At 33.9% G+C, this 576,716-nt stretch overlaps 2 protein-coding genes, 1 long non-coding RNA gene and 1 other non-coding gene across 16 annotated transcripts; 2 read left to right on the forward strand and 2 right to left on the reverse strand.

Moving 5' to 3' along the window:
- Positions 1 to 6,846: 6,846 nt before the first annotated feature.
- GPR143 (G protein-coupled receptor 143) lies at positions 6,847 to 65,671 on the forward strand. Its single transcript, XM_051991131.1, has 9 exons — positions 6,847 to 7,087; positions 9,640 to 9,749; positions 11,243 to 11,337; positions 27,269 to 27,361; positions 29,335 to 29,444; positions 31,085 to 31,193; positions 33,473 to 33,590; positions 41,237 to 41,480; positions 65,080 to 65,671. The coding sequence occupies exons 1-9, from the start codon at positions 6,847 to 6,849 to the stop codon at positions 65,172 to 65,174; spliced, it is 1,215 nt and encodes a 404-aa protein (XP_051847091.1). The 3' UTR covers positions 65,175 to 65,671.
- LOC127558418 (U6 spliceosomal RNA) lies at positions 37,683 to 37,785 on the reverse strand. Its single transcript, XR_007952814.1, has one exon. It is a non-coding gene; the product is annotated as a U6 spliceosomal RNA (small nuclear RNA).
- A 23,070-nt stretch (positions 65,672 to 88,741) lies between the features above and the next one.
- On the reverse strand, positions 88,742 to 448,452 carry TBL1X (transducin beta like 1 X-linked). Of its 12 annotated transcripts, XM_051984548.1 has the most exons (21): positions 448,245 to 448,452; positions 359,480 to 359,611; positions 351,223 to 351,343; positions 350,731 to 350,789; positions 335,772 to 335,845; positions 221,761 to 221,853; positions 214,420 to 214,513; positions 187,079 to 187,186; positions 145,776 to 145,921; positions 138,108 to 138,372; positions 122,000 to 122,132; positions 120,918 to 121,059; positions 120,053 to 120,116; positions 119,840 to 119,937; positions 117,084 to 117,144; positions 108,936 to 109,057; positions 106,258 to 106,332; positions 105,180 to 105,307; positions 96,682 to 96,847; positions 94,652 to 94,753; positions 88,742 to 92,598 (listed from the first exon to the last, which is right to left on the reverse strand). In XM_051984548.1, the coding sequence occupies exons 8-21, from the start codon at positions 187,134 to 187,136 to the stop codon at positions 92,572 to 92,574; spliced, it is 1,587 nt and encodes a 528-aa protein (XP_051840508.1). In that variant the 5' UTR covers positions 187,137 to 187,186; positions 214,420 to 214,513; positions 221,761 to 221,853; positions 335,772 to 335,845; positions 350,731 to 350,789; positions 351,223 to 351,343; positions 359,480 to 359,611; positions 448,245 to 448,452; the 3' UTR covers positions 88,742 to 92,571. The 12 variants fall into 12 exon arrangements, with proteins under 12 accessions (XP_051840508.1, XP_051840509.1, XP_051840514.1 ...); XM_051984549.1 differs by lacking the exons at positions 350,731 to 350,789; positions 351,223 to 351,343; positions 359,480 to 359,611 and adding exons at positions 219,732 to 219,943; positions 220,220 to 220,285; XM_051984554.1 differs by lacking the exon at positions 359,480 to 359,611.
- On the forward strand, positions 142,221 to 151,663 carry LOC127553655 (uncharacterized). 2 transcript variants are annotated; one of them, XR_007951793.1, is made up of 2 exons: positions 142,221 to 145,366; positions 146,287 to 151,663. It is a non-coding gene; the product is annotated as an uncharacterized LOC127553655 (long non-coding RNA). The 2 variants fall into 2 exon arrangements; XR_007951792.1 differs by lacking the exon at positions 142,221 to 145,366 and adding an exon at positions 145,375 to 145,585.
- Positions 448,453 to 576,716: the final 128,264 nt, after the last annotated feature.

Genomic DNA, 576,716 nt, shown 5'->3' on the forward strand with positions numbered 1-576,716 from the left:
TTTTTTTTTTCTTTAACTCATCTTTGTCAGTCTGGTATAAGATAAGGTAGAAGCTTAGAGTTGTCTTAATTTGCTTTCCTCTGATTATTAAAGATTTGTAACAATTTTTCATTTAACTGTTAGTAGTTTGCGTTTTGTTTTCTTTTGAGAACTGCTTATTTTCTATCTGTTGACCATTTCTCTCTTAGGGATTGACTTTTATTTGTATCACCTGACTATATTGTATATTTTTATATATTTGTATCACCTGACTATATATCCTAACTATCAGATATTCATTAGAATAAATTTGCTGTAACGATTTTCCCTCAGTCAATTTTTTTCCCTTCTAATTCTAAATGGGTTGATTTTTGTTTCAGTGGAACTGAATATTATCAAAATCATTCATTTCATCTTATGTGTTCTTCTCAATTTCTTGTTGATTCCAGAACTTTTCTACTACTCAAAGTCATGAAAGTTATCACCTTCCTTTCTCCTTTATTTATGATATAACCTTTTATATCTTGATCAAATATCTTATTGAAGCTTATTGTGGAATATACTGTGAGATGTTACCTTAAACATAATTTCTCCCAAATTGTATTCCCCCAAACTATAATTTTTAAAGTAATTTTAATAGTGGGATCTTGTCTAAGTGTTGATGCCTTTGGGTTTATTGTCACTATGCTACTACATTTGATTATTTTGGGTATTATGGACCTAATCTATATACATCTGATCACTTTTTTTTCTTTTTAAACTAGTACCAAATGTTTTGAAATATATTTTGAGATTTACTATGCTAGGTTACTCTTCTTTCTTATTTTTTTTCCCATTAGTTCCCATGAGATTCTTGACCATTTCTTCCTTCAGATGAATTCTGTCATTTTTTTTCTAGTTCTATAAAAACATTTTTCGGTAGTTTATTATGACAGCAAATTTATGAATAAATCTAGGTAATACTATCATTTTTTTATCATATTAACGTAGCTTAACTATGAGCAATGAATGAACAAATAAATGTAAATATTTATAATGTACCAAGCATTGTGATACCAAGCTTGGGGATACAAATACAAATTCAGTGACACTGACCTTCACAAACAAGATTCTATCTCTCAGTTCTAGACATTTTCTCTGACTATACCCCTTGGCTGGAACATTGATGATGGTTTGGCTCCCCACGATTCCCAGAGGGGCAAAAATGAAGAAGTTTGGCAGGGAAGCAACCCCTTCTGGTTGGCGCAGGTCCTTTGTAAATGAATTTATGAATCTGAAAAGTTAAACTGACAAAAATAACTTTATCATTAGAACTGAGAAGTCAGCTTTTGCAGGCTGACTTTTTTAGTGACAGGGTTCCAGCAGATAAATAAAGATCTAACAGAGAAATCCTCTGGCAGAGAAAGTTTCTAGCAGAGAAATCCTGACAGAGAGGTGAATAAGGTCCTATTTGGGAAATAGGTGAGAGAGATAAAGAGGGAGTAATGCTGAAAGAGAATGTCTTTTCAGCAGGCAGAGGGTCACAGCTATACCAAGGGGAGAGAGAGTTCCATGGCATGATTAGGTCCTCTGCAAGGAATGAACCCCAAATTGTTGCATTTTATAATTGAAACTTTGGCTGGAGGCTGAGGGACAGTTTGAGTTGGAATTAGACAAAGATTTCTGGAATTGAATAGAAATTTTCCATGAGTATCCATGGACTAATCTCCAACTCAATAGAGTTGGATAAAAATCTTGATCTCCAGCTCAGGCTAAGTAGGAGTGGTCCTGGACTCACCCAGATAACAGAATGAAACCACTTTATCTTGATTTCCTGGGTCGGGTCTTAGAGGAGAGATTCTCTGAGGAAGTTTCCCAAGCTTTCCCCCCAAGGTCAGAGAGAGAGAGAGAGAGAGAGAGAGAGAGAGAGAGAGAGAGAGAGAGAGAGATTTAGAGAGAGAGAGAAAGAGAAAGAGAAAGAGAGAGAGAGAGAGAGAGAGAGAAAGAGAGAGAGAGTGTATGTGTGTGTTTCAGGGCTCCCCTCATCACTCAGACTACTGACCTCCCTAGTTTCCTTTATATCCCAACTAAAATTTTATTATATCTAACTTTTGTAAAGTTTTATTCAGGTCCTTAACTTCTTTTTTTTTTTTTTTTAACCCTTTTTAAACAAAAAAGTCTCTAAGACTGAAAAGGGAACATTGAGATCTCGAACTATTATGATTTTGCTATTTATTTTCTTCTGTAATTTGAGTCACTTTTCCTTTAAGTTTGTTGTTGAGTTATTTTTCAGTCATGTCATACTCTCCAAGACCTATTTTGGGGTTTCTTTGGCAAAGACATGGGAGTAGTTTGCCATTTCCTTAAGGCAAACAGATTTAAGTGACTTGTTCAGAGTTTCTGAGGCCAGATTTAAACTTATGAAGATGAGTTTCACTGATTCTAAGCTTAGTGCTCTATCCACTATGCTACCTTCACTGTGACACTCATACACACACACACACACACACACACACACACACACACACACACACACACACAAAGAGAGAGACACAGAGAGGAGGGGAAAAAAGAGGATGGAAGAGAAGAAGAGAGAAACTAGTTTTGTTAATGATTTCTTGAAATTTCACAGAATCCAATTATTCCTAAATTCTCTTTCTTCAAACTATTTTCCAGATAATTTTTTATAGTAAAATTCTTTCACATTCTCCTAATCTTTCAGTCTTTTAACTTTGTTTAAATATTTTTTATTGTCCCCTAGAATCATTGAAATCTATTTTGCTAAATAATAAATATTTTTCAGGAAGTCTACTATTTAGATAAGATTTTTTACCTTCTGTTCTTAGCTCTCCTTCCTTTTTTTTCTAGTAGTCTTCATTTTATTTCCACTTTTAAAAAATTCTTCATTTCTTCCAGCTGCTCTCCAGATTTATGATATTCTATTTGTACTTGCTTTGAGATTTTCCCTTCTCTTGGGTTAACCTTTTAGGCATTTCTTCATTGTATTTTAATTAATGAGGATATCATAAAGTATCTTTCTTCATCCCAACTCTCACTCTCCTAGACAGTCCAGTTCCCTTAATTAAATACATCTGTTCTGCATTAGGGGTACCTCTGAGGGTTCAGGAGTTGTTTCTCTAATATCAATAGCTTGAACCCCCATTGGTGTGCTTCCCCCAATATTCTAAATTGAGAATAAATTGTATTACTATTTATTAAGGTGGTACTGTAAGAAGTTAGTATAAAACATCCTTCCCCCCTCCAATAGTTAGTTGATACACTTTACATTTAGAACCAAAGAGAAAGCTTAGAAAGCACATATGTCAAAGAGGTAATTGACAGTGCATGGCTGCTGGAAGTTTTAAAAATCTCATTTGTGGAACATTTAGGAAGCTCCCCTTAGGTGTTACAATGTTGTTTCTGGATGCTTTGTTATAGATACAGATACTTTGTTATTGTTGCTTAATTGTTTCAGTCTTTTCAGGATCTTTGTGATAACATTTGGGGTTTTCTTGGTAAAGATAATGCTTTGCTATTTCCTTCTCCAGTTTATTTTACAGATGAGGAACAGAGGCAAACAGGTTAAGTGGCTTGCCCAGAGTTATACAACTAGTAAGTATCTGAGGCTGGATTTGAACACAGACTTCCTGATTCCAGGCTACGAACAATTATCTAGAATGCCACCCAGAGAAGCCCCACACACCAATTTCTGATTTATTCTATTTAGGATACTGATGGGAAGATGGGAAGTTTAAAAAAAAGAAATTTATATGATAACTGTTGTATATTTAGAAGGAATAAGAAGTTGTAATAGGTGGATTTGCAGTTTTATATGCAATAATTTTTTTAATGTACTATGTTTTGGAAATGTTTGTTTTTCACAAATTAAAAATTAAAAGAAAAAAATAAGGTGGTTAGTCTGAGGGGGAGGGGGAAGAAAGAATCCTTGAACCAGGTTATGCTGCTTCTCAGAATACTAATAACCATAGGATACGTGATACATATCAATTTAAAAACACAGTCTTTTATATTGTAGTCATCATTCTACATGTTCCCAAATTCAAATTGTTTAACTGTTGTTATTTTGATGAATGATCTTAAGATTTGAATATGGAAACCAGAGACTGAGGAAAGGTGGGATAAAGTCATGACCTGCAACTGACCCTTACACCAATTGGGGACTGAAGATCCAGGATCAGAGAAAATAATAAGAAAGTGAGTGTCAAAGGACAATGATTCAGTTTGCTTCTGTATCAAGGCTTCATAAGAAGCATCTGAAATTCTCCATGGATGGATGACCCAATCTAACCTGCAGATTTAAACAAAACTTAGCACCCTAGCCTTTGAAGAAGTCAAAGGGAAAATTAGTTCAATAAACGAAGAAAGAAAAAAAATACTGACAGGGAATGTCGAGAGCAATAAAGTTGGATGTTATGCTTCCAGAAGAGAATGAGCAAATCAGATTTTAACAAACAGTTTCATTTGGTCTTGGTAATTATGTTCATGATTTTTATGTGTGTAATTGCAACCTAGTTTTTGACATTTGGGGATTTGGTTTCTAAGAACAGCTGCAACCTGAATAGAGTGAGTTTACAAATGTGTGCCAGGCCCTAATTCTTTTGAAGTTGTGACAGGGTTTGCTTTCCATTGTCTCATTAAAGCATCCTACTTCCCCTCTGGAAATGAAGTCTCTTTTTGTCCTTCAGTGATTAAACTAACAGGAAACCCCCTTCACTGTATTGGTGAAAGGAGAGAAACACAAACTATGACCAGCTGGCCCTCAATTAAAATTGCATAACAGGTGAAATTGCTTAGGTGGAGATTAAAAAAAGTGAGCATGAAGTAGATTGAATTAAATTAAATTATTATTTGCTGTTCTACAAATAATTTCTCTGGCCTTAAAATTGGTTAGAAGTAGTATCTTGGTAAACCTTCAAAAAATTTCTTTAATTTTTAGAGTGGGGATTTGGGAAGAAAGATAACATTTTTATTATGTTTCTATAGATTGATATGTTGGGGAAGAAAAGTCCCAGTATTTAAAGTATCAACTTATACTACATAATGGAATTGACTCTGGGCAAATCACTTAACAATGTTTGTCCTAGTTTCTACATCTATAAAATGAGTTGGAAAAGGAAATAGTAAACTACTTCAGTATCTTTATCAAGAAAACCTGAATAGGGTCACAAAGAGTCAGACATGACTGAAAGGACAACTACAATAAAAAGCAAAGATGTATTGAACAGGATGGGGCTTTAGAGAGTTTTATCTAAATACTTATTTTATAATTGGGAAAGTGAGGCTCACAGAGAGTAGCTTAACTAAGATTATATAGCGCCAGAAGGTTTATTAGTGCAAATAAATATAATTCTAACTACTTCTTGAAGATTCTCTAGTTTCTTTCTTTAGATATATTTAAAACCATTTTTATTGATAACTTTTGTTTTTTTACATCATATCACTTTTCAGTTCTACTACTTCTCTACTCTATGGAGTAAAGTGTTTAAAATAAAGAGAAAAAAGAGGGAAGGAAAGCAGTTCAACAAAAAAACAACCAATATACCAAACTAGTCTGATAGTATATGCAATATTCTATACCCATAGGCCCCCACCTCTACAAAAAAGGAAAAAGGTGAATTTTATTACCTCTTTCCTAGAGTCAGTTTTCACCATCATACTTACATAACATTCAGGTTTGTTTCAGAGCAATGAATTTTACCCACTGAACTCAAGTAGATCTGTGATCTTATTGAGTCAGGAATTCCCTCTAAAGATGCAAATCTCAATCCATCTATGTTTGTCCTTTTTTGCCACTCATCTATGTCATCCCAAGAGTTCAGCCATAGGGGAAAAATCCATTGCAATCAAATTTGAAATTTTATTTGAAAAGCCATTAAAATCTCTTGTTCATAAGCATCTGATGCTGAAATATTGTAGAATTGTTCAGAAAAATATAGACACTCATTTTTAAATTTTGGATGTATCTGGTGCCCAATTTGGACAGTCTTTCTTAAAAATCACTTTGGAGTTTGGCTTTGTATAGAGGTCTTAACTGAAGATTGTGAAGGTTAAAATCCCTCTCCTGACAGGAAATTGATTTCTTAGTTGGAGGTTAAAAAATGCATCCATTTTTTACTTGATAGTCAATCATAACAGAATGACTTAGCTAAACCCAAAGCAAGGAATTGATATATATCATTCATCTTTACCAGAACTTTATTTTTGTTCAGATCTGTGATTTCATCATTCTAGGGACTTCCCAGTAAGGAAACTCCCTCAACCAACACAAATCGACAACTATTCTATGACTTTTGTACTTAAAGGGGCACTGAGAGGTTAATGCCTTGCCCTTGATCGCAATATGTAACAAAGGTAGGACTGGAAACACTCTTGATCATTTCTTACTCCACCACACCAAATTGCTTCTCTTGCTAGATCCTATAGAGATAAAAAAGGAGGGCTAAAGGCTGTATTTTTTTAAAACTAAGTTTTATAAAGGACCTTGGTGAATGAGTTCAACATTTGGCTTGCCTTAAGGTTACTGAAAAGTCCTATCTACCCATTTACTATGGCTTTTAGGATGACTTTCTATCAGAAATTTTGCAGGGATGCTCTTAATAGCATCTTTTCAAAAATGTTCAGAGAAAAGAAATTTCATGTGACTAGAGTCCATCTTCTTTAAAGCAAGTTTCTGAGAGAGAAGAAAGTCAGCTCCCGGGGGGCTTTAGTCTGAACTGCAGCCACCCACATGATCTCTTCTTGCCCAGCCACAGCACATGATCTAATCCCAGAGGCCAGGGATCTGCAGGGGATAAGGAGACCTCCTTAGTTCTGGATTAAACAGGCTCTGCTGCAGATCTCTGTTTATAACACAAGCTAGACTTTTCCATGGCATCTCCCAGATTGGAGACCTTCTGTTGCCCAAACCGGGATGCAGCTACACAGCTGGTACTGGCTTTCCAGCCCCAGGTATTTAATGGGGTGTGCCTTGGGAGTGCCTCCTTCAATTTACTGCTCAGCATCTTACAGCTCCTTCCCAAGAAGAGCCAGGGACCCAAGAAGCTCCCTCACACTTCCTCTGCCACCATCCTGCTCTTCATCTCTGCTTGTGATCTCCTGGGCTGCCTAGGTAAAGAGGGGGTTTGGGGGGTTCACCACTTTAATCCTAAGAATTTGAGGGAATTTACTCTTGGGGTAATCTCACAGCACAATCTGAAGGATGCTTTTTAGTCAGTCGGGATGAAATGGAGAAATGTAAAAGTTCTTCCCCATCTAACTCTGGGCCAGAAAGAGGAGAGTAATTCTTTTTTTTTTTTTTTTTTTTAATTTCTTTGGCCTGGACAATCAATACAGGAATGCAAGATCAGCATGGTTTGAATTTATTTTCAAGTTATTGTTCTTATAGAGGAAATGTGATTTATAGTATGATTTATAAATTTCTAGCCCTTAGTACACCCTTAATGACTGCTTGCTGAATTGAATTGACATAATTGCTGAATTATGACATAAATGCTGAATTATGAAGCATGCCTAAAATCAGAGGTTGTAAGCAAATGCTTTCTGTTGAAAGGAGAAGGTATCAGAATGTTTGGTTTGCCTTCTGCTCCATTGAAGAGGCACTTGCCAACCTCTGAGAAGTTAAGTGGAGCAGTAGCTGTGCCCTATAGTTCTCTCCCCATTGATTCTGTTATTTTAGGCTTCAGAAATGTCATTTTAAAATTCAAGTGGCTTGATTAGGATAAAAAAACCTGAGGTCCAACAAGGAGAGAGAGTAATCACACATATTTGGGATGAAATGTTTGATTTTTTTCAGTTTAATGGACAGAATTCATTAAACTTGATTTGTTTTCATTGTGATTTTTCTTTATAATTTTAGAAGAGTCACTTAGTTTCATGTGAGTTTTTATATTTTTAATTCCAAAATCAAAAAAAATTTCTGATCGTGGAAATGGATCAATTGTGGGAGATGACAAGGTTAAGAGTCAGACCATAACATCAGTGTACAAATCAAATCAGTGCCATTTTCACAGCTACCACAGCATCTCTTACATCTGATCCCTTTTCACTGCTCACAGAGCCATGTGACATATAAAAAATTCACAAGACAGTTTTGGGTTATTAATCATTTTATTAATTATGCTAACAAATAATTAATAAAAGGTGGGCCATTTGGCATTCTCTTATGAGCCAAAAGATCCTGGGTCTCCCAAATAATTTATTATTTAATAAATATTTCTCTCATTTATCATCTTAGTTCAGGGTTTTATCACCTCTGGCCTAAAATACTACAATATCTTCTTAATTTATCTTCCCATCTCTAAGTTCTCTCCAATTAAGTTTCCACCCAGCTCCCAAAGTTATCTTGGTAAAGCACAGGCTTAGCTGTATCACTCCCTTGCTCATTAAACTCCAATAGCATCCTATTTTACCTTTAGGATCAAATACACAATCCTTTATATTATTTAAAGTTCTTTACAACCTGGCTCGAACCTACCTTTCTATTTTATTATAAATTACTCTCCTCCATATGCCTTATCAATGTAATATTTTTGTAGTTCTTCATATGGTCCTTTTCCCTTTTTGGTACTTTTACAGTAGCTATACCCCATAATAGAAATGTATTTCCTTTAACCGTTATCTTTAGGAATCCCTGGTTTTCTTAAAAACTCGGTTCAGGCACCACCTCTTACATGAAATATTTTCTGATCTCCCAGCTGCTGGTGCCTTCCATTCCCATCTTACTGTGCTTACCATGATCTGATACTGATTTTATGTACACATACATATACATGTGCATATATTTGTATGTATGTGTATTTAGATAGGTACATTAAAATGCTTGCTTAAAAATGATTCTTTAATGGAAAGTTGCTTGAGGCACTGAGATTTCAAGAGACTTGCCTAAGGTCAATTAAACCAGGTGATACCAATGGGAATTGAAATTCCAGCTTCCTGATCCCAAAGGTTACTTTTCATTTGCCATGCCAGAATATGATATTCTAATAAAAAATCAAACTTTTATTATTTTTTGAAATTATTAGATAATAATAAGAGGGTATCCAAGTATCACCTTTTCAAAAAAAAAAAGCAATAACTGGTTATTTTGTGACTCATCTTTTATTTGTATAACCTATTTAAGTGTAACATGATAATACATTTGTTAATAAGTCTTGTAGTATCTTAGAAGTAGGTCAGTATGCTCAGTTTGTGGAAGTATTTGAGGACAGTAATGAAATCAAAATTTTAGAAAAAATAAAAAAGGAACACTTAAAAAGGCAACATTGTCATTATCATTTTATATAGAAACATAGGTAATCAATTTAGATTATATTTAAAAGATGAAGCAATAGTTTTTATTATTTAAGATATATTTTTTCTATATGAAAATATTTCTATACAATAGAAACATTTCTATTATGCAAAATGCTTAATAAAGGATTCAAAATGCATCAATTTTTAGTAGCAAATCAACTCAATAATGAGAGAAGTATTTTAAAATAGTTTAAAATAGTTTAAGATCCTTTATAGCTAAGCATTGAGGTTCTTCTCTCAGATTAAGAAATATTTATTATTTGTGTGTGAGTATGTATATATTTGTCCTTGTTTTCTCTCTAGCTACAGTAAGCATGCAAATTTAATTGGAATTACAGACTTAGAAGATCAGTTAATTTTTCCTTTTAGGTATCATATTCAGGTCTACAGTATGGTTAGGATTTCCAGATTTCATTGGAAATATCTCAGTGGTGAATGGAACAGATGTGTGGCCTGCTGTTTTCTGTGTAGGAAGTGCGGTAAGTATCATCTTCATATTTCTCTCATTGCTTCCAATTCCCTCTTCCCACCTTTTATTTTATTTTCTAACTGCCTGCCACCACACATCACATCATATATGCATATATGCATCATATGCACCCATGTGCATATACACACAAGTTTATACAGTATGGAATGTGACAGAAAATACAAGATCAGGAGAGGAATATATTCCTGAGATGATATTTTCACTCCAAATGCATTTCGTTCATTATTATCAAAATATATTTTGACCTAAGATTTCAATATGTCAATGGTTCTGTGATCCATGTAGGCATTTCTTCCAGTATTGTTGTATGTATGTCCAGCGAGTTGATGTATGTCCTTTTCCCCCCTAATGTAGGTATGGATTCAGCTGTTAAATAATATATAACATTCCATGCTTTCATTTCTTTTAAATTTCTTTTTTTTTTTTTTTTTATTATTATAGCTTTTATTTACAAGATATATCCATGGGTAATTTTTTAGCATTGACAATTGCAAAACTTTTTGTTCCAATTTTTCCCCTCCTTCCCCCTACCCCCTCCCCCAGATCATGCCTTCATTTCTTATCTATGTCCTTCCATCAATTCTTTTATGGGTGGAGAAAGCCAGCTCCTGATATACGAGGAGCCTTTATCCAGAGTTATTTAAATTGACAACTCTTGTGCTAAATAAAACAGTGAGCCTCAAAGCTTTTGTGCTGTCAATTAATGAATTGTATTCTGAGAAGAGGGAGCACGGTTTAATGGATACCTTGAAGGCAGGAAAATTAAGTGATGTCTCTGAAGGTCGTGGTTGTGTGACCATGAGTAATTTATCTAACCTTCTATGTTCCAGCCAACTGACTAAGACCATAAAAGTTACAGAGGACTTGCTGATATGCATCAGTGAGGGGAACTTCTTTACTGGGAGTTTTTTGAACCAATGACATGTCCAGACACCTCCCTCAAAAGATTAACAGAGAAAGGGAAATTACTTTTCATCCAACAAAAGATTATCTTGCCTTCTCTTTCATTGTCTGCCCCCAAAACTCTTTTCAGCTATAACTGAATGAATATTTTATTTCACATTAGGGAAATATTACTGTAGGTGTTTTTTTCAAACAGTTCCTTTCCATCATAGTTGAGGTACATTTCTGAAGCATTTCTCCATTGATCAGATGGAAGAAAACAAAGTCCAATTTGTAAACTCCTATGAGATTCTACTCTAATTTAAACAGCATATTTCACCATGTATTTTATTCACTCTGTGGAAAAGTGTTAAAGGAAACAAAGCTATTTAAACACATCTAGTTGAGTAGAGGGAACAAGATGATTATTCTTCTTTCATTGCAAAAAACTACAGCCACATGTCCAACTGAATGCATTCATGTGTTGAATTAATAACGTCAAAGGAAGTGGATTTCTAAAGTTTCATTTCATGGATGGTCTGGAAATCCGGTGAATGTTTTCAGGGGAGTTAATGTATGTCCTTTTTGCCCCTAATGTAGGTGTGGATCCAGCTGTTATATAGTGCTTGTTTCTGGTGGCTATTTTGCTATGCTGTAGATGCTTATTTGGTGATAAGAAGATCTACAGGATTAAGGTACTAATAGAGAAAATAAATGACAAACTGAATTTTCTCACAAGAATTCATTTAACTGTTGTGGTTGGAGAAATATTTTGAAAAAGATGAACTTATTTTGGGATGTCTTTATTACAAGGAACAGTTACAAATAAGAGGAAAGTGAATTTAGAATTGGGGATTTTCATTCAAATATTGACTCTTTCACTTATTAGTTGTGTGATCTTGAGGAAGTCACTTAATTTTTATGATCCTCTGTAACTTTGTGTATTAAAAGAGGAAGTTTGACCTTTAAGATCTCTTTCAGCTCTTGATCTTACAACAAGCCTACCAGAATCTGAGACCTCAAATGATTTCTAAGGGTGGTCAATAAATACCTGTTGACTGATCAGTATCAAAAAATAAGCTTAGTTACATTTTATACATTATAGTCGAGAAGAAGATGAAGACAAAGAAGGTGAAGTTTATGTTAATAGCAACCAGATGAAAGGACCTAATATATATTTGATATATAACATATAACATAAAAATTGTCTTTAAAATGAATAAAATACAGATCAAAACAATTACTTCTAAATATTGGAAATAAATGATTAACAACTTAATATTACAAAACCATTGAATTGAAAAAACTGGTACCATAGTTAAGTTGAAAAAAAAAAGATTCTCTCAGTATGTATTGACTTTTCTGAGACAAGTCTTATTTTCAAATTTTTATTAATAGTTATTTTTTGCCCTTGCTTAATTATATTATTTTTGAGATTGTTCATTCTATACTTGTCTCCTTTCTAGAACATGTGGCCTGTAACTCAGAGAGGGATACTTTTGAAAATAAAAACAATATTATCTCTCTTTTTATGGAATTGGCAGTGGAAAGAACATTAAATTTTGACTATTACTTAGTAATTATGTGAGCATGAGCAAGTTATTTACTTCTTGAAGGTCCCTCCTTTTATAAAAAATGGAGATCATACCCAAAGCAGTGATTCCTCATTGTCTATTGAATAAAGTAGAAACTTCTGAACCTAGTATTCCAAACTTTCCACAGTCTGAATCAGTATGATACAGTGAGAAAAGCACTAACTCTAGAGTCAAAAGATATGGATTCAAATTTTGATTCACATCATCTGTATGAATTTGGGCAAATTATTTAACCTTTATGGACTTCAGTTTCTTATCTCTAAAATGAGAGGATAGAACTAGATCCAAAATCCTTGTTTGCTCCAGAGTGATGAGATCACTATCCTCTCTAAGCATCCTACTCAGCTGCTTCCCTAGAATATACTATCTGTAGACCAGTCTTGCTACAGCTAAAGATTTTTCACTTGGTCGATTCTTGTCCTTCTTGAAGGACATCACTATCTTGAATTGAATTACAATATATCTGATTATGGCTGATCAGACCAATAGGAACTCAGAATACTCTGCTACAGAGTAGTCCACGTGAACATTTGGGGTAGTTTCTAAAATTTTATGCATTTTGCACTTCCTTTGAGTTAATTCAATTTTGCTTTGCTTATAGAGCACAGCATCTCTCTGATAAGGGCAGTCCTGTGCCAATGTCACCTTCATATAATCGATTCTAAAGAAATACCTTGAGAGTGTCCTTGTATCACTTTTTCTAACTAACTTGTGAGCATTTGCCCTGTGTGAGTTCTCCATAAAATATTTTTTTTAGCAAACATAAATTTGACATTTGAATAATGTGGCCAACTCAACAGATTTGTGCTCTCTGCATCAGAGTTGGAATGCTTGGCAGTATACCAGTCTCACTATACTTCTCACTATAGAATATTGATCATAAGGTTAGACAGTTTTTTGACCATAGTAACCCATGAATGGGGCAATAAGTGATGAAGTATATCAAGTACTTGGCTGGGAATTGGGAAGATTCATCTTCCTGAATTCAAATCTGTCAGCATTAACTATCTGTGTGACCCTGGGCAAGTCACTTAACTCTATTTGCCTCGATTTCTAAAATGAGCTAAAGAAGGAAGTGGCAAATTGCTCCAATATCTTTGCCAAGAAAATCCTAAATGGAACCACAAAGAATCAGACATGACTAAAAAGACTGAAGAAGAACCCATGAATACAAAAAGTCCCTCTGTATATATGGTTCTTTCTTATGTCCTATGGCAATGGAAGAGTAGTAGAGATTGACCCATCCCAAAGCATGGGGAAAAATCAGGAACAGCAAATAGTTTTTCCTGCAAAGGCAATAAACAATTATTATTTTTTACATATATGCCTACTTATATATCTCTGTAACATCTTTATTTAAAATGATTTACATACATATTTAATTCCATTCAAAAAAAAATCACTTGAAAACACTATATTAAGCCAACTGAGAGCAAATATAAAAACTTAACATCCTTTGGCCCAAAAGAGATTAGGTTCTACTGGATGGATACAATCAATACATATAGAAGTAAATTCAGAATTAAAAAAAATCTTAGGAGTGAGAGAGCATTAACAACAGAGAACAGGAAATACTTAAAGTAGGAGGTGGCACTTAACTGTGTTTTGATGGAAACCAGAGATTCCATGAAGTGGAGCTGAGGGAATATATATCAGATATGAGGGAATCACTTGTGGGAAGGTACAGAAATAAATATTTCATGTTTAGGGAAGAGCTAGCCAGGCAGTTTGACTGAAATAGACAGTGCATGGGGAGTTAATATACAATAAGATTAAAATGATAGAGGTGAGGCTGATTATGGAGTATCTTTATTTTTTTAATTAATTAAAGCTTTTTATTTTTCAAAACATATGTGGACAATTCTTCAACAACAGCCCTTACAAAACCTTGTTTTCCAATTCCCCCCATCCCCCACTCCCTCCCCTAGATGGCAAGTAGTACAATATATGTTAAACATGATAGAAATATATGGGTTTTTTTTGAAATTTAATTATATTTATTTTTTTTGTACAGGATCAGAGAAAAAAAAAACCAGTACCAAATTCTGGGTACAACAGTTTGATCTAACATAGCCATCTAAATTAAAAATAAACACTCACACATATGTCATATAACAAAAATGTAGAAGTAAATTAAAAAATTAAGGCACTAGAACATAAATGGATGTAGTGTATTAGGAAGCAATCTTTTTTCAATCATTCATTTTTCCCATTTAAAATTAATGTACGATGTCTTACAAACAGCATTGTGTCACTGAGTCGTGCTTCTTCTGAGAACTACATTCTAAGAGTGTTGCCAGAATAAAAGCTACAATAGACAACTTTCCTAGTGTTCCATGTCACTAACACTGATGTAGAACTGTCCTATCTGGCAAAGGCCAACTGTGTGCCCAGGCACCTTGGCATAGTCACTCTGTATACTTCCTGTACACCATGAAAATTGGTTTAAAAAAAAGCAAGAAATATATGTTAAATCCAATATTTGCATACAAAATTATTCAATTATCATGCTGCACAAGAAAAATCAAGTCAAACCAGTAAGAAAAAAAAGCAAAATAAAATGCAAGCATACAACAACAAAAAGAGTGAAAATGCTGTTGTGAACCACACTCAGTACCTATAGAACTCTCTCTGAGTATAGATGGCTCTCTTCATCACTGAACAATTGCAAGTGGTTTGAATCATCTCATTGTTGAAGAGAGCCATGTCCATCAGAAATAATCATGTATAATCTTGTTGTTGTTGTGTACAATGATCTGATTCTGCTCATTTTACTCAGCATCAATTCTTGCCCAGGCCTCTCTGAAATCATCCTGCTGGTCAATTCTCATAGAACAATAATGTTCCATAACATTCATATACCATAATTTATTCAGCCATTCTCCAATTGATGGGCATCCATTTAGTTTCCAGTTTCTTGCCACTATAAAAAGGGCTGCCACAAACATTTTTGTACATGTAGGTCCCTTTCCCTTATAGAGTATCTTTAATGCCAAGTTGAAGAAAATGATGAACTAGGAGAAGAACAGGAATTTTCTGGATAATTTTCTGGAGCAGACTATATCTTTTACAATCATACAATTAATGTTTGTTAATTTCCAAACAGCAGATTGCCAACAAATGAAATTCAATCTTTATCTCGGTATAAGCAGAGTGCCTCGCATGGATTTAAATCAAAAAGAATTGGATAGATTTGATAGAAATAATTTTGTGATCAATTGAGTATTAGCATCAATGATGCTTTTAAAATGAAGATAGTACAATAGTCTGGGTCTGATTCATGACAGTCTAGTGCTTTAGGTTCAGAACTGGATTAAAATAAGATACCTCTAGATCATCAGTTAACAAAAAGTTTATTTACTGATGGGATAAAGAAAATGCTCAATAAGAACATGACTTACTACTAGGTTTGTATCCCAAAGAGATCATAAAAGATTATTTAAGATGTTCAAAATGATAGTATATACATAAGGCCTATATCAGATTGCTTGCTGACTTGGGGGAGGAAGGGAGGAAAAGGGGGAAGGAGAAAAAAAATTGGAACTCAAAATTTTACCCCAAAAAAATGAATGTTGAAGAATGTGGCACTAAACTCAGATCAAGGCCCCACCGTCCTATCCACATAAAAATATGTCTGGTCAGCAGAGTAAAGTATGATTTGCCCAGTCTGAAGAGCTTTGACTCCCTGTGGGCAGGCAACTTTTATGCTCTTGGGTAACCAAGAATTGTGGCAGTAGTCAAAGTTTTCATTCCCTAAACTAATTAAGTCTTAAGGACTGTTTTAGTAGATTTTAGGGGGAGGTGGGAAATATCTTGTCTAGTGGCAAAAGATTGCTGGTAAATATTTCTTCTACCATAGAAACATATCTGCCTGAAATTTTCACTAATATGCAAAATGTAGAGAGTAGCATACAAACAAAAGGAGTTTTTCTTACATGGATGAAATTCTCCAAATGTCTCTATTGGCAAGTTATATTAATTTTGGTGTTACATTCACCAACCTACCTTTTCAATAAAATCTGGGGTTATTCATACCAATAATTCTAGTCATCTACACTAGATTTAAAAAAAAATGCATATTGCCCAGAATATGGTGTGCAACTGGATAAATAATTCATAAGTTTTTTTATCTTAATAGTATTTTATTTTTCCAAATACATATAAAGATACACCTTTGCAAAACTTTGCATTCCAGTTTTTATCCCTCCTTCCCAAGACAGCAAGCAACCTGATAGATTAAACATATGAAATTCTAAACATATTTCCATATTCATCATGCTGCACAAGAAAAATCTGATCAAAAGGGGGAAAAAAACATGAGAAAGACGGAGAAAAAACACCAAGCAAACAACCAACAACAACAACAAAAAGGTGAAAATAGTATGCTTTGATCCATATTTATAGTTCTCTATCTGAATGTGAATGATGTTTTCCATCATACATCTATCAGAATTATCTTGCATCACCTCATTATTGAAAAGAGCCAAGCCCATCACAGTTAATCATCATATAATATTGTTACTATGTACAATGTTCTCTTGGTTCTGCTTACTTCACTTCGAATCAGTTTGGTTCATATCTTTCCAGGATTTTCTTAAATCAACCTGGTCATCGTTTCTTATAGAACAATAATATTCCATTGCATTCGTATACCATAACTTATTCAGCCATTCCCAATTGAGGGGCATCCACTCAATTTCCAATTCCTTGCTGCTACAATCATAAAGGTCTTAAAAATAGATTTTTACTGATTTTTTTTTGTTCGTTTCACATCATTTATATTTCTTCTAGTATTCTTTCTCTTTCCAGAGAGCCATCTCTTAGGACAGAGATGGGGAGACTATGGCCTATTGGCCTGCAGAATTATTTGCATAATCAACTGCAGGTGATGATGAAAGCCAGGTACCACAACCTCTTGAGCTTTTTAAGTTGATACATTTTTTTTTATGGTCTTTGAATGATGTTATAAATATCCAAATGGCCCTTAGCAGAAAAAAAAGTTCTCCATTTCTGTCTTAGGCCAAGGAATTTAAAAAAAGGAATTAAAAAAAAAAAAAGGAATTAATAGATTTTAAAAATTCTGACAACATATGCAATGATCCCTATGAGAATAACCTGGGGGGAAAAGTTATAGGTAGTCTTAAATATCCCTTAATCTCTCTGAGGCTTGGTTTTCTCATTTGCAAAATGAGAATTTGGGTTAGATGGCCTCTGAGCATTTTCCCATTCTGTGTTTATGGACCTTAGAACAGATAGCATCTTTAAAACTTTTTGTTGTTGCAGTTGAGAGAGGGTATAAGCAATATGCAAAAGGTTTTTACATGTAAATTCTAAAATAGTACTTTAAGTCATTAAAGTTTAAAAATTAAAATTCCAGTTAAGGAGCTTAAAATATTGACAGTGTTTCAACTGATCCACATAGATATTTATCAATACATTGTGATAGATGATTATGTTGCTTGTTTCATAATCCCTCTATGGACACAGGTTGTAACCTCCTCTAAAAGAATTGTGATCGCCAAAAATTTAGTGGTAGGTACATTGCCTTTTTGCCAGTAATCTGGTGATAAGACCAAGTACTTAGTCTGATCTTTGGATGACTGAAATTCAATGTGTCATTGAGCTCACATGAAAAGCTTTTAAAATTAAAATTATGAATGATGTACTTATCAATTAATACTCCAGAGTGCTGATGATTCATATTTTCTACATTTAGAAAGATTGCTGTTGGACTAAAGATACAGAACATGTCATTTTCAGACATGGTCAACATGTAGATTTTTTTTTTCCTGACACTTTTTATTTATTGCAAGAGAGATCTTTTATTTGGAATGGGGGGAGAAGATTTATTCAGAGGATTTAGTGAGTAATAAAGAAAATTTTAAAAAGGAAGAAAAGAAACAAAAGATCATCAATGAAACAAATACACAAAAGAGAATAGGAGATGGTTCAGTAGAAGATACAAATAGAGTTTTGTTGGAAATGGAGAATTATGATATCGATCCTCTTTTGTTCTTTGCATATGGAAATGTTCATATTATTAATTTTGTAACAAAAAGAAAATAAGAGATATTTTATTTAAAGAAGATACCCTATGTCAGAACAATAGTAACCAAAAAGATAAATGTCATTAGACTATCCTATAAAATCAAAATACTCAGAAATTCCTTGTGTAGTAGTTATTTTTACACAATCCAATTTTAGCTAAGATTAAGGCCTAAATTTCAACAGCAGAACTGAACCCTTTGGTGAATATTGTTGGAGCTAAGAATAAAATCCATTTGTTCCATAATTTTGTAATTTGAATGTTCCAGTTTTGTCACAAATAGCTCTTTAGATCATGTAATTTGTAGATCTCATATAGCCTCAGTTTTTCTTTTTATTTTCCTTTTTTAGGTCATTTTGAAGCTTTAATTCTATAATTGGAGAAGTGTTTCTAGGGACCAAATGTCCTTTTGTTACTTTTGATATGTCTTCACTAAAATCTCATTCTGATATTTCCTTGGCAAATATTAAGTTGCATCCAAATTACTATTTGCTATCTTCACAGATCTGAGGGCATGAATTAGAACCTTAGAATTGTTTTAAAATTTGTAATTCTTTTATTTAAAAATTTTTAAAATAATTTTTATTTTTTCCAGTTATATGTAAAGATAATTTTTAGCATTCATTTTTTTAACTGCTCAATTTTTACTTTGTTTCTCTTCCAAAGAGAATTTGCAAAGGAAATGATATAACAAAAATAGCTTAAAAATTGGTAAGATGATCATAAGAAAATATCTATCCTTCATGAATTCAAATCACCTGTCCAAGATGAATAACATTGTAAGATATCGTCATTGGTATCTGTGATTACCAAGTCAACGTCAGTGATATTTGAAAATTAGCATTCATTTAAACAAAATTTTGATTTCCAACTTTTTCTTCCTCTTTCTTTCTCCTCTCTTCTCTTCCTAAGCAATTTGATATAGTTTTATATGTACAATCATATAAAACTTATTTCCATATTAGTCATTGTTGTGAAAGAAATCAACTAAAAGGAAAAATCATGAAAAAAAAAAGTGAAAAAAGTATACTTCAATCTACATTCAGAGTCCATTAGTTCTTTATCTAAATGTCGATAATATTGTCCATCATGAATCCTTTGTAATTGTCTTAAATCATTAAATTACTAAAAAGTGTTGAGTTATTGACAGTCAATTCTCACACTATGTTCTGTTACTATGTATGATCTTTTTTGGTTCTGTTGATTTTACTTTGCATCAATTCATACAAGTCTTTCCACGTTTTTCTGAAATCTGCTCATCATTTTTTTTCCTTTCTTTCTTTTTTCTTTTTTTTGCTGAGGCAATTGGGATTGAATGACTTGCCCAGGGTCTCATAGCTAGGAGGTGTTAAATGTCTGAGGCCAGATTGAGCTCAAGTCCTCCTGACTTCAGGGCTGGTGCTCTAACTACTACACCACCTAGCTGTCCCATGCTCATCATTTCTTACTACACAATAAGAGTATTCTATTGCATTCATGTACTACAACTTGTCTAGACATTCCTCAGTTGATAGATAACCCCCCAATTTCCAATATTTTGCCACCACAAAAAGAATTATCAATCTTTTATTATTAGTGATTTGAAGCATATTTCATGAATGTTGATAGTTTTTTTTTCTTTTGAGAACTTCCTGTTGACAGTCACTAACAGTATTTTTCAACTGATAAATGGCTCTTGTTATATGTTTGCATTTGTTTCCTAAATATGCTATTCAATGATTTTAGTCATGTCCAGTTCTTCATAGCAAAGATGTGGATGAAACTGAGACAAACAGGATTGAGTGACTTGCCCAGGATCACACAGCTAATAAGTTTCTGAGAGCACATTTGAATTCATGAAGATGAAACTTCCTGATTCCAAGTCCAGTAGTTTATAACCTGTGCCACCTAGCTGCCCCTAAATTGATTTGCTTTTTACATATTTCTAAAATTTCTAAATATCAGAGAAATTTACTGCAAAGATTTTTTTCCCTGAAGGTCATTGTTTCCTTTCTAATCTTATTGCATTGATTTTGTTTCTGAAAAATCTCTTTACTCTTATGTTTTTAAGAAGTATCTATCTTAACTTGTGTAAATCCATTTTATTTCTTGTTTGGATCAAGAACTCTTCCCTTTGTTTCTAATTGAGATAGGTGTTCCTTTCTCTGATTTTCTGATTTATAATTTGAGCTTTTATGTCTAAATCCTTTGTTCATTTGGAATTTATTGTGGAATATAGTATGAGATGTATTCTAAACCTAATTTCTATCGAATTGTATTTCTGTTCTCCTTGCATTTTTGGTTAACGAGTAAGTTGTGACTGACATTTGGAGTCTTTGGAGTTATTAAAAATTATGTTAGTATATTCATTTGTTACTGTTTCTTATGTAATTAATCTGTTGAATGATGAGATCATTTTAGTAATTACTGTTTTCTTATGAGAAAAAAAATTTAAGATCTAGAACTTTAGGCTTTTCCCCATTCTACTTCTTTCTATTCTTGACCTTGAGAATTTCTGAACTTTTGTTCCTCTAGATGGATTGTATTAATTTTTCCTAATTCTTTGAAATAATTATTTGATAATTTGTTTGGTACTGGATCTATAAAATATAGCAAGATTCAAATATTTGAATCCAAATAATATGAAATCCATTTTTAGTGTGAATTGCATAATGGCACTTGTTTGAATTTAATAAGACAAAATTAACATGATCAGTTTGCATTGTACTTGCTTAGCAGCATATAGACATTTGATATATTTCTAAATACCATGTTAACAACAATGGTATTAGGTTTTTTAAAAAGTCCTTCACTAAATGAACACAAGCAAGAATATTTTAGATGGAAACACTATCTGCACACCCACAAAAAAGACAAGAAATTGGATCTTCAATATTGAACAAAAATTTAATGTAAATGAATAACATAGATGTAGTCATAGTAACTCTAAAGTAGGATGAGATGTTAGAATATTTGAATCTACAGTAGAGAATATTATGGGAAAAAATGTTCTACTGGGTTTTGGTAAATCAAGTTTGCACCTATTCTCATCTTGGTGGGTGATTGGGGAGTCGGGAAGAAGTCTGGCAAGAGTCTGGGAAGTCTCCTAAGGAAAGGAGGATAACATTGGCATAAGTTTCCTAGTCAACTCCTCATCAATCTGGTCCTCTGGATGGTGGATATAGCAAAGAACAACAGATATCTTTTCCATCCTATAGAAGTTTCTAGCTTCTGAACCAGAGAACCAAAATGAAAAGATCACCAAAAGCTAATTTAGCTCACTCAGGAGAAACACTTTTTATTTCCTTCTCCACCCTCCAACAAAACCATCAACTCTGAAGCATAAAGAAGCTGAACTAAAATATTCACTAATTTTCAATTTAAAAGAGAATTGAGGGAATGACTTTTCCAGAAAAATATCTTGAAATGATTCCTTGTTGCCTTCTCCTAAATTGATTACAAAATTGCCAATCATAAGAAAACTTAAATTCTCTTAAGTCTATTTCTGCTATTTATAATAAAGTATCAGAAGCAACCAGAGAGCTCTACAGAAGCTACAGCATAGACCCAGAAGCAGAGTACCACCTGGAAAAAAGCTTCCAAGAGAAAATTTGGCAGATAAATCTGATAGAATTCTATAAAGCTTCAAGAAACAAACATGAATGCTAAAAAGAAATATGTGAAATAAATGAAGGGGAAAAACTATGGCTTGTATCCACGGATTATGAAGATACAAAACATATTTATGCATTCCATCACTAAGAGAAGACAAGTTGCAATAATATTAGAATGTTTAATCTCCATTAGGGTGTGGTTTTTCCCCCCTTGTTTTTGTTTTTGTTTTTTCCCCTTTCATTTAAATGCTATGCTATCCTTTCAATTTGAAAACTTTGATTTTTCTGTTAATACACACTGTTTAAGTTTTAGTTGGAGCTCATAAGAATTTTAAAGCGGTGGTTAGGTGGAGTATCTAATACTTTCCAGAAGAATCTTTGCTGGAATCTAGACCCCCTGCCAGGAGATTGATTGAAGCCTAGACAGAAGTTCTATGTTTTAATATGGGGAAAAGAAACAATAACCTCAAAAAAACTTACAGTTCTGAGTATGCTTGAATCTTCAGCATTCATTTATGAACACAGAAGTTACATTGAGCTATATGTTCACTTAACTTTGAAAAAGTAGGATGGGAAATGGAATTGTTGGACAGCAAATAACTTAAAACTATTAATAATTTCTAAGTAGTAACTAGTAACTAATCAATTAATAACCATTTATTAAATCCCCAATGTGCCTATCATTTTGCTAAAATCCCAAAGATACAAAGATAAGAATAGGATATTGAGTAACAAAAGAGGAGAAAACTAGCTCCTGATTAGTCCTAAACATTGAGAAATCTTATTATTACCTGTACAAATATTGTGCCCCAAGTGGGTTAATTGCCATACTGTCAGTCAAATCTTGATCATCCACTTTATTCCTCAGGTTTTAGAGTTTTTAGAGGTACAGAATGGCTTCTTAAGGAAGAGCATCAAGGGCTCATATAGAGAATAAACTAGGCTAAATCAGGTTTTTTAAAATAATTGTTTTCTAATATCACTAGTAAGAGGTAATATAGCACAACAAATAGTGTGCTAGACTGATGATCAGGAATTCAAGTGAACTTAAAACAAATTTATTAAGTATCTACTATTTGCAAGGCACTGTTCTTGGTATTGAGCATACAGTGACAAAAAAATAATCTCTTCCCTCTAGAAATTTACATTCTGGTAAGGGTAGGAGAAAGTATAAACCAGGTTTACAACTAAGTATATACAAAGGACATGCAAAGTTATACTAATTAATTTCAAGAGTAATTTCAAAATAAAATGGGAGGTAGAGTTTGCTTTGAAATAAGGAATTCTACAAAATAGAGATAAAAAGGATTACATTCTAGCTATTCAAAGGCAAGGTTAGGAGGGAGCTATAATGTTGAGTTTGACAAGAATTGGAAGATTTGCCTGATTAGAAGAATATGTGAAAAGTAGTAAAATGAGATGAGAATGTCAAGGTGCATAGATTGTGAAAGGCTTTAAATATCAGATTGTGGAGTTTGTGTTTTAAGAGGTTGACAGAGTCAGATCTGAACTTTAGTATTATCAATTCTTATGATTCCATGAAACTGCACTTGCAGTGGGATCTATGAATTCATTTGAGAGGCAAGAATTTTACTAATGGAAGCTATGAGTTTCAGAAAACTTGTAAGCTGAATCATTTGGAAAGAAAGTAGGAATCAGAGGGAAATGATGACACTACTGTTTTATCAATTACTATGGATTAAATTGGACAAGAGAAGATTGGTGCTAGGAAGACAAATTAGGAGGTTATTGCAATAATCTAAGGAAGATAGGGCAAGTAGGTGAGCAGTTGTGTGAAGATGAGATAATTATCAAAGATTTTTGGAGATAGAATTGACAAAAAGCTAAAAGACGAAGGCATAGAAGAAAACCTAAAAAAACCAGTCATCCTTAGCTGGTAGACAGGGAGAAAAAAAGGAGCCAGGATTGAGGAAAGGGGACTGAGAAGGTGGATGTATAATCAAGAAGGAACAAGAATCTTGGAAGCCTAGGGAGGAAAGAGTAGTTAGGAGCAAGTGGTGGTTGATAGTCAGTGCAATCTGACAGGGCAAAAATGTGTCCTGAGGTTTTAGTAATTGGGTTTAGCAATTGAAAGAATAAAGGTGCAGTTTATAGATTAGGGGAAAGATAGTAGAGTGAAACCAAGAAATACCTGAAGAAAATTAGAACTAGCTTAAGTCAGCAGCCTTTTCTAGGAGTTTGGCATTAAGACTCCACCTCTGAAGCTCTGGCTTTAGTTTCCTCCCTTTCTAATCTTGACCCATAATCAACCTTACATTGTCCTACACTCTTTTATCCTATATCCCCTAGTCAAACCTCAACTGGACATTCATTACAGTAAGGCAATCCCTTTTTTCCTCCTCAATTGATTGTTCCACTCCCAGCAGTGGTAGATCTAAGTTTTCTGTTTTCCCTAGTCTACTTATACTGCCTGCCCCCAATCTCTCAACAAAAGATCTCCCCTCATTAAGTTATTGAGAAAATTAAGACCAATTCACCTTGAGCTCTCTCTGTATCTCTTCTCCATATCTCAAATCCCCTTTATATATTCTTCCCCTTTCTTTTTCCCCTTCTCCTCACCAATTTGCCTAAAAGATTATTTTAAGGAGAACTGGCACAAAGTGAGTGCTCATATAGTGGTCAGATGAAGAGAAACAAGGATACTCTCAGGTCTCTCTGACCTTTGGAACTGATTGCATAACATGGGAGACTCTAGCAAAGGATTGTCCAGCTTTGCCTGAATCAAAGGAGGCACTGTACTCTATGAACAAAATAGAATTGAAGTAGCTCCAAAGAAAGGAGAGATGCTCAAATTTAGAGACATCTCTACCCCAAATGTTCACATGATCTATTTGTGCACAACCTGTGGTAGAGCATTCTAAGCTTATAGTGATCTGATAAGCCACAGATGGACACACCATAACTGGATTCAAACATAGTTTGATCACTTTGGAGAATGAAGGACAACAACTCCAGTTTCTGATGAAGAGGTAGTGATTCTTCTCTATCAAGCCAACTTTTTACTTGTATCCTTGCTCACTTCCCTTATTTCCACTATGAGATTGACCCCTTAATTGTTTCCTCTTTAAACTTAAATCTTTTCCTTATTTAAAACTTTTCATTGACCTTATCATTCCCTCAAGCTATAGTTCTATACCTCTTGCCTTCATTTCTCTCACCATTTTTTGTTTGTTGTGAAGTCTCTGGTAAGGAAGTAATGCTGCTCAGAACATAATATTTTCATCTTTTTTGATGGTGATTGTTGTTTGCTTGCTTGTTTTTTCTTTCTCACTTTTTCCCTTTTGATCTGATTTTTCTTGTGTAGAATGATAAATGTGGAAATATGAAAGAAAAAAGAAAAAAAATGTTGCTAATAAAACTAAAAATAGTGACCTCATCTAAAAGTAGAATTCCATACCTATAGCAGCCCTGTCATCTTTTTTTTTTTTTTTTTTAAGTAACAGAAATTATTACTTCTCTCTTCTATTCTCTACCCCATTGGAAAAGGAAAAAAATTCTATGTAATAAATATGGATAACCAGTCAATAAATATTAAGCATATATTGGGTAGTAGACATTATGCTAAGTTTGGAGATTAAAAAAACAAAGAAGCAAAAGACAGTCCCTGCCCTCAAAATACTTACAATTTAATGGAGGGATTGTGTGTGTGTGTGTGTGTGTGTGTGTGTGTGTGTGTGTGTGTGTGTATGTGTGTATGTTGAGGGGTGGGAAGGAAGGATAAGGAGATGAATGAAACTAACTCCTTAATAGGAACTCTGCAGACTTGCTGATGAAGCCCAGAAAAGAATTTTATTCATGATCTTGCAAGAACAGGTATCTAGAAATAGGCACATTCTGAAAGGGTGTCCTATGTTCCCTGTCCTGGAAGGAAAATCCCTTTTCTGATTCCCCACTGATTGGGTATTATGGAGGTTACAACCTATCCAGAGTACCTAATTCTTCCACATGAGACGCCCTCCCTAATTACATCTCCCATCTGCATGCACTTCCCCTTTCCTTATGCCTTATTTGGTCATATTTCCCAGTAACTGTAGGTATAAGTAAACATATTGGCAAAAAAAAGTTACGTGTTCTTTATCACGTACTTATTTACAGGTGTGTTATAATACAGGTATTTACAAGTGTCTTGTCACATTGATATCCCCACATCTCTACCACAGGCAACATCTCTAATCACATTTTCTACATGGGACAAATTGCAATCAAATATATGGAAAACAAATTATAAACAGCTTAAATAGGAAATAATTAAACAAAAGAAGACAGTGGAATGAAGAGAGGAAGACTTCCTATAGGACAAAGCTTTTTAAACTGTAGGTTGTTACTCCATATGGAGTCGTGTAACTGAAGGTGGGAGTTGCACAAAATTTGGCAACAGTAAAAGGTTTCTGAATGCTCTATGCCCTGAAGTATCAAATATTCTGCCAAGATTTAATTCTTTGGGTAAAAATAAACAACTAAATATCCATCTCATTAGTATGTAAATTTGTTTTCATTTTAATAAATTGTAAAATTATACATATACCAAAGATTTATTTTAAAATAAATTTCTTTATGACTTTTTATCAATTAATGTTTGGTTTGTGTACCTATTTATAGATCTATGTATCTAGGGTTGAGTAAAAATTTCTCGAACAAAAAAGAGGTTATGAGTGAAAAAAGTTCAAGAAGCCTTGCTATAGAAGATGAGATTATAGTTGGGAATTAAAAGAAGCCAAAAAGAAAAAAAAAAAAAAGACTTTATAGACTTTAGGAGGAGTCTTAAAACCTTTGTGTGACTCTATGCAGTTTTGACCAGATTTAGCTATTAATGGCTCTCCTTTAAGTAGTAGAGCACTGCAACATGAGGGACTTAAAGGAGGTCAGTAGTTGGAGCAGAGGATGTAATCAAGTCTGAAAGCAAAAATTAAAATTTTTTTATAATATTGGTATTGTAGTATAAGTAGTTCTTCTGGCTTAACATTTATAATGTTTTATAGAAACATTGTGTTTTGAGGGAAGTAGAGCTATGTTGTTGTTGTTGTTGTTTTTTATTGCAATTAAAATCTTTCACTGAGAACATTTCCTCTACCATGATTATAGCAACTCCTCTGCAATTTATATTCAGAGAGAGTTGTCTAAGACATTAAGAAGTTAAAAGATTTATCCAGGGTCAAACAGTTTGTATGTGTCAGAAATGAGACTTGAACTCTGATTTTCAGTCAGCTTTTTTTCTTCAATATCATACTGCTTCACAGGGCTAGGTCAAAGTTTGTTTTAAATTAATTCTTTTCCTCATAAATATCTGTAGATGGTCCTTTTGATTTCTTTCAAAGTGTCATAACATCATTTCCATGTATATCTAAGTTTCTTTTTCTCACTTTCCTCATAGTACTATTCTGCTCTACCACATAATGGCATGGGGCCTGGCAATCCTTCTTTGCATAGAGGGTATTACTATGCTTTACTACCCTTCTGTCTTCAGGTAAGAAATTAATTTATTGCAACTCAATAGGGGTAAGGATTTATTTATTCAGGAAATGAATGAGTAAAAATAGAAATGTTAAATCAGGAAGATCTGAAGCAGCAGAAGAAAACTAGAGGAAAAAATTAGGAAATCAACTTAAGCCCTATTTTTACCCAAAGATATGGGATCATTCAAGGACCTATCATTAGCAAATTGATCCCTACTTGGAAGAAATATAGCTGCTACAGTTGGGAATCCCTCTATAATACAGCTGGTTGTACTTATGATGTATTCATGCTGTCAGGGACCCCCAATTGGTCAGTCAAAAAGTATTTTATTATGTGCCAGGCACTGTGCTAATCTCTGATGAGACAAGGAATGGCAAAAATAGTCTCTGTCCTCAAGGAACCCATATACTAATGGGACTTATACTAATGGGGGAGACATGTAAATAAGTAGTCACAGATAAAAAATATACATAACATGTGGAAGTTACTCTGAAAAGTGAAAGCATTAATGGTTTTAAGAAAGTGGCCTTTTAGCTGAGTCTTGAAGAAAGTAAGGGAAATAAAGAGATAAAGAGGTAAGTGGTAAGGAAGAGAACCTTCTTGGCATTAAGAATGGAAACAGAATGTGGAGTGTCATGTTTGAGGAACTGCAAGCTGGATCATAGAGTTCATGGAAGTTTAAGAAGACATGAAAGGTAGGAAATCCAGATAATGAAGAGATTTAAATCCCCCCCCCCCAAAAAAAAAAGACTTTAGAGACTTTAGGAGGAGTCTTAAAATCTCTATGTGACACTATGCAGTTTTGACCAGATTTAGATATTAATGGCTCCCCTTTAAGTAGTAGAGCACTGCAACATGGGGCTCATTAATCAAAATCCCCCAAATCTCCTCAAGATGGGCTTATATAACATAAAGATATATTTTATTTATTTATTTTTTTGCCCCCGGGATAGGTGTATGTATTCCTTGTATGCTTCATTTTACTGAGCCTACCTGGCATTTCTTTTGACCCATATAGTAGAATTCTATCCTCTTTTTGGTATGGGAGAAATGGATAGTTATATCTTATCATTGGTCACATATCCACAAACAAAATACAGTCCATTGTGTATCTCTCTTTGGCTTGATTTTGTAGCTATGAATTCTTGGATATGAATTCTATGGATTCTCCATAGTTTTTGAGTTTTTTCATAGTTTTCATGGAGGAAATAAGGAACAATCTCCTTAGTGACATGATGGCTAAGTCTGGAAAATTATGGATAGATAATCTGGGACCTGACTCCCAAATGGAAGTGGTTCCAGAAAGAACTTACCATTGAGAGAAGGGACTAGTAGGAGGGCAGTCACAAAGCTGCTGAGACATGATAACTAAGTCAATAATAGGCCTTTCCCTCCTTTCCTCATTTCTTCTCTTTGTTTTATATAGTCTCTTTATCTTTTACCTTATTGGGCTATCTTGTTGACAGATATTCCTGTGGCAGTAATCATCAAGTCCTATGTCTTTTATTTTCATGACATGTTTCTTTGGGAATAACTTACTTCTTAGTCATAATGGTCAGAATGGTTTTCTTTTGGAATATAAAAAACTTACTTTGTGAACTAAGTCTTTTGTTAATTCTTGTGTTTTCTCTCCTTTCCTTGAAGGGCTCAGTGGAAAGTCCATCATGCTCCAGTCTGTCCCTTCCTTCCTTATTATTACCCTACCAGGAGGATTCTTTTACTCCTTTCCAGGTTATAATACGTGGGATCACTTGTTTAAATGACAAGTGGAAACATAATGCTCTTCTTCCTGATTTACTTAGTATTTGTAGCCAAAATAAATGAGCCATATTTCTTTTGAAGTGAGTCAGAAGTAAATTTGTTATTTTTCCTCCTTACTTTCATTAGCTCTTCTCAGCAGTAAGCTGAGTAGTCTAATATAAGCTAACAAAATCAGAGCTTCAGATATCAAAAAACAAATAACTTTTACTTTTCCCCCCTCAGTTGTGAAAGTGGCCTGGAGCATGCAGTCCCCCATTATGTGACTACGTATGTGCCACTCCTGCTAGTTTTGTTGACCAATCCCATCCTGTTCCAAAAGACAGTTGTGGCAGGTAAAGGTGATAATGCTTTACTAGTTGGTGGGTAACAGACATTTTATGCCTCTAATGCAGACAATGGAGTAGATGCAAATTTTAATCAAGCATTTTGTAAATGACTTCAGACTTGTGGTTATTTCCCTTTGTCACTCTAACTTGTAAGAATACGAAATAGAAAGTTTATCTATAAAAAGAAAATGTGGGCTAGCAAATTAATATGAACTATAAAATCTTCAGTCACAAAGCAAGGTAGCATGTGGGACACTCAGAGAAGCTGCCCTAAGTCCAAGATGTTCTAATGATTAATATCCACTCAAGACCATAGTTCACAAACCCCCACCAATGTATTTACATTTACTAGTCATTCAGAGGACATAATCAAAGTAAAAACATTTATTTAAGAACTAGTATAGTAAGAAAAGTAGCAATAGATTATTTCTTTCTTCCCCCTCCTTCCTCTGCCTAGAACTGCTTAGAAGAAATAGGGCATATTATGGCAGAGATACAAATCAGTGGAAAAAATAGAAATTCATAGGGGTTATCTGTGGTTCAGACACCTAGGGATACATGTGGCCAGGGTACATGAATGTTTGACTCCAAAGCTTCAAGATTGCTGATATCATTTGGTATCATTAGCTTGCTTCCCAGTGCTTCATTCTGCTAGTTTCTATTAGGCAATACTCCAAATTTATGATTTCTTCAGTGGCCCTTGTCACTTAGTTCCAGTCAACAAGAGTACAGTGATTAGAAAACATATACCTGATAAGACCATTCATTCTGTAATCATAACCAGACTACGTTCAGCTAACAAAAATAATTCAGAGTGAGTCCAGACTAAGGATGTCTTTTCATCTCAATCCTATGCCTCTGATCAGGCCAGATAGTCCTTAGTCCCAGAATGAGTTGAGGTTTAAAATTCCCAAATTTTTTTCTGGTTTGATATGCAGATTAATTTGAATCAGAACAAAAAGATGAGTGAATTAGATAAGATCACTGATCTTTATTCTATATCCCTGCCTTTATTATGTGTATCTATCAGAAGTAAAACCTGTCTAGATTTGGTACTACATTTTGATCTCAAAAAACCTGTTCACTATATTTTGATCTCAAAAAACTGTTCAAATTAGACTCATATACTAGGATGAAGCTAGAGAATTTTTATATAGGGCTTTTGTGATATTTATTGAGAGGGAATTGAATTTTTCAGGAATCAATTACAAGGCTTTAATTTGATGTATTCTGAATCTTCAATAGAAGCACTCAATCCTCAGACAATCCTAAAACAGTTTCTTACATCCTAGAAAATGAAGTATATTAAAGAAACAAGTATTTCTAATTGTAAGAAGTTCATATTACATCGAGATACTGCCATGTGTGAATTTAATTGTGATTCATTCAGGATTTCCCTGTACAATGTTACATCATAGTATGGTAAATATAATTCAGTTATCATTTTCCATATATCCTATAGGGAAGGTAGCTTTAATGTCCTGGTGGAGTTTCTCAGTCTTCTGCACTGCCCCCAAGTTACTCTGCATTTGAATAATTTAGAAGCTCTTTGGGTTACATCTAGCTTTGTCTTTTTCATTATCATTGTATCATCTCTGTTAATAATGAACAAGATCATTTAAGTAGTTCTCTTCTATTCTTTTCAGTGGCATCTTTACTCAAAGGAAGACAAGGCATTTATACAGAGAATGAAAGGCGGTTGGGAGCAGTGATTCAAATTCGTTTTTTCAAAATTATGCTAGTGTTCATTATTTGGTAATGTCTATTTTACACATTCTCATTATTGCAATGGGGAGGGAAGATTTGAAAGCAGCTTGCCATTTTTCTTGATCCAGCTGTGACCTGGATGTTTCAAAGAGACGTCTTTGGAAAGGAAATCTTTGAAACTTGTGTGAGATACCCTTTGAGGAAATGGAGTGAGAACAGGAAAGCAAGTTCACAATACACAAACTTTTGGAAAACTATTCAGTTTTATTCAAGCATATGCAAAGTTCATGAAACAAGGAGTCCCAAGTTTAGTTTCCAAACTTCCCAACCATCTGCATCCGGTATTTCACCCGTTGGCTGGAGTTAGCCTTAGGTTATAGCACTTTTAAAAGGCTTGAAAGAATCACCAAATGATATTCTTCTCTCAGCTAGAATTTCTGTATCTGAGAACAGAGACAAGTTATCACTAGTAACTTGCTATGGTGGGATGACTCACAGTTTAGCTAAGAGCAGAAGGTAACAGGGTCTTAAGTAGGTGCCCTTTAAAATAGAATTGAAATCAATAGGGAGAGAGATTAATTTCAGAAAGCTCTTTACTATGGTTAAATGATACTTCCAGATACAGTATAGGCATCTGTAGTATTAATAATTTACCTGACATAATGAGTGTCTAGATAAACACTACCAGAAGCATACATTTTCTTACTGTTATGAAAATTGGCTCACTCTTCCAAAGTCCACTAAAACTCTTTGCCAGTTACATTTCTAATATCAGATTAATAGACATTATTTAGGTCTTGATTATATAGCCTAAGGAGAAAATAGAAAAGATTTGGAAAATATTCCACAATAATCCTGTGAAATAAGGTTGTCATTAATTATCCCCATTTTGTGGATGAGGAAACAGAGACTATGGGAAGTTAAAGTGACTTGCCTAGCTCATTGAGCCTAAGTTGCTGAAGGCCAGATCCAAGCCCAGCCCTCAATCTTCCCTATCCTCTAGAAAAAGCTCCTCCCACCTAAAGTCCAACTCTAATATCTCCTGGTAGAATGGAGGTAACTCTGGTTTCTTTGTGTCAAAAAAACTCAAATTCTAGCAGGAACTACCAAGATAGAAAAAATCCCAGTACTGGAATGCTAATAGTTTGGGAGACAGAATGACAGAATGAGTTTAGGGTCAGAATTCCTGGGCTGGAAGGCCCTTTTAGGGCTCTTTGTGAGGTTTCTAGCTCTAGATTGTTGTGTATCTATTTTTTGAGGATCAACCTAACTAAATTCAGAGAGATTTCTTATTCAAGGCTCATTAAATTAGCTCATTTTTTTTAACCACAAAAACTCAATGAAGATTATTTGCTAGGATATAAAAGGATTGCTTCAAAAGAACATTGACTTTGGATTTAGCAAAGGTCTGGGATCAAATTCTGCCTCTGACACATAGTGGACATTTAATAAATACTTATTCCTTTCCCTATTCCCCTGTGTGATGATGATCAAGTCATTTAACCTTTCTGAGTCAATTTCTCCATCTATAAAATGGATAAAATAATAACTATAATAAGCCTGCCTCCTCAGGTCATTATGAGAACTAAGTAACACAATATTTTATTTTTAATAATAGCCTTTTCTTTCTTTATTTTTCAATAATAGTTCTTAATTTTCAAAATACATTCACCCTTGCAAAACTTTGTGTTCCAAATTTTTCTCCCTCCTTTTGCCCCAACACCCTCCCCTAGCCAGCAAATAATCCAATATAAGTAAAACACGGTAAAACGATAGTTAAAAAAAAAAAAAAACAGACCTTAAAATGCTCTATAGTATCAACTGTATCTTTTTTCTCCCTTCTTTCACCTTTTCCTTCCCATTCTTTCCTCTCTCTATCCCTTTTTCTTCCTTTCTCCTTTCTCTCTTCACAAATGAAATCATAGATCTTTGAAAGAAAAAAAAAAATCTTCCAGACAAATTCTAATTAATCTTATATATAGCATAGTAATTTTACCCTGTGAGAAAGCATAGAATACAAGCATGTTGGGAGGGGGAAGATCATTAGATTTTGTTTTCTTTGTTTTAGACTGAGTCAAAGAACTTAACATTTCTTTTTTATTATTATTATGGCTTTTTATTTACAAAATATATGCATGGGTAATTTTCCAGCATTGACCCTTGCAAAACCTTCTAGAACTTAACATTTTTTGATCTAATACCACTACAGTTATTTTTGCTGCTGACTATGTCAGCAGAGTAAACAGACTTATAGTTTCTTGATTGTAGTCACCACAATCATCTTTAAAAACTAATTTTTTTTTTATTATGTACTTTTGTCCTACCAGTTGGTTGCCGAATATCATCAATGAAAGTCTTTTGTTCTACCTTGAAACACAGCCAGATATCAATGGAAGCTCTTTGAAAAATATTAGAAATGCAACCCTGATCACATGGTTTACTATGGTAGGTCAACCAGATTTTCATCTTTCTTATACTTTTAAAGGACAGGGAGACCACAGATTGTAGAATTTAAAGCTTGAAAGACTCCTAGAAATCATCTTCTTTAATTCTCTCATTTTATAGATGTGGAAACTGATACCCCAAAATGATTTGTATATTTATAAATTTGTATCTGGGTTTGGTATTATGCCCTATTTGAATGTGCGAGACACATTTTTTAAAACAGTTCTAAAACAATCCCAGTTGATAACAGGGAGTTAGAACTCAACTTGTCCTATTCCTCTGCTGTGTTCTACTGACTCTGTGTGTAGAACCCTGGCACACAAAATCTGAAAGAGGCCATTAAAGAGTAAGGACATAAATTTCTAGTTTCTTTATCAAAATTCATTAGATATTTACAATAGCAAATTATCTATTAGAATTTTTTTTGCATTCAAATTAGGGTCACTTTCTAGCTGCAATTTAAAGATGTCACTGAGCTGAAGGAATTTAAAAATGAAGAGGGAGAGACTTGATTAGTTTCTTCTACCAATTTCCATCCTTCATTTGATGGCAAATAGTTTTCTAAATGAATGATTATTCTACAATAATCCTTATCTCTTATCCCTTATAGAGAGGAAAAAAGTAAGCCCATAAATAAGATTTAAAAGAGATTTAGTAAAAGCTATTCTGTACAACTCCAGGAAAAGTGTGGGATGTTACAGGCCCCCCAAACCTGCCAAATTGCTTCTAGATTTGGAGAAGGGAATAAGAATTTAGCTAACATTTATTATGTACTAGGCGCTGTGCTAAATGCCTTACAAATATCTCATTTGATCAGGGTAATAATGTTCCATTTTCATAAATTGGGGTAGGGTTTGATAATTCCAAAGTTGACTTTCTAGTATGCCTTTTTCATGTAGACAGTACTTTCTCTGAGGTAGTTCACTTTATTTGCTCTCACACTCTTAGGTTGGGTCCTCCAAAAGGTGGCTGCTAGTCAAAGGCTCAAGTAGGATACCCTCCCTTTAGGTACTTATTTTTAAAAGTCTTGAGACCTCATTGGGAGATTTTCCATTATCAATCAGTCAGTAGGTACAATAAGCTCTCAGCAATGGCCAAGAGTACATAGTAAATGCAATAGCTATTAAACATTCCCAACATAAATCTTGGCTGCACTCTTCCACAAATACAGAAACAGTGTAGTAGAGTGATGTTGGGAGGCAGACAGGAATACATGTGGTCAAGGAAAATCTCAAGGCCCTGAAGCTCAACTCTCTATTGCCATGGATAGTTTTCTCTGGAATCCATAGTCAAGTCTGCACACTTCAGAGTTACTCTTGGCATTGAAAGACTGATTGGCACTCATTATCTGTCTGAACTGTCTTAGCTGTGCTTTAGACTATCTTGAACCCTTCAATCACTGGATGGGGTGTCTCCCTCTGGGCAAATAATTCCACTCCTAGACACTGAAGTTAATAGGGGAAGGAGAGAAAATTCTCTTCTCTACCCTTTCTCCCAAATAAGTGAAAATCTGGCTTCTTTCCCAACTACTTGTTCCTGTATTTACTGACTCAAAGTATAAACCTCCAACTTGTTCCTAGGGCTTAGCTGTTTAAAGTTCTCAGAGACGTAATCAATGTTTTTGTTCAGTCTTATGATGAGACACCTTCATTAAAGTTCTCCAAGCTGGGTGATTACTCAGGGATATCTTAAGTAGGATTTACATTCAGTAAGCTGTTGACCAAATAACCTTTACTGTCAATTCCAACTCTGATATACTGCAAATCTACTTTCTCCTGTTGCTTTTCTTACTTTTCTTAGCACTCCATAACCTTTAAGGTTTATTTTCTTCCTACCACAAAAATAGATTGCTCAGGTTTTGTCCTGGCCCACTTTCTTTAGTCTAATATATTCTCTATCTTGTTGTGCTCACCTATTCCATGGTTTCAGTGATCATCTTCATGAACATATATGTCCTAATTATGTATATATCTAGCTCTACTTAACTCATGCAAACTTTAATTTCACCTTTCCAACTCCAGACTGGACTTGTGTCTTGTATTTTCTCCTATCTGTTAAATAAATTGTGTCTCATCTCTTAGATGGTACAAGAGAACCATATGGCCAGGAAAATATAGGCAGATACCTGGAGATCAAAGGGAAGGAGTAATAAGGTAGAGAGACATAATTAGATCCAATAATTATATTTCTCCTTGTGAATCTGTTTCTGTTTGCTTTGTTCTGCTTTGGGATATGACAGGAATGTGTCGATTAAAGCAGATTACACAATCTTATTGTCAGAAAGGCAGGAAGCCTGGCCTAAATAAATTAAACTTTTCTCAGAAGCTCTAGAATCTGAGTTGTCTATGTAATGAAAGTTATGGAAAACAGTTTGATAAAGTACTTAGCCCCAAAAGTTGAACACGAGTGCTTCTGAAAAGACAAATTACTGAGGATCTTTCTTTACGCAAAGTTTTCAAATGACCTATAGAGTGTGTTCTATATTTGTGCTTGTGTAGGTAATCAAGTCATGCTTCTCTGTATTCAAAATTATTGCTGAAGAAGGTGAAAAAGTTGAAAGAACACATGTTAAACTCTCTAGTTAGTGGAAGAATGAAATGTTGGTTGAAAAAAGAGAAGAACTGCTGTGAAGAAACAAAACAAGAAAATGAATGTTAAAGGGCCAAAAAGGAGTTTTAAACTGCTTATTGACATAATGACTTAAATAGGGATTTATAGAGAATGAAACAGAAGCTATATTGTTATAGAAGTATGAAAGACTACTTGGACAAGAACAAGAATAACATAAGGAGTTTGGAAAATAGAACTGGTTTAATATAGTCAAAGGGAGGTACCTCACTTATCTAGATGTGTTCATGTACTATCTGCCAAAAAACAGAGCAGCTGAGAATTTGTGACTTATGCTGATGGTAGTTTCATCCTTCAAAAATTGAAAGAAACAACAAAGAAATTGCTGTTCTGAATCTAATTCTGACCAACATGGAAGAACTGTTGCTGATATAGAAATAATGGAAACTTTAGAAGCAAATCAGCACTCCACTGGACTAGTCAGCTTGATGGTAAGGTTAGATTTTAAGAATAAAATTCTGAAGCTACAAGGAAAAATAGTTCTGATAAGGAAGAAAAAGAATTGCATAGAGACTGATTAGGCAGTACAGCAAGTTTATTGACTGACATTGATATGCACACACATGCACATACACATACATACATCATATACACACACAGTTTAATAAGGATGAATCTTTTTAAAAATCTGCAAGTGTAATGCCGGAGAAACTGAGGCAAGATAGAGATTAGAGAGTTTTTAATACTTTGGATTTCTGAAAGGAAGAGATTGTGCTGGGGGCATGTTGTCCCCAGGGCTGATATCCAAAGCATCCAGTAGCAAATCTCAATCACACACACACACACACACACACACACACACACACACACACACCTAGATTCAAGCTCAGATAGCTAAACAAAGGCGGGGTGGGGGTGGAGTCCAAACTCTAGGGAGGGGGAAATCTCCAGGCAGGGGCCATCAATCTGATTCTGACAGGTTCGGGGGTAGGATCATAAATTCTTGAAGACTTAGAAGGAGTTAGGAGCCAGGAAGTCTGAACTTCCCCTTATCTTGAGTTTACACATTTTCAATTTATAACTTTAGAATAACTAGTCCTAAGTTATATCAGTCCTAATGATCAGGAAGGGAGTTGTAAACTAGGGGGATTAAGGCAGAACAGTTCAGGGAAACTGAGGCAGAACAATTGGGGAAACTGAGTCACGACAATAAATGGGAACTGTGGCACAACAAAAGCTCCTGTGATTGTATCAGGAGCATTAAATTTTAGAATGAGCTGGGGATGATAAGGAATACTGAGAACAACAACAAAAGATGTCTTGGGACTTTTAAAAAGATTTATCAGGAACTGCTTGGGCAAGTCATTTATTGGTGTTTTAGGCAATTCTCTAAGACTAAATTATAGAGAAGGTGCTGAAATGAGTTGCACATTCCTCTGTCAGCAACCTAGTCCTTGTATCCCAATCTTTCTTTCTTTTCTTTCTTATTTTTTCTTTTTCTTTTTCTTTCTTTCTTTCTTTTTTTTTAATATGGACCGCTTCATGAATTTGTGTGTCATCCTTGAGCAGGGGCCATGCTAATCTTCTCTGTATCATCCCAATTTTACTATGTACTGCTGAAATGAGCATGCTGTATCCCAATCTTCATTCCTATCTCTAAATCAAGAAGAATGGATGGCTACGGCCACTAGTTGGGGGATGGGATAACAAAAGATGGTGAGAAAGCTGAACTTTTCAACTTACTTTCTTTTGTTTTCCAACGAGAAATGATTATTAGTTTGGGAAAGACAGGACAAAAATAATTAACTAGGAATAGATAATCCTAAATAAGTGATATGATATGACAGCATCTTGAGGTCCTTACTGTGTTCTAGTGACTGGAACCAGATGAATTATATACCAATACATTGAACTAAAACTGGCAGATAGATTGAGCAGTAGAATGAATGCTATATTTGTGGTCAAAGAAATTGGTTCTAGTTTGATATTCCCCATCTCTATGACCATAAGGTCAATCCCTATATTTCTCTGGATCTCATTTTTATCATCTGTAAAATGAATTTATGAGCAGGTGACCTCTAAGATCCCTTAAAATTCTAAATCTAATTCCAAATCACATAGTTATCCATGAGATCTTAAGCAAGTCATTTAAATTTTTGTGCCTCAGTTTCCTTATGTGTAAAACAAGGACATTAGATTTGATTATCTCTGAAATGATGTTGATAAATGTTGAAAATGTATGCTTCTTTGCCATCTATATCTCACTCCATTTCCTCTGATAAAAGGGAAGCATTCTTCATTATTAATCTTCTGAAGGCATTATCAGTCTTGCATTGATCAGTTCTGAAGTCTTTCTATATATATATATATATATATATATAAACAATAACGCATTCTCTTCCTGCCTTCATCTCTTAAAATCCTGTGTCATCAGCTCAAGCATCACTTTCTAAATAAAGCCTTCTTTCTCCTTCCAGCTGCTAGTACCTACACTTCTCAACTCAAATTACCTCATATTTATTCTGTACAGATGTACCTAGTAGTTATTGCAGATTCAGTTACAGTCCACCTCAATAAAGCCGAGTCCCAATTTTTTTTGTTTTTGAATACATATGTGTGTGTGTATATATATATATAATATAGTAAATGATAATATAAACATTTATTTATATAAATATATCATGGTTATGGTTTTTATATAATATATATATAAAGGTTATATTTATATTATACTTTAATTTATTAAATGTGCAATTATATATAAAAATCATATATTATTTAATTTAAAATACTTTATTGCTAAAAAAAAATTCTAACCATCACCTAAGCCTTCCACGAAAGGCTTCATAACCTTTATGCTGGTGGAGGATCTTGCCTTAATATTGATGGTTGCTGATGGCTGGTGGTTGCTTAAAGTTGCAATGGTTGTAGCAGTTTCTCAAAACAAGAAAACAATGAAATTTATCACATCAGTTCATTCTTTCTTTCACTTGAACACTTAGAGGCCAGTGCGGGGTTATTAATTGGCTTAATTTCAAAATTATTGTGTCCTAGGGAATAAAGAGGCTCTAGAAGAAGAGATGAAAAGGTTCATTGGTGGAACATTCATAACACATACAACATTTATTGAATAAGTTTTTCATCTTATACAGTTTTGTGACACCTCTAAACAATTACAAAAGTAATTGTGAATTACAATAATAATTATAAAAAAGCTTCAAGTAATATGATAAATAACAAAATATGACAGAGACATGATGTGAGCATATGCTGTTGGAAAAATGGCAGGAATAGACTTGTTTCATGTAGGATTGCCACAAACTTTCAATTTGTTTAAAAAAAATGCAATATCTGCAAAGCACAATAAAATAAGATATACCTATATATATGTATGTAGATAGCACTATAAATCATAGGAATCTTTCTGATTCTGCTTACTAATTCTTCATCAGTACACAAACAAATTTCCCATATTTCATGATTTCCTATAGTACAGTAATATTCCATCACATTTCCAGACCACAAAATTGTCCATCCTTTCCCTACTCAGTGAAAACCTGGTCCCCACCTCCATCCCAATTCATTGTTAGTATAAAAAGAGTTGTTTACAAATATCTTTTGTATATATGGAAAGTTTCCCTATGTCTTTTTAAAATAATTCCTTGGGAATTATATGCATAGCAGTGGTATCACAGGATCATAGGGTATGTGTAAATTAATGACTTTGGGGATATAATTTCAAATTGTTTTTTTAAATAGTACCATTGATAGTATACTTGGGAACTTCTCTACTTAAAAATGACTTTGTTGTTAATTTGATTCATTGTCATTTTTATGGTGTAGGGACCTGAATGTTAACTGGTAATAACTTTATGAGAAGACTGGGTTGACTCTCCAAGCCAACCAGCAGAAAATCAGTCAAGTGCTCATTAGCTCTTAGGACATTCTGAGAGAATAGCAGTGACAGCCACCCTCTACCCTGTCTTTAAACTCTTGTTTCCTTCAAAGTGCCTCCTTAATAGGTCTTTCCATTGTTCTGGAAGCACAGGCATATTGAATAGAATTTGGGTTCATTCACTGCTCCTCATGGGATAATACACTTTCTATACTTATTCTTTTATACTAACTGTACCCCATTTATGAAGTGTACTCCTTCTTCATCTTCACCTCTTAAAATCCCTTGCTTTCTTCATAACCCAGCTCAATCACAATTTTATAAATAATACCTTCCTTCTTCCAGTTACTAGCACCCACCACTGTTTCCAAAATTACCTTGAAATATATATATATATATATGTATGTATGTATGTATGTGTACACACACACACACACACACACATGCACATATGTGTCTGTGTATCTGTGTGTGTCTGTGTATTTTGTCCCTATGCACTGAGAAGTAGAATGGTATCATGGGGATCTGGTCTGGGCTCAAATCTTATCTTTCATACATACTGATCAAGTGATACCAGGCTAGTCTTTTTACTTCTTAATCAGAGCTGTGCTGGAACCAGCTTGAACAAGTATATTGTGAGAACTCATCTGAAAATTTTCTATGTGAACATTTACATCTCAGAAATCTACAAATTACATTTAGACTTAAGAAAATGATGGAGAAAACATGAATGATGCAGATTAAACTTCAAGGTGTGTTCTGGGTATATTTTCCTCCTAGAGAATTGGTTAGCAAACATTTACTAATATATTTCTACTTTTTGTTCTAGGAAATTTTTTGAAATGGTCAGTTGCAGAGAGTGTACGGACCTGTATTATAGCAGTTTGCTGATCTGGGAGACTCTTGAAACCAATGAAATTACAAATCCATTCCCTATCACCCATATTCTGTATTTTCCTATTAATGCAATATCCCCCCCTCCCCACATTGTAAACTTTTTGACTGTGGGGTTCATTTAATTTGTTGTTCTTTGTAGTCTAAGAGTTTAGCACAGTATCTGGCACATAGTAAGCACTTGATAAATGTTTGTTGATTGCTTGATTTGGATAAACTATTTATCTTCTCAAGGCTTGCATGGGGTGTTACACTGACTGTCTTCTATTCCTCCCTCTGCATCTCATAGGGAATACTGAACCCACTGCAAGGCTTTCTCTTTACCTTGGCTTTCTATGGCTGGACAGGATGCGAATTGGATTTTAAATGTCAAAAGAAAGAGATACAATGGGAATCTTTGTCGACTTCAGTTGTTGAACATGCTTACATCTCACAAGTTGGGTCCTCCCTCAACTATGAAAATTATTCTCCCAAGAAGACAGTGGTGCTGAATGGACATAATTCTGATGAAGCACTAGGCATGCTGTCAGAAGGTAATATAACTAATAACAGTGACAGATTTCTCTCAAACTCTCCTATTTATCAGGGTTGGTAATCTCCACGGAACACACAGCGCCTACTTATTGCTGTGAACCTAGAAGGGTTTTGTATTGTGATAACAGAACTCCAAAGCATAACAATACTCATTTTCTGATTCTTCTGTATGGGAGATGTGGTGTTAATATCTATAATCAATTTCCTTATTAGAATCAAAAGAAATGAATTTTATGGGATTTAAAAAAAGAATAACTATGTGTGTATATGTAGATATATACACACATACTTTTTGTGTATTATGTGTATACATATGCATATACATATCACATACATGTATATATATTCATATAGGTTCAATGTAGGTAATATAACTTTTTATAATGCAGTTTTGCTTATTTATTAAACAGAATAGAATTGTTAGGTTTTTTCCTTATTCTTCTGATTAGCTCTTGTGTTGCCTGATACTGAAAGTGTAAGATAAATGGTGACTCCAGACCCTTTACTAATAAAATGGGTAGTCAGGAATTAGCACAATTGAGACCTTTACATTTTAGTTTGTCTTCATAACTGAACTTTGGATGTTTCAAACTAATTACTCTTAAAAGACTTAGAATTGTTCTGTGAGGTTTTAAATGTGTTCTTCTCATTTAAATATCAGAGAAGTTTCCTCAGTATGTGTAGACTGGGGAGACAGGAAGGGGGAAAAGTGGGTCCAAGAGAAATATAATATTTGACCAATTTAAAACTCATGAATCATTTAACATTGTCTCAAGCAGACTCCTCTCCTTGACAATTTTAACTGTAGTAAATTCCTTTGGGAAAATTAGGAAAATCAAAATGATATCCAAGTGCGCTGATATTCTGTTTCTTTATTGCAAGACATTTTTCCTGTGGGGTTAACTGATGTCTGAGTGCTTTACTAGGACACCTTGTCTCACTCTGCATCTTTCCCATTCAGTCTGTTCAAGCTTGTCAGAAGCTTGAGTACAAAAAAAAGTGTGTATGCTTTGTATTAGCATGTTATTTGAAGGGGAAAACAGAGACAAAATACCATTCTTAGTGCTATGAAAGGCCTTGTGAAAATTATAGGTTGTTTTCAGATATATCTCTGGAAGTTCCATCAGAACTTAGCTGATTTCTCAAGACCCATTTGGAACTTTTTTCCCCTTGCTAGTCACATATAAGAGGGTATTGGGTTATTTTTTTTTTTTTTTAAAGAATGCTTCACTTTATGGGTAAAAGAAAATGATGAAGCCCCATGGTGAAAGCCTTAAAGAGTTATTGTTTTGTCCTGACTGTGAGACTTGAAGAGAGTCACGGAAATAGTTTTGGCTAAAATAAAACAAAGTTCTGTTTGTTTCTGAAATCTAGGATCTAGTACAAATATTTCACCAAGAGTGAAGGAAATACTAAGAAGACAGAATTATTGTTTACAAAAGTTGCTGACCCTTCCAGGAAGGGACAAAATAATTAGAGTTTGGAACAGTTTAGAATTGGTCCTTTCCTCCTTCTTTTGCAAATAGGGGCAGTTCAGTCCTACAAAAATGTCAGATTCTCACACATAGATTCTAGAATAATTTTCTGCATCCTTTTCTCTGTAGAAAAAATTGGAAAAGTTTTTTTAAAAATTGTGCTACTCAATCAGAGCAGCTATGGTTTAATCTCTGGTTTAGTTAGTACTTCTCACTAAGTCTTCAAATTTGAATGAATGTATGTTCTTTTCTCAAGATGCCACAAACACTACATTTTGTTTTCTAAGTCTCAGCAAAATCTGTGCTATTGCTTGGATTAGGGGAAGCAGGAGAGGAAATTCCTTAAGATGTTTTTGAGTTCATATAACTTAAAAAAAAAAAGAAAGAAAGAAACTGCTGAACCTTGACGTTTCATTAGCTTTCCATGAGAAATGGAAAACTACAGAGTTTGAAATAATCTCGGCTGTATGGAAAGGGTGACTGACCAACTCATTAGTCCCAGATACCTCTACTTCTCTTCACTAGGGCAGGGGGTTGAATCTGGTGCTTACAAGTAGCACATTAAGGGCTATGGGCTTAATATTGAAAAGTAGAGCAAACAGTAAATCAAAGAAAGCCCAAACCTCCCTCAAGATCACATTAGTAAAATGTTGGGTCAAGTTAATAGAAATATAATTGCTATTGACTGAATCCTTGAACTTGTCACATTCAGAGAGAGATCAAACAGGTGCTGGAAATAATTGCTGCCAAATATAGTGGTTATAGAGTTAGCTTCAGAGTTAGAAAGACTTGAATTCAAATCCTCCCTACTAAACATACTAACTATTTAACCCAAGACAGGTCACAACAACTTTTTAAGATTGAAGAGCAAGTGAGGGAATTTCTTCTTTGAAAGTTTCCTATGCCAGTGGAATCACCAGACTTGTTCAAAACTAAAAGCAAAACCCCTTTTGCCAAGTTGGAAGAGATATCTAGTTTTTACTGACTTATAATCTTTTTAAGACTTGTTTTCTCATCTGATAGTGGACCTTCAAATATCTGCCTGAAATCTCACACTTAATTTTTCAAAGACATAATTCAAGTTCTCTTTCCTAAATATTATACCTAAAGTAATTGTAATCACTGTTTACAGAACTTTTAAAAAGTATAAATTTGCATCAAGTTTAATTTTTTTAAGGGCCCCTTCACTTGAATAATGAAGTAAATTGGACATTTTCTTCTACAATAAACTAAATATAATTAAAATATGGGAAAATATTATGTTTAAAGAGTAAAATTAAATATATTCACAATGCTTTTCTTGCCATTTCAAAATAATAGTTCTACTTAAAATGCACCATATTGTTATTAAAAATAAAATTTTTTTTAAAAAATTGCTTCATAAGTTGGCCTTTTTAGGATTTTAATTTTAATTTTTTTGTTATTTAACATCAACAAACATGGGCATTTCCATGTATAAAGAAAAACATAAAATGGATAGTATATAAAACTGCAAATTTCTATTGGACTAGCTAATCCTATTTAAAGTGTTTCATTGATATTCCATTATTCTTTCTCCCCCCCTCCCATTTGCAATCAGTCTTCAATCATCAATAAATTCACTTCCTCCTAAATCAAAAGTCCTCCTTTATAATAAAAAAAAATCAAGTAAAACAACCTATACATTGGCCATTTATAAAAATGTATATTTTTCCCAGTGTCCCACAGCATTTACTTATTTATTTGCTCATTTATTTACTTATTATAGCTTTTTATTTATAAGATATATACATGGGTAATTTTTCAGCATTGACAATTGCAAAACCTTTTGTTCCAATTTTTCCCCTCCTTCCCCCTCCTCCCCAAATGGCAGACCAATACATGTTAAATATGTTAAAGTACATGTTAAACACAATATATGTAGATATATCCATACAGTTAAAAATGTATATTTCATTATATACTTCTATTCCATTATTTCTCTTTCAAGATATAAAAAGCATTCTTTGTCATTAATCTTCTAGCTGGTCATTGCATTGATTGGAGTTCTTAAATAATTTGAAGTTGTTTTTATTTACAGCATTCTAGTCATATAAATTACTTTTCTGGTTCTGTTCATCACACTTAGCACTACTTCATGTATGTTTTCCTGGATTTCTCTGACTCTTTCATAATTTCTAATGATTCAATAAGATTCCATTATATATATTCTTATACCAAAATTTATTCAGTCATTTCTCAATTGATAACCATTTTTCTTAGTTTCTTGTTTTTTACTACAATGAGAAGTGCTAATATAAATACTTTTGTTCACAAGTGTCCTTTTCCTCTTTTTCTGATGCTTTTGGAATATAAGTCTGGTAGTGGTAAAGTTGAACCATTATTCCAAATTGCTTTCCAGAATGACTGAACCAATTCATAGATCTACCAAAAGTGCACGTCAGTGTTCTCTTCCCAGAGTCTCTCTAACATTTATCTTTCTGCTTTTTGGTCATCATTGGAAATCTGATAAGTATGAGATAAAACCTGTTTTAACTTGACTCTTATGAATGATCTGGATCATTTATTTTTCTATGCATGCTGGTAATAAATTTTTTTCTTTTGAGAACTTCTATTCCTTCACTTTGGCCACTTATTTATTGGGGAATAACTCTTTTTATACAGTGAAATCATCTCCCTATACATCTTGGATATTACATCTCAGGGAAATTTGTGGCAAAGATTTTTTCCCCATTAATGATTTATTTTCTAATTTTAACTGCCTTGATTCTAGTCAAGGAAAATTGTTCAGTTTCATATAATCAAAATTGCCCATTTTATCTTTTGTGATATTCCCTATAATTATTTAGGAAGACTTCCCTCTTTCAATGTCCAGCCAGCAGTCAAGTTTTACTGACTGACTCTATCCATAATTGATGTTATCTTCTTGCTTATTCTTCTAATTTTTTTATTTATTATATGACCTTATATCTAAGTCAGGTATATATTTATATGTTTTAGTGGTATGTGGTATGATATTTCTACCAACTTATTTCATCAGCTAGGTGGCACAGTGGATAGGGTACTGCAATACCCTATCCTAAATATAAGATATATTTAGAGGTCAAGAAAACCTGAATTCAAATCCAGCTTCAGATACTTACTAGCTATATGACCCTGGGCAAGTTACTTAATCTTGTTTATTTTAATTTCTTTATCTACAAAATAAGTTAGGAAAAGAAATAGCCAAGAAACTAAAATGGGTCACTAAGAGTTGGACATGACTGAAAAATGACTGAACAACTTTGATTTCCCTCAACCAGTTTTTTTTTTTTTTAATCTTTAATCTGTTAGTTATTTCTTGCATTTCTTGAGCTCTTTGCTATTATGTTCATTTGCTTCTGGACTGAGTGTCCATATTTGGCTTTATTTTTCTATTTCTTAATTAGTACTATATATTTTTGGTGATTACTTTTTGTCATATACTTTGAGATCTAGTACTACTGGATCCCCTTTTAATTTTTTTCTAATTATTTCCTTTGAGGTGCTTAACATTATGTTTTTCCAAATTAATCTTTTTTTTTTCTTTTTTCTTTTTCTATTTCTATTATTTTTTCATCAATTTGATTGGCATGGCAGTGAATAAGTAAATCAATTCAAAGACTGCTGTCATTTTAATTACATAAATACATTCCAACTATGAACAATTATTATATTTTTAATATTTGTCTTTTTCTGTGTTTTTTAGATGTGTTTGTATAATTCCTATGTGTATCTTGACAGATGAGCTCTCAAAAACTTTATCCACTTTGTAGTTTTCTTGAATGGAATTTCTATCTCTTCCTGATGAGTTTTGCTGGTAATATAATGAAAGGCTGATGATTAGTGAAGGTTTATTTTAGACCTACTTTTCTTGTGTTATTGTTCCAATTAATTATTTTGTGGATTCAATCTTTACAGATATACTTATAGACAATTATGTCAGTTACAAAGAGATAAATTTGTCTTGATTTTTTAATGCTTATTCTCTCAATTTCTTTCTTGTCTAATTGATATAACTCTCTAGAATATTATTAAAAAATAGCGTGATAATGGATATCATTTGTTTTATCCTTAATCTTATTGGAAAAGCCTTTATCATTTCTTCATTACATAGAGGAAGCTGATTTTTTGTTTTAGATAGAAATAATTTGCTACATTCAGGAAAGGTCCAGTTATTTCTGTGTTTTTACATTTTTAAAAATATTAGTTTGTTTTCTGAGATTGAATAATTTAGATTCTTCCTTTCTTGTTCTTTGGTGCTCTATCCATTGCTCCATCTACCTGTCCCTTCTTTCTTCTTCACCTCCCTTTATTTTAACGAACAATTCAATGCAGATTGTTTGTTATAGAGACACATTTCCCCCTAAAGACTGTTCTGACTGCATCCCAAACATTTTTTCCTGCTTTGAAATTTATTTCTTCTTTGATTTTCAAAATTTCTAATTTTCCACTTAGTAGGAATGTTTTGATTTGATTGCTTTTCTAGCTTTTTAAATTGTTTGCCCAATTCATTAATCTTTTATTAATGAAAATGTTTATAGACACAAATTTTCTCCTAAAGACTATTTTGACTGCATCCCAAACATTTGTTACAACTCACTGTTTTCATTTTCTTTGATCAAGTTATCATTGGTTTCTATAATTTCCTCTTTGACTAATCCATTTCTTAGGATAAAATTATTTAATATTTATTTAAGTTTTAAGTTTTAATTTAAAATTAAAAAATTTTTTTTTAAATATTTAATTTTTATTTGTTTATTTATTTATTTTTGCTGAGCTGATTGGGATTAAGTGACTTGCAGGATCACACAGCTAGGAAATGTTAAATGTCTGAGGTTGGATTTGAATGCAGAGCTTCTTGATTTCAGGACTGGTGCTCTATCCATTGCGCCACCTAGCTGCCCCTAATGTGTTATTTTTAATGCTTAATATTGATTATAATTTTTTTAGTTGTGGTCAGCAAAGGATAAATTCAGCATTTCTGCTTTTTTGAATTTGTCTCAAAAATTTTAGGCCTTAACACATGGCAGATTTTTATACAGACACTATGTATATTCTTTTTTCATTTCTATCCAGCAATAGATTTAGAGATCTAACTGGAGATCTAAAATATCTAACTTTTCTAAAATTTTATTCAGGTCCTCAATTTCTTTAACAAATTAACAGATTAACAAATCTGAGGGAACACTTTGAAGTTCTCAGATGTTATATTTTTGCTGTCTATTTCTCATTATAATTTAATTTTTTTCTCCTTTAAGTACTTAGAAGCTATGTCATTTGATATATACATAGTAAGTATTGATATTAGATAACTTATCTAGTGTGTCTTTAAGCATAATGTAATTTTTCTGATTACCTTTTTTAAACCATGAAATTTTTCTATTGCTTTGTCTGAAATGATATGCCATTCTTTTCTAGTTTACCAAAAACATAATCAATTTTGCTTCAGTGCTTAATGTCAATCTTTTGTATTTCAACTGTGTTTCTTCTAAGCAATATGTTGTTGGATTCTGCATCATCTGCTCTCTTCCACTTTTATGAGGGAGTTTATCTTTTTATGCTCATAGTTATGAGCATAAATATTCCTTACACATATTCCTCTTTTTGTTCCTTGTCATTTTCTTTATAAAAGAGAATATTGTCAATAAGGAAAATTGTGATCAGTTTTAGTAATCTATAATTAAAGTGGTCTGCAGCTTTCCTCTTCTTTTCTGACCTAGACCTAGACTATTCTTACACTTTCCTTCTTTTTAATACCTCCTTATATCCACACCTTATAAAGTTTGCTTTACTCTTGACTATTACTTCACTCTGAAACCTTTCTTCCATCTTTCCCCACCTGTTTTCCTGTTGAATTTATTGTATTTCTACACCAAATTTATGTTATATGTGTGTATGTATGTATATAAAACACTTTTGTCTAGTTCAAATAAGAATTGGGTTTATATACTTATATTATAAATATATATACTGTCCTTCTTTATATATTTTCCTTTATTACCTCAATTAAGAGAACTAGCAAAAATATTACCATATAATACAAAATAACATAGAACATTATTTAGGTAGTACTATGCAATAATAACATAAGAAAGAAATCTTTTTTGGATTTAGGAATATATATTTCCGGGACTTGAAGTGAGGAAGTCTTGAATACAAATGTGACCTCAGACATATACTAGTAGTGTTACCATGGGCAATTCATTTAGCCTCTGTCTACTTCAGGTTCCTCAACTGTAAAATGAAATAATAATAGTACTTATTTCTCATGGTTATTATAAGAATCAAATGGGACAATATATGTAAAGTGAATAATACACTGCCTGGTATATAGTTTAGGCATTTAATAAAAGCTTGTTTCTTTCTTTTTTTTTTTCCCTCCTTTCTACCTTATTTCTTCCACAGTATATTCCTTTTTTGCTCTTACCTCTTCACTATCCTAAGACCATCAGAATAGAACAAAACCATTGACAAATTCTGTTTGTAATATTGAACTTCTTTATGTGAATCTTTACCTCCCTGTTTGACATTTTAAAATACTTAGGGATCTTTTTTTTCTCCCTTTGTTAAAATATCATTCAGTCAGCCAAGATTTATTAAGTATTATTATGTCAAACCCTGTGTTAAGTGCTTAGGATACAAAAGCAAAAACAGCCTCTGCTTTCGAGGACCTTACATTCTAATGGAGAAAATATAAAAATATTATATAGGCATATATATACATTAGGTGGAAGATAATTTCAGAAGGAAACTATCTAACAGCTGTAGGAGGGAAAAAAGGGGAGAGACCAGGAAAGACTTTCTGTAATTTCAGCTGAATCCTAAAAGGTGGACAGGAAACAAAAAAATGGATGTGAGGAAGAAGAGCATTTTAGACATGGGAGATAACTAATGCAAAAGCATGGGGATAGGAGATAAAGTTTCCTATAATTCATGTAGCTAAATTGTAGAATGAGTAGAAGGAGGAAAGTTATAATGGAGACTGTATTTAATCTTAGATTAGATTCATAACCAACACTTTAGAAAAAAATGCTTTTGCAGTTAACTGGAGAATGGAATGGATTTGGAAGAAATATAATACAAGGATAACAATTAAAGAACTATTGGAATAGTCCAGCCAAGGGGTAATGAGGGCCTCAATAAAGAGACTAAGACACATGCAGGAGATATCATGAAGATAAAAACATCAAGATTGGTCATCTGATTAGATATGTGACATGACTGAGAGTGAGGACTTAGGTCCATCAATATGGAGAACTTGGCTGATTTGAGAAAATGGAAAGAAATAGGGAAGTTGGGAAGAGGGGAGATTTTAGGGAGAAAGTTAATGAATTTGTTTTGGACATTTTGAGCTTGGGATGCCTTTGGAACACCCATTTGAAGATGTCCAAAAAAGCAGTTGGTAATGTGAGACTAGAGTTAGAAATATTGATCTGTAACTATCTGCAGATAGATGATTATTGAACCTATTCATGTTAATGATATCACTAAGTGAGACAGAATAAAGGGAAAAGAGAAGAGGAAAATGGACAGAAACTAGTTGTGTTGGGAGGAGCACAGTTATGATCATGATACTAAATGATGATCCAGCAAAAGAGACTGAAAAGGAGCAGTGAAATTGATAGGTAAGCAGAATCATAAAAAAACAGAGAACAAAGAAAATCCGGGAAAAGAAGGTAATCAACTGTGTCAATAAGAAGGTGATCAATAGTGTTGAATAATGCAAAGAGGTCAGAAACTCAACTATTTTATCATAGTTAGCCTCTTCCAATTATTCAAAATGCATTTACTCTTTTAGGTTTATCTTAATACCTGTATTTGCATTGCTAAGTTTCTATAATACTATATCTCTTCAGGTCTTTTCATCATAAATGTTTAAAAGTCCTCTATTCTATTAAATATCTATTTCCCCTCCACCCCCTCAATCTTGTGAGGTAAGTCATTCTTGGTTGCAAGTTTTTATCTTTTGCCTTTTGGAATATCACATTCCATGTTTTTATCTTTTGTAATAGTTGCTGCCAAATCTTTTTTTAAATAGTAGCTTTTTATTTTTCAAAATACATGCAAAGATAGTTTTCAACATTCACCCTTGCAAAATCTTGAATTCCAAATTTTCTCCCTCCCTTCCTATTTCCCCCTCCCCTACACAGTAAGTAATCCAAAATAGGTTAAACATGTATAATTCTTCTAAACATATTTCCACATTTAACCTACTGCACAAGAAAACTCAGACCAAAAAAGAGGAAAAAATAAGAAAGAAAAAACAAGCAAACAAACAAACATCAGCAAAGTTGATAATATTATGTTGTGATCCACATTCAGTTCCCATAATCCTTTCTTTGGATGCAGATGGCATTTTTCATCCCAAGGTTTTTGGAATTACCTTGAATCACCTCATCATTAAAAAAGAGGCAAATACATCATAGTTCATCATATAATCTTGCTGTTACCATGTACAATGTTCCCTTGGTTCTATTCATTTCACTTAGCATCAATTCATGTAAGTCTCTCCAGGTCTTTCTGAAATCATCCTGCTCATTGTTTCTTAGAAAGTAATAATATTTCATAGCATTCATATACTATAATTTATTCAGCCATTCCTCAACTGATGGGCATCCACTCAGTTTCCCGTTCCTTGCTGCTACAAAAGGAGTTGTTACAAACATTTTTGCACATGTGGGTTTTTTTCCCTTTTTTATGATCTCTTTGGGATATAGACCCAATAATGAGATTGCTGGATCGATTATGCACAGTTTGATACTTCTTTGGGCATTTTTTCCCCTAGAATTTGCTTTCCAGAATGGTTGGATCAGTTCACAACTCCACCAGCAATGTATTAGTGTCCCAGTTTTCCCACATCTCCTTCAATATTTATCATTATCTTTTCCTGTCATCTTAGCCAATCTGAGAAATATAAAGTGGTATCTCAGGGTTGTTTTAACTTGCATTTCTCTAATCAATAGTGATTTAGAGCATTTTTATATGACTAGAAAAGGCTTTAATTTCTTCATCTGAAAATGGTCTATTCATATCCTTTGATCATTTATCAACTGGAGAATAGTTTCTGTAATGATCGTGTATTTTAAATCAGCCGGAGTTAGGAACTCAGGTTAAGGGAAAAAATCTTCAGTCTTTATTCAAGTGAAGAGGTGAATAAAGATTGCGATAGCAAATAAAGGCAAGAAAGATTGCGATAGCAATATGGGCAGCTGCGACAGGAAGCCAGCTAGCAGAGTGAGAGATGTCTGAGCGCTCCTCCCCTTCCTTTTTCACTCCCCTGCCTCCACCCACCAGAATCGTCATTTCCTATACAACACATCAGGACTTGCACAAAGAGTAGGTGGGGGCCATTCTTTCTCCAAGCTTATATATTAATAGAGTATGGTCCAATTACTATTTAGCCTCATGTGCTTGGGACCTCAGTGCATCAACTCAAGCCTCAGCCCATTACATTACATCTCCCGCTTTCTTTTGTTTTTGAACACAGGTGATCATGCCATCCCTGACTCCTCAAGGAGGTCAGAGCCCCCAAGGGGAGGTGATCATATCCTCCCTGACTTCTCAGGAAAGGAGGTGAAAGCACCGAAAAGGAGGTGATCATGACCCCCCTGACATCTCAGGAAGGGAGATGAAAAGCACCAAAGGGAAGTGGGGGTTGCTAGCAGGTTTCTGGGCTCAAGGGACTTATTATATACAAACCCATCAGCATGGGAGTATTACACAAGCACATAGCAACAACACAGAGGCTATTAGTGATGACTCTCCCCACAGTCAGTACAGGCTTGATGTGGTGTAACAAACATGAATTATTCACCCAATTAACGGTATAACAAACAATATGAATCAATATTGTGTTGTAAAAGATTGCCAGAAGTCCTAGAAGGAGAGTATGTAAACAGCAGTCACACATACATCTTCTTCAGCAGCCAAGAGATAGTCTAAAACCAATCTATTGTCCATTGCTTCACATATCAGGGAATCCAATGATCCCCCCAAGTTTTTGAAGTCCAGCAAAAGTCTTTTTATGTCTTAGGGAATCCAATGATTCCAGCAGATTTTGAAGTCCTGTAACAGTCATATCATTTCTCAGAGAATCCAATGATTCCTGAGCGCTTTCAAGTCTTATGTCTCAAAGAAACCAATGATTCCTGAGGGATTTAAAGTCCTACAACAATCTAATGTCTCAGAGAATCCAATGATTTCTGAGGGTTTTGAAGTCCAATGATTTTCTATGTCCATGAGTCAAACGCCATAACTGCCACACTCTTTCAATGGTGAGCTCAATCAGCAACAGAACCACCTGATGTTTCTTGGGTCTTCTCCTTCGTTTGAAGAGTCTGCTCCGTCTCTCTGCGATGGACAAGGCGAATACGGCTCGTTGGCACCCATCTGATTCCTTCTCTACCTGTAGAGAGACAAGCAAACCCTCTCCCCCAAGCAGTTAGCCTATCTGGTCCCTTCCATTCACCACTTTCTGAGTCTCTCCACATCACCTGGCGATTATCTAAAGATAGTGGAGCTGCTCGCACTGGACACTGCCCTTCCGGTGGGTTATAAAACCTGTCTGCCGGAGCCAGTGCATCTTTGTCAAAAATCAAGAAGTTAATAGTATAAAGAGCTAGATTTAGAAGCTCTCTAGGGTTACCTGTGGCTCCCCCTTTCTTTTGTTTTTGGAGCAGCGTCTTAATGTCTCTGTTTCTCCTCTCTACTATTGCCTGTCCTTGAGGATTAAAGGGTATGCCAGTGGTGTGTAAAATCTTATACTGTGCACAAAAGTGTGCAAAATGTTTGGAGGTGTATCGGGTGCCAATTGTAATGATCGCGTATTTTAAATCATCCGGAGTCAGGAACTCAGGTTAAGGGAAAAAATCTTCAGTCTTTATTCAAGTGAAGAGGTGAATAAAGATTGCGATAGCAAATATAGGCAAGAAAGATTGCGATAGCAATATGAGCAGCTGCGACAGGAAATCAGCTAACAGAGCAAGTGAGGGCTGAGCTCTCCTCCCCTTTCTTTTTCACTTCCCTGCCTCCACCCACCAGAATCATCATTTCCTATACAACACATCAGGACTTGCACAAAGAGTGGGCGGGGGCCATTCTTTCTCCAAGCTTATATATTAATAGAGTATGGTCCAATTACTATTTAGCCTCATGTGCTTGGGATCTCAGTGCATCAACTCAAGCCTCAGCCCATTACAAGTTTTACTTATTTTTTTTTCCCTACTGGTCTGTGTTTTTGTTTATTTTATGAGACAATTGAGATTAAGTGATTTGCCCAGGGTTACACAGCTAGTAAGTGTTAAATGTCTGAGGTTGCATTTGAACTCAGATCCTTTTGACTCTAGGGCTGGTGTTCTATCCACTGCATCATCTAGCTATCTCTTTTCTCTAGGTTTTTTTGTCTCTAGGTTTTTTGATCACCCTATTTTTCACTGAATCTCTATATCATGTCCTCCTTTATGTTGTAGTTTGGTCCTGAATTTGGTTTCTTGAGCTGCTAACATTTGTTTGCCTCCCTTACTGTGCCTGGTTTCAGAGCCTGGTTAGAGTTTATATCTAGCCCCTTATGGAAAGCCATCGTTACTGTACATTACAAATACTGATACCTAGCAATGCCTTTAATACATTTTGGTCAGAGTACTGCCAAGTACAGGGTCACGTCAATCCTATCACTGGTATGTTTCAGGCCTATTTATCTGGAGTTTATGCTGATATCCCTGGAAGGATTTCTCTCCCAATATCCATATGCTGATTCTCTTTTTGTATAGTCCCAACCTGCCTAAAGATGCTTATTATTGTTTCTTTTTGGATTTCTTGATCACTTTTTAAACTGATGCCCTTTTTAAAATCTTTGCTCAAAATATTGGAGAACTGAATTTCTGCTAAGCCTTCCATGGTACCATTTTAATTAGAAGTCTCAATTGTTTATATTAATACAATTTTATAGGTTGCCATGGTAAGAGATTTCAGCACCAAGTGATCTAATGCTGGAGATGTACTTCACTTAGGCTAGTTGTCAGACAGCAAACATAACTTCATGCTGAGACAGTCAGTAAGTCAGTCAGTCAGTAAGCATTTATTAAGCACCCACTATATGTCAGGCACTGTGTTAAATGCTAGGGATATAAAAATAAGCAAGAGATAATCCCTACCTTTAAGGAACTCATAATCCAATCAAGGAGAAAGCAAACAAATTATATACTAACAAGTTTTATATACAGAATAAATAGGAAATGAGATTAACAGAGGAAGGTGATTGAAGTAAAAGGAGTTGGGAAAAGATTTCTGTAGAAAATGGGATTTTAGCTGGGATTTAGAGGAAGCCAGGAAAAGCCAGGAGATAGAGATAAGGAGGCAGAGCCTTCTAGACATGGGATACAGACAGGGACAAAACCCCAAGTCAGAAGATCTTGTTCAAGGAACAGCATTTAGGCCACTGGAACTGAGTTGAGGAGTAAAGTAAGGTTTAAGAAGACTGGAAAAGTAGAAGAGACTAAGTTATGAAGGATTTTGAAGGCTGAGCAGAGGATTTTGTGTTTGATTCTGAAGCTAATGAGGAGCCAATGAAATATGTTGGGTTGGGGATGACATGGTCAGAGTTGTGTTAGTGACTGAATGGAAGATGAATTGGAAAGGGGAGGGACTATTGCATGTAGACTATTGTAATAGTAAAAGAATGATGATTTGTGGGCCTATACCAAGCTGGTGGAAATGTCAGGAGAGATGGGGTGTTTATTAAAGAGATTGTTCAGAAGTGAAATCAACAGGTCTTGACAAATAATTGGATATTAGAGGTAAGAGATGGTGAGCAATCAAGGATGACATTTATATTGTGAGCCTGGGGGAAATGGGAGAACAGTATTGCTTTCCACAGTAATAGGGAAGTTAGGAGGGGGGGGGAGGCTTAAGGGAAAATATAATGAATTTAGTTTTGGATATGTTGAAGTTAAGACATCTAGTGGACATCCAGTTCTGGATGGCAGATGGAGATGTGAGATTGGAGGTCAGCAGAAAGGTTAGGTGGATTGGGCACTCATCAGCCCATGATTGTAATTAAATTCATGGGAGTTGATGAGAAAACCAAGTGAATTAGTATAGAGAATTAAAAAGAATAGAATCCAGGATTGAACTCAGTAATCTACCTTAAGGGGGTCTGCTCTGGATGAATATCCAGCAAAGGAGACTGAGACGCAGGGGTCAGATAAGAGGAGAGAATGATGTTACAAAAATCTAGAGAGAAAATAGTATCAAAGAGAAGGGGGTAATCAACAGTATCAGAGGCTGCAGAGAGATCAAGAAGAATGAGAAGTAAGAAAAGGTCCATTGTATTTGGAAATTAGATCACTGTTTACTTTGGAGTGAGCAGTTTTGATGGAATGATGAGTTTGAAATATAGATTATAAAGAAGGGAAAAGAAAGTGGAAAACAAGGTTAGTCATAAAAGGCAGAAGAGACATAAAGCAACAGTTAGGTAGAAAGATAAAATTAGGATTTTTTGAGGATGGAGGAGATATGGGCATATTTGTAGGAAATGGGAAAATAGCCAGTGAACTCTACATATTGACTTGGTTAAAACTGCCAGGATTTGTTCTCTGCTGGTATAAGCTTTAAATACCTAAGGATACTTCTATACCATGATAGGACATAAGAATCAAACTTTCTGTTGATATTGATGCAGTGTCAGGAGGACTAGAAGAATCTTCATATGTTGGGTGCATCCTTTCTAGAAGATTTACAGGAGATATGATTAAGAGTGGTAGGTACCAAAAAATTGAAATCTGCATGATTGGAGTGAATATTCATATTGATGGCATCACAGATCAATTGAAGCAAAAAACTTCTGATAAAATTGTAATTCATTAATTACCTTAGAGAGCCAGTATGATGGAGTAGATAGATAACATATAGAGTTCTATATCTCTTATAGACTTCTAGTCAGAAATATCCTATTCATACATACACATATACACACATACACACACACACACACACACACACACACACACACACACACACCTTAAACAGGCTATTAAATTTTAAAACTATTTTGTGCATTTTTATTTCTTTAATTTACTTCTCATTTTCTCAATGCTAACTAGCTGACTTTGTGACCTTTGGGCAAAAGACTAGATATCTCAGTGCTGCAGGCTATGTTTTTTAACCTATGAATTGTAGAATGATTATGGATTCATACTAATATTGGGAATTTCCTCACTGGGAATTCCCTTTAGCAAGGAAATCAAAGATCTGAGCCAAAAAAAATCCCATAATCACTTTGGATAAAATAATAAAAAACAATTTTAGGAAAAACCATAGCAAGTCATCACTTTCAGCACTGCCAACCTTGAATTTACAGTGTACCCTTGTATTACTGCTTGAAAATTGTTTACCTTGAAGTATATAAAAGTATTATCAAAGAAATTTTCTCACAAGAACTACATAAAATATATAAAGATTATTATCTCTATTTTTTTTCTCATACATTTCCTTCATGATATCTTTTTCTCCCTTCTTCAAAATTTCTTCTTGGTTATATGTTGCAGCATATTCTTATTTACTAAGCATCTTTCCCTTACCTTTGTGTGATATACATTTTTAATTGAAGAATGTTGAGTTCTGGTCTTGCTGCCATATAACAACACAAATGGACATTGGAATGATACCTAGAAAATGTATAATAGAGAGATTAGGCTGCTCATGGTATCGGGTTAAGAAAAGACAGTGTATTCCACTATCATCCTCATGATGTTACAAGAAATCAAGGAAGGTTTCTGACAAGTTGGGTGATCCCCATGTGACAAACATATGACAAAAGTCATATGGAATGGGTTGCAAATTATATCACTGAAAAGAACAGTCAAATCAATGAAACTACAAATTGTTTTAAGTATATCCATCCCCCCTTTATAAGTGAGCAAACTGAGGTACAACTGAATAAGCAGTTGAATGATTTAAGTCTTTCAGATTAGACAACTGACACAGCAAGAATTTTCCACTGATTCAAGATCCTTTGCTAGAGAGGAAAGGAGAGCAATAGAAATAGAGGTTCAATCCCTCAGGAAGATAGCACAGGCAAAATGAAACAAGAAAACTCCAGAGTACAACTAGAGTTCTATATTTCATCAATCTAGTTATGGTTGGGGTGTGTGTGTGTGTGTGTGTACACAAATGGAGGTCTGGAAGGATGCTTTTGGGAGGGGACATGCAGATCATGTTGTTCTTCCCCTCTCCTCCCCCCCATATAGTTGTGTCATTCTCATGGAATTGCTTCTTCTGGACATAGTTGGTATTAACATTCTTCCTTCTCTTCCTTCCACAAGATCTGTTTGTTTGTACAGATCACATACATCTTTATCTGTACAGAGCTATTTTCAGGAGAGGGTCTGTGGGTCATTATTTTTAAAAAGACTTGTCTAGACATAGATGAAGAATAGCCCTAGCCAGCATGAGGCATTCCATTGATAGTGCCTACATTACTGTGTCTTGATAACTGACATTTCCAACAAATTTAGTAGCTCCTAACACCCACAGGTCTCTCCCTTACTTTTTTCTCCCTAAATGGATACTATTAAATTCTCTCATTAAGGACTGACAGGGTTTTGCCAAACTAATTTATGAGCTAGAAGGAATTTATTAAAAGAGTTTGTTAATGTTCCAGGGTCTCTTATAATGACTGCTCTAAGTATTGGCATTCTGCTGATAAGTACATGTTAAGAAATTAACAGGGGGATAGGGTGAACATGGCATGAATTTTGTGTCTGTGCCAATGGAAGCCATTGAAGACAAAGTATCTTTAATCAGGAGACTAAGGCAATTTCAAGAATGTATAGATCTGGAACTCTATAAGGCCAAGAGACCTGCTGTGATTCAGGAGTATATGAGGAAGGATTATTGTGGGACTAAGCCAATTTCTTCCTTTTTTGAGGATAATTATTGTTAGCATTCCAATTTAACTTGAATTCCTCAAGAGTTTTGCATAGGACTCTAGGAAAATAAAAATCTCTTGTTGCTTGAACATGGCTCACAATGCCTCACTAATTACAAATGTCACCACTTTGGATACATCTTTCAGATGACATACATCTTTCAAATGACAAATTTTTAAGTTAAATTTAATTTTTTCCAGTTAGCAAATCTTTACTTTCTCCCATCTTAAAAAAAGAAAAACAAAATGGTTGTAATAAATTCATATAGTTAAGCAAATCAAATTCCATATTTACTATGCCCAAATATGTGTCATTCTGCATGTTTGGTCCATCATTTCTCTGTCAGGAGGTGGGCAATATTCTTCATTTTTATTAAAGCAACTAGATGATGCAGTGGGTAAGAGTGCTGAATTTGGAGTCAGGAAGGCCTGAGTTTGAATCCCATTTCAGATACTTACTAGCTTTGTGATCTCTAACCTTTCTCAGACTTTATTTCCCTATCTGTAAAATGGGGATAATAATAGTATCTCCACTGGTTGTAAGGTAACATGTAAAGTATATTGAAAACTTCAAAGCATTACATAATTAGTAGGTATTTTTTTTATCATTATCAGTTCTCTGGAATAATAATTGATTATTCATCCCCCCTTTATAGGGGATTCTTCAGAGTTCTTAATTTTTTCAAAAATTTATAGGGGCATTCTTCAGAGTTCTTAATTTTTTCAAAGTCATTTGTTTTTATAATATGATTATTGGATACATTGTTCTTAGGGTCAAATGATGTTTCTTAGTCCAACTTTCAATTGACTTCAAAAAACATTTATTAAGTATCTAATATGTGTCACTTTAGTGCATAATGATAAAAAATGAAATATTTCTTCTTTTCAGTTGAGGAGAAACAACATTACACAAACAAATCGGTACAGAACACAGAATTAGTAATAGAAGTTATAGGAGTAATAGGAGTTTTGAATAAGAATAGTGTTTTGAAAGACTTTCAGGACTGAATATTGTAGACTTTTTACGATACAGTAGATCCTTGAGATGAATTTCTTTGTTCTGTCATCTTCTGGAAGCTAATGAGGTATAGAGAGAATTCCCCAGAAGCATTTCCAGTCCAGAGTGAGTGTAAGGGAGCATCCCTTGAAGCTAGATCATTCAAGGAAAAACTCTCAGGCCATATTGGGAGTGTGGTTGGTAAACTTCTTTCCCCAGTCTGGTGGAGCTTATCCAGTGAATTGATTTAGTAACACCCCACTCCCCAAGCCTTTGGCAATTAATAATAAGAAACTATCCTGTTCTGAAAGTCTTCATTACTTCAGATTTGGAAATGATACTAAACTCTGGGCCACCAGGCAGAGTTTTGTTGAGTATTTATTTGCCACCTTGCTGCTTCACCAAAAAACCTTGCTCATATTCCTGGAGATAACTCTGCTCTTTGAGACAGCTAAATGCATAGGCAATAAGCTTATGCTTAAAAATTAAAACCAGCTAGCTTTACCCTGTTAGATATTACACAAGCATGGTTAAGAATTTATGGATAGAGCTACTTTTGAACTTTGGTTTGTGTTTAAAAAAAAAAAGCAAACAAGACACGATTTTTCATGTAACTTTGTGTTGCACAAAGTTTGTAGAAAGCACAAAACTGATTCTGGGATTGTGCCTTTGAGTGTTTTAAAAACAGCATTGTTTTAAGAGCGGAGCTCTAGCAGCAAAAATGGTGATGGGAGGGCAGTGGAGTTTCACCCTTGTTTCTGATGTTTTAGTGGCAGAGTTCCCAAATGAGGAGGTAGAAAAGGCAAGTGAAGCCACATGTGGGAAACTTGGAGAAATAGCAGCTTCTTGACTGCCCATTTCTTTGATCCCAGAAGAAACTATAACTAGTGAGAAAGCTGAATGTTATTATGTGGGAACTTGGGAAATCCAAAGCCAACTTTACTGGAGAATTTCTCTTTATTGTGGAAAGACAATTTGTTGTCTGAAAGTCTTACAAGAAGGAGAAATTCTTTCTTTATGGGGCCATTTGCAAAGTTCTGCTCTTAATGCTCATTTAGGCTAAATATATGGACCTTTTCCCATACCTACTTGTCCTGATGCAGGAATAGATTTTTTTTCTTTTTAGCAACTCATCGTCACAGTACTTTCATCTAGGAAATGTCCTCAGGAAACAGACCTTATTCTGAGGCCCAGAAATAACCAATCCAGACAAGGTGGATTCTCAGGGGAATTGGGCTCCAGAGATATAGGCTTTCTTGTCACAGTATCCTGCTGTCACCCCTTGAAATTAAAGCCTGCACCCAGCCAGTGCAGGTGGCCTGATGGATTGGGGCTCTTATAGGGACACAAAGGAAGACATACAACAAGGCCATTGACTCTACAGGATGGTTGGATCAAATTCAATGCCTTGATTTGAGTCCAAGAGCAGAAGAAGAGCCAAATGCAGCTATCATATGTTCAGTGGGTCTGACATCCTTCGAGGATTGGATGCTGAGTCAACTGTGATCAGAAGTCTTTTCAAGGGGGCACAGCCAGTCTAGCTTCCATCAGAAATTTGACAGGATAAAAATTTACTAGTTCCCAAGTCTTAATGAAATAGTATGTCCATATTTGACTACCACATCCAGTAGGAGAGTTGGAAGAACTTACTTATTAATCAAGTAGCTTGCTCTTCAAAGGGTGTTTATGACAACTGGCACTAGGAGGCGATAATGATCTACTTCAATTTATCACCCAAAACTTTTCCCAGGAAAAACAGCCGCAGGGTTTTCTGATAATGACACTAGGATTTAAGAGATAGGATGAGTTTTGAAGAAAGTTATGGGTCCCTCTCCCTTTAAGTGTTTTTTCAACCTTGCAATAGATTAATTGCAATCCTCCCTGCCTTGTTTAACTGCCTCTTACAGCCTAGTCCCTTGTAGCTAATCATTGGTGTACCAAATAGCCATCTAAGGAGATATTTAGGATTAGAATAAAAACATCAGGGAAACCCACTCAAGTAGCAAATCATTACCAAACTAAGCATCAAGGAGGATTTCATTTAAGCAAACTCAAGGCTTACAGTTTATTTCTCTGGCCAGCCCCTTCTCTCTGCACCCCCTCCCCCCATCCGTACCCCAACTCCCAGCTATCATTATCCCAAAATGAAACAGAACAAAAAATAAACAAAAAACTCTCCATGTTCATTAAAGGAGAGTTGACAAAAGGCAGAGGAAGTAATGGGAGTTTAGAAAACGCCTTCAAAACTCTATGTAGTGATTTCCATGAGATCATGAATGGGAATATCCTGGAGTCAGACTTACATCATTTGACACCATGTGATATGACAATCCAGTCTTAAACACACACATATACACACACCCCAAACCCCACAAACTCATAGTAATTCCCATGAGCACAGGACTTCAAAAAAACATAAGTTCAGTCAAGGTCATAAATAGCTTATATTGTGCCACAGCCCCTTCCTTCTTCAGGAATGCAATTGCAGAGCCCTGAGGGCTGTCCAAAGGTCATCCAATCCATTCCTTGTCTTCAAAAAAAGCAAACTTCACTTTTCTGGATACATGGACATTTCTTCTGTCCTTCCTTTTCTTTAACTGTCAAATCCCTGGATCTGTCTTTAGCTGTGATAGGAAACAACTGGTTCTTACACTTCCTAGAATAGTCCTTCCTCCACCTAGAAGCTGTCTTGTCTCCTTCAAGTTGAGTAACCTGAGTTCCTTTAATCTTTCATCATAGATTCCCTTCTTAATCTCATACTGTGCCCTTTTATGAACTCTGGGTAAATTCTCCACATCTTTCTTAAAATATGAAGTGTGACACTGAACAGGATACTGTGGGAAAGGCTTAACTGGTGCCAGTTCATCCCACAGAAATTGCCTTTTTTATATTCCTCCATTAGATATTTGTCTCTATAGCAACAACACTAAAATTTGTTGTCCCATCATATTTCATTGTGGAGTTCACTGTACCATAAAATCATTCTTGTCAGTATGTCTTTTCTCACAGTATCATAGAATTTGAAAGCTATAAGGAATATCAGTGCTGTCAAATCCACATGAAATTAAAAGAATGCCCATGATTGCATCCTTTAATTGAAGATCTTCAAGGAGGGCAAACCCTCCACCTTAGAGAATCCAATACAATTTTAGATAGGTCTCATTTTGTTTCCACAAGAAACTATATGTTTTCATCCAATGAACTTTTGTTATGGGCCAGAACTTGAAACAAGGTACTAAATCAGTGGAATTGATAGAGACAATAGTTATCCTACAAGATGTTATGGGCCAGAACTTGAAACAAGGTATTAAGTGAAATTGAGGAGACTGATTAAATCTCGTTTAGCATTGATTTAATCCTACAAGAAATAATGTTTTCCTAGTGATATAATGATTGGTTTGTACTCAGTGTGAGGCATATAAAGAAAAGCTCTTAGGGCCAAAAGGACAAGCACACTAGAAGCTCCAGGAGCCCCAGCCAAAGTCAGAACTAGGGAAGACCAGAGAAGTGGTGGCAGGCTCTCCTCCTTCACTTCTCCAGTGAAACCAAGATCGGGAAGGCCTCCAGGAAAACTAGCTGAGCCCCAGGAAAGGAGACAAGACTAGGAAAGAGACAATAAAGGATTTGGACTTTAACACCTGGCTGCATTTGGGATGATTACTGAACTAAAAGGAAGGCTGCCTCCAGAGACCCCAAGAAAAACCCCAACAACAGAATATTACAATTTAGAGAAGAATATTATAGTACTTGCCTTCTTACTTTTATAATATTTGTTTTTTTCCTTAGGACAGTTGTCTCTAGTCCAAAGTGAGGATTGTGGCACCCCAGTGGGGTATAATGGTTTGATTCCAAGGGGTGCATAATTAACCAATTGCAGCGTCATACATCCTTGAGGTATTCATGTATTCCTCAAATTGATGTCATTGACAAATACAGTCAGCAAAGTCTATGTTGGGAGAATTATTTAATAGTTTCAGATTTAGGACATATTCTTTCAATAGATTATATCTCCTTTGGTTGACTTTATATTTTTGACAATCATTCTGAGTATAAGATTTGGATAAAGTTTGTACCTGTTCACTAATAACATTATATATGAGGTATAATTATGAAATAATTCAGTTCAACAAGGATCTCCTAACTGTGTAGTATAAGCAGAGAATTCTGCTAGTAAGAGACATAAAGTTCAGATAAGATCTGATTCCTGTAATGAAAGTAACTTACAGTCTAATAGCTGCTGAGCTTATTTAAGACAAACAAAATACCTCCAAATAACTGAGTTCTTCAAAATAGTCAATTTGGAAAGGAATATGCTTGTTCTAATAATAACATTCCTGGAATGCCTCATCTGGGTCTATCTCTAGAACAATTTATGAGTCAAACATGAAAATTAAGTTTTAATATCTTTGTCAGGAAAAAGACAAAAAACCCTAATGTTCATCTTAATTATCCCCGTTATTCACCAGACTTGAAGCCAGGAGACTTTTGGCTGGTTCCAAAAATTGAACCTACCCTCAAAAAAAACAGCTGGTAAAATATCAGAGCTGAACTCAAATTCAGGTCTTCTGACTGAGAGTTGTTTTGCCATTATACCAAACTTTCTCTTTCTGTAGAAAGGAAGGTGGATTACTGAAGTTAGTAGTGTTAACTTCCCCAGTACCTAGAGTACTAAGCTACAGGTAGTAGGCCCAAATCTTCCTTGAATGAATAAATCTCAGCCTGGATATTTAATGTTTTTCAGGGTGAGTTTCATCTTTGGAAACAGTCAAAAGTCATCTAGCTTCAAGTCGGGTGAATAACGTGGATAATTAAAGTGAACAACAGAGTTTTTGGTTTTTTTCTAGACAAAAAAATTAAGTTGGAGGCATAAGTCCCCAGGCCCAACACTCTAAATTGTATATAGTAGGCACTTAAGTGTTCTTTCAATAATGTTGTTGAATGTTTCCTGGATCAGTCTATTAAGTCATTGTAGATTATTCTGCTGGGATTTATCCTTTCTCTCAGGTTAAAAAAAAGTACATGAAGAGAAAATGCAACATGTTTTCATTGGTTAAAACAATCTTTGGGATTTTGACTGACATTGGCAAACTAAAAACATTTGAGTTTGAGCATAATGGACATTTGAAGAGATTGGCTGCCAAAGTATCAAAAGAACACAGAAAGGACTACCAATAACAGAGTCCTTTCTCCTTTTCTCCCAGGTTCTGATGCCAGCACAATTGAAATCCACATGCCAAGTGGATCCCAAAACTTAAGTGATGCTGTTGTTCCAGAAGGGATCAGGGGAAAGTCTTGAAGGGCAACCACGAAGGGCTGAGAGGCTCCCATTTGGAATTCATAAGGCCATTGCCAAGGTTTCCTGCTTTTTGGAGCAATGTCTCTGATGAGGCTTTGCTGCTTCTCTGTAACTATTACCTTTCTCCCTTCCCTCCCTGTTTTCCTGCTTGCAAAGTTTCTATCTTTCCCCTCATAAAAAAACAAAACAAAACACTTTTAGGGTAGATGAATGATTTGTGCCTGGAAATAGAAGAGTGAACTTGAGCATTCCTGTGTAAATGAGCTGTGCAACAGCTTATCTCAGCAGTGTCCCTCCCAGGCAGTTTTCTCAAGCTGGATGGAAGCCAAAGGCTTGCTCCAAATCTTTTCCTGGAAAAATAAAGTGGTTTTAACTCATTCTGCAAGATTTCCAGTTTCTTCAAGGACAACCTTATAAGCATGCTTGTCTTCAGATTGACCCTGGTCATGAATGAGATTACAGTGGTGACAAATAGCAGCATTGGTGGTAGCAACACATTTTTTCAGCCAAATAAATAGATTGTAATGGAATTATAGATCATTCTCTGTCTCATATTTGGTGGGTGAGAAGATGACCTGTTTGACTGTCAAAGTTTGTTTTTGTTTCTGACACTATGTTGAACAAAAATATTTTCAGGAGAACACTTGGAACTTCTCTATAACTATGATGCATGTAATGTTACTAATTAGTGAAACCAGGAAAAGGGAAGATTCCATTTTAGTAAGCTACAAAGACCAAAAAAAAAAAAAAAATCTTTGCAGAAATGCTACAACATGCATTGATATGTTGCAAAAAAAAATTCCAAAAATAAAAATAAGTCTTATAGTCTCAAAACATCAAACATTACTTAGTGATTTTTAATACCTTCTTTGTCTATCCCCTTCCATCTCCCAAAAGTCATTGCTTATATAATTAAAAAAAAAAAAGATTTTCAGCAAAAGTAACCACCATATATATTGAATTAAATTGATTAAATTTGACTGTTTATGAAATATTCCCCCACCTCTGCAAAGAATTAATAGGATCTTAAAGCTGGAAAGGACTAGTCTTTCCAGGAAAGTGAATGGGAGGAAGTTTTCCCTAAGGGCCACAGTGGAATATTATGATTGCATACTGTTCAATTTGGGGTTTTATGATTTTTTTCTATTACATTTTGAAGTCATTGTATGTTTTTCCTGGATCTGCTTGCTTAATTTTTCATCAGTTCATGTAAGTCTTCATCTAAGTACTTCTCTATATTCTTCATAATCATTAGTTCTTATGGCACAGTCATATTTCATTACACTAATGTATCAATTGATGTTTATCTATTTTGTTTCCAGTACCTTGCTACTTGATATCCCTTTTTAGATGAATAGTTTTCCTTCCCTGGAAATGAGGACATTTAACCCATGTTTTCTACAGACTTGTGGTTGACATGTGGTATATTTTGATTGGTTGGATAAAGGCTACCATATATAAAGCTATATTAATAATAATAGCTCACATTTATATGATATTTTAAAGTTTGCAAAATGTTTTACATTTAAACTTTACAGTAATCTCATAAGTACGATCATATCATCACCCTCATTTTACATGTGAGAAAAATGAAGTTCTAGAAAGTCAATGCTCATGCATGCAAATTATGTTAGAGGAATTTGAATCTAGGTCTTTCTCGATTCCAAAAACATTCTTACTTCTACTATACTTATACAGCTTTTCATTACCTCAGTACGTGAGTTCTTTTTGACAAGAAAAACTCAGGGGTCTTCTTTTAGCTACCTTGAGTGTGATTTCCATACATTTTGGCCCATTTCTTTAGGTAGATGTTCTTAACCATAGGACTCCCCTGCCAGAGATACATTCATGCGAACATCTGACTTTCTCTCCAGCCTCCCAAAAATATACACTACACATTTTAAAAGTTAATCCACATTGTAACATTTTCTCTATTAAATTTTAGAAATTGACAAAACAATAAATCAAATCAAGATGGCAGCATTTGTCCATTTTTGAGATGTAAATGGTCACAATGGAAGTGTAATAATTGACTCTAGAGCTATTTGAACTGATTCCAGCATACCACTGCATAGACCTTTTTGACAGAATGATGAAGCCTTTGAACCCATTATAATAATAAGGTTGGTTTGTCTAAGGACAAACTGTTTTGTCTCCAGTCAGAATCTTCCAATTATGTGAACTCACATACCTTATAACTTTGAAGTATTTAGGAATATTAAGATTGTTGCTTATATTCATATTTGAAGGAAATGCTAAATTTCAATTAGAAGTTAGTGAAAATAGAGGCGTACATTTTTTTTCCTTTCCAAGGTCATGGAGTACTATGTGTAAAAAATTAATGACCCCTATTTTTAAGCATTTTGCAAATAAGCAAGTACCAACATGAAACCTTTCTGAGTCCAGGATAGAACACTATACTGCAAATTCTTTTTCATTCTGGTAAAATTGTTCTATAAAGCTTCATATTCTGGAATTCAAGATTTATAGTTTTAGAAACCCTTTTCCCGCTGTCCCTCATTAAAAGAGAGAAGCAAGTTTCAAACTGTTAGAACCTAATTGAGGTTTTCCTCTTCAGATAAATAGAACTGAAGGAGTACTTAAAGGGGAGAAGAGAGCTTTATTTAAAAAAAAAAAAAAAAAACAACCAGAGAATCTGAGGCAAATGCCCATTAGTTTGTTAACAGAGAACCTATCTGGTCAAAAATGAAAATATCCTTCTCTTCTTTTAATCACTAAGTATTTATTAAGTGCCTATTATGTAGCAATCATTGTATTATATGTTGTGAATTAAAAGACAAAAGCAAAAGTTCCTACTTTCAGAGACTTGTCCTTTCTTTTGGGGCAAGGGAAAGAAACAAGCACTGACATATTTTTAAAATATGTGCAATTCTTTTAAATATATTTCTATATTTGTTATGCTATGCAAGAAAAATCAGACCAAAAAAAAAAAAAAGGCCATTAGAAACACAAGAAAGAATAAAACAAACAAAAAAAAGATGAAAATACTATGTTTTCATCCATATTCAGTCTCCATAGTTCTCTCTCTGAATGCTGATGGCATTTTCCATCCCAAGTCTATATTGTAATTGCTTTGAATGACCACATTGTTGAGAAAAGACAAGTCCATCATAGTTGATCATCCCATAATCTTGGAACAAACATTAAGAGTCTACTATCGTCGAGGGACTTGTGCTAAGTACTTTACAAATATTTTCTCATTTGAGACAAATATATACACATATAGACATAGAAAATATAGATAGATAATTTGTGTGAGGAGTATCTAGACATAAATCCAGAATTATATTTATATACACAATTAGTTCATGTTATTCAATTTCAATTGAACCTTTAGTGTGCAAAATAATCCTTTTATTTTTCCCTGTTTCCTTTGGGGCAGCTGAATGGCTCAGTGGATAGAATATTGGGTCTGATGTCAGGAAGATCTGAGTTCAAAGGTAGCCTCAGACTAATTGTGTGACCTTAAGCAAGTCATTTCACAGTGTTTGTCTGTAAAATGAGCTGGAGAAGGAAATGGCAAGCCACTTCAATATCTTTTTCAAGAAAACCTCAAATGGGATCACCAAGAGTAAGACAATAGAAAAAACAATTTATTTCCTATCTCACTCGCCACAAAAATTTATATAAACTTTTCCTTTTCTCCCTCCAATTTCCCATATTATTCCTCCCTGCTCTCTCTACTTCTTTCTGCTTAGAAAATGACCTTCCTCTTCTCCCCTTATTTTTACCTCAAAATATCTCATCATCATTCTCTTCTCTTCTCCCCTAGTTTTTGACATTGAAGTAGCCCATCTCTTTGGCAAGAACAGTATCTTGATCCATCCCCTCCAGTTTCATTCAACAGAATATGACTTCAGTTATCTCCTTTCTTTCTCTCTCCATCTTTCTGTCTCTGTTTCTCTCATTTTCTCTTCCTCTTTCTCCTCTTTTTCTCCTCCTCTTCCTCCTTCTTTCTTTTTTTTCTTCTTCTTCTTTATCAAATCTTTATTAGGTAATGGGCCAGGTAGGCAAAGTCTAATTTAGTCCTTCTTAGCAGCAGCCTTTCTCATGGTTGCTGGGGCATTGCTGAGCTCCTCTCTTTTTCTCTTGGCCTGGATCTGAGTTCCCATCCTTTTACTTTTGATGATCTTAGGGGCTCGCTCATCCTTGGAGACCTTTAGCAATTCTATGGCCTGCCTCTTATAAGGAGCAAAGCTACATACCTCCCTGATCATATCTCTCACAAACTTAAAATGTTTGGTCAGTCTGTGGTGCTACTGTAGCCCCAGTAGCAGCCACAGCAGAAGATATCCCTTTCATTTTCAATTTCTCTCTGTCAACTGATTTCTTATTGCCTTATTAAATGCTTACCATATGTCAGATATTATTACAAATGTAAGCAAGATAGCCTCTGCCTTCAAGGAGTTTATAATCTAATGGGAAACAACAATACATAAAGGTGAGTTGGTCTCTCTTGGCCTCCCAGGAAGTCAAGAGAAAGCCCCACAAAGTTCTCACATGGTTAGTAGATAGAAAGAGAAAAGAGTGGAAGGGGTGTAAGTTATGATTACCCTTATATACATCCCAGCTAGAAATAGTGACATAGAAGGCAATTCAGTGAGAACTTCAAATCTGCTTCTGTCAGGTACTGTGTGACTTTGACCAGTTCATTTCTCTTTTGTGAACCTCAGTTTCCTCATTTGTAAAAATTCAGATGACTGGACAAAATTACCACTGAGATCTATTCTGGTTTTTCATCTATGATTTATGATTAGGTGCTTAAATGAGTAATAAAGACATAACCTTTCTGTTAGAGGCACTAAGATGACATAAATAAAGGTCTCAGGTTTACTGAGGTGAATTTCCCACACTTCAGGCTTCTAGCTACTCTCCAGAAATTTTAATCCCTTCATAGTGTTACAATTCACAAACTTAAAGAACATTTGTCTTGACAAGTAAAAGAAGCCCCGTTCCATCATTGCACTACCCTGCCTTAGCAGGAGACACAGTTTTCCTGGAGGCACCATTTTAATTGTTACAGATTCATTCTTCACTCAGATCAATCTCAAAGTTATTGCTCTATTTCTGATTCTTTGACAACTCTCTGTTCTGAATAGAAACACCAAGGCGTTTTAGGTATGAAATTTAGGGTTCTTTCAGCAATGTTTCCCAAATACTGATGGTGCATGGGAGGGCACTAGAGTATAGAACACCCCAGATGTATCATGCTGTTCCCTTATTTATTCTCTTTACACTCCTACAATTCTCTTAATTGGTACTTAGCCTTAATCACTGATTGGGTATGGCCTCAGTCCAACATAAAAAGGCCAAGGTCTCCCATTTCATTCAGAGCCATCTCTAGTCATCCTGATCTATATCTGACCACTGGATCTGGATGACTCTAAAAGGCAAAATGAGGCAGGTGACCTTGTACAGGTTTCACTCACTTAAATCCAATTCGTAGCATCATCTCCCTGATGTCATGGTCCTCTTCAAGAACAAAAGACAAACATAACAATTTTGCCTCCCTCTGATTCATACCATTAATCAATCAATCCAACCACATTGCTAACTTCTGAATGTGTTTCTCCCACACTGTTTTCCCCTTTAGGGGCTGGTCTTCCTTCTTGTTGCAGTTTTTCAGTTGGTGTTTGATTCTTTGTGACCCCATTTGGAGTTTTATTGGCAAATATGCTGGAGTGGTTTGCCATTTCTTTCTCCAGTTCATTTGACAGATGAGGAAACTGAGACAAACAGGGTTACATGAATTGCCCAGAGTCATGCAGCTAGAAAGGGTCTGAAATCAGATTTGACATCTTCGTGAAGATGTCTTCCTGGCTCCTGGATCACCATTCATTGGTCTTGCTGTCAGCAGCCAAACCACAGTCATCAGCATAAAAAGAATACTCTGGTGTTCTTTTATGAGCTAGTTAATGAGTAACTGAGAAACCTTGTCTCCTCCTTAGAAAAATGTGTGCCTTTTAACTTGGGCATTTCCAGAGATTAACCCTAATATAGTGCCAGGCCATTGTATTAGGGTTTTTTGCAGATTTTTTTGGTCTCCTAGAAGTTAGCCCAGGTATCAGGAACACACAGCTCACTAATCTCCAAGGGCATGATAGTGACTCAGAACAGATTCAGATAAGGTGACTACAAAGCTTGAGTCCATTTTCCATCCACAGATGATATATCCTTAAAAAAGAACTACCCCAGAGTTGTCTAGGAGCCTGGCTGGGGGGGAGGGGGAGAAATCCCATTTGTCTTCCAAGAATGACAAAATATTTCTGAATCAACTGGTGAAAAATTTCAAATTATATTAGTTTGTTACCTTGCATTAAAAAAGTAATATATCATTGGATCATAGATTTAGAGTTAAAAAGGGCTTTCAAAATCATTCTAATTCAGTGGTTCCCAAAGTATTTTTGTTCGGAGAACCTCTTTCAACAATAACAAAAATTTAAATCCCCACAGTAATTTAATATATTACTCATAATAATCTTTTAGAGTTATTCATTAAGAGTTTACAATAACTATAATGACTTTCCCTCCAAAAGCTCCTAATTAAAATGAAAATTAAACAATTATAATATAAAATATAAAATTATATTCTATTTATAGTTATGAAAACTCTAATTTCAAAACTCTAAATAAATTAATTATTGTACATATTATTGTGATTTCAAATCATTGTGAAAATAATACTCTCATATTCACAAGTTTTCATAAAGAATATATGTATATAGATACAGATTGATAGACTATATATTCTGTAGAATGTAAATATCTGTATCCTTTCTACTTATAGATAGAATATAGATATGTTAGGATATAAATAAATATTTATATTCTACTTATAGATAGAATATAGGTATATTGGTGTATAGATAAATATATTCTATCTATCTAGCAATCTAGCAATATACTTAGCAGAATTGGGCAATTAATTTGCTGATAAAGGAGGCTTAAAGAATTTCTGGCACAAAGCCCTTGTGTTATCTTTTGCAAACCACTAAATGGGTACAATTGATTCTCTCATATTATAGATGAGGAGACTATGAAGCCCTTAGAAGTGAAGGGGCAACAAGATGGCACAGTTGATAGAATGCTGAGTCTAGACTCAGAAAAACTCATCTTTCTGACTTCAAATCCGGCTTCAGACATGTACTACCTGTGTGATCCTAAGCAAGTCACTTAATTCTGTTTACCTCAGTTTCCTCATCTGTAAAATTAACTGGAGAAGGAAATGGCAAATCACTTCAGTATCTTTTGCAAAGACAACCTCAAGTAGACTCATGAAGAATCAGACATGACTAAAATGAGTGAACAACCACCACTACTGTCACAGATCCAAATCTTCTGACTCCAAGGAGAATGTTCTTAACATTATACCATATCGGAGGGGATGAAGGAGAATGGGAAAAATAGTTCTTAGCTCAGGCAATAAATCCAATAGGAATCTGAAGAAACAAGAAAATTGGGTGTACCAAGTCATTTAAAGCTTATAAAACTAGAAGATGACACAAAGTTTTATTATTAGGTTATACAATTTATGTTTATACATTTGATTTGATTTATACAATTGATGAAGAAAATAATAACAGCTCTAGCTTTTATGTACAGTCAATATGCTAAGCTCGTTACAATTATTATCTTATTTGTTCCTCACAACAACCTTAAGGAAATTGAGGTTAAGTGGCTTGTCCAGGATCACACAGCTAGTGAGTGTCTAAGATTAAATTTGAACTTAGGTTTTCCTGACTCTAGGCTAAGAGCTTTAACTACTCCTTTACTTACTTGCCCCAAGATCCAAGAACATCCTGATGTGCTCAAGAGCATTGGGATGAATCTAATACAATTAAGTTAGAAGTAGAATGCAAGATCTTATACTTGGGTTCCAAAAAGTCAACTCCAGATTGAGGAGGCTTCTCGAAAGAGCAAGATGGATATAGATTTTTAGAGAATTGAAATGTCAATGGGTGGGGGACAATTAGAGGGCACAGTGACTGGCTCTGGAATCAGGAGGACCTGAATTCAAATTTGACTTCAGACACTTAGATGCTGTATGATCATGGGCAAGTAACTTAACCCTGTTTGCCAGTATATTTGCCAAGAAAGCTCCAATTGGGGCGACAAAGAGTCAAACATGACTGAAAGGACTGAAAAACAACAACAAAAGCACTTTAATATATGTCAACAGCCTAAAATCATAATAGCTAAAGAAACAAATGTGATCCAACACTTCATTAAGAGAAGATTAGTATTCAAGAAGCTAATAGTCCTGCTGAACTGCCTTGCTCAGAGCATATATGGAATATGTTGTTGATTTCTGCCACCACTTTTCAGGAAGACAGATAAATTAAGTAAATAAAAATTAATAAATAGACAAAATAAATAAATAAAATGAAGATTATCAGGATAGTATAGAGCATTGAAATAATGTTGAATGAGACTGATTAAATGAAGCTTTCTCAGTATTGAGACTAAGTCACATGATACCTATTTCCAGTCTTGAATCCTGGGTTGCAGGGAATCATGTGGCAGAAAGCAGACAACATTGGTCAGGATGGTTATGTCCTTTTAGTCTTTCCAATGAAAAGGCTTGTGTCTTTTGCTTTTTAAGTCTTTGACAAATCGGAAGTTGGCCAGGTTCATGAGCACATGATGGGATCTGGGATGGCTCCCAGGTATGTCTGGGCCTCTGCCTGCAGAAATTAAATAAATGCTTTCTCTTTGTACCGAAGATGTCTCTGATTATAATATGAATATAGATTGAAGGTACTTCATCCTTCACTTAGCCACTTTAGCCACAACTGTCTTCAGGAAAACTATCCCTAAAGATTTGAAACTACACCATGTTGCTGTAGTTCAGTCATTTTTCAGTCTTTGTGACCCCATTTGGGGTTTTCTTGGCAGAGAAACTGGAGTGGTTTACCATTTTCCTTCTCCAGCTCGTTTTGTAGGTGAGGAAACTAAAGTAAACAAAGTTATATGATTTGGCAGATCACAGAGCTAGCATGTGTCTGAGACTGCATTTGAATTCACTGTACTAACTAGCTGTCCTGAGCCACCCAGTTGCTCCAAAGTTTATCATATGGAAGAGGAAATAGATGTTTAATTATTCTGTATTATTCTGTACCTATTTTCAATCCCTACCTCACCCCCAGTATTTGGGAAATGCCTTCCCATGACCCAATTCCTATCATTTACTGCTTCCCTGTTACTCCCAGCTTGTAGTTATCCTCATCCCAATAGAAACTCTTTTTTTAGATCCAGCCATTAAAATTACTTAGATCTCACATTTAAAAGCTTACTTTTGTCATTTTAGGAAAAACTTGCTAAGATTGGTAGAGACTAATTCTAGTGTATTTCTATATTCTTAAGAAGCTCTTGGGGATAATAGAGAAATCAAATTCAATTTTGTTGCCTTGGAACTTCTCTGGAGTATTTAGAAGCCATAAGTGGAAAGAGGATAGTTGTATGACACCCTTATCATCAGAGACAGTCAAATTCTCCTAAACATTGGGAAAATCACTCCCTCCAGGCTTCTATTTCCTCATTTTTTTTAAACAGTGGGGAGGAGAGGAAGGGAAGCTTGGACTAGATAGCTGGCAAGATACCCATTAGATCTAATATTCATGACTCGCATTTTTGTTTGTTTTTAGTTTTTGGTGGGGAGAAAGATGAGAAAATCTTTCTTTCAAAGTGTAACAGCCACTTACTGGCCTTAATCAAATGTTGATCAGTGTGGAAACTTTAACTGGTACAGTGTCCTTCTGATTTGGGTTAATTTATCCCTCCATAGAATCCTGGTAGTTCCCTGCTCCTTGGGGCTACCATGGGAGCTACCTAGTTTCCTGGCAGTTTAGCCTGACTACAACTCAGCCTCCTGAACTCAAGGACTCCATCGACCTGAAATACCCTCAGTAGCAAGGACTATAAGTGTTTGCTACCATACCCAATCTGATCCAAGTCTAAATCAGCCTTGATGAAGTGTATACTACTAGCTCATGTCCATCCAGAGTATGATAAGGCCTACTTATATAGTTGTATAGTTTTGGTTTTGTTATTTATCCTTTATCATCATGATTAGTTCATTTTCTCTGTTTCTACTTGTACTTTTGAGCTCCTCGGAGTTTATTTTAGCTGATAAACATAGATATTCTGCTACCATTCCCAGTCCCAAACTACATTGAAACCACAAACACCTTTTCTCATTTGCTAGTAGATATCATAATATATGTTACTCTTTAATTTTGTCTCTAGATATTTTTGTATTTGAAATAATCTCTAAATTAATGCTGCCTTAGTTTTTAAATTGCTATTTTTCTCTGCTGGAACATTATTTTTTCTTTTCTTTGTCTTTATTTGTAAATCATAGTTTTAAAATGATCATTTCCAAGATAATCCTGTTACCTTATCTAAAAACTACCCTACTCACTTTTGTTGATTTTTCTGCAGTATATATCCAGGTTTATTTAAATTTTCAAGAATTATTTTAAGGAACTACATAAATCTGCAGTGAACTCCTTTCTTTCTTTGGAGTGTTAGCTGTTCCTGGTAAATATATATACTGATATGTTTTATTTTGCACCAATATTTCCTCTACAGATGTTTCAGCAACTAGTACATCTTAATTCTTAACATTAAAGATAAATTTTTAGGAAGGCATTACTTCTTTGCTCACTTATTAGTGATACTTATTAGTTTATTTTCCCTTATACTAAGAACCTTTCATATTCTATCCACTTCCCTTCTCTGGGAGCCAAGATTTATTTCTTTGTAATATTACCATTTCCATATAATTGTTATTAGATAAATTACACTTCAGCTTAGTTCTTTTCCATTCTTTCCCTTTCCTGGATAGTTTCCTTAAACATATTGTTTTCGACATAATATTTCTTGCTCCAATTCCATTACCATTTTCCAGTATAAATAAAAGAAGCTTGAAAATTTAGCATGAGAAAAAAAAAGTTTCAATTCATTCAATATCCACTTACTTTCATATCTCTGGTTTATTATATAGAGTTCAGTTTACATAGACTGAAGTCTTTCTTTTTTTCTTTACTCATGTTTTTGTAGGCAGATTAAAATGAATAGAAAAGAAATGGCAATGGTGGTGGTGATGAGGAGGAGGATTGGGATGATAGTAGTGTGTAAGAGTCTGAAGAGGAATAGTGCAACAAGAAGTAAAAAGGCTTTGATGCCTGAGGCACTCGGATTCTCTGCAGCTATCAGAGATGGCCTTGTGAGCAGGAACTCTAATAGCATTGAGAACATATCATCAATGCAGGAGATGTCTCCTTCTCTTATTGGCTGTGCATGTTACCTCACAGACGCAATATAAGTAGTGGGAACCAGGAAGTAGAGTAGTGCAGATGGGATCGCATACAATAAAGACTTGTGCTCACAAGCTCCTGTGTCTGGGTGATCTGTTGAACAATGAACTACTGCTCCATGAGGCAGTGGCTAGGGATGTCGGAAGACCTGGGATTAGGTAAGACTGGTGAACAGTAACCTGGGTGGGAGGTTACAAGTGCCACCCAACGTGGGGACAGAGCTTTCAGGATCACCAGATTTTGCAAAGGAAGGTTCAACAGCCTTGTTGAGAGATGGGAAGGCAGGAAAGAATAATGGGTCAGGGTCTAAGCTTACCAGTGATCAAGCTGGATGACACAGCCATGCATACAGCTCAAGTATATGTTAGAAAGTCAGATGGGTGATTCTTTAGCAGAAAACAAGGGGCTTGCTCCTGGGCTCCAAGGCATCTTCTCCCACGTCCATTGAGTACAGTTCAGCAAGGAAAAAATCAGGAGGATATGAGAGAGTTGCTTAAGCAGATAGAACAAAAAGTGCAAGAGTTCTGCCTACAGGTTGAATCAGAGAAGAAACAAAGTTACTTTACAACAGTTAGAACAAAAGGAAACGAGATTAGAGCCAGAGAAGTGGAAGTTAAAGGGATGACTAAATATAATGGGTTAAAACTGGTTTTAAGGAATCCCACAACTTTTAAAATGAAGAAAGATTTTAACTTGGGCAGCCAGACAAGGAAGTATGAGGAGAAAAGCAAGCAGAGAGTTAGTGTCCAAAGCCCCGGAGAGTATAGCACCTGGGGAAGAGCTTTTTACTGATTTATATAGTTTGCTGCTGCTCTAGGAGATCTGTAGGACTTAGCCAACTGGGTAGGAAAAGGATTAAGTATTTTAAGTACCATGGTGAATTGGGCAGGAAAGGAATTAAGTGCATTAAGTACTTTGCTGAAGAGAAGGGGTGTGGTGCTTTTCACATTCAAAGCTCAATTTTGGATTCAAAGCTTGATTTTTCAATTCTGTCTACTGCTGAGCATACAGCCTTAGAGTATTCCCCATTTCCTGATCCTCCTCCCTTAATTCTGCCTTTATGGGTGGGAAAAGGAGGAGTGAGAGGGACAATGACACTATCAGCACTGCCCATTAAGCAGTTTTGCCCACCCCCTATGTCCTCATTATAAGAGGTGGGGCCTGGTTGCAGAGCCCCAGGCAAAAAACACTTGGGGCTTGATGGCAACCCACAGAGTCTTTAAACAAGCTGATGGGGGAAGGGGATTGCAATTAGAGAGTAGAGCTGTATGTCACTGGGACTACTGAGATATCCCCTGGAGAGTTGACATCTGACCCTATCTGGCCCATAGATCTCTTGCTTCCACACACAGTTTGACCATTTTACTTCCTGAGAGTGCTTAAAAAACAGTGTCCATTCATACACTGATGTGGAAAACTGGGGAATGTATAGCTAATATCCCAGTCACTAATACAGGTAGGCAATGTGTGATTTATCACCCAGGAGAAGTAGTAGCATCAGGCCTCCTGATATACACTCCTGATAGGTAATTTGGTGATATATATCCAGATTTTGACTCCCAGCAACAGAATCCAGGAATATTCTGGACTGCAGCTGCTATATATTTCTTGCGCCAATTCCATTACCATTTTTCATTGAAAAGGTTGGTAGACATGGGTGCAGATCATACAGTCATTAGAGGTGCCAGTTGGCCCAGTCATTGGCCAAAGATTATAGCAAACATAAGAGGATAAGCAACATACGAGGATCAATAGTAGCTGAAAATAGTGTTATCCCTTTGAAATGGAAATTTGAAGATAAGACAAGAGTTTTTACTCCTTTTGTAGTTAAAAAAATCCCCATCAATCTGTGAGGAAGAGACATCTAAACTAGTGGAAAAATTCAGGCATTGTTAGATATAGTACAGGAGCAACTTGACCAAGGACATTTATACGCTTCTCTAAGTCCTTGGAATTCTCCTGTATTTATTATAAAAAAAGAAATCTGGAAAATGGAGGATGTTGACTGATTTGAGAAAAGTGAATGACATATGGAAACTATGGGAACTCTTCAGCCTGGACTTCCATCTCCTACTCAATTGTCTAGGGAATGGCCTCTTTGGGTTATAGACATTAAGGATTGTTTCTATTCTATCATTCTGGATAAGGAGGATATGTAAAGATTTGCCTTTTCAGTACCCAGGGTTAATTTAGCTGAGCCTTATAAAAGATTTGAATGGGCAGTTTTGCCACAGGGAATGAAAAATAGCCCTACTGTGTGTCAAATGTATGTGGCTGCTACTCTTACTCCAGTAAGGAAAGCATTTACAGAAATTATGTTATTACATTACATGGATGATATCTTGGGATGTGCACCTGAGGAACAAATGTTAGAAACATGTCTACAAAAGACCATAGAAACACTAAGGAACTACCAATTGTATATAGCCCCAGAAAAAATTCAAAGGCAAGCACCTTTTTAATATTTAGCATATGAAGTATATCCTAAGGTGCTTACAGTACAAAAACTTTCCTTAAGAACAGAGAAGCTATACACCTTAAATGACTTTCAGAAATTGATAGGAGATATCCAATGGATGTGTCCAGTATTAGGATTACAACAGTGGCTGGGAAAATTGGAAATTAGTAAGACAGAAACTAGGCATTGACCCACACTTAACATCATACACCAAGATAAGGTCAAAATGGGTTCATGACCTATAAAGAATGAGATTATAAATAAATTGGAAGAGCATAGGATAGTTTACCTCTCAGACCTGTGGAAGAGGAAGGAATTTATAACCAAAGAAGAACTAGAGATCACTATTGACCACAAAATAGAAAATTTTGATTATATCAAATTGAAAAGTTTTTATACAAACAAAACTAATGCAGACAAGATTAGAAGGGAAACAATAAACTGGGAAAACATTTTTACAGTCAAAGGTTCTGATAAAGGCCTCATTTCCAAAATATATAGAGAATTGACTCTAATTTATAAGAAATCAAACCATTCTCCAATTGATAAATGGTCAAAGGATATGAACAGACAATTCTCAGACGAAGAAATTAAAGCTATTTATAGCCATATGAAAATATGCTCCAAATCATTATTAATCAAAGAAATGCAAATTAAGACAACTCTTGAGATCCCACTACATACCTGTCAGATTGGCTAGAATGACAGGGAAAGATAATGCGGAATGTTGGAGGGGATGTGGGAAAACAGGGACACTGATACATTGTTGGTGGAATTGTGAACACATCCAGCCATTCTGGAGAGCAATTTGGAACTATGCTCAAAAAGTTATCAAACTGTGCACACCCTTTGATGCAGCAGTGTTTCTACTGGGCTTATACACCAAAGAGATACTAAAGAAGGGAAAGGGACCTGTATGTGCCAAAATGTTTGTGGCAGCCCTGTTTGTAGTGGCTAGAAGATGGAAAATGAATGGATGCCCATCAATTGGAGAATGGCTCGGTAAATTGTGGTATATGAATGTTATGTAAGAAATGACCAGCAGGATGAATACAGAGAAGACTGGCAAGACTTACATGAACTGATGCTAAGTGAAATGAGTAGAACCAGGAGATCATTATATACCTCAACAACAATATTCTGATGGAAGTGGATCTCTTCGATAAAGAGAACTAATTCAGTTTCAATTGATCAAGGATGGACAGAAGCAGCTACACCCAAAGAAAGAACACTGGGAAATGAATATAAACTGCTTGCATTTTTGTTTTTCTTCCCAGGTTATTTCTACCTTCTGAATCCAATTCTCCCTGTGCAACAAGAAAACTGTTTGGTTCTGCACACATATATTGTATCTAGGATATACTATAACCTATTTAACATGTAAAGGACTGCTTGCCATCTGGGGAAGGGGGGAGGGGAAAAATCGGAACAGAAGTGAGTGCAAGGGATAATGTTGTAAAAAATTACCCTGGCATGGGTTCTGTCAATAAAAAGTTATTAAAAAATAAAGAAAAAAAGGGGAAAAAAAGGATTACAACAGGTATTATCAATTACAACAAATATATGATATTTTAAGGGAAGACATTGCTTTAAACTCACCATGCCAGCTTGCAAAAGAAACTCAAGAGGCTTTGAGAGAATTTGAATTGGCTTTATCCAATGTGGTTGAAAGAGTCACTCAAAAAGCTTTGGAAATATCAGTTTTTGCTATAAAAGAGGCACCCACAGCAGTTTTTCATTAAGGAGACTGTGTGATAAAGGGGGGGTGAACCTTCAAGCACAGCCAGACCAAATCCTTACTCCTTACCTAGTGTTTGTGGCTAGAATCTTATTAAAGTCCATTGAGTAGTGCAGTTATCTGGGATAAGACCTGACAAGATATACAACTTTTATATCAATGCACAAATTAATGTATGCTGTGAAACCATTCCAAATTTTATTGGCCACAGCTCCAAATTTTACACATGGGTCTCCATTAAAGATAACCCAGCTATTATATAATTGGCAATGAATTTTTGAAGAAAAGATTTCTAAGCTTCCTCTTAAAGGACCAATTAGATTTACAGATGCATCCAAACATAATATTTGAGCTGTACACTCTCGTGACTTAACTATAAAGAGAGTAGTCAGAACTCCTTTTCAGTCCACTCAGCAGAATGAATTGTATCCAATCATTCTAGCTCTTACTTATTATCCAGGAGATGTAAATATAATATCTGATTCAGCCTATTCAGTAGGTGTGGTACAAAGAATTGCCACAGCCCAAATAAAATTTGTAGCGTCCAATATATATCAGCTCTTTAAGGAACTTCAAGAGAAAGTGAGAAAACGTCCAGGTAAGTATTATATCTTGCATGTCCATGGAAATTCAAAGGCAGATAGATTTCTAACCATGTTGGCCAATACTCCTTTATTTCAGGAAGCCCAAGAATCTCTTTCTAAATATCATCAGGCTGCTTGAGCTTTACATTTGCAATTTAGGATAACAAAAGAAGAAGCTAGAAGTACAGTAAAAGCCTGTACAGCTTGCCTTCCTTTCCAAGCTCCTACACTCCCCTCCAGGGAAAACCCTCGTGGTTTGAGACCCGATGCAATTTGGCAAATGGACGTCACTAATGTTAAGAGGTAGAGCATCCACGTAACCATGGATATACATTCTCAATTCCTCATGGCTTCACTCCAATCTGGGGAAGTGGTTAGGCATGTGATCAGCCATTTTTATCATTGTTTTTCTATTGCAGGAGTCCCATGTGCATTTAAGACAGATAATGGACCAGCTTGTACATCTTTTACCTTTTGGTCCTTCTGCATTGAATTTGGCCATTGCCCATTCCACTCATATCCCATATAACCCTACTGACCAAGCCATTATTGGACAGCTAATCATACCCTCAAGGTGCTCCTGTCTAAACAAGAAAAGGGAGTATTGGGGTTTAAATGACCCTCTACCTGACTCATGCAAGTTCGTTTAGATGCAGTAATATATACATACAATTACCTGCAATTTCATAATCTGTGAATTTTACCCCAGCAAGGCGTTTTTGGTACATGCAAAAGGCACAGTTGAATAATAAACTGGCCAATAAGGACAAGAGCCATCTTTTCCACGGTGATATAGAAGAGCTTAGATGGCATCTGGAAGGGCCCAGGTTGGGTTAAGGTTTGAGCTCTTGTCATTCCAGATACAGACTCAATAGCAGAGGAGTGGATCCCAATCAGGAACATCTGTCACCTTGGGGAACCAAGAAGAGAAGGACCATGACACCAAAAAATGGCGAACACAGCACCAGTGGAATTGGACTGCTCTGGTTGATGCGTAATGCTTAGAGACTGACAAGACTGGACAATGGACTTGGGTGCTTCTCCCACAGCCTCCTACTATTCATATGGTAGGCTTGGGGGGAAGCTTTGCCCCATTTTCCTCTTGTAGACAATGTCTTTAAATTAGTGGGTGAAAAACCAGCATGCCCACCTGCCAAGGTTAGTGAGACAGTGCTACAGGACATGACTTTTTTTGTATAAACCCTCCCTTGTGCCTTACTTTGCTGGATACCAATGGGTGTATACAATTGTAACCACTGAACTTTACCTCAGGTATTTATTTAGTACATGACTTATAACATTCTACTTCCCTGATCATGGCTTTCTTGAGTGGGTTGAACACCATGTTACCTTTTCTTGGTTCTGGGCTTTGCTAGGATCTCTCTTGCCATTTTATTTTTTGTTTGCCTTTATCCTATTTTTATATGCTTTGTAATCTCACTGATTAAATGAGTTGTTGATGTCAAAGCTAGTTTGATGTTAGGAGCCCTCTGGCTAAACAGGAAAAGGGAGTTGTAAGGGTCTGAAGAGGAACCTCACACAGTGTACTTCAATGAAGAAGTACAAAGGTTTGATGCCTGAGGCACCGGATGTGATCTCTGTAGCTAGTAGAGACCGCCTCATGAGTGGGAGCTCTAGCCTCATGGATAATACATCATCAATGGGAGACATCTCCTCTTATTGGCTGTGCGTGTGACCTCAAATAGGACTTCAGGACCTACGGGGACCAGGAAGCAGAGTGGTGCAGGATGTGATCACACACAATAAAGACTTGAGCTTACAAGCTCCTGTGAACTCTATTGAACAATGAACTGCTGCTCTATGAGGCAGTGGCCAGAGACATCTGAAGACCTGGAATTAGCTAAGACTGGAGATCTGTAACCTGGGTGGGAGGTTACAGTAGTGGTGACGATGATATGCATCATAGAATAATGGATAGAGAGAACTAACTTTGGCTGAAAGAGCTAAAATCAGATCCTATCTTTTCCATGCTGAGGAACCATGGGTAAGTAAGTTACTCAAACTTTCAGTGTCCCAGACAAGACTAAATGTAACATGCACAGAAGACCCGAGTTCAAATTCCTTCTCAGACACTAGGTACCCCACTTAGACCACTTAACCTTTATGAACCTGTTTCCTCATTTGTAAAATAAATATACCAGAGGGAACTAACTCAGGATTGTAGCCAGGATCAGATGAGATAATGCAAGTGAAGTATTTTGTAAACTTTAAGGTGCTATACAAATGACATTCTTTCTTTCTTTTTTTTTTTTTTTTTTTTCATTTTTTTCAATGGAGCTCATGTAGAAATAGTCTGGAGTCCTGTCTTAACCTTTTTTATTTAATGTTCTATAAACTGTTGCAAGGTGAATAAAGTAACAGATTTTTAAAACTTAAATACAAAGTTTTAGGATGCAAGATTATCTTCTGTAGGTTCACTGAAAGTATTTTCAATTAAAATTTAGTAGCAGAGTTGGGTACAAGAAGACAGAAGTACATGTCTAAAGTCATGAAGACCTGAGTTCAAATTCTGCCTTAAACTTTCCAGCTGTCTGGGCAAGTTACTTAATTCTGTTTGCCTCAGTTTCCTCATTTATAAAATGAGCTGGAGAAGGAAATAGCAAACCACTGCAGCCTCTTGGCCAAGAAAACCCATATGAGATCAGGAAGAATTGGATATGACTGGAAAAAAAAACAAACTGAATAACTGGACAACAATTTGGTTTGTGATAATGATGTGGTTCCAAGAGAGCTGATCGTTTGAGTTCTCCATATACTTTTGAGGGCTGTATTTTTATGTAGTATGTAAATCTGCCCTTCATCAGGCTATGAAAGATCAAAGAGCATCTGATGTATAATGAAAGCCAACAGAGCATGTCTTGCTAGGCATTTGGTACCTGATAAATTTTTATAGCCTGTGGTATGGTATGGCACCATGTTCATTGTTTCCTTGGCATGATATACACTGATTACTAAGACTGACAGTCCTTAAGGATAACCACAATGTCTGATTCTAGATTGCTATTGTAAAACGACATCTTCATTTTTTACAAACAAACCTGCATAATTCCACCATTTTTTGATGGCTCTCTGTTGACATGTTGTTGGCTGATTCATGCTAGTATTGTCATCCAGGGAAGATCTTTTATTTCTATCCTATTTCATATAAAGAGTACATAAGTAAACTTTAATCTTTTGATTACATTTGACAAGACCAATGACATATTCTTGTTACCAGCCTTTACTAGTTTAGTGAAGTGATGCCAGATTATATCAAAAGTAGAGGGTATCCCAAAATTCTTCAAGCAAGTTTTAAACTTAACCGTTCTATACATTTTACTAATAAAATTACAGTAAATAATAAAACATCATTAAATTTATTAATTAAAATTTAGGAATTATATATTGATAACATTTATAATAATTCCAAGATTTATTAATTAGGTGGTGAGAATTTTAACTGGCTGGGTCTATGATTTTATTAATGTACTAAATGCTTAGTAAGGGACTCCCTTTGCTGATACAAATTAATTGCAGTTTATAGTATGGAAAAGTTGCCAGGGTGCTTTGAAAATAAATAACTTGTCCAGGGGTCACATGGTTGGTATGCATCAGACTTCCACTCAGTTCTTTCTGATTTCAAGGTGAACCCTCTGCTCTTGCATGTTTCCTCTCATTATATATGTGTAGAACATCAACAAAAAAAATGACTGATAATATCAGCTAATATTAAGAGCAGTAACAATAATATTGCTATTTGTTGTTGGTTGTTTTATCTGTGTTTGTTGGTGATCCTATTTGAGATTTTCTTGGCAAACATCCTGCCATTTCCTTCTCCAATTCATTTTGCAGATGAGAAAACTGAGGCAAACAGAGTTAAGTGATTTGCCTGGGGTCACACAGCTTATGCATGTCTGAGGTAAAATTTGAACTTGGGTTCACCACATAGCTGCCATGTATTATTATTAGCTGACATTATATAAACAATTAAGTATCCAAATGGTTTTCCATCTAGCTGAACAGGCTCATTAGTTAAAAGGAAATGCTGGTGTTCATTTTTGTAGGATGCCGTGACTCATGTTCATCTTTCTACCAATTTTTCTATCTGGGCCGGTAGGCTCCCACTGTCTCTCTGGAAGTAAGAACTCTTCTCTTCCCCAGAAAAGTAGAAAGTTATTTTCCCCCTCTCACCTTCAAGAGACCTTGAAGAGAGGTCTCTTCAAATAACTAGATTATTTTACATAATCCTTCAGAGATTCAACTGCTACTATAACCCATAGAATATACATTACTAGGCATTGTTTCATTTTTGTTTTGGCATCTCTAGTACCTAGAATAGTGTATGGCATATAATTGGTGTTTAATCCATGCTTTTTAAATGAATGAACAGTTATGAGAATCAGGTGACTTGATGCCTACTTATAAGCAAGTAACAATGCAACAAATATTTTAAGGCAAGATTACCCTGGTAGGAGTTTTTTCTTCTAAGTAGGGAGTCCCAAATGACAGTAGAAAAGCCTTTTGAGAATCATAGACTAAGAGGTTTTAACTTGAAAGTTTACAATAGTTCAGTCATTTAAACTTTGTAAAAGCATTTGGCCCTAATGAACAGTTCCATGTATTTAAAAACAAACAAATAAAAAACTAAAAAAACTCTTGAGTCTTCCTAATAAGAGGAATGACCAGCATTGCTAGAAGTTGTCAATATCCTCTCTGATAATTAATGTCCTCTCCAGAAATTGGCAGTGATTACTTTGTGATGCATCTATTTGTAGCTTTTAGCCACTTCTCAGAGATTTACTGTGCATTGTGAAGCATTATTTATGATCTTTTAGAATTTTCCTTTAAAACTATAGCAGAGGAGCAGCTAAATGGCAAGTGGGTACAGTATTGACCCTGGAGTCTGGAGGACTTGAGTTCAAATGTGACTTTAGGCATATAACACTTACTAGCTAACTGATCTTGGGCAAGTCACTTAACTCTAATTGCCTGGCAAAAAGAAAATTAAAAAAAAAAACAATAGAAATATGTCAAATTGGTCTTTGTTCAAACCATTTGACTTTGATCTTGCTATCTGACTACATGAAGTGAAAAATTGGTTTTCCAGGGTGGTCATTATTTCTTCGTTGTTAAAGCATTTAATTGGGAATCAGTTCTAACATATGAGTTGCATGACCTGGGTGTCTGGCGAAATCTGGGTTTTTTTGCCCCCATATGGTACACAATAGGGCCACCATCATTCATTTGCAGGCTTAATCTTAGCCTTCAACCCGAGATCAGCCTAGTTCCTAGAATCTGGTGACTCAACATTTTTACTTTTTCAAATGATCATGCTTATTTAAACTATATCCTGCTTACAGAATGTATGGGATGTACATAAGTATGTGTGTTGTGTGTGTGTGTGTATTGTGGGGGAGCTTTGCCTTATTCCTTATTGCCCACAATACCTGCTGATTGTTTTTCTGCTCAGCCCCCTATCTAACAGGCTGTTTATACTGATGAGGGGGTCTTATTTATTTGCTGGGATACTCCACCTAGGGCCATGATTGGTTCTAAACCGTTTGCCTGCCTTACTGGGCTATTCACCATTCCTGTGATTTTCCAAGTCAAAATATTTTTCTTTAGTTACTCATTTCCTTACATATGATGTCTCTTCTCATGGGAATATAAGCTACTATAGGGCAAGGAGTATTATTTGTGTGTGTGTGTGTGGTACATGAATTAAATAAATTCTATCTTCACTCATTCAGCTTTTTCTTCCATTTATTGCCTAAAGTTGCATGGCAATAACATTGCATATGGGGTTGGAAGATAAATTCAAATCCTGGCCCTATCTTTTATTAGCTGTAAAGTAGGTTGCTTTACTTCTCTATGTCCACTTCCTCATTGATAACATAGTTTCCTGACACAACTACTTGCCCAGAATACCTCCAAGCATCCATTTCTGGGGGATGATTTCCTCTGTCTATATGGGATTTTCCTCTTTTGGTCCCCAGTTGTACCTTTTTTGGTTCTAATGCCTTATTCCTGAAAAAATAAATAAATAAGACATAGGAAGAAAATAAGCAATTATTAAGCACCTATTATATGTCAGGCACTGTGGTATTATCCTCCTCACTTTATGGATGATGATACTAAGGCTAAAGTGGAATGATTTGTCAGTCATTTAGCTAATGTCAGGTACTATATCTGAACTCAAATCTTCTTGACTTTAGGCCTACAGCTCTATTCACCAGTAAAGTATGTAGGAAAATGGGGTTTCTATTCTATGGCAATCAAAGAAATATTTAAATCACCTAATAAACAGTGTCTTTTCTACATGTAGTTTAGAAACATAGTGGGGTTAGAGAAATATGAAAATATAATTTTTTTTCTGTGAAAAATAAATGATTAAATCAGGTTTAGAGTTATATCAGTAATATTGGATACTTTTTTTACTCCTAAAGTAATGTCCTTTTACTATTTTGACAAATGAAAGCATATTCAAGGAATTGTCTGAAACTAAAACTAGGTTTTTCTTGTCTGAATGGTTAAGTTATAATTCTTTTGGGGCAGCTAGGTATGATAGTGGATAAAGTGCTAGGACTTGGGAGTCAAGATATGAATGCAAATCTTTCCTCGAATACTCATCAATGGATGGGTGATCCTGGGCTAATCACTTAACCTCCCATCCTCAGTTTCCCCATTTGTAAATAAATAAAAATAAAGTTAATAGATTCTATCTCCCAGGGCTGTTATAAGGATCAAATGCAATTATATATGGAAAGCACTTTGTCAACTTTAAAATTCCATATATAAATGTTAGCTATTACTATTATTTTTATCATGTGAAGTTATATCCTTATACTCTCTCACACTCTTCCCATTCTGTCACTTCATTTACAATGAATCTTATAGTATGACAGTCTTTATTACACATATAGTGAATCTAAAAAAAAGAGATAATTATAATATTTTGGAAGACTTACAGATTAAAAAAAAAACTGAAATAATTTTCTTATTTGTCTTAACTCTTTTGATCTTCGACTTTAATATTAATTTTTTAAGAGCTCAAACTCCCAAAGGTTTGGGTGTCTGACTGGTAAGAATATACCTGTTGAGATAAAACAACCATCTTGAAACAAACAATGAAAAAAAACCTCCTTCTAAGGAAAAAAAAAAAGCTATACTTGCCATAAATAGTGGTTGATGCTATTTCCAGCTAAGGATACATAGCTGTAGTTGTTTTAAAGTATGCAGTTGTGATGATACATAAATAAGTCTTACTCAAGCAAGACTTTAGAAGGCAATCTGTAATTTTTTTTGGTGATAATCATTTCAAAACAAGGTCTGATTTAACTTCAATGGCTCAGCAGTTTTGAAAAGAAATCTAAGTTATTAATTCCCTACCAAGAATGTGTACATATATGTGAATGATCCAGGAAGAATAAGAAACAACACCCACAAAGTTTTCTAATATCAAAATATAGCAATTTATTCAAGACACTGAATATGATCTGTTGATTCTCTCCTTGAAACAAATGAGTTACGACACACAAGGTGATTTTTAAGTGTGTGGTGAGTAGGGAGTGGCAGGGGAACAAAATGGGTCAATGTTGACTTAACTGAACTTGGGAAATGCTGACGGAGAACCAAGTCTGGCTGCAAGTCTGACACAGACAATAAAAACTGCACAAGCCAGAATTCAAAAACTTCAGTGAGTGGATGAAAACATTTCTGCATTTGACAAGAAACACAATTTTTAAAAAAGGCAAAACAAAGATTTTTTTTTTTTTTAAGGAAAAAAATAACAACAAAAAGCAGACCCTTACGTTGGACAAAGTGCACATCACTTGGCTCTGAAATGATCTATTTTTTCTTTAAAAAAAGACAAATCAAAAGTAAAGTCCTACAATGTAGCATGGGGTTAGTGCGTGTTCAACCCTGTCCGATTAGGCCCTTTTTGTCCCCCCATGGAACCAACTCAATGCTTCCTAGGTGAAAGATGCAGTACTCTTTCTCACACTGAGCTCAGGCACAGGCCCTCCAACATAGCTGTTCATCTTTTCAAACTCAGTTGAAGACAGTCAGTGAAGGAGATTTATTTACTCTGCTCATAGAATCAGGGCATTTGGTCACTAAGTCATTAAGTACTTCTGTTTCTCACAATTTTTAAGAATTGTAAACAAAGTTAATTGATAAAAATAAAACAAACTGTCCTTTGAAAAATATAAAGATGAATCCACCATCTCATTGGTAGTAGGGCAGACATCTTGAATAAGTAGTTACTCATGGATGAACAAAATGATTTTTTTTTTTCTGCTGGGGTTGATGGATTTGTGTGGGATCATCCATGCTCTGTTAGCTGGTTCTTTGTGAACCAGTGACATGCTTTGGAAAGACAGATGCCTAGGTCAAAGGGTTTCATCTGTGGCCTGAAGAAATTTTTTCCTGCTGGGAAACTAACATAGCTTCCTGAGCACAGTGCTCTAATTCAATCTGATCATGCAGACGGGGTTCAAATTTACCAAGAGGTAAAATGAAAATACTTCAGTAAGACCCTGGCTGCTCACATTAATATTTAGATTGTCTAACAGGTTCTTCAGATTCCTTGCCTCCATTTTTTCTTTTTTTTTTTGATGGTGGCGGTTGGTAGGGGTGGTCACTGGTGGTAAGCATTAAAAATGGGGCCACTACCTTCTGACAACATTCACTTGGATATTTAGAGATGGTTAAATTTGTACAGTGATTTATTTTGGGGGAAGGGTGAGTGTGGTTCTTGTAGAAGAAGACTAAAGATGGCACTAACCACACTGTTCCACAAATCTACCTAGACAGCAAGGCAGTCGTCATGTTATTTTAAAATCAATTAATTGGGCCCACTGTCTTCCAAAAAGGGAATGGTGAAACCTTTAGCTTGGCTTTGTTTTAAGTGCCTGGGGAACAAATAGATGAAAAAAAATACTCTGATCATAAGCAGAGCACTTCATTGGTCCTCTAGAGGACAGATCTTGGATAATTCAAATACCCAAGTGGTATCTTGTTAATCATCCTGGAACAATTAATAAAAACAAAACAAAGCAAAACAAAACAAAAAAACCATGCAACAGTTTTGGTAACTGCTTCAATTCTATTCCAAAATACTATTGGAAGCTCTTCTCATTTCATGGAGACAGGCTTCCCTCTCCACAGAGAATAATTCATTTTTTTCAAGAATACCCCTGATCATCCCTGGAACATGCACCCAGCTGGAATCTATCTGTTATCAGCAGCCCACAGGGGCCCCAATTACCAGACCAACCCATTGATCCCATCCTAGGCTTGCAATAAAATACATGATTTTTTGTAAAAAAAGAGCCTCCCTCCTCTCCTCTCCTAAGTATTTTCCCCTATTGCTAATCTTAAAAATAAGCCAGTGTAGGATTTTGAAAAAATAGTGCAAAAGATCACCTGATCACGATAATATGGAGCTCCGCTAGGAACACAAAGAAATTACTATCTTAAAAACAATCGTAAAAAGATTTATTATTCAAACAAACATTCTCCCCATTTTCTCATCAGGGAAAGTAATTATAAAGAGCGGCAGAAATTATTAATAATATCCTACCTACATATTTCATCCTCAGGAAGGAAAAATCTTCCTCACATTTATTTTGGTTATTCTCTAAAGTCTGATCTTGGAGCCTTTTAAAGTCTACTCTGTGATGACTAGCCAATGGTAATCTCTAGAATGGTGATGATACCAAAGAGCTGTGTCTGTTACTGCAAAAAAAAAGGGAAAAAAAAGAAAAAAAAATGAAAAAAAAAGGAATGAATAATAGTTGAAATCATGCCTTGGGGGTAGGTTTTAATGGCACCTTCGGCACCTTCCACACCTTATGAGTTTGGAAATTTCTGTTGAGTCCTAGTGCCTATAGTTTGTCACTGTTAGCTACTAAAGTGAATCTAAAGCTTGAAAAATGAAATACTGTACTTAGAACCAAGAGTTTGAATTTTTTTTTTACACACGCAACAAGCTGATGTGTTAATAAAATAACTCACACAGTAAGTGGGGTAGAGAAGGTTGATATCTGTTCAACCAAATTTTTCCTATAGCATTTCATGAGGCAAAGAGGAAAAGGGATACTGCATCTTTAAGTACTTCAAAATCGGTGTCTTTTACATGAATCACACAAATCTGCCTATTTCTGGTGGCAACTTTAGGTTTTTAAAATCGTTTAACATAAAAAATATTTTTTCCAAAAATACTCCAGGTTCTTTCTCTAATAAGTCATCTTTTCCTGTAAAAAGCTCCCCTCGCCTTCTACTCTCACATAAAGCACTTAATACACAATTTATTGAAAAGTGCCCCTTATGCTAAGGTCTAAAGCATGGAGGACTAAAAGAAAGAGAGAAGGAGTTAATGAAAAGATGAAGGTGGGCATGATAAAAGAGGAGGAAAAGGAAGAGGAAGAGGAAAGCTGTCTTTCAAAAATTTTGTTATGTCCATTAGGCTGTATCTATTGTGGGCTTACTGAACAAATAAAAAGAAAATTAAAAAAAGGGGAGGGGGAAGGAAAAAATAAAAGAGGAAGAACAAAACTGAAGAGGGGAGGAGGGGAAATCCCAGTTCCAATCTAAGCCTGTAAGTGTCCAGGCTACAATATTCCAGCGGATAGAAAAACCATTGAACAAAAAGAATTCTAGAAAATAGAAAGTGTTGAGATTACAAAGTCGCGCATTTCATCAGTACAAACTGGTCTCTGAACGTCCTTTGGGAAAGCAACTGTAGTGTCCAAATTGGAAGGAAAAAAAAACACCACAAGGAGGAGGAATTTTTTTCCCTTTTGGTTTATCACAGCATTTTGCTTTTTTTGTTTTTGTTGGTTTTTTTTTTTTTTTTTTTTTTTTTTTGGCACAGCTTTCATGGTTTTGTTTTGTTTTTTTTCCCAGTCATCAGAATGAGTTCTCAGGTGCAAACCCAACAGTTGCAATGTCTAGCTGGTGGCTTCATGCTTCCAAGGCTGAATGTTCCAGGTGGAAACCATCCTTTCCCCTGTGATATGACTGTGTTTGTGTGTGTGTGTGTGTGTATGTGTGTGTGTGTGTGTGTGTGTGTGTGTGTTTATTTTTTACTCCTTGATGAAGATTACAGAAAAATACTAGACTCCTTGTGGCCAGGGAGAATTGTTGTCATTGTACACTCTAACTTAAGTCAAGTTTGTACAGTTTTGAGCTGTTAGAATTGTTTTTGAAGAGTGCTGCTACCCCACACATTCACTGCTGGTCCATTTAAAAATTTTTCTATAGGCTTTTGCCTTTATTTCCGCAGATCTAGAACACAAACCTGGAAGGAAAGAGAAAGATATCATTATTATGAGAGGCTTTGAGTACATTCATTCTAATTCTACAAATTCAGTCTAATATCTCACAAATGACTCTTGTTTGATACACTAAGAACCACTCAAAATATAGGCTAAACACTTCAAAAAGCATTTCTTAAGTACCTAGCATATACCTGGTCCTGGGAATACAAAGGAAAAAAAAAAAAGAGATGAAACTATTCCTGTTCTCGAGAAGCTCATATTCTACTAAAGAGCAGGGAAAAGAGTGAATAATATATACAAGTATATCAATAATGCAAGGTAATTTGAAAGAAGGGCAGAATACTGACAAGTAGAGGATCACAGGAGGCTTAACACAAGGGTGACAGCTGAACTGAACCCAAAATGAGAATAATGGCAAAGCCAGATTGTAGAAGGCTTAAATTAAATGCCAGGCTCTGAATTTTCTATTTTCTGAAAATAATGGGGAACTTCTAAAATTTTGTGAATAGAGGAGTGGCAAAGTTAGCATAGAGTGGATATGATCTTCTCAAAGAAAGTATGGACATTGGTGGACTTTAAGTCTAGTGATAGGATATATTTCTAGAAAGCATGCCCCCAAGGTTTCATTTTTGGCTTTGTAGTACCAAACACATAGCAGGTATTTAGTAAATGTTTGTTGAATGCCTAGTCCACAATAAGTGCTTAACAAATAATTTGTTGCATGGTACCTAGTTATATAATAAGTGTTTAATAATTGTTGAATGGTGCCTAGTGCACAGTAGGTGCTTAATAAAGTCTGCTGAATGGTATCTAGTTACAGTTAGTGTTGAATGGCATCTGGTACACAGCAGGTGCTTAATAAGTGTTTGTTGAATGGTACCTAGTTACATAGTAGGTGTTTAATAACTTTGTTGAATGGTGCCTAGTATATAGTAGGTGCTTAATAAATGTTTGACAAATGACTTGACTTCTAGGTATGACACTCATGAGCAGTGTGGAACTGAGAAAACCACATAACTGGGGCTCAGTTTTCTTATCCAAAAAGATGAGTGATTTGGACTAGATTATTGTCTTCTGAGAGGAAGAGGAGAAAAAAGAGAGAGCTCTGGTAGGCTGGGGAAAGATTTGTATTGCAGGGTCTTCCTTTGATTCTCAGCTCTCTAATTTACTATTTGTGTGGCTCTAGGCAAGTTCCAGACCCTAGTCTCTTTTACTGTTTGGATACTCTCATCAGCTTGCATGTGTTTACTCTCTCTGCAAATGACTCCCAGATCACAGTGTCTAACACAGTAGTTCAGAACATCACTTAGCCATATGATATTGGACAAAACATTGAATCTCCATTTCCTCATTGTAAAATGGAAAAAATAAACTACTATTAGGACTGCCGTGAGGACCCAATGAGAGCATTTGTAAAGCAGTCTGAAAAACCTTAAAGTGCTAAATAGATACAAAGTATTATTGTTACACTCTGCATACAACTCCTCTCTCTGGTTGAAATGTAAGTCTCTTAAGACTAGAGAAATAGAGACTATTTCATCTTTGTCTTTGACAAGCACATACATCACTGGCAGATTGTAAATGTTTCTTCTCAGTTGTGATCATCACCAGGTAACCATCATGCCATCTCATGCCATTACTATGGCAGAGTGATACTTGGGATCTAATCCTAGCTCTGTGATTATTTTACCACTTGTGTAATTCTAAGTTGTTTTAACTTTTCTGAGTCTCAATTTCCTAATTTATAAAAATGAGGAAATTAGATTTGATGATCTCTTAAGGTCCTGCTTGGCTGGTTTGAGATTCTTCTAAGTGATGAAAATCTGAAATCTGTTTAAGGAAAGATATATAATCCATCCCCAGAAACAGACGCATAAGAGTCTGGAAAATTTTACTTTCCTCCAGTATAAAGACTGAGAACTTAAGGTTTCCTCTGTATGCCTTGATGAGACATTAGAAGAAAACATTGTTGGAAGATCTTTCTTCTTCTTATTATTATTATTCTCAAATCTCTGTGATTCTTTTACCAAGTTCTGCTCATAAGAAAATCCACAAAATAAAGAAGATGCTTACAGAGCCATCAGATGCACTTGCTCCTACTTTATCTCCCCTAGCGTTCCAGCATACCTCGAAGATTCCTCCAGTGCCTCTGTAGCTATGTACTAGAGTTCCACTCTGTAAAAGGAAATCAGTTTCCACTTAAAAAAGCAATTTAACACTTAAAAATGTCATTTTGATGTATACTATCAAATAATTGTGATGGAAGTTTAAAGCCAAAACCTGAATCTTCTCCAGGGGTCCTCAAACTAAGGCCTGCAGGCCAAATGGTCAGCTGAGGACTTTTATCCCCCTCACCCAGGGCTATGAAGTTTCTTTATTTAAAAGCCCACAAAACAAAGTTTTTGTTTTTACTGTAGTCTGGCCCTCCAACAGTCTGAGGGACAGTGAACTGGTCCCCTATTTAAAAAGGTTGAGGACCCCTGTTTGGACAAACCTATATCTGTTAACCAAAACCATACCCACAATGAAATCATGTTTATGACACTATTAAATTAAAAATATAAACCTGGAAAACAAAGGAAATACTCTTTGTCTGAGCTAAGGAAATTCTCATTGGATAAATATTGGTGTTTAATTAATAAGCAGCAGAAAAATGAAATTCTAACATAGAAAAAATGTCAGAAAAACCTTGGCTTTTCTGCTATATAGATAATAAATTCCTGTTAACTTTCAAGAAAGATAAATACATGCCTGTTTTACTTAACTGGAGTAAGATTTTATTTCCCATTCTCATTATGATGAAGTATTAACTACTTTTCCCCTTTATACCTGAAATAAATGCATTTATTTTAGGAGGAGATCCAATATAGATTAAAATAATTTTAATATTTTTTTCTTTTCTGTTATTGTACAAATTATTTCTTTCAGAAAGAGGATTTAGAATTTTTTTTGTTATTAAAAAATGGAACCTTAACACAAACTCAAGATGATAATTTATAAATGGAAAGGTCCATTTTTCACTGAGTGTTTCAAAAACAAAGTGTTTCAACTTTTTTTGTACAATATATTTTGAGACATACTCTCTATTCTGTACCTTTTTTGCTTCATAGAAAGATAAACACTTATCTTTCACATACATAAAAGAGAGTGATTCACAATTGAATTTCTTAATGGCAAATTTTTAACACCAGGTTATGATTTCTCTGCCTCTTAGCATGCTTCTAAATTTCTTATTGATTAGTGTTCTTCCATAGCTCATGGATAGACCCTTCAAGGATTTACAGTTTAATGGAGAGATATGGCAAGCACAGGAATAAACAGAATATAGCACAATACATGATATCTAAATGAATAAAGTATGTGCAAACATCACAAAAAGAGGGATATAAGAGTTCACTAGGAGAGTGTACTCATTTTCATGGGAAAAGGCTTCCTAAAAGAGATGGCATTTGGACTGGGTTTAGAGGAATGATGTGCTTTTCCCACAATGTCTATTTGTTTTTAATCACAGATGAAGCCAAACAGAATTAAGAAGTATTCCAGAACAGAAAACTTAGATTTAGGATTATCTTCTATTTAGAATTATTCATGACCCTAGGTAGAATCATGAGTTACTGCAAGACAAAATCTTGCACTAATTCTTTTGTATATTTGTTTTCCTTCACAGAATTTTAAAGTCCGTAAATCTTACTAGAGAATTGTGGCACATCTTTGGGAGGATAACCTAACAGTAAAATATTTACCATCCTTCATTAGGTAACATTTTCATTCAGGAAATATAGTTTGCATAAAATAATTGGATAAAGTTTGTTTTACCCTTCTTTTGGTCATTTCACATTTTAAATTATTTGTTTTGCATAAAATAATTGGATAAAGTTTGTTTTACCCTTCTTTTGGTCATTTCACATTTTAAATTATTTGTTTAGGTTAAAACAGCTCCAAGAATACTCAGCTGTTCAACCATATACCATCTGTCATCTTGAACATATGAATTGATAATTATTTCCATCCAAAAAAAGCTGTTTGTATGTTTTGTGGGTCTAACAATTAAGATTTAAATTTTATTTTTGGATAGAGTTCTATAATAAAAGTCATACAATTACCTGAGTATTCCAGATGTGGACACATTTGTCAAAAGAACCACTAGCCAAGTACTTTCCATCGGGGCTGAATGCTACACTGTAGACAGGTTCTTGATGCTTGGTCAGTGTATGGATGCAAACTCCCCGTTCAACATCCCACAGTCTGACAGTAGAATCAAATGATGCACTGGGGAAATATTAAAGAAAAAAATAATTTAATGCTTTCCTTCCTATCTTTAGTTTATTAAACCAGGTAACAAATTTTATTTGGGATTTATCTTATTTTTCTATGCTTTCAAGTTGAAATCCTAAAAAATTAGAGAATTTTTTCCTCAATTCCCTATTTCAAAACTGAGTTACTTTGATTTATTTAAAAAAATTAATATATCATATTATTATAATTATAATTATATATAATTATAATAATAGTAAAAATAATATAATATATAAAAATAATTTTAAAAAAATAAAAAATGGGGGCAGCTAGTTGGTGCAGTGGATAGAGCACCAGCCTTGAAGTCAGGAGAACCTGAGTTCAAATCTGGCCTCAGACACTTAACACTTTTTAGCTCTGTAACCCTGGACATGTCACAACTCCAATTGACTCAGAAAAAAAAAAGATGAAACTTGGAGATTTTTTGCAAGTTATCTAAAAATGTTCAATATTCATAATCACTTGTCTATTTCAATAGGTGGCATAAGAAATATTTCTAAAGTAAGTCCGATTTTTAAATACTCTTACACTATTTAAAATGTAAAACAATATTATTCTAATCAGATCATATTTGAGAAAATGGCTAGCTGAGTTGACAAAATTTTTAAAAAGATTTGGAAAGGATTCTACAATTCTATTTTGAAAGCTTAGAAATCAAAGTTACCACCAACATCAAAAGAATAACAATTTTTAAAAAAATAAGGTTTTATTGATAGCTTCAGTTTTTCACATTATCATAATTATCCCCCCTATTCCACCTCCCAGAGAGCCATCCCACATAATAAATAGCATTTTTTAAAGAAAAGGAAAAAGAGGGAAAAATGTCCAGCAAACTAATCAATATATTGAAGAGGTTCAAAAATATGTACATTGTATTAACATCTCTCACCTCCAAGAAGGTGTGGGTTTGGGATATATTCTCCTTTCTCATCAAAGAATACCATTTTATATGAAACAAACTGCAACCTAGAATTCAGTTCACCTGGGCACTATTAAATGAGATTTCCACAGATTGTCTGACTTGAGAAGCAGCATGATATAAAGTGAATAATAATGCCATGTTTGGCATTGAGGAGAGCCCACCACCTACTAGCTACATGATGATGGGCAATTCACTTACATTTTCAGAATCCTAGTATCCACTTCTACAAAATGTGGATAAATAAATCCTTAGTCTCAGAGTTGGAAGTAGGAAATTTGGACAATGAGGTACAATTTAATCAAAACCCTCTTTTGGAGGTATGACAATTCTGAGAGTAGTTCACACACAGGAGTGAAGGAGGCTGAAGAAATAGAATTTAGGGAACTAAGAAGGGGCAGATCAGAGGATGGAGTGAACTTTGAAAGGATCTGAGGGGACAGTAAAAGGGAGAGTGCAAAAGTGGTAATGGGGAACAAGGAGTACCCCAATTTCTCCATTTTGGCCCTGAGTACCAGGAGTTAAGTAGAGCAGTTGGCTTTGCAAAGAGTGCCAAGATGTGATGTCTTTAGGGGGAAGTTAGGTTTAATGAAAACAACAAGATAGAAAGAATATGAGAAAAAATTATCTAAGAAGATGAGTTTTGGGAACAGCAGAATTTGGGCTAAGCTGGAGGAAAATAATAATAATAATAATAACAATGAAAATGATAAGTAACATTTATATTACTTAATGATGCTTTATGCACTGAGCCAACCATTTAATAATGATTAACTCATTTGATTCTCACAACAATCCTGGGAGGTAAATGCTATTATTTTCTCCATTTTATAGATGAAGAAACTGAGGAAAAATAGGTTAAGTGACTTGCCTCGGACACATAGCTTATAAGTGTGATGGTAGGTTGAAACTCAGATCTTCCTAATTTTAGACCCAAGGCTCTAACTATTGCACCAACTGGCTGCCAAGGTAGGGGAAAAATAAAAACCCCGGGAGAGCTTCTCCTATCAGGGTGTGTGATCATGGGAGTAGTATATTTGGTAGCTTCCTTGACTTCGCCTGGTTACTCCCATCCTTTGCAGAGAAATGGACTAGTGAAGGTCCACAAAGTAAGGGAACTGAACAGTAGAAAAGGAGCAGTGTCTGGACAGGTAAAGATTGCACTTTAAGGTTACAAGTAGCCCCAAACTTATTATGCTTTTGGCTGTAATTTCTACTTCAAAGAGTTGTTGTGAGAATGAAAGGATATGGCAAGGGACTTTAAAAACTTTCAATCTATAATTAGTATTTATAATTAATTCATAAGCACTAGGCACAAGATACAGTTCTAGAACTCAAAATTCTTATGGCCTGGCTCATATGAGCATACAAACACCTACAGGATAATACAGAAGACGGTAAATGCTTTAAGAGACACAAAATATTAAAAACAATTAGGGAGGAAGAGAGATCTATTTTGAAAGATATGATAGCAAAGGTTTCCTGATGGAAATTATTTGAGTTGGGCTTTGAAAGAGAAACAGAATCTTGATACACTGTATCCTAGAAAGAAGGTATAATATGAGAAAAGGAAAGGAGGTAGAAAAGTAGGGAATTATTCAGGGAACAGCAAACAATTAAGTTGGCTACGGTGCAGGACTGTGTACAAGAAAATAAAGTAAAACGAAACATTATATTAGAGTCATTTTATATAGGGCTTGCAGGGGTAGGGGCATGAAGTATGGTTTTAATTTGGGAGACAATAATCAATGAAAGTTTTGAACAGGAGAAAGATAGGATCTGGAATGTACTTGAGGAAGGGTAGAGAAATTTAAGATATGGGCACCAGGCACAGGGCTACTAGAAAACTTCTGGAAAAAAAGAAAAGTGGGGTAGGTGGAGTTTTGACAAGGGGGGTACCCATGGGCAAGCAAAGGAGGGACAAATGAGTGACTCATGCAGCAGGCAAACTAGGCTTATGGGGGTTGAGAAAGAAGAATGCATTGGAGATGTTATGAGGTCTCAAGTCACAGGGAAAATGATGGAGTCTTCAATAAAAATAGGGAAATCAGGGGTAAAAAATCTCTTTTAGATATGTTGATTTTGAATAAGGTGAAAATTCTTTTTTAGATATCAATGGGACAGTCAGATGGAGCTGTTCAGTAGAATACTGAAAATGTAGGTTGGCATTGATTAGAAAAATGATTAAACTGTGATGTATGGACAGAAAGGAATATTACTTCAGGAAATAATAAAAATAGAGAAACATGAAAAGATAGGAAATTACTGATGCAAAATGAAGTAGAATAAGGAAAACAACACACACACATACACCTATACACACACTAATGAGTACAATGTAAAAGGAAAGAACCACCAAAAAAAGTCAAAACTTAATATTGTAAAATTATAATGATCAATTTTGACTGCAAAGAAGAATTATGATAAAGTACCTCTTGTAGATTTTGTGTAGATAGGCATAAATATATGATCATTTTTAATATTTTGGTTCAATCTGATAAAGTTATTATTTTTGATAAACTTATTATTCCCTCCTTTCTTTTTCTCATATGATACCTTCTTTCTAAAATATAATACATTAAGATCCTATTCCTTTTTTAAAGCCCAGTTCAAATACAACTTTCACCATGAAATCTTTCTTATCACAACCTTTCAAAAGAGCTCTATATCCCCAACTGTTTTTTAGTATTGTGTTTCTCTTAAAGCATTTATCATCTTCTTTTAAAGTCCTTTTTAAAATTTTAAAATAAAATCACTCTTGATAACTCCCTGGGAGGCAGAAGAGAGAGGATTCCTTTGGAAAATATAGATGTTGTAAAAACAAAATATATAATAAAATTTATTTTTAAAACTAAAAAAAAAGTGGGTTTGGATCTCAGAAGAGAGGCTAGGGCTGGAATCAGAGATATGGGAATCATCTACACCAACATGATACTGGTAGTCATTGGGATTAAAGACATCACCAAGGGGGCAAAATGAACATGGATAATAGATGAGGACCAAGGACAGAAATTTTAGGTAAAGCTTACCTTCTAGCAGTGAGAAAAGAATCACTGATATTTTTCCTTGTCTCTCCTTCCCACAACCCCCTACCTCTGCTAGCACCATAACAGTTTAAAAAGCTGTTAAAGCTAGTTAACACTGTTTTGTTTGTCTATTTTTGTCTCCAGCACAGCTCAAACATGGTATACTGCACATAGTTAATGACTGATGCATAAATGGATCAGAACAGCAAAAAGTCAGAGAGATACGTGAAAAACCAAGATACTATAAAGTCACAGAAGACTAGAGAAGAGACATTAATTTCAAAATTAGTAAGTAGTCAAACGTCTTGACTTAACAAGTCAAAGACCTTAGTTCATGTCCCATGAATCAAAAAAAAAAAAAAATCACTAAATTAACTGGAATATAGTCTAGCATTGAGTTTATTTTATTATTTTCTGATTTCCTGAAAATCACAGAGAGATAGCAAGACATTTGGACAGAAAGATGGCTTTGAGACTAAGAAAGGATGAGTTCAAGTTTCTGACACTTCCTAGGCTGTGTGACCCCCAAGAAATTTACTCAGTGTTTTGAAGCAATTTAAGACTATAATTTAAGACAGATGATCTGTACTGGTAGAGGGAATTAATTTCCTCACCCAAGAACTCCTTATGTTAATGTTAAAACACATAGTTTTAGTGCCTACCCTTCATCCTATCCTTGAGATAGAATGGTTCTTTGAAACATACACTCTGATTTCCCAAATAAGGCATCTAGTCTATGCCTCAAATAATTTAGTGACAGGTAACTCACTAATTCAATAGGCAGGCTACTCTAACTTTGGACAACTTCAATTGTTCTTTATATTGACCCCAAACTTATCCCCATTAACTTTCCATTTTTCGTAGATTTATCACCTGTAGCAATTTAAAAAAAGAAAAAAGGAATAGTTCCTTCTCTACAAGTATTTGAAAATAGCCATCACATCCCTTGTGAAGTCTTCCGTTCTCCAACTTAAATATTCTCAGTTCATTTGATCCCTTATCCTATAATGTTTTCCAGACCATTATTAGCTCACTTCTTAATTTTTTTGTGTGTGGGGGGAGGAGTGTGGTTTTTTTGTTGTTGTTGTTGTTCTGGTCCCATGAAATTTAATTTTTTTAAAGTATTTTTTTCAACTTTTTTTTTAACATTCATTAAAAAATTTTTTTGAGTTCCAAAATTTAAAAGTAGGTTATATATTCATACTCATGTAAAACAAGCTAATTTTTTTTAGTTTCTTCTGCAAACTTTCTAGGTTTTCTTTCTTTTTTTCCCCTTTCAGGAATAGATCTGTGATTTTACCAGTGTAGGAAACTGTCACTATAAACTCCTTCCACACTACTAGACTTTAATTTATATTTTCAGAACACTGCCAAGGGCAATGAGATGATATGTAACTAGCTCATGACTACACAATTGGTTATGTGTCATAGGCAACACTTGAACCTCATGTCTTTTTGATGTTAAGGTTGGCCCTCTATCACCAAATTTTCTCTCTCAGTTTTTCAAATATCTCTTTTGAAATGTAAGAAGTGACACAATCTGGTCACCAAAGGGATTACTTATTCTTTCATTAGTCAGTCAGTCGATAAATATTTATTAAGTACTATGCTAAGTGCTGAGGATACAAAAAGAGGCACAAGACAGCACTTGCCTCAAGGAATTCATAGTCCAATAGAAACTATATTTCCATCAATAAAGTTTTAAGACTGTATCTGCCTATTTGGAACTATGCTCAAAAAGTTATCAAACTGTTCATACTCTTTGATCCAGCAGTGTTACCACTGGAATTATATCCCAAAGAGATTTTAAAGAAGGGAAAAAGACCTGTATGTGCAAGAATGTTTGTGGCAGCCCTGTTTGTAGTGGCCAGAAATTGGAAACTGAGTAGATGCCCTTCAATTGGAGAATGGCTGAATAAATTGTGGTATATGAATATTATGGAATATTATTGTTCAGTAAGAAATGACCAACAGGATGATTTCAGAAAGGTCTGGAGAGACTTACATGAACTGACGCTGAGTGAAATGAGCAGTACCAGGAGATCATTATATACTTCAACAACAATACTATAGGATCATCAATTCTGATAGACATGGCTATCTTCAGCAATGAGATGAACCAAATCAGTTCCAATGGAGCAGTAATGAATTGAATCAGATACAACTAGCGAAAGAATTCTGGGAGATGACTAAGAACCATTACACAGAATTCCCAATCCCTATATTTTTGTCCGCCTGCATTTTTTATTTCCTTCACAGGCTAATTGTACACTATTTCAGAGTCTGATTCTTCTTGTACAGTAAAATAACTGTTTGGACAGGTATATTTATTTTGTATTTAATTTATACTTTAACATATTTAACATGTATTGGTCAACCTGCCATCTGGGGGAGGGGGTGGGGAAGAGGGGAAAAATTGGAGCAAAAGGCTTGGCAATTGTTAATGCTGTAAAATTACCCATGCATATAACTTATAAAGAAAAAGCTATAATAATAAAAAAAAAATTTATAAGGTTAAAAAAAAAGACTGTACCTGCGCCTTTTGGTATTCTGTATAATGATCACAATAAATAATACTAACAGTTAGCATTTATATAGCATCTCCAATGTACCAAGCACCATACTAAGTTCTTTACAAACATTATCTTATTATCTTACAACAGCCTTGTGGAATATTATTATCCCTATTTTACAGGTGAGGAAATAGAGCAAAATGGCAAAGTGATTTCTTTGAGATTACAGTTAATAAGTGTCTGAAGTTGCATTTGATTTCAACTCTTCTTTACTCATGGTCTGGTACTGTTGCATCATCTAGCTGACCAACAATGTTATAGATGGCAACTCTCAAAAGAAGGATATTTGATTAACCAGAATAGTTCATTCCTTGACCACACTGGAGGGTAGAACTTTTTTTTTTTTTTTTTTTTTTTGTTCTGTTGTGCCTGATTCTTTGTGACCCATTTGGGCTTTTCTTGAGAAAGATACAGCAATGGTTTGTCATTGCCTTCTCCAGATCCTTTCTTCCTTTATACATACATACATACATACATACATACATACATACATATATATATATATATATATATATAGAGAGAGAGAGAGAGAGAGAGAGAGAGAGAGAGAGAGAGAGAGAGAGAGAGAGAGAAACTGAAGCAAATGGGGTTAAATGACTCACTCAAGGTCACAGAGCTAGTAAATATATGAGACCAGATTTGAACACAGGGAAATGAGTTGTCCTGACTCTAGGCTCGGTTCTCTCTCTCTCTCTCAGACCATCTAGATAGTACACTAACTCTTAATACAAATACATAGATGAAAATTTGCAGGACAAACCTTGCTCACATTTGGGAAGCTATTTAAAACATTCAAATCTACTATGATGTTTAATTTTGGTTTTGAGATGACTCCCAACCAAGCAGAACTAGCTCTATTGCCACTGTATTTCAAAATCATCATTAAAGCCATGATTTGTTACATTTTCTTTTTTAATAGTATTTTATTTTTCCAAATACATGTAAAGATAATTGTCAATATTCATCTTTGCAAAACCTTGTGTTCCAAATTTTTTTTTTCTCTCTCTCTCCTCCTCCATCCTTCCCAAGAAAGAAAGTAATCCAATATAGATTAAACATTCATTTGTTATATTTTCTAGTGATTTAATAGTTTTTTCTTCCTATAGCAGCTTCTCTTAGTGATTTTGTAAGACGTCTCAGAGAAGAATCCTATGAGATGAAGGATTTCAAACTTTGAGGAAAATTCCCACACTGATCAAATCAGGTATTCATTAAATTTGAAATTTCTAAATTCTAAAAACTACTATACATAGTTCTAGAAGTTAATCCTTCAAAGTGTTTCCATACTTAACTGTTTTTGGAATAGTTTTTAAAAGGATTGACTTGTCCAGATAGGGTTAAAATTAGACAGTTCCTTGAAAGAAAAGATTATCTTTCTTTTTTGAATTTGTATCCCCAGACCTTAATAAAGGATCTGGCACCTAATAAATGCTTGTTGGCAAATGGACAGATTTCAGAACAACCTAGAACAAAAGGCACCAACCCACAATATTAAATTCACACAATATATAACACATAACATTTCAGAATGTGAATCAATTTGTCTATTCAGTGGAAATTTAGTTCATTCCCCCTTTGACCTCCAATAAATAGAGATTCATAAAAAAGTTAGCCACTTCCCCATTTCTGCCACTTGGGATATTGAAGAGTTTTAATAATCTCTCTAACAGACAATCAGTTACATTCCTGGCTGTCATTTACTTGGCAATGAAAAATGCTATCTGGAGCAATTATTATTCTGTTGACAAACAGCAATAAATGGAATTCAGAGTTTATTTTAGTTTTACCTTGCTAACATGATGTTGGAGGTTGGATTGCTGGTACCTGGTCCTGTTGGACTCCATTTGATGGTATAGATCTCTTTGCTGTGAGCCTGAAGATCATGGACACATGTATCTTGTTTCATACTCCAAATCTGTATAATGCAAATAAAAAATAAATAAAATTAAATTTCTAGAACCTCTTTTCCTCCTCCCCACTTTCTTTCTTTCTTTCTTTTTTTTCCCTTCTGTCAGTGGGGCAGATCCTGAGGAAGCATGCTGTGGACTGCTAATCTCTTTAACTGGCAATTACATAATTAGATTCTAATTCCATTCTATACCCTGCAAAGTTTATCTATCTGTGAAGCAATCTAGGGTTTTAAGCTAGAGCAAATTATAAAGATAACACAATTTAACTCTTTAATTTTACAGATAAGGTTTACAATGAAGTTGTTTTCTAATAGGCATTCTGCTACCACATCAGACACATCTGGGCTTACTGCTATACAGAATGTAAATATGATGTGGCTCTATATTTCTAGCCCTTGGATATCTGAATAATGATGAAAAACCAGATAGTCATCAAAAGCAACAAAAGGTATTTGTGGTGCTAAGCTCTAAAAAGTAAGCATGTCTTTAATAATGAGGTCCATTATGAAGAGATTAGCAATCATATTATTCAGAAACAAGATGAATATAATCCAATATTTGAGAAGATAGTGACTATAAGTCCAGAAAAAAGTTCCCCTGTGTTAAATGAAAATTGGGATCCACTGGATGAATAGTTAGTCAAATTATATATTGAATGGGAAATCCCTTTTTAGATGAAAACAACATACAGAGGCCCAGAACTTTTTTGCTACACTTGGATTTTTTTCCTCAAAGTGATTGCTGTATGTCAATTTACTTCCCTACCCCCCCCCCCAAAAAAAAAGGTAATAAATTATAAAAACCCGAACCAATAATTAGTAAGGTATATAAATAAAGGTGAAAAAAGTATGAACAAATATACCTTTTAAATGAAATAAAAGAACTTATTTCACATTGGTATGCATGCGTATATTTTTTGAAGATACAGTTCTTTTTCTGCATTAATCTCTTTTACCTTTAACGTCATGTCATCAGAGCAGGATGCTAACAGCATTCCAGAAGGATCCCATTTGATTGCATTGACTTCATTCTGAAATATAGAAAGGCTTTTAAAATTTTTTTTTTCTTTTTAAAAGATAAGTAAAATCAAAGTATCTGTTATCCAGCAGAGGGCAACAGTGTTTTGCTTTTATCATTTAAAAATAAGATCTTTAGTTTAAAATAAATTATGCCTTAGATTTCCAAAGAAGAAAACCAAAGTATATACTCTACTCCCAATCTGTTTTTTTTCCTCTTGAGCCATCCCTCTTTTCTTTCTCTTTTTCTTCCTCTCTTTCTTTCTCCTTCCTTCCCTGTTCTTTCCCTCCCCCCCCCACCCTCGCCCTTTCTCTCTCATATGTATTATCTATTCATAGACTAGCACATTCGCTCATATTTCCTCTTAAAATATCTAAAATCATAACTGGGAAGGACTGGGCTAGAGAAGGTGGACTAATAAAGTGAAATGAATAAAATTAGTTATGAGAAAGTTCAATTAAAAAACAATCATACTGCTTTGAGGAAGAGATGGACAAAAGTTTGGGAAAATAGGATTTTATGGCCTCAAAACTAGTGTCACTTATATCGGAGACTGTGCATGGTCTCATAAAAGACACTATTTTTCAAGGGAACAGTAGTGAAAGGGGAATGAGTAGATGGAGAGCACCAGAGAGCCAGAAGATTTAATCCCTGGTCTGCAGGAGTTAAAATTTGTTACAGGACCAGCACAAATCTTAACCACAAGGCAATGGAACACCAACATAAACAAACATACAGAGATTTATACATATGTGCTAAGTACTCAGCAGACAGAAAAAGTAGATTTCTGTAGTGACGACCATTATGGGGAAAAAAAAAAACCCTTTAAGAAAAATTAATTTAAAATTTGTTTCAATTAACAAAAATCTATTTTCTCTTCCTCCCATATTTTCTTCTGCTCCTCCCATCAGGGGGGAAAAAACACAAAACCCTTATAGCAAATATGCATAGTTTAGCAAAACAAATTCCTGAATTAGTCAGAACAAGAGCCCTTTTGATGGTTCTTATTGCAAATGTTCCAGATGGAAGCTGAAGCAGGTCTTTGCAGTGTGTTACCATTTATTCGTCTATACCCAACCCCCACCCTTCAATATCTCATCTGGGAGCACTGCTGAGACAGAGCAGAGGAACAATAGAAGATGTATTTTCCTAGGCCTTTTCTCTTGGAATCACTCAGAGGAAGTTGGAGAAATATGCTGAACTTTGTTTAACACATACTTTCTTTGGTTTGATAGTCTCAAAATGTTCAGAAGGAATAAGAGTTAAGCCCCATTGAGAATAAAAGAGAAAAGAAGTGATCTGGGTGAGAGGGGTCAATAAATAAGTGATAATTATATATATATATGTAAGTGAGATAATTCAAAGTGATATGGCAAAGAGACTGGCTCACGAGGTTAACTGACCATAATATGCAATACTATGCTGAGTGTAAGTCAGAAACCTGGTAAAGAACCTAGTGCAGCTTGGAGCTGATACTTCAAGAAATGCACCCATAATACTTAAATTGATAGCCAAATTATTATTTGTATTTTGTCATCTGCTATAGGAAATTTTGAGCTTTGTAAGTAAAAAGCAGAAATAACTTAATAAAAAACTTTTAAAATCAGTGAGTCACTATATGGAGTTGTGCTTTGCTTTCCAATTTCTGAATTGTACCACCTTTCCAGGTAGATTGAGATGAATGGAGAGATCAACAGTGAACATTAAATACTTACTTATGCATTAGGCACTGTACTAATAAATTGATTCATAATGGCCCCCTTTGGGGTTTTCTTTTTTAAGATACTGAAGTGATTTGCTATTTTCTTTTCCAGCTTATTTTTACAGATAAGAAATTGAGACAAATAGGATTAAGGGACTTGTTCAAGATCACACAGGTAGACCAGTGTGAGACTCCTAAAGGTGAATTTTATTGATTCCAAGCAGTGTTCTCTACTCATTGCACTACCTAGCTGCCCAGGTAACAAAGCTACAATCTCTGGCCTCAAGGATTTTAAATTTTAAAATGGGGAAGACTGCAAAAGTTTTTTATAAAGGGGTTTACCCATGGGGAATTATAATTTAGAAATGGTGATGAGGAATTCTAGGCAAGGGAAGGTGGAAGCTCACCCATTGCAGCCCAGGATAAGTTCCAGAGGCAGAGTCCAAGGTTCTTGGGCAGGAGAGGGAGAGAAAGGCTAGGGTTGAGGATGATGATCAGAGAACATAGGGAACATGGTATGCAGTGACACAGTGGTTCTTGCCAAAATAAGGCAAGATCTCAGTGCCAAAAGCCTAAGTCATTCTAAGTTTCCAGTTTGGGGGGAGATGTGTTTGAGGAGGAAGAGGAGGATAATAATGGTCAGAGTACAAGCTAGTTTACTGTGTGGTCTCCTGCTTCTCTCTGATACCTGATGTCTGGACTCAATCTAACTACTATACAGTGCTCATCAGGCATAAATGGCTTCAGGCATGGGCTGGCTCTTTTTAAAAAGACTTGAAAAGCTTCTAGGAGGCTTGCCCTGTACCCTTAACCTCCTCTTTTAAGTGATAGAAACATCACTGGTTTAAAATAAAAGCTCTTAAATCCCCGACATTCCCACCAAATATGAAGCTCACTTCAGGAGGTTCACTTACTGTGTGTCCTTGGAAGGTTTTAACTGGGCGATCACAGCCAAGTCGGCATACATGGATACACATGTCCGTGCTGCAGGATGCAAAAGTAGTGTTGTTTTGCCAATCTACGTCCAGAGCAGGGGCTGCCAAGCATGAACAACAGGGAAGAGTGGAGAGAAGTCCCATTAGTCATTGTGGATGGGCACTGTCCCCACCAGCCTTCCTGTATGAAGTGCAGTGTCTGTTCCAATATATTAAATTTGAAGCTATTTATAACATAGAAAAATTTAAAAGGAAGAAGTGAGAAGCAGAGTCACTCGACAAACGGGAGATTACAGAAATAAGTGGACTTTGCAGAGTAGCTCTTTTACAAAGAATTACAGTCTAGGCAACTGAGTCCATATCAAGTTTCAAAACTTCCCTACCCTAGTGAGTTCATTTTCTTTTATCTGACCCATGATTTTCCAACATGAAGAAAGATATCTAATTTTTAAGTGGGTGCACACTCCTAATCACTACCAATTAGAAATATTTTATTCCTGATGCATGGTAAACTATAGTTTTCTCTTTTGCTTCTTTCAGAAGTAGGGGGAAAGACTGGCAAAATAGGTGACAATCTCCTCATATGGGAAAGGGAAAGATAATTCAGAGATGAAAGGGGAGGAGATTCATAACTATATGTGTCAAACTCCTATTCAAATGTGGATCTCTTTCTCTTAAATTTTTTGTTGTTGTTATTTAATTATTGTTTAGTCATGTCTAACTCTTCATGACCCCATCGGGCGTTTTCTTTGTAAAGATACTGGAGTGTTTTGCCATTTCCTTCTCCAGCTCATTTTACAGATGGGAAACTGAGGCAAATGGGGTTAAAATGACTTGCCTAGCTACGAAGTGTCCGAGGTCAGATTTAACTCAGGAAGATGAGACTTCCTGACTCCAGGTTTGGCACTCTATGCATTATTACATCTTGCTGCCCTTTAATTTTTACTTCCCTTCCATTCTGATCTATATAATGGGTATTATGTATATTATGGGTAATACCCATAAATGGGTATTATACTTTAAGGTTCTACATTACGCACATTGAGGGCTGGGGATCTTCTCTATTCACCTGATAGTCTTAATCTTTGTAACTTTAATAAGACTACTACCAAACTTAACTACGTGATTTAGAGGATCTAAAAGATACAATACTGTAGCTTGGCCGTCATTGTTAACTAAACAAAATAATAGGTACAGGAAGGACTTATTTTTATTGGACCTCATTGTTACCTAATTATCAAAAGTCCTTCAATATGAGGAAAAGTCTCAATATATCATGTACTCTGGTTCATCATCAGAGTATTCCTTCAAGGTGAAGGCGTAAATGGGAGGGACACTGATTTAAAAGACATTTTATTTACACATCCACATCCACACCCACACCCACGCCCACACCCACACATACCCACACCCACACATTTGTATAAAGGACAGTGGCTAGAGCACTGGCTTGAAGTCAGAAGGACCTGACCTCACGTACATATTAGCTGTGTGAATCCTGAACAGGTCATTTAATCCTCATTGCTCCCACTTCCCCCCAATTAAAAAAAAATTGTATACATGGAGAAAAGGGGAGGAATCTGGAGGATTTCCATTTCTATTCTCCATTTTCTAGAACATGGAATAATTTATCAGTTTAATTGACTATTACTTTGGAAGCAACAAAAATTTGGCCTTTACAATGACACATTTAAAGTCAGAGAAATTATAACTGAGAAAAGAGGTAGGATGGCATGTCCCCAGTAGTTGGCTGGTTGTTTAAGAAGTCCTGGATCTGGATAACAGTGTACTCTGAATGAATATCTGAGAAAGGATACATAAGAGATTCCCCCCCCAAAAGTGGGCTGAGAGGATAAACAATTTCAAATTCTGTTGAAGGCAGGTTCTAATTATTTTGGTTTTCTTTTTTTTTTTTTAATTGTCTTTTAAATGCCATAAAGAATAGGTTATTTGCAGGGTTTTTCTCTGCTATTCACATTATATGACCTAGAAGGGACTAGAAATTAGTTAAAAGTCATCCAATCCAAACCCTTTAGTTTACAGATGAGGAAATAGAGGTGCTGCAAAGGTAAGATTTCCTCAAAGTCATGTGGCAAAGGCAGAGTATGACCCCAGGACCTCTGACTTAGGAAAGGATACTTTTCCCACTGATCCTCTTAGAACATGAGTTAACCTTCACAGTCTGATGAGACATCCAGAATAGGAATAATTTTTAAAATTAAAAAAAATTATTTATTTTAATACATATTAAATAATATAAATTAAATAATATGTAATAATATTAATTAATATCATGTTGGGAGAGACCAGAATGGGAATTTAGTGGAAGACAATATAATTTGGGAGTTAAGAAAAAACTGGCTTTCTCACCTAGTATCATAAAGCACAGCTTCTTAATTGCCAGGGACCAATGACAGAGAAGGCTTTGGAGTTGGAAAGAGTTAATGCAGTTTTCATATCTTGAATTATAAAGCTTTAGTAAAAACCAGTTATTTCTAGTCACAGGTATAATTCCTATTAGGGTAGGCTAGGATTTCTAACAGGTGGGATCAGATATAGTAGAAAGAGCATTTTTGAAAAGGAGCAAGTAAGTGAGTTTGGATGGATCATGGAGTGTGCAGGAGCGTGATATTGTAAAACAAAACTCTGGAAAGAAAGCTAAGTTGGAGTCAGGGTGTGGGGAATAATTTTGCTTTTGTATACCCTGTGTCCAGTACGGCATCTGGCACAGAGCTAACACTTAATAAATGCCTATTGAATTAAATTATTCCATCTTTAGAGCTCTGTCTTCTTCAGTAAGATTTTGGATTGTGATGCCCATCGTGGGCATTTTTTTTTGGATCAGGTCTTAACTCATAAGTTAAGAAATTTGAAACATAATGAGGCCATTATACCACTCTGTCCATGGGATGTATAGTACTATATGAAGCCCAAAGCCCAAAGGAAGTCACTTGGGTCTAGTATCCATGACCTTATTATCTGTCTAGTGCTTTGGTTAATGACTGTTAAGCATCCGGAAATCAGACAGTGATATATAGCTATGCTAAGAAATAATGAAGTGCTTTGCTTGTGGGGGAAGGGAGGAAAGAAACATCACAAGGTTGCTAAGAAACATATACAACCAGAGGCTAACTAATTTACTCAAGGTTAAACAGTGAGTCAGCATCAGAGACAGAAAGATAATTCAGGTTTTCCTGTGTTCTCACAAGAAGATTTCTCTTCCTCATTTCCCCTGCTATTCTTTAAATAATGGGCTGAACCCTTCTCCTATCTATCTCCCATACAATGGCGGGGATGCTATTAACTTCAATGTACGACGTCTTGCCCAAGGGAAAGATACTGTGTGGGCAGAGCTGGCTGAATGTCAGGAAAGGCTTTTAAAAAAATGATATAAATCACAAGAGCAAAAGTTCTTTCTTTCTTTTTTTTTTTTTTTAAATACTCCCAGCAGTGTGTTTAACCATGGCACAACTATTCTTGGAGTATTTCCCACATGTATCCAGTAGAATGAAAGAAATAATCAGTTCTGTCAGAATGCTGATCAGTTAGCCATAGGACAATGCTTACAGATGATTCTCATTTATAACCCCCCAAAATTAATTAAATAATGAATTCCAGGGGGCAAGTTCTGTATTTGGGTCTCTTATTAATACAATGGAAAATTGTATTGAAACCTTCCTGACAGGAAAGTTTAGGGGATGATTATCAGGAATTGAGCACCAAAATCAGTGTTGTTCCCCAGAATTCCAGGACTAAAAATTAGGAATTGCTTCTTTTTATTTTTCTGTCCTGGCTTTCTGCTAGGGGTGGGACTTCATCCCACCTGCCTTTGATGACATCAAAGCTATCAACTATGAATCCTGTAGGCTCTCAGCCCAGTTACCCAAGGAGCCATTTGTTCCTGAAGATGTGCAGCAGTTTTAGGAAGGGGAAATGAGGAAAGATCGAGGTTTGATGTAGAAATTTGTGCTTATGCCAGTAGGGACTCCTTGGACCAGAAAATTTCGTTATTCTGCAGGGAGCTGCTTTGATGTAATTTTTAGGGTATAGTTTTTAACACAACCTTACTAATAATGACAAGGCATTTAATAAATACTGTCACAGTTGCTAATAACGATGGAGGCAGTCCCATGATTCCTCATACCATCTGGGTAACTGCTTGATAAATGGAAATACAATTTCTTACTCTATCCAATTAAGTGACTAACCCCCAAAAGGAATTTTTGTTCTTATATTTTCAGAGCTTTCTAGACCACTGAATAAAACAAATAAACCATCCATTAGGATCTGAGGCAATTTCTGATCAATTGCAGGGTTGTGGGGCACAGGGAATAAACTGCCAAATTTAGGGTCCTTCACAGGCTGCTCTATCAAGCATCCATCAATCAACCAAGAAGCATTTCTTCAGTACCCACTATCTGGCAGACACTGTGTTAGATACCAGATTATAGCCTACAGAAGAGCTCAAGACCATAGACATAGTGAACATGAGTGGTAAAATTTTAATTTAAATCCTCTACTTCCAGAATCAATGCTATTTTCCTTGTAATAGGTTGAATCAGGAAATCTTGGGTTCAAAATGCACCTCTCAATGCGATGTATGAAGATGTCCAAGTCACTTAATCATTTTGTCTCGTTTCCCCATCTTTAATTTGGGAATAATAATAACACCAATAATAGTTATCTCATATAGTTACTGTGAGAAGCAAGTAACACAATACCCACAAAGTCTTTGTAAACTTGAAAGAGCTATGCAAATACACATCTACTTGCAATCATCATTATAAATATCTCCCACTGGCAAAATAATTCTAAGCCAAAAGCTCCAACAGAGAAAAACTAGAGGATTATTAATCTTGTACACAAGTTGGATGACATTCTCCTCCCTGAAGGCCAGTGAATACATTTGGGGATCACTACATTTTGCTGAAAGACTGCAAACAAATTATTAATGAGCATGCTAAAGGGAACACAATGGTCCAGAATTTGACTGCAATAGAATCTAGAAAATAGCAAGAGTAATGTTTGCAAGGTTTCAAAGGGATTTCTAACCAGACACAGAACTTCCAGCATTCTGGGATTGCAAATCTGTCATCAGGCCTATCACTATAACAGAGAATGTGATTGTTTTTAGAATTATGCCAAACAAACAAACAAAAAAAAATGAAATCCAGGAGGAATAATAGGAATGGTGTCTTGACTTCATCTTTATTTTGGTTTTGTCAATCAATAGGACAGATCAGAAATGCCTAGAATGCAAGAATTCTAATGCATATGTAATATGTAAAATGCATATGAAAATATGTAATTAGAATATAGTATTTCTGGGGGGAGTCCTGTTATATTTATCATATGGTCCTTCATGACCTACTTTTTCTCTATTCTCCTATGTCTGATTGTTCTTTCTAGGTTTCTTTTGCTAGATGTCACCTATGTCACACCTCCTAACTATAGATATCTCTTCAAGGCTCTACTCTTTTTTCTCACTATCTTAGTAATCCCATCAGCTCCAACAGGTTTAATTATCATTTTTATATATAATTATAACTAGAAGATTGCTTCACCTATAGATTGAACACAGATATAGTCTCATCTCCACACATTTATTTTGAATATCCTCCATATTTAGAAAGTTCGTCTCTCCCTCTTAGATCTTCCTTTAAGATTCAACTCAAATGTTGTCTTCTGCAGGAATCATTCCTACAATTCCCCCACCTCCACCTCATTTAGAGTACTCTCTTCTAAATTTACTTTCTATTTACTCTGGATGAAACTTCCATACATCTATTTTACTACATGCTGTTCTTTCCTTATTATAATATAAATCCTTGGAGAGAATTTTTCTTTAAATCTCTGACCCTTAGCAAAACGCTAGACTATAGTGAACACTTAATAAATGCTTTCTCACTAGTGACTGACTGATTACAGACCCTCTAAAATAATAGGCCTGATTGGGTAAAAGCAGTACTAATAAATGGGGCCTCCAATGCATTTGAAGCATTGCAAGAAGTCTCTCACAAACTCTTCAGAACAACAATGCATTTTCTAGCTTTTCCCTGAGGCAAATACCCTGTTGCCTTTGAAGTGATTTGTATTAGGTATCAAGGGTATTTCTTAGAAGTTGGTGTGAAATCATACACCCCAATTAGAATTCATTCAGCTCTCTCTGATAAGAGGCCAGAGCAAAACCTTCACAGTCAGGGCAAAAACCACTGGGAATGAATCAACTAAGACCTAAGGGCCTTGGAGAGACTTGGCAAGCCCCTTTTAATTCAGCTGTTTTTGAATTTATATTCTCTGCCCTACTGGGTCCAACTATGATTTAAGAGATCAAATGGGGAACTGTTTCATTGCTTCTTGGCTATAGTTCTTTATAAACTAGCTGATGGCACAGTGGATGGAGTGATGGCTTTGGGTATTTACCAATTCCAATTGCCTCAGTTCCTTCAATGATGTGAGGTATAATAATGGGACATCCCTTGCAGGGTTGTTGTGAGAATCAACTGAGATATTTGTTAAAAAGTGCCTGGTACATAGTAGATTTATACATAGTATAAACACCTATTCCATTCTTATCTCTGTCCTGATCCAGTCTATCTATTTAAAAAACAAAGTTCTGCCTATTTCTAAACTTGCCCATCACAGCAGTATAGATATATGAGAGATAATTTTCTCCAATCCCCTCCTTTTTACTAATGAGGAAACTCATTCTCTGATCAATTTCTTGTCCTTCACTCCTGAAAGCCCTAAGTGAGGGCCTTTGTTCTGAATTTGTTTTTATTCAGTCATTTAATCACATCTGACTCTTCATAACCCTTTTCAGGATTTTCTTGGCAAAGACATAACAATGGTTTACCATTTCTTTTTCCAGCTCATTTTTACAGATGAACAAATGGAGGCAAGTGAGATTAAATGATTTGCTGTATTTAAACTCAGATCTTTCTGAGTGGATCCAGGTTCGGTGCTCTAACTTAGCATGCCATTTAACTGCTCTCCATTATGAATAAGCAGGTTCAATAATTGTTTAACCCATTTCTTAATAATCAATTCCAACTCTTGCCTGACGAAAACAGATGGCATGGCAAGTAAGCTTCTGAAATTTGCTCATGGACTAACTCTTATTACATCATGGTCTACCAAACTCTCAAGTTTCTCTTTCTTCATCAAACAACTTCACAAAAATTCATCACCCAAAGACTGAAGCTTCTTTAATATCCCCACCCCATCCAAAAGAATTTGGTTTCTGGGCAGAAACCTAGTATGGATGTAAGTAAGCCCCACATGTGAATAATAATTTATTCTGTGGGATAAGTAAGAGACTGGAAATGTATTGTTCTGGGGATTCAATTATAGCATCCAAAGTAAGACTCCAATTAGAAGGACCTCCAAATGCATTTGGAGTGTGTGGTCTCGTTCTTAGGAATTATTTTGCATCCTGGACTGATTCTCTCAAACATCAAATTATCAAGGTTAGTCTCTAACATGTGTTTAACCTAATAAAATTATACTACAGTGATATTTGAAAATGCTCTTATTTGGGTATTTTATCATTTTAATTTATTAAGGACAGCAGCAAGTCCTTTGGGAAGAAAACCAAATTTTTTTAAGAATGCTATTTCCCTGAGGGAGAGCAAAGTGTACTGTCTTCTGTCATCTTTAAGACATTTTGTCCTAAGACAATTCTAAGGGAAGCTCTATCAACTCACTTCTTAGCTTATGGGTCACCCAACGAAACATGATAGCTTTAAAAAAAGGCTGAGGATGGGAACAAAATAAAAGTTAGGAATCTGGATAACTTAAATCCTTAAGACACCTGGATGACCCTATGTTGTTTCATGAAACTCAAAGATGATAATGAATGTGGTTCAGTGCAGATCAATGATAAATAATCCCTTTTTAGAACAACAGGGAGAATATCATATGCTTTTTATGTGGATGGCTGCTCCTTTGTCCACCTCAAGCAGGTGATGAACTGAGGGCATGCATGCTGCTCAGACAACCTTTAGAGCAAAATTTATTGATAAGACACAAATTTCAGTTCTTACTCCCCTTTTTACCTTGATGTTGACCTCTACTCTAAAGGTCATTTCTTAAAATTACTTTTGGGTACCAGAAAATGATAATTACCTGAGTGAAAAGGAAACTGTTGTTTTGCTTCTCCTGTATGGGCATCCCAAATTATTGTTGTCTGTGCTCCGGAAACAAAAGAAGAAGTTAATTATTTTGCTCCTTTCAAAGTTCCTTCTAGGAAAAAAAGAATGTCTGCTAAAAGCAAACAGTACATTTTGAATCATCTTCTTAGGTGAAAACTACAAATTTATATCTTGTTGCTTGGGAATAGAGGAGAAAAAAGCTAACGCCAAAATCCAACAATTTTTACTTGTCCTTCTGACCAGGTCAAAACAAAATGAAATGAAAAAAATTTTATTAGGTCACTCTTGAAGTGGACAATTCTGACATTCCCTATGACTGCAAATTTTTACTGCACACAGCAGCTGCATTATGCTATGGCTAATGAAAAGTGTCTGCGGAAAATTCTGCCAAAAAAACCAAACCAAAACAGTCAGAATTCTTGCTTTAAGGTATGGAAAACAGTATCAACTGCAGTCTATTCTTTCACTTAACAGGAGAAGCTAGGAAAGACTAATTGGAATTCTCTCTCGATTAACTGGAATTTTGATTTCTTAACATTTCCTCCTCAATCTCCCCATCACGTAACAAAACTGTTATTTAGCAAGAGTGTAGAAAAATTTCTGCTGATTGGTGACTGGAGAAAACATTCAGATAATTGTTTCAACTACAGTTTATAAATGTGGGGTCAGAATTGGACCAATTAACAAAGTTGTTTTTTTTTTTTCCACTGAAATAATATTCTTACATCTGGATATTCAGTTAGATAAATGTAAGTTAGGGCATATGGGAAAATTATTTAATCTCTTAGATCTTGACTTTTAATAAATTGAAATTTGCTAGTCAATGAATGCTTAAAGTTGAAAATAGATAAAAAAAACTTATTTTTGATTTAAATTTTCAAATTTCCTGAAAAGTACTGTTAGGATTTTGAGTCCTGGCTTAGTTGCCAAACTTTATAAAACAAAATTCACTAGGAAGGTCAACAGACTAGCTCCTGCAAACTGCATTTCTCCCCAGATAGATTTCTTTTCTGAATTATTACTACACCATTTATTAAATTACTGCTACTTTCCAATAAATTGTAACATTGTAATAAGTCTGCCAAAGTACATATTTATTTCCCCACAGTAACATACAGCAGAGATTTTATCTAATTATAATTTTACTAATGGGTCAATAATTTAATCAACAAGTAGAAAAACTTAGCTATTTTCATTTATTTCTCTGTAAGAAGGAGATGAATACAAAGCACAAAATATATTATTTTTGTTATACAATTCAGGAAAAATTTTGGTAAAATATTTGTGGTTTTAAAAAAGGTAAATTCTAATTTGGATATTTAAATTCATAAAGTCAAATTTAGAGGTATGTATTTGTATTAAGAATTAAGGAGAAAATGTTATTCAAACACTTAGGCTATAGAATAAGCATGTTACACTCACATAAAATTATTTTCTTTTTTTTGTGTTTTCATCTGTTTTAGTGTCCAGTTTCCTCCAAGGTAAGATGTGTCTATTTAAATATGCATTCTATATAACATTTACCAGTAGGGTAATTCATATATGGAAGAAAACTTAGTAAATATTGTTTGATGATAATAATAGCATTTCTAAAGGAGTCAATTTTGTTATGTATTTTTAAGTTTAAAAATGAAAAAGAAAATAGTAACTCAAGATGCTTTCCCAAAGGTTTAGAAATTATAATAATTAATCATACTTAGTAATTATCACAAATAATACATTGACAATAAATAATATTACATGCAATATGATTATAATATAATAAAATACATGGTGCATTATAATTATAATAATTATAATTAACAATTATCATAAATTTCTGGGTATACAAGTAAACAAAAGCATTACATATTTCTGATTATAGGTACAAGTATAGGTACAAAAATATGTTCAAACTCACTTGGTTTGCTTTTGGTACTTCTTTTCAAGAAGAGTCATGACTTGAGAGCAAATATGCCAAAAATGCATTGAAAAAGTACCTTTTCTATGAAACATATCTACTACTGACCTAATGGTACTGTACAAATATAGCAATTATATTTAGTGTCCACAACAACTCAATCTCAAATCTGACAAGTGGACCAAGGAGCCAGCATTTCTAAAAGTGTACGAATATCATGACACTGAGGCCGTTGCCATAAATCCTTCAATCCTGAAAATTGCCTTATAGCCACTGCAAGCCCTAGCTTTGGACTCATTATCTTTTTAATGAACAAATATGTAATTAACAAATCTTTCTAAGGGAAACAAAAGTTTAGGGAATAATAGCACAAATGTATGAGTGATTCTAATAAAATTTAAAATGACTATAACAGAGTTTGAGATCATGGATATAAAAGGAAACATAATTTTATTAAACTGGGGGGAGGAGAGGAGAAGATTAGATGTTGGTGGAAAAGCATTTTCTATTGTTAAAACAATCTACTGAGTAAAAGTTATGAGAGGTCCAATTCAGTTATTTTCACTCTCCTTTCAGGCGCTGTATACCTCAAGCTGGGAAGCTGTTCAAAATTCATCATATGGAATGCATTTATTCAAACTCTTAGGAGTAATCTAATCTCTTCTACTTGAAGAGATCAAGACCCATAAGAATAAATGTACCCCAACTCTTTTGATGTATTAGGGCAGGTAAAATGGGAAATTTTAGAATTCAAAGAAATCATTATATTGCCAAGAGTTCACAAATCAGGACACTCACTGATCAAAGGGTTACATTTTTCTAATACTCACTTTATCAACACCAGCACTCAAAATGTAATTCCCCTTTTTGTTCCATTTTAAAGCAAAGATGGGACCTTTATGTTGACCTAAGGTGCTTGCCAGGTTACCTGTTATATAAAAACAAAAAAATGCTGACTATTCAACATTGGTATGATCACCCAATCAAAATAAAGGATGTCCCACTATCTTTTACCTTAACAACATGACTATTATCCAACTTACCATCTTCTGTCCATATTCTTGCAAAACCATCATATGAACCTGTAGCCAACAGTGTTCCATCACTCTGGAGTGAAAAAAGAAAAGCAAAAATGATTTTAGGAAGGAAAAGGTAATGAGAATATGTCATATCAATCCTAATCCACATTTTAAAGTAAGAATTAAAATTAAGTGTTAAATCATCAAATCTGATTATTTTAGATGCTTTATGAAAATATAAGTCATACAGAAACATTGCTGAGCAATAAAAACGCATTAGTAGCATTCTAAATTTTATGCTACCTAAGATATGTATACTGTGTTTCTAATTAATGACTTCATTTAAAATAGGCAGTATAGTATGTTATAAAAACAACTCTTGACAACTTAAACAGATGTGATTATTCTTAGTCTCCAAGTAAAAACAATAATGTTACTATCGGATATAATTCATAGATTTGATGAATATGGAATTTATCATGAAATGGTGGAATTTGTGGGAAATAAACTTAAAAGCACCTGAGAGGGAAGGGCAATGAAAGAATATCAATACTCAAACAAGGAGAAAATCATAGAAAAACAGCATATGCCACCATACATAAGTCATAAACAAATATAGAATAAATCTGCTGCTAATGAAACATTATGTTTCCTCATTTAAATATAAAAATTTGATATCAATTTCAAAACCATTTGTTGTGGTTTGACCTGGGCCAAGCTGTCCCACAGGGAGCCTTACTTTCAGAACCATTAGATCAATTTTTAAAGTATAGAATCATATTGGAATCATATTGGGAAAGATGTGGATAATAAATTTTCGCCAATAATTGTTCAACTCTCTATAAAGACTGCTCTTTCAAGAGAGTTAAATGATCTTTATGGTACTTACATTCCAGTCCAATGAAGTTACATCTTTATTACTAGGGACATCATGTCCTCCTTCGCGTATACAATGCCTCAAAACTAGCTGGGTAGAACCACCATTACTGTTTTCATTAAGATTCCATATCCTTGCAGTTGAGTCTCCAGACCTAAAAAATGAAAATCCATTCATAATTATCTTCTGGCTTTGGTGAAAGGAATATTAGTGGATAGCATTCAACAATCCAATATATTTATAGTTGGTACTTTTTGAATTCTCACTATGCTAACCCTTACTCCTTTGATTCCTTTCCTTACATATACAAACCTAATTTTTATATACTAATTTTAAATGTTAGTCCTATACTTTTTTTTGAAGAAAATCTTGCCTCAAGTCAACTGCTGTGAGTCCATTCTGAGACTAAAGTATTCTGATTTTGGTCGATGATTCCCTTTTTTAGTGGGGAGCAGAAGTGAAAAGAACATGGAAGTATCACTGACAAAAGGGCTAGCTGAACTTTATGAAGTCTGATTATAACTCGCAGTAAATATGGTGATCTAGAGTCAGTCTCCCTGAACTTCAGCTTAACAGGTTCATATTGGTAGGAGTATTAATAAGTACATTACTGTCATATTGAGATACTTATTTGCCTACCTAAAGGCAGTTGTATAATAGAGATGTTAATGTTTAGAGTGTAGAAATCTTTGAAGAAAGCATAAAAAAAGTGAGGGTTCTAGAGGTGAATAATGATTTTCTATTCCTTCCTGGATAACAAGGTCTATTTTTTCTTTGTTTTGTAATTTTTTTCTCTTATAAAGAAGAAAAGAACTTTCCATTCTACACAGCACAGAGAACTTTCTGCTCTCCATCATATTGCCAGACATTTAAAAGACATCTGGAACTAGACAGAAGAGATTATGCTCCAGAAGTAAACACTTCCTAAAAGGAAATAGTTTGGATTTTAGTTTGTAAACCAAATGGCTTTGTAATAAGAGAACTATAGAGGCCTCTGAAATCAAAATACAGTTATCATACAATCTGGGCATCCCTTAAGTCTGCAGGGGATGCTGAAGTATGAGAGATATATATGGCTTTAGCTATGATCTTACCCAGATGCTAGGAGATCACTGACAGGATTCCAGGCACAAATGAACACTTCAGATTCATGGCCCCTAAGGACTGTTGCTTTGTTAGGTGGAATTTCCACATCACCATCAATTTCCATTGGTTTTGAATGATTATCTGTAGTAAAAGATGTAAAAAATACATGATTTAAAATAGTAACTTTGAAAATATAACCAAACTATTATGTTGTGGTTAGGGGTGCACCTAACATCAATACCCTGTTAGTTGAGGTTCAACATTGGGATGAACAGTTGACAAAAAATTGTCCTAACACAGCAATGATATTCAACAAAGATACAATGGCACTTCCTGTCAGTCCCCCTCTTTTATATCCATATGGAAATGCATTTGGTCATCAGGGCAGGTTATCATGTATAAGTGTTTAATCTTCAGACATCTACCATGTTGGAGGATTTTGACATCCCATGGACAGACTCTTTTATAATCTCAGGAGAACAGAAAAATGGCATTAAGTGAAGCTGGGGTGAATCAAATCCCTTCTTCTTTTCTTTTTCTTCTTTTTTCTTTTTTGCCTTCTAGATTAAATCAGTCTCTATTGTGGGGAAGTGGGGGAACCCTGGTTCTGTCATGTAAAATACTCCCACCAAGGCTCTACTAGAGCCCAGCTTGTTAAACTGAAGCCTGCAACCCCATATGAAATCTCATAATTGAATGTGGGGGTTGCAAAATTATGATTTATTATCATAATGTAAATATCTGATTTTTATATACCTATATATCCGGGGTCATGTAAAAATTTCTGGGGGAAAAAGATTTGAAATGCAGTGAAAAGAGGTTAAAATGTCCTGTTCTAGAGAACCTTTAATGATTTAAATGCTTTTCAGAGGCTTTATTGGATAATCCTCCTAGTACAGGCATTATTAAGGGGAAAAGAAAAAGGGAGGGAAATAGCTTCTCCTATTTCTCACAAAAAATGATTATAAAGAAAAAGAAAAAAATGTGTAGGAAGACAAAACCCAGAAATCTTAGCTCTTTTCACCCCCTTTCAGAAATACCAAGTCTTAGATCTCAACAATCTGGTCCACAGAGTAGGTATTGCCATATTTAATGGGCAGTTCACAATGCAAAATGTAGAGGCTGAACTAGTTAATGAGCTGGAGCAACATTAGAAATATCAGAGATATTTCTGATAATGAAGGCATGTGGTGATTATAATGTCAGACTTTTCTCCTATATTGCCTAGTTTTACTGAATTATTTCTTTTATAATAATAGCTTTTTATTTTTCAAAATACATGTAAAGATAGTTTTCAACATTCACCTTTGCAAAACCTTATCTTCCAAATTTTTCTCCCTCTCTTTCTCCCCTCTCCTAAACAGCAAGTAACCTGATATAGATTAAACATATATAATTCTTCTAAACATATTTCCACATTTATCATGCTGCGCAAGAAAAATCGGATCAAGGAAAAAAAACCAAGCAAACCAACAACAACAACAAGGTGGAAATACTATGCTATGATCCACACTGAATTTTTTAAATTTCTTTTTTTAAAGTAAGAAATGGATCCCTATAAATGCAGATATCAGTGTATAGATGATATAAAAACAGAAGATATATAAATTTTATTTTGTAAAGAAATAAATCTTTTTTCCTTTTCTTGGAGAAGTGGGGATCCAGAAGTGTGCAATATTACATATACACTTTCAGATTTGGTCACTGTATCGGTTGGTTTGGTTACCTTGTTATTTTTGTTATGATGATGAAAGGCTGGTTCACTGAGTGGGGGGAGAGACATAGGAAGGGAGGCACATATCCAAAAATTACTATGAGTTAACAAACAAAAGGCATCAACAAATCTCAACAGGAAAATCGATATGACAAAGTTTACCCAATTCTTGCTCTGACTTGAACTTCTTAAATTTATTTGGATTATATGGACTGTTGACAGAATGTTTCATTTAATTTGGTACAAAGCATCTATTCTGCCTGGTGGAAGGTTTTAAAAAGATTAATGAAAGGTTGTTTCGAGCTCTAATGGATTTTGTTGCTGGCTGTGATGAGGATATAGTTAACTTTGATTCTAGCAGAGTTAGAACACAGAATAACACCTTGATAAAGATTCAAGATCTGTCTTAAAGTCCCCAAAATTATATGTCTCTGCATCTCTTAACTGCTACACCTATCCACTATTTCTTAATGTGCACATTAAGATATCTGTATCTATAAGCATCCCTTGTGTCATCAGGAGATGAAAAGGTATTGATAATTTATGCCTTACAATGAACACTGAATTTTGGACAGCAGAAATATGAGTTGGAATCCTACTTCCAACACATATTTAACCTCTTTGAGTATGAATTTTCTCATCTAAAAATTGGGAATATCTGGAACATTTATGTGACAGTTTTATTCACTCATTTTAGACATGTTCCACTCTTCATGAGCCTATTTGGAGTGTTCTTGGCAGAAAATGTAGTGCTTTGACATTTCCTTCTCCAGCTCATTTTCCAGATGAGAAAACTAAAACAAACAATGTCAAGTGACTTGGTGCAGGTCACACATCTATAATAAGTGTCGTGAACCTGGATTTGAACTCTGGAAGATTAGTCTTCCTGCCTCCAGATCATGTAACTCTATTCACTGTGCTACCTGGCTGCCCTCAGGCTAATATACTATAGTAAAGCAAATCTAAACATAGTGTTAATTTAGCTAATCAGTTCTCTATAATTAACTAGTAGGATTATAAACCACTTTTAATAAAATAAATCCTAATCATATCCCATCTGAGTAAAATGAGACTGAACATGTTCACAATAGTACTTGAAGATGATGGATCTTGCTTCAATTGAGTTGATGTGATGATTCATATTCATTCTTCATTTATAGAAGCTTAAGGTGAAATGTCTAAATAAGGAGTTCTTTTGTCATGCTCTCTTTTGAATAGTCTTGTGAAATTTGTAGACACTTTCTTTGCAAAATGTTTTTGAAGTATATAAAACAACAGCAACAAAACCCAGCTAAGTTGAAATTCAGTTAGCAAAATATTTTTTAAAAGTTCATGAAACCTAGACTATGAATCCTCAGTGGTATTAAACTCAATAAGAAATGGGGGTCACTAAACCATAGATCATATAATGACTTAGAAAAACATACATATATATTTAAAAATTATTTTATTAAATATTTCCCAATTACATTTTAGTCTGGTTCAGAACACATTTGGGAGAATTAGGGCTCCATCAGTGGCCTGTAGATCATGTGTTTACATCCCTGGTCCAAATGACCTGCATATTTTAATAATCAATTAGTCAGTCAATCAATGACCCTATTACTTCCTGGGCACTATATTAGATGCCAGTGATACAAAACAAAAAATGAAAAAGTTACTGTCCTCAGGGAGGGCCAACATGTATACATATTGTATACTAAATTGTATATTAAAAATACAAGCTAATTTTTTAAGGAAGATATTTGCATCTATGGGAGGGCAGGAAAATCATAAGAGAAAATACTTCATCTTCAAAGAAGCCTAGAGATTCTAGAGGGAGAGGAAAGAAAGATTTTAGGAATGGGGCACAGAAAAAAAGAGATGTAAGTTTATCATGTGAGGAAAAGCAAGGAATAGCCATTGGTGTTTACTGGGCAAGGGAAGACCATGGTTGGAGCTTTAGAAATAGCAATTTGGCAGCTATGAAGCAGTGAAACCAATTAGAATGCGATTATAATAGTTAGATATGATATAAAAATGAGATGTGATAATCTAGGGAAATGGCTTTGCAAACAGAGAGATGGGATCAGATGCAAGAGATCTGTGGTTATGAGTATACATGGAATGACAGGAAAATATAGAACTGGAAGCCAAGTGAGGGTACAATTATGAGTCCCAATGCTAGGGCCAAATTAAAATCTAGGGTGTCAGGGCAAACTGGAAGGCATGGACACATTTCCAGTTCTAAGCAGATAGCTAAAGATTGGAATTCAACAGTCAAAATCAAGGGAAAATGTGGTTAAACTCTATCTATAAGCCCAAGATTGGTATCTAGAGCATCAATTTAGACATGGGCACACAGAAAAAATACAGTATTTGGGCAGGAAATAGAATGTATTGATAGCTAGAGGTCCACGCTATATAAGAGAAGAATTCAAACGGATGAGTACTGATCAGGAGTTGAGGTTCAGGCTAGGAATGAGGAAACAGAAAATTGAATTTACACTAGGAATCTCACTAGGTTTCAGCAAGAAATCTCAGGGATTTCATTGTTGATTTCAGAACATGAGCACTTATCCTTCAGATATAATTTTAAGTAGCTTCTGCTGAGCAAGTCGGGCTTTGCAGATATTGGCTACCTCAGCAGAAGGCTAGGGTTCCTTGACAACCTGCAGAGTTTTATTTGCATTCTACTTTTATCATTTATTGTTTGCATCATGACTGACAAGAATATTGTGATAATAACAATGAAGTCTAGTCCAGTGATTCTCAAAGTGTGATCCAGGGACCACTAAGGGTTTCTGTTAAGGGGATCGTTGAGATGAAATTTATTTTTGTAATAATGCTAAAGCAGCTAGGTGGCACAGTGTATGGAAGACTGGGTTTAGAATCACAAAGACTCATTTTCCCAAGTTCAAATCTGGCCTCAGACACTAGCTGTGTCTAGAGATTTATCCCTGTTTTCCTCAGTTCCTCAGCTGTAAAATGGGCTGAAGAAGGAAATGGCAAACCATTCCAGTAACTGCAAGAAAACCTCAAAAGGGGTCAAACATGACCAATACTTTAACAACAATACTAAGATGTTTTAATTTCTGACACTGAAGTAATGACAGATATGTAACTTATATAAACAAAAATTCTGTAGGGAATCTTCGATTTTTAGGAGTACAAAAATTTCCTGAGACCAAAAAGTTTGAGAAATGCTGATACAGCAGTTCCCCTAGAAGACCACAATCTTATTTTTATAGATAGTTCTATGGTTAGATTGAGATTAAATAAGTTGCCTAAAGTTTCACAGGTATTAATTTGCAGACCTGGAATTATTCAAACTAAGGGTCACTGATTTCTAATCTCCATTGTTCTTAACATATTGATCTAATACATACTGTTGTATTTAGAATATACTGCTAGTACATACTGATATATAATTACATATATCTCCTGAATCCTGGTATGACACCATCAGTATGTCAGTTTAGATTTGAACAGCAGCCATGATATATTTCTGTTATTTGATAAGAAAGATGTCACAAGAAAGCAAAATTGATATCTCACATATTAAATGAGCATTCTTATATCATTTGAGGATTGATGATTTTTTCCTTTAACTTTTTTGCAATGATAAACTTAACTATTAAGAAAAAGAAGAAACCAAATGTTCATGAAGAACTAGGGTGTAAAAACTTTATCCCAATTTTATCCCCAAATAAGGCAGAACAAACCAACAATCTAACAGTCATCTAAGAATTCAAAGAAAATGCTTTTGTTCTGGGTCCACACAGGCCAGACTAAAATCAGCCATTTTTGGCCTAGTTTTCCTTACTTCCTTCTTGATTTCTGTTTATAGAGTTGCAGTTAGTGTGCATGTAATTCTGTTTCTGCTGACTTCATTCTGTTTGATGACTTTTCTGTGTTTTGTTATCCTTACAACACACTCTGAATCTTCCTCTAGGAGCCAGCTGAATCAGTTATTTATGTTATCCAAATTCTTGTGAATTTTCCTTTTTTTCCCCCTCCATTAGTCTTTACATTCTTTACAAAATATATTTTATTTTAAATTTATGGGGTCAAATAAGCATTTTAATAATAGTTATGAAAATAGTGTATATTTTTTAAAAGACCACATGAAACTGCAAATCTATTATGTACAACTTACTATTCCATTTAAATATATAAAAAAGTTATCATCCAAGAGATCTATTCATCCCCAGAGAGAAGAGGACTGTGGGAACTGAATGAGGATTACAACATCACATTCTCACTCTATTTGATGTTCACTTGCATTTTGTTTTCTTACTCATTTTCTTTCCTTTTTGATCTGATTTTTCTTGTGCAGCAAGAGAATGGTATAAATAGGTTTACACATACTGGATTCAACATGTATAACATATATTGGATTACTTGCTATGTAGGGGCGGGGTTGGGGGGAAGAAGGGGAAAATCTAAAACACAAGGCTATGCAAAGATCAATGTTGAAAAATTATCTGTGCAAAAAATAGTTATCACCCCATCAGTCTTAGAATGATAGGATTTCCTTGTTTGAAGAGAATTTAGCCATGATATAGAACAAACTATTTTTTTTAAGGTAAACAACGTGATATAGAATAATAAAGTATCTTGCTGATTATCAATCACATGCTTGATGGGAGGCAGAATCTATATTTAAAACTGACTTCTAATCTTCCTTAGAGTGGACACCAACATGTTGCCATTGGTGACACAATACCACCACCATCAGTTAGGGAGATCAGACTAATGTCTTGTCCAATCAGCCTAATTCAAAGAAGTCCATTGGGAAGCTGTAAGGCAAGTGACTGCTTGAATTTCATTTCTCTGCAAAGATAAGATCCTTTTAGGAAGGCTCTTCTCTGGGAGCTGTCCATCAGGAATCACAATGTTTCTAATGTCAACACTCTCTATTTGGAAAGCTTCAGTTCAAACAATCCTGTTCTTTCTGAATAGCTGCTGTCCCCATTGTTTTGTGATGTCTTGATGGATGTTCTAGGACACAACAATTATTATCTGTTTTGGGAACTTCTACATCATTTTCTCAACAAAAGAAGAACCTAGTAGGCATTTTTTGGGAGGCAATATTTAGGGCACTTAAAAAAACAAAACAAACAACAAAAGACCAAAAAACTCTACATAATTTGCCAGGGACTAAGACTGTATTTCTTGGGAAGACTAGATTTAAGAAAGAAAGGCCTACAAATAATTCTAGCCTCTGCAAAAGGATCCAGAAAATTAAACCAAAGGATAATTTGTGAAACAAACTTCTAGGTGCTTTCAGGAGCACCTTAATTTAAAGCCTTTGAAAATCAGTGATAATGTTTAACATATATTGGATTACTTGCCATCTAGGAGAGGAAGTGGAAGGGGAGAAAAATTTGAAACACAAGGTTTTGCAAGGGTGAAGGCTGAAAAATTATCGATGCATGTATTTTGAAAATAAAAAGCTTTAATTTTTTAAAAAAGAAAATCAGTGATATATTTTAATGTTAAGGACCTAAACTTTCTTTGATGTGAAACTTCTCTGCCATCTCTTAGACACAAATCGCACTCTATCTATCACTAGCAGCAGGGAGTAGATCCATGGATAGAGTATGGGATTTAAGAGTTAAGAAAATCCAAGTTTAAATTGTGCCTCAAATACTCATATATATGACTCTGGACAAGTAAATCTCTTAGTATTTCCTCTTCTGTTTAATGGGGAAAATAACACCACCTACTTTGGAGTATTGTTGTAACATATATAAAGTGTTTTACAAACCTTAAATTACTATATAAATGCTCTTTATATAATTTACAGTCTTAAAAGAGTTGTCTGAGATTTATAGAGATTAAGTGGTTTACCCAGCACCATACACTTAATAAAAGTCAAGAGCAGGAGGTCAACCTGGCTTCAAGTCAGAAACTTTATCCACCATGACATCCTGCCTCCTTGACATAAAAAGGGAATCAGAAATCTAATAATAGTTTCCAGTTAACGAATAATTTTAAATCAGTTTCCATATCACCTGTAATTAATAACACCACTGTTATCAAAGGAGATTTTCTCAAAGGCTTTTTTTTTGGGAGGGGTAGGGGTGTCTGTGAAGTGGATTGGTTAAGTGACTTGCCTAGATTCACCAACTAGTATCAAATATCTGAGGCTGGATTTCTATCCACTTTGCCACCTTGCTATCCTCTCTAAGGTTTTCAAAACAATGTTTTGCCCTTTTCCTCGGTGTAATTTAATATTTTGCAGACTTTAATTAGATTAAATATCACTCATTTGTATTTAGACATAAAAATCTTCAATGTACACCGATAGGAATTGCTTTTTCCTGAAGATGAAGAGAACAATCGAGATGTCTCTCTTGTGGTGACATGGAATACCTTGGAGGAAGGAATTCATGTTATCCTATCTCATCTGTGCTCTGATTGCTACATAGAAGTCTTTTCATTACTCTTCATGCATTCCTTCCCAGCAGCTGTTCTAAACCATCTCCTCTCTTCTTAAACCCTCAGAACACCCTGCCTACTTCCTTTTCTCAGCAGAGGCCCCTAATTCTTTGCTGAGAAATCTGGAGCCATATCCCATGAAACCCCCTTTTCTCTGCTTCACATCTTCCCACCTCATTCAGTCCACCCCTTTGTCTCTGAGGAGAGAGTGACTCTTTTTCTTTTCCAGATCACTGGCTCTCCTAGCTTTCTGGTCCTCTTCAAAATGATCACTACTCATGACATCTTTGATCTTTCACTATTTTTCACCTCCTTCTACCCTTTTACATACTCATATCTAGCCCATTATAATAAAAAATCCCTTCATTTGATTTATCTTCTTTCCCCCAGATTTCCCCCCGCACTTTTTTATAGCATTTTATTTTTCCAAATATTTCCCCAAATTTCCAAATATCCAGTAATAGTTTTCAAGATTATTTTGCCAAGCCTTGTCTTTCAAATTTTTTTTCCTTCTCTTTCTCCCTCTCCCCTCCCTAAGACAACAAGCATAAGCATATATATATATATTATATATAGCAACAAGCAATCTGATATAGGTTAAACATGTGACACTCTTCTAAACATATTTCCATATCTGTCATATGTTGTGCAAGAAAAACCAAATTACAAGGGAAAGAACCACATAGTTCCCAGCTTTCTTAAACAATGGACTGTGACTCTATATGGAGTCTCATAACTGAATATGAGGGAGGTCATGAAATTATGATTTATGATCAGCAAATGTTTGATTTGTGTTCCTACTTTATATACCTATATCTTGGGCAAAAAGGGGTTGCTAGTAGAAAAAGTTTAAAAGAGGGGGTCATAAAATTATGAGATTTATGATTTATATATCTATTTTATCTTGGGCAAAAAAGGATTGCAATTAGAAAAAGTTAAAAAAGTTCTGGCACAACTGAATGTCTAGGAAAAACGTCTATATTTTTCACTTTCATTTCCTTACTATTCTCAACTCTTTGTCCCCAGTCACTTCTTAATCCCTCATAAACTGGCTCCTAACTCCAACACTTGACTAAAATTGCTCTTTCCATGGGTAGTTATCAGTCATATCTTAACCGTTAAATATGATGATGGTCTTTTTTTAAACTGTTATTTATCTCTCCACTATTTTTTATATTGTTGACTGCCATCAGTTTCCTCATCTATTGGATCAGATAATGTCTGAGATCTTTTCTGGCTCCCAAATCTATGGCCCTACAATGACTGGCATTCCATAAAATCAGCATATTATCTCCATGCCTTTTCATGGGTCACTCTTAAGTCTGAAATGAAATCTTTTTTTATCTTTGCCACTCAGAGCTCCAATAATTCAAGGTTCCATTCAAGTGCTTCCTATGTAAAACCTTCTTTCAGAACCTTGCAGGGTAACTTTTAAAATTATATTGGATTTAATTATGTTTGTATGAGCAGGATCCTTCTAAAAGACCTTAAGAGTCCTTAAGATCTGGAGTTGGCTCCAAACACATTGCCTTACTTTAGAGTAGGCACTTAAAAAAGCTTTTCTTTTAACACATACACACACACACACACACACACACACACACACAGCCACTTAGGAAGAAAAAATTCATTTTATAAAGGTTGGTAACTAAAAGAATATACTATCATACAGATTCAGACACACTTTCCTCTTTTATTTTTACCTCTTTCTAAACATCAATTAAATTATATCTATATATATATCTAAATATATCAAATTATATATATATATATATATGTATGTCACTATTTCTCTGTGTGGTGTCTGTAGAAATGACTATTATTAAGTTTCCTTAATTTTACCCTAAACACAGACTCTTCCAAACCAGGCTATAATGAGCTATGTTTACTATTTGCAATAAATTCCCGATTTGATCTGTGAGTCAAAAAAATGTTTTCTCTGAATTTATATACATGTACTTGCTGCATTTTGGTCAAGCTGTTACAGGGTGGGGCTGCAGGCAGCATCCTAATCCCAGACAGCTGTCAAGTATTACATACCATGGGGCCATAGGGATAAGGGCTATGGTGTCTGAATGGACCAGGGGTCCTCAAACTACGGCCCATGGGCCAGATGTGGCAGCTGAGGACATTTATTCCCCTCACCCAGGGCTATGAAATTTCTTTATTTAAAGGCCCACAAAACAAAGTTTTTGTTTTTACTATAGTCTGGCGCTCCAACAGTCTGAGGGACAGTGAACTGGCCCCCTATTTAAAAAGTTTGAGGACCCTGTGAGCCACCAATGCAGTAATCAATTCAATTATACAGTTCTGTTGACAGCTGTACAGCTGGACTGAGGAACACAATCTTCAAACAAGCCACACAGTTGTCATATAAGTAGGATAAGCAGACATGTAGACACATTCAAACAAACCCATCCACACCCTCTGAACCAGATCTAGAAAGAGGAAATCCACTGAAATGATAGGTTTCACTAAGCTGTTGACTGAGACCATCCAAGATAAAGAATTGAGATGGGATTTGTGGTTATCACAAATGAAATTTTTGGATTTAGGGCAAAAATTATTGATTTCATTAATCAGTTAAATGAAATTCTTAGGTTGATTAACTTTTTTTTTTTAAACTGTGAGATATGAGGAAAGGTAGATTTAAATTTCAGAGACCACATTAAACTAGAAGCTATGAAGTTCTGAAATAAGAATTAAGAAAAATAAGATATATTCACAGGCTCTGATAACTACAATGAATCTTGTTACTAGAAGGAAACAATGGTATTGGGAACTAGTGAATCTTTATTGAGGGGGAAACTACAGGATGTAGACCTAACAAAGAATAATAAATTTAGAGCTTAAAAGACATTAAATCCAAATCCCTTATTTTATAGATGAGAAAGTTCTAAGTGACTTGCCCATAATTAAATATGCCTTTCTGAAGGGAGGGTCAGAGATGACTACCTTAGTCCCATCTTTTAAAAAAAAATTAGGTTAAACCTTTTTTAATTAATAAAAATCTTTTCTCTCTTATCTCATCCCATCATTGGGGAAAAAAGAAAGAAAAATAAAACCCTTATAACATTTATGCATAACTTGAGAGAAAAATATTTCTCATGCGTCAAGTTAAAAAAAATATATGTCTTATTTTGAATTATGAGTCTATCACTTATCTATCAAGAGATGGGCTGATACAAAAAACCATTGGTCTTTTGAATTATTGTTGATTGTTATTTTGATCAAAGTTATCAAGTCTTTCAAAATTGTCTTTATATTGTCATTATATGTAAATTGTTCTCCTGGTTCTGCTCAATTCACTTTGAATCAGTTTACACATTTTTTCTGAAACCATCCCTTTCATCATTTCTTACATTTATATACCTTAATCTTTCTAATCATTCCTCACAGTTGATGAGCAACCCCTAGGCTTCTAGTTCTTTGCCACTACAAAAAGATATTGCAAAATATTCTCTTTACATATCAGTCCTTTTCCTACTCCTTTTATCTGTCCTCCACATAGTTGCCAGAATGATATTCTTAGTCAGGTTTGACAAGGTTCAGTCCCTTACTTAACAGGGATTGAATAGTATCTCTAGGATCAAATAGAAACTTTTCTGTGTTCAAAAGCTCTTCATAACCTGGTCCTAAATTATCTTTCTAGCTTGATTATATTGTATTCCCCTTCATGTATGCTATGGTTCAGTCAAACAGGACTTCTCATGACTTCTGATACATAATTCTCCAACTTAAATCTCTAACTAATTTTGGAAATGGACTGCCTCTCAGAACTCCTAATATCCTTCAAGGAACAATTCAATGAGAGGCCTCCACCCTTTTACTACTTTGGTACTACATAGTTACAGAGGATTCCAACAGTCAATGTCTTATTAGCTTAAAACTACACTGAGCCTTTTGGTAAATCCTATACAATTATTCCTTCCACCTTATGATTTTCCCATCACAGATGCAATAGTCCATGATTCAGCACAAAAAATTGAATGGGAATTTTGGGGTTTTGTGGAAGCCACAGATGATGCCTCAAGGCTAGTAGACATCATAGAGAAAGTTTAGAAATTCATAAATTCATAAAAACTATATATAGTATTGTATAATATCAACACATTTTATCTTTTAATACCATAATAATTCAGACTGCTTATCTGGTACAAAGGGAGGGCCAAACAATTTTATGAGATTTTCCAGATTCTAGGGGCGCTGTGCTATATAGAAAAGATAAATGTGTTTTATATGTTTGACTTTCCCAGCAGAATGCAAACTCCTGCTGTCATGGAATGCTTTGTTTTTGTTGGGCAGCTAGGGAATACAGTGCTAGATCTGGAATCAGGAACACCTGTGTTTAAATCTAGCCTTAGCCACTTACTAGCTAATAGTAGGCAAGTCCTTTTATTTCTGTCTGCCTCATTTTTTTCCTTTGTAGAATGGAGATCATAATAGCATCTCTCTCTCTCTCTCTCTTTTTTTTTTTTTCAAATTCAATTCAACTCATTTATTTAAAAGCCTATTGTGTACAAGATATCATATGAGACATCAGGGATACAAAGCAAAAATAAGTCTAGTTGTCAGACCGGCAAGTCCTGCTACCTGTCTTCTTATTTTTTTTTTTAATTAACACTTTTTATTTTCAAAACATATAATAGCATCTATCTCAAAAAATTATTGTGAGGAGAAAATAACTGTAAAATGCTTTATATAATACCTGGCACATAGTAAGTGCTATATAAATGTCAACTATTAATTGTATTAGCATCATCACCTCACAGGAATAAATAAGAAAATGATTACAAAGTCCTTAGCACAGTTCCTGGCACATTTACTGTTATTATTACCTAGCATAGTACCTAACCCATAACTGGTACTTAAATGCTCACTGAGTGATTAATTGTGTATCAAGATAATAAACCTGTAAGGAAATTCACAAATCTTAGAATTAAAGAAAAATTGAGAAACTTTTTGGATGAGGAAAAAAAGGACAGATATGAATGTGTTAAAATACTGCTGTTAGGTAGAGGTGATGAAAATTGAGAATGCTTTTCTAATACAGATAAAAAAGTTTGCAATCAAGAAAGACAGAATGATGATAAGGACTTGAAACCTCTGTGTGTATTGATATATATGTATTTATTTGCACATATATATTAACAAACATACATATATACAAACATATCTGTTGCTAAGTCAATTTTTGCTAAGATCATCTGATTAATGATGAACCTGTTTGGCTGGTAATCTTATTGGTATATTAAGCTTAAAGGAAACTGAAAGGAACTCAAGAAAATCAGTCCAAATCTGGCCACAGACATTAGTAGCTGGGTGACCCTGGGCAAATAAAAGACCCTGCTTCCCTTAGTTTCCTCTTCAATAAAAGGAGCTAGAGAAGGATATCACAAATTACTCCAGCATCTTTGCCAAGAAGATCCCAAATGGGATCATGAAGAATCGACACGAATGAAAAATAATTCTGTAACAACAGATTTGTCAATAAAGTGTCAGAAAGACTTACAAATAAGCTGAGGTTTACCAAAAATGCTAAGCATGTCACAAACGGATTTTAAAAATTCTATTTAATATTTTTCTAGAAAAAGAATATTAAAGTGTTAGTCCTACACTACAGACCAGATGGGAGAATATTAGCAGGTGACAGAGAAGAAGTTGAATCACCAAACTCTAATTTTGTTTCTTTCTCTATCAACAAGAATGGTCTTCAGATGACATAGGGCATAACAAACTTAGTTAAGGAGGAATTGAAGCATCCAGACAGATGGTAAGAGAACATTTTGAGGCTTTTACGCAGCAGATTCAAGTCTCTGGATCCAGATGAATCAACTATTAAAACAGCTTGCTGTTTTTGTTGTTTTTGTTTTTTCATTTAGTTGGTTTTTTGAAATATACAAAAGATAGAGAAAGTGACAACAGGGGAAAAGATGGATTTTGGAAAAATTTTAATTATTAAGCAAATAAATGAAACAATGATCACATGTCATAGTGATAGTACTTTATGCCTACCTAACAAGGTGTTTCCTTCACAATAAACTTTTGAGATAGGTTGTTTCTTTATTATTGCCATCTTAGATGACAAACTTGAGAGAGTTCAGAGAGACTGACTTGCGCTATCATATAACATATATGGGTTGTGTGCTTTTTTTTAGGCAATTGGGTTTAAGTGACTTGATAGTCAGTGTTCTCAAGGAATTCACAACCTAATAAAAGAGACACTATATACAAACAAAATACATTTTGAATAGAGTGGAGATAATCTCAGCAGGAAGGCACTAATATAATTACTCGGACAAAGATACAGAAGTTACCCTTTCCAAATGTGGAGGTGTCACCAAGGTGATGGATAGCAAACATGGATGAAAGATTCAAAAAGATATGATAGGAACAAACTCAGAGAATTAAGTATAATATCTATAACATAAATCCTTGTACTTAGGATAATAACATCAGTTATAAGTATAATATGGAGAAAAGCGTTTATAAGAATAGTTCTTCTGGAAAAGACCAAGGGGTTTTAGTTGCCTACAATGTGAATCAACAGTGCAATACCACTGTCAAAATTAGAAAGAAAATAATTCTGCCATATTCTGCACTAGTCAGAATACATCATGAGCAATGTTTTAGTTCTGGGTACCACATTAAGAGGGACAGTGAAAATGTTGATAAGGTTGATCAAGACCTGGAGTACTGAACCCAGAAAAAAGAAGATTTAGATCCTTTAAACACCCAAAAAGTTAATTATTGGGAAAAGCAAATAAACTTTTTTTGTGTTGTTTCAGCAGACCAAAATGGGTGGAAGTTATAGGGAAGTAGATTTGGGCTGAATAAAGGAATGATTTTTTTTGGGGGGGTATAAAATTGGAATTCTTAGATACTCAACTCCCCCTTCACTAATTATGTCTGAACAGAAGCGGGATATCATAAAAGATATTAAAAGACTAGCTGTGAATTTAGACCAAATGACCTAATCTCTGTTAATTGTTTCCTAAAATCCTGCTAAAATGCTTCATTGTGATGGTGAAATGACTCTGGGTTTTGAAGGCTAAGCTATCAAAGTACAATTTCTGACTCTTATTCTAAGACTACAAATGCTTTGGATATAGTTCTAATATCTATTGTCAGAGTACCAGGCTGGTCAAATCTGGAGAGATGAATAATAGTGATAATAATAATGATTGTAAAGTAATTTACATATCTGATCCCCAGATAACCCTTAGGAATAGGTGCTCTTATTGATGGAAAAACAGAGGCCCAGTGACAAGTGACTTGCTCAGGATGACACAGCTCATATGTGCCTCAACTCAAAGTTCACCATTTTATCAGCTGATGCAAAGTGTGTGGACTCTGGAATTAGAGAAACCAAATCCAGATTTAGATTCAGCCAGTTAACTAGCCAGGCAAGTTATTGTTCAGTTTCTTTCTGTAAAATGAGGGGACTTGAACTAGTAGGTAGCAATGAAGATTTCTTCCAGATATAGGATGTAAGATCCTATGATTTTGTGAAGACCGAATGAAGTAATATTTTTTAAAAGCTTAGTATATTGGGTTGGCACATGTGGAGTCCTTAATAAGTATCTCACTTAATAAATATTTATTAAGTCTCTTTTTTCTCCTGTTCCCTTTCCCTCCTTCTCCGTCTTTATTTCTCTCTTCTCCCCCCATTTCCTTTCTCCTTTTCTTCCTCCCTTCCCCTCTTTCTTCTTTCACTTCTTTTTTCCTCCTTCCTTTTTCCCCCCTTTTGTTCTTCTTTTTCTTCTTTTCGTCCTTCTATCTATCTACTAAAATCTAAACTGGTAAAGAAAATATTCCTACTAAAGGACATCTCAGAACTTTTGAGTAGGCGCTACAACAGAGTGGAGCTCGAAGGTGTAGAGCTTTTAAAAAAACAGGTGAATTCTAAGAACGAACTTTTTCAACTTTGGCACTTTCCTTCCCATTGGAGAGAGAAAACGCAGGTCGCCACTTACTTATTGCATGTGCCCCGTTCTCTTCCCCATTCACAGTGGCTTCTCCATTCTTTGGTGGGTTCTGCTGGGAGACGGCTGCTGGGGTGGCGGCGGCCGCGGCGGCGGTGGCGGCGGCAGCTGCTGCGGCGGCGGCTGCTGCTGCATTGGCTTGCTGCTGAGCTAGTTTTTCTCGGAATGCCTGCTGTCGGGTCTGTACAACATCAGGCATCACGGCATCTATTAGCGATAGGGACTCTATGGGGCGACCATCAAAGACTGTACCATCCTGGAAGAGAAAGCCACGCTGGCGGTTAGCAGGCTCTTTCCTAGAGAGAGGGGCGATTCTTTCGGAAAGGTCAGTCCAGGGCAATCTCCAGTGGACATGATGCGGCAATCCCAGGGCCGTAGGATCACGGGCTTTGAGAAGAAAGGACTGCAACGGCCAGTTCGTCTCACCCCTTCACTTTATAGGCAAGGATACTGGCCACTAGTCATACAGAAGGTACGCGTCTAAGAGAGGGGTTAAGTCAGGTCCTTTAATTCCAAAGTTAGGACTTTATCTTCAGTCAATAAGCATTTGTTAGGAATATTCTCTGCGTCAGGCACTGGACAAATGCTTACAAAAATGAAATTGCTCCTTTCCTCAGTAACTGACGGCACATATAAATAAGCAAAACTGCTATTTACACACTACATGCATTATCCTAATAATTAGTGCATTCTACTACACACACGCTATTTACATTATGAAGGTATTATGAGGCATATCGTATGTAGAGGTATTCTTTAGATGCATGTCATACTATATATACACCCTATGCATCATTATGTAATTAGCAGCATTGTTTACATATGCAAATAATACATGTGCAAATACTACACATGCATATTAATGCATGTAGTAGAAATGCAATGGTACTACTTGTGTAAAGGCACATAATATATATATTATAATCATGTATATAATGTATGTAGTAAATCAGTAGTGTTATTGCTTATAATATGTGCGATATTATGTACCAAATGATTTACTATTCTATATGTAATATCATTGTGTCTATATATAAGAATATATTATATGTATATAATAATGCATGTAGTAAATTATATAGAAGTATTGCTTATATATGCATGTTATAATTATTACATTATAATTATTGCTTATGTGTGCTATATTACATACCACATGAATTATTATTCTGTAGGTAGTATATTGTGTCTGTATATAATAAATATATATTATATGTATATAAGGATGCATGTAGTAAATTACGTACAAGTATTGCTTATATATGCATGTTATAATTATTACATGATAATTATTGCTTATAATGTGTGCTGTATTACCACATGAATTATTCTGTAGGTTGTATTGCGTCTGTATGTAATAAATATATATTATATGTATATAAGGATGCATGTAGTAAATTATGTAGAGCATTGCTTATATATGCATGTTATAATTATTGAATCATAATTATTGCTTATAATATCTGCTGTATTACATACCACGAGTGTTATTATTCTATATTTGGTAGTACTGTGTGTGACTGTATTGTGTGTCTGTATATAACAAATATATATTATATGTATATAAGGATGCATGTAGTAAATTATGTAGAAGTATTGCTTATATATGCATGTTATAATGATTAAATCATAATTATTGCTTATAATGTCTGCTGTATTATATACCACAAGTGTTATTATTCTATATATAGTAGAATTGTGTGTGACAGTATTGTGTCTTTACATAACAAGTATATATTATATGTATTTTATATAATAATATATATAGTGTGCATATAACAAATATATATTATATGATTATAATAATGCACACAGTAAATTATATAGAAGTATTGCTTATATATGCATGTTATAATTATTAAATCATGACTATTGCTTATAATGTGTGCTATGTTACATATCACATGAATTATTACTCTGTATATAGAATACACTGTGTGTCTGTAACAAGTACATGTTATATGTATATAATAATGAATGTAGTGTGTTTATATATAATAAGTCTGTATTATATGTATATAATGATACATGTAAATTATAGAAGTATTGCTTATATATGCATGGGCTATAATTATTAAATCATACTTATTGCTTAAAATGTCTGCTGTATTACATACCCCAAATATTATTATTCTGTATATAGTAGCATTGTGTATATCTATATTGTGTATGTCTGTTCATAACAAATATATTATATATATTATATATATATAATGCTTATAGTATGTGTATATAACAAGTATATTTGATATGTATATAATAATGCATGTAATTATGTAGAAATACTGTTTATATATGCCCATGTTATATTCATGATTTAATAATTTAATTTTATTATGCTACATAATATAATACACATTATATAATATGCTTATTATATATAAAATATATAATATAATTAATAATTATATAATAATGTATGTAGTGAATATGTAGTAGTATTACTTATATGTGTATGTTGTTCAGCATAATGCATGCCTGTGTATATATCATATGTAACAGGTATAGAGGAGTACTGCTTAATATGTACATATCTGTATAGATAATAATACAAGTGGTATGCATGTAAATGCATGCAAATGATTATACATGTATATTGTACTATACACAACATATACTGCATTTTGTATAATATGTAACATATATTGTACACTGTACTTTATAAAATTATAATACTACATATATAAGCAATACAATATACAATTATAAATATATATATGCTGTATATGCATATTAAAAAACATGTTTATAAGGTAATCTTTTCAGGAGAGAAGACACTGGCACGTCAAGGCATCAGGAAAGACATGACAAAAATTTACAATGATATATAAAATTATATATACACTGTCACACATACATACACATAAAATATACAAATTATATACAAAAATATAATATTTGATCATTAATTTTGGGAGGTATGAAAATAATATCCAGATGTAGTTAAGGGAAAAAATTAATAAGGGGGAACAAGACAAATGAAACCTTTGAGGCACAGTAGCAAAAAGTAAGGACAAAGTTAATTTTTAAAAAGAAAAAAAGTTTTTTAATTGAAATTTTAATTTCAATTTTCAAAAAGTAAAAACTAGGGCTATCTAAGCCTATGTTATGGAGATCTGAGTGTGGTGAGATGCCAGGGATTGATATCATGTTCTAGGCCCTTTACAATTTGATTCCAATCTACCTTTTTAGTTTTGTCTTAGTAATCTTTTAAATATTTACATTTCAGCCCAAATGGTCTTCTTCTTCTGCCTTTGCTATTCTGTTTTTTCATGTCTGGTGAGCATCAAGGTCACATGGTAGACTAGGCCTAGAATCAGGAGGACCTGAGTTCAAATCTGTCCTCAGATACTTCCTTAGTTGTGTGACCCTGGTCAAGTCATTTAATTAATCTTTGTTTGCTTCAGTTTCTTTATCTATATAATGGAGATGATAATAACTCTTACCTTCCAGGGCTGTTGTGAGGATATCACTAATTAGTCTTTATTTGCCTCAGTTTCCTTATCTGTATAATGGGGATGATAACTCTTACCTTCCAGAGCTATTGTGAGGACCAAATGAAATAGTAATTGTAAAGTACTAAGTAGAGTGCTTGGCATGTAATAAGTACTATATAAATGTTAACTATTGTTATTTATTATCATTTCTTTCCATCCCCCCCCCCCCCCCCAATTTAGGTTTCAACTCCTCCTCTACAAAACCTTCTTATTGGAAGTGATGAAATGAAAGAGTAATTGCAATCCTGGAACATAATGTCTGACTTGAAGACTTGCCCTCTATATCCTATGCCATTTTATTTCTCATACAATAGACAGTATTTAACACATGTCTGATAAATCAACTCACAAGTACTCTTATAGACTAAGGAAAATTTAGAAACTAGTACACATTTTTGTACTAAAGCTGATATAATTTTTGGAGCTTACATTATGGCAAGCCTGGGGGGGGAAAAATCTATGAATACTAGCCTTTAGATATAGTAAAATTAGCTCTTTCAAGATTTCAAATCCAAATCAGGAATGTCTTCAAGAACTAATTCACCATACATAAATCCAGACCCGACTCCTAAGGAATCTTATTTCATAGATTGAAATAAGTTATTTACCAACCTTGGATTAAGATTGTATTTAAGGTGAATGTGAAACCCATTCATGGGTTTAGATCTTGATCTAATGCTGATTCTGTTAATTGAACAATTACAGAAATATTTAAATTTCATATCTGGATGAGCTCTTCCTCTCTGCTAGACTCCTAGCTTGCCTCTACATCAATTTAAATTTCTTACTCTGTACAGTTCTCCACATACAGCATAAAATTCCTTTTAGTCTAAGCACATTCACACACTGTAACCATATGAAATCTGAACCTGCAGAGCTGGCCCTGACTTGATGTATAAATGCATTAGAAAGTACTTTTTTGCACATGTTTTTACTGTGACATTTTCAGCAATGAACTGACTAGATTCATTCTGCAGTATCAGAAAAACATGTTTCTTTTGAATACAAGCAGGACCCAAAGAAAGAAAAAAAAGGATATGTGCTTATGTGACGCTGGCAATACTTATATTAAAAGCAGTAACCATATAAATTAATTATTAAAAACTCTCTCAAACATTTAAAAAACTCCGACTCCTTTTTTCTTTAACTTCTACAGACATCAGTGATACATGAGGAGTTATTTCATTTTGTTTCTCATATTGGATGAGTTTAATCTCGTTAGGCTATAGCCGTCCTCACTCACAGAATGAGGGGGTTCCAAGAAGAGCTGGCAAGATAGTCATTTCCACCTTTAATGATCTTTAATGGTCACCTGTGTGAACACACATGGCACAACTTTGTGAAGTTTTAATTTCCATGTTTATACAAGGAGGCAAGAAGGAGGGAATTGGACTAAATATCCTCTGAGAACTCTTGTTTTATTTATTTATTTTTAAACTGATGCTCTAATCCCATGAATGGATGATCTCTTGAGTTCCAGTATTTTAGAAGAATTAGAAAAGGTAGGAAGGGTTTCCTGAGAATGGGATAGAACAGAAATCCCATATTGATCAAGCACTTAAAGGAACAATAAGAAGAGAGGAAAATAAAGGCAGTTAGGAGATCATACAGAAGACCTAACAAGTACTTGCGGATAAAGAAAGATAAAAGAAGGAGAAGGTCATTGGAGAGAACAGACACCCCAATTTAGAAGAAAAGGTATGGGAAAAGGAGAGAAATAGGCAGGAGATCTTCCATAATTTAAAAAATAGGGGATTTGGGGGGAGATTAAGGATCTGAGAAAAAGAAATAGAAATAGAAAAGACAAGTGGTTGAAATATGGGGTTGAACATAAGAATAGAAAAACATGGATAGTGAAGAAGGCTTGAAAGATGTTAGGATGTTTAACCTATATCTGATTGCTTGCTATTTTTAGATGGAAGGGAGAGGAAGGAGGAGAGAGGGAGAAAAATTTGGAACACAAGATTTTGCAAAGGTGAATATTGAAAAGTGTCTTTATAGTATTTGGAAAAATAAAATATCAAAAAAAAGTTGTTAGGATCAGAATGCCAAGAATGGTTGGTCTGTCAATGCATCTAAAAGCAACATTCCTGAAACAAACAACAACAAAAGCTGCTCTAATTGATCTTGTATTAACAGCAAAGATGAAAGTGATTATTTTTAGGCAAACTATTCTGCTCTTGAGTCTGGAGGGAAATGATTAAGGAGATTTTTAACAATATTGACTACTTAGCAGGCTTGGGAGGGAGGTTTGTTACAATATTTTGGAATCCATGATGATCCTTGTGAACATCATCATACTTCAGAGTTTCAGAAAGAGGGGATAAGTGATTGTTCTATCAGTTGTGCAAACTGGATTAAGATAAAGATGATGATGTTTTTAAGTGTTCAAGGCAGTGATTCTGTCTCTGTGGGATGAGTATCCTTGTGGAGGTTGGGGGTGGTGGTGGAGAAAAGATACAGAATTACTCTAAGAGTTCCTCTAATCTATATACCTACTAAGGATGGTCATTTCATTCTTTACTTGCTTCTAACAGTCTATACATTAAAACGAGGAAACATATCCTTGCTATACCGAATGAATATCTGATACTGATATTTTTATCTTGGAATTAAATGCTGTTGTGATTAATAAAATACAATTATATCTAAAAATATTACTGAATGCATGGTAGATGTTTTTAAATATGCTTTCTGTTTTGCAGAGTAGGGTGCTGGGCTTGGAGTCAATAAGAGCTAGATTCTAATTTTGCCTCTGATACTATTTGAATTAAGGTAAGTCACTTAACTTCTCTTTAATTGACTCAGATAATTCTCTAGAACATAGGGTAAGTCACAAATTCCTTGTCACTTGAAATACTCTCTAGGACTTACTTATTAAGTAAAAGACTTAATACAGAGTGGAGTAGGAAGTTCTCCTTGCTGAAATTATAGAACCTGTGTGCTACCATCATTTTTTTCTCCTGTAATTTTCCTTTTAAAAATTCTGAATTTCAAAATTTCTCCAATCCTTCCCTTCCCCTTTGGGAAGCAAGCAAAGATCTAAATTATTTTCTTAACCAAATGGATAACAACGATTCCACAATTACCATTGGTAGTATCAGATTAGTGTCTATGAAGTTATTTAATATAAAAAAAGATTCTTACACTCAAAAAGTTTGGGAACCACTAGTATATGAAAATAATATCTGAAGGGAAGGCAGGGATGCTGTTAAGGCTAATGGTGAGTGTAACAGGTGAAGGTATTCAAGGATATAGCTGAGAACTAGAGTTCTGTTGAAACTCTAGAAGGCCATGAAAAATTTGTTCAGATGAAAACCATATCTCTGAAACCTAAAATGAAGGCAGAATAAAAAAAAATGGGGAAAAAATGAATAAAAGTGAACCAACTGTCCCAAAGGAAATGATGTCAGAAGTCTGTAGAAGCCAAAGAAGCTTATGGGAGAACTGTTCTTTCATTTAATATTTTTAAATCATAAAGGAAAGAGGTGGGGGAGGGGTTTGAGTGGGAAGAAACAATTACATTATTTCAGGTTTTTATTTAAAACCATGCTTTAGTTTTCTGCTACTAATTCCACCCTTTTAAGGAAAAAAAAATAAAATTATGCTGGAAAATTGTTCACCCCGAAATCATAACCTCTTCTTTATTCTGCTTAATTCAGGTAAAACAATGCCATCTGTTTTTCCTGTGTGGTCACTTTTTTATCCACCTGCTTGCAGAGTCAAATGAGAAAAGACAAGACACCCTATGAAGTGAGCTTACCAAATGAGCATAACATCAAAATATTAAGTCGATGAAAAGCTGCTGTGTACTTTTTAATGATCTGAAAATGTGTTGTTTACATACTAAACATGATCGTTGTTCTATATATACAAAAAACACAGATGTATAAAGAGCACAGAAATCATACTTCTATTTTTATTTCTAGGTAACTAGCAGTCCCCAATTTATGAAGGAAATGAAAAGCAAAGGTGAAACACTTAAAATTTCTGTCCAGTACCTATCTGAAAAAAGTATTTAATTAATACTTGTTTTCCAAGACAGGAAGAGTTTTCAAACATTTCTCCCCAAAAGTGTGATTGCTCTGGCTGGCTTTTCTAACGAAAGCACATCAATAATTGCCCAAGTGTATGTTCTGCTTGTGGCAATAAAGAGACTTACTTCATTGATGCTTATCTCAGCTTCCACATACTGCAGGCCTTTCTGAAGAATGGAGATCAGGGCAGCAGGTGGCACTAGTGTTCCATTGATATTGGATTGACTGATGTGACTTTCAATACCAAATGTGAAGGCCGAATGGGAAAAACCTAAAAGCAGGAAAACAAGTCAAGATATAAAACCCAAGTTTATTGACAGTTGCATATCCGTTTATTTCTAAAAGTGATTATTGTTTAAAACTTCAACGTGCAGAAGTTAGTTCAGAATCCAACATTGGCTTTAGGTCTTGTAGGTGAAGAAACAGCTGGTGGGGAAGGGGAAATAGGAGAATGGGGAAGATGAGAGTTTTTGATACATGAAAAATTGGACTGCAAGAGGAAAACACATTTAGGAATTATACTATCAATTTCAATTTTAAAAACTCCAGTAATTAAAAAACCAAAAAGAATAGGGAATATGTTCTGGCTGAATCGTATTCTGATAAACATTTCACTCAAATCTCTTTTCCCCTTAGGTTAGTATCAATCTTTCCAGAAGCTCAACAGTAGGATCTCTTTCTTTGCACACGCTGTATATGGCCCCAGCATTGCTGTAGCTCACACAAGGGAGTCATTCTTTAAAAGAAGATAAGGAAAGAAAAAGCTTCTGCTCAGAGCTACAACTGGACACACAGAACAAATTAATTTTATGATGAAGCAAAAGGAAAAAAATAATACTCTCAGTCTGGAACTCTTTTCTGGAGTTTAGACAGTTTTGTCAATAGAAATAAATAAGAAATTCTCCCTACTGTTAATGTTAGTAGCCTGTTAATGGTGAGCTTTTCTCCATTACCCTTTCTTTATTTCTTGTATTGTCACCTTTTTAGCATGCTGAGAGTGATAAAACTCTTGGAACTTAAAAAGTATATTCTAGAATTAAGCTTTCTTTGAAAGAGCTTGGATTTAAACATCAGGGGAAACAAGGTAGAGCTGTGATGATATTTAAAAAAAAAAAGAGGCTTGGGTTGAGTAGTTAAGCTAGAGTCTTTCTCCATGTGTATGTAAGTATTTAAGTGGATGGGAAAAATCAATATAATTAATAAAAAATAATAGTTATCATTTACATAGTGTTTACTATATGCCAGACACTATGCTAAGTGTTTTATAATTATTATCTCATTTGAGCCTCACAAAAATCCTAGGAAGTTAGTTCTATTATTACTCCCATTTTACAGATGAGGAACCTGAGCATCACACACCTAATAAATGTTTGTATTTAGATTTGAATTCTGAGCTTCTTAATTCCAGATCTGGCACTTTTACTGGTCTGCCACCCAGCTACATAAATGGTCAGGGTTGGACTTGCTAGCTAGCTGGTACACGAGATAGTGGCTATTATGGTTTCTAGATACAGCCTCCGCCCTTCCTCCTTTTTGTCTTTAAATTTTCCCCACTTAAGTGTCACAGTTTCCTAAATTTCACTAGTAGAGAGATTTTTTGGCTTCATGAAAGATTCTCTTTTTAAAACATTAATAGGCCTTCAAAGGATAACAAATTGTTTTTGGTTTGAGGTAAACTAGTTTATTAGGTCATTTCTCTATGTGATAAGAGGAACAGCATAAAAAGTCTTAGATGCATATAGGAAGAAAGAACCTGAAGACTAGAAGGCAGTTTCTACAAGTTGGTTGAAGTGGAGATTGGTTTTGATGAGCAATTATTTTTCCATTGAGTTAATGTTGAACACCAATGGCAATCCATTTCATCTATGGTGAGTGACAAAGAAGTCAGTGCTTTAAAATATATTCTAATTAGATTTATCATCTTTATAAAGCCAGTTTAAAATCTATTAATTATGTTAGGGCAAATTTGTAAAATTCTCTATAGATTGAAATTCAGGTTTAAAAATCTCTTTTTTTCCCCTATCTTTCCAACAGCTCCACCTCTCAATCAGACATCAAATCTGGTGAAGAGATTTTTTTTGTGAGTGTGTACCCTTCTCCCACCCTATCGATTTCCAAGCGTTCTCTAAGATCACTTATTTACTATCCTAGTTCAGGGACCTTATCACTTAATGACTGAATTTCTGAAATTCTGAAATAGAATTTTCCACTCTCCTTTTAAAAAAAGGTTTTTATTTTTCAAATACATGCAAATATATTTTTCAACATTCACTACCGCAAAACCTTGTATTCCAAATTTTTTTCTTCTTCTCTCCCACCCCAGACAGCAAATAATCCAATATAGTTAAATATGTACAATTATTCTAGACATATTTGAAATAGGCTACCTAAGGCTACCATGAATCCTGAGTCACCCATCCCCAGTTCAAACTATATGCTGCCATGAGGTTAAGTCTTTAAAACAAGAGCTGTTCTCTCCTCCCAAACTCTGATATTTTGTTGTCCGTTTTTTAATTAATTCAATGATATCTAATGCTTGATAATCCCATTTGGGGTTTTGTTAGTAAAAATACTAGAATAGTTTGTCACTTTCTTCTACAGCTCATTTTCCAGATGAGAAAACTGAGGCAAAAATGGTTGAGTGATTTAACCAGCTATTAAATGCCCAAGGTTGTATTTGAACTCGGGGAAAAAAGTCTTGACTCCAGGCCTAATATTGTATCCATTGTGCCACTAGTCTTTTTGTTACCCCTATCACTTAGCATTGTGCCTGGTATAAACGTTGGTTGACTGACTTGTGGCATGAATAAAATTTGGAAAATTAGATTTTGAATTTCAGAACCCCAGTTTCTTCATATGTAAAATTCTTAGTCACAATAAACTAAAAGATTATAAGACAAATATTACTACATGAAAAATCATCTTTCGTTGCTCTGTTTTTTGCTGAGCCTTTCTAATGCCTTTTTTTTCTTTTAGAGCCATTTTAATTATTTTTACTATCTCTCTTCTCCTTTTTCATCATAATATAGAATCAAAATTTTTTCAATATTTGTTGCTATATTTAAATGTTTCCTGTTTTTAATTTGAAAAATATATGACTTGAAAATATGATTTCTTAAAAAAACCTTCAAAAATTATTATTTAAAAAATAAAGTGCTAAGACTCTCAAAAATTGATTTCCTTTTCCAATAGATAGGTGGCTCATAGTTAAAAAAAATAAGGAGGAGACATACATGATGAATTCAAAGTCTTTCAGCCCTTAAAATTTCTCAGTTCCATCACTAAACACTCTCCCTCCCTCCCTTTTCCCCTTCTCCCCTCTTCCTTCTTTTTCTCTTTCTTTCTTTCTTTTTCTCTTTTCTTCCTTTCTTCCTTCCACCTCAGAGTAAAATAGTATACTCATTCCTGGCCTCTTTTGATCACACCTCTTTTGCTTTGATATTATTTCATCTTTTTTTTTTCTTGACTCTCCAATATTATCATCATATAATCTTCTTTTCTTCCTACCTTATGTCTTCACATACTCCTAAATTTCTGGTAGTATGGTTTCCATTACTACTATTCTCCTTAAAACACTCTCTTAGTGATCATCCAATGGCCTGCTAATTGCCAAATACAATTGCTCTTTTAAATTCCCATTTATCCTCTCTGTAACATCTGATGGTGGTGATGTCCTTCCTTCTAAATGTCCTCTGTTCTTAGTCTTTCCCTTAACTCAGGGTAAGTATTATCCAAGTTTTAAAATTTGGCCTTTTGCTTATTCTCTTTCTAAAATTTTTCCCTTGAGTCATTTCATTTGTTCCTATGCCTTCACCTATCTGTGATGTGAAGATTCCCCCCTCTTTTAAATCTGTGGAATAAAAAAAGCACTTCTATAACATAGAATAATAAAATGCCTTCACTACATCTGTCTCCATCTTTGACCTTTTGATTTGAATAAGCTCCTTAACCAGCTTATAGTCTCATCTCACCTAAATGTCCTCAACAAATCTTAAACCTAACATGTCTAAAATTAAGTTTATTTTCTTCTTCCAAGCCCATTTCTTCTTTACCATTTCTATTGGTTGTATTACACCATTCACATGGCCTACTGTATCTGAAATCATGGTGTTGGTTTTAGTGTTTTCCTATCTCTTATATCTCATTTCTAATCAATTACTAAGTCGTGTCGACCATAATCTGATACCTCTCACTTATGTGATGTAGTCTCAGTTTATTATCTACAAGGATTATTACATTAGCTCTTGTAATACCTCTTTCCTTTACTCTTTCCTCCTCAACTAATGGATCTCAGATACTGAGTACTTCAGAAGCAATCTAGTCCAATATGAATAAAAGCCCTCTTTATGGTAAAAGGTATGCTGTTCAATTTCAGCTAGACATATTTCCTTATCTTCATTTTGTGATTAGTTTAATCTTAATGCTTAAAACTGACCATACTGGGCCTTTAATTTAAAAACCAAAACCAAAACAAATTTCAATAGATCTTAATGGCCTGCCAAATAAAATCAAACCAAAAACCATTTTCTTTCTCTAACACTCACCTCTCTAGTAGTCCTCAAATTTTCTCATTAGTAAAAGGATAGCCTTAGACATTATGACTGGTAAGGTCTCTTTTAACTCTAAATCTGATTAAGTGGCAGTTAGGATTTGAATTCATGTCTTATTACTTCATATCTAAAGCCTTCTGGACTGCCTTGTATATGTGAACAGGGTTAGGGCCAGAACTAAAATCCACATTTCCACTTCCTTTCCAACAATACTTTCATTACATGTAATGCCTGCTGCTTATCTGAACCTGATTTGCTAGTCTTTTAATTATAATATAATAAATTATAATAATTATTAAGAAAGTCTTTTAAAAATCTAAATATTAATCTGACCAAAAAAATGACCACATATAGTCATACCCAAAGAAATAAAACCAGTTTGATTTTAGGTAGGTAAAAGGTGTTTGCATATGTCTTGTGACTTCATATTTAATGCCTTATGGGCTGCTTCCTATATGTGAATAGTGTCAGGACCAGAACTAAAATCCACATTTTCACTTCCTTTCCAATAATACTTTCAATTACATGTATTGCCTGCTGTTTATCTGAACCTGATTTGCTAGCCTTTTAATTATATATGTAAAACATATAAATTATAATTAATTGCAATTATAATATGATATATTATAATAATTATTAAGAAAGCCTTAAAAAATCTAAATACTAATCTGACTAAAAAAAGAATAACTACATATAGTCATAATCAAAAGAAATAAAACCAGTTTGATTTTAGATAGGTAAAAGGAGTTCACATCATGTAACAACATTTTAAAAATATGTTTATGATGATATTATCTAATTTCTAATCACAATATATCATTTCAAATGTAATGTTAAAACTTCCATTCTTCAATCCTTGAATTCAATAATTACCCTCAAATAACCTTTCCTTACATTGAGTAATTTTAAAACTTTGCTTTCTGTGGAAAAATGGATTTCAATAGACAACTTTTTAACATTACCTTCATTAAGCTGTGCCCATATTATGCTATTAGTCTGCTTCTCCTCTCATTTTAACAAGATCTAATTGAGTACCAAGCGATATGACATTTTTCTAAAAAATGCTCCTGTGCTGAAGGAGCTTATCACTTAGGAAAGATGTGATAGATTCATGATACAATTCACAGACTCAGCATTACTTTGGGTAGATAGATGCCATGATTAAGAACATGTTACAAGAATGTAACAGATTAGAGATCAGTTTCCACTAATTACATGACCTGCATCAGTAACAACTGTTAAATGAAGTTTGTGTTTCTGAGCCAACCATTCAAATAGATTGGAATGAGATTAAAATTCATATTAAGCATTTGATGAGGGGGCAACTAGATGGCACAGTGGATAGAACACCAGCTCCAGGAGTTAGGAGGATCTGAATTCAAACTTAGTTCCAAACACTTTACCAACTGTGACCCTAGGCAAGTCACTTAATCCTAATTGCCTTGTGCACTCCCCCTCCCTCCCCCCCGCCAAAAAAAAAGCAATTGATGACTTAAATATTTCTACGTGTTTAACTTTTTTTTTTTTTTTTTAAATTAGAAACAACTACATGGTTCAATGGATAACATTCTAGACTTGGAATCAGAAAGTCCTATTCTAATCCTTTTTCAGATATTTATTCTCTATGTAAGTGATTTAACTTCTAGAGTTTCATAACAATAATTATGTTGAATTATTGTTGAATAATTGAATTGTTGAATAAGTTGAATAATATCTACTGATGTAAAAATCAATGGAATCATCAACATAAAGTCCTTTGCAAACCTTAAAGTGTCATGTAAATGTTTATTATTATTATTAATTTTTCTTACTTCCATGTCCTTATCTTAAGATAAGGATAAATTATATCATAAACCAGGATAAATTAAACCATTCTTACAAGAATTTTGGTATAAAGAGGCAGTAAAGTTTACCTTGAATAGCAAAACCCATGACCAAAATCAATGGGAATTATAAAAAGTATCTCTCATATCATTCCCTTTGGGAATGGGGAAAAAAACTCGACTGGCAGCTTTTCCAAACTGTCCTATATCTGAATCACTGAGCAAGGTTTTTTTTTTTTTTTTTTTTTTTTTTTTTTTTTTTTTTTTGGGGGGGGGTCACGAAATCTAAAGAGCCCATTTCTGATACACTTATTCATAAACATTAACTGAGCTACTACTATGTTCAGAAAACTATTTAGGAAGCTACAGGATGCATAAAGAAAGTGTACCATATAATAAATCTAGCCCCTGAAGAACTTAAAATCTCAAAGCAGGATTTGCACATGTAAAAGGTAAGAAATATTTAGAGATTGTATTATATGTAGAGATTGTATTAAGCACAACTGAGTGCTACACACCATGATAATGATATTATCTTTATAGATCACTAGTCTGAGAGGTCAGAAAAATACTTCATGGATCTGACCCTTGGAACCACTGACAATATTTGAATATTCAGAAGTAGAAAGATACTTCTAATAGAAGACAAACATTAGTGTGATCTGCTTTAGGAGAAAATAAATAGACCAGTTTGGCTGAAATAGAGGATTTGCTTTGGAGAATGGAAGGAAATAGATTGGAAAGGTAGGTCATGGCCAAATTGTGGAGTCCTTTAATGCAAGCTCTAAGTCAGTTTAATTCATTAGCACATCCTATATGCAAAGTACTGCTCCAGACTTTAGCGGGAGATACCAAATTTAGAAAAGACAAGCATCCTTGCTCTTTTGAAGCTTAAGATCTGACTATATTCAAAGTGCTACACAGGATAAGGGGGAAGGAAATAGCCTATATATTAGTGAAGGTGACCAGAGAAGACTGAATGGAGATGGGTGCATTTGAGTTGTTTTCAAAGATGAGTAGGAATTTCAGTAAGAAAAGGGAGAGAAAATGATATTGAAGGAATAGAAAACAGCATTAAAAAAAAAATAATGAGGTTAAAAAAATGAGGGGATAAATGCATAGAAAGACCATTAGAAGTAAAGAGACAAGCAGAACATCTCTGAAAGTTAAAAGTTGAATTTAATATATAGTTAAAAAGAAAGCTAGCTGTAAATAATAATCACAATTTCATGTATACCTTTTTCTATTCTACTTTATATATGTATATAAAGTTTTACTTTATATATATGTAAATATAAATATATACATCTCAAGTTTGCACATTTTAGTTTAGAATAATTAAAAAAACACATTTTGTAATTTTCTACATTAAAAAAAAATTCCATAGGATTTAAGAATTGGAAGAAACCTTAGCTAACTTAGGTTTTGTATTCTTTCTTTCTTCCATTGTAGTATAATTGTTTCTTAATTTTTATCAATCAACAAATATTTATTAATATTTATAGTACTTATAATACAGATATTTATAATTATAACAATATAAATATCTATAAATATAGATATTTATAGTAAAAGTACTATGATAGCACTGAATGAATGGAGGCGAATCCAAAAAAGGCATAAACATACAACCCTACAAATGAGATATGGGCCATATAGCTACTAGTTTGGTGTTAGGAGACGCTGAATATTGTTGCTGAACAGCAATTATCTTTTTTGCATTTGACCTTGAGAATTCAAAGCCAATGATCATATTAATCATCTCATGCAAGGGCACTACTACTCACACTGAGTGACCACACTTTTCCTGAATGCTTATCAAAGTTGGCAACATTAGGCTTTTCCACCCAAGAAATCCCTGGGAGTGAAGAGCTAGATGTCACTAAAAGAGATGGAAATACTTAGATCTGTTACAGAGAACAGGCAAGAAAGTTTTTAAAGGGAGAGAAGTAAAAGAGCTTCCAGAAGCTTTGATGAAACATGTGTGAGTACAATTGGCCAGAATGTCCCAGGTGTGTTTTTTTCTGTAAGCCTGAAGCATTTGCTGAAGTCAGTGGGATTTTTGTGAACTTAGGAAGCCATATGATGAAGAACATTGTTTTAGCTATAGAAAACTGACCTTAAAGCAGACTGATCAATAGCTCTAATCGATTAACATTTTTAAAATAAAAAAATCTGAGATCTATATCTAACATAGGTTCATTCAGCACTGGAAAAACAAGCCATTCATACATCCCAAAATTTAGATGCTAACAAGTAGCTACTATCCTAGATCTAATCTTACAAATTGTGTTGAAGAACAAGCAAATGAGATCAAAACAAGTGGGAGGGGAGTGTACCAAGAGCAGGGGAAAGGAGCCTGTAGAGAATGGTTCTGATTATAAAATGGGTAACATAAGGATTTGGTTTTTAAAAGAATCTTAAGAAAGAATCTTCAGCAGAAAAGGCTTTGGTTTCTACAAGTTAAAATATTTGCTCTGCAAGGGAAATGTCTTATGAATTAAATGTATTAGCAGTTCTAAATTCTAAAAACCTAGGTAATGCGCATGTATCAAAAATGGACCATATACCTGCTTTGCATTTTCTTACAATTCTAAAACCGTTTAATAGTTTTTGTTCACTGCATAGATACTCTCTCTCCTCCCCTCTGACTATTGAATTCTTTAAGTCTCAACTAAAATCCCATTTTTAAAAAAAATATCATCTTCTAAAAGAAGCGTTTCCTAACCCCTCTTAATTCCAATGCATTCCTTCTTTTAATTATTTCCTACTTATCCTGTATAGACCTTGATTGGTACATAGTTGTGTGCATGTTGTCTTCCCCATTAAATTGTAATCTTCTTGAGGGAAGGGACTGCCTTTTATCCCTTTTCTTATCCCCAGTGCTTAGCATACTGTCTGGTACATAGTAGGTGCCAATGGTATTAAACATTAATAAATGTTTGTTAATCGATTTATCATTTATTTTGGGCAATATTTCTATCATACAGCTCTCTAGTTTTGACTAGTTCATTTTGTCTTTTTTTCTTATTAGGACATTTTTTTTCTTGTTTCTCTACAAAAATATCATTTATTCTACACAGGAAAGCAAACACATTGTATTTCACAACACAAACTAACACCGAGGAGAGACATCTGAAGCTGTAAGAGCAATGTTTGTTCTGAATAAGTCATTTTACTTCAATGGCTTCAGTTTTCTTAAAGAGGATCTTTAATATCTCTGACCTCTAAATACAGGACTCTATAAAGTTATTACATTTTTAAAATGCAAAGAATACAAAAAAAGGAAAGACTATATTACATAATAACTACCTTACATTTAAATATGACTTTAAGGGATGAATTAGAGAGCATAGTTTTTTGGTGAAAATATTTAATATAGATTTGTATTGATAAATTAAGTGCCATGTAGTAATATTTACTGCATAAATTCACATAAGAATACTACAAATCAAGGCCAAATTACCAAAGAGAAAAAGGGGAACTATATCTAAGACAAAATTAATCTTGATCCTTTTAAAATGGCTTGCAAAGTCATTCTTTTATTTCTAGTGAGTCTGAATATAACTAATTCGGCGGTTCATCTGAGAACATTATAATGAAATAGTTCCTTTCTATAAACTAACAAAAACTGTCAAAGGAACAGATTATGAGTCAAAAAACAATCAAAAGGTAATAAGAAGTCGAATATTTTCAAAAGATTCTTCTAACACCATTCATAAGTTTAAAATACTAAAATAAACATGTATTGCAAAATTTGAGGATATTTCTGAAATGAAAAGAATTTAAAATTTTGTATTTCCCTCCGTTATGACAAATTGTCCTTGAATGGCATGAGCTCCAATTGTCACCAGGGAGGTTAGATGACATGACTTCTCAGTTTTCTTTTAGTTTTTTCAGCCTTGAAAAATGTTTTTCTTTGCCAATAAAATGACATGCACGTACAGGTACCTATATGTATATATTTTCATGTTCATTGAAGAAGAGAAAAAGAAGATTGTATGTGAAATTGTAGATCTGTTATGTACAACTTACTTTTCTTTATAATGCATAATTTCAACTTGTAGTTTTTCAAAGCTGTTCTGCTTGTCTTTTTTCTGGCTTTTCTTTTTTGTGTTCCTTGCATTTTTAAAAACACCACTTTATATGACAGATGGCAAATTAATAGAATGTTATTATAATAGCTAGTATTTAGTCTATAGACTTAAAATATAAATAACTTAAAGAATAATTTTTAAAAATAATCTTCCCTATTAGAGAAAGGTAGGGCTCCTGAGAGAATATCTTTAACATTAGGAAGCTAATATCATAAAAAATGGCCACATTCTCTTGAAAATGGTTATCGTCAGATGGAATGATATGGAGGTTTCTGACTCAGTATATTTTTTATATTTACTCAGAAAATATAAATGAGAAGTTAGGATGTTAGTTTTAGGCTAGAAGTGAATTTAAAGATGTCATCTTAAAGAGGTTCAATTCCTTCATTTTAGAGATGAAGAAGCTGAATGAAGCAAGCTTGGAATGATTAATTGGCTTGTATAGGGTTATGGAGATAAGTATTCTGAGGTGAAATTCAAATTTATGGCATCCTAACTCCAAGTCAAGAAATCTATCCACCACTATGCCAGCTCCCTCTCCTACTATACCTGGATGTCTCTCTTATTTATTCTAGCTCTATTGATCAAAGGGAAGGTTTGACAGCAATATGAAAGGTCAGTGAGAAATCCTGTGCACAAACTACTTGAGTTGTGGGAAATGGGATAGAGTACTTTAAGAAAGCAAATTAAAATTACTAGGTATTAAGTATTGAGCTTCTTTTCAACAATGCAGTGATTCAAGGCAATTCCAATAGAAATCCATCTAGGGCATAGTCCCCCTTTAAGGTATTGTTTGTTTTTTCATTCTCATGTCCCATTTGATTTGATTTTTCTTGCCTAACAAGGCAAATATGGAACCATTTAAAAGAATTGCATGTCTAACCTATATCAGATTGCTTGTTGTCTTGGGGGAGGAAGAGAGAAAAATTTGGAACACAAAGTTTGCAAAAATAAATATTGAAAATTGTCTTTACATGTATTTGGAAAAATAAAATACTATTGGAAAAATAATAATAAAAATAATTCAGCTAGTCTTGCATAGTGCTGATTAAGGACCATCTTTGGTGTTTGGAAGACCTGGGTTTAAGTACTATTTTTGGAATTTATTAGATTTGAGTAAATCATTTACTCTCTTAAAAGCCACAGAAAACTAAGATTATAAATTAAGGATGAGTTACTAATTGATTGAAAGTTTCACTTGTCTTCCCTACTTAAGTCTGAATGTTCCCAGTTAAAATAAAAGACCAAAACAATCACCCAACAAACGCCCCAAATATCTCCCCCTCAACTCTCAAATTAACAGAAAACCTAGGCAAAATAGAGGGCATGTGATGAGAGAGAAAGGAATAAATGTGACAGATGTGAAGGTGAAATTGACAGTAGCTGGCAACTAACTGGTACAGGGGAAGGAAATGAAGTTAAGGATCAAGAGGTTAGTTAAGAGGAGGAGTGGATTTAGAAGAAAAGATATCAAGTTCTGTTTGGAGTATGTTGAATTTGAAATGCCTAAGGGACACTCAGGTGAAGATGCCAAAAGGCAGCTGTAGATCTCCCAGGACCGGAGCAAGTGATAAATGAAGACAACCATGTGTCTCTATTGTTTCCTTTTGAAATTATAAAGAACAAGGAGAGTTCAGGCTAGATTTAAAAGAAAGAAGGAAAAAAATAGGAAAGGAAGAATGGAAAAAAAACAAGACAAAATGATGAATCAATATTCATTCCCTGTGGATACTCATAAGAGAAATGAATTTCTTATGCAGGTAAAGTGACAAAAGAAGAAAAAAATGAAAAGCAGAATTACTTCATACATGGAATAATTATGAAATAAGGCAGACAGAGAAATCTAATTTATATGCTTCTATCATTTTCTTCTTCCTTTCTTCTACAAGTACCGATAATTCTTATAACATCCTTGTTTACAGTAGAATTAGTACAGCTTTTCTCCTATCATTATTTCCTGGATCATAAAGGTGTATGATCCTATAGAACTCAGGCACTCATTGGAAGATTTCCTAAATTCCACTCAGCACAGTTACTGGTAAAGGACATGGTGAAATTAGAGAGAATAAGCTTTCTAATGGGCTATGGGTAGGGAAGCAGAGAAAGTAAAGGCAAAAATGATAACGTACAGGCTAAAAAAACCAATGACACTGGTTAAGGAAACACAGCAAGATAAAAACACAAGAAAAGAGAAGAAAACTAAGAAATTTGTCATGAATATTTGTAATTGAGAAAAGAAGGTAAATAAAAAATTTATCATAATACTTGTGTGGTGTTTTTCTTCTTTAAAATATAAGATGATTCTCTCTGGGAGCAAGTTTCTTGTGGAGGTTTTCTGGAGGCAGCCTTCGTTTCAGTTACAAGTTATAATTACTCCAAATGAAGCCAGGTGCTAAAAGTTCAAATCTTTTATTGCTTCCTCCAAAACAGCCTGGTTAGTTTTTCTTAGAGGCCTATCTTTCTGTTTGGTTCCAAGAGTTCTTGCAGTTGTCCTTTGCCTCTGCTTTTTTCAGCCTCCAGCCAGCACAAAGGTGGAAGATGGAATGAATCTCTCTTGCCTCTGAGAGAGGGCTTCTGGCTCTCAACTGACTTGACGCTCCCCTCTCAATCTTTTCAGCTGAACTAACTAACTGAGCCTCTGTCTGCTTCTTATATATGATCTCCTCTGAGAGAGTGGGATTATGGGATCTGAGAGTGGGATCTCAGCCAAATTACATGAAGAGGGGTTTCCTCCCAGAGTGCCCTAAGAGCTTCTTGCTTATATGAGCTCTCTAAAGGTGTGAACACAAGCATTGTTTTTATCAGTAGCTTGTTTCTTCTGGCCCATAACATCTCCTTGTAAGACCAGATCAGTCATACTGAACCATGCTAAATTAGATAATTATTGTCTCTATCAACTTTAATGACTTTACACTTTGTAAGGATTCCAACATACTTGGGAGTTTACTTTTCACTTGGATAATTTGATTTATTTTGTCTCATTAGAAGATTACAATTCAGTATAGTCGCTACAAAATTTAAGTTTGAAGTTAGACTAACATTAAATATAAAAAGATATGTTACAATTCAGTCATGAATGGAAGTTCAACCTATCTGATCTCCATCTTGGTTCTAAATAACACATATAGACCTAGAAATCAAACTTAAGATTTGAAGAAACTTAAGGTAAGAAATCAAACTTAAGCTCCTGATTCTTGCCTCATTTCTCTTATAGAATTTTGCCAGGGAAAATTATGTGAAGAGAGAAATCATTTATATATTGGAGCTGTACTATTTCATGACTTGCTATAACATGAAATTCAGTATAAAATATGATTATCTTGGACCCGATCCAAGGGAAATACCAGAAAAGCCTTGTTAAAACATGGTTTCACTCATAACACCTGGCCTAAATCCCAAGAGCAGTATAACAGAGATGCTTGACTATATGACTATTACTGTACCATAGCTTGCCTTGCCAAGATGAATGATGAGCTAGCTAGGACCAAAGCATAGAGAGCTAGAGTGGCAGATTATATAAGAAAAAGAAGCAATATATTTCCAAAATAAGGGGGGAGGATTTTCTAGAGCTAGACAAAAATAGAAAAGTAAATAATAGGACATAAAAGATACTCATTGACCTGAATTGTACAGGTGGGTTAATAGGTTCCTCATGAATGGAGGTCTTTGAGGTAGATAGGATAGCTAGGTTCTCTACAGAACTTTTTGATTCTGTAGTATTTCCTAAGTATACATGACACCCCAAAAAGAAACCTGAACATAATATGCTATGCAACTTCCTTCTTGTATATCTAGGTATTTTTGATGATCTATGAATGAGAAGAGGGGCACATAAAAAAATGATTTACTGCACTGCTATTTCCCCTTTGTTACTCTAGCATGTCAAAAGGGAAAGGAAGGTAGCAAAAAAGCACATGAGCAGAACTGGAAGTGAGAGGGAGAATGGAGTGGGAGAGCAAGCAGCCGCAAAGCCCCTCACAGCATTATATAATTTGTATAGAATTACATATATAGAAATTATTATATAATTTGTTTAGAAATTATGGACAACCACACATTTAAAGAAGAGTATTAAAAGGTAGGAATGTCCTGATATTGGGTCTATGGTGGGACTTTTCTGGATCAGTAAGACCTTCACCACCATTACCATCAAAAAGGCAATGGGTGTTGAGAATCACACCCAAAGAATTTCTAAATGGGAAAAGACTTCAGCTTACTCTGTAACTTGAAAAAAAAGAAATTTACAAGCACACCTTGCTCATCTAGTCTTTGCTTGACAATTTTTGAGGGTGAACCCACTTCCTCTTGATGCTTAACCGTTAGCAATTTTTCTTTATTCTGACTCTCTGCAACTTCCATCATGAGTCTTATTTCTGTTTTCTGGGGCCAAGCAGAAAAGGCCTGATTTCTCTAACACATTATAGCCTTTGAAATTATTAAAGATGGTTCTCATACACCATCCCCCTTTTTTATCTCCAGGATCTTTTCTGGGTATTCCTTAAATCAATCTTCCGATGGGAAGAATATTGTTCTTAAAATATGTTGCTCAGAAGTGAACCAATACTCCGGATGTGGTCTGACCAAGGCAGGGTACAGAGCATATTCTCAATTATTTGATGTCTTCAGATTAAACTATATTTTTATATATGCCATCTGAGCTCAGTTTCTGATTCAGATTCAACAAACATTTATTGCCAAATGTGTATAAGACAATTAGGCAATGAAGATATAAAGATGGGCAAGAAGTAATTCTTGTGTTCAAGAAGCTTAGATTCTACTGAGAGGATATGCCATGTGCACAAAGAAAAAGTAAACACAGAGTAATAAGAAGGCAATTTCAAGAGTGAAATATAAGTAACTGAGGCATTATGGGGCCTGAAAAATACTGGGCTATGAGCATCAACAGGGCATTGAGAGGCAGAATCTGGAGAATGGTACTAGATTGCCAGCCTAAGCCAATGACATTGTATATTGTCTTCCTCTTTATGTTAGCTCCTTGAGAGAGTCACGTGAAATGTCTTTATTTTTATATACCCAGTACTCAGCATGGTGTTTGGCACATATTCAATGCTAGCTTAAAGCTTTTCCATTCATGAAGTTGGCAAATCACTTTTTTCTCAAAGAAACCTATTAGGCAGATAAACAAATATTATTAAATCCACTTTTACATACAAGGAACAGAGAGACTTGACCTTAATCTATAACTATTAGATATCAAAGCCAGAATTAGAGGTTGTCAGATTTCAATTCCAGTGCTCTTTCCACTGGACCACAATGCCTCAAATTTTTTGCAAATCAAAACATGAAGCTAGAAAGTAAGGTTGAAGTTCAAGGTTGAGAATGGAGCTGGTGGTGATGGAGCCAAAATGAGACTAGGTAGAAGGCATAAGAACAGAAGTAATATACAATTTCATCTCCTATTAAGTCTGATGTCCAGTAGGGGAGTTGAACATATGATATACTCAATTGGTTGTGGAATAACAGAGCCTAATACAAAGATCATGTAGCGTGATTAAAGGAGGGAAAATTAGGATAATAGAATGGTCTGGGAGATTTAGACCAAGTGGACTCTGGACTCTGAAAAAGACAAGATAAACCAGAGATCTGAATGTGCAGTGGCAAGATTTTATTGTTTTTCAGTCATTCAATTGTGTCCAATTCTTTGTGCACTCATGGACCATGGCACATCTGGCTATTCTATCCTCTACAATTTCCTGAAGTCTATCTAAGCTTTTGTTCATTGTTTCCATGACACTAGCTCTCCATCTCATTCTCTGACATCTCCTTTTCCTTTTGCCTTCAATCTTTCCCCAAATCAGGGTTTTTTTTCCCCAATAAGAGTGACTATATTAGGATTGTACATTGAAGTGGTCTGCTCTGAAGGTCAAAATAAAGTTTTTTTTAAAAAATAATCTTTTTATATCTTCATTTGGTAGTTGTATATATAAATGGAAATTAGGAAAATATTATATAAATACAACTCATCAGAGTTCCATCTCTAATCCTGTCAATTTTGGAGTTACTTAAATTTAAATTCACTATTAATATTTTATTTGATTTAGAGAATAAAAGAAAAATAACAGCTTTAAGTGAAAAATCCTGTGATAGAACTTAAAGTTTCCGCCTTGTATGACCTCACTTGAAATAGAAAACATTAGGTTGAATATTATCAGCCTTAAACCATTCTAACTTTACTAATGAATTTTTTTTATCCAATTTGCTTTCATTTCACTAACAAACTGAAGGCCACAAGAAGGGCACATTTAAGTTTATAGTTTTATCTAGTTTTTATGTTATAACCACAAAAAAGTCAGTCTTAAACGAGCATGGAATGGAAAATTGATTTTTTTGCTATTCTGACATAACTTGAAAAGAATTGAGAGGAATTTTGCTTAGCCTTTCAACACACATACACAGACACACACACACACACACACACACACACCAGTAGAATAGCAGTTTTAGAAAAAAAATTAGCACATCTAAAATTGGACTGAGGATGGGGAAAGGTCAAGTCAGTTATGAACATCTGGAAAGGATTTTGCTACTGTAAATGGTTATAATTAAAATACTTTTTTTGAGTAGACAACAGGCAGTTTGTTAACAAAGCAATCTCCATAGGAGTTCCTTTAAAAAAAAGCTTTACAAGGTCTTGCTCTTTAAATTATGACAACTATATAACTCAATTCTTTTTGAATCCTTCATAAACTGCATAAATTCATGCATGGTCATTATATAAAAAAAGAAGTTTGCAATGCTACTTGCTCAATGCTTCAAGAAAAAAAAAGGGAAAGATTGTAGTTGATGGGAAAAGTATGAGTTAGTAATGCTATTAAGTTAACACTAATGTAATCTTTTTGTTCTAACTGGAAGATAGATACTGCATCCCTGAACCAGTACATCTAGTATTCATGGCTGTCTTTTCATGGGAGAACTGAATCCATATTTTGTAGGGAACACAGAGTACATGCACAAAGTAGATAGTAAATGCACTTTGAATATAGTAGATGCACATTGATTGCTCTTGGTCAGTATGATGGATGGAGGAAAGAATAAATACAAACAAGAAAAAGATTTTTTAAAAAACCTTTTTCATTCTTCTTTACATCAGTCTAATTATAAAATGTCACCAAAATTAGAGTTGATAATCAAAAGATGTAGCTCATTCAAATAAGGTAGGTAGCATAGTAGATAAAACACAAGGTTCTAAAGTCCTAAACATGTGAGTTCAAAGCTGGCCTCATAAACTCACTTTAATTGCCTCAGTTTCCTTAACTGTAAAATGGAATAAAAGGATCCAAAAAGAGGATCACTTAGTGCCTGGCACATAGCAGGCACTTTTTCAATAAAAGAAACTTTTATTGAAAATTGAGATTTTGAGTATCTTTCCCTGGAACTGCTGAAACAGCAATTCATCATGTCACATAAATAATGTAAGTGACCATTTCTGTTAATTTCCTGATAAAATACTAATAGTGAATATACTTTGATTAACTGAATGAATACTATGAACACAAGAATATGATCCTCCTTTCTCCATACAGAAAGACCTGCTGGGTTATTATTCAGATTCAGGAAGTATGAATCAAATGTCATTATATACAGTAAAAGTCCATCTATGACATTTATTCCATAATCTATCCAAGTGAATGGAGTTATGAAGTGATTCTACAAAACAACAAGGTTAGTAAATTTACTTGCTCCCTTTTATAATTGTTAAATAATAACAGGCTTAACTGAATTTCCTTGGGTCCCATCTGAATTTACTGCCTCAGGTACTCTCACTCTTGTAATAATTAGGCCTACAAAATGACTTTAAGGCAAACAGTCAACAGCATACCAATGAATGATTGCTTTTAAAAATGACATTGAACACTGAAGGTATCTGTCTGGGCACAGAATCAACACCATTCTGTTCTTTCAGGGATTTCTCAGTGCCCATTAAATAAATAAGATCATAGATTTAGAGACATGAAGGACCTTATATAATCCATATCATATCCAAGATCATATAATCCAAAATGAGGAAACCGAAACTCAGACAATATGAATGCCTTGGCCAATGTCACCCAGGCAGTCCCAGAGTCAGAATTTGAATCCAAATCCTTTGACTATACATTTATCACTTTCCACCACACCATGCTACTTTATTTTAATTTAAATATTACATTATCATATCATTTCATTTCCTTATTTGAAATGAAGGGCATTTCATTGGAGGGCATGGAATAGTAATGTAAGGGGTAATTCACTGGCTTTACCATGCTGCTAAAGGCATCTATGATGCAATGTTCAGGTGATAATTTGTGGGAGTGGGCTTCATCTATTGGATAAAGACTTGAAAAAGATCCTTTTTTCCTATATGTTCAATAATTCTATTAATGTTTCTGTTATACTTGGACTTATAAACAAAATTTTAAAATATTTATTTTTAGAATGAGCATTTTTTTAAAATACGTCTGATCAAAATTTTGTTCTATCAAGTGTTGCAAAAAAAGTTTAAACTGCTCTATCTTTTATTCTCTATATTATGATTTTAATGGAATCACTTTCAGTCCCCATTCTTCTCTATTTATAGTATCATACATTTTACTTACATTTAGATCATGTCTTAAATCTGGAAGGAGATCTTTGACGTCATCATGTCTGAAGTTCTTATTTTACAGGTGAGGACATTAAGATCCTGAGAGGTTAAGTAATTTGCCCAAAGTCACACAGATAGTAAATGATAGAACTGGCACTTGAACTTGGCTTTCTTCAGTTTCCCTCACCTTACCTAAAAATATACATGTGCCTCTAAGAATAAGTGCTATCAAAAAATCATACAAAGTGAAATCATTAATGTTCAAGACTCCTTCACCTTAAATAAAACAAAAACAACCTTCACTAAATCTTGCCATCACCGCAAGCTATCAACCCTATATTTTTTCTTTTCTCAGTTGGCTTCTGACTTTTATCACTCAAGTGAAATTGATCACTTCAAAGTTATGATCCTTTAACTGATCTTTTAATTGCTAAATGATGATGGTCTTTTCTCTGTTCTTCTCCTTTATCTCCACGATCTGCTATTTCTGACACCTGTTCCAGCTGTACAAAGCACATTTTTATGATACTCCTATCTGATTACTTCTCAGTCTCCTTTACTAAGTCAATATCACCCGCATGGTCACTTGCCTTTTAACTAAATAAAAGACTTTTACAAAATATATTATCTTGCTAAATTTCTAACTTTCTTTTAGATCTGTATATAAATGCAGCTTTGGAACAGTCTCTGTCCTAAGCCCTCCTTTGTTCTCTCTTGGCGACCTCATCAACACTCAGGAGTTCAATTATCATCTCTATATGGATGACTCTAGCTCCAGTCTCTTTCTTAAATTTCAGGTTTCAGTTTCACATTATCAAATGATTATTTTCAAACAGGCTGACTCATATATCTCAAATTTGGTGTATCCAAAATAGAACATTATCTTTTCCCTCCAATACCCCCCCTTCAAATTTCTGTTTCTGTCAAGAATTCAACCATTCTTTCAATCTTCTAGATTTATAGCCTCCATGTTATTTATCTTCATTTCTCTCTCTCCCTCATCCTCACATTTACTACTAAATCTTGCCATTTCTATCTCCTCTAATCAGAAGGAATCAGACAATACAAATGACTTCGCCAGTGTCACTCACTGAATTTAAATCCAAAACCTTTGACTATAAATTTATCACTCTTTCCAACACACCAAGCTGCTTTATTTTAATTTAAATATCATGTAATGATATTTATATAATTATTTCTTCTAACTACTCATATATTCATCACCTTTGTCAAAGTCCTCAGTATCTCTCATCTAGATTCTTCTGTTTCCTAGTTTTTCTGACTCAATTCCCTACCCATTGCAATTTCTCTTTCAGTCAGCTGCTATGATTTTTTAAAAAGAGCATGTCACTCCTCTATTCAGTAAACTTTGGTAGCTCCCTTTAGCATTTAAAACTTTTTACAAGCTCCAAACCATCTTTCCATCATTACCCTACTCCCATCCCTATATTGTAGGTGCTTGTGTAATAACATTATGTATATTCTTCCATATGTATTTGTGATGTCCTCCATTATAATGTGAGATCCTTTAATTCAGGGCCAGTTTTTACTGCTCTCTTTTTATCACCACTACATATTAGAATATCTGGAACAAAATAAGTATTTAACAAATAATGGCTGACTAATATAATGTAACTTCTGGCTCCATTAGTGACCTGTTAGATGAACAAGGCTTGAGATAAACTCCATGCTTTCTACAGAAATTAGCATATGCCTAGTGTTCAATAACTATTAAATGGTAACAAATAACAACTGGCTAGTATAAGCATATATTCTCAATCTCCCTCTTCTTTCTTTAAAACAGTACATTTGCTGGCAAGGAAACTATAGGCTATACTCTTATAAAATTGGAGTGGAAGGTGTACTAAGAAGTTGTTTATTCTTACACTCTGTGGAACTATTTGTGGGCATGGAAAAAGGCAAAAAAGCATCTCTATTTCCAAAACTGCACTTATATACGGATCTAAAAGAAAGTTAGAAATTTAGCAAGATAATATATTTTGTAAAAGTCTTTAATTTAGTTAAAAGGAAGTGGCATTCATAAAGGCAAGAGAGCTCACACAGACACTTCTGTAATTAAAACATGTTACTATTTCTAAGTAACAGCAAAGCTGACAAGAGAAAAGCTCAAAACTTCTCCCCCCCACCCCCAAAAAAGTTGCACAGCTATTACTAGGAAAATACATCAACAATCTGATTTTTGAACTTTGAAGATATTATCTTTGAAAAAAAGAAAGCTGTTATGAGAGATAGCTCGTAAAAAAATAAAACAGAGTGAGTCCTTTCTACCATCTTCTAGAGAATCACAACTTAAAACACATTTTAGCAAAGGAGCTTTTTTTTTTTTTAAAATAACTGAAAGATTGTATGCACATAAAATATTTAATAAAAGTACTATAAAGGTAAGTGAAAAATACTTGGTATATAAGTAATTTCCTGGTATAAGTATACTTTTTGGGAACTTTGTGATTCCTTCCAATTTTAATTTTATATTTTCCCAAGAATTATTATGTTCTATTTTAAAGTATTTTCATCATTTTTGTTAAAGTTACATCATCAAATTCCCTCCCTCATTCTGTCTCTCATTCTTATTTATAGTTATTATGTTAGAGATAAATAAATTTTCTTATTTTCCTCAGTGCTTAGAAAAGCACTCCACACATAGAAAGTATTTGTGTAGAAATTAATTATCAAGCATGTATTAAAGACCTACTATGTGCCAATTCCTGTGCTAAAACGAGTGGAAACAGACAAAAATCAAAGAGTTCTTGCTTCCGAGGAGTTAATTTTCTAAGAAGGCAGACAACAAACAAATATGTGGGTATATACCATCTCATATGGAGGAGAGGGGAGGAAGAATTAGCCATTGGAGGGACCAAAAAAGGCTTCATGCAGAAGGTGTCAATCAAGTTGGGTATTGAAAAAAACCAGAGATTTGAAAAGATAGATGTCAACTGAAAGGACATTTCAGGTTTAGAAGAAAGGCAATGCAAAGGAATGAAGATCATAGATTGAAATGTGTTGAGAAATAGTAAGTATAGTTGCTGTTAAAAGATTAAAAAAATATGAAGGGGCTAGATTATGTATATTTTCAATTTACACATGACTATATATGTCACTCAATAAAATATAAGCAATGCCAGATTAAGGACTGAACTTACTTTGCTTTTGTTATCTTTGCAGAGCCTAGCACAATGCCAATCACCTAGTAGGTATTTAATAAATGCTTGCTGACTTAGGAGTTGATCTCATTTTCTTTTCTGATATAAATTTACAGATTAGAAGAATGCTTTTGATATTTGATTTCAATAAAGCAATGAAGAAATTTCACAATATTCTGGTAGATAAAATAGAGAGAAATTATAGAGAATAGTTCAGTTGAGTAGGCTTGAGGAAGTAACAAACCAAACCCAAGAATTCTGATTAATAGATTGATGCCAAAGTAGACTCCTCTACTTTAGAAAGCTGCAGGGCACTGTCCTAGTCTCTATTCTGTTAAACTTCTTTTAAATCAATGATCTGAATCAATAATTCTAAAATTTGCAGATATCAAATAGTTGGGAGGTAAAGCTAGATGAAAGAAAAAGGATCCAAAAATGAATGAATTTATAATTATAGGTTAATATTAATAGGTTAAAATTTAAAATCCTGAATGTAAGTTTAAAAAAAAAACACATAAATTCCAAATGGAATATGTTGGATATATACTGCAAAGTCATTACTATGTTGGGGAGGAAAATGACTTTAGGATTCTAGGAGACTGCAAATTTCAATATAAGTCGAGCATGTAGCCTAAATTGGTAGTATGAAGTTAGGCTGCAATAACTGGAAATAAAGGTCCTACAAAGCATATAGTTATCACTGGTCTATCACATATAAATATTGGGATATATGTTTCAAAGTTATTCATATATTGGGAAAAGACCTTAGGATTCTAGTGGACAGCAAATTTCAGTGTAAGTGAAGCATGTGTTATGGTAGCCTAAAAAGCTAACATGAAGGTAGGCTACATTAAATGGAAATATAGGTCCTATAGTGAGAGAGCATATAGTTATCACTAATCTGTCACATATGAAAACATTACCCTCACTTCAGGATGCCACATGCTAGAAAGGTTTTTGATACCAACAAGCTATTGACTAAAAAGGTAAGGGGGCTTTAATTTCCATCATAAAACATATGGAGGTAGATGCATCAATAAGTAATATGTGTAAATAGGATTGCAGGAACTGAAGAAATTTAGCCTGGAAAAGAGAAAACTTAGAGAGAATATGATAACAAGCTTCAAAAATATGTGAAGAGTTGTGTGGAAAAGGGATTTTTAGATTTGTTCTTCTTGTCTCCAGAGAAAAGAACAATGAATGATGGGTGGAAACTGCAGACTGGAAGGTTTTTAGTTCAATATAAGGAAAAACTTTCTAACAAGTAGAGCTATCCAAAAATGGAATGATTATCTTGGGGAATCATGACATATCTATCATTGGAAACCTTCAAACAGATGTTGTTTGACTATTTGCTTGAGATATTGGAGACTACATTCATGAACAGGCTATGGATCATATCAGAAGACCTGAGGTCTCTTCCAACGCTAAAATTCTATTGACTATAATTTAAGGAACTTGTCCTTGCAGGACAAGACAGGCAGGTATTTGCCATTTTTCAAAGGTTACAAAAAGGTTGCATGACTTTTCCCAAGACTACTCACAATTTATGTGACAAAACTGTCACTGTGAAGTCAGGCTGCCTCATAATCTCATGCTATATCTGCCATGATCACAGACCTGCCTAGTATTTTTCAAATAAGAGAACCTGTCATATTGCTAGAAACTGTAAATGTTTACTTCGAGCCACTGTTCAAATGTGGGTGACATACAAGATGAATTCTGGGAGCTTCAGTTGTCCCACTTAACTAGCAAAGATATGAGCTAAGTGATGTTAGAAAGAGGAGAGATGGTGTCTAGATTTTGTAATTCTTAGAATACTGGACTTCTGACCTTGGCAATGGCAATCTCTCATGTTAGAAAGTGGGACTAAGGAAGTAGGAAAAATAGCAAGTTCCTTGTACTTGATGATAGGAGGTCTTTCTGAAATTTAAAATTCATGATACTATGAAGAAAAGCAAATGGTACTGTCAGTATATCAATAAGTGTCAATAATGTCTCAGTAGGGAACCTGGGGGAAAATATTGACCCTTGATCAATATTATGTGATCATTTTTTCATATGATTATTTTAAAATTTTTATTATATTTATTGATTTTTAAATTTAACTTTTATTATTTTTATTATCTGATTATTTTTTAAAAATAAATTTAAACAAACAATGTTCACTTAGTAGTTTCTATTCTGCAAATGTTTTAAAAAATAATTATTGCACATTAGTTAACATCTTAAAAATTAGTCAAAACTATGGTTTCCAATACTTTTTAGGAGGGGGGGGGGTTCATTGCTTCCTGAATAGGAATTCCAGAAAAATATTCAGAGAGAAGGTAATGCAGAGAGAGTGAGTGGAAAGGTAGCAGCCGTCATCCTAAATATCTGTTAAGTAGACTTTGATATCTATCTGGAGATTCCCATTCATACTGGTAGTCACAATCCATTTGAACTAGCAATCAAATATCTAGCTAAAGTGTTAATTCAAATAATTTCTCAGAACAAGGCTGGTTCAAGAGGCAATTTATGTTTTTTACCAGGATGATGTTACAGCTTTAAAATGGGACCTCCATGTTGGTAGGAGTACTTTACTGCATGACCTCCACATGCTGAATAGGCTACATTTCCCCCCTCAGAGGACCTGAATTTAGAGTAAACAACCTATTTTACTAGCTGCAAATTGCCTTGTTTACATGACTCTTCCAAGTCTCTGTCATGCAGTTTTCCCCCTACTTTCATTTGATATAATTATTGATGCCAGCTGAATTTAAGGCCTACTATTTATTTATTCTTGCAATTCTGTGGGAATTTTTTTTTTCAAAGAGCCCTCTAATCTGGAGCAACTCTGGAAACACAAATAGCAGAAAGCTGTTTAAAATTGAGAAAGAACTGACTGCTACAATCACAAATGAAGTTCTGAAACCCTTAAGTGTACAGGAAAGTATTGAGGTCATTATTATGCTTGCCATGTATTTTAAAAGGCCTCTCAATATAGAGCATGATGCACCAACTGCTCCTGTTTTCTTATTTTATTACTGGAAGAGAGAATTTATATTTTCCTTTAAGAGAAACTTTATCACTTCTACAGGCAATCCTACAACAATCTAAAAGAAATGCTTTACCTTAACTGTTACATAAAGGCTTTTAATGGGGACACACATTAGCAATGTAAAATACACACTGCAGTCAAAATATATTTTTAGAGAATCAGCTGAACAATAAGCCCTGTACTTTTGTTTAAATTAAGATAGCTGAACCATTAAAATGATTTCCAGAATCCTTGGAAACGTGTCTTGCATAAAAAGGCATTCCACAGTCCCTAGGAAACACAAAGCACTCGACACTGTAATTTGTCAGCTGCCAGAATTAGAGAGTGCATCATTGCCTAATACGTTTTCTAGAAGCAATTATTCACAAATATTAAAAGCCACACCCCTTTTCTGGGATGTCTAATCCTCTCACCAGGAGCCAAAAATCTAGATTGAATGTCTGCTACCCAAAATTGTTTTTTTTTTTTTTAATGTGCCAAGGAATGCTTTATTTTTTTTGGGGGGGGGAGGGGAAGGAGAGCAGACTTTCCTTTTATACAAGTGGGAAAATACACTGGAAAAGATTAATAAAACTTGGAAAAGATCCTTTGGTAGGCTGCATTTCACTCACTGTCTATTTGAGCACCATAGCCAGGGGAATAAAATATAACATAAGAGAGAGGCAAGACAAAAACGTTTTTTAAAAAAAGATCTGCAGCTAAATAAATAAGGTTCAGAAATACCAATTTCTCTAACACTTTATTTTTTCATATCAGCAAACCTGAAGAGGGAATAGCTATTGAACAACTACTTCAGATGCTTTGGAACATAGGCATTATTCAGAATCTTTAATGTAATCAATACTCTCCAAAAATGGACACTTTACTTGGTCAAATTAATTGTAGATATCTATAAGAATCCCCTGAAATCTAGATAAATGGAAGAGTAAAACAAAGATAACATTTTAAGACTCACAGACAGGTTGGGCGAAAAGGAAAAGCTATCTAACTTCATCATTTTTTCCTCATGAATTTGGTTCTTTTTAAAAAGTTTGTATTGATAATTTTCTTATATCATCATAGTTATTCAATGTATTTTTCTCTCTTCTTTCAGAGCGGGAATTCATATGACAAAAAAAACAGGTCAGAACAATTGATTTATACATGTAAAATGTATAATACATGTAAATCTTACAACTTACAAAGGAAGGTGTTCTCTCGTTTTACTTCAAATCCTATTTGATCATTATAATTTTGTTATATTTACCTTTGATTTTTTTTCCTGGTGTGCTTTCTTTTCATTTTCATTGCTGCAGATGCTATGTACATTGTTTTCTTGGTTCTGCTTACTTTCTACTGCATCAGTTCATATATATTTTTTTACATGTTTCTCTGTATTCATCACACACATCATTTCTTACAGCACAGTACATTTATGTGCCACAAATTTCTTTAGTAATTCTCCAATTTATGGGAATATATTTTGTTTCCAATTTTTAACCATCACAAAAAAGGTGCTACTATATGTACATTAGAGTACATGGAGGACTTTCTTCTTATTGGTAGCTTCTTTGGGGTATAAGTCCAGTAATGATGCCTAAACTTCAAAGAATATGAACATCCTAGTCACTTTATTTGCAAAATCCCAAATTACTTTCCAAAGTGGTGATACCCACATATATATCTCCAACATATTTGTCATTCCACAGCCCTTCCAACATTGATTGCCACTATTTTTGTCAATTTGCAGAATGTAAAGTGAAATATTAAGTTAACTTTGATTTTCTTATTATTAGTAATTTGGACCTTTCTTTCATGACTGTGAATACTCTGCAATTCTTTTGTGAACAAATTATTCATATTCTTTGACCACATTTTGTTCTCTTCTTCCAGATTGTCCTTCATTTCTGTGTATTTGCATTCATAATATATTTCTCCTCTCTTTTGTTTCTTTAGTGAGATTTGCCATTATAGATTTGAGTTTTTCTATTTTGCTCATTATTTTCACTGTGCGAACCATAAATTCTGCTCTTAAAACTCTTACTTCTCTTTTGAGCCACTCAGAAACAATGTGTAGTTCCACTTTTTTCTCATTCCCTTGGGTCCTCTGTCTCATAAAGTTTTGGATCATTTTCTTTTGTTTTGTAGTATTTATTCATAGATGCCCGAATCCACTCACTAGACCTGGAGGTCATATTTCCTTCTGTTGTTAATATTTTCCCTGTTGATTTATCTGTTTATGTTCAGTCTTTGAGTTTTCTTCTTCCTGATATCTTGGGTAATTTTAGTTTTTTTTTTCTTTCAAGTTTCTACTATTTATTTTTTGATTCTATCCCCCCTCTGATAGAGTTCTCCTTGGAGGAGACAGGTCTCAAAATACCCCAGTTTTCTCCAATGCTAAGCAAATCACTATTCACAAACCCCAAATGACTTCTGTGGCAGCAAGTACACTGATGGGCTGTAACCATGCTGACTGTTCTGTCACAGTTTGGTGCAGCCTAGGTAGAGCCAGGGGGCTACATAATACTAGAAGACAAAGGAGCAATATGGAATTGGTTTTAGTTGTAAGCTTGTGCCAAGTACCTGGGTTTGCTAGTGCAGTCTTATGGGATCATTCAAAGGTTTTTTCTTGTTTGCTTGTTGATTTGAATCTTTTTTGTTTCCATATGTCATAGATCAAGGAGACAAGTAAAACTTTTATCTTTGGTGCATTATTTCTATATTAGTATGTTACTTCTGTATTATAAAGGTTTGGGGTTAAAAGAAAATCTCCTAGTCCACTTTGTTGTTTACATCTCAAATGTGTTCTGTCAATCACTGATCATCTTTCATCACATGGCAATGATAATTCTTAATGATGGGCAAGCCATGTGCTCAATACATGACCCCATCACTCCCATGGTTATTCCACAAATCTATGTTATAATTTTTTTCACCTACTTTTTAAATAAGATTCTACATGCAAAATCCTAAAATATATGTTCACTAACCTACCTCTCATTTAAATAGTTGATATTTGACTCTGTTAAAAAAATAACAAAACTCAAGGCCAATGTGTCTAATGACCTGAAAAATATAATTAAAATGTCTATTTTGCTTTTGTGTAATCACACATTTTGTGTGATGACACATTTCTACTTTACACCCATACAAACCATACACCATACAATGTCAGTGTATCTAGACACAATAGCTATTACGGAAATATTTTGCATGATTTCATATATATAACTGATGTCACATGGCTTGCCTTCTCAATGGGTGAAGAAGGGGTAAAAGAAAATTTGGAATTGTTAAAGATAAATACATAAAATTTAAAAGAAAATGAATTAAAAGAAAATAAATGTTAATGATCTAAAATTATGGTTTCTACCTAACTCTTAAAAAAGATCAAATGCATCATTTCACACCAAAGATTCAACAATCTTCAACATCTTTATCAAAAGCCCTTAAATATTATGAAGTATTAATAAAAGATGATTTTTCCTTTTCTTTCTTCAACAAGCCTACTTTTCATAACCCTAAAATAAAAATCTTCAAACTGTAAAGGAAAATACATATAATTGTCTCCCCATGACATTGTCATAAAAAAAAAAAACAAAACTTTTTTTCACTTCATTACTGGCAAAACTGATTATGCAACCATTTAAAAGGAAAGATTGTTTCTTTATCCATGTAGTTTGAATTGATACAACACTTTCTTTATAAAACCAATAACAATAACTATGAATGGAAAAGTATCTCCAACAATATCGTTCTCATTTTACAGATGAGGAAAGATTCAGAGATTAAGGTCACAGGGTAAACATCCAAGCTAAGAGTTAAATAAAACTCAGTCTAACTAACAATCACATAAAACTTAGCTAGAACTAGAAAGAAACTAGGACCAACATAGATAATTTGAGCTATTGGCAAGCAGGATTTTTTTTTTAGCTTAAACATGCAATTCTTCTAAATTTATTTTCATATTCATCATGCTGAGCAAGAAAAATCAGATCAAAAGGCGAAAAAAGAGGAAAAAACAAGTAGACAACAATAACAAAAAGATGAAAATATTTTTGATCTATAATCAGGAATAATATTCCTTTACATTCATATACCATAACTTATTCAGCCATTTCTCAACTGATGGACATCCATTCAATTTCCAATTTGCAAGCAGAAATTTTTACCAAAATAAAAAGATGTCAATCTTCACAGTTCACTAAAACAATTTAAACCAGCAGTTGGCATCTGATTCAGCACTACTAAAAAACTAGCTGGTTTGGCAAACATGAGAAATCTGGGGAAGATGAAAGGTGCTTTTAGAATTTTTTTTAGGTGCAATGATAGATTTAAACTTTACAACAATTTGTTTTTATAAATGTTTTACATGACATATTCCTTAGTATAGAATTTCATATTGGAAAAATAGAATCTCTACAAATAAAGACAATTATACTACTGGGTTAATACCTTGATTTCTCTTACTGGGATGATGGTTGTTAAAAAAAGGCTAACAGCTTTGCTCCAATCCATTCTCCATTCAACAACCAATTTTCCTCAAATGTAGGTCCAGTCACTTCTTGCCCCTACTCGATTTACTTAAGTAGTTCCCTACTGACTCCAGGATCAAATTCAAACTGCTTTGATCAGCATTCAAAATCCTTCATGACCTAGCTCCCTCTTCCCTTTCCAGACTTTTTATACTTATACTCCCCAACATATAGCCTTAAATCCTATGACATGGACCTCCTGGTTGTTCTATGAACAAGAAATGCCATATCTTGATTCTGGGCATTTTCTCTGGCTGTCCCCTATATTTAGAATTTTCTCCACGCACAGTGCCTGGCACATAATAGTCTCTTAATAAATGATTGATTGCTACAAAAAAAAGTTGTTCAAATTTTCAAGATATTTTTCAAACAAAACAAAACAAAACAGAAAATAAAAACAATGTAGAACTGATCTTACCAGAACTCTTTCCTATATTTGTATTCAAACTGCTACATGTCTATACTAACTGGTTAGAAATTTACCTACTCAGAAAAAAAAAGCCTTCTTTTACCATAATGATAGGAATAATAGAGTAAAAGTGGCTACTGCATTGGAAAGCTTCTCTCTCTCTTTTCATATTAAAAAAGCCCTAACTGTTTAAGGTTCCGCTTGAGATAGAACCTTAAAGAAATTCATAAGAAAAAACTTCTACACGTCACATACAATTTTCAAAGTATGGGATCTGATACTGTTGTATCCTCATTAACTATTTTGATAAACAACATATCATGACATTCTGAATGATATACAGAAATAAACTTTTTTTTTGAGAGGGGACAGATTTGTGAATTTCATCAGTGAAGGAAGGACAATGGCAAGGATGGAAAATTATCCATGATGAAATTCAGAAACTTATAAAACTTAGTCAATTTAGAGCTTTAGAATCTTGTCTCAGACATAGGCAGATTAAAGTGATTTGTCCAATTAGCTGGCTATTTAGCTAGTTTGTGTCAAGGGCAGGATTGGAACCTAGGTTTTCTTGATTACAAGGTCAACCTTCTCTCTAGTAAGTCAAAATGACTCTACTATAAACTGTATTTAGCATTTACATACATGTTGTAATTATACCTGAGTAGACAGTTATTAAGTACACATATAAGATCATATGCTAATAATAACTGTCAACAAGATAGAATCATTCCAGCATGAAAATGCTCACATCTAAAAATCACTGTTGCTATTGGTTCTAAATGACCCAAGTATAATAATGTTAATGGTGGACTCACTGACAGGATAAATCACTCTGTAACCTAAAGAAGATGGCAAACCATCTAGATTCTGAGATCTAATATTTCATGAACTGTTATCAATATCTTCAAGTCATATTGATCTTTAAATCTATACAGTTGAGTTTGAGATTACTCTCAGGTAAATTATAATTACTATTGAGGTAATAACTTCTTAAAGATGTTGCTTTTATAATTTAAAAACAACAATCTAGAAACAGAACAATATTCCTGAAAAATGGAATACAATCACTGTTGTCTAAGTGGAAAAATACTGGCAAAATTTATGGTAATAATATGTGACCTAAAATGTATCAATTTTTCATTTGGCTTATTGTCTATGATCATAAAATGATATTTATAAAATACCTGCTTATTATGCTTGGAAAACAAGAAATAATTCATTATACTTTCAGATTTTTATTTAATACTCTGAAAGCAAGGCTCTAGTCTATTCAAGTTGCACTAGCTACTAAGCTAAGTACCAAAAAGTTAGGACTCTCTTTATCTGAAGCAATGCATGGAAAGTCATACATCTTGGCTTAATATCCTGCTGACTTACTCAGTGAACATTTGGCAGGGCTATAGCAGCTTTCTATTTTTCTTTTTTTTATCTGTGAAGGTTGAACCCAAAGTGGTGCTCGAGGCAGGGAATTTATATAAAATGGGTATGATCTCTTGCTAAGTATAGCTCTGATTCATCTTAGTTACAGCACATTATCCTAGACTACAAACCTCTTGAAGGCTTATTTTAAGCTATAAGAGGATGCCTTAAAAGCAATCAACATCTAGCAAATAAAAACTGGAATTCATTTCTCCTCTGCCAACTTTTTTAAATGCCTTCAGTCAGAAGAAAAAACAACTCTGTAGCCCTAGACAAATGTATGATGCCATATTTAGTTTCTTAAGTGCTTGGGTCTATTGGCAATTGTGCTGGATAAAGAATGATGTGACATGGTCAAGCTATACAAATCTACAGTAGGTTGTTCATTCCCATGTTTATACAGTCTAAGGAAATTGAATCATGTTATAATCAGCACTACCATCTTGTGTATACAAGAATCAGCATAGTGTTGGACAATGATCTTTATGTACAAAAAATATTCATAGCAGTTCTCTTCTCAGGGCAAAAAAAATGGAAATTAAAGGGATGTTCATCAATTGAGGAATAGCTCAATAAACTGTGGTGTATATTTGGGATGAAATATTATTGTTTTATTGGAAATGATGAGCAGGATGCTTTCAGAAAAAAACACTACCGTTACAACTTGGAAAGTCCTCTATGAACTCAAGCAAAGTGAAATGTACTGTATACAAAGTAATAGCAATGTTCTGGAATGACCAGAGGTAAATAACTTTGCTATTCTCAGTGCAATTATCTACAACTACTCGAGGGACTTAGGATGACAAATCCTTTCCATATCCAGAGAAGGAACTGATTGTGTATGAATACAGACTGAAACATTCTCTCTCTCTCTCTCTCTCTCTCTCTCTAATCAATCTCTCTCTCTCTCTCTCTCTCTCTCTCTCTTTAACTTATTTTTTTCTTGAGGGTTTTTATTTTCATTACAGTGTGAAATCCATGCTTTCTTTCACAATTTGACTTTTATAGAAATATTTTGCATAACTTCACATGTAATTTCTTAATTGTAGGGGGAAATAAAGAAGAGAAACTAGAACTCCCAAATCTTAAAAATAAATGTAAAAAAAATATTATTTGTGTCACATTAAGTTAGTGGCTTATTTTTCTCCCCACAAATGAAGAGCAGTTTAATAGAACAAAGAATAATTTACCTCATGAAAGCAATTATTTTATTTAGCAGGATATTTGCATTTGATTCATAGTTTGCTATGGTCAAAAAAGCCATTGCCAGATGGTGATCCTGTTGGCAACAGGCTCAGTCTGAAATCCAGACCATACTGGAAGCATTTTCAACATGGTAACATCTACCAAAGCTTATTCTCTGCCGCCATAATCTCTGAGAACCTATGTTTAGACCATCATGAAATATCATATTAACATTTTGTGGAGGCCTTTTTTTTGGTCATGGCAACTTATGAAATAAAAACTTTAAAATGACCCTGATTCATATGTCTTTTTATCCTATTCCCCAAGTTATGTGATTATTTATTTATCTATTTTTTTTTTACTTAGTAGTTTATTTTCCAATTGTTTGGGCAAGGAGCTACTTTGGCAAATCACTTAATCCTATTTGCTTCAGTTTTCTCATCAGTAAAACGAGCTAGAGAAGGAAAATGGCAAACTACTTCAGTATCTTTGCCAAGAAAATGCCAAATGGGGTCACAAAGAGTTAGACACAACTGAAAACCATTAAACAAATAAATTGTAGGACACCTTCCAATCTGCATTGGTAGTAAGAGCTTCTTCACTGTAAGATTCCTACAAGAGATCTGGTCTTAACATAAACCTGTATGAAACACATTCAGGGCTCTTGGGAATGCAAAACTTTTCCTCAAGGACTTTCTATTCTATCATCAATGTCAATATCTGCAGGTAGAAAATTGGCCAAATGATTTCTCTTCTAGTACATTTAGGGATTCTTTTAAGAATGAACCACGATCCAGGTAGAAGAATGATTTCCCCTCCAACTCCCTTTTATTAGAAAGCTGCCATCAAGTTTGCAACTTACACATCTTGACTGGTTAGTGTGAAAAAAACCCCCAGAACCATTCAGCTGACTCACCAGTGCCCTGGAGATTATTCACTGTAATTGCTAGGGGAGTGGGAGGGTGTTTCCCTACTGTTTCAAAATCCTTGTCTTTCATTTTTACTTCCTATGCCTCTGGTTCATATTCCCTTTTTTCTTTTCCTTGCTTCTTAAATTCTGCACAAACCTTTTTCTGTTGAAGCATCTGTTCCCATTTCTTCTGACTTCCCTTACAGGCACAGGGAAAAAAACAGCACAGCTCCAGCCTGGTGCCAATCTTCTGTTTTAAAATTCATTTGATGAGTGTCTTTAGTTACTGGGAGCACCCTCTCTTTTCCTTTCTGCATCTGATTGACCCTTTCAAGCTTCTCTTAAGCTATATTTAATTACAATTTGTAATTTGTGATGACACTAGATTACCCATGCAACTTTTCTAGTCTGTGTGAAATTATCACTTGATTTGTGCTTTTTTAAAAAAGGGAAGCAATTTCTCTATAATGTGGATTCTGGAGGAGGTGTGGAATTATAGCTGTAAAGGAAACATAGTCACTATCTTACAGTTAATTACTTGATAAATCACACCAAGACTTGTTGAATTTTTCTTCTTTCTACAAAAAGCAAGACAGAGAATGAGAGCAAAAACAGAGACTGAGACAGAGAAAGAGAAAGCAGAGACAGAAAAGGACAGACTTCATTGACACTTCATTGGCTACAATTAGGAATGAGGAAATAGACCACAAAAAAAAATCCATTATACTTTTGGAGGAGCTCTCTCATCATAACAGCCTGTGTGTAAGATGGGTACTATGACCCTCTTGTGAAAAGGAGAAACACATAGCATTAGATATTTATAAAGGGCTCCTGTCTGTCTCTTCCTGGTATTGTGAAATGATCTTGGGAGGAGTGTGGGAAATGCAAAATTACTATGAACCAAGCTTCCTAGGAATCACAAAAGCGACAGCAAAAGAGCATTCTATTAACCTCAAAAAGACAAGAGTCAGCAGAGCTTTATATATTAAAACCAGATTGCCATAACTAATTAAAAAATAAATTCAAATTCTGTTGGTGCTACACCTGGTAATTATGTTAACTAGGTTTTACAGCTCCCTCTCTCCCAGTAAGACATGGTTTCCAAACTATTTTTATTCTTTACACAGACATAAAGGGATGTAAAAATATGCAATCAAATCAATATTTATGCACTGAATAGGGAACCTGTGGAAGACACAGTAATGAATAACCATCACTAACAACCAACAATAACAAAAACTGCCCTCCTCCTCCAGAAGATGAAAGATATGATTTTTTTAAATCATGGAAAACCATCAAGGATCATTTGAGTTATCTTGCTTTCCTTGGAGGCATAGCAATGGGATAAATAACTTCTGTAGATCTTTTCCAGTCCTCTGGAAAAAAAACAAACTAATCTAACACCAATAGCAACAACAACAACAAAAAAAACAAACTAAACTAACAACAACAACAAAACACCACCAAAACCTAAAACTAAAGAGTAATCATGATTTTTTTTGGTTGTTGTTCTTCCTGAACTATCTCTGGGGAAGACAGTACCCAGAAGACACCTTTTTTGATTTTTCTTTTGCTTCTTTTTTTCTATATGCAATACTCATTTAAATGCAAGTAAAGTGGGAGAGGAAGAACTAAAATTTTAGAATGATGAAGTCATCAAGAGAGCAGATCTAATATTTATCTAGAGCTTTAAGGTTTGCAAACTGTTGTACAAATATTGATCCTCGCAACAACCCTGAAAGCGTTATTATTATCCCCATTCTACAAGTAAGGAATAGAAGGGAAGTGACTTCATCAGGGTCACACAGCTAGCGAAGTATCTGAAGCCACATTTGAATTCAGGTCTTCTGGACATTAGGTCCAGCACTCAATCTATTATCCCACTTTAACTACCTTTTAAGACAATGAGCATCAGAGAATCACACACCTACAAAGTTAGAAGGGGATGAGGAGTTCTTGTTTCTTAATTTAGTATTGTTTTGGATATATAACCACATTTTTATTCTTAGTTTTAAAAACTAATGAAAATGAACTTTTTTCCTGTCTTCACCAAATAAGATTATGTATTTTAATTATTTTGGTACAGATACTCAATTTTATTGGTTACTCATTTCCTCCAATAAACAAAATGAAGTTGTTAATCTTGTCTGTTGGATTTTTATGCAAAATGACAGATTGTGAAAGGATGAATGAAAAAAGCATTTATAGAGAGTTTACTAAGTGCCACCTTATAGTATTTGAGCCCTGATAATACAAAAATGAAATGAGCCCTTTCCCTCAAGGAGCTTAACTAAGGAGAATGAAGTATTTGGAGTCAGAGGCTATCTCTCCTATTTATTACTTCTATGTGAACTTGGAAAGGTCAACATCTCTCTTCAGTTTTTTCATCAAAATGAAGTTAAATCACCTTTAAGATTCCATTGAGCTCTAAACCTATAATCCTATGACATAATCTGTGTTGTGTAAATTTACTTCCATTCTTTCATAAATACCCTTTCAAAGAATGAATCCATGATCTCATCAAAGTGACTAAAAATCTGAAAAACTGATTATAGTTGCTTTGTTTCTTATATACCATAAGAATATATTTGGATTTTCTTTTCCCATAAATTAAAATAATGTCCTTAGGTTTTTTTCCTAGCTTTATGAATTTTTTTACAATGAGATACTTAAAATGAAAATAGTCCATTAGAAATTATTTTATTACTTAAAAAAAAGACAAATGTTTAAAAAAGGATTTTAACATTTAACTGGGGAAAAATAAAATACTATTAATTTTAAAAATCTATTAAAATCACCTGATAAAAATAACATCATATTAATATAGTGAAATGTAAGAGACAGTGTGGCATAATAGATAGAAATCTGGCCTTAGAATCAGGAAACTTCATTTTCAAATTCCACCTTATTGGGGTGACCCAGGGTAAGTAGAGCCACAGGAAATTCTCTGCAGAGACATCTGAATTTCCTCATTGTTAGCTCTTTATATAAAGATAATCATAGATTTAGTAAAAGAAAAAAAAAACTAGTACTATATAAAACTTAAAAGGGGAAATATGATAAAAATGGAGAGAAATGAACATTAACATCATTTTACTTTTAAAAATTAGTTTGGCAAATTATCAATTGGGTCAAATACTGGCCAAGTTTAGATTTTTTCTTTCAGGATAATCTAAAGGACAGCTAAATATATACATATATATGCAAACACATATGTATGTATATATATGTCACACAACAAATAATGTATACATATGTGCATGTGTCTATATATGATATACACATGCATTTCATTGCAAACCTTATTATTGCTTTTGCCAAGAATAACTCATACAAAGATTTATAATGTACTTTCTTCAATTAATCAGATATTTATTAAGTAGCTATTGTTAATACAAGATATTGCTCTAGTTGCTATTTACAAAGACAAAACATGGAATAGTTCCTTAAAAAGCTTATATTCTAGTGCGGAAACATGTATGTACAAAGTACAAAAATATGAAATATATACAAGTTGTTCAATAATTTTTCAATTGTGTCTGACTCTTCATGATACATACCAGTTGAGGCTTTCTTGGCAAAGATACTGCAGTGGTTTGCCATTTCCTTCTCCAGCTCCTTTTATAGATAAGCAAACTGAGGCAAACAGAGTTGAGTAACATGTCCAGGGTCACACAGCTAGTAAGTATATGAGGACAGATTTGAACTCAGGACTTCCTGACTCCTTGCCTGGCATCCACTGTACCATCTAGTTGCCCTTCATACTTTATTAAGAGTTTTCCTCAGACTTTAATGTTATATGCTAGGCTAAATGTCAAAAACAGAGTAAACCAGACTATATACAAACGCTTTCTTTAAGGTAGAGAAAAAAGAACTGGAAAAACAAAATTATTAATTAACCAAAATTCAATTCAATCAATTAACATATAGTTATAAGTTGCCTATTAATATGCCAAACATTAGCCCCTATCTTCAAGGTATTTATATTCAATCAAGACAGATAACATACAAATATATAAGTGCATACACACATAAGCACACAAATACACAACCATTTAAAAAAATCAAGAAGTATGAGCAAGAAACTTTTCTTGGCTTTCTTTTCTTGCTAGTTTTACATATCTATAAGTACATGTTTCAAAGATGACATTTTTGTATATGACTGGTTAAGAACTGGTAAATAAAAAAGTAAAAGTACATCATTGTATGTATCCTAATAGAATGGCTACAAAACAAAACCCTAGGTTTTATTACATTAAAAAATCATAAATTCATAACTTACAATAGCTCAATTTAAAGATCTTTAGTTAAAAAGAAAGATATATTCAATTTACATAAGCTCAGTTTTTAGTAACTTTAAAAAAAAATCAATGCAAATGTGAAATTGGCTTTTTTTTTTTTTTTTTTTTTTTTGGCGTGGCTTTATTTTTTCCAAGTTCTAAAAGAAGGACAGTTCTCAACACTTTCATGTGCATTAGTAACTACGTTGGCAATTTATGCAGTGAGGCAGGCAGTACAACTGGGGTGGAGAAGTTTTCTTTATGATGGAGTTGAAAGTAACCAAAGCAGAGGAATTTAAATGAATTTCTCCAAGTTACACATGACTTAAGTTGTAATTGAAACCTATATTTCTTGAACTCAAGTCCAATATGATTAACAATCTGGAAAAATTGGCCAAATGATTTGGTAGGAAAAATGATTAACTTGAACTTCTTTGTCAGAAGGCCTCAGTTTCCTCAGGTGTAAAAGAAAGAAACTGTATTGGAAAATATTCCAGGTTTTCCCCAAGTTTACAAATTCTAAAACTCACCTCTTAACAAATTTTAATACACTGAAAACAGATGCTAAATATTATCTTTTAAAATTTGCTAATAAACTAAAACATTGTAATGGTCTCTTAAAAATTACCTTGAAAACTTATTTACTTTCCTTAGTTTTTTGAGATTAACATTAGAATGTACTAATTGCAGGAATTCTCACTAAATGTATAAAGATAAAGTCAAGCATGAATGGACCAAAGCCCTCTAATTTGGAAATTAAAGCACCAATTTAAAAACATTCAAGTTTTCTTGTTCTAAATAGGCTCATTTTTATGGAGCTTCAGAAGCAGGGCAGTTCCTTGGTAAAAATACAAATTTTAAAAAGAAAAACAGCTGACAACACTCTTAGGGCTGCTCAGAAAGCAAAGGCTTCCTTAAAACAGATGTGCTGGCACCATACTACCTGTCACACCCAATTACTGCATAAATTTCTGAAACTTGATTGCAAGCAAATTTGTCTAATATTTACCCAGGGTTTTCCAGCAAATTTTAATTAAAATATTAATTCAAAATTCCTTCAAATATGTTTTGAAAAGTACAGCATGAGAACAAAAGTTTCTCAAAGGAAAAGGCAATAGTGGTTTAAATCAATTTGAAAATCTATTGCTAAAATTACAATAGTAATAAAAAATTTTTTAAGACAATTTCCTAGTGAAAATAAGAACTTTAATTGAAAGGAGAAAAATGATGTGCCTGTTACTTCATTTATTTTATTTTATTTTAAATTTATGGAATAAAACAAGAATTACCATAACATAACAAAAAAAGATGATTAAACATGAAACTGCAAGTCTACTGTGCACAACTTATTATTCCTTTCAAACATACAATAAAATTATCATGTAAATTTCTTTTTCTTCCCTCCTCCTACCTCTCCCCAACCAAGAGATACTTGCTACTTTAAATAAATGCTTGTTGAAAGAGCTGAATATTATGTCTCGATTTAAGACCAACATACCAGCCCACATATACAAGTACCTAAATAAGAAAAAGTCCCTCTTTTTTTTTTTTTTTTTTTTTTAAAGTAAGAAGCAGCCCAAAAATTCTGTGTGGCCTTCAATTTTGGTATTAAAGTGCACATAGTGTTTAGATTAGAAGGCTTGAGGCTCTCTTGATAAATATGAATTCAATACACAGCTTCTTTTTAAAATTATTTATAAATCAGAAAAAAAATCAATATGTTATTTCTAAACACTAAACCCACATTTATGACCTATATTCAACAACTATCTTTAAAATCATTGTAAAAAGATGATAAATGTAAACAAATGAATAAAGAAAAAAAGAGGGAGTCAATTGTTTTCAAAACAGGAAGAAAAAAGAATTTTTTGTTTACCCACAAAAGTATGTTACATTACAGCACCTTATTCCTGAAGTACAATGTGTACAATCAAGTTCTCTCTTCATTCTCTAGATGCAGAGAATTTCCTATTTGTCTAATCAAAATGAAAACTAAACTTCTTTGACTCTCTATCCCTCAGATGTACCACAAAAGCCAAGGGCAAGAGCAGTTCCAGTCTTTCACCTATAACATTTTGTATTAAGTGTGATTTTTATATCTATGGGATGAATACTTTCAAGAAGGAAATATATCTCTAATTACTAGAAAATAAGGAAAGTTCAAAAGTAAGTAATATTTTATCTACACAGATTTCTTTCTGTAGTTTTCTTTATTTCTGGTTTTGTCTCTGTCTCTCAAAGTGTGTATATAAATATACATATACAAACCTCTAGCAAATGTTTCTTTTAATCTCAAAAATTTCATCATAAGATAATATATTATTTCTCTATAAAATTTTTTCTTAGAACAGGGTCCGCATAAAGTGATGTTTGTTGAATCTTTGAAAAAAAACTATACTGAATTCTAATCTGATAATACACATATTAGTGGAGAAAATACTATGACATGATATAAAAATATTGGAGCTTGGAATTCAGAATCTTCCAGTCCAATCTTTTAACTTTATTGATGAAGGCCACACCCATCCAAGAACCATATAGCTAATGTCATGGCCAGAATTAAAATCTAAGAGTTTGAACTTTGTAGTCCAATAATTTTTCTACCATACAGTACCAAATTGCTCAGCAATTGGTGGCAAAAAGAGGTTTGTCTCTGCCTAAGCATTTTATTGAATGACTCCACTTACTTTCCATATATAAAATCTTGTTGAGGAAAATCAAAAGTATAGTCAAAAAAAAAAAAAAAAATCAGATCACATTGGTAAAAGGCATGACTCCTGGGTGAAGTAAAGGAAGGATCACTAACTAGGTGATAAGAATAACTTACATTTACATAATATTTTAGACATTGCAAAGTGTTTATAGACTGACCCTCATTGGCTCTTCAGAAAAACACCATGAGGTAGTTAGTCCAACAAAGTTATTATTAACCCTGTTTTACAAATGAAAAAACTGAGCTTCAGAGAAATGAAATGATTTGCCCAGAGTCACATGACTAGTAAGTGTTAGAAATAGGATTCAAATCTAAATACTCCTGATTCCAATTCCACTATTTGCTATGGTATAAAAGTCTCCCTGCTAGGGCAGTGAGGAAATCAATGGAACATGAATTTATATCCTTTTCTTCTCTTCCCAAACTGGTGCTAAAAATTATTTTAAGAGATCAGTAAATAAAGAATTAATTTATAAATTTCTTCACCATCATCTCATTAAAAAAAACAAACAAACCAATGCACATCCTTTATTCAGGATGCTTTCTATTTGTGCTTTTTATTCTAATCAAAGACACGTTGTTGGAATGGGGGATGCATACCTTTTGTCATGGTCTGGATCCTATACCCACAGACAGTCATGGAAAAGGGATATCTTTTATTTTATCCTTTGGTTTAACAGAACACTGTACACAGTTGATTCAAGAAATGCTGCTTACTGACTGAAAGATGAATAATTTACCTGACTCCTGGAGATAACGATATACCAAAAAATTCACTTCGTCGCTGGTTATGCTCATCTTAGCCCCACCTCAAAATGATGAGGTTTATAAGAAGTATGATCCACCCTCTGTTAAAAAAAAAAAAAGGAGAAAAAAAGAACAGCAATTGGTATACTACCTCCTCTGATTGTTTTTACTTAAGGAATTATGGAGAAAGATGAGAGACATGAGTATGTACACACATTAAAATTATTAACATCTGACATGAAATTGTCTATCCACTTAGTTCATAATAACTATTCTAGGATGTTACTTGTATATGCCCAGATATATTCTACATTGAGAGTATGTATCACTAATAAAAAAATATGCATTTCATAAGCGTAGAACTCAGTAAGAAACAGACCCCACACATACACATACACATACACAAAAGAAATTTGTAAGCAATAATGATTGAAAACAAACTTAAAAAAATTACATTTCACTGGGCTTTGTAGATTACTATGCTCCAAAATGACCATTAAAATAATATCTTCAAATGTCTGCATGCAGATGGTGTTATGTTAGGCATGAAATAGTTTTCTGGCTAGTATTTTTATTGTATAAATAGATGATAACAGATATAATACTGTATCTTTTCTCCCCTTCTAGAACATGTTAAAATGGAGATAACATTTTCCTGAGGGCATGCACAATGACAACATCTCAATGATAAAATGACACCAAAGGCCATCTAGTTCAATTTGTTCACATGGAAAAATGAATCCCTTCTAAGTGTAACAAGCAAATGGTACTCCAGTCCCTGAAGTTCTCCAGTGAAAGGAAACCTCAAGCAGTTTATTCCACTTTAAGACAGCTCCAATTATGAGAAAAATTTTTCCTCACAATGAATCTGAGTCAATTTCTCAGCAACTTTCACCCATTAATCCTAGGTATGCTTCCCTGGGACTCAGAGGAGCAAGTGTAATCTTTTCTCATGATAGAGCTTCAAATGCTTAAAGAAACCTCTTCTAATTCCCCTAAACCTTCTCTTCTTTAGGATATTCTCAAGTCCTTTAACATGAGCCTCATGTGGCAAGAATATGAAACCCTTTAGCATTCTGTTTACCTTCCTCTCAACACATTACAGTTTATTGATTTCCTTCTTAAACTGGAGAGCTCCAAACTGAACACAACACTCTTAATTGTGTATAGCCTGGGCAAAATAGACCAGGAATCTGACTTTCTTAGTCTTGGATGATGCTTCTCTTGTTACACTTGAAGTTTACAGTAACTTCTTAGGCTGATACATCATGGTGCTGAATCCTACTGAGCTTATTACAGCATGCTGAAACTTAAGTCTTTTTCAGACAGATGCTTGCCTAGATATACTTGTATTTATGATGTAGCTATTTTTGAGCTCAAGTGCAAAACTCAATATTTATTTTTATATAATTTTATCTGATGAAATTCGGTCCAGTATTCTAATCTATCCAGATCTTTGGACATCCTGACCCTGTCATACAGTGTCAGCTATCCCTCCTATTTTTGGAATATTTGATAAAACTGTTATGTTTATCTTTATCCAAATCACTTATCAAAGAATCAGATAGCATGGGAACAAACACAGATTTCTCTCTAAATAATATTCTGTAGTGATTTTTTCAAGGAAACATCAAACTCTTATGGTTTCATTCTCCAACTAGCTTTGAAGCCACCTAACTTTACCATATTATTTGGTTCTATCCAAAGGAATAAGACAAGGAGGTCAAATGCTTTACTAAAATCTAGGTGAGCTAAAAGTATGACATTACCTTATGTCAGTCTAGTAACTAGTTAAGGAAGGGAAATGAAATTAGTCTACTAATTCTTATTATTCTAGTAATCAATCTAGGAGAGAAAATATTTTTAGTCTTTTATGACCTACTCTTGGAGATATGCTGACTCTGTGATCACCTCTGTCTTTTCTAAATGTTCATTAGCCATGCCTTTAATAATACATTGGTAGAATATTATCAGGAATAAAATTCATACTCTATGGCCTATAGTTTGTATACTCTATTCACTTCTTCTTATTATATATGTCAATTCTTTATTATTCACATTAAGGAAATGTGTCAGGAAAGTAGGAATTGGTTATAGGTCAAAGACAAGGATAATCTAAAATATGACAATATTTAGTAATGTTTAAATTTCACTTGATATTGCATACTTTACAATTACATTTGTAAACAGACTAAGCCCTCTTTGTTTCTGATAAATAGAAAAATGATAGATGACACAAAGGATTAAGTATAACATTGTGTTAATAAAGCTAAAATAGGCCTAAATACAAAGGGGTCCTCCTTATTTGAATAATCATTTTTCAAGTCTCTACAGAGATGTCTTCTGTTGTAGTACTAATCTGTAATTTCTTTTATGTATGGGATTGTTGGTTAAGGAAATCACTAAAGAGTTATATTTCTTATGTAACTTATAGTACTGAAAAAATGTTTAGGGAAACTTAGGGATTTAAGAAATTTGTCCAGGTGTAGTAGCCATTAAGAGTGGGAAGAAAGTCTTGACCTTGTTTTGCTCTTTATGAACTGATGCAATAATATTATAATATCAGTTGCTAAGAGAAGCAAAGGCCATCAAAACTTGAAACTTGAAATGAATTGACCACTTATAAGATTCCTGTTGAGACATTCTTTTTGATTTAGTACAAGAACATAATCCCTTATATCTTTTCTTTATCTCTGTTAGTCAATCTCTGATTGTCCAAGTGGCAAATGAGAATGATTTGATTTTCAAAGGATTCAAAAAAGGGATTTGGGCCAAGATAGCCAAGAAGCAGGAAAAAAAAAATACAACCAACATCCTTCAAAACAACTCCACAGATCAAGAACTGATCAGGAAATCTAAGAAAAATATCACCATGAGTCATGTTTCAGTGCAAGTTGACATAGGGAGACCTCTCTTCATCTGCAGACATTGAAGACTGAGTCTGATCAGAAGGACAAAGCACCTCACACAGAAGTGAAAGATGACTAAAGTTGTACATAAGGTCAAGAAAAGGTCCTAGACTGGTAGCTGTAGCTTATTTGAGTTTCCTGTTATAGAACCAAATTTATGTTATTTCTATTATATAAAACAAATATAAATGAGGACCTTTCCCTTCAACAAACTAACTGTAGAGGCTAAACATCTATTCCAATGATGTTTCTTAAGTCTACATTTTTTCCTGGAACTTATCATTTGCATTTTCTTCAGAATCCATATTTCATTTTTTGGTTAAAAAAAATCAAACAGTTAAAATTAATGAAAGCATACAATTAATATAAAACAAGAAGTTGGATCTTCCAGAAACCTTTTATTCTTTAACACAGACTAATTGAACAAATGGATTAAGGAGAAAGCTTCTGTTTTCCTTGCCAGACAGCTCTAAGTTCCCTTATCTTTAGCCCTGTTTTCATTTTTCTGAGTCAATCAACAAACATTTAATATACACAGTTCCTGCCTTTCAAGGAATTCATATTCTAATAGGAGAAACAAAATGCACACAATTGTGTATATACAAGATTTATATATCTCAGAGAAAGGCAATGGAGTTGGGAGTATTAGGAAAGGTCTTTTCCAGGTGTTATATAAATGGAGACTTGAAGGAACTAAGGAATTAGAGATGAGGAAGGAAGACACAATAGCCAAGTAAGACAGCAAGTGAAAAGACATCCAAAAAAGGGGAAAGCACCTATTTGTACAAAAACATTTACAGTAGCTCTTTTTGTGGTAACTAAGAATTAAAATTTGAGAGAAATGTACCTATCAACTAGAGAATGGCCAAACAAGCTGTGATACATGATTGTGATGGAATATTACTGTGCTGTAAGAAATGAGAAGAATGATTTCAGAAAACCTGAAAATATTTACATGAACTGATACAGTGAAGTGAGCAGAATTAGGAGAACATTGCACATAGCAACAGCAATATACTTTGATGAATAACTGAACAGCAATTCACAGCAATGCAATGATCCAAAACAATTCCAAAGGTCTTATGATGAAGCATGTTATCTGCCTCCAGAGAAAGAACTGATACAGTCCGAATACAGAATGAAACACACTATTTTTTTTCTTTCCTTCCTTCCTTTCTTCTTTCCTTCCTTCCTTCCTTCTTTTCTGTAGAAAATGATTAATATGGAAGTGTTTTACATGACTGCACATGTATAAACTATATTGGACTACCATGTCAGGGAGGAGGAAGGGGTGAAGAGGAGGCAAGAATAGAATTTGGAACTCAAAACTTTAAAAAGTTTTAAAAATTATTTTAACATGTAAGTGGCGAAAAACAAAATATATTTTAAAAGGGAAAACTAGGGAGTTAGGAGATAAAAGGTCAGCAAGATGGTTGGTGATATTAGATCATGGTGTATGCAGATGGAGTAAAGACTGTCATGGTAAGAAGGAGTCAGCTCATGAAGGGCTTTAAAGATCACAAAGGGAATTTTATACCTGATGTGGAAGGAAATAGAGTGCCACTGAAATTTACTGAGAAGGGGAAAGAAGAATTCCTTTCTTTTTAATATCCCCAATAATAATGGCTGAAATTTATATAATGCTTCAAGCTTTGCAAAGCTCTTCACATAACTTATCTCATTTGATTCTTGAATATGATCTCTATTTTACAGAGGAAGCTAAATCTAAAGTTAAATGATTTGTGTAAGGTCATACACCCAGTAAGTGACTTAGCCAGGATTTGATCTCAGGTGTTTTTGATTGTCAAGTCTAGTAAATCTATCTACTGAATCACCTTGGCAGAGTTATGATTATACGATTTAAAACTGGAAGGGATTTTGGAAATCTTTGAGGGGAGGGAGAAAGAAAGAAAGAAAGAAGGAAGGGAGGAAGGGAGAGAGAAAAGAAGGAAGGAAGGAAAGAAAGAAGGAAGGAAGGAAGGAAAGTAGGATAGAAGGAAAGAAGGAAGGAAGGAAGGAAGGAAGAGAGAGAGGGAGGAAGGAAAGATTGCTATGACAAAAGTACTTTGTAAACTAAACCTTTTCAAAATACTATATACATCTGTGTTATTATAATTATAACCTAGCAGGGAAGATTAAAGAGGCGGGCAAATAAATTACATTAAGTGCGCCTTCATTTTCCATAACTAGAGTAATCTCCTGGATTTGCAAAAACATTGTTCTTTGTTCTTGTAATAAGTATGTAACAAGAATTGAGTGCATAAACAAAATATCAACAAGTCCACTATACCACTTTTCTTTCTCCCCTTCCCCCTTACTTCTTTATGTCTTAATCTCTGAATATCAGCAAAAATCATCATTGAAGAAAAAGATAAATTTTAAAACTTTGGATTTACTCATATGTAATATAGTCCCAAGACTTTTTAGTATGTCTTAATTCACATGACAACTATATTCTTGAAAAGTCTTTTATAAAAGAAATTTTAATGTACCAAGAATGCTTAATTATCTTTATTAATTGTTAATGGCTTTACATAATTTCTTCTTTTAAAAAACTATGTCTAATTCTATCATAAAGAAAGCATTATACCATCATTTGAGTATTAAGCTACCTCTATATATTAAGTTCCTATGTGTCAATGACTTTCTACTATTATATGATACCTACCATTTTCTCAGTGTAATAAATATCTGTTGAATGAATGAACAAATGCAGAACTAAAGATGTCTGTAATTTGTGTTTGTCTTTGAGAGACAGACAGAGACAGAAAGAGAGAGAGAGAGAGACAGACAGACAGATAGAAATAGAGAGGGACAGACAGAGACAGAGTGAGAGAGAGAATAATAAAAGTACATGCATGTCTGTTCCTCTTGGAAAAAAGCTCTTTAACATAAGCCAATACTCAGACATCATTAGTATATTTTCCTTAGGCATCTTAAAAAAAAAAAAAATCAAAGTGCTCTGATCCACAGCAGATTACTCTTGCTTTCATTAGTTTTCTTTTTATATTTAAGTAAGGATCCCAGGGCTAAGTTGTTTGTTCAGATGTGGTATTAACTCTATAATGCTTTCAATTTACCAATAATTTAGGCTCTTGCTACATGAGGTTCTTAAAAGCCACTGTAAGAAATAAAACTGGAGTGAAACCAAGCAAATATTAATCTTTTTGGTGACTAGAACCAAAGGTTTAGCATAAAATATACCAGGGACTTCAAAACCCTTGGACTAGAATGTCAAAACAATATCACAATCAACTATGAACATAAAACAATATTTAACCCAGATCAAGTCACAGAACTACATACAATATCCACATACCCTTAAATATTCAGTAAATTATCTAAGGGTTTTGTATTCCTAACTCCAAATCACTATTTGCTGTTTTTTTTTGGATTTTTTAAAAAATGAATTCTTGATGAAATTTGGTGGTGAGTAGTTACTGCTTCAGAATTAATTCATATATATATTTTAAAATTTTTATCTCACCATCATCAACTCTAAGGTTGGAAAAACAAAGTTTCTCATTCTTTCAAAAATTTCATCTGACAAAATTATATTCCATAGACAGTGCCATAGTAAAATTATATTTAACCATCTATTACAAAGAAGACAATTCCAGGATTCTGCTGTTGCTTTAATTCCATTTGAATGTGTTTTTGGCTGGCAACATGGTCTCTCATTCACTGAAACCTCCTTTGGTAATTAGTAACTCCTGTTGCCTAGAGTAACACCTGCTCCTGCAGGCAAAGCTCATCAGCTAGAGTTCTTCCCACTTATCACATCACTCAGCAGGTCCTTCATAGCTCTAACAGATGTCCCTGGTGATCTATATATGGATGAGGTATTTTTTACAAAGGGCATATTACATCTTTTATCATTTCTGCCACTGTTCTTTAGACATCATAGTTTGGTAACACTTTTGAGGCAAATAAATAATTTGACTGTCCTGATTATTTAACATCCCTCCTCCTCACTACCCCCCTTCCCCATCCAGTTAAGTATCCTACCCAAAAATTCAATTCTTTAGAACAAGGGAAGGGAAAAAAAGATTGTCTTGAGGGGATTCAGCCAATGTCTGACTCTCTGTGACCCCATTTGGAGTTTTCTTGGCAGATACTGCAATAGTTTGCCATTTCTTTTTCTAGCCAATTTTAGAGATGAACAATGTGAGTCAAACAGTATTAAGTGACTTGGCTAGGGTCACACAACTAATACATATCTGAGGCTGGATTTGGATTCATGAAATTGAACACTTTCCAAATTAGTACTCTATGCACTATGCCATCTAGTTACATATATTCTGTTAAAGGGAGATAATGTGCTGAGAGAATAAATACAATAGCCTGTAGTACCTGATAAGCTCATTAATGCAATTTTGTCTGTTTTTGGACTGGACTTTTGATTTCATTGGCATAAAATATTATATTCTCAGAGAGGAAATTCCCTCTGCCAAAGCAGATCATATCTGCTCTGCAACTCAGTCTGAAAGAGTTGAGAAGGACATTAACAGCTTAAGAGACATATCAGGGCCACACAGATATTATGTGTCAAGAGGCAATAGTTGATTGCAGTTAACTCATTATGTGCTCCTAAATAAAGTTATCAAGCCCTGGATAGATGTGTCAGTATATAGAGTACTAGACCTGGAGTAAGGAAAACCTCAGATACTAAGTAGGTGTATGATCCTGGGCAATGATTTAATTTCTGTCTACCTCACTTTCCCCATATGTAAAGTGGGAGATAATAATAACAACTTGCCAGGGTTGTTGTAAGGATCAAATGAAATGATAATTGTAAAACACTTAGCCCAATATCTATAACATAGTAAACATTACATAAATGTTAGCTGTAATAGAAAAATTACTATTATTCTAAATTATCTTTAAATTATTTATATAATATTATAAAACCATTAATTTGAACTCTGCTAATTAATAATAATAATCATTATTATTATGGGGATGGACACAAAGACAAATATGACAACGTTATAGCCCTTGGAGAGATAATAGTCTTATTCATTTTATTGAGTTATTTTTTACAATATTTTAATTATAAAACTCCTTTAAAAAGAAAAAACTGGATAAAATTGACCATAAATTATGCTATAATCCTATACAATAAAGCTCCAGCAATCTTAATCTCAATTTTTACCCATTATTTGCATCTTCTAAACACTAGAATCCAAATGTATATAATTATTAGGAATTATTTTGACATGTGACAGAGAGATCTTTATACATGTTCTTAACCAAGAAAGATAAAACAAATTCAAGTATTAAAGTATTTGCCCCAATTTTCTCTTTTTTTTTAGGGTACTGGGGGATCTAAAGAGGAGAAAAAGTTATGGGAATAAAGTTGGAAGTAATCATCAAAGAATTCCTAAAGGAGCTGAGTTTATAACCAGGACTTGAATGAAAAGATATGGTCAGACTAAACATCTGGTGTCAAGACTTTTGGAGAGAGACATTCTGGAGAAGTAATGAAATGGAAAAAAAAGAATTATATAGTAAATTCTTTTCTTTAGTGTTTAAAAATATTTTGGATAGAGCATTGGAACTGGAATGAGGAAGACAGGAGTTAAAATCTGTCTCGAATACCAATTAGCAGCACGACTCTGGAAAGTCATTTAACCTGCTTACCTCAGTTTCCTCATCTGTAAAATGGGAATAATAATAGGACTTATCTCTTAAAGATGTAAGGATTGAATGAGATCCTATTTATAAAGTGCTCTGCAAAGCAAAAAGTGCTATATAAATGCTAGCCATCATTATTAGTAACACTACTCACACTGAAATAATTCTACTACTTCCTAATAAGGTAGTTGTAGCTTATCATGAATAACTTGGAATCTATCATTCAATTTATGGAATATAATGGAACCATTAATTTGAACTTCATTAATCTACAATCCTTGATAATGTTGCCTAGACAGAAAAAAGTTACCTTACTTTCACCTATGAAAAAAAGCTACTACCAGGTTTCTCAAAAAAAAAAAAAAGTCTAAGAAAGGGTGTGAATGAATCAGTACAATTCAATACTGTTTACTTCTTATTATTCCTCCTTCTTCCTTCTTCTTCTCCTTCCAATTGGGGTTAAATAACTTGCCCAGAGTCACACATTTAGGAAATGTTAAGTGCCCATGGGTGAATTTAGACTCAGAACCTCCTGGCTCTAGTTCAAGTGCTCTATTCACTGTGCCATCTATCTGTCCCATATGGCATATTTATTGCCTTTTATGGTTGTATACAGGCTTCTACAGTTTAAAATTTGGTAGTAAAGTTCAACAGTATTAACTTAAAAAAATAAATTTCCCATAAAGATTCATGGATTATCTCTCAAAAAAATTTTACTTTAGTTAGATATAGTTTTTGAAGCACTACTGAGTTTCTATAATAAGGAAAGAAAGTTTCCTCAATTTGAAAATTTTAGGAATCTTCATTTTAAAAAATAAAATTTATTAACCAATTTATCTCATTTTTTGAAACAAAGTGTTATGTAAAAATATAAATTCCTGTGCCTAGTAATCAAAGAAAAAATATTCCTTATGATTTTTGCTTTAACTGGAGACTTAACATATAATTAAGACAAATGATATTCATTAAAAATTACATATTTTTAGGAAAAATTATTTTCCAAAAGTAAACAGCAGTAGAAACTGTTGCTTTAAATGAGAATAATAAATAACATTAATGATGAAACTTTAGCATCAGTAGTAAGATCTGTACTTCTTGACAAATGCCACACATGCATCTTGAAAATGGTGCTTACCAGATTTCTTAATTTCTTTGTTTTATATGGCACAAGAAAGTTTGCAAAACATTTTACAGATGTTGCATCAGAATCTCACAGCTATCTAGCTATATAGGTATTTATTATCTCTATTTTGTTTTTGTTTAGTTATTCAGTTGTGTCCAATTCTTTGTGACTTTATGGACTACAGCACACTATATCCTTCAATTTTCCACTATTTTTCAAAATCTGCCCAATTTCATATTTGTTGTTTACATGATAGTATCTATCTTGTCCTCTGCCATCCCTCCTTTTCCTTTTGCCTTCTGAATACCAAAGTCTTTTCCAATGAGTCCCATTTTCTCATCATATGGCCAAAGCATTTAGGCTTCAGTTTCAGTATTTGACCTTCCAGTGAATAGTCTGAAATAATTTCTTTAAATATTCACTGATTTGATCTTCTTGCTGTTCAGGGGACCCTGAAAAGTCTTCTCTAGCACTACAATTTTCAAACATCGATCTTTTTTCCTTAGTTGAACAATTTAATTGAACAATTCTACAAATGTTCAGATCCTGACCCAATCAATACTGAGTTTCTGTTTCACCTTGAGCAAATCATTTAATGTCCTTAAGCCTTCATTTTCTTAATGAGGGAGTTGAACCAGATGGCCTCTGAGGCTTCTTGCAGCTCTAGGCTTATGATCCCAAATAGTGGCATTTGAACTCAGTTCATACTTGACTCCAAATCCAATACTCTTTCCATTACTCTGTTCTCCTGTTTGCTGACTGCTGGAATCCTTACAAAGTGTTAAGTCATTAGAATTGATAGAGACAATAATTATCTAATTTAGCATGGTTCAGTATGATTGATCTGATCCTACAAGGAGATATTATGGGCCAGAACTTGAAACAAGGTACTAAGCTGTGTCCACTAAGTGGAATTAAGGAGACAATGTTTAAATCTAGTTTAGCATTGATTTAATCTTACAACAAATAATGGTTTCCCAATGATATAATGATTGATGTGTATTCAGTGTATAGCATATAAGCAAGAAGCTCTCAGGGCCAAGGAGCACTCTGGGAGATACAGAAACCCACTCTCAGAGGTGGAGACAGATTCATTCCATATTCCACCTTTGTGCTGGCTGGAGACATTCAGAGGGAGCTAAGGGCTGAAGCTCAAGACTTTGAAGGACACAATAAAAGATTGGAATTTAACTCCTGGCTGCGTTTGAAGTGATTGTTACTTTGAACTGAAACTAAGGCTGCCTCCAGAAAACCTCCCCAAGAAACCATCTCCCAGAGAACCATCATATATTATATATAAAGGAGAGAACACCACAGCTGACTACCTTTTCAAAAGAGGTGCTTCTTCCCTTGACTCTGAACTCTCTTGCCTTTCCTTTTTCCTAATTCCTTCTCTTCCCTTCCAATTTTGGAAACAATAAGGAATGTGACTGAATCAACTCTTCCACCATCAATAAATGGGGTATTTTGATCAATTCTCCCAAGGTTCCCAATTCACCATTCTTGACACTTTTAGTGCTTTACTACTTTTATCACTTAACACGATCTTGGTGCGTAGTAAGAACTTAACAGACACATTTTTAAAACTCATTTATTCACCATGATAATTCTCACCTCATTACTCTTCTATAAACTTTACTTCTGATATATTACTTCTGATATAACTCAAGAAGAATTTGTTTTCTGGCTGACCTACTAGACATTCCAAGTATTTTATTATTTCAAAATGTTACAAATGCAACTAAATCAATGAAGTGAAGTGATTTGCCAAAATCCACAACGCTCTCATTCAGGTTCACTGGATGATCATAATCAAGGTATTCCTCCTATAAGATCAAAGAATAGAAATAGGAGGGACTTATTTCAGGATAAAATTTAGTAAAAGAGATCTGAGTTCTACGCTGCATGACTATGAATTAGTCACCAGATATCCAATAAATCATCTTATATATTCTTCAGTTTCCTCACCTAGAAAAGGGAGAAATATGTACCCTATTATTCCCAACCACAAGAACTCTATAACTTCACAGAATCTGCAAAGATCAAATCAACACAAGGAATATATGAGAAAATGTGGGACGATGAAAAAAATCATCCCATTATGGGGGGGGGCAGGGAAGAAATTGGGGTTAAGTTACTTGTCCACAGTCACATAGCTAATACATGTCAGAAGCTGGATTTGAGTTCAAGAAGCTGAGTCTGATTAAAGACTCAGGGCTCTATCCACCTACCTGCCCACCAGTGTAACTAGATTCAAATGTCCAGATATCAGTTTTCTCAAATGCAAAATGAAGGGGGTAGATGAGAAAAAAGACACCTAAAGTCTCTTCTGTTCTATATGATCCAATGAAAGTGCCGGTACCTTTTCCCTTGTATTAAATCTGTTTATTTTGAGAAAGTATGGGATCTAGGCATTTTGAGGATTTTTTTTTTTTAAAGAATTAGGGGTGACACATGCAAAAATTTTTGTGGTAGCTTTTTTTGTAGTGGCAAGAAACTGGAAACCAAGTGGATGCCCATCAGTTGGAGGAGGGCTGAATAAGTTATGGCATATGAATGTTATAGAATATTGTTGTTTTGTAAGAAACAATCAGCAGGATGACTGAGGCTAGTTCCAATGGTCATGTGATTAAGAGAGCCATCTACATCCAGAGAATGGGAACTAAGTGTGGATCAAAACAAAGCATTTTCATTTTTTTTTTTTTTTTTTTTGCTGTTGTTTGCTTGCATTTTGTTTTCTTTCTCATTTTTTCCCTTTTTGATCTGATTTTTCTGGTGCAGCATGATAATTATATAAATATGTAAGCATAAATTGGATTTATCATATATGTTCTTTAACATGTTTAACATAAATTGGATTGTTTGTCATCTAGGAGAGAAGGTAGGGGAAAAGGGGAAAATTTGGAATACAAGGTTTTGCAAGGATTGATGTTGAAAAATTATCCATGCATAGGTTTTGAAAAGAAAAAGCTTTAATTAAAAAAAAGAATGAGGGGTGAAATCTAGAGTTGTAGGAAAAGGGTTCTTCAAATTACATCAACAGTGAAGGGTGTTATAGGGATTCTTCTAAGAAATCAGAGAATTAAATCTAAGAAATTTATTTCTAAAGAAACCAAAATTAGATGATATCTATATTGCATTAATTATATTACAATAATAATTACATTACTCAAACTTTACTGTATTCATGCATTTTCCATGACAAAGATCTTCCTTTCTTTTGTATATAATGAAATATTATGAAATATAATATTTTTAAGCTCCTGTAATCTATTGAAAAATACTCTTTTGGTTATCTTCATAAAGATCCTCCTTTTAGCTAGATTATCTTTTTTTTTTAAGGACTTGTCCACTTAACAGATCAAAATCATTCCAATAGTATAAAATGTTCTCTTTATAAATTTTTTCAATTTAGTTATTCTAAACCCAATTATCTGAAAGGCTATGAAATGTTTCACTGATTTTTAGGGCATTCTTTGGACAGAAAAAAAAAATCATCCAATATAATTACTTCCCATGAACATATATCACTGTTCAAAAGCAGTTACAACTTATAGACTTATAAATCTATAGACCAGAAATCCTCCTATAACTAACAAATAGGAACTGAGGATATGGATTTTAAAAGAATAGAAGGGAAGGGTGTTGTTAGAAAAATAATACTGCCACTCTGCACCCTCCCTCCTTCCCCAGCTCTCTATGCTAAGGAGTTTGAAAACATTATCTTGTACTGGTTATGACCTCCCCAGCCCAGTTCATTACTTACTAGCCAAGGACCATAAACCAAACCCAATTTACAGATCAATGGATGATATGATGAGAAAAACCTCCTAGTTTGGAGCCAATACAGACAGTAATCTTCTCTATGAGAAGTAACAAGTATTTCTGCAATTTTCATTGTTCCAAGTGTTTGAAGAATACTGATCTTTAGCATTTTACTGACCACACAAAGGACACAAACTGCATTTGAAAATGCTGTTGTTAAGAATCTAATTTTGATAAAATTGAAATTATGTTAGAGGAAAATCTATAGCATATGAAACATAGGTAACTAAGCAAAAAGAGGGAATAATTTTCTTTTGCTAAGAAAAAGGCATTCTGGGGAATTCAAAAGAGGTTGAAAGTAAGTAAAATTGTTTACTGATTTTTTAAAAATTTGTAATTCCTATAAATAGTACTATAAATCCGACTCTGGCTGGAAAAATAATATGAAACTTGGCAGTCTCCTTTCTAACTCTAAAATGATGGTTTGATACTTTCAGATGAATCTTTTGAAAATTTTAAGATAAAGATAAATCTTTTGAAAATGAAGTGTATATACAAAGGAGAAATTGTTAAAGACATTATAATCTTCTATTATTATGACGTGGGATTATTTGAAATGAGCAAATTAGAATTTGTATTTTGTTAGATACAGAAAAAAAGTATTTTGGAGGAGAAACATTACCTATTCATTTTTTCTCACCTTTTTTTTTAACCATTAATCATTTTAGTCTATTTACATTTATGATATCTAGGTCTTTTAATCTATTATAAGAAGAAGAGTGAAAAATCTATCCTGGCACCCTTTCACTTAAGCCATTAATAACTAAAGCTGAAGAAGCTGGAGTTGAAGGCAGAGGAATTGGGTTCAAATTCCAACTCTTCCAATTAATATGTGTGCAACTTGTGACACTAACTCCCTCTGGGTCTCATTTCATTTATAAAATGAATGGATTCCACTTGACCCTTTAAGTCTCTTTACTCTAAATCCATGGTTTTATGATTCAATAAAAGGCAGAATTGAAGTCAGAAAGACTCTGATATGTAATAGCCGTGGGATCCTGGACATGTCATTTAGCCTGCCTCAGTTTCTTCATATGTAAAAGTGGAATAATAATAATATCTACCTCTCATAGTTGTTAAGATCAAATAAGACAATATTTGTTAAGCCCTCTATAAAACTTAAAGCTCTATAAAAAGCTAAAACATTTTTAGCTATTATTTTAATTATTGTTTTCCTTGGTCCACTGAAGACAGATGAAAAAAGAAATTTCAGAGGACTGGGTTTTGGGTATATGATGATGAATTTTAAAAATAATAGTTTTTTTTTAATTTTCAAAATACAAAGATTTTCAACATTCATGCTTGCAAAACATTGTGTTCCAAAGTTTTTTCCCTCCCTTCCCTCCAACTCCCTCCCCCAGACAGCAAGTAATTTAATATATGTTAAATATATGCAATTCTTCTATACATATTTCCACATTTATCATGCGGCACAAGAAAAATCAGAGAAAAAAATGAGAAAGAAAACAAAAGGCAAACAAACAACAAAAAAGGTGAAAATCCTGTGTTGTGAATCATAGTCCTCCCTCTGGGTGCAGATGGCTCATCACAAGACCACTGGAACTCGCCTGTATCACCTCGCTGTTGAAAAGAGCCACATCCATCAGAAGGATGATCATATAATCTTGTTGCCATGTATAATGATCTCCTGGTCCTGCTCATTTCACTCAGCATCAGTTCATGTAAGTCTCTCCAGGCCTCACTGAAATCATCCTGCTGATTGATTGTTATAGAACAATAATATTTTATAACATTGGTATACCATAACTTATTCAGCCATTCTCCAACTGATCTTTCCAGGTTTTCCTGAAATCATCCTGCTGATTGTTTCTCACAGAACAATAATATTCTATAACATTCATATATCATAACTTATTCAGCCATTCTCCAACTGTTGGGTATCCGCTCAGTTTCCAGTTCCCTGCCATACAAACAAAATTTCTACAAACATTTTTGCACATGTGGGTCCTTTCCTCTTTTGTATGATCTCTTTGGGATATAGACCCAGTAGAGACACTGCTGGATCAAAGGGGATGAACAGTTTGATAGCCCTTTGGGCAAAGTGATGAATATGTTTTAAACACAACAAATTTCATGTCTCCAAAACTCCCAATCCTGGGCAATCATTAATTGGTGCTATAGATCAGGAGCTCAGCAGTGTGATTGGGGGTAGATATAAAGACCTGAGAGAGGGGGGAATTAAATTCAAAGGAATTAAAATAGACAAAGTAGAGAGAGGAGAGGGCTCAGAACAAAGCCTATAACTAGTTTATGATATGGATGACCATCCAGCAAAGAAGACTGAAAGATAGTCAGACAACCAGAAGAGATTAGTGTCACAAAAGCTCTGAAGAGAGACTGTTTCTAAGTGGTCAGGACTGACAAATGAAGAAGGGATTAAGACAGATGAGGTGTGTGTGGGGGGAACCATTAGATCTGGCAATTAAGTGATTGTTGGGGAGTTAAGCAAGAACATTTTCAGTCAAGTGGTCAGGGCTAAAGATGGATGTGGGAAGGCTGATGAGTGAGAGGAAAGAAAATAGAAGCAACAAGAACAGATAAGCTTTTTCTAAGAGTTTAGCCGAGAAAGAGAAGAGATGTTTACCATGAGAGCTCTAGATTAGAATATAAATTCACATATGGCTTCTTCCTTAAACAAGCATTTCAGAGAGTAATGGATTTATGTTGTTACCACAAAAGGGAAAAAGAGAAATTAAGAGATATTTCTTTCTTTCTACTCTGTGCTACACAGGCACTAAGGGAAAAGACAAAGATAGATACAAAGATGCTACTTGATCATGCAAAAAAGGAGAAGAGGTGTCGATTATGGGGAAAAGGGACTGCTCTGTGGAAAGTCTTTAAGACTAGTAAGAGAATGAGAATTTAAATCCAGACTCAGATATTTACTTAGTCATAGGACCTTGGACGTGTCACTTACTTTATGTCTACCACAGTTTCTTCATATTCAAAATGGAGATAATAGCACCCCTCAGATCAAATAAGATAATATTTGGGAAGAATTTTGTCTCCCTGCTTCCTGTCTCTCTTACTATGTTCTTGTCACATACTAAATACTTAATACATGTAAGGGAATAAAAGCTCAAATCCAGATTCAGATATTTACTTAGCCCCAGAACCCTGGACAAGTCACTTAATCTCTCTCTACCTCAGTTTCTTTATATGCAAAATGAAAATAATAACAGTATCTAATAATAGTACCCCTCAGGTCAAATAAGATATTATTTGGGATGAATTTGGTCTCCCTGCTTTGTGCTTATTTCCTACTATATATCTCCTACTATGTGCTTGTCACGTAGTAGGTACTTAATATATATTTACTGATTGATTGATATATGCCAACCTCACACTTGTTGGATTTCTTTTTCTTATTTCATTCTATTTTTTGGGGGAGGTTATATTTGCTCAACTTCAGACAATTAAAAAATTTTACTGACCCTATCTCATCTTCAGTGATAAATCTATCTAAGAAGGATAAAATAGAAGCTAGTGGCAGCCTTTCATTTGGGAAACCTCTGATAATTGGAGGATAAATTAACTGGCCAACCTCAGTGAAAAATTATTTCACAAAGTGAGTAAATTAAAGAAAATAGACCTATAGCCTATGGCATGATTTTTTGGTAAAGGTATAAAACTGTTTTCATTTTTATTACCACTGGTGAAGAAATAATAAGTAGTTCTACTAAAGTACACACTGTCTCCAATATCTAGTAAAAAGAAAAAAAATAACATCTCTTCCCCTCCTAGCTGTTTTATATTGGGATTACTTTCCCCTTTTCCTCCTCCCCCCAATTTCACTGGCTCTGCTTGTAGGGGGGAAGGAAAAGAAGTAAAAGACTAGGGAGATTTTCTGGACTGAGTGTAAGAAAACATTGGTTTATAATCCTAGCTCTATATTTTTTGGCTTGGTGATCTTTATTGTTCATTCATTTTTTTCAGTCTTGGCAAAGACACTGGAGTAATGCATCATTTCCTTCTGCAGCTTACTCTGCAGATGATGAAACTGAGGTAGGATTAAGTGACATGCTCAGAGTCCCTCAGCCACTTAGTGTCTGAGCCCAAATTTGAACTCAGATCCTCCTGATATCAGATCCTAAACTCCACCCACAGCGTCACCTAGCTGCCCCCATGTATTTCTTTTTTAAATAGAAAGTTATAATCTGGTTAAATATGGCTCCCTAATTGCCTTCCCTTTATATTTCTTCTCTTTCTTCCCTCTTCTCCCAAGTTTTCTATCAGTTTCACCCCTTCTCCCCCACTAAGTCTCAACATTTCTCTTATTTTTCCATCCCCCGATACCCCTTCTTCCTGGTAACTTCTCCAGTCATATTCTATCTCCTCACTGCCTTTTCCCTGACTCTTCCCCAGAGGCTGTTTTGCAATGAACAATTTTGCAGCCTAGTATTCTGTTTCATGAGGTTTTTCAAACATGAGACTTGGGAGACTGTAAAGTTTAATAATAAATGATCTTCCCTGATCTTCATTTGGCTGTTGGCAGCAAGTGTAGCAAATAGCTAATAAGAAAGGTTTGTACTAAGTACTTTGTAGTAAGTCCTTGGCTTGTAACCCTGAAAGCCCTATGTAACTGTAAGTTACTATTTATACAGCTTTATGAGAGAGCTTGTCGCTAATTTTTCAGATACCAGCTACATGTTGGGAAATCTTGTTTTAAAACCAACTGTTAAAAGGAAAACATCACTAAGAGACCACAAAATATGTTGCTTAAAAATAGTCTCCAAGAAGAAGCACATCTATTAAAATTTTTCCTTTAGTCGTTTCATCATTAAATATTTTAGAGACATTTTTATATAAATTAATCACAAAAACAAGGTTATAAATTGGTTGGCTTCATTTAGTTACTTATTCTCTATGAAATATTTATTTATAGTACTCTGAAATCCCTGAACTATAACTCTTTAATAATAAAGTCAGGGTTTATGTAGGACTTTAAGGTTTCCAAAGTATTTTACAAATATAATCTCATTTGATACTTACAACAACCCTAGGAGATAGAAGCTATCAATTTCCCTATTTTATATTAGATTGTAAGCTCCTCCAGGATACTCTTTTGCTTCTCTTTTGTTTGTTTTTGGTATCCCCAGTGCTTAGTAAAGTTCTTGCCATATAGTGGGTATTTTATAAATTTTTACTGAATTGCGGAAACTGAGGTAGACAGAGATTAAGTGATATGTTAAGAGCAAGCAGCTAATAAGTATCTGAGGTAAATTTTGAATTCAGTTCTTCCTAATTACAGGTCCAACATTCTATTCATTGTTTACTACATAGCTAATTTTTTTTCTACTTTCAGATGTTTCAAAAAAGGAGAAATTAAGGTACCATTGATTTTGAAACATGTTGTGAGGTGAAATCAATGAAGAACTCATTGGTTTAGGCAAGAGTTGCCTTGCGCTAGCCTGAACAATTAATAATTAATGATTATTATTAATTACAAACATAAGTTACTATCTTAAACACAAACTGATTTTGTGACTTTAGGCAATTCACCAAAAATCTCAATTCTTGAGGTAACTCTCTGACTTACAAAATTGTTTTTTTTTTTTTTAACAGTTATTTTATTTTTTCAAATACATGCAGAGATAGTTTTCAATAGTCATCTTAGCAAAATCTTGTATTCCCATTTTTTCTCTTCCTCCCTCCCCAAGATAGCAAACAATCCAATATAAGTTAAACAAATCTTCTAAAAAATTTCCATATTTGTCATGCTGCACAAGAAAAATCAGATCAAAAGAAAAAAAAAGATGAAAATACTGCACTTTCATCCACATTCAGTCTCCACACTCTCTCTCTGGATGCAGAGGGTATTTTCTATCCCATGACTTAAAGTTTCATAGAAAGTGCTGAACGAAAATGGTGGAGGGGGTTCCCTTAGCTAAACTAATGAAATTAAAGTTCCAGCCTGTATCCTCTGTTAATGATTAGATTTTAAGTATTTCTAAAACAGAAAGGCTCACAAAAATGTTTGCCAACCTTTCACAAGACAATCAGAAGTTGGTTGGGAAGAAGCATTTCTATAGCACCTATTATGTGCCAGGCACACTTACAACTGTTATGATTTGATCCTTACTGCAACCTTGGAAAGTGAGTGCTATTAACCATTTAACAGTTAGGGAAACTGAGGCCAATGGTAAGTATCTTGAGGTCTCTGACTCCTGCCACAAAGTTCCATCCACTGAACCACCTACTGCCTCAAAAGGAAAATGGCATAAACCATTTTTGTCTTAAAGAGTAGGAAAGTGCAGCTTAGAGAGGGAAAAAATGGCCTGTCCAAAGTCATGTAAATATTAAGTAGTAAACTAGATTTGAATCCAGTTTTAAAATTTGAAATCTAGTGCTCTTTCCATTTTGACACAATGTCTACTCAAAGAGATGATATGTTATTATACTGATGGGAATCTATTAAAAAGTATAAAGGAAAATTTTGCCCCTACCAAAAAACTCTATTAATAAAATTTCTAATTTTCTATCAGTGGATAAAATGTTAAGTCTAGAATAAGGAAGACCTGAGTTCAAATCTAACCTCAAACATATGCTCCATGGCAAGTCACTTAACCTAGCAGTCTCAGTTTCTATAACTGAAAATTAAAGCTAATAAAGCTATTTCCTCAGGGTTATTATGATCATCAAATGAGACAACAAAATGCTTAGCACAGTGACTGGCATATAGTAGGTATGTACTATAGTACAGTATAATATAGTATATTATTAGCCCTTATTAACATTATAATTATTACTCCCACTTCTTAAAACTCAAGACAAGGTTTCTATTTGTTTCAAGTTAATTTCTTTCTGTCACATAGTACTTCATTTCTTTCCTAGGTCCCATAGACCAGGGGATAATAAGTCTGCCTTCTAGCACTTAGTTGCACTAGCTTGATTGAGTAACCATATAATACTGAATCTAAGATTGTGGAAAATGACCCTTAAGGTCTCTAACAGAATAAGAATTTGGGAAGTTTTTTTTGTCAGAGTACAAAAGTGTAGCAATGAACCTAAGAGATCATATAAAGTTGTTGACAAAACAGACTGACTTTGGCATCTGGGTCCCCAGGCTCCAGTCCAGAGAGATGCTTAATCATGTGTTTGAGCTTAACTTCCATGACTCAGTTTCCCAATCTGTAAAATTAAGTGGCAATTGAACTAGCTGCCCTCCCCGCTCTCTTCTAGCTCTAAATATATGACATGATTCATGCCATAATTTCTGTTGATTTGTCCCATTTTGATTCTAAAGCATAACTGAAACAAAAGCCAAGTATACAGAAATTAAAAGGTCCCTTTCCTCCAAATACTAAATAAACACAGCCAGAAGTAACCCAGTATTTATATCAGTGATGTTGCTGTACTTGTATACAATACACATGTGTGTTTTAAGATTCATAATTAAAGTAAATCACTCTGCAACTTAACTTTTCCATAGTTCATAGAATCTGGAAATATTTAAAACACATAATGAAATACTCACTGTAGAAGCTACAACTACTCTATGGCTTGAACTTCACTGTAAGTCACAGAGCAGAAAGGACTCCCATTATTTTTTCTAAATCCTGTGGCTCCAGTAACATCTGCCGGGTCTACAGTGAATAACCACAACTCAGAGCTGTGTCTTGCCCACATCCCTTACCTCAGCCCCAGGTGGCGGCTAACTGAAAAGTTGTTTGGGAAATTCAAAGAGGAGGGAATAAGGCAACCATGTCCCACCTCTTCTCCAATTTTTCCTATTGACACAAATGGTGTGGATGGATCAGTGCCCATCCCTACAAGTGCTTGATGTGTATGCATGGCTCCCAAGCCTCCCCTTAGTAGGAAGGTGAAGTAAAGAGAAAAGTGCATGAATAATTCCCTTACAAACCTGCTGGAATGGCTTAAAGCATATATTTTTGCATCTTCTTGGAATAGATTTTGAAGAAAAGAGAAGAATGAGCCTGTATTGTTCTCTGAATAAATACACTTGATTGCCCTGAAACTTTTCCCTCATTTTTTTTTTTTTTTTTGGATGGTTAACAGTTTCTCTAAAGGAAAATTAGCTCTGTGAAGTTAGTTCATTCTGTGAAGAAGGAATCTATCTCTCTTGGCTGGTAGGAAAAAGATAACTGTTTTCCCCAAATCAAACCAAACTGATAAAATAAAATAAAATGAAATACAAATCCAAATCTGCCAGTAATATCTATTTGAGGAAGCATAAAGTAAGACTAATGAAACTCGTGAATGAAAAAATGTAGGTACTGTTTGTTCCAATAAATGGATTAAAAAATTCAAATGAAACCCTAATGTAGGTTTTATTTTATGTGAAGACATTAGTAATTTTTCATCTAAGATTATCAAATGACAATTCAGATTAAATCTCTTTGAAATGAATTCCATATGGAAGGTCTTCAAATTATATGATTATTATAGAACTTATCCAACATGGACAGTATATACTAAGTATTTCATTTCCAGCATGTAGTTTTTCAGCAGTGGATTAGATCGCAAAAAAAGGCAATAGATATAAGCATCTCTTTCTCTTCTTTCTGATTCCAATATTCAGAAAAAGAAACTTTTTTTTTGAAGGGGTAAAATAGTGGCAGAGAAGTTTAAGTGGATCTTTTTTAGAGGTAACTGGGTTCTGGATTACTTGGGTATGTGTTGAGAAAATTGAAGGACAATTGCTATTTAATGACAGGATAAAAAAATTACAAAGACATTAGTTTTTATTCCCATAGACAGTACAAAAACTTGCCATCAATTACCTTAATTACAAAAAGTAATTGCTCATGGGCAAGAAAAAAGCACTTATATACAGTAATTTATTGTGAAAAAATTGTCATAACTACGTCAACAAAATATTCTTTTGTGAGTCATGGAAATGCCTTTTTTATTCAGAACCATTCTTTGTCAAGGGATTTACTAACACCTGAATTTTTTTCTATCTTCATGTATAGATTTTAACCCTTGCCCCAAGTCAATTTACTCAAATGTTAATGTAGATGCAGATAATAATATCAGATACTGACATCTGAGATTGTACAAAGAAATTCTGTGTCACTACTCTGTTGTGGTTTACTTTGAAATGAGAGTCTAATTTTAGGTAGTGTAATTTTAATGGGCACCGTCATTAGATTTCACTTACTAATTTGTGGCATTTAATTCGGTCTGAAAGAGTATTTAAGTTACAGGTTGTTCCCCAGTGAGTTTAGATTATATTGTATACAATATTAACATAGTCCCTAATCATTAGTAAATGGAAGCTTAGATTCAAGGGTATGAGTGTAAGGAATTAAGTGCCAATTCTGATGATAATCTCAAATGAACACTTACTTAGATAATTTGCATGAGATATGCAATCATATACTATAGTTCTTTCAAATGACCGATTAAAAAAAATTCCAAGGCACTATTAAAGTCTTTAGATATTCTGCATCTTCTATATTTTTACCTCCCAAAAAGACTTCCAATATTCCAAGACCTCAATTATCAATGAATGAATTGGCAGAAGATATTACAGAGATCGCTATTATCTGAAAACATATTTAAGTCATTTGTTTTAACTTGTTTCTCTCATTGCCTTTTTCATTAGAACTGCTAACAAGGAACAAAATCAACTCCTTGCCATAAGGACAAAAACTGAAGGATAAACAAACAAACAAACAAACCAAAAAAGTTGCCTGTCTCAAGGAAAATGGTTCTAGGAAGATGAGATAATTAGCCAACTTAAGTAATTTATATATCTCAGCTAAGAACCCATATACTAACACACTCTCCTGATATGGACATAACAAATTTTGTTGAATGAAAAACTGTACATATTTCTATTAAGTAATCAAGCTGTCTTTAAAAGATGTTATCCTTCTGGAAAATATTTATATGTTTATACATAATTTTATTTACCTGTGGAAATGTTATTCTTAATAAATTACAACATATTTTCCAAAATAAGTTATTGGTTTCTTTTGGATTTTATAAATACTGCATTAATCTTAGCAAAGAACGCTGGTTCATTTGTTGGTAGTAGATAGGTTAGAATTCTGATCCCAAATGTCATAAAAGTAGGGTGGCTGCTTCTTGGGTAAGAGCAAAAAAGATTGCTATCAGTTTAATGAAATGCTAGCTGGTAGGGATAAAGTGGAGAAGGAGCTGTAAAATGATAGGGCACCAGCCAGTTCGGTGGTTATCTTAGCTCTCACAGGTAGCAGGATGTTAGGGTTTAGATGTATCCATATCAGAAGGTATTGGATATGCCAGGGTCAGGTATCTGAAGCATTTGGAGAAGTAAGGTTGGGAACAGCAAAGGGGGGGGGGGGGGGGAGGGAGAAAGGAGGGAGAAGATCAAATATGAGCAGAAACTGTGGGAGAAATCTTATATCCTTAGATGGAAAAAAGCAATGAGAAAAGGGCATTTAAGCTACATAGATTCATGGAAAATAGACATTTTTTTAAAGGGAGAATTTGCACTAAATAACTGAATCCCATCATTGCTGATAAATATTAGAATAGAGTAAATTATTCTGTAAATTACCATAATAAATATTATGTTAATTGTAAGGCAAAATATGTTACTATGTTCAACACACCTTTTGACTTTGAACATGTAATCTAAAGGAACTGACATAGGAAAAAGTATTAGATAATCCTTAGGGGAAAATTAGAGGTCAGAATATAGCATAAGTGAAATTTACCTACTACCTTTCTCACTGGTCTGAAAGTAGCTTAAGAAAAAGTAAAAACAGCTGAATAAATTTTAAAAATTTATACAGCTAAATGATATTTATATGAATGTAATATAAATACTAATGTAAATACAACACAAAATATAAATAATATAAATGTAATATAAATAATATGCTAATACAAATGTTGCAGTAAATTTTTTAAAATGATAAATACTGGCATTTGGAGTTTTTGAAAGGAGAAAAAAACAGAAAATATTCTAGGTCTATAACAAATTTAGTTGGAAATTTATAAGTGGAAAAGGCAGTAAGAATTAAGTATGAATTTTAATAATTTATAAGTACCAGAATCATGGATCCAATTTTACAAATACGTCAGAAAAAAGCTTTTATTACATTTTCTAAAATCAGTCTGTGAGATTCTGTTGTTAGGAAAATCTGTGATGGGCAGCATGTTCACTTCATTTTCCAATTTCCTCACTTTCTCTGGATTGTTCAGACAGACCACTTTCTTCCTTGTATTATGCTAATCTATGAATCTATAGTATCTTTTTTGTGCATAGTAGATATTAAAATATTATTTGTTCAATTGAAATCTGTTTCTCTTTCTGATGTACTATGTTGACTCCTTTAAGGACAATAACTCATTCTCTTGGTGGATTGGTAGATATAAGGCAAGTCTAACTTAAGTTCAAGTCCTGTCTTCGACACATCATGGCTTTGAGAGTATGTTTCCTAAACAAATTGTGGAAAACTTGCAAACATCACAGAACAGTTGCCAATCTGCATTAGTAAAGAATTTCCTTACCAGGAACTCCCTACACCAGGGAAATCCCAAGTCCAACACCCCTTTTCCCCACAAATCAATACCTTCTACCTAATTAAAAATTTAAAAACATAGGGGCTAGTTGGTATAGTGGATAGAGCACCAGCCCTAAAGTCAGGAGGACTTGAGTTCAAATGTGACCTCAGACACACTTCCTAGATGTGTAAGTCTGGGCAAGTCACTTAACCCCAATTGCCTCAGCAAAAAATAAATAAAATTAAAAATTAAAATAAAAAATAGTTCAGTATAGAATTAATTATATTTGTTAATAAGGAGGAATATTCACAACACAGAGCATGTGTTTTATAAAATTTAAATTTAGTTGTTTTAAGAAATGGTAATTATTATTTAAAAATAATATAATAAAAATATTTTCTAAATACCTCTCATGATTAACCTCAGTTCAAGAGATAAGATTTTAAAGCTACTCTGGAGTCAGAGGATTTGGGTTCAAATTAGGTTCAAACATCAGTTTCCTCATTTGTAAAATTATCAGGATTGGACCAGATGATATCTAGACCCCTTTCCAGGTCTAGATTCAGTCAAGAAGCAGAAAATTATGGAGCAAAATATTGTCTTGGTATCATCTGGTTTTATTTAACTTTCTGGAATTTTTTTTTTTTTTTTAACAAAAGTACAGGAGGAATGTATACTAGCAATAACTGGTATAGAAAAATTAATTAATGCCATCTTCCCCATCCCCACATCATTTTCTTTGCCTATAAGAAACAGAGAATTTTCACTTCCTATTACTGAAGAATCTGCCTCAATTAATTTTGGAAAATCAAATAATAAAATTAACATAGTTTCTGATTTAACTACAACAGAAAATGTGAATCATGGCTTTAGACTCACAAATTCCAAAAATCTAAGTGATCTCCCTTCCCTGACTTGTTGAGAATATATGTTAAGCACATAGTAAATAAGACGAATGTACACACTGCAAAAAAAATTAAACTATTTTGATTTAGCAAACTGCCCCAATGTTTCTCAGGGTTGGCCCCCAATTATATATTCTGCTAAAAAGAAAGCAAAAGGAACAGAAAACTAGAGCCTACATATTATTAAATGCCACTCCAGTTTTCTGCCTCATTTCTTTTCAGCTTTCCCAGACTTCATTTAGACTCTACATACCTTGACACAAATTTATTTTTGTGTTTACAACTTGAGTGAGGCCTGTTACTTCTTTCAGTACATTGGAAAGATTTAATTTTTCTCTGGGGAATAATACTTAGAAACCTCATTAAATTCTGCCAAATGTAATCTAAAACTTTTACAGAAATGTTTTAAGTTTGAATCTGTTTATAAATTATCATGGACCTACTTAAAAATGCATAGCAATTCAGAATGCAATTAACCAAAATTAAAGTCATGCGTGCATTATTAATTTATCTGCAACTTTTAACATTAATAACAACTCACAATATTAATGGAATGTGTCTGTACTGAGGGATAGCCAGGTGGCATAGTGGAAAGAGCACAGAGCTTGGAGAAAGAACAAATGATTCCATCTTCCCAAGTTTAAATCTGGCTTCAGATACTTATTAGCCCTGGGCAAGTCACTTAACTTTGTTTGCCTCAGTTTCTTTATCTGTAAAATGGGAACAGGATAAGGAAATGGCAAACCATTCCAATTTCTTTGTCAAGAAAATCCCAAATGGGGACATAAAGAGGTAGACACAACTAAAAAAATGAATGGACAGCAGCAACAAATTTATAGTGGAGTAAGATCATCTTCTATGGGGTCACCAAAAATATTACTGCCTTTTTTGGAATCAATAAACAAAATAAACTACCTCAAGAACAAATCTACTAAGAACCAATAAATAGTAATCATCATAGTAACTAGTATTTATATATTTGAAATTTGCAACATCACTCTACAATATTATTTCATTTTACTCTCACAATAACCTTAAAAGGTAAGTGCTACATCATTCTGATAAGGAAACTGAGGCAGAAGTTAAGTGTCAGGATGTCTGAGGCTGGATTTGAACTCAGGTTTTCCTCATTCCAGCTCTAGCATTCCATATAGGAAAATATTGCCCACAATCTTGGTCTCAATTGGTTTTGTTTAACTTTTTTGGCTTAAACTGAAAGGTTTAGTTACCACCTCTTAATTTATAATTGAGTGTGTAATTCTGTATAAAGTATAACTATATAATGACTTAATCCTTACCAGATTCAGGAAGGGATACAATCAATAAATTACATGGGAGAAAATTATTTGGGAATCTTGAGAGTTAAGACAATAATTCCCCTATAATAAATTATCTTTCAAATTAATAGCAGATTTAAAAAGGATCAAAATGGTAGAGATTATGGTGATTACCTTTATGGTGACTTCATGTGTGGACCGTTTTATAAATGAGCCTTCAAGGATTCAACAACATGAATAGCACAGTGTCTGCTTGGAGGAGAGGTTCCTAGTATTCATAAAAAATAGGAAGAAAAAACATCAAAAACAATTTCTGAGTTTTATATATATATATATATATATATACACACATATATATATCCCTGATATTTAAGGTACTCTCCTCTTGCCCCACCCCACTTCTCAACATTTTCTCTTTCCTTTTTATATAATTACATTTTTTAATTGCATATTTTGATCTTTTTGATCAGTTCATTCCTTCTTTCTGATTTTTGTTTGTTTGTTTGTTTAAACTTCAACCCAATCATTTTTAAAGAACAGATTGTTTGCAATTTTTTTCTTTTGAGAATAAAAGACATTAAAATTTTTAAATAATGGGGGAAAATTTAGCATCTACATATGGGAGAAGAGATATCTCATAACTGGATTAGAATTTTACATTTCCAATGTCAAAAATTGGCAATACTTGTAAAAATAGTCTAAATATATATATGCCCCAATTTTTTTTACTTCTATCATTGAAGAATGAAATGGGATGAAAAAATGAGGATCATCTGGTATCTTCTTTGTCCCATAGGTGGGAAATGAATAAGCATTTACTGAGCAAAGGACATTTTGTGAAGCACTTTACAAATATGATCTCATCTGATCTTCAAGTAATCATTGTATCCTTTGAAACATCAGATGCAATTATTTCTTCCTAAGCACAGAATGTGTTAGAGTCACTATTAAAAAAAAATAAGCTAAGGTTAAACATTAGCTGGCTAGAGTTCACTATTAAAATAAATTGCCTGAGACAATCCACTTAAAATGTAACTGCATGTTTTATATTATTTAGAATTAAACTGTTTAGACCTCAGGGGAAAAAAAACATCTTTTGTTCTCCATGTTACAAAATATTTGTCATGACTGAAGACCAATATTGGATAAGAATTATAAACATGACACACTTGTATTTAACATACAAATATTTGGGTTTTAATTGCCTTCCCAGTTGCTTATGTCAGTTATAGTTATGGACTCCAAGAAAATCTAGTTATGACCGCTTCATTTTAGAGGGAATGAAAGAAGAGTCAAAATATTTATTAATATCACCATCTTTTAATTCTATGCAGTCTTGCTGGTATTTATTATAAATTTAATTTAACGAGATTTTTAGATCTTTAAATCTTTCAATTATCCCTCAGGTTCACACTGAATATTAAGAAAGATATAGCTGTTGATCACATGTAATCATAATTTACTTCCATGTTTAGAAAACACCACATTGGTTTGGCCAATCAACACTTTCTTATTTCATTTTATGGTTTTCCCAGTAAAATTCCATTGATTATTTCAATAGGTTTAAAGTCACTCTTCTCATCTGTAAATTTATAGTCTACTTGTTCTATAAGTATCCCCAAAGTACTGATCCAAGCACAAAGACATTTTTCCTAAATCCTTAATCCTGCCTCACTCCATTTATTAATACAATTGCATTTATAGGCTTCTTAATTGTAACTTTATTTAGTACCTTAAGACTCTTTTCCTACAATATACAGAGTAGTTATCCAGCCTTTTGTTTGAGGCCCTCAAAAGAGGGGAAATCCTTCATTTCCTGAGGCAGCTGAGTTGTTGTTGTTGTTGGGTTTTGGTTTTTTTTTGGATAGTTCTACATCTTTTGTTTATCCCAACTTTTAATGTTCCAACAGATCTGTGAACTTAATTTTGAATGAGTTTTGATTCATTCAACAACATAGTTTGCAACTGATCCTTCCCTGACCATCTTGTGTGACTCTTGTCTCCATTTTCCTGTAAATCCCTCACAAAGGGTCAGCTAAGGCACAAGTCCTACTTCCCATTCTCTTGACAATGTTTAGATACTACTGAAACTACATGGACAGTCCAATAGCTGTCCCTTACGCTATTTATTGACCAATCTTTTTTCTCTTGATCATACATTTCTATATATAAATGGTTTGAATATACATAGCTTTTATACTTTTCTACTTGTTTTATTTACATTAAGAATGTCAAGGTCATTTTTATGCAGTTCCTCTAGTTATATGACCTTTCATTCATAAGTGGATGAGGACTTTAAATTTCCAATGTTAACAGTTAATGTTTATAGACAATCAAAAAATGTATGATTTGACCCTTCTACTCCATTTTTACAAAACTTCCTATTGCTGCAGAATGAAAGGGGCAAAATAAGAATGAGGCTCATTTGGTATCTCCATTTCAAAGTTTGCCAAAATCAAAGCATCAATTACCAGGTGGCCAACCTACACAGGTGTGGAGCTTCTCTTAGGAAGGCTGGCTATCAGAAAGTGGAGTCTGTTGTTAGAACTATACTTTATAGCATAGTAGAGCCTGTTCTCCCAATCAGAGTAAAGATTTTCTATGCGCTCTTAACTTGCCTATTAGTTCTATCCTCTCTAAGCAAGCAAAATGTGTCTAAAACTATTCCCACAGACCACAGACTTTCAAGTATCTGAAGACAATTATTTTGTTCTTCCTAAAATCTTCTCCTATCCATGGTAAACATTTTCAATTCTATCCTTGAATCCTCATATAGTATGAACTTGGGCCCTTAATTATGTATTATAAATGTCCTTCTTAAGATATGGCATCGAGAAGTGAACATAACAACTTTAGTAAGGGCACAATATTCTCACCAAAGAAGAGTACAACAGGGTTATCACTTCTTTGATCCAGGACAGTGTGTACCTCCTTAATGCTACTTATGGACATTGTGGGTTTTGTGGCTGTTATGTCATATTATTGACTTCTATTGAATTTGTAGTCCATTCACCCCAACCTTAAAAAAAGGTTTTTTTTTAAGTTTTAAAACATTTTTTTATTTTGAATTTAATAAATACCAGAAACAATAAATACCAGAATAATAAATTTAATAAATTCCATGAACATTTCAGTATATCAAAAAAACAAAGAAACAAACCACCCCCCAAAACAACAAACAAAAAATCAAAACACTAAATGAATAAAATGGCGAACTTTTTGTCATGGGCAATTTATTTTTGCTTATTGTGTGAATCTTTTTTTTTTTTTAATTCAAACTTGAAATAGTGTATCATCATGGGTGAAAGTTGAGATGAATGAAAAAATAAAGATTTGAGCTTCTGAGCATGTCAATTTATTAAGCAATGCATGTCCACTGCCTAACAAACTGGAAGTGGGCTTTCCTCAGTTTTGGTACTGGCAATAAGGGGAGACAGATTTTTATGCATTAAAATCAATTAATTAAATAAAACCAATTAATTGAAAATAATTAATAAAATTAGGCAATCTTATTTCTAATTAGAGGTTTAATTAGGGACTTTACAAATCAGGAGGGGAAAAGCAAATTGAGTGTGATTCCTTGAAAGCAGAAAAAAAGAGGTGTTCCACTCTCCATAACTGTTTGTAAATCAAAGGAACTTGAAAACACTAATTGTTTGACCAGTATAGGGTCACTTTCCAGATAAAACATATGGACTATATCTATGAGTGAACTATGAGATCAATCTGTGGATCTGACAGAGTTTCTGGTCAACATGTAAATGATGTCTAAGCAGCAGATAAATGTGTTTAGCTTCTCAACCAGAAACCTAGGTTAAGACAAAAAAAGTTTTCCGACAATTCTCATAATTGAATAAAGTTTTCTCTTAAGACAGAAACTGGACTAGACTTCTAATTGAAAAGAAAGGAATTAAGCTAGCTCCAGAACTGAGTCACAAGATGGAAGTCAGTGTAGTTCACTCAATTTCTACTATCATTGATGTATTAATCCCCTTAGCAACCCCTTCTGTTCTTCCTTTTCTTTTACTTATTTAATGAATGGTTCATTGATTCTCTTTCCCTTTTTCCTTAATTCAGTATTGCTTTCATTACCTCTTAGTTCCCCCCCCCCTAAAGAAAAAGAATCATATAGAAAGGGGACCTTTTTTCCTAGTCAGCTAAAGGGAAGCACTCAATTCCCACCCCTGCCCCAGATCTGATCAGATGCTAATTCTGTCATTTATTTCTTCTTCTTGAGCTCAGAAAAAAAGTTTGTGGCCCAAGGACAAGGTGGCTGTATCCTTGATGGAGGGTTCAAAAAATATTCCCATCTCCAAGGCTCACATTATTCTAATTCCAGGATTGGATGCTCTATCCACTATGTAACCTCACTACCTTGAGAAAAAATATTAAAGTTCTCCCAGTGGTGTAAGTGCCCTCATTCTCTAAAGGTACTTCCAGAAAGCTTTTGGAGTAGCAAAATACAGTGATAATGGCTCCCATGGCCACAGGAAAGACATAGGAAATTTTTTCCCCCAGTTTCTTCTCCCTAAGGATCATCAAGCCTAGGGTTGAAACACAAAATTGTTCCCCAATTTGATGGGGATACCATTTTACAGGGGCAAATAACTTCAAACATATGCTAATGAACTAAATGATTTCTGAAATTTCTTCAAACTCCTTAAATAAATTATCTAAGGGAGCTAGATGGTGCAGTGTATAGGGTACCGGCCATGGAGTCAAGAGGACCTGAGTTCAATTCCAGCCTCGAACATTTGACACTTACTAGCTGTATAACCTTGGGCAAGTCATTTAAACTCAACTGCCTTAAAACAAACCAACAGAAAACCCATAAATTATCTAGTGGCCAATGAAATCTGAGCAAACCTATAGGTCCAATGCACCCACCTGGAAATTCAGTTGAAGTATTACTGGATAAGAATAAAATGAACTGAACTCTAGATTTTGCAAGGATCAATAATTTTCAAATGCCTTGTTACTAAATAGATAAAGGAATGTAGTGATTTATTTAAATACTGTAGGGCTACATTGTTGATGCTGTAATCTTATCATACAGTCATAAATGTGTCAGAATTGCATAGGATTGTTTCCAGTTTTATCAACTTGTTAATAACATATTACTGTTCACAACCAGTTCTGAATGAAGACCATTCATCACTTTACTTTTCTCTTTTATTATATTTCCCTGAAGATTCAGAGGCTAAACTACATATGCTAATAGACAAGGGATTTCAATATCCTCCTTTAGCAGCTCCAGAAATAGACTGCATTCTTTGGCACATGCATTCTTTAATATAAAAAGAGCCTGCATTAAACATAGAAAAGTGGTTTTCACAGCAAAGAAAGAGGGGGTTCAGGGACTTTTGTTATGACAAAGAGGAGAGTATCCAATACCAGATTCTTAATTTTTATGAAATATTTAGGCTTTAATAATATTTCCCTTTATCTGATTTACAGACTTGGGATTAAAAGAAAGATCTACTTACGTCACAAAATCTTGGGTTGCTTTTGATTATTGGGATCATGAAAAATTAGTACTCAGAACAATATCAGCACCTCGTAAACTCCACGTTCCAAAGATATTAGAGCTGAATTAATCAGGAGCTTTAACAAATAAGTCCTCTCAGGACAGAGACATCACTGTTTGGCATTGGATAGCCAGAATAGGGAAAACTTCAATGACAATTCATGTTCCTGTCTAAGAGATGGAAAAGGGAATCTTAGAGAAAGTAGTATACCGGCTGGTATGGGTTATGCTAATTTGGCTTGGGGGAGGAGAAGGAATTTGAGACCAACTAAATGAAAGCAAGAAACCAGTAATGATTTTAAAATATATATTCTGTTGGATTTTGTCTAGTAGTTTTCTAATTTAGACAGCAAGTTAACTTGTTTAATAATAGACAGGTTGAGTAGGTGGCCAGCAGAGAGAGACGTAGGGGAGGGGGTAAGACTGAGAATATCCTCAAAGTCTTACCATTAATAAAGGGTTGCCAAGAAGTGACCCAAACGAATGCATTATAGATGGTTTCAGAATTTCATTCTGAAATGAAATATAACATTTTAAGAGAAAGACATTATTCTATCAGCAAATAATCAACTAAAATATTTTCTGATTTTTAGCTTAGATAAGGCCAACAGGAAATGCAATAGTAACTAATTAAAGGAGCCTGTGATAAGATACCTAAAACAAACAAAAAAACTAAAGAGAAGTAGCTTCGTTTTTTCTTACAAGTCAAATATCTGTATAGCTATAGCTATAGATACATACACATATTTATATACATATACACATATATAAGTGGGGGTGGACACATATGACAAGGCCAATGCAAAATTTGATTTGATTGACTATATTTTTGAAAGGTTTTTTAAAAAAATCTCTCCCCCCCTTTTTAAATAAGAGAAGTATGGAAAGGAAAAAAAATTATTAAAAATTAAATTAATTTTTAAATTCCAAGTCAAATAAATCATGGATTATAGAACTCAGACAATATAGTATGATGAGAGAATGCTAGCTTTGGGATGAGACTGGAAGCCCAGCATTTCCCCTTATATCTTGTTTGATCTGGGTAACTCATTTAAGCTCTCTATAATTCAGTCTCCTGATTTTACAAATGAGTAATGTTAGACAACATACTTCTCAGATCTTTCCCAATTAGAACTATATGATTTAATGACCAGTTTGGCTCTGTCACAGTTACCAAGGAACTTAGATGGATATTCAGGATATAGCTACAGACTTCAGGAAAATTATACTTATAATCCAAAAAACCAGAAAACAGAGAGAGGCATGCAAGTGTAACTGCTGTAGAAGCATTAGTGATCCCTAATTTTTGCTTCCACAAACATGGAGTACAGATCATTGTTTTATAGATAAAAAAGTAGAATGTAGTATGATTTATCATTAATAGAGAAATTTTAAAATTCCTTTCCAATATTATATGATGATCAACTGTGATGGACTTGTCTCTTTTCAACAATGAGGTGATTCAAGGCAATTCCAATTCACTTAGAATGGAAAGAGCCATCCTCATCCAGAAAGAGAACTATGTAGACTAAAAGTGGAACAAAGCATGGCATTTTCACATTTTTTGGTGGTGGTGTGTATTTGCTTGTTTTTTTTTTCTCTCTCATATTTTTTTTCCTCTTTTGATCTGATTTTTCTGTGAAGCGTGATGAACATGGAAATATATTTAGAAGAACTGCACATATTAACCTATAATTGATTGCTTTCTGTCTGGGGGGGATATCAGAGAGAGGGGGAAAAATTTGGAACACAAGGTTTTGCAAAGATGAATGTTGAAATCTATCTTTTATATTTATTTGGAAAAAGAAAAACTATTATAAAAATTCTCTCAGTGGCATGAATATCTCTAATATCTCTGAATATCTCATGAATATCCCTAATCCAAGAGTATAATTCCCCAAATCTGCAGGAGACACATAGAAAGCTTTTTTGCATTCCCTCCTCCAAAGGCCCAAAGATTAATGCAATTAAAGTTGAAATAGACTTACCTAAGTCTCTTATAGGGAATTCCTTCCCCATTCGATGGGGATGCCTTCTAAAAATCCCTGGAAATAGCAGAATCCAAAAACAGTGCACTGTACCTGGGGGAAAAAGCCTCAATTAGAAACAACCTATAAGTGAGGTTAGGGTCTTTTATGCAAGCAAAAGGATGATTGAAAGATGAACCTATCTCTACATAGTCAATATATTTTTTATATTAGGTGAGGGAGAGATTGTTGTATGGATTAGCAACACCATGAACATCAGAAAATGTGACTTACAAAACTGCAAAACAGAAAGTTTCTTTACATAATGGAAGTGGTAGAGGAAGATAAATGTAATTCTGTGTCTTAAGACTTTAAATTTGTGGGGAGGGTGTCGAGGTTTTTTTTAAAATAACAACTTAAATATTAAGCATGAACATTTCAACACACAAAGAACAAAAAAAATGTGTAAATAAAACAGCACATATCTGAGAAAGGAAGTCATGAAAAACAAACCCCAGACACTGGCTTCCTGAAAAATTAACTTTCATTCTACATCATTAGAGCAAAACCTCTTTGTTATTCATAGTATCATGATTTAGGGCTTCTGTAGTTGTAACTGGTTCTTATTTTATAAGATTAATTATATATTATATAGATATAATTATAGTTCTTAAATCTTTCAAATTTTTTTTTTTTTACAGTGCTTAATCACTGTATAAATTTTTCTCCTGGTTCTGCTGACTTCATTCTGCATCAGTTCATAAAAGTCCTCCCAGATTTCTCTACCCTTTCAAGAATTTTTAAATATTTCATTACATTCTAAAACCCTAGTTTATTTGATAATTCCCTAATTGCCACGTATCCACATTGTTCCTAGTTCTTTCCTACAACAAAAAGTGATATTCTAAGTATTTTTGTACTGTCCAGCTAAACAGAGTGGAAAGAAAGGAGCGGATTTAAAAGATGGTATAAAAAAGGAAAAGATAAGACATGGTAATTAGTGAAAGGATGGTGTTGCTAACAGAAAAAGTCAAGTTTAGAAGAGGAGTAGGTTTATAGAGAAAGGCAATGAATTCCCTGTCTGACTTACAAGTTTAGGAAGCCTGTAGGATACTTCCCTTGAAATGTCCAATTTGGTAGCTGATCACAAATGAATCTATGAGAAAAGATGATAACTGAAGCCAAAAGAACTTATAAGGTCAAGAAAGAATATAGATTTTAGAACCTAGAATAGGTCTGTGGATATACCCACAATTAAGGGATGAAATATGGAGGATGATCAGAAAGTAAAATGAGGAAAAAGAGACAAGAAGAGAATCAGGAAAAAGAAATGTTATTTAAACTCAAGAAAGTACTCTCAAAGGCCCTTCTCTAATAAGACTTACCTTCCACTACCTTGCCTCAGTATCCTCATGTACCAGATAAATTAGATTATTTTCTAAATACAATCTGTATTTTCCTACCTCCAGGTAATCTCCAATGCCAAAAAGAAGAAGATTTAAAGATGGAATGTTTAGAATTGAAGACATGATTTATCTGTTACTTTTCCCAAATTGATTTTAGATTTTATTTAAGTGAGAAAGAAATCAGCCCTGCTGCCTGAATAATAGATATAAGGCCAGCTTTTTAGACAGGATAATTGTTCTGTCTTTGACATATACTTGCTGTGTAGTGATGAACAAGTATAACCTCTGTCATGAATCCTCCACTAATCTACACTCCTTGTTCTTCTACCAAGTTTCCTTTGTTTGAATTCAAGTACGACTTTGTATCTCTCTTATCACACTTTCTATTTTTCTATTTTGGTATTATCTATCCATCCATCCATCCATCCCATTTCCTGTCAATACCCCAGTATTAGGCACCAAGATTCCTTCTGATTCTATATCCTGTCTCACTCCTTTTTTTTTTTTTTTAACAAGATCATAGATTTAGAACTAGAAAGGACCTCTCTGACCACCTAATCCAATCCCTTTATTTCAAAAAATGAGAATACCAAAGCCATGGAAAGTTATGTGACCAAGGACAGAAAGCTAGTAAGTGTCAGATAGAGCATTTAAACCTGGGACTTCTGACCAGAGCCAGTGCTCTTTCCACTCTATCTGGCTACCTCTTTTATGTTGTATGGAATTTAATGTATTGTCCTATAAGTAGTAAGTGATGAATATGTATTTTCTAAAGTCATTGCCAGTGTGTGGTATGTCCCAAACTGGTACAGTGGAAAGAACTCTGGATTTGGAGTTAAAGATCCAAATCCTGGATCTGTGATTTACTACATGTGCAACATTTATCAAGCTATATAACCTTTCTGGGCCTCCATGTCTTCATCTGTAAATTGCTGAGATTGGTGTAGATCAGGGGGTTCTGAACTTTTGTTTTTAACTTTGTGTTCTGTATTCCTTCGACAGCCTAGTGAGGCCTCTGGACCCGTACTAAGAAAATATTTTTCAATGCATAACAGAAAATACAAAGGATTACAAAGAAAACAAATTATAATAATATAATAAGTGTCAATAATACTATTTATAACTAGCTTATGTAGTTATATATAAGCTTATATAGCATATATATATATATATATATATATATATATATATATATATATATATATATATCTTATATAGCATCTACCATATGACAGGCACTGTGATAAATACTTAGGTATAAATATCTCATCTGATCCTAACAATAATCCTGCAAGATTGCTATTATGATCCTCATTTTTCAGTTGAGGGAACTGAGACACACAAGTTAAATGTCATGGCCAGGTTTACACAGCTGGTAAGAATCTGAGGTCAGATTGGAACTCAACCTCCTATTCAAAACAATGGTTATCAAAATATTAAGTAAACAAGTTCATGAACTCCTACTTTAGAATCCCTGGTCTATGGGAACTCTAAGGTTCCTTCCAATTCTCAAGCAATCCTGTGTCCAGTCAAAGAGCTGCTCACAGTCTATTTGGATTCCTTATCTAAAGTAGGATTATGATTTCCCAAGTTAAGAATCTGATTTTGTGGAATTTACAGTATTAGAAGTTCAGTAGAACACAAGGAACGAGAGAGAGAGAGAGCGCGAAAGAGACAGAGAGACAGAAAGTGAGAGAGATAAAGAGAGAGAGAGACAGACAGACAGAGAGAGAGAGAGAGAGAGAGAGAGAGAGAGAGAGAGAGAGAATGTCCACTGTTCTAGAAATCAGTACCTTTATGCAAACCTACTCATCCTGAAAAGAATTTGCCTCTGGGATGGTTTTCAACGTTTGCCATAAAAAACAGTTTTGTTTTGTTTTTTCCTTCTCAGTAGTTCAAACCAAAATGGAAATGTTCTTCCCAGAGGGAAATTATTTTAAATATGTTTTTGAAGAACACTACATGATACTGGGATAATTGATAAGATACTAGACTTGGTCAAGAAGATGTGAGGTTCCCATATTATACTAGCTGTGTGGAACTCTCTAACTCTCAATTTCTTTGCATGTTAAATGAAGGATTCAGTGAACTCTAAGGTCTCTTCTGTTTTTCAGGTAAGAAATAGTCAATCATATGTCTACATGAAAAAAAGAAATTTCTTCTTTAAAGTTTGTTTTTTAATGTTCAGTTTGTTGTTTATTCATGTCCAACTCTTCATGACCCTATTTGGGATTTTCTTTGCAAAGATACTGGAATAGTTTGCCATTTTCTTTTCTAGCTCATTTTATGGATGAACAAACTGAGGGAAACAAGGTTAAATGACTTGCTCAGGGTCTTACAGCTAGTAGGTGTTTGAGGCCTCATTTGACCTCAGATTCTCCTGACTCAAGGGCCAGTACATTCTTATCTACTACATTATCAAGCTGCCCTAATGTTGTCACAGACTATTGTTATTTCTACTTATTTGATTCACAAGGTTCACTTAGGAGGATAATTTGATGAAGCAAAATTATCTGATATTATCCCTACCAAGTCCTAACTGATAATATGCAATTTATTTTAAGTACCAAGAATTTCATATCGATACCTCTGTAAGCTTAAACTACCGTCTCTTATATTAAAATAAGAATTGATTCAATATTCCTTTCTCATTCATACAACTCATTTATGTTTAAATTATGCTAGGGAAAAATATATTCTCAAGTATCTAGAAAACTTCAAAGATTAGCCAAGTGGTACTTAGTGACCATTTCTTAGTGACTTAGTGGTACTTAGGATTTACACAGAAAACAATTCTTTGGTAGAAGAATATAGGTATTTTCAGAAGAAAATGAGCTGCAAATTTTTATAAGAAATGATTATAACATTAGTTTGCATTGTTTTACATCTCCTCCAAGAAGTTACACTTAATTAAGTTCCAACTGTATGACCAGTTCTAGGTAACCAATGCCTCACACTTACTTTCCAGAAAAAAAAAAAAAGTCTCTCTCTTTTGGACCTGGGTTCTCATGCTACTTTCTGCAGGTTATCTATCACCTGAAGTGCCTCCTCATCCAGTCCCTGCCATACCTCTTCCCCTTCTTTCACCTTATCCCTTCAGGACTTCCTTTCAGCCAAAATAATTAATATGATTAATTAATTCCCAAAAAAGTATCAATGGAAAACGATCTATTTGCATGTTAATAATTTAGCTCAATGAGAAGAATAGTTGTAACGCTGGGAATTTCAAGCAGAGAAGAAAGAAAATGGGAGGAAAAAACTTGAGACACATGGACTTTTCAATGACCTAGAAGTCACCAATACAGACTGGTCCTCCATCTTTGTGGCCGGACCTGGGGAGGTCTTTACTACTGTATTCCATGTTCAGAGAAAGAAACAGTAAGCTAGGTAGGAGAGAAAATTCCTAGTGGCTCCTTCAGAATGCTCCCAATTTTGCTTTTCTGGATATATGTCAACCCAGTCTCTCATCCAAATGCTGGGGAAATAGATTATTTAATACTAAGCTTTTCAAATGTAACAGAATACAATATCAGAATAAAAAAGGAACTCTTTTAAAGGAAATCCCCTCTACCAAAGCTAGTAGGATATCTTTTACAATTTTAAAGAATTGCTTTCCCCTGGGTCACAATTCCTGTAGGTGACAGGGAAAGGGCTTTACCTCAAAATTTTCTGGCTCCTATATTGAGGGTAAGAGGAGTGTCTCCAACAACTGTACTTTACTTCTCTCATTCAATAATGAGACTTTTATTTGAATATCAACTATGTGTTCATCTGGGGTAGGGGAGAGAATGGTTACAAGATTGCTTCTATCCTTACAGAGTATAAATGCACAAAAATTTATTCTCTCAATGATGACCCTGTAGCAAAATGAATTGAAGAAATATTAAAACAATATTCACTATATACTACACTTGCTAAAGGCAGAAATATACTAATGCATTTCAGGAAGAAAATGCAGTGAGGGCTAAAATAAAAAAGATTTCCCTAATTAATCAGAATAGCAAAGAAACCAGACTATCCTATTTCCCCCAAATTCCAATTAAAGTTTTGCTGTAAGGGATTTGTAAGAAACACAATATAATTATAAGCTCACTATAAGACTATGTACAACTGCAAAGCTTGAAAAATGAATGTTAATGACCCGAAAAAAAAAAACTGAATAGAATTATGCCAAAACATTTGGTCATTGATCTAATATAGCTATATGTATAGATATACATTTTTGAGAAAAGGGAAGAGGTGGAATCTGCAATTTTATAAGAGTTGGGGAAATCCCAGTGTGGATTAATGAGACTATAACTTATAATTTTAGAAAGCTGCCTGACGGCAATGAAATGGTCTACCACCACACAACAAGGAGATGTCAGAAGTAGTATTATTCTGACTTTAAGGCTGGCCAGCTATCCATTTTTCAGACAGCAATGCAATTTATCATCATCATCATCATCTACTATTACTATTGTTCAATCACGTCACACTCTTTATGACCCTATTTCTGTGGCGAGGTTTTTTTGGCAAAGAAACAAGAATGATTTTCGACTTCCTTTCTCTAGCTCTTTTACTGATGAGAAAACTGAGACAAACAGGGTTAAGTGACTTGACTACAGTCACACAGCTAGTAAGTATCTGAGGCTGCATTTAAACTTGGAAGATGAGTCTTCATGATTCCAAGCCCAGTCCCTTCACCACCTACCTGCTCTTTTATTTACTATCTCAAGCAGAAAAGGTTACAAATTAATTGTCCTTAGTTCTTCTAATCTCAATTTTTTTCTCTTTTACTATTAGAGATGATTTTTTAAAAAAGCCTTTTTGGGCATCATAATAAATGCATTCTCTTCGACTCATGAAAAACTGTAAAAGAGATTCTAAAAGTACTACCTTATAGGTGTGTGGTTTATTGTTTTGTTTTATTTTAAGAAATCTTTGCATATTTTACATACTCTGAAAAAGATAAACAGCTTTAAAAATTCACAAGATTTTTGTAAAATAGAATTACAAAATGAGATACATGCCAAACTCTACCATACCATTAACTATGCCAGGATCACATACAATAAAAATATACTTTTAAAAGAGTAAAATCACGCCCTTGTTTAAAGATTAAATATGTTGTCATCTATAACAATATAGATTGGATTTTAATTTTATAATAGATTGGTATTTTAATAATAGTATTTTGAGTTAAAAATCTTAGAAAGTTCCAACTCTAGTCTCAGTAACTTCATCTGTAAAATCAGAGGATTGGTTTCAATGGCCTTCAAAGTTTCTTTTAGCTTATCTTTATATATGTTATACATATTATACTATTTCTTTAACTGTGATACGTAGCAAGTCATTGCAATGAATCCTAAAAGAACAATTCTTCTCTTCTACAATCACTACCCCACCCCATCCCTTCTAATCTGCCACATAAATCTTAAGTCAGGATTTTAAGTGATGCTTTGTGAGTACCTATGACATACTAAGTAAAGGCAGTCTTCTACTTAAATACACTTGCTTTAACTATATCTCTGATTACTCAGGCACTCCAGTTGAAAGGGAGTGATATTTGGGAAGCCCTATCATCCCAGTTCCAAATTGGGGTTCCAAGCCCTTTTTTCTACTTGTCCTATGCTCCTGGGCTGATGCTACTGGAGATCACCAAATCCCCATCTCCATACATCTTTACTTCTTAACTTTGCCAGAGTCATAGCATTAATAGGGAGAATGAAAGGAGAAAGAGAAATCTTTAAATGACTATTCCATTACATGCCACTCATTCATACCCTCCCTTCCCATGCAGTAGTATAACTGGAGGTATCCCCACCTGTATTTCTTCAACACATCCTAGAATTCACATTCTAGCTCCCATGAGAGAATACTCAGGATTACAGGAATCTAATATTTTGCCAGGAGTCTGATAATTTGGACCACAGAATTATGATGACAGAAGAGATAGTTGTCATTATCTCTTGCTGGGATACTCTTTTCACACTAGGTTTTCCTGATAATTGTCTCTGCTGCTTCTTCTACTTGCCTGGCTTTCCTGGGTACCCTTCTTATTAATCTTGGGTATATCCTCAACCCCAAAGTTCTTACATGAACCTTTCTTCTCTTTTTTCCTTATACTCATTCTTGACTTTGAAAAATAAATTTTGTGACATGGACCTCCTTGTTAGTCTAATAAAAGTCTGATAGTTGGCTCCTATATTATACAAGCATCTGTCAATTAAAACTACAATCATGTGAATTCTAAAGGTATATCTAATAAACACAGTAATCTCAAAGTAGCAATAAATATAAATGAAATTTCAAGGTATTCACAATGCAATGTGATGTGAAAATTTGCTTTCTAGTGGTGAAAAAAAAGTCACAGATAATGCTAATACAACTGTGATTTGTTCCTTCATTCTTAACAGAAGAAAACGCTAACTTTCAGTTACAGGTTAGAGAAAAGAAAATAATTACTTCATCCAAATTCAAAGGCTTTTTAAAATCTATCTCTAGTTTAGATTCCCTGCTTTATACTATCTCATTTTGTTATACATCAGCTCTCATAGGTTTAATTATTCTTTCTATAGAGATAACTATCTCTACAGCAGATTATTTTATCTATTTATACACACACACACACACACACACACACACACACACACACACACACGTCCTAATGTCCAATCCCACATCAAATGCCATTTAGACATTTCAAGCTGGATGCCCCATAAATATCTCAAACTCAACATGTCCAAAAGAGAACTCATTCTGTTTTCCCAAATACTCTTACTTCTCAGATTTACTGTTATTACTGAGTCACTCGGGATCACTGCCCCATTTTTTTCCAAATTCATTTTTACCCACATATATTTCACAGCTAATCTTTCTCTTCAGTCTCATTGGACACCACAATATTATTGGTTCTCATCATTTCTCACTTGAATATCACGATAGTCTTCTAGTTGGTTACTTTGTCTCAATTATAGTCCCTGTATCAACTTACATGGTTGCTGGTGAGTTTCCTCTATGATAGATAAGACTATGGCATTCCTACACTTTTGCTTAGTAAATCCCTATAATTCCCTATTACCTCCAGAATTCAATATAAAGTCCTTGATGGGGACATACGTGAAACCTTTTACATCCTGGTTTTCGTCTTACTTTTTCAGTCTTCTTACACATTCTATGATCCAGCTACATTTGCTATTTTTTATACACAGACTACCACCTCTTGGGATTCCCTGCCTTTTTACTTGCTATTTCCCATGACTGGACTGTTATCCCTCCTTTGTTCTGTGCCTGTTAGGTTCCCTGGCTTCCTTCCAGACAGTTCAAATCCCACATTCTTCAGGGAAGCCTTTCTGTCTTTTCTCTTCCATTCCTGTAATTACCTTCCATTTACCCAGAGTATATCTTAAGGCATATTTACGTTTTCCCTGTCATCAGAATGTGAACTCCTTAGGGACAGGAACATACTTTCTTGACTTTATTTTTATTCTACTTATTTGTATCCTTCTAATACACAACATCTGGCACATTCAGAAATATCTTATTTTGAATTTTGCTTTATTGCACCTGGCAGAGGTTGAGTTTTGCAGTTGTTGTTATACAAATTAAAGATCTGTGGCGACACTGAATCAAGCAAATTTATCAGCACCATTTTTTTTCAAAAGCATATACTCACATACTATCTCTCTGTCTCATTTTGGCAATTCTCACAATATTTTAACCTTTTTCATTATTATCATATGTTAAGGTGAAATTGTTTTAGGGAACCAACTTAATTGATAAACGTGTTTCCTCACTGCTTTCCCTCTCCTAGGACCTCCTTATTCCCTGAGACAAACCAATATTGAAACTAAGCCAATTAATGCTACAATGGCCTCTATGTGTTGAAGTGAAATCAATCGATGCAGAAAACTTCATTACTGTCTTATTTTAAGAAATTGCCACAGCCACCCAAATCTTCAGCAGCCCCAACACTGATCAGTCATCAACACTGAGGCAATACTCGAGTAAAAAGGTCACAATTCGTGGAAGGCTCAGTATTCTTTAGCAATGAAGAATTTCTAATTATGGTATTTACACTGTTTTTAAAAGATATATTATTATTGCAGACTTTAAGTAGATAATAGTGTAAACATAATTTTTATATGCACTGGAAAACAAAAAAAAATTCATGTATCTTGCTTTAATGAGATATTCAATTTACTGTGATGGTCTGGAATTGAACCTACAATATTTCTGAAGTGTACCTGTATTAACTGCTTAATAAATACTTTAATGATTGACTGGCTGCCCCTACAGACAATCACACTTTGGAACTGGGCACTGTTTGCAGAGTAATTATAGGGGGTCTGTGTTAGAGACTTGTTAGTGATTGAAATTTAGCCCCTGTAGTCACAAAAGCAGGACAAAGTTGTCAGTGGTTGTAAGCATGGGACAGGCAGTGCCTATCACTAAATATAAGCAGCCACTTGTGACCTGTACAGTCCTGGTGACTTCCCTTCTTCTTGTGAATGTTTTCAGTGTTCTCTGACCACACTCAGAAGGGACACGTCTGTGTTCCCTTTAGAGAGTGGTTGATTTGTCTATTGGAGAGGCAGAAGCAGTCACTGCCAGTCATTGGTATAGCACATTGATATAGCATTGCTATATCTGTTTGTCACTTCTTTGAACTCTTAAATGGTAGTTCAAGGGCCTTTAGGTATTAGGGATAACAAAAACCTGAAAATTTTCCTCCTGAAATTCCATCTTTCCATCCAAGCAGATGTCACTTTAATCCAACTCTCTCATGTTACATATGAGGAAACAAGCTCATGGAGTATGAGTGGCCTAAAATCATAACTTTATTATTATTATTAGTGCCATAATTAGTGACAGAGATAGGATATGAACTTTTGACAATGATGATGGTGATGATAATAGTCATCACTTATAAAACACTTTGAAGATTTACAAAGCATTTTGCATGTATTTTATCAGCAAGTCTTTGCTCAAACATCTTCACAAAACCTAGTTTTACCTAGTAAAGTGGTACAGAGAATTGAGTGCCAGAATTCAGAATAACTGTTGAAATCCATCTTCAGACACTTACTATCTGTAAAATCTCAGTTTTCTTATTTATAAAATGATCATGATAATAGTACCACCTCGCAGAATTGGTGTGAAGATTAAATGAAATAACTGTAAAGTGTCTGGCACATTAAGTAAGCACTATACAAATGTTACCTATTATTATATGCTATTATTAACTTTATTTTATAGATAAGAATAGGCAACTTCCCCAGGTGTCATACAGTTATTAAGTATCTGAGGCAGGATCCAAACTTTAATATTTTCTTACTCTAGCTCTCTATTCACTGGGCCAGGTCTCTTTCAGAAGGATATAAGCTTTATGCAGGGAAACCAGAAGAAAAACCCTCTAATTTTAAAATGGAAGGACAAGGACTACAGTTTTGATTTCACTGATATGTGGTTCAAGGAAATTCCTTTTTTGAAATATGAAAATTTAAAAGAGCTGCAAAGAGCACTCACTGGGAAGTTAAGTGATTGCCAGAATTATTCTGTCCATACATATGAGTGGTAGGACCCTGCTCTTCTTAACTCTTGACTACAATTCCATGTCTCTTTCATATACACACACACATATGTATACACACATGTATACACATGTATGTATATATGTATATATATACATATACATTTTTGCATGACACACTCTGAAGTTTAATCTATATCATTTAAGTCTAGACAGTCAACAAAATAATAAATCAAGTTCTGATTTAGGTTTAGAAATAGGTGTGCCTATTTCTTTTTTATAGTATTTTATTTTTCCAAATAAATGTGTAGGCAATTTTCAACATTCATTTTTCTTTCACGCAATTTATATATTCCAAATTTTTCTCCTTCCTTCCCTTACCTCCCCTCCCCTCTTTCTCCTTCCTAAGATGGCAAGCAATCTGATATAAGCTAAATATGTACAATTCTTTTAAACCTATTTCCATATTTTCCATGTTGTGCAAGCAAAATCAAATTAAAAAATATATATGAGAAAGGAGGAAAAAAAGCAAACAAACAGCAACAACAACAAAGGTAAAAATACTATATTTCAATCCACATTCAGTCTCCATAGTTATCTCTCTAGATGGGGATGGCATTCACAAGTCTATTGGAATTACCTTGAATCACCATATTGCTTAAAACAGCCAAGTCCATCATAGTTATCACATAATCTTCTTGTTGTAATGTACAATGTTCTCTTAGTTCTGCTCACTTAGCATCAATTCATTTAAGTCTCTCCAGGCCTTTCTAAAATCAGCCTGCGATTGTTTCTTATAGAACAATAATATTCATTACATCCATATACCATAACTTATTAAGCAATTCTCTAGCTGATGGGCATCCACTATAAAAAGGGCTGCCACAAATATTTTTTCGCACCTATGTTTGGAATAAAGACCCAGTAGAGATACTGCTAAATCAAAATGTATGCACAGTATTATAGCTCTTTGGACATAGTGCCAGATTGCTCTCCAGAATGGCTGAATCAGTTTACAACTCCACCAACAATGGATTAGTATCATGCTTTTCCTATATTGCTTCCAACATTTATCTTTACTGACATCTTAACCAATATATATATATATATAGGAAAGAGACATGGAATTGTAGTCAAGAGTTAAGAAGAGCAGGGTCCTACCACTCATATGTATGGACAGAATGATTCTGGCAATCACTTAACTTCCCAGTGAGTGCTCTGTGCAGCTCTTTTAAATTTTCATATTTCAAAAAAGGAATTTCCTTGAACCACATATCAGTGAAATCAAAACTGTAGTCCTTGTCCTTCCATTTTAACATTAGAGGGTTTTTCTTCTGGTTTCCCTGCATAAAGCTTATATTGTTCTGAAAGAGACCTGACCCAGTGAATAGAGAGCTAGAGTCAGAGTTGTCTTAATTTGCATTTTTCTGATCAACATGATTTAGAGCACCTTTTCATATGATTACATATTCTATCCACTATATCTTCCTGAATCTCTTTCCCCAAAATGGAAGTCAAAAGAAAAAGAATTCCCCTCTTCCCCTTCAAAAATACCACCTTATAGCAGATTATGTTGAAAATCAATTCCATTATGGAAGAATGTAAGTTACTGCTTGGTCCAACAAAACACTCTTTATTAAACTGAAACAATAATTTACTAAATGGTACCCTAGTGATCCAAAAGGTCTGAGCTAATTTCTCAGGTAACAAGTATTTATGGAGCTCTTACCAGTTCTGTACAGTAGATTCCTGGAGGGAGTGAGAATGCGAGGGAGGGAGGAGAGAAGGAAGTAAAGAGAAGGAATTATGCAGAGGCTGTATTAGTTCTAAAAAAAAAAATTAAATCTAACCTACTCTCTTAGTAAGTAGCTAATGAACTGGCTGAAAAAAAATACTCTTGAATGATGGTGACACTGAAAATGATGAAAGAATGTCAAATAAATGCTACCCTTCCAACTTCTGTCACTGACAATTCAGAAAGTTGTCTTGTGACCGTCATGTCTATCATCCACTGACATTTCAGTGTTCTGATCCTTCAGATCCCTCTGCATCTTAATGTAAAAGTATGATCCCTTATGTTTAATGTACTATACTCTCTCCATGTACTCTTTTTGTTTAACTATAGAGTTAAGGTATTATCATGATATTTTTAAAATAACTGATCACTGATCACATTATTTCCACAGAGTTTGGTGAAGATGGCACTGTAAATAACATAAGATGGATTCTAACAATAAAGGATATTTCTATACTCCCTGAAAACTGCATTTTAAGAAGTTTAAGAGAAAATACAGTGATATGGATGAACAGTTAGTCAGTTAGAAGAGGAAACAACATTTGAGAAATAAGTAGTGGTCAATAATGCCACATGCTACTCAAAGGTTAAGAAAGAAATTAAGTGCAAAAAGACTGTTGACACAAGTCTTGAGAAAATAATATCATCAAAATTAGAGGATCAGAGACCTAGACAAGAGAGAATCAGAAAAAAAGTAGTACTCAACAAACCAGAGAGTGAAGAAGCAGAAAATGCAATTATTTAGATTTAAAAACTGCTGCAAAAGCTAGAAAAGAGTCTGGCAGAAATGAGGCTTCTACCAATATCTTGATATTAAATCTTGTATTAAAGATTATACTCTTAAAAATCAGAAGAGAAAGAGACAATATATCTTATAATTATGTGTAGGAGATGTGTTCTTAACCATACCACTCTAGTCTCTTCACTAAAAAACAACAAAAATCGATAATTTTGATTATATAAATTTGAAAAACTTTTGCACAGACAAAACAAATATTCCTAAAATAAGATAGTAGTTGAATGGGAAAAATAGTTGAATATATCAAATTTCTTTAATAAAGGTTTAGTACTCAAGATATAGAAACAACACACATGTGTGTGCATATGTATGTTTGTGTGTATATATGTAGGTGCATACATACATATATCATTTTGTACAGATCAGTGGTTAAAGAATATAAACATAATTATGAAAAGAACTGCAACTACTAACAGCCTCTTGAAAGAAGGGACCAAATCATGAGTAAAATAAACGCAAATCAACAGAAGTCTAAAGGTTTACCTAATAATCTGATGGCAACAATCAATATTACTGGGGTTGTGAAAAATTGTACACTAATACACTGTTGGTGGAGCTGTGAACTGGTATATCTCTTGGAAAGGCCAATTGAGATTATACAAAGTGATGGAAATGTGCATACCTTTGACCCATTACTGGGCTTATGTCCCAAGGAGAGCATTAATAAGATGAAAGGTCCCATGTAAACTAAAGTATTTATAGCAGTACTTTTTGTGACAGGAGATAATTGAATATAAAGTAACTAATCGTTGATTGAAGAGTGTCTAAATAAACTGTGATATTTGAATATCATGGTAAATTATCATGTTTTAAAAAGTGATGTATGGGATGAATATAAAAGAAGAACTGATGAAGAGTGAAGCAAGCAGGGCCAAGAAAACAATGACCATAGCAATGTAAATAAAACAAACAAACAAAAAAGCTACACCGGAGAAAAAAAATCAAAAGTGAATAATGAAAAACTTTAAGAACAACAACTTTTAAAAAGAGCTATAAGAAGATACTTCCCCCTTTGCAGAGATAACTATTTCCTGGCTTTTTTTTTGATGCACTCATCAAGTATGCTGATTTTTTCCCTTCTTTTTTGTCTCTCTCTCTCTCTCTCTATTTTTTTTTTTTACATGGGGTGGCTCTATAAAACTATGGCTATTCTTTGAATCAATAGAAATTTATTCTTTTAAAAAAGAAAGAAAGAAAATTAAACGATGCTGGATTTGGAATCACAAAGTAATTGGTTATCCTAGAGAGAAAAGTTTCACCATAGTGGTAGCGGGTAGAAACAGCGGCACTTAAGTAGGAATGTAACATGTCAGGGAACAATGAGAAAACCAGTTTCACTGGGATAAAGACTAATGAAGGAGCAGAGAGAATAATAAGTTTGCAAAGTTAGATGGCATTTTAGGAAGATATAACAGGATAAATTAGAAAGGTAAGAGATGCATTTTATTTTGCTTCTTTTTTTTCTTGTGTGGCACGATAACTGTATAAATAGATATACGTATATTGGATTTAGCTTATATTTCTATCATGTTTAACATATATTGAACTATTTGCCATCTAGGGGAGGGCATGGGGAAAGGGAAGAAAATTGGAACACAGGGTTTTGCAAGGGCTAATAGTGAAGAATTGTCCATGCGTGTTTTGAAAAATAAAAAGCTTTAATTAAAAATATTTTAAATGTATAAAAAAGAAAGGTTAAGAGATGGGTGTAGGTTAAGTATAGAAAATGAACATTAGTCCAAAGACAGAACTTTAAATAAATCCATATTTAGAAGTCAGTGAAGAATATTAAAATGGCCTAGAGCAGTGGTTCTCAAACTCTTTTTCTCAGTATCTTTATGGTATTAACAACTATTGAGAATATGTCCACAGAGTTTTTGTTTATATAGGTTACATAATAGATATTTATCATAAATAGAAAAAAAACCAATTTTGAATTTGTAGACCCTCTGAAAGGATTCCAGAGACCCTCCAGGATTCACTGCACCACAAAAGTGTGCACCACAAAAGAACCACTGGTCTAGAGAGATAGGAGGATAGATGGATAGAAATAATGAGCATTAATTAATGATGTGCCCACATCAAAAAAGTCACTGTGCTCTATGAACAATGCAGAACTGCAATAGTTCAAAAGAAATATGAGATGCACAAATTTAGAGATATCTCCACTCCAAATGTTCATGTAGATTATTTGTGCCTAACTTGTAGAACATTCCAGGACCATATTGGTCTGATCAACCAGTGAGAAATACTGTATCTTTGCCCCAGCATAGTGATGCCATTCTGGTCCTCCTCAAGAGTGAGGAACAACAACCAACCAACTATGATCTAAGTGCTGTGTTAAGTTCAGGGTAATCATGTCAAAATTTTCATAGAAGAAAGAAGGAAAAAATGTAAAGAAAAGACTGTCAACAATAGCAAGTGCTACAGAGAAATTAAGTATAATAAACACTGAGAAAAGGAGTTGATGATTAAGAAGTCATAATTACTTTCTACAGTATCATTTCAGTTGTGATATGCAGGCAAGTCAAAATGCAGAACTCTCTAAAGTTACTTTTTGGTTATACATTATTCTGTTAAGAAGTATGCTATGCTATGTTATTCAGTCGAAATACTCTTTGACAAAGGAAATGTATTTCAAATTATGATCAAATTGTTTCTCATTTATTACCTTCTTTTGATTCATTTCAATATGCTTTATTCCTATTGAAATTCAATCTTAACAAGAAAAAATACTGTCACTCTTCAAAGTTCTTGAGTGGTTTGATGTATAAAAAATGATATATCTACAATGCAATCAATTAGCAGTTCTATTCACAGCAGGGAAATGAAATCCTGCAAATGTGTGATTCTAAAATAGTAAGTCAAATAAAAGACTTGATCGCCTAACTAAAACTGGATTCAGCAAACACTTATAGACTCTGGGAAGAATAAAAAAAAAATTGGTCTTTTGTTTCTCACACTGCTAATCTCAATGCGGTAAATATCAATGGTGCTAGAATACATTAGTTTTAGGGGAAAAAGAGAAATGAGTCATGTAAAGTTATGAGGGAAAAACATCATAGACAAAATTTAAAAAAAAAAGAATGAAAGCTTTACTCTCCACAAATAACTTTGTTGTCTAAAAAGGAAAAGAGGTAAAACTCTTAAACTGAAACATAATGTCAATATTGTCTATAGCATAGTATATATAATAATAGTGATCTATGATGCACTTAGTTTTTCAGAGGAACAGAAAACTTTTTAAAGGAAATCAAAGCTAATAAAATTAGCTTGGGATGCAAAATTATATGTAGGGAAAAAAATCTCTGACCTGAAACTTCCACTGGTTCATTACAGAATCATTTGATTTAAGAGCTAAAAGAGATTTTGTAAATGAATGGAAAATCCTCATGCATTTATGTGAGAAATAAAAGTTAAAAAAAAACAATGACAATTCATATTGTGATTCAACTTAAGTGATATAATAAACTATTGACTCAGTAGGTGGCTCTCATCTCTAGAACTTAACAATGCTATGTCTCATTCCATTCTCCGAGAATAATGTGGGGGAGGGAAAATGAAGACTGCTATTGAAATTGTATATAAAACATAAAATTGAAGTACAGACCAATTATGTTTATTTCCCATACAAATTTTTTTTCAGGAGAAGAGAATAGTGGGGATATCGATTCCAGTCATTTTTATCTCTCTAAATCTACATCCTAATTTAAATGTAAAAAATACACTTTTATTGCTTGTCTCAAACATTTTTTCCAATGGCACACATAGCAATACACAGCTGCTAGTTTTGATTCCATTTTTATATGTTTTAGAGATAAATGGCAGAACTCTTGTGAATAGTTTTTACTCTTATTTAAAGTTAATGACTTTGGAGTAAAAATTAGTACATTAAATGGATATAAATGTATTCTAATTGGTGAGAAAAATAAAAATGAATTAGTCCCTTAATACAATAGCTCCAGTCACTTTAATTGGTATGTTTTATTTAACCCCAAGGCAAATCTGAAAGTGGATATTATTTGTTAATGTAGTAAATTATGAAAGAAGGGCAACATTTCCTGGTTTTCTCATGCCTATCCATTGCAATTGATCTCAGTCGGAAGTTATATTCTTATGTTTAAAGTTACATCTTCATCATGTCCAGCTTTGGACTGATGATATTCGAGGTAGTTAAACATTTCTTTTTCCACACAAGTTAGGATCACAGGCCATTCCTGATTCAGGAAATGGATCAGAGGCTAACTAAAATGTCTTTTTAGCTATTGATTCCTGTTCTCTATTTCATGTTAGTTTCCTAGAATCCATCCAAGGCAAGCATGAAAGGGTAATGAGTTTCTCAACACATAGTCTAATGGGTGCACACTGAATCAAAGCTTTTAGCAATTGCCTAGATGCTGCTTTCCCAGCAGTACTAAACAACTTAAATATAATTAGCTTGAAACCCTATGGGCTGCATTTCCCCAATGGAGAACTTTTTACACTAATCCATTTATCAAACTGACAGATGACTGAATCAGTGGTACCGGGGGCCCTGTTCCATTAATATTTTTCCAGTCAAAATGTCAGTGTGTTGCTACAACTATACTACATATTTTAAAAATCTACATGTATAGTATTAGAGTAAGAAGGAAATGGACAGTACCTTATTCTTTTTAATGAAAATTGTGTATGATCAATTGACTTAAAAAAACTAACTAGATGTTAGAGCCTATGATTTAACATAACAAAATAGTAACAATGCTGAATGTTCTCTGGTGATATAATAGGAGAGAATAGAGGATGGGATTATAAGTGTGAATGTGACAGGCTGGGGGTGAGGAGAGGAAGGAGGTTAAATAAGTTTTCTCCCTGGATTCTTTCATCTTTGGTCAACATGGAGATATTCACACACCGCTAACATTTGACTGATTTTCTCCTGGTTCTCCACTTTCTCTCCCTCCGTTCCCTTCCCTTCCTCCCTCTAAAAAAATACTACTCACCAGATGCCTAAAGGAGAAAACTCTGCATAGAAATACTGTATGGAAAATATTAAATAGTCTCTTTCATATTCTTTCTACCTCAGATTTAACACATTATTTTTAAAAAGCACATGACTAAGCACATTTAATTATACCAGTCACATTTATAACTCCAACTGTATTATTTTATAGTTGGAAGGAGCCTCCTACTGATCATTTAGTTTCAATATATATATATACACCTTAGTGGGAATCTTTGTATGACTCCTACATCAAATGGTCATTGTGTCACACAAAGTGTTCTAGTGACTACTACCTCTTCAGAAAACTCAATCCAGTTCTAATTGTTAGGAAGTTTTCCTTTACATTAAACCCCATTACTGTACATTGGTACAGTAGAGGGCTGGACCTGGACTCAGGAAGAAAAACTGAAATACAATCTTGGACACTCACTAGTTACATGACCCTGAGCCAATCACTTAATCTGTCTATTTCAGTTTCCTCAACTGTAAAATGAGGGAGGTTATAATAGTGCCTAATATTTGTAAAGTACTTTGAAAATCTTAATGCCTTTAGAAATGCTTGCTATTATTATTACTAATCTGTTCTTGGGCAAATCCATCTACTGTTCCTATTTTTGTTCTCTGGAAGCTAGAGGAACAAATCTAATAATTCCCTTTCTAGCTGAAGGTCCTTCAAATACTTGAAAATACTTATGTTTCCTTCTTCAGTCTTCTTTTTTTTTTTTTTTTTCGGTTCTTTTAATATATCATTCTGTGACATGTGTTGATCATTTCTGTCACTCTCATGCCCACAGAGTCAGGAATATCATCCTCACCAGTATCTTCTCATAAAAAGGGAGTTCTGGAAAAATGTATTTTAAAAATTCTGAACTTCATATTTCTAAAAATACGTGGCAGATATTTTAGAAGAGCAAAAGATGGATAAGTACAGCACTCTAGATCAAAGGGGAATTCATTTTTGGCAAGCATGGGGGGAACGCTTTACAAAGAAGCACAGTCACATTAGTTTTACTATCTTGTGCTCTACTGATATTAATGCATTCCAACTCAGAAAAAGACTATTACTCATATATGTACAAATAAAACTACAAGAAATTGTTCTTGTAGGGGCAGATTTCCCCTAGAAACAAGAGACTGGCAGGCAGTCTCAGTCATTTTCTTTTATGTAATCACACTTGAGGACACAACAAGCTTGTGTTAGAATGTTTCTGGTCCTCTGAGATAACTTTTTAGTTCAAAAAGCTATGAGTGAAAAAGCCCTAGGGACAGTTTTCTAAGAGCCACCATATATAGATGAACCACTCTTAAAAATACAAGTACAAAGAAGTCTTACAAAAAAGCTTACAAACTATAGCACAGAATACTCATGGCTCCAAAGAACAGACATCTAAAGAAAGGTTTAACCTAAAGACAAAAGGTTGTAAGCCAGCTTAAACCAGAGAAATACTTAAAAAACAGTGAAATGTTCATTCAGAAGGAAAAGCATTTTGAATTCTGCTCTCCAGCTAGCAAACATACTACTACTGTCTAGCTATGGCTCATGCACCTTAGAGAAAAAAAGAATCAAAATAATAAAGGCCAGAAATATGTTGCATGAAATTCACAAAACTGATGTGATGCTGAAATGGCATAACACTTTAGAACCCCAATGAACAAGCTCTCACATGATGGCTTGACCCCTAATTCAATATAGATAATGCAAAAGTTTCTTGGATAATTTCATCATTGACACCTTTTAATGATACTTAATTTCAAGAAGACCAATAATAATTCAGAACATTCTCATTCTATCTAAAGTGACATTTGTCTTTCTATAATTCCTGACTTAGACATGTATTGTTTATTGCAGGAAATATAATTTCCTGCATCACGAATTGAAATGAGTACAACCATAATACAGAGTTTATCAGAGAAAGGATCCTAGGACTAAATACAACTAAACATCACATCATTCATCATAGCTAAATAATTTTTATTATTTTTAAAAGTATTTTTTATTATTAATTTTTATGACAAGCAAATCTTCAGGTTTTAAATTTTTTCTTTTGCTTTTGTTTAACTGATTATACTGATGAAGGATCAAGCCATATAGTAATAATCTGTTGTGAGGATGCAATATTTTGAGAAAACAAAACACTTCAGAAAACCAGGTCAGCTTTCTCAGGCTTGTTTGCATATCATTTCTTCCTTGAATTAATTATGGATAATGAAAGAAAATATGCCAGAGAGTTAGCTATATCAAATTTGTAGGGTTATTCTTTCTATATAGGACTTAGAAGGATGACTTCAAAGATACTGGGAAAGGGTAAAAAATAAAATGACAAACCAGAAAGGCTTCAATGGCAACCAACTGATAAGTTATTTTATTTGCATCTCTTTTATTTTGTAAATTGTTATAAAGAGCATTTACAAAGTATGTAAGTTTATAAGGTGCTCCATATAACATGAGTTGCTATATTCAGGGATATTGATGAGCTCTTTTGTAAACTTTATAGAATCTCAAATCTTTTTATTCTAAATGTTATGAATGCAAAAGAATCTCTTGACCATGTTTTGAAAGTCCCCCAAAAAAAGCTAGTGATGAAAACAATCATCATTTTACCAGACTGAAAATCACCTGGACAAGTCCTAAAACAGTTCTATAAAATTCTAGCACAATACTTCACAAATCATAAATACAGCCACAAAGTGACTGAGTACCACTTTCATATTATTAATATCTGTCTTTTAAAGCCAATTATACTTTCCTTTCTAGAAGTTTCATCAATATTCTAGAATAATATTGCTATATTTTGTAGAATAAGGGGAAGCCTGTTCATATAGTCAACGAGTTCCAATGGCTTTGATAATTCTTCCTCCCTTCTGATCATAATTAAGTTCAATAAATATTTATTAAATGCCCTTGTAATCAGGTTTATAATGGTTCCTGTATCATGATATTCTTTGGTATTAAACAGCATCTTTGGTCAATTACTAACTATTCCAGTGAAAACACCAAGATTAAAATCTACTCTGAAAGGAATTAGCACTGAAAATCATTTCTATTTGTATGCAGTTTTGCCACATATTAAGGGGAAAACCCACTCAAGTACTAGAATCATACAATGATCTATAAAATAGAAAGCTCTCAATACTAGCTTTGCCAAGAACTATGCCTTCAGCCATGTTATGAATTCACAGAGTATCTAAGTATTAGCTAGTTTACATTAAATAATTGAGTATACAATGAAGAAAAAATTGATATGACATTAAGATAATAGACCATTTCAGTTTGAGATGAAAATTTGTTGCTTTTCTGAATCCTATAATTTAGGCTGATTTATGGTCATTTCACCAATAGTTCCATTATTAGTACTTCAAGATTACAGAAAAGTAAAAGGGTTTTGGATGCATGAGAATTATCCATGAATACAAATGGTTTGTTCCATTCAGTATGCCACAAAATCTGTTACAAAATGGTGTACAGGAATATTGTAATGGAACATATGCAATTATATTATCAGATCATTTTGTTTTGTACCCCTAGTGCCTAGCATGGTTTCTGCCATACACAGGAAGCATGTAACAAATGCTTGTTGTATTGGACTGGATTGGATTTGAGGTGACAGAATTTAATGTTGGAAAGGATCTTAGAGTTCATCTCTTCCAATCTTTTGTTTTTACAGTAAACTGATACCCAGATAGGTAGATGACAAAACTATACTTTTACTCCAGATCCTTTGACTAAATCTCTTTGCCTATATGTTTAAGAATAAAAAGAATAGGATATACTTGCAAATGTTTTCATACTAACCAATTTGAGTTTTCTAAGTGAACTTAGCCATGCAAATAAAAAATGTTATAAGTGAATGAAAAGATTTAGCTCCAAATAGAACATAAACAATATTTGTCTGCTTCTTCTAAACCAAAAATCCAAGCATGTGATTTTGGTACTGTTCCAACTTATCTTTTCTGCTAAGAAGAGTGTCTGCAAGAAAGAGGAAAAGAACATATGGTCAGATTAGGATAACTGAAGATCAAACTGAATGTAGGTCTTTAGTGGAGAGAGTTTTCAAGACTTTTATTGTCTATAAAGTAATTTTTGGTCTTGTTACCTGCACCAAAATGTAAAATGCCATGCTGACCAATATTTATACTATCTGCCATGTGCATCCAAGCCATTATCTCATTTATTTCTTCTTTATGTTATTTGTCTAAGATGTTGCAGGTAAAAAATTTTATAAAAATTGAATATAGAAAAAGAATACAATGTTAAGTATGCAGATTTAAGCTTAACATGATTTATTCTGGATTTGGCCAAATCTCAGGTAGGTCCTATACCTAACAGCTGTCTACCATCATACTTTTATAGGAAATAAGCTGAAGCAATGCTAAACAAAATATTTTACTGATGTATCTAGGTAGCACAGTAGAGAAAGTGATGGATCTGGATTTAGGAAGAACTGAATTCAGATATGATTTCAGACAGTACCTAGTAGTTGTGTGATCCAGAGCAAGTCACTTAAACTCAGCCTGACTCATTTTCCTCCTCTGCAAAATGGGGATGATGATAATAATATCTATGTTTAAAGGATCTTAGGCAAACAAAATGAGGCGTTTGTAAAATACTCTGCAAACTTTATATAAATGCTAGAAATTATTATTATTATAAGATATAGTAGGACATTTGAATGTAAACACATTCAAATGGTAGATGTTGATGAATCAATACTGATATTTGAATGATGATTTTATTTTGAGAGAATATATATTATTTTATATTGAAAATTTTAAATATACAATTATACTGAAAGACATTAAAAGAAGAAAAACACAATACTTTAGATTTCTGCTACTTGGATACAACTTTTCACAGATAACATATGGTATCATTGTACTTTATAGAAATGCTTTTGGGTAAAAAAAAAATCTAACACAAAAATAAACAAACAAACCTCCCAAGCCCAGAATTCTTTGTATGATGTTTTCATAGTTTTATAGAAATGACATAGATATAAAGCAGAAGACTGTACTTCTTAGTGTTCCATAAACTCTATCCAAAAAGTAGAATTTTGTAAAATCTTCCTCAATATAGGACCAATTTTTTAAAAGATTCATTTCATATCTGATGGATATGGATAAAAATAAATAAAATAAAAGATCTGAGTCACTTTAAGGAAAAGGGTGGCCCAACTATTATGTGAACGACAGCAGACTTGGCTGGTATATCAAATACTTGATTAACCTGCTCTTCTTAATCTATTAATCTATAAAATAAAATATATATTTTTTAATTTTAACACTACTCTTTTTTGGAAAGAATCTGAGAAAGATCAAAGGATGTCAGTCATGTGATAATACTGGAAATTAGATAACAAATTTGTTTTTAAGTTGGTCAATGATTAATATCTGCTTGCTTTTCATAAACTAAATTCAAAGCCATGATTTCTGAGTTATTTCAGTAATCAACAAATCCAGAAAATTTATTCTGAGCCTGAGTTTAGACTGGGTTAAGGACTCTTAACCTAGAGTCCAGGTTTTTACAAAAATATTGTGATAAGTAATTCAATACAATTGTTTCCTTTTGTAATACTATGCATTTTATTTTATGCATTGAAAAACTTACTCTAATAAAGAGTCTACAGCCTTTTACTAGATTGCCAAAGAAGCCAATGAGTTCTTAATCTTTTGTGGACTAAGTGATTTCTAAAGTTTCCTTCTGGTTCAAGATCCTATGAGATATATGATCTAAGAAGTTCAGTTCAGAGTAAAACTATTTCCCCGGAAGTACTGACACTTTAGGCATCATGCTATTCAGTTATGTAAGAATAGCTTGGATGGACTTCCGGTTAAGATGGCGGAGAGGAGGCTCACAGTTGCATAAGCTCCGCGCTTTCTCTCACTATCCACTTCATTACAAGCCTCTGAATCAATGCTTGACTGAAAAAAAAACCCACAAATAGTTACCAAGAGAAGCCATCCTTGAGATCCGCCAAGAAAGGTCTGTCTTTACTGGAGGGCTGGGGCGGTTTTAGATCGGGCGCAGGCTGAGGGCAGCGGCAGTGAGAGCACGGGAGCAGACTGGAGAGGGGGTGGGGAGTGATCGCAGCCGTCTCTGCGGGGAGAGCTTCGCTACAGGTTTGGAACCTGCAGCAAGTCAACAGCCCAGCAGAGAAGCTAAAAACACCGGGGCTGAAGAATACAACCGCAAACAGCTGGAGTCTCTCAGGACCTGGCCGCCCCCCCCCCCCCCCCCCCCCCCAGTGACTCAGCACGCTCTGGGATCTCAGAGCACAGGCGCAGCACAGTCCTGCTAGTGCCTCACTGCTGCCCCCTGCAGTCTGTAGAGGAAGCTCGATAACACACCCAGCCCCCCCCCAAAGAAAGACTCCAGTTTTTTCTGTTTTTCTTTGGTAGTTTGTCTCTGATTAATAGACAGAATGAGCAAGAAGCTGAAGAGGACTTTAACCCTTGACAGCTTCTATACAGATAGAGAGCAGACTCTAAATCCTGAGGAGACTAAAAACAGGCAGTCCCCAGGTGATTCCCCAAAGGAGGAGATCGTCTGTTCCTCAGCACAGATGAACCTCTTAGAAGTGATTAAAAAGGCTCTCACAAGGGAGCTAGAAGAAAAATGGGAAAAGGAGAGGAGGCTCTGCAAAAGGAGAGGGAGGCTTGGCAAAAGAGCCTGGAGAAGTCAGTTAAAGAGAGAGTGGATAAAGAAGTAAAATCCTTGAAAAATAGGATTAGTGAACTGGAAACAGAAAACAGCTCTCTAAAAAACAAAATTGGCGAAATGGAAAAAAATTCCACAGAACAAAAGAACTCAATGGGACAATTAGAGAAAGATTTTAAAAAAGTGAGTGAAGAGAATACTTCACTGAAAATCAGAATTGAACAAGTGGAATTGAATGACTCGAGGAGACAAGAAGAATCAGTCAAGCAAATCCAAAAAAAATCAAACAATGGAGAAAAATGTGAAATACCTTCTGGGGAAGACAACAGACCTGGAAAACAGATCCAGGAGAGACAATCTGAGAATCATTGGACTCCCAGAAAAACATGATGAAAAAAAGAGCCTGGACACCGTCTTCCAGGAAATTATCAAAGAGAACTGCCCAGAAGTCATAGGAACAGAGGAAAAAATAAACACTGAAAGGATTCATCGATCACCCACTGAAAGGGATCCTAAAATCAAAACACCAAGGAATATAGTGGCCAAATGCCAGAACCCTCAGATGAAAGAAAAAATATTGCAAGCGGCTAGAAAAACCCAATTCAAGTATCAAGGAGCCACAATAAGGATCACCCAGGATCTGGCAGCATCCACATTAAAAGATCGAAGGGCCTGGAATATGATATTCCGAAAGGCTAAGGAACTTGGTATGCAACCAAAAATAACTTACCCAGCGAGAATGAGCATCTTTTTCCAGGGAAGAAGATGGACATTCAACGAAGTAAGCGAATTTCATCTATTTCTGATGAAAAAACCAGAACTTAACAAAAAGTTTGATCTACAAATATAGAACTCAAGAGAAATCTAAAAAGGTAAAGATTAATCTTGGGAACTATATTTTGACTATATAGATGTATAAAGAATACATGTATACCTTGTTCTAGAAATTGATGTGGAAAGGACATTGTACCAGAAAAAGGGTAAAATGGGGGTAGTGCATCTCATGAAGAGGCATAGGAAACCTATTATATCTGAGAGAAAGAATGGAGGGGGATGAATATAGTGGGTATCTTACTGCCTTCAGAATTGGCTTTAAGTGAAAAATCTTAAGACATATTCAATCTATGGTGAAACTTCTCCCATCTCATTGAAAAGTGAGAAGGGAAAAGTGGAAAGGGAAGGAATAAGCTAAGCGGAAGGGAATACGGGAACTGGGAGGGAAAGGGGTAAGATAGGGGGAGGAACTCTAAGGCGGGGGAGGGACACTAAAAAGGGAGGGCTGTGAGAAGCAAGGGTGCTCACAAGCTTAATACTTGGAAGGGGGGGAAAGGGGAAAGAAGGGAGGAAAGCATAAACCGGGGTTAACAAGATGGCAAGTAATACAGAATTGGTCATTCTAACCATAAACGTGAACGGGGTAAACTCCCCCATAAAGAGGAAGCGGTTAGCAGAATGGATTAAAAGCCAGAATCCTACAATATGTTGTTTACAGGAAACACACCTGAAGCGGGGAGATACATGCAGGTTAAAGGTAAAAGGTTGGAGCAAAATCTACTATGCTTCAGGTGAAGTCAAAAAAGCAGGGGTAGCCATCCTGATCTCAGATCAAGCTAAAGCAAAAATTGACCTAATTAAAAGAGATAAGGAAGGACACTATATCTTGCTAAAGGGTAGCATGGATAATGAAGCACTATCTATATTAAACATATATGCACCAAGTGGGGTAGCATCTAAATTCTTAAAAGAGAAACTAAGAGAGCTGCAAGAAGAAATAGACAGTAAAACTATAATAGTGGGAGATCTTAACCTTGCACTCTCAGAATTAGATAAATCAAACCAGAAAATAAATAAGAAAGAAGTCAAAGAGGTAAACAGAATACTAGAAAAGCTAGATATGATAGATCTCTGGAGAAAATGTAATGGAGACAGAAAGGAATACACTTTCTTTTCAGCAGTTCATGGAACCTATACAAAAATTGACCATATATTAGGACATAAAAACCTCAAACTCAAATGTAGTAAGGCAGAAATAGTAAATGCATCCTTTTCAGACCACGATGCAATGAAAATTACATTCAACAAAAAAGCAGGGGAAGTAGACCAAAAAATAATTGGAAACTAAATAATCTCATACTAAAGAATGATTGGGTAAAACAGCAAATCATAGACATAATTAATAACTTCACCCAAGAAAACGATAATAATGAGACATCATACCAAAATGTATGGGATGCAGCCAAAGCGGTAATAAGGGGAAATTTCATATCTCTAGAGGCCTATTTGTATAAAATAGAGAAAGAGAAGGTCAATGAATTGGGTTTGCAATTAAAAATGCTAGAAAAGGAACAAATTAAAAACCCCCAGTCAAACACTAAACTTGAAATTCTAAAAGTAAAAGGTGAGATCAATAAAATTGAAAGTAAAAAAACTATTGAATTGATTAATAAAACTAAGAGTTGGTTCTATGAAAAAACCAACAAAATAGACAAACCCTTAGTAAATCTGATTAAAAAAAGGAAAGAGGAAAATCAAATTGTTAGTCTTAAAAATGAAAAGGGAGAACTCACCACTAACGAAGAGGAAATTAGAGCAATAATTAGGAGTTACTTTGCCCAACTTTATGCCAATAAATTCGACAACTTAAATGAAATAGAAAAATACCTCCAAAAATACAGCTTGCCCAAACTAACAGAGGAAGAAGTAAATATCCTAAACAGTCCCATCTCAGAAAAAGAAATAGAACAAACTATCAATCAACTCCCTAAGAAAAAATCCCCAGGACCAGATGGATTTACATGTGAATTCTACCAAACATTTAAAGAACAATTAACTCCAATGTTATATAAACTATTTGAAAAAATAGGGATTGAAGGAGTCCTACCAAACTCCTTTTATGACACAGATATGGTACTGATACCTAAACCAGGTAGGCTGAAAACAGAGAAAGAAAATTATAGACCAATCTCCCTAATGAATATTGATGCTAAAATCTTAAATAAAATATTAGCAAAAAGATTACAGAAAATTGTCACCAGGATAATACACTATGACCAAGTAGGATTTATACCAGGAATGCAGGGCTGGTTCAATATTAGGAAAACTATTAGCATAATTGACTATATCAATAACCAAACAAACAAAAACCACATGATCATCTCAATAGATGCAGAAAAAGCATTTGATAAAATCCAACATCCATTCCTAATAAAAACACTTGAGAGCATAGGAATAAATGGACTTTTCCTTAAAATAGTCAGGAGCATATATTTAAAACCATCAGTAAGCATCATATGCAATGGGGAAAAACTGGAACCTTTCCCAGTAAGATCTGGAGTGAAGCAAGGTTGCCCACTATCACCATTATTATTTAATATCGTATTAGAAACACTAGCCTCGGCAATAAGAGTCGAGAAAGATATAAAAGGAATTAGAGTAGGCAATGAGGAAACCAAACTATCACTCTTTGCAGATGATATGATGGTATACCTAGAGAACCCCAGAGATTCTACCAAAAAGCTATTGGAAATAATTCATAATTTTAGCAAAGTAGCTGGCTACAAAATAAATCCCCATAAATCCTCAGCATTTTTATACATCACCAACAAAACCCAACAGCAAGAGATACAAAGAGAAATTTCATTCAGAATAACTGTTGATACCATAAAATATTTGGGAATCTATCTACCAAAAGAAAGTCAGGAATTATATGAGCAAAATTATAAAAAAGTCTCCACACAAATAAAGTCAGACTTAAATAATTGGAAAAATATTAAGTGCTCTTGGATCGGCCAAGCGAACATAATAAAGATGACAATACTCCCTAAACTAATCTATTTATTTAGTGCTATACCAATCAGACTTCCAAGAAAATATTTTATTGATCTAGAAAAAATAACAACAAAATTCATATGGAACAATAAAAAGTCGAGAATCTCAAGGGAATTAATGAAAAAAAAAATCAAATGAAGGTGGCCTAGCTGTACCTGATCTAAAATTATATTATAAAGCAGCAGTCACCAAAACCATTTGGTATTGGCTAAGAAATAGATTAGTGGATCAGTGGAAAAGGCTAGGCTCACAAGACAGAATAGTCAATTATAGCAATCTAGTGTTTGACAAACCCAAAGCCCCTAACTTCTGGGAAAAGAATTCATTATTTGATAAAAACTGCTGGGATAATTGGAAATTAGTATGGCAGAAATTAGGCATGGACCCACACTTAACACCATATACCAAGATAAGATCAAAATGGGTCTATGACCTAGGCATAAAGAACGAGATTATAAATAAATTAGAGGAACATAGAATAGTTTATCTCTCAGACTTGTGGAGGAGAAAGAAATTTGTGACCAAAGATGAACTAGAGACCATTACTGATCACAGAATAGAAAATTTCGATTACATCAAATTAAAAAGCCTTTGTACAAATAAAACTAATGCAAACAAGATTAGAAGGGAAGCAACAAACTGGGAAAACATTTTCACAGTTAAAGGTTCTGATAAAGGCCTCATTTCCAAAATATATAGAGAACTGACTCAAATTTATAAGAAATCAAGCCATTCTCCAATTGATAAATGGTCAAAGGATATGAACAGACAATTTTCAGAGGATGAGATTGAAACTATTACCACTCATATGAAAGAGTGTTCCAAATCATTATTGATCAGAGAAATGCAAATTAAGACAACTCTGAGATACCACTACACACCTGTCAGATTGGCTAAGATGACAGGAAAAAATAATGATGAATGTTGGAGGGGATGCGGGAAAACTGGGACACTAATGCATTGTTGGTGGAGTTGTGAACGAATCCAACCATTCTGGAGAGCAATCTGGAATTTTGCCCAAAAAATTATCAAAATGTGCATATCCTTTGATCCAGCAGTGTTTCTATTGGGCTTATATCCCAAAGAAATACTAAAGAAGGGAAAGGGACCTGTATGTGCCAAAATGTTTGTAGCAGCCCTGTTTGTAGTGGCTAGAAACTGGAAAATGAATGGATGCCCATCAATTGGAGAATGGCTGGGTAAATTGTGGTATATGAATGTTATGGAATATTATTGTTCTGTAAGAAATGACCAGCAGGATGAATACAGAGAGGCTTGGAGAGACCTACATGAACTGATGCTAAGTGAAATGAGCAGAACCAGGAGATCATTATACACTTCGACAACGATATTGTATGAGGACATATTTTGATGGAAGTGGATGTCTTTGACAAAGAGACCTGAGTTTCAATTGATAAATGACGGACAAAAGCAGCTACACCCAAAGAAAGAACACTGGGAAACGAATGTGAACTATCTGCATTTTTGTTTTTCTTCCCGGATTATTTATACCTTCTGAATCCAATTCTCCCTACGCAACAAGAGAACTGTTCGGTTCTGCAAACATATATTGTATCTAGGATATACTGCAACATATCCAACATATAAAGGACTGCTTGCCATCTAGGGGAGGGGGTGGAGGGAGGGAGGGGAAAAAAAAATCGGAACAGAAATGAGTGTCAATATAATGTAATTATTAAATAAAAAATTAAAAAAAAAAAAAAGAATAGCTTGAATGCAAATGAGTGTAAGGAATGACAAGCTAAGGAGAATTCTTGGTAGATAAAATAACTTGTTTTAAGTGTATTTATGTCTTATGATTAATGAACTACAGTAATGCTTCAGTTAGCTAAGTATGATTTAGAAATTCACTTTTCTTTCCAACAGAGAATTAACACATTTGTGAAGAGGAGCAACTTGTGCAAAGATGCCTAATTTATGACTAAATCCTGGGACTCTTTTCAAATATGTATGACTGAAATTGTAGATCTTTTTATTTACAGAATATTACTGCACTAGAAACAGAGTATTATATTTTCAATCTAGTTACTAGACTTGACCATTAGAAAAAATGGCGTTTCAGCTGTGTTTCAGCACAATTTAAAGGACTCGGAGCCCCCTTCTCCCCCCCCAACACCATTAGTGTTTTCTTTAGTGATTTTAGATAAGCAGAATGAGGATGACCATAAAACAATATTTTGGAGAGGATGGTACATGTGATCAACTTCATTACTTTACAATCATAATTCTAAAAAAAAAAAAAAAAAAAAAAAAGTAAAAACCTTTACCTTCAGTCTCCACAAGGGAAGGTTTTAGAACCCGGCAAAATGACAGACATTTAAAAAATTAAATTTGATTAGAAATGCAAATCAAGGAAAAAAAAAAAGATCCATTGTGCTCTTGCCTAGTCAGATCACATCTGGAATACTGGTTTCCTTGCTGTTGCTTGCTTTTTAACTGACTTTCCTCCATGTGGAATATGCTCCTGACTGTACCTACTGTATCACTATGTTTTCCAAGACAATTTTCCTGGTTCCCCTCAATACTAGATTGTTTCTTCTGAGATTTCCTCCAATCTATCCTCCAGATATCTTATATATAGACATGGTTCTCTGGATGTTCTTTTCTCCACAAGAATGTAAGCTCCTTGAGAGCAGGTGCCATTTCTGCCTTTTTTGGTAACGGGAAGTATCATTAACCCTTATCCCAATGTCTGACACATAGTAAGAGCTAAGTAAATGTTTATTTATTTAATCTGACTGGAGATCCGCGTTTAATTATTAAAGTCACATTTTAGGGGAAACAGTGAAAAGTGAGAAGAGTTTTTAGAGAAAGACTACTAGAATGCTGTATTTTAAAAAAAGGTTATATGAAGTTGGGTTAAAAAAGCTAATAATATTTGGCTTGGAAAAGACTGAAGGCTAGGTATCAATAATTCTATTTAAGTATTTGAAGGCGTTTCAGGTTCTAGTACCCAGCAGGCAGAAGCATATAGAGAGACAGGAAAGTGTAGTAATGGAAACAATAGATTTAAAAGTCAAGAAAAATCTTTCAGTTGATTATCTTTCTCCTCCCCCAATACATACATACTAACTAGCCATGTGAATATGGTCTTACTACATGCCTCTTGGCCTATGTCCTACAAAATGGGGATAATTATATCAAGATACTTGCTTTAATAAACTGTTATGAGGATAAGATGAAATCATATATTACAAAACTCCGCAAATCCTTCCTAACATGTTAGCATGATGATAATATTAAAATTAAAGTGTTATATAAATGCCAGTTAATATAATATTACAACAACATTATTTCTAAGCAACTACTACATAATGAAGCTGGAGAGGAGGAAAAAAATTGTACATATAACTCCTGTGAAAAGTTAACATAGGTCAGACTTTCTATTTTTCATGATCCATTATAATATTTTCAGATGAGAAGAGCACAAACAAGACAATGAACAGATATAATACAGAGATAAAGAAGGTACCTCCCCTAACCTATAAAACATAAACTGTTCCTTTTGTATTGTATACTTTATATTTGCTTTAGGAATATCTCCTTTCAATACATACATACACAGAGATACATATCCTATTCTTGTTCACATAGTTGCTATGAAACATTTTCTTTCTTTTTTTTTTTATTACAGCTTTTTATTTACAAGATATATGCATGGGTAATTTTTCAGTATTGACAATCCCAAAACCTTTTGTTCCAACTTTTCCCCTCCTTCCCCCTACCCCTTCCCTCAAATGGCAGGTTGACCAATACATATTAAATATGTTAAAGTATAAGTTAAATACAATAAATGTATACATGTCCAAACAGTTGTTTTGCTGTACAAAAAGAATCGGACATTTAAATAGTGTACAATTAGCCTGTAAAGGAAATAAAAAATGCAGGCAGAAAAAAATAGAGAGATTGGGAATTCTATATAATGGTTCATAGTCATTTCTCAGAGTGCTATAAAACACTTTCATGGAACCAATAGGAAGGCTTTACTACTTTTGTTCCCCAGAAGTCAGAGGCTCACCACACTGTCTTTTTTTTTTGTCTTTGTTATTAATTATTAATAAACTGCACAATTACAATACGTATGACATCACTGACAGGCAATCAAAAGAATTCTAATTTTATCCATCACTCTAAAGTACTTTCCTAATACAATTAAATATCTTGGTAGTCCTACGCTTGTAGTCTCTTTGGATCAATTCCCATTTGTAGGACCAATTTACACTATTATAATTAATAGATGGAAGCAGCCTACACACATTTCCTTTGTTATATTTATTATCATATAAGTATTATGTATGCCATCAATATGCATCTCTATCCTCAAGAAAATACAAGTTTTCCCAAAAGCTATACTAGTTTAAAACTTCAATAAAACTTTTGGAATATTTTATAATTAAATGTGAAAGATATTTTCTCTTCATTTACATGGAAAACTAGTTTTCTAAGAGAGTTGTGGAAGGGAGGAAGGAATCATATAGTCCCACACACAAAAAAAAGCACTAAAATTCTCTAACAATGTCTTTATGAGGACTGAGGATAGGGCAATATAAGGCATATAAAACAATGGTCATATACAAAGATGCTGTGACTTGAATTTTGCTGAAAGATTTACATGTGTTTTAGAATTTAAAAATTGCTATATTGGATACATTAGATCAATCAGATTTAATATTTTACCATATGTGCTATTCATACAATGTCAAGGAAAGCAATTAATCCCGACAAAAATAAATCAGTTACATTGGTTTCATTGCTTTTAAAAATTATCTAATTGATTGATGTGAGCATCTTCAATTGGTAACTCACAATTATGGACTTTACTATACATGTTCAAAATTGTCATTTCTTGTTTTTGCTTCATGTAACATCGACGACATTAAGATTCCATCATAACTTTATATATTTCATTAATATACACTGAAACTTCAAAGATAAATACAAACATAAACTACTTATATTTACCACCAAATTTGCTTAATGCCAATGAACCAACCTTTATTAATATAGTTCTAATCAACATTTATCTCAAAAGCTGTACATATTGAAGTCAGTACTAATAAATTGAGTAAAACCAATTATTACAACAAACAGTAATGTATTTTTTGAAAAGAAAAATTCTATAAAAGCCCAAGTGGTGATCAAAGTTTTTCCATTTAACTAAATAATTCTCATATCACTTCTACCAATAAAAGAATTTTTCTTCCTAATTTTTCTGTTTCAGAACATACCAAAAAAAAATTCCAAAACATCTCAATTCTCTTCTCTTTCACTTTATATAATGTTCAATGTACATATCACTGACACAAAAGAGATTTCTAAGAAGGAAAAATAAATTAAAATTATTCCTAAACTAACCCCATTTTAGAATACATTCTCCCTCCCCTTTTGTAGTTGACATGTAATTAAGGAGTATTTCTCAGTGCTTTCCACATAATAGTAATAATTGGTTGCTTACTGATTAACTGAATAAATGATACAACAACTTTTCATACCTCATAGGAAAAATAATTTAAATAAATCTTAGTTTCTCACTTAAAAATGCTTCAAAAATAAGGCACATTTATATAATCTCATAGCCTATTAGAATTCTGCTTTTATCTGAATTTTTTATTTATTGTTTTAGAGACAGACCATTCAAGGTCTATTACTTGAAAGAATTTGTCTAGTCATGATGATGGTGGTGGTGGTGGTGGTGCTGTTGGTGGTGGTCGTAGTAGTGGTAGTGATGGTGGTGTTGGTAATTACCCTTAAAGAATTTATAATCTAGTTGGGAAAGTTCAATTGGTCTTGAAATCTGAAGGCTCTAGTACTTATCAGGAATGTAACTAGAGCCAAGTCACTCAGCCTTTCTCAGATTCATTCATAAAATAAAGACAACTTTGTAGTCTATAAAGCACAGCAATATGCGAGTTATCATCATCATTGTTATCATCACAATGTCAAAAAAAACTAAATAAAACGTTTTCAATATAAATACATTCCTCTAATTTACCATTCATTTATGAATATTTTAAATTGTGTCTTTGTAGGATTATCAAGTGTTTGGTTGACACTGGATTTGTGAACCCAGCTGACTTGAAAAATGGTGTTGCCTTTGACAAAAATTGTAAAGTTTTTTCAAGTGGTGGAATTTTGGAGAAATAATAAAATCTATACAATAGAGAATTTGGGCATATAAAAAGATGTATTATTTATATAGCACTTTAATGGTTAACATGTTAAGTATGCATTTTATATGTAATTTACAGAAAAGGAAAATTGAGAGTCTGCAAGTCCCAGTATTTTTTCCTAAGTCAAGTAGCTAGATTTGAGCTAGAATTCAAATTCAGACCTTCCTTGCTTCTGCCTTTTTAGTTCAAAGTCACAGAGTTTAATAGATGGAGTGCCCTTATGAAAGAGTATCAAGAATCAAGACCTAATAATGAGGATAATCAGGGATGAAATCACAGAGAAGGTAAGACTTGACCTGGCCCTTGAAGGAAGAATTTTCAATAAGATGGAGAAATGAGAAAAGAACATATTATATTGATGGTACAATGTGACCAAAGATACATGGGCAAGAATTCAATAAGTCTGTCTGAACTCAATTTTCTGGTTGATATAAGAGGAATTTATGAGAAAGAATGGAGGAGGTAATGAGGAAAGAAGAAATAGGGAGAAGTTTAGAATTTGCTAGGTTGCAAAGGTTTGAATGTCACACTCAAGGAAAAGTTTGAATATTTTCCTTTTAATCCAAAGAAGGTCATTAAAGATATTGAAAACAGAAATGAAATCCTAGTCTAGTTTAAATTTTCATGGAAAAGATGAAATATGAAAGTAAAAAAAAATAAATCAAGTATATGATACTCAGGGATAAGTTACTTCCTCTCAGAAGTTTCAGTTCCTTCATTTATGAAATAAAAAGTCTTTATTAGGTTAATGATCTCCAAATTTGTTTGAACATGCACCCCTAATTATAAAGAAGTCTGAATACACATGCACAACATATGTATAATAACAAATGATATGCATGTACTACTATAAAACACTGTGTAAAATGAAAATCATAAAATATAAAGTTTTAGAGAATAAGAGAAATGAAGTAAGCAATTTTTAAGGTTCTGTATTTATTAACAATACAAAAACATTTTTGTTTACATTAAGGCATTATTAATATTTTCTTTTTTTTGGTGAGAGCAATGAATATGTTTCAGCATTTTCAAAAGGTCCTTGTATATGCCCTGTGGGATAGGTCAGGCTTGCAAATAATAATTGTTAGTAATTAATTATTCAATTAATTTGATCAATATAGCTACCCAAGAAAATGAATTTCTTTCTTTTTTTGGATAATTTTAAATTGGAAAAGACATAAAATAGTCATTGAAAAATAGTTTATAACAGCAACTGAATAACAGATTTTTCAATATTTATGATTATATATTTATAATACACAATGTCAAAAAAACCTAAGCAAAAAGTTTTCAATATAAATTGATTTCCTCTAATTTACTATTCATTTATGAATATTTTAAATTGTGCCTTTGTAGGATTATCAAGGGTTAATAATGACACTGGTCTTGTGAACCCAGATAACTTGAAAAATGGTATTGCCTTTGACAAAAATTGTAAAATTTTTTTGAGAGGTAGAATTTTGGAGAAATAATAAAATCTGTACTGAAAATAAACAACTGTTCATTCTCTAACCCAGCTGGCAGAGAAAGGTAAGTATTTTTTATTCATGAATCACTTGCTCAAAGTGTGCCTACCACAGCCAACAAATGATCTGGGGGGAAGGACATGAGTATTATGAGAGTGGGAAGAATGTAGATTTTCCTAATGAAACTTACGTATTTGACACTTTGATTTTCTAGGCCCTGTTTGGGTTATAACTGCCCTAAAGAGGAGACTGGGTCCAGGGCTTGCACAATAGTGACAGAGCACAGAGTAAGTAAATGTCGGGTCAAAAGAGATGGTTGAGTTGGAGAAAAGCCTACAATTGGCTATCTTAAGAATAGTGGTATTAATACTTCAATTTGTTGATCACATTCTAAGTTAGGGTCATGCCAGAGGCACCTAGTAAGCTGCAGACAACTTCAGAACCCCCTGAACTAGATAAGTTCCTTAGAGCTCTAAATCTATGTTCTAAACAACACAGCAAATAAAAATAATTGAAATAACACGGGCCCCTGTCTTTTATAAAACATACACTAAATTTATAGTTAGAAAGGCACTCAAAGGTCACCTCACATATGAGGTAATATGAATATAGTACATTGGTCTTAGAAACAGAAAAAAAAAGCTTCATATCCTGGTTCTGACATATAACTGCTTGACCAAGGACAAGATACTTGTTCCTATTACCTCAGGGAAACTCTCTAAGACTATCTTTACCAAGAAAACCCCAGATAGAGTCACAAAGACTCAGACATTACTGAAAAAAAATTGAACAATAAAAATAATTGTTACCAAAATAATTACTGAATAATAAAGAATGGCAAATTTGAATTAAGTGCAGATTCATCATTTTCATGAAGCATTGCCAGCACATTTTATGTGTTCATTTATTAAAGAGTGGATAAAACAATGTATTGGGAATCTAGATTCCTGATTTCAAGTCCTAACTCTGTTGGTAAGCATGTAACTTTGAAAAGGAGATTAGATGATCTTTAAGGTTCTGGTTTTAAAATTCAAATATAGCTGCAGGGTTCTTGAGAATGTGGTCTATGTTCATGAGGCAACTGAGATGTATGTAAAAGATTTGCTCCACTTTAAAGCATTCTAAATCTTGGATATATAACATTTCTTTTTCCTTTTTCTTTTTTTTTTCTTTTTTTACAAAATTTACAATTCTTCACTACTAATTCACTTTTCCCAACTAAGGAAGATTATGCTTTTATATAAAAATATATTTTATAGATGTTTGAGCATTAAAACGTTTTTTACATTTAATTTAGACATTTAATGGGCCATATATATGATTCTTGAAATATTAAAATATTGCATTACATGAATCATATGAGCAACAAGTAGGATTACTACACACTATTTACTTCAAAAATACTCAATAAACACATACTTTGTTATTGTAGGAACACTAACTTTGCCTTCATGTGAACAAATAGATTTCTGGTAAGCTAAATTTTAAGGAATTCACTTTAAGAATGAATTGTTATTGAATTTATGGCTATTACTGAAAAGTACCTATAGATCATTCATCTTCAATGATTGGATAGGTGAATTGATTTCATTGATGAAAGGAGGATCAAATATTAGCTTGTATTTAGCTACTAACTTTAACAAGAGTTTTATTATACTGTATTAAGTAAAGACAGTTCTATTTTGCAACTATGTGAAAACCATACATAAATGGGGTCAATGCAAAGGAGAAGTAATCCATTTTGCAGATAAGATTATTCAATATTAGGGGGCAGGGAAGTTGTTTTTCTATGGTGAGGAAATGGATTACAGTATGCTGCAGTTGAAGAGGCAGTATGTGGATGTGTGTGAACACACAAAATATGTGAATTCAAGTTCAGTCTGAAAATCATTAACCTTTCATCACATTCTGACAGTAACTGAAGAAGAGAGAAAGAGATGCTTCATTTCCTAGCTCTCAAACTCTCTGAACATATAAATCAAAATCTCAATTCTGTAGAGATATCTATTAAGCAAACTTTCAGAAAATTATTCAAATATTAGGAGGAAAAAAAAGAATGACTAAAATGTATACTAATCAGTACAGCAAAATTTTTGACTCTAATGTGCATCACATGCACTTTGTTTTTGCTTGCATAAATGTTCACATTCTCCTAGTAGATGATAAGCTTCCCTAGAGCAAAAATTGTTTCTTATTTGATCTTTGTATCTCCCATAGTATCATGTTCTACACACCTAGGGAGGTACTAGTATCACAGAATCCTGGAGTTGGGAAGGGATCTCATCATCATCATCCCATCACCATGCATGGGAGACCCATTAATGCTTGAGGCAGCCCATTTCATTTCTAGACAGCTCTTATGGTTACAAAGTTTTCCTTTAAATTGAGTTAAAATATGTTTCTGCATCTTTGACCCATTATTTCTGGTTCTGCCCTTTAGTTTTAAGCAAAATATACATAATTTTCTTCCAAAGCCTAACCCATTGTGTATGTGAAAATAGCTATCATATATTGTCTAAGTCTTTTGCTTTCCAGACTAAATATCTGCAGGCCTTTTAATGAATTATGGAAAGATATGTTTCTTTTTCCCATCTTGGTCACCTTCCTGGGTGCATTCCAGATTGTAAATGTCTTTCCTAAAATGTAACCAAGAATGAAAACAACATTCAGATGTGGTATTGCCCAAAAAGGCACTGCAAGCTTGGGGGGACATACAAATGCATAGTCTGGAGTAGAAATACTGAGTATGAGAAATAGCTTGTAAGATTCAGAAATTAGATTTACATTTCCTTGAAATCTTGCTTTTTTAGTTATATTGTTAGAGAGTATTCTTGAGTTTAGGTTTCAATGAATGAATTATTGAAAGAATATGTGAAAAAAAGTAATAGTTTATAGCCCAACTTGAGTATAAATATATATTTCACAAAGGGGACTTATATTAAGTAGTGGAAAATGTAGGTGATGCAAATACAAAGGTGTAATTGATTGTATTTTTTTTTAAAATAACATTTTTATGATGTAAAAAACTTTTTAAGCTGCAAAGTTGGAACTTTGACAAGACAAGATGGCATAGCAGGAAGGGCACACGATTTGAACTCAGAATATCTGGTTTCAAAAACCAGCTGTCATTTATTGCCTATCTGTTTAACTTTTGATAAGTTACTTTACTTAGGTGGTGTCAGTTTCTCCATAAAATGAGAGTACTGAGCTTTAAAGTTTCTCTCAGATGTGTCAGTTTCTCCATAAAATCAGAGTACTGTGCTTTAAAGTTTCTCTCAGATCTAAGTCTAAGATACTATTTCATTATCTCTTCATTTAAAACCACTGGTAAAAATGTCAAGTAGAATACAAAGAGGAACTAAAGTTCTCTAGTACAGAACACAAGTTATTTCAATTTCTTCACTGACTGATCTTTGGGTCTAGTTCATCTACCTAATACCTCTCTCTATTTTTGCCTATAAATATAGTATGAGGTACTACTTTGAGGAATACTTTGATGAAATTCAGGTCTTTAGTCTTCCCATTAACTACCTATCTAGCAACCCTGCCAAAAATGTAAATGTGACTAATATGGCATGACTTGTCCCAGATAAAGGTATGCTGGCTATAATGATAATTGTCCCATTCTGTAAAAACTTATAAATCATCCTTTTAATAGACAAATAATAATCTTGCCCAGAAACTGAAGTCAAGCTCATAGAGCTACAGTATGAGCACACATATATAAGATTAAGAATCACTAATAGACAAATGAACAAAAGATCAAAATAAACCATTTTCTAAAGAAGAAATGTAAAATATCAACAACCATGTGAAAAATGCAATAAACACTAACAAATAAAAGAAAAAAGTAAAAACTGTTCAGATATCATTTCACATTTGGTGAATTGGCAAAAGTGGGAAAAAAGATGGAATTTCGTTATTCTGGAGGAGTTGTGGGAAAACAGGTACATGAATATGTTGTAATAGGAACCATAAACCAATTCTACTATTCTGAAAATAATTTGTATTTGTACAAGAAAAGTTTCTCAATTATTCATACCCTTCAAACTATTAATCCCACTATTAGATTTATATTTAGTAAGATAAGAATGATAGAAAGATCCAATAGATACTAAAATATGTATTCATAATACCATTTTTTTTCTTGTAACAAAATATTAGGAAGAAAATATATGCCTTTTGGTTGGGGAATGGCTAAACAAATTATGACATACAAATGTTATTGTATGCACTCTCAACTAGGTGAATCTACTGATTTGGGCTTGAGTTTAAAATGCAATGAAGCACCTGCAGGTCATAAAATGCTATAAAAACAATTTTACTTATATTAAATAGAATATAATTCCTAGCATTAAAAAGAACATTAATTCAAATAAAACACCCATTTGCCTTACACTCAGCACTGCAATATGAAGACATTCAGTCAGAAAAATATCCTTTTACAGGGTTATGGTAATTCTGCCAAAAGCTCTGATAACAATTCCCCAAAGAGGAGGCCTGTTATAATTCAGACAGCAAAGAAGCCAAACCATCTCCCACCCCATTAAAGAACCAGCTATGTCTATATAAAATAAGTAAAATAAGTACCAGCCTGAGTATGAGGAAATGATTATGGGAATTCAGAGAAACATAAGAAGATCTGAATTAAGAAATGGAGAAAGCAGATCCTGGAGAATAAAGTACAAAATGGTTGTGAATTGTAAATGAAGATAACACTATAAGAGAACAATTCAAATGAAATAAAATGATCAATGTTTCCAGATGACTGATATAAAACTATATACCACCTTCCTTCTCTATTAAAAAGGGTAAGCGCTAAAAGTACAAAATGTTACATAATCTATCAGTCACAATTCTTACACTTAATATCTTTGTTAAACTGTACTGCTTTTTTTAAGGTAAGAGTTTATAATTTTATGTGATAAAGTGAGATAAAGATAGAGTACTAAACTTGGAAGTCAGGAAGAGCTGAGTAGCTGTGTGACTCTGGCCAAGTTTCTATAACTTCCATCAGCCTCAATTTCCTTCTCTATAAAATGATAATAATAGCACCTGCCACATAGAGTTCTGATGATAAAATGAAATCATATGTAAAGCACTTTGTAAAATTACAACATACTAGCCAGATCCTAACTATTATTGTTATTCTTTTCTTCCCATTAAAAGATCACTTTCTTTTTGATAGCTAAAACAAAATGGTTTTTTTTCTGAATTGTCTGTTCCATCCACGTCCAATACTCCATTCTAATGTTTCTCTAATCTTCCTCTTGATTTCAATATCTTTAAATCAAAGTAACTAAGCAAAAACCCTGCTATCTTAAGCACTTATCGCCAACTTCAGATCATTTTGAATATTTTAATTCCAGATAATATTCTTACAAAATGATGCCATTATTGTGAATTTGTCTTCAATTCTTTGCTGACTTCCATATTCTACATTAAGACATTAAATAAATTCTTGTGGAGCCAGGTATTGTGGTATATTCCTGTAATCCCTAGTAGATTATGTGAATTTGCAAATTCTGACTTGTAAGAAAGCCAAAGCTGATAAGTTCAAACTAAGTGTAGCGCCAATATATTGATCCCTTTGGAGTAAAGGAGGGGTGTGTGTCAGAAGAATGCTTAAGTAGGGGTGAACCAGCTCAGGTCAAGAATGAAACAAGTCAAAACTTCCACATTAATCAATAGTGAGGTTGGGCCCACAATACATGTCCAACCTAAATGAGATAAAGAGACCCAAGCAGAGAGGTTAAGATTCAAAAAACAAAAACAAACAAAAACCTATGAACAAATCAACACAATTAATCCTGAATTGTTTTCGGTGTTTCTCTTACAAGATTTTTTCAGCAAAAATTTAATTTTACAAAAATTTACAAATTAATTTGATCATAAACTAGAGATTAGACCTGTGATTCCACAATAGTATAAACATAGGTACTACTTAACCATTAAGCTAACTTCATGAAGTGGCTGGAATCACTATTTGCTGAGAGTATTACAAAGAAGATTCCTGTTCAGGTATAGTTTGAAATCAATGGCTTTTAAAGATTCGTTTAACATTCTATATATCAGGTACCAGGAGGGAATTAGTAGGTCCAATTTTAGGAAAGAGTTTCCAATGATAAAGATGGAATCATTTATTAAAGGGTGGGATTTTAAGGGGAGTAACTGTCATTATATAGAGAGTAAGTACAGTTAGTTTAAGAATACTCCCAAAAAAACATATTCTCCTTTAGAAGCTAGATTTCTAAAACAATTTGATTCATGTGGCAAATGTGACAAAAAGTTGGATCTGTGTTTTGCCCAAAGACCCAATTTGGGTAAGATGAATGTCCATAAAGAACAAGAAAAATAAATACCAGTCAACAATTATATAGCACTTTAATGTTTTCAAAGCACTTTACATGAGGAATAGCTATTAGCAAATTCATTTTATTTGCATATAGGTATATTTATAATATAAGTAATGTCCCCACAAAGTACTCCAATTCAAAGTACAGAGAAATTCTTCGATAGTTAGTGGTCACTTGGTGATGAACTTTTTTTTGTTTTTAAGATAAGGGCAATCCTAAAAACAAAGGAAAATACAAAATAGGGTCGTTTCCTTCCTCTTAGGCAATGATTATTGCCAAGTGGTGAGAAAGAAGACAAAGAGGTTAACATTCAACACAGTTTTTAAGTCATTATAACCAAATTTTAATTTATTGATACTCTTATATGTGAAATTCTTATCTGATGTCATATTATTGGAGAAGAATCACAGAAATACTGATATTCTTGTTATAAATGAAAACAGAAGAAAAAGGGACACTGGAACTAAATGGGAAGCAAAACAGGAAGAATGGATTTTATCATTTGTCCCAAGGCACAAGAAATATTTCTTCCCTATGGGATATTTGATCATCTGATAATAGAGTACTGATGATCACCATGTTTAAAAAAAAAAAAAAAAAGAGATCACCACAAAAATAATTAAAGCTTATGTACTAAAAATCATTTGCTGAGAATGAAGAGACAAAGGAATTCTACAAAGAACTAGTCAACAGTATTAAATAAATCAATAAAATGCCTATGTACACTGATACTATGTGTCCTCAAGTTAAAGGTAGAAATGTATATGAATGGTGATAAATATCCTGGAAAATATGGTTTAAGAAAAAGGAATAAGAGAAACCAAACAGAAGCATAATGCCTTCAGGTCATGAACACTTCAAGAAAAGAATTAGTAGGCAGTAGGTAGATAGAGAGAATGCCAAATAATATCACCAAATCAAAATAGATTTCATTTTAATGAAAAGGAAAAAGATTTGGGTGTTGAGGTGGGAGTTATCAAATCATTGACTTGTCAGGGTGAATCATCAAAAAATAAGAATGAAAAATCATGATGAAGAAAAGATATGGTGTATCAATGAAACAACTTGATAGTGTATTATTTAAACAAATAATCATCAATGAAAAATTGTAAATATAGAAAGACATATAGAAAATATGAATCATTTTATATAGATATTTTACTGTTGTAGTATACAGAAGTATTATAATAAGATTAAAAGAGACTACAAAGTAATCAAACCAGCAAACATTTGATTTGCTTGCCAAGTAGGGAATTTTAAAATGAAATAGGATGACAACAAATAGAGGAAAAATGGGGAAAATCTGTAACTATTACTACAATTTTACCATCAAATATAGTGGAAATACCACACATTTGGACTCTAAAATTAAAGTTCTAGATGTACTTATGGGGAAGAAATAGTATTAAAGTTGGCAAAAAAAGACTGGCCCATTAAGAGAATCTGAAGACAGATTTGTAAGCATTAAGAAACTGATCCGCAAGACATATGGAGGAAAAAAAGATACAGATCTTGAATAAATCCTGACTAATTAATATTAAACAAAGTGACAAAGAAAATATCAATTACCAACCTACATGCCAATATAACATCTTGATGAGGCTATTGGTATGGAATAGAATCAGGCTTTCATAAGCAATATTCCACAATGTGCCACATCTTTGTGATTTCACAAATGACTGAAAAATATAGAGAATCTCAAGGTTCTGCTATATTTATTGTTTGTTGACTATGAAAAAAATTTGACTCAGCAGCATAAAAACATAGCTTAAAAATCTTTTCCACCAAGATATCTCTGATTGAGAAATTACTTTTAAAATTGTGGTATAAGAATGCAATGGAATATTATTGTAAATTCTTTGGGGGCAGGAGCTGTCAATTTGCCTCTTTTTGTATTCCATTGCTTAGCACAGTGCCTGACAAGAAGTAGGCAAAACATTTAGTGTAGTCATTGGGTATTGTAGTCATTTTATTAACAAGTTCAGCCCATTATTAATATAAAGTTGGTCATTTGATCATCTCTCTTAGACCAAAAACAATCATGATGGCAGGCTCATAATTTATATACCCTTCAAAGAGTAGGTGTTCAATAAGATACTGAGAATGATGTCATGTCACCCTGAGACAGAGAGATTTATCTCTATATCTAGACCACACCCAGCCCTGGGCATTCTATGCAAAGAACGTATGCCCTACCTAAACCTGAGCAGAACACAATGGCTCAGTATCATCATGGTCAGATCTTGAAGAACAAATTTAATCCAATATCATTATCAGTAATGTCCTTCAACAAAATGAAAATTTAAAAATCAGAACTTTAGAAGAAGAAGAGAACTCAGATCTCCCAAATTACTAGTTATTAATAATAAGCATTTCAAATGAATAATGAATAGCAAAAAGCATAGAAAGATTTATTCAATCTGATATAGAATGAAATAACCAGACCTAAAAAAAAAAAAAAAAAAACAGTTTTCAAAATGATTAACAACATAAACTGAAAAAACAAAATGACAAAAAACAATTAAAAATAGGCATGACACATTGCATATATTTCAGACTTTAGTGTCTTGCTTAGTTTTAACCATATTTTAAAAATCTCTTTTGGCTTTTTCTGTCTTTAAAAATATTATTTGATATTTTACATGACTTCATGTGTATAATTGATACAATATTGCTTATCTTTTCTATGGGTGATGGAGGGCAGGGAGAAAGAGAATTTGAAACTCAAATTTTCAAAAATTAAAATGTTAGAAAAAATTAATATTTTTGAAATAAAGAAATATATTATTTGTTATATAAAATGGGTGTCTGATAAGAAAAGTGGAAGTATACTGGAAGAAATTCTGATGACTTTAAAATATATATCACTGAAAATTTATCTTTTAAAATTCCTTTTAAAATAACACTATTTAATGATTTTCAGTTCATAAACATCGAGCAACATATAAAATAGAGAAGACTGCAAAAGGTGTTCACACCACAGTGAGAAAGAAGACTCAGCAAAGACTACAGATTGAAAATGATTTCTCTGTGGATGCTGGGTTCCTCTAATGCCCCTGTTTGTGGATGACATCATACTGCTTATAGCAAGTCCTGGATCATTACAGAGCCTCCTGGAAAAGATCTATAGAACCACTCAAAATAGTTTAGCCTGACTAGCCACACACATTTTAAACCAACTGGACAAAGAATACCTATTACTCAAATTATTACATGCATTTGGATGGATGAGGTAAGCCCAGCAAAGGAAGAGAGCAAAATGAATGGATTGCCACTGGAAATTGCAAAGCTCCTTTAATAACCTCAACCTCCCCAAGGAAATAAAGGTCCATCTTTTTTAAATTAACGTTCTACCAGTGTTGTTGCTTGGCAGTGATACTTGTAATACAACACTCTCCAAAGAATTAAAAATGAATATATCATAGAAGCAATGGTCACAGGTACACAAAATCTAAAACATATTTAGTAATCATTTAAAAATGCTTGACTGATTGATGAGTGTGAGCAGGCTGCAACAAAAACTCATAAGGAGCTTCAAAGAAGAAAAGGAATAAAGAATATCCTAATGGAAATACATAATGAGAAGGAAAAAATGGGCTAACCACATGGCAAAGGTGAGGGATTATGAGTAGAAGGCCAAAGTGTTATATTGGCACTTGTACAATAGCAAGAGAAAATGAGGAACACTGCCAGCATATTGGATGAACTTATATCCAGTCTATTTGAGGACATGGGCAAGATTTGAACAGAGCAGTATAAGCAAGGTTAGATGAACTGCAATTTGCAATACTGGAGAAGATTGCCAAATTGATGAGATCACAGATCCTCAGATCCTCAGATCTGAGTATATTTATAATTAAATTTATATTCATATTTTTAAAGAATACTCCACTCAAATGCATCAATTTGAAATGGAAGTAATCTAAGATAAACTAGTGAATTAGAGCTCTAGTAGGCCATAATACAGTCTAAGTCCCTCTCAACCAAAAAGTCCTAGACTTCATATAGAGTAGCAGAATGTAAATCTGTTGTCTGAGGATCAGTCTAAGCAAGTTCAGAAGGTTAGCCATCAGAGATGAAATATTCTGGTTATCATGACTCATTTACCAAGATGTGGTGGTAAGATTGTAATGTGTGCTGGAGAAAATAGTTCCAATGATAAAAATCACAGGATAATAATTTATCATCTCTATGTAGCCTAAAATTGGGACAGGTAGATGTGTAGTGAATAGAGTATCTGGCCTAGAGTCAAAAAGACTCTTTTGAGTTCAAATCCTACCTCAGACATTTGTAGGAGTCTGAGCAAGACACTTAACCCTATTTGTTTCAATTTTCCTTATCTGTCAAATGAAGTGGAGAAGGAAATGACAAACCATTCCAGGATTTTTGCCAAGAAAACCCTAAATGGAGTCATAACCACACAACAAACAAAGCAACAAAGTTTAAAGTTGCAGGGATCCAAGTTAATAGAAACATTTGATAATAATGTTACATACTGAATAGGACTGTGAACACTGGGTATTTATGCTATACTTTTAAGGGGAAATCACAAAATCTTGGAGGACTTGCCAGAAGAGACAGATTCTTTGAGATAGACTGTTAAGAGAAATTCTGAAGAGGGCTCATTCACTTTTTATTATTATTGTATCTTGATTCAAGTTTTCTTCTACAAAATGATTAATGTGGAAATATGTTTCACATGATTGCACACATTATAACCTATATCAGATTGCTTAACATCTTAGGGAGAGAAGGGAGGGAAAATACGGAGAAAGAAAACTTGGAACTTAAATTTTCAGGGGAAAAATTGTAAACTTTTTACATGTAATGGGGAGGTAAAATGTTGTTTTTTTGTGGGGCACTTTGGCTTTTTTAAGAGAGCTCAGCTTATATTTGAGCTTCAAATGTCCTTATTGAAAAGTATTTCCCCCATATTTTGAGACCTCACAAATGGATGTGGAGAGATGGAAGCAAAACACCAACAAATAAACGTGTCAACCAAGGAGCAAGAGGAAAGAAGATGGACAAGGGGCAGAGAAGTGGACTGAAGAAGAGACTACATGCTGCTGTATGTATTTCTTCCAACAAGTTGTTGGAAGAAAAGAATTCTAGTCAGTGTTTTCTTCTTTGCCCTTTTTTCCTGGAACACAGAACTGATTCTGGCTGTGTGTCACCCATTTCAATTACACTTGGTTTAAATATTTATTTACATTTCTTTATTTGATACTGCCAATAAATTACATGGTAAGAGTGATTTTTATCTAACCCTATAAATTCATTGTTTGAGATAGAGGGCATGGAACTACAGTCTTCCCTAATTTACTTTAGAATGAGGGTTGTATTTTCGTAAATATGGTCCTTTCAAAGATTATTCTAGAACATACCCAACCAGACTGTCATTAAATCTAAGAGATAATTTATAAGGAAATGAGCCAGAAACAGCCTGAGTAGGAATGAGGGAAGGTAGTTGTCTTTGTCTCCAAGTGCCTTCTTTAGAGCCTGGAGTCACACACCCACAATATATGTGAAGAAGAATGTGTGATGTGTGTGAAATCTGAATCTCAAATATTTAGTGATAGAAATAAATCAAATAAACTCAAATTAAAGGAACAAATGTTTTTAATTGACATGAAAACATAAGCAAGAAGAATGAATTTATCTGTTAATAGTTCTTTCCTTTTTCTGGACCTTAGCCCAAATTAAGTCTTGAATGCTAATAATATGTAACTAATATTTTGACAAAAAAGAGCCAGAATATTTATCTAATTAATGATTAGCCCCTAGAAGTAACAGACCAGTTAAATGACACATAGGCATGTGGAACCTTCAAACAACTGGCACTGAGTCAAATGCCGAATATAAATAGAAATGAAATGCAGATAATACCTCCCCCATTCTGTTATTTTCCTATTATAAATATCTATCTCAAATCTTTAGAGAAAAGAAAAGGATCAGATGGATTAATCAACTGATTGATAAAGTATTTTCCAAGCACTTACTATGTTCCAAGCATGGGGGGTACAAATATTAATTACCAAAACAAATCTTGCTCTCAAAGAGAGTTGGTTGTAATGAGTAAAGATAACATTAAGAGAATTGAAAAAGGGAGTAAGAAGGGGGGTAGAAGTGTTATACAAACAGTGACATGACCCCCTCCATGGAGAGAGAGTATTTGTACTAAATTGGGCAAGAGAAAGCAAAAATTTATCTATCAGAGCCGACATACCCAAAAGTAAGCTTCTGAGTTATCATTGGCAAAGAGGTAAGAGTGATTGTCAGAGTGGACATCACAGCAAAGAATAAGAGAATTCTTTTTGATTTATTATTTAATTATAACAAATTAAATCTATCTAGAAAGCTACATTACAGAACAATGATAAAACAACCTTTCAGTTACATGCTTGAGCATCAGATTTGTATGTCATGTCTTTCAAATTTTTCTGCTTTCAGTCTCTGAAATTCTACCGAAATATTCTCTTTCTCATTTAAGGTTTACACAAATTAACTAAAGTTATTAGTAGCAGCTTCAACAGTTCTGGGTATGTAGTAGATTAACAAAGACTTGTTTAATTGATTGCTGTGTGACCCAATTAACTAAGCATTTACAGGTCTGTGTCTGGTATACTCAGATGAGCTCAACAATCATTTTCCAGCTCATATGCTGCTCCTTACGCATGTTCAGATTTGTGATAGAAAAAATACAGGATCTGGGGTCAAAGTCTAGTTCTGAAGACTTACTGCCTACTTGACTGAGAAAGTTACAAACTCTCTCAGAACCTCAATGTTATTATCTGGAAAATAAAAGTATGGAGTACATTCTTTAATATCCTACAAGTTTTTAGCTTGTTATTTTTTTTTAAATAATATAGCTGATTGGATATAATATTTTTTGGGGGGGAGAGATTAAGTAATTCTTAGAAATTATGATGTAACTAGGAGCAAAAAACTGAGAAAATCCTAGCTTATACTTCTAACACTTTTTCTTAAGAAGACAGGACTGTGCTCACAGAACCTAAAACCCAAAAACCTAAAAAATAGAAATCAATCTCTAAGATTGTATCTTTCTTGATTTTATTTGGTTTTGTCTAAGTAATGAGGAAAGATAGCAGAAGAGAATTACTGAATAGTTATTTTTCAAGTTGAGAAACATACTGAAATGAATGTATATCCCTGAAATTTATTATGCTTTCAGAATAAATCAGAAAGTCTGTATTCATTGAAGTGGATTGAAATCTCAGACTATTGGATTACTTGTTTACAAGTTGCCAAAGAAACCAGATTAATTTTTTATCCACAATGAATCACTTGCTCATCTGAGCAAAACATTTACTTGACCAAGGAGCAGACATTATTTTTCTTCAACTAAAGTCCAAGTTTTAAGATCCTTGCTTCAGGTTTATCATTTACTAGGCATAAGATCTTATTCTATTTCATTTTTCATATGAATAGAGATGCAATTTACATGTAGATCTAATATGTTTTATACATAGTATAAATGTTATAAATATCTAATGTTTACATGGCATATCACAATTTTTAAAGTACCTTTGTTCCTTATAATGTATAGAAATTATGCTTTTAATACTGCCTTATAGAATTCTGTAGAGAGTATGAGTATTAATATTTCTATTTTATAGGTAAGAAAACTAAAGCTAAATATCATTAAACAATTTGGCCACAGTTTAAAGTTAAGTATCAGAGTTGACACTAGAATACAGGTCTTTTATTTCAATAGTATTTTATTTTTCCAATTACATGCAAAGATAGTTTTCAACATTTATTTCTGTAAGGTTTCGAGTTCCAAATTTTTTCTCCCTCCACCCCTTATTTTCTCTCTCCCTAAGACAGAAAGCTATCTGATATAGGTTATACATATACAATCATTTTATACATGTTTTCATATTTGTCATGTTATAGAAGAAAAATCAGAACACACTTAAAGAAAGGTGAAAATAGTATGCTATGATCCTCACTCAATCTCATAGTTCAATCTCTGGATTCAGATGGCATTTTCCATCCAAATCTATTGGAATTGTTTTGGATAATTGTACTGCTTAGGAGAGCTAAGTCTACCATAGTTAATGATTACATACTTTTGTTGTTAATGTGTACAATGTTCTCTTGGTTCTGCTCACTTTATTCAGCATCAGTTCATGTAAAATTTTCCAGGTTTTTTTTGAAATCAGCCTGTTCATCATTTCTTATAGAACAATAATATTCCATTACATTCATATACCATAACTTGTTCACTTCAGCAGTTGTCCTTTGTACATGAAGAGGACCAGAATGACATCACTATGTTAGAGTCAAGTTACAGGCTGTCAGAATGTGGCTGATCAAACCAATATGAGCTCGGAAAGCTCTGTCATCTCGTGTTTCTCCTGAGCTAATTCAATTCTGCTTTGCTCAGAAAACACAGCACTTTCTCTGATGAGGGCACACCATGCTGGTCCCGTGCCAGTGTCTCCCATTCTCCAATTGATGGGCGTCCACTCATTTTCCTTTTCCTTGCCATTGCAAAAAGAGTTGCCACAAACATTTTTGCACATATAGGTCCTTTCCTCTTTTTAAAGATCTTTTTGGATAAAGAGCCAGTAGTGACACTATTAGATCAAAGGATATGCACAGTTTTATAGCTCTTTGAACATAGTTCTAAATTGTTTTCCAGAATGTTTTGATCATTTCACAACTCCACCAACAATGCATTAATGTCCTAGTTTTCCCATATCCCCTCCAACATTCATCATTATTTTTTCCTGTCATTTTAGCTGATCTGATAAGTGTAAGGTGGTTCATCTCAGGATTGTTTTAATTTATATTTCTCTAATCAATAGTGATTTATGGAGTTTTTAAATATGGTTAAAGATGGCTTTAACTTCTTCATCTGTTCACATCCTTTCATCATTTATCAATTGGGGAATGACTTTATTTTCTTATAAATTTCAGTCAATTCTCTAGATATTTTAGAAATGAAACATATCAGTAAAAACTGTAAAAAATTTCCAGCTTTTTGTTTTCCTACTAATCTTGGCGGTACTAGTTTTGTTTGTACAAAAACTTTTTTGTTTAATATAACCAAAATTGTCCATTTTGTATTTCATAATGTTCTATTTCTTGTTTATTCATAAATTCTTCCATTCTCCAAAAATATGACAGATAAACAAGATAAGGTCTATGTCTAGTTTATGCTATATTATTTTTCACGTTTCCCAGCAATATTTGTCAAATAGTGACTTATTTCAGAAGCCAGAGTTTATCAAATACTGGATTACTATAGTAATTTGACTATTATGTCTTGCATAACTTATTTCACTGATCGATTACTCTATTTCTTAGCCAATACTAAATGGTTTCCATGCCTACTACTTCACATGTAGTTTTAAGTCTGGTACAGTTAAGCCACTTTCCTTTGCATTTTTTTCATTAATTCCCTTAATACAGAATACATAGTCTTCTCACTATGATTATGATGATCATTCCATGAAGCCACATAGTCAGTTTTATGAGTCATTCTTATATTTTACAGCAGTACATTGAAAGGCCACGAATACAGTACTAATACAGTAGATAGAACGCTGGTTAAGACTCATCCTCATTATTTCAAATCTGACACTTATGATTCACTTAACATTGTTTGCCTCAGTTTCTTCATCTGTAAAATGAGGAAGAGAAGGAAATGGCAAATCATTCCAGTATCTTTGTCAAGAAAATCCAAATGGGATCATAAATTCTAGGGCACAACTGAAAAATGACTAAGAACAACAAAACATTGAAATTATGGATTAAAATGTGAGTATTTTTAGTCTTTTAAACTATTTCTCATTTAATCTCATACAAAACCATTTGGAATTTTCCATTTTCTATCTGTTAAGCTCTCTTTTCTAATATTATTTGGGAACTTTAAAATCACTCTATATTTTCCAATTTATTATCTTAAATATCTCAAATTAGAGATATTTCTCATAATTTTAAATATGATTTTATACTGCCTTCAAAACAAAAAGAATATATGAACATAATTTTATTATTTGTGTTTAAAAAAAAAAACAGTGACACAGGACATAATTATTGGGTTATATAAAATTATGCTTACAATCAAAAAATACCAAATTTTATCCATATCAGACCAGCTATTTCACACTTATCATAAGCAACTAGAGAGAAAACTCTAAATTTAACCTATCATTCTTGCATAAAGATACAATCCCTTTCCATTCTTCCTCCCCATCCCCACCCCCACCCCAAAAGGAGATGTTTTATGTTTGTTTCCTTGCAAGAAGAATCATAGTAGTTTTGAAAGATGTTTTAACATCATCAAATAACTAGACTGTCAGTACAATTTCTGTCAGGGTAAACTCTGAAAGGTTTCATGAAAAAGCCTTTTGATTGCAAGCAACAACCACCCGAGGGCAAAAACAATGCTCTGCTAAATGCTTCTCTTCCTGCTATGTCCACATACAACACAGACTAGATTTTGGGTTTAAAATTCTAAAGATCATTATCATTTACTCCCTGTCATTCCTTCTCTCCACCCATTACACACCCTTAATGTACTGAGCTTCACAGAGTTAAAGTTTTACAATTTATTTACAATTTATTCCAGGAGACCAAGTCACAGTGGGTACATAAATCCAAGTGCACTTACCATAACACCATCATCACTTAATAGTCATTCCTCTAGTTCAGTCATGTGTAAAACTCTGTTTAGGATAATATGTAACTAATAGCAGGTTTCTAAGACTAGCATCTAACATAGATGTATACAAGCTATAAAATCTGTATTTTGAAAGAAATTATACAATTTTTCAGATCTGTTGTACATGGAAAATTGCCTCCTAAGGGAATGACAATATATAAAAGCATGTGGAGAGAGGTTGTAAGCTGTGTTTTTGAAGGGAGTATCCAGTCTGAGAAAATAACACATCGTTTTCAGTGTCTGAATGGGAAGATTTACTGACATTTTACTAACGATCAGAAAATCTGCTCCTCTGCTCAGAGACAATTTCCAGACTGCTGGCAAAAACTATAATTCCCAGTAAGTTAATTCAAACCTTTTGTTCTATGACCCTACATCCTCCCCTCCACTGTCTTAATTTTAAAAAAAATTCTAAATACCAAATAAAATAAGCATTTTCCTATATACAAAGTTGAAAGAGGGGGGAACTGTACATGAAACTGTGCATTTCTATTATGTGTTATTTGGTTTTCTTTTAAATATATACAATAAATTCAGCATGGAACTTCCAAAGTGGTCCTGCTTATTTATGTGTGATTTCTTCTAGCCTTCTCTGCTTTTTATTTTTTCTGTGAATTTTTTAAAAAGTCTCAATGAACTTATCTTTTCTTTTTTCTTGTTTGGCTACATCATTTTTAGTCCCTTCTCTCTTTCCTACCCTAGACCCACATAAAAGAAAAAAGAAAAACAAAAAATTTAAATTTCCACACTGGTTGTGTCCAAAAATGTATGTCTTACTCTGCATCTTAAATCTGTGATCATTTCTTTATCAGGAAGTGACCAGCAAGTTTACTCTTATGAATTTACATTTTAAATGCTCAATTACTTAATTATACCCCTATGTATTTATATTTTATACATAATCTTTATATTTTGCTTAATGGTGTACTTCCACAATTACTTTTCAACTGAAAATTTTTCATTCTTTGTACATACAACTGAATTGACATTATAACAGCTGAATGCTCCATAAACCATTCAGAGAACAAATGAATGCATGCAAAAGCATTTTTCTTGCACTTATTGTGTGCCTTCTGCACATTACAGAGAAAACTCATACCAGCATGACTTCAAGTAGTTTACTGGTTACAGACTCTGTGATAGTGACTATGTTGGAGGAGCAGTCTGGCTATGTAAAGAGCTGTTCATCATCAGTAGGCAGGCAACCAGGTGATGAATTCTTTGGTCATGGAGACTCATGAAATAATGAAAAAAATGGCCTTTACTTCTTTGCAGATACATTCTACTTCTGCTTTGACAGTGACAAAGTGGTGAAATGGGGGCAGAGCATGCTAAGAATTAAAGCTTTTAAACCATCTATAAATATTAACTGGCATTCTAGACATGAGGTTTTTTTTCTCCCCAATGGTCAATGAGTCAATATCCTATTACTAGAAAAATAAAATAATATCAATATTGACACTATTGCTAAAAATGTTTAAATCCCACAAAATTAGGAAGAAGATACAGTTAAACTGAAGGAGAGTTAGAGGAATGGGTTTTATCATGCATCATAAGGAAACAAGAATCATATTTTTTCATGAGTTACTTGATTATTTCTCCTTGGAGTTTATAATAAATATTAGCAAAGACTAGTATAAAGATAACAGAAATTTATGAACTATCATCTGTTACCAATAATAGGTATCAAATAATATTTTAAAAATGAAATTAGTTATATCTTAATATATAAAGAAAGGCTGATCAAGAATATGGGGACTGTTTCTAAATCAGCTGTCATCATAAAATTAAGACCATAAACTTGTCAAAGCAAAGGACAAAATTGACATAAAAAATAAAGAATTAAAATTAAACATACATTATATAATCGATAAGTGTTCAATTTGACCTATTTAAACAATCTATTAAAGCCTCCAAAGGGAAACATATAAATGAGCAGATATTGACATGTATGTATACAAATCATCAACATTTCTCATAAAATATTCATCATTTTAAGTAAATTTTTTCATAGAAGCCAGGACAAAAGAACCTAGAAATCATTCTAGCCAGTTCTTTTTTTGTAACTACGCAGTGAAAAGCAACATTAGTTTATAATAATAACTCAGTTGCAAAATTTTAGGGAGGAGAACATTAGAAGATTACAAATTGTATCAGTTCATAAAATAGTTAAGTAGTGAAGGAAAAAATACAAGTCTAGACATTTTAATTTGAGATCTGTTAATTTGGTTCTTAAGCATTTAGAGTAAAACTGAGAGACAGATGAAAATGGAAAAGATCTGCTCACATTTCTACAATGAATTTTTCTTCATCAAGAACACTACATCTAGATTCATAGTTTTCCAATAAGCTTCAGGAGAAAAGCTTTTAGAGGGAAAAGGGGGAGACTGGCCCAAATATAAACATAGAGACAATCCATATTGGAAGTTACAGAGTTTAGAGAACGTTCAACACTAAGAAAATCTGAAAAAGGTAAAATATCAATGACTGGGGGGAAAAATCCTAGCATGTTATTATTACCTCCATCACCATCCTCCCAAAAAGCTGACTGGTAAGATATCAGTAACTACGAAATTACATGCCTTTCTCATCTCAACAAAATATGAAAACAATCTAAACATATAAGATGGGCATTTTTGCTAAAAAATGTCAAAGAAATATGGATTACAACTTCACAATGGATTGATTGGTTTGAGGATATAATATTTCACTGGGTTTATTGGTTGTTTACTATAAATAAGCATTTGATTTGGTAGCAAAAAGTATTCCCCTTAAGGGTTGTCCTCTAACATAATGTCTTCCATATGCATGTCAAAATCATATAAGATTCCTGGGAGGACAAAATAGAGGATGTTTGTTCAATGACCCAGTCATTATTAATGTCAAGCATGAACACATGAGATGAATAGTTGCCAAAGGTATTTGACACTGTCAGTGAGGAGGTGATGGCCAAGTCTGAGTCTAAATCAAAGAAGGAATTCTTACACAAAGTTAGGCTTTCTACATGTTTTTATTTACACATTATTCTAAAGTGACTGCATCAAGTCTTGGAACATTACAAAGCTTTTTAAATGAGATTCACAATTACTAAAAAGAGCTTGGCTCAAATCTTCAGAAAAGCATAATCAGTGATGATAGTACTCTGAACTGACCAACTATTCCAGAAAGCAATCTGAAATTGTTATTTTAAAAAGAATCCAAAATGTCTATACTTTTCATAGTGAAGCAAAGACATGCTAAGATAGAAAGTTGTTTTTATACCAAAATCATCAAAGCAGCAACCTTTGAACTCTCAAAGGACTGGACACTATATATATATATATATATATATATATATATATACATATATATATATATATATATATATATATACCTTTGAATCTGTAAATAGCTATATTATGAGATTTGAATGAAATAGAATATTATTTGTTGTAAGGAATGATGAATATAAAGAATTCAGAGAAGCATAAAAGACCTTTAGTAATGCAATGTGAAGTTAGCAGAACCAGAAAAATAATTGATACAATGACTTCAACAATATAAATGGGCAAAAAAAGACACTGAAAGTGAATTTTGTGTAATTTTAATGATTAACTGACTCTAGAAAAGAGATGAGTAAATGCACCTTTCTCATTTCTTTGCAAATATGGAAGATTGTGGGTGTAAAACATTGTACATATTGTCAAACTTGACAAATAAGTTTATTGGGGAGGGTTTTGTTTTTTTTGGTTGAACTTTTGTTGTTGTTTCTGTTATAAGTGATAGCTTGCTGGGTAGAATAGGGAGAAAGATCTATTTGGAAATAAAAGTGATATAAAACCAAAATGCAGCAATGAAAATTTTTTTAGGTGGATGAAAAATACTCTTCCAGACTAAGCAATGCAGTCTTAGGGCAACATATGATAGAGATAGCCTATCAACATATATATCTTATGTAGTATCTTTATATGAACAATAAGTTCTGCTCAAATTGAATAGGAAGAAAAGTGTGTGCTGGATCGCATTTGGGAAATACTGCAATACCAACTTTATTCTGAAATAAAGCATTATCTTGTAAACATTAATATTTTTCCAATGATACTACACAGTGGAGTACTGAAACACTGTCATATTTTTAGAATCAAAACCTGAAAGGAAGAAAACAAAGGCCTACTATGTGCTAGGAACTGTATTAAAAGCTTGTAAAATCTTTAAGAATATTCATGTGATCCTCACAAAACGCTACCATAGCTGTTTTTACCATCTCCATTTTATAGTCGAGGAAACTAAGGCAGAAAACAATTAAATGACTTACCCAGGATAATACAGCTAATAAGTATCTGGGATCAGATTTGAATATAGGTCTTTCTGACTGGACCCAGAATTCCATTCATTACACTACCCAAAAGGCAATGGAGAGAAACAGGATGGGAATAAATATACTGCAGCACATAATCCATGAGAAACTGTATACACAAAGTTGTGTAAAATGTATCCTATCAAAAAAAATTTTAATAAAGGAGATAGTTCTTGTCATATAGTAAGGGTAAATAATTTTTGCTTGTTATTCAGTTGTTTTTCATTCAGCATATCTGAAAAAAAGTCACAAAAGATAATGAAGCACAGATTGCGATCTGTACTATTGGCAGATCAGTTAATTAACTAGTATTTACTAAGTACTTAGTATGTACTAGGATATGTGAATCACATATCCACTGAAGTATTTTAACACTATTTTGAAAACCCAGAACTAAATAAAATACCTGAATAGTAAGTTCTTCTCAGAAATGGTTACATTAATAAATTATAAAAGAAATAGCATTAATAACATGAGGCTTTTTTCATGCTGTTCACAGAATAAAATCTTTTGGTATGGCGAAGTCAAAATTCTAGCACTGATATTAAGCAAAGCAAAACAAACACCGCCCCCCATAAAAACTCAATTAGATAATCCAGAAAACAAATAACTTATTAGAAGTATGTTAATTTAATAAATTGTTTTTTCTTCTCCTGTTTCCTGGATGATATTTTATATAACTTTTTGTGCCTAAGTCATTATTCGTAACATTTTATAATCAGCTTATACTCACTAAGTATCCCTCTACTCTCTTTGCTCACCCCCATAATTTTGATTCTTTAAGAGATTACAATGTTCCCTAACTCACAGTTTATGGATAGTATCACCAAAAACAAATAAATAAACAAAAACTCTGTTTGAAAGAAATACTCAAAAAGATAGGGTTAATAAAGATGCATTTTCAGAAATAAATGTAATCTAACAGTAAAAGGTATCAATAAAAATTTTAATGGATTTTAGGGTCATGGATAAGTTTGGGATTGTTCAAAATACTATACTATCCACCAATGGCAACCCAGCTTTCTCTCTTCCTTCTATTCAATAACATGTGTTATCCAGAAAATGTATGACTGGAAAAGGAGTCAGACCTGTTATATAGTAGGATAGTGCCACACTATGTGTGGCACTGGTATCAACATATCATTTTTTTTTTTTTTTTTTGCTGAGGCAATTGGGGTTAAGTGACTTGCCCAGGGTCACACAGCTAGACAGTGTCTGAGACCAGATTTGAACTCAGGTCCTCCTGACTTCAGGGGTGGTGCTCTATCCACTGCGCTACCTAGCTGCCCTCAAGTACCATTAAATACCTAGAGGAACTCTTGCAGTACACTGGGTGCATTATAGAAAGGTATATAGAAAAATACAACAGAAGATATTGATGAGTTATAATCTAAATTGCTGGAGGATCTATATATACATCAAGGAAATTACCATTATGTATCAAAATACCCTTACTTACACAGAACATCTAATAAATATACCAGTTAACATCAATCTTGATTTCTGATTTATTCCAATAATTATTTTATTTGGTTTCTATTAAGTGGTTCCTAAAGATACTATTTAGATTAGGATAACAGATTTCATATGAATTAAGACCATTTTGATAACTAATCAACTGTACTTGATTTTAAAATTTCTGTACTTCATTCCCAATCTCTCTAGTCATCAAACACCAAATATTTTGAAACAGTAACATTAAACATTAATACATTCACTTAAAAGCACTGGAAATATAAATGAGTAACTTCATCTACATTTGTTTAATAAAGGAGCAAGTCAAAAATTGTTCCAAAGTATTACTGTTAAATGTCTTACTGAAAGAGTGAAGTGACTGTGTTCAGACACTGAGCTAAGAATTTGCGTATTATTTTATTTAATCCTCACAAGCACTTTGAGAGGTAGATGATATTATTATTTCCATTTTACAGCTGAGGAAACTGAGGTAGTCAGTCAGATGTTAGATGATTTACCTAAAGTCACATTGCTAGTGTTAGAAGCTAGATTAGAATTCAGGTTTTTTCTGACTAGAAACATAGCACCCTATTCACTGTGCCACCTAGCTGTTTTCATTAAGTTTTACGATCACAACCACTGTGACCTAAGCAAATGATAGTAAATGTACATGCATTAAGTAGGAAATAAATATTACTCTACATTTGGTCTATAATAGTCCATAAATTTACTAATCAATAATAGCCATACTGGGTCACTTTTATAAGCCAGAATTGTCTATGTATATATAAACATATACATATGTGGGTACACATGTATTATATATGTATGTTGGCATGAGAGTTATACACATACACAAACACTCATGCATACTTACACAAAACATACACATATATCGCTTTTCCTTCTTGCGATAACTAACTCAACCTGGCAAGTAGAGCAAGCAAAAAGTGCTGTCAAAATCAAATTCACATGCACTCTGACTACAAAATTGAAACCATCTTGGATAGATAATTTTAAATGAAAGTACCGATGTTTTGCACTTAATTTATATTTCATAGACATAAGGTCTCATAACTGAGCTTTAATAATATAAAAACAAGCCACATTTAAAGATTATTAACAAGCAGGGCATTTCCATAAGTCAAAATAAGTACTAAATATAATGCAGCATACACTTACACTGTTCTAGTCATTTATTTCAAATGTAGAGCACTTGTATAATAACTTGTATAATAACTTGAATAATCATGAAAAGAGAAGCTATATTAAAATGTTATGATTAAATAATAGGTCTAACACAGGAAAGATAGATGCAAATACTCGTTAGTTATTTAAGGAGCTATGCTATGGCAATATTCCATCACTGCACAGCAATGATTCGCCAACTACAAAATTAGTTTACTCTTAAGTCTCTCTGTTAAAGACCACACCTGGAGATGACTGAGTCCAGCATGAATGTAAGTTGTGGCCATTGATTAATAATGATAATGATGATTAACAACAACATAAATATAATGATCCATATATGTCACTTTAGATGTCACAAAACACTTTAGAAATACTGTCTCACTCTGATATGCACCATAATCTTATGAGGGAGGGGATATCAACTTATTGTCCTGATTTTTCAAAAAAGGAAACCAATTCATAGATTTCCAGATAAAAGAGATTGTCTCCCAAGTTTTGAGGATGGCTGTCACCACATCAATGGCCTCACTCCAAATAATGTCATTGGATCAAGGCATGGGGATACTCAGACCCTGGGTAATAACTTTCTGGATATCAACACCCATGTATATCCAGGTGCCAATGTTTCTATAACTATAAAATGGGGATAATGATAGTTCGCACCTAATAGGGATATTGTAAGGATCAAAATTAATATATGTAAAGTTAAAGAAACACAAATGACAGTTATTAGAGAAATAGAAAATATTCTCCAAAGTAGTTATTATAAAGTAGATCTCAGCCAAAAACCTTGCCTCATATTTTACAGGAAAAAAAAAGAAGTCATTTCCTAGGATGTCGTTTCTTCCTCATTCATTACTCCTATGGCTTCTGCCATTATTTCCTCCTATACTCCTCCTCTCTTATATGCTTCTTACCAAAGCTAATCTCTCTACTTGATCAAGCAATCCCATTACATGCCATCATCTCCATCAGATTGCCCCCTCTCATACTTTCTCTTTCAATCACTTTATAAATCTCCCCATCTATTAGCTCTTTCTTTACTGCTTACTAACATGTCCATGTTTTCCTTCACCTTGAACATACCCTCCCTTGATGCTTCTACTTCACTAACTATTGTCCTATACTTCTCTTTGTAGCTTAACTCTGGAATAAGGCTGTCTATAATAAATACCTCCACTTTCCTCTCCCTCTCTTCTTTACTTTTTACAATCTAACTTCCAATCTCAGCAGGCCACTAAAATTGCCAAATCCAATAGCTTTTTTCAGTCCTCATTCTCCTTGATTTTTCTTCAGTCTTTGACACTGACACTCTTTTAAAAGTTTTCAGGATGTCACTCCATTCTCATTCAATCTCTCTCAGGTCTCCTCTATTTTCTAATTGGATCATGCTCTTCCAGACTGAACCATCTTAACTGGGTTTCTCTCAGGGTTATCCCCAGAGCCATCCTCTTTTCTCCTTCTATACTATTTCACTTAGTGATCTCATCAGCTCCTTTATGTTTAATTATACCTCTATGACAATGACTCAAATCTACCTGTCCTATCCTAAATTCTCTGCTAACCTCCAATTAACAAATACTTTTCATCCATCTCAATCTGGATATCCAATAGGTATCTTAAAAAGAGTATGTCTAAAACAGAACATTATCTTTCCACCTAATACTTCCCCCCCTTCTACTCTCCTTATTACCATAGAAGTCAACATCATTCTTCCAGTCTGCAGGCTCATAAGTTAGATCATCCTGGATTCCTCATTATCTCTCATTCATTATCCAATCTGTTTGTCATAGCCTGCAGATTTCACCTTTCCAATATCTCTCAATTATGCCTTCTTCTCTCTTCTGATACTGTCATTACTCTAAGGCAGGCTCTCAATATCACCTCATACCTGGACTATCATAAATCTACTAATGAATCTTCCTATTTCAAGTCTTTCTCCCCTCCAAACCATTCTCCATTCAGTTACTGAAGTGATTTTTCTAAAACACAAGTCTGATAATACCATGTGTCTTACTCAATGAACTTCTGTGAATTTCCAAGATTCCTTCATAATGTCTTCATAACCTAGCCCAATCCTACCCTTTCTTGTACCTTACTCATCTATATATACTCTTCAATCCAGTAACACTGACCTCTTGGCTGGTTTCATGAACAAGACACTCCATCTCTCAGCTCCAAGCATTTTTCCCTGCCTGACCCCCATGCCTGGAATTTTATTCATGCTCAATTTTATCTACTAACTTGCCTGGCTTCTTTTAAGTCCTAACTAAAAACTTATCTTTTACTGGAAGGCTTCCCTAACGTCTCTCAATTCCAGTGCCTTCCCCCACTTAATTATTTCCTATTTACCTATATATCCTGCTTTGTATACATTTGTTTACATGCTATCTCCTGCATTAGGATTGTAAATTTCTTGACAGTAGGGATTTTTTTTTTTTTTGGGGCATCTTTTTTATATCCCCAGCACAGTCCTTGGTGAATAGCAGGTACTTAAAATATTTACTGATCTGATTTGATATTAAGGTCCCAGAGGAAAGGGATAAAACAAGGGATAAACTGTTGTTATAAACTGGAAAAAATTTTTGACACATCTAAACTGAGGGTGAGAACTTCAATTCTTTTCTCTTTTATTTATATAAAGATAATGGGTTAGTACATATTTGAGATGGTTTTTAAATCACATAATTCTATTTTATAAGCAGAGCAGTAATATAACATATGTAGCCATCAACAGAAATAGTTTACATATAACAAGCATTTAATAAATGCTTTACATATTCATCTATCCATCCATTCATTCATTTTATGTGCAAACAAGGTAGTAAACACATTTTATTCCATGAGTTAGAACAGCTGAAATTTCAAGGACATGGAAAGGTTTACTAAAAACAAAGAGATTACAATGTTTAAAAACAAAAATGTTGATATCAACAATTATCTTTCTATAAAAAGTCAAGGTAAAGATTAAAAGACCAAAAACCCTAAAAATTGAAATTAGTTGATTTCTTTAAAAATTCCTTTTAAAAAATCTTTTCATCACAATGATCTAATCCTTTCAAATGTACAGAAAAAAAGTTTAAGTCCCTCTTCTTAGCTGACACTGTTGATTCTGCAGACATTTTCTGGCAATACTACATGAGCATCAAGGAGATACTATTTCCCTTGAGAAATAAACAGGATAGCCAATAGAAAGACGGTTCTCTACCAAGTTTATCAAAACATATATGCTGAGAATTTTTTACTTAAGCATTTAGAAGCAGTTTTAGAAATAAAGACTGAGGAGGATTACTTCCTCCATTAATATATCCTTATTTCTCTTTATATTAAAAAAGAGACCATTTTATTATTACAGTCTGAAACAGAATTACTTTCAAAATGAAGAATTTTGCAGAAAAAATTCAGTAAAACTCAAATAATCAGAATTTTTTCCACTCTATTTTTAAAAGAAATGAAAAAGAGGAAAAACAAGATAATGGAGATTTATTCAATACTGTCAAGGTATGTACTGGGGTTAATACAATGCCAACTAAATCTCCTATATATGTCATGTTCCTTGAAACATCAATTCTCATTGTACACAACTGCAGATAACCCTGAGAAAGGGTGAGAACCTCAATAATAAAAGATTCAATTATGTGCCAATTAACTAAGGCAAAAAAGTGGGCTAAGAAAAATTTTGAGGATGAAGCAAAAAAAGTTGGCATGTTACTCAGAGAGTTAAATTAACCAGAACACCCTATGCCCTAAAAATTCCCATGAAACAAAGCTTCGTTATACATCTCAAACTTCTATAAAACAGTAGAGAAAAGAAAAAGACATGTATAAGCATAACAACATATTTAATGATAAAACAAGAAATAATAGCAGGCACAATTAGCAAATATTTGTCCCATAGCAAAGTACCTTTTATTATATTGGAACTAGGTGAATGTCCCAATATTTGTCTTGAATTCTTTACTGAATTTTTAAGATGACTGAATTTGGCTCATGGCCCATCTGAATCTGAAAAATAACAAGCCACATTACAATAAGGTTCTACTATATTAGGAATAAAATAGTGAGTAGAACCAGAGAGCGAGGCAATTGCTTATTCTCAACATTTTCCATGAACACTGTACATTTGATGAATTTCTTTCTTTTTTTTTTAAATTTTGGTATGTCCATGATCATTTAACATTTAGCATCTTTCCTCTAAGTGGGTAGCAGAATATATAAGTGGATGGATGAACTATCTGGAAGTTGTCATTCACTGTTGTTTCAACTTAATGTGCCCCCCCAAAAAAATTCTCCTTAGATGAGAACCATTTGAAAGCATATGATCTATAATGATTTTTTTTTAAATTAGGAAAATTTCTATTGGCAAGTATACTTAGGATTATTCCCAAGAATGAAATGGTAAGAATTGAACAAAAATAAACAGAACCAAAAAAAAACCAGCACCGAAGTACCTGAATCTGGGGGCATATATAAATTTGTTTTCTGTCCCTCTGATATTTCTTAGTACCTTCTTTTCTCTTCCCTTTGTCTTATGATTATGACAAAGTCTAAGTATTTCAATTTGTGCTCCATATGTTTATTCCAAGAATTTTTCCTAGAATCTCAATGTTAGCTATTAACCATTAGGTTTATGACTTTTATCCTTTGGAATCTCTGGAAATCAATGTTAAAAATTCACTGTTTTAGCTTATTTCCACATAATGCATCTCCAGTCAATCTAGGTTACAAAAACCACAGATTAAATAGATACAGTATTGTTTACTTCAGCAGGATTTGAAGAGACATTCAAAAAGGTGCTAAATTAGAACATATGGTCTTTAGAAAGGCAATCTTGAAATGGGGAAAAAAGTAAGTTTGTTCCATCTCTGCCACATTCTAAAGGTGAGGTTCTGTCATTTAATCTCTCAGGGCTCTAGGTAATTCTCTAAGACTAAATGTTGAAAAGAAAGTATTAATCTATATTTGTAAAGGGCATTTCTTTATCTGAGAGGGCTCAACACGCAATGAAATCATGGATCTAGTCCTTATCGCCTATTCAGAAGGTTGGTATTAAAAAGCTTATATTAAAAAAGAAAAGTTTTCTCTGTTTCAATAACAAATATATCTTTTTGTTGTTCTCTCCTTTCATGCCTCTGTGTGTCTCTCCCTTCTCCCTCTTTCCTCTCTCCTTTTTTTTCCTCCCTCTGTTTTGTTAGAAAGTAAAGTCTACCTAAGGGATTTCTGAGCAGCTGCAGGCCTTGGAAACAATCAATTCTGCACCTGTACCTGAGAGGCAGATTTTAGGCCCTAAAGACATTAGCATTTTCTAAATAATACCAGAGGGCACAGAAAAAACCATTTCCTCCTCCTCATGCCCACCCCATTCCACCCCTAGCACTTCAAGTAGTAGGTACTTTATAAACATATGACTGATCTTATATCATTGTCTTCATGAAGTACATGAAATAACATTTTAAATACATTTAACAATAGTTTAAATAGTACAATTAATAAAATAGCAAAGAAAAATTATCTACCTTGCATATTTGCAAGAAATTTAAACACATAAATATAATCTAGTTTAGTGAAAAGAACCTCAAAGCATATCTTTAAACTAGGTCTAATTCTTCCAATGAAAGGTCTGACATATGGTAATCACTCAATAACTACTAGATGATTAACTGATCAAATCAACAAGCATTTATTAAGTCTCTACTATTTGGCAGGTGCTATTATACAGACACAAGAAGGTGAAACAATCTTTATCACTCCCCAGGTATTCTTCACTCCAATGCTCATCTGCTACCTATCCTCAGCTGCAGAACTGTTCATATACATTCACAAAATTACAAACATATCATTTCAACAGAGATCAAACACTTTCTAGTCCACAACTGAAAGTGTTCTAAGGTCATATCTATGTACCTTACAGGTGTGCAAGTTTTAAGAATAGCAAAAGCAGATTAATCTAGTGAAACTCATTAAGTCCCATAGCAAAAAGAGTTTTCTGGACAAAAGAAAATGTATATTGGTTTAATTATGATAAAATAAACAATAGGAAGGACTTTTGGCATATAGATACCTGTCAAAGGAAGGGGAATAAGTTTTTATATATACTATGTGCTAGACAGTTTATAAATGCCTTTTAAAAAATTCTCTCTCATCTGACCCTTTACTTATAACCGTAGGAAGCTAAATTATTTCCATTTAACCCCCCCTTTTTTATTTAATATACAAGGAATTTACAGAGAAAAGGGCCCTATCTGTTAACCTTGTGTGAAGTAGGTATTTAGTCTTATCTCATTGAGATAGGACTCAATACCTTTTTATAAATAGTATTTTATTTTTCTAAAATCATGCAAATATCATTTTCAACACTCACCCTTGCAAAACCTCTCCTCTCTCCCCCCATTCCCTCTTCACCAGGCAATCTGAGATAGGTTAAACATGTGTAATTCTTCTAAACATTTTTCCATATTTCTCATGCAAGAAAAATCAGATTAAAAGAAGGAAAAATGGGAAAGAAAAAAAAGTAAGCAAATGATAACAACAGCAAAATGAAACTACTATGTTTTGATCCACAATCTCCATACTTTCTCTCTGAATGCAATGGCATTCAGCTTCCAGTTCCTTGTCACTACACAAAAAGGGGAGCCAATATCCAATATAGTGCCTTCAACAATACTTCAACATTTAATGAATTGGCACAGAGGACTGTAAATGTAAAAACCACACTCTTAAAATAAAACTAACCAGCCTGAAGAATATTAACCAGCATACTCTTCTGCTGGTGAATTAAAAATAAGGATGTCCCAACAAAATCATTTTTTTCTTCACTAACACCCTATCATACTTTATTGTTTATAAATAAGACAAGGAAAGGTTACAAAAATATTTGAACTAAAACATGGCCATATATCCTTGTGGGTATCATTTGTTTAAAAAATGGGTTATTTTCCTGTCTTTTAAAACATGCATGACTTCAAGTTTTAGGATGATATAAAGCTTCAAAATGAGAATTTTACCATGTTTACTTTATTATTTTGGCAAGGCTGTTGGGGTTAAGTGACTTGCCCAAAGTCACATAGCTGATACATATTAAATGTCTGAAGCTAAATTTGAACTTGGGTCCTCCTGACTCCAGGGCTAGTATACCATATTGCTACCCTATATCATATTTACCTTCAATTAAAAAAAATGTTTTTCAGTAGTTTGTTCTAACGTATATTTCCCCCCCCCCCCCCCCCGCCATCATTTGGTCTAGTTCAACTCCACAAAAATCTTAGTGACTAAGTTTTACTCATTTCCCATAGATTTTAGATAGGTCTGATCATATCAGTCTCTCACTCAAAAAGCTCAGTGGATAAAATACAAAAGTTATGTGTATGTGTGAGAGAGAGACAGACAAATAGACAGAGGGAGAGAGAAAAGGAGGGAGAGAGAGATAGAGTGTGATTAACTATATAAACACATTGATACATATTTTACTTGACTATGAATAAGTTCCTAGACTTTTGTTTTTTTCCAATTTGGGCACATAGAGAGAAAGGGAATGGAAGTAGGGATATGCAAACCAAAAAAGGGAAAAAATTAAAAAGTGTCATTGAATCATGTTTTAAATGCCTGAAAGAGATAAAAGGAAAGCCATAAAGAAATTCAGACAAGAAGGACAGCTTTGAAAGTTACATGCTGAATTTATCATACATTTTTTTAAAAGCCAGTTTTATATAAGAGGTTTATAGTTTTCTGTATAATTTTTTTTCTTCCTGTTTTTAACCATGTATATGGAAATGTCCATTTGTTGGTGGAGGAGGGGAAAACTAAAGCCTTGGATGTTCTGGCTCCAATCTATCTCTCTAAATTGATCTGATATTCATCACATAATCCACCTTTCAGTTAAGCTCCCCTACCTAGGTACCTTTTGGCATAAACTGTTTCAGGTTTGGATTACACTGGTTTTTAAATCTCTAGTTACTGGAATTCCTAGCTTCCTACAAGGCTCAGACCAAGTGTCACTTACTATAAGAGACATTCCAGACCCCTTCCAAGACCAAACTACTTTGTGTAAATTTTGTATTGACTGGGGTATATGGTATTTCCTTTTAAAAGAAGATAATCTCTTTGAAAGCAGACTGACTTTTTTGGGAAGGGATGGGATATACTTACAATCTAGTACAGTGCCCTGGACATAGTAAACACTGAATAAATGCTTGTTGAATGAATGAAAACTATATAATAGAACTGGCAAAAACTCAGCCTTGAAAATCTGGTCACATCTTAATTTAGTGGTGGTGATAAAACAAACCAACATGTGTAGAAAAGCTGTTCGGCTTAAAAAATTATTTTAACAGGCTAATGTATTTTAAAAGAAAAGTAACATGTCTCTACATAATAACCTCTCCTGTGCTCAACTTTCTAACTAAATTAGAGGCTGGGAATCCAGACCTAAAAAAATCCATTTCTGACCTCTCAACTAAAACTACTCTCTCTATGGTTCTTAAAGATCACTTTTGCCAAATAGAATAACATTTCCTCCATTTTATCCTTCTTAACTTCTCTGCAGCATGTGACACATAGACCCCACCCATATTCTAAGTCTTCCTTCAAAATTTTCACAGTATTGATCTCACATATCACATCATATATATCATTTTTTTGTTTTACAATCATTAGTTTTTATTCTCAAGCTGAAGGAGTGAATTGGTTAAATAGAACACTATTACCTTGACTTTATTATTTCCCTGGTACATATCTGCCAATAGTAGATTGCTTCTGAAATACTATATTTCCTTTCAAAACCAAACATGATCTTTTATATATGTTTGAAAATGAATTGGATCTTTTCATTATCCAATATTTACAAGGTAGATGAGTAGATTTCTCATTCCTCTTGAAATCATTTTCCTATGAGCATCGACATTACTGTAATAATCAACAAATAACTAGATGCTGAAGAATTGTGAAGATAAACAGCTATAATACCAACATAAACATGTACACTTTGTTTTTATTTTATGTGATAAAAGTCAGATATTTTTGTTCAAATAAAAAAGTCATCATATATATCATAGAGCTCTCTTCATCCACATCCTACTAACTATTGTTTTTAAGTGATTTCAGTCATGTCTGATCCCATTTTGGAGTTTTCTTGGACAACGATCCTAGAGTAGTCTAGCATTTCCTTCTCCAGTACATTTTACAGATAGGGAATTTACAGAGGCAAACAGAGTAAAGTCGACTTGCTCAGGGTTACATAGCTATTGAGTTTCTGGGGCTGTATTTGAACTTCTGAAGATGAATCTTCCTGATTCTAAGCCGTGTGTACTATCCATTGTAGCACCCAGCTGTCCATCCCTAACTATAGGTACATTCTAAACCATCACTAGGTCCTCTACCTTGTCTCATCAGTTACATGGCCCTAATGATCAGTTCTAGTGGAGGTAATGTGATATTATAGAAAGGCTTTTGGATTTTAGGCAAATCACTTGGCTCTTCTTTGTCTCAGTTTCCTAATCTATAAAACAAGGAATTTGGACTCCAAGGACACCAGGATAACCCTGAGATTTTTAGATCTATATAGCCAGTTCCAGTCTCTCTCCTAAACTCTGGTCATTTATCATAATCTGTGTCTTGTAGTACTGATGCCCTAGAGATATTTAAAATTCAAAATTTGGAAAATGGAATTTATATATTTCTCCAGAGAGCACCATCACCCTTCTAGTTCCAAAGTTGTTTCAACTATCCAGTGGATTGCCATTAATTGCCATTTCTACTGCCATGACATTTACATTTAAGTCCGGCATTCTCTCTTATCTGAATAACTACCATAGTTTCACTTTTGTCTTTGTATAAGCACTCTCCACAATGCCCTATCCTGGTTCTCTTCTTTTCTACATCACTTGGTGATCTCATCAATTCATATGGATTTAATTACCATCTGTGTGCTAATAATGCTCAAATCTACCTATCCTATATTAATGCCCTCCAATGTCTTTCAGATAATCTTGCACTGACTGGTGGGCTGGGACTCTGTAGCTCTAGCAGTTAATACAGAACTTGGCAGATAATAGGCAAATAAATGTTTACTGGCTGATTGGTTTATGTACTTGGCATATACCTGGCACTTAATAAATGCTTGCTGATGGACTTTTTTCTCCTATAAAGATCTGTTTATCTAATTATGAATTGTCTAGAAAAAGAGATATAGGAAAATATAACTTGAAGGGGCTATAAGGAGCTTAATAAGTAATTTTTGGGTTGAATTATGAAGTAGTCAAAAGAACACTGGTTCATGAATTAGGAGGAATGGGCTGGAGTCACAGTTCTAGCAATAAATGGCTAGATGGCCTTGGCACTCCAGTTTATTTACAAAAAGGGGTTGAATCAAAGAGGGGAGAGAATATCATTGAGGCCCTTTCTTATCTGTGATTCTATTCTTGTCACAGAATTGAATTAAGTCATAGAATTGAATTATCAATCTAGTGTCTAGAAAGCTAAAAGAAGAACAAAGCATCTTTTTAATAGAGGACTCTGAATCTTAATTCTGTCAGTCTCCTGGATAAATTTTAACTTAAATCATAATTTATATTGGCTTTATTAGTGGAAAAGTACAGTTGTGAAAATATTGTGGTTAGAATAAAAAAAAAAGAAAATACAAAAATCAGTACCAGAGGTGTGAGACAAAATAAAATATCAGTGTATCTAACACTTGTTAAAGAAAAGAAAATACATCTATATATTACAATTGCACACTAAAAATTTTTTAAAAGTAAAACAAGAGCTTTTATTTTACTTCACTGAATCTTTGCTTAAAACTCTTGGAACTCTGTTAATCAAATATGATTTCATAGCTTACATTGAGGTTAGAATTAACAGAAACCTCAAAAGATCTCACCCAAAAGTTATGGTATTAGATGGCTTAAATACAAATGAAGTGAGGGTGGTGAAACTGAAGAAGAGGAGTAAAACAGAATATTTACATACCAATCATTCAAAATATACAGCTAAAATAAAAGTTCACCACAGCTAATAGTAATGATTTACCAAAAATGATTTTAAAAAATATGTAGACCCAAGTGATATCCAGAGGTTAAAACTGCAAGGAGATTAGACAAAATGAGAGAAAAATGAGAATGTTGAAGACAGCTCAATTTATCAGGCCAGTATCTTCCTACTAAATTTTGGCTTTAGAAAAAACATATTTTGCCAGGAGTTCTTCTTATCTTACATGGAAAACAATGAAAAATCTCATGTGGGCTGAAACCTATTTCCCCTATATTCTTAAGAATGCAGAATTTCAAAAGGGCCTCTCTCATCACCATCTGTATACAAAGGACATGAAGGAGAGATAACCAGTGACAAGTTCCTGTAAAATCCCAGAAAGAGCAATAAAAACCAGAAGAGGAGACCACAAAACAAATCCAGATCTCAGAGAACGTCCTAAATGTTCTGTAAAGCATCTGGAGCTTCACACAAAAAGGAAAGGAATTAAGAAAAATATATTATTGGCGTTTTTAGTCACATAAAATTCCCAGGGAATTAAAACAAAAAAGTTATTTTTACCAGTAACTTTCTTAGATCAAAGACTATCAAGATAGATAGATGGAAGAGAGAGAGAGAGAGAGAGAGAGAGAGAGAGAGAGTGTGTGTGTGTGTGTGTGTGTGTGAGAGAGAAGAGAGAGAGAGACAGACAAATAGACAGAGGGAGAGAGAAAAGGAGGGAGAGAGAGATAGAATGTGATTAACTATATAAACACATTGATACATATTTTACTTGACTATGAATAAGTTCCTAGACTTTTGTTTTTTTCCAATTTGGGCACATAGAGAGAAAGGGAATGGAAGTAGGGATATGCAAACCAAAAAAGGAAAAAATTAAAAAGTGTCATTGAATCATGTTTTAAATGCCTGAAAGAGATAAAAGGAAAGCCATAAAGAAATTCAGACAAGAAGGACAGCTTTGAAAGTTACATGCTGAATTTATCATACATTTTTTTAAAAGCCAGTTTTATATAAGAGGTTTATAGTTTTCTGTATAATTTTTTTTCTTCCTGTTTTTAACCATGTATATGGAAATGTCCATTTGTTGGTGGAGGAGGGGAAAACTAAAGCCTTGGATGTTCTGGCTCCAATCTATCTCTCTAAATTGATCTGATATTCATCACATAATCCACCTTTCAGTTAAGCTCCCCTACCTAGGTACCTTTTGGCATAAACTGTTTCAGGTTTGGATTACACTGGTTTTTAAATCTCTAGTTACTGGAATTCCTAGCTTCCTACAAGGCTCAGACCAAGTGTCACTTACTATAAGAGACATTCCAGACCCCTTCCAAGACCAAACTACTTTGTGTAAATTTTGTATTGACTGGGGTATATGGTATTTCCTTTTAAAAGAAGATAATCTCTTTGAAAGCAGACTGACTTTTTTGGGAAGGGATGGGATATACTTACAATCTAGTACAGTGCCCTGGACATAGTAAACACTGAATAAATGCTTGTTGAATGAATGAAAACTATATAATAGAACTGGCAAAAACTCAGCCTTGAAAATCTGGTCACATCTTAATTTAGTGGTGGTGATAAAACAAACCAACATGTGTAGAAAAGCTGTTCGGCTTAAAAAATTATTTTAACAGGCTAATGTATTTTAAAAGAAAAGTAACATGTCTCTACATAATAACCTCTCCTGTGCTCAACTTTCTAACTAAATTAGAGGCTGGGAATCCAGACCTAAAAAAATCCAGTTCTGACCTCTCAACTAAAACTACTCTCTCTATGGTTCTTAAAGATCACTTTTGCCAAATAGAATAACATTTCCTCCATTTTATCCTTCTTAACTTCTCTGCAGCATGTGACACATAGACCCCACCCATATTCTAAGTCTTCCTTCAAAATTTTCACAGTATTGATCTCACATATCACATCATATATATCATTTTTTTGTTTTACAATCATTAGTTTTTATTCTCAAGCTGAAGGAGTGAATTGGTTAAATAGAACACTATTACCTTGACTTTATTATTTCCCTGGTACATATCTGCCAATAGTAGATTGCTTCTGAAATACTATATTTCCTTTCAAAACCAAACATGATCTTTTATATATGTTTGAAAATGAATTGGATCTTTTCATTATCCAATATTTACAAGGTAGATGAGTAGATTTCTCATTCCTCTTGAAATCATTTTCCTATGAGCATCGACATTACTGTAATAATCAACAAATAACTAGATGCTGAAGAATTGTGAAGATAAACAGCTATAATACCAACATAAACATGTACACTTTGTTTTTATTTTATGTGATAAAAGTCAGATATTTTTGTTCAAATAAAAAAGTCATCATATATATCATAGAGCTCTCTTCATCCACATCCTACTAACTATTGTTTTTAAGTGATTTCAGTCATGTCTGATCCCATTTTGGAGTTTTCTTGGACAACGATCCTAGAGTAGTCTAGCATTTCCTTCTCCAGTACATTTTACAGATAGGGAATTTACAGAGGCAAACAGAGTAAAGTCGACTTGCTCAGGGTTACATAGCTATTGAGTTTCTGGGGCTGTATTTGAACTTCTGAAGATGAATCTTCCTGATTCTAAGCCGTGTGTACTATCCATTGTAGCACCCAGCTGTCCATCCCTAACTATAGGTACATTCTAAACCATCACTAGGTCCTCTACCTTGTCTCATCAGTTACATGGCCCTAATGATCAGTTCTAGTGGAGGTAATGTGATATTATAGAAAGGCTTTTGGATTTTAGGCAAATCACTTGGCTCTTCTTTGTCTCAGTTTCCTAATCTATAAAACAAGGAATTTGGACTCCAAGGACACCAGGATAACCCTGAGATTTTTAGATCTATATAGCCAGTTCCAGTCTCTCTCCTAAACTCTGGTCATTTATCATAATCTGTGTCTTGTAGTACTGATGCCCTAGAGATATTTAAAATTCAAAATTTGGAAAATGGAATTTATATATTTCTCCAGAGAGCACCATCACCCTTCTAGTTCCAAAGTTGTTTCAACTATCCAGTGGATTGCCATTAATTGCCATTTCTACTGCCATGACATTTACATTTAAGTCCGGCATTCTCTCTTATCTGAATAACTACCATAGTTTCACTTTTGTCTTTGTATAAGCACTCTCCACAATGCCCTATCCTGGTTCTCTTCTTTTCTACATCACTTGGTGATCTCATCAATTCATATGGATTTAATTACCATCTGTGTGCTAATAATGCTCAAATCTACCTATCCTATATTAATGCCCTCCAATGTCTTTCAGATAATCTTGCACTGACTGGTGGGCTGGGACTCTGTAGCTCTAGCAGTTAATACAGAACTTGGCAGATAATAGGCAAATAAATGTTTACTGGCTGATTGGTTTATGTACTTGGCATATACCTGGCACTTAATAAATGCTTGCTGATGGACTTTTTTCTCCTATAAAGATCTGTTTATCTAATTATGAATTGTCTAGAAAAAGAGATATAGGAAAATATAACTTGAAGGGGCTATAAGGAGCTTAATAAGTAATTTTTGGGTTGAATTATGAAGTAGTCAAAAGAACACTGGTTCATGAATTAGGAGGAATGGGCTGGAGTCACAGTTCTAGCAATAAATGGCTAGATGGCCTTGGCACTCCAGTTTATTTACAAAAAGGGGTTGAATCAAAGAGGGGAGAGAATATCATTGAGGCCCTTTCTTATCTGTGATTCTATTCTTGTCACAGAATTGAATTAAGTCATAGAATTGAATTATCAATCTAGTGTCTAGAAAGCTAAAAGAAGAACAAAGCATCTTTTTAATAGAGGACTCTGAATCTTAATTCTGTCAGTCTCCTGGATAAATTTTAACTTAAATCATAATTTATATTGGCTTTATTAGTGGAAAAGTACAGTTGTGAAAATATTGTGGTTAGAATAAAAAAAAAAGAAAATACAAAAATCAGTACCAGAGGTGTGAGACAAAATAAAATATCAGTGTATCTAACACTTGTTAAAGAAAAGAAAATACATCTATATATTACAATTGCACACTAAAAATTTTTTAAAAGTAAAACAAGAGCTTTTATTTTACTTCACTGAATCTTTGCTTAAAACTCTTGGAACGCTGTTAATCAAATATGATTTCATAGCTTACATTGAGGTTAGAATTAACAGAAACCTCAAAAGATCTCACCCAAAAGTTATGGTATTAGATGGCTTAAATACAAATGAAGTGAGGGTGGTGAAACTGAAGAAGAGGAGTAAAACAGAATATTTACATACCAATCATTCAAAATATACAGCTAAAATAAAAGTTCACCACAGCTAATAGTAATGATTTACCAAAAATGATTTTAAAAAATATGTAGACCCAAGTGATATCCAGAGGTTAAAACTGCAAGGAGATTAGACAAAATGAGAGAAAAATGAGAATGTTGAAGACAGCTCAATTTATCAGGCCAGTATCTTCCTACTAAATTTTGGCTCCAGAAAAAACATATTTTGCCAGGAGTTCTTCTTATCTTACATGGAAAACAATGAAAAATCTCATGTGGGCTGAAACCTATTTCCCCTATATTCTTAAGAATGCAGAATTTCAAAAGGGCCTCTCTCATCACCATCTGTATACAAAGGACATGAAGGAGAGATAACCAGTGACAAGTTCCTGTAAAATCCCAGAAAGAGCAATAAAAACCAGAAGAGGAGACCACAAAACAAATCCAGATCTCAGAGAACGTCCTAAATGTTCTGTAAAGCATCTGGAGCTTCACACAAAAAGGAAAGGAATTAAGAAAAATATATTATTGGCGTTTTTAGTCACATAAAATTCCCAGGGAATTAAAACAAAAAAGTTATTTTTACCAGTAACTTTCTTAGATCAAAGACTATCAAGATAGATAGATGGAAGAGAGAGAGAGAGAGAGAGAGAGAGAGAGAGAGAGAGAGTGTGTGTGTGTGTGTGTGTGTGTGTGTGTGTTGGGAGTAAAGGGTTAATCAAGTCAAGGATGGAGTCATTAAAGTGATCACAGTACACTCTGGGGAGGGCTGGGGTTTTTTTTAGGTGCTTTCTCAGGAACCACAAATATGTTAATAGTGGAAATATGTTCTCTGGCTCTGCACTCAAGGAGTGTAATTTCACTTAAATGTTATATCATGGTTTGCTATAACATGCTATTCTGTCTAATAGTATGCAGAATAATGGAAGCCTTTGGGAAGCTATGTGTTTACAGTAATACATTTCTTCGAAAATAATTTTACCCAAATTTATTGCCACTTGGCAACCTAGCTTTTAATATTCTATTCAGCACTCCCTCCCCAATCCATTAAAAATTATTTCTGAGACATTTTCATGATATTGGTAAAAATCATTTCCCCTTCACCCAAACCTGGAACAAGCTATCATTCAAACAGTCCTGCTGAAACATCACTGTGCTGGTTGTGTGGAAAATGTTAGTCAAAAAGCTACCTGGAGAGAAGAAGTGTATTTATAAATGCTAAATGGTCCGGGAAACCACTTTTGAGTTTTCTCAGGCTCAGATCCTCATTTTCTCTTGCATGGTCATCCCTAGGATAGCCTTCCAAAACAAGGCAGCCATTTTCTCTGAAGCTCTTAGACTCAGAAAACCAGATAGAAAAGCTTGATAAGTCTCTTCAAGCTTGCAGCAATCCAAGGGGAAAAACAGCCAATCAACCACAAACAGGTAGCAACCACAGCCATTTTTGTACTTGCCTGATATGACTCATAGCTCAACAACAGATGGGGACTGGGGGGAGGGTGGACTTGCGGGGGGAGGGGGGAAGGGAGAGAGAGGAGGGAGAAATGGAGAGAGATGGGGGGGGAAGGGCAGCTGAGGGTAGACAGCAGCTCTGAGGGAGGGGGAGGGGACTGCCGAGGAGACCTGGATCCATAATCATGTACACTCAGCAATTACATGCTTTGCTTCTTTTTATGGTTTCCTTTATGATACTTAATGATAAAAATTTTCTTGAAATAGCTGAGTAACTTCTCCAATTTTCATTTCTCCCCCAAAAGGTTTTGAAACAAAGTAGCATTTGGAATTATTATGGATACTTGTTTATACCATTCATAAATTGCATCCTAAATAGTGAAAATTAGTGTTCTTCAACGTGGCAAATGTATTTTCTTTTTTAAAAGCTGGATTTAAAAGTCATAGACTGTTCTCTCTCTTCCTTTAAAAAAAAAAAAAACTTTTTTCATAATTAGACTTGTCTTCTGCAGCATTCCAATTATGTCTGCATCACACTTCCTTTATTTATAAAGAGACAGCACATTTTATAATCGGAAACTGAACTAAATCAAAGGTTATCCTTGCTGCCTCCTGATACTCCCTGCTCCCTCTCCCTATGGATGGATTGATAAATGTGAGAGAAGCCTGGCTTGGACTTGTTTGTAAAAGTGAAAGGGGATTCACTGTTATAATCATTACTTAAAGGAATCTATATTTATAATATAGGTAATATTAATATTTTTCTTATTTTCTTATTTTTAGTCTCTACTTAATAAAGGCATCTATAAAGTCTAACAAACTTTTTGTAGTCATACTAGAGGCCGCAGTTTTTTTAAATAAAATAATAATAGTTAATATTTATATGTTTATAGCTAACATATATAAAGAATATATATATATAAAATGTATAAATCTAAATAGAAACATAGAGAGAGATGCCCACATACACGTGTGTATACATATATATATAGATAGATATAGATATAGATATAGATATAGATATAGATATAGATATACACCACGCACAGTGCTAAGCATTTTACAATCATTACTTCATTTGATCTTCACCACAACCTTGGGAGATAAGAGTTATTATTTTTATTTTACAGATGAAGAAATTCGATCAAATACAGCTTATGTGACTTACCTAGGCTCACATAGCTACTAAGTGTCTGAGGATGGAATTGAACTCAGGTATTTTTGCTTCCAATCCTGAAGCTCTATGCACTATATCACCTAGATAATACCTATAGTACTTATGTCACAAAGTTATTGTAAAGCACAAGAAATTAGTTAACTCTTCAAATGCTGTACAGGGTGTCCTAAAGGTCTTAGTGCAATTTCAAGCTATTAAAATTCTTAAAAAGGCCATTAAACCTTAAGCTACTAAAGCTTTGGAGGACTTTTGGGATACTCTGTGTAATGTCAGTAAATGTGGCTTTTAGACTGAATAGATGCCTCAAGAGTGAAAAATAATGTACCATTTTCATAAAACTATTAAAAAATAAAACTACAGTTTCACTAATCATGGCAGTCATACTGGAGAATATTTACTATACCACTTCTACCATGACCTCATGTGAAAGACAGTAACTACAACAATAGTATCACAGAGATAGGAAAAAATTCGTTTTCCCAGTGCCCTTACATTTTACCACAAACACACTTTTCTCCCCTCCCCCTCCCCCCAGTTAATGCAAATAAAATCAATACAGATCCTATCATCAACCTCAACAAATGAACCATGAAATCATTCCTCTAAGTCATACTTAGAGAGGACGGTAATGAATCACTTACTGTTAAATCTATCATTTTCCCTGGTACTCGCACATGTGTCTTCCAATAAAAGAATAAAATGGTAGATACTGGAAAAAGAGGCACTATGGTTGGGTGACTTAAGGAAAGAGAAATTAGGAAATTAAGGCACTATATTTCAATTGGCAAATCAGGAAAGGAATGTTGATAGGAAGCATTGTGAATGAACGGATGGGTGAATAAAAAGGAATTTATTAAGCATTTACTATGAGTTTACTTCAGCTGTGGCTGAATTAAATAAGTAATTAGTTATCTTTCTTGGTTAAGAGCAAGAAGTTCAATGAAACCAAACCTGGCGTGTTAAATCTCAGACAGAGTAAGTTATTGTTTTCTCTCTACTCCATGACTGTATATGGTTTCTTTAATTCTACCAAACCGGCAAACATGTATATAATAATGGGCACTCACTGATAGACCAAAAAATAGTCAGCTGTGGGTTGGGCCTACTGAAATCTACTTCTACTGCACTAAAAAATTCCAAGTACACATCCTTTTTAGTGTCAGAACTGAAACCTTTACAAATGAATGTATCATACTGTTAAAGCCTAGTCTATATAGATTTAGAACCAGGAAGGGATCTCAAAGGTCACTTAGTTCAATTCCTTGATTTTAGAGATGAGGGAACAGAGACCAAAATGAATTTTCCCAGCATAACAAAACAGTGAATAGAGTATTTTAGAGGAATATTTATATAAAAATGTCTTAAAACACATGCATATATGATGTATGTATACATATAAAATTTTTCATTGTACGTATATTTACATGGTCACACATATACTTAATCTCATTGTTACTATTGTCAATAGGCAAAATTATCAAGCACCTACATGTCAGAGAACTGGTATTAATATAGTCCCTAATTCTTAGAATTTTTTGAGTTGAAGTATATGTCCCTCCTCTTTCTTCCTATTTTCTAGCTCTCACTAATTTCTAGGAAAAGTCTATGAGGGAAGATTGCTTTGACAGATTTAGAATGATCCTAATGCACAGACACATAAACAAAATGGGTAGGAATGCAACTAGAGGGGAACACTGGATGAAGCAATTAGTATTAAAGTCAGAGAGGGAAGGCAAGACTGTCACATGATAACTAGACAGAAAAGAAAGTATTAAATGTTTATAGAAAGATAGAATAATATGTCAGTAGCCAGGAGAATTAATTGAGGCAATGTATAATAAAATGATGCAAAATAAAAAAAATTTTTAATGCATAAACACACATATGTGTATGTATAAATTTCAAAAAAGATAGCTTTCACATAGAGTCAATGTATTTGTATCCTGATATTCAAAATAACTTCTAATAGAAGCAAACGCTATTCCCTAGGTGACTTGGTGACTATACTATTCACTAAGAAACAGGTTAATTTCAAGTCTGCCCTCTCCAATCACCCCCAATTACATTTCAAAATAACAAGGTTTTTTAGTGGATAGAGCAATATAATAAATATAATAGTAATAGCTTGAAATTAGCTAGGGGAAAATGAAAACACTAGCAGTTGGGAGATAATAGCTCCATTATAAATTTTCATTCATTCTTTCTAACGGCTGACATTTATATAGGGCTTTAAGGTTTACAAAGTACTTTGATATGCATGATGATGTTTGATCCTTACAACAACTCTGTAAGGTAGGTATTACAGATGAGAAAACTGAGGTTCAGAGAAGTAGTTAGTGTATGTCAGAGTCGAGATTCAAAGCCCATTCTCTCTAGAGTCCAAGCTGAGCACTGTAACAGACTGTCTCTTCTAAAGAAAAATTTGTGTTGATTCAATTCAATTCAACAATCATTTCTATGTGCTAGGCACTATGCTAGGCTCTGGGAATACAAAGACTAAAATGAAAAACATTGATTTATTTGCCAGGTCAATTTATTTTGCACAATACACCTTAGAAGATTAAAAGGGACTCCACAGTTTAAAAATTCTAAAGAGCTGCCAGATTAGCAAACATCTCAAATTCAAAAGTATACTGCAATGCAAAGCTGGGACAAGGCCTTTATATTCCCCAGGCAAGGTTTGAAACCTGCCCACTAGAGACCTTGATTTTTCATCTAATATATAATATCCGATTTGTAAAACAAAAACAAAAACAAAGCAACAGCAGCAGCAGCAACACAGTGTAAACCTGCAAGTCATGAAGAGCTCTGGCATTAGATAAGTTGATTTACACAGTCTTATTAAAAACTGCCCCTACTTCTTTACAATACATTCTATCTCCCCACTGTCTCCAAAAGATGTTCTGTTCTAAATGGTTGCCTACTCTGGTCTTGGCTCCACAATTATGTTTTTTACTGTTATAATTATTTCTGAGTTCCCATTAGTGTTGTATTCCTTCTACAATTCTATAGTCGTGTGTTTAAGTGTTGTTTAGGATGGGGAGAAATTCTAAGGGATTTATGTTTAAAAGCTACCAGCATAAAGAAAAACAGAGAAAATCAAAGTACCGTTATCATCAGAAGTTAAACTGCAAAGCACAGTGGGACCACAAAATCTAATGGAAGGGGCTAAATGTGGAGACAGGAACAGGGTACTTAGCAGAAATTTCTAAGTATTATAGAGTTGAGAACATGCTGGCAGCTTTCCAATGATTCAACTGATATTCCCAATCAAGATCTAATTCTGGATGACTTGTATTCCAGTCACAAACGAAAGTTCATCCAGGCATCTCCTCTATTATCCTATTATCAAAACACACATAGCCACACCCCCCATCCCTCCTCCCACACATATATACATGCATGCACTGATGGCTAAGCTTCTCAGCAATGAAGATTTATAACTCAATTCCTCCCCTCAAAAAACAAAATTAAAATAGCAGAAAATGTTATAATAATATGATTTGATGTTATAAAAGTTTCAAATCACTCCCCCCAATACCTTGACTTCTGCAATTAGCCTCCCCACTGATCTCACTACCTACCTCCAAAACATTCCACATTTTGCTATTTGATTTATAATCTTAAAATATTTGTTTGATTACAATACTCTACCCAGAAATATGTAATAGTCACCCAGTGACTTCAGTGTAAAATTTGAACTTGGTATTTATGGTCTTATATAACTTACCTTTCTGGTATTTACATTCTAGTGTTCAACATATGAATCTCTGCTCTAGCCAAATTATTTCTTTCATGTCCCCTAAATATATCTTGGGCTTTCCTTGCCTCCATGTATTTACCCTTAATAATCCCCCACATATAATTCAACATTCCTTGATTCATTAAACATTAAGCACTTACTATATACAAAGGACTAGTCCTATCTCTCTAAATTCTACTTACCCTTCAAAGTACAGCTCAAATCCATTTCTCTAGGAAGTCTTTCCTAACTGGACTGACTTGAATTGATTTAGTAGGGCTTAAAATTCCTAAAGCATTAATTCTCATGATTACTTTATCATGGTATGCTACTGAGCTTTGCTGATATTTGTAATTTTGTATTTTAGATTGTGAGCAGGGCTGAAAGAAAGGGATGCTGTACTTTGTAAGTATTTGGGATGGTTCCTAGATCAATGATTCTTAACTTTTTTTTTTTCTCCATGTATTAAATGTCTATAGACATTTGACCCCTTTTGGCAGGCTGGTGAACCTTATGAACCCCTTCTCAGAATGTTTTTTAAAAGCATAAAACAAAAGATAGGACTACAAAGGAAACCACATTTTATTAAAATAGCAAAATATCTTTTAAAAAACAAATTCATGGATATTAGATAAAAAACTATTGTTGAAGAAAAAGAACCCAAATAAGTCACAAAACAAGTAATTCTACTCAAATGACATAGAACAAATTATTCTCTGTTTCAATTTTTTCTTTTGAAAAGTAATAATTTAGCTTAAAAGCAAGTTGGGTTTTAAAAGTTCCAAAGTTGACTGGTCAATGTTAATACTATACTTTGAGAGTTAAAGGACATGTCTGGCCTTTCTACTAATACTCTATAAACTAACTTCATTGAATGCTTTTTGGTAGATGGATTTGTTTCTGTGTTCAGTGGTAAGAAACTTGTGTCAAGACAAAATATCATAAATAAAATTTTTAACAAATCTGGTTACACAATAACATATTGACAGAATTGGCCGATTTCTCATATTGATCAATAATTTTAAGAAGAGAAGGAGCTCTCAGGAAATAGAAAGGGGTAGGGTATTCCTCAAGGAGAGGTCATTGCAGTATCCAGCTCAAAATATACAGGGATGAAAAAGAGTTGAATAGCTAGAAAGAAATAGGAGGCATTACAGAAAAAGCTAATATCATCTATTTTTAAAAAGAAGAAAACATCAAACATAGGGAATAGAGAAGGTTCAGGACAAATCCTTTATAATAATGAAAGGCATCTGTTTCTGAAGGAGTCACTGAAGGAAGAAAGATTAAAGTCAGTTAAACTTAAGTCACTTAAGGTACTGAGAAGCATGAGATATTTAACTTGCTTATAACATTTTCTACCTGAGGATTTTTGTTCTTGGCCCCTTGGAAAATATTGAAAAAAATGCTTCTGTGTATATCAGTATAAAGCACCACTTTTCACACAGATAAACAATTATAGTCACAGAGTAGCATCGGATTCTGAGAATGAAAGAGTAGGAGGCAGCATCCCCTTCCAACTTGTGCACCTAGTCATGCGTTGAGTCCCTAGCTAAGGGACAAGGAATATCCAGCCCATAGGGAAATCATTTGCTAAGGCAACCACAAGTAATGAGTTGAAAGCTTGATACAACAACTATTGCTTGAGTTTTATAAGTTGATAATTTTGTATGACCCATGAATGATATTATAAATATCCAAATGACTGCTGGCAGAAAAAAAAAAAAAGATTCCCCACTTCTGCCCTACATGGTGGCTGGACCTTGGGTTCCAGGAATAGTCCTGTAGTATTTACCTCTAAAAGTATAGCTCCTGAGTCCCCACTTGAGTCTTTCTCTTTTAATATTCAACCAGTATTCATAATAATCTCTTAGAAAAGGCATTACTAAAAACTCATACTAAAAAGAGTACAGTAGCTACAAAACAACCTTCTCCATCTAAAATCAGAATACAGTCTCAAATATATACAACATTCAGATAAAGATGGGCACAAACTTATACATTAGTGTACAACACTAATGAGGTACATATGTTCCTTTTCCATGTGCTGAACCAACTCAAAATCCCCAAATAGCAGAGCTTGGAAATCTTTTTTTCCCCTGTGTACTTCATCTCTGTAGCTCAACTCTCGATGAAAAGGTCTAGTTCTCTCAAGGTCTCACATAGCTTCGAGTTCACAGATTTCTCTGTTGTTTCATGCTAGAAGTCTCACTCCTAGAAGCCATTTCCTCCCTTGGGTGATTGCCTTTCTGTATCCATTTCATTCTGGACTACATGTCACATCTCCCTGTTGGATGCAATGTCTCCTAAGGGACAAGTAGCTTTGCTTCAAAGTGACATAGTTGATGGAGGTGAAGGGGCAAACAAATAGAGAAACTCCCCTCCCCATTTTGCTCCAGGAAATACCCCTTTGAGGAACTAGCTTCTTCTCCTACTGACTAAAAAAGGACTCTCCAAGTGCTAGATGACTTGGTTTTTTATACAGGTCCAAGAATCATGACTGATTCTCTCAGCCAACCACTAGATGTGTTGCCAATTGGCTTTATCCAATGACCAAGTCCCTTTAATCCTCTCAAGTTGTTTAAGGAATTTCTTCACACCTTGTTATAGGAAACTCCTTAACACCTCTTTTACCCAAGGAAGACATGGCATGTCATGAATAACTTCACAAGAAGGAGAAATCAATGAAAAGGAATTATCATCAGGAAAGTAATGGAATGCCCTTACCAAAACCTTGTGGCTATTACCAGTTCTTCAAGAATCAAAAGTACCAAGCCACCAAAGGAGAAATTCACAAAAATTTCTCCAACCTTAATTTTGTGCCAATAGTCTAAGTTTTTCTTTTCCAATGGGTGTAAAAACTCCAAGTGTTTCATATAAAATACTTAAACAAATATTAAATGGAAATTGATTCTTACATGAGAAGTCTGATGTAAAGAAAAACCTCTCAATGATTTTAAGTGAAAAGGGCTGCTTCGGGAGGCAGAAAATTTCCTCTTATTATGTCTTCAAGCAAAGGTTAGATGACCACTCATTAAGAAAACTCTGGAGGGGATATTTTATTGAGGACGAGGTGACCCTTACAACCTTCCTAAATGAGATTCTGCAATTTTGTAAAGTTCTATGCTTTTCCTTTCTGACTTCAGTATACTTTTAATAAATGGTGATTTTGGTAGGAAGCAGGGCAGATACTCAGGAGTATAATGAACGATCTGAATGATGAGTATAATTAGGACCTCCACTAAAATTGAACTGTCCTAACAACTTTTTCCCCAAAAGCCTGCAACTACAGTTACATGACCTCCTCCCCCACATTCTTTATATTCTTGGGGGGGTGGAGGGGATTAAGAAGAAAGTAGAAGGTCCAGACCTGTGATTCACTTTATGTAGGGAATTCCCAGTGAGGAAACTCCCTACATCAATGCAGATTCACAACTATTCTTACAAATCTAGGCAGGTTAAATGACTTGCTCAGAATAAGTCAATTTTAGTCAGAGGGGAAAAGAAGGACTGTCAGAAGCTGTCAGAAGCCTGAAATCTTCCTGACCCCTGCTATGGTCAGTTTTCTATCTATATCCACTAAATTATGCTTCCTTTCACTATGCAAGTTTATATTTTATACATATAATTATATACATACATATGAATGAGAATATACAGACTATTTATGGTATTTTTTTTTTTTTTGATGTTAGGACTGCTGGGATTCTCCTGGCTTCTTTACCACAATTCAAAGGATGTAATAGACCTAGACAGACTTCCTGGCATCCTTCCATCCTAAGATTTCCTACAATTATTTTACTGATGAATCAAATCTAATTTTAACAGGCAAGGCTTCTGTTGTCAGCAACCATTGTTCAAGAACTAAAGGAAAAAAACCTTAACAATGCATCTTTATGACTTTTGCTATCCCTGTTGCTGTAATGTATAGTTCGTGGAAATATGTGAAGTTAGAAGAAAAAGACAAGGGAAAAACATTTTTTCCATCCTGAAACAAAGATAATGTTTATTGTTAAGGTGACATGATATATTACATGATTTGAATAAAGGATTTTCAAATATTCATCACCCTTTTAAAAAGTGAAAGGAAAGCATATATAATTTGACATTTCATGTGTTGTTTTAAAAGCAAAAATCCCTTAAAGCCACCAATGACAAATAGGTAATGTTAACAACCATAATGTTAATTCAGTATATTTTAAATTTACTTTCTATCAAGGTTTCTACCTATTAGGGAAAAACATGGATTATCCATTCAGCAAACTATTTATTTAGAATCTAATATGTGGAAAGCTTTGAAGCACTAAATACGTTTTAAATGCAATAATATTTTTAAAAGGAGCAGAGCTCTCTATAATTGAGGAGCTTAGAATGTAACTAGAGAGATAACATGCATACTTTAAGCAACTAAGTAATAATTTGGTAAACATATGAAAGTAAAACAATATATAATGAAACAGTGATTAGTTGTAATCCTCAATTAATGAATTTCTTTTTTCTTAACTACTGAGTGAGCCCAAGCATTGCTTTTTTCAGAATCTCAAGTACAAATTGTGTTGCAAAGATCCAGACTTAAGGAACAAATTGGCCAATAACAGACCAAAGAAAGAGGTCCCATAAATATTACACTCAACTAGACCCAGAGTTCCTTTTCAATAGGATCACAAAACTTCAAAGTTGTAAAGGACTTCAGAGACCATTAATCCATACAATACTTGCAAAAGTACCCCCTCCCCAATGTACATAATAAGCAATTCATAGTCTGGCTTTTGCTGGAAAACTTCCAGAAAAGGAGAAAGCCTATTCATTATATCCTGGGATAGCTCATCCTAATTTTGGAGAACTCCAGTTGTTATAACATTTTTCTTACAGCAAGCCTAAATTTGGCTTTTTTTTTTTTTTTTGCAATTTACAATGATTGTTCTTAGTTCTGTATTCCAGGGCCAAGCAGATCATGACTATTTTCTTTCCCACAGGAAAGCCCTTCAAATATTTATAGACAACTATCATGTCTCCCCGGAGCCTGATAGGCTAAACATAGCCAGTTCCTTTCAATTTCTTATGCCAAGATCTCAAGGTTCTTAACTGTTCTAGTTATTCTCTTCTGAATGTACTCTAGCAGCCAGAATTTTCTTATCAATGTCCATCTTAAAATGTGGTACTTAGAACTGAACACAATATACTAGAGTAGAATTAACATTTCCCTAGACCTGAACACTACGCCTTAATGCTGACTAACATGACAGAGTTTTGAGATGCCAAACCTCACTGACTCATAATTAAGTCTGAGATTCACTAAAGTCCTAAGAACTTTTTAAAACAAACTGCTTTCTAGCCACACATTCCTAAATATCTGTTTCTGAAAATTCAATCTCAATAAGTTATTTGGGTTATCCAAGGGGAGTCTTTGATTCCATCCCGAACCATGATCCTTGGATTAATTCCTGTCATTCTAAATAGTATTTCTGAAATAGATCACAAGAAAACAAAGTGATATCAATAACTAATGAAAAAACTGGATAATTATCAGGACACTTGAGGTCAGTACAAGGGGAGTTCAACTTCTAGATGCCATCTACAAATACTTTAAAAGCATCAAACAAAAATTCAGTTATACTTCACTCCAGCTATTTATTCATAGTGCTATGACTGTGCAAGGCACAGAATTACTCTACTATCAATAAATAAATCACTTATTAAGAACTTACATGCCAGGCACTGGGAAACAATGTACAGACATATATGAATATACAATATATGCACAAAATAAATACAATAAATGCTGGCTCATCAAAAAAGTCAATATGTAAGAAATGATCTCAGAGTTTCTTCTTTGGAAGAAATTAGGAATCCCAAGAGATGAAATAAGGGAAGGTATCTATGCCAAATTCTGGATAAAGGCACAAAGAGAGGGAAAACAAAGTTCTGGACAAGGAATTGCCAAGCCAATTTGGCTACAGTGTGAAAGAGAATAAAGGATCATAAGTCAAGGGTAGACATCCATGAAAACTAAAGGATTTGAAGCAGATGAGATTATATTCAATCTCATTCTTTTTTCAGATTCCTAATTTGTAGCAAGCTCACCTTAAGGTCTTAGAATTATGATATATAGAATTCGAGATTCTTAGATGAGAAATATATGAGAGGAAACAGAAGAAAAATCCTTATTTAAGTGCAATTTGTGGCATACTGCAGCAGCAATTTTAAAAATGCTTACCTAAATGTAATTTTTTTTAAAGGAGTTCATTCATCAAAGATAGCATTACTTATTTTGTCAAATTTTGCATTATTTTACAATAATATATCTTGCCCCATTGAAGACACTTTTAATCTAAATCATATTTAAAATTACAATACTAAAAGCTGTCTCATATATAGATTTAATTAGATGAATGATAACTGTCAAGATCAAAATCTTTGTCATAAACCCTTAGAGCTCTCATTTTCCATAGTAACTCTTCCAAATTTTTTACACACTTGAAGTTCTCAATTAGACTCCCAAGTCCCACAGTAATTAAAGAAGTTTCAGCTTTCTACTTTTTTGAGTCACGGTCTTCCAGTATGAAATCTTTCAATCTTTCATTCCTCCATGCCTCAAAACTTCTTAGTCTTACAAACCATTATCAAACCATCACAGAAATATGGCTTTCTGTACCTTACATTCCATTTCCTGCTTTACTTTTCTGGATCTTCCTCCAGTAATCATCTATTCTCTTCCCATATTTAATATTTCTCTTTGTTGCTTCTCTCTTTCCATTTTCCTATTAACTTGACCAGGTCTCTCTCTCTCTCTCTCTTTTTTTTTTAAGCTTTCCTTTAACCTTTCTACTCTCATCTACTCATTTCTCATTTTACCCTTACTGACCATTTTTTGAAAACACAGCCTGTATTTAATTCCTCAACTTTCTTACCATGAATGCTACCCTGCAACTTGAAATTTGGTTCTAATCCCACCACTCTAATAAATTCCCCTTTTAGAGACACAAAGATGTGTTAATTGCCAAAATCCATTGGCTTTTAATGAAATCTCCTTTTCTTTGTGGTAAATCTCTCTGTTGATAATCCCCATTAAGCTTCATTCTCTTCTCCCTTTGCTGTTCAGTTACATCTGACTCTTCATGATCCCATTTGGGATTTTCCTGGCAAAGATACTGGAGTGGTTTTTCATCTCCTTCTCCAATTCATTTTACAGATGAGGAAAGTGAGGCAAACTGAGTTAGGTGACTTGCCCAACGTGAGACAGCTCTTAAGTATATGAGGACATATGAGAATTGAGGAAAATGCCTCTTCCCAACTCCAGGGTCAGTTTTCTAACCAGTTTGCCACCTAGCTGCCTCTCTTCTCCTTTAAGAAACACCATTCTTAATGGAACTCATCTCACATTCCTAACTGCTCCTATTCTGTCTTCTAGTCTTCTTCCTAAAAGTAATTCTTAAATCTTATGTAATTCTCAAAATTTTACTCTTAGTTCTATATATTTCTCTCCAGGGAATCTCATTTACTCATGCTGATAGCTTAGACTATCAGCTCTAAGATGATGGCTCCCCAAATTCTATCGCCAATCATCTCTCTTCTGAGATGGTGACTGGCATTCTCCGATGCTTATAGAAAATTTCCATCTGAATTTACCTTAAATTTTGCAATATAGAGTCCCTACTCTAAACACACACACACACACACACACACACACACACACACACAATCTGATTCCACTTTCATACTTGAAATTGTTATTTACCTGTACAAAAGAACTTGCACATAGATTCATATTTAATGCTTTTTAAAAGGCTAAAAACCTTACATTTTCCTTATACTAACAAGATACTTGGTTACAACTAGAACTTGTTGAAAGAACAAGCAAATTGCCATCTACCATAAATGTAATTGTAAACCTCCAATTTTAATTTGGGATTTGAGTCCAACAATATAATCCAAATACCATATATCATGCTTCAGTTGATCACTTATGAAGAAGAAATTATATGTTTAATTAATACATTAATTAAAATAATTATTTATTGAAAAGCTTGATTTGCTTCATTGTGTTAATATTGGAACATACATACCATAGTAAAGTAGCATATAGATCTCATTCCTAGAAAGGATGAGGAAATCTCTTAAAACACTTTATTTAGCATAGACCTGGCCTAATTCTCAGTATATTTCCTGTGGGTAATGTTTTGTTCCAACCACATCTAACTAGGAAACAAATGAAATAAGGGATGTGTCCTTGAGTCAGCATCCTTCAGTAGAATGCTAGACTGAATAGAGTTGAAAATCATAGCTGTGATTTGAGTGACTATCAACTGTATTATTCATTTTTTAATTTGCTATATATTCCAAGACTATTCATTTTTTTAACCAGGCACCTAAATTCTTTCTTTCAAAGTTCTTAAATTCGTAACTGTTTCTAGATGTATGGAATAATCTGTAGGCAGGTATATCTACCAATCCCAGAATATTACTTAGTGTAACAGCAAGATGGAAAACATTTTGCAGTTTGTAAGGTTTTGACAGATCTGGAGCAAGGTCTGATGTTCTGCAACCTTTTAATTCAACGTGGCTGATGTGAAATAATAAAATAGAATGCCCATGAAAAAGACAACATGAGAATGTGACTGGAATATATTGAGTAACTTTGCAGCATGCAAGGTTAATTGGACTCTCTCTGCAACTGGTCTTCTGGGACTGTAAAAATAGTTTACTGATGATCATGATGTTATGCAGAGTGTGAGAAGATTTTTTTTTCTCACTTAACTGAACTGAGTTAAATTTTCAAAGGACCTAAATTGACTATCTCAGAGTTTTGCTATACTTTTTGGTTTTCAATAGAGGAATAAAGAATCCTATATATCATAATCTAGAAGTTGAATCTAGAAGTTGAAATTACAGCCTGTTTTGTATCAGCATTTATCATTAATGAAAGAAATTGACTGGCACAACCTTCAATGGGATGCAAAAGTAATGTAATGAAGTCCTGACTACTGGCTAGGGATCTATTCTGGAAAAGTACCTTCAACAAAGAAAATTTTAAATATTGTTTTGCTCACTGGTCCTGCTCCAGAGTGAAAGAGAACAAGAGAATGAGAAAGAAAGAGAGAGAGAGAGAGAGAGAGAGAGAGAGAGAGAGAGAGAGAGAGAGAGACAAAGAGAGAGAGAAAGAGAGAGAGACAAAGAGAGAGAGAGAGAGAGAGAGAGAGAGAGAGAGAGAGAGAGAGAGAGAGAGAGAGAAAGAGAGAGAGAGAAAGAGGCAGAGACAGAGACAGAGACAGAGACAGAGAGAGACAGAGATGAGGGAAGGGAACACAGTATCTCTTCTTCCTACTTCCTCCTTTTCTAGTCCAGAAGGTTTAAATGAAAATAGCATTGTTTTCCCTTTTTCTCTCCTTTTCTCCCAAAGGAAAAAAAAGCAGGGGACACCCTGGGTTGTACTGAAAAGTCTAATCTTGATAAAGAAAACTAGGCTGCATTGAAGAAAGCTACCGTTTACAGCCTTTCCAAACTAGTCCCAATAATCTAACTAGCTTGCTAAGGGGCAAAACAACAGGCGGTCACACATAACATATTCCCTCTTCTTCACTCTTGCAAATCACTCTATAATCCATGGAGCCTAATAAAAACAAAACAAAACAAAAAAAATCGCCAATAGGAGTTTAGCACTCTGAGCTGAGAATGTCTAATAGCTAACCCAGAATCCACAAATGTGAAGGGTATCATGCACTGCTTAAACGAAAATGATATCCATATCTTAGCAATTTACTACACTATAATTTCCTTCCTCACTCTTTCAAAAAAGAAACAAGGCATGCTTTCAAATCCTTACTTGGCTAGCTTGCTGGGATCTGGATATCCAACCTAATTATTTTGGTTCCAATTTCCAACCCTATCAGGGGTGCAATGGTGCAAAAAATAAAAATGCCAGTCTCCTAAATGTGGTCATATCTAAAAGCTAAAAGCTCTTCATTTGCTGAGCCATCACTGTGTGTCCTGAAGCTCCTGTCATAACACAATTTATGTTCAGTGCTCTGAATGGGACTTGAGAGGGTTTCCCAATGTACCAATGCTGAACATTTATATAACATATTTCAGATATGTTACAGCTAGTTGCATCATCTTGTCCTATTGGAATCAGTTATAACAAGATGCATCAAATAGTCTACTACAAAGGGACTTTACTATGTCTCCCACTTCCCCATGCTTTTATTTTTAATTGGTAAAAAAAAAAAAAAAAAGTATAATCCACACATTCTAAAATATTTAGGGAATACAGTAAGCAGCCTGGAACCATAAGTAATAAAATGCCCATTATTCTTTACATCAGTGATTTCTACATTAAATACTAACTAAATTCCTCTAGGGCTTTGGGGTTTGCTGTGAGGGGGATATTTTTGTGAATGATTTCAATTTAATTCCCTTTTGAATAACCATCTCACTTAGGTTTTTGACACATCTGGCCTTGCAAAATCATTCCCATTTATTTCTACAGCTTTCACAAACATGATAAAATGATTTGCATTGAAATATGAGAATCGTGGTTTTATTTTTGTATTATCAATATAGTATATTTGGCAGGCTCCCTTATCTTCCTCATGATGAAAAATGCAACAACAATTTTCTGTATCTTTAAAAGAAATAGACAATTCAATTATACTGCGCCAGAAGCTCTCGGATCCCTCTCTGCCAAACGTCTTCACTGCATCCTGCCACAGACAATCCATTTGTATTCTGGCACAGTAGGGTACTTGTTTTGTGGAAGCATGGTACAGTTCGACTTGGGTACTATCAATAGAACACTATATCAGCTCTGTGTCTCTCGATGATCCTTTTTTTCTGTTCCAGCCCTGGTTATTAGGATTTTCAATTTAAGTGACCAAACAGTATGTATTACTAATTGCCAGCCTGAAATCTAGTAGATATCGACTCCTCCTGGAAAAAAAATGCATTAGTGGCTAATTACAGCCCCCTTTTTTTTGACTGTTCTGGTTACCATTTAAAAGGATTTAATCATTGCATTTCAAGGGAAGCTTAAGCTTCCCTTTGAGACTATCCAACTAATTGCTTCTGTTTTGCCACTTATTGCATGAGGTGGTTTGCAAAAAAGATCTCTGAAAATGCTTTCTAAATATCAGAGTGATAAGTAAACAAATTGGACAAACCAAGTAATGAGCTATTCCTGTTATCTCTTTCCTTATCCTACACCTCACCTGTAGTGACAAAGTGATGTTGACATGTTTTTGCCCCAAATTTTGTTTTTAATAAGAAATTAATAAGTCCAGGCAAAATCCTTCCCCTTTCTTTTTTAACAACAAAATAGTTTTAAAGGCTACCAGTGATGGGGTACATTGAGGGAAGTACAAAATTTGGGAAAAAGAAGAAAAGGGACAAGTATTCTAGAAGACAAAGGACACAGTTCTAAATTGGGTATTAGAACTAGCAAATCCCTTTCACTAATTAGCTCTGTGACTTTGGACAAATAACCATCTAGAATCTCAGTTTCCTCACCTGTAAAATGTTATGATTTGATTAGATGCTCCATAAAATTATTTCCAATTGTTACCTTTTAGGATGCTAAATTCCAGGAATAAATGGGGAAAAAAATGACCTCCAAAGTCAAAAGGAGAAATGATTCTTTCCAAATACTTTCTAATTTTCAATTATTTTTCTTGAAACCTCATCAAGCAACTTTGAATGTGTATTTTATATGAATGCACACTTGCATACACCACAGTGTTCCAAATATTGATCAAATCCCTAAAATGAGCCAGCTTGGGAAATAAAGATATTTACAGATATGCACTGGAAAAAACCATCACTGATTATGTACTATATTAAGGTTTATATGAGCTAGATATGGGGGAAAATTCATCTTACATTCAGACCAATATAAAGCTTGTATATAAGATACTTACCATCCTTTCTCTAATCTCTTTTGCTATACATATAAATGGTAAATATTACTACATAACTGAAATAACACATATGTTAAGTGTAAGTTTGTACACATAAAAATCCCATTAAAAACAGATTTGCCTCAAAATCAAATTAAAACAGGCATATCAATCTCTACATTAAGTAGTTTTGCTTAAATTTGGGCATGATGGTGATGAAAGGTATTATGTAGGCATAAGTTTTTGAGTTTTCTGGAAATTTGTTGGAAAATTGCAGATATATTTAAACTAAACATAACAATTAAAAAACAGGTATTTTTGAAATTGTTTATATAAATTTAGCAAATCAGTGAGCATTAAAAAATGGTAGTATTTTTCCTGTTATTAAAAAAGTAGAATTTTAACACTTTGGCACATAGAGCAATTATTTATTTTAAGAGCTAGAAATTCAATTTCAATTACAAAAATAAAAAATAGAGATAAGAATATAGTCAATTGATAGAAAAATTATGAATTTACAAAAATTAAGTCTTTGGGGTAAAGTATGAGTATCCATTCTTTTCAATTACTAGTCATACATTAAGACCAATCTATGGAATTGGGTTAAGATGCCATGCTAAGAGAACTGTGTCTTCCCATTTGCTGAAACCAGTTTGGCACCACTGGATTTCCCCAGGCAAACTGATATAAATCTGCTTCAGTTGACTATATTCATAGGAAGAAGAGGGAATCTATTTGTAAGAACAAAACACATAGATATATATTCATGTTTGAGTATACATGTGGATGCTGCTAATATCTATCAAAGATACATTACTATTTAAACAGAAAGCAGTATAGTTTTTTCTATTTTCATTACTATAATTTAACATTTAAACACACATATTATCATTCTATAATCTTCCAAATTTCTCAACAACTAATTAACTCATTAAAGCTTGTTTTGAACAAAGACCAACTGTACTATTTCATGACTTATTTTTTAAAAATTCTATTTTCAAAACTTAACAGTTTTGAAACTTATATATATATGAATATATGTATATATATATATACACACATATAATATGCTAATGTATATCTAATGACATTTTGTCAGATTATAGCCACCACCAAAAGATATTTAAAACTAATCATTATATATATGTGTATGTATTTATTTATCTATCTATCTATCTATCTATCTATCAAACATGGGCCAGGAATAGCACTCTTGAAGAATATGTTCCATCATACTATATTTGCCACAAAAAGGGGAGAGCCTTGCAGCAGCTGTAGTAGATAGAGCACTAGTCCTAAAGTCAGGAGGACCTGAGTTCAAATTTGTTCAGACAGTTAACACTTCCTGGTTGTGTGATCCTGGACAAGTCACAACTCCAATTGCCTCAGCCAAAAAAAAAAAAGGGGTGGGGAGCCTCGTAAAATGGTATAATGTGATAGGAAATGTGTTATGTAATAATATCAATTAGCAGTTAGATAAAAATTTAAGGTTTTCAAAGTACTTTTTGATCTTCACAATAACCCTGGGAAGTCAATGGTATTATCAATTTACAGATGAGAAAACTGAGAGAGATAGATATTAAGTGACTTGCTTAGAGTCAAATGGCTAATAAAGTGTCTGAAGCAAGATTTGAATTCATTTTCTTGACGTTAATTCTCTTATCCATCCAGTTGTCAATTCTATGAGTTATCATTATTTAAATAGTAAATGTATATTTTATTATAGCATATAAAAATATTCATGATTTATACTGTGCCTGTGCTTAAGTAGGAGAAGAGAGAATAATCAATACTCTTTAGAGCTCTATTATAACATTCATTCAATTGAATATATGATCATAAAGTTTTGTTTTGTTGAGAGATCATTGATATATTGGTCACTAATCATTTAGAAATCACCAGCTAAGGACAAATATTTTACAGCATGCTTGAACATGGAGTACAAGTCACATCATTGTGACCAGTTTGATCAATACCTCACCTCAAACACTAGTTTAGAAGAACCTGGACCCTGAAACTAATAAGCATGGAAAAAAGACAAATACTCTTTCCTCCAGACCAGATAGTCAATGTCAAAAGGAGTAATCCCCATAGAAAAGGTGCCATCGTCCTTACCACCAGCACCAATCACTGACCAACTGTCATTAAACGGGAGATTCCAAGAGCCTGATACAACAATACTTCCCGTATCCCCTAGAGCACCAGCCCCTGCAGCCCTCATCTGGGGAAATCATCCGTAGGGCTATAGAATTTAGCAGCTAATATTATTATCTCCTCAGCAGTCACAAGTACTAAAGACAGAGAAAAGAAAGTTTTTGACATAAAAGCCCTTGGTACTTTTCAAAATGCTTCAAAATTAGAAAGAGTTATGATTTTACACACACACACACACACACACACACACACACACACACGAAGGAGTATTACAATCTATTTTGTCATTACACCTTTTCCATCTGAATTGCATCTGAAAGCACCTATATGTGTTGTCTCCTCCCACTGAAATGTTCATCCTTCATTTTCAAAGGGGAGCAAAGACATCACAAGGCTTGACTTGCATGTGGATTAGATTTAAGAAAGACAGCATTGTACAATATAGTCATCTTTATCCTTAATATTTAGCATAGTGTTTTACACATAGTAAATAGTATTTTCATTCATTCATTCAAAAATGCTTATTGATTGGCAATTGAGCTTTGGAAATAAATTAGCTGTTAAGTTAATTCTCTCTAAAGGTCAATATTCTTGAAATGCACCTATACTACTCCAGTAAAGATGTAGACTTTTAAGTGTTCTAGCACTCCCAAACATTACTGAATTCAACATCAGGAAATTATTTAATAGTACTATAATTCTATCTCCATATCATAGCTCCTCCTTAAAAATTACCACTACTGTTTCTAACACCAAAACATGCATATTTCATATTAGTATTAAAAACAATGGGATATTGAAATATTTAGTATAAATTGTTGTCCTCTCTTTTCCAAGAGGACTAAAATAACACCTCTATGTTTGAGTTGAGTTACATTGTGTCCGATTGTGACTGATTAGACCAATATGAGCTCAGAATGCTCTGCCACAGGTTGGACACAAATATAAACATTTGGGATGGATTCTCTAACTATGTGTATCTGACATTTCTTAGAATTCACAATGTATAAAAGTCTCTCTTGTCAGTATGACCAAAATGCATACTTAAAAATTTACTTAAAAAGAAGTCACTTTTCTACAGGTACTTACTCCTCCCTCCATTCCGATTCCCCTTCTTTAGTGATCCTTATGGAATCTTGATGAATTAATGAGAGGACTTGGGTATTTTTCAGTAAGTCAAAAAGGAGCAATTTAGTATCTACTTGCAAAACTCCTCCATAGTCTTTGATAAGGCACAAGCTTCCCTGACAGTTTTGCAAAACTTGATTCAGTCACATTGTTGTAAAGTTAGAATGACCAATAATTTATTCATCGCATTGATTAAATTTTGCATGTAGCATGGCATTCTTTCAACACCTGTCAAGAGTCCCATTGGAGCTGTGAGTTCATGGGATGATGGACTTAGAGAGTAAAGGAATTGTCATTATACCAAAAGAACTGAGGGCCCACAACGTTATATGGCTTACCACATAGCTGATAAATAACAGCCAAGCAAAATGATGACCTTAGGCTCCAAATCTAGTATCTTACACTTTACTTCCGAAAAGAGCTGGTGTTTAGAGGCAAGAACATTTCAGTCCAAGTGGTTTAGTCTGATATTGTCTGTGATCCCACTCAGTACATTTAACCTTTTATTTCTTGAAATAAAACTAAAGTTATCAATTTTCAGACAAGGTATGACTCTGCAATGTTGGAAGAATGGTCTCATCTGAGAGATCCCTTTAACCAACAACACCATTAATTCCAATCATTGTCCCTATCCCACCTTCCTTATAAAGGGTTATTGTGAACATCAAACAAAATGATACAGGCCATACTTGGCAAAATGTCAAAATCTAGGGAAACATCAACTGTTATTTACTGTTCAACAATTTTACTGAATACTGACAAGATGAATATTTTCTAAGACTAAAGATAATATTTTTTTAGAAAAGATTGTATCACAATATTACAATATTATATAAAAACACATGTTAGGAAGAATAAGAGTCAGGATGATAAATTTCACAGCCAATTAGGACATTTCAGTCTTTCCCAATCATAGTTCCAGAAGTGTATAATGTTCACAATTATCATTATTATTAATCACTATTGTTTATATAATTAACTAGGACTAGATCCTAAAGTTTTTAAAACTCATAAACCTACTTGTTCCCCATTTGTGTATTTTGCTATAATATGGCCTCTCCACATCAATTCTTTGAGAAAGGCAAAGAACTACAGTTATTCAGTAGTAATACTTTATGCAAACAAAAATTTGAAGAATTGGAAAAACCACATATATGCCTAAAATTCTAGTGCTATAATGCAAAAATGTAAAAGAGGGGAAAAAACCTCAAATACCGCATGATCAATACACAATATAATCATTTCTATAGCGCCTACTATGTGGAGGAATTATCTTTGCATAAATATTATCTCATTTTATCTTCATAAACCTACAAGATAAGTACTAATATTATCTTTATTTTAAGCTTGAGGAAACTCAGGCAGAAATGAAGTGATTTGCCCAGAATAACAAGACCAATAACAGACAAATCACATTGCAACTCAGGTATCTCTAATTCTGGTCTCATACCATAAGCTTATCATACCATAAGTTACCTCTGCATACACACATACATACATAGACTGACTTACACACACACACATGATTATATAAATATAAATTCAGTTGCTAACTTTCTTATAATGATTCATTATATCATTATATATATATATATATATATATATATATACATATATATATATATATATATATATATATATCTCAAGGCAAGTCTTTGGTAAAACATTAAATCCAAGATTTATAATGAAAGTATTTCCTGCTTGGCAGAACTGACAAATTCTTCAAGAATCCTTCAAGAAACCAGCAATGATGGAACATCAGAATAGAACTTTTCAAAAATATTAAAGGTCAATAAAAAAATTAAAAATAAAAGAACAAACTTTTGTCTGTCAACACTGTCAAAAGCCATTAGAGAATGGAGAAGACAAAAGGGAAAAAATTTTATTTTAATTAACTAAAATGAAACAAATTTAAAGAAACAATCACAGTGCTTTAAATTAGTGATACTAGGGAAAAATTAAACGCACTCTACTTTATTCATCATTAAAAAAAGGCAAGATTTTTTTTTTTGCATGAAGAGCAACACATGACTGTAGGCAAGTGTTTTGAAAGAATACATTAGAATGCATATGTACATTTTTTAAAATAACCCCACAGTCTTTACAGATCACTTCAAAGGAAAAGTAAATTACTATGTAGATGTGGAAATCATAATTAGCTTCAAATTGTTTTGATTAACTTATTTCTCCTTAATGTATTTAATACCTAAAGTAGCTAACTTATTAAGACTTATTTGGCTTAAAAGATTTAATGTTTAAATATCCTTTGTATCCTAACAAAGAAAATGTTAAGCTAATGGTTGCATTATAAAGAGATAATCAAAGAAATATCACTTTATGTTGAATGTCAAATAAATCTATTTTTCATTCATTGGCTTTTGTTCTACATAAGAATATCAATAAACAATCACTTTAGAATGAAGTACTGAAATACCACACTAGTTTAGCTCAAGTCTGAATGGAGAATGGCAATTTTATTGAAGGTGGCCAAGCTACAAACATTAAATTTGAGAAAATTATAACAATTCTTTCATAGTAAATATGTACTTTATCATACTAGGATTTGGTAATGGGATATATTGGATAGAGAAGTAGCATAAGGAACCCAAGAGACTCAGGTACAAACTTGACACATCCTGACTAGGTTTTGCTAGATACAATCCCTTAACCTCTATGTATTCTGGGCAACTAAGACCATTAAGTTACAGAAAAGGTATCAACTTCCTCCTAGGAAGAGTTTTACTCATTTGAACATTTCCTTTTCACATGTGTAATCCTTATCACTAATATTGAATTGTCTATGTAGCACAATCAAATCTATGATTTCCATACTTTCCATTCACTCCTTGACTAAATCATAAAATAAAAAATCCAATCCTCATTCCACCATTAACAAGGTGCTATGACTCAACTTTTACTTATAAAATACCAATTACAATATATGCACCAACCTGGGTTCTAATCTCATTACACTAACTAGGTTCTATGACTTAACTTTTATCTATAAAATGCAGATTATAATATACACCTATCCTACTTCAAAACTGTTGTCAAATTATGTAACATATTAGAAAATGCCCTGAAAAATATCATTCTGCAAATCTAGAACAGTAAAATAATTTTTGACAATTCCTCCCCCCATCTAAGTGTACTTTGAAAGCAAAAAAAGAGGAGAAAATAGCCCACTAAGAGATGATTTTATTTCTTAAGCAAAATAATATAGAGGTTTTCCCTTGTTAACACTGGTTTTATATTTTTCAGAGTATGAAACACAAAGCGAGGGAGGGTGAAGGAGGAAGGGTCCTGCAGTGCCCCAAACAAATCTCTATGACTACCATTTGAAGAGTAGGTGATGAAATCACAGGTCCATTTAAAAAAACACTCAATTTTATGTAGTGCTTTAAAGATTTATAAAATACTTTATTCACAATAATTCTAAGTTCTATTACTTCCCTTTATAGATAAAGTGAGGAGCCAAAGAGGTCAGGACATCACAATATAAATATTATCACCTGGATTTAACCCCTAGATTTCCAGAAGCTAAATCCAGGACTCTCTGTACCCAAATTTTGGGTGAAGAGAAGATTGAACCCAAAGGATAAACACCAGAAGTCAAAGTTATCCCTATATTTTCCTTACATTTTGGCTCATACCGAATGATGGTAGAATATAGTATGTGAAGAAGGGAAACATTCAGAAATGACCCTCTGTTAAATGATGGAAGTGAATGGGATAAATTCTTTTATTAACCAAGTATTTATTTGTTTGTTTATGTATTTATTACTAAGTGGGATGAATTTAGAAGTAGAATAAATGAAATGATCCCTATCTGAAAGCTTATTTTAAACTAGGGGAGACAAATATGTAAAGTTCCCAAATAAGATTAATATATACAAATATATAAAGTACCTAAAATAATGTTTCTATGAAAATATCCTGCACAGTATCTTCAATACAAGCACATGAAACTGTACCTCTTAAAATCTTATCATTCCTCTTTTCAGACCAAACCCAAAATATAATGTTTATACTCAATTTCTAAAAAGGTCCAGCACTAAAAGGGATTGATTTCAGTCTATTCTCACTGGTCTTAAGAATAGGTTTATGTTGTGGGATTCCAATACTAACCAGATGAGAATCTTAGAATTCTTTCTAAAGAAGACCATCTGCTAGATTAAGAGTAAAACAAAAATACACTGTTTACGTTTCAGCTATCACTGCGTGGTGTTCATTTGGCAACGTTTATAACTTACTTTTTAGTCCAGAAATTTTATACTTACTAAATATTTCTTTCCTAGTATATATTTATTTTCTAGGAAATCTAATTATTGGTAAATAACTAATTAATTGCAAACACATTTAATCTATGAAAATTTTTAAAGTCACACAGGGTAGTTTTGCCAAAAGTCATGAGCACTTCCTTCTATGACATAGATGTCATAGCCAAGTTATCATTATTTCTCAAATATATATGTAAATGGCTTTACAGATGCATGATGAGAGCTTAAAAATGTTTTGGCTATTTTTTTTTAATTCCTGCTAAAAATAATATAGCAAGTAGACTAAATCTGCTTGCCAGAGCCAAGTATTTGTAATTGAATTATCAAATCTCTGGACCTTCCATGTGTCTTCAGCCCCTTCTCTCTGTTCTCCATATCACTGGCCAAGTTAATCTTTTTTTATGTCCACATTCAGTAACATCACACCTTTGTTTCAATGGCCCACTATAATAGAAGAACTTCTTTGTCAAGTGTTCAAACTTCATTTATGGTATAAACTTGTCTCTTCAAACTCATCTCACCCAAATAGTCCTAGTTCTAACACAATGAACTATTTTTTTGGCTCCCTGATATATCCAGTACTTTCTTAACTCTATACTTCCACATGCCCTTCCTTATTCCTGCAATAGCCCTATATGCTAAAGAACCCTATTTTAACCTTTTAGACCTAGATCAATGTTATCCTGCCCATTAAATCACCTTCATCCCCTTTATTCATGAATGATCTTTCTCTCCTTGGTTCTTCTATAACATTCTGTTGATACCTACTTCTGTCCTTAGGAAACCCTATGCTGAGTAATGGAAAAATAAATTTCTGTATTTATTTTATCTTCATATTAAACAATACCAGTTGCCACCATAATTTCTATGCCTTAGTTATGTTTCTCCAAAACCTAAAAGTGTTTCTACACACAATAAGCACTCAATGTTTACTTAATTGACTATTCTAAATTAACAAGAAATGTAGTTTTTATAGAAATCTTAAAACAAGGAAGATTAAAAGACTTAAAACTACTGAACATTCTGATCACACTAAAACTCATAGATATCATAATGAATGGTTTGGTCATACAGCCTCGATTGGTTTGCCCAGTAAATGAATGGTCTTTTGAGAGAAGAAACTTTTAGGGCTGAGAAATTTCATCAAATCTAAAACCCTTTATTTTACAGATTAGGTTAAGTGAGGTTAAAAGCCTAGTCTAAAAACACATAGCTAATATATGATAGGATACTAAAATATAGATTTTTTGCCTTTGGAAATTAAGATTATTTTCTGAGTAACACAAGTGTTCAAAAGTGAAAGAGATAAAAAAAAAAAAATCTAAAAGCCAATCTGGGAAGAAGGGATAAAGAAACAGATGTTTATGCCAACTGACTGAATAATATAAAAGGAAAACTTTAGAGATCCAAGTGTGAGTTCACAGTGATTAAATTAAGCATACAATGAAATAACTTTCCATGTCTGAAATTATATCAATCTATCTCTTTTCTATGTCTGTCTGTCTGTCTATCTGTCTCTCTCTCTCTCAACACACACACACACACACACACATACACTCAAAATTGGTCACAACGAATTTAAGAGTACCTGGAACAAATGAAATGACAGATAAAAATAAAATTATAAATTAAATAAAACCTCTGAAAGAAAGAACTGGAAGGGGGAAATATCTTAAAGAAAGAATAAAACTTTACTCAAGAAATAGATCCTCAAAAAATTGGATTAGGTAAAATAAAACACAAAACTTCTATGAAACAAAAAATATCAGAACAAAACCAAAATTCAGAAAAACAGAAATTGAAGAAAATGTAAGATATTTACTATAAAAAACAATTAAGCTGAAAAAAACAGGTGAAGGAGATCATAGCTCCCTAAAAATTATTGCCTTCTCCTCCTTAAAAAAAGCCTGAATACCATAATTCAAGAAAGAGTAATGGAAAATAGGTTTACTCTAGTACATTTCAGATTTAATAGAAATAAAGAACAAAGAGAAAACAAAAAGAATCTACCAGTCAATTCTTGAAAGAAGCTCCCAAATTAAAATTCCCAAGAATGTGAGACCCAAAAATCCAAAGTTGCCATATCAAAGAAAAATACTAAGGGCAGCCAGAAATAATTCAAGTCCAAGGGAACTACAGTCTAAATTACAAAAGACTTGGTAACAACTATTCAAAAAAAAGAGAAAATCTAGGAATACAATACTCCAGAGGCAAGAAATACAGATTTAGAATCAAGAATAATTTATCCTGCAAGACTGGGTTTAATTTTTACTGGGAAAAAATGAATTGTTAATGAATGAGAGGACTTTCAAGCATTCCAGACTGAAAGATCAAAGTTGAAGTTAAAATTCCTGAAAACAGGAATCAAAAAAACTAAGACAACTAACAGTGGGAGGGGGTTAAAATGATGAAATAATGCAATTCTATAAGAAGAAAAGAGATAAATATCTATTTAAAATCCTAATGTCTTTAAGGATTACATAGGGAAGTAAATAAGACAAATTCTGTTTTGATTTGATGATTTTAAAAGAGGAAGGAATAGAAAGGAAAATTCTAGAAAAAACATGAAGGAAGGTAGGCACCTTCACACCTTTTTTATAATTAGAATATGCAAAAGAAGAGGAGGGAAACAATTTGTTGAGGGGAGGGGAAAAACAACTTTGTAGCAAGTATTTCTTAAGAACCAAGATACAGAGAAAATTGATTCAAATAAGTAAGACCAAGGGCCTTTCTCTTACACGTAACTAGTCATACAATATAAATAAGCAATTCTTAAAAAAAAGAAAAAGCAAACTAATCAATAATAATGGGGGGAAGGCATAAATCCCTATTGATAAAGATGACAAAAATATAAAATGACAATAATTAGTGGGATTTGGGGAAGACCAGAATGTTAATATACCATGTGGATTGGTCTATTTCATTCTGGAAAGTAAACTAGAAGTATACCCAGAGAGTAACTAAACTACAATCCCTTTGACTACATTACAATTCTAGACCTACTCCTCAGAGAGAATAAAGAAAGGTACAAAGGACTCCTATTTCAAAACAAACAAACATATTTATTATAGAACTTCCTATCATAGCAAAGAAATGGAAACTAAATAGGTGATCATTAGTTAAGGAATAGCTGAATAAATTATTATTTTTTTAATTTTGCAAACATGATTGTTTCTATTGTGACAAATCAATACAGCTAATGAAAAGAAATCTGCACTTAGTTACATCTAAAAACAACAACAACAACAAAAAAAAAACCACTTTCTCCCTATATTTTAATGCTTCTCTGTTTATATGCAGAAAACATAAACACTATCAGTTTCTCATTACTAGAATGTTCTTTTTCATTTCAGCTTTCTTGTTTCCCTGGCTTCCTTCAATTCTCTAGCTGAATACATTATGATACATAAATGTAATGAAATATTATATACCATAAGAAATGACAAAGGGATTGTCTGAGAAACCCGGAAAACTTACATGAACTGGCAGAGAATGAGGTAAGCAGAACCAAGAGAAAAATGTATATAACGTCAATAACACTGCAAAGAAAAATAACTTTGAAATAATTAAGAATGCTAATCAACATAATGATTAACCACAACTCTAGAAGACCACTTTTTAAAAGAATAGAGTTGCATGAAATTTGCAGAATGACACACATTTTTGGACCTGGTCAACATGTGAATTTCTCTTCTCTGATTATGTCAAAAGAAAAGACTTTTTTTTTTTGGAGCTTATGGGGAAGATCCAGAATAATGGTGATAGCCTCTCTTCTCCAAAAAGGGGAAGAGTGGGAAAGGAGGGGAAAAGATACCAGAACAGGCCAGAGAGCAACACAGGAAATCAAAACAGTTTTAGAACTAATGTGTTGAAATTAATTTTTTTTAAATCATATAAAAGCAATCCAATTAAAACAACTAAATTTCTTGATTCCCCAAATCACATAGTTATCAAATGATTTTTTCCTCAATTCAGCTATACCCTGTCCAACATTAAGTGGTTTTACTAAAAAACTAGAAATATTCAAAGTTATGTCCCATTGAAGCCAAAATCTGTTCGATGAAAATTTAATTAGGTACAAAAACAGAGATAATGGCAATAACAACAACTTTTTCCTGTGTTCATATACAGTGGTATCTGGGCACCTGTCTGCTTCAAAAATCAAGGAATTCAGTATTCGATACATTTTTATTTTTGTCAAAATGCTTTAGTACTTGATACTTGCTCATCACTCATGACACTTAATTGCTGGAGTAGTAGGAATGTAAAGCTGACCAATTGTACTGTCCAAGCCCCACTGATGCTATTGCCTTCTCCTACAGAAAACTCCTTCCCTGAAAATGCCTACATGTCCAGGACCGTTAGGCTGGAGCTCATGATGCTTAGATGCTGAGAGATGCCCATCAGCAGGCAGGTCAATAGATGGTAGCTGCAGTATATAGTCACCCAGCTCTCAAAACATAAAAGGGACACAGCAGGGGCAGGAGCCCAAGTGGAGGCAGAGAACCCAGAACTCCTGGCAGCCCTAAGTCCAAGCTGTGGAGGGTGCAGACATAGCACAGGCAACCATCTCCCCTAAAAGATACTTAGCTATCATGGGCTTAGGGGAGAGTATGAAGATCTCAGTTCCTCTACCTATTAAGTCAAAAAGGCAAAAGCTAGGCTGGGCTGGGCTACCTTATTTCTCTGCAGCTGGAAGCCCCACTTGTCCCTTTGGGGAATTGGATGGGGAGGGATGGTTAGGCTGCAGACTGGAAATATATTCCTTATGGAAAAAAATTGTTCAGTGTTTGTTGTGCCTTCTGGAACCAATTAACAACAAGTACCAAGATACCACTGTATGTCCCCCAAATATTCTCTTTTTCTAAGCCTGAGACTCCCCAGTTTACATAATATATGGGTCCAGATAGGGACCACTCCCACTCTTATTTCTTCTGGAACCAAGTAACAAGTACCAAAGTACCACTGTATGTCCCCCAAACTTTCTCTTTTTCCAAGCCTGGGACTCCTGAGTTTACATAATATATGGCTCCAGATAGGAACCATTCCCACACTTATTCCTCTAAGGCTCCGCCTAGGAAAATAAAGGCAACTAGGTAATTACTGCACTGGGTTAGAGGAAGCTATCTTAACACATATGTAGACTTTTCAAAAATACTTATTTCCTTTCTCACTCTCATAACACCCCCTCAGATTGCTATTTTCTTTATCCCTTGTCTGACTTCTTTTGCCTTTGCTGTTTACAAATACTAAACAGCCCTGTTATCACCGCAGCTTAGTCTCAAGAAAAAGGCAGCAGCATCTATGAGCAAAACAAAAACAAAAAAACAGTTTGGTAGTGATGGTTATTTTCAAAATACTTTCATTTACTGTAGTTGCCTCAGTTAGGAATATCTATAATTTTCTCATTAGTTGAACTTAACACTTCCCATCAATCGAGAGAAAAGAGTTTCTCCAAGGGACAGGCTGTTGAGCTTGCCACTATCTAGAATGATTACATAGCAATGTTTCAAACAAGTTAACTGTAATTTGTTTGTTTTAATAATATATTAAAGCAGTGGTTCTCAAAATGTGGTTTCCAATACTCTTTCTAAGGGATCTGAGAGGTCAAGATTATTTTTAAAGTAATATTAATTTGTTATTCTCCTATTTAAATACTCTTCTTATTTACTACTATCTAAATACTATTCTTCCCTTTTCTAACCACGTTATCTTCACTTTCTTTACATACTGTAATCAAAACAACATATTACAAAAGACTGACTGCAGAAGCAGAGAGACATTTGAAAAATCAAAAAGGTCAGATCTGTCATTAAAGAAAGCAAATGAGCACCTTTTAAACTCAAAGTTATTCAAATCCATAAAGAGATTATTGAGAATGTCTCAATTTGTAATGAAAAAAGAGAAAAAAACAGAAAGATTAAAATAAATAAATTGTGACTATGCCACATGCCAGTGTAGTGGGATGCTAAAGTGAACAGACCTTGGTGTTTTACTGGAAGCTCACTATAAGACAAATGGAGTGATGCGATAGCCCAAAAGCTATTTGGATCTTAGGCAACACTAATAGATGTAGAGTGGTCAGAGAAAGAAAGAGACAGAGAGAAAGAAACAGAAGGTGTATTTGTTACTGGATAGGTCTTTTTTGAAAATGGAGTTTTTACTTGCTACTACCTTTAGAATATATTGACAGAAATGATGACTGTATCATCTGGTTTTAAGATGTTTTTTAATAGTAGGGAATATTGGAAGGGGGAGCACTCATTGAGAAATGAGAGCAATTTTATTAAAGAGTAAAAAGTCTTCATGATATGTAGGGAATTCAGAATCTTACAATACTGTGACAGTTATAAAGGAAATGAAAATATCTACTAAGGAGAAGAAAAGATTTTGTGGGGAAGAAAAAGTCTTCAAATATTTGAAAGGCTGTCATGTAAAAAAGGGATCAGATTTGTTTTTCTTGGTATAAGATCTCAGACCAATGGACTGAAATTATCGAAGATTGATTTTGGCTCAACATAAGGAGAAACTTCTTAACAGTGAAACTGTGCAAAAATGGAACAGACTGCTTCAGGGAATAATGATTTCCCCATCAGTAAAAGCTTTTATACAAAGACTGGATAACGAAGAATTACAGAATCTCAAAGCTATAAAAGACTTCAGAGGTCAACCTAATGAAAATAAAGCAGGAATTCCCTCTACAAGATTACAGACAAGTGGACATCAAACCCATGCTTGAAGACCTTAAATGAATGGTAAACCACTACCCATTACCCATTCCACTTTTGGGAAGCTCTAATTTTAGGAAATTTTTCCTTAAATCAGGTCAAAACCTAATTTAAGCTCCATTCCTAGTTCTATCCTCTGGCATAAAGCAGAACAAACTGAATTCCTCTTTTGGAAGCTCTTTAAATAGTATTAAATACAACCATTTGATGACCCTCAATAAGCTTCTCTTCAAGCTAAAAAAAACTCCAATTCCTTCAACCAATCCTTTTAATGTGATTTTTAAGCCAAGTTGCTTAACCATCCTGAATACCCACCTCTGTCAACTTTGATTTCTCAATGTTCCTCCTAAAATGTGGTCTGATGAGAGAATACAACATGACTATCTCTTAGCCTATTTTGGGCAATGGACTTAATAAATGTTTTATTGCTGTCTTGTGAGATACATATTATATATAAATATGCATATAAGTATATATGTATGTTAGTTTATAAATCTATCTCCAAGAACCCTCTTCTACTACAAAGGAGAACAGGTGAACAAAACTTGCTAACATGCTAGCTATTGTCTGACAATACAATATCTCCTTCTTTGCCCAAGTCCACTCCCTCTCTACTGAAATGAGAGATTTTTAAAAAGTATGCTTCGTTATCACTTTTCTGGCATCTAAATTGGTCTAAATTCTAATGTCTTTAAATTCTGTAAAAGTGAATACAGTAATAAAAATTTAAAAAGTGAATACAGTAAAAGTCTATAACACTCTTCTATCATAATTTATGTTAATCTAAATGATAGGTACATACTCTATTTCCAATTTTTTTTTTTTGTTTTTGACACCCAAAATGTGAGGCATATTTAAAACTCTCTCTCTAAAACCTTCGTAGATTAGATAAGACTGACTCAAAGTGTAGAAGTTAATTCAGACCATTCACTGGAAGGACAAATACTGAAGGTGAAGATTAAATACTTTGGCCATATAACGAGAAAACTCAATTCAATGGAAGAGACCTGATCTTGGGAAAGATTGAAGGCAAAGGGAAAAGAGGATGGCAGAGGATGAGATGGATGAATACCATAATAAATGCAACAAACATGAGCTTTGGGGAGCCTTTGAGAGATTTTGGAGGGTAGAAGGGCTGGCATGTTTGTTCATGGGGACACAGAGTTGTGCCTGAATGAATCACCGAAAAACAAAGACAAGTTTAGGAACAGAGAGGTGCCTTCTTTAGCAGAATTTATTCTTTTCCAGAATAGTGTGATCAATCCATGACTACAAAAATGGTTTATCAGTGATGATATACATTTCAAAGGACTCTTAAGTTTAAAGGGTGGCTAACTCCCTCCAACGGTATAGAACACAACCTAGATATACCTCCTCCTTATTCATGCCCTCCCAAAACTTCACCAGAGAAAATCTCTTCAATATGATGATAGTTTTCTCCTTGGTCTATTAACATTCCAGAGATATTACTGCAGTTCTCTGACTATTCATTTATAGCATTATGTCACTTTCAGTATATGACCATCTGCTTTCTTTTCCAACAACAACAAAAAAAATTCCTGAATTATATTTTTTGGTTATTCCTTAAACATAAGTCAACACTGGTAATAAGTTGCCAAAAACTTATATCATATCTGGAGTCATTCTATACAAAATTTTCATTCTTTGGAGAATATAATGTTCTATGATTCAGATATGTGTTATCACATGATATTGAATACAATGCCTTAACAATGCATTCTAAGACTACATTTGCTTTTTCAGCTGCCATATCACAAAGTTGATTCATATTGAACCTGGAGGCATTGAAAACTCTTAGATCTTTATTTTTATCCATATGAATTGTTGTCCAATTATACTTTCCCCACTCTTTCCTTGAATAATTGGGTTTTTTGAATCCAAATGCACTCATCAAGAAAATGATAGATGGAATTTGTGTGCTGGGATCCAGATTTGACAAGGGGCCCTTTTCCGACGCTTATAATTCTTTGAATCTAGTTTCAAGGCATTCCTTTTTGATAAAGTCACTAGTCAAAATGAGAGCACTTCATCTTTCATTAGCAGTTGAATCAAACAAATGTTAAAAATGACTGTACCTCTTAAAAAAAAAAAAAGTCACTGGAGTTAGACCAGAGCAAAAGTGATTCTTTACTGGGACACACAGGGCAGTAAAACTGAATACCTGATGGATTCCTGGGTATTACTTTAATCAGCCTGAATACTGGCAAGATCTCAAGAGATTTCTTATTATCTTATTGAAGAGTGCCTCATTAATTTGAATCTACTTCCACTGTCATAAAAACTGGAATAATTGGAAGCATAAGCATTCCTCTTGAGACAAACACTCTTAAGTTTGTCTTCAGTCCTTGGATTTTTTTGATCAACACCATTATTTGGAAGTTGTTAGTTCCCAAACAGAATTTAGTTGTTTTATCTGTTTGGCCAGAGAGAATTGTATCTTCCCAACAGATTTGCTGAAGCATCATAATACGACAGAACTAATATCAGAATCACATCTAAAATATCTTCTCAAAATCGCATATAGCCATCATTCCATCCACCATGGAAAGTTAGTCTAATCACCTTTGGAAAGTATGATACTGGCAGGGCTATTATATGATCTTTATCAGGCTGGGTTTAGCCTTTACTTTTTAGTGCTGACAGACAAACTGTGTATACCCGTTGATCCAGCAATGTCTCTACTAGGTCTGTATCTCAAAAAGACATAAAAAAGGGAAAAGAGATTCATATGTGCAAAAATATTTATAGTAGCCCTTTTTGTAGTGCCAAGGAACTGGAAATTAAGGGGATGCCCATCAGTTAGGGAATGGCTGAATAACTTATGGTATATGAATATAATGAAATATTATTGTTCTATGAGAAATAATGAGCAGGCTGATTTAAGAAAAACCTGGAAAGATTTACATGAACTGATGCTGAGTGAAGTGAACAGAACCAAGAGAACATTGTACACAGTAACAACAGGAAAATGTGATGATCAATTTTGATAGTGGTTCTTTTCAACAATGAGGTGATTCAAAGCAATTTCAAAAGAGTTGTGATGGAAGGTGCCACCCACATCCAGAGAGAGAATTATGGAGAGTGAATGTTAATCAAAGCATAGTATTTTCATTTTTTTTTTGTTGTTGTTGTTGTTCCTGTATGCTTGGATTTTTTTCCTTGTGTTTTTTTTTTCTTTTGATATGATTTTTTTTGCATAACATTACAAACATGGAAATATATTTTAGAAGAAATTAATGTTTAATCTGTATCAGATTGCTTGCTATCTCTAGTAGGGGGTCAGAGGAAGGAGAGTGAGAAAAATTTGGAACACAAGATTTTGCAAGGGTGAAGGGTATTGAAAACTATCTTTGCATGTGTTTGGAAAAAATAAAATACTATTAAAATAATTTTAAAAGACTGCTGCTGTGCATAAAAAAATCTTTTTTTTCCCCGTTCACTCTCTGGTTTTCTGCAGTAGGAGTGTTAGCACTGAGAGGAGTAAACTCATTTCCTAAATAATAAAGTCAACATGGATACAAAAACAACAGTAATCAGAGCTTATATTTAATTGTCTAGAACTTGGCAATTATACCATTCAAATAAATGACAAATGTTTATAATGGCAATTTCTAAATAAACATATGTGTATTTATATATATATATATGTAGTTATAAATGTATAATTTATGTACAATTATCTTGATGGGATGAAATATGCTTATTCTGGCAACCTCTATGTAACACTGATCCAGGCTATATAATTTTTATTTCATTTTTGGCTAAGTGCTTATATTTCTACACTTATCAATGAATTTTACATTCCATCTTAACACTTCCTCTCCAAAATACTAAGCCCTCAGAACAAAGATTCAGTCTTGTTTTATTTGGGATACTTTTGCTTCTTCTAAGGCAAAATTTTCCATGTATCTCAGGTCACTCTTTATTTTGAAAACTATCCTCTACTACCAGAAGCAGCAGCAAAATAGCACAGTGGACAAAATGTAAGATTTGAAACCCTTAAGAAGATCACACTTTTCCACTGAAGGAAGTTTAAAACCCACATCTCATTCCCTTCTAAAACTGCCCTCTCAACTCCCCAACTCCTTTACTTTTTTGTTAGTGATGCTCCTTTCTCCCAACCATCCAGACTTATAAGACATCTTTTGACTACTTCTTTTCCCCAATTCCTCCGGTCTTCATTCACTAAGTCATACAAAGTTTTTTTTCTCATTTGTTCTATCATTTCCATTCTCCCTGTCATGATTCTAGTCCCCAGTATCTGAATTATTTTAAGTCTAGAAAGTCTGCCTCCCAAATGATCCTACAAACCACTGCCAAATTAACTTTTCTAAAATATTACTTTTATGTCACTCCTCAATTTAATTATCTAACTTAAAAATGTTCACTGACAATACAATAAAATATAAACTTGTTTGCATGATATTCAATGCCCCTATTTTTGCCCTCAATCTACTTTTTCCAACACTTAGTCATTAACCTTATACTAGAGTTCTTTTGTCTGAAGAAGAACTCATAGAGTTGTTCATTATCACTGTCAATTCATTATATCAGAATACTTCTCTCTCTTTTTTTCCATTCCAAAAAATACTAAATATCCATTATAAATGACTAAAGTCCCATTTCTTCAGTGTCATCTCTTTTGGTAACTTATTGTCTTCTTGTCATACTAAAGTCTTCCTTTTTCTTAAACACTTTTGTCTGTCATTAATTTGATACTGAATCAAATTATCTAGCAATTTATTTAATTTATTGTTTTTGTTTCTTATACAATCAACTTAATCATAAGTTCTTGATTTTAGGGTGTAAGTCATATACTTCTTTGTATCACCTATGGTTCACTAGGTTATGCTCTCACAATGGGCAATCAATGAATTATGGCTATCCATTGATTCCATTTCTGGAAAGCCTGATCTAGAGTTGATATCCTTGGATTTAGGAAAAAACAGGACGTATTTCAGCCTATTTGAAAAATGAGAAGCAAGATGCTATTACTAATCCTCGGGAGAAACCCTTTCTGCAATTTTTGTCCTTTGCTTTCCCAAGGTTAATTTAAGTCAGGTTTCACACTCTAAAAAAAATTTAACATAATATTTCTGAACTTAGAAATTGCACCTCACCCACCAAACCTGAGAAAAAATTCAAATGCGATTCAAAGACAAGTAAAAATCAAAATAAAGTTAATATGAGCCATCTAAACAAAGAGAAATATCATTTATACGGGGAAAGCTCATTTAAAAAATTTACTTGAAATAAAATAGGCACTTTATTTTTTAACTACTGCCTCTCTTCATTTTTTAATAGTAGTATTTGAGAGCCCATAAAAAAGGACTTTATTGTAAAGAACTAATGAAGATATATACTATATGATACTTTTGTTTGTTTTCAATCAGCCCAAACTCATCCAAAAATTTTATGAGTAATCTTCATAGTTTTCAGCACATAAAACCAATACAGTTAATATTTATTTTTAAGGGATTGAAAATCTTCAGGTGCTGACAGGATATTAATTAGGTAAAAAGAATTCCATTTTACAAATACTTTCACTTACTCAGAGGCAAATGAAGGCAAATTCCCAATTTTCTCTGGATTTTGCTTTTAGACCAATTTTTTATCTTCAATTACCTGCCAATAGGAAAAACAAAAAATACAAAAACACAGTTTTAGTAAAATAGCCTCACAATAAATTCATAATTACCCTATAATTAGAAAAATTTTGACTTTCATTTTTTATGAAGAATCTCGATTCACTACAAAATTCTTTACCTGTAGAGTAGAACCACCACTATTACCTGTTCTTAAAAATTTAGACCCCTTCCTTTAAAATATATAAACTTTTTTGTAGTAGAACTGAAAATATGATATGTACATATTTATCAACTGTAGAAATACTAAACAAATTGTAGCCTGAAAACATAATAAAATATTGTTATGCTTTAAGAAAAAGTCAACATGATCAATAGAAAGAAGCAAGGAAAGATATATTAAAGTAAAGTAAAGTAAATAGAATTAGGAAAACAATAGCCACAACTATATAGCTGGTAAATGGACAACAAAACAATTAAAATAGAATGTTGTCAAATCACAATGAACAAACTTGGTCCTCAGTGAGAAATCAGTTCACTGAAGATACCATTGCCCTCTCTCATCCCCTAAACATACTTCTTTAAACAGGGAGGAAACCATAAGTGTGGAACAGTGCAAAAAAAAAAAAAAGTTTTTTTTTTTGATATATTGTTTAGTCTTACACAGCTTTGTTTTCCTATTTTATTCTTTATTATAAGAGCTAATTCACAGGGAGAGTATAGGATACAGTACAAAGATATTCCAAAAGTCTGAAAGTAAAGAAGTAAAACAATCATATAAAGCTGACCTAAGAACCAGAATTCCCAGTACAATCAAGTAAAAGAAGAGATTATCATGGAGGATATCTCTACAGCCATCTCAGAGCAAATGATCTGAGCTGACTAACATTCAAAGTGGTATTCCTATGCAAGAACTGAAGATAGTCCCCAAAAGACCTGTTCTTTTAACTGCCTATCCAGATAGACCTAAGAATATAATTTGGTTTTCTATTTATCCAAATGTTTCCAGTAAGCTGAGTTTTATTTCAATCACAAAAAGACCAGAGACTGATTGGAGAAAGACACAAAGTTAAATTTAGAAGAAGGCTCAACTTCTGCCTAAATGTTACTAATTATCTTAATTGAGAGATCTGTAGCACTTCTCCCTGAGAACTCAACATTTTAGAGCCCAGGGGAAGAAGTGTTGGTATTTGCTATAATTTCATTCTCCTCTATCCATAATAATAATAGTAAATGTGTATGTATGTATATATATTAAAAATGTTGCACATGTCTACAAATATATGTGCATACATGTGACTGTATGAACAAAAGCTATATCTTTATGAAACAATACAAATACTTCTTAGTGAATAGCATTTGCACGTGGTTAAATATTGTATATAAGAGGTTATGAGCTATAAAGCAAAATTACAAGGTTTAGTCCCAGTTATAGAAAAATATCCCCCAAGGTGACAAAACAGAACTTTTACTGAGAAAAAGAAGATTTGCCTGGTATTTTATGAAGAATTATATTTAGTAAAGCAGCATTATACATATAGAGAATCATAATCCCTAAATCAGTGAGAATTCCATACTTCACTGTCACAAAAACAATTTTGAAAATCCTCTTGGATTTTGGCAGGAATGTCTCGCTTGCCTCTAAGAGATCTGACCAATTCATTAAAAAATTACTTTTTGCTATCTCAGTCCTTCATCTGACCAGGTCAGGACTAAAACGGGTAACTGATGCTTGAAGGAAGTGTTTCCTTCATCTCTCATCAAATGCTCTTCTAGTTTCAACCCCACCTCAGAAGGTCATCATGGAGACTTTCAGCACTGGTATTACACTCTATCAGAATTGCCTCTAATTCTGAGTGAGTGCTAGAGCTGGAAGGAAAAACTTCCCAAATCTTCCCTTATAAAGTCTAGACATTGCTTCCTTTCCCACCAGCTGCTCCACCTGGTTTTGACTTCAATACCATAATTCACTCATGTTACTCCTACTATTTGAAGTAGGAGGGAGCATGTTCCCCCATTTGGTTTATAAACTCCTAGAAAGAAGAGACTTTTTCTTTTTTCATTTTACTTTCAGCACTTACCCCAGTGCCTGTGGCACAGAATATTGCTTAATAAACATGGTATAATATTGAGTTGTACTCTATTGTGCTACAGTAGATTTTGTTTTGTTAATGTGGACCTTTTGTGATAGATAGAATATAATCTCTGGAATACCTGACATATAGAGTACTTCTGAGTACAAAGGAGAACACAGTACAAACATATCAGAGTAATCTATTAAGAAAAAAAAGACATTTCTAGGTGGACATTATATGATATCAGTTACTGTACTTAACCATATGCCTTTACACTAATTGTTTTAATCACTGTAAAGACTCATTTACTAAATTTTTGAAGAAGGAAGATTCATTCCTTTAAAGTAATGAATATTAAGGACACAACTTGTACTTAGAAAAAATCAATAGGCAAAATTCTTTTATAAACTGCTACTGCTACTGCTCAGCTCACTCAAGTCATTCACTATCATTTGATCTCCACTGTCTCCCCCTTGTCCTAGCTGGATAATGAATAAGCGTGAATTTGTATTACATTTGTAACTTTTACAATGTAAAACCAGAACCATAAAATTAAAGCAATCCCAAATAATAGGAATGACAAGCTACTAATGCCAACTACTTTTACATTTCAATGATATATTAGTTATAAATAATATTTATTCTTGGCAGAACCTCAGGCTTGCAAATGAATAAATTTCTTGCCGATAATACTTGCAAAATATGTGGATACACACTATTGTTGGCATATATATTGTTTTGTTGATCATTTCTTTTGTGAAATTTAATGAATCCATCATGTTTCTTTGTATCAGATACTCAGTGACATAAAATTATGAATAATATCTTTATCCAAACTACAAGAAGCCGTACAAATTCCATTTGGAACTTAAGTGAATTTTACAAAAAAGAGTTCCTATTTAAAGATCATTTACTACAAGCAAATCTACTATGTCAGTCTCATGAAATGAACACATAATAATGAGTCAATTGATTCCTTAAGATATAATTAACTTATTTAGCTAGACTTAAGTCTCACTGAGAGAATCTTAGCTATCACAGATAGAATTTTAATAAGTTATAAAGTCTTAGAAGAATTCAGATGACTACAATGATCAATCTTGACTCTAAGCAGTTGATGATGGTATACATCTCTATTTTTTCTGGAATGCAATGTTGCAATACAGGGGTAGAATAAGAGATAATGCTTTCAGATATGGTCAAAATAAGCTTTGCTAATTAGTACTTTTTATTATAATGTAGAGTCCCTTATAACTGAAGTTTAAAAATTGATGTTAAAAAAACCTTCTTTTTTAAACAATCAAAAGTAAGGATGGGAAAAAAAGTTATATAATCACAGAACTATATAGAAAGACCATGTAGCAAAAATTGATGGATAGCTGGTATACAACAATGTCCCATTAGTACAAATAATTAATTCCATGAAGTGGTCACATTATTCAGATTCACACTTATTCAAAGTTATAATTATGCAAAATATGGTAAGTGGTTCCAGTCCAATGGAATTATGCTGTGCAAATTTTCAGGGGAATCCTTGCTTGAACTAATCAAGACTTGGCCTTATTCTATTAATATCCAAAAATGTAAGCTTCCCAACATTTGGGACCTTTTCCTTGCTCCTTTGCCTTGAGAATTTACTGGAAGATAAGGACAAGAGTTGTACAAAATGGTAAGGTATAGATGGACAGCAAGCTATACTGGAGAAAGAACTACAAAGAGTTCACAGAAGTATGATTTTCAAATGAATTTTTCTCTTTTTAAACTGTTTATAATTAAACTTCTATATTATTTCATAGCTCTATTTAAGATTTAATGTAATCTATATTAAGGAAACTATCTTAAGGATTAAAGACAATGAATGCATCAAATAGAGCAGGATTAGTGATTTTTTCTCACATATACAGCTAATTTTTAAGTGAAAAGTTATTAAAATAAATTTGCACAGCTGTAAAGCCTAATGTTTCATAAAAGCCTAAATAATCCTTATGTTATGGTACTAATTAGTTTTCTAGTTTATAGATGACTAAATGCATCACAAGGTACTAAGGCACTTTGAAAAGACCCTATACAATCTGTTTTGAATCTTAAAAAGCCTTGCCTCTTCATAATTGCACTGAACATTAAATAAGACTTTCAATATAATTATAAAATACATTACTTATTTCTGAATCCATACTCAGAATTCCCAAATACCATATGTTTAGACAGTGTTCCCATTTCAGTTTCAATAACAAGGACATATGCAAAAAATGTCCTATTCACCCCATTATCTATAAAGGTCAACTGCATGGCTTTCAATTTCATTTACTATTTGGTAAACAATTTTTAAGAAGCAAATGTAAATAAATTCAAAATATCTCTTTAAATTAGATTAAATGAGGTAAAATGTGTAAAGTATTAGCACTGAAGCTAACCCACAGCAGGAAATGAATAAATGAATATATAAATAGTTCCTTTTCCCTTCTTCATCAAACTACCAAATCTACAAGTTTGCACAATTTAAGATCATGATAAATCAGAACAGAAATTAATGATGCTAAGGAACAAAAAACAATTAGCCAATATCAACACCAAGAAAATTAGGATCCTAGAAATATTTCTAAAGTTAACTTCAGGAATTAGTGAACAAACAGATGCTATTTGTATTTCATATTTTCATTTCGTAAGTATTATATTTCACCCTAAGGAATTCAGTGCTAACAAGTCAATCAAGGCAGAAAGCATTAACAATCAATCAACTTTGGGAAAATAAGTAAAAAGCAAAGTTTTATAATGTATTTATTGTTTTTCATAGCCAAAGACCCAAGGTTTTTTAATGGCTTTTTGTTGTTGTTGTTGTTGTTGTTGTTTTGTATATCATGGACATGTTACACAGTCTTATGGAGTTTTGTTTTGATTTTTTTTTAAGTTTCATAATTGAAAGAAACAACAAATTTGAGTTAGAGATCAGTGAAAATCAGGATTTTTTTTCCATGAAAAAACTCTGCCCACCCTTTGACCCAGCAATACCACCACTACACCTATACCCCAAAGAAATCAAAGAAAAAGGAAAAGGACCTATATGTACAAAAATATTTATAGCAATTCTTTTTATGGTGGCAAAGAATTAAAATTGAGGAATGTCCATCAATTGAAGAATGACTGAACAAGTTATGGTATATGAAAATAATGAAATAATATTGTGCTATAATAAATGATGAACAAGATGGTTTCGGAAAAATCTATGAAGATTTCCACAAACTGATACAAAGTGAAATGAACAAAACCAGGAGAACATTGTACACAGTAACAGCTATACTGTACAATGATAAACTGTGAATGACAACTATTTTCAGCAATACAATGATCCAAGACAATTTCAAAGGATTTAGGATGAACATATATTAACTCCTTGTGGTTGGGCTCATGGATTTATTATCTAAACTAATTTACAAATTCAATGTCAAACTATGAGATGGTTCTTTTTAGAACTAGGTAAAGACAAAAAATATTGTTTTGGATTAAATCTAATTTCTACTAGACTGTTTTTTTTTCAGTTTTTCTAACAGTTTTTATTGAAAAATTAGTTCTTACTCTAGAAATATATATATAGCTATGAGCTATATGGAAAAAACTGTTCAAAAATCATACTTAATAAGACAATTACAAATTAAAACAACTCTGAAGTTACATCTCGTACCTATTTTTTGACAAAAATAATAAAAAAGAAAAATGACAATTGTTGGAAGGGATTGTACATATTAAAAAAAATCAAAACTGAAAAAAGTCCCACATTTATAAAGATGCTTACAGTAAGTAAATGGAGTGGGAGATGAGGAAAGGAGAAATCCTTCAACTGGGCAATATATAAAAAAATTATGATAATGCTCTTTGTCCTCCATCTTCTAGCATAGTGGCTCATCACTGCATTCAAAATTCTAAAATATTTTAAAGTTGTTTTTCTTTACAATACTCATTACATAAATAGTTCAATTCAGCTTTCTTAACTGCATCATTTCATATAGAAGTCTCTGAAACTGAAAACTAAAACTTTTTACAAGGTCCAAGTATAATTTATGTTTTGAGTTAGAGTTATGCTAGATGATCTTTAAGTTATCATCCAAATCTAGGATTTTATGTAGTGATGTTACTCCAAATTTTAAAACAGAATATCTAGAAATATTTAAAATACTGAACATTAACCAGAATAAGTGGAATGATCTCTAAATCCAAACTATTTGAGCAAAGTAAATTTCTGCCATAAGCACTTGGCTCCATTTCTAAATTAATCCGAATAATTAAATTAATTAAACCAAAGGGCATTTTTTTAAAGCTGACTTTGACTTTTATCTATTGGATATAACTAAGAGTTGAAGATTCCATCATATGGGACCCAATAATTGTTTATTTTAGCTTTGAATATATATGCATTATTTTTTTTAACAGGTAAAGGGAATTAAACCAGGAGTTTTCTGTATTCAAGTTCCAAAGAGAAATCCTTGGCACCAATTCCATGCCCAATTCCACTAAAAGCCAATACTTTACAATACAGGCCAATGGACCACATGATTTATACCCCTACCTCCCTAAAACCCTAGAGGGGAGAACCTTCTGTCAACGTTCAAAATCAGTTTCCTGGGGCTCACTTGGGCAGGAAAGCTGCCTTACTTACTATCTGCTTCATCAAGAACACAGCATTCCTACCTTCTTCCTTACTTTCAAATGTATTCCTGTTTTTTTTAGTTAGTAGCCTAGGAAAGGGGTATTTTATTCTCCCCCCCCCCATTTTGTCTTCAATATACCTGTGCACAAAGAATAAGTAAAAGACATAAGTAATGACAAAGTCCAATATAGGAAAACTCTTTTCATAGGAAAGAGAAAACATATTCTTATGAAAATTTGGCAGAAATCATTGAAGTATATTCCCTCCCTATTCTATTCTTTCTCCCTTCCCCAACGAATATATAGACCAATATATACATATGTAATATATGGATATTTATCTGAGTGTATGTATGCATGTATATTATAGCCAACATTCCATCATTCTGGGGACAGGGTTAACATTGATAACTGAAAGACAAAAGTAATTCTAAGGATTGATTTTTATTTTAACCATTTTTCTGAATTATCCAAAGAATAGCTATCTTCGACGTAAAAAAATAAGTTTTGTTAGCAATGCTAAGGGAGTAGTTAAATCTTGCAGAGAAGTAAGATATCTGAATAATCCCTAAAACTGAATTAGATCCTAAAAAATTGAGTCAGCTTTATTGAGCTTCCCTCTTCTAGAAGTTACTTGTATAACATATGTACAAAATCATTTATTTCAAGGTGGGGTAAGGAAAGTCACTGCTACTGAGAAATTTGGCTCCTGAGTTGATATTTTAAGAAGTTACAATTAGGTTTTGCAGCTATTTGTAAAACAAAGCATCATGAAGTTGAAAAAGAAAGCTGGATGAACAGGAAGAGTACATCTAAAGCAACACATAAATTTTATATATTTTTGAATCTTTAAAATTTATTTTTCCTAATCAGAAAATTCAAACTTATATTTTAGCTCCAATTTCCTTTGCTGTATAAATCAATCAATTTCCCAACAGATTAGACATGGTCTTTCTTCATTCTTCCACCGCACCTCTTTTATTGAAAAAAAAAAAAATCAACCTCAAAAACAGCCACATACTTGAACAAATAAATGTTTATGGATTTTCATCTGAGCAATGAATAAGTTAGAATTTTTTAATTATAAAGGTGTCAAATGAGAATTTGAAAGCACTGAAAGTAAAAATCAGTCATTTCAATACTTTCTGCAGTGTCATAAATTGAGGGAGCTGCAACTTACTAGCAGTATGAATAGAAGTGTATAGGCTAACTTTAGTTTCTTCATCTGCAAAATGAGTATGATACCTATAAGTGCCCATCTCAGAGTGTTACTGTGAAGATCAAATAAAACAATGAATTTAAAGTGCTTTACAAACTAGCAAGTACTATGTAAAAGTTGTTAGTTTTTGCTGTCACTAATTATTATTATTGTTACCTAGATTATCATCTAGAAAGAACTCAACAGAATAGGTAATAAGTCAGTAGAAGATTCCAAATATAGGAAAATTAAGTCTAAGGAGTTTAAAAATTGGGATGAATAGGTAGTCTATTTTGTAGGGCAATTCAATTTATAAATTGTATTCTGAAAGAAAGCTGAATTATTCTCACAACAAAACTGTGTAGGAAGTGATACCAGAGTAATTATTTCCATTTAAAATGTGATGGTGTATTTAAATTGAGAGAAGTAATCTGCCTAGGTCTCCAATTTAAGCCTCCAAATCCAATGCTCTTTCAACTCTGGTAGGCTGTCACATAGTAGATATTCAATAGTACCTATTGAATGACAATTAAAAACATGTGAGAATTTTGAAGTTGGAGGGGACAGTATATTGGTTTAAAGAAGCAGGGAGGATGGAGGATGGGATGGGGAAAAGGGGGAAGGAGAAAAGAGGGAAAGGAAGGAGGGAGAAAGCCAGAGACAGAGACATGTCTCTGTCTGCAGCTGTAGCTTTACCTCTATTCCTGTCTACAATTTCATCTTTTTTATATCCTATTCCCTTGACCCTGTTCCCCTAGAAGTTTTTTCTTTAGAGAACAGACATCTCATTTCTTCATGAGAATTAAAAAAAAAAAAAGAGTCAATACATGGAATTTAATTTTAGAGACAATTTTGTATAGAATATACCTATTCTATAAAGGAATAATACCACAGTACTTGAAAAAGTGTAGAGCTTTTATTACTTCCAAAAGATAGAGGAAACAAATGCTTTTTTTTTTTTTTTGCATAAAGGTAGTTTCCTTTATGCTGCAGCATATTTCACAATATTTTAATAACAATCACATACATTTGTATGGTCTTTTCTGTTCGTTTTGGCAATTGGTGTGAAACATATACAAGGCTACTGGAATATGGTATTAAAAGGGACAGACTATTGGACTATTAATATTCTTGTGCAAAAAAGTTTGACTGTTTTCTAAAAGCCATTAAGCCTTAAACCTGGCATTTTTATTCTGGGATTCATTATTATTTTTTAAAGTATTCTGATAACTACTTCAATATTGGTTTCCTTTGTCTTATTTTCTATATATTTTATTTTATGCTTTAAAAAAACAGAAAAGGTTAAGAACTTTCATTATTTCAGACTTTAAAGAAGGACAAAGGACCTCCCATTTGGGGGGGATTGGGAATTAAGAAATTAGCAGTCAATGGTCTACACAATCCTGCTGATTAAGGACAATTGACAGGGCCCAAGGGAGATAAATACCCCAAGAAAGGAGGGTGTGATCCCACCACAAAGATTTCAGCAAATAGATTGGGTCAAAGAACACAGAATAACCAAATTCAAGATCTAAAGAATAACCAAATTCAAGAGCTGAGATGGACATTAAGGCAGTAACAAAATCAAGGTGGGAGGGAATATAAGTGGGGAAGTCATGAATACCAGTTAGACTGAAGAGAACACACTACTGGTTCTTATATATGGCCTCAGTTTCCTTTGCTATACAGAAAACATAGACAGAAATATGTGTGGGTGTGTGTATACACACACATACACACACACACACACACACACATATATATATATATCTACATACACATATACACCCATACATATATATGTATATATATATAAAAATAACCAGTTGATTTTTAATATTTAATTTACAAAATTTAGAACCATATTTGTTCCTGATATGATTCAAAAGGGAGCAGATCTGTTTTTATATTGATCATGTTACCTATCATTCTCTAATCCCCAACCCACCCTCCTTGGTAAATTTCAGTAGCTCACTATTGATTGACTCTAGGATAAAATACAAATTCCTTCATATGGCATTTATTTATTTATTTATTTTAATTTGGACAATGTGAATTCTTTATTGAGTTGATTTTTTTCTTTTTCTTTTCTTTCTTTCTTTCTTTTTTTAAATAACTTTTTATTGACAGAATCCATGCCAGGATAATTTTTTACAACATTATCCCTTGCACTCACTTCTGTTTCAATTTTTCCCCTCCCTCCTTCCACCCCCTCCCCCAAATGGCAAGTAGTCCTATATACTTCATAGGGTATTTAAAAGCTTTCATAATTGAGTCTCCAACTTATTTTCCCAGACTCATTTTATAATACAATATTCTCCTTTTGCATTACAGACCAACTGATCTGCTTGCTGTGCAAACTCCCATCTTCTACTTCCATATCTTTGCACAGAATGTCCCATAATTGAAATCCCTACTTCTTTTAAAAGTTCAGTTCAGGTGCCACCCAGATGCCTGGTTCTCCGTACTCTCAAAATTAAGTTGTATTTATTTACTTCATACATATTTTTATATCATCTATTTACATAGGTAAGTGTTTATACACCCCTAGTAGAATATAAACTCCTTGGATGCAAGAACTATTTTATTTTTTATAAACAATTAGGAAGGGAGCAGTTAGGTGGCAATGGACTTAGAATCACGAAAACTCATCTTCATGAGTTCAAACCCAGCCTCAGACATTTATTAGCCATGTGATTCTGGACAAGTCACTTAATCATATTTGCTTTCGTTTCTTCATCTATAAAATGAGCATTAGAATGGGAGAAACCATTTCAGTATTTTTGCCAAGAAAACTTCAAATGGGGTCACAAAGAATCAGACATGATTAAAAACAAAATGACTAAACCACAAAATAATTTGAAAGATCTTTCCAGGGAAGTAAGTTGCAACCTATCCATGTGTGTCTATCTTGTGCTACTCTTGTTCCATATTTTCCCGAGCTTGACACAGAAGATCCATCCAATGGGCTGGAGGTCTTTCTTGATTTCTCCTGAGAGCTGGAGAATATAAGTGGAGCAATTTGGACATCCACCCACCAACTCCATCTTTTTTACCCCATGACTATCTCATATTTTCTTCCTTTTATACAATTTCTGAATTACAGTCTTTAATTTTTGCTTTTCAAAATTCCCTGTTATATGCTATAGTTTGTTCACTCTCTACCTCCCTTGTCTCCCTTGCACCTGTCTACTGCTCCCCAGTCTGACACACACCTGAGTATTTATGTGAGACCTGGCTTTAGAGCTGACATGAAAAGCCAGGTCATGCTAGGACACAGTTAATCCTGGAACAGAAACCCAAAGCAGGGACTGGGAGAGCAAGGCTATAATCAAGTTGCTGAGGATTCAAAATTTTCAGGATAAGGCAAGAGATCAAAAATCTAGGTCATCAGAGAAGACGAAAATAATTACCAGACTATCAAAAGCACAACATCAAAGATTTAGGGAATCACAACCAGGACCATGAAGTAATAAGCAAGTGGTAAGAGGTCAGGAATCTTAGGCATCAGCTGAATAAATTTATAGGAGCAGGAATGAGCCCAGATGGGCAGGCAGAGATTTAGGGATCCTGATAAAGCCCTGAGTCATGAACCTGATCCTGAGGCAAAAGCTGTTTGTCCTAAAAGACACTTAAAAAAAAAAAAACCTTGAAAAGCAGGAATATTACAGGGTTACTGGAAGGCAGGCATAAGAAATGTATGTACCAATCAATTAAGTATGGGCTTTCTTCCACCGTATTAGAAAGTAAGCTCCTTGAGGACAAAAACCCTTTTTGCTTTTGTATACTCAACTGATAGTAAGCCCTTAAATAAATATTTTTTAATTGACTGGAAGAAACCTCAGTGATCACCTAATCCAACCTCTTCATTTTACAGGAAAAGCAATTGAGGAAAATTAAGTGGCTTAGATTAAATATATAAGATTTTTAGTTGAAAAGGGATACAGGAGGTCATCTTGAAAGATGCCTCATTTCACAAATCCTGGAGAAGTTAAAATTTTTTTTTTCTTTTGTGCTTTTTGTTTTTGTATTTTCTTGTCTCTAGCACAGTACTTGGCACACAGCAGACACTACAATGCTTGAATGTTAAGTGATTAGTAGGCATTTAAATGTGAACTGCTGGGTGAAGACCTGATTTCAAGTTTGGTCTCACATGCTTATTTAGTTGTGTGATTCTTAGAAAGTCACTAAAACCTCTTTGTCTCAATTTCCTCATCTGCAAAATGAAGTGATGAAACAAAACACTTGGGTATCTTTGCCAATAAAATCCACAATAGGGTCATGAAATATTGAATACAACTGAAAACAAGGCATTTATGTAGTTAAACTAGACTTAAGAGTTGCTAAGACCCAAGTTCAAATCTTGCCTCAGATACTTAGCTACATAAGTATAAGCAAGTCACTTAACTTCTCCCAGACTCAATTTCTCCATCTATAAAATGGAGATGAGATAATTGAAATCCCTATCTTAACATGTAACAGTATCCTTGCCAAAATCCCAAATGGGGTTACAAAGGGTAGGATGAGACTGAAACAGCCCAACACCACCATCTAAAGTGTTTGTTGTAAAGGATCAAGTGAGCAAACATGTAAAATATTTTTAAAACTTTAAGCACTATAAAATATATTTATTCTTTTCCAAGATCACAAAACTAGTTAACAGTACATACTACATTGTTGTCTAAAGTCTTAAAATTAGAACAGGGCTAAAGGGTTTTAAAGGAGGTGGGAGTGGGTGGGAAATTTCATTACTTCAATAACTTCTATAGATGTGCCCAGGGTCATAGGATTTGAATTCAGATCTTTCACCTCCAAAGTCAGTACTTGTTCCCTAGTTCTATACTGAATTTTAAAATCAGATTTTTACAAGCCTTGAAACTGCAGGTGGACTTTGAAAAGGAAAGGAATAAATCACAAGGGAAAAAAATAACAAAAATTTTCAAACATGAATGGAAGTAGTCAATTACTCCCTTCCTTATTCTACTCAATCTGGAAAAAAAAATGAACATAATTTGTGGTACTATTATGGTTTATACTTGCTAATGTTCTTCAGCTGTAAAGTCAAAAGAAATGACTTCAGGGATAAAATACTCAGCCAGAAAGATTAAAACAAACAAACAAACAAGGAACATCCATCTATTACATACTGTATCATTTACACTGTGAATTATCCTGGTCATTATGAAGACAGAGCAATACAGCATAATTAATAAAATCCCCAAATAAAAGGAAAGGACAAGTACTTGAAGTCTTCTTGAAGTATCAACCCTATCATTTTAAAGGAATGCGGGTTCCTCCCCAAGCTGACTCTGCCCTAAATACACACCAAATGTAATAATATTCAGGCATGAGAGAAAAGTGTTTATATCTAACATATTTCTAACTTTTTTTTTTCCCATTCCAAGGATTGTACTAGTTTCCTTAATCTTGTCTCATACCCTTACAAATAAACACATTATTGGATTTTTAGTTCAACATCCAAGTCTTTGGATTTTCTGTTTACAATAAAATATCAACCAGTCCTTAGGGAACCAAGTCTTGACAATCACTGCCAGTTAACTTCACCCAGTGAGCTCTCTCTTGCTCTCTCAAGGGAAAAGTGGAAAAGCCAGAATTGCTGAGTTGATGGCCAGCCTTTCACTGTTTTGATCTGTTCTCATCCCCATAGCTAGTATAACACCCATTTTACCACAAGCCTTCACTCCTACTCTAAGCTGATACTCCCCTGTGGTGTGTTTTTTTTTTTTTCCACTGCTCCTAAAAGATGCACTTTGACAGAGAACAGCTGTGAAAATGCAGCCAAAAACAAATCATAATTGGGATGTGTTAAGTCAGTTTAGGGATAATAGCTTTCTGCATTTGGAGAATGTTTGGGAGGGTATTTTCCCTGTTGGATGTCACATTATATTTTTTTTTAAATGCATTATCATGTGGAGGGGGAAGACTAATGTATAGCAATTATTTGTAAATGGTAATCTTCATCTTCAAGGATTATTTTTATCCTGCTTTGCACATAGCAAGCATTTTTAAATTTCCAGGTCATCTCATACCATGCTTCCTCCTTTCTAGCCATCAACCCCATCTTCCTCCCACTGAAACCTGGGACTCATCTCCTGGAGCAACTCTAATTCTTCTGTGTAAGCTTTTCTTTTTCCTTATACTTATACTCTTTGTATTAGCAAAGAAATGAGAAAAAATTGGTTGCCAATCAATCAGGGAACTGTCTCAACAAACAAGTATAGAGAGGAATAGGGATAGGGGCTGGACTGAAGATTTCACTAACGTAGAAAGAACTACCAGGTAAAGAAAATCTCTCTACCAATACATTTCAGAACCTTCTCTACAACTTAGAAGTCTTGGAAAGTTGCCTAGGAATAATTTTACACACACACACAGAGCCCTTTTTGTGTCTAATGGTATCCATCTCTGGGATTAGGAAGGGAGAAAGAAATTTACATGATAAAAGAATAGCAAGTTGTACATAACAGATATGTGGTTTCATGTGCAATCATCTTTTTTGTTATACTATGTTATGGAAATTCATGTTTTTACTCCATAAATTAAAAAAATCAGTCACTTAAAAATTTTTATATGTCTATAAAATAATAATTTTTTTTCAAAAAAAATTGATTAGGACACTCACAAATTAAGTCATTTACCCAGAGTTAGAGGCTGAACATAAACTCAGTTCTTCCTAGGTCTGGAACCAGCTCTGTATCTTATAGGGGTTTGCACTGTATAATTGCAGAGAAATACATGTCAGAGGCAAACCAGAGAGCCCTTATCAAAACTTCAAAGTAGACCAAGTTCATTCTTCACTCATTCAGTCTCCCTTCCCTCCCCAACTCACATTTTTGGTTCAACACTCTACCCTGAAGTTCCTGACATACCAAATTTTTCCTTTGTTTCTTCTAGCTAATCTTGAGGCCAGTCTCGGAATTCCTCAAAGTATTTGCATCCAAAGAAGAATCAATTAATGAAAAAAATTCTCCCAATAAAATCAACACTTACTAAACTGTGTGTAGAACACTGAAAAGAGGAGCCAGTTTCTTGTGTCTCTTTGCCTGTTCCTACAGGGAATCAACAATAAGAGATTCAACACTACTGAACAGCAGCCTGCAATCCCATATCAGTCACCCTGTCTCTTCAATTTTACAAATGACTAAGAAGCATCAAGGGCTCAGTAAAAACAAGACTCATGACGGTGGAGAGGATTCACCCTCACAATGAAATAGTAAAAATAACCAATAGGAAAGGTTTTGTCTTTTTATAAGCACTCAGAATCAAAAATTATTCAAATTTCCAAAGTACTCTATGATAGGGCTTCTTAAACTTTTTTTACTCATAACTCCTTTTTGACTAAAATTTTTTTATATGATCCTAGGTATGTATAATATATTATATTCAGTTACAAGACCTTATATGGAGTCATGAATCATAGTTTAAGAAACTGAACTCTATGATGCCATGTAATTAGGCATTTTTATTTCTCTCATAGAGTACCTGGTATAGCATTTAAAAGGATGAATGTGAAGTTCAGGTCATGAGTTCCAATTCTGGAACTGGAGGAAGGATAGAATATGGAGATCAACTGATCACTTCTTTGCTCCTCAGATTTTCTTATCTGAAAAAGAAGGGGGGATTGAATTCTTTTCTTTCTTCTTCTTTTTACATAAAATTAAATTTATTTTTGTCCTTTTCTTTAATTAAATTCTTTTCAACTCTAAATCCCAGAACCCCATAAATGAACATATAAGAAAATAAGGATATTAACATGAGCTACAACCTCACATAGTTAGTTTTGCAACTGTCTGATGAACTAAAGTAGATCTGTTATTGTTTGTGTCTTCTTGTTAAACTGTTTCACCAAAACATAAACCAATAGTATCTTATCTAAACTTCTTATCATTCCAAGAAGACAACAGATGTTCATTGAATGAATCACATTAACACAATTTTTCATGCAACAGTTCCTTAAAATAATTTTGAAACTAGATTATTTTCAAAAAAGCAAAAAAGATGTGTTCAAAGAAAATTATCAGAATTTGATTTTTTAAATCATAAAGCTATTTAGTTTTTTTAAGATAAAGCTACTTAGTTTAAATAAATCATACTATTCAGTTAACTATCACATAACTATTAAGTTAAAATAAATCATAAAACAATTCAGCCAGTATAAGTACTAGTATAACAGCAATCAACAACTTTAAAACAGAATATATTATTGGCACATAGAAAAAATATGTCATCTTGACAAGTATTACTTGCTCAAAACTTGATTTTGTATTTAATTTTTCCCCATTTCCATATCTTTATATTTTTAATTTCTTCTCCCTCCCCACTTCCCTTTTCAGAATTTATTTAAATCTTTATCATCTTCCAAGGAAAAATATTAATTCCTATGTCTGAGACCTGGTATCAAGATAAACCTCTAACCTCTAAAGCACACTGTTTTACGGCCAGGAAAAAAATGATATTTAATACTTTTTCTGAATTATAATTTAACAAGCATTCACAAAACATATACTATATTCAAAGAATTGTTAAAATAGGGGGAACAAGGAGAATAAATATTTACCATAGCACCCTCTCTGTCCCATGCACTATGTTAAATACTTTGCAAATAGGATCTCATTTGATCTTCACAATAACCCAGCAAAGTAAGTGATGATGTCCCCATTTTACAATTGAGGAAACAAAGGCAAACAGAGGTTAAATTTTCTTGCCAATGAGTATATACCTAATAAAAATGTCTGAAGCTAGATTTAACATGGATTCTAATTCTGACCTATTGTTAAAATAAAGTATTAGATAACATACAATTAATCAATCAACAACCATTTATGAAGCACCTACCATATGCTAAGCACTATGCTAAGTGTAAATAGTCCCTGCCTTTAAGGAGCTAATTAGTCATTACAGCATTACTAATTTTAATAAAATCTTCAGAAATTTTTCACATTAAAAAGAATACGCTACCAAATAGTTTACAAACATAACAAATGAAAACCACTCTTTTCATAAGAATTCCAACAAAACCTTCAGCAGGTACTTTTTTTTTTTTTTTTCGATTCATTTTATTTTATTTTATTTTTTTTTTCTTTCTTTTTTTTTTTAATTTTATTTTATTTAATAATAACTTTGTATTGACAGAATCCATGCCAGGATAATTTTTACACGACATTATCCCTTGCAATCACTTATGTTTCGTTTTTTCCCCTCCCTCCCTCCTCCCCCCCCCCCCCCCCCGGGATGGCAAGCAGTCCTATATATGTTAAATATGTCAGCAGGTACTTTTAAGATCTTCAACAGAACTGAATTAACCTCAGAGTCCATATTTTGCTAGGCTGACCCAGATTTTTATAGGTTATGTAAATATTACAGTTAAATTGCTATTTATCTTTATTCAACTTGTGGACAAAGAATAAAAAGGTGCCTGGAAATGGGAGTAGGCATTAAAGCTTTACACTGCCCCCCTTTAAGGGTGACTCAAAAAGAAAAAAAGGTTCATGCTTTCCTTTAGATATGACCCTTTGTTCCTACAAATGCTGGTTCAAAGCCCAACACAAAATAACAGTTTTATTCCATGACTATACACGCGGAACATTTCTGGGGTCTCAGCTATTTTGACAGGCAACTACATGCTTTAAAATGAAAACTTAAGGGGCATTTAGAAATAGCATTCATATGACAAGGTAGACATGAAGTCTCTTTGCAGTGAAATTAAAAATATGCTCTGTTACAGTACTAGGTGATGGAGTGGATAGAGCTCCCCCTGCAACTAGAGAGAAAAAAAATCTGAGTTTGCAAAATCTGACTTTAAATCTAATGTCAGACACTTACTGGCTGTGTGATTTTTGAGCAAGCCACTTACCTCAGTTTCTCTCAGTTTCCTCATTTGTAAAATGAATTGGAGAAGGAAATAGGAAACCAGTCCAGAATCTTTGCTAAGAAAATCTCAAATGGGTCAACAATTATGTTTCAGAATATTGTTTGATTTTTTTTTATCATGTTTTTCTTGACCATTTTCTTTCTTGCAGAAGAACATCATAAATGTAATCCTCAATAGCAACTTTTTAGAGTCTCCCTATTTGCAATGTCAAGAAGTTTCTCCTTCACAAATAAATTACTCCCTAAAATTAATTACTACAGACTCCTGAAGTGTGGCCTTCCAAGTAGTCATGCCCTAGGAATGCCTGTGTAACTACTGTCCATTTAAAAAATCATTAAAATAATTTCAAACTCAGAAATATCATCAATTACTATGCTTTGATTTCTGCCCATCAATTTGAATTGACAATCAACTTCCTAGGCAACCATTCCCCTAATTCCCTTTGCCCCTTCCTTTGTGCTTAATAATTATAATGATCTTATCATTGTCTATACATTTGTTGTTCCTCTTCTCCAATGTCAGATCCTTGAGAATCAAGCAATTAAATTACAATAAATTACACATAGTAGGCATTTAATAAATTCTGTTTTTGCTTTCCCCCCCACAAAAGATGAAAAATGTATATAGCTACTCAATAGAGGGGTTCCTTCAAATGCAAAGCAAAATTCAATGAGCCTTTCTTAAATATCAATCTGCTCAGTATTTGTTTTTTCCTTAAAGGGTTTTTTTCAAGTTAGTCTAAATTTTAATAAAAGATGCTGCACTTTTAGTGACTACATTCTCTTTTTTCTATTTAAGTGTCTTAAATTGTGATCCTGCATACTCATTTGAATTACTACTACTACAATTAATGATGATGATAATGATAATGATAATGATGATAATAATATTTATGTAGCACTTTAAAGTCCGCAACATTTTTTTAAATCATCTCAACTGATCATTCTTTACCGTGATGAAAGATACCCCCAGTTTCATTTTCTCAATAATTCTGATAGGTAGATAAAAATAGGTTTACCAAGATGTTAAAGGTGACCCTTATTATTACAAACTTATGATAACTATCCTATACTAAAATTGAATGAATCAGACCCTCTCTGGCGAGCAAGTTATCCTTCAGGTATCATTTAGGACTGTGCATGATAAATGGATGAATTTATTTAGGCTGTTTATAATATATAATGTTCAGTCCTCCCTAGACATTCAGAAATTTCTTCTTATTTAACTGTGCCTTCACTCTCAACTATAATATTGTTTCTCTCTCAAATTTAAATAATTAACTCTTCTCAGGGGATTTGGCAATAAAATGTGAATATGAAATAAACTTATCACCTTCATTTTACATGAAATATTCAACAGTGAAATTAATTAATGCCTTTAATCTATATAGAACTCTTAAGTATCAAGAGAAAAAAATTTCTTGGCCCAGATGATACTACTTCCTGTTTCATTTTACCCCACAGGATTATCCTACATCAATTGTATCTTCTACTATTACAGCAGAACTCAACTGCTCAAATAAGTAAAGTGGGATTTTCCTGAAATAGATATGGTAAAAGGCCAAATAGGCAGATCATTAGTCAATCAATATTTATTAAGGCCTACTCTGTGCTAACACTATGTTAAGTGCTAGGGATACAAAGAAAGGTAAAAATAATCTCTTTTCAAGGAGCTTGCAAGCGACTAGGTACAAACACTTCCCTACTCAAAACCCTTCAATGGCTACATTATTGCCAACCAAGTGAAATTCAAACTCCATTTTATTAGCATTCAGAGTGCCATTATTATCATTCTTCCTAGCTTAGCTCATTCTAGTTACTATCTTCTACCTGCACTAGATTCCAGGCAAGGAGTCATACCCACACACTCCTGAAAAATGTCCTACGTTTTCCTGTCATCTTCTTGAGTTATTCCATACTCTTGACATTCCGTCTCACTCCTCTATTGCTAAATGAATTCCTATTCAATTCCTATGCAATCTCTTCCAGGAAGCTTCTCCAATTGCCCACTATTAGATTATTTTCTTCTCCTCATTTATCTAATCACATTTTGTCGACACTTCTACTCGTAAATGTTATTCTACACTAGGGTTAGTTAAGTATGTATTCTATTCTCCTACCAGATGGAAACACTAGGAGAACAGGGATGTGTCAACTTTATGTACATAGTAGGTACTTAATAATGCTACTCCAATTAAATCTGTTATTAAAATGATCTGATTTTCTTCAACACCAGAGAATCAAACTATTATTTTGGCCTTTTGGTCTATTGTTTGGGGATTGAGTTATTTATTGTTCTTTATTAGGAGTGTGTCACGACTTCCTTTTTCAAAATAAAATAAATATAAAGGAAGATTTACATAGCTAATAATAATCATGAGAGATTGCATGCCAATGGAACTATGATGTATAATTTATATTAGTCAGCAGAAAAAAGGAAATTGAATTTCTCTATGATTAAAGGATAGAAAAATGGGACCTGTGAAGAGGCAGCATGGGAGTGTAAAACACCGCTTTTGCAATCATAAGACCTGGGGTTGGATTCGCTTACTACATATGTGATCTTAAGCAAGTCACTTAACCTTTCTCAGCTCCAGGATACCCATCTGTCAAATGATAGGGCTGGACTAGATTATCTAGAAGGTCTTTTACAATTCTAAACCTACAATCCTCAGATTAGTAAATCTTAAGGGGTAAAAAACCTACTGGATATAGTCTATCAAAGAATTCTATTAGTGATGAGGAATAGCTAGGTTATATTCTATTAAAGGAAAAAATGGGTTTAGATTGCAGAACTGAGATAATTCTTAAGAGAATAGTCATTATGCATTAGAACAAAGAAGAAAGGTCTCTGAAGACTGACAAAACAAAACAGTGACAGAATAAGGTGGATATATACTGAGAGGGAGGAGAAGATGTACTGTGAGAGCTATAAAGAGATCTGAACTTAGGAATCAAAAGCTCTGAGTTCAAGTCCAACTTCAGCTGTTAACCAGCTTGGACAGTTTCCTCATCTATATAAGTGAGGCTTGGATGGTGTCTTAAATTACTTTCAATCCTAAAGTGGCAATCTATGATTATGTTGAAATTAAGGGTCCCTTCCAACTCCCACAATCTAGCTAGCTTTATAAAGTAATCTGGCATATGGGCAGCCATCAAATAAATCTCTGTTCAAACAATGAATGGAAGATAACTTCTGGAGTCAATGAGTTTTTGTTTTCTTTTTCCCCTTTCCTCTTGTTCACTCTCAATCTCATAGAATAAATCACATTGACATCATTCCTTAGTTGGAAACAAATTTATTCCTTCTTGTCCGTGGCTGAGAATAAGAGGAGGTCTGGTGAGTAAGAAAAGGGCTAATATCATGTGACAGGTAACTTTTTTCCCCTCCAATTTTTCTCCCTCTTTATTGGGAAAGGAAGCCTAAATTGTGACCAACAATCATCACACTCACCATGTTGGGTAATCTGGAGACACACAAGCCCAATTATGTAAATCCCAATAGTTCCACAATTTTTCTGGAACTTCCTTAAATTAACAATGATCTGTTATTCAATAAGATTATGTGATGATCAACTGTGATGGACTTGGCTCTTTTCAACAATGAGGTGTTTCAAGGCAATTCCAATAGACTTGGGATGGAAAGTATCAGAGAGACAACTATGAAAACTAAATGTGGATCAAAGTATAATATTTTCACCTTTTTTTTTTTTGATGTTGTTGTTTGCTTGGTTTTTTTCTCTCCCTTTTGATCTGATTTTTCTTGTGCAACATGATGAACATGGAAACATGTTTAGAAGAATTGCACATGTTTAACTTATATCACATTGCTTGTTGTTGGGGAAAAAGGGAGAAAAATTCACCTTGCAGAGGTGAATGCTCTAAACTGTTTTTGCATTTAGGAAAATTAAAACAAAAACAAAACAAAACAAAAACACAAGGTTCTGTTACTATCAGATCTAATGACCTATTCTCAATCCTCATTGTTCTTGACTTGTCTTCAATCTTGGACCTCTTTTGAATATACCCTCATTTCTCATGACTTTCCTCCTACATATCTAACCTCTTCTTTTCAGTATCTTCATCCATGCTAGGTCCCCTAACCAAGGCTCTATCTTGGGCCTGCTTCTCTCCTTTCTGTACAATATTCCATTCCATAATCTCATGAGGCTCCATGGATTCAATGTTCAATTCTCTTTGTTTCTCCAACTTCATTCAATATTTAACTAAAATTTCACCTTTTAAAGGTAATTTCCAAATATCCCAATTGCTCTCATCTGTTCCTTTCAGTTTGTCTTACATCTACTTTCTACATAACTCGTATGTCACATGTTGCCTTGCCTATTACATTGTAAGCTCCTTGGGAACAGTGGTCATCTCATTTGCTTGGATTGGTATCCTCAACATTAGCACAGTCCTGTTATGTAATAAGCACTTAATAAATGCTATTGATTGATAACCCAAAGTGGAACGGATGGTTTGGCTGGTAAGTGGGCTGGAAAGGATTTTCTCTAAGACCAAATATCTCCTTGTTTTAAAGATGAAAAAACTCAAAGAAAGGTCAAGTAAATCTGGGGTCACACAATTGGTAAGTGTCTAGGGGAGGATTTTAATTTAGATCTTTTACCTAGCTTTTCTAGAAGTCTTCATAAAAAGACAAAGAAAATAAACTACAGTTTTAAGTACATTTTAGATAACTCATTCACATGCAGGTTGCACTAAATAAACTGAAGACTTATATTGTTTAACCTCATTGTTTATTGAGAGATTCCTGCTCTGAACTAACCCCTTTCTCCCCATTAAATTGTATTTTGCTTCTTTTTTTGTAACTCCTACACAACACAGTGCTTGGCACAAAGTAGGCAATTAATAAGCAATGATTGACTGATTGACTGCCTGAAGAATAATATATTTTAAGTCAAGACCTGGTTTCTAATCTTAACCCTACCTACCACCCTTTTGAAAATGGGCAAGTCATCTGTCCACCCTTCTGGATTTATTCTTCCATTAAGAAAATAAAATGGGTTGAACTATATGACTTCAATGTCCTTCTTAAATAAGTACTCAGAGCCCCCCCCCTTTTTTTTTTTTGCTATAGGGACCAAATTGGCTATTTCCATCAGTCACAGTAGAAGAGACTTCACACAAAGTAGATGCTCAAATTATTATTTGAGTGAATAAACTAATTGAGCAACCATTAACATAAAAGCAAATTTCATTAACTATTTTTTTGTCGTTATGTGATTGACTGGGAAAAAGTAAAATCTTCATATTGCTTTAATTATATTTTAATTCCCACAAACTTTTTTAAAAAAAAATATTCTCCAAAGAATATAAGCCAAGACTGCTTCTGGTTTTCTTTCTCCCCCTCCCCCACTAAGTCAGGTATCTAGTTAAGTGCCTTGTAACCTGCAGGAATTTTAATAAAATCTGTTCCATTGAATTATGTGATTATATACCATTTTACATTCAAGTACTCTTTTTGATCCCCTCCCCCTAAAGGAGAACATAAACTCCTTGAAAGTAGGGGTTATCTTTGCATTGATTTTTCCAGCCTAATAGTACCTCACACACAATAATAACTCAATAAATAATGTTCATTCAATTGAATTTTATTATATGAGAATTTCCATTCTCCAGCTCTTTCCTCTCCTTTGCTGAGTAGAATACTCTTCTCTGCTCCTTGTATTACTGAAGACATCATACAAAAAACATACCCTAGGGCTTTACTTCTAATAATGAAACATAAAAAAGGTAAAAAAATTGAAAGGGGAAAACAGATGAGGAAGTCAAAATTAAATGCTCTACTGTCAATGTGATTAAAATAAGAATGCACATGTTTTATGCTTGTTAAAAGATAATAAAGAACCTTTGAGAAGTTATCAGTAATATTCCCAGTGCTCATTTTCCAGTGATGGGTTTTTCTAATAACATCTAGTTATGGGTTTTTCCAAGACACTGTTGAACCATGTCAATCTTCCCTTCCACTGTAATCTTTAGTCTGTGAAAAATTAAGCAGAGGAAAAAAACACACATAAGCTTCTAAATTTAAGGGGCACTGTTTTAATAATTCATGGTCTTTGCTCAAATCGTAAAATCAAAATATTTTACTACTTTACAATTCTAGTTTGGTGTAGGATGAACAGGATTATGCTAATAAAGCCATAATTTTGTACTTCAATTCCTATGCATTGGCGTTAGTTTGTCAAAGAAACACACACACACACACACACACACACACACACACACACACACACTGTTATATATTGTATCTAGTCACAAATCATACCCCTAGACAAGAAATTCACAAGAGTTCTACTGCTAAAGAAATGGGAAAAGAATATGGATGGTTCTATGAAAATCACAAATGCCACGAAATCCATGATCATATATCTCTGTAAATATCCCCTAGATTGTTACAGATTATTAACCACACCCATACCTCCAGTGAGTAAACTAATATTTATTAAGCATCTACTATGTGCAAATCACTTTGCTGAACACTGGCGATTCAAAGAAAAGAAATTCAGGTGCCTTCTCTAAGAAAATCACAGTCCACTCTACTTCCTTCATTACTACATGGATCTACCACTTTCTTGGGCTCTCCTAACATTACTGAATACCAACTGAGTTCATATGCTGTCTACTTCCCTGTGAAAGAAGCTCGTTTTTTTCTTAGGACATATATTTCTTTGTTGTGCTATGGTTCATTTATGTCCATCTCATGCTTCTTCATCACCCTCTGGGTGAACCTCAACTTCCATTCTTTGAAGACTTCAAAATTTCATTACTCAGCAATGTATCACTTGAAGAATCCTAGCATTTAAAAGTTAAGTCATTCCTTTTGGGGAAAAGGTCAATTAAAAAATTCTTTACAATTTTTGACAGGCAACTTATGAGCCACTTGAAATGTTTGTCCTAGACATATTTACAGATAAGCAAACCCTGTGGGTTGTTTATCCAACTGGATATCATAATCAGGATAACAAGTTCATCCACTTGTATCTTTCTGTGTGTTCCCAAGTCTCAAGTGATTATTTCTTGTCATTCAGATTGTTTTTCAGTTGTGTCCAAACCTTTGTGACCCCACTGGGGATTTTCTTGGCAAGAAAAGGTTTGCCATTTCTTTCTCTAGCTTTTTATTTTTGGCAATGCAATTGGGGTTAAGTGTCCCCAGAGTCACACAGCTTGTAAGTATTTACTACCAAGTATCTGGAATCCAAATTTGAATTCAGGTCTTCCTGACTCTAGGCCTAGGACTCTATCCACTGAACCACCAGCAACCTTTAAGACTAACATTACTTAAGAGGCTCTTCAATAGTTCCAATGATGCACTCAACATAAAGTTATCTATAAATTGATACCTTTGTAAGAACTCACCATCTACAGAAAATCTATCTTGGGAGGGGATTCTTTATTGGATCTTCTCTATACAGTGGTGAATTTGTTGAATTTGTCTCCTTGTATTATACTCCTTCTACATATTCAATGATCCACTGATACCAATTTCTTTTTTATTCCTTGAAGAGACGTAAATTTCAGACTCTGCATTTTCAATGTCCATGCTTTATATCTGGAAAACTTTTTCTTTATCCCTATTTCTCAACTTCCTGGCTTATTTAAGACCCAGCAAAAAATACCATCTTTTACAAGAAGCTTTTTCCCCATCTCTCTTAATGCTAATATGTCCTCCCTCTAATATAATCTTTCAATTACTCTGTCCATACCAGCTATGTATAAAGCTACCAGCATCTTCTCACTCATTAAATGCAATCTTCTTGAAGGCAAGAGTTTTTATTTATTTATTTATATTTATTTTTGCCTTTCCTTGTATCCCCAATACTTAACTCAGTACTTGGAATATAATAAATAATTAATAAATGTTCACTGAATGAAACAAAGTTCTCTGTCGTTAAATCTTTTGAAGTTATCTTAAATAATTTTGAGGTATTCATAGAGATATCCTACAGAAAATCTTTAAGGCAGCATTTTGTACTGTCAAATCCATAGGTTTCGTTTGGTTTTTAAGAGTCAACAAACAATAAGCCGAGTGGAATTTTGTGTTATCTCAGCCTTTCAGACAATTATGCTATTGTAAAAAGGTAGTCCACTGTGAAATACTGCTTGGAAAAGCCATGCTGTTCTCTACCAACAATGTCAATACCCTCAACTCAAGGATGATCTCAACTCATATGGAGATTATTTTATAAGCATTTGGCATATATGGGAAGGTTGTATTTGTTGATATTCTCCTAGTTGTTTGTTTGTTTGTTTTTCGATTTGGGGTATAATGAAAGCCAAGATTGTTTTCACTTCATACCTTTTTTCCTCTTTTTGTATACCTTGAAAATCAATGCTTTAAAGCTCTTAAAATAGTCAAATATAGCACAAACTATTCTGGACATACCTAGTCTATTCCTGTTATTTTATATATATATATATGTATGTATGTGTATATATACACACACACACATTTTTTAATTCAGTTCCATTTATACTTTCTATAGAAATACATGTAAGATTGTATAATGTCAGAGTCCTAATATTGTGACTCTACTTTGCTTTACAGGGAAATGAGATTTCTCCCCATTCCCCCCTATCTAATCGATGTTCTTCCAATTGTATACTTAAAGATCTTTCATTACTACTTCTTATTATTTTATTAGGTAATACTATTCATTGTATTCCATTATCCTTCTTGGTAACATCTCACAAAAGATTTTTTTTTTTTTTCCCTGCTAAATAGCCTGCTGCTATCCTATTTTTTTGCTAGACAAGGAGGTCGCATGTTTGCCAGCTGAGATGGTTCCTGGAATCTCAAGTCTCCATATTTTGATAGTTAATTTAATGTACCAAACTTTGCTTTGGGATTTGCCTGAGTTTGGGGGTTTGATTTTTTTGTTTGGTTGTTGTTGTTTTTTTTTTTTTTTTTTTTTGGTTCAGTTGTTTCAGTCATGTCTGCCTTTTTGTTGACACTATGTGAGGTTTTCTTGGCAAGGGTAGTGGAGTGATTTGCCATTTCCTTCTCTACTTCATTTTACATATGAGGCAACTGAGGCAAACTGAGTTAAGTGACTTAACCAGGGTCACACAGCTAGTATGTATTTAAGGCTGGATTTGCACTTGTCTTTTGGACCCTAGGTCTAGCTCCCTATCCACTTTACCACCTCACTACCCAAACTCTGAGAGGAAATTTGCAATTAATATTCCATCCATTGCTTTGTCCTCTTTCCATTTAACCAGAGAGGTCACAATGTAGTTGTTTTATATTACATACAGCATCCTTTTCTCATTTTTATTTTGTTCTTGCTGAGTATTAATTTCCAGCTTTGCTTTAACAAATCAGTGTTCTGAGCAATGCAATTAAATACTTTAGGATGACTCATATACCAGGAATAAGAAAGTCATTTTCTTCCTCTTAAAATATAATCAACTTTTTAAAAAAAAGTTATTTGGTACTTGACATGTTTAGCACCCTCTGATTCTGAACTCAAAGAAAATATTTATAATTTAATGGGTACAAGGCTTTTAAGGAGTTGACTACTTTGTGTTTGTAGCTCTTTGTTTTTCCTAAATCAAATTTTCCAAGATTTTTTACCATCTTTCCCTAATCCCACACATTCACTAAAGTCAGCAAGTATCAATTATATATGTTAATTTAAGGTTTCAGTCTAATTCATTGTAGAATTTTTTTTCTTTGCCATCTTCCACAACAAATTATGGCACAGAAAAACAGTGATTTTAATGGTTATCTTTTTATAAATACTTTCCATATACACTGCAATACTAGTTAATCAAATATTCCTTTTAAGGATTTTTTGTAGTGTCTTTGAATACACAATAAAAATCACTCCAACAACTCCTTTATTTGCATCTCCAAGGAGAACCCAGGAACCATCCTTCTTTCTTTGAGCTACAACTTCCTTTTTCCTTCTGGTTTCATGCATAACAATAATATCAAGAATAACATGGTTCAGTTCCTCCTTTAAGAAGTCATTGTTGACTACGAGGATGTTACACTTAAGTACCAAAAGCAAAGTTAAAGTTTAGACAGTGAAAAACCTCTGACTCCTGCTACACTCTGTTCTCCTGTCCACAACTCTGTCATTATCCCTATTGAATTAGAAGGATAATTAGGAGAAGAATTAGAACAAGACTAAGGGGCATTTTTAATTTTTTGTTTTGTTTTTGTTTTATAAATTGTCATGATCAAAGAATTCATTACCAAATAGTCATGATCCTTAAAAAGCAGAAAATCTACTTCAGAAGAAAAATTACACCCATTTGCAAACCAATTTAAAGCAAATGCCTTCATGAATCTAGAAATCCTTAAGATGCCTTTTATTTTTTCCTCTTTTCTTTTTAAATTTTTTTACATAATAGCTTTTTATTTTCAAAATACATACAAAGATAGTTTTCATCTACCCTTGCAAAACCTTGTGTTCCATATTTTTCTCCCTCCTTTCCCCTCCCCAGACAGCAAGTAATCCAATGTTTCAAAGTATATTTCCAGATTTATAATGCTGCACAAGAAAAATTAGATCAAAAGAGGAAAAATGATTTAAAAAAAACTAGCAAAATAACAACAAAAAAGTGAAAACATTATGTTGTGACCCACATTCAGTCCCTACAGTCCTCTCTCTGGATTCAGATGGCTCTCTCCATTTCAAGTTTATTGGAATTGTCTTAAATAACCTCATTGTTGAAAAAAGTCACATCCATCAGAATTGTTCATCACGTGATCTTGTTGCTGTGTAAGATGTTTTTTGGTTCTACTCTCTTCATTTAGCATTTGATACTTTTAAAGATAAGGAAAGTGAGTGCTAGGGAAATTATGTTACTTGTTTAAGATTATACAAGTAATAATTTGTCTTTGAAAAGGGAAAACAAATGGTGAACTTGGCAATAAACAAATAGAGGCTACTAATATTAACAATTGTTTATTCTGATTTCTGAACCAACTATTTAAAATAGAGGTTGTCACAGAAAAATGGACATTTTGGCCAAAGAATTACAGCATCCCCAGTCCTAAAATTAACATTTTTTCAACCAATCACATAAAAAAAAATCTTTACATAAATCAAAAGCAGTCTTAACTCTAAGAAATGAGGCAACAAAATCTCCACTTAAAATAGGTACAAAAAAGTCCCACTCAGTGTGACTTCACAAGAAGGGAGAATTCAGATCTCTCAAGCATGGCAGCATACAAATGTGCCTTTTTTTTTTCATAGCATAATTTAGCTAAAGCTCTTTCTCAGAATATTATTACAAATCCTACAAAACTAAGGAAGCCTAGACCATGAGAGGCCTTCCTTCTGTATTTCTCTTACCACATCCATCCTTCTTACATCACCTCATTTTCTTATTACATTTCTTTATGACCAGCTTCTCTTGGCATATGCAGCTAGTCTGGGGTAACTGGGTAGTACAATGGATAGAGCACTGGGCCTGGAATAAGAAAGATAGTTTTCCTCAGTTCAAATCCAGCCTCAGTTGCTTAGTTGTACAGCCCTCTCAAAGTCATTGAACCTGTTCGCCTCAGAGAAAATTATAATCCACTCTAGTATCTCTGCCAAGAAAACCTAAAGGAGATCACAGAGAGTTGCTTAAAAACAACTAAACAATAAATAGTTAGTCTAATCATCTACCATCTGTTCTGTTAATTTGGATATTTCTCCAGTAAGGATAGCTAAACTTCTACATTTGATAAATAGATATTTTTATCCTCTGGTACCGGTTTACCTAACTTTTTCCCTGCCTTCTTTAACTACAAAGGGTCAATAAAGCAAAACTCTGATTCAACAACAACAACAAAAAAAACAAACAAAAGGAAATTCTGGGGCATCAAACATGTGACACTTTCCAAACAATGAATAATACAAGAACAAATATCACTCTTTAAACTAGGAAATGAAAAGATGGGGATAAACATTAATCTCAAACTTCCCCCTCAAAACCTATGAAACCTCATCAATTCACTCACAGAAAAAGCAGAACAAAGAAATGGTGAAGGGAACAGGCTCATACCCCACAGAATAATCATAATGAGACAAATCAGTTCTCTAGACAGGAAAATACAGCCATAAAAATATACAAAGTACAATCTACAACAAAAAGTTTTGGCAGAGTACAGAATTAACTGTCCAACATAATAATGGAAATAAGATTAATAGAGATATGGGAGAGAAGGCTTGAGTAAAAATTCTTTAATAATAAGTATTAACATTTAGTACAAGAAGGATATAATGGTATTCTTTTTAAAAAGGAAGAGTTTTTTCTCTAAAATTTAATATTTAATCAAGAGAACTAACTATGAACAAGCAAACTAACAACAAAAAAGTCAAAAAACTATGTTGTATCCACATTCATAATTTTGGAAGAATTTCAATTCAATTCAATAAATATTAATTTTGTCCTACTATGCAGAATGTGTGATACATGGTGGTATATATATATACTATACTATACTATAGTATTGTCAAAAATAAAATAGTCCCTGCCTTTAAAAGGCACTGTAATAGGAGGAATATAACGTGAATACTAATAAATAAAGAAAAAGAATATAACGAGTCAAGGATGTTAACATCTGGGGAGATTGGATTGGGTTTCTCATAGGACATGGTATCATGAGTTCCATGAGGACATCATGGAAGCTAAAGTTTATAAAAGTCAATAAACATGTGTAGAGAGTGTGTTACAAGCACTGGGGAGGTGGGGAGACCTCTCTTTCCACAAATATGGGAAATACTGAAATACTGAAAATAGCTAATAGGCTAATTTGACTAGAACACAGAGGGCACAAAAAGAAGTAACATAAGGAAAGAAAGATGCTGAATGCAATGAGCAGAATCTACAACATTGCACACAGTAACAGCAACATTGTGCAGATGGATCAACTATGACTGATTTAGCTCTTCTCAGCAATACAATGATTTAAGACAATTCCAAAATTGTGGGAAATGCTATCCACTTCCAAAGAAAGAACTACAGAGTTTGAATGCAGATAAAAGCATACTATTTTCACTTTTTTGGTACTTTTTCTTTTTCCTTCTTGTTATTTTTTCCCTTTTGTTCTGATTCTTCTTTCACAATATGACTTACATGGAAATATATTTAATATGACTGTACAATAGCCTAAAAAAAGGAATAGGAAAGGAAGGAAAGAGCATGGTTTTGTAGGAACATTTAAATGCCAGGCTGCAGAATTTGTATTTTATGCTAGAAGCAATAGGGAAGATTTTGAGCAGAGGTTTGATGTGGCCAAACCTATTATGGATATGAATTTGGCGTTTGTATACAAGATAAGCTGACAAGGGAAGAGCCTGGAAGAATTTGTCTTGTATTGTTATCCACTAATAGCAAGAGAGTAATCTTTATATAATATTTAGAAAAAGAGACAGTAGGAGCCCAGAGACCACCTAGTCTAACTCTTTCTACAGATGAATATCTTCAGGCACCAAAGAGTTCAGTCCAAAATAAGATTCATTATCTTTCCCCAAAGTTCTACCCTCTTCCTAACTTTCCAACTTCAAGGGGCAGGTCAGCACTTGGGGACACCACTATTCTCCATTCTCCTAATCACCCATGTTCACAAATTCATCATTCATTCACCCTTCAATCCAACTGGTTTCCAAATCTGATCGATCCAATCTATCTGACATCTCCCAAATCTGTCCCTTTCCCTCCACTCACACAAGGCTACTCTAGTTTAGGCTCTCAAAACACTTGACTTGAAGTATTACAATAGCCTTTAATTGGTTGCAGGGTCTCCAATTTCTCCCCTCTCTAAACCACCCTCCAAATGATTGACAAACATGGCGTGTCTAAATGAGTGCAGACCTGACCATAGCATTCCCCAGCTCAAGAAGCCCCACTGATTTTCACTTGAATCCAGGATAAAACATAAACTCCCTTGTCTGTCTCTTAATGTCTTCACAATCTGGCTTTCGCTTAGGCTTAATTGCACATTATGTTCTAACTAAACTGACCTACCTACCATTTCTCAGTTCATTTTTTACCTCATCTTTTCTGTTCTTGTCTCCCCAGCACAGTATTAAGCAAAAATAAAATGTTTAATAAATACTTATTAAATATATGATGAAAGTGATTTGCCAGGTCATATGAATAGTATATAACAGAATCAGGATGTGATCCCAGTTCCCCTTCCTTTGGCTACAATGACAGATCCTGTATCATGATTATATAGCTGCCTTATATATGAGTAGAGAATAAGCATTTTATATATGTGTATGTATATATATGTACATATATATATATATGTATATATGCTTATATATACTTACTGTGTGCCAGGCACTGTGCTAAATGCTTATCTTATTTGTTGCTCACAATATTATTATCCCCATTTCACAGACAAGGAAATGGAGGCAATAGTGAGTATTTAAAAGTTGCAGAAAGGTAGAGAAAAATGTGAATTGAGAACATTTTCAGTTAAGTGATGAGATTAGAAAACAGATTTCAAAGTCCACAGAAGAGAGTGAAAGAAAAGGAACTAGAGACACCAAAATGACTTTTTTCAAGGTATTCAAGGAGAAATCACAGTTATTGCGGATACTAGTTAAGGATATTTGATGATCTCATCTTACCGTGCTCAGACTGAGTATTAAAAGAAAAGCAAAAGGGTAGTTAGGTGGTGCGGTATATGGAAACCAACTACATTATGAAAATTATTATAACCCAAGTAACAACATCCTTAAATAAGATTAAGGGGATAAATTCTTTGAGGGATCTAACAAGCTTCTCCAAATGGAACCTAAGCAACATACACTTGAATGCTTGGCAACTTTGATATATATAAATAGACCCAGGAAAAGAGTATTAAAGTAAAAACTAGAAAAACTAGATTGAGGTATCAAAGCCACTCAGATGCCTCCCATCTACTCTTCACAATTACCTTCTTCCCCAAGAGTCAGAAGACTGTGGACAAAATGAGCACCAAAAATGTTATCCCAATTGCCCCCTCCATTTGAAGCTTTTTCTGCTGCTTGGGCCTCCACCTCACCCACACCTAAATTATTTTTTTTAATTTTACATACAAATAAAAGATTGATTAATAGATGAATATCTCTCCAATAGAATATAAGTTTAAGAATAATAGAGATATGGGAGAGAAGGTTTGAGTAAAAAAATTTCTAATGATAAATACCAACATTTAATATAAGAAGGATAGTGATAACAAAAATATTTTACAAGTAGATGAATGTTTTTATGCTTTGTCTTCAAAGTCCTACTCTACCTTAAGAATATCATTTACATGTTAAAATATTTTTTAAAATCATTTCTTATAGATGAATTTTCCTTCTCTGTGAATCAACTGTAATATTTTAACTTTCTCAATCTTATCTTCTGATTTTGTATCCCTAATTCACAGCATAGTGCCTGGCTCCTGATAGATGATTATTTCTCTGCTTGACTAATAATCAAATTAAATAATTTATCAATTATAGCAACATCATAAACTAATATGATGTGATTTAAAAGTACCTGGCTATAGGTACAGCAATAGTTGCTTTTCAAACCAGTTACATATATATGTAAGTGAAATCATTGCTTGATTAGAATAAACTTCAAGGTAAATACCAAGCCAGAAAAAATAATTAAAATGAGAAAGTAATGCATGTGATTATAGCCATTTCAACCTTTTAAAATAAACTATGAGTCCCTCTCTCACTCTTTTGCACCCTCCAAAAAAAAATCCTAAAAAATAAAAATAAAAACCCAAATGGGAAATGAACAGTACTGTGAAAAGATTGCTTCGGTAGTATCAGCAGAGTTCTAGGCTCTAATCTCAGATGTACCACTTATTTGACCTTAAGAAAATCACTCAATACTCCCTAAATTTAGTTTCCTTATTTGCAAAACGAGGGGGTTTTACTAGATGATTTATATGGTCCCCTCCAATTCTAAATCTACAATTCTGTGATCCTACGTGATTCACATAGATTCTGTCCTTTTTTGGTAGATAATTTTACCATATGCAAAAGATAGAGGAGGGCTAAAGGAGCCCATATATCTCACTGGCCTTTTAAACATTCAATATAAACTTGTTTGCAAAGGATTATGGAAAGAGATGAAAGATTACAGTTGGTTCCCAGGGAATGAGGGCAGAAAGGACCTCTACAACTGAACGATATTCTTAAGGCAGAGCAGACCTTCCAAGACTGAGCAAAAAAAAAAAAAAAAAAATTCACTTATTCACAAAATATTTGAGCATAGCAAACAAAGAATGTTTTCAAGTTCCAAAGCGTGTGACTTCCCTTAATGCTAAAGTCTGCAGTCCAACCACTGAACCTCACCTCTTGGTTATGATTTCTGGCCTGCCCCACTTCCTCTTCAGGTACAGTTTTTACCAAGTCTGCTCCCTCCCATCCAAATTTACTGCCTGTATTCTTGGCTCAGAAACACGATAATTCTGCTTTTTAACTTTTCCTGTTGTTCAGTCAAATCCAACTCAGTGATTGCCATTTGGGGGAGTTTTCTTAGCAAAGATATTGCAGTGATTTACCATTTCCAGCTAGTTCATTGTACAGATGTTGAAAGTGAGGCAAACAAGTGATTTGCCTAGGGTTAGATAACACTAATTATCTGAGGGCAAATATGAATTTCTGAAAATGAGACTTCATGATTCCTAATTCTAAGCTATCCATTGCACCATCTTTTTACTAATTTTTATTTTTTTAACTAATTACTTTTTTCAAAATTCATTGCTTCTTACTTCATCCACAAAGTCCCCCTAACAGGGTCTTAATATTACAATCAGCAACAGAGACTAAGGTAAGTCCCAAGAGAGAATGGCTATGATAGTGTCATGATATAGATCTTAAACATCAAAGGGTCCCCATACAAGGAAAATTAGAAATGCACAGATAGTATACAAATTTTTATTGTTTTTTTAATTGTTTTCTTTGTATTATGCATATTTTACAAAAACATTTTAAATTGGAACTTCAACTATACTAGTGTAGGAAAATAGTAACCAACTTTTACCAATGCCAAATGGCAACTTATAGTCTTAAAAGAATTATCTGAGACACAGAGCTTAAGTGACTTGAGAGCCAATATATGTTGAGTCTGTGCTTGAATCTGGCTATTGCTGAATTTCTGGCCAGCCCTTTATCCCTATTCTCTAGGCTCATCAAATTAAACCATTTATCAGATAATCCGACAACATAAACCAGGATGAAGTGATTAATCTAAGGATTAACATGAAAACCTGGTTCTTTAATATTTTTTAACTGAATAACTTACATATCATCTATATAATCACTATTTGTTAGTTATTAGATGAATTGCTAAGCACAAAATGTGATGTGCAAATTCCAAAAAACATTCAAGAAACAATACCAGTTATTTCCTTCAAGAGAGCTATGATTTAATAAAAAGTTGAGATAAATTTCATATATGGATTATGGAAATGAATATAATGATGGACAGCTCTTGCTTACTTCTTTAACATATGTGTAATGATTTTAGAACAAGAAGGGACCTTAGAAATTTGAAATGAGTTTTGTACAGAACTCCATGAGTCAGCAATTTTGGTTTATGTTTAAAGAGGATAGTCTTCGCATAGATCCACCTCAGAATTCTAGCAGTACTGTCCATCTATCATTGTCCAATTGTCATAATGGTTCCTGTATCTCTCCATATCAGGGAAAATCACCATATCACAAATACAAACAATACTGGAACGTTACAATAACACAACAGGTAAACTCCCAATTAGGAACAGATCATATCCCAAATTATCATTTACAAATTAGTTGCTTAGAATTCTTAACTTTCTCCCAATAAAGTATAGGACAGATGAAGGTAAGATTCCCAAACCAGTTTCCACAAAAGTTCATTTTACTAATAATATAGCTGAAATAACAATTATTTTAATAACTATGAATCAAAAAGGTTTTGTTTTGTTTTGTTTTGTTTTAATGGATTTAGAGACTAAGTGGAGATTCTGACAACTAAGAATTTCCAGCGGCAGGGGACAGGAAATAATCCACTAGGAAGGCTAACCTGGAGTTCCAACAATTTCCACTCCAATGGTGATTCCCAGACACAGTGGGGTCAGGTCAGTACCAGCATAAGTAAGGGTACTGCTTTCAAGATGCTAGATTTAGATTCAAAAGAGAATAAAAACCTTCATTTTAGAGAAAAAAGAAATGGAGGACTGAAGAAACAAAATGACTTTGCCAAAGGTAACCCAGGTGGTAAATTGAAGAAATAGGATTTAAGAAGGCCTTCTGACTACAAATCATTGCTGTCTATCATTGCTATGCAGAAGAAATCAATACTTGTATCATCTGATGTTGACCCTGTTAAAGGACTTTCAATAACTCAAGCACCAGAATAACCTTCTTTTAAGGAAGTTTCCCTAAGATCTTTTTTTTGGTCAGGGGTCTCAAAATCACCTTTTATGGAGACTTCAGTATATTTAGATTAATTTGTCTTTATATCCTCAATGCTTCACAGAGTTTGTGTGTGGCATATAGTAAAAAGTAAATGTCTATGGACTGATTGATAACATTTAATAGAGAAATGAGGAGGCAGGCGTCAATTATCCCTATAGTGCTTCTTAATTCAACATTCACATATACTCCCTACATTACCTAATTCTCCATCAGCCTAGTTCTAGCTCCTTCTTGAATGAAAGCAAAATGTTCAGGTAAGTACCCAAGAACATATGGGAGAGCTGCTACTCTCCAAAAATACCACAAAGCTGCAGTTTTACTATCTTTTAGAACTCTAAGAAGGATACCAGGAAAGTCTTCATGCTCTATTATGTTGAAGTAAAAAATTGGATCCAAGGTGTCACAAAAAACTTGCACAAAAACAGTTTGAATACATACAAAGAAACATTCATATCACTTACAATCAAAAGTAGAATTTGGAAAATTCAGAAGTAGGGAAAACATTCAAGATCAACTAAGAAGGATGTATTAGCCAGCACCTGCCAAGTGCTAGGCACTTTTGTTGACATTGTTCATGTCCAATTCTTTACCACCCCTTTTTGGGATTTTCTTGGCAAAGATACTAGATTGATTTGCCACTTCTTTCTCCAGCTCATATTACAGGTATGAACTGAGACAAATAGAATTAAATGAGGCAAATAGAGTAACAGATACTAAATGTCTGAGGCTGGATTTGAACTCACATCTTCCAGCGCTCTACTCATTGTACCAACTAATTGACCTCACCTTCAAGCTTCCACAAAAGGTACTTTCCAAAGGCAACATTCCTCAATACTATTAACTAGAAAATATATTGTAATATTGTAGAATCACATTCAAGCTTTAGTTAAACTATACGCTAATCAAATTCTCATCACTTTTAATTTGCATCTCATTTTCATTTCCTAGTACTCAAATGCTCCTCAAATGGACTTACTATACCATTGATTTGACTTTTCTATCCAATGATGCAGATGACAAACTATCCTTATTCCCACATCCATGCAGATTTTGTCCTTGTACATAACCTCCCATAAATACGAGGAAAGAAAGATGTCTACCTAACAAGACAAAAATTCCAAGTTCTCTCCTTGACATATGTAGGATACAGTGGAGTACCTCGAATTACCGCTTTCCCTTCATCTCATCGTATGAGCAGCTCATCTCTTTCAATCACACATTTCACTGATACAATTAAAGTTTTTCTTTGAAGAAAGCCCTTTTTTGTACTATATTATAGTTTACTCACATCCACAAGGGTCTCTACATTGCCTTTTATCATCATCAACATCATCATTATCAATGAAATTTATAATGAAATTTAATATTTGTAAAACTTGGCAAACTCATCTAATACTCATAACAATACAGTGAGGTGGTTACTATTTCCCCCATTTTGCAGAAGAGGAAGTTGAGAGGCAAAGAGCTTAAAAGTCTGTCCAAAAGAGAAATCATCAACAAATTTATTCATTCGTAAGTTGAACAACCCTTTATTAAGCACCCACTACATGTAAAACACAGTGCTAGGTGCAAAGAAAGATACACTATCTTTAAAGAACCTACTTTCATAGCAAGGCATTTTATTATGCAAACCCCTTCTTCACCCTGTAATTAACTGAGAAAGTAATGAGTAAATAATTGTAAAACTAGCCTTAGCATCATACAAAACTACTAGTGGAGAAATATTTTATTCCCAAGATGATGAAGAGAGAATATAAGATAATTTTCCTCCCCTACCATTTCCAAGTGCCAACAACCCCAGAGTTAAATCCTAATTATGACATCTAAATCACAGAATGATGGTCACTTTCCATGTATTCCAAGTTTTCCTTTTAATCAACTCTACCAGTAATATTTATAATTAAATAAAATATCTTTAATAACTTCTCAAAAATGTTTTTATGTGTATACATACCTTACTAATCTAGAGACTGATCTTCCCTCCAAAATTTAATTTATCTAAAACCTAAGTGTGCCATATAATTTGCATAATGAATATATTAAAGAGGCATGGAGGGAAATCTGAATAACACACGAGATTTTAGTCATTTATCCAATTTTCTACCTACTATTCAATTCATAATGGACTGGAGTCATATATTTTCCACCGCACAGCACAAAGTAGCCTCTTATTGACATCTTTTTTTTTTAAACATCACCTACATTTCCCCTTGTATCTCCCATTACCTCTTCCAAAAGTCATCCTTTATAACAAAGATTATTTTTTAATTTAGCAGAACTAAACATATTGGAGGAAAAAAGATCTCACATAAGAAATGCTCTATACCTGTAAAGCCCCATTTCTACAAAGGAGCTGGAGATATATCATCTGTCTCATATCTCTTTTTTACAGTCAAGATTAATCTTTATAATTTTGAAACAGTTTCAATTGCTTTGTAGTTGTTCTTTCCATTTATACTGTGATCATTATATGTATTTTGTTTTCCTGGCTCTGCTTACTTTACTTTTTACAGGTTCATATACATCTTTCCATGCTTCTCTTCATTAATCTTATTCTTGGTTTCTTACAGCACAGACATAATGTCTCTTAATAAATATTTGTTGAATGAATTAATGGTCCTGAAATGTCTCAATGACCTTAGCAGTTGTTCTCCAAATGGACTCTTTATCTGTAACATGGTCTAGTGGCATAGACCCAAAGGGCTGCTTTGTAAAGAGATTCCAGTGTGTATCCAAGGGATTTTCATTTTGTGTGTGTAACCAAACATCATTTGGGATTTCTCTTCCTAATCTACACAGACTCTTAAAAAAAATTAGTTCTTCAAAATCAGGTATTCTCTCTTAAAAAAAAAAAAATCTTCATCTCTCACAGCTGTGAGCACACAGTAGGCTCTCAACCAATGTCTTTGGGTTAAATTCCAAATTGTGAGATTAAAAACCCAACTCAAGAAAGGGAATTGCATTGCTTCTGGCCTGAACCAGGAAAAAAAAAAAAAAATCAATGCAACCTACAACTTCAAAACCTTTCTAAGGGTAATTAAAATAAGAGAAAGCCTTTATTGGAACTGACATTGAGCTTCAGTATCAGTTAAAGGGACAGTGCCCTTGTCTTAATATATTTTCTCCTTATTGAAAAGGAAATTTAAAAGCACACAGAAAAATTACTGCCTCGATTCAATGGTTAGAAAGAGTATTTTCTTTATCATAGAAATTCAGTTAGCAGTTTTTGACTTCTGAGTAATTTTACAATATAATTTCTCTCATTTTTGGTGAAGTTAAATGCTCTAAAGTACTCCAGAAGTTTTCTAATTTGAAAAGAAGAGTGGGGATTGGCTTCAGTGCAATAATCTAGCTAAATTCAAAGTACTTCTGGTGAATATTTATACATCATTACAATGAGTGAAAATGAAGATAATTATTATCTCTGTATAATGAATAGAATTCCTTTAACTGAGTATTTTCAATAATGAATTAACATTAGGTAAGAAATTGCTAAGAGACAGAGTAGTCAGTGAACAAAGAAATGGACTTCAAGTTAAAGTCAGTTGAAATTAGGAAGATTATGATTTAAGTCTAGCCTGATAGTTGCGCATACCCCTTAGATAGTATACCCCTCTTAGATAATTTTCTTTTGTTGTTGTTGAGTCCTTCCAGTCAAGTCCAACTCTGACCCCTTGGGATTTTTCTTGACAAAGATACTGAAGTGTTTTGCCATTTCCCTTCTCCAGCTCATTTTACAGATGAAGTAACAGGTAAACAAGGTTAAGTGACTTCTCCAGAGTCATACAGTTGGTATCAGAGGACAGATAAGAATTTAGAATGTCTTCCCAATTCCCAGACTAATGCTCAATCCACTGTTTCACCTAGCTGCACCAAGTATGCTAGCGAAGCTACAACACATCTGATTCATTTTATCACTGTTGACTTAAATTCAAATAAAGACACTCTGTGGCTTCTTCCTTTTATATGATACATTCTCAAACTGGTATGGAAAACATAAAAATGCAGTTATATAATTCTGACTGGCTTTTTTCAGGCAATCCCAAATTAAAAGTCAAAACAATAATTCAATATTTTGAAACATATTATATGTTGCATTCTTTATCTAGGCACTATCATTTCTTTTTTTAAAGACATTAAGTATTTAGTAGCAGGCTTAATTTGACCTTCTAACCAAGCACATTCTTATCTTAGACTCCATCATTTCAACTACTCCTATTAATTCCAGTGAAAACCCAGTTTTATGAGTTTAAAAAGAAAACAAGCTGTTCATGTTAATGACCAGGAGATGCACTTTTCAGTTACTAAGCTTTAAGTATTAGTAGATTTACACTCAACCAATAAAAATGCAAAGTAAATAAGAAATTGATAGAAATGCCACATTGATATGTGGGGTATAAAGCAGAGGTCCTACCTAGAATCCCCTATTAAATATGTCATTGCTGCTTTTAGAATTACCTAAAGGTCCTATATGGGACTATTCTACAGAAAGCAGAATTCAGTACACTCCTGGACAGATTTGTCTTGGCCCCCATCCAATCCAAAGGAGATTAGTTAGTGAAGTACCAAAAAGACCTTATGTAAAGCAGATTTCACTCTGGAGATCTCAAAGAGTTTTTGAAATGACAGGATTAAATACCATCCAAAAAAGAGGGTTCATTGGGGGCAAGGGGACTGTCAAATGATTGTGATGTAGTCCTGAGGCATCATAAAACATTTAAGATTTTTTTTTCAATTGCACAACAATCCAACTCTTAACTATAAATCTTTCTTTACTCCAATCAATCAAGCACTATTTATTAAGCACCTCTTCTATGCCAGGCATTGTGCTAAGCACTGGAGCTACAAAAAGAGACAAAAGATAAGTTGTTTGTAAACTAATGTATATAATATATACAAACCATATACAGAATAAGTAGGAAATAATTAACAGGGGGAAGGCATTAATCCCTGGCTCCCTTTAAGATTAGCAGTCACTTTTTATAAAGTCTCTTCCTAATCCTGCTAATTGTTAGTCCCCAAACCTTCTCACTCCACCTTTATATATAGACAAATTACTTTGTGCTTAGTCTGTATATAAAATAGGCCTGGAAAGGCATGATGTGAAAAGCATTAATATCCAACTAAGGAGTTAATAATTTATCCTAAATGTAACAGGGAACCACCAAAAATTCCTGAATGGGGGATGTCATGTGCAAAATTGTACTTTACAAAATTTATTTGAATTTTTAGGTGGAAGATGGATTGAAGAAAGAGACAAAAAGTCCAATTAGGATGTTGTTACAATTTCACCTCTAAATTTCCTTGGGCTCAGTGTACTCATCTGTGAAATGGGGATATTATGCCTTTAGTACCTACTTTACAGGGTTATGATGAGGATTAAATTAGATGATGTCCATAAATGTGCTTGGAATACTTTAAATGATATGTAAATATCAATTATTATTTATTATTGATAAAAAGCAATCTCACCTCCTGTGAATTATTATAAGATAAATATAAGGAAGATCTTTCAAATACATAGAAAGACAATATTTTAAAAACCCACAAATTTGAGGGATATGTTTCCACAATTTGGTTTAGGCTTTCCCATATCTCTGCTTCCCAATGTTATATGGTTAATCAATTAATAGAAAGGTGAAAGAAAATATCCCTATTTTATTCCTCTTTTATTTGGTCTAGACTATTGGCTTTAATAACCTATGATGATTTCAATTATGCCTCTTTTTCTTCATTATCCATTCAGTTCCTTTTCAATCAGAGTCACATAAAATGATTTTCAGAGGCTAGGAACCCATAATTAATACAAGTAGCAGGAAAATGCCAAGGGCTAAAGCAATTTCAGAAAGGAAAAAAAAATCCCTAATAGTCAAAAAAAGATTACAAGATCACCAGGAGCAAAACAAAGATAATTCACACTTTTGGTCACTATCCACTTCTCAAAAGACAATGTAAAACTGATGAGGAGAAAGCAATTTTAGTTAACCATTCACCTGTGGTTACCTTTCCCAACATTAGGTGACAAGTGGGAATTTGCTACTTAGGATGACCAATGGACAAATGCAGGAAAAAAGCTATAAGATTTTTTTGAATTTCTAAGCATACCATAAACACTAAAGAGCAAAATTTAAGACATAATGATTCTCTTCAAAGAATGAGTCAAATTCCCTTTGTTTTTAGTGGCAAAAAGGAGAACCAAATACCAACACTTCTTATATGACATTCCAGAAATGACTTAGCAATTATTTTGAGATTTATCAAGTCAAACTTTTTATTAAAAACCTTTGATTTCTTCCAGGTCAAATGCCTGGAAGTTGTCTTAAGATATGGCAGAGAAATGCTTTTTCTCTTAGCCTCTTTACCCTTAAGTTTCTTAGACTCTATAATTTGTTAGCATCTCTTGTAGTCATCACACCAACTCTGAGCAAGTTATTGTCATAGATATATCCTCTCTGCCTCAGTTTCCTTCTTCTGCAAAATGAGGATAATAATAGAACTTACTTCCCAGAGTTCTTAAGACAAAATGACATGAGATTTTTAAAGTACTTTATAAACCTTAGAGTGCTATGTAAATGTTATTATTCTTCAGTGCTCTGACATATTTCCTTGAAATAGATTAAATTGCCTATTTGAAATACTGTGTATTTACTTAGCTCTTGTAGTTCTGTAATGAGGAAGCCATTCTATTTTGTCTTCAATTACAGAACATAATCACGTATTCTATAAATTTCTGTGGCAATCTATTATCCATTTTTCATAAATGATCATATGTTCGATTCTACAGGAACTATTTCCTCTCTAGTTGTCTGAAACATAACAATAATGTTGGTTTTTTAAATCTATAATCTTAAGAAATCTTTAAGAAAAAAAAGAAATGGAGTCTGAAATAGGAATCAAAAGATCTAGATCTGATTTTGGATTCTATTTACTATTCCACTTACTAGTCGCATGACCTTGGGCTAGTCGATTTGCCTCAATAAATCTCAATTTCTACTTTTATAAAATGTCTCCTTCACAGAATTGCCATCAGGATCAAATGAGATAATATAAGAAAGGTACTTTATAAACTGGATCAAATGGGATAAACATCTATAAAGCTCTATATAAATGTCAATTATTGTTATTATAAGCACCGTGCTATATGTTTGCAGAGAAGTTTGTACTCAGAAGGCAGCAAACAGAACTCTTACAAAAGGCAAGTCATTTCTTCCTTGATCTGAAAATTTCTCTGATCATCATGTTTAGTTCTTAAGGGATTCTATTTATATCAGGGCAAGAATGGGAAGTAAAGAACAGAAGAAGGAGAGAAGGGTTTTTTAAAATAAGATAATAAAGAGATATATAGAAAGAGAAGTCGAAGATCAGAGGTGAAGCAAATGGGGAAAGAAAAGTATTCCTCTTCCCTAACTAAACAAACCAGTAACTAGGTAATTCTCTAAGGTTTAATTATTCACCCAACTGAACAGAGGTTTAGCATTCCACACCATCCACCTCCAAATCAACAAAAGTCATTATCCCTCAGGCTCAAAAGGAATCAGGAATTGAGGAAGAAAGAAATCTAATCAATTTAATACCCTCCCCCCACCACCATTTCAGTTATCTTTACTATAAACTTTTGAGAGGCAGTGTCCTTCAGTAGGGACTGAGTTCAAGTCCATATCTTATATAAATATAGTAATAATGTATGAGCCTGAATCATTCAAATTCTAGGTTAACTCAGGCAGTTCTCTAAAAGGACTAGGGAAGGCAGTTCTCTATATCAATGAAATAATAATGATGATGATGGTGGTGATGTGATAATGGTTGATGATGATAATAATAATAATAATAACACAATTAATGCCAAAAAATTTTAACCTGGAGTATGTGAATTTTTCTAAATATTCTGATAAATGTATTTCAAAATAGTTTCCTTAGTAATTCTATATATTGCATTTGTTCTGATCATTCTGATTCACATCATTCTGATGTGAATTCTAAAATTCTAAAATTCACCAGATCATAAAAGGGATTCATTCTTGTCCAGCATGATAATTGTGGAAATAGGTTTAGAAGAACTGCCCATGTTTAACACATATTGAATTACTTATTGTCCTGGGGGGGGGGGGGGGAGAGGAGAAAAAATTTGTAACACAAGGTTTTGCAACGGTGAATGTTGAAAACTATCTATAATTTTTTTTTTGAAAAATAGAAACCTAAAAAAAAGTTATCAAGGGAAAAAAAAATCCATGATTTAAAAAAAAGTTTTAAAAATCTACCTTAATGAAGCATTAATTTATATTTGACAATTATTTCATTCACTTGATGCTTTGAGATTTACAAAACTACTTATACACATTTATCACATTTATTAATTGCAAATAATCTCCAAAATGGGAATGATTTTACAAAGGAAAAAACTGAAGCTCAGGAAAGAGATGTGGTCCACACCCAAGAATACAATTGCATGTTGACAGGAGTTGAATTTGCTTGTGATTTCAGGTCCAGCACATAATCCACAGAACAATAGCTGCCTGTCATCCTTCATGTAATTTCTAAATGAGCTACTAAAAAAAAAAAATCCAGCTGTTCATTTAAATGAACAAGACATATTTTTATCAGATATTTAGTACAGTAAATGACTTTTGTTATCAGGCAGTTAAGATTTAAAAAATTCTTAATAGTTGGGTAACCTCTTAAAAAAATTAAGAGTTTTGTTGTAAAGTAGTAATCAAGGATGTTGATAATTAACCATTCAATCCATCAACAAATATTGGTCACTGATGATGGAACTGGGAGATCACGGGGTTCTTCATATTCCAGCTATGAAGTTCTGCTAAGTATCACAACACAACTGGTGGAACTACTTAAACATTTCATGTTCTTCTATGTTAGTGAGAATCCTCAATAAAACAGTTAATAATTCCATATGTAATGTATTTTACAATATTATATAAAGTGATCATTCATTTAAAGCTAGATACATGGACCTCCCTAAACAAACCCTTTAGATCAATTAGACTGATCTGATCCGCACACAGTTCATACTCACTAAATAACAGTTAACAGTACAACTCTTGCCTTTTTGAAACTTGTTCATATATTTCCTCCACCTGGGAATACCTTGTCATTTATTCTACAACTGATAATTAATATCCCATTCTTTGAAGATTCAAATCTCATTTTCTCCATCAAACCCTCACTGACCATCTCTAGCACTGGGTTATTCACACTGTTTTCAAAAATCCTTTTACATCTTCCTATTTCTCAAACTAGATTCTCAAATTAACTCCAGTCCCTACAAAGAAATACATTATTTGAAATTTGGAAAGAATTTCAAGGATCAATCTACACATGAAAGAAATTCCCACCATAATAAAGGAGACAAGTGGTTGTCTAGCTTCTGCTTGAAGACTTTCAAGAAAGAGGCGGTCCGTTCTAGTTTACCACAGCTTTGTTAGCAAATTTCTCCTGATAGTAAATCCAAACTGGCCTCTCTAATTTCAAACCACTACTCTTGGTCTGGTCCTCTGAGTCTAAACAGAACAAGTTTAATCTCTTTTCCACATGACATCCCTTAGAGAAATATTCTTCCCTCCCCACTAAGCAGCTGCCATCAGGGAACCCCATATTCATTCATTCACATAACAGGCATTCAATAAAAATGTTTTATTGGTTGGCATAGATTTACACATTGACCAAGATAGAGAGCTTTTTAAATTGTAAAGAATTCTTCAATGTGATCTGTGTCACCAAGGTCAAAATATTCTCTGAGGGATCACTTTTTGGATAATATAATGAAATTCATTAGCATAACATACAAATATTCACTCTCACAAAATATTTAAGAATATATCTGATGCATAATTTGAGGTCAACTTTTGTTCATTAAAAAATTGGTGGTTGGGATAAAAAAGAAAAGAATGGCAATAAATTTGAAAATCTGAGAAATATTTTTCTCTTGCCGGAGAGGAAAACTTTGAGAAACCATGAAATCCCTTTACAAATGTGAAGTCATTTTGTTAGTTTAATAATATTAAAAAGTATTGCACTTATAACTTTAGTTAGCTCGTAAAATAATCATATTTGACATATGATACTTAGAAGGGCCTAAGATCTCATTTTGAAGCTTATACGTGTCTTCTGTGTTTGCTATAAGACTCCAGTCCATGTTTTCTCATAAATCCTCCAGAGAGAATATCACCTGTGCCTTACTCATGCTAATTAACAGGACAAATGCAAAATATTGCATATTCATTTTCAGAAAATAAAATGGGGGCAGGGAAGAGAAGGAAATTTTAATTAAATAATAACTGTAACATGAAGCTCAATTTCATTTTCTGAGCTAACAGAAACTTCTGATGCTTTCTTTTTTAAAAAATCATTTTCATGGAATTATGAAAAATTAATGTTTGACCAGACTGACACAAATTTCTCTATCCCCTCAAGCTAACATCTTATATCTCTTTTCCCTTTCATATAGTCAAATGCCTTGAAAAATTATCTCCAGTCCATTACTCTTACTTCTCCAACCTTTGCAACAAACTCACTTCTAACCTTACTGCTCAACTGACATCTCTCTCTCTTTCCAAATTCTGTCACCAATAATCTATCTCTTAATTGCCAAATCTGATGGCAATTTCTCAAATCTTCATCCTTTTTGATTTCTCTTCAGCATCTTACATTACCCATCATTCTGGGATACTTTAAACTCCATTTGATTTTGACACTGTTCTCTCTTAATCTTCTTAATCTGCCTAACCTCTCCTTGGCTGAATCACCCATATCTCATGCTCCCTAGCAACATGTATACCCCAAGGCTCCCAGAACTCTCCTTTTTCTCTTTCTCCATTCTCTCTGGTTGACCTCATTAGTTCCCATAGGTTTAATTATCATCTCTACACGAATCAATATATCTAGCCCTAGTCTCCTGAGATCTAGGAACACATCACAAACTGCTTATTATACCTTTTTTTTTTTTTTTTTTTTTTTTACTGCTGTCTCACAGGCATTTCAAAAGCTACATATTCAAAACAATCAATCAATCAATAAACATTATCTTTCCACTCAACCCCCACACCTGACCTTACTTATTTTTATCCACCATCTTTCCAATTGCTGGTTCACAACCTTGGAATTAACCTTGCCTTTCCATTCTCCCTATAGGTGATATATCTAATCAATTGCCCAGGCTTATCAATTTTACCTCCACATCTCTCAACTGTCTTATCTCCACTCACAAAGCTACCACATTATTTTAGAACCTCCTCACCTCTCACCTGGATTATTCTAAGAGGCTCCAAATTAGCCTACCTATTTCCAGTTCTCTTCTCTTCAATCCATCCTATACACAACTACAAAACTGAAATTCCCAAAGCTAAGGTCACTTTGCTCCTCAGCACTTCACAATCAAGTTCCAATCTGACTTTCCAGGATTAATATACATGACTCTTATTCACATACTCAATAATCCAGGTGCCAGAGGTGTCAAACAACCTAAGTCTAGAACGTAATTCAAACTATATTAAAATATAATTGGGAAATATTTAACAAAGTAAATAAAAGTACAACGAAACATAATGTTTTACAATTTTATTTATTATATTTTAAAACAAAGATAATATTAATAATGGTTTTCTAAGTCAACCTAAGTCATATCTGCAACCTGCAGGTATCCTTGTAGATGGTTTAATGGATGCCATGTCTATCTGAATTTGATAACATTGGTCCAGTCAATCTAGCTTTCTTACTTTATAAAGTTTCTGGTTTTTATCCTTCATGAAGGACATTCTCTATTCCTCCTCCACAGCTCCGTACAAGCTATCACCCCCCATTCCTGCAATACATTTCTTCCTCACTTCTTCTGCCTCTTAGAATCTCTAGCTTCCTTCAAGTTTCAGCTCAAGCATTACTTCCTACATGAAGTCTTTCCCGATTCCCTTGCAATGACTAATATGGCTTCAACAAAAAGCACAGTTATTTTCTATATTTTTATACACTTAAAAGATATGCTTTTGCTGGAAACTTGAGGTCAATGAAAAGTGTTTTGCAATTCCCCAAAAGCAAACTAGCCTGCTCTCTCCTTTTGCAAACACTGGACCAGATCATTGTCCATCTGTACTATTAGTCTCAGACATGTAGACCATTGAGCTTGTCCTTTCACATCCACATCCTTCATGTTTGGTGTTTAGTTCCTTTGAATGACTATTATAAATCTCTTCCAGACAGCTCTGAAATGTCTTGGGGCTTGATGCAAGCAACACAATGCCATCCACAAACAAGAGCATCTGGAAAATCTCGTCATCTCCTGGGAATGCTTCACAGACCTGAGTCTTTTTGCTAGAACTCCTATAGCTGAGTGACAAACACTTTTGGTGAGATGGGCATACATCTCCCTGTTTTTCATGTGATGTTTTTTATTAGAAGGTCATAGAAGAAGGTAATTGTATTGTTATTCAGTCTTAACTTCACATATAGCTGGAGGATATCATGTTATTCAGAGCCTTATGACAGCATTCTGTTCTACAGTTCTCACAAAAACACTTTTTGATAATAGACAAGAAACCCAACTGGACCTTGTACATTCTGTACAACCTTCAGTCAATTGTGATTTATTTGGTAAATATGTGAGTATCATTTGTGAAAATTTTCTGGTTCCCAACTAATAGCCTCTTCAAGAATGCTCTCAGCATATATTTTTTAAGTTTTCTTAAATTTTCTGTATGGCAGCGAGAGCTGGGATATCACTGCCCCTGAAGAACTAAAGAGAGGGCAATGGAAAGATGCATAATGATTGTCAGCAGGCTGCAAGATGTAACCAATAATGAATTCTGAAGGGCAGGAATAAAGGATATAATCAAAGAATTGCATGACAAAAAAGAGAAATTAGGCTAACCATGTAGAGTAATATCCTCTCCTGGCATCTCAATATGTCAGAGAAAACCAAGAAAGTCTCCTGGTACATTGAGGAGCAAACTCTTTGGAAAGACATAGATGAAGATCCCAAAGAAAGGACAGATACAAATGGGTTGTAGTCTGCATCATTTCAAGGAACATGCAAAACAAATTAAGTCATAAATGCATTTGATTATTAAGTATATTTTGACATTTTTATATACATACTGACTTCCCTAATAGGATGTTAATTCCTTGAAGGGAGGGACTAATTTATTGTTAATCTTTGTAGCTATCCTAGGATGAGTATCTATATCTACTACTATGAACCACTTCTAGCCTGAAAATTCAGAGAAATAATTACTTTAATGAAAACATAATCAATAAATTTCAGGGAAAAGCAGACTACAAAGAAATAAAAATATTCTGTAATAGGGTTCCATAGGGAAGTTCCAAACTACCTGATCAAACCATAGAATAGCTCTAATCAATTTTGTAAACTTTAATTAGTATATTTATTAATGTAATACATTTCCAAATATAAATCATTTTTTCCAGGTAATTCAGAAGCAGACAATTAACGACTCAGAGACTATCAAGCAAACTTTACAACAATGTTCCAAGAGGAACATGCCTAGCAAAAACCCTAGTGCCCATTCTGGAGAGCAATTTAAAACTATGTATATCCATTGCCATTACTAGGTCTGCAACTCTGGGATTTTTTTCTTTTTAAAGAGAAAGACCCAACATGTACAAAAATATCTGTAACAGTTCTTTCTATAGTGACAAAAGTGGAAATTGAAGGGATGTCATCAACTGGGGAATAGCTGAACAAGTTGTCATATATGACTGATATATAACTGTAAGAATGCTATAAGAAAGTGCTATAAGAAATGATAAGCAGGATGATTTCAGAAAAATTTGGAAAAATTTACATGAATTGATATAAAGTGACATGAGCAGAACCAGGAGAACATTGTACATGGAAACAACAATACTGTATAATGATCGACTCTTAATAACTTGGCTATTCTCCTCAATACAAAGATCCAAGACAATTCTGAAGGACCTATGTTGAAAAATGCTATCCACATACAGAAAAAGAACGGATGGAATCTGAGTATCAAAGCATACTGTTTTTTTGTTTTTTTTTTTTTTAACTTACTTTATTTTTCTTGGGCTAGGGGGATTTTTTGGTTTTCATCTTCTTTCACAACATGACTAATATGGAAATATGATTTGCATGACTGCACATATATAGCATTTATCAAATTGTTTGCATTCTCAATGGTAAAAGGAGAATAGGAAAAAAATCTGTAAATCACAATTGTTTGGGGTTTTTTAAAAGAAATTTTATAAGCTTTTACATGTAATTTAAAAAAATTATCGCTGACATCTATGCAAAAAAATGTAGCAAAATCTATTGGCAAAACAAAGTATTCCCATTTCCAAAATAAAGTCTTCTGCTATGTATATTTTCCTAAATTTTCAAAGTGAAATAATCATGGATTCTCCATATTTATTCATTTTTGTTTAGATCTTTTGATACATTAAATGTATACTGATTCAAATATGTACAAAAGAGTAGTCAAGTATAATGAAATAAAAGAGTATTGGATTTGGCATCAGGCCATAGATTCAAATCCCAGGTCTCTTATATGTTAGTTTTGTTATATTAAGTCTTTCCAGATCTCATTTTCCTCTTTGGTAAAAAAGGAATTGGACTATAATTTTAAAATAATCTGTGGATGATCAACAATCTTCTGTTGTTTCCCTACTTACTGATTTTTAGAATCCATGTAGAGTGAGATAAGGCAACAATTTGTAAAATTATTTGATAATCATTTAAACAGGAGAAAAAAAACCACCTATATTTGCAATTTTCACATCAAATTACTCTAAATTTCTAAAATTAAATTTTCCATTTTCAGGAAGAAAACTCCTTTTTAAAAATCTCTAAAACTACTATGCAATTGATTTATTTTTCTCCTTACATACCCCATATATTTAGGAAGAGTCATCTTACAGTGCTATAAACAAAAGATGGGTGTTTCCCTAGCTTTGTTTATTATTAACAATAGAAAAAGTATACCTGGCAAATGAATGGGACAAAGATGGACATGGAAAAATGATTACTTGGTGATATGTATTCTTTAAAAATCCATGTGACAAGTATATACTCTTTATTTCTATTTTTTCTCATCTATATACTATTCTTCTATTTCAAAGTTATCTTTTCTTAATTAAATTGTAGGATCTTGCCAAAGAATACTCTGCCCTTCCAGTTTTTGTTTAAAAGTCTTCTTTCATGTACTGATCAATTTCTATTAAAGTATAATTTAAATGAAGAAAGGAAGGCTAATAATTTCACCTATATAGGCCTTTTTTTAAAGATGAAAAATGTTTTGAACCTCAGCATGTGACACTTTTCTAACTAACTTTTTCCTCTTTTCTGTATATTTAAAATTCTCTAAAAAAGAGGCAGGTTTTTAAAAAAATTTCCCCAACATTTCTGACAATGAAGCATGCTTTCTAAGGAGTGGGGGTAAAGAATGAAATACATCTTATTAGATGTGGTCAATCTGTTCACATGTTTTTCATAGCCAATCACTTTTTCTTTTCTTAAAAGGAAGTGTACCTATGGCTAGCAGTGGGAAGTCTATGAGTTGGTGGGGAATAACAGAATGACAAAAATATAAAAAATAAAGAAAGGAGCATTAATGAAAGTTAAAAATATACAAAAGAAAAGGGAAAGGCAAAAAGGGAAAGTGGACAATTTTATTAAACTTATTGAATTTAATGTACTTTTTTCAAAATAAGCTTACATAACATCAGTTGAGTTTGACACACAATACTTTTTTATTGTTGTTCTCTATATAATGAAAAAAGAAATATTCAACAACAAAAGAAAAGAAAAATAAAGAAAACTGAGGTCATTAGAAGTATGCAACTTCTTAAAACAGTCCATTCTCCTGTTCAACACCAATCTCTTACAATGGCTATCCAAAGCTTACATACTAACTATCACTCGAGTTTGGTCTATCTACTCAAGAAAAACTAAGAGGATGAAGAATGATAATATGTACACACTATATATGTATAGCACTGAAAAACTATAGAATTTACCTGACAGTACACACAAATTTGTACATCTATAATGTTGTACAATGCTTTAACTGTTGTTCACAAAGTAAGATTAAACTCAAGGGGTGCTATGTGATTCCCAAAGACTTAATTACATTCAAATGTTTGTTTAAACAGTGTATTCATTTTAACTGTATTCCAATTCTCAAATAGTGTTCACTTATGTGTAATATATGTGAAAGTCCTCTATTAACCAAAATGTTGGGTTAACCACAACATTCCACTTACTAGCTTAGCTGAATGAGTGAGGTTTATTGTAAATGACTAAGTGAGGGCAAAGACAATTCTGGCTTAGTCCCTTCTTCCCTATATAACTATGGGCAAGTCATTTAATTGTTCTAAGATGCTTTCCTCATTTGTTAAATGGTGATATCACTTGTACGAAGTACTTCATCTTGAAGTTGTATGAAAAGTACTTTGTAACTACAAAATATTTTATTGTGTTGTTCAGTCATTTTCCTCATCTCTGATTCTGTGACCCCATTTGGGGTTTTCTTGGCAAACATACTGGAGAAGTTTGTCATTTTCTTCTCCAACTCAAGTGACTTATCCAAGGTCACATAGCTAATACATGTCTGAGGCTAAATTTGAACTCAGAAAAATGAGTCAGACTTCAGGTCTAGCAATCTATCCATTACTAAAATTCCCTCAGCCTCAGTTTTCTCAACTACAATGGTAAGAATCAAAATCTACCTCATAGGATTATTGATTAAATGAGATAAAATAGGTAAGATACTTTTAAAACTTAAAGTGCTGTGTAAACGTGGCTATTCTTATTACTCAATACAATATTATTACATGCTTGGAAAGGTCATAATTTCTCTTATCATCATTTCTTTGTTTATAGATGAAATATTCTAATTGGGGTGATCTACAAGGCCCCTTTCAATTCTAAATTTTTATATTTCTACCTCAAAGTTCACTTCTCTCTCTGTGTAATTTGAGACATTAAAAAATTAGCTGGTTCACAACAAGACTACTATGGAAATATTTTTATATGTATTATCTATAGCAAATTATTGCCCATCTTAGAGTGGGAAATGAAAATAAAGGAATTCAAATTTTCTTTAAATGTTAAAAATTGTTTTTATATGTAATTGGGGGAAAGATGTTTTTTTTTTTTTTTTAAATAAGTCCTCCTAAAAAAAAGCTGGAAACCAATGTTGCTTAATCAGTCCAAATTTAATACTATTTCCTTTATTTTGGTACAGCATACTTTATATTTCTTTCTATATTTCCTTTCTATTTCTTTTCTATATATTTGGAGGATGCACTCTAAATATATGAATGAGTTTATAGAAAATACATTCAATAAACTCTATTTTTAGAAAGTATAGATATGTAGTGAGTTAGATATGAACAAAGAAGCTACACAAGCAAAGCTCATGAAAAAGTAATTTCATTTTGAACTTTGGATACAACTATATTTAGTATTCCTATCCCCAATACAGGAAATAAATTGAGACCCAATAAAAGCCAGGAATGGTCTCATGTCAGCTAATCTTACTAGATGCTTATGCATCCAAATCATCCTGGTCCAAATTGGGGGAAGGGAAGAAAGCAAGAGAAATCAATAGGATTTTATGCTTCAAACAATATTGTGGATTTTTTTAAATGACCATTTTTCTAGGAAGAAAATTATTTTCCCTATGCAAGTTTGTGTAGCAGAAAAGATTTTCATTTATGTAACTATGTTAAACAAATGTCCCTCTGGCATTATTTTATATGGATACAGACATTTTAAATATCCATCCATATATTTATACTATCGTCAGACTTGGCTTATTTTCTGCCCACAACTCACCCTACTATAAATACATTTTATCTTAAAGAGCAGAGAACAAAAACATACCACTACTGGAGAACATAAAAATTTTCCATTAAAATCTGGACGATTTCTTTTTTTAAAAGCTAAGCACTTCAGTGTAAATCTTAACAAAAGCTTCCTCTTATTAAGCAATTATATAATAATTGTATACTCTAGGGAAACTTTAATAACATCTTGCCATAAGAGCATGGAGTTAAGTATTCTGCCCATAGTATTCTCAACTACAAGTTATAGTTCTGTTTTCACTTGCCTTATTAGGAAATTGGTCCAAATCTTAGGAATGCTTTTTATTTGGTTATTTTAAGAACAAAAGCTAAGGACTTTGTTACGGGCAGCCAAGTTCTTTCTTTGTCTTAAAGAATCCTTTCAAACTTTTGGTATAGCCCAAACCACATGAATGATAATTCTGAACACAGCCAATAAGTCAACTCATGTTTTCAGCACGTATAAAATACTTTGTTCGCTAAAGTAATTTGTTTTCCTTTCTCAGGACTAAATGTCAATATACAGGTAATCCCCGAGTTGTACATGTCCAATTTATGCACTGTTTCCTACAGACAAACTCTACCAATATTTACTCCTCTTCCCCCTCCACTGGCTTCTGCCAAGGACTCTCAGCCCATCTACCTTCATCATACTTCCTCAGGGATAGTCCAGGAAATGGAGTGTGGAGGCAACAAGGTAAGAAGCAGAGGCAAGAATAAAGGGGAATACTCCCATAATCTATTCTCAACACCTCCTCCCCCTACTTCACCTCTTCACCTTTCATCCATAAACAGTTTTTCCTCTCTTACCTCCTTAAGAACAATTGCTTCTTCACCAATTCTATTTTCCACTGGTTCCTTCTTACGCTTAGTTCTAAAATTCTCAATTCTCTAAAAGAACTACCTGAAGCAAATTCTTTCATTAAATGTGGATAAATCCTAATCAATTTTTTTTTGTCTCCAAAGATCCATAAATGGCACCTATAAATGACTTTTGAAGGAGTATGAGAAAAATAAAGTCTGGTAAGGCTCTGAACGAGAGGGAATCCTTTCATTCCTTAAGAGTCCTTTCACACAGAACAACAAATATCTAGTTAACACCAAAGAATGACACCCTTGTTTCAAGAAAAGGTGTAATTGTACTCTTCCAAAATGAATCATAGAAACAAGAAAGCAACAACTGAAATCAACAGATAATGGTCACAAAACTCAAGCAATCAAGTCAATCCCTCCATCTGAAGAGACAAAAAGAAGTTACAGCTACTAAGGACAATTTAATACTCAAAGGCTTTACAATGGCAAGAGGACCTGCCTCTCAACCAATTCCTTACCTTATCCCTCACACCATCCCCGTAAATGATGAGTCAGATACAAAAGAGAAGCCATGGAAATTCTCCTTCTTACTTTGAGTGGATGAAGTGAAAGATACCGTTTATGCATTTTTCTTACCCTATGAGATTTTGATGAGGGATATATAAAACACAAAGTGGTTGGGGAGGAATCTTTACTATCATATTTTCACATCTCCAAATATAGAAGTTCATTTGCCACAGAAGCATTATCATGCATGGTGATCAGATCCTAACTATTATTAATATAAATGCCTACTCCAGGTTTTCTTCCAGAATTTGTGAAGCATGCTACCTAGATTTTTACCACCAAATATTCATCCAGTCACCTATATTAGTTTTAAATTTTTGAAAACTTGATTATCTTTCAGTTTTTTGCCTTTTCTTTCTCTCCCTTCCACCATGCAAATTAGTTGTCTCTTCAATCCAGTCCAGTTCTCTATTATTCCCATTGTCACTCCCTAGCAGAGCCTTCATTACCACCAACCTAGCTTGACTACAAGAGATTCTTAATTGGTCATACTTCTATCAGCACTCCTTTCCCTCCAATAATCCCCCTTCAGCACATCATCATTCTACTGAAGACTCTCCAATTGCAACTAACAGAAATATAGAATAAACTCATATTCATGTAATGCTTTGAATTCATATTGAAATTCAGGGCTTCCACTCCCTGGCACCAAATTTTATTGCTTTTTAAAAAGAGATTACCAATGGAATTGAATAGGTAAATAAAATCTAAAAGCAACAACATTATAGTATAATATTTGACAAGCCTAAAGACCTCAACTATTAGGGCTAAGATGTCCCTATTCAATAAAAGCTTATGGAAAAATTGAAAAACAATTACATAAAAATGAAACTTTATACACAACAACAAGCTCCAAATTGGACCCACATCTTTAAAGTTTATCATTAGCGATCTTAAACAAATTAAATAAGACATCACCATCCTTCTGGGCTCCCAGGTTTGTATCCTAAGCATTGTCCTTGATTCCTCATTGCTAACTTTTTATTACGGCTGCAACAAAATCCTTTATATCCAGTTCTTTCCTTCCACCTAAATTCAGGTCTTCATCAGCTCTTGTACCAATTACTGCCAAGAGCCTTCTAAGTAATCTCCCTAACTCAAATCTCTCATCAGTCTAGTTGATCCTATTCATTACCAAAGTTCACTATGACATACCACAACTAAATCTATCAAACCCACTCCCTACTGCCTACAAGATCAAATAGGAATTATCCCTGTTAACCTTTTAAAATTCTTTGGAATCTGATTCTAATCTACTTTTCCAGTTTCATTGGATATTACTCCTCTAATTATATTCTACAAACTAGATTTTACAATCTTCTTCACAAAGGACATTCCCTCCTGTTTCCAAGATCCTTTTGTATTAAATTCACCATTAATTTTTAAAAATCTATACATTTGTAACTTTATAGTTTCTTATACAATTTTCTTTTTCTGTTCTTTGTACATCTTACTGATGACTTACTGATATCTGTCAAGTTTACAAGAAAAAAATTTTAAGACAGATCAGTGGGGGGTGGGGGAGAAACACTCATGGGCAAAGAATTAGTCTAAGGGGAGATATCATCCACACTACACTGATTAATTGAATGAATGCTCTCCCCTAAACATTTAATTTCTGTTATTCTACTTTCAGTCATCTCAGGCCAAGAAGATCAAAGAAATAGGCCCCCATTAATTTATTTAATTATTTAAAATTTGCATAAGTACAGACTATGAAAAGCAGATTATTTTTCATTCTGCTGGGGTTTTAGTAGTTATTTTTTAAGTAAGTTAACCAAAAACTTACTAATGTTTTTACATGTTAGTTTAACTCCCCTTGAGTTCAAAGGCATATGCCTCCAGCCTCTGTTAATAATTCTTTAAGGAAAACATACTAGGGCTGGAAGTGAATAAGAAAAGGAAGGGATATCCAGACAGAATCCATATACCAGTTTCTGCAGTAACAGCATAATAGGTAATATTTTTAAAAGTTTCTCTTACTACTATGTATATCAAAAGAAAAATAATGCATTCACTGAGCTTTTTTTCTTTTTAAAGAAAAATCTAAAATAGAAATATATTTTTTTTTAAATTAAGAGTTCAAGGAAAGGTTAGATAACCACTTGAAAATGCTGTAGAAACCACTCGGGTATTTTACACAGGATATTAATACACAACAAGTGATAGGTGATTGGACTTCCAAATTTGAAAAAGATTATGATACTATCAATTTCCTGTCTTACAACGTGAGTTTTCAAAAATGTTCCATTTATTTATAAACTTTTTATTTTATTTACAAATGTGTCATTTATTTATAAAATTTCCATTTAAAAAATCTAGTAGTGGGAAGAAAATGCTATTATTCTATAAGTATACTATTGCAGCAATTACTCATGAATAGATCAGTGATAACATTGATGTGGACAATTATTCTACCAGTTCTGATTATAACCCATCCACACTTCACAATGTGGACAATTTCACCTGCATTACAGGCCAAACAACCTAGGATCCAAAATAATTTTGTTTTCTTTTTAAAAGCAAATTGTATATAATAGTTCAGTTTCACACATAATCCTCTTTTTTCTTTTCTTTGGTAAAAGATGTTTGGGTTTGTTGATATCTGTCATTTGAAACTTTTTTCCTTATATTAAAACTTCAAATTTGGAAATTAGGATATAGTGAATATTACTTCTCCTTGGCAAACTTAGTAGGGAACAGGGAGAAATCTCCTGCTTCAGCACTGTTGCTCATATTTATCAAGGAAAAGTCAGTCCTTCTCATTTCCAACCAAATGACTGGCCATGTTTAAAGGCCAGCCTAAAGCCATTGCTCACCTCTCTGCCTATTCCTGGTTGGTTGAGCTATGAAACATCAGTATTATATCTAGCACATTATTAGGTGAGAGTAGGGCAGTCAGGGCTTTGACAAGACATCGATGACTTTCCCCAATCCCCATCACCCACGAAAGCAAACTTCATCTCTTAGCTCATTTTTTCCTAGTTCTTTCATAGTTACCAGTATATTTAACAAGTGAACCATACACACTATGACTTAGAATTAAATTAACTATTTAAAACAGGTGGGAATATTTATGGCATTTACTAATTTAATTAGATTTTTGGTCACCAGAATAATGTCAGATTACACCACAGGAAAGGCTGTCTTTTTTACTTTAAAACACAGTTCAGCATGTTATTTAAAATATTTTAAAAATTTATTATAAATGATATTGGTTGATGTCATTTAGCTAGAGAGATGTGTCCTGAGGAGCCAGTTTCTTCTCTATCTCAATTTTTGCTCCTAAATTGCCATCCTAAAATACAGTACGATATGTAGGGTCGCAGAGACCATTAGTCACAAATTTAGTGATTGAAGAAAGAGGTCATTTAATCCAACCCCTTCATTTCACAGATAAAGAAACTGAGGTTCATATTTGTAAAGTGACTTAAGATTACAAAGAATAATATATGTGCCAGAGCTGGTATTCGAATACAAGGATCCTCTTAGTATAAATCCCGTGCTTATGTTTGTTCCACTACAATAGTTGGTGGTGGTACAAAACTAGTCTTCTTACACCTTGCCCAACACCATATATCCTTTGATACAATGCCACTGGCCCTCCAGCTGTTCAGGGAACAAGGTGGCTCCAAGCAATTTTCTTTGCTGAGAATATATCCCCCACCCCCACCCACTCCCTTCGTCTCTATCCTAGCTTCCTTTAAAGCCCAACTAAATCTCATCTTCTACAAGGAGTTTTTCTCACATCTTCTGAATTCTACTGTCGTACCCTCTCTTAACTATGCCCTACTTATCCTATATGTACCTTATTTGTACTTATTTGTTTGCCCGTTATCTTCCCCATTTCACTGAGTGCCCCTTTTGGACAGATTGTCTTTTACTTCTCTTTGTATCCCTAGGGCTTAGTGCAGGATCAGGAACATAGAAGGCACTTAATAAACATTTCACTGAAAACTAAGGGTAAATAGAGTATATCAACATTTACACTTAAACTTATAGGTCTATCTAAAAACCATTTTGGGTTTTTAATGCAGTATTATAACTATGTTTACTAAATGACTGCTAGAAGAAAATAAATCTTTTAACCTTTTATTTTCCAGCCTTCCATATGCAAAAATTCAGTTTAGTCTTCTAATAGCCAATAAAATTGCCAAGTTAATATATGATGACCAAAAAATCAAGGAAAGTATAATCATTTTTGAAAATTAAAAAGAATATATCTAAAGCTCACAGATATACACTATGGTTTTCATCCTTAAACATTAACCTAGTATTTAAACTAATTAAAATGAATTAAATTAATTTAAATTGTGAATATACGAGTAGCTTAAAATTCTATTAGATAATGAAGCAAAGTGAACTGGGGATCATCCCAAAAAGCAGACAAATTGAATTATTTTTTAAAGTATTTTAGACAAGGCCATACTGAGAACTTGACTTTGTCAAAGCCATAAAGCTATTCACAACCTCACTATTCCTCTTCCAAAGCATTTAAAGGTGACAAAGTTCTTTCCTCAAGAAAATGGTATGAAATAAATATTTTAACAACTATTATCTCCATTTTATAGAAGAAGCTATTTTGACTATTAAAAAGAGTCAGTCCTCTCTTGATTAATTCCAATATGATTTCTACTCCGTGCTCCTCCTTGTTCCTTTTTTATTTTTCCTATTCTTCTAAAAATGGACCCAAACAGTATAGAAGGTGTTGTAGAAAGATTAGAAGTCAGAAAATCTGGACTGGTAATTAACTACTGTATTACTAAAGTCAAGTCATTCAACTTCATGCTCCTTGGTTTCTTCCTATGCAAAATTACTGTCTCCAAAGATATTTCCAATTCTAATTGGGTGATCATTTTCTAAAGGGATAAATTTTCTGGTCTTTTCCAGGCACCATTCTTCCAAACCAAGTTCTCTCCAATTCTGTCTTCTTCACTCAATTTCTATTTATCTTCCCCTTTTCCTAAATGGGAATACTGTCCAAAGTTCATTTTCATTCTTCTCTTCTCTTCCTTTTCAGGGCTTAAATATTTCTATGGCTCCCACCAGTAACAGACAAGTCTAATTCTCTTTGACATTTATAGTCTTTCAAATATTTGAAGATAGCTATCATGTTCCAACATCTTCCCTCCCTTCCTTCCAAGTCTTCTATTCTAAACTAAATATATCTAGTTAAGTCACCAACCGATTCTTGAATGACATGATTTCCCAGTCATCTTGTCGTTGTCATTTAGCAAGTTGTGGGCAAGAAAAAACAGTAATCTAGAGTGGTCTAATTAGGGTTCAATACAAGAATAAAGAGGGACTATTTGGACTCTATTTCTGCAGCCTAAAATTACATTATTACATTATTACATTATGTTGCCAATTGAAACTGAGTTTATAATTCACTGGAACTCCTAGGTTTGGTAGCATTTAGTTGAACTAAAGAGACCTTAGAAAAGTAGTAATTTTAAATTAAATAATCTGTACATTAAGGCTTATGTCTAACCATCTAATTCAAGTACATCTGTATATGCTCCAAACACCTATAATTGATTCTTATATCACTCACGTGGTACCACATTCAGATTGATATTGTAATAAATTGTGAACATTTTTCTAATACTAAATATGTTTTTGGATGGCAGTCTATTTTCTTCATTTTAAATCCCCCATCTTTCATACTTAGTAGATATTCAGTAGATGAACCCCTTCCTTGTCATTAGTGGAAGGGCTTGAATTAATGAAACTTTGAACCATATTGTACAGGATTACCCAAAACAGAGAGATCATAGTGGAGAATTTTGACAAAAGATAATTTACTGGAGAAAGAAATGACAAACTACTACAGTATCTTTGCCAAGAAAAGCCCATGGACCAGAAGGACTTGGTATGCTATGGTTCACAGAATCAAGAAGAGTCAGGCAGAACTGAATAACTAAATAACAACAAAACAAAATAACTCACTTTTATTCCTTGACATCAAGCCTACCAGGGTTCTCTAGTTTAAGCTGTGTTCCATACCACCTACCCTAAGTAATCTTCACTCACGTATTACCTATCCAAATCTCATTCCAATGCCAATTACAACAGAACTGTCAACTTCTCCACAATTACCACTATTTCTTCTTAATGCAAACAAAACCAGGCCTGGCTAGCAATAACTTCATATGACTCACAATGAATTAGCTGAATTAAATAAGCAATGGGGAATATTGGGTTAAGTTAAAAAAACTGGGGTAAGAAAAGAAGGGAGAATAGTTTGACTAAATTAAATAAGAATTAAATGAGAGAAGAAGATCAAAATGAAAGAGTAAAAGAGGTGGAAACAATGAATAGATAGTGCAAATCTGGGGAACACAGTACATGAGAACATATAATTTGTAAAAGTAAATAAAATTCATTTAAATGTTAATATAATCTAATAAAGACTGTAAATGACAAAAAAATTTAAAAACATTTTATGTGTATTATCTCATTTGATCCCAATTAACAATTCTGTAATACAGATGCAATGAGAAAACTGAAGTCAAAAGAGATTAAATTAATTATCATTATGAAAGTAGTTAAAGTTAGAGGGGTGATATAAATCCTGGGCTTCCTAATTCCATGGAGAGTACTATAGGCACCACTATTCCACACTGCCTTTCAAAAATAATTAATGGTTGATGGTTGAATGAGCTGGACATTCTTGTAAGGGAAACTCTGGGTGTCAAATTAAAGCTTCCTGGGGTGGGGGGTGGCTTCTGTTATTATATTTGTAACAAGAATTTGAGAGTAGCATTCAGGAATTTACTTACTGTTAGACAAGTGTTTCCTCTCAATCCTGAGACAGATGTGTACTACTATGGTCTTTGAGCCAATAGGTAGCTTTGAGTTAAGCTCTCACAGTTTGAAAAAGGGACACACAGTTGTCAGGACAGTAGAATGAAAGAAAGAAGCAGGACTCTCCCAGAGACTGTTTGCAAGTCCCTCTCACCACTAAGAGGGAACACTTGCCCTCCCAAGCTATAGATCTCAGAATGCCAGTCAATTAAGTCATCTACAGTCATTTTCTTTGAATGTGTACACAATTTGGTTGGGGATAGCTTTGTGCTATCTCTCACTGACTCAATATTTTATTTGTTAAATAGGAATAAATATCAGTACATACATTTTTCAGGATGGTGTGGGGATTTAAATGAATTAAAATATGTAAAGCATTTTGCAAACCTGTAATGTACCATATAACTAGCCCTTCCATAAAAAAAAAAAAAGTCAGTATCATTTATTAAAGGTTAACAGGTTAAAAAAAACTTTAAAGTTATAACCTCAAAAGAAAAAGTTTACCAGTTAATCATAACAGCCAATTGCTGGAGATTCTATGTCCCCTTTTAATTCTTAGTCGATCTCAAAGACAAAGCAAAAACCTGTGATTATCCAAACAAAGCTTTTAAAAAACCTTCAGTTTCATAGGTTCTTAGAACTAGAGATGGCCATTTAGGCTAAGCTCCTTAAATTTTTACACATAAGGAAATTGAACCCTCATGTAAAATAAGTAACTTGCCCAGATAGAGTAGTATTCAAGGAAGAATTTGAAGTCATATCATCTGCCTCCAAAACCAGAATTTTTTTCTACTATACCATAATGCATTCTCCCAATATCTCTTTTTTGTGGAGTGAGGGGGTAAAGAAGGTAGGATAGAGTTGACATAGGAAACTTTCTCTAACAAAACTTCATCTATTGATGAAATCCTGTGCCCAGTTTTTTTTTTTTCAACAGCTTCCCTCCCTCTCCCTGTAGCTATTTGTACACACATATGCACATTCGTTGTTATTTTTGAGTTCATTTCAGTCACTTCTGATTCTTTATGATCCCATTTGGGAATTTCTTAGTAAAGATTCTGGAATGATTTGTCATTTCCTTCCTTAATTCATTTTACAGATAAGGAAACTGAGGCAAATAAACTTAAATGACTTGTCCAGAATTACAGAGCTCAGCTAGTAAAGTATTTAAAGCTGGGATTTGAACTCAGACTTTCCTGACTCCAGGCCCAGTGCTCTATCCATTGCACCATTAAACTGACTCACTTTCTTGTATTTCTTTTATTTTTAGAGCCTTGGAATATATCCCCTTAAAACATCTCAGCAAAGCTTGCCCTTCAAAAACAAAGAAGTAAAAAGACTTCTGTTTTAAATTCTTGATCTAAAAAGGGTCTTGAGAAAAAATTGTGAGAAGGCAAAAGCATGTTCTCTGGAACCTGAGAACATTTCAATTTTTTCATTCTCTCCAATGCACAGTGCTCTGCATGCTCTCCATTTGAGCTTCTCAGCTAAGTGTGCTGCTGCTGAATAGTGTCGGAAGAAATCACCAATCCACTGCAAATTTATGTTATCTTATCTCTACTAAGCCATCACAGCAGCATGGAAATCCTTTTACTTCTCAGTAATTGATTCTTTCTATCCCTTCCCCAGAGAGATGGTTCCCAATCTGCTCTTCTTTCCCCGAGCTTCCCAAACACTCCTTCCCCCATAAATAAAGGCCATTTGCCTGAAGCTCCCTCTTCTTCTCCCTGACTTTACATTTCAAAATCCCTTTGATTCCATCCTCTCCCAAGTGGGTGAAGTACTCTTCATGGCTACCATCCTATTTAGACCCTCATTTTCTCTTGCCTGGTTTTAAGAATTCTAAATTCTAACGTATCCTATAGCATCCTAATGTCTCCCTGCCTCAAGACTACCTACTCTCTAATTCATCAAAGTGATATTCTAAGAAACCTAGTATTTTAATCAGGTCACTAAATTCTGGTTCAATAAATTCTAGTGGCCTATTGCCTCTAAAATCAAATATAAATTGTTGTCCATCATTTAAAACTCTTCACATTACTCCCCTACATGTCCCCTAATGTTAAAATCATGTCATTTTTCTTAGTATTACTCACACAGAATACTTGAACTTGTGTCTTCTTATCTTTGCACAAGCTGCCCTTCCTGCTTAAGGACTCATCACTTGTGAATGTCTCTCCCAAAAAATTACCTTGTATATATTTTTATATCCTATGGTAGTTCCCTAATAGAATATTAAAAACTTCTTAAAGGCAGAGATTGTTTCCTTTTTATCTTCCTGCTTCCAATGTCTACCACAACTTCTATTATATATTAGGGGCTTATAAATGCTTGCTGATTAATTGACAGTTATGAATTACTAATAAGATTTGATGTGTTGTTACCTCTTTCAAAGAGGATATGCATTTTTAACCTGGTCAAAAACATGTGCCAAAAGAATGAATGAGTCTTTCATTGTGAAATTTCAGACATCAGCATGTCTTAGTGGAGAAAGATATTTGGGAAGTTAGGGAATAGGGATCAAATGTTGGGATGTCTCAAGTCAAACACAATTGCCCCCAGAGTCAATCCCTAGAGAAATGTACTTCCTCTGTGCCCAAAGGACTTACAAATTGTGCATCCCCTTTAATCTAGCAGTGGGATCTGTATCCCAAAGAGATCTTAAAGGAGGGAAAGGAATGCACATGTGCAAAAATGTTTGTGGCAGCTCTTTTTAAGTAGCAAGAAACTGGAAACTGAGTGGATGCCAATCAATTAGAGAATGTCTGAATTCCCGAATACTATGGAATATTATTGTTCTTTAAGAAATGACCAGCAGGATGATTTCAGAGAGGCTGGAAGAGACTTACATGAACTGATGCTGAGTGAAAAGAGCAGGACCAGAAGATTATTATATACAGCAATAAGACTATACAATGATCAATTCTGATGGAAGTGGCTCTTTCTAACAATGAGATGATTCAAGCCAGTTCCAATGACCTTGTGATGAAGAGAGCCATCTATACCCAGAAAGGGGACTGTGGGAACTGAATATGGCTCACAACGTAGCATTTTCACTCTTTTTGTTATTGTTTGCTTGCATTTAATTTTATTTTCTTTCTCCCTTTGTTCCCTGATTTTTCTTGTGCAGCGTGATAAATGTGGAATTATGTATAGAAGAATTGCACATGTTTAACATATATTGGATTACTTGCCTAAGGGAGGGAGTGGAGGGAAGGGAGGGAGAAAAAATTTGGAACACAAGGTTTTGCAAGGGTGAATGTTGAAAATTATCTATGTATGTTTTGAAAATAAACAGCTTTAATAAAAAAAAAAGCTGGCAAGCATAAATGCTTAATAAATGCACAGATGCTTATTAAAAAAAAAAAAAAGAACAAATGTTCCTGTTATCTTCAAGACCCGAATTCAAATGTGACTTCAGATTTTACCCCTATTGTGATCCCCTTTTTGCCTCAACTATAAAATGGGGTTAATAATTGTAAAGATCAAATGAGATATTGGTTAAATGCTTAGCTACCTAGCTTCCTTTGTAACTATATAAATATCTGCTATTATTAATGTCCAAAACATTTATTCAGAAAGCTTATTTGCAAAAGCATTTAATAATATGAAGTGCTAAATGACTCCCTGAGAGCCATTTTTTAAAAAGAACTATACCCAGAAGAAATGTACTTTTTACTTACTCATATTTTTTCCTGAGAGGAGAAATATTTCATATTATTTAACGAAAAAAAGGTTTCCCATTATTTTCAATATTCTCATTTGAAAACATTAGAGATTTACTGACTAACCATTGGTTACAAGGATAAATTATTAATTTCCTTTCTCCATCACAAACAGCTAAATGAAGACAGACAATGATGAAGTTACATTGGTCATAAATGATACATCATCAAATTCTTTTAAATTTTCCTTTAGTTTTTAAATATACAATAAGATATGCTAGTTAACTTTTACCATGTACATTTTCTCTTCTTGACGTTTGTCAAAAAGAGAGGAGAAAAAGTAATTAATGAATCCCTATATTAAATGACAATTTGACTTAGAGACTTTGAGACTTAGAAATTAGAGCTGAAAGACACCTAACTCATCTTATAATAGGGAAATTGTTAGATTTGCCCATGGTCAACCCAAATGGTAGTGAAAGAAATAAAATAAATAAGAAATAAGAATAATCTATTTATTTCAATTTTTAAAATAAAAATAAATAGAAATGTAAATTTTTTAAAAATAAAATTTGAACCCAGCTCATCTGACGTCAGATCTAATCATCTTGAATCTGTCAAGCTTACTGGAATGTACTTGGAGTTGTCAAAAAGTAATATCAATGTATACATATATTGTATTTAATATATATTTTAACATATTTAACATGTATGGATCTACCTGCCATCTGAGGGAGGGAGTGGGGGGAAGAAGGGCAAAAGTTGGAAAAGAAGGTTTTGCAAGGGTCAATGCTGAAAAATTACACATGCATATATCTTGTAAATAAAAAGCTATCATAATAAAGTAATATCAAAAAATAGCACTAAAGCCAAGTTGGTTCATATGTAAATCAAACCTTTTGAAAGGCAGATAGGGTAAGTAGCTAATTCCATTGTACACAGAAGAATCTATCAAACCCAAAACATTTTGGGGAAAGTATCAAGGGCATTAGAGGAGATTCTTTCCTTTGATGTTCAAGAATCCCCAGATATATATATATATATATATATATTTTTTTTTTTTGTCTAGGTAAAAGAAGTCATTCTTTGCTTCATTTCTTACCTAGCCTTAGTGGCTGATTGGACATTGCCTCAAACAAACTGAGACCTACTAAAGGCCTTTTACTCAAAAAGGCCAAAATCTTCTACTGCATCCAGGGCCATCTCCAGTCATACTGATCTATATCTTGCCACTGAAGGTAGCTGGCTCTGGAGGAGGAACTGAGGCAGATGACCCTGCACAGCTTTCCCTCACTTAAAATTAATTTACCCATAAGTTAAGACATCACCTTCCTGAAGTCAGTCATGTCCCAGAACAAAGAACAAATAAAAACAAACAAGAGTTCCCTATTAAAAATGCAGATACTGTCTGAGTTGATTCAGGCCAGTTCCGATGGTCTTCTGACAGAGCCATCTGCACCCAGAGAGAGGACTATGGGAACTGAATGTGGATCACAACATAGCATTTTTACTTTTTTTGTTGTTGTTTGTTTGCATTTTTTTTCTTTTTGATCTGATTTTTCTTATGTAGCATGATAATTGTGGAAATAGGTATAGAAGAAATGCACATGTTTAACATATATGGGATTCTTGCAGTCTAGGAGAGGAGGTGAGGGAAAAGGGAGGGAGAAAACATTTAGTCCACAAGGTTTTGCAAGAATGAATGTTGAAAATTATCTAAGCATATGTTTTGAAAATAAAAATCAATAAAAAATGCAGATACTGTTAAAAAAAATAAGACTTTAATCACAGAATATCTCATCAGGGATTAGTTAATGGACAGTTGAGAGAAATATAACTTATTAAAAGGAGTTCGATATATTGGATCACTTGCCATCTAGAGGAGGGGGGAGGGAGAAGGGAAGGAAAAAAATTAGAATATAAAGTTTTGTAAGGGTGAATGTTGAAAATTATCCATATATATTTTGAAAACAAAAGCTAATTAAAGAAATAAAAATAAAGGGGGTTCAGTTATCTTATTTGTTACAAAAGTTATTTTACTACTTGTTTTATTTACTTCCTGGGAAGCTCTAAGGAAAGACAGATCTGCTTAGTGGTACTCAAAGACAAAATTTCAAACAGTCTTCACTTTACATATTCTATTTAGGCTGCATCCTGTTCCCAAAGAAAGCTTTTATGTCATGGACCTCAAAGATTCCATGTCGCTGTATCTTCCCCTAATCTGCCTACCATGACTTCCTCACTCACTTCCACCTTCAGCACCAAATAGCATGTTGTTCCCCTTCTTCACATATGATTAATTCTTGTACTGGGCCTTTGGTGGAGGGATATGAGTCCTCAGACATGTTAAGAAATGACCCTTTAACCACTTCCCCACTGAGCAGTCAAGTTTTCTAGGTTTTATCTAGCCCTACCTTAGTCTGTGTGTAGATAGAAGATAACACTGAGTTTTCTGGAACTCGCCAATCTGAAACTGTCATCTCTGGACTGAAAGTCACACCATGTTCACTCTCTGGCCTGGACTTTAATTGCATTACATCATGCATGGCTTTTTTAAGAGCCAATTTTAAAATACCATAGCACTGGTTCTATAAATGTTCAACTTAGTCCATGGTATCCTTAACTCTCAAAAGTTACCTCCTAGTCAACACTTAACTTACCCCCTGCAAGGCAGTAAAAAATGACTTGGTTTTTTTTCTTATTACCTGTGACAAAATTAGGCACCAGCATTTATAAAATATGCCTCATCTATGATAATTTTTCAACCAATAGAACAGGAATTTAAGCTCATGTCCACATCTGCAACAATTAATCTCATCGCCATCATTCTCATCAAGATAATAAAAATTATTATTAATATAACAAATTTACAAATATTCTGTCCTTTTATCCTCATAACCACTCTGATAAGTGTTATTTTTATACCCAATTTGTAGATAACTGAGACAGAAAGTAAGGTGAACTTGTCCAAGATCACAGGACTAATAATCGTGACTGAATTTGAATTCAAGTTTTCCTGACTCCAAATCCAATGCTCTATACTCTGTGCCACCTACATGCCACCAATTTGAAAGGAGGGGAAAAATGTGCTTCCTCTATTCTTTACCATATCCCTAACAAATAGTTATTCAAATCTCCACTTCAGTTCCTTCAGCTAAAGAAAACTCACTATATCTTCAGAGTCAGTCTGAAATTTGTTACTTTGGGACAACTTTAATTGTTCTGAAGTTTCTATCTTTCCCCCACTTTTTTGGAGGGAGGGATAATCAAGTAGAATTTATTTCAGCTGGTACTAATATTTAAAACAGGAAATGTGAACAACCATTAAAGAACATGTCTATAGATAGATGGATATAGATTTCTATAACTCTCCCCAACTTTTGTCCACTGTTCTTAGTTCTGTAATCTGAAGTCAAACAAAATAAGCCTTTCCCAATTATTTGATGAGATATCCTGTCTCTTCTCCTCCATAACCCTTCTCCCTACTAACTAACTGTTCTTTATTCCTCTACCCAAGTTCAGCATGATTTTGAAACACCTCATCATTCGGGATCCACTTCAATAAAACATGGAACTATGCACAAAACTCCAGATGAGTTTTTTCAAAGTTGAAGAACTGCCCATTGTCTTATTGTAGGCACTATGGTTATGCAAATATAGTCTGAGTTTTGCATTAGTTTCTTTGCCTTCCATATCACCCAGCTGATGCATTTGAGGCTTTCAGTCGACTAAAATTCCCAGGTCTTTTTAGAAAATCTGCAGCTCCAAGACTGTAATATTAATTTCAACCTTGGAATTAAAGCTAATGCTCAGTTCCTTTCTGATTTTTCTACTTTGGATGGGAAGATATGAGAAAAGCACACTTTTAGAGTATTTCCATGGCAAAGAAAATTTATTTATTACCTACTAGGTAGCAATGTAGATAGAAAGAAATTTTCATTATTTTAATTTGAGTTCTATTTATTTATTTTAATAGATATTGCTTTATGAATCATGTTGAGAAAGAAAAATCAGAACAAAAGGGGAAAACCATGGGAGAGGAAAAAAAAACAGAAAAAAAGTGAACATAGCATGTGCTGATTTTACATTTAATCTCCATAATTATTTTTCTGGAAGCAGATGGCATTTTCTGTCCAAAGTCTATTGGGATTGTTTTGGATCACTGAACCACTGAGAAGAACCAAGCCTTTTATAGTTGATCATTGCACATTTTTCCTGTTATTTGTGTACAATGTTTTATGTACAAAATGGTTCTGCTTGTTTCACTCAACATCAGTTCATGTAAATCTTTCCAGGCCAAAAAGGAATTGATTTTTTTAAATTTCTTAAACTCTTACTAGGTTCCAGGAACAGTATTAAATTTTGGGAATATAAATACAATCCAGGAATATAGTCCCTATCCTCAAGAAGTATATATATTCTGAGAAAGACAACTCCAGAAGTTAGAGTTGGAGAAGAAAAGAGGTTTGAGCACAAGGAACATGTTTCTGAGGTGGCAAGATATAACAAGAGGAGGAAAAGGAGATCAGAGTACCAGAATGCACCAAGCCTTTGAGAGCACTGCTAGGTGCTTGAAAAACAGCTCAGATAGAGGCAGCTAACAGCACAGTGAATAGTATTCCAGCCCTGAAGTCAGGAGGATCAGAGTTCAAATCTAGCCTTAGATGTTTAAAAAAAAAGAAAAGAAAAATAAACAAATAATAATGGTAATAATAGTACTATAAGTTGGGCACTGTGCTAAGTACTTTACAATTATTTCCCTTGATCCTTCATAACAAGCCTGGGAGGTAGATGCTCCCATTTTATCTCCATTTTACAAGTGAGAAAACAAGCTAAAATCAGTTAAGTGACATCATTTTAAAGTAGTGGAGTTAATGAGATTAAATACAGAACTACCAAAATAGCTGCCTTGTTTTATCTAATCAACAAAATAAATAAGTAAATGAAAATAATAAATAAATGAATACAGAGGCAGTTATTTCAGACTGTGATAGAAGCATTTTGTCATCCTTTTCCAGTTACTCTGCCTGGAGCTAGGAAGTAATTTGGCCAGTTTTCTTTGAGACCAAGTCTCCCACTGCATCCAGAGCCATCTCTAGTCATCCTGATCTAGATCTGGCCACTGGACCCAGATGGCTCTGGAGGGGAAAGTGAGGCAGGTGACTTTGCACAGCCCTTCTTCACTTAAATCCAATTCACTTACATGTCATGGCATCACCTTTTTGACATTGTGGTCCTTCAAAAAGAAAACAAACAAATAGTATAAGGTACAAAACCCATTCGGTTTTTAACCAACAATGACATCTCTCATCTTGCTGGTAATAATATCACCCTGGCCAACCTCCTTATAACCACCAGAAAGAAAGAGAATGCTGTAGTTGAAATTCTCTTCTAGATATAGCTACATACTTTTACATTCAATTTGAAATGTGCTAAATTTAAGTTTTAGAAAGCAATATATAATTATAAAATGCATCTTTCAAAGCTAATTAATATGATCTCTGTTACTAGAGAAGCCTCCCAGAGATTTAAAAGGGTAAATGATAATAAACCCAAGGTACATCAATGAAACCTATTAAGGTCATTTTAGTCAATGAAAACTAATTGCAACAAACAATGGCAATGCACCAGGAATATTCTTCCCCTCTGGGAGGAACTGAAAAGAAAGTGATAGTAGCATTAAATTTTCTGTAAACTGAAAAAAATGCACATTATTTGGTGTTGTATTATTTAACTCTGTTTTTGCATTACCTACCCATTTACAATAAGCCCCATTCTAAGTTCAGAGGTGGGCTGTTTAGTAAATTCTAGACCACTAGAATTTAGTTAACAAAACCATGGTCAGTTTTGCAGCAGGGTCTGGAGAGATTTCAAGTACTCAGCAAAGGAAAATTAAAAGTATAGGAATAACCTATGTTAATTTTATATCCTTTGTTATGTTTCCTACTTAACCACAAATCCTATGGCCTGGTCATCCTGAAACATTGAATCTTTTCTGCCTCAAGCTTTTCCCAGAACTGGGGCCATAATCGAATCCATACAACCAAAGCTGCTGCCAAAAGAAAGAGTACGTCGATCTATTCCCCTGTTCCTCTTAACCATGTGACTTTCCAAACCAAAATAGCCTATCTGCTCCACCCCATAAACATTGTCTCCTACCAATACAATGTAAGATAATTGAGAGTAGGAGTGTGCCATTTGGGATATTTGTTATCTTCAGAATTTAACAATGTTTAAGAGCTTAAATTAAAGATGATTTTTCATTCATCCACTGATCCAAATCCCAACAAGCACAAATGTTAATGAGTAATTTTTTCCAAAATGAAAATCAGGTACTATCACAGTCCCTTCAACCAGAAGTAAAGATTCTCTGGGCAAAGTCTATAAGTATTATACTTCTCCACAGGCTCTAGCATAAATACACAAAAGAAATTATTCAATAAAAAAAACTGCTTGTTGAATTAATCAATGATATCCCTGAGAGTCCCTTTAACAAAACAATAAAGCCACATAACAAAAATCTAGCTCAGGAGGAGCGAGAAATTATGAGTTCACCAATCCAGCCAAACTCTTCTCTGTTATTACCAGACAGCTAAGTCTCCCACCCAACTAAGGCTTATGAAGAGTAGACTTCTCTCAAACTTGCCAGACACTTGGAATGGTAATAAAGAGATTGAGTTTCAAAAGACTTTTTATAGGAGTAGGCAAAAAGAGAAAGCCTAGATAGACATCAACAAAAGTAATTAAGTTTAAGTGGCTGCTAACAGTCAATAGAGTACCTGAGAAGTCAACAACTAACCAGTTAAGCTGAGTAGGTGCTAAGCATCAATAAACTTGAAAGCTAGCTATGCCAAGGGTAAAATAAATGCGATTTTATCTGGGGATAACTGGTAAATAACTATATATACCAGACCTTCTGCGAGCCAATAGCTTCACTTCCCATATACCTTTCTTTGCCTTTGTACAAGAACAAGTTTAATCATTTCATGCCTTTCTTTCCCTTTCTAAGTGGTGTTTTTCCCAGAAATCTCAAAAAGCAAACCAAAACAACCCATACCTTTTTTTGGAACTTTACAAATATTCTACTACTAAACTCAAGAAAAAAAAACTCATCACAAATGTTATTTTCAAGGTACTACTTTGCAGGCTGTTTTCTCAACATTATTTATGGCTACATCAGAATTTGAGAGGATTTAAAAGTACAAACCATAACCCAGAGTTGGAAACTGATGAAAATGAATAAAAATGCATTTTTTTTATCAATAAAATTGCAATTCTGCTCAAAGTTTTCTCTATTAAAAAGTCAACAAATGTTTCACTTCCTCGGTATGTAATTTTCTCGTGCTCTTCTTTCAGACACCAAAAAAATATTAGTATTCTCATCTTCTGCCACAACACACACTCACAAAGGTCAAGTTTGTATTTCCTATAGGTTCCAACCAATTTCTGTCTCAGTTGGTAATATGAATTTCATTTTCAGTCATCTAAAGTGATGTCCTGTTCTACACTACTGAATGGTGAGCATTCAAGAGGACTGTACACAGAAGCATGGGGAAGGTTGAAAATATTTGCTTTAATCCTAAGAAAATATGTAAATGTTTAGTTTGACTCCTCCTGTATTAGCTTTTGTACTTTGGCCACCAAGAAGTCATGTCAAAGGCTTGAGTTTTAGTTCCCTAGACTAATTAAGTCTCAAAGACAATTTCATTACCTTTTTAGGAATTTAAACATAAAAAACCAACCCCACAAAAACTAGCCTAGCCAATATGGCATTCTATAGTTTGTTATTTATTTATCCTTTCCTGAGATACGGGCAACAAGGTTGCCAAAGTGGTTCCCAAAAGTCTAAGGAGCTCCTATCCAAACTTTCAAAAAATGACGTTTAGATTTCTTGTCCAAAGTGTTCACAGCTAAGTCCCCACAAAGGTTCCAATCCACAAAGGTGGGAAGTTCATAGTCCCTGGTCTGCCCCCCCAACTTCTTTGCAACAGTCCCCCAGTAGACATATATGGAAAAGGAGTTCCCGGTCAACAACACCATCTTAAAGATGAATAAAAAGTGGCTTACCAGGCTGACTTTATTTTGCCTAGCATACTCAATAGGTATCAGAAACTTTTCTTTTCATAGCTATGTGTTCTTAAATATTATATACAATATATGCTCAGTGTTAAGCCCCCATATACACAATATCTACAGTTGCAAATAAAAATAATAACAACTGAAATTGTGAAACTATGACCAAATTTGGTCCCAAAGAAAATATATGTGAGGATAGAGTCCTTTCCTCCCTCCCATCCCCCACTTCATTCTTTATAGAGGTGGAGAATCATAAGTACAGAACATTGTATCTAAATAACTTCCAACTTTTTGACATATTGGTTAGTTTTTTTTTTCTTTTTATAATTTTTAAAATTATACTGAATGATTTCATGGGGAAGGCTGAGTGAAGGAATACCATAGTAAATATAGGAGATGAAAATACCCATTGATGAAAACTTTTATTTTAAAAAAAAAAACTGTAAGTTAGGGTATGCTATATAGGTATATAAATATTCAGTATTGAAAATCAATTTTCTAAAGTTAGGAAAGAAAATTTGCATTTTTAAAACACTGAATTTATTATGCTCACCAAACAAAACCACCTATTTCAGAAACTACAATAGTGTTCAGTGTTGGAATCAGCTCAGAAACTAGTTTCTATGAACTCCAATTTGTCTTGGGACCTTACCATTTTCTGTCTTTATCCTAGAGTTTATCACTAGGTGTCAGCTTGATGTGTGTGGGAAGTACAATAAGGAGATGTTAGCATACAAAATATAACATCCTGTGCAAAAAAAAAAAAAACAAAAAACAAAAAACCGAAAGCTAAGAAACTTGAAATTGACAGCTGCTTAGTTCAGGTGTTAAAAAGGAAGGAAAATGAAGAAAAACAGTTGCCTTTTTTTTTTTTTCAGGCAAGTTAGTTCTTCTTAAATTTAGTAAAAGAAACCTATTTAACTTGATCACTATCATACTTGATGGAGGACAAGGGTTTTCCCCACTATTAACAAGTCATCAAGATAAGAATACACAGAACATCATACAGCATTTTAGAAATATTTTGGTACTTAAGTACCAAAACTGTCAAATTAATATTTTTAAAATCCAGATCTAATCATATTATTCCTTGCCATTCCTTCTCACAAAAAATTTTAGTGGCTCTCTATTCACCAATGACAAAATGACTTTTCACAGCATTTCAAACATTCCACAATGTGATTCCCAATTACTTTTTCAGAATCTTTTTCTCCACTGATATGATCCAAATAATGTGATCTCTTTGACCCCATCTTCTAACTCCTTTAAAAAGACTTGTCCACTCTAAAAGGCACTTTCTGCTCATCACCATTTCTTAGAATCCTTCAGGTCTCCTCTTAGGTGCTGAACCACCTTTTATCAAAGGCTTTTTCTTAATTCTTCTCCCCTTGTTCCAAGCTGCTAATATTTTCTCCCTCCTCAAATGCTATTATTTATTTGACTAATTGTACCATCCCAGCAACAAAATGTAGGTTCACTGAAGACAAAGGCCATTGTAACTAACATAGTGCTTTGTACAGGGTATATATTAAGTTGCAAAAAGAACTTTAAAGTATAAAATGCTATTAGAATATGAGGCTTAATTTTCCATCAAAAAGTCAATATATAATAAATGAATTTTTCTCCAAAGAGATGTGTACATATAAAAATACATACATATGTATCTGTATGTTAGATTACATTATATGTATACACATACATATTAACATAACACACACATATATATGCCATCTTTTAAATGACCTCATTTGAAAAAAATTAACAAAAAACACTTTGAAAAAAATTTTTGATGAATAAAAATATTGCTAATTAAAACATAAGAAGAAAAAGCTCTTATAATAAAATTTTACAGTAGGCTTATCTGCCCAAGTCAAACTAAATACTAACCTGAACAACTAAACATTATAACTTCATTTTTCCATTTAATACATTCCTGAAAAAATGATTAAGTAAAGCAAAAATATGTCTATTAAATCTTATTTTACCATTGACTTTCAGGATTCATTATGATTTCAGTGCTATGATCCCCTGAGTATTGAATGGGGGAAGGGGAAGAATGATATTGGCTCTAACAGAGTAAAAATCATAATTACTAATCCTAATATTCACTTCAAAAACATTTTATCCTGTTCACTGAACAATCTGTATGTATTTAATTCTCCCACACAACCAGTGGAACAAAAGTAAAATATGAAATCAACCCAGATGATTTTTTACAAACTCATTAAAGACACACATATATTAAAGTACAGCACACAGTTGATTACCATTTTATGAAATGTTCTTACAGACTCTATGGGAATTAAATTAAGCAGCCACACTCACTATGCCAATATTCCATGTAGTTGATAGAACTCACTAATAATTTTACATTTATATAAAATCTTACACTTTTAAAGCATTTTCACATTTAGATCTGACAGGGACCTTGGGGATGATCTCATTCAAGTGTTTCAAAAAGAGTGTTTTTCTGCAAAGCAAACCCAGAAGTTCAAGAGGAAAAAAAAAAGCTGTAATAGTAGACAAGTTCCCACAGAACATCCATCTACTTTGCTGTCAGTATTACCATAATAATATGAATTTTTTCAGCTGATGTGCATCACCATGATGACCGAAACCAACCACATGACTGAAAAAATTGGCTTCTTTTATTGCATTAAAATTAACCACTGAACAAACCCAAAGTCATACGATGCCCAATCATTTTGTTGTTGGTCAGTCTTAGCAAAGGATCTGTACCTAGCTATATGATTTGGAGGGTTTGGAAATGGCTTTTTCCCTTTCTTTTTTTTTTTCCTCTTAAAAAGTTTTATCCCAATTTTCAATGTGGACAAGTGGTTAAAATTTCTAGGTCTGAAGAAAAAAGGCAGTAAGGGTTTCAGTAATCAAGACTTGGTGAAGAAAAAAAAACAAACATGAGAACCAAGTCCAAAGACAAAAATCACAAATATATTTGAAACATGTGTATATATATATATATATATGTAGGCATGTGTGTACATGTACATATATATTTATATATACATATATGTACAAAAAGAGAGAGAGCAAGAAAGAGAGGATAGTTTTATGGCTCTGGCAAATTCAGAAACTAAATTCTTAAATTTTTCAAGCAAAATGCAACCAATTAAAATAGTCTTCTCCCTAATACTAGTTCATGAAAGTAAAAAGAGCAAAATGAAAACTTCTGTGAATCATCTTATTAGGGAAGTTATTGAATTATATTTTCCTGATTATTTTAAAAATGATTATAATTATAAAAATAATGAAAAATGTGATTGTAATCAATAATCATTTTTAAATAATCACATTTTTTCATTATATTGTCTATATTATTATTAAGAGTTGGAACCTAGTCTAATTCATTCATTGTACTGATGTGGTCAAGGAAAGTAAACTTGCCTGGCATCATATTGCTAGTTAAAAGCTGAACCTAGGATAAAATCTGTGTTTCTTGACTGTCAGGGAGCTTTGTCCCCTGTATAACAAATCTATAAAAAGTCATATTATAGGTCCTATTTGATGGTGAAAGAAACTGGAAAGCTCCCAAGACGCTAAGTGACTGACCCAAGTTGTAGACAGATCTCCTGACTTCTATTTCAATATCCTAATTACTACAAGAAATTCTCTCTCATTTTCACATGGATCTTCCTGTTTACTTTCTGCAAGAACCAGGGAACTGATTATTTCTTCATGTAATAAGCAACTTTATGAAAGTACACTATTATATTCATTTATCAAAAATCAATCTAAAATATGAAAGATTTTCTTTCTAAGGAAGACAATCAGTTTTCCTTTAATCAATTCATAAGTACATATCTGTGATCTACTAGTTGTAAAAAAATATTTATAGGTAGTAACATCTTTGAAGTGAGATTCTGATCTGTGACTTCTTTGAAGTCTTATTTTGGGTCTAGAGAAAATGCCGAAGAATCATTTCTACGTGTAAATCAAATCTCTATTTAAATGATATAAGATAAAGGAGTCAAATTAATACATGCAAACTGAGGCTAACCTCAGTTATTATTTTCATATTATATATTTTTAAATTTTCCTTAGCTAGTAGGGGTTTTTGATTCTTTAAAAACTAATATTCAAGGTTCATTTCATTTGAAGTGTTCCCAGAATCAGAAGCTGAAAAGATCAAATGGCTTAAGGAATTTTTAATAAGCTTTAATGAGATATGAAAACTTTCTCCAACATTTTTTAATGAATATACCATATCAACTCAATGATGATGCATCATTTCATCTGACAGATTTTTGGAAGGTTTCATAAAACCCAAATGGTAGCTTCTGATCCCACTGGACAAAACACCAAGTATTAAGAAATCGTTTCTATAGTCACAATGATCATGAGTCATTAAATGTAGCATCATATTTATATTTATATATGACTATTCAATAGCGTTAGGATTGTGCATACATTTATTTTGCCTATTAATAAATTAACAAAAGGTTGTAAGAACAGCACAAGCTAGTAAAGCAACTAGGGAAAAGAAATCAAGACTACTACATTTGATTTCATTCACTCAACAAATATTTACTTACTGAGCAAGGACTTGTGCTGGGAGCTGTAGAGAATGAGACTATGACTAACCTCACATGGTTTATAATCTAAAAATCTCCAAAAATGCATATTCGTGGATGACACCAGGTGTTTTTAGGTATGCAAAGGAGAGAAAAATTGGTTCCAAAGGAGATGCCACAATAAGAGCAGCTAGCTTTAAGGTTAAGAAAGCAATTCACAACACCCTCAATTTACACAAGTGGACACTGAAGTCCAGAGAATTAATTGTCTTGTTGAAAGTCACAGAGGAAGAAAACAGGATTAGGATTTTAATTAAAGTTATCTAACTCCAAATTCATAATTTTTTCCATTTTACTATTATGCCTCCAAATCATATGGAATAATGTTCTTTTTTTTGTATAAGTATTCATTCTTAGCACATCAACCTGGAATCCTCAAATCATCCCAGTCTGAAAGCTTTTAATTTCCTTTCCTTTTTTCCTTCCTTAAAATTTCTTTTCTTTTCTTCTTTTCCTTATCAAGTTAGGGCTGAGCTAGGGTGGTGGTACAATGCTGGTCCATCTCCCATTTATGATCAAAGCCAAACTTAAAGGAGGAAAAAAAGGAAATGTTAGACAATTACAAAAGAACAAGGAATGTGTAACCTGAGCAGTTTTTGTGGGAGGAGGTATGGAGAGAGGGGAAGGGGTGACATATAATCTCTCTCTAATTCTTGTCTGTTCCCAGACTGCAGATTTAGCCTCCAAACAACTACCCTTCAAAACTGCACTAGGTCAATGTTCAGGATGATCATCCTTGATTGGTTATGAATGGCTTCTGCCACTGAGACTGGTTATCCTAGTCAGGGATGTTAGTGGGTAATCAAGGTAAATGGGTTATCCTGTGATGCTGGGAGAAAGGTATTTCCCCTAAGCATGTGTATGTGTGTGTGTATTTATATATACATATATTTATATACCTATATGGTTCCTATATAAACACACATATAAATTTATATTTACTTATGTTATATTATTTATAGTGTGTATATTTATATACATACATATATGCTTATATGGAGATATTCATAATCATAACATATTTATATGTCTATATTTATACACATGTATTTATATGTATATATTTACTTACATATATTTGCATTGCATATTTATAAGCATACACATATTTACATGTATACATATATATGCATACATTTATATTTACATATATATATGTTTATAAATAACACATCACAGCTCTTTTTTTTTATTAAATCTCCAGGGGAGGAGAGGGAGAAGGCAGGGAAGGTTTTTCAACATTAATCTAAAATATTTTAAAAGGGGAGGGAATGACAAAAAATGTTTTCAAAAAAGGCTCAAATCACTACCTTCTTACATAGGAGAGTTTGCCAATTTTGTTTCCCTGTGTCACAACCATTACAAGATAAGCAAAGAACTTTTTTTAAATAGTTGTTTTCTAAAAATTAATAAAATTACTTTTGTTATATTAACTAATAAGAATTATGTATTTACAAGTAGAGTTCAACACTCCTCTTCTTGTTCTGGAAATTTACCCTATAAATGGGTTAAATCATAACCAATTTTAAAAGTAGCATCAAAACCACCCCCATTCCTGTCATTACTGGAAAAAAAAGTTAGTCTAACATTTAAGAATAATTTTTCTATTTACTTTTATGAAAAAAAAAAAAAAAACAGTAACTGAATGTGTGAACATGTCACCATGGTTCAACTATGTCTATCTGCCACAAGAGAACTAAGATAATGAGATACTGGTAACCTAATGCCTTACTTCCATTTAGACTAAGTGTCTGAATTTGATTTTGTTTGTCTGATAGCATTCAATCAATGTCTGACTAGGTTTCCTTGTAGAGCCTCCTAGTTACATAATTTTAAAAAATGCACAAGGCCTCCATATATCACAATGGAATTTGATATAATATGATTCCAACTTGGATTCTACCCAGGAGTGATGATTACTGTAAGGACCAAATGGATCTCATGGTAACAAAATCTCATCTGTAACACCATCCCACAATTGAGGTTTTAATAATGACAGCAGAGCAAGTGTTCAAGGTACACTGTAATAAATGATTCTTTAAAACACACACACACGTAGATGTTTTTGCCTTTGTGATGCTGAATAATTAATACTTAAAATTAAGTGGGTATTTGAAATCACAATATTGAATTTTAGGGCTCATGGATCACGGAGGCTATATAAAAACCCTGCTCCATACCTCCTTGTTTTAGAGATGAGGTACCTAAGCCCTGGAAAGGTGAATTCATGGTGACGAGAGTTTTGAAAGACTCAATGTCAACACCTGAACCCACATCTTAGTCCCCATTCCCACTATTCTTATTATTCTGCTTCCTCTCTGTGCAGATGGGATATTCCAGCTCTGCTCACCTAGATTTGGGTTGAGGAAAGAATAGAGGATGAGATGGAGATGTTACTGAAGTAAAAACTATCTCCATTTATAAAATGTGGGGGTGGGACCTAGATTTCAATTCAAGTAGGCAAAACCAGAGGTATTGTTATTATAATTCTATAATATAGAATTATAATGTACACTAGTGTACACAATAGTATACACTATTCTGGGGAGGAGAGAAAGGTGTATTTCCCTAGCACAATGCAAATTCCTTAAGGGCAGAGACTTATTTTCCATTTTTTATCTTTTCTAATCCTTGGAACCTGGCAGCCTGTCTTGTTACAAAACAGGAACTTAAATGCTTAGTGAATTGATTTGAATTATCCAGTGAGTCTTGAAATTCTGAGGTGATGAAAAAAATAAGTAGCACTGGAAATGGGTTTGCTTAGTAGTCTTAGATTTTCAAGAGGAATGTGAACTCATTTAAGAGCATTTAGAATTTGTGTACATATGAAGATATATACAATATTCTGGCAGGCAGAAGAGTATCATTTTAGTGCAACAGAAAAAAAAGTTATTGGACAATATTATCGGTTAAGTAGTACCAGAAAAAGCTTACTTCTAATTATTGCCTACAAAGCTGATTAAAAAATGAGGGTCAAGTTCAAAGGCCAAGGGGGTTACTTTCAACAATCCTTCTGTGCCAAGATCATAAACCTGGGAGAAAAAAGGATGAATATGTTTTATTCAAATTCAGTTTGCTTATTTAGAAACATAGGAGCAATAAGTATATATTATCCCTTTCATCTTTATTTTTTACCTTTTGTCCTTTCACATATTTCCTTCTGCCACTATCTCCCCATATGGATGAAAAAATTCTATTTCCAACATAAGCAATATACCTCTTGGGTAAAGTATAATATAAGCTTATTTCATATTGTATGGCATGTGACAGGGAACAAACTTATTCTTAAATTTTCTCGTAGCCAAGAAAAGCTGAAATTCTACTTGTAAGATTGCCTCCAGTACAAATCATGCTTCCTTCTAGAATCCTTTGAAACAATGGAAGAAAAATCTGAATTTGGATTCAGAATATCTAGATTTATGCGTTGTGTCAGGTATGCCCTTACTAGACAACTAACCTCGGACAAATCACTTGACCTATTCCCACATCTATAAAATAGGAATAGAAATTATATGAATGTTGGCATTCATTCATTATTTATAATTGAGCTTCTTTACCAAAAAGACACTAACTTATTCACAACCATATTATTTTCCTTTCAAGAGTTCAATCCATTTTATTTGCAAGATTTTCTGTTTTCATTCCGCATAAAATATATATATTTATATATATATATAAATAAGAGGCTATTGGGGGTGGGTACCAGCATATGGAATCATAAGGAAATACTTCTTGTAGAAGATGATACACAAGCTCAATTTTGAAAGAAAAAGGATTATAAGAAGTAAATATGAGAAAAGCACATTCTAGGTAATGTGGGCCAGCCTGCACAAAAAAGTGAAGACAAGAGTATACAGTAGCAAGAAGTCCAATTTGAGTGGACCTTCATGTTAGCTCCTTCCAACTCAGAATGCAAAAATCTTGAGAGTGGGAACTGGGTTGTTTTATTTTTATTTTTGCTTTTCTTTGTATCCCCAGCACTTAGCACAGTATCTGGCACATAGTAAGCACTTAATAAATGCTTATTGATACGTGTATATATGTATAAATGTGTATGTATGTGTGTGTGTGTTTGTATTTATGGCAAAGTAGCTTTTCATTTTTAATGAATGTGAATTTCCCTCTATTTTCTAATTTCTTACTTAGCCTTCTTTTTATTAGATAATGACACTAAAGGCATTTAGATCATTTGTTTATCAAACCTACTAACTTGGGTGCTTTTAAAAGGCACTAAGATTTAGGAGTGAAGAATGAATATTCCTTCCCCAAGGATCATTATAATCCAGATTTTCCCCAAATCTAAGAGAACTTGGGCTACCAGGATCAAGAGAATCAAAGAGCTTTTGCTGATAATATTATAAAGAGTACCATTACCCCAAAAGGAGAAATTCTTTGTGCAAAACAACTTCTATATCCTGGTTGGCTGACCCATGCAAACAGTACTATAAACATTGGTTTATTCTAAATTAGGAAGAATTCTCTACAACAGATGTTTTCCTTGGTCTTCATCAATATTAAGATGCACTTGTTATGATGAAAAGACCTCATATAAAGTTTGTTGTTCTGCAAGTGAAAAGTTATACTTGAGTCTTTCAGTCTTTTTATCAGAATATTAAACAGTGGACATCTTAATTCCTTTCTACCTCAAATATCTGAAGTACCAAAACAAAGAGCCCATAAAAACACTGAGAATTGAGGTATAATCTATATGCAAATAATATTTTCCTTCCTCTTTATCTCCTGAGTTCCAAAGTTTTCATTAGACTATATTTATTTCATTAAAGAGTCTATAGACAAGAAATGAAATTTCTAGCATTGAATTTATTTTTACATATCAGGAATATATTGATTATAGCAATATGATTATCCCGTGTATATTCTTATAAAAAAGCTTTACCTACTTGTGATCAATATTAATATTCATAACTAAAATAAAATACCATCGTAAATTATTTTGATGATTATTTTATATTCACTAAATATTTAAATGTTGCTTTGAGTCTATGAGGAGACAGAAGAAATATAAACCTATTCAAAGAGTATATACTAGTTGAGATTATTCATAATCTCCTTAATGAAATAAGATCATTTGTTTAGAAAACAAGAAATCATTGTATTAAAAATATTCACTATCCAGTCCATTTCAAGCAATACTGAATACCAAATTCTAGTACAATAAAAGTCTTGAGAGTTTCTTGGAGATTATTAAAAATGTGATAGAATTGAATTATGCTACTGAAAAACCTCACTATGTTTGTTTTCTATGAAAGGTTATCATGAAATATGTTTAACATATACTTTAACATATCTAACCTGTATTAGACTACCTGCCATCTAGAGGATGGGGTAGGGGGAAGAAAGGGAAAAGTTGAAACAGAAGGTTTTGCAAGGGTCAATATTGAAAAATTACCCACGCATATCTTTTTGTAAATAAAAAGCTGTACTAATAAAAAAGAAATATATGTTTAATATGTATATAGCTGTCTGACTTTTCTTTAATCAAAAATTAGCATTAACATATACTGTTTAAGTGGACAAGGATAGCATTTGAGGAAGAGAAGGCAAAACTAAAACTTTTCTATTGTTTTTTTTTTTTTTTTTGACAAAGGAAATTGAGAAAATGGAGGAAAGTTATATTAGGAATGTTATTTTATGTAATTATGTTACATTAAGAATGATTAAAGGATAAAAATCCTAAAATCCTAGGGCTCTAGCTTTACTAGAACTATTTCTAAATGATTTTATGGAAGCAAGTCTAGACCTTATAGTCCAAAACTAAGGATGAAAGTTACAAGAAGACAGATTTCAGCTCAAAAGGATGATCTGAGAACTAAAAAACTTCTTAAGAAAGGGAAAGGAAATGGCAATGTGGTAGAGTTCAAATCCTAGTTCCATCACTTCTGTGACTTTGAGCAAGTTATTTTATCTTTCTACTTGGTTTCCTAATCTGTAAAAATGAGATTAGACCCTAAAATTTCTTTCAGCTTTAAATTTGTGAGCCCACATAACATCCCTCTCAAAGTTAAAGCAAAGGCATAATTCTTTCACTGGGTGAAAAATTAGTCCAAATGACTGCCAAGGTCATTCCCAACTCAATGACTATATTTAGATTTTCTGATTTGTCAAGTCTGTGAATCAACACCCAATTATGCCAAACTACAGAATTTTCTAATCCCCCCACAATGCTTTACCTAAAATAATCCCCCAAAATATACTAAATTTTGATCTAATTTTAAATTCTCATATACAATCGACTTCTGAGATATTTCTAATTCATAAGTGTCCACACACACACACACACACACACACACACATGCCTTTTTTATAATGTTATTTAATCCCCATTGTAGCTATCCCAGACATTTCTTCTCCTTTCCTGCAAACCTCCCAAGCTCTCCAAATTCTCCCCCTCCCATTTATTCTTGAGGGGTAATCCATCTCTGAAATTTTCCAATACTCCCAAGAAAAACTGGGATTTAAACTTTAAAATATTTTAAGTAAAAAGTTAAACATTTTTCTTTAAAAATATGCTTTGAGTACTTCATCTCTTTTGCCACTGTCATATTCAGCTACTTATAATTTATTGGGAGTGTGAGTCTACCTCCCCCTTCCCATCCTGCCATTTTACAAAGGAGGAACCTTATATTGAGTAATTTTAACAAGCTGACATGGATAAAAGATGTAAAAAGCTTGGAAATGAACCCATCATGTTCAATGAATCCAAACCACACTGTTTCAACATTAGTTTTATCCTAACTATGAGAAAATACTCTGAGGGCAAAAAGTGTGCTATTTTCCATCTTCCCATCCCCAGTGCTTTCCATATAGGAGGTACTTGTGGTAGGAACAATATTTATTTTATATAGCCTGATATGGTTTTCCTTTTAAGGAAGCAGAGTCTGTCTTTCAGACTGGATTAAACGAAAGGGTTGAGGGATAAAAACCCTATCTTGTTTCCAGTTAGGGATGTAGATCTTTTAGCAGAATTTTAATTTCCCTGTAGGGGACACCTTTTGAGCCAAGGAAAATATAGATTTGTACTCTTTTTAGGATCACTATTAGTAATATTGTTTTTAATTGTATTTCATGAGAGTTCTATTGCATTTTAATTCCAGGACTAAACTATGCTAGGCCTGGCTCAAATAATATATTATACACATAATATATTAATATAAAATAATATATAATTATGTTATAATATGCTGTGTTATAAAATAATATATAACATTAATATGATAATAATATAAAATAATATAATTAGCGTGGGTGGATTACAAGGAACTGTGGTTAACTTCATTATTAAAGTGAGGGAAAAAAGAGAACTTCTTATATGATCAGACACACAAGTGGGATCTTGCTGGCCAGCGACTTTAGGCATATTTGGGAAATTCTCTCAATGGGATAAGGAATCAGCTCACACAGACTCTAGGATTAGCAAGATGAGTATTTAAAAAGCTTGATAGAGAAAAACAAAACAAAACAAGATTGTCTATCCTCTGGCAATTATTGGCAGTTTTAGGAAAACTATCATAAAGAAAATTAAAGTAAGTTATCTTAAAAATATATGAATGTTTTTGTTTTTCAAGGCCTGTGCCTTCAAGATGGAAGAACGCACTTAAAACAACTCAGGTGAAAATAGCAAAGATAATGGGCATGCAGGGAAGGGAAGGCTGTAAATGGGAAATGGAACAGGATCTCTGACCCAGAAGTATCACCGAATAAATGTGTTAAGCCCTGCTGAGATAAGAGCTATAAGAGAAGAGAAGAGGAGAAGGGAAGAAAAACTCTAGTAGAAAGAGACAGCTTTGGGCTATCCTATCATGACTCCAGGATACAACCTACCAAGAAATAAGCAAATTACTTCCTCCACCCAGTCAGAAGATTGATGGGCTTTTACCACCAAAGAACTGGGGAAGTTGCTAGGAAACTTCAAAGAGAAGTTTAAAATAATGGCTAAGGAGGAATGGGGGTGTGGTCTTAATGAAGGGAATTTTTGAGATTTTGTCAGTTGTCATCAACTTCAGGAGTTTAAAGATTTCCTTGTGCAAAAATCAGTTCTGCTCTTGTAAAAGGCCCTAGAAGGAGATGGTGGATGGAGGCCCTTGCATACTTTTCAAGTGGTTAAAACAGGGAATTCATATGCTTGATCTCACAAAAATTAATTCTCCCTATTGTAGGTTCCCTGGTAGAGAACAGCAAAGAAAGGGGTAAACTTATAGCTGTAGAGCCCTGACTCATATCATTTTAGCTGTACAAAATAGGGATAATAATTATAGCACCTATCTCCTAAACAGTTATAAAGATCAAATGAGAAATATTTTTAAAGTGTTGAGTACAGTAAAATAGTATATAAATTTATATAAATAGTAAAATAACTAAACTAAGAGGAAATAGTAAATAACTTAGTAAAGTTATTTTACTAAAGGGAAAACAGTAAATAACTTACTAAGTTATTTTTACTTCGGGGGAGTGGGTGGGTAAAGTGCTGTCAGTCAGAGTGCTGTCCAGACAAATGAACATAGTAAAGATGGTAAGTCACAGTTTATGTTGCCACATTAATTGCAAAGAGGATGACAGTATTCTTTCCCATTGAAAGTTGTCCATATGGCTTTATAAACAAAAGATCCACAAGAAGGTGATTGACAATCATCCTATGGGTAAGTTAGTAAAATTGTTATTGGGCAAATATGGAAATATGTTTAGAATTGCACATGTTTAAGCTATATTGGACTGCTTGCTATCTTGGGACAATAGGTGGTAGAGGAGGAGAAAAGAAGGAGAAAAATTTGGAAGACAAAGTTTTGCAAAGATGAATGTTGAAGTATCTTTGCATAAAATTTTAAGAAAAAGAAAAAATAATGTTATTGGGTTGTCTAAGCAAAGAAAGTAAGGATTGTTCTATTTCACCCAAATTTAGGACATTCACAAAAACCCCTACCCAATATTGTTACTCCCCAACCTTAGCTTGTTGTTCCAAATCATCCAAATTTTGGTGTTCTTTTTAAAATCTAGATGTGAGGGACTTTTGGAATGAGTCCTCCTAAATCAAGGGTCCTTAACTTTTTTTGTGTTCTAGATCTCTTTGCCACTCTCAGAATATGAAATAAAGTTTTTAATGCACAATAAAAAAGAAATTAATTATAGTAAAGTTACCAAAAAAACCCCACAAATTCACAGACACTATGTTATGAACTCTGAGTCTTAGCCAAGATTCTCAGGGTGATCTAATTTTAGTAATCAAAGGGGAAGAGAGGGACAAGTTGATTACCAAGTTTGTCAGTACATAAGGGGTTGCCACAAGCTTGCAATTAGAACAATGGTTTTTCCATTAGAGAGGGGTATCCCAATTTCTATCAAGGATTTCAGGGGGAAGATTAACAAGAAAAGCAGCAAGTAGAAGTGAATTGATGACCACCATGTTCCAATCTGTACTATGGTAATTAATGGGGGCAATATACTATAAGCACAGTGCTCTACAGGTGCTAACAGTCATAATCATTTGCCAGGCAATGCACTTAATACAGGGTGACTCCTATCTTATTTACCGTAGGTAAGATCAAATGAAATCCCTCATTTATGGAGAGGACAGCAAGTTGACTCTTTCAAGTGGAGACCCAAACAGGCAAAAACTTTGCCTAAAGCAAGGTTACCTCTCCCCAAAATTTTTAATAATACAATGGGACCTGTTTTTTGGGTCTTTGGCAAGCACCAATAGATGGCCAAAGTAAATTAGGCCTCCCAAGATGGCCACTCAATATACCACTTCTGAAAAAATCATTTCCCCATTATTGGTTCCTAGTTGTTCCTAAACAGATGATGGACACAGGTCAATAACAGCACTTTTCATTCAGACTTGTCCATTTTGAAATATGTGATGCAAAATGGTTCCTATAAAAAGATGAGTGTGTGTGTGTATATATATATATATATATATCCAAAGAGCTATCAAATTGTGCATGCCCTTTGACCCAGCAATGCAATGTAGCCTAAGGAAATCATCAAGTAGGAAAAAGGACCCATGTGTCCAAAAATGTTCTTTTTTGTGGAAGCAAAGAATTGGAAAATGAGTAGATGTCCATCAACTGGGGAATGGCTGTGGTACATGAAAGTAATGGAATATTATTCTATAAAAAATAATTAACAAGCTGATTTTAGAAAGACCTGGGAAGATTTACATGTACTGATGCTGAGTGAAACAAGCAGAAGCAGGAATACATTGTATACAATAACAGTAAGAATATATGAAGAACAACTATGAAAAACCTGTTTCTCCTCAATGCTTCAGTGATCCAAGGCAATCCCAATAAACTTTTGATAGAAAATTCCATATGCATCCCAAGAGAGAACAATGGAGATTAAATGTAAACACATGCTATATGTTCACTTTTTTTAATTTTTCTCCTGTTTTTTTTTTTCCTTTCATGGTTTTTTCTTTTTCTTTTTGTTCTGATTTTTGTCTCTCAACATGATTCATAAAGACATGTGTATTTTCAAAAATTAATGTACATGTATAGTCAGAAAAAAACACACACAAAAAAATTAAAAATGAAAAGATGAGTAAAGGAAGCTTCTATTCTTACTGAATTTTTAAAATCAGAAACTTAAGTTAAAATTCCATCTCCAACATTGGATATTGCATGACCAAGGGTTAATAATTCAAACTCTCTAAACTTGCTTCTTATGAAAGAAAATGGAAATGATAATAATACCTGTATAACTGCCCACATAGTTATGATGAGATTGCATCATATTTTTATCTACTATTTTGAATTTGAATTATTTGAAATATCACATAAATGTCAGCTATGATAACAGAAAACATTATATCACATCATATGTTGTAATTATGTTATATTATATTATGGGAGGCAGTCGCTTAGCAGACAAAATAGTGTGCTTGGAATCAAGAATATATAAGTTCAAATCTAGTCTCATATATGTACTAGCCACGTGACCCTAGACAAGTCATTAATCTCCCAAGTAGGAAAAGGCAAACCATTCTCGGTATCTTTGCCAAGAAAATCAGATGGACAGCATGGTGCACAGGATCACAAGGCGTTAAGACACAAAAGAACAACATATTATGTTTTGTCATATGTTAAATTATTTTTACTATTTATTAAACTACTTTTAAAATAAATTTACTACTAGAGTAGTAAATGGTAAACAAGATGATGGTTTAAAGTCTTGCCCTAGTGAACTTGAAAGTCTTACCCTTGTGAACTTGATCAAAACACTTAGCCTAGCTCTCAAACTAAATTGCAGAGCAGTTATTAATTTGCATTTGGCAGGAGGAGTTTGTTGTTAGGTGGCCAAGTGGATAGAGCACTGGAATGAGGAAGATCTATCTTCAAGAGTTCATTTACTTGCTAAGTGATCCTAAACAAGTCACTTAAACCCATTTTCCTCAGTTCCTCCTTTTAAAATGAGTTGGAGAAACAAATGACAAACCTCTCTAATTTCTTTGTCCTCTATCCCATAGCCCCCCAAAAAGATCATAAAGAATCAGACAAAATTGAAACAACTACTCAGCAATGAGAAAGTTTTCTTCCTGGGAAGTCTCCTATACATATGAACTCTTGGGGGAGTGGGGTGGGGAAGAATACTAATTTTAAGTGTATTGAATGATCAGAGAAAAAGTTATCAGGTTTGGAGATTAAAATAGGAGAAAAAAATAAAAGCTGAGTAAAGTAGGATAGATGGAGTTTCACTTCCTCTAAGTATAAATATAAAATGAAAATTAGTTCACATAACCTTTACATTTCAGTTTCACATCTAGCTTCAAATGTTGCCTTGCTTTTTCCCTTCCCCCGCACCTCCTTCAGTTTCTCCCCTGCAGCTTCCACTTCTCAGTTCATTCAAATGCAAAGAACAAAGAAAACACATTGAATCAATTAGAAGGTGACTACCTGCCAACCTACACTACAATTTTTCATACGATTCTTAAAAGGTCACTACTTGGGGCCCGCTGAATAAATTCCAAGCACCAACATTTTCCCTTGTCATTGGGACCTCCATGAAGAAACAACCCCAAGTTATAGGGTTCTGCAATTACATAGTTGTTTAATTATCTTAATTTATAAAACATGTGGCCTAAGTAAACCCAAAATTGGCACTGAAAGGGCAAACAAGCTGAGTTTTCAGCCACATGAAGGGGATATAACTCCTATGGAAATCAGTTGTAGCTGCCCCTACAGAAGAGTCGTTTGATTGAGATTCAAGGTCAAGTGTGTTTTTGTAGTTGTTTTCTCTTCTTCAAAAATAACCTCCTAGAAAGAGGAGTGAGTCGATTTGCTTCTCCCCTTCTTAATTTCCTCCTCAGAAGTCCACATGCTTGATGTTATTTACTTAATATTAAACAAATATATGTGCTTTTATTTCTATTTAAATGCACTCATCTTTCTATTTGTGTGCATTCTTTGGATCACAGCAGACTGCTTCCTTAGTGTTATAGCTACTAAGAAGTGACTAAAATCTAGCAGATTAGTGCATCAATGAATGTCCTTTCCTAACCCTGAACAAAGGCTTGCTTTCTAAATCAATCCAGGACTCAATTTGCATCCACAGAAGATCTAAATATTCTTGAATTTTCCCTTCCTCCAGAAACTCCTAGGAAGATAAGTGACTCCATGGCTAAAACTCAAGCCCATTATGTTCTACTGGGTCTTCCTGGGGTCATCCAGAACTATCTCAGCAGGCTTAATTAACAAAGTTTGGTGAACTCTTCAGGATTCAAAAATGTTATCACCTTCAACCACTAAGGTATCTGTGAGGAGTGAGTTTATTGTCATTTTTATCAATTCTCACACACACACACACACACACACACCATCTATCCAAAAGCTACCTCTTTCTTAAACTATTATAAAAATCTTCTAATTGGGCTCCCTTCTAACCCATTATATTAACATTCCAACAGTCCAGAACCAAAAACATTCGTCCCCAGAGCAAAAAACTTTCAGCTTTCAACTTAAATCTCATTTCTTTTTCCAAGAACTATTCATGAAATTCGTTTTTCTTTTCTTATACTTGTAAATTTGATTTTTGGAGCCTAAATGTGGGACTTTACATTTATCTTTTAAACATACTCTTTCTTTAGGTTCATAATTCTAACCTGTTGATAACCTTCCCTTCTGCTGATTCTGTCTTTTGGTCTTCTACACAGAGTCTAAGTTTATGATATATGCTATTATCATCTACACTCTGTCCTTGAGTGTTTGCTAAAGAGAGTCCAAGTTTATGATATATGCTATCATCATCTACATTCCTTCTCCAACTCCATCAAATTTATAGATGAAAGAGTTAAACAGGGCAGGGCCTTGTAAAAGACAACGAAATGAGCAGAATCAAAGAAAAGCTAACCCAACTTCAGAGCAAAGTAAGCTTTCTTTTACTTTGCATTCCTTTCTGTTTTTATGAACCTATCTGGTATTGCATCACCAATTACTTAGCTGACTTTATTATTGTTCTCTCTAGTCTCCCAAAATAGAGTGCAAGTGAAGAAAGGAATCCTATCTTCCTCACTAATTTGGCCTAATTGAGGGAAGAAGATATAGCTAAACTTCCAATCCCAGTTTCACCAATATGTATTATTTTTGTGATCCTCTTATACAGCCTGGACCTCAGTTTTTGCATCTGCTCTGATCCCTAAGATTTCTTACAGCTATAAAATTCTAAGAAAAAGTACTATGATCTTGCATATGTAAGCAACCACAGACTTCTGCGGAAACCAAAAGACTATCCCCTTCCCTTTGGCAAATTTAAAGGTTATATTTAAAGCTTGCAAACAAGGAAAAAACGGCATCACACACAAGCAATATTCTAGAATTTTCCCTTACACTATTTGAATTCGACTCAATTATCACAAAATTTCAAGGACAACTAAATTCAAATCTATGGAATTGCTTGAAGCAAAAATGATAATGTGATATAAGAACTGACAACAATTACTTAATGACACCTATACAAATATCTAAAAAAAAAAAAAAATCATCTGACCACTAAAATACATTAATATCTCATGGAAAGAAAATATAATGGAGGCAATAATTCATCTACACATTCCATGTTCCTTCTAAGATCGAGGTGTTCCACTCAACATCACTGGTAGTAATTTTATTTTTAATGTTGAGTAAATGAGGCAGAGGGAAGTTCTAACATGTGTCAGAAGATAGTACACAGTGGGATTTGGGATGTCAGTGTAGCTTGAACACTAAAAAGTCAAGAAGGATGAGGATTGAAAAAAAGGCTTTAGCAATTAAAATATTATTGGTTACTTTTGAAAAAGTATTTTGATTAAAATAGTAAGGGCATAATATAAGAGACTGAGGAATTAATGGATAGTAGAGAAATAGAAGCAATAAGCAGAATTTTTTTTAAAGAGAAGAGACAGAAAAAGAGAACATGAGAGTATAACCACTGCAGAACTGAATCAGTCTAGGATTGTACTAACTAAAATTAAAATGAAAAAGTATAAGGAAAGAATGTTTATTAAATACTAATTTTTATTTTACATTTTACTTGCAATTAAGTTCTATTATAACTTCCAAGTCAGGAAGCCTAGGCACAAATTTATTGTGAAAGTCCATAAAAATACTTTTCTTAAAAGATGATCACTTTTGTGGCTATTTGTTTATAAAGGTTCTGTGATCACAACTAATTTTGATTATATAAGCTTCCCAATAACATGCCTTCTCTAAATATTATTTTATATATAAGGGTGCATGCAATACTTTAAGGATGACATGCTTTCTTTATGGCTTTGAAAGAGTTCCTCTCTCTATGGTGTTATATATCCTTGCTTTCATTTTTTTTCTTCTTTTCTGAACAATACAACTCATTTGGTATGAATTTTACCCAAGTATTGAAGTAGCTTGAAGTAACCAAAAATCTTGTTATGCACATTTTTGCTCTCAATTTTCTTCAAGCATTTGTAGAATATCATAGCTGAAAAAATAACTAGTAATTTGCAAATATAACTGAAGCTAAGAGAGGTTAACTAGTTAATAGCGAGGCGAGAAAGGCCCCAAAATTTCTTAATTTCAATACGTATATAAGTATATATATGTAGTCACACAGAGAAAACTAACAACAAAAATAACAAATTTTTTTAAAGTTTAAAAAACACTTTGCCCACAGGCACACTGATAAACTATGGGGGACATACGTCTAAACAATTCTAGAAAGCAGTTTAGAATTATACTAAGAAAAAAAGATTAAAACATTCAGATTCTTTACCCTAGAGATCCCCTTCCTAGGCATATAGCTCAAGGAGATCAAAAACAAAAAGGAAGGTTTCATATAAACCAAATATTTATAGCAGCATTTTCTATAGCAGCAAAGAATTAGAAATTCAAAAGACATTGGATGATGAAGGAATGATGAAAAAAATTTTGGAATAAAAATATAAGGGAATAGTGCTGCCCTATAAAAAATAATTATCATGAAGATGTAAGGAAGCACAAGTAGGTTCTTTTAAATTGATACAGACCCAAGTACACAGAATCACAACAATATGAGAGGAGAAATGGAATTCTTGGCTTTAGAGAAGAAACTTAAAAAGCACCTCCCTCCTTTGTGGAGATGGGGGCAATAATGGATAGAGAACATCTCCTATACTGTCAAATTGTATTGATATATTGGTTAATTTTGCTGGACTACTATTTTTTATTATACCTAAGGAGGGGGGGAGGATAAATTTGTGAAGGAAAACAATATAAAAACCCAGAGATATCAATAAAAATGAAAAATCAAAAGCATTTTTCCTTTCTCTATCCCTATTCTCACATATAATAATGATAATGATAATATCAACTAATATATATGTATATGTGTGTGTGTGTGTATAGCCAGGCACTGTGCTAAATGGTTTACAATTATTTTTATATTTTTCTTGAGAGATAGATGCTATCCCTTTTATAGATGAGGAAACTGAGACAAAAAGAGGTTAAGTGATTTGCTCAGGATACATGACTAGGAAATCTAAAGATGGATTTAAAACTGGCCTTCCTGATTCCAGAACTAGATGTCTATTCATTATACTACCTAGCTACCCATAATAGACAAAATAATAAGCATTGCATGTGAGGACCAATTCACTATTTCATAGGTACAGCATGTATATGTGTGTGCATACATATATGTATATGTGTGTATGTATGTGTATGCAATATTACCTGACTTTTCCATCAGTAAGCATTTATTAAGTCTTACTACTTATCAGTCTATCCCTACCTCAAAGGAATTTACCTTCAAATGGGAAAGACAAGAAATACTTAAGCAGGTACATACCAAGCTGTAAACAAACAGAAGGAAGGTAAAGTTCAGAGGAGGAAGGCTCTAATAGTTGTGAAGACTAAAAAAAAAAGCTTCCTATAAAGTTGGAATTGATCTGAAAAACCAGGGATTCTAAAAGGTAAAAAAGAAAAGATAGGGGGAGTCTGGGAGTCAGAGAGAAACAGAGAAACAGAGACAGAGAAACGGAAACAGAGAGAAAGAGGCAAAGAAAAAGAGACAGAGAAAAAGAAAGGAGAGACAGAGACAGAGACAGTGAAAGAGACAGAGAGAGCCAGAGAAAAGGAGACAGAGAAACACAGAGACAGAGAGAGACACAGAGAAAGACAAAATCAGAGACAGAGAGAGAGTTCAAAGGCAAGATCAGAGACGGAAGAACAAAAATTATATATATATATATATACATATATATATATATATATATATATATATATATAATATATATATATATAATTAAAAATCTGGCTCATGGGAGTGAATAGAAGGAAGTCAAGTGTGAAAAGATTGGAAAGGTGAGAAGGGGTCAGACATGAAGAGCTTTATATGCTAAGAACAAGAATTCTGTATTTGATCTTGAAGTAAGGGCATTACTGTTACCATTTTTGAGTGGGGAGGAAGGAAGAGTGACATAGTAAGTCCTGTATTTTAGGAAAATCATGTTGGCAGCCAGGTGGAGGATAGATTGAAGTGGGGAGAGATCTGAGGAAGGGAGACCAATCAGAAGTCTAGGAAAGAGGTGAAAGGAGCTGTATAAATGGTGAGACCAGTGGAATAATCAGGACATTGAAACTGATCATATTTCAATAATTCTCTCTCTGAGCCTCTCCTTAAAAAAAAAAAAAAATCATAGGAATAATCCAACAAGGGCTAAAATGCTATTCATGCCACATTTCTGAAGCATCTAAAATTGGGAGAGTCTGACTAACAGAGTACTTCATAAATAGTCTGTTTATACCTAAATGAGAGGAGAAAAATGGAATTAATATATTTACAAATATATTCCATGTTTTACCAATTTTGATCATGTGTATGTGAGATTTTAAAAGTACTAAACTCTGTAGAGACAAAAAGACAAAAGGTGTAATAGTTGAGTTAAAGAAATCCCATTATATTCTTTCCTTTCTTTTAAAGAGATGCCTTCTGGATATTACTGTAAAAGAAGCACGAGGAAAAGAATAAAGTTCAAGATAAATATCTCAGTTTACTAAAGTCTAAATGGATATATAAATCCTGACAAATGTTAATGATATTTTGGCATAATGTGTCATGTCAATATATAGAAATGTGCAAGTATTATTCCCTTTAGACTCTTTAATGTGCTACACAAGTATCTCTGCATAATTTTAGATACAATGCAGCTACAGTGCAACTTTACTAGTCACAAAGGAAGAAACAGATCCTAATACCAAATAATTCCACTCCCCAAAATAGAGGCAGACATTTCTAACCCTTTAAATAAAAAAACAAACATCGTCAGAAAATTCCCCCAGGCTTGTGGTTAACAACTTTACCTTGAGCAAATTTAAAGCCAACAATCTAAGTTTGGAAGGTAATTCCTTCCTGTTCTTCTTCCTCCAGCTAGCATGTGGACTGAATGATGAATTGTAGTTTTACAATTATTCTCTACATGGTAACCCCAGGGGGGAAAAAAAAAACAAAACAATCATTTGCAAATGTGGTTTTCTCCATAAAATCAGATGAATCGACACAATTTATCAAATATAATGTTGATTCAATTCAATTCAACAATTATTTTTAGTGGCTACTAAATAAATTGTGTCACCAAAAAGGGAACCAGAAACTTCTGGAATGCAAAAAACAAGATAGGGGAGGGGTAAATAATTTATGTCCTCAAGAAGCTTATATTGTATTATTAAAAACAATATAACATAAATTAAATACAAAATACATTCAAATTAAAACAATAATTTTGTCAAAAGGAGAGACAGCATTAATAATTTGGGAGGATTATGAAAGGGCTTCTATCAAGAGGTCAAAGAAAAAATACTGGGAGAAAACCAGAAAGAGTGGATTTTAGTTTTAACAAGATTTATCAATAATAAATTTAATCACTTTCTCAAATGAAATGATGTATGTGAAAGTTGCTTTGGAAACTAATTCAATTCAACAAGTATGTAATAAACCCATTATTTCTGAAGCACAGAGGTATGTGGGGGAGGGGGAAATTGAGAACATAAAAATAAAGATTAAAAACAATCCCCTGTTTAAGGTTTACATTCTATTAAATTATAAATTACTCCTAGTTAAATGTACACATCATTTTTCTAACTCATCTCTTTGAAATCTCAGAACACCCCTGCATACATATTATCCATATTATACTATATAATTAGATATTATTACCAGAATTGAAGAAACTGGGTTGGAAGGTTAAGCAACTTGACTGTCAGGTCATACAACTATTAGTTATTTCTGTTTCTAAACTCAAATGAAATAATGTATGTAAAATGCTTTGAAAGCCTCCATGTGCTGTATAGATGCTATTATTAGCTATTACAACTAATCCTATTTCCCCCTCAAAAAATCAATTTTAAATGATTGTTTTATACCAAACTAAACATTTCAAACAAATAACCCAATACAATCAAAAGTATTAGTTGAATGATACACTCAACTAGTAATCCAAACACAAAATGCCAAAAAAAAAAGGATAAATAGCATTAGATTATAGAAGGCACATGCTTTCAAAGTACACCTACCTCTCCTCCAAAAAGTACTACTAACAGTCTAATTTGTACAGTTACACAGAAAAAAAAAAGCAGTTTCTGCAAATCAATGGAGTAGGAGACTAGATGGAACCTCCCACCAAGTTGGTGTAAAGTTGCATTTTTTTCCCCATTTGAATCTTAATAACTATGATTAGAAACCAAGTGGAAAGATCCCCTAATCAACCATTTACCTTTCTCCATTGTTGGTCACTCCTTTCATTCTTATCATCATTACCCCCAAAGAAAGGACGAGAAAGAGAAATGGGCATATTTCTTCTTTTCCCCAAACATTATTTGCTGAATTTGCCTATTTTTAAGTCCAAGAAATTGTATACAATTCTCTCTTTCCTTGTAGTTATTGAGTATAATTCTCTCAACATCCTCAAAGACTTTAGTACCTAGCTCATAGCCTTCTTTCCACATCTCTTGCCATCAATCCTCAAGCCTTTAATATTCATGTTGATAAGTACTGTAATAACCCAACACAAAATTCTTGAAATTCAGTCAACTCCAAAAATCTTCTTCCTCAACTTTCAGCCAGCCACTTTCCAATATGAATTATAATAATGATTTTAGATCTGACCATCTCTCTTATCTGTATAAGCAATTAATCTCTCCCATGTCTCCCAGCCACATAAAATCTACTTATCACCACCATAGTAACCTCCCAAGTCTGTCCCTCCACTCACCCCTATTCTTCTACTTCATCTCTAATACTCTGATTTTACTTTCTTCTAGATTTTAGCACCTCTAATACTTCACTAAAGGAGGCATATACTCCAAGGGAGTCAATGATAAAAAAGTCCTAAATACACAGAACTATTTTTAGCAGCAACTTTAAGTCCTAAATACACAGAACTATTTATAGCAGCAACTTTTGTAATAGCAAATGACTAGAAACAAAGTAGATGCCCATCAATTGATGAGTGACTAACCAAATCATGATATGTGAACAAAATGCAATATTACTGTGCAATAACAATCAAAGAATATAAAGAAAACAAGAGAAACATGGAAAGACATAAGAATTTATGCAAAATGAAATAAATAGAACTAGGAAAAATATAAACAATGGGATGGAAACAAATGGAAGCAATAGTAACAAAATAATTAAAATTGAATAATTTGAAATCATAATAACCAGGTCTTTTCCTGAAGAAGAGATAGAACCAGTCTTTACAAAATTCTGCTCCCTCCAAAGCACCCATTATCTTTGCAGAGCTTGAACACTGTGTGCATGGAATACTTGTATGTAATGTCAGCCTTGTTCACTGTCCATTAGTTTTTTTAATTTCTTTTCTACTTTTTTATTATTATAAAGCATAGCTCTCTAGGAGGGAGGGAGAGAAGAATATATTGGAAAATATATGCAATGTAAAAGCAAAGGTTATCAATCAAAATGTAGTTTTTTCCATTTCACTAGCTACTATCCTAGAATCTTTGCCTCACAACCTTCCACTATTCTCAATATATTTATGAATCTTCATCCTTCAATAATCCTTGCTATCTAATTTAATTGCCAACTAAGTGGTATAGTAGATAGATCACTGAATTGAGATCCAGGAAAACTTGAATTCAAATCCTGCCTCAGACACTTAACTAGTTGTATGATTTTTCACAATTGTGAAAGATAGAAAATCTGTAAAATGGGGCTAATAATTATAGCTCTTCTTATTCATAGAAAGATCAAATAAAGTAATATGTAAAACATGGTTTTAAGCACTATATAAATACTAACTCAAAATTAAGCTGATTAAACTCATTCTAAATCTCAGCTAAGCCTTATGTCCTTGAAAATCCTTCTCTGGTTTTGTCTTTTTGCATAATTCCTTATTTTAATTGTTTGAAACCTATTTTCTCTCCTCTCAATCCAACTTAGACTCCTCACACTTAAAGCAGGTGACCTATGCTTTTACTTCACCTAGAAGGCTGATTTAGTTTACCTTTTTCTTCTTCTTGGCTTTAGTGGTTTCTCTGACCCTTTAAACAATCTTTTACCAATCTCTTTACCACTTTTTCTTTCTCTTAATAAAGGTGTTCCTCCAATGTCTGTCTTTGAACTTTTTCCCTTATAGCCCTACACTGTCTTCCTTGACAGTCTTTTTCATACTGTTACCCTTATATACTGATGACACCCAAATCTTTATATTATTGAATGAACTCTTTTCAGATTTCTTTTATCATATCTCCCAACTGCCTGCAAATTTTCTGTCTACTGGTACTTATAACTCAACAAGTCCAAAACAAAAATTATTCTTCATGGGATCATAGATTTCAAACGTGAAAAGTCGTTAGAGATTATCTACTTTGTCCTTTCTGACTAATCCAGTACTCTTTTCACTGTAACATGCATTCAGCAAACAGGTATTATCTTTTCCCCCTGTTCTTCTTTTTACCATGAATATTTCTACCAACCCAACTTCCCATGCTTGAAACTTCCATATCTTTGCTGCTTCCTTCTCCTTTGCTTCTCAAATCCAAACTGTCATCAAATCCTGACAGTTCCACATTCCCAACATCACTTTTACCCATGCCCTCATCTCTGTTCCCATTCCCACCTCCCCAGTCCAGAACTTTGTGACCACCCACTTAGAAACTGCAAAATCCTCAGGATTACTCACTGCCTTTGCTCATACTGGTACTCCCTGGCCTAAAAAAAATCCTCCCTCCCCAATTCTATCAGCTGAAATCCTGCTCATCTTTTAAAGCCTGGCTCAAACATGATTTCCTCTTTAATGAAACCTTACTTTACCCCTATAGACCTCCCTTTGTTTTAGAACCTACTAAAGTATTTATCTAATATGCAATACTTAATAAATATTTGTTGAATGTTGATTTTCACACCTTAACTCTCTGTATTAGTGATATAATATTCACCAGAGTACAAATATATAAATTCAGAGGTTCTTCATAATAAAATGAAGTAATATTTGTGAAGTGTTTTGTAAACCGTAAAGCACTATGAATACTAGCTATCAGTAGTAGTAGTAGTAGAAGAAAAAGTACAATTATCAAAAACTTATTTAAAAGAGAGAATCTTAAGTTAAGAATTTTAGCTCTCTAGTTGCTGACAGTTGAAATGCTGAATATCGTATATGACAAAAATGAACATTTTCTAAATTACCATATGGAAAGCCCCTATTAGGGACATTGTAAGGAAGAGATTAAAGTCGGGGAGACATTATAGTGGGAAATGACAGTGATATTTTTCAAAAGGAATTTTAAATATCTTTAAAAACCTAGTTACTCAAAAATTTATGTAATATATCATCTATTTTAATAGATGGCATTGATGAAAACAGCTGGCATTAATATTTGTGGATAAAATTATTTAATCATTATTATACCCATTTTATAAGAGTACCAGAGGCAGGAAGAAATTAAATAGTTTGCCTAATATCACATGGCTAGTATATAACTAAGAATATTCAAATTTAGTTTGTCTTGACTCTTTAAGGCTAGAATTTATTTCAGAATTATAAAGTTAGATATTTCATGTAATCATTAATAGAGATCAGAATATCTCATTAACCAAATAACTATTGGCCTGTTACAAATTCAATCTGAATTGTGCGTGATAAGGGGCCTAGTCAAAAGACCAATCTTACAATTCTGACACTGCCAATTAGTAGCTATATGACCACAGACAAATTACTTGAGATTCAGTTTCCTCATCTGTAAAATAGAAGTTTAATTCTGAAGTCCCTTGTAGCCTTCAATATTCTATGATCCTCATATAAGAAAGTGAAATTTTTTAAAAACAAGTCTTAATAAACCAACAGGCCTACAAAAATTCTGTCTAGTCTACAAAATATTCATTGGGTATTGCCATAATTTGGAATCAGACCTAAACAGTGATTTATCTTTGCATCTTACTCAGTTTGATCCTAGTTAAATCACTTCTTCAGTGAGGATCAGAAAAATGAAAGGGTTGGAATTATAATCTTTTTAATTCCTTATAATTCTAAATACCCACTGAGCACAAGACTAAAAGACACAAATACTTCTTTAAAGAAAGAATAGTCAACCAATAGACTGAGATCTAAGAATAATCTCTGAAAGCCCATGTAGTTTATCTCAAGCAAGAAGCAAGAAGCAAATACCAGGCCCTTCTCAGCAGGTGGCTTTTTTCTGGAATTTTCCCCTTTCCTGTATCATGGAGGAAACTTTACTATCTTCCCTTCCGTGGTGATCTCCAGGGATTTCTTAAAATAAAGCAAAGCCTCTTCAAAAAATAAATAAATAAATAAAACCTTAGTCTATGAAGAAAATATAGCCTCTAATGGGTAAAGTTGTCATCACAATGGATGACCATGAACACAGTTTTCAAAATAGGAAAGCAAGCTATCAACAACCATATAAAAATGTTCCCAGTCATTAATAGTAAGGGGAAAGCAAATTAAAACAATTCTCATGACTGGCAAAGATAACAAAAATAACAAATGTTGGAGGAGATGTAGGAAGATAGGCAAACTACTGTACTGATATGAGAACCTTGAAATGGCCCAACTTAACCAGTAAATCAAACAACTGGAAATTACACTTTTTAAAAAATCAATAAACTGCACATATGACTGACCCAGAGATATAACTACTAAAGATATATCCCAAGGAGATAAGTAATAGATAGGTGTACTACACACATGCACACCTGTTTTTGCTTGCACTCTCTCTCCATATAAAAATACACACACATTGACTATATAAATATGTATGTATAAACCTATATATATATATATACATATACATATATATAGCAAAATATAGTAGCATTTTTGTTATAGCAAAGAATTAGAAATAGGTATAGATTAAGAGAGAAACAGCTTGCAACATATGAAGGATATGAATGTAATGAAATGTTATTTAGTCATAAAAAGTGACCAATATGATTCTTAGATACATTTGAGAAGACTTGAATGAACTCATGCAAAGTCAGCAGAATCAAGAGAACAATTTACATAATGACCACAATACCTGAAAGACTTAGGCGCTCTAAACAATGAGGAGTTGATGAAATATATCTCCTGCTATGGGGAAAGAGGTGATGGATGAAAGAAGCAAAATAAAGCATATTTTGAGACATGACCAATGTGTTTGTCTGGCTTGACTGTACTTATCTGTTACAAAGGAGATAGAATGGGATGGGTACTTGGTAGTGAAAGTAACTTAAAAAAAAAAAAAAAAGAACAATTTTTTTTTCATAAAAAAAAAAAAGGAAAATTAAAATACAACCAAATGTTTCTCTTCAGTCTGATAAAAAGCAAACTAAAGAGGCAAAACTCAAAAAGGTCCACTACCCAAAAGCATTTAATAATCTGAACTTCAGTTTCTTACATCTGTAAAATGAGGATAATTTTTAAAAAAACAGAATTATTTTTCATAAAAAGAAAAATTAAAATACAATCAAGTGTTTCTCTTCAATCTGATGAAAAGTAAACTAAAGAGGAAAAATTCAAAAAGGTCTACTATCCCAAACCACTTTACCATCTGAACCTCAGTTTCTTACAACTGTAAAATGGGAATAATAATAGCTATACAGTACCTACCTCAAAAGACCATTACAAACAAGGGAGATACATCCTTTTCACATAAGTTCTCCTAGAAAGGCTTTTGAAAATGATGTGCTACATATGAATCCCTGGAAATGTTCTAAACTGGCATAAAATCAGTGGTGTGTTTTACAAATATAGATGTAAGAAATTTTAAAAGCCAAATTACGATTTAGACAACACAGTATCCTTTTATTGATCTCTACTGTGATAAAATGACAATCGTTGTCTTAAAGTCAAAACTGAGAATGTTTGAGTTTTATTATATGACAGTCCGCAATACAGCTGCTGTATTATAGTTTGGAATTAAATTGTATCTGATAACAGGTCACTGCAAGCATAATGAATCTAACTATAATAGATAAGCATTCTCTCCTTTACCAGTTTTCCTAGATAAAAAATATATCTTTAAAACAATGGATTTTCATCAGATGAAAAGAGAAACTGCAAATTATATTTGTATTTGTAAAACACATCACTATGGAACCTGAATAACAGACTTATACTACAGTGTCGTAGTTTCTCAACAGTAAAGTAGAAACCATAATAATAAGTGAGAGGGCTGTAATGGATATGGTTGAGACCCACAATTGCTTCCAAATTACCCTGAAATACAAATGTAAAATAATGGCTAATATTTCTTAACTTTTTTCAAGCTCTTAGAAATACTTCTTACAAGGTTTCTTTGTGCCAGCAATATTTGCTTACAGGCAATTAATAAAATGTTACAGTGCTGTCATATGCTTTTATAAAGCCCTATTTATCCAAAATCCAATCAGAAAGCTCAAAAGAACTAGAATGTTTTCAATATTACACAATGTCTCATGTTCATTTTAATAATTAAAGATTACAGGATCCTACATTTCTGAGTCATCAAAAGTTTAAGCTACATTCAGTATAATTTTATTGCTAAACAATTTTCATTTGTTGTTAACATTAAATATAGTACCTAAAATACTCTCTTCCCCAAGCATAATAAATAAACAACCATTTACTGTTTTTCTAGAAAACATAATTTCATTTCCTAAATAAAAATGTATGATCACGAAACTGAAATTACAATGCAAAGGAAAATGTAGGCTGGAATATTAAATATGAGCAATAATTCATTTGGCATCACTATACAACCTGTTACAACAAAAAATCAGTTTGAAATTTGAAATTGATCTTATCCCTGACTATAAGTTTAAGGGTAGGAGGGCATGGAGAATAACTGGAACAGCTCTTGCAAAAGACAAACATGATTAAAATGATGTATTAATACATGGGTTCTTAATCTGGGATCCATAAACTTTCCAAAAACTTTTTTGGATAATACTATTTCTACATAACTGGTCTCCTTTGTAATCCTATGTATTTTTTAATATGCATTGAAAAAACTTTCAGGCAGCTAGGTAGCAGAGTAAATAGAGTAGCAGTCCTGGAATTAGAAAGACACCATCCTGAATTCAAATCTGGCCTTAGACACTAGTTGTGTGGTATGACCCTGGCAAGCCACTTAACCCTTTTTTGCTTCAGTTTTCTCCTCTGTAAAACGAACTGAAGAAGAAATGGCAAACCATTCTAGTATCTTTGCCAAGAAAACTATGAAGAATTGGACACGACTGAAAATGACGGAACAACAAAAAACATTCTGAGAAGGTATCCATAGACTACTGCCAAACCACCAAAGGGGTCTGTGGCAAGGTTACAAATCCCTGGCAGTACTACCTCCTTGTGTGCTTCTTAGCAAAATAACTGGTTTTAAGCTAGATCAACTCACCTCCTTTTTGGTTTTATAGAGTAAATTCAGCCTGCCTTGGAAGAATCTTACGCCAATCTTATGAGTTACCAAGGGTTCCCATCAATAGGGTACATATTTTGGTATATGTCCAGTGATTTAACATAAATTTGTTGGCCAAAGACCAGCATATCTAAATAGAGAGAAACATAGACAGACAGACTCATCACCACATTGACTATACGGTGATATTAAATACATCTCCAAAGTTAGAATATATATAAAAAAGGCACAAAAATGCAATTAGAGCTCTTTAAAAAATTTAAGCATATGAGTAGTTATGCTTGACCCCCAGAGTCAAATGGAGTCAATTTGCACAAGAATTCTATCAAAATAAGCTGCCTTAAGACTGAGCTGAAATGTATCCCCTAAAGTCATATATGGAAAAGGAGAATTAAGAATTTGGTATGTCCGATCACCATTCATGAAAAACTTTTCTTTCTATTTGTAATGAGGTATACAAATAAAACCAAGAGCCAGTTTTGGCCTATATTTCAGCTTAAATTTCAGGATTCCAATTCCACAGAAAATAAAGGGGTGAGACCTGAAAAAGCATTCAAAGACAGTGCCAGCCTGAAAAATCCTAACATTAATGACTTTCCCTGCTTCTTTGGCCTTAATGCATATCCAATTTAAAGTCAGGCAGTCTGGAAATACGGTGAGAACAAACATGGATGCCATCTCATTCCAAATTTATCCAAGAAGTTCACTGGGTACATGCCAGGGAACTTGAATTCTGAGTTGTCTGGGTAAACAAAGGTAACAAACCCAATGTTTCTGGACATTTCTCAAAATCAGGAAATACCAAAGTAACCAAATATTGACCCAATGTAATGGCTATGATTATTCCACTGAAACCCAGAGGACAATGTGCAAATAAATAAATAAATGCCTAATTAAAATCATAGGTTAATGACCATCAAGTCCAAACCTCCAACTTTTACAATTGAGTAAACTGAGGCTGAGTGATGTTAAGTGATTTGCCCATAACTCTACAGATAGTGTCTGACACTGGTTCTGAATTCAGATCTTCCTCATCCCATATCCTGTTCTCAATTCACTGTACCAACCAACTGATTTGTTATGTAGCTGTTTTGGAAAATTTGCTTTAAATTTCTGAATTGTTACACTAAAGCAGATTTCCCCTTTCCTTTCCACCCAATTCTTAACCATAGACCAACAAAAATCTCTGACAGATCCATAGTTGTCTCTTTTCTGCCAAAATGCATCAGCATTTATTTTCTGTGCCAGCCAACTGGCACTTATTATATATTGTATATTACTAATTATCACTTTATGAGTTTATGCTTTGTAGTGCCCTTGTCTAATACACTGTGTATTCTCCCCACAGTGCCAAACAATAATATTTACTGAAAGTTTATTTGCTGGGTGTATATACTTCTCAATTCCAAAGAAAAATGTTAAAAGTAATATGACAGTGATTATCATTCATGTCCTTCAATTGGGACTCTCTCCCCTTAATTTGTGTATCCTTCTTTTTTTAGTATTTGCCCCATAATATAGATTTCTTCCTATTGTAAGTTCTTCATAGATACTTTTACCTCCCTCTCAATAAAAGTGATTTTAATATTGCTTACATGCAAAACTTCTTTTTGAAAAATAAAAATAATTCCTCCTTTTAATCTTTTAAATGTCTTCCAATTAATTTCTGAATAGTCTTCTCACATTGAATAGATTCTCAATGATTATTTTGATCATGAAATAAGCTCTAGTTATATTAACATAACCATTTTTAACTCAAGTTCAATGACACACTGCTGAAGATGTAATGTTGGAAGTGAATTCCTTAAGGTTACATCTTTCCCCTGAGATTATGAAACTCTCTCAGACCATGTGTTCTTTTCCCTTTCCAAACATGTTGACTTTTAAATTCTCTTCCCACATTCAGTTTTGATTTTTGTTGTTTCATTTTAGCCAATGTGGTCAACTGGGCCATTGGATAGAGACCTTTAAACAGTGCCAGGGGGAAAGAGAAGGAGAGAAGCTAAGGGAAAAAATATAATGTCCATATTCTGGCTGTAAAGAGGTCAGCTATTTCCTTCACACTAAAAATAGTCATGTTAAAAAATGTTTATCTTTCCAACTTAGAAAAAAAAAAAGCATAGTTTACAAAATTATTTTCATCTTACTTCCTGATTAAAACTTTTTAAAAATGTACTTGGTGGTGAAAGATAAACAGCCTACTATCCATATTGTACTTTTAGTTTTCAAAGAGTAAAAAAGAGCAAATCCAAGATAATCAAAAACCACAACTGAGATGTTCCTTCTTTACACTGCACAGAATCATTTATTATCACTCAACACTAGGCTTCAATGCCACACAAACATGTATGTAAAAACACATCTACAGCACGAATCTTACCACCATTTAAAAACACAAAAAGTAGGGCAGTCCGGAATTTTAAGTTTAATTGTTTTCCTTCCAAGTAGGAAATTGGGATAGAATCATCAGTTATGACCTCAAGATCTTTGTGTTGGTTAAGGTCTAAGAATGCTGCTCAGAACTCAGTTATCACTCAACAGTGATCCATCCTCTTTCTCCCAGGAGGAGGGAATTCCTGGGCTTTAATAGTTTTCTGGATACTTTCTGTCAAAGGTTAACAAATAGGATATTGAACCCTTAGATTGGGCATGTATGTAAGCTAAGTTATTAATTTATCTTCCCTCATCATCATTTAAAAACAAAGTTACACCACACAATTATTTTAAAAGCTATAAAGCTATTAAAAAGACCCAGCAATGAAGTGTTTATGTAGCAAATTGACTTTCAAAAAAAATTTTTTTTGTTTTTTGAGCTCTTATTTTAGTGGTGATCCCAATTTACTGGTTGAATTATGAATCAATCACCCCCCCCCCTTTTTTTAAACAAGGAAAAGTCTTGACATTATTAACAACAACAACAACAACAACAACAAATCATAATGAATCTTAGCACTTTGGAAGACTTCACTGAATCGGAGACGGAGAGACCTGTGCATTAAAATCTATGTTAAGATTACTATTTCTACAACCAAGTCAAAAAATTTTTTATCAGACTCTTATATAACTAGCTTTCCGTAATCCAGGGGAAAAAATGGAAGGAAAACTTTGTTTTCTCTTGCCTAGAATAATAAAAACTGAATCAAAACACTTGACTTTAGATAGTAGTTAATACTTTTCCCATCACTGTCAATTATATTATCTCATTTAATATTTTGAAAAGGCTGGGCAAAGATTATTAGCCCCATTTTGCAGATCAGCTAACTGAATCATAATATTCAAATTATTGCTTAAAGTTACATGGTTAATAATATGAATATGACCAAACCTTTGGTTTTCTACTTCCAATGCTTAAAAAATCAAAGATGATTTACAACTGGCAAATTAGATACCCATTAACATAAAGAATTAAAATTATTGTTTATATTTCTGGTTGAATTGTTTACATGGCTAAATGGAGAAATCACCATGTAACAATTTCAAAATCTGTATAGGTCAGGGAAAAACATACGCAATGCAATGATTATATCATATTAATTGAATAAACTTGGAGAATAAGATCTGGACCATCTGGATGAACTTGAGTAAACTTTATAACTCTTCCCAGCCTCATATCTATATATATTTTATATCTGTAGATATAAAATGGAGATACTATCACAATGTGAAGAAAACATTTCATAAATCACAAAGTACAATGAATGGCAGCTAAATGTAACCTACCATAACTCATTTATATAGTATTTTATAGTTTATGAAACACTTTGCTCACCAATGATGAGGAAAACACTGAGTAAGAGGTCCACCAAGACATGAAGATATGATTCTTAAAGATTATGAAGGCTGTGGTAGTATGTGTATATCCACATTTTCTACCATGGACAGAAAAGCTTAGGATAGTAATTACCTCGATGATGCATGACCTCTAATTAATGTCAATATATTTTCCAAATCTCAACATAGTAGCAGTAGTTCTTTCTGTGATCATTGATTTAGGAAACAGAAAAAATAATCAATAAACAAATATTTATTAAGTGCCTCCTATGTTCTAGATGTGGAAGACACAACACCAAAAACAAAATGGTCATGTACTCAACAATATATACATAAAAGTATAGATGTAATAATATATTGAAAATAAATAAACGGAAAATACTGACTTCAGAAATACTTTTAAATGAATTCCTATTTTATTCATCAGAATGGTATCTATATATATTTGAAAAATAACAGTATTTATAATGTGTAAGGTATAACATTTGTTCAATCTAGAAAAGATGTGTTTGATTATCATATGCACTGAGTCAGAGTTTATTGTGTTGGCTGATAAAAATTGACCACAAGCATATAGCTTTCTACTTCTCATAATAACTCCAGGCCTAGGCAGCCCTTTGCCTATACGTTATAAACTACTGACTTGCAGGAAACCCTAGCAATAGGTAGAACTGTTGGCTAAGGATGCAGTCAGCTAAGTTTAAAGAGGTTGTTCCCTAAAGTCAGAAATTTATAAAACTACCTACACCAAGGTGCGGAGGGTTTTCAGTAAGTATACCCACACTAAAGTCACCACAAATCCAACAGTATCATGAAAGAAGCAACACAATTATATTTTATTCCCAATATTCCGATAATGAGACTATTTCAGAGATGAGATTGGCTTATCACACAGTTAAAGAGTGGTCAATTTTGTGGAGCCTCAGTCCAATACCCTTTCCCATTTTGCATGGAAAAAATAACTATTGTTGGGATTCTGTTAAGAGTTTTAATGAAAGGTTGATCATGGTGAGATGGGAGCCATCACTGACAGATTCCAAAGTAAGGAGTTATAGCCAAACTGGTCAACTCATTTTGGTGACTTAATCTATACAATAAACTACAAGGGTTCAAAAGAAGTTTTAAGTAGTGGAGGTAACTTTGAGAGACAGAGGAACAACAAAACAAATTATTCATTCTCTTCCCCTAACCTTTACAAGTAGGTGTGAACAATTAAAGAGGGGCCAGGGGGTGTGTAAAAAAAGGGCAAGAATGACAAAAGTGTTAAGGCTTCTCTTTTAGAAAAAGATCCCTGAGGGCAAGAACAGTCCTTCCATGGAAACTTAGTATAGTGCTAGGAATAAATTGACAATATAATCTAAAATGTTGTCCAATTAATTAAAAAAAGGTTCACACAATTTAGGAAGACACAATTTACTATCCCCAGGACTAAAAAAAAAAAAGTTTCCTCCTACCTAGATGATAATTACTTTCATTAATAGACAGAAATATTTAAATGATGTTATTGAAATATTTTAAGTTCATTTTCTTTCCCAAATGATCTTTCAAAATGAGTTCATACTCTATTTGCTTTGTGCAAATTTCTTCCTATTTGAACCTTCAAGGCACACATGGTAACACTGACACCCCTGAGGCCTAAAGATAGATACACATGGGACAAGAGCATATCATGATAACTTAGCATTTTTGTCCCACAGGTGTGTGAAGTTTAAAACTGTGCAAGTGATTAGATTCAAGGAAAGGATCACTAATAGAGTACCTTTCTTTCTCTCCCTCCCCCCCCCTTTTTGTTATTATTATCTTACATTTGTTACCCAGTTGCAAGTTTCCCCTGAAATATGCATTGTATGTATAAAATTATGTATCTCAAAACAATGAGCATATTAAAAGTCTTAATTGTCTCACACTATACTTATATACTAGTTCATAATCTGTTCTAAGATTGTTGCACACTCTTTTTGATTAAAATATTAAAGGGCCATTGCCTTTTTCTGAAGATAAGTACACATGGCCTGAGCAAAAAGGTTTCTTTTTCCCTCCCCTGCCAGTCTGTAGCTGTGCCCCTCCCCCTTTCAGGTTAAAAGTGAGTTCTAGTGCCTGCCAGTTAAAGAAAAATATCAAGTAATAAGTGGGGGGGAGGGGCAGAAACTTTGCAGAAATAAGAAATACTTTACAGATGCGATTAGGGTTTGTCGTTTTCCCCCTAAACACTGTTATTGACTTGAAATTAAATATCTAGAAACCTAACTTTTAACATTTTAACAGCAATAATACCTTTGAGACCACAATAACACACAATTAAACAGGTCCAGGGGTTGGCAACCTCCTATCACAGTGCCCCCAATTGTATGTGAAATCAAACCTTTATTAAGACAAATATCAAAACAACTGCTCAGATTAAAACTGTACAAAAGTAGCAAAGTCAAAAATAGCCAAGAGTTGTTGGGACTAAGGTGCTCTCACAGGCTTTCATAACTAACATTAAGTCTCACTCTAGCAATATACCATTTAGGAAGGGGGTAGTAATTTCTTTGGCGGGGCACAAAATCCAGATGATCAAGCAAGGCATCTTTTCACATTAACAACGTAAGCAACAGGTCTGCAATTTTGTTTTCTTGCGAAGTGGGCAACCTTCTGCACACACTTTAATAAAAGCCACCTTCAATCTATTTCATAACATTGAACACTGTTCGCACTAGTTTGCTGAAGGGGGAGGGGAAGAGGGTGGCTTTCAAGTTACTTGACAAGTATGGCAAATTGTGCTTCAAAAAATACACAGACATGCACACCCACTAACTTATTTAACTATTTGGAGTTCAACTTTGATCAATTTTCTCAAGTGTAATTCCAATCCTTGCTGTATCTAATACTGTAGATGAATGGGATTCCCCTCCCCCACCCTTGGACTGGTGGAAATTCCACACCATCTGCAATGTGAATACCTTACATTTAGCAGTTTTCCCAATTAAAAATACAGCCTCTCAAAGCCAAGTGATTATTCCAAAAACTCTCCTCCAAACTTATTGATCTCTCTTCTCCAGTCCAAAACAAAAGGGGGGGAAACAAAATACACACATACACAAGCCCAAGGGGCACTTCAGGAGCTACCACATTTTGTTATTGTTCAAGCCTTAAAAAAAATTCACCACCATCTCCAAATCTAACTCAATAATCACAAAATAATCACAATTATAAGCTTTTCCTTTAAAAAAAGCCAGCCACTTTGTCCAGATGATTTAAGACAACAAAACCACATAACATACACTATAGACACTCAAGAGCAAAATGTGGGGAATCCTAAGAGAAACATAACTATAAATCCAAGGGGGGGGGGGGGGATGCTTGCAAAATAAATAAATAATAACCACCACCACCAAAAAAAAAAAAAAAAAAAGGAACCCAGGGAAGTTTGTTGCATGGGGAGGGGGGAGGGTTATGGCAAGCAGGGGCCAGTTGATCAGAAAATTGCAATGCACACACACACACACATATAAATATATATGTACACACACTCCACCTCCCTTCCCCCCTTCTCTCTCTCTCTCTCTCTCTCTCTCTCTCCTCTCTCTCTCTCTCTCTCTCTCTCTCTCTCTCTGTCTGTCTCTCTGTCTCGCTCTCTGTCTCTCTGTCTCTCTCTGTCTCTCTCTCTGTGTGTCTGTCTCTCTCTTTCTCTCTCCCTCTCTTTCCCCCCCCTCTCCAAAAGGTCTAAATGATGAATAATCAGCCCTCCAAACTCACCTCACTCCAAGTGTATTAAAGGCAATGCTTTTCACTCCTGGAAGCAGCGGGGGAAAAGCCTCAACTTCTGTTGGAAACACACAAGACTTTTCTTTCACTTGCTGTACATGGTGTAACTCTTCTTTTTTTCCAAGGTCCCAGCAAGCGTTAAAGGAGACTGTAAATCCCAACTCTCCCCCCTCCCCCCTCCTCCTCCTCCTCCTCCTCCTCCTCCTCCTCCTCCTCCTCCTCCTCCTCCTCCCCCCCTCTGCACACACCGAAATGCAAAGGAAGTCCCAGAGAGTGAGAAGAGGAAAATGGAAAGTTTTTTTTTTTTTTTTTTTTTTTTTTTGGTTTGGATTTTTTTTTTTTTTTTGGGTGCGGAATGGCGGTCAGGAGGTGCTGCTGCTTGGCTGCTTGCGGCTCACTAATTCATTAGCAGAGTTAGTGTTTGATGTGTGTCTCTGTGTGTGTCTGTGTGTCTGTGTGTACGAGGTGAGGGTGGGGGTGGGGGAAGAGAGAGAGAGGAGAAAGGGTGAGGGTGGAGAGGGAGACAGAAACAGAAGAAGCAGCTACCCCTCGGAGAGAGAAAAGAGACGAGAGATCCACTCGGAGACGGAGACAGAGACAGTCAGCGAGTGACCTCCTAGGGGGAAAAAAAATCCAGCACGCTGACCTGAACTAGGCAAAGAAGGGGTGGGGTGGGGAACCACCTTTTTTTCCCCCTATTACACACCACACACACACCCTCTCCAAAATGCAACCCTTCCCCCCTCCTGCAAAAAAAAAAAAAAAAAAGAGAGAGAGAAAAAGAGAGGGAGAGAGTGAGAGAGAAAGAAAAAGAAACTTAATCCACAACTAGACCAGAGCCCAGCCAACCACTACCACCCCACCCTGGGGGGGAGCCAAAAAAAATTTTTTCCCCAACTGTCCTAACACAACCAGCGTTTAGATTGCTCCCTTCTAAAATTCGGCTGCTTAAAAACACCTCCCCCTCCCCCTCTTTTGAAAATTATATATGAGCTTTGTTGTGTGCAGTTTTGCAAAATATGCCCGAGTGGATGAGCAATGGTGTGTACAAATGTGACTGAAATATACATACATACATATGGGAGAGTGAGTTTAAGGAGAGGAAGATTTTGTTGTTGTTATTGTTGTTGTTGTTGTTCCTAGGGTGTAAAGGCGTTCCAGACATCAAGATTTGTTTGCATTATCTTTTCTAGGTTTCAGACATTTACAAAGTATTTTTATTTCTCATTGTTTACGTTATACAGATCTAACTTCACAATTCCGTAAATCTCTCTCCCTCCTCCATGCATGGGGCAATCGCCTAACCCTTGTGAATTTAATCCAATTAAATAAATACTTCAAAATACATTTGTTTTGTTTTTGTTTTTGTTTTTTTGCCTGATTACTATATTTTAAATAAGGTGGTGATGGTCTGATTTTGTTTTGGGTTTTTTTGGGGGGAAGGGAGATAGTAAGACTTGTAATAAATGGCTAGGACAGTATTTAGTATTCCACAATATAACCTTATTTGATCTATTTGTCTGCAAAAAATAAATAAAATTACTTTTAAGGGGCAGGTCACTTATCAAAAATGTAAATAAAAAAATTCAAATGCTATATTATTATTATAAATCACGAATGATATAAAACTATTGTGTCTACACCATCATTAGAGCACATCAAAAATATAGACTTACACAGTCTCCATAATTGTGAATCAGCAGAATGGATTTTTATTATGTATCAGTTGCAATTCATGACCCCCAAAAGGTTTTGTTGATGTTCTTTTGCCTTGAACCTGCCCTTCTTTCCTTATTTGTCCCCTGGAATTGTACAGATTGATACTGAGGTATTACATTCAATCGAAAAAAGAAGGGTGCGATACAAAACCAATGCAAGTAAATGATGCAACATTGCCCTGGTTACATGTGCTTCCCTTCCCCCAATCTCTTACTGGTGGGAGTGCTGTGTTTTTTCCGCCTGTAGGGTCACATTGTGGTTGATTGATTCTCCTTTCGCCTTGCTCAGTCATTCAGATTTGGAAAGTAAATAACAAGTTGACATCATTACAGCTCTCTGCATTACTGTGACACATTCCTCTGGTACCACACACTCTCTATTAGCTGCGCAGGCAAACAAACCCTCCCTCAAGCCTGGGAGTTTAGGATTTTGTTAGTTGCTTTGTCAGAGAACTGAACTTGGTAAATAACTTACCTTTCTGTTTCAACTACTTAATTGGTGCCAATATTTAAATTATGAAAAATCTGGAGAAATGTTAATATGAACCAAGCTTTCTGGCTACCTGTATAGGGATTGTAGCCCGTTTACATCAACAATACCCAGTTAATTAATAGAATTCAGCATTCACTCTGGCATTTTAATAAGGCTTGATGATAATTACTTGATTTTTATTTTGAGGAGAATCAACAGATTTCTTTAACAGTAGTCAACCATTTATCCTATAGACTCATAAGAAGGATTCTAAGGGAATATTGACAGGTTATCTGTCTACACTTAAAATAATCCTGTAAACAAGAATTCTAGCACAATAAAGTAAATTCAGTTGCAAAGAAGAGTGGGGAACAAATTTCTGGACAAAAGACTCTTAGGGTGGTGAATCCCAGGACATAACCCAAGGAATAGACCCAAGAGTCCAGGCTCTCATACCCCAGGTGAGAAGAATGTTACAATTATCCCATGAGAAAGATATAATAGGTATTCCCAAGGCAGTTTGTTTAATTCATGTACAGTTGACCCATTCAAAAATCCATTCTGAGCTTCCCAAATATAATTGTGGACTTACTACTACTCCTCTAGTTCAAAGGAGAAGAGGGAGATAAGGCAAATGTACTGAGAGAGAACAATTGACCATGCTCCTGTTTCTCATATGAGTGCCCTTAATTGTCCCAAAAGATAACTAGTTGTGAATTTAACTAAAATTTCCATAGGAAGATATTTCTAAAATGTTCCCTTATAATGAAGTAGGACATAGTCTAACCTAAATCCATCCTTCTGGAATGTTAGCCTATTTTCTTTAAGTCCTATTCTAGGTAAAAACTAGATTAATTGTTACATTATTCTACTCCATTGATTCTTCATTAATAGTCAATTAATATAGGAAAGGACAAGTCTTAATCAAAGGGAAAAGGGAAAACAAGGAAAACAATTAAATTAAAAAACATACCTAGCCAAATGTCTGAAGACATAGTTTCTAGTCTTAATTCTATCACTAAACAAGAAAACTCATAATTTGTATAGTGTTTTCCAATTCACAAGTTCCCATATATTATTTCTTCTCCATTCCTGTGAAGTAGACAAGAAAAGGATGATTATTCTCAGAAGTAAATTGAAGTTAATGTTACTTGATCATGGTCACAAAACTGCCAAGTAAACTCATACTCAAATTGGATAGTTAGAGGGGAAAAAAAAAAAAGAAAGAAAAAAGAGACATAAACTAGAGTAGGGTAAGACACTATCAACAATAACCACTCAATAGCACACATGCTCTATAGGCCACCTCTCCTTTCCTCCATTAAAAGAACAGAAGAATCCACTAGCAACAAATACATTCAATATTCCCCCACAAACATTCCCATAAAAAAAAAATCAAACGAAAAAGGAATAGGAAAGAGCATATATTAAATTTCTCATTAGACTTACAGTCTGGTTTTCATTAGCTCTAGGGCCCAATTCTCACTAAGCCCATTCTGAACTCTTTAAAACTCTTGACATATTGGTCAGTATTTTCTTTTTTTCTTTTTCTTTTTCTTTCTTTCTTTCTTTCTTTCTTTCTTTCTTTTTATTTTTCATGGCTGGCCTGATAGAAAAAGCATTGTAAGAGCTTTTCTTTCCAGCTCTGCCATTCATTGACTGCTGAGATCCTGGGTTTCCTTTACTGTTAAGTTGAAGAAATAATGCCTGCCTTTAGGTTCCTCTTTTTTACTGATTAGATGGATTTTAAGGGACCTTGGAACTTTGTAGGGAAGTGGGAAAAAGACTATGCCTAAACAAGTTGTAATTTAAAGATTGATGAGCTCAGACGAATTGAAGGCAACAGGTAATGATTGTTATAATTTACATACAAGAATCAAAGAATGAGAGACGATGGGATGTAATGGGGAAATGTATAATTTCTGAAGTCTTTTCCCACTCAAAAATTCTCTGATTATATGATTCTAATATGATTGCTTTTCCTGCATAAAATGAAAAGTGGCAGAACATACAGAAAAGTTGTTGTGAGGATCAAATGAAATAATATTTATAAAGAATTTTGCAAACTTTAAAGTGTTATATAAATGCTAGCAATTACTATTATAAGAGTTTTCAATGGAAAAATTGAAAAGACAGGAATCAGGGTGTCTATATGCACAAATAATAAGCATGGGAATGAATTTGGGGAAGCCATCAACTAATTCAAAAAAGAAAATTCTACTATTTTCACATGAATTCGATATATTTTCTATTTTTTCCTCTGATACATATTCTTTAGAGATTGAATTGTCAACACCAGTAGTTATCAATTACTGTGTCTTGCATTACTTACAGGTAATGATTGTTATAATTTATGTACAAGAAACAAAGAATGAGAAGCATGGGATGTAAAGGGAAAAATGGTAGTTTGGCCTAAGTTCAAATTTCACCTCTGCCACGTTACCTGACTAAATCTTAGCAAATTATTTAATTTTCTAGACCTCTATTTCCCCATGTATAAGTTGGTTGGATCAAGGTCTCTGAGAGCTTTAAATACACACACACACACACACACACACACACACACACGTATAATATATGTTAAGTTCTTTTTAGCAGCTATATAAATGCTATATAAATGTATTCTCCACTCTCTAAGCTTTCTCTAAGCTTTGGTAGTTATACATTATATATCATGTATTTAAGTCATACAGAATACAAATAATATATGTATCAGACAGTTATATTTGTGGTTTATATGTATGTATATATATATAATGTTTCCATATGCATGTATATGCAAATACACATATAATGGGGAAATACAAAAGTATTTCTGGCCTCAATTTTCTTATCTATTAAAAAATAGAGATTAGATAGCCTCTGAGATCCCTTCCTGTTCTATGAACTCATGTTTCTATGTAATTTATCCCTGAACTAAATACTCTGAGTCTAATAACAGACTGGCAGTAGTGGGGAATGTGGCCCAAAGGCTAGTGATGAGTTCAGAGGAATTGAAGGCAATGAGGAAAAGGAAGGGAATGCCATGTGCTATGTTTTGTGTTAGAACACTTTATATATATTCCCTCAATTAAACTTTACAGTAACTCTGAGATATAGGTACTGTTTTTTAACTCCATTTTATAGTTAAGAAAACTGAGACAAACAAGTTAAGTGATACATTTAGATAGTGTCTAAGAACACATTTGAACTCAGGTCTTCTTGATTCCTTCAGACCCATCACTTTATAGACTATGTATAAACAGTTGTGTGACCCAGGCAGATCACATAATCCTGTTTGCCTCAGTTTCCCTATCTATAAAATGAGCTGGAGAAAAAAATGTCAAACTATTGCAATATCTTTGCCAAGAAAACCCTTAATGGGGTCATGGAGAATAGAACAAGATTGAAACAACTCAACAACAATAGCAAAACTCACACCACTGAGGGACTTGTGGAGACTTAGGACAGTAAGTGGTTAAAACAGTGTGCATGATGAATGATTAAAAAAAACACACACGAATAAAATTTCCACGTTTTTATACATTGCATATTTAATATGTAGAAACTCTGATTTTGTTTTCTTTAGCATTGCATGGGTAGTATAACAATTTTTAAATGGTCATTTTTATTTTGAGTAACACCATTTTTAAAACATTTTTTTAAAAATTTTTGTGAGGCCATTGGGATTAAATGACTTGCTAAGGATCACACAGCTAGTAAGTGTTAAGTGTCTGAAACCACATTTGAACTCAGGTGCTCCTGACTTCAGATCCTGTGCTCTACCCACTGTGCCACTTAGCTGCCTTGAGGAACACATATTTTCAACTTGAAGAAGGATATTTGATTTGTCTTTTCTGTTGCCATCTCAAAGTTTAATGTATAACTTCAAGCCTTGCCACTGAACACTCTCATGGAATAGGCTATGATGTTATAAATAGTTACTCCACAAAGATGATCACCCACACACAAAAGCATGACAGCACATTGACAAAGAGAAGGCAGCAGGTCCAAGAAAATCATGATCGAATTAAATGCAAGTGAAATATTGTACTTTTCTCCTGGGTCTTTGTAATGAATTCCTGTTTATTTGTTTGCACCAAATTAACATTCATTTCATGTGACCAGAAATGTCATATACAAATCTTGAATCCTCTCTAAGAAAAAAAAAAAAGTAAAGAGAGCATCTTGAGACTATTGAGATTATGAATGGGGATTGGCACGTTGCTAGGAACAACCATTCAAAGAAGAAGGGGGGGAAATGTACACACAAAACCTTCATCAGCATGCTAGCTGTCCAGTTGCACTGGTGCCTGGCTGTTTTTAATAGATTCCCACTATTAAAGAAATTATCTCACTATGCAGAGTAGCACACCAGTAAAGAGTGTTTTATTAAAGTGTAAACTGTTTGCTCAAGAAAGAGAAGTCTCACTTAGGAAAGGGCTTCTTGGATAACTAAGATAATTGTTTTGTAGATGATGGGAGTTCTGAAGAGTTTTGAATTTTTAAGTGTTAATACCATTTACAGGTGTTAAAACACTTGTAACTCAAAAAATTCTAGAAAGGTGGAACCTCTAGAAGGGAACTTGGAGATTCCCTTCTCTTATCATCATATTTAATTATAATTTATTAGTTTTATTTTTATTATAATTATATCTTATTATGATTTTATCAAATTTATTGTTTTCTTATCATTATATTTAGAAAGTCTCCCTTTACATTTAAGGTTTAATAGCTTAAAACTATATAAAGACTCTTGGGACACCTAATGTGCTGGGAGATAGCATAATATAACCAAATTATCAATTGGCATTAGAGTCAGGAAAACGGGTTCAAATATAAACTTGACATATATTTGGTTATGTGATCCTTACCTAACAAGTCACTGCAACTCTCTAAGGGTTGCAGAGAATGTGCACATCTGTATTGGTAGGTGAAGTTCCTCCTCAGGAATGAAATCAGAAGTCTAAGACCCCCCCAAAATTTTATATATATATATATGTACATGTACACAATACATATGTACACCTATTTTATATATTATGGCTCTAGATTATACTTTTACTTAGATCTATAATCCTTTAATCTATAAGGAGAAATAATGATTGAATCTTAATATTCTTCGCATTTTCTTATATTCTTGTTATGTACAAAGAAGAAAATCAATTTCATTTTATTATTAATGAGCTAAATATTTCATTAAAAAGTCTAAGCAATTTCTCCCAGGATATCCTCTTCTTTGATGGATACAGTGATACAATGTCACAACATAATGAGGCTTTGGAAACCAGCACTGAATCTGTAGTCAGACAAGATCTGAATTCAAGCTCCCTCCCACATTTAGCATTGGGATTGTAAACAAATTAGCTTTCCTGAACCTATTTTCTCTTTTCTAAAATGGGGATAAACTTAAATACCATACTAAGACTTCAAGCCCAGTGCTCTATTTATGGAGTCACCTAGCTACCCCTGAGCCTCCTAGCTGCCTATCCAACCAAGTTACTTTGTATTATTTTTCATATATTTTGCATTTACTCATCCAAATATGAATTATTTTTGCCCAATGGAATGTAAGCTCCATGAGGGCATATGTTTTCACTTTTTTCTTAATATCCCCAATAACTAATATAGTACTTGGAACATAGTACTGGGTACCTAATAAATACTCATTAAATTGGGCTGCATTGAACTGAAAATCAAATGAGATAACATGCCTTAATCACTATATAAATTTCAGCTCTTATTCAGTATGTGCCCTTACATTCTAGAGTATAACTACTGAAAAAGAATAGATTTAGGAATCAGTCAGTATATCTTCTCCTCTTGATTCTTCCCTCCCTTGTCTCCAACTACACTGTCACAGTCATTATTACCATAAATGTCTGAGATACCATACTTCTATTTTTGACTAGAGCCTGGCATTGGATAGGGCATTCTCTTAATTCTACAAAACATTTGAAACTAAAGATGGAAACGGGGATGGAGGAAGAAGAATTGTGGACAAAAAGATGAGAGAGATTAAAAAATGAGAATCTGATGAAATTTTAATAACCATTTTTGACATTTGGTTTTTCCCCACCCACAAATTAGACCAAACCAATTTTAGAAGTGTATAATATTGCATCAAGAGAAATCTTTCTTGATGATATTTTGGTTACATTTTTCCAATTTCTATCATTGTGCTCTTCTAGTCTGCAAAGTGCAGTTTAGTTTCTGCTATTCTTTTGCACTGATCCTCAGCAGCAGCTGTTGGTTTCCATTTTCTTTATATAGTTAGACCTACCCAGTTAAGGTGTAATGTGTATTAGTAGTTCTGGGCAACTCAGCCCCATTTGTAGCATAACTTCCTGTTAAAGTTTCAATTTTAAGGGTTTTGTCTGACTGAGAATGACACATACGATCAGTGTCTCAGATGAACTAGCCCCATGCTGATTATGACATTAGGTATGAGGCCAGAGGTCGCAGCTGTACAGGAGTTGGAATATTATTGCCTTACAGACCTCTAGCTTACTTTGGCTTATTTTAGGTTTTCTCAAGCCAACAAAATGATGCATGGGTTTTGTATCTATTTTCTGCTGTGAATCTATAAGTGAATTTGCTGCCAAAAGAGCCAAAATCTTATGATGACTTTCCAATTGGTTGTCTAAGCAGGTTTTTTTTTCCTAAAATAGTCTTTGTTGTGTTGGTGGACAAACTATGAATTTTTCATTAACGTAAGTTGCTAGGCTAAGTATAGAAGCTCATCACCAGTGGATCAGTCACTAGATGATGAATTATTTGGCCTCAAAAACCCATGAGACAAAGAAAATCACAGAATTGCCCTCAATCCTGTGCAATTGCCTTGTGCTTATATAGAGACAGTAAGGATCTACCAGAGAATGACATATAATATGTATAAAATGTTTAAAATATGTTTAAAATCTAATTTTAGACTATCTATAAACATCAATTCAATTATTTAGAACTTTCATTATAACATTGTTATACAGTAATATATGAATTCATATACTATTGGAAGATGTGAATCACACAATTAATAGTTGGGCAAAGTAGGTAGTGCTGGATTTGAAATGAGGAGACCTGAATTCAAATTCTTTCTCATATGCTCACTAGGTGTGTGACCTTAGGCAAATCATTTAACTTGTTTCCTGCTTGTTTCCTCATCAGTAAAATAGGAATGATAATAGCATCTACCTCCCAAAGTTGTTGTTAGTATAAAACGATATGCTATATTAATAATAAATTATAAGAAGCACTTTACAAATGTTGAGTCTTTATAAATACTATTTATTATTATTATTACAAATATTAACATTTTTATCTTGAATGAAACCAAAGGCAGGGAAAAAATGCCGAAAATAAAAGGATAGCTCTCAGGGTTGCCTAGGAGAGGCACAAGAAAGAAATTAGTGGAATTGGTTTCCTTTTGTGTCCAAATGCAGCAAGGAACCATATTTCATGAGTTACTTGGTCATTTTCCTTACCAGACTCATGATGACCATAAGCAAAATGACTATCCTAAATATGACTGCAGTATATAAAACAACACTATTGTAAAAAATGAAAATGTAGGGAAATTCTATAAAGAATTTGATGAGATCATCCAACCAGCTCAACCTACACTTTAATCTTTGATGACTTGAATATAAAATGGAAGTAAGAGAGAAGATGACCAAAAAAAAAAAAAAAAAAAAAAAAAAAAAAAAAGATAAATGTGGTTAAGGTTTAGAAACAAAAGAAATCAAAGGCTTTAAGGATACTCAGATATGTGTGTATTTCATGAATATTTTCAAGAAGAAAATTGTATGTTCCTAAACATGGAGAATATCTAACAACCACAAAAGAATGAAATAGCTACATAAATCACAGACATTTAAAAAGTATTTACTATGAGTCCACTACTCTGCTAGGTGTTGGGGGATATATAGACAAAAGTGAAACATTCCCTGCTCTCAAGAAGCTTACGTTTTTTGGTAATAAAATATTTATGTACATGTCATATATTATAATATATAATGTATATTAATTATATGCATTATACATATGTTAAACATATATGTACAAATTATAATGTGCACATATAAACAATAGATACATAATAAATAAAAGATAAGTTTTTTATGGAAAGGCACTAATATCTGCAGAGAGAGAGAAGGGATCTGGAAAGGACTAATGTAGAAGAGAGTACTTTAGCTGAATCTTGAAAAAGAATTGGAATTCTAAGAGACAGAGATGAGGAGGAAGTGCATTCCAAGCATTGAGGATAACAAATGCAAAGGTATTGGGACAAAAAATGGAGTGTTGTGTATAAAAAACAGTAAGCCAATTTAATTGAACATAAAGCATGAACATGACACATGAAAAAGAAATATCTTATAATAAGGAAATCTTAATAATTACATAATAAATACACATTATTACATAATGTAATAATTACATTACATGTAATAATAATATGTAATTATTAAGATTTCCTTATTATAAGATATATAATAATATAATAATAATGTAGAATAGGTCAGAAAGGGCTTTAAATATTAGAAGATATATTTGCTCTAAAGAAGTCATTGTATTTGATTAAATAGGGGAATGACATGGGAAGACCTATACTTTAAGATAATCATTCTGGGGTAGAATTTAGAATGTAAAACTTTTTTTAAAAAGTTCAAAATTGGTTTAACATATAATTTGAGGAAAAGATTTTCATTTTTTTTTTAATAATGGCTTTTTATTTTCAAAATACATGCAAAAATAGTTTTCGACATTAACCCTTATAAAACCTTGTGTTCTAAATTTTCCTCCTTCTCTTCCTTCCTACCCCCTACCTTAGACAGCAAATAATCCAATATAGGTTAATATGTGCAGTTCTTCTATACATGGAAATATTTTTTGTCAAAAGGATTTATCATGTTTTTATTCCAACAATAAGAAATTTATTATTATTTTCTTAATTTAAATTAAGAAACTCATTATATATTGTTTTCAAATAAAAAAAATCACTCTGGCAACTAGCTGTGTAAAGAATGGATTGAAGTAGGGAAAGAAATGAATTGGGGGAACCAATAAGAAAATTATTGCAAAAATCCATGTGAGATGTAATGAGGGTCTGAATAAGGTAAGTGGTTGTGTAAATCAAAAGGATAGATATTAGAGATTTTATGGCAGTACAAACAATAGAATTTGTAACTGATTTGAAGAGACAGTGTAGTAAAGAGACAGTATTAAAACTAATTTTGAAATAAGATGCCCTGGATTCAAATCCTATCTCTGTCTCTATTTTTTGTGATCTTGGGCAAGTTAAAATATTATGGCCTTGGTTTCTTCATCTGTAAAATGAGAATTAGCCTCTAGTGTCCATTCTCCCTATGATCTGTGATCCTGTGTTTGTAGGCTAGTAGAGTTGGTTAGTAAGGAGAAGAGAATGATACCATGATTGTGAATCTGGGAGTGGTGACTGGAAGGAAATCATCATCTGCTCAACATCTGGAAGGAAATAATCATCTGCCCAAAAAGGAGTTAATTCCAAGTTAACAGTTTATGCACACGCAAACCAGTAAAACCAAAGATCAAAACCAACATTACATCCAGAGACATAATGACTCCATGCTTGGTTTCTTTGGGAATGATGAACTTCCTAGATGGTTCCAACTATATGGTAGTTAAGCACATGGTGCTTTAGTGTGATACAGAAAATGCTAAATAGTTTCTTTGACTTCCCCTGATCCATTTTAGCTCATGTCTTTAGTTGTGTCTGTTAAAGGGAAAGATTGCTGGCTCACTCTATATTCCTTCGAGCATTCCATGTGTCTCTGAAGCTTCTGGAGTGATAGAATATGACCTTGCTCTATTCATTATGATATGATGTTATTTCTAGGACATAGCAACTATAATAGAGAAACTTCATTAGATCAGTGGACCTTATCTTTCTTTTCTACTTTTTGCTTCCTTTCCTGAGGAGGCTACTAAGCTCCAATCCCAAGATAAATTTATATAGGTTTTGAGGTGACTTTGTGGGTTTGAAAGATTTAGCAGTCTTCTGAGTGATACAAACTGGGTAGTAAGCAAAGATTCTTCTTCAGAGATATTGCTGATAGGATGAGGGAGAGTTGTTTAGACAGTTCAGAGCTGAGGTGAAATGTGGCCATGTCTATTTAGTAGACCTACAAACTACTATGTTCTGATGAGGTTTAATTGCTTGTTTCTGGAATATATTATAAAATAGTTTTAAGTTTAGTTTATGAATCCTGCTTTTTTAACAGCATTTTATTTTTTTCCAAATACATGCAAAGATAATTTTCAATATTCACCTTTGCAAAACTTCCAGTTCCAAATTTTTTTTTACCTCTCTTCCCCCTGCACCAAGACAGCAAGTAATCTGATATACAAGTTAAATATGCAATTCTTTTTTGAAACAAACTTTTTATTTTCAAAACACATGCATATATAGTTTTCAACATTTATCCTTGAAAAACCTTGTGTTCCAATTTTTTTCTTCCTCTTTTCCCCCGCCTCCTCCTTTAGATGGCAAGTAATCCAATATATGTTAGACATGTGTAATTCTTCTATATATATATTTCCACAATTATCGTGCTATGTTCAACTCTTCTAGACATATTTCCATATTCATCATGCTAATCAAGAAAAATCAGATCAAAAGGGAAAAAAGCAAGCAAACAACAACAAAAATGTGAAAATATTGGGGCAGCTAGGTGGCACAGTGGATAGAGCACCAGCCCTGAAGTCAGCAGGACCTGAGTTAAAATCTAACCTCAGACACATGACTTCCTAGCTGTGTGACCCTGGGCAAGTCACTTAAAATTCCCTCAGGCAAAAACAAATAAATAAATACAAAAGTGAAAATACTGTGCTTTGATCCACATTCAATCTCCCTAGTTCTCTCTCTGGATGTCAGTGGCACTTTGTATCATAAGTCCACTGGAATTGCCTTGAATCACCTCATTGTTATAAAGAACCATATCCATCATAGTTGATCATCACATAATCTTGTTACTGTGTACAATAATCTCTTGGGTTTTGCTCACTTTACTTAACATTAATCCATGTAAGTCTCCAAAGTGCTTTTCAAAATGATTGTGCCAATTCACAAACCCACCAACATTGCATCAATATACTTGTTTTTCTATAGACTTTTTAACATTTATCAGTTTCCTTATTATATTAACTTTGGATGTGAGGTGGAAATGACCATAAGCATTAAATGATTTATCCTAGGAGCTTTGAAGTCAGACTTGACAAGCCTAAGAATGAGAACAGAAAGCTTCTTTCCCCTCCTATTGGAAGCTAGAGCTTCCCCTAGGACTGAACCTGGTCTGTTCTACAATCCTTGGTCCAAAGCAGAAAAGTCCTATAGTGGAAAAGGAGAGGGATAAATTCTCTACACCTTTGGATCCAACAATGGTAGGGAGAGAATGAAATTGAGTGACAGGAGAAAGTAAAGCTTAGAAGGCAGTGCCATTAGCAAATACAGGAGCTCCAATTATATCTATTTATATCTGATTATATATGTATTTTTAAAACTATATTTTAAAAAGATGTTGATTTTGAAAATGAGAAATTTATGTCAAAACATGACTACTTATCACAGTTTCTTAACTAAAACTAAACTTTACCACATTTAAACTAAACTTTACTGCACCACAACTAAAGGTTCCCTAGACTATCTCATTCAAGAAACCATCTTGCTAAGTAGAGAGACAAGGCAGTTGCTTCTGTTGGTTTAGAAAGCAAGATGATTTGTAAAATAACATAAAGGAAAATGGCTTAAGATTAAAAGCAATGCCTCCTCATAAAACAGAGGAAGGAGTAAAAACAAAATGAATTTGTAGGGGAAAAATGAAAGGCAATGTGGTTCAATAGAAGGAATGATGGATTTGGAATCAAAGGACCAGATTCAAATTCTACCTTACTATTTAGTATCTATAAGACCTTTGACAAATGAGAGGGTTGGACTCTATGACATTTAAAAGATGAGGCTGGAAAGAGACAACAACAGACACAGAATGGAATAATTTGGCAACATTTTTATGGCAATCACTTTTCATAATTGTTCATAGTGGTTGTACAATATTTGAGCTATAAAATCTAAGAACCTGATGTGCTATATGCTGAAAGAGAAAATTTAAAAGAGCAGCTTCTAACGGTCCAAGTATCTAGGGAAGAAATTGTGCTGGGGCAAAATAATTTTTAAAATAATTTTAGATCAATTTTCTAAATAAATCAGAAAAGGGAAGTTACTAAAAAAACTAAACAAAATTATGAACAATATTTTTAGGGGAAAAAGTGATGAAGATGTCATTAACTATGAAACCATATGTCTATTTTCTTATCTATTTAATATTTTTATGAGAATAATATACTCATGTATCAAGGATATCCTTGATTTTTAAAAAATAAGAAAGGAATAGACAGACTTTCATTTAAATATTTCTCTGGCAAACTACATTTTCCTAATCATACATTTCTTTTTTTCTGTTGATTAGTAAAAAAAAAAAAAAAAAAAAAAAAATGCACATAACTCTATGGACCAAAATAAAATCTAAAAAACTTTATTCCAACCAAATATTTCCCATGCATACATAAAGATTATATGAAGTTCCTTGATAAGTACAATCCCAGAAATAACTGTTAAATGACTCTCTGATAATATCAATCAAGGTATAGAACAAAAAATATGCTAGTTAGAAATATCGCAACTGTAATAGAGGATGCTCTGTATAGAGTCCAAAGGGGAGAGAGATTCCCGATAGGTAAGATCTTCCATATGTTCCTTTATGTGGATGATATTGTGCTGATTACATCAAAATATTACAGGCTCTTTAACAGAATACTGATCATTCCAAAGAAATTTGTCTAGCAATCCAAAAAAAAGAAAAAAAAAGTTGACACACACAGCCAAGATTATGACATATATCTTAGCTGGTTGAAGAACCCAAGGAATTAGTCCATCCGTGCATATAAAAACAACTACCTCTACAGGTGGACAATGAATTCAGAAATTTGTAAAATAAAATCAATGAACTAGATTGCATCTGGGAAATTGTGCAGGGATGATTCAAAGTTGTTTCCTAAAATTTCTCCTCCACTACCAACATCACAAAAAATTTTTTTAATTTCACTAATTCTGTAATAATTCATATGATTGGAATAAAATAAATCACTTATATAGTGTTTTAAAATTTATAAAAGAAAAACCAAAAAAAAACCCTCTTATCATATTCTTATGTGAACTATCTTAGTATCCCGAGGCAAGAAACCCAAGGTTAAACAACATCACAGTTACACAGCTGTATAAGAGTTAGAGCCAAGATTTCCTGACTCTTCTATATCATACTGTTAAATCATACTAGAAAGTATGGAAGACCAAATATTAAGAAAAAAAAAAAAAAGCAGGGACAGCAAACAAGATGGTGCAATGGATGGAGCACCCTCCCCCCCTCCTCTTCCCCGCCCCTCAGTCAGGAGGATCTCAATTCAAACTCAACCTCAGACACTTAACACTTACTAGTTGTGTGACCCTCAAAAAAACAAAAACAGAAAAAAACTAAAATTATGGATGAACTAAAGAACAGTGATGATGTCCATGGAGGATTTGTAAAGTAGCCTATAATGTATTATTAACAATGAGAATATTTGGTCAGAAACAGCATGAAAGATACTATCATATAATGCATGATCAGAATAGAAGGAAGGCCAGTGATAGATATATATATATATATATATATATATATATATATATATATATATATATATATATATATATATATCTCACATGATTAGTCAACTGCATTAATATCCATGAGATGTTAAAAAATGTAGAAGAGGCACATTTGTGACACGTTTTTTTTTCCTTTTTCTTTTCTTTTTTTCCCAATGGGAAGGAAGGGGGTGAAAAGAGAAAATAGATTTATGCTAATTAAAATTTTTTTTTTAAATTAAGAGACCTGAAGGAAGGCCTCCAACAGTTTGGGCAGATGTTCTATTGCAGAACATGAACAAGAATAAGGATGTAGAAGGAGATGGAATAAGAATATAAATGAATGAATTAATAATTTATTAAAGACTTACTATGTATATTATGTATGTGTATATATTACTATGTCCCTTCATGATAATTTCATCTTTGGGCAGCTAAGTGATACAGTGTTTAGAGTGCCAGGCCTGGAGTTAAGCAAGATTCATCTTCCTGAATTCAAATCTGAACACTGACAATTACTAATTACTCTGGGCAAGTTTCTTTGCCTCAGTTTCCTCATCTGTAAATTGAAACAGAAATGGCAAACGATTCCAGGATCTTTGCCAAGAAAACCTCAGTCACAAAGAGCTAGACATAACTGAAATGACTGAACAACAATGTTGAATATGATCTTAGACACTTACGGTTTCATGACCTTGGGCAAGTCACTTAAACTCAGTCTCAGTTCCCTTACCTGTAAATGGGGATAATAATAGCACCTACTTTCCAGAATGATAATCAAATGAAATAATTTTGGTAAAGAATTTTGCATTTAAACCACTATATAAATTCTGCTTCTTATTATGTGCCAGGTACTGTGGATAAGTTTGAAAAATTATAATAATTAAGGGAGTATTTTAAAGAATATATGAAAGTATGGATTGTTCCCAAGGAATCTGAGCAGACACTTATCCCTATCTATATAAAAGTCAAAATCTTATAAAAATTAGAATTTTATTTTTTCCAGATGAGGGTTGGAAAAATAGGGAGATATAGAAATTGACAATAGTGTGGCTAGGGGATTTCTTGCCAAAAGTCAGAAATCTTTTTTGAAAAGAATGCTGCCCCAATTTTGCACTTCTCTGGCGTGGACGTGATTGTTGCCACGATCCATTAGGAAGGACAAGCCAAGAAGCTGCTAGAATTAATGGGATAATAATATTTGTATCACCCACTTCACAGGGTGGTTGTGAGAAAAAGCATGTGGTAAACTATGAAGTGCTCTATATAAATGTGAGCGATCAAAATAATAATGGTTCCTAATAATTCACCCTTGAGTAAGATTAGTACAACATCATCTTATCTACCATCTTGGTATTGCACACTTTCTACACCTAAATCAGCTATTTTTGGTTAGGCAGAAACCAAGTGTCAAAATTATACTTAAATACTTAAATTATACTCCCTTCTCACTTTGCCCTCTTAGAATACTAGTCATTTCAGTCATATCCAATTCTTCATGCCCATCTTGGGGTATTCTTGGCAGAGATATTGGAGTGGTTTACCATTTCATTCTCTAGCTCATTTTACAGATGAGGTAACTGAGGCAATCAGGGTAAAATAACTTGCCCAGGATCACATAACTAGTGAGTACCAGAGTTGAACTCAGGAAGATGAGCCTTCCTGACTTCAGGCCTAGCATTCTATCCACTGTGCCACCTCATTACACATGTCACCTTTTACCAAAACCATTTCCTGATCCCCCTAGTTGTGTTTTTTCCTTCCCTAAATTGATTTATTTACTTTATCTACATAGATATTTAGCTAAAGTCCATCTAATCCAACTTTTAACCATGTCTCCAGGCAAATATAAACACTTTGCAGGAACCATTTTTTATTTTTTGCCTTTGTATGTTCAGGCCTAGTTCAGTTACTTTCAAGGAATAAGCACTTAATAAACATTGGTAGAACTGAATTGAATTGAATCAGTCTGACATCAGGAGCTGTGTCATGCTTAACCTCTTTTTAGGATTTGGTGGATCTTGAGTAAGGAATTTTGAGAGAAACTGACAAGTTTGTCTTGTGAATTCAAGGAGTGATCTGTGGGTTGTGTTGAATAATTCTGATTTTTGAAGTGATTTTAAATACTGACCTTAGTTAACTATTTTCCTTTTTTATTTTTAATTTCTTGACTTTCTCTTGATGGTATAGTGTGGAAATTTATCAGTTTCTTGATTTTATAAAAATATGAGCAAAGGACTCACAGTCTATTACTATCATAGTGCTATCTGATTGGCTGAGAATGAGAATGAGATTCATTATAGAATGTACTAATGAGTTCCAACAAAGGGGTACATGTAAGTAAGAGAGCCACAAAATCTGCTTAGATTTTCTAGGATAAAAGATGCCATTCTTGTCAAGGGGGAGTAGACATACTATACTGGAAAACAATCACAAAATTAGGACTGAGAATTTCTAACTAGAAGAAAGGATTAGAAGGTAAATCCTCTGGTCTGGAAATGGAGAGTTTTGTTTTGTTTAAGTCATTCTTCTTATGATTCTACCTGATTTTTTCCCCTGAGTTTTGTATTTTCTTTTCCTTTATAGATAAACCTTATAAACATACCCTTGAAGGCTGCAATGTATACTGGGGTAAGAAAGGAAAGAGAGAAATAAGTTTTAGAAATGAGCATTTAGAAATCTATGACAGCAACAGCAGTGGGAAGAAAATAAGGATTGGTGATTAGGGATTACCTAATTAACCTGGGGAACCAAGTCAGCTCAGGGGCCAGGAAGGTTTGGGAGGCTTTGTGCCTCAAATTGGGTTCAATGATCAGGGATGTTAACAAATCAATGAAAACCTTAGGGGCTAAAGGTTAAGGTCTTCTGTTTAGATTCCAAGGAGGAGCTGGTGCCCCTCAGGAAATTGGAGTTGTTTCAGGACACCTAAAAATTCAGGCTAGATCCTTCATAATCCTTCTTTGTTAAAGACAAAAGGAAATGCTTTAAATGGACTTCTGAACTCTTCTGTATTTCCAGTAACAAATAAAGAAGCCTCAAGGCCTTAAGGATAGTGCATTTGGGGGATGTAAAACAATTGATGTAATTAGGAGAAAAAAAAAAGAAAAGGCAGCTTAAGGTATTGAAAAAATAGAACTTGGACTGCAATGTGGGCCACATTTCTTTATTACAGACAAAGGAAGATTGTGACTAGGCTGGTCAACAGAAGCACAAAATAATCCCATAGGCATTTTCCTTGCTCTGATTTCATATGATCACCAAGCACCCTTATGGTCTTAATTTGGTTTCCCACATAGACTTCCCTACTGAGGAGATAATGTGCTGACTGGCTAAGCAAATAATAAACTGCTTGAGCAGCTATATTTCTCATTGTAAATTACTAAATTGATTTTCTGGTACAAATCAATCTCATGTGAATTTGAACAGCGTGAGCTAGTTTATCTCATGGTCTAATCATCACTGGATAAGCTGACCATCAAGGTTCCTGCAGAATTCCTTAGAGACCAGAGGACAGAAGAATAAAAGCTTTGGGGCCTTTTCTGACAATTACCTATTTTCCCTAACTTCTGCAGCCATTACTACTGTCTCTACTACTACCATCCCACAACTATGACTTTATGCTTCTATGTGTAGTACTTTATGGCACAAACACTCCCAACTCACACAGGAATGGTTTCCCCACCAACAAGCTCCCCAAAGTATAAGGTACTCTGTGGTACAATGCCCCAAATCACAGATCATGGGCCCCCTGTAATGGGCTTATTTTTTACTAGTTGGCCAGGGGATATAACTGAATCAAAACAAAGAGATTTAATGAAATAGCATAATAAGGGAATAATAATAATAATAGAACTTTTTCCCAGTAGAAACACCCTGACAATAGACATTGAGGGGCAAACTCATAGAGAACTTATATAGCTATAAGTGTGGAGGAAGAAATCATGTCTTTGGTGCTGCAGGGTTGCCAATATTTTCTAGTAATGTTATTATACTGCTCCTGCTGGGCCTGTTTATTGATGGTTTCATGTGGTGTATAGTCACTGCTGGGTGTTGATCTTTGCTGGTCTCCTAGACTCACGGCTAGATTGTCCTTTATTGACCTTATGGTCACTGTAGTCCTTGCCAGACATGGTTCCCTTTAGGCATGAGGTGGTGGAACTTTTCTGTATTTCTAGCTTCTGGCTTCTGGCTTTAGCTTCTCCAGCACTATATTTTCCCTACAAAAGGAAGAAAGAACTTTGACATCTTTTTTTTAGCTTTAAGCCAAGAGACTAAAGCTACAGCTCTTTTATAAAGGCAGACTTTTCATTTACAAACATAGCCATCAAACATGGGGAAAAATTCTTAGCTGCTTTTTCTCCACTATAAGCAGACTGAGTATCCTAGTCATCTGAGCCTCAGCAGAGATAGGCTTTCCTCTACAAAAGGAAAGTTCTTGCCCCAGGGGCCAAACTCCTAGAAACCCAGAATAGCCAACCAGATAAGTAATGTCTGCAGTCATTAATCTATTTCTTGATTTCCACTTCCTTCCAAGACATTTTCTATTAGAACCTTTTTCTGACATAGGGTTATTCTAGTATCTCAGGAACAGCTTAGAATTGGGACTTGTAAACTTTTGGGACTCTCCAAGTGGTTGTATTTAAGGAAAATCTGATTGCTGCTCCCAGTCTGAGATCTGTCATTTCCTGCCTGAGTTTGGTTCTGAGAACCAGTAAACTACTCTTGGACCCAGTCTCTGCAGCTAACTGGGAAGCACTGATGTCCCCACAATCACAGAGTGACAGAACTATAGGTTGCCCTCCGGTCTGGGCAAAAAAAATAGATTTTTGTTCTGGCTATTTCTCCTTAGGCTTCAGATTGGGCTAAAAGTTAGATCCTGTTTGTTCTCAGTTACATTTGGTATTTACTTCTGAATTTGTTCTCCACCTAAGGCCTTCCTTACCTTGAAATATCACCTTTCAGCACAGGTCTCCTTCCCCAACCCTAGGTTTGTTGCTCAGAACTGGACAGTGAGCGACAAAGTGGCTTTGGGCAGCACACACTCTCCTGGATAGATACTGTCTCCAGTATCCACAGGGTTCTCAGTCTTTCTTCCTATGCCAACCAGGGCTGGAAAAGTGACTGTGACATTTTCTTTAATTTTCCTGTCAGCATTCAGTTTCATATGTTTTCTGGGTCTGTTTAGATGAGTTTTGGGGTTGGAGGTGGTAAAAGAGTTTTATTTTTGCTTTAAGCTCTTCTGCCATCTTGGTTCTATCTTTTCCATATTTAATTTTTAAAATCTGGCTAAGTGGTATCTATAACATTCTCCTTCTTGTCTACCAGTTTAGTAATATAGTCAAAAAAAGGAAATAAATCTAGTTTGTCATGACCTATTCTTCATGAAGCCATGTTGGCTCTTTAGTTAATATTTCCTTTTTTCACATGTTCAATGAAACATAACTTTATAATCCATTCTATATGTAGGAAAGTGATTCAAATATATAAGGACAAAAATATTGCCCAATAGATAAATGACAAAAGGATTTGAACAAGAAATTCTCAAAAGAATAAAAAGTTATCAACAACTACTTTAAAGTGCTCCAAATCATTAATAACAAAGAAATGAAAACTGAACAGCTCAAAAGATTCTATTTTATGCCCATCATGTTGGCAAATTTGATAAAAGAGAAAATTATAATTAATACAAGGGCAATAGGAAGAGAAGAAGCATAAATGACTTCTGGTAAAGCTATGAATTGGTTCAACAATTTTGGTAAGCCATTTCATACTACATTTAAAAATACATTTATGTATACCAAAAGTCAACTGTGTATACTCTGGCCCATTGCCATTACTAAGCATATCTATCATGAGAGTAGATCAAAAGAACAGGGGAAAAAATCCAGATAACCAAACACACACACACACACACACACACACACATGTATATATATCATATAGGAAAAAACAACCTAGAAATAAGAATAATACATCAATTGACAAATGGCTGAACAAATTATGGTATATGACTAGACATTTCCAACTGGATTCCCTATAGGTATCTCAACATATCCCAGGCAGAAATCATTTTTTTCCCTCCAAATCCCACTTTTATTCTAAACCTTCCTATTATTGATGAGGGCACCATTATTCTCCTCAATACCCAATCTTAATAATCTATTCCTTAGTCTATTATTTAAGCCATATGTTCAAAGAGTTGTCTATTTTACCTTTACAACATCACTTGTATATATTCCCTGCCCTCCACTTACCCAGTTTCTAATCTAATTTAGACCCTCATGATTTCTTACCTGGAATATTTTAGTAGCTTCTTAATTGGTCTCCTGTCCCAGGTCTCTCCAATTTATCCTCCACACAGCTGCTAATGTAATTTCTCAAAGTGTAGGTCACTCCTCCCATCCATTCCAGAATACATATAATTTCACATTCAATTAAGTTCCAGTAATCCTTTATTACCTCTTGGAAAAACTCCTTTGGTTGACATGCAAAGTTCTTTACAACCTGGCCCCTTCTTAGACTTTCTAGGCTTCTTACCCTCTGCTCCCTTCAAGAATTATTATCAAGCCATACTGCCTTACTTATTGTTCCTCACATAACACTGTGTTCCATATCCCATATCTGTACCTTTGCACTGGATTTCCCCCTTTTATTGGAATGCTTTCCCTTATCAACCCCATTTTTCAGAATCTCTAGCTTCCTTCCAGAATTGGTTCAAACTCTGTCTTCCAAAAACCTCTCTTGGTCTTGCCAGCTGCTGATGCCTTCCCTTTATTTTATATCTATTCTGAATGTATCTTGTGTATAGATGTTGTCTTCCTCATATTAGAATGTGAGTTCCCTGAGGACAGGAAGAACCTGGAACCGGATTAGTGCTTAATAAATACTTATGTTAGTGCCTAATAAATGCTTATTGATACTTTGATTGAACTCTACTATTGATCTATTGCTGGTAGAGCTATGAATTGGTCCAATAATTTTGATAAGCCATTTTAATACTATACTAAAAAATACACTTATGCATACTAAAAGTCAACTGTGTATTCTCTTTGGCCCATTACCATTACATTACCAGAGGTAGATCATACATCTACTTCCATAAAAACTATCTGACTGGGATCCATGCCTTGTAAATTACAATTTACAATCTATCAATTAGATTGGGGGTAAGGGAGGGAAAATTCATCAAACTGATCAAAGACATTTCTGTTCACCTCTCTTTCATTTTTCTCTCTATATTTATTTTCACCCAAATGTTCTCTACTATATTTCTTTACTTTGGTTCCTGGATTTCTTCACATTTGTATACCTTCTTAATTAACATATTAATAAATGGACAACTATATGATGGAGTGGATAGAGTGCCAAGACTAAAATCAGGAAGACATATTTCTGAGTTCAAATCTGGCCTCAGATATCCGGTACCTAGATGATTCAAGATCACTTGACTTTGTTTGCCTCAGTCTCTTCATCTGTAAAATAAGCTGGTGAAGGAAATGGCAAATCATTCTGATAATCTGTACCAAGAAAGCCTCCATAGGGTCAGCAAGAGTAGGACATGACTGAACAACCATAAATATTAATTAACATATAATAATCAATCAAATATAATTTAAGATTTATATCATATATTACTGTGATAAGTAATTAATATATAATATCCCTTCTCAGCCCCCTTTGACTTTTTATGCTTCTTTTTTTTTTTAAAGAGCTGCAATATTTTATTGCTTGTTTCAGACAATACATGTTCACACTGAATCTTTCCAAACTTTGTTATTAAGTGTACCTTATTTTTTTTAATTTATGAAATAAAACAAGCATTTCCATAACATAGCATAATAAAAAGATGATTGTACATGAAACCGCAAATTTATATCCATGTAGAGATATATTCTACTTGTGGTTTTCATCCCAGGTCTTCAGTGATGCTTAAATACTTAAGCGATATTTGTCTTTTTACATTAGAATATTTTGCATTAGGATCTCTTGTGTTAGTTGACTTCAAGATTTTCCACTTAAGAATTATTGCATGTATAATATGGCATTGCTAGTGTTAACACTTAATCTTGCCTATGAAACTTCTAATGATTAGATTCAAATCAAATTTTGATAAGACATTTCCCACTTATGCACACAATCAAAGCATTTTTAGGCTTCTGAAGGATTGTTTTAAATGATTTGGGTTATTTAAAGCACAATTCTTCTGAAATTATGTGGGGGGATTAAAAAAAAACAAAACTAGAACAAGATGAGAATTTTTTTCATGCAAATATCACTTTTCTAGTTAAGAGGTTCCAAATTCTTCTTTCTAATTTAAATAAATGCTATCCTTAAATTATCTGCTAAGTTGAATTGAAAAAAAAAGTAGCATTGCTAAAATATATGTAAGTCAAGTTCAAAAGTTATATAAATATAACAGGCCTAGAAGTGTGGGCAAGAGGACATAAATTACAGCTGTTATTTAAAAACTTTCTGAAGGAAACCCAAATGGAGGAATCAATGAAAATGTCAGTAGATACCCATTTAAATGCTGACTAGAATCTTATCGTGGGTTTCAGGCTTTCACACTAAGATCAGTGAAAGCACATAATATAAAATAAATGACCCCAAATTTCCCAAGAAATTGAAATACTTATGTCTTAGAAAAATATTTTAAGATTATGGCTGTGTTTCCCTTTATGTGATAGATGGGTTCCTGAAAAGTTATCTGTAAGCTGGTTTTTAAAAATAGCAATAATAGTAGCTGACATTTATATACTACTTTGCAGTTTACCAAAGGTTTTCATGTACTTTATCTCATTTGATGCCTACAACAACCCTATAAGGTAGATATTTTTCCCCCTTCCCACTATCCTTTCATCCCCTTTACAAATGAGGTAATTGGGGCTCAAGTAGAATTGCTTAAAAGACTTGCACTTAAGGATAGAGACTGGACCTGTGATTTCACTGGAATAGAGAACTCTCAAGTGAGGAAGTTCCTTTTGCATTTATACAGATCAGTTCCTTCTAGATTTAGGGAATTGCCTGGGGCACACAGGCAGTATGTATTAAAGGCCCTAATCATGTTTGTATGACTTGTAGGCTGGCTCTCTATTTCTTAAGCCAAGCTGCCATAGTAGGTACTTCATAAATATTTGTTGGATCTTAAAATTTTAAATTTGTTGAATTGAAAAATGCTTAAGGACACAATCTGGTAATAACTAGTACACATCCCAAGGGAATTTACTATTTAAATAAACCACAATAAAAGAAATCTTCCTTGCATATTTCAAAGTCACCTCCTTTATCTGTTTTATACATTTAGATTAATTAATTAATTGATAAAAATAAATAAAAAGGATAAATGAATAAACAATAAATAAATAAAAAGAAAAATAGCTTTAAAATGTTTTATGTGAAAAATTAGACAATTAGAAGTTGGATTGAGAGCTCTCAATTCCATTGGCTTTTTTGGAACCTTACCTCTTTCTATCTCCCCTTGAAATCTAGAAGGAACTGTTGGGGGATTAACCATTGTGGGAACTCTGACATTTGGATAAGTAGCATCTTTGACCTTGAAATTGCTTTGGCCTTTGAATGGCTACAAAGCTGCTGGACATATGTTGGAGACCTTGGAAGTCTGAAGATTTAGAAATGGATTTTGATCATTTTATTGAGGAGCTAAAACTACGATTATTATGAACATTAGACTTGGAGCTAGCAGGGAGCCCAGAGGTCATCTAAGCTAATCATTGCTTATAGGTCAATATTTAGAAGTAGTATTAAATATGTGTTACTTGAGTTACACTAACTTATATGGTATCAGGAAGCTAATATAAGCAAGATCATAAAACCATTTGCACAGCACTCTTCATGATGGGGTTTTCTTTGCAAAACAATTTATGATGAGGTTTTCTTTACAGCATTACTGGAATGGTTTTTCAGTTCCTTCTAAAACTCTTTCTAAAGATAAGAAAATGGAGGCAAACTGACTTGCCGAGGATCTTACAACTAATAAATGTCTGAAGCCACATTTGAACTCAGGACGATGAGACTTTGTGATGCACTTTGTGCACTATGGCAAACAGGATTAAGTGACTTACTACTGTGTCTGAATCCAGATTTGAACCCAGGAAGATGAGCTTCTCTGACTCCAAGCTTGGAATTCTATTCACTTGGAGACCTAGGCCATGGCAATGTAAATGAAAAAAACAACAAAGCAAGCAAAGTGGAATGCTGTGAAATTGTTATGATTAAGCCTGGCCCCCAAAAAGAGCTAGGAGAAGGTATCTTCCCTAATTCTTTGCAGAGGTAAGATAATATGGGTTTGGAATATTAAATACATCAGACTTTTTCAATGACTACTTTTGTGGAACTTTTTTTTTTCTTTTTTATTCTTTATATAAAGAATAGCTTTCTAGGAGGGAGAGCAGGGATAGATTTGATGAAAAATATAAATGATGTAAAAACAAAACATATCAATACAAATTTACTCTTTAAAGAATTAAAAAGATTTCCTGAATCTAAGAAGCTCCAAATATCTCTTTTATTTTTTCCAGTTACATATGATGATAGTTTTCAACATGCATTTTTGTAAGATTTTGAATTCCAAAATTTCCTCCTCCCTCCCTTACTTCCACCCTCCCTAAGACAGCAAGCAATTTAATATAGGTTATACATGTATATCATTTTAAACATATTTACATATTAGTTGTATTGTAAAAGAAAAATCAGAACAAAAGAGAAAAACCATGAGAAAGAAAAAAGAAAGTGAAAATTATATGCTTCAATTCACATTGTCAGTTTCCATAGTTCTTTCTCTAGATATGGTTGGCACTTTCCATCTCAAGTCTATTATAATTGTCTTTGATCAAATAGTTCTTTTTTTATACAAAAATCTATTTGTGATATTACTTTTGTTATTAATTAAAACAGTAGAAAATTAATTAATAAGGATAAAATATTACAAAATAGAAATTACATTTCAATCAATTAAGCAACAAACATTTATTAAATTTTTACTATGTATTAGACACTGCTATTTATTCATTGGAAATACAAAAAATGGTAAAAACATCATTCCTGTCCTCTAAGGTGGGAGAGAATATATGTATAACTAGACATATACAAAATATATACAGAATACATGGAAAATAATCTTAAAAGGGAAGGCATTAGTAGTGGGGGGGAGGAGGTTTGCTGAGACCCTGTCCCGAGGCTTCTAGGAGGTCAAGGACCCAAACAAGTAACTCAACCAAAAGTTGGTCTGAGGAACAGACTACTGTTGTGTGAGAAACGATATAGCTGGATGATAGAATGCATTCAACACCTGTTTTGGTTGAACAGCCTTCTCCTTGATGACAAAATAAATCCCTTTTTTGTTAACTGTTGAATGATCTGAGTTCATTTTTTTCCTTCTAATATTGAACCCAAACTACTGGGGGACAGATCTAAATCAGGAACAAGCTTGAACTCAAGGCCAGAATCTAGACCCTTTAGAGTTCCCATGTATCTACCAGAACCTATTAGAACTGGGAAGAGCAACTGCTATATGGGAATAGCCCTCTGCCCTTGTTACAGTTAGTTCAAGTACCATCTTTTTTGTTAACCTTCATATATCTCCCCTTTCCTTCCTTTCCTCCTTCCTCCCTCTTTTTCTATCTTTATCCCTTCCTTCCTATTGTCCTTTCTTTTCTTTTCTTTTCTTTTCTTTCTTCCTTTTTTTCTTATCTTTCATGAGATCTGAAGCTCCTATGTAGAGCTTTATATACAAGAGGCACTTAGTTATTAACTATCATTTATATAGCACTTTAAGATTTACAAATTATTTTACAAATATGATTTCATTTTATCTTCACAACAACCCTGAGAGCTAAATGCTATTATAATTCTCATTTTACAGATGAGGAAACTGAGGCAGAGAGGCGCTGACTTGCCAATAGTCACAAAGCTCATGTCTGAAGCAGAATTTGAATGAAATTAAATTAAACTATTGTGTTAAGGTATGTTTATTATATGTTTAACACTACATGTATGGGTACCTTATGTTATTTGCATTTTTCATATGTAGCTCCTATCTCCCCAACAAGATTGGCTTCTCAGGGGCCTGAATAAAAAATCATGCCCTTTTGATTCCTTAATAGTTAGCATAGCAACTTAGACATAGCTTGTGGGAACAAAAAAGCCGGGACTGATCAGCATTCCAAGGATGGATATTTATTTAATTGTGATAGGATTGCATCAGAAATTAGTATGGGGGAAGTACTTAGGCCAGACTCAGAATTTTATATCTTTTGGAACCAAGAATCAGGGACAGAGCCTCAATATAGTAATCCCTTCTACATTGTGGGGATTAGAGGCATGGCATTCCCACAAGCTGGAAAAAAACATGTAAAAATTTTTGGTCCTCCCTTAATACTAGAAAAGTCTGAATTTTATCTCTTTCTTTTATATTTTTGTATATTTGTATATTTAAAATACAAAATATGTTGATATACAATATTATACATATATTTTATGCATTTTTGAGTTCCTAAATTTTTTCTGTGTTGTCTGCTGGCCTTCTCATATTGTCTGAAGCTTCTATAAGATTCCCCCCAAATTCTCATTTAATTTCTTATGCTGAGCTGCAATATGTCAAAACTGAGATGGGGAAAGTCACAATGTAGAAGGGATAACTGTACTTAAAACCCAGCCTTGCACAAGGCAGAAATTCAATAGATATTTTTGAATGGGGTGGATGAACTTCTACCAAAAAGAGGAATGAGAACATTTCTTTCATTCAGCAAAAAAAGAGCACAGCAGAGTATTTCACTTGTTCCCTTTCCTCCATCTAGACTCCCAAAATAGCCAAGAGAAATCATTTCAAATGTACACATTGGTAGGAATCTATATAGCATGAGGAATGCTGGGGAAAATAGTACCATTATTGCCCACTGCTGTGAAAATCACATCACCCTTATTTGCAAAAATCCTCTGAGGCAGAAACCAAATCATATCCACCCCCTATACCCTAGGATCAATAAATAAAAATCACTTAGGAAACAAGAGTGTGTAAAAATCGCCAGAATGTATTATATAAGATCCTAAAAAGCAGACCTTCTGCCACCTTTCAGAAATTCAGATGCTGACAACAGTAGCCTGGGATGCAAGTCAGGGAGGACAACTATGTGGAGAAAAAGGTCTTGCATTTCCTCCTTAAAATTAAGGAGTGAATTCAGAAAATACCCAAGGGCAAAAATATGAGCAAGTATGGTATTAAAAACTCTTCAAGAGCTTTGTGTACTCATGCAGTGTCATTTTGGTTGAATTCAGCAAAAACAAATAACAAACTTCAATGTACCACAGGTGAATTTAGTGAGAACGATCAATTAGGAGATCTTACCTGGTTCCAAACAGTTTGAATTTATGCATTTTCCATTTTTTAGCCTGTTGTTCACATTCTGTACAGAGGATCTAAATGTGGATTGGAAAGAAAAAACTGTTTCAGAATGATACGTTCTTTATAATTACTTTGCCCAGATTCTAAATGATTTTTTAGAAACGGGTATAAGATTCTGCCTTTTCATCAAAGCAAAAACAATTTTTTCTTTCATTGCTTCTGGACACTTCTAAGGTAGCTGAATGGTGCAATATATAGATTATTGGGCGCAGAGTAAGGAAGATCTTAGTTCAAATCAAGCCTCAGACACTTATTAGCTAGTGTGACCCTGGGCAGGTACTAAGTTTTCTCAACTATAAAATGGGTATCATTACAACATCTATCTCCCAGAGTGATTGTGAAGATCAAATGAAATGATATTTGTAAAGTACTTAGCACAGTGCCTAGCACTTACTAGGTGCTAAATAAGTGCTTATTCCCTTTCCCTTTCTATAGAAGTCAAGCCTTATTATAACCGTAAAAATATCTGTATAACCAAAAATTTCAAAATCTTGTGGGGGGGAAGTCCACTTACGTTCAGAGTTGGATTAAATAATTTCACTATAACTCATGAATGTGATTGGCTATTAAAATTGGTTAAAATGAGCTTGGCTTTATAGCAGCAAACAGATGAAATGTCAGATTTCTTTTTTTAAATACCAAGTCTGACTGGAATAATAATTACAGAAATGGCACTTTATATTTCACTAAGTGCTTTGAATACATTATCTCATTTGTTCCTCAATGTCAGCTTTGTGAAGTAATTACTACTGTTATTATATAATCACCATTTGATAATTTGTAATAAATAGTATCATATGTAACATGTAGCAATAACAGTATTAGCCAATAAATGATTGATTGATATAAAAATGTAATAATAATATCAATCCATAAATGATTGATAATAATAATAATAATAATAGCATCATTTGCATTTTAAGAATTGCAAAACTTATAAATGAGGGTAATAATAGCATCTTGTTACAATTATCCTTATTTTTATAGATGAGAGCCAAACAGAGGTCAAATATCTTGAGTCTGAGTTTGAACTCAGGTCCTCCCTGTGTCCAAGTCTACTACCCCATCTAATACTAAACCTATCTACTGTATCACCTAGCTATTTCTAAGGTAAGTTGAAGTGGAAAAGGATTAAGTGAATTGACCAATAAGTATCTAAGGCAAGTCCTTTCTGATGCCATATCTAGTGCATCGTTATTATCCACTTCATTATATCATACCATTTTCTTATAATATAAGTCTCTAATAGTCACAAATTAGAAAGGATTTTTTTTTCTTTTGATTCATTTTATTAAAAACACACACACACACACACACACAATCATGATTAAATAGCTATTTCTGGACATTCTTCAGGGAGGGAAGTTTCGCTTCCTGTTGATCTCCATAAAATGTGGATCATGTTCAAAAGGAGCTGACCCAGTCATTTGAAGAATGATTTTGGTACCGAATAATTGGTCATTATTATAAACATAGGAGAAAATGAAAAGGTGAAATGACAAGTGAAGCCAAAGGCAGGTATTAATATTTTAGAGATTTAATGAAGAGCTAATGAAATGAAATAATAAACTGGGTTTTAGAGCAATTCGTTATTATGTTTAGAGCAATTCTGTTGCTAAAAAGAAACAAAAGACACAGGTGCTTGAAATAGTTGTCTTTCTAATATCTTTGAGATTGGTGATGAATGGGAGAATGAAGTCTGATAAAAGTAGGATTGGGCAGCTAAACCAGGCCTGGAGTAGTCCTGAGTTCAAATTCTGCTTGAGACATTTATTAGCTGTGTGATCCTGAGCAACTCACTTAATCCTCTTTGCCTCAGTTTCCTCATCTGGAAAATGAGAAAGAAATGGCAGACCACTTCTGTATCTTTGCCAAGAAAACCCAAAGGTTGAAGAGTTGGACACAAATGAAAATGACTGAAACAACTACAAGAAAGGTGGATCTTGGGTCAACACAGAAAGGTCCTTCCCTCCTCTTGTATTCAAATTTACTGAACTCTTGGGACTTTGAGTTGATTTGCTAGCTAACTGCTTGTCAATAGTGTTACATAGAGGATTCAAGCAGCAGGAAAAGGTTAAATCAGTTGACTTGTAAAGATTCTAACTTGCCTATATCTCATTTAGAACCTAGGAATTATTCCAATTTCATAAAATAATTCAAAGCAAAAATTTGTCCTATGACCAAGGGAATAAATCTTGGGTGAACTAAATATAATCTAACTTTGATCAATAGTCATACTTTTTTTTTTTTTAAACAGTGGATCTTCCTTTTCCTTCTCCCTTTTATATTCTCTACCACTTAAAGAGAGAGCCATCTTCCTGTAATCAGGACTGACAATAATTTGAGCCGTCCAGCTACAACAAATTTAAGGCAAATTAGCAAGGGGACCAAACTCTCATAGACTGGGTACAGTATCATACTTGTCCTCTCAAAACACTGAATTCTTTGTTCTCCATGCAGAATTCACATCTCTATTATTATCCCAGGTAGGGACTGAACTCTCCCCACCTTGTCTGTCCTCCTCCCCCTCTCCCTTCCCCACCCTCTCCCGCCTCCCATGTTTCTGTCCCTCAGCTCAGCAGCCTGTATCCTTGGCAATTGACTTCATCTTTTCAGGACCAATTTGGTGAAAACCTTGTGTCAACGATCTCCCTCAGCCCCTGCCCCAACAGGTGAGGTTAAACTCTTTGCAATGGAAATCTTTCAGTCCAGGAAAGATGTCATCCTAGCCCCACTTCAGGGTGAGCCTGGGAGGAACAATAGATTTGATGTGTTCTCTGGCCAATGAAGGAAAAATCTCATTGACATATTTTCTTTAAGTTTTTTTTTTCCTCCTATCCTTTATTATCCATTTTCTAGGGTATAAAATTATTATCTTTGAATGGCATAATGAATTCCTTCCCACCATAAATACTGTATTTAGGTTTATTAGCATTTGGGAACTGCTGGTAATGGAAAAATTGAGTCACATAAAAAGAGACACAAGATAAGTAGCTCTGAATTTAGCACCATTTTATTGAGTACCATAGCATAACCTGTTGACAAAACAGTCAGACACTTTGGCCTTGCATAACCTTTTCTGAAAACTCTCAGATGAAAATAAAGCAATGAAAATAGGCTACTAAAACAAATACAGTACTTTCCTACAGGTTAAAACTTGCTCTAATAGAGGCTCAAAATGTACTAAAATTTTTTTAAACAGAGAGATGACTAAAAATAGAGAGCAAATGTAAATAACCTGGGATTTTTTTTCTTTTTTCCTTTTGCTAAGTTATTTTGGAACAGAGATTTGCAAGTGGAATAGATGACTAAATAATAACTAAAACTAATCTTTCTCTTGATCTAACCTCATTACATTCATAATTTAAATTTCTTAGCAAAGAACTATTGAACTATGCACTTAGGTGTTCTCTGTGTCCTGAGGAAGAATGAATAGTCTGTCTAGGTAGATTTTCTGGTGTTCTAGTAGGGACCAGCCAGAAAAGCATAGCAGTGGTGTATACATGGAGAGATATCCCTAACCCACCCTCACCCTTCCCACACATATTCACACAAACACACAAAGAACTGGCCTAGTGAAGCAACAAAATAATGTACTTGGCAGCAATCCAGGGCTCTATGAGGAGCAGGTTTACTGAGAGAAGAATGGTAAGAAAACTAAATGACATCTAACTAAGGTCCTACAACATTAGATGTATTTATTGCCCCTCAACTCTTATTTCTGTGAATGTACCCTTCATAGGGTGATCCTGCTGCAGGCTTACTCTACCACAAGATGTGTTGATTTGTGAGGGGATATGATCTATTTTTATCAGGTGACTTTTTTAAAACAAATCTTACATGAAGAAATGAAATACCTTTAAACTAAATGTATCCTCTGAGTGGACCAAGAAGAAAGTAAATACATTGATTGGGGCTTAAAAGCTATTGTTTTGAGTGGATGAGAACCCACAAGAGTACCTTTAACTATTATGTATCTTCTCACCACTCCCCTCACAGAAGTGGTAGCTATTATGGGGGATGGGCATATTACAATATCAAATAGAATTCTTCCCTTCTCCCTCCCCACCAAATATGGGACAGATAATTTATTCCTACATTCAAAAGGAATGCTTTAAAACAAGACACCCATAAGCAGGTAATTGATAAAATAAGCTAAAAACAGGATTCAGTAACTTAATTTAAACTACTGGTTTAAGCAGCACTTTCCCCACCTAGCATGTGAGTTACAATCTCTGGGGATGCTAATACGTAAACCTTATCAGAACATAAAGCAATTTGCAGAACTGCTAATTAGGCATTTTACATTTCACTTTAGTTTTGTAGTGTCCAAACAAACCCTAATACATGTTTGATGATAAAATAGACAAGTTTGAGCTAATCCTCTTGTTTTCAGGGTTCTAGCAGTTTGCATAATGACCAATTTTAAGGAATGAATTTTAAGTATTGTTGAATAATATATATGTGAAGAAGTTTGTGTCATTATTTTCAACATGTACTTATGCTTATTAAACAATTTTTTTGGTCTTGTCCCAGATTGTTTAGAAGGAATAGAAAAATTAGATCCATGAAAAGATCAAGTTATGAGATTCAAATTAATGCCGAGATTAGGTCATAACGAATTGTGGGACATAATGAAATAAGGGACAGCTATTATGGGACTTTCAGACTTCAAGATCATAGACCTCTATAGAGATAGGTGGTCATATGATTGAAGATGGGATCTAAGATCATGAGGAGAGAAGAAGTGAAGAACAAGTAATGGGAATTAACAAAGTTGAACTAGGAGGGGATACCAAAATATATTTGTGTATATATATATATATATACAAATAATAAACTTATCTGAACTTATCGCTCACATTATTTCCTTAAAACTCCTAACAATCAATACCACAACTGTTCACCTTCACATAAGGCTAAGGCTTGATGGTAAAGAGTAAGACTATGACCCAGGTATCAAACTCTTTGAGAAAGAGGGAGAATGATGCGGGAACTGTGTAAGGAATATGCTAGGTGAGAAGAATATATAGAATATGTAGATTCTATATGAATGAAGTTCAAAAGAAGAAAGATTGCTTAGTGATAGTGACAAAGCAAGTATGGAAGTGAGATGGGGAGCAAGGAATATAACTTCTCTTTCTGTCCTATATTTGGGGATCTAAGAAAGAGAAAGGGAGGTAGAGAAAAGGGGGGAGAGAAAGAAAGAAAGAAAGAAAGAAAGAAACAAGGGAAGAAAGGAGGGAGGGAGGGAAGGAAGGAAGGAAGGAAAAAAGAAGGAAGGAAGGAAGAAAGGAAAAGAAAGGAAGGGGAAAAAAAGGAAGGAAGGAGAAAATTTAAATAATGATGGCAATATTTACACTTTTCTCAAAAAAGGTATATACCCCAAAGTCAGTGGTAGGTGGGAGTTATGAATCTGCTCAAGTCTTTTCAGTACCTGTGTCTCTCAGATTGTGAACATCTCACCAAGCTAATTGTGATTCTCTTCAGGATCTCTTATCTCTTCATTTTGATTACACTGGTAGAACTAATGAGAAGGGCACCCTAAGTTTTCCTTTCTAGGATATCTGATCACCTCTGCTTTATGCTCCTTTTAAAATTCTTGTGCCCTCTCCTGCCTCAGAGTGAATTTGGAAGAAGACAGGATAATATGGTGATATGATCATACTCTAATATAATCAAATTTAAATGTAAATACTTTTCAAGAGATTCTCTCGACCATATGCCCCAAATATCAGATTTCATGCCAGCTAAGGACTTAATCTTTATTGTCTTCTTTTGAACAAAGGCCCGGGTTCCTGCCTCTTTCCTGACCTATAGTTTATATCTTCCGATGAAAAGTAAAATTTGCATTAGACAGTTCTGGGACTAGCTGCTCTCTGATAACAGACTACTTTTTTTTTTTTTTTTTTAAAGACACACTATTACCTTTTTAGCTACAACTATTTAAAGATATCGTACTACTCTAGAAATAAAGTACAATAAAGATATTGTACTTCCTCTAAGGAAATGCTATTTTTCAAAATATGGGTTGGTAAAAATAAAGATGTAATTGTTGCTCACCCAAGTTCATGGACCCCGTGAAATCTATCCATACACTTGGGAATACATGGACTCCAAGTTAAGAACTCTTACTTTAGAATCTCTTTTTCTTGCAAATTAGGGAGGAATGAAAGTGTTTAGTGCTCAGTCCAGGTATTTGGTCACTAGTTATCAAGTACTTGTTCAATGGGATGGAAAACAGTTTATTCTTCTCATCCTGAAAACTGTGCTCTTGACCATTCAGGTCTTGAGGTCGCCTTGTAAGGTGGTTTCTAAACCCTTCATTGTTAGGACTGCACACAGCCTAATACTCTTGTGTACTTAAAGGTGAAAAATAGTGCCAATCAACCCATGTAGTTTAGCTAATGAGCCAAATTCTTTCATTATGCTGAAGGACTATAAGGTCAAGTGAACAGGACTATGTGGGGCACACAGGAAAGTGTTGGAGGCTAGAATAGAATTGTGATTTGCATGTGTTTAAAAAAGCTTTGCCTTACCAAATTCCTTAGAGCAGAACTTAACCTTGAAAATATAGATGCATTTGCACTCATTAGAAAATGCAGTATTAAATACTAAGTACAAAACAATCTTCTTGTTTATACTATAAATGTACATTGGAGCCTTGTTGAAAATCCTTATTCTCAATTACAAGCTGTTTTGAAAGTACCTCTCACAGTGCACTGCAGACTAATCTAATTTGACCACTGAGGGGAAGGGAAACTGTGCAGGTGAACAATTGTGGTATTGATGAATTGTCAGGAATTTTAAGGAGATAATGTAAGTAACTCATGTTCAAATATGTTAAGATTACTGAAAGCATTGCAGAGGGAAAAGTAAGTGCTATTAAATAGAAAAATGGCGTGTTGATCACATTTAATGTATAATGTTTATTATAACAATCAGTTGAAATGGGTAATTTTTTTTCTATGCACTCAATTAAAGTGTTACATAGGACTTTATTATCATTATTTTCATTTGAAAGGTTTTTCTAAAATTAGTTCTGGATTCCAGGATGACTCATTTTTTCGACATCTATGTAATATCATTGTGAATGTTACAATAGTTAGAAAAAAATTATTTCATTGTTTTCTGTGTATTTGAAGAGAATTAAAAAAACCTGTTTCCACAAGGAAATTAGTTGATTTTTCCTTTTACTCCCTTCTAAGTGCATCTCAAAAAAAGTCTGAGCATATCTAAATTCCACATGTACCCATTTCTATTTTATTTGGAAACATAAATGAAAGATCTGATTTAATTGTTTTTAAAAGATAATTTTATCTTTTTATGTTTTTTTATTTTTTATTATAGCTTTTTATATACAAAACATATGTATAGGTAGTTTTTCAACATTGATCTGTGCAAAAACTTCTGTTTCAACTTTTCCTCTCTTTCCCTTCACCACCTCCCCTGGATGACAGGTAGCCCATACATGTTAAATATGTTAAAGTATATGTTAAATACAGTATATGTATACATATTTATACAGTTATCTTGTTGCACAAGGAAGACTGGATTTAGAAAGAAGGTAAAAATAACCTGAGAAGAAAAAACAAAAATGCAAGCAAACTGTAACAGAAAGAGTAGAAATGCTATGTTGTGGTCCATAGTCATTTCCCAGTGTTCTTTCTCTGGGTATAATTGGTTCTGTTCATTACAAATCAATTAGAACTGATTTGGATCCTCTCATTGTTGAAGAGAGCTATTTCCATCAAAACTGATCATCTTATAGTATTGGTGTTGAAATGTATAATGATCTCTTGGTTCTGCTCATTTCACTTAGCATTAATTCATGTATGTCTCTCCAAGTCTCTCTGTATTCATCCTACTGCAGACCTTTCATTTAAACAAAATAGATCTTAATGGGGGATCATTTTTAGGTTTTAGAATATATCCTGGCTGTCAGTAAATAAATTAGCAATACAATAATAAAAAAGGTTTAATGTCTACATGAAGATAAATACTTGAAGATCAGAAATTTATTTTTGTATTAGTATCCCAACCATCTGGAACAGTACCTTGCATAGAATATGCACCAGATAAATGTTGATTTGAGAATATTTCATGTTATGATATTTTACAAAATTCTTTAAAAGCAATAATAGTTTACATATATTTATAAAGTAATAGGTAAAGTATTTAAAATTTTTATTAAGTAGGCAAAGGAATTAAATTGTTAATATAGTTATCATCTTTCAAAAGTACTTGGACTTCAGTCCACACATCTTTTCCATACTCCGAAGCGAGTCACAATAGGAAATAACATTGTAATGGAGTGTAATAGAGCTAGAATATCTTTTTCTCTGCCTATCTCCTCCACTGATAATCTATGCAAAGCCTTTGTGTAGCCTCCTGTGGCTCAAAGGAGAAACTGAAAAAAATCTTTTTCACATTACATTCCTATGAAAAAAATTAGATGGTTATGTAATTTTCTGTAATGACATGGCGGGGAGGAATCTAGTAGGCAAATGTTTTTTGATTGTGTCTGGAATTTGTGAGATCATCTGGGACATAATATACTATAAAATATATTGTCTTTTTTTTTCTTTAAAGTTTCTCCAGAAAGTTTGCTGCCAAGTGAGTGGATTTCCTAAGTGGCTATGTAATGGCCTATTGATTTCACACCCCTTACTCCATCTGACTACCTGGCCACAAATTGATCGGGTTTGTAGGAGCAGGATTGTAAGTCAATTTATGGTGTTCGATGATGTTTTGAGAGAGAGAGCTCATCTCACAATAATGTAAGGTAAGCGGAAAATGGCAGCTGTGGCTTTGGGTTCTTGGCTTTGCTTTTGCTTCATTGTATGTCTATAATCAAAATAGGTTCATTCTTTACCTCAGTCTGTAGAATTCTGGAAGTGAGAGCTCCACCTTCCTTGCTGTTTGCCAAGGATGAAACTATACCTAAAAAACCAAAGAGGTAGTAATGTGAATGTAGCTGATTAATGTTGCTTCTTATAATGCAAATAGCTGCTCCACATAGGCTGCTCTCTCTCTCCTACTAGTGGGGATTTCCTCTTTCCCTCCCCAAAGGAACCAGATACAATGACCTTAACCCCAAACTTTAACCAGAAAATTTACATTTATTTTTATCTTCTGACTTCCCTCCCCCAAAGAACTTGTAGGTAGTAGCTGTAGCAGGGGACGGTGGAGTTGATGATGGCAGATAGGGCAGGGAGGGAAGAAGCCAGATGGAGATGTTGTAGAAGAGAAAAAAATACTATTCTGTTGCTTCACCTGGTCTTTGGTCCCTGCCCCCTCCCTCTGTTCTATCCATGACATCCATGACATCCATCCTGCAGAGGAGAAAGGAGAAAATGGAAAGCTCCAGGGTCATCAATCTTCATTTTTCTCTCTAGCTGTTGTATGTGTGTCAAAGTTTACTTTTGTCAATAAGAAAATATCTATTCAAGTCAAGAAAAATTATACATATTTTATTTAGGAGATTTAAAACTATGTGGCTTTACTACATTCAAGCATCACAATAACTTGGTTTAGGCCTAAGATGATCATCTCAAAGTGGTCCTTAGGGAATTTGTTTAAATGAATAGATAAGAATAAATTATAATTTGCATTTCAATTGTTTGAATATTTTGAAAAGTTTTTTTTCTCCTCATTCCCTCCCCCCTCATTTTGTTTGTATCAATAATTTGTTCAGAGATCCCTTTCATCATAATGTAAAGATAAGCCTCAGCTCAGATACTGTCAAGATTATCACAAATTCTGAATTAGTGGTGTCTAAATTAATGAATTCTTGCTTATGAGGTTGCTGTAAAACAGGTTAGCAAGAAAGACACAAGTGATTTGAAATTCAAGTGCGTGTTCTGAATACAATGGCTTCCCCTGAAAGCAGGCAGACTGAATAATGCAGAAAGGATAAGTAGGATGTGTCACAGGTGAAAACAATGAATATGAAAAAGTTTAAAGAAATTTAGTTGGAGGAAAATTATGTGAAAATTTGGGATTCAAGAACTTCCCTAAGGGGCTTAGTTATTTCCTATCTTGTCTCTAGCTGTCTCATGATGTCAGTGATAACTGGAGAGTGGGGGAACAATGGTAGAGGGATCTTCAAGTCATTGGAATCAGGCTTATAAAATAACAACTGAAGTAGGAAGATATTCTAACATCAAGGTTCCATTTCCCATATGGTTCTAAGAGCTAGGAAGCACAGAAATCACTCCATATACCAATGGGGCTCAGGATATGTTTGGAAAAATGCAGCTTAAATCTGAAAGTTCAGAGTTCTAGGATCAATAGTATTTCTGTGACAAAGCACAAAGAATTTCTGACTTTTTAATTAGGTCTTTCATTAACAAAAATACAATGCAATTGTACGGTCAAAAAACTTTCAACGTGCCTTTGTCTGATGTGGTTAAAAAAACAAAACAAACAAAAACAAGATTCATGGGATAAAGGAGTTGGAGAAATCTTTAATCACTGAATAGGAAATAATGGAATAATAAGACAGTCTGCAGAGTTTGTAAAAGGGAAAGGGCTAGAACAAGTCTCATTGAAACTGTTAAGGAAGCTTAGAATCAGGGCTGACACTAAAAAAAAAAAAAAGAAATAGGTTTATACTTGGCATCGATCAGGTCCTTGATCAATGCCCAATCAATTTGATAAGATTACAGCCATTTAGGAGACATCTGAAGGTTACCTCCTCAAGGCCATACCCACTGACACATGATTGGAAGTAGTGACTTGCTAACTGAGATTCAGGATAAATTCTAGTTAGAGGAATTATTTTCTCTGGGATTTAGAAAAGGAAATTGTCAGACTAGCTAATCTTTTTCTTTCTTTCCCCTCCTTTTTTTTCCTGCCTTCTTTCTCTAACCATCTTAGGACAAGAAGGAAGGAGTTTCTTTACCACTTCCAAGAGCAATTCATGGTAACTTGTAGCAGAAGTACATAGTTTGCTTCAAGTGCTTGCCCAGGTAGCTTAAAAGGGAAATTCTTGGACTTCAATTTCCTGGCTACTTTCTTTATTTCTGTTTCCTTTCAGAGAATGTAAGAGAGCAGAGACCTAATAATAGAATTTCCTAGGGCAACATGAGATTAGCTAACAATGATAGAGCTCTGGTAGAACACATGGCAATTGGGTCAGACATTCTGGAAAGCAATTCGGAACTATGCTTGAAAAATTGCTAAACTTTATATATCCTTTGACCCAGCAATACTACACTAGGCCTATGCTCTCAAAAAGATTAAAGAAAGAAGAAAAGGACATACATGTATAAAAATATTTATAAACATCTAATTTTGTGGTGGCAAAGAACAGGAAAACTAACAAGGTATCCATCAATTGAGGAATGGCTGAACAAATTATGAATGTAATGAAATATTTCTGTACCATAAAAAATTAGAAAATGGATACTTTTGGAGAAATCTTGAGAGACTTATATGAACTTATAAAGAGTGCTCTGATTTGCAGATCAGGAGAACAATTGTAAATGAAACATTGTAAATGAAAACAATTTTGAAAAACTTAAAAACTCTGATCAATGAAATGGCCAACCATGGTTCTAGAAGTATGCTACTCATCTCTTCATTTCCTGCTAAAAGTTATAGATTCAGGATGCAGAATGAGACAAACATTTTTTAGACAGGAACATCATATTGATTCCTCCTCTCCCCTCCCTGCCCTTGACTATACATATTTATTACAAGAGTTTTGCTCTCTTTTTTCAAATTGGAGTGTTGGTTGGAGGGAGAAGGGCAAAAGGACAGGTAAAATGAGGGAACAGAAGGAAGGCCAGAAGGAATCATAGAAAAGCAACTAAAAGTTATATGTTTAATTTATTTTCTATTTATAAAGAAAAGCAAACTATACATAATTGTCATTGTCTTATGTGCAATTCTAAAAAGAATTACATATTTATTTATTTATTAATTTATATTTTAAAAGGTAGGATTGATTATTTTTCTTTTTTTCCTTTTCATTTGAAAAAAAACAGTAAGAAAAGAAGGAAAACAGAAAAGAAATACAAAACAAAATAAAGCAAAACAAAAAAAGAATATCGTCATGTGTCCAGCAGAATATCAGGGAGGATTCAAAATATATAACAATAAATTACCAGATCACCAAAGTATATATATTAGTAGAAGAAATTATATTCACGAATGACCATTTTTTCTTTTACTTTCTTGTAAATGATTCTTTGGTGTTTACTTTATTCTTTTTTCTCTCCTTCCATCCCTGCCTCCCCAAAAAGCTATATTTAAAAAAAAATTTTTTCTTTATATATCTACATATCTAAAAGATATATAAAGAAAATTATGTATACATATATCGATATATAGATGCCCTCTACATATATATCCTCATACCCACATTCATCCCACATCCATACACACACATCTTTCCTATCTCTGCTGACTCTTTAATTAAATTCTGCTCCATAACTTGCCTTGCTATTACTTAACATACTCCCACCCAAGAATCCCTCCCTTGTCTTCTTCTCTCACCCTTTGCTTCTCCATCCACCCATCCCTCTCCTCTTATTTCTTTATAGATTTTGGAGGGTCCTGTACCCTCCAAATGTTATATATGTGTGTTATATATGTAGTGTTACCTATTGAACCCAATCCCGATGTGAATAGGTTTTCCTCCTCCCTCCTTCCCATCTAATGCCTCTATTCTTCCTCTGCACCTCATTTGTATAACATGATTGTTATTTTTACTTTAACTCTGCCAATCTTTCTTTTGAGCTACCCTATTGTTGATGTGAATCATATACATATGTGAACATATATATGTATATAAAAACATAAATAATTTGTCCATGTTTAAACAGTTTGTCCATGTTAAGTTTCTTAAAATTGATCTTTCATATTGGTTCTATATGTTAAATTTTCTGTTAAGTTTGGTTTTGGTTGTTAGTCCTGAAAATCTGCAAGTTTGTTAAGGATCCATTTTTTCTCATTCAGGATTATAGTTAACTTTGCTGGATATGATATTTTTATCTGCCTAGTTCTTTTGATTGTTGATAAATAGGAGTCCAGGACCTGTGGCCTTTTATTGTAGCTGCTGCTAAGTCTTGTACAATTTTAATTGTAGCACCAGCATATTTGAATTGTTTTTTTTCTTGTTTCATGCAAAATTTCTGTTTAATCTGGGAGTTTCAAAATTTGATAATAATATTCCTGTGTGGCCATCTCCAGCAATGAGATGAACCAAATCAGTTCAAATAGAGCAGTAATGAATTAAACTAGCTACACAGGGAAAGAGCTCTGAGAGATAACTATGAACCATTACATAGAATTCCCAATCCCTATATTTTTGCCTGCCTGCATTTTTGATTTCCTTCATAGGCTAATAGTACACTATTTCAGAGTCCGATTCTTTTTGTACAGCAAAATAACTATTTGGGCAAGTATATTTATATTGTATTTAATTTATCCTTTAACATATTTAACATGTATTGGTCAACCTGCCATCTGGGGGAGGGGATGGGGGGAAGGAGGGGAAAAATTGAACAAAAGGTTTGGCAATTGTCAATGCTGTAAAATTACCCATGCATATAACTTGTAAATAAAAAGCTATAATAAAAAAAAATATTTCTGTATGTTTTCCGCATAGGATCTCTTTGAAATGGTGATTGGTGGATTTTTTTTTTCTATTTCTATTTACCTCTCATATTCTATCACTCTAGGACAATTTTCCAGGATCATTTCCTGCATTATTGTGTCAATGCTATTTTTAAATTTTCTGGCCATCAATTAGTCTCATATTTTCTCTTCTTGATCTATTCTCCAGATCTATCATTTTTCTTAAAAGATGTTTCACATTCTGTTCTGTTTTCTCATTCTTTATAATCTGTTTGTTATTTCTTGTTCTCTCATAGCTTCACTGGCTTTTCCTTGTCCTGTTCTAATTTTCATGTTTGAGACGCTATATCTCTTTTCTAGTTGGGTAATTTTTCTCCCCATAAATTTCTTGTTTTTTCTTGGATGGTTTTAATTTTTTCTTAATTTTTTTCCTCAATGTTTCTCATGTAATTTTAAAATTCTTTTTTGAATTCTTCTATATATTCTCTCTGGGCAGGGAGTCATTTCAACTTTACTCTTTGGGGTAGAAGCTTTTTAAAAAATTTTTACTAAAGTGTTCTCTGAAGATGAATTCTGGTTCCCATAAAATTTCAACGTGTGGTTCTTCTTTGCTGGTTCACTTAAAAAAAAAAAAAAAAAAAGATAACTAGTGTAAATATCTCTAATGATTGGGTAGGGGGATGGTGCCTCAATCTTCCCTTCAGCTCTCCATTCTGACCAGGAAACCCAAATTAAGAGCTCCATCCTCCTGGTTACCTCCAGCTAGCAGAGTACCTGCCCCATTGCTTATGCATTCACCAGGGGCTGGTTCCTTCTGTGTCTCAGCAGCACAGCTAGATGTTCCCAATCAGTTGAGGTTTGTTTAGTCTACCTGGACTCAAATCCTGATTCCACAAATAGTCCTGGGAGGTGAAAGTCTCTGTGATTCCTACAGAGGCTTAAGCCATATCAGCTAGCCTGAGGTGTCCCTTGCAAGGATGTTTCTGGGAAGCTAGCCTGGGGGTATTTTGCACTTCAGAAAGATTAATCCCCCAGTCTGGGGCCTTTCTTTAGATCTTCTCAGGTTGTTTTGAGAGGATATCAAAGGTTATGCACAGTTTTATAACCCTTTTGGGAGGGTTCCAAGTTTTTCTCTAGAATGGTTGGATCAGTTCACCACTCTACCAACAACACATTAGTGTTCCAATTTTCTTGCATCCTCTCTGACATTTAGCCTTTTCTTTTCTGTCTTAATAGCCAATCTGCCAGGTATGAGGTAGTACCTCAGAGATGTTTTAATTTGTATTTCTCTAATCAATAATGATTTAGAGCATTTTTTTCAAAAGATTAAAGATGACTTTAATTTTTTCACCTGAAAATTGTCTGTTCATATTCTTTGATCAGTTGGGGAATGACTATTCTTATAAATTTGATTCAGTTTATGGCCCTGCTCTATGATTTTGACTCTTCTTTGAAGGTAAGGAAACTTTGGGGGCTACCAAATAAATAATGCTGAGAAAGTCATGGCATCATTTCCCTTACATCATGGTTCTTTTTGAGAATAAAGGACAAACAACAACCTCTGTGAGTAGAGCCACCCCACTGGGGACCCAACTGAAACTGGTTGGTTGGGCAACACAATTTCCTTCCTCCTCCCTCCCTCCCTCTCTTTCTTTCTCTTTTCTTTCCTTTCTTCCTATCTCTTTCCCTCCCTCCTTATTTCTCTCTCTCTCTCTCTCTTTCTCTCTCTCTCTCTCTCTCTCTCTCTTTCTTTTTTTCTTCCCTTCCCTCTGTCCACATAGGGTATCATGCTCTTCCCTGTGGATGTTCTGCCCAAAGAAATATAAATTTATTTTTTGATTGCTGATTGAGGTTTCCAGGCTATATTTCTTTTTTAAGGACCATGCCTTAAACCCAAATCACTCTGGTTCTCAATGCTTGGCCAACAATTAAGTCCCAGCTTGGGTCCTGATTGAGTCAGAGTAAGTAACAATTACTTCTGTTTCGACCAGAAACCTTGAGGGCATCCCCTGAGATTGATTTGTTTTTGACTAGGTAAAAGAGACCATTCTCTACCTAATCACTGAATTACCTAAACACTAATGACTATGGGTGTTGCCTCAGTCAAACTGAGATATGTTAAAGACCTTAGCTTAAAAAAGGCCAAAGTCTCATACAATATTCAGAGCCATCTCCAATAGTCCTCATCTATATTTTTGCCACTGGCACTAGATGGTTCCAGAAGAGAAAGTGAAGAAACTCCTTCCCTTAAATCCAGTTCCCTTGCATGTCATGGTATCATTTCCCCAATGACATGGTCCTCTTAGAGAACTAAGGACAAACAACAAAAATCTTTCCTCTCTACTCCTTTAGTTCCCACAAAATTTATGGTACTCCTGTATGATTTAGATTCCTCATTGAATGATTAGAATATTAAGTTTACCCCAATAGCATCCTCAAGATCAGTTCCATTCCTAGGGGAGCTAATGTATGTTGTTTTTGCTTTTTTTGCAAACTGTTTATGGCTGACTGTGAGTTTTTTGCTTTTTTTTTTTTTTTTTTTTTTTTTACCATTTCTACAGCGTGAACTAAACACTCTCCCATGTATTATTTTGCATATATTAAATTAAGTGTTTGTATGGATGGTGGGGGGAGGTATTCCTTTTACCCACATCTATGGAAAGCTAAACATAATTTATACTGGAATTGTATTTTGGAGATTCCTCGAGGTAACTCTAAGTAGGTGCTACTAGTCAAATAAAGAAAATATCTCCCTCTAAGATTTGACCTAATTTGTATGAACTCAAAGTCTTAGGGTTGAATATGGATTGTCTAGGCAAAGTTTGGGCACTTATCCCTTTCAATGGCACTTTTTTCTCTTCTAAAGGCATATAGACCGATTATATGTCTAATTTCTGCAGTTGTAGTCACAATTTCCTCCTAAATTATTAGTTGATAAAAGCTTAAGGTGTTCATCCCAGGGATATTTTAATGGGAGATATTTAAAGCTAAGGAAAGCCTGCATGATCCAAGGAATGAATTTTCAATTACAGGTGCCAGAAGAAGTGGTAGAAGAAATATTTTAAAAACTGTACAGGATATCTGAAGTTAGGTTTGCTATATTGGCAACTTGATGTAATAGAAAGAGCCCTTCATTTGTATCCAGAAGACCTGTGTTCACATGCTATAAACTGTATGACTTTAAATAGTCTTACATGAGTCATTTAACTTCGTTGAGCTTCACTTTTCTTATGTATAAAATCTGGGGGGTGCCCTAGGATGTCTTAGGACATCTTCACTTCCTAAATCTGAGATAATATGATGTACAAGTAAGTTGTCTTCCATGTGTATATATATGTATATGTGTGTGTGTGTATATATATATATATATAATGCCAAATCCTTTGAAAGGTATTAACAATAGGGATAATCTTGTTTAATGATCCACTGATCATTAATATCAAGAAAGGGCTTGATACAGGGAGAGTTATGCTCACCAAAGGTGTTTGTCAGAAGACGTCATCAGAAAGGTGTTTGACATTGTCATCAGGGAGATCTAGGACAGAGTCTAAGTTAATGAGGGACCTCCTAAAGATGGTAAGGTCTTTCAGATGCCTCCTTTTTTAGATGATGTTGTGCTACTTATATCAAACTTCCTAACACTGCAAAACTTGATCACTTCAAAGAGTTTGGCCTATTTAGCCATATAGGGAAATCCAGATAGTCATATACACTCACAAATACCCAAATACACATACAAAATGATGGGTAAGTAGTACAGAAGAGCATGTATAAATAAACATACATACACATACTGATGAATAAGCAGTACAGCAAGATACATGTACACACACACAAACACAGCTGGACACGTATATATACACACACACACACACATATATATATATATATATATATATACTGATGAATACGCTTATTCATATGTACAGCAAGATACACATATATACAAATTTATACACATACATATATACATATATATATACATACATACATATATATATAACTAATTCCTTTTTATCCTATGTCTTGCTTTGTACATAATTTGTTCTCATATTATCTATCCCATTTGATTTAAAATCCTTGAGGAGAAGGATTGTATTTTGCCTCTTTTATTATTCCCTAGTGCTTAGTGCAGTGCCTTGCACATAGTAGCTACTTAATAAATAGGTATTGATTTATTGATACCTATTTATATCTATATCTATACATATACACAACATTCCTGCTGTTGTTGTTCAGTCATTTTTCATGTGTAATTGACTCTTCCTGACCTTATTTTGTGCTTTCTTGGCAAAAATACTAGATTAGTGTGCCATTTCTTGCTCTAGCTCATTTGACAGATGAGGAAACTGGGCTTAAGGGACTTGTCTAAGGTGACATAGCTGGTAAGTATCTGAAGCCATATTTGAACCAAGGTTTTCCTGACTTCAGGTCTGGACCCTGTCTACTGTACCAACTAGTTATTCCTACATTCCTTCAACCTATTCCTTTAAATCTTGTAGCTTTTCTGTATTATGACTAAAGATCTGAAAGGGATCATTTAAAAATTTATAGGCTATACACAAATGACCATGACCAAGAACACATTGCATGTGTATTGGCTTTACACTGAAAATAAATCGTAAATTCCTCTCAGAGTTGGATTGGAAGGGAAATAATTTGGATAGCTTTTGCAAAATTGCATAATTCTTTTAATGACCCCAATTTTCTCCCTGAAACAATGACCCTTATTTTTAAAACCAGTATTCTAGTGAGAGGCAGTTTGGAATAGTGTTTCGAGAGCCAGTTTTAAATCCAGGAAGATCTGAGTTCAGACATTCTGACAATGTGACTCTGAACAGGTCCTTCACCCAAACAGTGAGTGCTCTAGACAAATATCCAAGAACATAAATTGCAGAGAAAATGCCAACTTGCATTAGAAGAATTTTTGCCCTTGGGAACTGCCAACAGGGTAGTTAGTTTGTGCAGTGGATAGAATACTGAGACTGGAGTCAGCATCCATGTTGCCTCAATTTCCTCATCTATAAAATGAGGTGGATAAGGAAACTGCAAACTATTCCATTATCTTTGTCAAAAAAAGAAAATAAACCTAAATGGGCTATACAAGTAAAACAAATCAACAATACCAATGACAAGTCCCCTTCTTATATCTATTCTATTTCTTCTTGTGATGGTATACATCTGTGAATCCTACAGTACTATCCAAAGAATTGAGATTGAAAATCCCTTAAAGTAGAGAAGCAGAGAACTTAATAAGAACAGACTGTAGCACATTAAAAACAAGCATTTTATGAAAGAGAATTGCTGTGCCCAAAGATATGTACAAATGAAAAAGAAAATTGATCAGGTAAAGTGATGAGACTTAGGGAGGAATAAACCTTGTGTTCCATAGTGATCTTTAGCATATCAGGAGATCTTGAAGAAGGCTGGAGCACACTGGACAGACACATAGGAATAACAAGAGAATTACTCTGGAGAGATTTCAATCTATCCCATTAGAAATAATTCCCAAATGGATGAGTTCACCATTCCATTTGAGTAAAGATCTTGTGTCTTAGTACAACTATTTTAAAGTCAGAGGTATCACATGAGTAGTCACAGAACAAACAAGATTAGAATTATCATCTAATTTAGGTGAAGTGGTTCTAGCTTTGAAGTACCTAAACGTCTACTGATGTGTACCCTTTCCAATGACAGGATGTTGAGCATAAGTTCAGCTGTGTTATTCAAGTAATCAGCACTAGATAGAATAGTATGACACCATTTGTTAATTCTCACTTCCTTAATTCTAATGCATGTTATATGGGGACTCATAACTTCACCCTGACTCTGACACTTGGAAAGATCCCTATATATCACAATGTTGACACTAGGGAAAGAAAATGAGGTTATTTTAATCTATTTTTTTTCTAATTACATGTAAAAATCATTTTTAAAGTTTTGATCTCTAAATTTTATGCCTCCCTTACTCCCTCTCTCATCCTTTCCCGAGATGATAAGCAATCAAAATATAGGTTATACATGTACAATCAGATTACACAAGGGAATGAGATTAGAATGTAAAGTCTTTGCAGGCAGGAATTGTCTCATTTGTGTGTGTGTGTGTGTGTGTGTGTGTGTGTGTGTGTGTGTGTGTGTACCAGCAGTATCTGGCATATAATAGGGCTTATTGATAAATCCTATTGCTGTAGCTTTTGCATTAGGTTTCTTATATTTTATAATATAGTCCTATCTCACCTTCTGCTTCTAAGATCCTCCTTCTCTTCAAAATTACTCATGATGTCTTTTGCATTAGCAGTTTCAAAATCAAGTAGAAATGGGAGGCTCTAAAGGGTCCCTGCGGGGGCATAGTGATTTAGAAAACTATATATGAACATTACCTGCATTTTATTATATTTTCAAATTTATTTTGTTAAATATTATTACATTTCAATATGATTATGCAGCATTCTTAGGACTTTGGGGCTGTATGCAGTCTATTGACTGTGTGTTTGTAATCTGTTATATTTGAAGTCTATTTCTGATTCCTCCAGCTGCTAGTGCCCTCCTTTGAATAAAACTTACACTGAATATACTTATTTATCCATATGCCATCTCCCTGATAGGTAGTAAAACTTCTTCAGGGTAGTGAGTGCTGTGTGTCTTTTTTTAAACCAAAAAAAAAAAAAAAAATTTATACTAGGACCCTGCAATGCCTGAGGTGTGATTTGCTTTGTCTATATAAATTGTTTCTATTTATGCTCCCTCTCTATGTATCTATTCTTTCCATTGATGTTACTATTTGTGAGGGAGTATGCCCCAGGATTATAGGGTATCTTGGGAAAATCAAATGAAATAATGAAAGTAAAACATTTTGCAAACCTTAACTCATTAAGTAAATATGGGCTATTATTGTAGTAGTAAGGCAAATGAGACAAATACACAAATAATTATAATTAAAGTAATATATTTAGTTATAATCCAAGTTGTACTATCATTTAAGTTATGATCAATGCATAAGAGATTCCTAAATAGAGAGGGATGAGAGTTTTTAAGAAGGAAGAAACTACTTTGAGGGATAAAAATCAGAAAAATGTAATTGTTGGCATGTGAAGGAAAAGAAGGATTTCCACAGGGAAGGGAAGAGAAGAAAAGAGAATAAACAAGTGCTACTATGTGGTAGGCACTGTGCTAAGGACTTTATAATTATTTATAATTATAACAATATCATATATTATATAAAAATCATACAATAAAATTAATAATAAATATATAATAATTACCTCATTTTATCTTCCCAACTCTGCAAAGTAGGTGCTGCTGTTATTATCCTCATTTTACAGTTGAGGAAACTGAGGCAAACAAATTTAAGTGACTTGTCCAGGGACAACACTATCCACTTTGCCACCTAACTGCTCTGAACAGGTGAAGACATGAGGTAAATAGTAATGTAGAAATAGTAAATAGTAGAAGACATGGAGGCAATAGTAATGCCTTTTAAGTCATAGATATGAGAAAAAATGGGCAAGGTTAGCATAAGGTGAGTCATCCAATTAGGCTGTCAATAGACTACACAAAATGGTATACTATATGGTATGAAGTATGAAAGAGAAAGACTGGAGAGAGAAGTTTGGAGTGCATTATAATTGTACAGATTATAGGTAACAAGACCTTTAACTATCTTTAGCGTCTTCCCTTTTAAAACAAAGAGTTGAAAAATGGAATGCTGTGTAATTATAATGCTTAATCTTGGCCCTGGAAAGGGGATGGAAAAATGCATCTCTTTCCTTTTGTGGATGAGATGGGAGACTGAGTATATTTGGTCATCATATCAGTAGGTTTTGCTTAACTGGTTATTTTCTTTGTTATAAGGGAAATCTTTCCTAGAGTTGTCTTGGGCCCTCTTCTCATCGCTTTCTATCCTATTTTTCTTAGTTATCTCATGAACTCACATGAATTAGATTGTCATCTCTGTACAGATGATACTGGGTTCTATTTGTCTTGGCTTATCTTCTCCCCTGACCTCCAAACTCACATCTCCAATTGCCTATTGCACATCTTGAACTGGATATTCCATAGATTTCTTAAATGTGTCCAAAATCGAACTCATTATATTCCCCAACCCTTCCCTCTTCCTGATTTCCACATTATTGTCAAGGGTACCATCATCATCCTAGTCACCTTGGTTCACAATTTAGGTGTCATCCTCTATTCTTTACTTTCTTATCCCTCATATCCAACTATTTGTGGAGTCTTATGGATTTTACCTTTGCATGACTTCTCATCTTTATCCCCTCTTATTCTTTGACACTGCTACCACCCTGGTCCAGGCCATCATCATCTCATGTCTGGACCATTGCAAGAGCCTGTTAATTGATCCTTCTACCTTAACTCTCTCTCTAGAAGCCAATCTATTTTCTATTCAATTGTCAACTTGATCTTCCTAAAGTACAAGTCTGTCCATTTCACACCCCTTATTATTATTTATATTATAGCATAATATATTTATATTATATATCATTATATTATTTATTATTATATCATATTATATTTATATGTTATTATTTATATTATAAATTCCAATGGTTTCTTGTTACTTCTAGAATCAAATACAAAATACTCTGTAAATTGATCTCTTGCTACCTTTCCAGTCTTCTTATACCTTCTTCCTTTTCATGTACTCTGAGCCAGTGCTTTGAACAAAAAAACTACATCTCTGTGTGTTTTCATGCATTTTCCTCTATGCTTAGAATTCTCTCTCTCTTCTCATAATGATCTCTTGGCTTCTTTAGATTCTTTTAAGAGCACTGATGTCCCTTTTTTGGCAAGAAATTTTTTCACAGTCCTTCTTTATCTTAGGTACTTCCCACTCAGATTATTTCCAATTTATTCTGCGTGTAGCTTGTTTCCACACAATCCATTCCATATTGCTTCCCTTATTATACTATGAGCTCCTTGAGGGCAAGGCTTATTTTTTTAAATCTTTCTTTATATCTCAAGTGCTTAGAATAGTTCTAGGCATATAGTGGATGCTTAATAAATGTTGTTCTTTTGGCACTTGGAGGACAATGGGAAGAATATGATATTTGAAAATGACTGATATAAAAACAAAAAGAGGAGGCAGCTAGGTGTAGTGTAGATGGATAGAGCATCATCCCTGAAGTCAGGAGGACCTGAGTTCAAATCTTGCCTTAGACACTTAACACTTCCTAGCTGTGTGATCCTGGGCAAATTACTTAACCCCAATTTCCTTAGGGAAAAGTTAACTAATTAAAAAAATAAAATAAGTGACAGAAAAAATGACTTCTCTGCTAACTTCCTACTCTAAAATTCCATGATTCTCCATATTAAATCCATAATAATAAAAGTTTGCATTTATACAGCATTTAAAAAAAATGTTTTACAGATATCTTATTTTATCTTTACAACAACCCTGAGAAGTAGGTGCTATTGTTATAATCAGTTATTATGACCATATTACAAATGAGGAAATAAAAGCTGGCAAAAGTTAAATGATTTGCCAAGGGACCATATAGTCACTAAGTGTCTGAGTCTGGATTTGAACTCAGATCTTTCTAACTCCAAATTAAACCCTTTGTCCACTATGCCACAGTCTACTGACTAGGTTTCCTTGTATAAAAGAAGTATTTACTTTTTAAATGAATTCAGTTCAGCCAACATATATTTAAAACCCAATTTTGAGAGTTTATCTTTTCTTTTCTTTCTCTTTGAAGCCTATAGAAATACAAACCACTTAATTTTAAAAAAATTATGCTCATAATACTAATTTTTTGTTCTTGAAAAACTTTGGACCTATAATGTCCTTTCCTCCATGAAAGGAATGACTTACAGAAGCTAATTCCTTGCAAGATCAAACTTATGGCTGTTGATGTTGGAGAATTTCTGTCTTGATGCAGTCTGCTTGTTTTGTGTGTGGGTTTTTTTTGGGGGGTGTCTCCTCAGCCTTATGCTACTCCATCAACTCAGATCCAGGGATCTCATATTGGTTTATGCAGTGTGTCTATTTCCATCATTTCCCAGCTATTCAGGTCAATGTAGATGGATTTTTAGAAATAGTAGATAAGACACTAATGAATACTAGGATAGCATTTTGTTAAAAAATAATTCTTTCATGTATATTTTAACAGGAATCAATTTGGATCCCAAAAATAAAAATAGAGACCATGAAGGTATAGAAAGGAATTTCATTTCTCCTACCTAGTACTTCATCATCTCAAGGTTATTTTTTAAGAGAAATAACTACTCTATCTAATTATGTCTCTTTTTTTCCCCTGTGTCTTTGTCAGAAACATAATTCTTGTATCATGAGCAATATGACTGGCAACTACTGAACTCTGTATTCTATGGAAATTCCTTTTTCTGCTTTAATATATATGTTTACACGCACACACATATACACACATATGCAAATATGTATCTACCTATCTCTATGTATCTATGTATGCAAAAGCAACAAACCAACCTTGATTCTAACTTCAGAATAGGTTATACAGCTGCCATTTCTTTATTTTTTCCTCATATCTTTCTCACATTTATTTATTTTTCTTTCCCAATTGGCATCTCTTTTTTTAGTATTGTACAAGTACCAAAAAAAATTCTCACCCTTGAGATAGCTATAAGAGAAACAAAGGTGACATTGGAAATAAATCTTTCAACAATCTGAATAATGGCATACTCATGGCTTAAAGGGGTTTTTGGACAATGCTTTGGAAAAGTACAATGTTGTGGAAAATATTACAATGTTGTGGAAGGAGTAGCAGTTTAATAAACAGAAGGGCTGTGAGAGGAAAAAAATGAAAACGATCTGTGGTCTGGCAAAGTTTTTCTTTTTTGGAGTCTCTCTTATTTTTCTCATCCAAAAATGTATTTGAGAATTCTAAAGCCAATTTAGGTTCCAGTAGCAGTCAAATGGGCTAACAACCACAGTGATCTTAGAGACTTAAGTAACTGTAGGGGTGCCATGCCTTTGAAATGCAAATGACAGCTACTGTTCCTCCACACTCTTGCAGATAAATGTGTCCTCTTTATCTGACTTGCAAAGTTGCTTCCTGGGTTTTATTTAGCTGGAGTAGGAGGCAGTCTGTATGTTAGTCTCAGTGTAGGTTGCTTGCAGGAGAAACAACCACTGGAAAGCATGTTATTTCCTTACATGTCAGGTAATTATGCTATCAGGACTTTGTCACACCAAATTGCCACGATGGAAGGATGCTGACTGACTGTATGCTTACATATACACATCATTGATGTCAGCCTTCCAAAAAGAGTAGTCTGGAAGAAAACTGTATACTTTGCTATAGGAAATTTTATAAGAACACTAATGAAGAACTAATGGGCAGAATTCCTTTGAGCTAAGATTAGTCAAAGGCTCTTCTACATTGACAAAGTGAAACATTATTTACACTGCCCCAGGGAAGGACCATAGTGCTTTATAGCCAGGTGGAGGATTAATTGAAAAACACTGGCATATCCTCGAGAGATTTTTCAGGTAAACTTTTGTGCTTGTGTAAAAAGAGCCATCTATTTCAGAGGGTTTGCAGATGATGCCAGAGCCTCTAAAGACTTTCATCCCCTCCAGATTTCAAACTATAGTAACAAGCCGTAATTATCGAAACAACTTGGTACTGGCTAAGGAATAGAGTGGGAGATCAGTGGAATAGATTAAGTATATATATGATAAACAGAAGTAAATAACCTAAGTAATCTAGAGTTTGATAAATCCTAAGATCCAAGTTTGGGAGGCGAGAACTCACCGTTTGACAAAAATAACTAGTTAAACAGAAAAGAAATTTGGCAGAAGCTAAGTATAGATCAACATTTTATACCATATACCAAGATAAACTCTAAATGGATTCATGACTTAGACTCAGAAAGTGTGATATCATGAGCAAATTAGGGGAGTATAGAAATTTTTGTCTGCCAGAGTGGGAAAGGAAGTTTATGATCAAACAAGAGAGAGAGAGGATCATGGGAAGTAAAATGGATCATTTTGGTTACTTTAAATTAAATACTCATTTCCCAAATGTAGAAGGAACTGAGTCATATAAGGTGGTCATATAAGAATATGAGTCATTCCCCACTTTATAAATGGTCAAAGGATATGAATGAGCAGTTTTCAGACAAAGAAAGCTATTCACAGTCACATAAAAAATGTTTTCAATCATCGTTGATTAGAGAAACACAAATTAAAGCAATTCTGAGGTTCCACTTTATACCTATCAGATTGGCTTTATTGTTGTTTAGTTATTTCAGTGGTGTCTTAATTTTTGTGATCTCATTTGGGATTTTCTTGACAAAGAAATTGAAGTGATTTTTTTTTTCTTTTCCTTTTCTAGCTCATTTTACAGATGAGGAAACTGAGGCAAACAGGGTTATGTGATTTGCCCAAGATCACACAACTAGTGTATGAGGCCAGATTTGAACTCACATCTTTCTGACTCCAAACCTGGCACTACATCTTTTGCCCTATCAAATTGACTAACATGACAGAAAAGGAAAATGACAGATGTTGGAGGGAATGTGGAAAAACTGGGACACTGATGCATTGTTAGTGGAATTGTGAACTGATCCAGCCATTCTGAAGAACAATTTGGATCTATGCCCAAAAGGCTATGAAACTGTTCATGCATGCCCTTTGACCTATACAAAAGGTCTGTATCCCAAAAGTATGTATTAAAGAAAAGAGAACAAAACCTTTATGTACGAAAATATTTATCACAGGTCCCTTTGTTGTGGCAAAGAATTAGACATTGAGGAAATGCCCATTGATTGGGAAATTGTTGGAATCCTTACTAACTGCTAACTAATTAGAGTTGATCTAATCTTACAAGAAGATGTTTTGGGCAGAACCTGAAACAAGGTACTAAGCAGAACTAATTAATACAAGGCTTGTGTTCACACCTTTACTCATTGGAGTTCAATGAGTTCACACCTCCCTTGAAGCTCTTTGGGAGCATAAATAGAGCTTCAATGGGCCAGTCAAGGGAGTTCTTCAGAGTGAAGACGCTACAAGTCGAGATTTCACTGGAATGACATGAAGAGTGGAGCTGGCTGGAGGCTGAAGAAAGCAGAGGCAGAGGCTGAAGGACCAGACCTTTGGATTTGGCGACATTCGGAGAGAGCTCTTGGAACCAAGCAGAGAGATAGGCCTCTAAGCTAACTGGGCTATATTGGAGATAATAAAAGATCTGAACTTTTATCACCTGGCTGCGTTTTGAGAAGAAAAAGCTCACCACAGGAAATGGCTGAACAAATTGTGATATGTGCTTGTGATGGAATACTATTGTGCTATAAGAAATGATGAGGGGAATTGTTTCAGAAAAATCTGGCAAGACTGAGATGAATTCATGCAAAGTGAAGTGAGCAGAACCAGGAGAATACTGCACTCAGTAATTGCAGTATTGTTAAGGATGAACAACTGTGAAAGACTTAGCTTACTCTGACTAGGACTCATGATGAAAAACACTGTCCACCTCCAGAGAGAGATTGGAGGAATTCTGAACATAGAATAAAATATAATTTTTCACTTTCTTATTTTTCTTGCTTTTCTTTTTTGCAACATGACTAATATGGAAATATATTTTGCATGATTTTTACATACACAATTTATATCACATTGCTTGTCTTCTTAATAGGTAGGGGAGAAGCATAAAGGAGAGAGAATTCAGAAACCCTTTAAAAATGTTAAAATAAACAATTAAAAATTTTTAAAAAGAAAAATAATTTTATCTTTTGCTACAGCAATAAGGCACAAATAGGAAATTGAGGGACTGAGCATAAGCAAAAAAGAAATAATTATTCCCTTTATGCAGATCATGTAATTGTGTATTTGGAAAACTCTAATGAGTCAAACCAAAGATTAATTGAAACAACAATTTCAGTCAAGTTGAAGGGCTTTAAATAAATCCACATAAACTACCAAGATACACACACACACACACACACACACAACCAACAAAAAACATCAGAAAATTTTAGGAAGAGAAAATTCAAATTAACTATGGAAGCCATAAACTATTTAGGTGCATCTCTACTAAAATTTCCTCCTGAATTTTATAAATCTAACAATAAGACACTCTTTGCAGAAATAAAGACAGACAAATAATTGGAGAAATATCAATTGCTCATGATTAGGTCAAGGTAGTATAAAAAAATTTAACAATGCTATCCAAATTTATTTATTCAGTGCTGTACTAATCAAGTACATTTTATTTTGTATTTTCCTATCACTTATGTAGTCATTAGAATTTTTATAGAATATTTTGTAGAGCTAGAAGTAAAAAATCAAATTCATATAGAAGACCAAAACTTAAAGATTTCACGAATAGCAAAAAAAAAAAAAAAAAAAAAAAGGATCGGAAGGAAAGGGTCTGTCAATTAGTACTAGATCTCAAATTGTACTGAAAAACAGAAGGCATTAAAACAAATACTGTTTACAAAAATAGAGAGATAGAACATTGGAACAGATTAGGTGCACAACACACAGAAGAAGCAATCAGAACAAACACAACAGCATTTTTTGACAAATCCAAAAATTCCAATTACTAAGGCAGGATTCATCAGTTGACAAAAAAAGCTTTTGGAAAAATTGGATAGCAATCTGGCAGAAATTGGGTTTAGACTAACACCTTCATCAGAGGCCAAGATAAATCAACAAGTCAACAAGTGTTTGTTATATTACAACTTTTTTTTGATAGTTCTGCTTTCTAACAAATGTACTGCTGTTACTTTTCAGTTCAGTATAATTCAACAAACTCTTAAAGTGTTTATTATATTTCAGGCATTGTGCTTGGTACTGGGAATATTAGGTACATTATGTACCTGTGCTAACTGTTGGAGATTTAAGTTCCTGCTCTAAAAGAGATCACAGTGTAATGGCGGAGACAGTGCATAATAAACTATGTACAAACAAGATATAGGATAGAGATAATCTTTATTAAAAAATTTTTTATTAAGGCTTTTTATTTTCAAAACATATGCATGAATAATTCTTCAACATTAATCTTTGTAAAACCTTGTGTTCCATTCCTCTCCCCGCTCCCCCAGCTTTCTTCCTCTCTTTCCCCTAGATGGCAAGTAGTCTAATATATGTTAAACATGGTAGAAATATATATTAAATCCAAAAATTAGAGATAATATCAGAGAGAAGACATTAATATTAGAAATTTCGGATTAGGCAGGCTTTTTATAGAAGGTAGATTTTTAAACTTGCAACTGCAAGCCAGGGAAATCAGGAGATGAATATGAGGAAGGGGGACAGCTAATAAAAATTCACACAGTTATGAAATGTCTTCTGCAAGGACTAGAAAGGAGACCATTGTCATAGGATCACAGAATACAAAGTAAGGTGAGATTAGAAAGATAGTAAGGATCTAGGTTGTGAAAGGTAATTGAAAATCAGTAGGATTTATGGAATGGGTGAAGTGGGATGATATGGTTAGAACTTCATTTTAGGAAAGCACATATGAGTGGAGGATTGAAGTAAGGAGAGATTCCAGACGAGACCAACCAGAGTATTTGTTTTCCTGGTAGTGCCAGAAGAGAAAAATATTGTAAAGAAAGAAACAAAACTTTTTTTTTTTTAAAACAGATTGGATATATGGGATAAGAAAAAGTGAAGAATTGAGGATGTGAATGGGATGATGGTGGTACCCTTGACAGTAATAGAAAAAAGGAGAAGAATTTTTTTGAGCAATGGTGTAGGGGGAGAAGATAGTGAGTTCAGTTTTGGACATGTTATGTTTAAGATATCCATAGGACATCTAGTTTAAGATGTTCAATAGGCAGATGGAGATGTGAGATTGTAGAGAGATTAAGACTGAATAAGAAGATTTGAGAATTACTTGTCTAGAGATGAATCCATGGGAGTTGATCATAGAGATATATTCAAAAATGGATATGACTTTAATATAAAGAATCAGATCATAACCAAATTAGAAGAATAAGGAAGAAATTACCTTTTCTATATATGGAGAGGGAAAGACATAAATGACTAAATAAGTGATAGAGATCATACAAAATAAAATAGATAATTTTGATTATGTAAAATTTAAAAATTTTGCACAAACAAATCCAATATCCTAGAAAATTAGACGATAACTAGAAAAAAATCAGGTATCAAATCAGACACCAAACCAGAAACAAATCAGCTTCATATTCAAGGTATCTGAGGATTGATTCAAATTTATACATTTTAATCATATCCCAATAAATAAATGGTCAAAGTATATGTACAAACAGGCAATTTTCAAGAGAAGAAATTCAGGCTATCAACTACCATATGAAACAATGCTCTAAGTGACTAATATTAGAGGAATGCAGAGTAAAATGAGTTTCCATCCTATATCCATCAAGCTGGCAAAAATGACAAAAAAGGAGAATGATATATATTGTACATATTGTGAAAAACAAGCATACTAATACATTACTGGTGAAGCTGCAAATTGGTACAGCCATTCTGGAAAATAATTTGCAACTATGCTCCCAAAGTTCACATGTTCTGCATATACTTTGAAACCCAAGTATAGCATCACTAACCTATATCTCCAGAAGATCAAAGAAAGAATAAAAGAACCTATATGTACAAAAATATCTATATGAACTTTTTTTTTTTTAATAGTAGCTCCAAATTAGAAACTAAAGTGCTATGTCCTAAGGGGGAATGACTAAACAAATTGTGTATGAATATAATGGAATATTTAATGTAAGAAATTTTAAAAAATATCCATTTCAGAGAAAACTGGAAAGCCTATTAACTAGTGCAAAGTAGGTAGGACTTAGTAGAACAATTAAAACTGATCAATGTAATAATGTAATAATAAAACAAATTGAATGAAAATGAAACATGATACCTCTATCAAAGAGGTGGTGAACTTAAAATGCAGAAAAATAATAAATAATTGACAATGTGTGTATTCACTTGAATAGTCAATATATGACACACAAAATTCTGTAACTTGTTTTCAGTGGTCCTTTCTTTCCCTTCTTCACTTCCAATCCTCTTCATCAAAAGGGAACAGGTTGGGTTAAGTTAATTTTACAACTTCTTCCATAGTTCTGCTTTCAAACAAATACACCACGATGCTATTTTTCAGTCCAGTATAATTCAATGAAATGTTAAGTGCCTATTAAATTTCAGGCAGTATGCTTGGCGCTGGGTATATGAAGATAAAAATGAAGTAGCCCCTGTCCTCAAAGGAGCTTACATGCTTCTGGGCAAAACAGATGCCAAAAGCACAGAGATAATCCACATTAGGAATGGAATGCTCTGGCTTGTTCTTTGTGTGCTAGAACTGAGTCATTTAAAAATTTTAAGTTTGAACAGAGTGAAAATTTGAGGAAAAGTATGTAAGAAAGAATCAAATCTTGAAAAGTGACAATTCAAAAAAAATTTTTTAATTAAATTTTTTTAAAAAAGAAAGTAATAATTCTTTTCCTTCTAAGGTCTTTTTCATAGTTACTGACAACAAATTACCTCTTCTCTAATCCAATTCATTCCATTTTAACAAGCATTTACTGAGTGCTTATTACTAAGGCAAAAGTAAAAACAGTTCTTGTCTTCCAGGAATTTAGATTCTACAATACCAATTCCTGAATATTTTTAAAAAGCAGTTTCTCTCTTCAAATAGTTTACTCATTCAATTCTTCACCCCTCTAATTACTGGATTAAATAATAATAATAATACAAATTGGAATTTCCTTTAGGTTTAATCATGATATGTGGATTTTAAAATATGATGCACCTCATAGAAAAAAAAGATCCATATTTTGGCACCTGATTATTGTTATTTTCCATTCTTCTGTAGCTGGAAAATATTAACTTACTGGAACTATACTAATCTTGAATACTTCTCACATTAGAGTACATATCAATCTATCATATTCAAGAACTTTATTATGGAATCAAAATTGTGATCTTATTACTTTCAAAAGTTCTGTACAAATATAATGGATATTGTTCTAAGAAGAACTATGAGCAACTAAGTTGTTTTGAATATGATAAATACTCAAATCAATTCCAAAATATCTATGAGAGAAGAGGCTATCCACTTGTAGAGAAAAAAACTAATAGAAACATGCATAGTATGATTTTACATTTAATACATATCTCTGTCTAATGGTGGTCGTCTCTAGTGTAGAGTAAGAAGGGAAGGAGGAAAAAAGTGTACAGCAGAAAACAAAATAAAACGCAGAAGGAAGCAAAGAAAAGCAGGGTAGTTTTGAAAATTATATGTAATACTTATTACATAGTTTTTCAAAAAAAATTAAATAGTATGAAATAGAAATTCATGCTTTCATATTTAATTTTTTTATGTTGTATGTGTAGATGGAAGATTTTTTTCTTTAAATTCTATATGAATAGAAAAAAAAACTTTAAAAAATGCTAATGGATTGTATATGAAATTATGGTAGACCAAGTGCTCTTGGGGTAAGGGCTACTTTTTTTTTTTTTTTTTCTGCTGAATCAACATTCAGCCATTTCTTTATAGGCCTTCTTATTAGCAGAGACCCTGAAAGTTGGCATTCTCTGCATCCATGAGCAAGAACCTTCATGAAGCAAAACTTTGTGAGGGTTTTTTTTTTTTTTTTTTTTTTTTAAGAGAGAAAGTTACGGGATTGATGAGTCTGCTAATGTGGTTTTTCTCTTTATGGTCCTTTATTGGCTTAATTCCTGCTCCTGGTCTCTGAGTAGGTGGAAAGTAGAAGTGAGATTTCAGAGGCTGGGGAGGTCCTTCCTGGTGCCCTTTCCAATATCCTTGCTGCCAGTTCAGTTGTTGTCTGAAAAATTATGTTAGCTCTGTCAAACCTTTTATTCCCACAATGAAGCTTAAAATGCATAAATCCTTAGGGGTAGAGGAAAGGAGAAAAACAATGACATAAGCAATCAACAAAGTGAAAACAGAGTCAGTAAAATAGAGAGCCTGCTTAGGTGTCAGGGAATCATGTTTTATGTGCTGTCTGGGATGTTTTTGGCTATGTTACTCTGGATAAGTCTTTTGATTGCCAAGTATCCCAAGCAATTCTCTAAAATTATACATTTCCTACAAAGGATAGGATAACACAGTTCATTAGAATGTATGTCTAGTGAATATTATTTTTAAAAATGTAGAACAATTCATTCATATGTAATCATAAAGGACATTTTCATCAAACAAAAGCAGCTATAACATGATTGAAATTAGTTTTTTAAAGTAATTACATTTTTCTTTTAAAATACAAACCTAAAAAAAGAGATAAAACATTTTAAATGATTTTCAGACAAAACCTTATGTATAATATATTTCTGTTTACAACTGATTGGCTTTGGGAGAGTTATGAAAGATGTCTCTTGGGGTGGTCCTCATATACATAGATCCTGTCCAAAAAAACAACAAACAAACTGGAGATAACTATGCAGGTGCTTTCTGAGAGGAGATTTTGAGAGAAGGAAGGGCAGACTATAGCAAAAGGCCCAGCAGCAGGGGCTCCTCTGAGAACGTCAGAGGTGGGGGTGGGGAAGGGCAGGTTTCTTAGAGAAGGAGGCTTTAGCCAGTTGAATCCCAGGTTGTGTGCAAACTTTGCTGATTTTACAATCTAGCCTCAGGTCAGCCTTCAAAGTACGTTTTTCCCCCTCCTCTCCAAAACTTTCCATCTCTAAAACAGTAAACAACCAGCCCTGAATAGCCAAGCTAAGCAGAACAACTTTGCAGATAACAAATAAACAAAAAAGAGAGATAATAATATTAGACTTTGGCATGTGCTACATGAATTTTTCTCACAATAGATTTATCTTCCTTAACTTATTTGGTTCTGTTAATATGTGTGTGCATCCTCAGAACACACACCTAAGTGAAGGAGTTCCAGATGAATGCAGGATCTCAGAATAGGTTCATTTTTCTGTCAACAATCAACCACATGGGGGAAAAAATGGAGATTTAACTATAAACTTAGAATAATTAAATAAAATTTCCTTTAAGAATTACCCTCAAAACAAACTACAATTGGATCCATATTAATGTTGTTGTTATCTGAGGCTGTAAATTCCATGTGACTGGGTCTTCTTTTTTTTTTTTTTTTTTTTTTTTTTTTTTAATTTTAAGCAACATCCTTAAGAACTCCCTGCGGAACCTAGAAACAGGTTAAGCTGCCGAACCCCAAAGCTGTTCCCTCTAGAGGATTCCTTCCCTGGCCCTCCCCCAAATTAGGCTACTAGCCTAAATCTGACTCAAAACAGCTGACTAGCTCTGGATTAGGTGCCTCAGGGAAACCTCCTTCCCTTAATTTAAACAAGATAAGGCTAGGGGTTAAAAGCTTTATTTAAGAATTAAGAGAAGAAACAGATTGAAACAAAGGAAAACACAAAAGCATAAAACTGACAAGGTACAAAGGCATATTGATATTCTCTGTTTCAACCTTGTCTTTGTTTTCACCCCGACCTATTTCTAGAATTGTGTTTTCCCTTTAAGGTAAAGTTCAGCTTCTCATAGGATTTAGATCTGGAAAAGATCTTAGAGACTTTGCTTTTATCCAAGGCCCTCCTTAAAAGGTTAAGTAATACCCAAGGTCACACAACTGCCTCCTCTGACTTCTACGTCTTTCCACTTAAATATTTTAAGGCTACCAGGGACCCATTAGCTGTATTGTCCCTCCATAAAAAATAGGCTGCCTCTATTTTCAGATGGCCCAATTGCTGTCCATTTTACTTCCACCAAGTTCTAGCTTCAGAACACTCCTGATGATGGATTTTAAGTTCTTCACCCAGCTAAGGAACTGGTAAACTGTACTAGATCTCAAATAATATAACAAAGCAGTAATCATGAAAACAAGTTGGTACTGACTAACAAATACAGAAAAATGGTGGCTCAGTGGAAGAAATTAGGTAGTATATAATCCTTTTACAATTAGATAGGACTACAATACAGTAATATCAGTACTGTACAGTAGTAATTTAGTGTTTGATTAAATCCAAAGTTTAGACTTTGGAGGCAAGAATTCTATATATGACAAAAATTGCTGGGAAAACTGAAAAGCAGTTTGGCAGAAACTAGGTATAGACTAACATCTCACATCACATACCAAAATACATCAAAATGGGCACATGATTTAGACATAAAGGGTCAATTCATAAGCAAATTAGAAGAGAATGGGAAATTTTTATCTGTCAGATCTATGAAAAAGGAAAAAGTTTATGACCAAACAAGATAGAGAGAGGATCACTGGAAGTAAAATGGATCATTTTGATTATATTAAATTTCAAAAGATTTTGAACAAACAAAACCAGTACAGCCAAAATTAGAAGGAAAGAAGGAATTTGGGGGGGAGAGGAAATCCTATAGCAAGTTTCTCTGATAAAGATATTATTTCAAAAATGTATAGGAATTAAGACAAATTTATAAAAATAAAAACCATTACTCAATTAATTAATTAATTAACATGAACAGGCAGTTTTCAGAAGAAGAAATCAGAGATATTAGTAGTCATAAAAATGCCTAAAACACAATAGAATAGAGAAATGCGAATTAAAGCCATTTTGAGGTCCATCCTCAAACCTATCAAATAGACTTTGATGTTATTCAGTTCCTTCAGTTGTGTCCTACTTTTCATGATCCCATTTGGGATTTTCTTGGCAGAGGTACTCGAATGCCATTCCTTCTCCAGCTCATTTTATAAATAAAGAAACTAAGGCAGAATCAAGTGACTTGCTCAGTTAATAAGTGCGTAAGACCAGATTTGAACTCAGATCTTCCTGATTTCAAACCTGGCACTCTATCTACAATGCCATCTATCTGCCCAATCAGATTGGCTAACATGACTGAATAGGAAAATGATAAATGTTGGAGGGAACGTGGAAAAACTGGGACACTAATACAGTGTTGGTGGAGTTGTGAACTGATCCAACCATTCTAGAGAGCAATTCAGAACCATGCCAAAGGGCTGTCAAACTGTTCATGCATGCCCTTTGAAAAGGGAATATAATTTATTTGTACAAAAACAATTATAGCTTCTTTCTTAATGGTAGTAAAGAGTGGGAAATTAAGGGAATGTCCATCAATGGTTAAACAAGTTATGGCGTATGGTTATGATGAAATACTATTGTGCTATAAAAAATGATGAGGAAAATGGTTTCAGAAAAAACTAGTTAGACTTATATTCACTCAAGCAAAGTGAAGTGAAGTAGAACATTGTACATATTATATGGATGATCACCTGTGAAAGACTTAGCTAGTCTAATAAATAGAATGATCCAAGACAATTTTATAGAACTCATAATGAAAAAATGCTGTATACCTCCAAAGAATTGATGAACTGAGTGCACAGTGAAGCATACTTTTTCACTTTAAAATTTTTTTTTGCTTAAAAGATTTTTTTACAACATAGTTTATATATTTTGCATGAATTTCCAAGTATAATTAATATTACATTGGTTTGCCTTCTCAATGAATGGAGGAAGAGTATGAGGGAGGAGAGAAATGGGAACTCAAAAAAATCTAAAAATGAACATTACAAATAAATAATACATTTATTTAAAAGAGGAAAAAAAGATCTGGTAAGACTACCATCTGCCTGTGTCCAAGGTGCTTGATTTACCCCATTATGATGATGGATTATTTTTTTCGGGGGTTGATTCTCCCCTCACTTTTCCTAGGGGTATGTTTATTTCTATTATTTCATTTTACAATATAAAATATTCTAGTACTTTACATAGTAGAAATACCACAAGTAGTTTTCAGCTACAGTAAGAGAAGTCTAATTTCATCATATCATATATACTTTGAGTCAATAGCATATGACCTACTGCTTAGTTACACTCCTACAGAGGCCCTTAATTTCAGAAACAGTAGGTTAATTGTAGTGAAACTCCTAGACAGAGGAGAATTCCAGCTATTAGTTTAGCAACATCCAGAGGGATATAAATGTCTCATGCTTAGTAGTCTATCTCTTGCCTCTAGGCCTTTGTATATAGGTTATCTCCCATGCCTGAAATGCTCTTTCTCTTTACCTAAACCATGTAGAATTCCTAGCTTTCTTCAAGGCTGAGCTCATGTGTCTCCAATCCCATCCCACCCCAACTTAAAAAAAAAAAAAATGTATATAAGACCCTTTATGATTGATCCAATTGTTAGCATCACTTTCTCCCCCAAATTATCTTATATTTCCTTTAATACATTTTTTCATTGTCCAGCCTAAGACAACTTGGCAGGATGTTAGGGAAGATCTGACCTAGGTTGATGGTTTAGACTGATTGAAGTGTTGACACCTCCGGGCAGATATATTCCAATCATCAAACAACAAGGCCTGGGGGCAGCTGGGGCAGCTCCTGGAACTTGAGAGAAGAGGGGAGGGTTAGACAGCTCTTCAGGGGAAGATTGCAGGGCCCTCTGCTGATGTTGGATCCAGGTGCACTGACCAGACAGTCTTAGGCTATGATTGTGGGAGGGAAGGAGGGAATATTCTCAGATAGTGTAATCAGTGCAATGACTGAGGGGGTGAAGGTCCTGCAGGCCTTTTGAAGGAGAGGGGAGTTTTTGTAGGAGAGGGCAGAGGCAAGAGATGATGTAGGAGGGACTGCAGCAGTAAGAGTATTTGAGGTGACAATATTGCTGGGGGTTCAAGGGCAGAGAGGAATATCGTAGGTCAGGGGCTTGCTGGAGCTCAGAAAAACCTGAAGCTTGAGACATTATACCCCACACATTGGGCAACTCTAACTCAAAGTTAATAGCCAAGAAATAAACTAAAAACGAGTAAGCAAAAGAGAAAGAACTCTACCATAGATAACTACCATGATGATAGAGAAAATCTGGCTTCAACTTCAGAAGGAGACAGTGAAATCAGAACAGCTACTGGTACTTCACAGAAAAATGTCAAATGGTTACAAGCCCCCAAAGAGTTCTTGAAAGAGTTTATAAAAGGATTTTAAAAAATCAAATGAGAGAAGTTGAGGAAAAATTAGGGAAAAAATAAGAGTAATGCAAGAAAATCAAGAACATTATGAAAAGAAAATCAACCAATTGGAAAAGAGTGATCCAAAAATTTACAGAAGAGAATAACTTTTAAAAAATTAGAATTAGGCAAGGAAAAACTAATGACTTCATAAGAAACTAAAGATGTAATAAAAAAAATCAAAAGAATGAAAAATAGAAAAGAACATGGAACATCCATTAGAAAAACAATTGACTTGTAAAACAGATCACTAAGAGACTATTTAAGATTGTTGGAGTTCCTAAAAGTTATGATAATTTAAAAAAAGAGTCTAGAGACTATACTTCAATAGATTATTAAGTGTGGTGTTCTTCTTCTTTTGTAAAATATAATGGTTCTCTCTGAGAGCAGGTTTCTTGAGGAAGTTTCTGGAGGCAGCCTTAGTTTCAGTTCAATGTGATTACACTTCAAATGCAGCCAGCTGATAAAATCCACATTTATTTTCTCCTTCCAAGTCTTATCTCTTTCCTTGGACCCAGTTAGCCTTCTTAGAGGTCTCTCTTCCTCCTTGGTTCTAAGAGCTCTTACAGCTTGTCTTTTAGCTCTTCCAGCTTCTGCCTCTAACTCAACTCTGACTAGTGGCTTCTTAATCTCCAATTAATGCTCCCCTCTCAGTCTTTTCAACTGACTGACTGACTGAAGCTCTAAGAGCTTCTTATCTATTGATCTTTTAAAGGTGTGAACCCAAAGATTGACTCCTCCTCTGAGAGTGGGATTATGGGAGGTGTGAATTCACAAAGTTACAAAGTTACAAAGTTTTGTGTATCTCCCTAATTTGTGAACTCCACTGTGTGAGCCAATGTGTGAACTCTCAAAGGTGTTAACTTAAGCAGTGTTTCTATCAATACTAGTGACTTAACACCTTGTAAGGATTTGCTCTAATGTGTGAACTAATAAGCATTGTATCAATTCCATTGAGTTAACACTAGGATTCTAACAAGAAAAATTGCCCTGAAATTTTAGAAGTAAAGGATAAAATAGAAAATGAAAAATTACCATCTGAAAGAGATTCTAAGCTAAAACTCACATGAATATTATAACTATTTCAAAGCTCCCAGGGCAAGGAGAAAAATGCTATAAGCAATAAGAAAGACACAATTTAAATGCTGTGGAGTTATAGTCAGGATAACACAAGATTTAGCCCCTTCCAGATGGAAGGGAATGGAACAAAATATTCTGAAGACTGAAGAAGCTGGGTTTGTAGCCAAGAATAACTTACTCAGCAAAATTGAATGTAAGATAGAACGAGGGTGGGAAGGAGGGGGGGATATTTAATAAATTAAAGAACTTCCTTTCATGAGAAAAAGACTAAAACTGAATAGGAAATACAAGAATGAGGAGAAACATAAGAAGGTAAATAATTATGAATATAATAAGGTGGGAAAATGTTGCCTATAACTCTTAAGAATCTTAACATTTGTAGGATAGTTTGAAAGCCCATACATAGATAGAAAACTTAGAGTTGAGTTGAATATGATGGGATGATCCTAAAAAATAAAATTGGATATGGAGAGGTAAAATGAAGCAATCATATCATAAAATAAAGTATCACTGGAAGAACTGTTACAATGGAGTAGGAGAGAATGTTAGTGCTAGAAACCTTATTCTCATCAAACCTGGATTAAAGAGGAAATAATATATAAATCTAAAAGGATATAAAAGTCTTAAGTTAGGGATATTAAGATATTAAGTTAGGGAGAAATAGGAAAGTGAGGAACTTTTGAAAGGGTAAGTAGATTAAGGAGTAGAAGGGTAAGGGGAGAGGATAAGGTAAAGATTCTTAGAAGGGATATGGATTAGAGAGGCAGTGGTTAGAAGTAAATTAGATATCTGAAGAGAGATATAGGAAAAAGAGAAAAAGAGAAGAATAAAAAGTGAAGAAAAATAATATGGAGAGAAATACACAACTATGAATGCAACCATAAAATAGAAATGAATACGAGAATTAAAATTCAGAATCTGATAATAGATTGTTTACAAGAAATACATTTTAAAATGAAAGATACATATCTCTAGAGTAAAACTAAAAGGCTGGAGTAGAATTTATCATGCTTCAACTGATATCAAAAAAAAAAAAGAGCAGGCATAGCAATATTGATCTTAAACAAAAGTAAAGCTAAAATAGATTTAATTAAAATAAACAGGGAAACTATATTATTATTATTATTACATTATTATTACTATAGACAGTTAATTCTATATAATATTTAAAGATCAACTAATTCTAATATTAAATAAATTATCTGGAATAATAGGCAAAGAAGGAATCCTACCAAACTCTTTTATAAAACAAAGATGGTGCTGATACCAATAAAAACTAAACAGAGAAAGAAAATTGTAGACCATTTTTATTAATGAATATGGATACAAAAATACTAAATAAAAAACTAGCTAGCAGACTACAGCAATATGTGATAAAGATTATACATTGTGACCAAGTGGAATTTGTACCAGGAATATGGGAATGGTTTAACATAAGGAAAGCTATTAACATAGTTGAAAGAGCTTTTGACAAAATATAATACTCATTCCTACTAAAAATACATGAAAGTATACACATAAATGGAGTTTTCCTTAAGATGATAAGAAGCATCCTATGTGATTCTGGGCAAATCATTTAACCCCAATTGCCTCAAAAAAAAAAAAAATAGAAAGAAATGAAAAGAAACATGTCACTAGAACCACAAGGAAGCATTTTTTGTAATGGTAATAAGCTAGTAGTTTTCCCAAGGAGATCAGAAGTGAAATGAGGATGCCTATTATCACCAATATATTCAACATTTCAATAGAAATGCTAGCAATTTCAATAGGAGAAGAAAAAGAAATGGAATCAGGATGAGCAATGAGGTAATAAAACTATCTCTTTTTTTGCAGATGATATGATATATTTGGAAAATCCTGTCAACTAAAAAACTAGTTGAAACAATTAATAATTTTAGCTACGTAGGATATAAAACATAAATCATCTGTATTTCTATGTATCACCAACAAAACTTTACAAGAAGAGACAGTAAGAGATATCTTATTTAAAATAATTGTAGAAAGCATAAAATACCTGGGAGTATATCTGACAAAGCTGACTCAGGAACTATATGAACAAATTATAAAATGATTTTTATATATAAGTATGAAATATGACCATTAAAGTCAGATTTAAGTAATTGGAGAAATAATAATTGTTCATAGGTGGACAGTTTTTAAAAAACAAATCTACTCACTGATGTCCCAATTAAACTACAAAAAAAATTTTATTGAGCTGGAAAAAGATAATAACAAAATTCATCTAAAAGAACAAAAGATTAAGAAATTAAAAGAATTAGTTAAAAATGTAAAAGAGATTTAGCAAAACTAGATTGTTAGACTCTATTTAAGGCAATAATTATTAAAAACTATCTGGTACTAGCCAAGAAATAGAAAGGTGGGTCATTGGAACTGAGTAGACATACAATGCAGAGAAGCAAATGATTATAATAACTTTGTATTTGACAAATGTAAAGATGTATGTTTGTGGCATAAGAATTCATTATTTGATAAAAATTGCTGGGAAAACTAGAAAGCAGTCTGACATAAACTGAGCATGGATTAATGTCTTATTCATTTACAAGATAAGATCAATATGGATAAATAACCTAAATATAAAAGGAGACATCACAAGAAAATCAGAAGAATGTGAAACACATTATTTGTCAGATTTATGGATAGGGAAAGAATTTATAAATAAAGAAGAGGTAGAGAGCATTGTAAAATGTAGAATGGATGATTTTATACATATTAAATTTAAATGGTTTTGGACAAATAAACCAATGTAGCCAGAATCAAAAGGAAAATGGAGAATTGGGGAAGATTTTTTATTTTACAAATTTTTTCTCAAAGAAAGATCTCATACATCAAATATATACAAAATTTTTTCTCAAAATTATAAGAATACAAGTCATTCCCCTCAACCTGGGGCAAAGAATATGAACAGGTGGTTTTTTCAATGAAGAAATTAAAGTTATTTATTATTATATGAAAAATACTCTAAATCATTATTGATAAAAGAAATGCAAATTCCATGTTGGAGAACAATCTGAAATTATGTTCAAAGAGTTATAAAGTTTTGTATACCCTTTGACTTAATGATGCCACTATTAAACCTATTTCCCAAGGAGTCAGAGAAAAAAGGAAAAGAACATACATGTTCTAAAATATTTATAGAAGCTCTCTTTGAGGTAGTAAAGAACTGGAAATCAAGGGGATGTCCATCAATTGGGAAATGGCTAAATAAATTGTGGGATATGATTGTAATAGAATTCTACTGTGCTGTAAGAAATGAGAAGCAGGTGGATTTTAGAAAAACATTGAAAGACTTGCATGAAATAATGAAGAGTAAAATGAATAGAGAGAATAAGAGAATGCTGTATTCAGGAATAGCAGTATTGTTTAAAGAATAACTGTGAATGACTTAAGTTATTCTGAGTATTATAGAAACTGAAATCAAATACAAAGGACTTATGAAGGAAAATGCTATCTAACTCCAGAGAAAGAACCGATAAAATAGAAATATGCATAATAATATAGTTTTACATATATTTAAATCTATCTCCATAGCTCCACGTGTGTGTGTGTGTGTGTGTGTGTGTGTGTGTGTGTGTGTGTGAGATGTTGGCCTTTTTTAGGGTCAGATGGAAAAGAAAACAGTGAAACTTAATAAGTAGCAAAAATATGTTTTTTTAAATTTCCATTTACTTCTGTAGTAAACTTCCATTTATTACACACTCACAAAGAATGTAAGCTCTTTTAAGACAAGGGTTGTCTTAAGTTTTTGAATCCTTAGCAGCTAACATAATGCTTGCCATATAATGGGCATTTAATATAATTGCTTTTTAACTGAATAATTAAATGAATGAGGACATGCACAAACCATTGATAGCAATTTATTCATTGCCAAATTCAGCATGGGACCCAGCATCATAGAAAGTTGGTTGGAGATGAAGGTGGGAAGAATTATCCTCAACATGTGTATTGAAGAGATTCTTAACTACAGGGAATATTCAACCAATTACATCAGTTATGACAGAATGACTCAGAATAATATTCTTTGAACACAGTTCTTTATTATGCCAGGTTTTACATATAGAGAGGAAAAAGAATTCCCCTTTTGTGAAGAAGATAAATCAGATCATTGAGTCTACTATATTGGAGCCATATAAACCCTATTTAGCTTCTTGCTAAGTCTGATATATAGACATGTGTGGGGTTACATGGATACAGCCACATTTATTTAAAGATTTGGTTAAATATTTGTACATATCCTAACTGCGAATGTGAAAATGAAATTTTTAGATGGATATGGACCTAAGTGTTTAGAAACCTGCATAATTGCATCCAAGCTTGTTTTAAAGAGTAATGGTCAATATATTTGTAGAAGAGGCAATTCTCCTGATTAGAAGAAAATCCAACTGTTCTGGAGTCTCATCAGTTAAACCGGATTCAGTGTGTCTGTGCTTTTCACACTCTATGAAGTAGTAATGGTTGGGGCAGGTAGGTGATATTGGGCCTGGAATCAGGAAGACCTGAGTATACTAACTATATGACTAACTATATGACCTTGCATAAATTACATAATCTCTGTTTATCTTAGTTACTGTATCTGTAAAATTGGGAGGATAATATCATGTATCTCCTAGGGCTGTGAGGATCAAAATCAAATAAGAAAATAATTGTATCTGCCTACAAATAATAAGTATTATATAAATGTTAACTATTATTATAAGTTCAATTTAAAGGTTTTATTTAATACCATCAATTTTGGCAGGAAATGTGATCTGGAGAATTTTATGACTATAAGGAACTCTTGGTGAGAAGACTGTCCTTTTCCAATGCAGATTGACAACTGTTTTATGACAGCATATACACAATCTAAACAAATGTATTAACCACACTAATGCATTTGAAGATACCTAAGACAAGAATTCCTACAATCTTAGGATGTTAGCATGAAGGGACCTTAAAGATCATCTGCTCCAACTTGGCCAAAATGGGCAGAGGGTTGAGTAACTTATCCATGATCACCAGTCTATTAGTGATAACATTAGACCATGGACCCAGATCTTCAAAATTCATCTGCAGAATTCTTTCCACTGTTTCTTTCTGAAAGTTCCTCTGGACCACCTCAAATTACTTATATTTTAATGTGAGCTATAACTACTTCCAGGGGTCCATTAGTACATTAATACATAGAGCTCTGATCAAAATAACAGGCTACATTTATATAGACATTAAAATTTACAAAATGCTTTCCTTATAACAGCCTTGAGAGGTAGGTAATAGAAATATTGTCCATCTCTAGCCCCACTGGACCTGTCGTTTTATTAGTAAAAGGGACTCATATGTTGGGAATTTTCTGTAGCAAAGCAGATTCATTGCCAACTCTTTCTCTGTGTCAAAAGTAATATAGATTGGCAACTTCTCAATATCTGAGAGTCTTAGGCTCTGTTTTACAGGTAAAGAAACTGAAGTTCAGAGTTTATTTGGCTTATCTAGGGATGCATTGCTAGCTAGCAAGCACCAGAATCAAAATTTAAATTCATACCTCTATTGCTTTATACCTTAATAACAATAACAAAGGCAAACCTATTCTCTGAGGACTCTCTTTTCTCACTTTCTCTTCAACTCACAATCCCTTAACATTATCCCCCTTCATTTCCTCCTTTATCCCAGTTTCTGATGACATCTCTTCAACAAAGTTAATCTCTCCATAACACTTCATCCCATCCCTATCTGTCTTCTCCCTCAATAGCCCATCTCTACAACCCCAACTTTCTCTCTAATCTTCAACCTCTTCCTAGTTACTAGTTCTTCCTTGACAAAGGTATTTCCCCATTTTTTAAAAAAAATGAAACAAACAAAAACCCTCATTAGTTACTACTGTTTCTTCCATCTTCCTATATCTCTCCTTTTCTTTGGTAAACTTCTTGAAAAAGCTATTTATGATTATTTCCTCTATTTCTTCTGCTCTTAAAATCTTCTTAATCCTCTTCATTCTGAAACTGTTCTCTAAAGTTACTGGGGATCTCCTAATTGCTCAATGGACTCTTTTCAGTTCTCATTTTTCTTGGCCTCTCTGCAGCATAACATCGTTGACCTTTCCTCCACCCTTTCCCTCTCCCCACTTGAATATTCTCTTCTCTGGGTTTTTGTACTTTCTTCCTGGTCTTTTTTTTTTTTTTTTTTTTTTTTAAGCTATCTGACTGTATCTTCTCAGTTTTCTTTGCTGATCCATGATTCACATATATATGTATGGGTCTCTCTTTTTTCTCCATACTTTCTGTGATGACTTTATGACTTTCTATGGACTAGTTATCATCTCTATGTAGAAAACTCCTATATATATGCAGCCCTAATCTCTTTCCTGAGCTACAATTCTGCATCATGAACTGCTTATTGGAAACTTCAAATTGGATGTACTGAAGATGTCTTAAAATCAGCATGTATAAAACACAACCCATTATCATTCCTTCTAAACCCATCCTCTTTTGAACTTCAATAATATTGTCAAGAGAACTAACACTGGTTCTTTTTATAGTGGAAAGGAATTGGAAATTGAGTGAATGCCCATCAGTTGGGGAATGATTAAATAAGTTACAGGATATGAAGGTAATGCAATATTATCGTTCTTTAAGAAATGATGAGCAGGTTGACTTCAGGAAAGCCTGGAAAGACTTACAAGGACTAATGCTAACCAAAGTAAGCAGAATCAGGAGAACACTGTACATAGCAACAACAAGATTATGTGATGATTGTGATGGAATTGGTTCTTCTCAAACTTGTGGTAATTTATTATTATTTTTTTCTTTTTCAAGATTTTTCCCCTTTTGGCATGATTTTTTTTATATAACATGAGAAATATGGAAATATGTTTAAAAGGATCACATATATTTAACCTATATCAGTTTGCTTGATGTCTTGGGGAAAGGGGTGAGAAGGAAGGGAGAGAGAAAACTTTTGAACACAAAGTCTTAAAGAATGAATTTTTTAAACTATCTTTACATGTATTTTAAAAAATAAAATACTATTGAAAAAAAGAGGCCTCACATCCTTCTAGTTTGTCAATCTTGGAGTCATCCTTGACTCTTCATTTTCTCTCACTTCCCATATTAGTTACTAAATCGTGACACTTTTATCTTTCATAGAATCTCCTCTTATCTAATTATTTGGTCAAAACCTTGGTTTAAGTGCTTAGTGCTGTTCACCAAATTTCTAATTGGTTTCCATTTCTCAAGCCTTTCCCCGCATTAATGAGTCCTCTACAGAAATTAAAAATGATTTTTCTAAAGCACAGAGTTGATTTCTCCTTCATAAAGGCTTATCTCCAGCATCATATATAAATTGTTCTGTTTGGCATTTAAATCAGGACCCTTCCTACATTTTCAGTTATATTACTTATTATTTCCTTCCTGTCATGTAGCAATCCAACCTTTCTGGTCTACTTACTGTTTTGCACCTACTATCTTGTAACCTTTGTCTTAGCTGCCCCCTAAATCGCCCAGTGCTCTCCACTCGCATATCTTAGAATCCTGGATTTCCTTCAATACTCAGCTCAAGGACGACAGAAAGTCTTTTCTGATCTCCCTTTTACTCATCCTCCCAGCTTTAGTACAATCACTTCACAAATTATTTGTATTCATTTGGTCTATATCATATATGTATTTATTGTTTTCCCCCATTCGAAAGTAAGTTCCTTGAGGGTAAGGATTTTCTTTTTCTTTTTCCTTTCTTTTTTTTGCTAAGACAATTGGGGTTAAGTGACTTGCCCAGAGTCATACAACCAGGAAGTTAAGTGTCTGAGGCTAGATTTAAACTTAGCTCCTCCTGACTTCAGGGCTGGTGCTCTATCCACTACGCCATCTAGCATCCCCCGTAAGGATATTTTTTTAAACATGTTTTTATGTTTTCAGTATTTAGTATAGCACATATCAGGCACTTAATAGATATTTTTGATTGATTATCTCAAGATAACCATTGCATTCTATGAAGCTGCCTTTTGAGGCTGAGATAGTACTAGCAAAACAGTCCTTGAGATCTGGAAAAAAAGTAAGTCTTTCTTTCCTGTTTCCAGTTATGCTGATCTATATCTGGCCACTGGACCCAGATGGCTCTAGAGGAGAAAGTGAGGCAGGTGACCTTGAACTGCCCTCTCTCCCTTAAATCCAATTCCCTTGTAAGTCATGGCATCACTTCCCTGATATCATGGTCCTTTTCAAGAAGAAAGGACAAACAATAACAGCTACTCAACATCCTCTCCTTTTATTTCAATTTTACTTAAATAAATGAAGAGGTCAAGCTACCAAAAGAAAAGCACAGTGTTGGGGAAAATTATAAAATCAACACATTATCTAGATTTTTTTTCTCTTTGTTAGATGCCTCTCTTATCACTTGTAGGTACAGCAATAGATAGGGGTAGCTAGGTGGATGTAGATAGAATGGTGGGTCTAGAACTCAGCAAAACCACAATAGATGTGTGATTATAGGCAAGTCACTTAGTCTTTGTCTCAGTTTTCTCATCCATGAAACTGGGGTAATAATAGCATGGTTCTCCCTGGTTATAAAATGAGATAATATTTGTAAAGTGGTTTGCAAATTCTATATAAATAGCTATTAGCTCTTATCAGGAGTCTGGTGTCTATATCTTGATAACTAGTTACTCCTACCATTCTTCCCCATTAACAAAATCTGCCTTCTTGAGATACCAATCCATTTTTTTTTTTTCCAGACCCATGAAAGCCTACCTCTCCTGTGCTTTCCTTCAGGGTCTTGTAGGTAACTACATTACCCTTTTAGATGTATCAGTGTGGGTTCTGGGGAACCCAGGGGTACTTGGATATTAAAACAGAATCTAAATATTTTATATAATATAACTGAAGTTGGCAAAAAATTACTATCAAAAAGAAGCAGCAGAAGCTGCATGATACATCCAGCCCTTCTTTGAAATGCAGAGGAATGGTGCGAAATCTACTTCAATATGACTGCATTTGTGCTTGGTGGTATAGGGCAATCCCTCTTATTCCAAGATGTGTAAAGACAATAGGGAAAGGGAAGATATTATGACCAATATGTCAGCTGGCTTGCTTTTTCAGGAGACTAAGATGCTACAGCTTTGTAGGTAAGAAGCAGGGATTTAAAAATATGATTTGTGACTCAGCAATCCCTTTTCCTGGAAGAAAATCCTATCAAATCTAGAGTGTGGCCAAGGAACACTAGCTACTCCCTTCATCAAAAAGAAACCTTGAGAGAAATACCTGAATCCTTTATTCCAGATTTTTTTTTTTTAAGAGAAGGCTGCTTTTAAAATTACATAAACTTATATATCCTCTGTGGGATGAGCCAAGCTATTTGGCCCGACTTTAGAGACATCATATCCAAGTTTTAAGTCTTAGATCTTAGTCCAAGCACAAAAAATTTGGAAAGGAAATAATGTTTTCTAGATAAATGTTGGTATTCTTTGGTGATGCTAAGGCCCAGTGAGCATTGCAAAAGAATCTGGTATAATATTGGGATACATTATACATGACCTCAAAAGGAATTTCTGTTCACATGTACTTCACAGGATGAAAGCACATATTGTATTTTAGACTTCTTGGGATTTGGACAAATACCTGTTAGAAGTAGTAGCTAGGCTTTGTAAAAGCCACCTGTTACTAGAAAATGGCCTTTTGCAAAGGAGTAGCTTGTTTATAATTTAATATCCATTTACTAGATGGAATTGATTAAATGATCCATATCACAGTCCAATTCAGTGCCTTTTGGTCCTGAAGGATGATATATATATATGAAAAGTGCTTCATTAAACATGAAGTATCAAAAATATAAAGTAGCATTGTACCTTTTGTTTCTTAGAATTCCACAGAGTTGGTGTGCAGAGAAAACTGATACTGTAGGATTCCGTTGGAAATATCTTGGCTCTGGGATTGTATGGTTTTCCTACGGAAAGACATCCATGCTAAGTATTAACCCAAAGCTTAATTAATTCACCCAATCCTGCACACTAAAGTATCCAGTCTAACCTAGCTTTCATACAAAATATTTAGCAAGGAATCCTTAAGTCTACTTATTCGAAGATACTACCTTAAATACCTACTTTTATAAAAGAAAAATAAAAACAAGAAAAAAGAAGAAAAGAAATATTCTAGAATGATAGAGATAGTTTTTGCAAGAGTTTTCTCTAGGAGGGCTTATTTCCTTTTTGTCGTCATATCCCCAGTGCTTAGCACACCAGCTGGTACACAGTAGGAGTTTAAAAACTGTTTATTGAATTGAATTAATAACATTGTATGGGATTTCCTAGGTAAAAATGGACTTTGTTATGGTTAATTGAATAGTTCTATTTCCTTTCTCTTCAAAAAAATTAGCCCATTTCCTTAGGTTAAGTGCCCTAAACTTCAGTGCCTATGTGAGTCCTCTTGGATTTGTGATTTCACAGATTTAGAGATTGTAAAGAATTGGTTCAGTGCTTCTGAATTCTAAGTGGCAGCTTGGTTTGCCTTTTTCTTCATTATATGACTAGAAAGGCTTCTTGTGAACTCTCAGTGAATAATTAATCAATTTTTGGTTTTAAATTATTCACCAGTTCTAGCCAGTATAATTGCTAGAGACCAAAGAATTAATTTATTGGATGGTCTTTCTTCTCTTTGTTTAGAGAAAGGACCAGGTTGGAACTGACTAGAACAAAAACATAGCTCCCTCTAACCAGCCTTTTCCTGGGATGATATTGGATCACATGTAGGCTTTTGTATCAACATAGAAAGCAATGGCAAACCTGAGCTGGTGTCAAGCAGGTGTAATGTTCTCTGCTGAGCTTCCTCTTCTAGACAGAATAGAAAAATAATAGATTTTCCATCGAGCTTAATGGACTTTCAATGAATAGTTATATAATTAACCTTTGATTATGTACAGAGTTGAGGGCCAGGCTGAGGACAGACAATTGAAATCTAAAGATTATTGAAAACCCTCAGTTTGGGAGAACAAAAGGGATCGTAGATTAAAGATATCTCCCTTTACATAATATTTATTTAAAAAATATTTTTCTGATGCTTTAAAAAAACACATCTCAATGCCTCCCCCACCTCTAAAGAGTGTTCCTTTGTAATAGAGGACAATAAAACAAAATAAACTCACATTTCACAGTGCTGCCTTATTCTCTGCCATACTCTTCTTTCCACCCTTCATCCTGGTAATTAAGCGAAATCTAACTCCTTCTTTTTACAGAGAAGGAAAATGAAGACTGGTGATATAGTGGAAATAAAATTGTTTCAGAGTCAAGTTTGAGTTAAGGGGCTGCCATTTAACTTCTTGTAATATTTTGCTATGTTGCTCAAGATCTCATTAAGATCTAAGAATGGAGAAGATTTGAGTTGCTTCCGGTCATATGACCAAATTATTGTGAGTCTTAGGTTCCTTATCTGTTTAAAAAAAAAAAAGGCCAGGGGAGCTGGATTGGATTAAAATTTGCCCCAGATTCTTCCAAGTTTTATGTCCATATTACTTCCTCATTTGTGAAGAAAAAGGGGACAGGATTTGAGATGGATGATCTCTTAAGAGCTAAATTTCTAGAGCTAAAAGTCATCTCAGTAGTATGTAGCAGACCAGAATTTGAACCTAGGGGCTCTCTCAATATCTACCACTAATGACAGTGTGCTATGGTCTTCCTCTTTTTCAAGAGCTGCTAAGAGCAGTAAGTTTGGGCCCTAGGCTCCTTCCTTCTGGCCTCTGATGCCTGTAGATAGAAATATTACATGGTAGCAGAATGGTCAAAGGTTGATGTACAAAGGGAAGAAAGACAAGGAAAAAAAATCCCATATAATTCACAAACTACATACTGGGTCCTCGAACAATTAACAGAGTGATCTGATCTAATTAGAAATGGAAAGTTTCCATTTGGTCTGGTCAGAATGTTCTCTTTATAAAGGTTTCAAGATAAATCATCATCATCCCAAATCTTGGACAAGGATGAGCAACAGCTTTTAGTTTCCTTCTAGTCTGAGCCATAAATTATTGTTTGAAGTTCTGGCCAAAAACTCTGAGGGTCTTCCCATCCCAGATTGATTTTTTTATGAAGGCACACTAGGCCATTTTTGGCTATAATTCTTGCCTAATCTTTAATTACTGAATGGGAGTTACTTTAGACAAACTGAGACTTGAGAAAGGCTTAGCTTAAAAAGGCCCATGTCTCCTAATGCATTTGGGACCATCTCCAGTTGTCTTGACCTATGTCTTGCTATTGGACTCTACTCTGGAGGAGAGAGTGAAGCTGATGACTTTGCATTGCATTGCCTTATCTAAATACAATTCACTTGCATATCATCCTCCTGATATGATAGGTCCTCTTCAAGAATGGAAAATGAACCATTGTTAGAGGCATTTGTGACTCAGAAAAATATAATTTTTTTATTAGCATGGCAGTCAAAGAAAGGTGACCCAAATGGAAGATGAAATTTTGTTACCTCTCTGAATCAGGTATCTCATTTAGATACCACCTGTATCTTATTTTGTAAAAAATCAGCATACTTTGGGAGTAAACAGGGCTACATTGCCCTTACATTGTAGGATAACTCATGTAATTGCTAAGTTTTTATGTGTTCAAGTAAAAATCTGAGTACAGTGAGTTTTTTCCTATTCCAAAATGATATCACTGGATAACTAAAACAAAATTGGCCACAGGCAAGAAATCAAAGAAATAAATGCCCTCAGTTTTTTTTAACAAACTGTCTTAACACTGAATATTGGGAAATTTTCTTTTAGAGAGTGATTCTCACGAATTGAAAAGCATGGGACTTGGAATATCAAAGCTGTGTGTTTCAATCTTGACTCCAAAATGTTCTATCTGTATGAACATCGGAAAGTCAATTAAGCTCCTTTAGTTTCCTTATTGGTAAAATGGAGATGATGATGATAGGATTATTGTGATGATTATACAAATTAATTGATGTAAAGGGCTATATAAATGTCAGCTTACTTATCCTATTAGTAGTGTAAGGAGGAAATTCGGACTGGCCAATGAGAACCCAGTCCTCCAAGAATTTGTGCTAACCCAAGTAGATAGCTGAGAAGTCTGCTTTTCAGATTCATAATTGAATTCCCTGCCCACTACTTCAAAGGATGCACAGGTATTCTGAAAATTTATTGTCCACTTGTTTCAGGGTGAATGTGAACTTTCTAATTGTCTTTTGAACCAGAACTGGATGTACATCCAAAAAAAAAAAAAAAAAAAAGAAAGAAAGAAAATGATCACATTGCTCTTTTTTCTTCTTGCTATGAATATGATTCTTGAATGCATAAATGTCCTAATTGGGGGAGGGATGGAGCACACAGTCCCTCCCATTACAACAAGACCACATGGCACAATGGAATTGTTGTTTTTCTTGTTTGTCCTTCATTTTCGAAAAGGACCATAACATCAGGGAGGTGATTCCATGACATGTAAGTGAAATGGATTTAAGTGAGGAAGGGCTTTGCAAGGTCACCTGCCTCACTTTCTCCTCCAGAACCATCTAGATCCAGTGGTCATATATTTTTCCACTGGCACAATGGGACTTGGAATCGGGAAGAATTGAATTTCAATCTGCCTGGGATACTTGCTAGTTAAATGACTTTCATCAAATCATTGTCTGAACTATAGGAAATTATTATCTGCCAATAGACTTCTCAGACTTTATTCTTTCATCTGTAACATGGAAACAATTCTATATGTAATATCTACCTTGAATAGTCATTGTGAAGATAATTCAAACAATTTATGTAAAGGCAATGTAGATGTGAGATCATTACTGGCAGTAGTATCAGATTGCACAATGGCCAGAGTACTAGACTTGGAAAGAAGAAGACTTCAGTTTGAATCTTGTCTTAAATGTTTACTATATGTCTGTATGAACTCAGGCATATCACTTAATCTCTCTTCACTTCAGTTTTCTCCTCTGTAAAATGGGGAGGATGACAGCATTTACTTTGAGAGCTGATCAATTAAGATCACATATTTAAAATACTTTGCAAACCTCAAAGTGCTAAATGAATGCTAAATACTATTATTAAATTTACTCAGTATTAAACAAGGCTCATTGGCATCTAATCTCGATATTGTCCAGCTTTGAATAACATCCATTATCTATTATATTTCGCTTTTGCCTCTGAGATATGGCTATGAATTATTAAATAAAGTTATTCAACATTGCTGATTGATTCAACTGGAGAGTCATGCTATTTTACCTTATGTTGGCTTTTCCTGTTATTTAGCAATTCTTTTATTCATTCTTGGCTCTCTATCATACTTTCCACAACAAATTCTCTACCTTCTTAAGGCTCTAATGCATCCCAGAATCAAAATCTACCTGTAGCTATTAGATCTTCCTGATGCCGGTCTGATTATAAAACTTTTCTAGTTGTTACCATTTCAATTGTGTTCAACTCTGTGACCTCTTTTGGGTTTTTCTTAATAGAGATATAGGAGTGATTTGCTGTTTCTTTTTCCAGCTCATTTTATAGAAGAAGAATTATGGCAGATAGGATTAAGTGACTTGTCCGTGGTCACACAGGTAGTTTTAAGTGTCTAAGGTTGGATTCAAATTCTAGTCTTCCTGCCTCTAGCGCTGGTGCTCTATCTACCTAGTTTCCCACATCACATAAATACTTTAAAATCATAATTGACCATTTGTTAACCATTGAACAAAGTCTAAACTTCTTAATAAAGAATTCAAGACCTTTCACATTCTTGGTCCAATTAACCTTTCCAACCTTCTCTTACATTATTTCTTTTCAGCACTTATCTCAGTGCCTTAATAAATGCTTATTGTTTGACTGATTGATATACTATATACTCTAGTCAAATTGGACTGTTTGCTTTTTTCTGAATGTGTCCCAGCTTTCTTATTTTTGTACCTTTGAACCCAACATTTTCTATTTTTTGGATGGTTGGAAACCAACCTCATGATGCCTATTCAAATCTTCTTCATCTTTTCAAAAATCATAAAAACTTCTTGATCCCCATAAAATAAAATATAATTACTTGCCTATATATATATTTTTTGGTTACATAATAGGTGGCAAGCTCTTTGAAAACAGAGACCTAATGTTATTTATTGTTATATTCCTTAGTGCCTAGCACAAAGCATATGCTTAATAAATGATTACCTGCTAAATGAATGGAGGCAATTTAACCTTCTTGATCTGAGTTTTCTTCCTCTGTAAGTGTAAGGGGGTTGGGTTATATGGCCTCTAAGGTTCTTTCCAATTCCATATTTATGATCAGTAGCTTTTTCTTTTTCCAAATGGCAAATGTTTCCATTTTGTATGACAAGAATGATTTATCAAAAATGATTTAAAATCACTTTATTTATATCAGTTCAACTGAAATAATCAAGGAGAGCAATTGTGAAAGTTTTTCACAGGCTTTTAAATAAGAAAGCAACTTACCATAGTGTCTATTTCTTTTTTTAAAAAAGTCCCAATAATTTGTCACACTCTTCTCCCTTCCTATCTTCTTTTAGGACTTCTTGCAACAAAAAAAGAAGGTTAAACTAAGCAAATAAACTCATCGGCCAAGTTTGAAAACATATTCCTCATTCTACATCTGGGATACACCAGCTTTCTGCCAAGAGGCAGGATGTATGCTTCCTCTGCACATGATCAGACACTACATTGAGCAGCATTCTTAAGTCTTTGAGTATTGTTTTTCTTACTATCTAATTTCTAATAATTTATATTTGAATAATCATTTGGTGTCAGTGTCACAGTCCATGTTTTTGGGTTGCTTTGATAGCATTTTTTCCCTTTTCTATTTTGTGGTCTGCTAGACTATTTTTGTGATTGAAATCACTATGTTTTAGCAGTAAATACATTCTAACACCACAGACATTTTCTTCGTTTTGCTTTCTCCTAAGCATAGCTATCTTGGATTTAGTCTTGATGGAGAGATAATTACCATGTGGTCTCCATTTGCCAGTAGGTTGGAGACCCACATGCAAGATCAAAATCAAATTCACTTAACTGAAGCAGAAAATGGTATTGATGCATAGCTGGCCACTTCTCAGTGCAAAAAGAGTTATCCAAACTCACAGATGGCAAACATCTTTCTTTGTGTGACCTAATCATAGGCCAGCAGAATAGGGCAGTTTCATCCTCAAGATGGATCTGAGCTATACTTGTTGCAAAGAGAAGCTTTATGGCAAGGCAAAAAAATAAAAAAAAAGTCCAACAATGAAGCCTCTTTAATGAAAGAATAAACATTTCCATCAGATTAAAAAAAAGTAGAGATCTGTTTACAAGTGACTTACCCTCCTCCCCATCCCAGCTCTGAACCAGCTATAGATGGAGTATATTTGGAAAGTCTCTTGATAGTAAAAAGCTAACTGCCTTTTTTCCCCTTGGTACTTATGATTAGGAGTGAAGCAAGCTTATAATCTTTCAAAAATTATGCCAAAAAGTCACTGTAGAAATTCATACCAGGAGCCAAGAAAGCTGTTGAATCCATCAGACAATGCTGAAAACATCATTGACTTAAACTGAACACAGTGCATATTTTTAGTATGAATGTGAATTGGGGTTTGAGCTTCAGTGAAAAGGAAGAAAGAAAAGATTAGGATACTTGAAATGAGTTCCCAAAGAGCATTTTGTGTATTTGTGTATTGTGTATTTCTCCCGGGGAGAAAAAAAAAGTCTAGATCACAGGGAATTTCATACTAGTTGGCGTCCTAGTTAAAAACAAAACAAAACCCATCTTCACCACCACCACCAAAAACCCCAATCAAAACAAAACAAAATATATTATCTTTTTGAAATGTTCAGAGAAGGAGGATTAGGTAAAATTCATCTAGGCTTCAACTATATTTTAGCTAAATGATTTTGTACTTCATTTGCTATTAATAAAAAAAAAATTGCTAAGTTCCCAAAGCCTAGTATCCTATAAATAATACCACTAAAAAAATCAACCCAGATGTGTCAAAGAGATTAAGAAAGCCATATCAATTGTGTATGTGAGTACATGCATGTGTTAATATAGCCTGCTAACAGCCATTAATGTTGATCTTCAAATAAGTGCTTAGATATATTTAAGGAAAGCCACAATATTTTTCTGGCAATAATGATGATAAAAAACAACAACAGTGATTTCTATGAGCCAGGTTCTTTAAAAAGTCATTTATACAATAAATAACTTGAACATATAGATAGATGTAAAAGAGAGATCAGAAAAGGGTATACATATAAAAGCAGAGGTAAGGAAGGCATGGTGAAGAACAGTCAGCTAAAAGGATCTGTCCCTGCACCCATTCTGATCAATATTTAATCTCCTTGCTGGAAGAACTCTGATCCAGTGAGAGAAATCAGTGAACTTACCATGCATTGTTCATGCTGGCTCTTTTCTCTCATAACTATTTTTTTAAATAGCCTTTTCTAAAGAGTTAAATTGCTGCTCTATAGACCAAAACCAGCCTGGCTCCAGAAGCATTTACTCTAGCATAGTAATAAAAAGCTTGTTAAAAATCAAATGACAAAAGTAATTTTAAAAAAAATCTATTGAACAAAACAAAAAATTAAAATGAGCAGCTTTAAAAATTTTTCAATAATTTATTTTGTTGCTTTAGAGATTTATTTTAATTCACCAAGAATAAGGGTTGGATGGTTTGGGAAAATATTATTTTATAATGGTTAACTCTACAATATTGCATCAAACATAAAACTAACCTCAGTGCATCATTGCCCTGACAAACTTGAAATGACTATTACTTTATGCCTGCTTCTTGGTGATGGAAATTACAATGGAGAGGGACCCAGGAGAGACACTTTACAGCAAGGTCAAGGGAAGAAGAGTCTGTCTGAACTTGCTGCCAGAGAAATTCTTCTTTACTATTTATACTTGCTTTGTGCCTTAAGGTTGAAACATACAATTCACTGGCAAATGTATACCTCTGAACAAGTTTGCCAAGTATGTGTGCCAGAACCAATCAGCCTTTGGCTTAGAGGTGTACTGACATATACTAATTAGGGGAAAAAAATGCTGCTGTCGAGAATATTTTATGACACCTTATATAGTTTTAAAATTGCTATTATATATGATCTTATTTTTCCAACTTTATAGTCACTTTGCACAGAAAGTAGAATGGGTATTTTCTCATTTTAAAGGCCTTTGAGGACAAAGAACATTTTTTTTTTTTTTTTTTTTTTTTTTAGTCTTTATTCCCATCATTAGTGCCTTTTGGATTCCCTGGCTTCCTTTAAGTCCCATGTAAATTCCACTTTTTACAGGAAGCCTCTCTAGTGCTAATAATACCTTCGTTCTTTTAATTTCTTCCTTTGCCCTATTTATATAGCTTGTTTGTATTGTATTTTTTTTATGTTGTTTTCTCCATTTGATATCTTTGAGAGCAGGGGCTTTTTTTTTTTTTTTTTTTTTGTGCCTCTCTTTGTATTCCCAATGTTCAGTGCCTGGCACATACTAGATGCTTAATAAATGTTTATTGACTGACTGACCCAGTACCTATTATAGTCTCTGGAACATAATAAGTACTTGATAAATGTTTGTTGAATTGAACTGGATTAACAGATATATGTGGAGTAATGAGATTGAGCATGTGCTCAAGCCACACTTAAAATAGCAACTGAGTAAGATTTTCCAAAGCTTATGCTACCCTTTGATAGTAAGTTAAATCACTTTGATTACTCTCAGTAATATGAAGTAGTCCAGATATGTAAATATTAGTCACAAAAAGCCATGGGAGATTATAGGATTTAGGGTTAATAGAAAGGACCTTGGAGGTAACTTAGCTTAAACTAATCCCTCATCTTACAGAAGAAGATATCAGGGTTCAGAATGATTTATATAAGGTAATATAGATTTGATCAGAGCCAAGGTTCAAATCCAGAACCTGTACTTCCAGATTCAGCATATTTGTTCCCCTACACAATATTGCTTCCATATGATTTTTGATTCATCAATTTCACATACCACACCAAGGAAACCAGATTTTAGCAGGTACCATGGCTAAATATGACAAATGAATGGTTACTAGATGATGAAAAACATGAATTGTTATAGGTAAACTTAAAAGAACTTGAAATAGTTAATATAATTAATACAATTGTTTGGAGAATAGTTTCTATACTGTAAAAACCTGGTTTATTGATCAATCTTATTTCCCACTGTTCCCCCATTCTATTTTCTCACAAGTACCATGCTCATTCCTGATGCTGTAACAATCACTCAGACTCTCTTGTCCATTTCTTATCTGTAAAATGAGAAAGTTGGATTAAAGATCTCAGATCTTTTCCAGCTTGCCATCTCTGATCCTATGACATCAAGAATGCTCTTCTTCATTCTTTCCACTTATCCAAAACCTTTCAAGGTTCTTCTCTGATTATTCTGGCCAACAGTGAACTATCCTTTGTAGAAGTTCCATAACATTCAATCTATGTGTTGTTCAGACAAGTTGGTATGGTACATAAAGTGTTAGACTTGGATTCTGGAAGACCTGAGTTAAAATCTTGTCTTAGACATTTACTAGTTGCATGATTCAGGACAAGTTGTTGACCTATTCTGTCTCATTTCTCCCATCTGCAAAACATGTATTAGGATTACTATTAGGATAAAATGAACTAAAATATGTAATTTGCAAACTATGTAAATGCTAACTTCTCATTCCTTTACATTCATATTCATATACTGCTTTGCTTTACTTCATTTTTTCATGGATATTCCCTTTGACACATAAATTCTTGAAGGGCAGGTATTGTGTATTACATTTCTTTTACATTTCTGTCCTTGTGGAATATAGTTCTATATGGGTTTGTAGGCATTGTGATGTTATTGGCAAGTGCCTAGCATTTGAAGCCAGAATGTCTGGACTTGAATCTGTGCCAGCTCAGCCACATGGGGCAAGTCCTTTCACAGTTCTGTCTTGATCCCACAAAACAGGGATAATATCTGAATTACTTATTTTATCATGCTATGAAATAATAAAATGAGATTTTTTGGTGGGATATGTAGCGTGTGACAGCTGACTTCAAGTATTTTAAGGGTTGTCAAAATGAGGTGGGATCTACGTGCAAAAATGTTTATAGCAGCTCTTTTTGTGTGGCAAGAAGCTGGAACCTGAGTGGATGCCCATCAGTTAGAGAAAGGCTGAATAAGTTTGGTATATGAATGTTATAGAATATTATTGTTCTATCAGAAATGATCAGCAGGATGAATATAGAGAGGCCTGGAAAGACTTACATGAACTGATGGTAAGTAAAATGAGCAGAACCAGGAGATTATTGTACATGGCAACAAGAAGATTATATACTGATCAGTTCTAATAGACAAGGATGTCTTTCCAACAATGACATGATTCAGCCCAGTCTAATGATCTTGTGATGAAGAGAGCCGTCTACATCCAGAGAGAGAACTGTGGGAACTGAATATGCATCACAACATAGCATTTTTACTCTTTTTGTTGTTATTTGCATGCATTTTATTTTCTTTCTCATTTTTTTCCTTTTTTGATCCAATTTTTCTCGTGCAACAAGATAATTGTATAAATATGTATGCATATATATTGGATTTAATATATATATTTTTACCATGTTTAACATATATAGGATTATTTGCCATCTAGGGGAGGCGGTGAAGGGGAAGGGGGAAAAATGGGAACACAAAGTTTTGCAAGGGTCAATGTTGAAAAATTATCCATGTGTATGTTTTGAAAATAAAAAGCTTTAATAAAAAAATGAGTGGGATCTTATTTATTCTACTTGATCACAGAGGATAGAACTATGGGCAATAGATAAAAGTTGAAGTGAGACATATTTTGGCTAGATAATAGTTAAGAAAAAACCTCATAGCAATCAGAACTATCCAAAAATGGAATGGATTGGTTCAAGAAGCAGTAGGTTTAATAAATAGAGAAATAAAAGTTAACAATAATAAGAGAAATACAAATTGAAATCTCTCTGAGATTTCACTTCACATTTACCAGGTTGGCAAGGATGAGAAAAAAGGAAATAGTAAATTTTGGAAGCTGTGTGGAAAGACAAGCACATTAAAGCACTATTGGCAGAATTAAGAATTATATTAACCATATTGGGAAACAATTTAGAATTATATTTAAAACTGAAAAAGAAATACACACTTATTTAATGCATTCTCGGACCCCTGGGCCTTTTGTTGAGTATATCCTATTCACCTATGGGTTGAATTAAATGACTTCTGATATTATATCTAATAAGGCCTGAATTTTATCATTACTTAAGGGCCACTGTTGTATCCACACTGGTGTATCAGTTTTCCATTGGCTAGGAACAGGTGAAAGTGTTGGCAAGCCTTCAATAGCAGCCCTGCTTAAAAAACTGAAGTATTCATTTTTAACCCTAATTGTTGTATAACGTCTCTTCCCCACAGATTGATGGCGATTTTTTCAACTATAAAAGGAGTAAAAACTTCTGTTTTGCCTTCAAAAGTCCATCTCATAGGGGCAGCACTAACTTCAGCTGCTATTGATCCTCCTACGCCAGACATGTAGGTGTCTGCTTTAATTTTGGCCAGTGACTGGACCAGTTGGCACCTCTAATGACTGTACAATCTGCCCTTGTGTCTACCTATCCTTCCAATGGTAGGCCATTTATATAGATCGTGAGCATAGTTCAGTCAGCTGTCATAGCTGCTGTCCAGTATATTCCTGGATTTTGTTGCTTAGAGTCAGAATCTGGGCAACTATCACCAGATTGCTTATTAGGAGTCTGTATCAGTAAACCTGATACTACTACTTCTCCTGGGTGATAAGTAAACATATTGCCTACCTGTATTAGTGACTGGGATATTATCTACACATTCCCCAGTTTCCTATATCAGTGTGTGGATGGACACTGTTTTGTATGTACGAAAAGGAGGTGAAATGGTCAAACCTACTGTGCCTGGAGGCAAGGGATCCACAGGCTGGAGAGGAACAGATTTACCTCTCCAGGGGTGCCAGCTCAGTTGTCCCAGCTGCATACAATTCTATTCTCCCCAATTGTGATTCCTTTATCCCATCAGGTTGCTTCCTGGCTGATTGATTGTGTAATCCCTTTCTCCCATCATATCACCTCTCCAGGGGGTATCTCAGTTGTCCCAGCTACATACAGCTCTATTCTTCCCAATTGTGATTCCTTTCTCCCATCAGGTTGTTTCCTGGTTGATTGATTGTGTAATCCCTTTCTCCCATCATATGGCTTCCTGGCTGATTCGTCATGTCTGGGTACTGGACTTCTAGGCACTCTCTGGGTGCACCACTGGCTGCCATCATGCCCCAAGTGTTTTTTGCCTTGGGCCCCTCATCCTGTTTCCCTGAATCTGTCTACATTTTGATGCCCAGTGGAAGCCTCTGTTGAATTTTGGACATGGAGTATTGGATCTTGTTCTCCCACCCTGTTTTCTCATTCTGTCTCTATACCAACATTGAGCTTTGAGATGCCCTACTTTACACTGAAAGCATTGACGAGTATCCCTGCTAGTCCCTTGCCAAAAGGGACCCTGCCTTCCCATGTTGGGATCTTGGGAAGTCTGCATCATAGACTGGCTATAAAAGGCATTTGTGCCCCCTGTGGCACAGCATCTTATGAACTCCTCTAAATGAGCATCCTTGCGCAGTCCTAGTATAATTCTTCTGCAAACCTCATTAGCATTTTCCTTAGCAAGTTGCCTTATCAAAATGTCTGTTACTGCATTTTCACCATTTGTTCTTGTGATAGCTGCCTGCAAACATCCCACAAAGTCAGCAAAGGATTCATTTGGCCCTTGTGTTATTTTTGTGAAGATCCCACCCTTGTCATCTTAATTGTGGAGAGAAGCCCACGCTTTGATAGCATTAGCAGCAATTTGCTCATATGCTGTTATGGAATAATTAATCTGTACTGTGATGTCTGCATAGGAACCTACACCTGTTAATAGGTCATAGATGATTGGTGTATGAACTCCACTTTGACTATTTTGTTGGGCTTGTATCCTACTGAGCTTACTATATTCAGAAAGCCACAAATAGTTTTGTCCAGGTTCTAGGCATATCCTTGCTATAGATTTCCAGTCATTAGGGGTTAAGATTTCAAAAGCCAAATTCTATATTGACATCTTAACATAAGCTGATGTAGCCCCATAAAGAGTGCAAGCCTTTTTCAGGTCTTTGAGGATTTCTATATCAAAAGGAGCGTATTTTCTGCTTTCTTGACCTGAAGAGTTAAACTATTTGAATCACAGGAAAAATATGTGGTCTTAACTCATTTACATCTTTCCCTTCTACCGTGGCTTTGAGTAGTGCCTAACTCATAGGAGTAGTTGGATGCTGGGGGAGAGGTGCTGGTGGTGTCACTGCTCCCCCCTTCGGCCCACACTCCTTCTCCCTCCATCCTGGAAGGTGGAGTTGATGGACAAAAGTCAATTATCTGCTCTGTAGGTTGTGTTAAAGCTGCCTTGTGGAATAGAAAGTCACCACACCCTTGGACCTCACTTAAATCTCCATGCCCTGAGGGGATATGGTTATTAATCTGTACATTGTCTTCCTCTTTTTCCTCAGGCTTCCTCATCTGGCTGTTCCTAGAACTTTTCTTTTTTCTATAACTTGTAGGACGCTTTAAGGCCAACTGTATTATTTATATACATAGAATGCTTCAATAGAAATTGAACAAGGACCTCTCTCATTGCAGTATGTCCAGAGCTGTTGCCCTATTAATGTCCAATTATCTGGAGAGATTTGCTCTTTCTCTAAGAACCAAGGGGAGGTGCATTTTAATGTATCCAGAAGTCTAGCAATCTGTTCCCAAGTTATGATTAAGCCTTGTCCTTCAATCAACTTAAGCATGCTTTCTATAGCGCCACTTCGGGGTGGGGGTGGGGTGGGGGTAGGGATGGGAGTGGGGATGGAGGAGAATCTTTTCCCAATATCTGTCCCATTTCAGCCAGAAAAGGTTACTAGTTTAGCCCTTAACAAAGTAAGTTCCCTGTTTGTCTATTAAAATATTCACCTATTTTCCAGGTCACTGGAGACTTCTTCAGTGAAAGTAGGATCCTTGGTTCCCACTTTGGGCATCGAGTACGATGACTGCGTATTTTAAGATCAGCGGGAGTCAGGAATTCAGGTTAAGGGAAAATCCTTGATCTTTATTCTTTGCGGAGGTGAAGGGGGAATGGTGATAGGAAGTGAGAGCACGAACCCAGCCAGTAGTGCCTCTGTCTCTCTCACTCCACCCACCAAATCGTCTCTACATCATTTCCTATACAACACATCAAAACTTGTATAAAGAGTGGGCGGGGGCCATTCCTTCTCCAAGCATATATTAATAGAGTATTGTCCAATTGCTATTTAGCCTCACGTGCTTGGGACCTCAGTACAATGACTCAAAAGCTTCAGCCCATTACATTGACTTTAAGAAGTTCATATTCTAGTATGGGAACAAGCCCAAAAATAACTATGTATGTTCAAGTTATATGCAATGTGAATGGGAAGTAATATCATGGGCATACCACTAGCAGTGAGATAGACCAAGAAAGGCCTCTTGTTGAAAATGGGATTTGAGTTGACTCTTGACAATGACTAGGGAAGGCAGAAAACTTGACGAGTTCAGGTCTGGAGGGAGGAGTGGGACATGGGGTGTAGGGCAATGAAAAAGAGATTGGAGAGTCAAGTACAAGGAAAAACAAGTAGCCTAAATAAGCTAAATAGAGGGCTTTATATCTGATCTTGCATTAAACAGTTTTTTAATGGACTGGGGAGGCAATGTATGAAACAGAAACAGTCAAACCCATGTTTTAGGTAAAACAGCAGAATGGAGAATGGCCTGGAGTAGGAAGAGACGAGGCATGGAAAGTTAATGTAATAATTCAGACAGTGGTAGCTGTATAAGTAGAGAGAAAGGACTAGTTAGGAGATATTGTGAGATAAGTACAAGACTTTCCAACAATTTGATTATTTTTTCCTCAATAATATATTTTTTTCCAAACACATGCAAAGATAGTTTTCAACATTCACTTTTGCAAAATCTTGTGTTCCAAATTTTTCTTCTTCTTTCCTCCCTCTCCAAGATAGCAAGCAATCTGATATTGGTTAAACATGTGCAATTTTTCTAAACATATTTCCATATTCATTATGCAAGACAAATTAGATCAAAAGGGAAAAAAAAACCATGAGAAAGAAAATCAAATAAACAAAGTGAACAACATGCAAAAAAGATGAAAATACTATGTCTTGATCCTTATTCAGTTTTCATAATTCTCTTCCTGGAATTGCTGTCTATTGTAATCGCCTTGAATCACTTCATTGTTGAAAAAGAGCCAAGTCGCAGTTAATCATCACATAATCTTCTTATTGCTGTGTACAATGTTCTCCTGGTTCTGCTTACTTCACTCAGCATCAGTTCATGTCTTTCCAAGCCTTTCCGAAATCATCCTGCTGATCATTTCTTATAGAACATTACTATTCAATAACATTCATATACCATATTTTAGCCAATCTCCAAATGATGAACACCCACTTAGTTTCCAGTTTCTTGACACTATAAAAGCACTGCTATAAATGTTTTTGCACATGTGAGTCCTTGTCCCTTTTTTATGATCTCTTCAACAGATTAGATATTTTAGGTGAGTGTTAATAAGGCCTTCAGGATGACATGGAGGTTGTCACCTCTTTCATTTAGTTAAGCTGACATTACCATCTGCTTACTCTTCTTCAGGAAGGTTTTTGTAAAGACTTGTCAGCTCTTAGCCAGGGCAAACACGTTAATCAACCCAATTTTTTGTTGGGTTGTTAAAAAATTATTTTTGTTGTAAAAACATTTTCCAATTTTTTTTGTTCCCTGAGGATACCTAGAAGAGCCCTTTAGATGATTTTGAAGATGACTAATTTACTATTTGCACTCCTGGCTTACTTAAGGGTAACAGAACTACATTCACATCTTCTCTATCCCAGAACTTAGACAGTGTGTTTTCCATAAGGTTAGCACCTCTCACTGAATCTTTTTGAAATTGAAAAAATTTGAAATTGAGTTTGAAATTAAAAGACTCACTGAGTCTTTAAAAACACACACACACACACACACTGATGCATCTTTTTTTTTTTTTTTACACCAATTGTAGTGAATTTGTATACTATATTTCTACTTCTACATTTTTCACTTTGCATTAAACGTCTATTACCTTTACTCCCTCAGGATTATGGAAGGAAGTTTATAAAGAAAGGAATTCCCTCTGGAACTATATACATTTATTTACTTTTTGTCCTACTCTTTGAATATTCAATCTATTTGCAATTTATCTTACTGATTTTTTTTTTTCTCTTAAGTTCAGTATTTTTTTTCCTTTCTCATATTTATTTTTCTTCTTTTTGTTCCTGTTTTGGTCTGTTTGATAATTCAAGTTTATTTGTTTTTACCTGTCTCTCTCTTCCCACTTCTGTAAACCCTCAACTCCCTCTCTTACTCTCCCCCCCCACCCCCAATATCCATTTACTAACTTTTCTCTAAGGTTCCTGAAACTGTCAGGCAGTGGAAGCAATGATATAAAGAATATGCCAATTCCTCTTCACAAAATTTTGGAATTTGAGAGTTGGAAGGCATTTCAAGGGGCATCTAGTCAAATGCTTACATGAAAGGAACCTCCATGGTATCATATGCAAATATCAAGAATCTGGCCAATTTGGGCTCAAGAAGCCTCCAAGAAGAGCCCACTGTTCCTCAAAGCAAATCGGTTGGCTTTTAGACAGGTCAAATTGTTAGAATATTTTGTTTTAAGTCCAAATTTGCCTCTTTTTTTTTTTTCATTTCCAGTGACTGGAAATTTGCTTGTCTTTATATCCCTAGCACTTAAACTTAATCCTTTGCATATAATAGGTGCTTAAGAAATTTTGTTGTAATTATGCAGAAAAATAATTAGCAGGTAGTAATAATAGTAATAATAATTAATAAAATAATAATACTTTTATTATTAACACTTTTAATGTTTGCAAAGGCTTTACAAATACATTTTTTAATTCTCTCACCATCTGTGAGAGGTGCTATTATTTTCACCATTTTATAAGTGAGCCAATTGAGGCAGAGATTAAATGACTTGTCCAGAATCACACAGCATTAGGAGAGGAGTGAATAGCCATATCCACACATATTTCTTACATGTGTGTCATATTATCATCGTTTTCTAAATTTGTATCTATTCTCTCCAGGGGTGCTGAACATATTTTATAAGAGAGTGTGCCCCATGTTTAGGAGGATATTTTTGTAGTTACTATTCTCACTGGATGGTGTAGTAAATAGAGTGCAAGGCATAGAATCAGGAAGACATCTTCATGAGTTCAAACCTAGGCTCGGACACTTACTAACTGTGTGACAGTTGGCAAATAATTTAACTGGAGAAAGAAATGGCAAACCACTCCAGTACCTTTGCCAAGAAAATCCCAAATGGAGTCGGAAAGAGTAGGTCATGACTAAGCAACTAAGTTGGTTAAAACCAACATTTAAAATAAATAAATAAAATTTAGGATATCAATTTTTGAAGGAAAAAGATTAAACTCTGGTTGCTAGGAAGACATAATAGTATAATGAAGGGTACTCTAAATTTGGAGTCAGAGAAGTGGATTGTTCTTTACTATTTCTGTGACTTAACCTCCTTAGACTTTCTTCTCTTATTTGCAGGATGGAAGAATAGGATTAACCGATCTTTCTAGCTTTCAATTTTGTTATTCTACATATGTAGAAAGAGTGGAAAATTTTTTATTCATGACAGAGATTCTGCTTCCTCCTGCCCTCACCCCAAGTATAGAAACCTTGCTCTGAGCTTGACAAGTGTTCAACAAATTACTGATTATCATGGGAAAATCCATGACCCAATTCATTTGTACTCCCTTCAAATAAGACTGACTGTGTCCTTATTCATTCTCTCTGTTTGTTAGCTTTTTATTGAATATGCCCATCATTCATTAGCCCTTGGGCACATTCACAAGTATCATTGAAAAGACATTTCTTGTCATCACAATCAATATTAAACAACATGAAAACAAGGCACATGCACACTAAATAAAGAAATAAAGAAAGACAAGGAAATCTTACTGGCTTCTTTCAGTTTGTGAATAAATAAGACAGGGCCCCACCATAATAAAAATGAAGAATATAAAGTTCTTTTTAATAACTGATGCATTCTTGATATTATTAATTTTAACATAGAGCTTATATGTTAATCTGTTATATTATAATATAATTATATTATTATTAAATATAAAAACATATTGTTTAAGTAAATAAAATTACTAAATACAATTAAATATATTATAGTATAATAATATTAGTAAAATGTTAATATAATATATAATAATAAATATAACTTTTTTAGAGCTTTCTCTTCCATTGATCCATCATTATTTCTTTTTATCTTATCCCAGTTTCCATATAGATGTGTAGAAAGAAAACCTCTTCTTCCCCTCCCTTGCTTCTTCTACTTCTAAAGTAATATTTGATGAGTAGGAAAGGGTTAGAGGTGATTTCCTGGATTATAGATTCTGGGTTGGTCAAGGATCAATCTTGGTGACACCATTAGTGCAGCTGTCAGGTACTTGATGAGTTCCTGAAGACAGCTTGCCTGGAGACATTGTAAACTAGCAGATTTTCCTACTTGTGCTCCTTTGGTTTGGAAGTTACAGAAAGTATTTGGTCGTTCTCTGGAATATAAATTTTGCTATTTTTGGTCTCTCATGGACTCCTACTATACACATTTTCCACATGAATTCTTTTAACCAGGCAGCATCCTATCGAACACAATAATAGTAAAGAAATACAACACTATAACAGAAACATGTTGGTCTGATCAGTATTTTACATATTTTGGTTTTAGCATAGGAAACTATTGAGGCTGTTAAATTATATTCAATAGGCCTTCAGGTGTTTGCATAAGGAAAAAAATAACTTAAAACACTTGGATTCTTTTTAGTCATGAAATATTTGAAAATGACATTGCAAGAGATTATTTAATTTTGCAAACCAAACACATATTAAATGTAAATTCTTTGGCTACATATGCATACATGTATGCACTTGTTTTTATAATGTCTTATGAAAATGAAAGTTCAACAAAAGATATTCTTGTAGTGATTCTGTTTGATTTGATGACCCCATTTCCAACTACTTATGAAGCTAATAATGGTTCTCTGTATATAGCTGTTATACAATTATATATTCATGCTAAAGTCTTCTTCTGATATTCTATTGTGAGATATCCTGAACCCCTGAGAGGTCCTACTAATATGGAGAGTTTGAATATAGACCAGCTAATAGGCTACATGTCTCTCATGGGAGATGCCTAGTTACATTTTGAGACATTCATCCCCAGAAAATTGACCACTAGGTGATGGATCTGTTAGCCATGAAAATTCATGAAGATTGCTTTCCTGGGACTTTGGAGGGATTTTGTTCTGCCTTGATCAAAAGAGTATGTGCAGTTGATAAAATCATAGACCCATGAAGTAGTTAAGTCAGAAAAATCCATACACTACTAAGCACTGTACTATATTGTCTTATATATAAGAAATATCTAGAAACATTTATTGATTATATGATTGAATAGTAAAAGACAGCATGGAAGTAGCTAGAGAGCTGAGATTCAAATAGATGTTCAAGCCCAGACTCTGACATGCTCTTGCTGTGTGACCTAGAGAAAATTAGTCAACCTTTCAGTCCTCTCATCTATTCTTTAAGTGTATAAGTCTTAGAGAAAGTGCAATTCTGCATTTTTAGAGTAAGCTTCTTGAATTCCCTACACCTATAAAATCATGAGTCTAGGTAAAAAGAATGAATCATAAGGTATATATTATGTGAGGTTAAATATAGTAAAGTGTATGTGTATGTGTGGTTATGTGTGTTTAGTGGCAGTAGTAGTAGTAGTAGTGATAGTAGTAGTAGTAGTAGTAGTAGTAGTAGTAGCAGCAGCAGCAGCAGTAGTAATAGGTCTGAATGTAGACAAGTTAAATCATTACACTATCATTTCAAGATCTGCCTATTGTATGGCTATTATCAAACAAAATATCCATTCTTTATTTATGCTCATCATGAGCACCCTAATGTAAAATGATCAGGTGTTCCACAAAATGATGTTTCTTGTATTTGAATAAACAAACACTTCTGTAAACTCTTTCATTTGCTTCTTTAAGGGGAACCCAGGAGTCATCCTTCCATTTGAGGAAGAATAGCTTAATGGATGAGGTACTGGACTTGCAGGATATTAAATTCTATCTTAAATATTTGCTAGCTATGTTTCCCTGGGCAAATCACTTAGCCTTTTTAAGAAAGCTGGACTCAGAAAGTGCCCTTTCCTGCTATAAATCTATGATTTTATTATTTAGCTTCTTCTTATCCTCTTTTTATTTATAGTTAGAGATAGCTAGAAAAAGAACCTGAAGACTATGTTACTGCCAAAGCCAGAAGAAGATAGAGAGAAGGAAGTGGTCAATAATGTCAAATAAGAAGTTTATTGTAAAATAATTTTTAAAAAGATGAGGATGGGAAGAGGCTCATTAAATTTGGTAATTTGGAAGTCATGGAAAGTAATTTTAGTGTAGTGGTGGGACAGAAACTCAGTTGCAAGGGGTTGAAGAGAGAAAAGGAAATAAAGAAATGGAGAAATCAGGAATAGTCACCTTTTTCAGTTTATCAATGAAATTGAATCCCATGAATTGGGAGGGTGATTAGATGTGAATAACAAGTCAAGAGAAGCTTGACTTCTCTGGCTCTTATTCTCTTGCCTGGAGGAGAATCTTTCCAACTGCAGAGGTTCAGAGAGCTTCCCAATTTTCCATCAGTGTCCCTGGAACAGCTGGTGGCAGCATCTGCTTAGTCAGGAAAAGATAGTCTGGACAAAGATTTGTGGCTCTAAAATTTTTTAGCAAATCCAGAAACCGGAAATACATATTTGCCAACAATTCATTTCATTCCAGCCAAATCAGGGCAATCCAATACAGTTCAAGTCTAACTAGCATTTGTTCAGCACTTCTAAGTAAGAGGGCTGGTTCTAGGTGCTAGGGATGATAGAGACAAAAGTCCTCAGCCTCAAGAAGTTTACATTCTCCTGGGAAGTAGTCCATATGCATACTGTAACACATATAGCATATTTACATATAGCAGTATACATGTGACAATTCAAGAAGCTCACGCTAAGTCATAGGAGTGAGTGGTAGAATGCTAATTTTAGGAAATAGCAAATGGAGCAGTCTGACAGGAACACAAAGCATGTGAAGGGAGTTAATATGAACTAAGCTGGAAAGGTGGGTAAGAAGCAGATTGTGAAGGGTTTTAAATAAAAAGATAAGATATTTTTTTCTTAGAGGCAATCGAGAACTACTTAAAGTTATTGAGCAGAAGAGAGACATGGGATGACATTAGGATAGTAGCTATAATTATCGATAGGGACCTTCCATTAATCCTATTATACTTATATTTTTCTAAGGGCCTGGTTGGGCTGCTCAAAGCTACTTTAATGATATTAGCTTTGCAATTATCTGGTAAAACCAGGCCACAGTGAGGATTAAATCATTTCTCATTGACTATATTTTAAGATTTTAAAATCTCAATTGAGATTATTGAGATTCATCTTATTAAATGTTCTATAATAATATCATATATTGTTACATTTTCCTTTGTTATAGAAAATATGTTAAATAAATTATGTGAATCTCTTTTCTTGCCTTGCTCTTATTTTTCTTCCTCTGAATTTTTAACCTTCTTTTTGCTTTCTGTGATTCTGGTTATGCAGATGTTCTTGTCACATATTTCTTTCACCTATCCAAACCCTTGTCCTACTTTACAATCCATTAACAGCCCTTCTGTCCTCAGCAGTCTTAACTTAAATCCCCTTTTTAAGCCTTGGCATCCATAAGAAAGCTATAATGTTACACCTCTGAAAGAACAGACAAGAAAAGCTTGTTATTTAATCTTCTCTATTTTTCTTTCACATTCAAGTGATGGCAGCTTCCCATGAGCACCTAAGACATTCTTATTTATATTTTTGTGGGAGTGATATTATCCTACTCACTTATGTCTGAGTCCAACTATGTATGACTGAACATGAACATAGACTTTACCTGGTTGTTGCTATTGACCTGTTATTCTTCCTAATACAAATCAATAAAAAAAAAAAAATTAAACACCTACTATGTGCCAGGCTCCCTGCTAGGAACTGAGAATACAAATACAAAAGGGATATAGTTCTTACTCTCAAGGAGTTTTCATTCTCATAATAGGAGAAACAATTTATACAAGGGGAAAGTTGACAGGATAAGCACAATTTGGTCTGGGGACTTATAGGGATTATGAATGGAGCCATTGAGTCCACTGTCACCCCTCTTTCCAGTGGCAATGGTACTAATGATTCAGTTATCATTCCAGAACAAGAGGGGGATGGGGCAGGGTGGTACATACACTTGATAATAGGGCAGATGACAATTTGCCTGGGTGGGCCCAGGTTTCCTGGTGTATCATTGGCTGGGATATGTAGCACTTTCTGGGACCTGCTAGATAGAGTGGGTTAGATGAGTTTAATTTCCCATTAAGATAGCTTATCCTCAGAGAATAGCGACAAAACTGAGAGAATTAATTCCTCAAAGAAAGATATGGTCTTTGGAGGCCAAATCTAGAGGATGTGAAGAAGAGCAATAGTAGGACAGATGACTAGATACTTAGTAGTCCTAGATTTTCTGGTGAATGGCTGGATGGAATATTGACTATATGATTTCTGACTCAAGCAGAGAAAATGAAATGATTCACTTATTGCTGCTAAACCTTTTTGTCATCTCTTTTCAAGACTTTGGGAAACTAATATCAAGGTCTGGAATATGTGACTTATCTAGAGAAACATATACAGACACATAAAGGGAAAACTATCTAGGAATACCAGACTCCCTAACAACTTCATGATTCTACCACAAAGGTGTCTTATCTGGTTCATTATCTTTCCTTCCTTTGAAGAAAATCATCTATGCAACAGTAATATAACTGATCAGTCTTTAAAAAACACCACTCAAGAGTGCTTATGTTTTTCTGCTATATAACAAGGCCTAGGAGGCCGCAAACAGGAGTTCTTAGAGCACATTGACTGGCTCCATTTGGGGAGCTGGATTAAAGTCAATATTTCTCCCTCTGACTCATCTTCTTCTACCAAGATTATTAATACAAGAAAATCTCTGAAATAAAACTTGGGAATTGCTCATGACCAGAGTATCTTCAAATTTGTGTAGCAGAGTCCCCAAATCTTTCACAGATATTCAATATATAATATAGTTGTTGAAAATGGGAAGATTTTTTTTATCTCACAGAAAATGTACAAAATGGTAAGTGTTCATAAAAGTCCAAGATTAAACACAGAAGTCTGAAGCTTCCCTCTCAAAAGGCAAATGAACTTAGGAATTTGGGAAACTCTCTGTCTTTCTGGTGAGTCCCTCTCTCTCACACAAAATCCTCCACAACCTCCCCAAGACTTCTAATCTCACTCTCTCATTTGTACTCCCTCTGGATGTAAAACATGTTTTGGAGCTTCTTGTTGGACTTATATTGTCCCAAAGAACTCACTAGTTTTTTTTTTTTTTTTTTCCCAAATAGAATCCTGCATAAGGACCATGTAGATTGCCTTCTTCCCTTTTCAAAGAGAAATATGTATCTTCTCTCTCTCTCTCTCTCTCTCTTTCTCTTTTGCAATTCTACATATATTTCCATATTTATAATGCTGCACAGGAAAAATCAGATCAAAAAGGAAAAAATGAGAAAAAAAAAAGCAAACAACAACAAAAAAAAGTGAAAATACTATGTTGTGATTCACATTCAGTCCCCACAGTCCTCTTTCTTTGGTCATGTAGAAAATTGAGCTGCTTTTTTTTTTTTTTTTTTTAAATAATAGCTTTTTATTTTCAAAATATATGTAAAGATTTTCAACATTCACCCTGGCAAACCTTGTGTTCCAAGTTTTTCTCCCTCCCTTCTCCCCAACTCCCTACCCTAGACAGCAAGTAATCCAATTTATGTTAACCATGTACAATTCTTCTATACATATTTCCACTTTTATCATGCTGCAAAAGAAACATCAGATCAAAAGGGGAAAAAAGGAAAAGAAAAAAAGCAAGCAAACAACAACAAAAAAGGTGAAAATACTTCCATCACAAGCCTATTGGAATTGCTTTGAATCATCTCATTGTTGAGAAGAGTCACGTCCATCAGAATTGATCATCGTATAATCTTGCTGTTGTCATGTATAATGATCTCCTGGTTCTGCTCATTTCACTTAGGATGAATTCACATAAGTCTCTCCAAACCTCTCTGAAATCATTCTGCTGATCCTTTCTTATAGAACAATAATATCCATAACATTTATGTACCATAACTTATTCAGCCATTCCCCAACAGATGGGCATCCACTCAGTTTCCAGTTTCTTACCACTACAAAAAGGGCTGCTATAAATATTTTTGTTCATGTGGTCTTTCCCCTTTTTTATGGTTTCTTTGGAACACAGACCCAGTAAGCAACACTGCTGGATCAAAGAGTATGCATAGTTTGATAGCCCTTTGGATATAACTCCAAATTGCTCTCCAGAATGATTGGATCAGTTTATAACTCCATCAACAATGTATTAGTGTCCCAGTACGAAATTTATCTTTAAAAGATCTAGTGTTTAAACTCTCAAATTCAGGGACCCTTGAACTTGGAGCTAACCTACAAGGCTCCAAGAATCCAATCTCAAGGAGCAGGTCTCACAACACTGCACATTATCCATTGTAATCATTCAAAAAGACTTTGGCCTTTCAATCCACATAGGAAAGACCATATGAGTGAATGATGTTTTCCCATTACTCAGATTTCAACATATATTTGGATAAATCCTTTATATAATTCACCCATAAACATACATATCTGGGACAGAATGCAGATAGACAATGGATAATGGACAGGCATGAATGGTTGCAATCTACATTATTAGGAGGAATTCCTGAAGCACTTTAATGCCACTCATGCTTCCAATGAGCGTCCATATCATCAAATGTTTTGCCTCTTACAAATGTGCTAAGAGTTTTCGAAGATAAAAAGGAGAAGGAAAAAGTGTAGTGGAAGATATAAATTCTAATCTGGAGGTAGGGTGGGGATGGAGTGTTGTGCTACTTAAGTCAATGTTGCCATTCTGCCCACTCTGGCCACCCCTGGACCACTTGGTCTGAGTGTTACTTTATTCTACTCTCCAAGTATTTTACTATAGTAAAGCCCCTTCTTTTTAAATTAATTGATCAATTTTTAAATTTATGAAATAAAACAAGCATTTCTATAAATAAGCACGATAAAAAAGATGATTGCATAGGAAACTACAAATTCACTATGCCCAATTAGCTATTTTTAAATATACAATAGTTATCATGTAAATTTCCTTTTTTTCTCTTCCCCCTTCTCCTGTCCCAGAGATGACTACCATTAAACACAAACCGATATACATATAGATATTTTTATACATAGTTCTATTTATCAGTCTTTTCTTTGGTTAGTTACAGCATCTTTCTTCATATGCCCTTTCTAGTTAATTTGAGTATTCATAATAGTCAAAATGACTTATTCACTCAAAATCATTCTTAAAATGGGAATTGTCTTCCATTGTGATCACTTGATTTGGAATGATATGTAAAAGTGTCTCTAACTTTATGCTAAAAGTGTAGGCAGGCAGTGTTGAATTTCCAGGGAAACTAGCCTCAAAATAATTAAAACAAACAAACAAACAAACAGGTGAAAGTCAAGTTTTCTTTCTGTTTTGAAGTTTTTGTTTATTTTTTGTCATTTTCCGGCAACTCACAGAAAAGGAAAAAGAGTGTTAGTAACAACTGTTAGTTTATTATTCCCATAGTTCACTTGCCTTACTTATTGTGGTAGTAGGCACCTTATACTTATTTTACATACATGTATTGGTTGGTTAGAAGAATATTAGAGTGGGGAGGAGGGAGTTAACTTCTAATAAATCATTAGTCTACACTGCTAGTGCTCTTTAGCATATAACAAGGAGGTTGGGGTTAGAGGAAAGAAAGCCTTTGAGAGTTAAAACAGTAAATAAGTGAAAACAATAGATAACATAGCAAAAATTCAGAATTAATTGGTATCCATTATGGGATGATTACAATGCTTTTGGAGATGAACTGAAATTATTTTAAAAAGAGGTTTATTTTGGATCCTGGAAAAAAATTTTTCCCCTCAGAGGATTATTAAGATAGGGAAGAGGCTGCCAAAGAAGTAGTTGTGGCCACAAGCATTGACAGATTTAAATCTGGAATAAATGAATGACTATCTTGGGAGTCATAGCATTACTAGAGATCTGTTGAAAGGCTTGTTGGTCCTGTCAAAACAAAGGAATTGACAAGAAGGAATTAATGATTCTCTTCATTCAAATTTATATGTGTACATCAATCCAATTGTATTGAAACAAGATTTATGAAGTCATTCCCCCCCCCAAAAAGCAGATAACAATAAAATCAGAGAATTTAAAGACTTTTAGAAGGAGAATATTTTTCTTTCATGAAAATTGCTTTTCCTGATTCTATCAGTAGATTTCATTACTATTTTTTTAAGAGGATGCTTTAGTTATTATCTTTTTCTTATCAGATCTAGACACCCATATTCTCCTCTTTTCTGACTCAGCAGGAAGTGACTTCACCTGGGCTTCTCAGGAATAGCAGCCTGTATACACTCATTTATCCCAAAAATGTAGCTGTCCTGCTGCTGATACAGCTTTTGACACCAATGAGGGTTAGAGGCATGTCAGCTCAATTCAAGATGATGGGCTAAAAGCTGGTGGAAAAGTGAATTCCTCACAATGAATTCCAGCTGCCGTGCTTGCTTTTTGGGGTGGCTGATGTGATTTACAGAGTCATAGAATCATAGACAGGACCTTGAGAAGTCATCTAGTCAGGATCCTCACCTACAGGTACGACTGCACCTCAATCATCCCTGACAGATAAGAATCTCTTCTACTGTAAAAGACCTCCAAATAAGATTTCATAACCTCTCTTGGAAAGTTGTCCCAATGTCAAAAAATGTTCCTTCTCAGGGAAATTTATGTGTAACATACGTTTCTAATGCTACAACTTTAGCCCAATGAGATACACTATGTAACTATCACCAGAGAAAATTTCTTAAACAAATCTTTTTAACAGTACAACAATATCCAGCAGTTTAATATGGATATAGACATTGTTATTTACATTTAAGTGGCTGCTTTTCTTTTGCTGGGAATTTTATGTATATTTTTGCTTATGATCACTTTTCAGCTAAACAAGAAATTGATTCAACCTTCTGGTGAACTTTTTAGCCATTTTTAAAGTCTAAGAAATAAAAGGACAAATAAAGGGACATAGTTTAATAGTAAACCCTCTGATACCAAAATACTTCCCATCTAGGAGCAAATTTGAGTTGTGATGACTGGGAATCTGACAGCCCAGTTTTTCTTTCTGACTTGTTCCCCAGGAGTTATCAAGGAACAAGGTTCAGACAATCAAGGCAGGCTGTAAATAGGACATCTTTAGACATTCACCTCTACCCTTCATATGAATACTTCTCTCCTATTGCTTATCATCTTTTAGGTCAAGTCAACAAGCATTTCTTAAATGCCCAGGTACCAGGCACTTTGCTGATTCCTAATAAGAACCAGCTGAAGAAATCCACCAGTTTAGACAGCATGAAGGGGAGAGAGAGAGAAGGATCGAGAGAGAGAGAGAGAGAGAGAGAGAGAGAGAGAGAGAGAGAGAGAGAGAGAGAGAGAGAGAGAGAGAGAGAGAGAGAGAGAGAGAGAGAGAGAGAGAGAGAGAGAGAGAAAAGCTTATGGACTAGTTCTTTGTAGAAATCTGAGAGAAATAACTGGAATATAGTTGTAACCTGGACTCAGTGTTAACTCAGTAAGGACTGGAAGGAAGCTTTTGCTTAGTCAGGCATTCACTGCATAACTTCATTATTTTGCTTAGAATACTCTGAATTCTCTCAGAATGGCATATGCATCCATATTCAAGAAAAGAAATGTACTCCCATACCAAATAGAAATGATAATCCACAATTTTAGATTACCCAAGCTGCAGTTCTCCATTAGCACAGGCTTGTGAAAATTAACACTTCTTTGAATCTGACAATCAATTCAACAAACATTTATTAAGGGCCTACTATTGGTTTTTTTTATACTCACTTAAAATTTAATATTAAAATGGGTATTATCCTGCTGTCAAATATTCACTATTTTATAATAGATTGAAGTTGCCCAGAAATTTTTTAATAGAAAAAGAAAATGTGATATTTTTTTCTTAAATATTCCTATCAGCCTGAGATTCTTTGGGATTATGAGAAATTCAGATACATTATTTATAACATGTGACTGTCTATTATATGGTTTGTCCCTTGGGACCCATGAAGCTGTTTTAAGGCCCCAGAATCATGGCCTTTGAGGTACATATTATGCAAGAGAAGTATAAGAACTAATAGTAAGATCTCCACTTTTTTTTTTACTCAATTCAACAAACATTTATTAAGGCCTATTAGGCAAAATGCACTGTGTGAGGTAAGTTTTGGGTATTCAAAGACAAAGCAAAATCAATCTTTGCCTTGAAGGAGTTTATATCCTACTGGGCTGGGGGGGGGGGGGGGAGGGGGAAGAGGAAGAAGAGAAAGCTGGAAATAATAATTATAATAATATTAACAGCAAACATTTATAAAGTTCCTACTATGTGCTAGGCATTGTATTGAGCATCTTACAATTACTACCTCATTTGATCCTAACAACCCTGGGAAGTAGATTCTATTATTATTCCTCATTTGATAGATGAGGAAACTGAGGCAAAGAGAGGCTATAAACACAAGTAATTGAATATAAAATATACACAAGGAAATAGTCAATAAACATTTATTAAATACCTATTATATGCCAGGCAGTGTGCTAAGTACTGGAAATGCAAAGAAAAGCAATGGATAGTTCCTGATCTGAAGCTCACAATCTAGTGGTAATACAAAATAATTTTGAGTGGGAGAGAGTGCTGTTAACTGTGGGGATGAGGAGAGGGTTAAACATTTCTTACCAATAATTGACCTGGACTCTGTTTCTTAGTAAACAGGTTTGGTGACCCAGAGAAATTCACAAAGACATTATTTACTCCCCAGTCATGCCAATTTTGTCTTATGTAAAATGAGATTGTATAATAGATACTTTTATTCAATTTATTTTTTAATACAGTTGCACTTGCCTATGCACAAAGAAACCTACTGTTAGACAACTACTTTCTATAAATATGAAGACTCTTCAATTTTATACACACACACACACACACACACACACACACACACACAACGCAAGTTATATACAGGAAAAATAGGAAATAATTAACAGATGAAAGATACTGGAATTAAGAGGTACTGAAGAAGGCTTCCTGTAAAAAACAAGATTTTTTGGAATTTAAAGAAAACTTGTCTCAGTAATAGGAACTTCGATGGCATGAGAGAAGAGGTAGATTTAAGAGTGCAGAGTGAGGCATATTTTTGAACATGGCCATTAAGGGAATTTGTTTTGCTTGACTATGCATATTTGTTATGAGAAATTTGTTTTCTTTTCTTTTTTATTCAGGGGATAAGGAATAGAGAAAGAAAATAGATTTTGGGTTTTGTTGTTGTTTTTTATAGAGAGGCTTGATGCACATATGAAATATTGTAGGCAATTTCAGATAATGTTGTGACTGTTTTATTAGTTTTACTTAACTATGTTACTTTGTTAAAAGAAACTTCTCATAAAATGGAAGTGATCTGTAAATGTTCATAATGTAGAAACAAAACATATCAATAAAACTTTAAAACATAAATATTTATTAAATTGAATGGAAAAATCTTAGATAAGTTCATCAAACAAATTCCTCTGACTAGAGCCAAGTTCGCAAAATGAGCACCATATGTTACTGATAATCTCCTTCCTTGATGAGTTTACAAAATGATAGGAAAATAAAACACTTCCAGATGAAATTATATAATTACAAAATAATATATTGAAAACTCCAAGAAATATAATACAGTTTAAATATGGAATTCCTGGTGAAACGTTAAAAAAATGACTGCATATAGGGATGGGTTACTTTACTGGATCATGGGTGTTTGAAAAGAACTTGGACATCATCTAATTCAACTCCCTTCATTATTCTATATCCTATAGTATATTATAGTATATGTAATCTTCCACACCTTGAATCCTTTCCTTCTTCAGTGAAAGATGGGAAAGTATATTATTGTAGCCAGTTAGTATATTATTTTCCAGTTCTTATTTCTCTTGGCATCAATTCCTTTAAGTCTGGTCATGTTTTCTTGAATTCTCCACATACATTGTGTCTTATGGTACAACAATATTCCGTTATATTAATATGCTACAATAATTTTAGTTATTCCCCACTCAATGGATAGTTGCTTTGCCATTACAGAAAGTGCTGAGCTTAGTATTTTTGGTATATAGGACTTTTTGGTATACTTCTTTGGAGTATATCTCTAATAGTTTACATTGTTCTAACATTATTTCTATCTTTTGTTATCTCAACCAATTTATCAGGGATGAAGAGAAATTTAAGAAGTAATTTTTTTTTTTAATTTGGAGCAATCGTTCTTAATGATTGTATCAGTTTGTAACTCTTCCTTTGAGAACTGTTTATTTCCTTTCATTATCCATTGGAGAATGGCTCTTAGTCTAAAACACTTTCACCTCCAGGAGTCCGGGAAGACAGAGTGAATTTCGGCTAATTGGGAACGCCAGGTCCATCTGTGCTGCTGAGGCTGGCTCTGGGAGAGAAGGAACCAGCACCTGGTGAGTGAAGAAACAGTAGGGACACTGCTGACTGTGGGCTCTTGCAGGAAGGTGGAGCTCTTGATTTGGTGTTCTTGGTCAAAGAAATGAGTTGAAGGGAAGCTTGAGGCACCATTCCCCCACCCCTTGATTAGAGGTGCTTACACTAATCCCTCTTATTAAAAAGAAAAATGAACTGACAAAGAGGAAAGAACCCTACCACTGAAAGATATTATGGGAATGACCAGAATTCATCTTCAGAGGAGAACACTTTAGTAAAAAAAAAAAAAAAAAAGTTCCTATCCCAAAGAGAAACATGAAATGGCTCTCTGCTCAGAGAGAATTTATAGAACTCAAAAAAATAATTCAAAAACCAATGAGAGACACAGAGGAAAAACTAAAAGAAAAATTAAAAATATCCAAGAAAAACAAGAAGATTATGAAAAATTGTTAATCAATTAGAAAAGGAGGTACAGGGTCTCAAAGATTAAAAATTACTCTTTGAAAAATAGAATTAGGCAAGGGAAAGCCAGTGAAACCATGAGAGACCAAAAAATAGCAAAAAAAGATTATAAAGGATGAGAAAATAGAATGGAATGTGAAACATAAGAAAAATGAAAGATCTGGAGAACAGATCAAGAAGATAAAATATAAGAATAATTGGACTCCCAGAAAATTGTGAACAAAAGGAGAACCTTGACACAATAATGCAGGAAATCCCAGAAAATTGTTTTGGAGTGATAGAGGGGGAAAGTAGAAATAGAAAAAAATTCACCAATCACCACCTCAGAAAGATCCTTTGTGGAAAACACGTAGGAATATTTTTGCCAAATTTTGAAACCCCCAGATCAAAGAGAAAAATTTGCAAGAAACAAGAAAACAACAATTCAAATATACTAGAGCTATAATTAGAATTGTATAAGACATAACAGCAACTACAATAAAAGACCATAGGTCTTGGAATCATATCTATAGACAAGCAAAACAAGTAGGCCTGTGGCCAAAAATATCATACACAGCAAAGTTTTTTTGAATAATTTTGAATTTTGAATAAGGAAAAAATTATGTTCACTGAATTTGCAGATTTTCAGGACTTTCTATTGATCAAATCCTAACTTAACAGAAAATTTAACATATAAGAGCCAATATCAAAGATCAGTTTTAGACATGGACAAATTGTTTATATCTTTTTTACATGGAAAATGTATACTTTATGTTTAAGATTCACAGCAACAATATGGTAAGCTCTAAAGAAAAATTGGCAGAGTAAAGGTAAAAATAGTAATTGTTATATAAATGAAGTGCAGAGGAAGAATAGACACAGAGACATTAGAGGCTGGAGGAGGGCTTGTTGTTCTGAAAACCTATTCACATCAGGAATGGGTTCAATAGGCAATACTACATATATACCAAGAAGTTTTAACACCCCTCAAAATCTATAAAGAAATAAATAAGGAGGGAAGAGATGTGCTGATGGGGAAGCAGAGGATGAGGACAAAAGACTGTGGGGGAGGTTAAATAATAGTAAGCCAAGTTATGGAGAAGAATTTAATGAAAGAGTCAGTAGGAATAGAAAAGATGTGTGCATGTGAGGCATGTATGTGGTTTTTTTTTTTTTGTGTGTGTATATGTATATATCTACATATGTATATATAAATATATCTTTTCTTAACTGTAGCTTGCTTGGGGGTGGTGGAAGTGATGAAAAAGAGATATGTGTGTATATATATATATATATATGTGTGTGTGTGTGTGTGTGTGTGTGGGTGTGTGTGTGGTGTGTGTGTGGGTGGGTGTGTGTGGGTGTGGGTGTGTGTGTGTGTGTATACTTTCTTAAATTGGTATTTGTTATATATTATGAATCCTCTCTGATGGTCTGCTGGGCACATGATAATTTTTTTTATTTGTTTCATTTTGTTTTGTATTGATTTTCCATTTTTCTTTTTTCTTATTCTATTTCTTCAAAAATAAAATCTTGGGGACCCGTTAGAGTTCATGGACCAAACCTGGAGACCCACTTCTCAAGATTTTCCATAACATTTTAGTGGATGAAATGAACTATGGATTGTATTAAAGTACAGTTAGCTAGAATTGGAAGTGAGTTAATGACCAGAAACAAAAGGAAGTGACTAATGGATCAACTTTTAACTTAGAAAGAGGTTTTTTAGCAGAATATCCCAGAAATTTATCTTTAGTGTTTTTCTGTTCAGTATTTTTATCGATGACTTGAATGAAAGAATAGAAAAGATATTTATCAAGTTTATGTATGACATAAAAATGTAAGGGAAAATTAATATGTTAACTAACAGCATTAGGGTCCAAAAATACCTTGACAGGATAGAATAATGGGAAGACAGTAACAAGAGGCATACTAATTGGATATATATGCAAAATTATATCTTTGGATTAAAAAAATAATAGCATACATGTATAGGATGGGAAAAAAGTAATTAGACAAAAGTTCTTGTGAAAAAGCAAAACCAAACCAAACATGGGAATTATAGTAAATTTAAATTCATTATGAGTGAACAGTATGAAATGACATCCAAAAAATAATTTAATGTGATCTTGAGTTTTATTGAGAGAACTAAGGGGTAATACTATCCCAATGTATTCTAGAGCCACTTCTGGAATGTATCAGGAGCAGTGTTCAATTCTGGTGGTCACACCTTAGGAATGATTTGACAAAAAGGAGTGTGTACAAATGCAGGAGGCAATTATAATGGTATAAACTCTTAAAGATATGTCATAGGAGGCTCAATCTAGATTAGAATAAGGGAGAATGTGATCCAATTTATTCTCAGATGCTTACTAGCTATGTGATGCTAGGCAAGTCACTTAATCCTGTTTGCCTCAGTTTCTACATCTGTGGAAAAAGAAAATTGCTCCAATATCTTTTGTCAAGAAAATTCCAAGTGAGGTCACAGTTAGACATGATTAAAAAAATGTTCGAACAAAGGACATGATAATGACCACGATATTATGATAATAATCTTCAGATATTTAAAGGGGTATTGAAGAAGGTCTAAAAGGCAGAAACAAATAGGGGGAAAAGTTGACAGGTAGATTTCAGCTTACTGAAAGGAAAAATTACTTAAGAATTAAGAGCTATTCAAAAGTGGGAAGCGTGCCTCAAGCCCAAGTAATTTTCCTATTAATGGAGATTTCTGACTGAATGACCACTTGTTGGGAATGTTGTAGAGGGATTCTTGTTCAAATATAGCTCTAACTGGTTTCAGAGAGTTCCTAGTACTATAATTATGTGATACTGGAATTGAATCACAGTGACTTGATAATAATCCAATTGCTCAACAAACAAATGCTTTTATGGTAGAATACAAATATAAATCAAGGTCCAGAAGGAACCTCAGAGGTCATCTATTCCAAACCTCTCATTTTACATAAGAGGAAGCTCAAGCCTGAAAAAGTAAAGTGATTTGGCCAAGGTCATATAATTAACTAAACTGGGCTTATCTTAGAGCCTTTTCTCTCTCTTATTTCTCATAACCACTAAATGATTTGTCAATTCCTCTTGTGTAATATTTCTACCATCTATTTGCTCCTCTCTATTCCATCTGCCATTTCTCTAGTGAAAATTCTAATTAATATAAATATATTATATTTATGTAAATATCATATTATTATATTTATTTGTTATGAATGTTATATTATATGATTACATATGATTATATAATATTACATAATTATAAACACGATTATAAATAAATGCAATATTACATTAATGTATTTATATATTATATTAGAAATAAGTATTATATTTATATAAATATAATTACATATATAACTGCATATATGTACATAAATATGTATTATATGTATATATATATATATCTCTGGACCAAACCTGGAGACTCACTTGTCAAAATCTTCCATAACATTCTAATGGATAAAATGAAGAGATATAGATTGTATTAAAGTACGGTTAGATAGAGTTGGAAATGGGTTAATGACTGGACACAAAAGGAAGTGGATATATATATATATATATATATATATATATATATATAATATATATAATATATATACATATATATTTATTATATTTATATATAATAACCTCCAAACAAGTCTCCCCATCTCTATTTTTTTCCCTCTCCAGTCCATCCTTCTTTATGATCAAGTCAGGCCATTGTGCTCAAAATTCTTCTATAGTCACCATTGTCAATTTAATTAGCTTCATATTCTTTTATCTGGCATTGGAGGGCTATACCATCCCATCTTACTAGCATTATATCAAATATATTTTCCTTGTACACTCTGTGCTCCTGTCAAAATGAACTACTCTCAACATTCTCTGCTCCTTTGTACCTCTGAACCCTTCTTCCATATTTTGTATGCCTAGAATGGCTTTCCCTCTCAACTTTCCTGATAAATTCCTAATCCTCCTTTTAGCTTAACTTTAAAAAATCTTTCCTGATTATTTTTGTCTATAACGTCTTTGCCTCTTGAACTTCACAAAGTATTTTCTTTTGTACTTACCCTTCCATGGTACTTACCACATTATGAACAGCATAGTTATCTGTTTATGTAACTCCACTACATTCCATCAAGGCTGGAATGAAGTCTTATTGAAGTTTTATGCCACTATTGATGCTTACATCAGTGTTCTAAACAAAATAGTTTACAGTCTTTTTAAAAGTTTGCTGAAATGAATTGAATGGTCAAAACAAACAAATCAGAACAAACAAGATGTTTCCCCCTTCCCAATAGTTTCTTGAGTATTTTTTCTACAGCTTTGTGCTGCAGCATAGTATAAGAGGAAGAGAATTAAAATTTATAAAGTACTTACTATGTACTAGGCATTGTTAAATATTTTTTACAAATGTTATCTCATTTGATCCTCATAAATCACCTTGGGAAGCAGATGCTATTATTACCCCCATTTTACATTTGGGAAAACTAAAGCAGAGAAAAGTAAAGTGACTTGTCAGAATCACATAGCTACTAAGAATCTAAAGCTGGATTTGAGCTTGTTTTCCTGACTCCAAGAACAAAACTCTATCAATTGTACCACCTAATTTCCTTCAGGTATAAAAAAAGAGCACTGCATTTAGAATCAGGGGACTTGAGTTTTAGTTCTGCCTCTGACATTTATTAATTCTAACTTTTTTAAGTCCTTCCCCATTACTATGTCCTGGTTTCCTCTCATAAAATAAGAAGGTTAGACTAGTTGATACCTCTCCAATTTTTCATCTCTGGGGTTCTGTGACTTAGGATAAGCTGAAATTGTTTTAAATAGGCACAGCTTTTTTATTCATAAAATTACAGATTGCTTATATTTGTATTTTATAATATTTTTGTTTATAACTTTTCTCTCTTTTAAATTTTTTCTTAAGATTCACTCCTTAGTAAGGACAAGTCACAAATATTACTAGGGCAGCTGGAAAACAGGCACTATAATGTTGATAGAACTGTGAGTTGACTCATCTACTCTGAAAAGCAATTTGAAACTTTTACCAAAATGTCGCTAGACTGCGTGTATCTCATGACCTAGTTATATCATGGCCAGGCATAGTAGTTTCAAAAACATCAAAGAAAGGAAAAGATTCCATATGTGGAAAAATATTTATAGAACTTTTGTAGTAGCAAATACATTGGAAACTAAGGGGTATGGACTATGACTAAATAAATTATGGTATAGGAAAGTAATAGGATATTATTGTAACATAAAATATGATGAAAAGATCAGTTTTAGAGAAAATTAGAAAGACCCTTATGAATTGCAAAAGTGCAAAATAAAATCAGCAGAACCTGGAGAACAATTTATGCAACAATTAAAGAAAAATATTCTCAAAAGATTTGAGCATTCTGATTAATTCAAAATGAACAACAATTCCAGAAGAACTAGGATTAAGCATGATAAAGATAGAGAGGTGATGAGCTCAAAAAGCATGATAGAAATGAGAGGTGATGGACTCAGGAAGCAGAATAAGTTCTACTGTTTTGGATATGTGGGGATTTGCTACATTAACTATGTCTGTTGTGAAGATGACACTTTTTGTTCATTTGTGTTGTGTGTGTATAAGGGGTGGGAGATGGGGAAGAAAAATAGGAGGGAGATAAAAATAGATGCTTGTTAGTTGAAAAAAGAATTATAAAATAAAATTTAAAATAAAAATAAATTATATTTCATTATTTTAAGGCACAGTTAATCTTTGGTTAAAAGAATATTTAAGAAGTGGATTAAACTTTTTGGTTTATACTAAATTCTTTAGACAAATAACTTCAAACTTGTTGAAAACTTTTCTAAAATGTATGGTCTATGTGTTCATTTTATTGACTAAATATACCAGATGGACAGTCTTACTATTATATTTATATTACAGTGATTCTGGCACATAGTAGGCACTTAATAAGTATGTTGATTGATTTAATGTCATAATTGATTCTTTCTTTAATTTAGTTTCTTTATTTAGGATGATCATATCATTGGGTCAACAGTCACTTTGATCAAAAAATAGAGTCTTTTAAATGATTTTCTACTGACTCTCAAGAAGATATTCCTTAGACGTCAATCTTTATAATAAGTTCCCTAGAACATTTATTGTTCTCTTCTTCATTAAACTACAATGCAGAAAAAACCAAACACCAGTTGAGTTTTGGTTCTGATAAAAGCACTTACTTCACAGGATTGTTGAGAGAATTGAATAAAATAATTCATGTAAAACACACAGCAAACCTTAAAGTGTTATATAAATATGAGGTATTATTATTTCAAATTGACATTTTACTTTTTTTTTTTTTTAAGTTCCAGATAACTGAATCATGTTTCCATCGTTACAATGAAAACATGACCTAGATTTTCTTCTGTCTGGTAGGACAGTAGGAATTAGGTATACAGGGAAGAGATTCAAACCATTAGGTTAGCAATATGCTGCGTATAAGAGTGACCTAGGCATTGGGGAAATTGAGCTTCAGATTTAGTTTTTATTTTACATAAAGGACAGCTAATGGATTTCATTCTAACTTGTTACTACCCTCCCAAATTAACCTTGCATCTTAGTAAGTACCCTAAAGACATTTTAGAAGTGGTTTCCCAACCTTAATGATAACATCAGTCCTGTCACACACTAATATTGTGGCAAGGATTTAATTTTGGCAGCTGTGCTAGTGATAGAGGATAAGCATTATGACCTCCAAGCTCATTTTTGCCTATAGAAGAAAAAATGCTGCCGATATGTCCTTTTACCCCCTCTTTTTCTTTCTCATCTACCTTTGGTTGGCTTGGCAGTTACCCAAATTACTAGACTGACAGTCATTTCTGTTTAATAATTATGCTTTGAAACTCAAGAACTACTCTCTGTGCAGTTCTGTCAACAGGGAATCATTAACGCTGAACAAACAAAATGTATATGCTTAATTGTTTTTATTGAAATAAACACTCTGTGTAACCCCTGCTGTTTAATGAACACATACCAGGTTAACTAAAAGTGCGTCTGCTGCCATCTTTGATTACTTGCTTATGGCAGATGAAAGCTGAAAACATTTTTCTTCTCATAACAATAAATATGATTTCACCTTTTTGGCCTTCAACTCACTCCTCCCTTTTCCCAGGTTGAAGTGGGCTGAGAGAACAGAAGCTCTTAAGCAGATGGGGGAAAATGCATACCAGCACTCCTAGGCTGCTTTGTGGTTTTCTTATTCTTTCAGATAATAGTCTCTGGAAAAAACTTGAAGTCTTTGTCTTCTCATTAAGTATATTACCCTTGTGTATGTCTGTGTGTCAGAAGGTGGCATTATAAGCTGAAGCAGGCCACAGTGCTTAGTATCATATTAGAATTTTTGTCAGACTTTAGTATTTATCTGTTTTGAAAGGGAACCTGGGAATCAAGTGGGTTACAGAGACCTATGTCAGAGAGCCTGTTACCCATTATAGCAAAAGACAAGAATGGCATATGTAGACCGTTACCTAATACCTCAGAGTTCAACATTTGAACCTATTTTTTCTGCCACACTCATCCTCTATTAGATTTATAGTTTTGCTTTAAATCTTGTAATGTAGTGAAAATTTAGACAACTCCTACTAATGGTAATAATACCATCTCTTTTAATCATCATCTTCTTGATCATCAATATTTAGTTAGTTCCTCCTGGAGAAAACAGGATAGACATTATTCTGCTTTGTGGAACTCACAATCAATAGAAGAAAAGATAACAACATAGATGTTGAAAACATAAATAAATACATGACTTAATTAGAAATATATACAAAATGCCTACATTAGATTTAATATATATAATTTTTACCATGTTTAACATATATTGAATTACATGCCATCTAGGAGAAGGAGTGGGGTAAGGGTGGGGATGGGAACACAAGGTTTTTCAAGAGTCAATGTTGAAAAATTATCCTTGCATATGTTTTGAAAATAAAAAACTTCCAAAAAAAAGAGAAAAAAAGAAGTACATACAAAAAAATCATATACAGAGTTAACATTATAATGTTATAATATTTAGAATGATATATGTTGAAATTAGCAAAGGAAAGCTTTCTAGAGAAAAATGAATAATATTCTGAAGCAAAGAAGTGTCCTATGTAGGTTAAGAAGTGAACTGAAGATATATATGTTGGAGGAAGCAGTTTATGTGATGATTAGAAATAGACATGAGCAATTTAGGTTTAGGAATAGTTGGAAGATGTATTTGACAATAACGAAGTAATGTATTGAGTTTACTAGATGTCAAAATATCTTTGTAAATTCAATCTCTGCCCTCAAAGAGCTTCCATTCCAATAGAAAAGACAGAATATAAGTAAATAGATATATACAAAATATATACAGAATAGATGAAGGGTAACCTTAGAGGAGAAAGTTTTAGTAACTGAAGAGACCAAGAAAGGTTTCCTTACAAAGGTAACATTGGTGTTGAATTTTAAGGGAAACTAGGAATTCTATGAAGGAAGGAGAGCATTTCAGGCATGAAGGACAGACAGAGAGTTTAAAGAGTTTTAAAAACTTGAAAAGTAGGAACAGGCAAGGTTGGGAAAAACTTTACATGCAAAAAAAGCATTGATCCTTCAGGGAAAAAATTTTGAAATTTTCTGAGTTACTAGTTAGTGCTGTACTTTAGGCATCACATAAAAGGGAGAATACTAGGATGTGAGGGCAATTAAGAAGAAAGGAGAATTTGGGAAGAGCCTTGAACTTTATGAATAGTAGTTTTTCTGGTTGATCAGGAGACACTCCAATTTTTGGAGGGGCTGAAAACAACTGTCAAGGTGGCTAATGCTTGCTGCTCAATGTGAAAGAAAGGAAAATGCAATATTGAACTGTTGTAATTGTTTATGAGTAATTCATTTGGAATTAGCTACGGTCCAGGGATAAGAGATTTTTAACAAAGATAATTTCTGATTGTATATATACAGATTATCTGTGTTTACAAACAAAACCAAACAACATTCCTATATCTCAGAAGTGCATCATGTACTGTATAAAAAAAATAAAATCTACCTCAGAAGATAGGGCCATGTTTTTAACTCTTCTGGGAAAATATTCCATGAATGTTAAAGCATTGAACAATTCTCCCCTTGTTTGAATTGAGAGAATCTTCAATGATAAGGTGGTAGATAGCATACCTACTTTATTTCCAGCTGAATGTTACAAAATTCAAAGACTCATAGAATCTCAGGTTTGGAATTAACTTTCAAGGCCACTTTGTCCAATCTGTACTTGAACAAGAATCCCCTGAAACATATCTAGAAAGTGGTTAAACAAGTTTTGCTTAAAAACCAACAGAAATCAACCAACTTGCAAAGAAACCCATTTCACTTTTGGATAGCTGGACTTTTAAAGAATTATTATGATTTCTGTATTTCAAGCTCTAATATATCTCTATGGTACTTTTAATAATTGTTCAGTTCTCTGGGGTCCAGCAGAGTAAGGCCTCTTATCACAATGCAATCATTCCAATACTTGTTGATAGTTTGATGACAATTTTTCAAAATTGCTTATCCTTACCATATTGCTGTTATCATATAAATTGTTTTCCTGCTTCTGTTTACTTAATTTTGCATCATACAAGCCTTCTCAGGTTTTTCTGAAACCCCCTTCATCATTTTTTTACAGTACAATAGCATTCCAACATCTCCTTGTACCATAACTTATTCAGCTATTCATCCCAATTGATGGGCATGCTCCCAGTCTAATTTTTTGCCACCACAAAAAAAAGCTGCTCTTAATATTTTTGAATATATAAGTCCTTTTCTTGTTTCTTTGGTCTTTGTGGGGGTTACAGCTACATTTTTTGATCAAAGACTATGCTTTAATAGAGTATAGTTTAATACCTTTTTAGGGGCATAGATTTAAATTGCTGTTCCGAATGGTCAGACAAGTTCATAGCTCCACCAAATACATTAGTATACCTGCTCCTCCCAACAGTATTTATTCCAAATTTCAATTTCCAAATACATGTAAAGAGAGTTTTCAAGCTTCATTTTTGTAAGATTTTGTGTTTCAAAATTTCCCCCCCGACAGCAATCTGAAATAGGTTAGAGATGTCAATCTTTTAAAACATATTGGAAATTGGGAGGAGGGGGGTGGTGGTGGAGCTAAGATGGCGGAGAAGGCACACGCGACTTTCTAAGCTCCTCTCATGCCCTCATGCCCTACTATTAAATCCAGCCTCAAAAATAGTGCTTGACTGGTAAAACCCACGAAGTTTAGAAGCACAACTTACCAGCTAAAGATAATCTGGAAGATCACCAGGAAAGGTTTGTACTGAGGGGCCGGGAACAGACCAGTGCAGGCAGGGAGAGACTAGCCTCTGGAACAGACCAGGGGTGGGGGTGACCTCTGTGGCTAGAGGTGACTCTCCCATAGGCTAATTGCTCTGCCTTAATTATAAAGCAGTAAACCGGCAGAGAAATTAAAGCCAAAGACAGAGGGTACTCTCTAAAAAAAATGCCAGAACCTGCCAAGATCTGGCTATAACCACCCAAAACCAGAAGTGACTCAGGCAGACCCTTAACACAGCCCTGCAGCCACATCCTGCAGTATGAGGCTTTTGCAGGGACAGTTACAAATCTTCATGGCAGGGAAATACAGCCCGGGGGCAGCCTTTAATCTCCACAGTGTGGGGCTTGGCCTGGGGCAATAGAACTTTCACAGGGCCACCTTGCTTCCCTGGGCAGGGACACTTCTGATCCCTGCAGGGCTATTCACTGCTCAGCCACTAATACCCACAGCCCCAGGGCGGGCTTTGGCCTGGGGTAGTGACACTTTCACTGCCTAGCTTCTAGGCCCAGGGCAGTCCCGTACAGTGGGATTCTTTGCAGGGCACTTCCGCAGCTCCAAAGTGCAGGCCTGAATTACTTCCAAGGAACTCTTTCCCAGAGCACTCCCATACCTCACTGCTCTTTTTGCTGGTTGGCAGGACAGCTACCTGTTCATGCACCTATCCTTGCTCTGCAGAGGAAGCTAGTAACCTCCTGGCCCTGAAGGCAGACCCTACAGGCTTTAACTAAATGAGTAAAAAAATCAAAAGGATGATTGATAGCTTCTATATAGAAAGAGAGCAAGTTTTCAAACCTGAGGAGACTAATAGCCGACAGTCTCCAGACAATTGTTGGTCCCCAACACAAAAGGCTCTCCTAGAAGAGACTATTAAAAACCTTAAAAGAGAACTAGAAGAAAAATGGGGAAAGGAAAGAGAAGGTATGCAAGAGAACAACAACTTCCTGAAATGTAAATTGGAAAAGATAAAAAAAACTCCCAAGAAGTGCAGGGAAACAGAATTTATGAATTGGAAAAAGTAAAGCATTCCCAAGAAATTAGGATTTGTGAATTGGATAAAGAAAATAACTCACTAAAAAAAAATTAGTGAAATGGAAAAAAAATTCCATAGAGCAAAACAACTCATTTAAAAACTCAATTGGACATATACAAAAAAATAAAAATAAAAAAAGCTAATGAAGAAAATAACTCACTAAAAATCAGAACTGAACAAACAGAAATGACTGATTCATTGAGACATCAAGAATCAGTCAAGCAAAACCAAAAAAAAATGAAAGATTAGAAAAAAATGTCAAATATTTACTTGGAAAAGCAACAGATGACCTGGAAAATAGATCTAGGAGAGATAACCTGAGGATCATTGGACTTCCCGAAAATTACGATGAAAAAAGAGCCTAGATACTATTTTACAGGAAATCATCAAAGAGAACTGTCTCTGGACCAGAAGGTAAAATAGGCATTGAAAGAATTCATCCAACACTTTTTGGAAAAGACCCTAAAATAAAAACTCCAAGGAATATTGTGGCCAAATTTCAGAACTATCAGACTAAAGAAAAAATATTACAAACATCCAGGAAAAAGCAATTCAAATACTGAGGTACCACAATAAGGGTCACTCAAGATCTGGCTGCCTCAACATTAAAGGACCTAAGGGCCTGGAATCTGATATTCTGAAAGGCAAAAGAATTTGGAATGCAGCCAAGGATAAACTACCCAGCTAAGCTGAGCATGTTTTTTCATGGAAGAAGATGGACATTTAATGAAACAGAGGAATTCCATTTGTTTCTTAGGAAAAAACCAGATCTAAACAAAAAAACTAAAAAAAAAAAAAAAAAAAAAAAACCATAGCACTCAAGAGAAAAATGTAAAAGCAACTCTTGAGAACTGTTGCGGATATACATAAAAACCACATGTATAATTTGATTTTACTGATATAACATAGAAAAGGGAAGTAGAAATGGAAAGGGATAGTGTCAGAAAAAGAGAAAAGGGGAGATAAAAAGAGGGAAACTATATCCCACGATTGAGGCAAAGGAAACCTATCATATCTGAGGGAATTTAGAGAGGGGGAGAAACATTGTGTGAATCTTATTCTCATCAGAGTTGGCTCAAAGAGAAAATAATTAACATTTATTTTACAGATAATCTTCTCTCATCTCATTAAAAAGTGGGAGAGGAAAAGGGAAAAGGAAAAAGAATAATAAGGGAAGGACATAAGAAAGGGGAAAGGATTCAAAGGGTGGAGTGAGGGATCTTAAAGATGGAGAGCTGCATGGTGCAAGTGGGGCCCATAAGTTTAATACTAAGGAAAGGAGCAAGGTGGGGGGGAGGGAGGCAAGAAAAAGAAAAGCGCAATCCGGGGATATTATGATGGCAGGAAATACAGGATTAGTAATTTTAACCGTAAATGGGAATGGGATGCACTCTCCCATAAAGCGGAGGCGGATAGCAGACTGAATCAAAAGTCAGAAACCTATAATATGTTGTTTATAGGAAACACATTTCAAACAGAGAGATACATACAGAGTAAAGGTAAAAGGCTGGAGCAGAATCTATTATGCTTCAGGTGAAGTAAAAAAAACAGGGGTAGCCATCCTTATCTCAGATCAAGCAAAAGCAAAAATTGATCTAGTTAAAAGAGATAAGGAAGGAAACTATATTTTGCTAAAGGATACTACAGACAATGAAGCAATGTCAATATTAAACATATATGCACCAAGTGCATATATATGTATCTAACTTCCTAAAGGAGAAGTTAAGAGAGCTGCAAGAAGAAATAGACAGCAAAGCTATAATAGTGGGAGATCTCAACCTTTCTCTCTCAGAACTAGATAAATCAAACCACAAAATAAATAAGAAAGAAGTTAAAGAGGTAAATAGAATACTAGAAAAGTTAGGTATGATAGAGATAGCTCTTTGGAAAAAATTGAATGGACACAGAAAGGAGTACACTTTCTTCTTGACAGTTCATGGAACCTATACAAAAATCGACCATAAAGACATAAAGACCTCAAAATCAAATGCAGAAAGACAGAAATAGTAAAGGCATTTTTTTCAGATCACAATGCAATAAAAATCATATTCAATAAAAAGCCAGGGGAAAATAGACCAAAAAGTAATTGGAAACTAAACAATCTCATCCTAAAGCATGAATGGATGTTTAGCAAATCATAAACACAATTAATAATTTCAACCAAGAGAATGACAATAATGAAACAACATACCAAAATTTGTGAGATGTAGCCAAAGCACTAATAAGGGGAAATTTTATATCTCTAGATGCTTACTTGCAAAAAATAGAGAAAGAGAAGATCAATGAATTGGGCTTGCAACTAAAAAAACTAGAAAAAGAGCAAATCACCCCTCCCCCCCCATCAAATTCCAAACTTGAAATCCTAAAAATAAAAGAAGAGAATAAAATTGAAAGTAAAAAAAAATTATTGAATTAATAAGTAAAGCTTAGAGTTGGTTTTATGGAAAAAAATCCAACAAAATAGACAAACCTTTAGTAAATTTGATTAGAAAAAGGAAAGAGGAAAATCAAATTGTTAATCTCAAAAATGAAAAGGGAGAACTTTCCACCAATGAAGGGGAAATTAAAGCAATAATTAGGAATTACTTTCCCCAACTTTATGCCACTAAATTTGATAACTTAAGTGAAATGGATGAATATCTACAAAAATATAGATTGCCCAGATTAACAGAAGAGGAAATAAATTACTTAAATAATCCCATTTTATAAAAAGAGATAGAACAAGCCATTAATCAACTCCCTAAGAAAAAAATCCCCAGGACCATGTGGATTTATATGTGAATTCTACCAAACATTTTTAACCAAACAAAATTAACTACAATGCTATATAAACTATTTGAAAAAATAGGGAATGAAGGACTCCTACTACATTCCTTCTATGACACAGACATGGTACTGATAAGATGAAACCAGGTAGGATAAAAACAGAGAAAAAAAATTATAGACCAATCTCCCTAATGAACATTAATGCAAAAATTGTAAATAAAATGTTAGCAAAGAAATTACAGAAAACAATCCCCAGGATAATACACCATGACCCTGTAGGATTTATACCAGAAATGTAGGGCTGGTTCAATATTAGGAAAACTATTAGCATAATTGACTATATCAATAACCAAATTAACAAAAAACATATGCTTATCTCAATAGATACAGAAAAAGCATTTGATAAAACCCAACATCCATTCCTATTAAAAACACTAGAGTGTGATGACTACACTAGCATCCAGGATACCCCAGAATTAGCCGGAGTTAGGATAAGCAAAAGTCCTTAGTCTGGCTAAGAAATAGACTACTTCAGTGGAATAGGGTAGGTTCATAGGACAAAATAGTTAATAATTATAGTAATTTAGTATTTGACAAACTCAAAGACCCCAGCTTTTGAGATAAGAATTCACTATTTGACAAAAACTGCTGGGAAAATTAGAAACTAGTATGGCAGAAACTAGGCCTTGACCCACACTTAACACCATATACCAAGATAAGGTCAAAATGGGTTCATGATCTAGGCATAAAGAATGATATTATAAGTAAATTAGAAGAATAGAGAATAGTTTATCTCTCAGACCTGTGGAGGAGGAAGAAATTTGTGACCAAAGAAGAACTAGAGATCATCATTGATCACAAAATAGATAATTTTGATTATATTACGTTAAAATGTTTTTGTACAAACAAAACTAATTCAGAGATTAGAAAGGAAGTAAACTTTTTTACATCTGAAGATTCTGATAAAGGCCTCATTTCTAAAATACATAAAGAATTGACTCAAATTTTAAGAAATCAAGCCATTTTCCAACTAACAAATAGTCAAAGGATATGAACAGACAATTTCTAGATGAAGAAATTGAAACTATTTCTAGTCATATGAAAAGATGCTCCAAATCACTATTGATCAGAGAAATGCAAATTAAGACAACTCTGGAATAGAGATATCACTACACACCTGTCAGATTACCTAAGAACACAGGAAAAGATAATGATGAATGTTGGAGGAGATGTGGGAAAATTGGGACACTGATATATCATTGGTAGAATTGTGAACAAATCCAACCATTCTGGAGAGCAGTTTGGAACTATGCTCAAAAAAATTATCAAACTGCATACCCTTTGACCCAGTAATGTTACTACTGGGTTTATAACCCAAAGAGATCTTAAAGGAGGGAAAGGGACCCACATGGCAAAAATGTTTGTGGCAGGTCTTTTTGTAGTGGCTAGAAACTGAAAACTGAATGGATGCTCATCAATTGGAGAATGGCTGAATAAATTATGGTATATGAATATTATGGAATATTATTGTTCCGTAAGAAATGACCAGCAGGATGATTTCAGAGAGGCCTGGAGAGACTTACGTGAATTTATTCTAAGTGAAATGAGCAGAACCAGGAGATCATTATAAATGACAACAACAAGAAATTGATGTTCAACAATTCTGATGGACGTGGGTTTCTTCAACACTGAGTTGATTCAAACCAGTTCCAATTGTCCGGTAATGAAGAGAGCCTAGACTATGGGAACTGAGTGTGGATCACAACATAGCATTTTCATTCTTTCTATTATTGTTTGTTTGCATTTTTGTTTTCCTTTTCAGTTTTTTTTCATCTCTAGATCAGATTTTTTTTGTGCAGCAAGATAATTATATAAATATGTATACATATATTGGATTTAACATATAATTTAACATATTTAACTTGTATTACACTACCTGCCTGTTGGAATCCTTACAAAGTGTTAAGTCATTAGAGTTGATAGAGACAATAATTATCTAATTTAGCATGGTTCAGTATGATTGACCTGATCCTACAAAGAGATGTTATGGGCCAGAACTTGAAACAAGGTACTAAGTAGAACTGATAGAAACAATGCTTGTGTTCACATCTTTAGAGAGCTCATATAAGCAAGAACCTCTTAGGGCCAGAGAGCACTCTGGGAGGAACCCCATAATCCCACTCTCGGATCCCACAATCCCACTCTCGGAGAAGGAGCATAAATAGAGCTTCAGTGAGCCAGTTGAGTTAATTCAGGAGAAGCCCTCTCTCAGAGGCCCAATCAGATTCATTTATTTCACTGTGGTGGCTGGGCTCCTGCACTTCCCCCACTGAGACCAAGGCTGGTCTGAAAGGCTCTTCAGAAAGCTGCCCAGCCCCAGGCAAGGAGACAAGACTCAGAAGGAGCATTCTGGGAGATTGAGAGCCAGAAGCACTGTCTCGGAGGCAAGAGAGATTCATTCCAACTTTCACCTTGGTGCTGGCTGGAGACATTTGGAGTTGAGCTAGAGGAGTCATATCCATTCCATTTCCCACCTTTGTGCTGGCTGGAGGCTGAAGGACAAACTTTCTGGATTTGGAGACATTTGGAGGGAGCTCTTGGAACCAAGGAGAGAGAAGGCCTCCAGAAAACTAGCTGAGCCCCAAGTGAAGGAGATAAGATTTTGGAAGAGACAATAAAAGACTGTACTTTAATTCCTGGCTGCATTTGGGGTGATTATTGATTTGAACTGATACTAGGGCTACCTCCTCAAGAAACCTGCTCCCAGAGAGAACCTTCATATTATAAAAAAGAAGAGAAAACCACACCTGCCATCTGAGGGGGGGATGGGGGAAGAAGGGGAAAATTTGGAACAGAAAGTTTTGCAAGAGTCAATATTGAAAAAAATCACCCATGCATGTTTTGTAAATAAAAAGATTTAATAGTAATTAAAAAATGTTCTAAGTTTTTTGCTAAGAATCAAATTCACTGGCATAATTTGACATTCCTTTTTTTTTTCTTTTTAATTGAATTTAATTTAACGAACTTTTTAAGACTTGAAATTTCTCTCTAATTCTTTAATCTTTCAAAGATCACAAACAGTGATGGGCAATTTACACCTGATTTCTCTGAGATGGTCCTGGGTTTTAGTTCATCCAGAAGCCATGTGACCTGAACAAACACTAGGTATGCTCTTTTCCTTTCTTTTTTTTTTTTTTTTAAATTGTTGTTTAGATTTCTTCAGTTTACAAAAATGGTTATGTCATCAAAATATGTCTGATACTGTATTGGAAAAATAGCATTCCCTCTTGTGTTTCTCTCATCAGTGGCATGGGGGATTTTTTTCTTATGGCACAAATAGAACTAGTCAAAGCCAAATATAGAAAATATTGTGTACTAGTGATGCTAATATAAAGTTATTTAACCCTGTTCTTTCAGCACAAAGTGACTCTTTAGAAAATCATACCACTTGTAGAAATTGGGGTGGTAATTTTTTGAAGTAGGCAAGTGGGAACCAGCCTAAGAAAAGCAAGCCATTTTCAGATGTGATGGGGAGCAGGATTTTCAGCTCAGAAGGTGCAGTGAATTTTATTTCTCACTGCCATTGGTTTGTGACTCCTACTCAATGACTTGAAATTAATGATTCTTCACTACCCATTGGTTATTTCTCTTTCCATCTAAGAACATTGCCTTTGCCTCCCCCACCTTTCTCTCAACACTTGCATTTTGAATGGAACCAAGAAATAATGAGGTTGTTTTGTTCAACATCAATGATAGCTTCCACAATGTAAAACCCTATCAAAATACCATGGGTTTCCCCCACTTCTGCCACAAAAGCAGCTTTCTCTACTAGGATCACATGTGGTATTATTGCACAGCTGTGGGAGATGGTTAATCACTGCAGCTAAGCAACAAAACATACCATGTCTATAGTTACTTATGAAACAAATATTGTCATTTTACTTTTCTGAGACTAGATATATTTATCTAGGTTCTCCAATATTTGAAAGGGCATCCAAATTCAACTACATGGTATTGTGTGGGTTAAACCAGAGAACCCCACTGATTTTTCTTTTCACACTACTTTTGCTCTCTATAGCTATACTTATCCACTCTTCAAAATTAGGAGAATGGCCTGAAAATAGAAAGATATTGCATGAGATCTTGAAAGAATTCCAGAAGCTTATAGCATAGTGAAATAACAGTGAGATGAATTTTCTTCCCCCAACTTCTAAAAAATGAAGCATTTTCAGGGATTTAAGAGGAAAAAATATTTGGTTTTGAACTTGGCAATTAAAATGGTCTCTTTGGTGGAGCTGTCAGTAGAGTGTTATTCTTTGATCTGTGACAATAAAAGTCTAGCTATTTCTACTTCATAGCTTGTGATTAAATTGGAACATTTGAGGAAGGGTGGGAGGAACCTCTGGCAGGGACTATATTCTTTAGGAAGCATAGTGCTGAGAAACAAACAAAAAATACAACCAAAACAAACACACATGTTTTAAATTATGGACTTTCAATAAGCAACTCTTAAGATTGTTTATCTTACTGTGAATATTAAATAGATAAATGTTCAGTAAACATCATGAGTATGAGACTTGTATTGAAATCTTGTAAACAAGAAAAATGAAAAGTACTTTGATTATGAGTTGGATTTAAATCAACCTTGCAGTTCTTGCTAATAAAGTGCATCCACATCCATATTTTTATAAGAAAATGGTCAAAGATGAAATAGGAGACTCCCTAACACTTTAACCTCTGTGGCCCTTAATTACCTTATCTATAAATGAGGAAGTTGGAGGAGATGATCTTTTATGATCCCTTTCAGCTCTAAACCAATAATCAATTATATCATAAGTGATTTAGTGAGAAGTCATTTAAATGAGATCAGCATCTGAACCAATGCAACTGTGCATTTTAATTTGGAAATTATGTTTCTAGTACGATAAGGAACCTTAGATTCATTTATAATATTTCTTTCCTGCCCTTCATTGAACATCACCATCTTCTTGTATGTTATGTTCTATTCCTATTAATTATTTATTGAGAGAAACATTTAATTTCTATATGCTTCACTTTCTCCTCTCTACTTTTTCCCCATTCCTATATCCAACTAGTCCAAGTTATGTCCATTCTATATTTATAGCATCTCTCATATCCTTTCCCTTCTGTCCAATCACAAGATCATCACCCTAATTCATATTGATCATCTGAACTATTGAAATGGCTTCATAAATGGTCTCCTATCTCAAGGATTCTCTTCTCACACTCCTCCTCC

Source organism: Antechinus flavipes, chromosome 3, assembly GCF_016432865.1.
Source record: "Antechinus flavipes isolate AdamAnt ecotype Samford, QLD, Australia chromosome 3, AdamAnt_v2, whole genome shotgun sequence".
Classification (NCBI taxonomy): domain Eukaryota; kingdom Metazoa; phylum Chordata; class Mammalia; order Dasyuromorphia; family Dasyuridae; genus Antechinus; species Antechinus flavipes.

Coding starts and splice junctions, on each gene's coding strand:
- GPR143 (XM_051991131.1), top strand. CDS start 6,847: ATGGCATCTCCCAGATTGGAGACCTTCTGTTGCCCAAACCGGGATGCA. Junction 27,362..29,334: donor TACTACCCTTCTGTCTTCAG/GTAAGAAATTAA, acceptor TTCCCCCCTCAG/TTGTGAAAGTGGCCTGGAGC. Junction 33,591..41,236: donor TGATCACATGGTTTACTATG/GTAGGTCAACCA, acceptor TGCATCTCATAG/GGAATACTGAACCCACTGCA.
- TBL1X (XM_051984556.1), bottom strand. CDS start 187,136: ATGAGCATAACCAGCGACGAAGTGAATTTTTTGGTATATCGTTATCTC. Junction 138,373..145,775: donor CTGAGATAAGCATCAATGAA/GTAAGTCTCTTT, acceptor TTTCTCTTCCAG/GATGGTACAGTCTTTGATGG. Junction 119,938..120,052: donor AAGAATATGGACAGAAGATG/GTAAGTTGGATA, acceptor TTTATATAACAG/GTAACCTGGCAAGCACCTTA.